The sequence below is a fragment of the Homo sapiens genome, chromosome 10 (genome assembly GCF_000001405.40).
Source record: "Homo sapiens chromosome 10, GRCh38.p14 Primary Assembly".
Classification (NCBI taxonomy): domain Eukaryota; kingdom Metazoa; phylum Chordata; class Mammalia; order Primates; family Hominidae; genus Homo; species Homo sapiens.
In genome coordinates this window covers 124,438,644-124,914,913 of record NC_000010.11, presented here as the reverse complement: position 1 = coordinate 124,914,913, position 476,270 = coordinate 124,438,644, and the positions used below count along the sequence as shown (strand labels likewise).

At 49.7% G+C, this 476,270-nt stretch overlaps 5 protein-coding genes, 1 long non-coding RNA gene and 3 pseudogenes across 22 annotated transcripts, besides 97 other annotated features; 5 read left to right on the top strand and 4 right to left on the bottom strand.

The window, feature by feature from the left end:
- Positions 1 to 46,382: 46,382 nt before the first annotated feature.
- On the bottom strand, positions 46,383 to 47,497 carry NPM1P31 (nucleophosmin 1 pseudogene 31; annotated as a pseudogene).
- Positions 49,957 to 50,456: an enhancer, noted in NCBI's record as "H3K4me1 hESC enhancer chr10:126553027-126553526 (GRCh37/hg19 assembly coordinates)". NCBI's record gives its function as "activates a minimal SCP1, AML or CMV promoter by ChIP-STARR-seq in naive H9 embryonic stem cells {active_cell/tissue: H9 hESC(naive)}" and the evidence as "EXISTENCE:reporter gene assay evidence [ECO:0000049][PMID:30033119]".
- Positions 78,247 to 113,095, bottom strand: ABRAXAS2 (abraxas 2, BRISC complex subunit). 4 transcript variants are annotated; one of them, NM_032182.4, is made up of 9 exons: positions 113,013 to 113,095; positions 107,993 to 108,083; positions 98,302 to 98,338; positions 95,464 to 95,530; positions 88,129 to 88,319; positions 86,039 to 86,158; positions 85,437 to 85,521; positions 83,451 to 83,565; positions 78,247 to 80,412 (listed from the first exon to the last, which is right to left on the bottom strand). In NM_032182.4, the coding sequence occupies exons 1-9, from the start codon at positions 113,082 to 113,084 to the stop codon at positions 79,943 to 79,945; spliced, it is 1,248 nt and encodes a 415-aa protein (NP_115558.3). In that variant the 5' UTR covers positions 113,085 to 113,095; the 3' UTR covers positions 78,247 to 79,942. The 4 variants fall into 4 exon arrangements, with proteins under 4 accessions (NP_115558.3, XP_047280844.1, XP_047280847.1 ...); XM_047424888.1 differs by lacking the exons at positions 107,993 to 108,083; positions 113,013 to 113,095 and adding an exon at positions 101,350 to 101,714; XM_047424891.1 differs by lacking the exons at positions 95,464 to 95,530; positions 98,302 to 98,338; positions 113,013 to 113,095 and having other exon boundaries at positions 107,993 to 108,013.
- Positions 112,388 to 112,941: an enhancer, noted in NCBI's record as "H3K27ac hESC enhancer chr10:126490542-126491095 (GRCh37/hg19 assembly coordinates)". NCBI's record gives its function as "activates a minimal SCP1, AML or CMV promoter by ChIP-STARR-seq in primed H9 embryonic stem cells {active_cell/tissue: H9 hESC(primed)}" and the evidence as "EXISTENCE:reporter gene assay evidence [ECO:0000049][PMID:30033119]".
- Positions 112,820 to 112,899: a silencer, noted in NCBI's record as "silent region_2920". NCBI's record gives its function as "represses an Ori minimal core promoter by ATAC-STARR-seq in GM12878 lymphoblastoid cells {active_cell/tissue: GM12878}" and the evidence as "EXISTENCE:reporter gene assay evidence [ECO:0000049][PMID:35858748]".
- Positions 112,942 to 113,496: an enhancer, noted in NCBI's record as "H3K27ac-H3K4me1 hESC enhancer chr10:126489987-126490541 (GRCh37/hg19 assembly coordinates)". NCBI's record gives its function as "activates a minimal SCP1, AML or CMV promoter by ChIP-STARR-seq in naive and primed H9 embryonic stem cells {active_cell/tissue: H9 hESC(naive and primed)}" and the evidence as "EXISTENCE:reporter gene assay evidence [ECO:0000049][PMID:30033119]".
- Positions 113,000 to 113,269: an enhancer, noted in NCBI's record as "active region_4187". NCBI's record gives its function as "activates an Ori minimal core promoter by ATAC-STARR-seq in GM12878 lymphoblastoid cells {active_cell/tissue: GM12878}" and the evidence as "EXISTENCE:reporter gene assay evidence [ECO:0000049][PMID:35858748]".
- Positions 121,628 to 122,350: an enhancer, noted in NCBI's record as "H3K27ac-H3K4me1 hESC enhancer chr10:126481133-126481855 (GRCh37/hg19 assembly coordinates)". NCBI's record gives its function as "activates a minimal SCP1, AML or CMV promoter by ChIP-STARR-seq in primed H9 embryonic stem cells {active_cell/tissue: H9 hESC(primed)}" and the evidence as "EXISTENCE:reporter gene assay evidence [ECO:0000049][PMID:30033119]".
- Positions 122,351 to 123,075: an enhancer, noted in NCBI's record as "H3K27ac-H3K4me1 hESC enhancer chr10:126480408-126481132 (GRCh37/hg19 assembly coordinates)". NCBI's record gives its function as "activates a minimal SCP1, AML or CMV promoter by ChIP-STARR-seq in primed H9 embryonic stem cells {active_cell/tissue: H9 hESC(primed)}" and the evidence as "EXISTENCE:reporter gene assay evidence [ECO:0000049][PMID:30033119]".
- Positions 122,414 to 122,723: an enhancer, noted in NCBI's record as "active region_4186". NCBI's record gives its function as "activates an Ori minimal core promoter by ATAC-STARR-seq in GM12878 lymphoblastoid cells {active_cell/tissue: GM12878}" and the evidence as "EXISTENCE:reporter gene assay evidence [ECO:0000049][PMID:35858748]".
- Positions 122,854 to 122,913: a silencer, noted in NCBI's record as "silent region_2919". NCBI's record gives its function as "represses an Ori minimal core promoter by ATAC-STARR-seq in GM12878 lymphoblastoid cells {active_cell/tissue: GM12878}" and the evidence as "EXISTENCE:reporter gene assay evidence [ECO:0000049][PMID:35858748]".
- Positions 123,027 to 158,661, top strand: EEF1AKMT2 (EEF1A lysine methyltransferase 2). Of its 4 annotated transcripts, none has more exons than NM_212554.4 (7): positions 123,027 to 123,190; positions 124,576 to 124,641; positions 125,757 to 125,871; positions 140,132 to 140,239; positions 149,306 to 149,522; positions 152,356 to 152,614; positions 154,411 to 157,080. In NM_212554.4, coding segments are annotated over exons 1-7 (876 nt in total). In that variant the 5' UTR covers positions 123,027 to 123,080; the 3' UTR covers positions 154,412 to 157,080. The 4 variants fall into 4 exon arrangements, with proteins under 4 accessions (NP_997719.2, NP_001291396.1, NP_001403172.1 ...); NM_001304467.2 differs by having other exon boundaries at positions 125,757 to 125,875; NM_001416243.1 differs by lacking the exon at positions 152,356 to 152,614 and having other exon boundaries at positions 154,411 to 158,661.
- Positions 165,660 to 165,859: an enhancer, noted in NCBI's record as "active region_4185". NCBI's record gives its function as "activates an Ori minimal core promoter by ATAC-STARR-seq in GM12878 lymphoblastoid cells {active_cell/tissue: GM12878}" and the evidence as "EXISTENCE:reporter gene assay evidence [ECO:0000049][PMID:35858748]".
- Positions 170,298 to 170,437: a silencer, noted in NCBI's record as "silent region_2918". NCBI's record gives its function as "represses an Ori minimal core promoter by ATAC-STARR-seq in GM12878 lymphoblastoid cells {active_cell/tissue: GM12878}" and the evidence as "EXISTENCE:reporter gene assay evidence [ECO:0000049][PMID:35858748]".
- Positions 170,536 to 295,622, top strand: FAM53B (family with sequence similarity 53 member B). The gene is made up of 5 exons (NM_014661.4): positions 170,536 to 170,901; positions 208,027 to 208,278; positions 218,702 to 218,756; positions 232,535 to 233,307; positions 291,310 to 295,622. The coding sequence occupies exons 2-5, from the start codon at positions 208,201 to 208,203 to the stop codon at positions 291,670 to 291,672; spliced, it is 1,269 nt and encodes a 422-aa protein (NP_055476.3). The 5' UTR covers positions 170,536 to 170,901; positions 208,027 to 208,200; the 3' UTR covers positions 291,673 to 295,622.
- Positions 170,568 to 170,617: a silencer, noted in NCBI's record as "silent region_2917". NCBI's record gives its function as "represses an Ori minimal core promoter by ATAC-STARR-seq in GM12878 lymphoblastoid cells {active_cell/tissue: GM12878}" and the evidence as "EXISTENCE:reporter gene assay evidence [ECO:0000049][PMID:35858748]".
- Positions 170,638 to 170,747: a silencer, noted in NCBI's record as "silent region_2916". NCBI's record gives its function as "represses an Ori minimal core promoter by ATAC-STARR-seq in GM12878 lymphoblastoid cells {active_cell/tissue: GM12878}" and the evidence as "EXISTENCE:reporter gene assay evidence [ECO:0000049][PMID:35858748]".
- Positions 170,798 to 170,957: a silencer, noted in NCBI's record as "silent region_2915". NCBI's record gives its function as "represses an Ori minimal core promoter by ATAC-STARR-seq in GM12878 lymphoblastoid cells {active_cell/tissue: GM12878}" and the evidence as "EXISTENCE:reporter gene assay evidence [ECO:0000049][PMID:35858748]".
- Positions 171,278 to 171,487: a silencer, noted in NCBI's record as "silent region_2914". NCBI's record gives its function as "represses an Ori minimal core promoter by ATAC-STARR-seq in GM12878 lymphoblastoid cells {active_cell/tissue: GM12878}" and the evidence as "EXISTENCE:reporter gene assay evidence [ECO:0000049][PMID:35858748]".
- Positions 171,578 to 171,657: a silencer, noted in NCBI's record as "silent region_2913". NCBI's record gives its function as "represses an Ori minimal core promoter by ATAC-STARR-seq in GM12878 lymphoblastoid cells {active_cell/tissue: GM12878}" and the evidence as "EXISTENCE:reporter gene assay evidence [ECO:0000049][PMID:35858748]".
- Positions 173,535 to 173,654: an enhancer, noted in NCBI's record as "active region_4184". NCBI's record gives its function as "activates an Ori minimal core promoter by ATAC-STARR-seq in GM12878 lymphoblastoid cells {active_cell/tissue: GM12878}" and the evidence as "EXISTENCE:reporter gene assay evidence [ECO:0000049][PMID:35858748]".
- Positions 181,362 to 181,441: an enhancer, noted in NCBI's record as "active region_4183". NCBI's record gives its function as "activates an Ori minimal core promoter by ATAC-STARR-seq in GM12878 lymphoblastoid cells {active_cell/tissue: GM12878}" and the evidence as "EXISTENCE:reporter gene assay evidence [ECO:0000049][PMID:35858748]".
- Positions 181,507 to 182,049: an enhancer, noted in NCBI's record as "H3K27ac-H3K4me1 hESC enhancer chr10:126421434-126421976 (GRCh37/hg19 assembly coordinates)". NCBI's record gives its function as "activates a minimal SCP1, AML or CMV promoter by ChIP-STARR-seq in naive H9 embryonic stem cells {active_cell/tissue: H9 hESC(naive)}" and the evidence as "EXISTENCE:reporter gene assay evidence [ECO:0000049][PMID:30033119]".
- Positions 186,271 to 186,410: an enhancer, noted in NCBI's record as "active region_4182". NCBI's record gives its function as "activates an Ori minimal core promoter by ATAC-STARR-seq in GM12878 lymphoblastoid cells {active_cell/tissue: GM12878}" and the evidence as "EXISTENCE:reporter gene assay evidence [ECO:0000049][PMID:35858748]".
- Positions 189,790 to 190,756: an enhancer, noted in NCBI's record as "H3K4me1 hESC enhancer chr10:126412727-126413693 (GRCh37/hg19 assembly coordinates)". NCBI's record gives its function as "activates a minimal SCP1, AML or CMV promoter by ChIP-STARR-seq in naive H9 embryonic stem cells {active_cell/tissue: H9 hESC(naive)}" and the evidence as "EXISTENCE:reporter gene assay evidence [ECO:0000049][PMID:30033119]".
- Positions 191,026 to 191,115: an enhancer, noted in NCBI's record as "active region_4181". NCBI's record gives its function as "activates an Ori minimal core promoter by ATAC-STARR-seq in GM12878 lymphoblastoid cells {active_cell/tissue: GM12878}" and the evidence as "EXISTENCE:reporter gene assay evidence [ECO:0000049][PMID:35858748]".
- Positions 191,166 to 191,255: an enhancer, noted in NCBI's record as "active region_4180". NCBI's record gives its function as "activates an Ori minimal core promoter by ATAC-STARR-seq in GM12878 lymphoblastoid cells {active_cell/tissue: GM12878}" and the evidence as "EXISTENCE:reporter gene assay evidence [ECO:0000049][PMID:35858748]".
- FAM53B-AS1 (FAM53B antisense RNA 1) lies at positions 200,140 to 210,886 on the bottom strand. 2 transcript variants are annotated; one of them, NR_120630.1, is made up of 3 exons: positions 210,583 to 210,886; positions 206,924 to 207,063; positions 200,140 to 201,480 (listed from the first exon to the last, which is right to left on the bottom strand). It is a non-coding gene; the product is annotated as an FAM53B antisense RNA 1 (long non-coding RNA). The 2 variants fall into 2 exon arrangements; NR_120631.1 differs by lacking the exon at positions 206,924 to 207,063.
- Positions 201,920 to 202,214: an enhancer, noted in NCBI's record as "tiled region #10105; HepG2 Activating DNase matched - State 5:Enh". NCBI's record gives its function as "activates a minimal TATA promoter and a strong SV40 promoter by Sharpr-MPRA in HepG2 cells {active_cell/tissue: HepG2}" and the evidence as "EXISTENCE:reporter gene assay evidence [ECO:0000049][PMID:27701403]".
- Positions 205,278 to 205,996: an enhancer, noted in NCBI's record as "H3K27ac-H3K4me1 hESC enhancer chr10:126397487-126398205 (GRCh37/hg19 assembly coordinates)". NCBI's record gives its function as "activates a minimal SCP1, AML or CMV promoter by ChIP-STARR-seq in naive H9 embryonic stem cells {active_cell/tissue: H9 hESC(naive)}" and the evidence as "EXISTENCE:reporter gene assay evidence [ECO:0000049][PMID:30033119]".
- Positions 209,093 to 209,684: an enhancer, noted in NCBI's record as "H3K27ac-H3K4me1 hESC enhancer chr10:126393799-126394390 (GRCh37/hg19 assembly coordinates)". NCBI's record gives its function as "activates a minimal SCP1, AML or CMV promoter by ChIP-STARR-seq in primed H9 embryonic stem cells {active_cell/tissue: H9 hESC(primed)}" and the evidence as "EXISTENCE:reporter gene assay evidence [ECO:0000049][PMID:30033119]".
- Positions 214,177 to 214,326: an enhancer, noted in NCBI's record as "active region_4179". NCBI's record gives its function as "activates an Ori minimal core promoter by ATAC-STARR-seq in GM12878 lymphoblastoid cells {active_cell/tissue: GM12878}" and the evidence as "EXISTENCE:reporter gene assay evidence [ECO:0000049][PMID:35858748]".
- Positions 214,512 to 215,182: an enhancer, noted in NCBI's record as "H3K4me1 hESC enhancer chr10:126388301-126388971 (GRCh37/hg19 assembly coordinates)". NCBI's record gives its function as "activates a minimal SCP1, AML or CMV promoter by ChIP-STARR-seq in primed H9 embryonic stem cells {active_cell/tissue: H9 hESC(primed)}" and the evidence as "EXISTENCE:reporter gene assay evidence [ECO:0000049][PMID:30033119]".
- Positions 215,257 to 215,456: an enhancer, noted in NCBI's record as "active region_4178". NCBI's record gives its function as "activates an Ori minimal core promoter by ATAC-STARR-seq in GM12878 lymphoblastoid cells {active_cell/tissue: GM12878}" and the evidence as "EXISTENCE:reporter gene assay evidence [ECO:0000049][PMID:35858748]".
- Positions 217,960 to 218,209: an enhancer, noted in NCBI's record as "active region_4177". NCBI's record gives its function as "activates an Ori minimal core promoter by ATAC-STARR-seq in GM12878 lymphoblastoid cells {active_cell/tissue: GM12878}" and the evidence as "EXISTENCE:reporter gene assay evidence [ECO:0000049][PMID:35858748]".
- Positions 218,220 to 218,399: an enhancer, noted in NCBI's record as "active region_4176". NCBI's record gives its function as "activates an Ori minimal core promoter by ATAC-STARR-seq in GM12878 lymphoblastoid cells {active_cell/tissue: GM12878}" and the evidence as "EXISTENCE:reporter gene assay evidence [ECO:0000049][PMID:35858748]".
- Positions 221,788 to 221,979: a silencer, noted in NCBI's record as "fragment chr10:126381504-126381695 (GRCh37/hg19 assembly coordinates)". NCBI's record gives its function as "represses an EF-1alpha promoter that drives an FKBP-Casp9 reporter gene in an ReSE screen in HepG2 liver carcinoma cells {active_cell/tissue: HepG2}" and the evidence as "EXISTENCE:reporter gene assay evidence [ECO:0000049][PMID:32094911]".
- Positions 225,932 to 226,011: an enhancer, noted in NCBI's record as "active region_4175". NCBI's record gives its function as "activates an Ori minimal core promoter by ATAC-STARR-seq in GM12878 lymphoblastoid cells {active_cell/tissue: GM12878}" and the evidence as "EXISTENCE:reporter gene assay evidence [ECO:0000049][PMID:35858748]".
- Positions 226,639 to 227,140: an enhancer, noted in NCBI's record as "H3K4me1 hESC enhancer chr10:126376343-126376844 (GRCh37/hg19 assembly coordinates)". NCBI's record gives its function as "activates a minimal SCP1, AML or CMV promoter by ChIP-STARR-seq in naive H9 embryonic stem cells {active_cell/tissue: H9 hESC(naive)}" and the evidence as "EXISTENCE:reporter gene assay evidence [ECO:0000049][PMID:30033119]".
- Positions 227,714 to 227,793: an enhancer, noted in NCBI's record as "active region_4174". NCBI's record gives its function as "activates an Ori minimal core promoter by ATAC-STARR-seq in GM12878 lymphoblastoid cells {active_cell/tissue: GM12878}" and the evidence as "EXISTENCE:reporter gene assay evidence [ECO:0000049][PMID:35858748]".
- Positions 228,638 to 229,609: an enhancer, noted in NCBI's record as "H3K27ac hESC enhancer chr10:126373874-126374845 (GRCh37/hg19 assembly coordinates)". NCBI's record gives its function as "activates a minimal SCP1, AML or CMV promoter by ChIP-STARR-seq in primed H9 embryonic stem cells {active_cell/tissue: H9 hESC(primed)}" and the evidence as "EXISTENCE:reporter gene assay evidence [ECO:0000049][PMID:30033119]".
- Positions 231,348 to 231,457: a silencer, noted in NCBI's record as "silent region_2912". NCBI's record gives its function as "represses an Ori minimal core promoter by ATAC-STARR-seq in GM12878 lymphoblastoid cells {active_cell/tissue: GM12878}" and the evidence as "EXISTENCE:reporter gene assay evidence [ECO:0000049][PMID:35858748]".
- Positions 240,837 to 241,460: an enhancer, noted in NCBI's record as "H3K4me1 hESC enhancer chr10:126362023-126362646 (GRCh37/hg19 assembly coordinates)". NCBI's record gives its function as "activates a minimal SCP1, AML or CMV promoter by ChIP-STARR-seq in naive H9 embryonic stem cells {active_cell/tissue: H9 hESC(naive)}" and the evidence as "EXISTENCE:reporter gene assay evidence [ECO:0000049][PMID:30033119]".
- Positions 243,100 to 243,394: an enhancer, noted in NCBI's record as "tiled region #1593; K562 Activating DNase unmatched - State 8:EnhW". NCBI's record gives its function as "activates a minimal TATA promoter and a strong SV40 promoter by Sharpr-MPRA in K562 cells {active_cell/tissue: K562}" and the evidence as "EXISTENCE:reporter gene assay evidence [ECO:0000049][PMID:27701403]".
- Positions 243,733 to 244,266: an enhancer, noted in NCBI's record as "H3K4me1 hESC enhancer chr10:126359217-126359750 (GRCh37/hg19 assembly coordinates)". NCBI's record gives its function as "activates a minimal SCP1, AML or CMV promoter by ChIP-STARR-seq in naive H9 embryonic stem cells {active_cell/tissue: H9 hESC(naive)}" and the evidence as "EXISTENCE:reporter gene assay evidence [ECO:0000049][PMID:30033119]".
- Positions 250,546 to 251,203: an enhancer, noted in NCBI's record as "H3K27ac-H3K4me1 hESC enhancer chr10:126352280-126352937 (GRCh37/hg19 assembly coordinates)". NCBI's record gives its function as "activates a minimal SCP1, AML or CMV promoter by ChIP-STARR-seq in primed H9 embryonic stem cells {active_cell/tissue: H9 hESC(primed)}" and the evidence as "EXISTENCE:reporter gene assay evidence [ECO:0000049][PMID:30033119]".
- Positions 255,457 to 256,343: an enhancer, noted in NCBI's record as "H3K27ac-H3K4me1 hESC enhancer chr10:126347140-126348026 (GRCh37/hg19 assembly coordinates)". NCBI's record gives its function as "activates a minimal SCP1, AML or CMV promoter by ChIP-STARR-seq in primed H9 embryonic stem cells {active_cell/tissue: H9 hESC(primed)}" and the evidence as "EXISTENCE:reporter gene assay evidence [ECO:0000049][PMID:30033119]".
- Positions 263,611 to 263,720: an enhancer, noted in NCBI's record as "active region_4173". NCBI's record gives its function as "activates an Ori minimal core promoter by ATAC-STARR-seq in GM12878 lymphoblastoid cells {active_cell/tissue: GM12878}" and the evidence as "EXISTENCE:reporter gene assay evidence [ECO:0000049][PMID:35858748]".
- Positions 265,800 to 266,094: a silencer, noted in NCBI's record as "tiled region #12473; K562 Repressive DNase matched - State 5:Enh". NCBI's record gives its function as "represses a minimal TATA promoter and a strong SV40 promoter by Sharpr-MPRA in K562 cells {active_cell/tissue: K562}" and the evidence as "EXISTENCE:reporter gene assay evidence [ECO:0000049][PMID:27701403]".
- Positions 265,800 to 266,647: a biological region, named in NCBI's record as "Sharpr-MPRA regulatory region 12473".
- Positions 265,805 to 266,647: an enhancer, noted in NCBI's record as "H3K27ac-H3K4me1 hESC enhancer chr10:126336836-126337678 (GRCh37/hg19 assembly coordinates)". NCBI's record gives its function as "activates a minimal SCP1, AML or CMV promoter by ChIP-STARR-seq in naive H9 embryonic stem cells {active_cell/tissue: H9 hESC(naive)}" and the evidence as "EXISTENCE:reporter gene assay evidence [ECO:0000049][PMID:30033119]".
- Positions 265,866 to 266,066: a silencer, noted in NCBI's record as "fragment chr10:126337417-126337617 (GRCh37/hg19 assembly coordinates)". NCBI's record gives its function as "represses an EF-1alpha promoter that drives an FKBP-Casp9 reporter gene in an ReSE screen in phorbol 12-myristate 13-acetate-treated (for megakaryocytic differentiation) K562 erythroleukemia cells {active_cell/tissue: K562(+PMA)}" and the evidence as "EXISTENCE:reporter gene assay evidence [ECO:0000049][PMID:32094911]".
- Positions 265,896 to 265,985: an enhancer, noted in NCBI's record as "active region_4172". NCBI's record gives its function as "activates an Ori minimal core promoter by ATAC-STARR-seq in GM12878 lymphoblastoid cells {active_cell/tissue: GM12878}" and the evidence as "EXISTENCE:reporter gene assay evidence [ECO:0000049][PMID:35858748]".
- Positions 266,800 to 267,094: an enhancer, noted in NCBI's record as "tiled region #14470; HepG2 Activating non-DNase unmatched - State 8:EnhW, and K562 Activating DNase unmatched - State 5:Enh". NCBI's record gives its function as "activates a minimal TATA promoter and a strong SV40 promoter by Sharpr-MPRA in HepG2 and K562 cells {active_cell/tissue: HepG2 | K562}" and the evidence as "EXISTENCE:reporter gene assay evidence [ECO:0000049][PMID:27701403]".
- Positions 266,800 to 267,134: a biological region, named in NCBI's record as "Sharpr-MPRA regulatory regions 4217 and 14470".
- Positions 266,840 to 267,134: an enhancer, noted in NCBI's record as "tiled region #4217; HepG2 Activating non-DNase unmatched - State 8:EnhW, and K562 Activating DNase matched - State 5:Enh". NCBI's record gives its function as "activates a minimal TATA promoter and a strong SV40 promoter by Sharpr-MPRA in HepG2 and K562 cells {active_cell/tissue: HepG2 | K562}" and the evidence as "EXISTENCE:reporter gene assay evidence [ECO:0000049][PMID:27701403]".
- Positions 269,775 to 269,824: an enhancer, noted in NCBI's record as "active region_4171". NCBI's record gives its function as "activates an Ori minimal core promoter by ATAC-STARR-seq in GM12878 lymphoblastoid cells {active_cell/tissue: GM12878}" and the evidence as "EXISTENCE:reporter gene assay evidence [ECO:0000049][PMID:35858748]".
- Positions 272,087 to 272,824: an enhancer, noted in NCBI's record as "H3K27ac-H3K4me1 hESC enhancer chr10:126330659-126331396 (GRCh37/hg19 assembly coordinates)". NCBI's record gives its function as "activates a minimal SCP1, AML or CMV promoter by ChIP-STARR-seq in naive H9 embryonic stem cells {active_cell/tissue: H9 hESC(naive)}" and the evidence as "EXISTENCE:reporter gene assay evidence [ECO:0000049][PMID:30033119]".
- Positions 273,622 to 273,671: an enhancer, noted in NCBI's record as "active region_4170". NCBI's record gives its function as "activates an Ori minimal core promoter by ATAC-STARR-seq in GM12878 lymphoblastoid cells {active_cell/tissue: GM12878}" and the evidence as "EXISTENCE:reporter gene assay evidence [ECO:0000049][PMID:35858748]".
- Positions 274,303 to 275,042: an enhancer, noted in NCBI's record as "H3K4me1 hESC enhancer chr10:126328441-126329180 (GRCh37/hg19 assembly coordinates)". NCBI's record gives its function as "activates a minimal SCP1, AML or CMV promoter by ChIP-STARR-seq in primed H9 embryonic stem cells {active_cell/tissue: H9 hESC(primed)}" and the evidence as "EXISTENCE:reporter gene assay evidence [ECO:0000049][PMID:30033119]".
- Positions 276,201 to 276,701: an enhancer, noted in NCBI's record as "H3K4me1 hESC enhancer chr10:126326782-126327282 (GRCh37/hg19 assembly coordinates)". NCBI's record gives its function as "activates a minimal SCP1, AML or CMV promoter by ChIP-STARR-seq in naive H9 embryonic stem cells {active_cell/tissue: H9 hESC(naive)}" and the evidence as "EXISTENCE:reporter gene assay evidence [ECO:0000049][PMID:30033119]".
- Positions 284,211 to 285,063: an enhancer, noted in NCBI's record as "H3K4me1 hESC enhancer chr10:126318420-126319272 (GRCh37/hg19 assembly coordinates)". NCBI's record gives its function as "activates a minimal SCP1, AML or CMV promoter by ChIP-STARR-seq in naive H9 embryonic stem cells {active_cell/tissue: H9 hESC(naive)}" and the evidence as "EXISTENCE:reporter gene assay evidence [ECO:0000049][PMID:30033119]".
- Positions 286,979 to 287,934: an enhancer, noted in NCBI's record as "H3K4me1 hESC enhancer chr10:126315549-126316504 (GRCh37/hg19 assembly coordinates)". NCBI's record gives its function as "activates a minimal SCP1, AML or CMV promoter by ChIP-STARR-seq in naive H9 embryonic stem cells {active_cell/tissue: H9 hESC(naive)}" and the evidence as "EXISTENCE:reporter gene assay evidence [ECO:0000049][PMID:30033119]".
- Positions 287,935 to 288,890: an enhancer, noted in NCBI's record as "H3K4me1 hESC enhancer chr10:126314593-126315548 (GRCh37/hg19 assembly coordinates)". NCBI's record gives its function as "activates a minimal SCP1, AML or CMV promoter by ChIP-STARR-seq in primed H9 embryonic stem cells {active_cell/tissue: H9 hESC(primed)}" and the evidence as "EXISTENCE:reporter gene assay evidence [ECO:0000049][PMID:30033119]".
- Positions 288,891 to 289,846: an enhancer, noted in NCBI's record as "H3K4me1 hESC enhancer chr10:126313637-126314592 (GRCh37/hg19 assembly coordinates)". NCBI's record gives its function as "activates a minimal SCP1, AML or CMV promoter by ChIP-STARR-seq in naive and primed H9 embryonic stem cells {active_cell/tissue: H9 hESC(naive and primed)}" and the evidence as "EXISTENCE:reporter gene assay evidence [ECO:0000049][PMID:30033119]".
- Positions 292,723 to 293,223: an enhancer, noted in NCBI's record as "H3K4me1 hESC enhancer chr10:126310260-126310760 (GRCh37/hg19 assembly coordinates)". NCBI's record gives its function as "activates a minimal SCP1, AML or CMV promoter by ChIP-STARR-seq in naive H9 embryonic stem cells {active_cell/tissue: H9 hESC(naive)}" and the evidence as "EXISTENCE:reporter gene assay evidence [ECO:0000049][PMID:30033119]".
- Positions 294,576 to 294,705: an enhancer, noted in NCBI's record as "active region_4169". NCBI's record gives its function as "activates an Ori minimal core promoter by ATAC-STARR-seq in GM12878 lymphoblastoid cells {active_cell/tissue: GM12878}" and the evidence as "EXISTENCE:reporter gene assay evidence [ECO:0000049][PMID:35858748]".
- A 5,150-nt stretch (positions 295,623 to 300,772) lies between the features above and the next one.
- On the bottom strand, positions 300,773 to 453,091 carry LHPP (phospholysine phosphohistidine inorganic pyrophosphate phosphatase). 10 transcript variants are annotated; one of them, XM_017016509.2, is made up of 9 exons: positions 452,927 to 453,091; positions 430,588 to 430,775; positions 426,339 to 426,492; positions 417,890 to 417,953; positions 416,786 to 416,878; positions 397,643 to 397,734; positions 388,650 to 388,764; positions 360,778 to 360,983; positions 358,078 to 358,651 (listed from the first exon to the last, which is right to left on the bottom strand). In XM_017016509.2, the coding sequence occupies exons 1-9, from the start codon at positions 453,049 to 453,051 to the stop codon at positions 358,543 to 358,545; spliced, it is 1,146 nt and encodes a 381-aa protein (XP_016871998.1). In that variant the 5' UTR covers positions 453,052 to 453,091; the 3' UTR covers positions 358,078 to 358,542. The 10 variants fall into 10 exon arrangements, 9 of the variants coding, with proteins under 9 accessions (XP_005270083.1, NP_071409.3, NP_001161352.1 ...); XM_005270026.4 differs by lacking the exons at positions 358,078 to 358,651; positions 360,778 to 360,983 and adding an exon at positions 300,773 to 301,650; NM_022126.4 differs by lacking the exons at positions 358,078 to 358,651; positions 360,778 to 360,983; positions 388,650 to 388,764 and adding an exon at positions 300,773 to 301,650.
- Positions 301,472 to 301,982: an enhancer, noted in NCBI's record as "H3K4me1 hESC enhancer chr10:126301501-126302011 (GRCh37/hg19 assembly coordinates)". NCBI's record gives its function as "activates a minimal SCP1, AML or CMV promoter by ChIP-STARR-seq in naive H9 embryonic stem cells {active_cell/tissue: H9 hESC(naive)}" and the evidence as "EXISTENCE:reporter gene assay evidence [ECO:0000049][PMID:30033119]".
- Positions 302,942 to 302,991: an enhancer, noted in NCBI's record as "active region_4168". NCBI's record gives its function as "activates an Ori minimal core promoter by ATAC-STARR-seq in GM12878 lymphoblastoid cells {active_cell/tissue: GM12878}" and the evidence as "EXISTENCE:reporter gene assay evidence [ECO:0000049][PMID:35858748]".
- Positions 308,073 to 309,017: an enhancer, noted in NCBI's record as "H3K4me1 hESC enhancer chr10:126294466-126295410 (GRCh37/hg19 assembly coordinates)". NCBI's record gives its function as "activates a minimal SCP1, AML or CMV promoter by ChIP-STARR-seq in naive H9 embryonic stem cells {active_cell/tissue: H9 hESC(naive)}" and the evidence as "EXISTENCE:reporter gene assay evidence [ECO:0000049][PMID:30033119]".
- Positions 347,272 to 347,441: an enhancer, noted in NCBI's record as "experimental_10873 CRE fragment used in MPRA reporter constructs". NCBI's record gives its function as "activates a minimal promoter by MPRAs in K562 erythroleukemia cells, with activity observed for both the introgressed and non-introgressed 10:126256127 variant alleles {active_cell/tissue: K562}" and the evidence as "EXISTENCE:reporter gene assay evidence [ECO:0000049][PMID:34662402]".
- Positions 347,965 to 348,542: an enhancer, noted in NCBI's record as "H3K27ac-H3K4me1 hESC enhancer chr10:126254941-126255518 (GRCh37/hg19 assembly coordinates)". NCBI's record gives its function as "activates a minimal SCP1, AML or CMV promoter by ChIP-STARR-seq in primed H9 embryonic stem cells {active_cell/tissue: H9 hESC(primed)}" and the evidence as "EXISTENCE:reporter gene assay evidence [ECO:0000049][PMID:30033119]".
- Positions 354,688 to 355,668: an enhancer, noted in NCBI's record as "H3K4me1 hESC enhancer chr10:126247815-126248795 (GRCh37/hg19 assembly coordinates)". NCBI's record gives its function as "activates a minimal SCP1, AML or CMV promoter by ChIP-STARR-seq in naive H9 embryonic stem cells {active_cell/tissue: H9 hESC(naive)}" and the evidence as "EXISTENCE:reporter gene assay evidence [ECO:0000049][PMID:30033119]".
- Positions 363,598 to 363,767: an enhancer, noted in NCBI's record as "experimental_10871 CRE fragment used in MPRA reporter constructs". NCBI's record gives its function as "activates a minimal promoter by MPRAs in K562 erythroleukemia cells, with activity observed for both the introgressed and non-introgressed 10:126239801 variant alleles {active_cell/tissue: K562}" and the evidence as "EXISTENCE:reporter gene assay evidence [ECO:0000049][PMID:34662402]".
- Positions 363,598 to 363,778: a biological region, named in NCBI's record as "Neanderthal introgressed variant-containing enhancers experimental_10870 and experimental_10871".
- Positions 363,609 to 363,778: an enhancer, noted in NCBI's record as "experimental_10870 CRE fragment used in MPRA reporter constructs". NCBI's record gives its function as "activates a minimal promoter by MPRAs in K562 erythroleukemia cells, with activity observed for both the introgressed and non-introgressed 10:126239790 variant alleles {active_cell/tissue: K562}" and the evidence as "EXISTENCE:reporter gene assay evidence [ECO:0000049][PMID:34662402]".
- Positions 366,829 to 366,998: an enhancer, noted in NCBI's record as "experimental_10867 CRE fragment used in MPRA reporter constructs". NCBI's record gives its function as "activates a minimal promoter by MPRAs in K562 erythroleukemia cells, with activity observed for both the introgressed and non-introgressed 10:126236570 variant alleles {active_cell/tissue: K562}" and the evidence as "EXISTENCE:reporter gene assay evidence [ECO:0000049][PMID:34662402]".
- Positions 370,132 to 370,291: an enhancer, noted in NCBI's record as "active region_4167". NCBI's record gives its function as "activates an Ori minimal core promoter by ATAC-STARR-seq in GM12878 lymphoblastoid cells {active_cell/tissue: GM12878}" and the evidence as "EXISTENCE:reporter gene assay evidence [ECO:0000049][PMID:35858748]".
- Positions 374,577 to 375,077: an enhancer, noted in NCBI's record as "H3K27ac-H3K4me1 hESC enhancer chr10:126228406-126228906 (GRCh37/hg19 assembly coordinates)". NCBI's record gives its function as "activates a minimal SCP1, AML or CMV promoter by ChIP-STARR-seq in naive H9 embryonic stem cells {active_cell/tissue: H9 hESC(naive)}" and the evidence as "EXISTENCE:reporter gene assay evidence [ECO:0000049][PMID:30033119]".
- Positions 380,755 to 381,287: an enhancer, noted in NCBI's record as "H3K4me1 hESC enhancer chr10:126222196-126222728 (GRCh37/hg19 assembly coordinates)". NCBI's record gives its function as "activates a minimal SCP1, AML or CMV promoter by ChIP-STARR-seq in naive H9 embryonic stem cells {active_cell/tissue: H9 hESC(naive)}" and the evidence as "EXISTENCE:reporter gene assay evidence [ECO:0000049][PMID:30033119]".
- Positions 381,288 to 381,821: an enhancer, noted in NCBI's record as "H3K4me1 hESC enhancer chr10:126221662-126222195 (GRCh37/hg19 assembly coordinates)". NCBI's record gives its function as "activates a minimal SCP1, AML or CMV promoter by ChIP-STARR-seq in naive H9 embryonic stem cells {active_cell/tissue: H9 hESC(naive)}" and the evidence as "EXISTENCE:reporter gene assay evidence [ECO:0000049][PMID:30033119]".
- Positions 384,698 to 384,817: a silencer, noted in NCBI's record as "silent region_2911". NCBI's record gives its function as "represses an Ori minimal core promoter by ATAC-STARR-seq in GM12878 lymphoblastoid cells {active_cell/tissue: GM12878}" and the evidence as "EXISTENCE:reporter gene assay evidence [ECO:0000049][PMID:35858748]".
- Positions 386,559 to 386,728: an enhancer, noted in NCBI's record as "experimental_10852 CRE fragment used in MPRA reporter constructs". NCBI's record gives its function as "activates a minimal promoter by MPRAs in K562 erythroleukemia cells, with activity observed for both the introgressed and non-introgressed 10:126216840 or rs11598172 variant alleles {active_cell/tissue: K562}" and the evidence as "EXISTENCE:reporter gene assay evidence [ECO:0000049][PMID:34662402]".
- Position 386,643: a transcriptional cis regulatory region, noted in NCBI's record as "Neanderthal adaptively introgressed variant 10:126216840 (GRCh37/hg19 assembly coordinates) or rs11598172 in the experimental_10852 CRE". NCBI's record gives its function as "modulates activity of the experimental_10852 enhancer by MPRAs in K562 erythroleukemia cells {active_cell/tissue: K562}" and the evidence as "EXISTENCE:reporter gene assay evidence [ECO:0000049][PMID:34662402]".
- Positions 391,209 to 391,378: an enhancer, noted in NCBI's record as "active region_4166". NCBI's record gives its function as "activates an Ori minimal core promoter by ATAC-STARR-seq in GM12878 lymphoblastoid cells {active_cell/tissue: GM12878}" and the evidence as "EXISTENCE:reporter gene assay evidence [ECO:0000049][PMID:35858748]".
- Positions 392,259 to 392,800: an enhancer, noted in NCBI's record as "H3K4me1 hESC enhancer chr10:126210683-126211224 (GRCh37/hg19 assembly coordinates)". NCBI's record gives its function as "activates a minimal SCP1, AML or CMV promoter by ChIP-STARR-seq in naive H9 embryonic stem cells {active_cell/tissue: H9 hESC(naive)}" and the evidence as "EXISTENCE:reporter gene assay evidence [ECO:0000049][PMID:30033119]".
- Positions 417,981 to 418,558: an enhancer, noted in NCBI's record as "H3K27ac-H3K4me1 hESC enhancer chr10:126184925-126185502 (GRCh37/hg19 assembly coordinates)". NCBI's record gives its function as "activates a minimal SCP1, AML or CMV promoter by ChIP-STARR-seq in naive H9 embryonic stem cells {active_cell/tissue: H9 hESC(naive)}" and the evidence as "EXISTENCE:reporter gene assay evidence [ECO:0000049][PMID:30033119]".
- Positions 418,559 to 419,136: an enhancer, noted in NCBI's record as "H3K27ac-H3K4me1 hESC enhancer chr10:126184347-126184924 (GRCh37/hg19 assembly coordinates)". NCBI's record gives its function as "activates a minimal SCP1, AML or CMV promoter by ChIP-STARR-seq in naive H9 embryonic stem cells {active_cell/tissue: H9 hESC(naive)}" and the evidence as "EXISTENCE:reporter gene assay evidence [ECO:0000049][PMID:30033119]".
- Positions 419,137 to 419,714: an enhancer, noted in NCBI's record as "H3K27ac-H3K4me1 hESC enhancer chr10:126183769-126184346 (GRCh37/hg19 assembly coordinates)". NCBI's record gives its function as "activates a minimal SCP1, AML or CMV promoter by ChIP-STARR-seq in naive H9 embryonic stem cells {active_cell/tissue: H9 hESC(naive)}" and the evidence as "EXISTENCE:reporter gene assay evidence [ECO:0000049][PMID:30033119]".
- RPS10P18 (ribosomal protein S10 pseudogene 18) lies at positions 424,299 to 424,722 on the top strand (annotated as a pseudogene).
- Positions 430,164 to 430,699: an enhancer, noted in NCBI's record as "H3K27ac-H3K4me1 hESC enhancer chr10:126172784-126173319 (GRCh37/hg19 assembly coordinates)". NCBI's record gives its function as "activates a minimal SCP1, AML or CMV promoter by ChIP-STARR-seq in primed H9 embryonic stem cells {active_cell/tissue: H9 hESC(primed)}" and the evidence as "EXISTENCE:reporter gene assay evidence [ECO:0000049][PMID:30033119]".
- Positions 430,700 to 431,236: an enhancer, noted in NCBI's record as "H3K27ac-H3K4me1 hESC enhancer chr10:126172247-126172783 (GRCh37/hg19 assembly coordinates)". NCBI's record gives its function as "activates a minimal SCP1, AML or CMV promoter by ChIP-STARR-seq in primed H9 embryonic stem cells {active_cell/tissue: H9 hESC(primed)}" and the evidence as "EXISTENCE:reporter gene assay evidence [ECO:0000049][PMID:30033119]".
- Positions 432,847 to 433,383: an enhancer, noted in NCBI's record as "H3K27ac-H3K4me1 hESC enhancer chr10:126170100-126170636 (GRCh37/hg19 assembly coordinates)". NCBI's record gives its function as "activates a minimal SCP1, AML or CMV promoter by ChIP-STARR-seq in naive H9 embryonic stem cells {active_cell/tissue: H9 hESC(naive)}" and the evidence as "EXISTENCE:reporter gene assay evidence [ECO:0000049][PMID:30033119]".
- Positions 432,920 to 433,214: a silencer, noted in NCBI's record as "tiled region #8895; HepG2 Repressive non-DNase unmatched - State 23:Low, and K562 Repressive non-DNase unmatched - State 7:EnhWF". NCBI's record gives its function as "represses a minimal TATA promoter and a strong SV40 promoter by Sharpr-MPRA in HepG2 and K562 cells {active_cell/tissue: HepG2 | K562}" and the evidence as "EXISTENCE:reporter gene assay evidence [ECO:0000049][PMID:27701403]".
- Positions 433,623 to 433,774: a silencer, noted in NCBI's record as "fragment chr10:126169709-126169860 (GRCh37/hg19 assembly coordinates)". NCBI's record gives its function as "represses an EF-1alpha promoter that drives an FKBP-Casp9 reporter gene in an ReSE screen in both phorbol 12-myristate 13-acetate-treated (for megakaryocytic differentiation) and untreated K562 erythroleukemia cells {active_cell/tissue: K562 | K562(+PMA)}" and the evidence as "EXISTENCE:reporter gene assay evidence [ECO:0000049][PMID:32094911]".
- Positions 439,614 to 440,114: an enhancer, noted in NCBI's record as "H3K4me1 hESC enhancer chr10:126163369-126163869 (GRCh37/hg19 assembly coordinates)". NCBI's record gives its function as "activates a minimal SCP1, AML or CMV promoter by ChIP-STARR-seq in primed H9 embryonic stem cells {active_cell/tissue: H9 hESC(primed)}" and the evidence as "EXISTENCE:reporter gene assay evidence [ECO:0000049][PMID:30033119]".
- Positions 445,567 to 446,524: an enhancer, noted in NCBI's record as "H3K27ac-H3K4me1 hESC enhancer chr10:126156959-126157916 (GRCh37/hg19 assembly coordinates)". NCBI's record gives its function as "activates a minimal SCP1, AML or CMV promoter by ChIP-STARR-seq in primed H9 embryonic stem cells {active_cell/tissue: H9 hESC(primed)}" and the evidence as "EXISTENCE:reporter gene assay evidence [ECO:0000049][PMID:30033119]".
- Positions 450,234 to 450,734: an enhancer, noted in NCBI's record as "H3K4me1 hESC enhancer chr10:126152749-126153249 (GRCh37/hg19 assembly coordinates)". NCBI's record gives its function as "activates a minimal SCP1, AML or CMV promoter by ChIP-STARR-seq in primed H9 embryonic stem cells {active_cell/tissue: H9 hESC(primed)}" and the evidence as "EXISTENCE:reporter gene assay evidence [ECO:0000049][PMID:30033119]".
- Positions 450,735 to 451,235: an enhancer, noted in NCBI's record as "H3K4me1 hESC enhancer chr10:126152248-126152748 (GRCh37/hg19 assembly coordinates)". NCBI's record gives its function as "activates a minimal SCP1, AML or CMV promoter by ChIP-STARR-seq in primed H9 embryonic stem cells {active_cell/tissue: H9 hESC(primed)}" and the evidence as "EXISTENCE:reporter gene assay evidence [ECO:0000049][PMID:30033119]".
- Positions 452,752 to 453,211: a silencer, noted in NCBI's record as "silent region_2910". NCBI's record gives its function as "represses an Ori minimal core promoter by ATAC-STARR-seq in GM12878 lymphoblastoid cells {active_cell/tissue: GM12878}" and the evidence as "EXISTENCE:reporter gene assay evidence [ECO:0000049][PMID:35858748]".
- Positions 462,898 to 463,454: an enhancer, noted in NCBI's record as "NANOG-H3K27ac hESC enhancer chr10:126140029-126140585 (GRCh37/hg19 assembly coordinates)". NCBI's record gives its function as "activates a minimal SCP1, AML or CMV promoter by ChIP-STARR-seq in primed H9 embryonic stem cells {active_cell/tissue: H9 hESC(primed)}" and the evidence as "EXISTENCE:reporter gene assay evidence [ECO:0000049][PMID:30033119]".
- Positions 463,455 to 464,010: an enhancer, noted in NCBI's record as "NANOG-H3K27ac hESC enhancer chr10:126139473-126140028 (GRCh37/hg19 assembly coordinates)". NCBI's record gives its function as "activates a minimal SCP1, AML or CMV promoter by ChIP-STARR-seq in primed H9 embryonic stem cells {active_cell/tissue: H9 hESC(primed)}" and the evidence as "EXISTENCE:reporter gene assay evidence [ECO:0000049][PMID:30033119]".
- NKX1-2 (NK1 homeobox 2) lies at positions 464,879 to 469,671 on the top strand. Its single transcript, NM_001146340.3, has 2 exons — positions 464,879 to 465,184; positions 466,767 to 469,671. The coding sequence occupies exons 1-2, from the start codon at positions 464,971 to 464,973 to the stop codon at positions 467,483 to 467,485; spliced, it is 933 nt and encodes a 310-aa protein (NP_001139812.1). The 5' UTR covers positions 464,879 to 464,970; the 3' UTR covers positions 467,486 to 469,671.
- Positions 467,327 to 468,194: an enhancer, noted in NCBI's record as "H3K27ac-H3K4me1 hESC enhancer chr10:126135289-126136156 (GRCh37/hg19 assembly coordinates)". NCBI's record gives its function as "activates a minimal SCP1, AML or CMV promoter by ChIP-STARR-seq in primed H9 embryonic stem cells {active_cell/tissue: H9 hESC(primed)}" and the evidence as "EXISTENCE:reporter gene assay evidence [ECO:0000049][PMID:30033119]".
- OATP1 (ornithine aminotransferase pseudogene 1) lies at positions 470,671 to 471,130 on the top strand (annotated as a pseudogene).

The window sequence follows — 476,270 nt, the reverse complement described above, 5'->3', positions numbered from 1 at the left end:
GTTTGAGACCAGCCTGACCAACATGGTGAAACCCCATCTCTACTAAATACAAAAAATTAGCCGGTCGTCGTGGTGCATGCCTGTAGTCCCAACTAGTTGGGAGACTGAGGCAGGAGAACCTCTTGAACTCCGGAGGCGGAGGTTGCAGTGAGCTGAGATTGTGTCATTGCACTCCAGCCTGAGCAACAAGAGCAAAACTCCGTCTCAAAAAAAAAAAAAAAAGAAAGAAAGAAAGACCTGTAATTATAGGTCGGGCACGGTGGCTCACGCCTATTATCCCAACAGTTTGGGAGGCCGAGGCAGGCAGATCACCTGAGGTCGTCGGGAGTTTGAGACCAGCCTGGCCGACATGGTGAAACCTTGTCTCTACTAAAAATACAAAAATTAGCCGGACATGGTGGCACGTGCCTTTAACCCCAGCTACGTGGGAGGCTGAGGCACGAGAATCATTTGAACCCAGGAGGCAGAGGTTGCAGTGAGCCGAGACCGTGTCATTGCACTCCAGCCTAGGCAACAGAGTGAGACTCTGTCTAAAAAAACAAACAAACAAACAAATAAAAAAATAGAAAGAGAGAGAGAGAGACAGATGTCCTATCGAAACAATCCCTAAGAGGGGGGCCTGGGCATGGATATGTTTTGTTTGATTTATTTTTTATTTTTATTTATTTATTTTTTTTTTTTTTTTTGAGACAGAGTCTCACTCCGTCACCCAGGCTGGAGTGCAGTAGCACGAACCTGGCTCACTGCAAGCTCTACCTCCCGGGTTCACGCCATTCTCCTGCCTCAGCCTCCTGAGTAGCTGGGACTACAGGCGCCCGCCACCATGCCCGGCTAATTTTTTTTTGTATTTTTTAGTAGAGACGGGGTTTCACCATATTAGCCAGGATGGTCTTGATCTCCTGACCTCATGATCCACCTGCCTTGGCCTCCCAAAGTGCTGGGATTACAGGCATGAGCCACCGCGCCCGGCCTGTGGATGTGTTTTAAACCCACTCCCCAGGTACCTGAAACGTGCAGCCAGTATTGAGAACTACCGACAAAACAGTCCTCAAACCCCAAAAGATTGCAGATATGGAAATTAATGCCTAAAGATGTTAAGTGACTTAACAAGAGCTAGACCAATTAACTCTGCAATTCGAACAGGAACACATAACTCTTTATTTCTTTTATTTTTTTATTTTTGTGAAAACAAGATCTCACTCTGTTACCCAGGCTGGAGTGCAGTGGTGCAATCATAGCACACTGCAGCCTCAAACTCCTGGGCTCAAGTGATCCTCCCACCTTGGCTTTCCCAGTAGCTAGGACTACAGGCATGCACCACCATACCTGGCTAATTTTTAAATTTTTAGTAGAGACAAAGTCTTTGTTGCCCAGGCTTATCTTGAACTGCTGGATTCAAACGATCCTCCTGCCTCTGCCTCCCAAAATGCTAGGATTACAGGCACATACCACCATGCCCAGCAGAACACAGAACTCTTGATTCCATGGTCAAATGTTCCACTATATTTGAATTAAAAAGATATCATCAATAAATACAGCAGAGGGCATTGTCACAGTTACAGAACGGTGGCTGTTTGGCACACCTACCGAATTGACATTCTACTTATGTTTATCTGGACTCTGAGAAATATTTCATTTGGAAAAAGTATCCACTGTCTTTTTGGGGTTTTTAATTTCCTTTTCTTAGAAACCTTATATTAGGCTGGGTGCAGTGGCTCATGCCTCTAATCCTAGTACTTTGGGAGGCCAAGGCAGGAGAATTGCTTGAGCCTGCGAGGTCCAGGCTGCAGTGAGCCATGATGGCACTACTGCACTACACCCTGGACAACAGAGCAGGACCCTATCTCAAAAAAAAAAAAAACCTTTGTAGTAAAGGGTAGAGACAGTATAGTTTTGTTGATAGTTTGTTCTGGCTTTCATTTCAGTTTTTCCCAAACTAACTGTAGAGTTCATAAATCCATATTGCATTTTTGTGAAAGTTTTGCATGCAAAATTGTGGATCTGTAGTTCCATTAACAGTAGAAAGCCATAAAGAGGTTTTGAGCAGGAAGGTGCCAGTATTGGAGCTGCCCACCTTTACCTGGAATGTCTGTGAGACAAATGAGGGCAGAAGTAGAAACAGGGGCAGAGAAGAGACAAGGACCTAAAACCAAAGTAGCTGTGGGAATGGAAAGGAGGGCCAAGAGTGAAATGGGAGACAGTGCAATGTTCAGAATTTGCCAGTGACTAACTCTGAGGCAGAAGAAAGAATCAAAAGTCAGAGAGTGGGCCAGGAGCAGTGGCTCATGCCTGTAATTCTAGCACTTGGGAAGGCCAAGGTGGAAGATCGCTTGAGGCCAGGAATTCAAGACCAAACTGGGCAACATAATGAGACCCCATTGCTACAAAAAATAATTTTTAACCTGCCAGGCTCAGTGGCTCACACCTGTTGTCCTGGCTACTCAGGAGACTGAGGAGGGAGAATTGCTTGAGCCCAGGAGTTCAAGGCTGCAGTGAGCTATAATCATGCCACTGCACTCCAGCTTGGGCAAGAGAGCAAGATCCTGTCACCAAAAAAAAAAAAAAAAAAAAAGTCCGTGAACTCTGAGTGACGGCAGTATGTGCAACAGTGGGACACGCAAGAGAGGAACTGGGTCAGAGGAGATGTGGACCCTTGAATCAGGAGATCCTGGACTCAGGAGGAAGGGAATGGCTGGTGGGGGAAATGCTGGTCTGAAATGTGTAGGGCAATCCTGGAGATCAACATCAGGGAGCTCTCTATGTAGAATTTAGTATGGAAGCCACAGGAGTGGGGAAGAAAGAACTACCGAAGGAAAAAAAAAGAGGAGTGGTCAGAAAGGTAGGAGATGAAGCTGGTAGTACGGTGTTCTGGAAGCCGAGGGTACAGTGAGCCTGAAGCACATGGTAATAAAAATTGTCAGATGCTACAGATTTCGAGCATTAGAACGGAGGAAAGGCCACTGGATCTGACAAACAAGAGACTCAGTGACCTTCTAGAGAACAGTTCTCAGTAGGATGGTAGGGAGAGAAGCCAAGTTTCAAAAGCTGAAGCCATGTGATTATAAACCACAAGTCCAAGACGTCTGGCAGTGAAAGGAAAGCAGGAGATATAAGACTAGATTAGGGCAGTAACAAAAATAAGGGAAAGGTTTTGTTTTCTTTTAGGTATTTATTTTAAAGAATGGGCATCTCTGAGCACTTTTATAAATGGAGGAGAGATGTAGAGGGGGTAAAAGGACTGAAATCCAGAAGGGAGGTAAAATTCAGAGCACAGTGATTTGTGTTGGCAAGCAAGAAAGCCCTATCTTCCTCAGAAACGAGGAGAGGAAGCTGTGAAAAACAGCTCTAGGGAGGTTTTGGTGGGTGAGACAGAGGTGATGGAGTGGAGTTCAAACCCTTTCTCCTCCTTGGTGAATCAAGCACAGAGTCTCCTGCTGAGGGTTGCTCTGGAAACTGGAGGAGATTCGGGACAATAGTTAGAGGGAAGCAAATCAAGAAGAATGAAAAAAGAAGAGCGACAAGAAACTGCTTTCTCCAAAAAGTCTTGGCAGTCCATAATCAGGCCTAGGACGGAAAGATCAGGCTGAGGCTGTGGAGCCCCCCGCAGAGGTGGACATATGCAGCTAAGGGAAATCGAAGGCGCTCTGCTAAAGGAAATGGTAACGGATCCAGCTTACTCAGGGTCTTTGAGGGATCTGTGCTTTTAAGTAGAAAGTGTTATAAAATGGGTGTTCCCCTCAAAAGAAATGTTAGAAATGTTCAGTTGTTACAAGAACATGTTCTCAGACGCGTTGCAGAAAATGTCATTTGTATAAACTGCAACGTATCTTCCATTCTCTGTGTATGATCAACATGATTCCCAAGTGGAAAAAACATCTTAACAGTAGAAAATGCAATGTAACAGGCTAGGTGCGGTGGCTCACTCCTGTAATCCCAGCATTTTGGGAGGCCCGGGTAGGTGGATCACCTGAGGTTAGGAGTTCGAGACCAGCCTGGTCTACATGGCAAAACCCCATGTCTACTAAAAATACAAAAAATTAGCCAGTCGTGGTGGTGGGTGCCTGTAATCCCAGCTACTCGGGTGACCGAGGCAAGAGAATTGCTTGAACCCGGGAGGCAGACGTTGCAGTGAGCCAAGATCACGCCATTGCACTCCAGCCTGGGCGACAGAGCAAGACTCTGTCTCAAAAAAAAAAAAAAAGGAAGAAAGAAAGGGAGGGAGGGAGGGAGGAAGGAAGGAAGGAAAGAAAGGAAATAAACGTATTTAATAATGTTGCCTAATCTGTATGCATGCAGTACAGGACACAGTTTTGTGGAACATAGTACCATCCTGTGACCTTCCTCTATGTCCACCACAAATCTGCCTGAAAAAAAAAATCTCTCCTGAGAGGACCAGATATGCTTGTGAAGCATCAGAGAAAATACAGCTTGTTTGACATTTCAAAATCCTGGTCTGTGCTAGGACTGGTCTCATCTTGATGGGTATAAATTTGTGCTTATAGGAACACAGTCACTCTATATCCAGACTAAGAAATTTTTGTAGATTTTTCAACTAAGTATCCCTGTAAGCTAGACTTACGGAATTAGGAAAAAAAAATGTTGAAGTTGTATTGAGTCTCTTTTTTTTTTTTTTTTTTTTTTTTTGAGACAGGGTCTCACTCTGTCGTCAAGGCTGTAGTGCAGTGTTGTGATCATAGCTCACCGCAGCCTCAACCTCCCAGGCTCAGCCTCCTGGGTAGCTGGGACTATAGACACGCACCACCACACCTGGCCAATTTTTTTATTTTTTATAGAGTCAGGGTTTCGCCATGTTATCCAGGCTGGTCTCAAACTCCTGGGCTCAAGTGATCCTCCAGTCTCCCAAAGTGTTGGGATTATAGGCGTGAGCCACTAAACCCAGCCAGTACTATGTCTTTTTTTTTTTTTTTTTTTTTTTGAGACGGAGTTTCGCTCTTGTTGCCCAGGCTGGAGTGCAATGGCACAATCTCGGCTCACTGCAACCTCCGCCTCCCGGGTTCAAGCGATTCTCCTCCCTCAGCCTCCCGAGTAGCTGGGATCACAGGCTGGTATTACAGGTGTGAGCCACCGCGCCTGGCTGTTGTATCTTTTTAAGAAGTTTGGAAACATCAAGTATCTGAAACAACTTCGCTTGTGATCTTATCTGGGGAAGTTTTGTAAGAGGCAAAGCTGTGAGCAGAGAGAGCATGAACTTTGGAGTCAAACAGCCCTGAGTTGAAATCCTGCTGTCCTCTCTGAGTGCCAGTGTCCTCAGTGTCCTCATCTGAAAAATTCTGGGTGATATTTCCCTGGCAGTTACTGAGGGTCCAAAGAGACAAGAGCTGAAAGGCCTGGCAATACTCTTAAGTGTTTGATAAATGTTGGTTTCCTCGCTCTGCATTTCATTTAATCCAGGTAACATTTACTGAGGAATGACCCCATATCAGGTACTGTGCTGAGAACAGCAATTCAGAGACAGGTAAGGCTGTATCTACAACAGGGGCCAACAGTCCAGTGGAGGACAATCCCTAACTTAGGGTCTCCATGCCCTGGAGGGGCCCATGAACTTGGATGGAAAGAAAATACATCTTTATTTCTTCTAACTTTTAACTGAAATGCAGTATTTATAACAATTGTCAGTGTAGTCAACATACTATGGTAGTATTAATACATCTATGGCCCTGACACCAGTAGAAATCATAGATTTTTTTAGATCATATTACATTATTGAGTAGGTTACTAAAGAAGTACTTCAGGCCAGGCATGGTGGTTCACGCCTGTAATCCCAGTACTTTGGGAGGCTGAGACAGGAGGATCACTTGAGGTCAGGAGTTCAAGACCAGCCTGGCCAGCATGGTGAAACCCCATCTCTACTGAAAATACAAAAATTAGCCGGGTGTGCTGGCGCATGCCTGTGATCTCAGCTACTCAGAAGGCTGAGGCAAGAGAATCGTTTGAATCCAGGAGGTGGAGGTTGCAGTGAGTCAAGATCACGCCACTGCACTCTGGCCTGGGCAACAGAGCGAGACTCCGTCTCAGAAAAAAAAAGTACTTCAATTGGACTGAGCGTGGTCACTCACGCCTGTACTCCTAGCACTTTGGAAGGCAGAGGCAGGTGGATCACATGAGGTCAGGAATTCGAGACCAGCCTGGCCAACATGGTGAAACCCAGTCTCTACTAAAAAGTCAAAAAAAATTAGCTGGATGTAGTGGTGTGCACCTGTAGTCCTAGCTACATGGGAGGCTGAGGCAGGAGAATCACTTGAACCTGGGAGGTGGAGGCTGCAGTGAGCTGAGATCACGCCACTGCACTCCAGCCTGGGCGACAGAGTGAGACTTTGTCTCAAAAAAAAAAAATGTCTGGGTACAGTGGCTCATGCCTGTAATCCCAGCACTTTGGGAGGCCTAGGCGGGCAGATCACCTGAGGTCGGGAGCTCAAGACCAGCCTGGCCAACATGGTGAAACCCCGTCTCTACTAAAAATACAAAAATTAGCCGGGTGTGGTGGTGCATGCCTGTGATCTCAGCTACTTGGGAGGCTGAGGCAGGAGAATTGTTTGAACCCGGAAGGTGGAGGTTGCAGTGAGTCGAGATCACACCACTGTACTCCAGCCTGGGCAACAGAGCAAGATTCCGTCTCAAAAAAAAGAAAAAAAAAAGTGAGTAAGAAGTACTTCAATTAATATTACAGATTTTTAAAAACATTTTAATAACTATATTTCAATTTAATTGGCTTCCTTGTAATCTCATTTCTGTCATGCATTTAAAAATTATTCTGAACTGGCTGTGACAGAGAAAAGGTGAAGAAACCCTAGTCAAGTTAGTGGAAAATTGAATTTTATGAATGTTTCAGGACAGAGAGGCAAATTCCATATCAAATAATCAAATGAGTAATGTCCCAGCATAGGACACAGAGGAGACAAGCCATGCAGTTCCCTTGGAAAACAGAGATGGGCAGTGACTGTGTTTTGCAGGTGAATATGATTTGCCGAGCAAGGAGGAAGGAGAAAGGCAGACTGGAGACAGTGGGAAAAATGAGTGACTCACTGAGGGGCAAGACATGTCTCAATGAGAACACCTGGAAAGCTGAGAAGCAGGGTTGACATCTGGTCAACCTCAAATATGCTCTAAGTCTAACCCATGTGAACCACCTCAGAGTGGATATTGACCCAGTTTATAGTTTGTATAAGCAAATATCTTCCCATTTCAATGCTGACAGCCGTGTGCAGTGGCTCACACCTGTAATCCCAGCACTTTGGGAGGCCGAGGCAGAATGTTTACTTGAGGCCAGGAGTTCGAGACCAGCTTGGCCAACATGGTGAAACCCCTTCTCTACTAAAAATACAAAAAGTAGCTGGGCATGGTGGCAGGCGCCTGTAATCCCAGCTGCTCTGGAGGCTGAGTCATGAGAATCACTTGAACCTGGGAGGCAGAGGTTGCAGGGAACTGGGATCATGTCACTGCACTCCAGCCTGGGCGACAGAGCAAGACTCTGTCTCAAAAATAAATATATACACACACACACACACACACACACACATATATATATGTATGCTTACAAGGTTACACGTCCACCATCCCAAACACACACACACATACACACCACACACACATATATACACACACACACCACACATACCCACACACACATATATATACACATACATATACATTACACACCCACACTTATACACACACATACCATACACACAGCCTTTTTTTTTTTTTTTTTTTTTTGAGACGGAGTCTCACTCTGTTACCCAGGCTGGAGTGCAATGGTGCAATCTTGGCTCACTGCAACCTCCGCCTCCCAGGTTCAAGCGATTCTCCTGCCTCAGCCTCCTGAGTAGCTGGGATTACAGGCACACGCCACCACGCCTGGCTAATTTTTGTATTTTTAGCAGAGACAGGGTTTCACCATATTGGCCAGGCTGGCCTCAAACTATTGACCTTGGGATCCGGCCACCTCTGCCTCCCAAAGTGCTGGGATTACAGGCGTAAGCCACCGTGCCCGGCTGGCACAGTCTTATACAAGACAAAATGTACTAATCTAGAACCTAAATCTTCATTACATGTTTAATTATACAATACTCGTGGAATTAAAAATATGCTGCCTTTTTGCCAAACACTAAAGTGATGTTAACGAAAAGTAATTCCAAAGTAGTGAAGTTAGGAATGCCACAATATTTTTCATTCCTTTCTTTCCAGTCATTTCGGAGACCACAAAGTTTAAAAATATTTCAAAATATTCGAAAGTATCCATGACGTCATTTGAGTAGTTCTTAAATTCACCAAAGTGATTCATGCAAATGACTTATTTGCTTCAAAAACTATCTACAAATTCAAATAGTGGACCAAGGAGAAAAATCTGCACAACAGTTTCAGTGTAACCAAGATCACAATATTCAATATTACCTTCAATATGGCAGATTTATAGTAGACGTAAGTTTAAAATACACAAGCTAAAATTTTTAAAGGGGCTAATCAGAAAGAAATGTAGTTTTTATGACATACAAAATTATTCAGTGATTCCACATAAGAGGTAATGCATGAATTCTACAATTCCTTAACTCATTGGCTGCTGGTATTCATTCATTACTTGGAACTTTAACAGCTTCCTAGTAAACAGAAAGTACCTTTCCTATATGTGAGATATTTTGACTGATATATCCTGAGTACCCAGAATGGTGCGTGGCACACACAGTTACTGAAGAAGTATTTGTTGAATGAATTGATTAACTTTACTTTCTTGATTTTATACGTCAGGATATTTTCACCCTGACTACTTTTGTCCAATGACCTAACACATTTAAACTTTGCTCAAGAATTTAGAACAGGCTGGGCACAGTGGCTCACACCTGGAACCTCAGCACTTTGAGAGGCCAAGGTGGGAGGATCGCTTGAGCCCAGGAGTTCGCGACCAGCTGTCTCAAACATAGGGAGACCCTGTCTCTACCAAAAGTAATTCAAAAAATTAGCCAGGTGTGGTGGCACACACCTGTGGTCCCATCTACGTGGGAGGCTGAGGTGGGAGGTCACCCTGGGAGGTCGAGGTTACAGTGAACCACTCCACCCTGGGCTACAGAGCAAGACCCTGTCTCAAAAAAAAAAAAGAAAAAAAAAAAGGGCCAAGCAGGGCGGCTCACGTCTGTAATTCCAACATTTTGGGAGGCCAAGGTGGAGAGGTCAAGGCTGCAGTGAGCTGTGATCCTGCCACTGCACTCCAGCCTAGGTGACAATGAGACCCTGTCTCAAAAAAAAAAAGAACTTAGGACAGTTTGATATTTCTCTTTGATTCTTTTTTTCTTTCAGTTTGTAATTTGCATATCTTGCACAGAATTTTAAACGTTAAATCTTATAAATGAATGAAGATGAAAACTGTATCTAACATTTACATTAATTTTTGCATTTAACAATCTTTTTTTTTTTTTTTTGAGATGGAGTCTCGCTATGTCACCCAGGCTGGAGTGCGGTGGCACGATCTCGGCTGACTGCAAGCTCCGCCTCCCGGGTTCAGGCCATTCTCTTGCCTCAGCCTCCCGAGTAGCTGGGACTACAGGCGCCCACCACCACGCCCGGCTAATTTTTCGTATTGTTAGTAGAGGCGGGGTTTCACCATGTTAGCTAGGATGGTCTCGATCTCCTGACCTCGTGATCCACCCGCCTCGGCCTCCCAAAGTGCTGGGATTACAGGCGTGAGCCACTGCACCCGGCCAACAATCTTTTAAGAAAAAACAAGGTATATTTTCTGAAATTTGTCCAGCGTGTGGCAATCTTCAGAAAACATTTGTATTTTTAGGATATTTAAATATGCAGATCACTTCACTTCACCATCATTATCTCATTTTTATCCTTATCAGTGTTGTCAGGCAGCTGTTATTTCCAAATGATGGAAGGGACAGAGAAGTTACAGCACTTGTGTTTTAAGAACTGGACCACAAGCACTTCAAGTCCTAACCCAGTGACCCTCCCCCAAGCCTTTCCATCTGCATCACTGGGGCCCAAAAGACTCAAAGCTAATAGATGTTTTTATAAAAGATCTGTGGACTGAAACTAAATATTAGTGCCCACTCTAATTTTAAGATTGGCTTTTTCAAGAAGCGATCCTTGCAAATAGAATTTACCAGAACAGTTTTTAGGCCTCACCACACTTTTGAAATAAGAATCCATCCCTAGGGTGGGGAAAGTTAGAAATACCATATACACTCAACTTCAAACCAATTTTTTTTTTCATGACAGAGTCTCACTGCATCGCCCAGGCTGGAGTACAGTGGTGCGATCTCGGCTCATTGCAACCTCTGCCTCCTGGGCTCATGCAATTCTCCTGCCTCAGCCTCCCAAGTAGCTGAGACTATAGACACACGCCATGCCTGGCTAATTTCTGTGTTTTTAGTAGAGACGGGGTTTCACCATGTTGGCCAGGCTGGTCTCGAACTCCTGACCTCCAGTGATCCATCCGCCTCGGCCTCCCCAAGTGCTGGGATTACAGGCATGAGCCACTGTGCCCAGCCAACTTCAACCCAAATTTAATCAGATAAACTTCAAAAAATAATCTGATCATATGAGCTACTTTCTCAGCCAAACTTTTAGGACAGGGGATTAGCATTGGCCTTACAGCACTTTGTTTTAGGAGACTGGCATGATTTCTCTTGAAATGTTAGGGTCAGCAGATAGGATGCAGGGCTGTAATGGGATAAGGAAGCAAGCAGGTAAGGAGTTGACTGGAGCTGATGCTCCTGGCAGGGTCGGGGTCAGGGAAAGAAGATGCTGACAAGATTGGGGCCCAGTCAGTACTCCATTCATCTGCCCCTGGGTTACCGTGATGCTAGGAGGACCACCACATAACACACATCTGGATGCTCTAGCAAGATGTCAGAACCCTGCCTTGAGAACCAGCTGAATTGCAGAACCATATCCTCCTCTTTTATGTTCTTGTGGAAATGTAAACAATTTGGCCAGGCGCGGTGGTTCATGCCTGTAATCCCAGCACTTTGGGAGGCCAAGGCAAGAGGATCACTTAAGGCTAGGAGTTCGAGACCAGCCTGGCCAACATGGTGAAACCCCATCTCTACTAAAAATACAAAAATTAGCCGGGCATGGTGGCTCATGCTTGTAGTCCCAGCTACTCAGGAGGCTGAGGCAGGAGAATCACTTGAACTAGGGAAGCAGAGGTTACAGCGAGCAGAGATCATGCCACGGCACGCCAGCCTGGGCAACAGAGAGAGACTCTGTCTCAAAAAAAAAGAAAAAGAAAAAAGAAAATGTAAACAATTTACAACTCTGGCAGTAAAACACGAACAGCAGATGAAGTTTACAGGCATTGCCTTTAATCCTATTCATGATGAACATATTTTCTAAAAACAAGTCATAGGCAAAATAACCACTGTCCCCCATTTTTTGAGGTAGTTGTTACACTTGCATGTCAGTCAGGGTTCCAGGCAGAAATAAATAGCATACTCCAGTGGGAAAATTAAGATTATTTTACAAGGTATTGGGCAAGGTTGAAGAAAACCAGCAAGGATGGTGAAATAGCCCTGACTGGCAATGACAGGGTGCCATTACCAAATCCTGCAGAGAGAGACGTTGGTGCTGGGGAGGGCCACCTGGCAGGAGCAGTGGCCTTCCTAGAGAAGCACAGCAGGGAGCAAGCCAGGGTCAATATTCTGACGCCTTTCTCCTCTCTCCAGTCTCTGCCAGGGCCTCTCATTGGCCAAACTAAACTGATGACCTTAGGGCTCAGAAGCCTTTGATGCAGTCCTGGCTGGTCTATCTGTCTCAAGGGGCACATGGCAGGGGGAGAATGGATCTGGAAGGACAAATGGAGGCTCTCCAGCCAATAAAAACTATAGCAGAGCAAATTTAAAGGAATAGATGTTTCCAGAGCTTTACTTGGAGGACACAGCTACTGACATTTTGAATCCCTTCTCCTAAGCAAAGAATATTCTATCCAAAGACAATGTATTTTAAGAACATCATGATTTTTTCTTCTACTACAGCATGGTCTTATGCCATAAAAGGAATTATGCTAATCCAGTCTATCAGTGAAACTCAGAAAAGATGGCTATCAGAGGTGGCACAGAAACATTTCAGGGAAATAATGGAGAGGCACCAAGAAATGGCTTTCTAAAGCAGCAGGAAAAAAGTTGAAGTCCATAAGCAGATAGGTTACCAATCCAGCAGCATCTCTTAGGAATGAAATGATTGATCACAAAGGTAAGATTTGTTGGAGCCCACATTGAATTTAATGCCAGTCATCCTTGTATACTAAACTCTATTTCCATAGCTGGGAGATATGACAGACTTTCTTTTTGTGACACTTTGTTCTTATGATATAGTTTTGAGTCTGTCTGTGGGATTTCAATCACCGAAATCAGGATTAGAGACAAGAAATCTTCCTTATATTATTAAGTAGGAAAGCAATGTGTTAAGGAGCCAGCCCTAACTTGGAGATAAATCTATTTTAATAAAGCACAGACATTCGTGAATAAGATGTGTCTTTGTGTTTATCATAATATCCCTGAAAACTTCTCTGATCATAAGGGAAAACCTCCCACCAATAGAATATTAGCAGTTCAATCACTAGGCCACCATGCACAAAGGTTAACTCACATTGTAGTGCCCCACAGTCGATGGAACTGAAGTGTGATGTTTTTCTTGTATTACTGTGCTGTCAGACAATGCCTGTCACATTAGAAAAAAAAAAATCTTCAAGAGAAAGACATAAAAGAGCTAAGAAAATAGACCTCTTTTTTTTTTTAAACATTAGCTTTCCATCAGAAAGCCACTTATACTGTATAACAACTGCCTGAACAGATACTGTATTGCAGCATGGGTCAACAAGAGAGAGGAGCTCTCTTTGTTGATTATTTTCAACAGAAAAATATGTAAGATGTCCATTTAGAAGTGCTTTCTCTAGAGTGCAGAGCTGAAACGAATACTATTGCAATCAACCTGCTATTATTCCTGTCTCAAATGTATGTTTTTAAAAATTCTTTTGTCCTATAAAGCACAAAGCTTTGTACAACTACGGTGAAATCCTTGAGTCATTTGACTGCTTCCCTATGCAATTCAAGAGCAGGTGAAAGGTAGACTATGGAAGTAACATACACAAAAATAATGAAGGCGACAAAACCTAAATTAGTTCCTCACTGGAGTTTTTTTGTCTGATTTTTAGAAAGAATGAGAATATTTTAAAATGGAACTTCTCAAGGACCTAGGAATTAGGTATCGATTTATTTTCCTGAATTTACAGCCTCCATAAACTTAAAAAGGAAATGAGTGACCATGGCAAAAACTGTTATAAACTCTTCCCAACATCCATTCCCCTTTCCCTCTTTAGTAACAGAACATCAGTTTCTAACAAAGTTGTTGCCCAGCTAAATGCTTTTACTGTATTTCCAATTCTCTACTACAGCAAGGTGTGGCCATGGCTGTGCCTTAGTTTTGCTCCATAATGTGTTTATGATATATACAAGTGAAAGTGTGGTTGTGAGGGATTTTGTGAAAGTTTTCCGACGGGCACGGTGGCTCACGCCTGTAATCCCAGCACTTTGGGAGGCTGAGATGGGTGGATCACCTGAGGTCGGGAGTTCGAGACCAGCCTGACTAACGTGGTGAAACCCTGTCTCTACTCAAAATACAAAAAAATAGCTGGGTGTGATGGCAGGCACCTGTAGTCCCAGCTACTCGGGAGGCTGAGGCAGGAGAATTGCTTGAACCCAGGAGGTGGAGGTTGCAGTGAGCCGACATCATGCCATTGTACTCCAGCCCGGGCGACAAGAGTGAAACTGTAATCCCAGCACTTTGAGAGTCCAAGGCGGGTGGATCACGAGGTCAAGAGATCGAGACCATCCTGGCTAACACGGTGTAACCTGTCTCTACTAAAAATACAAAAAATTAGCCGGGCGTGGTGGCAGGTGCCTGTAGTCCCAGCTACTCAGGAGGCTGAGGCAGGAGAATGGCGTGAACCCGGTAGGCGGAGCTAGCAGTGAGCCGAGATCGCACCACTGCTGACAGAGCGAGACTCAGTCTCAAAAAAAAGAAAGAAAGAAAGTTTTCCTTAAAAGGCAGGAAATAGGCCATCCTACCCACCTCCACCTCCCTCCCTGGAGTATGGATGTGACAGCTGGAACTCCTATGGCTATCCTGAACCCTGAAGTGATTTTGAGGCTGGTGGAGCAGAAGCCTGAAAGCCTGGAGCCCTGATGATTCCCTGGAGCCATTGGAGGCCATCCTTGGACTGCCTGTCCCCTGACATTTGTACATGAGAAAGATACATCCATCCTATTATTTGAGGATTTCTTTCTTTCCTTTTTTTTTTTTTTTTTTTTTTGGAGACACAGTCTCGCTCTGTCACCCAGCCTGGTCTCTGCAGCCTGGACCTCCTGGGCTCAAGCAACCCTCCAGCCCCAGCCTCCTGAGTAGCTGGGACTAGGCACATACCACCATGCCCAGCTAATTTTGTATTTTTTGTAGACCAGCCATGTTACCCAGGCTGGTCTTGAACTCCTGGGCTCAAGTGATCCTCCCAAAGTGAGCTCAAGGTGGGCTCCTGGGCTCAAGCTAGCCTTCCAAAGTGCTAGGATTACAGGTGTGAGCCACCACACCTGGCCAGGATTTTCTTTTTCAATTAGCCTGATAAAATCACACTACACTCCTGATGTGGAGGAATTGCTCTTTTTCTTCATCCTGCAGCTTTATGGTTTTATTTATTTTATTTATTTTTATTTTTTGAGACCAAGTCTTGCTCTGTGGTCCAGGCTGGAGTGCAGTAGTGCAATCTCGGCTCACTGCAATCTCTGCCTCCTGGGTTCAAGCGATTCTCCTGTGTCAGCCTCCCGAGTAGCTGGGACTACAGGCATGCACCACCACACACAGCTAATTTTTGTATTTTTAGTAGAGATGGGGTTTCGCCATGTTGGCCAGGCTGGTCTTGAACTCCTGACCTCAGATGATCCGCCCACCTTGGCCTCCCAAAGTGCTAGGATTACAGGCGTGAGCCACCACGCCTGGCCAGTTTTATTATGTATTTATTTATTTTTCTTTTGTATGTTCATTTTTTCTTTGATATAGGGTCTCTCTCTGTTGCCCAGGCTGGAGTGCAGTGGCGTGATCTTGGCTCACTGCAGCCTTGACCTCCCAGGCTCAAGGGATCCTCCCACCTCAACATCCAGGTAGCTGAGACTACAGACATGCCGCCACCAGACCACCAGGCTAATTTTTGTGTTTTTTGTAGAGACGGGGTCTCGCCATGTTGGCCAGGCTGGTCTCGAACTCCAGGGCTCAAGTGATCTGCCCCTCTTAACCTCCCAAAATGCTGGGATTACAGATGTGAGCCACTGCACCCGGCCAAGAAGGACTGTTAAAACAAACCTGACTACACCCTCTGACTTGACTGTACCTAGACTGTGACCACTGCAGTGGTGAAGACATCTGGGTTCTTAAGTTTCTTAGCCCAAGGTCAGTTTCCCAGTGCAGAGGCCCAGTGGCCACGGGGCTGCCTGGCCGCAGGGCGGCTTCACGGGCTGCACACTTAGGAGCCTGCACACTTCGGGTTTGATGCTCTGCAGCTGCTGTCTTGAATGTATTAATAATGTTATCTTGGAATTTGTGTTCTGTGAGCGAAGTCCAGTGGGGTGATGGCGCGTGCGGTGGGAACCGGCACCTAGGTTCACCCATGGTCTTGCTCCCATGGCCTTCCCACCTCCCCAGGATATGTTCCCATCCCTCTGTTACCGCCCAGTCACCACTGCTGTCCCCCTCCATGGATGGAGTCCTGAGCACAGGCATGAGGAGGCTCCAGGTGGGTCATGTACTCTGTGTACCGAGTCACCAAGCAAGAACCCAGGCGAGTAGGAGGTTTTGTGTTCACCCACGAATATCTTCATTCCCAAGAGAACATGACATTAAATAGCAAATTAAAAACACCATAATTGGTGGAGAAAGAGACCGCAGGTGAAGGAAGGAAAAAGCTTTTTTCCAGCTTTTGAATGAGGAGCCCCATATTTTCATGTTGCCCTGACCCCTGCAAATTACACAGCTGGCCTTGCCTTGCACAGAAATGGAAAGGACCAAGGAACAGAGGCCAGGACCTGTGCCCAGTTCCACCTAGCTTTGCTGTAGGAGCAGGGCGGGCCTCCTGGGTGTGCTAGAGGCGCCGCCCTCCCCAGCCTCGCCGATGCTCCAGCAGCTGATGCTGGAAATACAGGAAACTCAGCCAAGAAGCCTTTTCTAGTCCCAGTCAGGGAGTCAGTGGCACCTCCCACACCTGTGCCTCAGGGTCGCCTTGATGCTTTTTTGAGCCAGGCTGCGTCCAGCTGTAAATGCTTGGAGGCGGTGCGTGCTGGTAAATGTTTAACAACTAGCTCTCTGGGGACAGGAGCCCTCATTTGTAGCATTTGCTGGTTGCCATGGTGTAAATATTCCCACCAGGGCCAATTTTTGAGCTACCAATATTTGATAATCTTGAAAATTTAGCAAAAGTCTGGCCGGGCGCAGTGGCTCACGCCTGTAATCCCAGCACTTTGGGAGGCTGAGGCAGGCAGATTGCCTGAGGTCAGGAGTTTGATTCGAGACCAATCTGGCCAACATGGTGAAACCCCATCTCTACTAAAAATACAAAAAAAAAATTTAGCCGGGTTTGGTGGCGTGCGCCTGTAATCTCAGCTACTCGGGAGGCTGAGGCAGGGAAATAGCTTGAACCAGGGAGGTGGAGGTTGCAGTGAGCCGAGATCACACCACTGCACTTCAGCCTGGGTGACAGAGCAAGATTCCATCTCAAAAAAAAAAAAAAAAGTCTTGAAAACTTAACAATTGGCTTGGCTTTCACAAGCTAATGCAAGTAGGGTATTGCACACTACTGCTTGGAGGAACAAGGAAAGAGAACTCATTGTGATTTCATCTAAAATCTAGGAGAACATGAACAGGGAATTTACAGAAGAAAACCTGAAGAACCAGCAAATATGCATCGGTGCTCAAACTCACCGGTGATTAGGATAATGCAGATGAAACACTAAGAAGATACACCACTTTTTAAAAATCAGGTGGATAGCAAGGTTAAATCTCAAGTTCCGGTGAGATGCATGACTTGGGAATGTAAATCTGTGCAGACACTTTGGAGAGCAATTTGATAGTATCCAATACAATGTAGGATGTATGTAAGCCCCAAAGTTCCTCCTGGAGTTTAGGGACATTCCTGCACGTGCTCAAGGATGTTCTCTGAACTATTCTTTTTTTGTTTTGTTTTGCTGTTTTGTTTTGTTTTTGAGACAGAGTTTTGCTCTGTCGCCCAGGCTGGAGTGCAGTGGTGCGATCTCAGCTCACTGCAACCTCCGCCTCCTGGGTTCAAGCGATTCTTCTGCCTCAGGCTCCCGAGTAGCTGGAATTACAGGTGCACACCACCACACCTGGGTAATTTTTGTTTTTTTTTAATTTTTTGTATTTTTCGTAGCGATGGGGTGTCTCCATGTTGGCCAGGCTGGTCTCGAACTCCTGACCTCAAGTGATCCACCCACCTCAGCCTCCCAAAGTGCTGAGATTACAGGCATGAGCCACTGCGCCCAGCCCCAAAGTATTCTAATCATAGCGAACTCCTGGTGCCATCTCTTAGTCTCAACAATGATCAACTTGTGGCCAGCCCGGCTTCAGTTTTCTCTCCATCTGCTTCTCCACCTTCCCAAATTATTTTGAGGTAAATCTCAGACATCCTATCATTTTGTCTGTAAATATATTTCTATCTCTGAAAGTAAAAAACAAACAAAAAGCCTGTGGTAGGCTTTTCGTTCAATATGAGAGAGAGAAACCCCAGCAGGGTTATCAGGGAAGGGCAGATAAAGAGGGGAATTTTTACAAAGGTACTTTTACAGGAGCTATGAAGTTTGGTTAGTCTAACAATAACATTTCCAGTGCATTCCCTGAGGAAACTGTCCCTGTCCCCTCCCAGACACAGCAGGCTACAGGGGCAGCCTTCTGTTGCTTGGCGGATTTTGAGGTCAAACAGAATCTGTGCTAGGTAATCAGCTTAGTGGATAAAAAACCAAGAACTTACATCTGCAGAGTACTTACAAACTCTCAGTGTAGGGGGTTGATTCGTGTCTGTATAATGTTCCCTTGAATATTGTACTTCGTTGTCACTATTTGAGAATATGTGCCTGATTAGTAATACCCAGTACATAAAAATACCAAATATATAACTAACCACATGAGCAGGCTTTAAAATGATGGTGACTTTAATTGCTAAATTCACTCCCAGTTCTAAAATGTGGTTTGCATGTAATATTTCATCCAGAAAAAAAGGTTGCTAATAGCAATGTCATTACAGATTGTTTGTCAACCTTAATCAAAATAATTTCCCTTTCCAAATTGCTGCTTTAGTCTGTGCTTTGTGAAAGGAGTTTTAGAATTTTGTTTTAATCTGAAAATCAATCAGCTAGAGAGGTGAAAAAGTGGAAAAGGAAAAACATGAGACATGTCTGTATTTTAAGAGATTCTGTAGCAAAAGCTTCGTACACCATACTCTATGGTTTCCAATTGAGTGCTAGAAAACTTCCAGAATACAACAGAGAAATTATCCCTACATGGAATATGGTTTCATAATTCCAACACACGATACATAATTCCCCCACATTGTTTCCTTAGTTTCATTCAGTAAAAATCATTACTGTATCTTTAGATAATAAGCAGTGAGTAGCCAGCTGAGTAGGAGAAGATACTGGTGTGAAAGAACTGTGATGTCTTGGGAAAAAATTCCTGGGCTGGGCACATTGGCTCACGCCTGTAATCCCAGCACTTTAAGAGATTCTCCCCCAAGCTGGGCAGATCACCTGAGGTCAGGAGTTCAAGACCAGCCTGACCAACATGGTGAAAACCCATTTCTACAAAAAATACAAAAATTAGCCAGACGTGGTGGCACATGCCTGTAATCCCAGCTACTTAGGAGGCTGAGGCAGGAGAATCGCTCAAACCCAGTGAGCCAAGATTGTGCCACTGCACTCCAGCCTGGGCGATAAAGCGAGACTCTATCTGAAAAAAGAAAAAAAAAAGCCGGGCATGGTGGCTCAAGCCTGTAATCCCAGCACTTTGGGAGGCCAAGGCAGGTGGATCACGAGGTCAGGAGATCAAGACCATCCTGGCTAACATGGTGAAACCCCGTCTCTACTAAAAATACAAAAAATTAGCCAGGCGTGGTGGTGGGCGCCTGTAGTCCCAGCTACTTGGGAGGCTGAGGCAGGAGAATGGCGCGAACTCGGGAGGCAGAGCTTGTAGTGAGCCGAGATCACGCCACTGCACTCCAGCCTGGGAAACAGAGCAAGACTCTGTCTCAAAAAAAAAAAAAAATTCTGGAGCACAAAGGATCTGGTTCATTTTTCGGTCATGGGAAGTCAGCCTCTTGCCCTACCGCTGGTGCTACTATCAGAGTGAATCTTCATCTGGAGCAATGGCTAAATTTAAATATAGTTACTGGAATGGAACATTGCTAGATGATGGATGTCAGCTACTCTGAAAGCAGAAAAGACAGGGCTGTGGCCTCCACATCCACAGAGCAGGAGGCATTGTCCTCTGGACCCCCCTAATTATGCCTCTGTCCCTGAAGCAACATGACAACTTTCCTCTCCATACCCTGCAATTCCTGTCCCACTTTCATAAGCTCCAGAACATTCTCTTTATTGATTACTTTTATGTATTATAAAGACAGTTGGTTTATTTTGAAATTTTATGCTGGGGATGGGGAGTGGAGAGGCTCCTAATGGGGTGCCCCTGCCTCTCCACTGTTTCTGCCTCGGCAGCAGGACAGCGTGGTGGCTCCAGGGTCACCTGTATAACACCAGCTGTGGTATTGAGCCAGACATTGCCTCAGGTGGCCTCTGTTTACTCATCCGTAAAATGGGGATAATAATACACTCACCTCATAGGGTTGTTGTGAAGACTAAACGAGAACGTGTGTGCCCCAACCTCAGCAGCGTGATGGAGAAAGGGGACCACAGGGCCGAGCCTCAGAGAATCTCCTTCAGGGCCTCCTCAGCCCAAACTGCTTCCAGCTCCTTCTCTGCACATGGGCCGGCCAGCCACTTCTCTCTAGGCCTCTTTTGTTTTTTTTAAAGGTGGGAGGGGTAGATGAGATCATGAATAAATTCCCTTCCAGGCATAAAGTTCTATCAACTCCTTTTGAAATGACTGACTCAGTGCAAAATATGCACAATTCTATAGTATATGACGCCGTGACCAAATCACAGAGCTTCTCTTTCCATAGATTAAGCGTACATGTGGGGCCTGGCACGGTGGCTCATGCCTGTAATTCCAGCACTTTGGGAGGCCAAGGCAGATGGATCAATTGAGCCCAGAAATTCGAGACCAGCCTGGGCAACACGACAAAACTCCTACAAAAAATACAAAATTAACCTGGTGTGGTAGTGCATGTCTGTAGTTCCAGCTCCTCGGGAGGCTGAGGTGGGAGGATCACAGGAGCCTACGAGGTTGAGGCTGCAGTAGGCAGTGATGGCACCACTGCACTCCAACTGTGGTGACAGAATGAGACCCTGTCTCAAAATAAAAACGAAAACCCTCCATGTGAGAAACTTGTGTAGGGCTCTAAGGCAGATAAACCCAGAGGGAGCTGATGGATCCCCTGATGAACAACGAAGTTTGTGTTTATGAGCCCAGAGGAATTGCCCTTTTACCCCAGTGATAAAGGATTTTTTTTTTCGGGACGGAGTCTCACTCTGTCGCCCAGGCTGGAGTGCGGTGGCACGATCTCGGCTCACTGCAAGCTCCGCCTCCTGGGTTCACACCATTCTCCTGCCTCAGCCTCCCGAGTAGATGGGACTACAGGTGTCCACCACCTCGCCCGGCTAATTTTTTTGTATTTTTTTTAGTAGAGACGGGGTTTCACCGTGTTAGCCAGGGTGGTCTCAATCTCCTGACCTCGTGATCCACCCACCTCAGCCTCCCAAAGTGCTGGGATTACAGGCGTGAGCCACCGCACCCGGCCTTTTTTTCGTTTTTTTTTTTTTTTTTTTTTTTTGAGAGAGAACAGTCTCGCTCTGTCGCCCAGGCTGGAGTGCAGTGGCACGATCTCGGCTCACTTTAACCTGTGCCTGCTGGGTTCAAGCAATTCTCCTGCCTCAGCCTTCTGAGTAGCTGGGATTAAAAGCATGTGCCACTATGCCTGGCTAAATTTTTTTTTTTTTTTTTGTATTTTTAGTAGAGTCTGTTGGTCAGGCTGGTCTTGAACTCCTGACCTCAAATGATCTCTTTGTGTGTGTGTGTTTATGTGTATGTGTGTGGAATGGATGACCCTCCCTAAGGGCATAAAGTGGGTACACCCACATGTACATTGACCTTGATTTGTATCACATTTGACTGCTTGCAAAGCATTTTCACCACCATTATCTCCCAATTTAATGAACTAAGCCAGATTCTAGCAATTTCACAAGATCCGCTTCCTCCTGAGTAAAGCCTTTTCCAGAAATGTCAACAGTTCTGGAGAATGTGAGTATCTTTGGGTCATCAAAGTTGAGGCACCTTAACTGGGGATCCCACCAAAAGATTATAGTGGCCACTTTTGAGAACACATTTTTTCACTTACATTGTTGAATCATATGTGTGAGTGTGTTTGTGTAAGAGGCATATGTCATGGAGTTTAAGATGTACATTTTTTCACGTTTAATGTATTTGAATTTGGGATGCATCTCACAATACAGTCTTAGCTTTCTGCCTTAAACCTGCACACTGACTGGGTTGATAGTGTCACCTGGAACTTCAGAGTGTGACCTTATTTGGAGATAGAGTCTTTATAGGTGCAATCATAAGATGAGCTCATACTGTTTTAGGGTGAGCCCTAAATCCAGCATGACCAGATTCCTTATAAGGAGAGGAAAGGACACAAAGAAGACACAGGGAAGAAGGCCAGGTGACAACGGAGGTAGAGTTTGGAGTGATGTGTCTACAAGCCAAGGAACAGCAAGGATTACTGGCAAACACCAAAAGCTTGGAAGAGGCAAAGAGGGCTCCCTTCCTAGAGCCTCTGGAGGAGGCACAGCCCTGCTAACACCTTGCCTGCTGATTTTTAGCCACCAGAAATGTGAGAGTGGCCGGGTATGGTGGCTCATACCTGTAATCCCAGCACCTTGGGAGGCCGAGGCAGGAGGATAACTTGGGCTCAGGGGTTTGAGACCAGCCTGGGCAACATAGTGAGATCTGGTCTCTACTAAGAAAAAAAAATTAGTTGGGCATGATGGTATGCACCTCTAGTCTTAGCTATTCGGGAGGCTGAGATAGGAGGATCACTCGAGCCTGGGAGGTCGAGGCTGCAGGGAGCTGTGATTGCACCACTGCACTCCAGCCTGAGTGACAGAGCAAGAGCTTGCCTCAAAACAAAACAAAACAAAACAAACAAACAAACAAAAAAACCCAGAAATGTGAGAGTTCAGTTTCTTTCTATTGATTTCAGCCCTTCGTGTATGGGAGTTTGTTACAGCAGTCCTGGCAAATGAGTACACCCTGCAAAGAGTGTGCATGTACCTGTGCGTACACACACACACACACACACACTCTCACACAGGCACATATAGGTTTGTTTCTTTCTCCTTACTCACAAAAGAAGGAGGAAGGGAGCTGACGTCCCCTGAGCTGCCGATGCATGCCGAGCTGGCTACCCTCACAGAGGCCAGCTCACAGAATTCCTGCCGCTCCTGGCAGTCAGCACCCATTGACAGATAAGGAGTCTGACCACAGAGAGACTAAGCTGGGCCTGACTACAGGTCCCATGGGCTTCAGAGGTGGCATCGCCATTAGATTCTGGCAAGGAAAAAAATCATTTTTTTTTAAAGACGCATGTTAGGTAACCATGATATCAGTCTTCTGGGCATAAGAGAAATGGTGAGCATCGTACAAAGTTCTTACATTCAATTTGTTGAGTGCCCTGAATTTGTCTTTAAAGGATACATTTTTGCCACCCTTACCCCAGCAGTCTAAGAGTCAGAGAGCCTAGGCAGCCATGGCAAAGGGAATAAACCATCCTCGGAGCTGAGCTTCATCCTGGGACAAGCTCCAGAGTCCTGTGTCCCCACGTCTCTCCTCCCTACAAAATCCCAGGAGCTCTGGGTTCTCCTGAAGCCATTCCCTCCTCTCAGCCAGGGCACTCCCGTAGTCCTGCCCTGGGTGTGTTACGGTGCAGGGAATGCAATATGGTACTATTTGCATGTGTTTTTTTTCTTTCTTTCTTTCTTTTTTTTTTTTTTTTAGATGGAGTGTCGCTCTGTCACCCAGGCTAGAATGCAGTAGAGCTATCACAGCTCACTGCAACCTCCGCCTCCTGGGTTCAAGCAATTCTCCTGCCTCAGCTGAGTAGCTGGGACTACAGGCACACACCACCATGCCCGGCTAATTTTTTTGTATTTCTAGTAGAGACAGGGTTTCAACACATTGGTCAGGCTGGTCTCGAACTCCTGACCTCAGGCGATCCACCCGCTTCGGCCTCCCAAAGTGTTGGGATTACAGGTGTGAGCCACTGCGCCTGGTCAATGTGGTTCCTTTTCAAGGAAGGAAGGGAGGGAGGGAAGCATAAAGGGAGAGATGGGCCAGGGCAGTGGCTGACACCTGTACTCCCAGCACTTTGGGAGGCCGAGGTGGGCAGATCACCTGAGGTCAGGAGTTTGAGACCAGCCTGGCCAACATAGCAAAACCCCATCTCTACTGAAAATACAAAAAAAAAAAAAAAAAATTAGCCAGGCATGTTGGTGTGGCACGCCTGTAGTTCCAGCTACTTGGGGGACTGAGGCTCAAGAATTGCTTAAACCCAGGAGGCAGAGGTTGCAGTGAGCTGAGATCGTGCCACTGCACTCCAGCCTGAGCATTACAGCGACACTCCATCTCAAAAAAAAAAAAAAAAAAAAAGGTCGGGTGCGGTGGCTTGCACCTGTAATCCCAGCACTTTGGGAGGCCGAGGCAAGTGGATCACTTGAGGTCAGGAGTTTGAGACCAGCCTGGTCAACATGGTGAAACCCAGTCTCTACTAAAAAAACAAAAATTAGTCAGGCATAGTGATGCACTGCTGTAATTCCAGCTACTTGGGAGGCTGAGGCAGGAGAATCGCTTGAAGCCGGGAGGAGGAGGTTGCAGTGTGCCACTGCACTCCAACCTGGGTGACAGAGCAAGACTCTGTCTCAAAAAAAAAAAAAAAGCAGGTTGCGGGGGATGGGCAGGGAGAGGGAGAGGGAAGAAAAGGGAGTAAGCAAGGAAAGTGGGCTTAGCACAGGGCCTGGAACCTAGCAGATGCTGCTCAGTGTCTGCCACTCTACTCCCTGCAGGAAACAGGGCTGCATTTTTGCGCTTACAGAAAAGTCTTTCCCTTTACACCCAGGCATGAGAGGCCCTTTCCATGAGCCTTATACGTGACAAACATACACATGAAACACATGTATTGAGGAGCACCGGGGTGTTTTGGCCCCGTGGGATCCTGTACTCAGCATTGGCCCAGCACAAGTCAGCACTGTAAACACCACCAGCCAGGACTAGGATGTGTCAGGCCTGGAGAGATGCTTCTCCGCAAGGCCTGGCCCCTGACCTTGAACAGAAGGTGACCTTGTCTGGTCATCCTGGAGATTTGTGGGTTGTGGTGCTCCCAGCATTGGAGTCAGGCACTGCTTCAGAGAGCAGAGACGATTTAGCCAAGGGAAGACCTTAGGCCAGAGAAAGACAGGTTGTTCAATTTGTCAAATCGTCAAATAGCATAAATACAACCGATTCTTACTCATGGAAATATTATTTCCCAGTAGTCCTGGGTCCCTGCATTTCTTCTCCTCATGTTTGAATTTGGGCTTGGGAGGCATTCACAGATTAGTGTACATTTCACAACAGTTGCATATGGTCACCAAGGAACATTGTATAATATTACACAGTTCATATTCTTCTTCTTCTTTTTTTTTTTTTTTTTTTGAGACAGAGTCTTGCTCTGTCGCCCAGGCTGGAGTGCAGTGGCACAATCTCGGCTCACTGCAACCTCCGGGTTCAAGCAATTCTCCTGCTTCAGCCACCCGAGTAGCTGGGACTACAGGTGCACACCACCATGCCTGGTTAATTTTGGTATTTTTAGTAGAGATGTGGTTTCACCATGTTGGCCAGGCTGGTCTTGAATTTCTGCTCTCAGGTGATCCACCCGCCTTGGCTTCCCAAAGTGCTGGGATTACAGGCATGAGCCACTTCGCATATTATTCTTAAACGTGTCTATGTAGGGCCCAGATATAATATGTGTGAAGCATAATACCAGCTATTTATGTTACTCTGTGCCTCTAGCTATTGCTTTAAGAGATGAGAAAGATTGCCACTATAACTGATAGCAATTTACATGATAAAAATTAAATTTGTTACATATTTTCTGCCATGAAGATAATTTGTCACATGTGAAGGGGCCAAGGGAGAGCTTTCCCCTTGGTGCTCTAAAGGTTTGCTAAAAAAAAAAAAAAAAAATCAGCTCACAAAAGGCAGATGAATAGGAGAAAAAGGGCCAAGTGCAGTGACTCATCCCTGTAATCCCAGCACTTTGGGAGGCCAAGGTGGGAGAATTGCTTGAGCTCAGGAATTCAAGACCAGCCTGGGCAACATAGCAAGATCCCGTCTCTACCAAAAAAAAAAAAAAAAAAATGGCCGGGCGCGGTGGCTCACGCCTGTAATCCCAGCACTTTGGGAGGCCAAGGCGGGCGGATCACAAGATCAGGAGATCGAGACCATCCTGGCTAACATGGTGAAACCCTGTCTCTACTAAAAATACAAAAAATTAGCCAGGCGTGGTGGTGGGCGCCTGTAGTCCCAGCTACTCGGGAGGCTGAGGCAGGAGAATGGTGTGAACCTGGGACGCAGAGTTTGCAGTGAGCCGAGATCACACCACTGCACTCCAGCCTGGGTGACAGAGCGAGACTCCATCTCAAAAAATAAATAAATTAATTAACCAGGCAAGGCACATGCCTGTGGTCTCAGGTATTCGAGAAGCTGAGGTGGGACCAAGAGGCGAAGGCTGCAGTGAGTCATGGTTACACCACTGCACTCCAGCCTGGGTGACAGAGCAAGATCCTGTCTCAAAATAATAATAATAACAGTGATATTTTACTGACAATTCCAGTTGCTATTGCTTCAATAGAGCAAAATTTTGTTTTTCCAAATTGAAATTAATAATACTAAGAACTACAGTGACTCAAGAAAAGTTGCCTAACTTAGCATTACTATTAATTCAACACAAGTTATATGAAAATTTTGCTTACAACAACATAGTGACTTTGCTGAAATACAGGAAAGAAAAATGTTTTAATTTAAATTAGAATATATATATTCTAAATATATAATAAATATATATAATATATAAATATATAATGTATTAATAATTATTTTATTTATTATTTATTATTTATTATTATAAATATTATTAAATAATTATTGATTATTGATTATTAATTAATCATTAATCAATAATAATTTGAAACATTTAGACACATGCACCTGAGCCTCCATTTCCACTCCTGGGCCCTGGGCCCTGCAATGGTGGGGCAGGCCTGTTCTCTGGGCCTCCACTCTCTTTTACTTATTTATTTATTTAGAGACAGTGTCTCACTCTGTCACCTAGGCTGAAGTGCAGTGGCGTGATCACAGCTCACTGCAGTCTCAACCTCCTGGGCCCAAGCAATCCTCCCACCTCAGGACCCCACTCAACCCCCCAGGTAGTTGGGACCACAGCTACTCACCACCACAACCAGCTAAGTTTTGTATTTTTTGTAGAGATGGGGTTTTGCCATGTTGCCCAGGCTGGTCTCAAACTCCTGGGCTCAAAACAATCCACAGGCCTCAGCCTCCCAAAGTGCTGGGATTACAAGTGTGAGCCACCACGCCCAGCCTGGACCTCCACTTTCAATGGGCAGCTCCATTTAAATCACAAAAGTTCTGATGGCAGCTCCAGGTGAGGTACCCCTTTGGTGGTGATTGAGGAGAACCTTGGAGAAGGGTCCACTGAGCTGGCACTCTGGGTAGAATTCACTCCTCAGCGGGATGCGTTTCTTCTGCTAGTCCCTCCCTTCCTCTGCGTCTTCATACAAGGCATTCCAAGGCCCTAGTTACTGGCCCTGGGCCTTAAGAAAGAGTAAGGCCAGGCCGGATGCGGTGGCTCACGCCTGTAATCCCAGAACTTTGGGAGGCCGAGGCAGGTGGATCACAAGGTCAGTAGATCGAGACCATCCTGGCCAACAGGGTGAAACACCGTCTCTACTAAAATACAAAAGAAATTAGCCAGGCATGGTGGCATGCGCCTTGTAGTCCCAGCTACTTGGGAGGCTGAGCCAGGGGAATAGCTTGAACCCACGAGGTGGAGGTTGCAGTGAGCCAAGATCACGCCACTGCGCTCCAGCCTGGCGACAGAGCAAGACTCCATCTAAAAAAAAAAAATTAAACAAAAGAGTAAGGCCAGGAGTAGGCCAATGAGGAGCTGGCTACAGCTAAGGTGAGTATTGTGGACAGGGGTTTAGGTGGTTCTCTACTTGGGGGACCAAAGTGGAGAGAGTGACAGGGTGAGTCCCAGTGAGTATACACAAGGAGCTGCCCAAAGCAGATGCTAGGAGGACTCCAGGTAACATCCAAGCCCAAAGGCACCATCCAAGATTGGACCTACGTGCAGCTCCACGACAGCTGCTAACACCCAACACAGCACTGAAGCCACCTGACTCACGCACTGGGACACTGGCTGGAATTCTGGAGAGTCTGATGGAATCAGCATAGGTGAGGTGTCTCCTTATTCAATCATATTTGGCCAGGAGCTGAGATCACCTAATACAAACATGCCTACCTAGCTCCCCCTCCCTTTGCCAGGGCTTTAGGAGCATGCCTAGAAAAGGGGGCATGAGGGCATTGGAGTACCCCCAGTGTATCTATAACAAATGTGTCTACACCCAATGTATCCGACAAATGGTTGTCCAGCTGGCTTAGGGTGAAGGAGTGGGACATGAGGAACGATGGAGCTCCTTTCCTGAGGCTGCATAAATCTCCCCTGACCAGGGGTCAGCTCTCTCCTCCAGCCTGGGGGGTAGTGCCCTGAGCATGGTGATAATGGGCTCAGGAGGCTGCTGCCGGAGGGAGCAGAGGAATGGAAGGTGATGAGCTAAGCGGGGTGGAGGGGGGGCTGCATCTTTGGAGATTTATAGTCACCAGCCCCCAATCCAGACGGACTTCTTGGCTGAAAGCAACAAGCAGCCGCAGAGCTTGTAAATGCAATGAACCATCAAGGTTAGAAAAAACTGCATCCGGCAACTTTGAGCTCAGCATCCTTTTATTAAATGGGTTATTTGGCTATTTGAACAATCTATTGTAACTCAGTCCATTGACACGGTCAAGAAGGTGATCAGATTAGAATCTGAAGAGGATGAGAAGCACCAAATCACATCTCCGATGTCACGGAGGCTAAATCTACACATAACCCAAATCCACATATAACACGTCATCCTCTAAGAGGCACCCTTGCAATTGCAGGATTTCAGCATTTACAGGCCATTTCCAGCACCATAGCAACCCAAACTGCACAATACATAACAGCATCTGGAGATTCTCAGCCCTGAGCCAGGGGCCTAAGAAAAAGAAGTCACGGCAGCATTGAGATGACGAGTTCATTCACTGAAGGAACTAAAATTGAGAATTTAAGATACAAAAGTTCAATAAGTTATTGACTTGATGACAATTTTCTCTCTTATAATCTAGAAGAGAAAAAAAGGGGTATTACTGTGCCTCAGGTCTTCATTTTGACCAACAGGAGAGTGCCAAGTGGCAGGGACGAAATGGCATCATTTCGAAGGAGGGCCATTGCAGAATGGCCAGAGATACAAAAGCTGGACAACTGACTTAGTTATCCTGACTCTTTTTTTTTTGAGACAGGGTCTCTCTCTGTCATCCAGGCTGGAGTGCAGTGGCGCTATAAGGGCTCTCTGCAGCCTCCATCTCCCAGGCTCAATCCATCCTCCCACCTCAACTTCCTGAGTAGCTGGGACTACAGGTGCACACTACCACACCTAGGTAATGTTCTTTTTTTTTTTTTTTTTTTTTGTAGAGACTGGGTCTCTCTCTGTTGCCCAGGCTGGTCTTGAAATCCTGGGCTCAGGAGATCCTCCCACCACAGCCTCCCAAAGTGCTGGGATGACAGCCAGGAGCCACCATGCCCGGCCTGTCCTAACTCTCAAGAAAGCGGCTCTCAAAATGTGTAGAGAAAAGGTATATGTGTCCCAAGGGTCTGGAACATTCTGATTTTACACCTACAGACCCCAGTGAAGGGCAGTGGAGTGCAAAGCAACATAGCCACACAAGGTTGAGATCCCGCTAGCATAAGGAAGGGGCCTGGGAAGGTCAGAGGGGTTATGACGAGGCCCTGTGAGCCTTGGCCTCATCAGTCCTGGGCCACCAAAGGGCAGAGTGGCACTGCAGCAGCCTGCCCCAAGCTCCCTGCTGGAAAATGCTCCACTTCCCAGATCATTTATCCTCCTAGGTCCTGGTGGCTCATGGCCTTTTCCCAGCAGCCACTGCTGCCACCTTCACTTCTTTCTTTTTTTTTTTTAAGAGGGAGTCTCCTTTTGTCGCCCAGGCTAGAGTGCAATGGCATGATCTTGGCTCACTGCAACCTCCGCCTCCCAGGTTCAAGAAATTCTCCTGCCTTAGCCTCCACAGTGGCTGGGATTATAGGCGACCACCACCACGCCCAGCTAATTTTTTTGTTTTTAGTAGAGACAGGGTTTCACCATGATCGCCAGGCTGGTCTCAAACCCCTAACCTCAGGTGATCCACCCACCTCGGCCTCCCAAAATGCTGGGATTGCAGGTGTGAGCCACCACGCCTGGCCTCACCTTCACTTCTCTCCCTTCACTTGATGGCCTTAAACTCATGCTTCCTGTACCCCTCCAGGCTGTGGCTCTTTGAGGCTGTAGGTCCTGCTACTGTCAACTATTGCTGGTCCCAGAAGTTAGAGAAGAGTTTTGCCAAGACATTGTCCATCGCTCTTTAAAGGCAGCAGGCAGAGCAGTCAGCCATGCCGAGAGAATCACAATTGGATGTGCACACAGAAGGAGACTCAGGGCAGTACTACTCTACCATGATCATGTTGGCCAACGTTTCTATCATTGTAAATGTTGTCCTCATTGAGTTGGCACATTATGACTCTGTCCATACAGGAGGCTCAAGCACTCTTTAAAAAGCACTGCAGGGCCAGGCGCGGTGGCTCACACCTGTAATCCCAACACTTTGGGAGGCCGAGGTGGGCGGATCACCTGAGGTCAGGAGTTTGAGATCAGCCTGGCCAATATGGTGAAACCCTGTCTCTACCAAAAATACAAAATTAGCCGGGTGTGGTGGCAGGCACCTGTGATCCCAGGTACTCGGGAGGCTGAGGCAGGAGAATCACTTGAACCCAGGAGGTAGAGGTTGCAGTGAGCCAAGACTGTACCACTGCACTCCAGCCTGGGTGACAGACCAAGACTCTGTCTCCAAATAAATAAATAAATAAATAAATAAATAAATAAATAAATAAAGCCCTTCAGTTTCCCTCCTGTCTGCCCCAGGAGTGTGACACCCTCTTACCCCAACCTTTGCAGTTCATCTGATTCTTTGAGTGTGCCCCTGAGTTGTCCCTCTTGCTAGCCTATTCCAGCTGATGACGCATTAGACAGTTTATCTGGCTTTCTGCTGTGACATTTCCCCAGTGTCCTAACTTTCAAGTTGTACTCTAGGGCCAGATGAGCAGCCCATCTGACCTGGCTTCTCAGGGCCCACCACCTGCTCACCAAAGGCCCACTTCTCTAGGAGAATAAAAATCAGACAAAAATAATACTGATTCTTTCTCTCTTTCTCTCTCTCTCTCTCTCTTCCTTTCTCTTTCTTTCACTCTCCTCTGTCTCTTCCTCTTTTTCTTTTTTTTTCAGACAGAGTTTCTCTCTGTCACCTAGACTGGAGTGCAGTGAGCCATCTCAGCTCACTGCAACCTCCACCTCCTGGGTTCAAGCGATTCTCCTGCCTTAGCCTCCCAAAGTGCTGAGATTATAGGCGTAAGCCACTGTGCCTGGCCTTTCTCTTTCTCTCTCTCTCTTTCTTTCTCTCTGAGATGGGGGTCTCACTATGTTGCCCAGGCTGGACTATAATTTGTAGGCTCAAGCAATCCTTCCTCTCAGCCTTACAAATAGCTAGGACTAGAGATGTGTGCCACCATGCTCAGCCTAATACTCATCTCTTAACAGATGCAGTGGCTCACACCTATAATCCTAGCACTTTAGAAGGCCGAGACAGGAGGATCACTTGAACTCAGGAGTTTGAGACCAGCCTGGGCAACATAGCAAGACCCTGTCTCTACAAAAAATTAAAAAGTAGCTGGGTGTGGAGGCACAATCCCGTAGTCCCAGCTGCTTGGAAGGCTGAAGCAGGAGGATCACTTGAGCCCAGGAGTTTGAGGTTGAAATGAGCTACTGCACTCCAGCCTGAGCAAAAGAGTGAGACCCTCTCTCTAAATAAATAAATGAATAAGAAGATATGGAAAATATAGATAGAAATAAAGAATAAAATGAAAGTTATCCAGATATCCCAAACCAAGAGATATAACCACAGATAAAATTTTAAGAAATTTCCTGAAAGATATTATTTGAATATATCATCATTGGACTTGGTTTGTGTATGTTTCTATGTATATATTCTGCTTTTGAAAACTCACATTTGTCATTTCCCTATGTAATTCCATGTGTGTACACATTGTACATAGATACATACCCACACCTAAACCAAGTCCTTAACACTATTATAAACAACAGTTGCAGTGAACATATTTGTCCTAAAGTTTTTCTCTAGATCTCTATTTTAAACATACATACCTTATCAACATACAAACACTGTAGAAATGAATCTGTTTTGTAAATGCTCCCACTTCTTAACCCTTAACGTTCTGATGGACAGCCTGATGTCACAGAAAGCAACACAGAATCTGGAATCAGAATTCCTGAGATGGTTTGGCAGCATCACCACCTACTTCCTGTGACTTGGGCAAATCAATTAATCTCTCTGAGCTGTTTCCTCATCTGTAAATTTTAAATTAAGGTAATGATAACACCTGCCAAGTCTCTTACACCTCATGGGGTTAGAGTGAGAAGCAAACGACATCACAGATGTGAGAAACTTTGTGTGGGTAAGTGAGTAGGCGAGCTTGTTATACTTCAAAAAAGAGCATTGCACACATTTTTCTCTATTTTAGCTCAGACCTCTGGTCTCCTGGAAAGATGTGAAATGACTTGGCATACAGAAAAAGAGGTCCAAGAAGCTGAGATGAATTATTCCCTGTTATAAGTAAAATGTTTATTTAGAAACAGAATGCTTGGTCTTCGGTATTGTGAGGAAAAATCGGCATTTAGATAAAAAGTTTTCTTAGCAAGGCAATTTTACTTTCTGCAGGAAGGGTGCTCCTCACAGATGGAACAATGGTGAGAGCACACTTGAACAGAGGAGGGAAGCAATTTTTATCCCTTACGTAGTTTGTCCCTGTTACTGTGTCCCGTTTCCATTGGCTGGAGCCAGACCTCACAATCTAAACTGAACCTGATTGGCTAACAGCTCAAACATTTTTTTAAATAGGTAAAAACAATGGAGAACAGAGGAAAAGAAGAAGCTGCTTAGGAAAGGACTTAGAAAAGTAACAATATTCTTTTATATATACATTTTTATTATACTTTAAGTTTTAGGGTACATGTGCACAACATGCAGGTTACATATGTATACATATGCCATGTTGGTGTGCTGCACCCATTAACTTGTCATTTACATTAGGTATATCTCCTAATGCTATCCCTCCCCCCTCCCCCCACCCCACAACAGGCCCCGGTGTGTGATGTTCCCCTTCCTGTGTCCATGTGTTCTCATTGTTCAATTCCCACCTATGAGTGAGAACATGCAGTGTTTGGTTTTCTGTCCTTGTGATAGTTTGCTGAGAATCATGGTTTCCAGCTTCATCCATGTCCCAACAAAGGACATGAACTCATCCTTTTTTATGGCTGCATAGTATTCCATGGTGTATATGGGCCACATTTTCTTCTAGAAGCTCAGCTTCTTCTTGAACTTTTCTAGTGATGGGAAATTGTATACATCCCCAGGCAAACTTTTTCATCACTGGACGGTTGAAATAAAAGCTGCTCCTGGTTCTCATAGAATAAGTCTAATTCCTCTTTTGGCTACAGCTATTTTTTTTAATGCTGTGCACATTTTATAGTCCTTTACTGTTCAGACTTGGAAAGCTAGGATGAAATAAATATTTACTAAACACCCCTCCCCCTGCAAAAAAAGAAAAAGTAATAATATTCTTAAATAAGGAAGGGGCATAGGCTGAGAGCTGGGGCATGGCTGTGAGCACATCCAGTACACATATTTTGGTTAAAGTACAAGGACATAGAATGTACTACATGCCTGTGAGCATGTCTAGCACAAGTATTTTGGTTAAAGTGTAAGGACATCGATGTACTTACTCCTTTATATCTAACAGCTACATAGGATAGGGCTTAACAAAGAGTTATTAGCACAAAGCAAGGAGGCTTGAAGGAAGTTAGTCTTTAAAAGAAATTATTATTTCTAACACTTATGGTTTATTCTTTAATAAGAAGGGAAATTTGAAGAGGAACTTTTTACTTTCTACATTCCCCTTTAATTCATGGCACAGTTGGGACTACTTATTTTCATATGAGGACATTCAATAAACAGACTTTACTAATGAATTTGAAAAGGCCTGTGTTTCCTTTACAGTAGCTAACCTGCTTTTATGCTTTTAACCATTTTTGATTATTGTTTCCTTTTTTTATTTGCTTTTTTTTTTTTTAGACAAGTTCTCATTTTATTGCCCAGACTGAAGCGCAATGGTGCAATCATAGCTTACCTCGGTCTCGACCTCCCAGGATCAAGCAATCCTCCCACCTCAGCCTCCCAAGTAGCTGGGACTACAGGCACACACCACCACACCTGGCTAATTTTATATACATATATATATATACTTTGTAGAGACAGGATTTCGCCATGTTGCTCTGACTGGTCTCGAACTCCTGGGTTCAAGTGATCCTCTTTCCTTGGCTTCCCAAAGTGCTGGGATTACAGAGGTGAGCCACCATACCTGGCCTAGTAGAACTTATCTTTAGGTGGTCCTGTACCCGGGCCTGCCATGTTCATTTCTTTTCATTCATTAATTCAACAAACACTGAGCAGTCTCCATGTGACAGAATGTGCTCAGCGGGGGGGAAAGGCCTGGTGCTTGCCCTTGTGGCCCATAGTGTCCAGATAAACCCTGTACTGCAGAGGAAATGTGTGCTGTGACAGAGGTGGGCACGGGGGCCAGGTAGTCCTTGTCCAGGAAAGTTCCTCAGAGAAGGACCACCTGAACTGAATTTCGAAGGATAAGTAGGAGGAACTAGAGGGCTTTCTGGCACCTTCTTTATTATACAGTAAGGGCAACCCAGTTCTTTTGTCTTTTTTTTTTTTTTTTTTTTTGAGATGGAGTCTCACTCTGCTGCCCAGGCTGGGGTGCAGTGGCGCAGTCTCAGTTCACTGCAACCTCTACCTCCCAGGATCAAGCAATTCTCCCGCCTCAGCCTCCCCAGCAGCTGGTACTACAGGCGCCCGCCACCATGCCTGGCTAATTTTTGTGTTTTTTGTAGATACAGGGTTTCACCATGTTGGCCAGGCTGGTCTTGAACTCCTGATCCTCCTGCCTCGCCCTCCCAAAGTGTTGGGATTACAGGCATGAGCCACCGCACCTGGCCAGGTAACCCAGTTCTTAAAGAGGCTGGACTTGCTGCAGTCAGGAGTGAGCTGTACTTTCCTCCCACCGCTGCTTTGCAAACCTCCTTTGCTGACTCTTTCCCTCCGAGAGGACACTCCAGCAGATCCCATGCCTTCCCAGTGGCTTCTAGGTGTTGGCCAACCGTCCTCTTTTTATATAATAAGAGTGTGATCTGATTTAAATCAAAACCGCAATTTCATTGCCAATTCAAAGCTTCTCCCTTTCTCCCAAGGTGAGCCCAGAGGGGCCAGAGCCCATCTTTCCTGTCTTCTGCATCCCACCTCTTCAACTTGCTGACTGCTGCCAGCAGCTCCTCCAGGCTTGGGACATGGAGAAGGAAGGGAGGGCAAAGGATCACACGTGAATTTTTACTTAGCTTGTTATGTTCACTGTGTTATCAAATGCCTTTGTGATGGTAGGTGGCTAAATGCTGACTTTCTCTTGGGATCCACTGGGGTGGGTAGAGGTGGGGGTTAGGGTCCCACTCACACCTCCAGCACTCCCTGACATGAACACGTCTCTGATACAGGTGGGAACTGACCTCTCCCACACTCCCAGCTTCCATGCCACTGCCCCACTCCTTTATGGGTGGCCTTTGGCCCGCTCTGACCCACCCAAGGGCTTTTCCAAGTTCATCACTAGTAGCACCTCTGGGAGAATCTCTGCAGTCCTGCAGACATCAACCTGAGGGGTGAGCTGGCAGTCTCTCCTTCTGGCAAGCACCCTACTCCCTAGGGTGGTCCTGTCAGTGCCCCCCTTCCTTGCCTTGAGGAGGGAGGGTGTGGGGAGAGCCACAGTGCCCACTACCCCCGAGTCTGGCAGCCCTTCTCAGCCCCTCTTCACTCCCACATGTGCGGTAGGTGGAGGCGGGGCACGCCTGCAGATCCAGCCTGGCTCTCTCTCTGCCTTTCTGCTGTGATGTGTCCCTGTCCCTTCTCTAAAATAGGGCGACCCTTGTCACTCACCAACCTTTCTTCCTAGACAGAAAAAATTACATAAACAAATGGGACTACATTTCAATCAGTCACTGTGGGTCATTTGTCTGCACCCATCGCAGGAAGAGGCTTTGTTTTGTTGTCGTCATTGAAGTCGGTTTTTTTAATTTTTATTTATTTATTTTTTTGAGACGGAGTCTTGCTCTGTCATCCAGGCTGGAGTGTGGTGGCACAATCTTGGCTCACTGCGACCCCCACCCCCCGGGTTTAAGCAATTCTCCTGCCTCAGCCTCCCAAGTAGAGTAGCTGGGATTATAGGTGCCTGCCACCACGCCCAGCTAATTTTTATATTTTTAGTAGAGACGGGGTTTCACCATGTTGGCCAGGCTTGCCTCGAACTCTTGACCTCAGGTGATCTGCCCGCCTTGGCCTCCCAAAGTGCTGGGATTACAGGCTTGAGCCACCAAGCCTGGCCAAAAGTCATTTTATTAGCTAAATAGCGGAAAGCAATCTGACGTGGAGGTTCCCTGTAAGTGTCAGTGACTACATGGTCACCAGCTCCAGAATTCTGTTCTCAGCCATCAGGACAGTGGAAGAAGCCAAGTGGGAAGGGCTGAGTGGGAGGCCTGCCCCACAGGTCCAGCTGGACTGGGAACTGGGAGAACTGGCTGGAAGAGACCAGGAAGTTTGTGGTAGGACTCCTAGAGCCAGGAACCTCTGAGGATGGCCCAAGAAGAGGCTAGTGGAGGGGCCATCGGAGCTGAAGCCTCATTAGTCATGGTTCAGGCCTGGTACACAGTGGGTCCTCAGTATTTTTTTTTGAGTCCCACATTAATATAGCTATTCAGACAAGAGAATTGTCAGTACCATATCTTGCTTTCAGGAACTCTTATGCAATGACTATGAAGACAAAGCAAAGCTTTTCCCCTAACACTCTTTGTTTGTTTGTTTTTTGAGACAGAGTCTTGTTGTGTCACCCAGGCTGGAGTGCAGTGGCACAATCTTAGCTCACTGCAATCTCCACCTTCTGGGTTGAAGCAATTCTCCTGCCTCAGCTTCCTGAGTCGCTGGGACTACAGGCATGCGCCACCACGCCTGGCTAATGTTTTTTGTATTTTTAGTAGAGACAAGGTTTCGCCATGTTGGCCAGGCCTGTCTTGAACTCCTGACCTCAGGTGATCCACCTGCCTCAGCCTCCCAAAGTGCTGGGATTACAGGTGTGAGCCACCACACCCGGCTAATTTTTGTTTTTGTTGTTGTTTCTTTTGAGACAGTTTCACTCTGTCGCCCAGGCTGGAGTGCAGTGATCTTGGCTCACTGCCACCTCCACCTCCTAGATTTGAGCAATTCTTGTGCCTCAGCCTCCTGAGTAGCTGGGATTACAGACATGCATCGCCCACGCCTGGGTAATTTTTTTGTATTTTTAGTAGAGACAGAGTTTCACCATGTTGGCCAGGCTGGTCTCGAACCCCTGACCTCAAGTGATCTGCCTGCCTCAGCCTCCCAAAATGCTGGGATTACAGGCATGAGCCACTGCACCTGGCTTTTTCCAACACTCTTTAATGAATTAATTTATTTTTTTGAGACAAGGTCTCAGTCTGTCACCCAGGCTGGAGTGCAGTGATGCCATCATGATTCACTGTAGCTTCAATCTCCTGAGTTCAAGTGATCCTCCCACCTCAGGCTCCCGAGTAGTTGGGACCACAGGTGTATGCCATCACACCCAGTTAATTTTTGTATTTTTTGTAGAGTCAGTGTTTCACCATGTTGCCCAGACTGATTTCAAACTCCTGAGCTCAAGCAACCTGCCTGCCTTGGCCTCCTAAAGTGCTGGAATTACAGGCATGAGCAACCTCTCCTTTTTTTTTGAGATGGAGTTTCACTCTTGTTGCCCAGGCTAGAGTGCAATGGCGTGATCTCAGCTCACTGCAACCTCTGCCTCCCAGGTTCAAGCGATTCTCCTGCCTCAGCCTCCTGAGTAGCTGGATTACAGGCACCCGTCACCACACCTGGCTAATTTTTGTATTTTTAGTGGAGATGGGGTTTTGTCATGTTGGCCAGGCTGGTCTTGAACTCCTGACCTCAGATGATCCAACCACCTCGGCCTCCCAAAGTGCTGGGATTACAGGTGTGAGCCACCGTGCCCAGCCTAGCAACCTCTCCTTAAAATGAATTTTGAAGCAAGAGCATTTACATCTCAGGGGGACCGACATTAAATTTTAAGATCGTACTAGAAGGGCCAGGTGCAGTGGGAGGTAGAGGCTATGGTGAGCTATGATTGTGCCACTGCATTCCAACCTGGGTGACAGAGGGAGTCCCTGTCTCAAAAAAAATAAAGAAGATTGTACTAGATTTGCCATGTAAGAAGAATCAGGACATTATTTAATTTATTTATTTATTTTTATTTTTTTTTTATTTTTGAGATGGAGTCTCGCTCTGTTGCCCAGGCTGGAGTGCAGTGGTGCGATCTTGGCTCACGCCATTGCTCTCCAGCCTGGGCAATGAGAGTGAAACTCCATCTCAAAAAAGAAGATTGTACTAGATTTGCCATGTAAGAAGAATCAGGACATTATTTTTATTTATTTATTTATTTATTTATTTATTTATTTGTTTGTTGAGATGGAGTCTCGCTCTGTCGCCCACGCTGGAGTGCAGTGGCGCTAGAGGCTCACTGAACCTCTGCCTCCCGGGTTCACGCCATTCTCCTGCCTCAGCCTCCCGAGTAGCTGGGATTAGGGATTACAGGTGCCCGCCACCACGCCCAGCTAAATTTTTTTGTATTTTTAGTAGAGACGGGCTTTCACCGTATTAGCAAGGATGGTCTCGATCTCCCGACCTCGTGATCTGCCTGCCTCGGCCTCCCAAAGCGCTGGGATTACAGGTGTGAGCCACCGCGTCCAGCCTATTTATTTCTGTATTAAGCAAATTAAAGGTAATAGTAGAATTTCTGGGTTGAAATGATGGATTGAACATATGTATCTAACTTCACTTCCTCCTGAAATCCCACTAACCCTACAATAAACAGATTAATAAACAAACACAATTAGAAACCAACAAAGACAGAGAGAACAAGAGAGGAAAACAACAGCCACATTTTGAAAACTAGAAAGCCAGTGAGCTGAGGGGAACTGGTTTCGAAGACCCAAGAAAGGCAATTTCTACACCAGCAGAGAGGAGAGCTGAGAGCCAACTTGGTTTATGCTGCAGAACCTCAAAAAAGTACAGGAGCTGGCAATACCAGGGCCTCTGGCACTGGAGGAGAAAGGGAATGGACTAAGATCAGGGCTGCTGGAAGCTATTAGTCATCAACTGGATTCCTAGATGCCCTCCTAGTCCATGTGGCTGGGTGACAGCTCCACCCAAGGCCCACCCCTGTAAAACAGAACGTCTGAATTGGTGGATGCTGGGCATGGCTGAAGATGCAGCCTCCATACCAAGTGCACATGAATATTTTATTCAAATCCCACATAGCCTCCTACTGGGCTCTTAGAAGGCTAGCAGCCAGGCTGTTACTCTCCAAGAATAAACTGGAAGACTATTTCCTGGGTAATTTGGCTAGCCGTGAGGAAGTACCTGAAGTTATTGACAACAGGAGTTCCCTAATAAGTGGGTAACCTGATCATGCCAAGAAGGAGCACAAAGTCAGCAAGTCCCACTCGTATGCACAGAGCTTCCAATGTGTTTTTTTAGCTTCCATGTCTTAATTGCAAATAGATAAACAAGAATTGTTGAAAATTTGAGAAAACTGATCTGAGGAAACCAAAAGAAAGAGGAAAAAAGTAGTTTAGAGGAAACAGAGACTATGTAGAGAAAGAAAACTAAATTTAAAAAACAAAGATTGGACGGGTGTAGTGGCTCACGCCTGTAATCCCAGCACTTTGGGAGGCCGAGGTGGGCGGATCACCTGAGGTCGGGAGTTTGAGGCCAGCCTGACCAGCATGGAGAAACCCCATCTCTACTAAAAATACAAAAAATTAGCCAGGCGTGGTGGTGCATGCCTGTAATCCCAGCTACTAGAGAGTCTGAGGCAGGAAAATTGCTTGAACCTGGGAGGCGGAGGTTGCAGAGAGCCAATATTGTGCCACTATACTCCAGCCTGGGCGACAGAGTGAGACCCTGTCTCAAATAAAATGAAATGAAATGAAATCAAATCAAAAAAAATAAAATAGATAAAACAACAAAGATCAATGAGAGATATCAGATGATATCACATCCAGGAAACAAGAATAGGATGCTATAAAAAGTAACATTCAGGGCCGGGCACAGTGGCTCACGCCTGTAATCTCAGCACTTTGGGAGGCTGAGGTGGGTGGATCACGAGGTCAGGAGATCAAGACCATCCTGGCCAACATGGTGAAACCCTGTCTCTACTGAAAATACAAACAAATTAGCCAGGTGTGGCAGCCCTCGCCTGTAGTCAGCTACTCAGGAGGCTGAGGCAGGAGAATTGCTTGAATCCGGGAGGCAGAGGCTGCAGTGAACCAAGATGGTGCCACTGCACTCCTGCCTGGCGACAGAGCAAGATGCTGTCTCAAAAAAAAAAAAAAAAGAAAGAAAGAAAAAGAAAAGAAAAGAAAAAAGAAAAAGTAATATTCAGAGAGCAAAATCTCTTGAAAACATGAGTACAGAAAAACAAACCAACAAAAAACCAAACCTCAACACAATCCTAGAACTGCAATAAGGCAAGAAAAAGAAATAGAAAGCATAAAGATCAGAAAGGGTCCGGGCGCAGTGGCTCATGCCTGTAATCCCAGCACTTTGGGAGGAGGCCGAGGCAGGTGGATCACGAGGTCAGGAGTTCAAGACCACTCTGGCCAAGATGGTGAAATCCCGTCTCTACTAAAAATACAAAAATTAGCTAGGTCTGGTGGTGGATGCCTGTAATCCCAGCTACTTGGGAGGCTGAGGCAGAGAATTGCTTGAACCCAGGAGGCAGAGGTTGCCGTGAGCCGAGATCATGTCACTGTACTCCAGCCGGGGTGACAGAGCAAGACTCTGTCTAAAAGAACAAAAAACAAAAAAACCCAGAAAGGACTAAGTAAAACTGTATTTGTGTATGATATAATTATTCACATAGAAAATAATAAGAATCTGCAAAAACTGACTAGAATCAGTTAAACATGAATAGAGGGCCAGTGTACAAAAATAATTGTATTTCTATACAGTAGCAGCAAATATATTTTTTAAAAGTTAAATACCATAAAAAGGGCAAAAGATCTGAATAAACACCTCATCAGAGACTGTATATGGATAGAAAAGAAGCATATGAAAAGGTGCTCAACATCATACATTAGAGAATTACAAATTAGAATAACAATGAGGACCAGGACCGGTGGCTCACGCCTATAATCCCAGCACTTTGGGAGGCTAAGGTGGATGAATCACTTGAGCTCAGGAGTTCAAGACCAACCTGGACAACATGGTGGAACCCCTTCTCTGCCAAAAATACAAAAAATTATCCAGGCATGGTGGCCCGTACCTGTAGTCCCAGCTACTCAGGAGGCTGAGGCGGGAGCATCACCTGAGCCCAGGGAGGTCAAGGCTGCAGTGAGCAATGATCATGCCACTGCACTCCAGCCTGGGTGACAGAATGAGACCGTGTCTCAAAAAGCAAAATAAAACAAAAAACCAATGAGACAGCACCACACACTTATTAGAATGGCTAAAATCCAAAACACTGACAGTGCCAGATACTGGCAAGGATGTGAAACAAGAACTCTCGTTTGGCTGAGCATGGTGGCTCGTGCCTGTAATCCCAGCACTTTGGGAGGCCGAGGCGGGCAGATCATGAGGTAAGGAGATTGAGACCATCCTGGCTAACATGGTGAAACCCCATCTCTACTAAAAACACAAAAAATTAGCTGGGTGTGGTGGCGGGCGCCCGTAGTCCCAGCTACTCAGGAGGCTGAGGCAGGAGAATCACTTAAACCCAGGAGGCAGAGGTTACAGAGGTGCAGTGAGCCGAGATTGCACCACTGCACTCCAGCCTGGGCGACAGAGCAAGTCTCCGTCTTCAAAAAAAAAAAAGAACTCTCATTCATTGTTGGTGAGAATGTAAAATGGTACCACCTCATTGGAAGACAGTTTGGCAGTTTCTTACAAAACTAACCATACTTTTACTGTACAATCCAGCAATCACACATTTATCCAAGTAAGTTAAAGATTTATGTCTACACAAAAACCCGCAGATGGATGTTTATATCAGCTTCGTTCATAATTGCCACATTGAAAGCAAGCAAGATGACCTTCAATGACTGGATGGATAAGTAAACTATGGTACATCCAGACAATGGAATAGTATTCAGCCCTAAAAAGGAAATAAGTTGTTAAGCCATGAAAAGACCTGGAGGAACTTCAATACATATGGCTAAGTGAAAGAAGCCAACTGAAAGGCCATACAATGTATGATTCCATCTATACAACATTCTGGAAAAGGCAAAACCGTGGAGACAGTGAAAACTTCACTGGTTTCCAGGTGTTGGGGAGAAGGTTGATTCAGGCCAAGTCCCAGCTTTGTTGACAGGGACTGGGCCCCAGACCAGGACCTGTAGGGTCTTCTGGAATCCTGAGGACTCAGCCTCCCACCTGGGAGAGGGATCCAGGAGTGTATCTGGCAGCGCAGGAGGAGCCTCTTGAGTCAGTGTTAGAAGCCATGAGGCAGCTGGGTCCCTGATGGGCACACACTAGGGACTGGGCAGGTAGGATTCCAACCTGAGCCCCTCTGCTGTGCATCTTGGGCAAACTCTTAACCTCTCTAAGCCTCATCCATAGAGTGGAGGCTTTTTTTATTGAGGTAAAAATTACAAACAGTAAAATGCATATGCTTTGTAGGACAATTCAATTAGTTTTGACAAAGTATAACCAAGCCCAAATCAAGATCTAGAGCATTCCATCACTCCAGTGAATTCTCTCAGACAAGTCCCTGTCTCTCCATCCACAAGGCACTAATCATCTATCACCAGAGATTAATTTTGCCTTCTTGGACTTCCTACAAATGGAATCGTATGATATGTATTCTTCTGTGTGTTGCTTCCTTCCATGTAATGTTTCTGAGATTCATGCATATCACTGCATGTATCAGTACTTCATTCTTTTTTTTACACTTAAAAAAAATTTTTTTTTAGAAATGAGGTCTCGCTCTGTTGCCCAGACTGGAGTGCAGTGGCACAATCATAGCTCGCTGCAGCCTTGAACTCCTGGGCTCCAGTGATCCTCCCACCTCAGCCTCCTGAGTAGCTGGGACTGCAGGCCCATGCCACCATGCCCCACTAATTTTTTAATTTTTTGCAGAAATGGGGTCTCCCTGTGTTGCCCAGGATGGTCTTGAATTCCTGGGCTCAAATGATCTGCCCACCTTGGCTTCCCATGAAAGGGCAAGCCACCACGCCCGGCCCTTTCATTCCTTTTAGTTCATATCCATCATTGTATGTGCAGTGGCGCCATGTCAGCTCACTGCAACCTCCACCTCCCAGGTTCGAGCAATTCTCCTGTCTCAGCCTCCCGAGTAGCTGGGACTACAGGTGCACGCCACCACACCTGGCTAATTTTTTTGTATTTTTAGTAGAGACAGGGTTTCACCATGTTGGCCAGGCTGGTCTCGAACTCCTGACCTCCAGTGATCCACCTGCCTCCGCCTCCAAAAGTGCTGGGATTACAGGCATGAGCCACCGCGCCCAGCCCCATTTCTTTATCGCTTTACCTGCCTATGGGCAGGTGGGTGGTTTCCAGTTGGTGGTGATTATGATAAAGGTGCTAATAACATTTTTGTATAACTTTTTGTAGACGGGTATTTCCATTTCTGTTGGGTAAATACTTACACGATGGCCACAGAAGCACACCAGTCATATCTCCCTCAAGAGAACCTGCCACTGGGGGCCCAGGTGGCCAACAGCCAGCACTGCCCCTTGGGATGCACTTCTCTTAGCTCCTCCCCGCCCATGACTGGGGAGGGTGGGAGCTAGCTCTGGCCCATTCCAGTAGGACTCCCTACTGGGCTGTGGGCTCAGGGCCTCCCCATCAGCCTAGCTGAGACTTTCTCAGAGCTGCACTGAGACCTGAGGCTCGCTCTTTTCTCTTTCTTTCCTTTTTTCTTTTCTCTTTTCTTTTTCTTTCTCCTTTTTCTTTCCTTCCTTTCTTTATCCCCTCCTTCCTTCCTTCCTTTCTTTTTCTTTCTTTCTCTTTCTTTTCTTTCTTTCCTGCCCGCCCTCCTTCTCTTTCTTTCTCTCTCTCTCTCTCTCTCTTTCTTTTTTTGAGACACAGTCTTCTCTGTCACCCAGGCTGAAGTGCAGTGGCACGATCTCGGCTCACTGCAACCTCCGCCTCCCAGGTTCAAGAGATTCTCCTGTCTCAACCTCCCAAGTAGCTGGGACTGCAGGCGTCCCCCACCATACTTAGCTAATTTTTTGTATTTTTCGTAGAGATGGGGTTTCACCATCTTGGTCAGGCTGGTCTCAAACTCCTGACGTCAAGTGATCTGCCTGCCTTGGCCTCCCAAAGTGCTGGGATTACAGCCATGAGCCACCATGCCCAGTCTCTTTCTTTTTGTTAAAAACAGAGTCTCCCTCTGTTGTCCAGGTTGGAGTGCGGTGGCATGATCTTGACTCACTGCAACCTCTGCCCCCCAGGTTCAAGTGATCCTCGTGCCTCAGCCACCCAAGAGTAGCTGCGATTACAGGTGTCCACAACCACGCCCAGCTCATTTGTGTATTTCTAGTAAAGAAGGGGTTTCACTATGTTGGCCAGGCTGGTCTGCAACTCCTGGGACCTGAGGCTTTTTCTATCCAAACCTCCTTCCTTCCCCGCTCCTTGCACAGAGGTGAGACCTGTATTGACACCCGAGGGACCTCCCTGCTCCTCCCGCTTCCTCTCCTTATCCTTCACAGGCATTTCCTCCATAGCTCTCTTGCGTGTCTAATCCTGTCCTGGTGTCTTCTTGGAAGACTCACACTGACACCACCCAGGGGTGCAATGGTGGGCTCATGCATGGGCCACGTTTTGGGGAGGACAAGCCAGTGAGGCGGTGAGCGGGAAGCACCCTGCATGGGGCCAGCCCCCCACATGGCGCGGTCAGCTGGGAGTCTTGTCAGACAACGGAGGAGGTGGGTCTGCAATGCTACTTTGCAGGCTGGAGCTGGGGAGATCTTCTCTTGCCCACCCCAATGCTTCAGGCAGGAAGGTACAGGAAATCCCTGACACATGGCAGCCCTCAGGTTCTCCTGGCCCCAGAGCAGCAGTTTCAGAGCAGGAAAGGGCCTCAGAGGAGTCTTTGGAACATGGGGAAACTGAGCCCAGAGTGATGGTGCTGCGCTTGAGGTCGGCAGGCACTTGAGCCCATGGGTGCCTCAATGGCTTTGACTGATATAGGGACAGAAATAACACCTCAATGGCATTGCCTGCCTGAGTTTAAGGAGGCCCTGCAGGTGTGTGCACTCTGCTAGCTGCATTCAGCTCCATGCCACACCCAACCTGCCTACCCAATGCACCACCCACATTCACCAGTCTGTGGCTTTAAAGACTCAGGTGAGGCCTGGCATGGTGGCTCATGCCTGTAATCCCAGCACTTTGGGAGGCCAAGGTGGGTGAATCACCTGAGGTTAGAAGTTGGAGACCAGCCTGGCCAACATGGTGAAACCCCACCTCTACTAAAAATACAAAAACTAACCAGGCGTGGTGGTAGACTCCTGTAATTCCAGCTACCTGGGAGGCTGAGGCAGAAGAATCACTTGAACCTGGGAGGCAGAGGTCACAGTGAGCCAAGATCATGCCACTGCACTCCAGTCTGGGCAACAGAGTGAGACTCTGTCTCAAGAAAGGAAAGAAAGAATGAAAGAAAGAAATATATAGAGAGAAAAGACTCAGGTGAGCCGTTCCCTAACAGGCAGGTGATGGCGCAGGCCATCATGTGCTGTCTGCAAGGCTCTGAGATTCTCTGAGCTGCCGCGGGGGAAGAAAGGGAAAGTTGAAGGGGCTTCCGGAGGAAAGTTAGGGTCAGAGGCATTTGCTTTCAAGACTGAAGCAATTGCAAGAGTGTGGCAGGCAAAGGGGCAGAGTCTGAGGGGATTCAGTGGGAGAAAGTCCGAGAATCAAAAAAAAAAAACAGACGGAGGAAAAGAAGGAAGGGAAGAAGAAAGGAAGGAAGGAAAAGGGTGGAAGGAAGTTAAAAATAGACAAATCTCCTTGCTCTTTACAGGTCATAAACACTTTCCCACACACTAGCTTTTTCTTTTTTTTTTAGACAGAGTCTCGCTCTGTCGCCCAGGCTGGAGTGGGTGGCGCCATCTTGGCTCACTGCAACCTCTGCCTCCCAGGTTCAAGCAATTCTCCTGCCTCAGCCTCCCGTGTAGCTGGGACTACAGGTGCCTGCCACCACGCACGGCTAATTTTTGTATTTTTAGTAGAGACAGGGTTTCACCATGTTGGTCAGGCTGGTCTCCAACTCCTGACCTCAGGTGATCTGCCCACCTCAGCCTCCCAAAGTGCTAGTATTACAGGTGTGAGCCACCTCGCCTAGCTTCTTTTTTTTATTATTCAAATATTTATCGAGCAGCTAAGGAGATACAAAGGTGATTTAAAACATGGTCAGAGGTGAGGCAAATGCACAAGTAATAGAAAGCAAAGGGCAAGATTCACTGAATCACAGCAGTCAGAGAAAGTGCATTAGGGAACCAAGAGTGAGATTATTTCCAGCCTGAAGAGGCCTGGGTGGCAAATCAGAAAAGGGGATTGAGATGAAAATAGAAGACTATGGTCTGGATTGTTGATGACATTCAGTATGGGCTATATTTGTCTCTCCTTTTCCTTTCTCCCTATCTTTGGGCTTAATTTATCAGTAGTGCCCAGGACTGTTCAGTGCTTTTTCTATATTTGCTTGCTTTTTGCTTTGATATCTTCTACAGAACTAGGTCTTTGGTATTTTAGGAGTTTTTTCCTGTTTTTTTGAAGGATTCTTGTCTTTTTGATCTTGGTGTTGACGGTTTTGAGTCTTTTCCATTCTGATTTGACTTTTGTGCATTTTTGGCTGAAGTATCTCGTATAGATTTCTTCACTGGCACTTTTTCTTCAGTTTCCTCGTCATCTTCATCATCATCTTCTTCATCATCACCACCATCTTCATCTTCATCATCATCTTCTTCATCATCTTCATCTTCATCATCACCATCATCTTCATCATGATCATCATCATCTTCATCAGCAGCAAGTTTTACTTGTTTCTGTGGAACCTTGCTACCACCTCCAGGGACAGATTGCTTTCCAGATATACTTAAGAGTTTCGCACTCTCCTCCTCTTCATCTTCTGACTCTGCATCTTCCTCCACAGCTACTAAGTGCTGTCCACTAATATGCACTGGCCCTGAGCCACACTACAACTGTAAGACCACTGGTGGTGTGATTTCAAAGCCCCCAAGGGAAACCGTTGACTAAACAGACATTTTCAAAGTTGCCAGTGTTACTTCAATTGGACCGCCTTCTAATTCACTGCCTCTGCTTCAACAATGTGCAATCATCCTCTGCACCAGCCCATGAACTGACTGTTCTTAAAGATAACTGGTGCTCATTTTCATCATTATCCACCTTAAAGTGATCATCTTTGTTGGCCTTAAGTTCACAACTGAAAAGATAGTTCTGGGGCCTCAGAGGACTCATGTGCATGTCCATCGAATCTTCCATCGGGTGGCGGCATACACTTAGGTGGTAGAGAAGGCGGACGGAGATAAACGACCACTGCTCAAGAGAACAGCCCCGCAGGATGGAATCACACCAGCTTTCTTTTTCTTTTTTTTTTTTTTTTGAGACAGGGTCTGGTTCTGTCACCCATGCTGGAGTGCAGTGACATGATCTTGGCTTAATGCAAACTCTGCCTCCCAGGTTCAAGCAATTCTCATGCCTCAGCCTCCCAAATAACTGGAATTATAGGCGTGCACCACCACATCTGGCTAATTTTTGTATTTTTAGTAGAGACAGCATTTTACCAAGTTGGTCAGGCTGGTCTCAAACTCCTAGCCTAAAGTGATCCACCCACCTCATTAGGCAGGCAGATCAGGTCCTGCTGGCTGGCCTTTGAAGTCCTGCTTTTAACTTAGCCCCATGTCTGGGATGGGGCCAATTGAGGAGACCTCATGAGGCTAAACTAATCAATGCCCTGAAATGACATTTCTCTTATCAGTGGATCTTCCCCCTGGCTGCACTTCAGAATCCCTGGGGAGCTTTAGCAAATACCATGGCCAGGGCCCATCCCTAGGGCTTCTGGAGCAGGGCCGGGGCCAGTGGTAGGGTTCAAGAGCTCTGCAGGTGATTTTAATGAGCAGCCAGGGTTGAGACAGCCTCTGTGTGGCTGGCACATGGGAGGAGGTTGGCCAAGCCCACCGGAAGGATTCAGAGCAAGGAGGTAGCTGAGTGACAACTACCTGACCAAGAGGCAGAAGATGGCAGCCACATGTCCACGTCCACAGACACGCTGATGTGCCTGGAGTCTTGCCTCTGATGCTTCCCATCCACATAGTGGGCACCTTCCGGAGCAATCTTTTCCAGGGTCATAGGAAGAAGGAAGGCACGCAGGCGACAACCCCATTTTGGAAGGAATGAGATGTTCGGGGTACTTGTGACTGTTGGCCACGATGTCAAAGACTGAACCAGGTCCCTGCACACCTTTCAGAACGCAGTAAAACGTCCCTATCGGGGGGTACCTGGGCACGAGGACGGGAGAGTGTGCTGCTCCGGGGAAGCAGCTATTTTCCTGCTGGGTTCACCTTGCACCCCTAAGGGTGGCCCCATTACTTTGACTGAGTGATGGAGTGACTATGGCCACAGGCTTCTGGGCCAGGCCCTCCAAGTTCCAGTCCTGGCTCCATGCTTCAAGTCCCAACCTAAATGCATGCTAGATACTTTGACCCTCAGTTTCTTTAGCCATAAACAAAATCTAATAACAGTAGTTTTAGATTTAGATTTAGATTAACAGTAGGCTGTTCTGGGGAATAAACAAGATACCGGTGTGAGGAAGCCTGACCCTTCCTAAGGCTTGACAAACGTTAGCTATGGTTCTAAGCCTGAACGGACCATCCCAGGATAACCAGATCTCTCATCATTACAACATGCCAGGAATTGAAGTGGGCAAAAAACATCAGGTCAGACATGCTGGCGGGCCAAGGGCTTTGCAGCTTTCCACCAGACACTCAGACCGTCAGAGCTGGGGGCTTGGCAGCCTGCTGGCCAGGAGTTCCCGAACCTGGCTGTGCTTAAAAGAGAGACGAGGAGCTTAAAAGGCAGCAGACCAAAAAGCTCTCCGGGTCATCCTGATGGGTGGCCAGGTTTGTGGACAGCTGAGCTGCTCCAGCTCCCTTACCAAACGGCGGTGGTGGGGAGGTGGAGGCGCAGGGAGAAGTGATCTGTCCGAGTTCCTGAAGTCAGTCCGTGGCCATGCTGGGCCCAGCACTTGCCCTGTGACCCTCAAAGCCCCACCGTCTACCCTTCACTCAAGGGCTTCCTACAGCCGTGAGGATACAAGAGAACGCCTTGTGTCCTTGGAAGCATTTTTGTAATCTAAAATGTAGAAGAGTGCATTTCCTGCCTACATAGTTAAACACTTTCCTTTAGAAGAAAGGCTGGGGCCGGGCACAATGGCTGGCTGGGTGCAGTGGCTCATGCCTGTAATTCCAACATTTTAGGAGGCTGAGGCCGGCAGACTACTTGAGGTCAGGAGTTCGAGGCCAGCCTGGCTGACATGGGGAAACCCCATCTCTACTAAAAATGCAAAAATTAGCCAGGCATGGTGGTATGTGCCTGCAATCCCAGCTACTTGGGAGGCTGAGGCAGGAGAATCACTTGAACCCGGGAGGCAGAGGTTGCAGTGAGCCGAGATAGGGCCACTGCACTTCTGGATGACGGAGCAAGATTCTGTCTCAAAAATTAAATAAATAAAAGAAAAGAAAGTCAACTTCATGAAGTGCTATTTTAGCTGAATCTGAATAGAAGCCTTAACCTTATGGACAGAGAACTCCCTGGCTGGGAGGCTGGGTTGAGACCTTTACATTTGGAGGATTGTTTCCTGCAAATCAGGAAGAGGTGAGCTCAGCCGTCTGTTTTAGAATCCACTCTTTTCAGGAGGAGGGTAAATACCAGTCTGCTGTTTGGAAATGGAGCTTGGGTGTCAAATGACAGTCATTTCTCTTTAATGGCAGACATTTGTTAATGATTATATAAGTGTCCAGAGGTGAGGCTGCGACAGCCCGGACATCATTGATTTCCTAGAAATATATTTGTACTGAGGACCAGATGGCATTTGGACTGCAAGAGACACCGAGGCTCAGACAAGCAGGTCTTTGCTCCTGCCTCTCTCTCCTCCTGTTGGCCCAGCTGGCAGTGCCAGGAAGGGGCCCCTGTCCGCTGACTCCTGCACTGGTGGTCTCCTCCCCTGGGAGGGAGGGGTAGAGGAAGGGTTCATGGGACACACACAGGCCTCAGGGTCAGTCAGCTTCGGGATGATTCCTGGCTGGGTCACTTCCTCCCAAGTGGCTTTTGGCCAAGTGGGCCTCACTGTCATCACCAGAAAGCGTGGATAATGCCACCTATGTGGTGGAAGGAAGGTGTCCGCCCAGAGCCTGGCAGGCAGTGGGTGTGCCCTGAGTGACAGCAGCTATGGTCACCAGGCCTGGACTCCTCCCTGGCCTGACCTGTTTTGGGGCTGAGATGCTGGCTCACTGCCACGCTGTGCTCTAAAAAAGGAATGTGGTCTCAGGTCCTAGGCGGGGCAGGAAACAGAGACTGTCATTCCCAGCCCACGGGCTCCTCGCAGACCTCAGTCTCCCCGTGTAAGATGAGGGCCAGACGGAGGGTCTCTGGAGCTCTTCCAGCCTCAACAGGCTAAACATTTGAATGACTAGAGGCTTAGACTAGCCATCTCAACTCTGGCTGCTCGTTAAAATCACCTGCTGAGGCCGGGAGCAGTGGCTCACGCCTGTAATCCCAGCACTTTGGGAGGCCGAGGAGGGCGGATCACCTGAGGTCAGGAGTTTGAGACCAGCCTGGTCAAAATGGCGAAATCCCGTCTCTACTAATAATACAAAAATTATTCAGGCGTGGTGGTGGGCGCTGGTAATCCCAGGCACTTGGGAGGCTAAGGCAGGAGAATCGCCTGAACCCAGGAGGTGGAGGCTGTAGTGAGCTGAGATCGTGCCACTGTACTCCAGCCTGGGTGACAGTGAGACTTCGTCTCAAAAAATAAATAAAATTACCTGCTGAGCTCTTGAACCCTACCAGTGGCCCCAGGCCTGCTCCAGAAGCCCCGGGGATGGGCCCCAGCCCTACTCCAGAAGCCCTAGGGCTGGGCCCCGGCCGTGGTATTTGCTGAAGCTCCCCCGGGATTCTGAAGTGCAGCCAGGGGGAAGATCCACTGATAAGAGAAATATCATTTCAGGGCATTGATTAGTTTAGCCTCACGAGGTCTCCTCACTTGACCCTATCCCAGCTATGGGGCTAAGTTAAAAGCAAGACTTTAAAGGCCAGCCAGCAGGACCTGCTCTGCTGCCCTGGTTGGGAAGAAAACAGGTTGGAGGAGGCAGGAGACTTGCCTGGAGTCTGTTAGGGGAAGAGGTCAAGCATAACCTGGGCTGTGGGCCTGGTAGGGCTTCCTTGCACGTGGCCAGAGGGTCCTACTCCCAAGCATACCCACCCTGGGCTGGGAAGGGCAGCTCGCTCCAGGAGGGAATCCACAGTTCTTCCTACCTTTCCCCAGGCTTCTTTCCAACAGCAGGGCCAGCCAGGCGGCAGCCTCTGACCCCTTCCAGGTCTTTGGTGGTCTGCAAAATGCTAAGGATTGAGACCCCAGTGGTCTTTCCTTCTTTTTTTGGAGATGAAGTCTCGCTCTGTTGCTCAGGCTAGGCCTGAACTCCTAGGCTCAGGTGATCCTCTTGCCTCAGCCTCTCAATTAGGTGGGACTACAGGTGTGAGCCACCAGGCCCAGTGAGGCCCAATTACTTTAACAACATCATTACCATCCATTTCTTCAGGGCTGGCTCAGTAGCCAGCCAGTACTAACTACTTTACATACATTAGCCAAGGCCAGGGGTGGTAGCTCCCACCTGTAATCCCAGCACTTTGGGAGGCCAAGGCGGGAGAATCGCTTGAGCCCAGGTGTCCGAGACCTGCCTGGGCAACATGGTGAATACCCATCTCTATTTCATAAAGAAAGAAGCAGCTGGGTGCAGTGTCTCACACCTGTAATCCCAGCACTTTGGGAGGCTGAGGTGGAAGGATCACTTTAGCCCAGGAGTTTCCGACCAGCCTGGGCAACGTGATGCAACCCCATCTCTATAAAACATTTTAAAAGACAGCACAGTGGCTCACACCTGTAATCCCAGCATTTTGGGAAGTCGAGGCAGAAGGATTGCTTGAGCCCAGGTGTCTGAGACCAGCCTGGGCAACATAATGAGACTTCATCTCTACAAGTAATAAAAAAATTAGCCCAGTAGCTGTAGTTCCAGCTACTCAGGAGGCAGAGGTGGGAAAATCACTTCAGCCTGGGAGGTCAGGGCTGCAGTGAGCTAAGACTGCACCACTGCACTCCAGCCTAGGTGACAGAGTGAGACCCTGTCTCTTAAGTAAATAAATAAATAAGTAAAATAAATAAATAAAATCAGCTGGGCATAGTGGTGCACACCTGTTGTCCCAGCTACTCGGGAGTCTGAGGTGGGAAGATGGCTTGAGCACAGGACGTTGAGGTTGCAGTGAGCCATGTTCATACCACTGCACTCCAGCCCAGGTGACAGAACAAGGCCCTATCTCAAAAAAAAAAAAAAAAAAAAAAGGGTAAAAGAAAGAACTGAAAGAAAGAAAGAAAGAAACTTGATAACTAGCTCAAATCTCACTGAGAGTAAATTTGCCAAGCCAGAATTCACTCCTAGTGTCCTAGTGTGACGGGCCCAATTGTCCATGCCCCTTCTGCCAAACCACCCTGCTCCTGCTCCCAGTGTGGGTCTGAGTCTACCACTGCCTGAAAGTGCAACCTTGTTGGTGCACGTGAAGCTGGGGTTCAAGCTCTTCACAGCTAGTTCTTTCAGCTATGACCCACTTGCAGCAAAGCCCCACTCAAGAGCTCATCAAGGATTCTACTTCCAGTTGTGATGCAGTAGCTTTGAGCATGTCAATTGTCCCACTGAAAACAACTAGAAAAACCAGATAAACACACACACACGCATAATCTGCTTGAAAGTATTTGATAACTCCTGAGCAGCTAGAACTTAAAATAATAGTAAATACTTGATTTTTCCAAAGAAGGCAAAAAAAAAAAGAGAAAAAAGAAATAAAACAGGTAAGATAAAGAGAAAATAAATATTATTAAGGCGGGGTGCAGTGGCTCACGCCTATAATCCCAGCACTTTGGGAGGCTGAGGCGGGAGGATCACCTGAGGTCAGGAGTTTGAGACCAGCCTTGTCAAAATGGTGAAACCCCATCTCTACTAAAAATACAAAAATTAGCCAGGTGTGGTGGCACACACTTGTAATCCCAGCTACTCAGGAGGCTGAGGCAGGAGAATCGTTTGAACCTGGGAGGTGGAGGTTGCAGTGAGCCAAAATCGCGTGCCATTGCACTCCAGCCTGAGCGACAAGAGTGAAACTCCATCTCAAAAAAAAAAAAAAGTAAAAAGTAAGTAAATATTAAAACGCTCTATTTAAACACAAATATATCATCATATAAATGTAAATAGGCTAAACACTCCATTAAAATAACTTATGTTTTTAGTGGTTTGAAATAGAATGGTACATTCTTAGGACTGAAGCCCATAAAATTCTTCCATCTAAGACTGTATTGTTGATTTTTAAAAGGGATTGGAAAGTTGCTGACTATTCTGAACAATAGTGAAATAACAGGTTGAAAAAGAACATGTAGAGAATGACCTCAAAAAAGGTCAACACAAGGCTGAAAGCTGCCTCAAATCCACACCACAGGGGCACGCTAAAGGCAAGGAGGAGACCATAAAAGCAGCCAGAGAGAATGAATGGATCATGTTAAAAATGGCAGGCTGGCAGCAGCCTTACGAAGACATAGGGGAGTAGGCTAATGCCTTCCAGAGGGAGAAAATCACTCAGAATTGTAAATCCAGAAAAAGTATTTTTCTTTTCTTTTTTTTTTTTGAGACAGAGTTTCACTCTTGTTGCCCAGGCTGGAGTACAATGGCGTGATCTCAGCTCACCGCAACCTCCACCTCCCAGGTCCCGATTCAAGCAGTTCTCCTGCCTCAGCCTCCTGGGTAGCTGGGATTAAAGGCACGCGCCACCACACCCAGCTAATTTTTATATTTTTAGTAGAGATGGGGTTTCACCATGTTGGCCAGGCTGGTCTCGAACTCCTGACCTGGTGATCTGCCCACCTCGGCCTCCCAAAGTGCTGGGATTACAGGCGTCAGCCACCGCGCCCAGCCAGAAGAAGTATTTTTCAAAGGTGAAAATCAAAATAAAATTATTCAGAGAAACAAACCTGGGAGACATTACCACCAACAGAGATTCACTAGCGAAACTTCTGGGGCCGGGCACGGTGGCTCATGCCTGTAATCTCATCACTTGGGAGGCCAAGGTAGGCAGATCACTCGAGGCCAGCCTGGCCAACATGGCAAAAACCCACCTCTACAAAAAATACAGAAATTAGCCAGGCATTGTGGCACATGCCTGTAATCTCAGCTACTTGGGAGGCTACAGCACGAGAATCACTTGAACCCAAGAGGCAGAGGTTGCAGTGAGCCAAGGTTGTGCCATTGCACTCCAGCCTGGGTGACAGAGTGAGACCCTGTCTCCAAAAAAAGAAAACTTCTGGCTGGGCACAGTGGCTCTCGCCTATAATCCCAGCACTTTGGGAGGCAGAGGTAAGAAAATTGCTTGAGCCCAGGAGTTCAAGACTTGCCTGGGCAACATAGAGGGACCCCATCTCTACAAAAAATACAAAAATTAGCTGGGTATGGTGGTGTGCACCCATGGTCCTGGTAACTCCAGAGGCTGAGATGGGAGGATCACTTGAGCCCCAGAGGTTGAGGCTGCAGTGAGCCAAGGTTGTGCCATTGCACCACAGCCTGGGCAACAGAAAGAGACCCTGACTCAAAAAAAAAATGCTTCTAAAGGATGTACATTAGGAAGAGGAATGTGATCATGGCAGAAAGAGCTGAGATGCCGTAGGAGGAGGCAGTAAAGAACTGACAGACGTGACCCTCTGCAGCTCCAGGAACTGCCTCTCTAGTGATGGCAGCTTTAGTGCCAACTGTTCAGCCTTGCCTCACCCGTGAGCTTGACTTCCATGAGCAGGTTTTCATTATGAATCAACCGCTCTCTTAAGGACACTGCTTTCCAGAGCACTGATTCTTAAAGTGTGGTTCAGAGATTCCTTGGAGTCCCTGAGACATTTTCAGGGGGTTCATGATGTCCAAACTGCTTTAATAATAATATTAAATTGGCTGGGCACTGTGGCTCACACCTGTAATCCCAGGACTTTGGGAGGCTGAGGTGGTGGATCACCTGAGGTCAGGAGTTCAAGACCAGCCTGGCCAACATGGTGAAACCCTGTCTCTACTAAAAATACAAAAATTAGCTGGGCGTGGTGGCAGGCACCTATAATCCAAGCTACTCAGGAGGCTGACTCAGGAGAATTGCTTAAACCTGGGGAGTGGAGGTTGCAGCGACCCAAGATTGCGCCACTGCACTCCAGCCTGGGTGACAGAGCAAGATTCCGTCTCAAAAAAAGAAAATAATAATAATATTCTTAAATTGTTATTTACCTCTTTATACTCCTATTCTTTCCTGAGTGTATGGTGGAGTTTTTGAGGGGCCACAGATTGAATGTAGAAGCTAATATGAAAATCTGTCTTCTGTTAAGCCATACATTAAGGAGATTTATAAAAGTGTAAAATAATACTACTGTTCTCACTAAGTGTTTTTGTTTTAGAAAATGTAGTTACTTGGCTGGGCGCAGTGGCTCACACTTGTAATTCCAGCACTTCGGGAGGCCAAGGTGGGCAGATCCCTGGAGGTCAGGAGTTTGAGACCAGCCTGACCAACATGGCGAAACCCCGTTTCTACTAGAAATACAAAAATCAGCGGATGTGATAGTGGGCGCCTGTAATCCCTGCTACTCAGGAGGCTGAGGAACAAGAATCGCTTGAACCCGGGAGGTGGAGGTTGCAGTGAGCAGAGATCATGCCCAGCACTCCAGCCTGGGCAATGGAGTGAGACTCTGTCTGAAAAAAGGAAAGAAAATGTACTTTTCATTTAAAAAATGTTATTTGTGAGAGAAATTTAGAAGCTCAAAGAAAATTTAAAAATCTGAATACATATTCTTCAAAGCTACCCCCCAAAAACTAGGAAAAGAATATGAAAGACTGTTAGTTCGATGAATGACTAGGGAAGTTTTGTGTTCTACTGTGGGAAAACTTTTTCACAGTTGCTGGCAGATTATATTAATTTAAATTTTTATTTTTATTGTTCTCAAATAGCAGCTCTCAAATTTTTTGGTCCTAGGACCTCTTTAGACTCTTAAAATTTTTGAGGACTCAAAATTGAGGGCTTTTGTTATGTGGATTATATTTATCAATGACTCCTATTAAAAATGAAAATTAAGGACATTTTTATTTTATTTTATTTTATTTTCTAAAAAAGTAGAGATGGGATCTTGCCATATTGCCCAGGCTAGTCTCAAACTAATTGACTCAAGCACTCTTCCCACGCTGCCTCCCAAAGTGCTGGGTTTTACAGGCATGAGCCACTGCGCCTGGACAGAAAATTGAGGAAATTTTAAATTTTCATCAGTTCATTCTAAAATAACAATAAACCTGCTAATGTGAATACAAATAACATTTTTTTTTTTGAGACAGAGTCTCACTCTGTCGCCCAGGCTGGAGTGGCACCATCTCGGCTCACTGCAAGCTCCGCCTCCCGGATTCACACCATTCTCCTGCCTCAGCCTCCTGAGTAGCTGGGACTACAGGCACCCACCACCACGCCCAGGTAATTTTTTTTTTTGTATTTTTAGTAGAGACAGGGTTTCACCATGTTAGCCAGGATGGTCTTGATCTCCTGATCTCGTGCTCCGCCTGCCTCGGCCTCCCAAAGTGCTGGGTGGTGTGAGCCACCGCGCCTGGCCTCGATTTCTCTCTCTTTAAAAATGTTAGACACCATGCCCTAAAAAAGCTTAACAGCCCTCAACTGATCCATCCATAACCTGTCTACCATAAAACAGCTCAGCATTCTTTGAAGGAATACAACCAAATACAATACTCAAAAACACAAAATGTGCAATGTCCAGTACCTAGTTAGAAACTACCAGACATGCACAGAAGTAGAAATATGTGGCCCATAACTAGGAGAAAAATCAGTCATTAGAAATAGACCCAGTCAGGCACGGTGGCTCATGTCTGTAATCCCAGCAGTTTGGGAGGCCGACGTGGGCAGATCTCTTGAGCTCAGGAGTTCAAGACCAATCTGGGAAACATAGCGAAACCCTATCTCTACAAAAAATATATAAAAATTAGCTGGGGGTGGTGGTATATGCCTATAGTCCCAACTACTTGGGAGGCCGAGGCAGGAGGATTGCAGGGAGGTTCAAGGCTGCAGTGAGCCAAGATTGCACCACTGCACTCCAGCCTGGATGGCAGAGTGAGAAACTGCCCTGTCTCAAAAAAAAAAAAAAAAAAAAAAGAGAGAGGAAGAGAAAAAGACCTAAAAGGAAAGATTATTAAATTAGTATGTAAGGATAAACAGCTATTAGAAATGTGTTCAGCCGGGCACGTGGCTCACGCCTGTAATCCCAACACTTTGGGAGGCCAAGGCGGGTGGATCATGAGGTCAGAGATCAAGACCATCCTGGCTAACACGGTGAAACCCCGTCTCTACTAAAAATACAAAAAATTAGCCAGGTGTGGTGGCAGGTGCCTGTAGTCCCAGCTACTCAGGAGGCTGAGGCAGGAGAATGGCGTGAACCCGGGAGGTGGAAGTTCCAGTGAGCCGAGATCACGCCACTGTACTCCAGCCTGGGTGACAGAGCAAGGCTCCATCTCAAAAAAAAAAAAAAAAAAAAGAAAAAGAAAGAAAGAAAGAAATGTGTTCAATATGCTAAAGTATTTAAAGAAAAGAGGGGCCCAATGGAGACAGAAATTGAAGATCTGAAAGAAACCCTCATGGAAGTTCTAGAGATGAAAATTACAATGTTTCATCTAGAGATGAAATAAAATGTTACTGAATAGGTTTAAAAGCAAATAAAATATGACACAGGAAAAGATCAGTAAAGCTGAAGATGTAGCTACTACAAAAACTATCCAAATTGAAACACACAAAGAAAAAAAGACTGAAAGAAAGAGAACAGAACCTCGTGACTTGTGGGATAAAATTCTATAGCTTAACATTTGTTTAACTGGAGCCTCAGGAAGGGAGGGGAGAGGGCAAAAAAACTATTTGAAGAAATAATGATGGAACATTTTCCAGATTTGATGAAAAATTACTAACCCACAAATCCAGAAAATCTCTACAAGCTTCAAGCAAGACAGACACAGGGAAAACGACACCAAAGCACATTATAATCCACTTGATGAAAACCAGTGGTAAGAAAGGAGATCCTAGAAACAGCCAGAGTTGGCCAGGCACGGTGGCTCACGCCTGTAATCCTAGCACATTGGGAGGTTGAGGCGGGCAGATTGCCTGAGCTCAGGAGTTCGAGACCAGCCCGGGGAACATGGTGAAACCCCTTCTCTACTAAAAAAAGATCCAAAATAATTAGCCGGGTGTGGCAGCGTGTGCCTGTAATCCCAGCTACTCGGGAGGCTGAGGTAGGAGAATTGCTGGAACCCAGGAGGCGGGGGTGGTAGTGAGCTGAGATGGCGCCACTGCACTCCAGCCTGGGCGACAGAGCGAGACTCCATCTCCATAAAAAAACATAGTAATAATAAAAGGAAACAGCCAGAGCTTTTTTATTTAAAAAGCACATTAGGAACAGAGGAACAAAGATAAGAACGGTGGTAGACTTTCATCAGAAACTTTCTAGGCCAGGAGATAATGGAAAAATATCTCCAAAGTACTGAAACAAAAAAGTCATCAAACTACATTTCTATGTACAGTGGAAATGTCTTTTTTTTTTAAATATCTTTTTTTAGGCCGGGCATGGTGGCTCATGCCTGTAATCCCAGCACTTTGGGAGGCTGAGGCAGGCAGATCACCTGAGGTCAGGAGTTCGAGACCAGCCTGGCCAACATGGTGAAACACTGTCTTTACTAAAAATACAAAAATTAGCCAGGTGTGGTGGTGAACCTGTAGTTCCAGCTGAGGCAGGAGAATAGCTTGAACTCAGGAGGCGGAGGTTGCAGTGAGCTGAGATCGCGTCATTGCATTCCAGCCTGGGCAACAAGAGCGAAACTCCATCTCAAAAAAAGAAAGAAAGAACAAGAAAATATCTTTTTTTAAATGAAGGCAACATAAAGGCCCTTCTCAAAGGAAAGAAAAAAAAGCCAGGCAAGGTTGCATGTACCTGTAATCACAGCTACTCAGGAGGCTGAGGCAGGAGGATCGCTTGAACCCAGGAACATGAGTCAACCTGGGCAACATAGTGAGACCTCATCTCTAAAAGAAAAGAAAGAAAGCCAAGGGAATTGATCACTAGCAGACCTGATCTGCAAGAAATGTTAAAAGCAATTTTTCAGGCAGAAAGAAAATGATACATGATGGAAATGCAAATCTACACAAAAAATAGAAGTGCCAGAAAGAGTTAATATTTGAGCAAATACAAAATTTGCAGTGTTCAGATAAAGCTGTACTTAGAAAGACATTTATAGTATTAAAGACATATGTTAGAAAACAAGAAAGGCTTTATCCATTACAAGAAACTAGGAAAAGGTTAACAGTAAGTAAAATTCAAGTAAAATAGAAGAAAGCAAATAATAAAGATATAAGCAGAAATTAATGAAATAAGAAATGTGGTTGGGGGTGGCGGCTCATGCCTGTAATCCCAGCACCTTGGGGGACTGAGTGGGAAGGATCACTTGAGCTTAGGAGTTCCAGCCAGCCTGGGCAACATAGGGAGACGTCTGTACCAAATGAAAAAAGATTACCCAGGCCGGATGGCACGAGCCTGTAGTGCCAGCTATTGGGGAGGCTGAGGTGGGAGGCTCGCTTGAGCCCAGGAGGTTGAGGCTGCAGTGAGCCATGATCACCCCACTGCACTCCAGCCTGGGCAACAGCATGAAAACCTGTCTCAAAAAATGTGCAGTTGAGGGCTGGGCAAGGTTGTTCACACCTGTAATCCTAGCACTTTGGGAGGAGAATCACTTAGGCCCAAGAGTTGGAGATCAGCCTGGGCAACATAGCTAGACCCCATCTCTACCAAAAAAAAAAAAAGAAAGAAAGAAAGAAAAGAAAGGAAAACAACTTAGCCAGATGTGGTGGTGAGCCCCTATAGTCCTAGCTACTCATGAGGCTAAGGCAGGAGGATTGCTTGATCCTAGAAGTTTGAGGTTGCAGTGAGCCATGATCAGGTCTCTCTTACACACACACACACACACCAGTTACATATGGCTTTACCAGATAATTATTTCAAAGAGTTTAAGAAAAAATAACCCCAATGTTAAACAAACTCTTCCAGAGAATGGTAATAGATGGAACACTGGCCAGCTGATTTTACAAAGCCAATACAACCTTGATTTTAAAATCTGATAAGGATGTTATAAAAAAGGAAAATTACAGGTGAATCTTTCATGAACATGGATGTAAAGTCCCTTAGCAAAATATTAGCAAATGAAATCCAGTAAAATATGAAAAGGTGAATACCTCTAACAAGAAACTTAGTTTATTCTATAAATGAAAGATTATTTTAACATTTAAAAATCAATATAATTTACCACATTTAACTCAAAAAGGGGGAAACATTATATGTGTTTGATAACATTTCATATTCATTTGTAGTAATAAAAAGAAACTTACCAGAAAACAAGGAATAAGGCTGGGTGCAGTGGCTCACGCCTGTAATCCCAGAACTATGGGAGGCTGAAGTGCATAAATGGCTTAAGCCCAGGAGATAGAGACAAGCCTGGGCAACATGGCAACACCCATCTCTACACAAAATACAAAAATTTTTGTGTACAAATACAAAAAATTTTGTGACCGGGCATGGTGTCACGTGCCTGTGGTCCCAGCTACTCAGGAGACTGAGATGGGAAGATGGCTTGAGCCTGGGAGATGGAGGCTGCAGCGATCGCACCACTGCACTCCAGCCTGAGCGACAGAGTGAGACCCTACCTTAAAAAAAAATAGAAAAAGGTAGAGAGAAAGAAAAACAAAAGGAATAAAAGATTATAGAAAGTTAAGGAAACATCCTCAGTCTGATAGAATATCTGCCAAACAAGAAATCTAGAGAAAATATCTTTGTATGTATGTATGTATGTATGTATGTATGTATGTATGTATGTATTTACTTATTTGAGACAGAGTCTTGTTCTGTTGCCCAAGCTGGAGGGTAGTGGCAGGATCTTGGCTCACTGCAACATCCGCCTCCAAGGTTCAAGCGATTCTCATGCCTCAGCCTCCTGAGTAAACTGGGATTTCAGGCATGCGCCACCATGCCCGGCTAATTTGTGTGTGTGTGTATTTTGTAGAGATGGGGTTTCACCACATTGCCCAGGCTGGTCTCGAACTCCTGAGCTCAAGCAATCCACCTGCCTCAGCCTCCCAAAGTGCTGGGATTACAGGTGTGAGCCACCGCACCTGGTCAGGAATCACCTTACTGAATGTGAAATATTGAAAGCTTTCTCTCTGAGATCAAGTTTGAGACTAATACTTCTTTTTGTTTGTTTGTTTGTTTTTTGAGACGGAGTTTCACTCTTGTTGCCCAGGCTGGAGTGCAATGGCATCTCTACTAAAAATACAAAATTAACTGGGCGTGGTGGCAGGCGCCTGTAATTCCAGCTACTTTGGAGGCTGAGGCAGGAGAATCGCTTGAACCCGGGAGGCGGAGGTTGCAGTGAGCCGAGATCGCACCACTGCACTCCAGCCTGGGGAACAAGAGCGAGACTTCATCTCAAAACACACACAGGCACACACACACATGGACAGCTAGTTCATGGATTAGAAGACTCAATATCGTAAAGATGTCAATTCTTCCCAACTAGTCTATAGATCCAATGCAATATTTTAAAAATCTCAGCAAGATTATTTGGGGGCATGCAGAAGTTGACAAGCTAATTCTGACACATATATAGAAATGCAAACAGCCAAGAGTGACCAAGAGCAAAGCTCCAGGATTCATACTACCAGACATTAACAGTTATTGCTAGCCTACATTAAGATAAATAGGCCTCGGCTAGGTGCAGTGGCTCACACCTGTAATCCCAGCACTTTGGGAGGCTGAGGCAGGCAGATCACCTGAGGTCAGCAGTTTGAGACCAGCCTGCCAACATGGTGAAACCCCGTCTCTACTAAAATACAAACATTAGCTGGGCGTGGTGGCAGGCGCCTGTAATCCCAGCTACTCAAGAGGCTGAGGCATGAGAATAGCTTGAACCCAGGAGGTGGGGGTTGCAGTGAACCGAGATTGGGCCACTGCACTCCAGCCTGGGGGACAGAGGAAGACTCTGTCTCAAAAAAAAAAAAAAAAAAAAAAACAAAGCTCAGAAACAGATCTGTGTTTGATTTGATTTATGACAAATGTAATAATTCAGGGCAGTGGGAAGCGGTAATTTTTAGCAACTGGTGCTGAATCATCCAGACATTCTTTTGTTTTGAGAGAGGGTCTCACTCTGTCACCTAGGCTGGAGTGCAGTGGCTATTCATAGGCACAATCAGAGCACACTGCAGCCTCGTCCTCCTGGGCTCAAGCATTCCTCCCACCTCCACCTCCCAAGTAGCTGGGACTACAGGTGCATGCCACCGTGCCTGCCTAATTTTTTTTGTATTTGTAGGGATGGGGTTTCCCCATGTTGCCCAGACTGTCTGAATATTCATAGGGAAAAAGTAAACGTTGGCCTTTAGATTACAAAACATAAAAAAAATTTGACCATTCCTTCATACCATATACAAAAATAAAAATGTGAAAAGTTAAAACAATAAATCTTCTTGAAAAAAACAAACAAAACAAACTCAAAGTTTCATGGCCTTGGATAGGTAAAGATTTATTAAACAAGATACAAAAACAGCCATAAAGGAAAACAATTGGTAAATTATATTAGATTGTAATGGTGAATTTCTGTTAAGCAAAAATCATCTTTAAGAGAGTAAAATGGCCTGGAGAGGTGGCTCACACATGTAATTTCAACCTTCAGGAGGCTGAGGTAGAAAGATTGCTTGAGTCCAGGAATTCGAGAACAGCCTGGGCAACATAGCACAACCTTGCCTCTACTGAAAATTTAAAAAAATTAGCCGGGAGTGGTGGTGTGAGCCTGCAGTCCCAGCTGCACGAGAGAATCACTTGAGCCTGGGAGGTGGAGGCTGCAGTAAGCTATGATTGCACCACTGCACTCCAGCCTGGGTGACAGAGCAAGACCCTCTGTTTCAAAAAAAAAAGAGTAAAAAGACAAGCTACTAAATGGGAGAAAGAAGATAGTTGGTATGTATACATATGTATGTATACCAACACACACATATATATATACACATTCACATGCATATATATCTTAAACCTCGTATCTGGAATATATATGAAGTCTGCAAATCAATAAGAAAAAGGCAGACAACATGACAAAAAAACAGGTGCAGGACCAAATAAGCTCATCAGTCTCTGGGGCAATGCAACTGCAAATCACAGTGATCTGCAGGCTAAGCAGAATGGCTAAAATGTTTTAAACTGGCAATACCAAATGTGGTTGAAGATGGGGTTGCTGGAATGCCCATACTTTGCTGTGGGAGTGTGACTTGGTGGGACAACTTTGGGAAACTGTTGGCTTCTACTAAAGCTGAACATTTGCAGCCTTTCTGACCAGCAATTCACTCTTAGCTATCTATATACCCCAAATATATGCAGACATCTGACATACATTTACCAAAACACATGATGAGAATGTTCACACCTGCATTATTTGCACCCACCTTTCAAAAGTCTCAAATGTCCATCAACAGTTGACCATTGGGTACTCAACAACCTGAATGAATCATACAAGCATCATGTTGGGTGAAAGAAGTAGGAAAGTCTATAACCAAACAAAATCATTTTTTTTTTTTTTTGAGATAGAGTTTCGCTCTTGTTGCCCAGGCTGGAGTGCAATGGCACAATCTCAGCTAACCACAACCTCCGCCTCCTGGGTTCAAGCGATTCTTCTGCCTCAGCCTCATGAGTAGCTGGGATTACAGGCATGTGCCACAACGCCCAGCTAATTTTGCATTTTTAGTAGAGACATGGTTTCTCCATGTTGGTCAAGCTGGTCTCCAACTCCCGACCTCAGGTGATCTGCCTACCTTGGCCTCCCAAAGTGCTGGGATTACAGGCATGAGCCACCGTGCCCGGCCCAGACAAAATCAATTTATGTTGATAGAGGTTAACAGAGTGAGGGTAACAACCAAGAGGGGACATGAAGGGAAATTGTGAGGCACAGGCATGTTGTTTTATTTTGTTTTGGTTTGAGACAGAGCCTCATTCTGTTGCCCAGGCTGGAGTGCAGTGGTGCCATCTCGGCTCACTGCAACCTCTGCACCCCGGGTTCAAGCAATTCTCCTACCTCAACCTCCAGAGTAGCTAGGATTACAGGCGCTTTCCACCCCGCCCGGCTGCTCTGTCGCCAGGCTGGAGTGCAGTGGTGTGATCTGGCCTCACTCCAACCTCCGCCTCCCAGGTTCAAGCAATTCCCCTGCCTCAGCCTCCCAAGTAGCTGGGACTACAGGCATGCACCACCACGCCCGGCTAATATTTTTTTTTTTTTTGTATTTTAGTAGAGATGGGGTTTCACCATGTTGGTCAGGATGGTCTTGATCTCCTGACCTCAGGTGATCTGCCTGCCTCAGCCTCCCAAAGTGCTGTGATCTCGACTCACTGCAACCTCCATCTCCGGGTTCCAGCAATTCTCATGCCTCAGCCTCCCAAGCAGCTGGGATTACAGGCACGCACCACCACACCCAAATACAAAAATACTAATTTTTGTATTTTTAGTAGAGACGGGGTTTCGCCATGTTGGTCAGGCTGGTCTCCAACTCCTGACCTCAGGTGATCCACCTGCCTCAGCCTCCCAAAGTGTTGGGCCTACAGGAATGAGCCACCAAGCCCGGCCAATGTTTTGTTTCTTAATGTTCGTGCCAGTCACATAGGTATGTTCACTTTGTGAAAATCTGACAAGCTATACATTTATGATTTGTGTCCTTTTTTGTATATATGTTACACCTTGATAAAAATTTACTCGAACAAAAGAGAAGGGGAGTGAAGGGGTGGGGAGAGAGGGAGGGTTGGAGAACAGAGAGAAAGAGTGAAGGAGGGAGAGAAGATGCTAACAAAACGGGGCTGCACATGAGTCCCACCTGCTCTCCAGGTGCCTGGAGCACCCTCTCCCAGCGTCTGCTCAGGCACAGTGCACTCAGGCCGGGTCGGCAGCAGATGGCTAGAGCAAGGTGCCAGGGCTCTCTCTCGCCATCCTCTTTCTCCTGAGGGCTTGGATGTCACTCAGCCTCGCCCATAACTCTGTGCCCACTCTCCCTGGGTGGGTGGAGATTTGAATGCCAGCCTCCGGATGAAGAAGGGGATTAATTTGATCCTCCACCTGGGTACCTCTGAGCAGGCAGGCCGAGGACTGAGCAAGTGGAAGGTGTGGATGAGCTGCAGAAATGAGGTTGGCTTCTGCTTGATGCAGCCTTCCCTGTCACGTCCTGAGCAGGGGGAGGAGTGTGCTTGTCAGGACAAGGGTCACCGAGATTGCAGCTGCCCCAGGCGAGCTCCCCTTATGCTTCCCGCTCTGGCCTGTCTGCATCCAAGGTGCCAGGACACTGTGAAGAGCGTCCCAGGCTGGGCTGAGGACAGCCACGCTTCCTGAGCAGGATGCCAAGCCCCGTGGGGCCCAGAGCAAATGCTCCAGCCTGTCCTTTGTTTATTTCAATCTGGGACAAATGTTGCCGGAGAGGATCTCTACTATCCTTTCCTGTGCTGACATTCTCCAAGCCCGTCATGGTCTGGAGCAGACACAGCTGTAAGAGGAGGCAGGAGGCCTGGGCTCTGGGTCTTTCAGTGGCTTTGTGACCTTGGGCCCATCATCATGCTACTCTTGCCTCGGTTGTTCCCTCTTTGTGAAATGAGGGGTCAGCATCCTATGTCATCCAATTTGGTAACCATTAGCCATATGGCATGCAGCTTCTTAAATCTAGATTTAAATGAATTAAAATTGAATGAAATTTAAAACTTGGGCCAGGTGCAGTGACTCACACCTGTAATGCCAGAACTTTGAGAGGTGGCGGTGGATCGGAAGGGGGGGTGGATCGCTTGAGGCCAGGAGTTCAAGGGCAACCTGGGCAACAAATTGAGACCTCGTTTTTTTCTTTGTTTGTTTGTTTGTTTTCGAGACGGAGTCTTGCTCTGTCACCCAGGTTGGAGTGCAATGGCTCGATCTCGGCTCACCACAACCTCTGCCTCCCAGGTTCAAGCCATCCTCCTCCCGAGTAGTTGGGATTGCAGGCGCACGCCACCACACCCTGCTAATTTTTCTATTTTTAGTAGAGACGGGGTTTCACCATGTTGGTCAGGCTGGTCTCGAACTCCTGATCTCGTGATCCGCCCGCCTCGGCCTCCCAAAGTGCTGGGATAACAGGCGTGAGCCACTGCGCCTGGCCCCAAGACCCCCGTTTTTACAAAACAGGGTCTCTCCCCCAGGCTGAAGTGCAGTGGCACCATCTCAGCTCACTGCAACCTCCACCTCCTGGGTTCAAGCAACTCTCCCTGACTCAGCCTCCCGAGTAGCTGGGATTACAGGTGCCCACCAGCATGCCCGGCTAACTTTTGTAGTTTTAGTAGAGACAAGGTTTCACCATGTTGGCCAGGCTGGTCTCGAACTCCTGACTTCAGGTGATCCACCCACCTCGGCCTCCCAAAGTGCTGGGATTACAGGCGTGAGCCACCACACCCGGCCAAAATTTTTCTTTTTTAAATTAGCCAGTCATGGTGGCACATGTCTGTAGTTCCAGCTGCATAGGAGGCTAAGGTAGGAGGATCATTTGAACCCACGAGGTCGAGGCTGCAGGGAGCCATGATTGCACTACTATACTCCAACCTGAGTGACAGCAAGATGCTGCCTCAAAAAAACCTCAATTCTTTCGCCTTGCTAGCTGCGTTTCAAGTGCTCAGTAGCAACGTGTGACTGACTGCTGGCTCCTGTACTAAATAGTGCAGTTCCTTTTTTTTTTTTTTTTTTTTGAGACAGAATCTCCCTTTGTCACCCAGGCTGGAGTGCTGTGGTGTGATCTCTGCTTACTGCAACCTCCGCCTCCCAGATTCAAGTGATTCTCCTGCCTCAGCCTCCTGAGTAGGTGGGATTACAGGCACTTGCCACCACGCCCAGCTAATTTTTTATATTTTTGGTAGAGATGGGGTTTCACCATGTTGGCCAGGTTAGTCTCAAACTCCTGACCACAAGTGTTCTGCCCGCCTCGGCCTCCCAAAGTGCTGGGATTACAGGCATGAGCCACCACACCCGGCCATGTGGTTATATGACCTTTTAAAATTTTTCTGGGCTGGGCGTGGTGGCTCACGCCTGTAATCCTAGCACTTTGGGAGGCCGAGGCGGGTGGTTCACGAGGTCAGGTGTTCAAGACCATCCTGACCAACATGGTGAAACCCCGTCTCTACTAAAAACACAAAAATTAGCTGGGTGTGGTGGCAGGTGCCTGTAGTCCCAGCTACTTGGGAGGCTGAGGCAGGAGAATCACTTGAACCCGGGAGTCAGAGGTTGCAGTGAGCCGAGATCACGCCACTGCACTCCAGCCTGGGTGAAAGAGCGAAACTCCGTCGCAAAAAAATAAAATAAAATTTTTCTGAGCAAAGTTTGCCCAAAGCCCAATCTAATCAACAGATAAAATGAGGAAGAGGTGGCCTGATCCCCCCGTGTTTCCCACAATGATCCCCAGCCTCCTTCGTGGGGCCCCACCTGAAAAGAAGGTCTGAGCACAGCAGTCCTAAGCTTACAACACCAGTTGACCTCTGGTCTATAAAACAATGCCTCTTGGAAGAAGACTTAGTTCAAGACAACAGTAGCCACAACTTATCAGAGTTTATTGTCTTCCAGGCTTGTTTTAAGGCTTCTACACTCTAACTCACATAATCCTTCAATATCCTACGAAAAAAGTATTACCATCCATCCATATTTACTGTACCTATAGATGAGGCTCAGAAAGGTTGAGTAACTTGCCCAGGGCACACAGTTATGGAAATGGCAGGGCTGAAATTCAAGCCCCAGGTGAGTCTGACTCCAAAGCCCACTGTTGTAAGCTACTTCCCAGACCTGGGATGGAGGGCCAGGAATCTCCTGAGGTCACCACACCAGAATGCGGGTCTCCATCACCACTGGACAGCGAGTGAGTGTGTACAGAGAATCTTGGTGTTTCCCCGGGACAGAGGTGTGCTTGGGGAAAAGGGGCTCAGGAGAGAAGCCAGGGCTGAATGGACAGGGAATCAATCCTTCCAGCTGGACCAAAGCTGATGGCCTGGGGAAGTGGTGGGGAGCAGAGATAGTCCCTCCGCTCTGAAAGGAAAGAGGATGGGAAGTCTGCTCTTACAGAACACCCCGTGGCAGGAGGGATGGCCCCCATTACTTGGAGGACACACTGGCTTAAGGCATTTTGAGGAGGCCAGCTCTGGTTTCCTCGCCTCCTGCCACACCCTCCCAGTGGATTTCTCCCCTGTGGTTCTTCTTTAAGCCACAGTCGCTGTTCATCCAGGAGTGTTCAGTTCTTCTCGTCTGTAAAGCCTGTAAGTGATTACACTGAACATAGAGTTGTACTGGCCTGGATGGCCCAGGATGCTACAAGGCTTTGCCAATGTCTCCCGGGGGAAAAACAAGCTACTATAGCAGGGTGGACGGCGTCCTACAAAACCACCATTCCCTTAATACCATTTGATTTGGATCCTTGGATTCAGTTTACACAGAGGTCAGGTGACCAACCATCTAGAGGAGTTTCCAGGACCTGGAGATGTCAATGCTAAAACCAGGAGGATCCTGGCAAACCAAGACAGTTGGTCACCCTCACGAGTGGCTACTGTCCAAGAAACTCATCCTTACTTTCAAAATGCTGCTGGTCCCATGGACTTCATCACCGGAGGTCATTTTTAGAAATGTCAACTGGAGAATGAGGATGAGGATGGCGGCCATGCGTCCATGCTGCTGACGGCCAGGCAGGACCACAGAGTCGCCCAGGTCATCGATGCACACGAACATGTCCATGCACCCAGGAGCTTGGAACCCCTCAGTCAATACCATGCAGTTGTGAAACCGGAGGAAAACTGTGGCATGGGCTGAATGCGGTGGCTCACACCCGTAATCCCAGCACTTTGGGAGGCTGAGGTGGGCAGATCGCTTGAGCCCAGGAGCTAGAGACCAGCCTGGGCAACATAGTGAGACCTCATTTCTACAAAAAATTTAAAAAATTTTTTCTTTTGAGATGGAGTCTCGCTCTGTCACCCAGGCTGGAGTGCAGTGGTGAGATTTCGGCTCACAGCAAGCTCCGCCTCCCAGCTTCACTGCATTCTCCTGCCTCAGCCTCCCAAGTAGCTGGGACTACAGGCGCCCGCCACCATGCCTGGCTAAATTTTTGTATTTTTAGTAGAGATGGGGTTTCACCGTGTTAGCCAGGATGGTCTCGATCTCCTGACCTTGTGATCCACCTGCCTCAGCCTCCCAAAGTGCTGGGATTACAGGCGTGAGCCACCGCGCCCAGCCTAAATTTTTTTTTTTTTAATTAGCCAGGCTGGCCTGGGATAACAGGCATTAACCAACATACCTAGCCAAAATTTAAGATTTTTTTTTTTTGAGACAGAGTCTCGCTCTGTCACCCAGGCTGGAGTGCAGTGGCACGATCTCGGTTCACTGCAAGCTCTGCCTCCGGGTTCACGCCATTCTCCTACCTCAGCCTCCGGAGTAGCTGGTACTACAGGCGCCCGCCACCACGCTTGGCTAATTTACAGGCATGAACCACAAAATTTAAGATTTTAAAGATATATAATGCTTTCTGTTGTCCTATGAATAATACTTGAAATAACATACTGAGGCCGGGCACAGTGGCTCACGCCTGTAATCCCAGCACTTTGGGATGCTGAGGTGGGCGGATCACGAGGTCAGGAGCTCGAGACCATCCTGGCTAAAACGGTGAAACCCCATCTCTACAAAAAATACAAAAAATTAGCTGGGCGTGGTGGCGGGTGCCTGTAGTCCCAGCTACTCGGGAGGCTGAGGCAGGAGAATGGAGTGAGCCTGGGAGGCGGAGCTTGCAGTGAACCGAGATCGTGCCACTGCACTCCAGCCTGGGCGACAGAGCAAGACTCCGTCTCAAAAAAAAAAAAAGAAAAAAAAAGAAATAACATACTGAGCTTTATTGTTGACTATTCAAAAGAAATTATTCCATTGAGAAGAATTTACAAGTAAACATTATTGATTTCATGTAGATAGTGTCAGTGTAATGTTACAAAGAAAGTCTAAAGTTTTGGCTAGAGTTTAGAAAATTTTCTGGATGTTTTCTTTTCTTTTTTTTTTTCTTGAGACAAAGTCTCGCTCTTGTCCCCCAGGCTGGAGTGCAATGGGGTAATCTCGGCTCACTACAACCTCCCGGGTTCAAGTGATTCTCCTGCCTCAGTCTCCGGAGTAGCTGGGATTACAGGCACCTGCCACCACGCCTGGCTAATTTTTGTATTTTTAGTAGAGATAGGGTTTCACCATGTTGGCCAGGCTGGTCTCTAACTCATGACCTCAGGTGATCCGCCCGCCTCAGCCTCCCAAAGTGCTGGGATTATAGGCGTGAGCCACCGCACCCAGCCTTGGATGTTTTCATATGATACTAAATGGAATATATTCAATTATTTGTCAATACTGTAATAAAAGATATGTCAGTTAAATCACCTTATATCTTTTTATAAAAAATTATATTTACGACTCTATCAAATAGAGAAAATTAAATATTAAAAGAGCTGAGAACCTAAAAATTAAAAATTAGAATATTTAGACCTCAGTGGGCAATCTGAGGTGCTAGAGCTACAAAAGTAGCTTGGAAATTGAGTCTTCAATATTCCCTTTAATGGAATTTATAAAAGAGAAGTAGTTAAATGTCTGGCCAATGGAAACACTTAAAGAGAAGTGGCTTTGGTAAATGATAGTCTTTTATTTATTTATTTATTTTGAGATGGAGTCTTCCTCTGTTGCCCAGGCTGGAGTGCAGTGGTGTGATCTCAGCTCATTGCAACCTCTGCCTCCCAGGTTCAAGCAATTCTCCTGTCCCAGCCTCCCGAGTAGCTGGGAATACAGGCATCTGCCACCATGCCAGGCTAATTTTTGTTTGTTTTTTGTTTGTTTGTTGTTTTGAGACAGAGTTTCACTCTTGTTGCCCAGGCTGGAGTGCAATGGCGTGATCTTGGCTCACCGCAACCTCCGCCTCCCAGGTTCAAGCGATTCTCCTGCCTCAGCCTCCTGAGTAGCTGGGATTACAGGCATGCATCACCATGCCCAGGTAATTTTGTATTTTTAGTAGAGACGGGGTTTCTCCATGTTGGTCAGGGTAGTCTCGAACTCCCAACCTCAGGTGATCCACGTGCCTCAGCTTCGCAAAGTGCTAGGTAAAGATGGGGTTTCACCATGCTGGGCTCAAACTCTTGACCTCAAGTGATTCGCCTGCCTCAGCCTCCCAAAGTGCTGGGATTATAGGCATGAGCCATGGCACCCAGTAATAAATGATATTCTAACAGAGATGTCAGTAGTTTAAGTCTATGAGGAAGAAATTATTAAAGTTGACAAAATAATAGAAGTGATTGGATATATAAAACTGATAAAGCTTGAAAAGGCAGAAATCATTAGAAAAACAAAAAATATAAGAGCCTTTTGAAATAATAAAGTGCCAATTCCCACAAAAACTATTAAATTGTCTAACAAACTACATGAGAACATATTTGCTGTTTTATGATAAACATAAACAAATATAGTTAGCTTTGAGGTCTTTTAATTTACTTAATCCTGACATTTGGCCAGCTGACGTTTGCAAAGCTCTGTGGATTTTAAATAAACAAAAATTAATGAAACAGCCATTCTAACAAAGTGTTTTCAATACAGTTGATGATAGAGATACTGGCTATGTTAAAACCTAAGTATGATTAAGGCTAGAGAAATTCTAAATGTGGATGCTTTGGGGCTAGCAGAAGCTAAGAGGGAATCCAGCATTGTGAACAAGATTGTTGATGACAGAAATGATCCTCTACTTAAGCTTACCAAGAAAGCCACTGAAAGAGTTTGATGCAATTCGTATGTCAAATTGTGGCCCATTTAGCTAGTGACAGTTAACTAAACAACGTGCTAAGAATCTGTAAACATCAAAAACTGATTTGGAGATTATTACAATCATATGGTGAATAATTTATACTCTACTATATACCCTTTCATTCAAGATGTATATACATATTTGAAATGTCTTTATACATTTTATTTTTTGAGACTGAATCTCGCTCTGTCACCCAGGCTGGAGTGCAGTGGCGTGATCTCGGCTCACTCCAACCTCCACCTCCCGGGTTCAAGCAATTCTTATGCCTCAGCCTCCCGAGCAGCTGGGACTACAGGCATGTGCTACCACACCTGGCTAATTTTTGTACTAGCTGGGACTACAGGCATATGCCACCACGCCCGGCTAATTTTTGTACTTTTAGTAGAGATGGGGTTTTACCATGTTGGCCCGGCTGGTCTCGAACTCCTGGTCTCAAATGATCCACCCGCCTCGGCCTCCCAAAGTGTTGGGATTACAGGCGTGAGCCACCGTGCCCAGCCTCTTTATACATTTTAGTTTATTTCAAGAGTAAAAGAACATATATCAATTTTATTATTTCTAGCATAATTATATTCCATACCAGTCATTGAACATTTTTATTATCATTCTGCCTATGGAATGGTGGAGTAGAAATTATCAGCCCTTCTTCTGCTTTTTCCCAACTTTTATTATGTAAAATTCCAAACATACAAAAAGGTTGAAAAACTAGGACACAGACATTCACATCCCCATGAGCTACATTCAACAGTCTAACCTGTGCCATGATTGTCCTTCTCTGTACATGTGTGTTTTTTGAGCCATTTGAATATGAGCTTCAGACATCATGAGTTTTCACCCTTAAACATACAGCCTGTGTTTCTTTAAAAGCAGGAGATTCTCGGCCGGGCGCGGTGGCTCACGCCTGTAATCCCAGGACTTTGGGAGGCCGAGGCAGGTGGATCGCGAGGTCAGGAGGTTGAGACCATCCTGGCCAAAATAGTGAAACCCTGTCTCTACCAATAATACAAAAATTAGCAGGGTGTGGTGGTGCGTGCCTGTAATCCCAGCTACTCAGGAGGCTGAGGCAGGAGAACCACTTGAACCAGGGAGTCAGAGGTTGCAGTGAGCCAAGATGGTGCCATTGCGCTCCAGCCTGGCTGTCGCGAGACTCTGTCTAAAAAAAAAAAAAAATCAAGAGACTCTCTCACATATCCATACCACTATTATGCCTAAGAAAACTCACAATCATTTCCCCAAAGGTCCCATGTTTTTTCCAGATTTTTCGAAGTTGAGGCCAATTCAGGGCGCTGTTTCTTTCTTTTTATTAAAAAAAAAAAATTTTTTTTTGAGATGGAGTTTTGCTCTTGTTGCCCAGGCTGGAGTGCAGTGGTGCGATCTCAGCTCACTGCATCCTCTGCTGCCTGGGTTCAAGCGATTCTCCTGCCTCAGCCTCCACAGTAGCTGGGGTTACAGGCACCCACCACCACGCCCAGCTAATTTTTTTTTTTGTATTTTTAGTAGATATGGGGTTTCACCATGTTGGCCAGGCTGGTCTCGAACTCCTGACCTCAAGTGATCCACCCGTCTCGGCCTCCCAAAGTGCTGGGATTACAGGCACGAGCCACTGTGCCCCGCCCAAGCTTGGTTTAAAAGAAGATAGCAGGCCAGGTGCAGTGGCTCAAGCCTGTAATTCCAACACTTTGGGAGGCTGAGATGGGAGGATCACTTGAGGCTATGAGTTCAAGACCAGTGTGGGCAACATAATGAGACCCCATCTCTTAAAAAAAACTTAGCTGGGCATGGTGGCACATGCCTGTGGTCCTCAGGAGGCTGAAGCAGGAGGATTGCTTGAGCCCAGGAATTTGAGGCTGCAGTGAGCTATGATGGCACTACTGCACTGTAGCCTGGGTAATAGAGCAAAACCCTGTCTCAAAAACAAAATAAAACAAAACAAATAAACAAATTAAAAATTAAAAGAGGATAGCAATAACTTTTTAACAGAAAGGGGGTTGATTCAACAAGGGTGTCAAATAGTTGATAACCCTTGAAAGTGAGGAAGGAAAAAATTGTGGTTCTTTTACTATCTCACTTTAGTATGTCTTTTAAAACTTTCGTATACAAAATTTAAAAATGGCCATGTGGCCGGGCGCGGTGGCTCATGCCTGTAATCCCAGCACTTTGGGAGGCCAAGGCGGGTGGATCACCTGAGGTCAGGAGTTCGAGACTAGCCTGACCAACATGGTGAAACCCCGTCTCTACTAAAAATACAAAAATTAGCCGGGCGTGGTGGCGGGCGCCTGTAATCCCACCTACTCAGGAGGCTGAGGCAGGAGAATTGCTTGACCCTGGGCAGCAGAGGTTGCAGTGAGCGGAGATCACGCCACTGCACTCCAGCCTGAGCAACAGAGTGAGACTCCGTCTCAAAACAACAACAATAACAACACCACCACCACCAAAAAAACAGGTAGGATCATGACAGATTGAGAAGATGAAGAACTCTTTAAGGAGTCAAGTTGTATAAAATGCATCTCTTAACTTCTCATCTTACGTGTATGCCAGGGATTTACCCTGTGCTTAGTATTTCCAGAAAGCAGTTACTTACTGTTCCCCAATTCTACTCACACAGACATACCTTGAAACGATGGACAAAGTCTTTTTTGTTTGTTTTTGTTTTTAAGATGGAGTCTTGCTCTGTCACCCAGGCTGGAGTGCAGTGGCACAATCTCAGGTCATTGCAACCTCCACCTCCCGGACTCAAGCAATTCTCCTGCCTCACCCTCCTGAGTAGCTGGGATTACAGGCGCGCACCACCATGCCCGGCTAATTTTTTGTATTGTTAGTAGAGACGGGTTTCCCCATGTTGGCCAGGCTGGTCTTGAACTCCTGACCTCAGGTGATCCACCCACCTCAGCCTCCCAAAGTGCTGGGATTACAGGAGTGAGCCACCTCGCCCGGCCCTGGACAAGGTCTTTTGGATGATACACATTCTAGTACAGATAAATCATGCTTCAAATCAGTTGAGACCAAATGGCCCCACCCTCTACCAAGCAGAGCCCACAACTGATTGGTCACAACGAATGTCCCAAACAAGTATAGATTTACTTTGCAATAAAACACCTCCCAGACTTGTTTGTATGTGCACTGGACTAACAAGGGTCTACATCTCCTAATACTTAATACAACCTAAGGGAACACCCGGCAGGAAAGGCATTGTCCAGCATTACAGCAAGCATGACACAATCTTTCAAACAGACCGGGTGCGGTGGCTCATGCCTGTAATCCTGGCACTCTGGGAGGCCGAGGCGGGCAGATCATCTGAGGTCAGGAGTTCAAGACCAGCCTGGCCAACATATTGAAACACCGTCTCTACTAAAAATACAAAAATTAGCTGGGTGTGGTGGCACACACCTGTAGTCCCAGCTACTCAGGAGGCTGAGGCAGGGGAATCTCTTGAACCTGGGAGGTGGAGGTTGCAGTGAGCTGAGATCGCGGCACTGCCCTCCAGCCTGGGCGATGGAGCAAAACTCCATCTCAAAAAAAAAAAAAAAAACTTCTAAAGAGAGTATCTGCAGGATCAAGGAAAGCTGCCTTACATTTTAAGACTCAAAACATCCATGTTACAGTAGACACACTTTTGCCTTAAGAAAAATATAAATAATTGCTCCAGTTTTGAATTACCTTCAGTCTCTGAAGTTATTTTTTAAGTGTTTCCTGGAAATTTAGGAAATGGATTCTGAACTAAGTAAAGTCGAACAGGCTCCAGATTTATTAGAAAAAAAAAATCAGTGTCAAGGCAAAACAAAATGTGATTTTTATCTGGAAATGAGATAAAGGTTGACTGCAGGGAAGAGACGAGCATCAACAAGGTTTATCTTATACTGGCCACAGATCTGAAAAATTCAAGCGTGGTAAAGAAACCCAGAGAATCGAGAATGTTTCTAGAATCTCCTCTAAGGTGGTATGCATGAAATAACTCATGTAGTCAGTGACCACCATTTCTGAAGTCTTTTATTATACAAACATTTACTGCAGAAAAATTATAAAATGCAAACAAATGAAAGAGAGAAAAATTATCCATCTTGCCTGGGACAACACTGTTAACATTTACGTGAATATCCTTCCAGACTGTTTTCTATCAAGAACAATACTATTTTTTTTCCTCCACAAAAATCAGATCAAACATACTGTTTGGACACCTGGGTTTCTTCATTTGGTATCTTCCATGTCAAGAAATCTTTTTTTTTTTTTTTTGAGACAGTCTCGCTCCGTCGACCAGGCTGGAGTGCAGTGGTGCGATCTCAGCTCACTGCAACCTCTGCCTCCTGGGTTCAAGCAATTCTCGTGCCTCAGCCTCCCCGGTAGCTGGGATTACAGGCGTGCATTACCACACCTGGCTAATTTTTGTATTTTTAGTAGAGATGGGGTTTCACCATGTTGACCAAGCTGGTCTTGAACTCCCTACCTCAGATGATCCATCCGCCTTGGCCACCCAAAGTGCTGGGATTACAGGCGTGAGCCACCCCAAGTGACCTTGCTTTGTTTGAATAGAGACAGGGTTTCACCATGTTTTCCAGGCTGGTTTTGAACTCCTGAGCTCAAGCGATCCACCCGCCTCAGCCTCCCAAAGTGCTGGGATTAGAGGTCTGAGTCACTGCGCCCACCCATCTTTTTTATTTCTACCTTAATATTGTTAATGGCTGCAAACACTATTTCTTCTGGAGTGTATCAAAATTTAACCATTCCCCTACATTAGCATTAATGTCACTTCCAGGTTTTTGCTATTAGAAATATGCTGCAATGAGCTTTCTTTTGTTAAGCACTACATTCTGGACCACATGTCACATCTGGCATCCAGAGGGACATTTGCTTGCAGATGTTTCAAAGCCTCATTGCTAGAAGGTAGTCCTCCCCCAATCTCTAGGGATCAGAAGAACCCCAGAGTAACCCAGTTTGGAGGTACTCTATGTCCTGACTCGCCTTATTTAGGACATTACAAAAATCGCTGTATAAAAGTAAGACAGCTGATCTAAATCCCAGAACTTTTCCAAAATCTATTTGTCATAAAGTTGAAAAGTAAACATTTTCCATTATTTATTGGCACCACATTTACGAATCCATTTGCCTTCAGGCTTCCTGCCTGTCTGGTGGAATTCAGGTTTGCTATGGGAAAGGATGAAGCAGATCCTAATGAAAAAAGGAAGATCTTTCAGTAACTGAAATGAAACCTACAGCCAAGGCAAGTCAGACCCAGAACACAGTTAATAACCATTAGTTAGTTCCACTGTATTCTTATTTTACATCATCCCAGATTATTTTTATCTCCTTAAAACATAGGCTTATAAGACAATTTAAATATTTTTGTTAAAGCAGTTATGGTCAATGCCCCACTGTGTCTGCAATTAAAAAAATACGTATCCTGAATATTTGGGTATGAGATTTCTGCTTTGATTTTACTCCAGAAAAACCAATTACAACATGTAATCAGGCATTTCCAGGCTTTGAAGTAAGTAAAAAGAATCCAGTCTCCTTTTCTCCAAATTCTTAGAGATGTTGAGTAGGATCCTAAAAGGCTGTAATTCACACGTTAAAACCCTGCTGAAAACACTCTCCCCTTGCATTTTGGAAGAGAGACATCACTCAGCGGGAATGGCTCCCTCAGAATCCAGAATACACCTGTTAGCCAGCTGACCCTTGTTCTAAAGTGATCCCACAATTCCTAAGATGCTCTCAGGCAGCAAGTTCTACAGTATCTCTACTGTTAGGGAATCCAGGCTGAGGAGTCACTTTAAACAAGATCAGTTCCTCTGTGGAAGATGCCTTTTGGGGACCTCTCCAAGATTCAATTTTATACACAATTGATACTTAGTTCTGTAGGTAACATGAAATCAACAGAAATATTTTGGAAACAGAAACTCCTGAAAATCACAGAAACATTTTAGCAAGTTGTGTTCCTGGATGTCTCCTGAAACCAGCCTGACAAAAACTTTGTATGAAGATGAGTTTTAATGCCCTTTAAAAAGCTCTTTTCAGTCCATGATGAATTGCCAGAATGAGTACACTGAGGCAAGGCCTTGTCCGGTGCTGAGACAGACATTAAAACAATGGTACCATGATTAAATAAGTTTTTTATTGTCACATTTAACTGCTTTGTCAGATATACATTGTAGATTTCAGTATGGCATCAAAATAAAAATATTTTCCTGAATGTCAAAATCTGAACAGAGGAGACGGTAATGGCACTTAAAAAAAAATAAATTCACACTGGCGCTGAAGCTGCGTAGTAGGTAGCTGATAACAACTGGAACACATTTGCAGATAAAGTGGTCTGCAGCGTTTTAAATCAAATGGCAGTGGTGTAAGGCCAACATAACCAGGAGAGTAGTTAAAAGACAGACCCCCATAGAGTGGCGATCCAAAGAACGGCAGTTCTAGCATTTCATTTTCCGTCTATATGATACTGTCTAATTTAGTATTGGAACTGGAGCTCAGTGAGTAAATGTGTATCCTATAAACTGAAACTACTTTTTCAGAACCCAGATTTTAAGCCTTCAACAACTTCCTTATTCTTACAGATTTTAACTAGTTCAAAGGGAAGGCAGTTAAACTCCAAGTATTAACCTCATGGCTGTCCTTGTCATAAATGGTGGGTCTTGCTGTTTCCAAACCAGAAGCTCAACATGCTCCTGAATGTCTTAGTGGTTTCAGACGTTGTGGGCAAAACTAGAAAACAAGTAGTCATTAAATAAAAATATAAGTGCATCCCAAGAGAGTCTCTACACATACTGCAATTATTCCCCAAATGGCAACTTAAAATAAAATAAGTATGGTTATTCAGCTTGAAAATGAATCTTTATTCACCAAGATTCCCAAACAGTTTATTATTAAATGTCTTTCCTCCACAGATAAAACTAACACTAGGATTTGTCAGAAGATCTAAATGAGTTATATCTCCTCTGTATGAACTCAGCTAAACCTACCGTGTCTGGAATCTGTTCATTATAAAACTCACTCCTTCTGTTCTCCACTGCTGTGTGTCCTCCAAGATTCCAGAACAGAGACCATAAATGTGCCAGTGCAACACAGTAGTCACTGTAATCCATCAAAGAAAAAATAATTAATTTATTTTATGACGTATTTATTTGGATGATTACTTACTGGTAATTAGTATCTCTACTTTTTTTTTTTAAAGGCAACCATTTTAAGTGATAATACATATCAAGCTAGTAGAAAAAAGTTGGAAGCCCTCTCTTTTATCTCACAAAGTCATGCAGACAAGAGAAGGTATATCTGATTTGTTCTAATCAGGCTTCTTGGAATTATCAAAATTTCTTTTCTGGCAAAGATGAATTTGGCTCATCATAGAAAGAAGTTCTTTGAAGGCTGCTGCTAAACTTGTTTCCCTTTGAAAAAGTAAATTTCAAGGCATGATAGTGCAAGAGGTAAGTTTTTGATTTATAGAACATTTATAGACTAATTGTGCTTAGTCTCTAATTTCCAATTTATTTTAAAGAACAGAAACTACGCTGATAAGTTTCACTTTGCCTAAATTTACCAGTATATCCATGAATCGCACCAGAATTAGGACAATTTGATTATCTTAATGATTCTGTCATGAAACTTGCACACTGTATCCAAAGGTAAAGAGCAGCGGATGGAGGCTCCCACAAGTTCTGTGCACAAGGACTCTCTTCTCGGGAGTTAAGGTATCTGAGAAAGCAGTTCTCCCCCCAGATTAAGTTCTCAAAAACCCTCTCAGTAAGCAATGAAGAAAAACAGTGCTAGGTGGAGAGTTTCTTTTGTTTAGTTAAATCTGGGAGGTCTGAGTGTTCCTGGGGTCCTCGTCGGGATGTGCCATGGGTCGAGAATCCTTTGAATGTGAGTATTCACTATTAGAAGGCTCTGTAGGGTCAATCAAATTTTCATAATCACTGTCGTCTGAATCCTCACCACTGTCTCCAGCTGCTCTTTGGGGAGGAGGAAGGTCAGCCCCACTTCCAGGATACTTCAGTCCGGCACTGGTGGAAGCATAATTGGAAGAGCCCACAGCTTGAGGTCGAGGCATAAAGACACTCCTTTCCATGCGAGAGTGGCTCAAAGTACTTTCTTGATTGTTTGGGTGAAAATCAGAGTAAGGGGGAGGAGGATCCGAGGCCTCTGCATCTCCAAGTGTACTTCTGCCTTCAGCTGCAAACCCAGAGGACGGCATCCGAGGACTGAACGCTGGGTCCAAGCTTTCAGACGGCATCTGTCTGCTTAACACTGCCTGCTGCAATCCTGGATGAAAACAAAGAATATTCTAACACTTTCTAGATTCTCACAGCTTTTCATCTCAATGTATAACACGGCCAACCTGAATGTTCTGGAAAATAGCAGTGAGGCAATGAAGCTGACTGTCACTATTAATTATTTTACAATTGCATAGTACTTGATAATTTACAAGGTATTTCCCTACACATTAATTCATTTAAGGCCATGACAAATTTCTGAAGTGTTATAATTATCGTTATTATTACTGTTTCCATTATAGATGCAAAGAAACCAGAGTTCTGAAAGGTGAGGTGATGTGACTAAGGGGACAGCTGGAAGTGGGCCTGAGACTCAGAATGCAGGCTCTGTCGCTCCACAACCTGTGCTGGTTCCCTGGCGTGGGGCTTGCTGTGTCACACTGTGGGACCCAAAGGTTGAAATGGAAACATCCTGTACACGGAATGGAAATGTGAGATTCTTTCTTTGGCAGCCTCCTATCAAAAAACCGATTTCTTTATAGCTACCTGTCATAATATACCTCTTTCATAATACACTTATACACCTTAAATAATAATACACTTATACGCCTTTATAGCTACCTGTCATAATACACTTATATACCTTAAAACTTTAAAAACCCTGTCTTAAGTAGATACTGAACCACAGTTTTACTCTATTTTTATTAGTGTTGTGAAAGAACCCACATAATCCATATAGCCTTGAAAGTTTTTGTAGGTAACATTTCAATTTTTAAAAAATATTATAAAACTGATACACACTCATACAATATTTAGAATATTTAGAAAGGAAAAAAGAAAATAAAAGCTGCCCACAATTCCATCATCCCAATAACACTGTCAGGATGAAAAGGGCACAGGCTTTCAAGCAAAGAGAACTAAATTGTAAGTATCAGACCTCACTTCCTTGCTGTGTTACAGAAGTCACTAATCCTTGCTGAACTCCAGTTTTATTATCCAGCTTTGGGTGTTTGTCTGTACATGTATATAAAACACGGCTGACATTACCTGGTTTACACTGTTTTATATCCTAGTTTTCTGTTTGTTGAGACAGGGTCTCACTCTGTCACCCAGGCTGGAGTGCAGTGACACAATCACAGCTCACTGCAGCCTTGACCTGTCAGGCTCAGGTGATTCTCCCACCTCAGCCTCCCAAGAAGCTGGGACTAGAGGTGCATGCCACCATGCCTGGCTTTTTTTTTTTTGAAGTAGAGATGGGGTTTTGCCATGTTGCCCAGGCTGGTCTTGAACTCCTGGGCACCAGTGATCCACCTGCCTCGGCCTCCCAAAGTGCTGAGATTACAGGCGTGAGCCACCATGGTTGGCCTAGTTTTTCTTTCTTTCTTTCTTTCTTTTTTTTTTTTTTGAGACAGAGTCTTGCTCTGTTGCCCAGGCTGGAGTGCAGTGGTGTGATCTCAGCTCACTGCAACCTCTGCCTCCTGGGTTCAAACGATTCTCCCGCCTCAGCCTCCCGAGTAGCTGGGATTACAGGTGCCTGCCACCACGCCCAGCTAATTTTTGTATTTTTAGTAGAGACAGGATTTCACCATGTTGGTCAGGCTGGTCTCGAACTCCTGACCTCGTGATCCACCCGCTTTGGTCTCCCAAAGTGCTGGGATTACACGTGTGAGCCAGCATGCCCGGCCTCTTTATTTTATTTTATTTTTTTTGAGACAGTCTCACTCTGTTGCTCAGGCTGGAGTGCAGTGGTATGATCTTGGCTCACTGCAACCTCCACCTCCCAGGTTCAAGAATTCTCCTGCCTTGGCCTCCCTAGTAGCTGGGATTACAGGTGCACGCCACCATGACCAGCTAATTTTTGTATTTTTAGTACAGACGAGGTATCACCACTTTGGCCAGGCTAGTCTTGAACTCCTGACCTCAGGTGATCTGCCTGCCTCGGCCTCCCAAAGTGCTAGGATTACAGGCGTGAGCCACCGCGCCCAGCCCTATCTGTATTTCTGATTATTTCTAGAAAAATGTAACAGTAAATCAGACTGTTATATTTGCCTGGAAACATAAATTACATTTTAACTGGATTATATATATTCTTATTAAATTAGAAAAGTTTAGCCCTAACCTTATCTTTTACACTTGACATTATCTGCCATACATTTATAAATTTTACACACAGATATTAATTCTGGTGGTGTTACAGCAAACATGGCTGTTATGCTGGAATTATTAGGTTTATGGGCCTAATTCTCATTCAGTCAGTTTGTTCCTTAGCCTAATGGTGTCTATTCATCCATGGCTACCAAAACTAGACATTTAAAACCTTTACTAAGACCAGACATGAAGCTAAAAGAATATTTGGTAGCTCCTCTATGAGGCTATATTAAAACAGGACACAGACTAGGTGTGGTGACTCACACCTGTAATCCCAGCACTTTGGGAGGCTGAGGCGGGTGGATCACCTGAGGCCGAGACCAGCCTGGCCAACATGGTGAAACCCCATCTCTACTAAAAAAACAAGAAAAAAAATACAAAAATTAGCTGGGCATGGTGGCAGACACCTATAGTCCCAGCTACTCGGGAGACTGAGGCAGGAGAATCGTTTGAACCCAGGAGGTGGAGGTTGCAGTGAGCCAAGATCACGCCACTGACTCCAACCTGGGTGACAGAGGGAGATTCCGTCTAAAAAAAAAAAAAAAAAAAAAAAAAAAAAAGACAGGACACAGTGCCTACCTGCTGGACATGCCAGGGTGGTTAACTTAGTAACAACCACCACATTCACTGTAACTAGGTCCGATTGTCAATATATACACAAATCTGTATCAATAACTTCTTGGGATTTATTCTAATTTCCACTTCAGCTTTTCTACCTTTCGTCTTCTTTTTCTTCAAGTGTCAGAGAATTGAGGGGGCTACTATGAAAAACAGCACTTGCCCTCCAGAGAAGCTGAACAAGAGACTGCTCTGCCCCAGCCAGGCTAATCTGAGACTGGATGAGCGTAGAAAGAGGCACATAATTTATTGTATAGTATAATCTGATGTTTAAAACAACATTTCCCTGATACTGAATGGTAAAATTAATAAGAAACTTACTTCTTTCTTGTTCCTTTTCATTTTTCCTCTGAGTGATTTGTCTTCTTAATTTGTTCACTTCTGCCTGACAAGATTCAACAACTCGCTCACTCTTTTCAACATCTGCACACACTGCCTGAGGAAAAAAATGACAACGAGGTTAGCTTCAAGTTCAAGCACAAGGCATTCCATAAATTCAGCGCTGATTACAACTCCAGGAAAAGTCCAGATGGTTTATTGAGTTAAAAAGCAGCCACATAAGGTAGAACAAAATCATGAAAGCCCAAAAGACTAGAATTGTTATTATTCACTGATTTGCTTTAATTTTAAGATGATTATGCTATTTAGCTTATAAATTCTTGACCAGTAAGGGTAAGATAGGAAAGATCTACTCTTTCCTTTGATTAATCATTTTTATTGAAATGAAAAGGGAACTCTTGGTACCAGTTTAGCATACAAAGAAGAACAAAAGATAAGACAGGAATAAGATGCTTTCAACTTTTATTTATTACCAACATTCAAAAAATCAGATAAGACAATTTAACAGAAAATATTTTTAAAGAAAAGTTGAAAAAAGTTTCAAAGTCAAGGTTTAATAAAAGATAGCTATCTGAGACTACATCTGTGTAATTTAGCTATTTATAATCCTGAGAACACTCTATGTGATTTGGTATTTTCAAAGCAGGCCTTATTCAATCAACAATGAAATATAACAGCCACTTTTGGCCAGTGCTGATATTCTGAAAAGGGCATGGTCATGAATTCAGGACAAAAAGCTATTTTCCACTGCAAGTTCCTTCCATAGCAGAAATACCAGAAGCTTCCAGAAAGTAGGCTGGTGACCAGTGAGTCTGTATAAAGTTCCCTATTCTGGTAGGTGCACAGTGGCCCTGATTTGGAACACTAGACTGGAAATGGCTCTTGCATGCTTCTCCCTTTGCCCCAGGCTGAACTCAGCCTGTTTTCCTCTTTTTCAGTATCTGTCTTCATTCCTCTTTTTACTCACTGAGGCCTTCATCCTTTTTATTTTTATATTTTAGAGATGAGGTCTCACTCTGTCACCTGGGTTGGAGTGCAGTGGCACAATTGTAGCTCACTGCAGCTTTGACCTCCTGTACTCAAGCAATCCTCCTTCCTCAGCTTCCCAAGTAGCTGAGGACTACAGGTGCATGCTGCCACACCTGGCTAATTTTTAACTATTTTGTAGAAATAGGGTCTCATTATGTTGCCCAGGCTGATCTCGAACTCCTTGGCTCAAGCGACCCTCTTGCCTAGGCCTCCCAAAATGCTGGGATGACAGGTGTGAGCCACCATGCCGGGCCAAAGCCTTTTTCCTTAAAGTCAGGCTTTCTCCAGGTCTGGGAGAGCTTCATCAACTTTACCACTTTCTTTGCTGTACTCAAAGGCCAGTTCAAACGCTCTTTTGTTCTTAGGTTTTAGAGCAAACTACTCCTAAAAACACAGCGGGGATGACGAAAAGAATGTGGGAAAGTATTGTTAGCACCAAGCTCAGTATTTGGCTCACAGGAGATGTTTCCATTGATGTCTGTTGCATAAATGACTAGGAGTGAACAGGCTCTGCCGAGATCCTCCCACTCGATGGAGGCAGCTGGGGGCAAAGTGAGTGAACTAGGATGAAGAAGCAGAGATGCAACCAGTTATGGCTGCCTTTTGATATTGTCTCTACTTAGAATATAACTGATGGAGACAGCTATGTTCTTAGCAAGCCTTTCTACATTTTCCTAGCAAAACTACTATCACAAATGGGGCTGTAAGTATTTGAAACAGTAGTATTAACAATCTACTTCAGGCACAGAGTGAGTGAGCCAGGCTTCTGCGAGACGGCATGAATCATTATTCCACAGCTTGACTCTGTTCTGGGAAAGCAGATTCTGACTTTCGGATCCTAACTCTATTTGTCAGTTGGAAGACAATTCAAAATTAAAGTAGAATTAAAAGCTTTTGGGCAAGACAAATAAGATGAAAACTAATAAATAAATCAGTTACCTGAACTTTCTCCTGAAGTGCATTATAAACCTGATAAATCGCCCTGATGTCTTTCATCACTCCATCCTTGTCAAAAAAGTCAGTACTGGAAGACAAACAGAAAAAAGATGCCTCAAGGTTATCATAACTGCGGTGAAATGGAAAGGCATTTTTCCTGCCTCTTCCACTTTATTGTTTAAATGCTGTGACTCCGAGGTGACAGTGTTTAAGGAATAATGCCCATACCACAAGAATTACAGAAGAGAAATTTAAAAAACCCATGTTACCAAGATCATTTAAAAAATAATAAAAAGCTATGTATTTTTCAGTGACTATGTTTAGCTTTTAGAACCTCAGAAATAATACTCTATCCAAAACTTTTGTATCAATTACAAAAAATATTGTGGCAAATGATTTAAAAAATTCATAAAAGTAAACTATCTTTTCAACAAGAACAAAATTTTGATACATGCTGGTGGTATCTAGACAATTACCTTACTGTATTCTTCAATTTTAATCATATCAAACTTGGTTTTACATTTTTCCATACACCTTTTAAATGTTATTAACAAAAGAAATATTGCTGACAAAAGAAAAAACTAGCACTTTACCTTTCAACTTACCCATGTTCTTTAATCACTTTGGCATAACTCTGAGAAGTATTTGGCACTGAAGACACTTTGTACTCTTGCTGGCTAGTATTTCCTAGATTGGGAATAGCGAGTGATATCCTCTGATTATACCTATGGGAAAAATTCAGAGAGATCATGTTAAATGTACCATTCTATCATATTCAAGTGAGACTGACAGTCTAAAAAAAAAAAGGGCTGGGTGTGGTGGCTCACACCTCTAATCTCAGCACTTTGGGAGGCCGAGGCAGGCAGATCACCTGAGGTCAGGAGTTCGAGACCAACGCCAGCCTGGCCAACATGGTGAAACCCTGTCTCTACTAAAAATAAAAAAAAAATTAGCCGGGCATGGTGGTGCACACCTGTAGTCTCAGCTACTCGGGAGGCTGAGGCAGGAGAATCACTTGAACCCAGGAGGCGGAGGTTGCAATGAGCCAAGATTGTGCCACTGCACTCCAGCCTGGGCAACAGCAAGACTGTATCTCTAAATAAATAAATAAATAAATAATTTTTTAAAAAGGGCATGCGTGGTGGCATGTGCCTATAGTCCCAGCTACTTAAGAGGCTGAGGTGACAGGATCAGGAGTTCAAGGTGGCAGTGAAATATGATAGTGCCACTGTACTCCAGCCTGGTCACAGGGTAAGACCCTGTCTCCAAAATAATAGTAATAATAAAATTAAAATAAATAAAAGTAATTAACTAAAGCAAGAATGGGGCTTGGTGGTAGGAGTCTTAGTTGCTGACGTTGGTAAACCAACAGGAAGGTCTCACGGAGCACCTCCTTCTACAGACAACCCAAGGATACATGAATTAGTGATGTTTTCCCTTCTGTAAAGTAAAACCTTGCTTATCAACTCCTTGAGAGCACAGGTCATGCCTTACACATCTTTTGTATACTCACAGTGACTGACACAATGCTGAGCCTGTAAGTGCTCAAGAGATACCCACAGATTACATAATGAAATCTTATAAAAACCTTTTTAACAATTAACAATTATTTTCACTGATGTCAATTTAATTTATTCTACAACAAATAAACTTCCAGAGGGAAACCATTTTGCTGTTTACAAACAGACAACATGATCATATAATCATAGGGGTGGTTTTTTTTTTTTTTTGGTTTAACAAGTTCACGATGCAAAACCCTCGTTAACCAGCAGGTGGTTCAATTTCACAATTTTGTATTTGAAATTTATGTTTCAAAATTATAATCAGACTTCCACAGCAATAAAACTACATTTCCACATAGTGGATTATGGAGAAGCAAATGATGATTTCCAGCTATTTATTCCTTATAAGAATTTATGCATAATAAACATGTCTTGTTAATGCTTCTTGATCCAAAAACAATTTTATGTAAATAACTGACAAGAAAAATACCTTCCGTAACCACAAAAAGAGCTAAAGGGAATAATACAAGTTTTTATTTAAAGATGCATAAAGTTTTGGGAGGCCGAGGCAGGTGGATCACCTGAGGTCAGGAGTTCAAAACCAGCCTGGCCAAAATGGGCAAAACCCCGTCTCTACTAAAAATACAAAAAAATTAGCCAGCATGGTGGTGTGTGCCTGTAATCCCAGCTACTCGAGAGGCTGAGGCAAGAGAATCGCTTGAACCTGGGAAGCAGAGGTTGCAGTGAGCCGAGATTGCACCACTGCACTCCAACCTGAGTGACAGAGCTGGACTCTGTCTCAAAAAAAAAAAAAAATGCACTATAATGCACATTTTTGAAGTCACGAATCTCAGTGACTTGTACCAACATCCTTTTTTTTTTTTTTTGAGATGGATTCTTGCTCTGTTGCCAGGCAGGAGTGCAGTGGCACAATCTTGGCTCACTGCAACCTCTGCCTCCAGGTTCAAGCGATTCTTCTGCCTCAGCCTCCCGAGTAGCTGGGAATACAGCCACGTGCCACCACACCCAGCTAATTTTTGAATTTCACCATGTTGGCCAGGATGGTCTCAATCTCTTGACCTCATGATCCATCCGCCTCAGCCTTCCAAAGTGCTGGGATTACAGGCGTAAGCCACCACGCCTGGTCCCAACGTCCTTCTTATATGTGAGGCAGATGGAAAAGCAAGCTTTACCTTCTATTTGGTCTGAAGAGCACATATTCTAAAGCGTGAGTGGAATTGTTGGCAGTGGAGATGAAGCTGAAGAGAAGAAAGACGAGGTCGGGCACGCCGAGGATGCGGGTGAGCTGCTTGTGAAGAACCTGCTCTCTGTAGGACATCTGCTGCTGCGTATTGCGCCGGAATCTGTACCACCCAATGACTTTCTGAAAGAAAAGTGTGAAAAGTTGCATGAAATCTTACAAATTTAATTCTGAATGTATCCATACAAACACACATGCACAAATGTTCATAGTAGCTTTATGTGCAAAAGCCCCACCCTGGAACAACCCAAGCGTCCATGAGCAGGAGCATGGATAAACAGACTGTGCTTCAGGCATATGCTGGAATCCTACTTAGTGATAAAAAGGAACATGAATGAGTCCTAAAATAACTATCCTGAGTGAAAGAAGCTAGACACCTCCTCACTAAAAGAAGTATAGGTTATAGGATTCTATTTGTACAAAATTCTAGAAAATGAAAACTAATCTAGTGACATAAAGAAGATCAGTGGTTAACAGGAATGAGGGGAGAAGGCAGGACTGGAAAGGCACGAGGAAGCTTTTGTAGGTGAAGGAGATGCTCGTTATCTTAATATGGTGATGGTTTCACAAGTTTACACATACATCAAACTTCTAAGAGCATACATTTGAGATATGTGTTATATGTCAATTTTACCTCAACAAATCTATTTTAAAAGTTTAGCTTTTTCAGCTCTAACTATAGCATAACTAAACTGGCTAATGAAACTGTTATGCACTCTGGAAGAATACTTCTCATAATGTGATTTGTTGGTCATCAGGAAGACAGATGACTTCAGAGATATCTGAAAGACTGCTAAAGTGCAGATTCCTGGACCCCATCCCTAAAGTGCAGATTCCTGGACCCCACCCAAATCTGCAGAATCAGAACCTCTCAAGATAGAGCCAGGAATCTGAATTTAAGTAAGTTTCTGAATTTTTCTTTTGCATACTGAAATTTAAAAACATCTGTTTTCAAAACATTTAATTCTTTATTAGAAGATCAATCTTCATACAGCTTCCTTCTTTGAAACCAACTCTGAGTTAAAATCTTGTTTTAAGAAGCAAAGGTAGTTTAAATCTAATAGTGTCATATTAAAATTAAAATTAATAGTAAATTGAGATTGTTTTGACATTTTCATGTAGAAAGTAAGCCAACTTTTGCTGAGGCTAGCATTGTCACAAATATTTTCACTAATTACTACACCACTCTAAGTGAATAATGTTTTCTCCATTGAGTTCATATCATATGCAAAGAACTACAGAGAACAAAGAAATAAGCAATAGTTCCTGACTTAAGGAGTACTACTGAACATAAAACATATCTTCCCATAGATTAAAGCAATTAATTCTGATATCCCTTAAATAAAAAGAAAACCCAAGCCTTTCTCTCAGGGTATAATTTTTTTTTTTTTTTTTTTTTTGAGACAGAGTCTTGCTTTGTCACTCAGGCTAGAGTGCAGTGGCATGATCTCGGCTCACAGCAACCTCCACCTCCTGGGTTCAAGCGATTCCCCTGCTTCAGCCTCCCGAGCAGCTGGTATTACAGGCATGTGCCACCGCGCCTGGCTAATTTATTTTTAGTAGAGATGAGGTTTCACCATGTTGGCTAGGTGGGTCTTGAACTCCTGACCTCAAGTGATCCACCCGCCTCAGCCTCCTAAAGTGCTGGGATTACAGGCATTGAGCCACTGTGCCTGGCCTCAGTATATAATCTGATAGAAGAGATGTTTTGTCCGAAGTTACAGAGCTCATGAGTGACAGCCAAGATGTGGAATCAAGATGCCTGCCTGTTTCCACTGGGCAACACTAACTTTCACATTCTACACTAGACATGATGGTGGCCATAAAAAAGGTAAAAGTAGTTTTCCTTTCAAGAAAACTTGGATACAATTAGATAGAGCTATTGATGCAGGTGAACATAGCACATTTCATTCTAAGATTCAATACTCTGTACCCAACTCCTACTTGGAATGTTGGAATTACCTACTCAGCAGACCTCAGGCATGCCCTGCACTTCCCCTGCCTTCCTGCAAAGACCTGAACAGTGCTCAGCACACTGGCTGTTTTCATGAAATACTCATTGACTAGCAGAATCTTGCAAGGTGGCTATTGGATGACTAATAGTGCTTTTCAGTTATGCCAATTCGAACTATTTTATTTCATTTTTTTTCCTAGCTGCCTTTGTTTTGTTTTTTTTTTTTTTTGGTTTTTGAGATGGAGTCTTGCTCTGTGGCCCAGGCTGGAGAGCAGTGGCGCGATCTTGGCTCAAGCAACCTCCACCTCCTAGGTTCAAGCAATTCTCATGCCTCAGCCTCCTAAGTAGCTGGGATTACAGGAGTGTATTGCCACAACCAGCTGCATTTTTAGTAAAGATGGGATTTTACCATGTTGGCCAGGCTGGTCTCGAACTGCTGACCTCCAGTGATCTGCCAGCCTCGGCCTCCCAAAGTGCTGGCATTACAGGCGTGAGCCACAGTGCCTGGCATATAACAGCTTATTGATTTGATAGATGCCAACAGTTCTAAATAGATTCTCCTGGCTGGGTGTGGTGACTCACTACTGTAATCCAAGCACTTTGGGAGGCCAAGGCAGGAGGATCACTTGAGCCCAGGAGTTTGAGCCCGGCCTGAGCCAGATAGCAAGACCCCATCTCTACAAAAAATTTAAAAAGCACACGCCTGTGGTCCTAGCTACCCAGGAGGCTGAGGCAGGGGGATCACTTGAGCCCAGGAGGGCCAGGCTACAGTGAGCTGTGATCATGCCATTGTACCAGGGTGGCTAACAGAGCAAGACTCTGTCTCAAAAAACAAAACAAAACAAAACAAAACAGATTCTCCTGTCATTCTCATCAATGAAGGATGAGATGCCAAATTAATGTGTATTGGTGATATCTTTGATTCTACCTTTTAGAGCTAACGAACAAACTAGTTGCAAAGCTACTGAGAAACTAAGTCACTGATGTTGAAAAGCACATTTTGCATAGCTATATTTGGGACATGATGAAGAATTATGGATATCTTTCCCTAAAACCTTGTCTCTGCTTATGTTTCTCGGCCAATTTTTCACACAGACTATTCTATCCACAGACCACAGACTATTCTCTATGCTAGGCATTTGCTTACATTTTCATCCCAATATGGGCACGTTTATTGTCTTTAGCTTGTGTTCTTTTGGCCTTATGATGATACAAGGATGGCTGTTTCAGTTACTGTTATCAATTTCAGAGCTTCCGGAAAGCACGAATCCTCCTTACTTGCTTTGTTTGGCCTTAGCCTAAAACCTGAGGCTTGTGCAAACATTGTAAGCACGTATGGATTCTGCCAGAACAGTAATTCAGCCTGTGACCAAACTGTACCTACTGGCAGATTTTCTTATCAAAAACATTAGCCTCTATCTTAAGCCTAACATTTTACATGTACCTTGTGGGTCATATAACCACCCTTTTGAGGTAATGATAAAATTTTGTACTTATCCTAGGGGAAAAAATCCAAACAAGAATTATAAAGCTTTTTTTTGAAATCTAAGTGTTATATATCATCTCTGTCTTTGTGCTGGAAATTCAGATTTTTGAAAAAAATCCTTACAGAGTTCATACTTTATATAAGGTACCAAAGGAAATATATAGCTCCCACTCTCAACAAATATCAAGGAAATGAAACATATTTTCCAAGTAAAATGAAACAACAAACTCATATCACTAATTGCAAAGGAGAACACGAACATTTGTTTTAGCACAAAATTCTATAAAATCAAAACTATAGACCAACTTTTAACTGTTTTGAGACTCTTGGCCGCAGAAAAAGCAGTCAACTCTAGATAGCAACCAACGAGTGGCCTTCTGTGTCTCAAACAGCAAACCTCCTTAAAAATGCCAAAATTAATTTACAAATGTGTCCCTACCTACTAGTGAAAAGACTACATAATAGAGTCTTTTTTTTTTTTTTTTTGAGTTGGAGTCTTGCTCTGTCGCCCAGGCTGGAGCGCAATGATGCAATCTCAGCTCACTGCAACCTCCACCTCCCGGGTTCAAACCATTCTCCTGCCTCAGGCTTCCGAGTAGCTGGGATTACAGGCATCCGCCATCATGCCCAGCTAATTTTTGTATTTTTGTAGAGACAGGGTTTTGCCATGTCAGCCAGGCAGGTCTTGAACTCCTGACCTCAGGTGATCCATCTGCCTCGGCCTCCCAAAGTGCTGGGATTACAGGCATGAGCCACCGAGCCCGGCTGTAGAATCTTTGTTTTCAATTTATTTTCAATTATAAAATACATAGTCATTAAAAGAAAAAAAAACCTTATCAAATAAATTCTTCCTTCATCAATAGATACCTGCACCCTTTATTCACTCCCTTTCCCAAGTCTGACTAGCATCCTTTCAGATCGTTTCCTGTGTATTTGAACACCCACTCAGGCTTTTGTTGTTATATAAAATGGGCTCAAACTACAATCTGCTTTTTTTCATGTAACATAACTTAGAGATCTTTCTATGTCATTACATGAAAACCTCTCTCCTTCTTTGTAAGGACTGCTTCATCTCCCATAGTATGGAAGCGCCAACAGAACTGATTTCACTGTTCCCCACTGCTGGACATTTAGGTTGCTTTCAAAATCCCCCCTACAAAATAACCAAACAACAAACATCCTTGTGCACTGGATTGAGGCTGGACGGCTTGGTTTAAACCATGGCTCCATCATGAATTGCTGATGACCTTAAGCAAATGATTTAACCTTAGTTTTCTCAACTATAAAATGAGTAATTTGCCTCACGGGTCTGGTGCAAGGATTAAATGTATCAATACACGTGAAGCGTGCAGAACATGCCCCCACACAGAGTTCAAGTGTTCAGTTATTCCAGGTTGTTGTATTGTTGAACCCATGTAAAATTATTTTCTTGAGCCAGATTCCTAGAGGTGAAATGGAATATTCAAAATTCTTTCGGTGATTGCAAAACTGTCCTCCCAAATCTCTGTGTTAATTTAGACTCCACCAACTACTGCTTCCCCATTACCCACAGCCTTGCCAACACTGGGTATTACTAACCTTTTTACTCTTTTGCCAATCTTATGGGCAAAAAATAGTATCTCGTTTCAATTTGTGTTTCCTGATTGAGGTAGAGTATCTTTTCAGTTGTTTCTTGGCCATTTGTGGATTTCTTCTTTCTTTTTTTTTTCCAAGGCAGGGTCTCGCTCTGTCACCCAGGTGGGAGTGTGCAGTGGCGCAATCTCAGCTCACTGCAAACTCTGCCTCCCGGGTTCAAGCGATTCTCCTGCCTCAGCCTCCTGAGTACCTGGGACAAGAGGCACGTGCCACCACTCCTGGCTAATTTTTTGTATTTTTAGTAGAGACAGGGTTTCACCGTGTTAGCCAGGGTGGTCTCAATCTCCTGACCTCGTGACCCACCTGCCTCCGCCTCCCCAAGTGCTGGGATTACAGGCATGAGCCACCGCACCCAGCCGATTTCTTCTTTCTCTTGTGAATTTCCTGTTCATGGTCGTTACTCATTTTTCTCACTTAAAATTTTGAAATCTGCCAGGTGCAGTGGCTCACACCTGTAATCCCAGCACTTGGGGAGGCCGAGGTGGGCAGATCACTTGAGCCCAGGACTTTGAGACCAGCCTGAGCAACATGGCAAAACCCCGTTTGTACTAAAAACAAAAAATTAGCCAGGTGTGGTGGTGCATACCTGTAGTTGCAGCTACTTGGGGGGCTGAGGTGGGAGGATCACCTGAGCCTGGGAGGTCGAGGCTGCAGTGAGCCATGATCATGCCACTGCACTCCAGCCTGGGGGAAAACATGAGACCCCCATCTCAAAATAAATAAATACAAATAAAATAAAAATTTGAAATCTGTTTTTAAAAAATACTTCCTGGTACTTCTAATATGTAGTGAGTGCTCTAGAAAATTCTGCTCCAAAAAGAATCTTTATAGAACAAATTTTAGTTTTAGAAAGTATAATTAAGATTCATGGCCGTCTGCGGTGGCTCATGCTTGTAATCCCAACACTTTGGGAGGCCGAGGCAGGTGGATCACTTGAGTTCGAGACCAGCCTGGGCAACATGGTGAAACCCTGTCTCTACTAAAAATGTAAAAATTAGCCAGGTGTGGTGGTGCACCCCTGTAGTCCCAGCTACTCAGGAGGCTGAGGCAGAAGAACTGCTTGAACCTGGGAGGTGGAGTTTGTAGTGAGCCGAGATCGCGCCACTGCACCGCAGCCTAGGTGACAGAGCCAGACTCCATCTCAAAAAAATAAAAAACTTTAAAAAAAAGTATAATGAAGATTCATAATTTAAAATATGAAAAATGAGGAGGTAAGGTAGCATCTGAGAGATGAGGGACGGGCTGCTAAGAGATTCCAGAATGTCTGCTCCCAGGCAAATCACTAGTATGAGAGCACTGGACCACGTGATGCCTGTGGCTGCTTTAACACCCCTTCCTGGTTGGGCAGGCAGCTTGGTTAGACTACCAGGATGGAGCACCTCTTGAGTTTACTATCATGCATAAAGCTATTTGCCTTTCTTCTGACCTATGCTTCCACACTTCCTATTCTTCCTTTTATCCTTACCTGCTCCTGTACATTAGAATGGCTGTTGTTTTAATATAACTGCACTTACTCCTGACACTGTTAAACAACGGCATTTTGTTTTCTGTTTGACAAGTTGAAAACTTTTATTGGTACTTTCTTCCTCAAGAGATGGTTAGTAACGGATCTATTTTTATAGAATTAATATCCCAAGGTAAAAAAAGTAAAACCCATACATAGTATAACACGGTAAATTACCAATGGCATTATTAGACACTACTGCAACAATAAAACTTTGGTTTATTTTCAGTTGTATTCAGACTTGCTTACCTAGTCTACACATAACTAGAACATCATATGCAAATGTTGATAGAAATAATAAATACATGACCTTTTGGAAAAACACCTGTGTTCAACTTTTTTTTTTTTTCTTTTTTTTTTAAGTTGAGATGGAGCCTCGCTCTGTCTCCCAGGCTGGAGTGCAGTGGTGCAATCTTGGCTCACTGCAACCTCTGCCGCCAGGGTTCTAGCAAGTCTCATTCCTCAGCCTCCTTAGTAGCTGGTATTACAGGCATGTAATAATAATGGTATCATGCTATAAATATCTAAATTTTTTTCTATTAATACATCAAAAAATCTATGTAGGTTAACAAAACTTTTACATATTAACATGAAATCTTATTGTTCCATTTTACATTCCTGTCTGGTTTTATCTTTTCGGTGATAAGGAACGATTTCAGAATCATACTGGGCAACAAACAGAACATACCTTTCTCCGATCTTTAAGAATCCTGTCCAAACTCTCCTCATTCACTTTGCTTGCGTAGTCATAAAAACTGTTTAAGAGAAAAAAATCTTGTACTAACACCACATAGTATTGTGACATAGACGTGCTTGGCTGCATATGCCTGTGGTAACCCTAATGAAGACCTAACTTCTCACCTTACACAGGTTTACACAGGTGAATAAAGAGAAATCAGTCCAAATGTTTTTCTGAAATGAGGCCCCTTTTGCATTGACGAATACTCAAGAGATTGCTACATTCAAAAGATATTACTTCCACATGTGGGAGGTGCTGATAGCAAGTAATTATAAAATGTGGGGTTTCAAATGGCTGTGACATTTTTCTTTGTTTCTAGGTATCAATTACTTATGAAAAAAAGATAACGTAGCAGCTCATTTTCTGAGAAATGAAGAAGGGAAGTAAACATTTGTGGGATGTGGAAGAAGACATTGGGCTGCCTACTTTCTCAGGTTGTTTCATTCCATTCTTGCCTCAGTGCTGGGAGGTATTAGTTTGACCCAACAATTCCACAAGTTTTATTCCCAGTTTCATAGATAAACACACCAAGGCCAAGTGACTTCCTCCAAATCACAGGGCTGGTAGACAGAAGGGCTGGAATTTGAAGCCAGGTCTGGCTAGCTTCGAACCTAATACAATCACCTCCAAAAGAGACCAACATGACCAGGATCCCGTGGTGCGCATCCAGGTATAATGATGCGTGGGCCTCCTCTACTACTGGACATGGGCTTGGGAAAGCCACACCTCTACTTCTTTCCTACCACCATAAACCTGGGCCTTATAAGCCAGAAAGGAGTTCAAGATACGGTTAAAAACAAACAAAAAAAGCCACTGACTTGGAAGGCAAGAGACACAAGCTCCAGCTCCAGTTCTGTTTCTCACTATATGATCTGGGGCAAGTCACTCCACCTGGTTTCCATTCCATTTTTTGCAAAATAAGGAGTTTGGAATAGACAGATGTTATCTAAGGTTTCTTTTGGCTCTAATAACTGAGTCTAATCTTTTTTTTTTTTTTTTTTGTTGAGATGGAGTCTCGCTCTGTCACCCAGGCTGGAGTGCAGTGGCGCGATCTCGGCTCTCTCCAAGCTCCACCTCCCAGGTTCATGCCATTCTCCTGCCTCAGCCTCCCAAGTAGCTGGGACTACAGGCACCCACCACCGTACCTGGCTAATTTTTTGTATTTTTAGTAGAGACGGGGTTTTACTGTGTTAACCAGGATGGTCTCGATCTCCTGACCTCATGATCCACCTGCTTTGGCCTCCCAAAGTGCTGGGATTACAGGCGTGAGCCACCGCACCCGGCCAACTAAGTCTATTCTTTAAACTCAAATCCTTGTTCTGGTACTACTTTGCTGACAGTATTTTAATGAATTCCTGAGAAGGCTGAGGCAGGGTACACCTAGAGAAGCTTTGGACAGTCAAGACCAAATCAGACACCTTCGTAGACCAGACAGAAGCAATGTGTGAACCAGAGCCTAAACAATTTCACTTGCTCTGAGATTCCCCTCAAACGAACTGCTGGCTGCTCGTCTTGCTTCCCCATTCCTGTTTTGCTTATGTGTAAATCTAAAAGAGGCGAGGTTCTCAGCAACTGATGGCTTCATTTATAGGTAGCCATCTTGCATGGTGACAATTCTCTGAAGCAATCAATAGGTGCGGGTGGATGTTCGAGGGTGAATATGACACAAGTCCCCAGGGATTTTTGGGTGCAAGGGGGCCAGGTGTTTGGGCCAGCTGACAGTGGGAGAGTGGTCAGGGTGAAAACTGCAGGGAACAGCAGGAAGCGGCAAGCAGAAAGGGCTGGCTGGCGTTACGGAAGGAACTGCTGATCAAGAACGCTGATTGTATTCGTGTGGGCAGTGCTAGAAGGAAAGCATTGGCCTGGCTTTTGGAAAGGGTAAGAAGTTGGGTCTCGGGGAGTTTTATGAAACACAGAGTTGAAATCGTGATCCCAGCCATTAGGTGGAAGGGTTTGGGGCTGAGAAAGAAGGCATAGGCCTGGTGGTGGTTTGGGGGGAAGTCCAGTGAGTAAGAGACCCTGGACTTTCTTTTCCTCACTCTTTTCCCTCCAGGTGTCTCTCTGTTGTATGCTTTCTCCTTTCCGAACGTTTCTCCCTTTATTTCTTTTTCGTTCTGTCCTTTAGTTGGTCATAATATGGCATTGGTGTATACAGTAGTCCCCCTCTTGTCTGCGGTTTCACTTTCCAGTTTCAGTTACCCTTGGTCAATCTCTCAAATATGTTTGAGAGTGAGTGGACACATTCACATAACTTCAATCATCTCTTACTGTGCCTCATTCATAAGTGAAACTTCATGATAGGTATGTACATACAGGAAAAACCATAGTACATATAGATAGGGTTCAGTACTAGCCACGATTTCTGGAGTCTTGCCACATATTGCCCAAGGATAAGCAGGGACTACTGTATTCACTTCAACAAACACAAAAAGAACGTTTTATGCTCCTTTTTCTTACATTTTTAAAGTTGAACACAAAACATTTTTTATTCCTCGTTAAGAACATCCTTTGAATTATTTTATGTTGATTAACTTTTTCTCTATAATTGAAGAGCCCTTGATAGGCTGAGAGGAAATACTTCCATTCTAAATCACTAAGCCCACAATTGACACTCTTCCCTTCCCTTTTCCTAACCTAACACAGTGCCGTGTACAAAGCACTCAATAAATACATGGATTTGGGTACCCTCATGACTTTACAGCCACAATCAGCTACAGGCCAAAATTCACTAGTTTTTTTTATCAATCAATCCTTTTAGTAAGGACTAAAAGCTTACATATGGCTTACCTAAAAAGTTTTGAACAAGGCTGATGGTTATGGATTTCTGTAATTAGAAAGAGGAAATACATCTTAGTTAATCATGTAAGACATAGGCAACTATAAAATAGCTCAGGACTTTTTTTTTTAATCAAAATCTCTGACAACAAAGACAGCTTTTCCCTCTGCCAAACAGTTGCTACATGTACACCAGTCTGAATACTCACCCTCAGTGACACACTCTCAGAATAAAAGAGACTACAGAATGAAAGTTCTATTTCTATCTGTCCATGTATGATGAGCACATTTCTGAAAGATATTATTTAGGAATACGCAGCTATTGTGTACCTTATTCAATCTTATCTATTTAAAAAAGCATCATGGGAAAAAGCAACCACTGACTGGAAGCATTTAATCAAGTGGGATAAAAGCTGTGAGGATAGGCAGGTCGCAGTGGCTCACGCCTGTAATCCCAGCACTTTGGGAAGCTGAGGCGGACAGATCACTAGGTCAGGAGTTCAAGACCAGTCTGGCCAACATGGTGAAACCCCGTCTCTACTAAAAATACAAAAATTAGCTGGGCGTGGTGGCGGGCGCCTGTAATCTCAGCTACTTGGGAGGCTGAGGCAGGAGAATCACTTGAACCCGGGAGGCTGAGGCTGCAGTGAGCAGAGATCGCGCCACTGCACTCCAGCCTGGGCAACAGAGCGAAACTCTGTCTCATATTAAAAAAAAAAAAAAAAAAAAAAAGCTGCGAGGACAGCTTGGGGACAGAGGGCCTTAACCACCCTCACCCTACCATTAATAACCAGTAATAACTCATGACAACTTGGGCCAGGTGTTTTGAAGAGGAAGGAACTCTGGAAGTCTATTAACCCTTTCAAAGATGGTCAGTACCAAGGGAAACAATCATTACAGGGTAGATCGTAAAAGCTTCTGAAAAGTTGCTGTGATTAAGCAGAGCGAACAATTTCTTTGAGCTCATCCAGGGGCTTAGGGTCTGGGTTTCTTTATAAGACCATGAAACTAATTGACCATTCAGTTATATTAATCACATTCTCCTAGAGAGCAGCTCATCACCCGTTATTTAAAAAACCACAGCCTCAGAGTTCCAGGCTGTAATTTTAACTCAATTAAAAGGAAACCACAGGCCGGGCGCAGTGGCTCACGCCTGTAGTCCCAGCACTTTGGGAGGCCAAGGTGGGTGGATTGCGAGGTCAGGAGATCGAGACCATCCTGGCTAACACGGTGAAACCTCGTCTCCACCAAAAATACAAAAAATTAGCCAGGCGTGTTGGTGGGCGCCTGTAGTCCCAGCTACTTGGGAGGCTGAGGCAAAAGAATGGCGTGAACCCGGGAGGTGGAGCTTGCAGTGAACCCAGATCGCGCCACTGCACTCCAGCCTGGGTGACAGTGCGAGACTCCGTCTCAATTAAAAAAAAAAAAGGAACCATAGCCTTCAAGGACATGGGACTAGGCCCAGTAGCTTCTGTACTTGTGTTAATGTTGTCAAAATGAAGTATTTCCACAGGAAAGAAAAGTTCACTTGCCTAGCTATGCAGTAAGATAAACCTTACCTTGGTTGGTCTGCAGGTAGAGTTATCTCAATTGATTGTTTATGGTTACAGACTAAACCCTTGTTCTACTCTTTCCCCCTTCTCACTACTGCACTTGACTAGTCTTATAAAAATAAATTAAAGCCGGGCACAGTGGTGCACACCTGTAATCCCAGCACTTTGGGAGGCTGAGGTGGGCGGATCACGAGGTCAGGAGTTTGAGACCAGCCTGGCTAACATGGTGAAATCCCATGTCTACTAAAAATACAAAAATTAGCTGGGTGTGGTGGCGCGCGCCTGTAATCCCAGCTACTCGGGAGGCTGAGGCAGAACTGCTTGAACCCAGGAGGCAGAGGTTGCAGTGAGCCAAGATCATGTCGCTACACCCCAGCCTGAATGACAGAGCAAGACTCTGTCTCAAAAATATAAATAAATAAATAAATAAAGGCCAGGTGCAGTAGCTCACACCTGTAATCCCAGCACTTCGGGAGGCCAAGGCGGGTGGATCACCTGAGGTTAGGGGTTCAAGACCAGCCTGGCCAATATGGTGAAAACAAAAATACAAAAATGAGTCGGGCATGATGGTGGGTACCTGTAATCCCAGCTACTTGGGAGGCTGAGGTGTGGGAGAATCACTTGAACCCAGGAGGCGGAGGTTGCAGTGAGCCGAGATCACACCATTGCACTCTAGCCTGGGCAACAGAGTGAGACTCGGTCTCAAAAACAAAAGCAAAAAAAAGTACAAATAAAACCTCACCTAGTAATATTTCCTTCTTTTTATCACTAAAAATGATAGAGGCCGGGCGTGGTGGCTCATGCCTCTAATCCCAGCACTTTGGGAGGCCGAGGAGGTTGGATCACCTGAGGTCAGGAGTTTGAGACCAGCCTGACCAAAAGGTGAAACCCCATCTCTACTAAAAATACAAAATTAGCCGGGCATGGTGGCGCATGCCTGTAATCCCAGCTACTTGCGGGACTGAGGCAGGAGAACCGCTTGAAACTGGGAGGCAGAGGTTGCAGTGAGTCAAGATTGTGCCATTGCACTCCAGCCTGGGCAACAAAAGTGAAACTCGATCTCAAAATAAATAAATAAATAAAAATGATAAAGTATACCATCATAAGTTATTCCAGAGATACTGTTAGTAATTAGGATGCAGAATCTTTGTTGCAAAAATATTACCTAGAGTTCAGGGAAAAGAAAAACTCATCTTCTACTTTAAAGAACTGTCATTTAATGAAATTCCTGGAGTAAGTTCTGAACTCTGAATGTGCACTGTTACCAAAGCAGTTTCTTTCAAATTTACAAACTGGATTAGAAGCACGCTAAAGACATTCTATAGATACTGTGTGGTACTTTTTGAAGGAAGTTAAAGCTTTCTAAGATGTTTTGCAATACTAAGCACTCATGGAAAAACAGGGTGATGATCTCAAACATGAAAAAGCTGCAGATCGAAATGAACTTGGAGGACACCTTAACTGACAGGTAAACCTCTGGAAGCAGGCAGGGGCTGGGCAGCCTCACCTGGAATTTCCAGAGTTTCTTGTGCCTCAACAACACAGTAGACACCTGCTCATGTACACATCGCCTCTCGGCACACATTTCTTTACAAATCCCTGCTGTGTGGTACTGTTGTTCTTGCTTCTCTTTCTGTTGGGTGCGTTGAACATTTCTTCTCCTTCCTGCTTTCATTCTTTCCAATACTTGTTACTGCATCACCTCATTAACTAAGGACACTTCTGTTGCTGCCTTCTCCCTGCTACTCCTAGAACTAAGGGTAGACAGCTCTGCTTCAAGTGAGTTAGCACAGCTTTTTCAATTCATACATATTCAAAACAAGATGCAGACATTTCATGTTCAAAATGTGATATTCTTTTTTGTTGTTGTTGAGATGGAGTCTCGCTTTGTCGCCCAGGCTGGAGTGCAGTGGCACGATCTCGACTCACTGCAACCTCCGCCTCCCACATTCAAGCGATTCTCGTACTTCAGCCTCCCAAGTAGCTGGGATTACAGGCGTGCACCACCTCGCCTGGCTAATTTTGTACTTTTAGTAGAGATGGGGTTTCACCATGTTGGCCAGGCTGGTCTCGAACTCCTGACCTCAGGTGATCTGCCTGCCTTGGCCTCCCAAAGTGCTGGGATTACAGGCATGAGCCACCACGCCCAGCCCAAAATGTGATATTCTATATTGAGTCTTCCTTATTGCAAAGAGTAATGGAAAGGTGTCTGTGCATGGAGTCAGACATTCTCATCAAATAATAAATTTGGTCAATTTATGGTATTTAAAACATTGTTATTCTGGAGGGTAAGCTATGCCAGAAAATCTCTTTATACAACTGGTAGTGAATACTACTCAATGCACTTTTCCTAATGTTTGACTTTTCAACCCGGGTTTTCCAAAGTTCCCAGTTTATGCTTTCAAATGTGTATTTATTTATTTATTTTTGAGACAAGGTCTTGCTCTATCACCCAGGCTGGAGTGCAGTGGCATGATCACAGTTCACTGTAGCCTCAATCTCCTAGGCTCAAGTGATCCTCCCACCACAGCCTCCCAAGTAGCTGAGACTACAGGTGTGTGCCACCATGCCTAGCTAATTTTTTTATTTTGTAGAGACAGGGTCTCGCTATATTGTCCAAGCCGGTCTTGAACTCCTGGCCTCAAGCAATCCTCCTACCACGGCCTTTGAAAGCTTTACAGGTGTGAGCCACCTCACCCAGCTATATTTATTTTTAAAAGAAAAATGTTACAATGGGAACAACACATTTAAGATAATACTAGTAAACGTTTTGTCCATGAGGTCCATAATCGTTTCAATGAACTGAACATCGCTAATAAGTTAAAGATTGTACAGCAAAAGATAGTTGTCATGGCCCTGTACTAACAGGGACTCCCCACTGATTGTTACTTCTCCATATCTACAAAACCATGAAAACAGGTATTTACTGCAAGAGGCAGATGGTTTATGAATCAAAGAATCAGTACTTTATGTTATATAGAATTTTAATTATTTGGGCTGGGTGTGGTGGCTTACGCCTGTAATCCCAGCACTTTGGGAGGCCAAGGTGGGCGGATCACCCAAGGTCGGGAGTTCAAGACCAGCCTAACCAACATGGAGAAACCCCGTCTCTCCTAAAAATACAAAATTAGCGGGTCATGGTGGTGCATGCCTGTAACCCCAGCTACTTGGGAGGCTGAGGCAGGAGAATCACTTGAACCTGGGAAGCGGAGGTTGCGGTGAGCCAAGATTGTGCGCCATTGCATTCCAGCCTGGGCAACAAAAGCGAAACTCCGTCTCAAACAAAACAAAACAAAACAAAATTAATTATGTTTTATTATGTTTCTTTTTTTTTGAGACGGAGTCTAGCTCTGTCGCCCAGGCTGGAGTGCAGTGGCACAATCTCTGCTCACTGCAAGCTCCGCCTCCCAGGTTCATGCCATTCTCCTGCCTCAGCCTCCTGAGTAGCTGGGATTACAGACCCGTGTCACCATACCCAGCTAATTTTTTATATCTTTTAGTAGAGACGGAGTTTCACCGTGTTAGCTAGGATGGTCTCAATCTCCTGACCTCTCCTGACCTCGTGATCTGCCCACCTCGGCCTCCCAAAGTGCTGGGATTACAGGCTTAAGCCACCGTGCCCGGCCCTATTTCTTTAAAAATAAACAGCCAGAGTATTAATCAGAAGTGCTATTTTTGTGATCATGCCAGGTAAGAGAGGTCTTTCTTTCATGGTTTGCTGTCCGTTAACTGCAGGTGGCAATTTAACCTTCATCTTCCAGATTATGCTTGAAAACTCAGGTGCATACAATAAATAACTGCACAGATGTTCTATGAAACAAAATTCTGTTTTAGGATTTTATTTATTTATTTATTTTTTTGAGATGGAGTCTTGCTCTGTCGCCCAGGCTGGAGTGCAGTGGCGCAGATCTCAGTTCACTGAAACCTCCGCATCCCGGGTTCACGTCATTCTCCTGCCTCAGCCTCCCGCATAGCTGGGACTACAGGCGCCTGTCCGGCTAATTTTTTGTATTTTTAGTAGAGACGGGGTTTCACCATGTTAGCCAGGATGGTCTCGATCTCCTGACCTCGTGATCCACCCACCTCGGCCTCCCAAAGTGCTGGGATTACAGGCGTGAGCCACCACGCCCGGCTGTTTTAGGGTTTTAAAGAATTAAGCAAAACGAAAAGAAAAATAAAAACACCCTAGATGGGCCAGCGTGGTCGCTCACGCCTGTAATCCCAGCACTTTGGGAGGCCAAGGCGGATGGATCACAAGGTCAAGAGATCGAGACCATCCTGGCCAACATGGTGAAACCCCATCTCTACTAAAAATACAAAAATTAGCTGGGAGTGGTGGCGTGCACCTGTAGTTCCACCTACTCGGGAGGCTGAAGCAGGACAATCACTCGAACCCAGGAGGTGGAGGCTGCAGTGAGCTGAGATTGCACCACTGCACTCCAGCCTGGTGACAGAGGGAGACTCCATCTCAAAAAAAAAAAACCAAAAACATCCTCGACGAAAGACTAACTATACCGTCTTACACATCGCAAGTCTTTTTTCTTTTAAGATGAGATCTTGCTCTGTTGCTCAGCCTGGAGTGAACTGGTATGATCACGGTTCACTGTAGCCTCAAACTTTCGGGCTCAAGCAATCCTCCCACCTCGCTTTCTGAGTAGCTAGGACTACAGAAGCACAACACCACGCCTGGCTAATTATAAAAATTTCTTGTAGAGACAGGGTCTCGCCACCTTGCCCAGGCTGGTCTTGAACTCCCGGCCTCAAGCCATCCTCCTGCCTCGGCCTCCCGAAGTGTTGGGATTACAGGTATGAGCCACTGCACCCAGTTTCAAACCTTTACTTAGTAAATAAGTCTATAATGTGGTGAGTGGGTTTTATAGTTTTGATCCACCAGGGCAGGAGTATCCAATCTTTTGGCTTCCCTGGGCCACATTGGAAGAAGAATTGTCTTGGTCCACACATAAAATATACTAACACTAGCTGATGAGCTTAAAAAAAATTTCAAAAAAATATCATAATGGCTGGGCGTGGTGACTCATGCCTGCAATCGCAGCACTTTGGGAGGCCAAGGTGGGCGGATCACCTGAGGTCGAGAGTTCGAGACCAGCCTGACCAACATGGAGAAACCCCGTCTCTACTAAAAATACAAAAATTAGCCGGGCATGGTGGCGCATGCCTGTATTCACAGCTACTAGGGAGGCTGAGGCAGGAGAATCGCTTGAACCCGGGAGGTGGAGGTTGTGGTGAACCAAGATCGTGCCATTGCACTCCAGCCTGGGAAACAAGAGTGAAACTCGGTCTCAAAAAAAAAAAAAAAAAATCTCATAATGTTTGAAGAAAGTTTACCAATTTGTGTTGGGCCTCATTCAAAGCTGCCATGGGCTGCATGCACCCTACAGGCCGTGGGTTGGACAAGCCTGCATTAGGAGGTAGTTCAGCCTCTTGATTCCCCTTAATCCTGACCTAACTTCAATACACACCCTTGGGGCCAGGCGTGGTGGCTCACACCTGTAATCCCAGCACTTTGGGAGGCCAAAGCGGGTGGATCACCTGAGGCCACGAGTTCGAGACTAGCCCGACCAACATGGAGAAACCCCCGTCTCTACTAAAAATACAAAAATTAGCCGGGCATGGTGGCATGCACCTGTAATCCCAGCTACTCGGGAGGCTGAGGCAGGAGAATCGCTTGAACCCGGGATGCGGAGGTTGCAGTGAGCTGACGCCACTGCCCTCCAGCCTGGGCAACAGAGCCAGACTGCATCTCAAAAATAAATGAATAAATAAATAAATAAAACACCCTTGTCCCCTACCCCACATACTAGAAGCCTATCAGAACAGGCTTGAAATTAATTATTTGCTCCCAACATGACCAAAGTTGCCACTTGCCAACAGTATTTCTTCATTTTTCTTTTCTTTTTTTCTTTTTCTTTTTTCTTTTTTGAGACAGAGTTTCGCTCTTGTTGCCCAGGCTGGAGTGGAATGGCACAATCTCAGCTCACCACAACCTCCGCCTCCCAGGTTCAAGCGATTCTCCTGCCTCAGCCTCCCGAGTAGCTGGGATTACAGGCATGTGCCACCACACCCGGCTAATTTTTGTATTTTTAGTAGAGACGGGGTTTCTTCATGTTGGTCAGGCTGGTCTTGAACTCCCAACCTCGGGCGATCCGCCCAACTTGGCCTCCCAAAGTGCTGGGATTACAGGCATGAGCCACTGCACCCCGCTAGCCAACAGTATTTCAAACCACAAACCACTCATCTCCACATATTCTGTATTTTAGTCATATGAACAGGCCAGATTCGCTATGTGTTTTATGCAGACCTCGTTCTGTGCTCCCCTGAATGTACTGCCCATTAAGTTTACCTCCTGACACACATCTTTACTGATTTCTCCACTAGCAGTTTTCCTCTCAACTTTGGGCAGTTCGGGGATTTTCTCTGTTACTTTCTTATAGAATTCTTCTCGCACTGTCTGGTATTTCTTCCTGCCTGTCTAATCCTCCCCGCAGCTCTAGGAGGCAGGGATGATTCTGGGTATTTCCTTCACTGCCCAGCACACGCCTCACATATGAAAGTTCTTCAATAAATGTTTGCCGCATAGCCAGGCACGGTGGCTCACGCCTGTAATCCCAGCAGTTTGGGAGGCTGAGGTGGGCGGATCACGAGGTCAGGAGATCAAGACCGTCCTGGCTAACACGGTGAAAACCCGTCTCTACTAAAAATACAAAAAAATTAGCCGGGCGTGGTTGCAGGCACCTGTAGTCCCAGCTACTCGGGAGGCTGAGGCAGGAGAATGGCCTGAACCCGGGAGGCGGAGCTTGCAGTGAGCCGAGATCGTGCCACTGCACTCTAGCCTGGGCGACAGAGCAAGACTCCGTCTCAAAAAAAAAAAAAAAGTTTGCCGCATAAATAAATGAAAAGTTCCTTGCTTTGTTCAGAGTATTAGGATATGCAGTTTGGTGATCTGCCTGAAGTGTACCTGAAAGGACTATGACCTCTATTTATCAAAAGGAGGCTGATCCAAAGAGAGTGGGCGTGTCTATAGCTATAAAGACTCCTTCATCTTCCCCAGATATCTCCTCCGAAGTGGGTATTTGGCTTATCCCTCAGAAGGCTGTATAGGTTTAGTAAATATCCCATGTAAACAAATGTAAATATCCTTGCTGGATCCCTTTAGGAAGGACCAGCACAATATATGAATTCGTTATAGTATGAGGTGATATTGGCAATGGGGAGAGCCTGATTTGCAAACTTGAGGTTCATGGTGGTTTTAAAGAGACTATCAATCAAGTGGTCACACAGCAATTCAGTGAAAGTCACCCCCATTGGTGGGTAAGGAATACTTTATAGAAGACCCATACTTATAGCTAGACATTCTGTTTTCTCTGACTTTATACTGACATAAAAACATTTCATATCATTTATTAGTGCAAATAATTTTAGTTTTTTTCTTTCTTTTTGAGACAAGATCTTGGCTCACTGCAACCTCCGCCTCCCGGGTTCAGGCGATTCTCCTGCCTCAGCATCCTGAGTAGCTGGGATTACAGGCACCCGCCACCACGCCCGGCTAATTTTTGTATTTTTAGTAGAGACGGGGTTTCACCATGTGGGCCAGGCTGGTCTCGAACTTCTGACTTCAGGTGATCCACCTGCCTCAGCCTCCCAAAGTGCTGGGATTACAGGCATGAGCCACCATGGCCGGCCTTATTTTCGTTTTTTTCTACATACTCTTTGAATTCTTTTTTTTTTTTTTTTTTTTTTTGAGACAGAGTCTTGCTCTGTCCCCCAGGCTGGAGTGCAGTGGCGCGATCTCGGCTCACTGCAACCTCCGCCTCCCAGGTTCATGCCATTCTCCTGCCTCAGCCTCCTGAGTAGCTGGGACTACAGGCGTCCGCCACCATGCCCGGCTAATTTTTTTGTATTTTTAGTAGAGATGAGGTTTCACTGTGTTAGCCAGGATGGTCTCGATCTCCTGACCTCGTGATCCGCCCGCCTCGGCCTCCCAAAGTGCTGGGATTACAGGCGTGAGCCACCGCGCCTGGCATACTCTTTGAATTCTTTAGGATAAAATCAGTTAAGGGCAAAACAACAAAACAAACATTAAGTAAATATACAAAAAAGATATTTCTAAGGTCATTGAGAAATTTACTTACCAATTACTTGCAGAAATTCTGTGTTGCTGATTTGTGAGTCACTGATGCTAAACGTTTCCTCTTGTCTTACCTCTCCCAGTAAAAATCCTTCCTAAAAGTAATTAAAGAAAATAATTGCAGACTAAAAATAAAAATGACTTTTACTGAAATTAAGAGGAATTGAGGACATATAAATTTATAATTTTCACAATAATCCAAACAAGCTTCCCATGTAAACCACTATTCTATAAACCAACAAACAGTCTAAAGCAATCTGAGGTATATCTATTAATTGGATTGTTCCAAAAAAGGATAACAAGATAAAATATTATTTTAATCCCTTCAACTCCTCCCTGTTTTTGGAAGAGTGAATTTCATCACCTAAATCTTAAGTATCATAACCAATGTCAAAAAACTCAAGAAGTAGAAATATTTCAAAGTTGCTTTCTTGAAATCACATACAATTTATTTTGTTGTTGTAAAAACATCGCTGATGATGAAAAGATAAAGGTAACACAATGACAACTAAATGCTTTTATACAGGCTGGCATAGAAAATTAGGATTTTAGCAAAACAATTAAATTCCCTATCATCCACATGAACCTTTTTCTTGTCTTTTTTTTTTTCTTTTTTTTTTGAGACGGAATCTTGCTCTGTCACCCAGGCTGGAGTGCAGTGGCGCGATCTCTGCTAACTGCAAGCTCCACCTTCCGGGTTCATGCCATTCTCCTGTCTCAGCCTCCTGAGTAGCTGGGACTACAGGCACCCGCCACCATGCCTGGCTAATTTTTTTTTTTTTGTATTTTAGTAGAGACGGGGTTTCACCGTGTTAGCCAGGATGGTCTCGATCTCCTGACCTCGTGATCCGCCCACCTGGGCCTCCCAAAGTGCTGGGATTACAGGCGTGAGCCATCGTGCCCAGCCGAACCTTTTTCTTTAATAAATGCAGGGGTTAACTTATTTACACTTTTGGAGGGCATTTACCACCACAGTTGATTGGCTCATTACCTACTCTTTGTGTACTTGCGCCATGTTCTGCACAAGCACAGCTGGGAGAAGACATACTCTAAATCCTAAAGTAACTTTCCTATACAGAGGGTTGAACTGAGAAGCTGTCCTGGAATCTCTCTCCCCAGATATCACACGGCTTACTCCTTTCCTTCATTCAGGTCTTTACTCAAATGGCACCTTAGCGGAGAGGCCTTGCCTGACCAACTTAATGGAAATAGCATCTGCCAGGCACTCTGCCCCCTTTACCTTACATTCTTTTTCTTCTTGGTCTTCTCACTATCCATCATATTACATATTTATAAATAAATACATTTATTATCCCTTGCCAGAATGTAAACTCCACGAGAGCAGGGACTGTGTGCTTATTCACTGCTCTATCTCAGCACCCAGCACAATGCCTAACACTTAGTAGGTGCCTCACTAACAGTGGTTGAATAAATTTGTTGAAACAATGCCCTTGTACGATATATCCTTCTATTCTAAGTTGATCCTTCAAATCAATTAATGAAGTTTCCTGTTTAAAAACATTTCCAGTTTAAAGTGAGAATCTATGGGAGTGGGGAAAGACAGACACTTTTTTTTTTTTTTTTTGAGACGGAGTCTCGCTCTGTCGCCCAGGCCGGACTGCGGACTGCAGTGGCGCAATCTCGGCTCACTGCAAGCTCCGCCTCCCGGGGTTCACGCCATTCTCCTGCCTCAGCCTCCCGAGTAGCTGGGACTACAGGCGCCCGCCACCGCGCCCGGCTAATTTTTTGTATTTTTAGTAGAGACGGGGTTTCACCTTGTTAGCCAGGATGGTCTCGATCTCCTGACAAGACAGACACTTTACAGCCTAGTTTTTGTATTTGATTTGAGGAGGGGGAGTGTCCTAAAATACCAAATAATCACAAAGCATTTCTTAAACTTAGGAAATACATAGGCCGGGCACGGTGGCTCTTGCTTGTAATCCCAGCACTTTGGGAGGCCAAGGTGGGTGGACTGCCTGAGGTCAGGAGTTTGAGACCAGCCTGGCCAACATGGAGAAACCCCGTCTCTACTAAAAATATAAAAACTAGATGGGTGTGGTGGTGCGCACCTGTAATCCCAGCTACTAGAGTGGCTGAGGCAGAAGAATCGCTTGAACCCAGGAGACAGAGGTTGCAGTGAGCCAAGATTGTGCCACGGCACTCAAGCCTGGGTGACAGAGCAAGACTCTGTCTCAAAAAAAAAAAAAAGAAAGAAAAAAAGAAATATATATATTCCCTTAAAAAAAAAAAACTCTCTGAGATCCAAAGGAGTGTCCATGACTACTAATTTGAGAAACACTGCCTAAATCAGCTTGTTTTACCCTAAGAAAATCTTTCAGTTATGAATTCTCACCATAAAAGCAGTTTTGTCTTGTCACAAGCAAAAGACAAACAAAACAAATACCCACTTTCAAAAAATCAAAGTGAAAAAATAATTTCATATTCACACAGAACTTTAGACTTAAGAACATAGCTAGATTCCTAGTATTCTACAGCACTGGGTTGCTGGATTTAGCAAAAGATACAAGACACACAATAAAATTTTAATTTCAGATAACAAATAATTATTTTGTAAGTTTTGGGATATACTTATACTATAAATAAATTGCTATTTATCTAAAATTCAAATTAACTGAGTGTGCTGTATTTCATCTGGTAACCCTACAACAGTCTTCCATTTGTGGAATAATGATATAACTCAACAGTGACATCAAGAAATTCTAGGTCAGATGCGGTGGGTCACGCCTGTAATCTCAACACTTTAAGAGGCCAAAAACGGAAGATCGCTTAAGGCCAGGAGTTTGAGATCAGCCTGGGCCACATAGCAAGACCTTGTCTGTAATTTTTTTTTTAAAAGGACATTCTAAAGCCAAGTACAAGTGGAATGTTTATACATCTACTGGTCTGGATTATCTGAGCCAATGTTCCTTTATAGTAGGAGTTGGCAAACTATGGCATGGGGACTAATTCCAGCCTAATGCTTATTAATGTACGGCCTGTAAGCTAAAAATGGTTTCTATGTTATTTTATTATTATTATTTTTGTAGCCCAGGCTGGAGTGCAATGGCGCGATCTCGACTCACCACAACCTTTGCCTCCCGGGTTCAAGCGATTTTCCTGCCTCAGCCTCCCTAGTAGCTGGGATTACAGGCATGTGCCACCACGCCTGGCTAATTTTATATTTTCAGTAGAGACGGGGTTTCTCCTTGTTGGTCAGGCTGGTCTTGAACTCCTGACCTCAGGTGATCTGCCCGCCTCAGCCTCCCAAAGTGCTGGGATTACAGGCATGAGCTACCGTGTCCAGCTAATAAGAGTCACTTGAATCTTTTATTGTCTATAGATGCTTTCTCCCAATAATAGCAGAGTTGAATAGTTGCTATAGAGACCATATGGCTTACAAAGCCTACAAAGTTTACTATCTGGCCCTGTACAGAAAAGTATGGTAGCCCCAGGTCTACAAATGAGTGGTTTTAAATTAATTTCTTGACTGGACAAAATAAGTATGTACTACAAAAGTAAATTGTTGGTTCTTCAACCTTAAAATTGAAATTATTTTCAAGGATTCCACATCTATAATTGTGGCAAAGTTAATATAAACAGGCATGGTCATATAAAACACAGTTGCAAACTATTGGCATTGGTGAAAATTTCTATGAAGTCAAGCACCACGCCTTGCAGAGTAGATATTAAGGGATATCTCTTGAATTAATTTTTTTCAACAGGTAGCTGCTTGTTCTTACAGTAATCTTGCCATATACATAAACTGTGATATTAGTAGGCATTCAAGAAATAAAGGACCCATTTTTAATAGTCCATGGACACTAGGGGTATCACAAACCCTTACATATGGAACTATATTACATTATTAAATAGCTGGTTGTAGTACCCTAGGCCATAGTCTTCAAAGCTGCTTCTGGAAAAACCCATGATGTATATATTCCTATTCCTATCATTAAGTTCTACCATCAACACTGAAGAGATGAAAGGTACAATAATTTAATTGCATTCAATTTACTAATGGAATCACCTCCCTGTGAAATCAGTTTTTATTAATGGAAGCTAAGATTGCTGACATCAAACCAAATGCAGTTCCTCCTTCTGCAGTGTACCATTTTGCTTTGTAATGACAACCAAAAACCCCACACATAGGTTTAATGAGTTTGAATCATTCACTATTAACATCACTTAAAATAATCCCCCAATTTGGTGGCCAAATTATATACCTCCTTTAAGAGAGAAGTGATCTAGTTTCACAAAGCATTTCCAATCAGAGGCCAATGACGTTAAAAGACAATTTGTAAAATAAAGACACTGAAACAGACAGGATCTGCTCCTCCTGTGGGCTCACAGCCTATGCATTTCCCATCACTCAGTAGTGGGCCTGTCACTTCCCTATTTCACTGTGACTAGTGAAAGAACTAGTCACAAAGAACTAAACACGCAACTTCAAGGAAATACAAAATAGACCCTGCACCGAACGCTCCTGTATACATTCTCCATTTTGCATCAGGGCGAAGAAAACACACAACCGTGTCTAACAAGTATCAGTAGTGACAGCCACGGTTTCACTCGCAGCACCCCCACGACAACCTGCGAGACCGGCGGGCGGGGCTGAGTACCTCGCCTACTGGACTAAACGCCCGGCCTTTAGATTCCTTCCCGACCCCGTGCGCCCCTCTTAAGTCTAGAAGCCTGACTTTCAGGGAGGGGCAGGCGCTCGGTTTCCACCGAGCGACTCCTGACACTGCAGGAGGCCAGGTGGGACAGTTTTGCTGCACGGGAGACGGCTGTGCCGGGACGGCCGAGCGGCTGAGAGCGCGAAGCCAGGGGGCCTGTCCCAGGGGCGAAGGAGCCCCCAGAGGCAAGAGCTCACCGGGGGCGGGAGCCGCCCGGGTCACCAGCTCCTCCGGCCGGCCCTGGTGCCCAGGGGGCGAGCCGCATGAGGTCCCGGCTTGGCCGCGAGCGCCGGCCTGAGACAGAGGCTGAAAGCCCCCAGCGGGCGCGGCAGGGGGCCCGGCACCTACGTGGTCCGCGTTGCTGTTGGCGCTGTGGAAACACACAGCACTGAAGGTGTAGCCCGAAATGGACGCCGCCATGATGGAAATCTCCAGCTACCCCATCATGCCCCGCGGAGGGCACACGGCCTTCCGGACGGCCCGACCCCTTGGCATCATGGGAAGTGGAGTCTGCGGCGGGCAGCGGCCGAGGGCCCTGAGCGCTCACAGTCTTGAAGGCTGAGGAACGCCGGTTTTTGCGATCGGAAGGACCCCGGCACCGTATCCTCCGCAGGGGTGTCGCTCCCGACACGCCTCAGACAGCGGTTGATAGTTCCGCAAACAGTTCTTTCCCTTTGCAAGTGAAACCTTAGTATTAAAAGACAACATTCTAGCCGGGCGCAGTGGCTCACGCCTGTAATCCCAGCACTTTGGGAGGCCGAGGCGGGCGGATCACCTGAGGTCAGGAGTTCGAGACCAGCCTGACCAACATGGAGAAACCCTGTCTATATTGAAAATACAAAAACTAGCCGGGCGTGGTGGCACATGCCTGTAATCTCAGCTACTCGGGAGGCTGAGGGAGGGGAATGGCTTGAACCCGGGAGGCGGAGGTTGCGGTGAGTCGAGATCGTGCCATTGCACTCCAGCCTGGGCAGCAAGAGCGAAGCTTCGTCTCAAAAAAAAAAAAAAAAAAAAAAAAAAAAGGCCAACATTTAGGCTGAGCGTGGTGGCTCGCGCCTGTAATCCCAGCACTTTGGGAGGCCGAGGTGGGCGGATCACGAGGTCAGGAGTTTGAGACCATCCTGGCTTACACGGTGAAACCCCGTCTCTACTAAAAATACAAAAAATTAGCCGGACGTGGTGGCGGGCTCCTGTAGTCCCAGCTACTCAGGAGGCTGAGGCAGGAGAATGGCGTGAACCTGGAAGGCGGAGCTTGCAGTGAGCCGAGATCGCGCCACTGCACTCCAGCCTGGGTGACAGACCAAGACTCCGTCTCAAAAACAAAACAAAACAAAAAGCCAACATTTGAGGCCGGGCGCGGTGGCTCATGCCTGTAATCCCAGCACTTTGGGAGGGGGGGGCGTGTGTGGGGAGTGTTAACCTGAGGTCAGGAGTGTTATGCGCGTTTGTGTGAAGAGACCACCAAACAGGCTTTGTGTGAGCAACAAGGCTGTTTATTTCAACTGGGTGCAGGCGGGCTGAGTCCGAAAAGAGAGTCAGCAAGGGAGATAGGGGTGGGGCCGATTTATAGGATTTGGGTAGGTAGTGGAAAATTACAGTCAAAGGGGGTTGTTCTCTGGTGGGAAGGGGCGGGGGTTACAAGGTGCTCAGTCGGGGAGCTTCTAAGCCAGGAGAAGGAATTTCACAAGGTAATGTCATCAGTTAAGGCAGGAACCGGTCATTTTCACTTCTTTTGTGATTCTTCAGTTACTTCAGGCCATCTGGATGTATACGTGCAGGCCACAGGGGATATGATGGCTTAGCTTGGGCTCAGAGGCCTGACAAGGAGTTCAAGACCAGCCTGGCCAACATGGTGAGACCCTGCCCACTCCCCTCTGCCCATCTCTATTGAAAATACAAAAACTAGCCGGGCATTCTGGTGCATGCCTGTAATCTCAGCTACTCAGGAGGCTGAGGCATGAGAATCGCTTGAACCCGGGAGACAGAGATTGCAGTGAGCCGAGATTGTGCCACTGCGCTCTGGCTCTGTCTCAAAGAAAAAAAAAAGGAAAAGAAAAAAGGCAACATTTACAAGCTCAAGGATGAAAGGATGGAGGAAATTCAGGCAAATAAACAGTTTGGTATAGTAGTGACATAATTTGATAACAGATAACACAATCACTTTGGCTGCAGAGTTGAGACTGTAGCGTCTTGGGGTGGGAGGGAAGTGAAACGGTGGTTCAAGTCACCATCATCTCTCTCTCTCAGAATTTTGTATCCTCTTACTCAGGGAGTCCGAACTGGTGGCAGTTTTGCCTCCCAAAATGGCATGTGGCAATGTTTGGAAACATTATCAGATATCATAATTCGGTGTCAGGTGCCACTGGCATCTGGTGGGTGGGTAGAGGCCAGAGAAGTGGCTAAACGTCTTACAGTGCACAACAACAGGCCCACAATGAAGAATTATCATCAGTGGTGACAAGGCTGAGAAACCCAGTGTTCCTGCTTCAGCTTTTAATCCCCTCCTTGCCAAATCTATGCTCAACATAGCAAGATGGTCAACATTTAAATGTAAGAACTAAACCATGTTGCTTCTTGGCCAAACACCAAATCTTGCCAAGACCTGGCCCCTATTACTTGTCTGACTTTATTACCTGCTACTGCCCCCTTTATTTACCGAGCTTCAGCTACATTAGTCTTCTTTCTGCTTCCTGGACGTCCCTAGCTCATTCCACTTTAGGGCCTTTGTGCTTGCTGTTTTCTTTGCTTGGGATGCTCTTCTCCCAGGCAGCTGCATGGTTTACTGTTTCTGCCCTAGATGATTTGATGTGCCACCGAGACCTCCTGTCTGCCTTGCAGGATTGATTGATTGCTGCAGGTCAGCTCTCTCCTATAAGTATACCTAGTTGAAGAGAGCTTCATTGCCTAAGGCCAGTCCTCCCTTTGTGGGCATCCAGCATTCAATGCCTGGTCGGGGTAGATGAAAAAAGGGAGGGCCAGGAGGGATTTGCTGAAATTCTGTTGTAGTGGTACCTCAGTCCAACTACTTCATTCAGCCAATCCTGCTTCTTTTTCTTCTCCAACAGATGATGATTCTCAGAGTACTCCCTAATCAACTTCCTCCCTGTTCATCTCAGTGTCACACTTTGCTCCCTGGGAACCAAACCTATGACAACCTCTTTTAGGTTTTCACTCAGTGCTGCCACCCCCTCAGAGAGTCCTTCCCTGGTACCCTATCAAGGATTGCAACCTTCACCCCATGTTCTCAATAGTACTTCCCTGTTTACTTTTCCCTTTACCACTTATCATCTAGCAGCAACGCTGTGTTATTCATCTTTCCTGTCCATTGTCTTTCCCCCTCTTCGAGCATGTTCTGAACTTCACGAAGACAGGGATTCTTCTTTTTTTTAATTTTTGTTTTTAGATATAGGGTCTTGCTCTGTCACCCAATAGCTCACTGCACGTCAAACTCCTAGACTCCAGTGATTGTCCTGCCTCAGCCTCCTGAGTAGTTGGGATTACAAACAAGAGACTCCACACCTAGCAAAGACAGGGATTCCTGCTTATTTACTGTTGCATCTCCATCATCTGGAATAATGGCTGGCATGTAAATGTTGCCAGATACAAGACTGTTGAATGAACACTGCATGAAAAAGTGGGAGGGTTTTAGGGAAGATAGCTGTGTTTGATCAGCAGGGTGCTGGAGGGGGATGGAAACAGAAGCAGCTGATAAAAAGCGTAGGCTTGCTAATAAGGAGGTGCCTAGGTTTGCTCACTGAAGAAACCATTTGGGATGTAGGAGATGAGAGAGGAAAGAGGCAGATGAACTGGGAAAATTTAGGGGGTGAAGGAGAAAGAGGATGAGAAGAGGAGATGAGTGGCTACAGTGAGATTCTGGACTTTGGGGACAGAGAGATGAGAATAAAGAATTTTTAGGCTCTGACCCGGCTCGGTGGCTAACACCTGTAATCCCAGCAATTTGAGAGGTCAAGGCAGGTGGATCGCTTGAGCCCAGGAGTTCAAGACCAGCCTGGGCAACATAGTGAGACCCCCATCTCTACAGAAAAAATTAAAAAATTAGCTGGACATGGTGTTGGGCACCTGTAACTCCAGCTACTTGGGAGGCTGAGTTAGGAGGATCGCTTGAGCCCAGGAAGTCGAGGCTGCAGTGAGTTAAGTGATCATGCCACTGGGCTGGGTGCAGTGGCTCATGCCTGTAATCCCAGCACTTTGGGAGGCAGAGGCGGGCAGATCATTTGAGGTCAGGAGTTCAAGACGAGCCTGCCAACATGGTGAAATCCTGTCTCTACTAAAAAGACAAAAAAAATGAGCCAGATGTGGTGGCATGTGGCTGAAATCCCAACTAGTCAGGAGGCTGAAGTGGGAGAATTGCTTGAGCCCAGGAGGCAGAGGTTGCAGTGAGCTGAGATCATGCCACTGCACTCCAGCCTGGGTGACAGAGTGAGACCCTGTTTAAAAAAAAAAAAAAAAAAAAGATCATGCCACTGCGCTCCAGCCTGGGGGATAGAGTGAGACCTTGTCTCAAACAAACAAACAAACACACAAAAGAAAATCTTCAGCAAAACACCTATAGTGATAGAGCACACTCATGTAGTGGTTATGCTTGAAAACTTTATGATAGATTGCTTGGGTCCCAGTCTCAGCTCCAGAACTTACTTCTATGTGCCGTAGTTAGCTCATCTGCAAAATGAGGCTAATACTAGTATCTACCTCATGTGGCTATCTTTTTTTTTTTTTTTTGATGGAATCTTGCTCTGTCACCCAGGCTGGACTGCAGTGGCGCGATCTCGGCTCACTGCAACCTCTGCCTCCTGGGTTCAAGCAATTCTCTTGCCTCAGCCTCCCGAATAGCTGGGATTACAGGCACCCACCACCACGCCCGGCTAATTTTTTTGTATTTTTAGTAGAGACCGGGTTTCACTGTGTTGGCCAGGCTGGTCTCGAACTCCTGACCTCGTGATCTGCCCGCCTCAGCCTCCCAAAGTGCTGGGAATGTGGCTATCTTTAGGAGTAACTGAAATAATATATTGGATGCGCTGAAAACAGTTCTTGGCACACAGTGACAGCTGTACGATTGCTAGCCATCATTTCTATCATCATAAATTAGTTTAAAAGGTAAGAGATCTATAGGCATTGACAAAAAAGATCTCTAAGTACAATATATCACTGGAATATTGTTAAATGAAGATGTAAAATGCAAACATGCAAATAGTAATATTCCATTTATATATATATCAATACAAAGCAAAGCATTTCTGCATGAGAATGCCACACTTTGCTATGATGGGCCTGAAAGTGGGAACAAGAAAATCCAGCTTCATTTGGATTATGCCCATTTGAGGAAACTGCGACTTAAGATGTTTAAATTAAGTAACTCACTCAAGGTCATACTTTGTATGGAGTAAGTTGTGATTCAAGTTCAAGTCAGTTTGCCTGTACAGTCCATGATCAGGCAGGAGAATGCAAAGGAAAGGAGTGAGGGGTGTCAGGCACTGAAGGAGAGGAAAACTGGGCAAGTCTTGGAGGCCTTTCAAGAGGTAATGGGAAACAAGGCATAGCTGGGGCCTGAGAAGGAGCCAAGTGCCAAATGGCTCCTGGAAGGTTTACTCAGAAGCTGCTGCAATGGCCTGAGTGGCCAGAAGGAAGGCAGAGCAGTGGTGACAGGCTGGAGAAATGCCTGAGCCCAGAGACCAGTCCTGACCAAGAAGAGCAGTGCAGGGAGGAAAGGAGGAAGATGATGCTCCACTTTGGGTGACAGGGTAGATGGTCAGGGATCAACCAACCGCAAACACAGAGGAGAAAGGGTTTGGTGGGGAGGCATGGTGGGGGGGTGGTAATGCAAGTGAGTTCAGTGTTGAACACATTGAGTTTAATGTAGCAAGGGACATCCAGGCAGCTGCAATACAATAAAATAAGAGAAAATACAAATCTGGAGGGAGAGCGAGGTTGGAATCAGAAGTCACTAACACAGGCATATGAAAAGGTGCTCAACATCACTGATCATCAGAGAAATGCAAATCAAAACTACACTGAGATATCATCTCACTCCAGTTAAAATGGCTTCTATCCAAGAGGCAGGCAATCACAAATACTGGCGAGAACGTGGAAAAAAGGCAACCCTTGTACACTGTTGGTAGGAATGGAAATTAGTAAAATCATAATGGAGAACAGTTTGGAGTTTCCTCAAAAGAGTAAAAATTGAACTACCATATGATCCAGTAATCCCACTGCTGGGTATATACCCCAAAGAAAGGAAATCAGTACATTGAAGGGATAACTGCACACCCATGTTTGTTGCAGCAGTGTTTACAGTAGCTAAGGTTTGGAAGCAACCTGAGTGTCTAACAACAGATGAATGGATAAAGCAAAAGTAGCACATAGACACAAGGGAGTACACAAAAAAGAATGAGGGCCAATGTTGTCTGTCTGCCAAGACAACAGAAACATGATCATTTGCAACAACGTGGATGGAACTGCAGATCATTACGTTAAGTGACATAAGCCAGGCACAGAGACAAACATCACATGTCCTCACTTACTTGTGGGATCTAAAAATCAAATCAATTGAACTCATGGACATACAAAGTAGAAGGATGGTTACCAGAGGCTGGGTAAAAAAAAAAAAAAAAAAAAAAAAAAAAAAAAAAAAAAAAATGAATAAGACCTACTATTTGATAGCACAATAGGGTGCCTATAGACAATAATAACTTCATTGTATATTTTACAATAACTTAAAGAATGTAATTGTATTGTTTGTAACTCAAAGGATAAATGCTTGAGGGGATGGATACCCCTTTCTCCAACGTGCTTATTTCATATTGCATGCCCGTATCAAAACATCTCATATACCCCATAAATATATACACCTATGTACCCACAAACATTTTATTTTATTTATTTATTTATTTTTGAGACGGAGACTCACTCTGTCGCCCAGGCTGGAGTGCAGTAGCGCGATCTCGGCACACTGCAAGCTCCGCCTCCCGGGTTCAAGAGAATTCTCCTGCCTCAGCCTCCTGAGTAGCTGGGATTACGTCACCATGCCCAGCTAATTTTTGTATTTTTAGTAGAGACGAGGTTTCACCATGTTGGTCAGGCTGGTCTCGAACTCCTGAGCTCATGATCCTCCTGCCTCGGCCTCCCAAAGTGCTGGGATTACAGGCATAAGCCACTGCGCCCGGCCCCACAAAAACTTTAAAAAATAATTTTAAAAAATTAACAAAAGAAGTCACTAACAATAAGAATGATAATTAATATCTACTGAACAGACTGTATCAGGCTCTGTTCTACACTCTGTACATGCACGGTCTATGAACTTATCTAATCTTCCTAACAACACTCTGATGTAGGCCGATTTTATTTCATTAATTTTTTTTGCCAGAGAACAGATTTAATACCTAATGAAGTAGGCCCCTTTTATTTTATATTTTATTTTATGTATTTATTTTTGAGATAGAGTCTCATTCTGTCACTCAGGCTGGAGTGCAGTGGCACGATCTCAGCTCACTGCAACCTCCACCTCCAGGGTTCAAGCGATTCTCCTGCTTCAGCCTCCTGAGTAGCTGGGATTACCGTTTCTCGCTCTGTTGGCCAGACTGGAGTGCAGTGGCGGGATCCCGGCTCACTGCAAGCTCCGCCTTCCGGTTTCACGCCATTCTCCTGCCTCAGCCACCAAGTAGCTGGGAGTACAGGAGCCCGCCACCACGCCCAGCTAATTTTTTTTTTATTTTTAGTGGAGACGGGGTTTCACCGTGTTAGCCAGGATGGTCTTGTTCTCCTGACCTTGTGATCCGCCCGCCTCGGCCTCCCAAAGTGCTGGGATTACAGGCGTGAGCCACCGCACCCGGCTGACCTAAAACTTTTAAAGCCTCACTCAGCCCCACTCAAGCTTGCTTTCTCTAGCATCTAGAACCTAGAAAAGATCAAAACAACCGCTTGCCCAGGGCAGCACTAATTGGCCGGGTCATCCGGTGGTTTTATTGCTCTGTAATAAGGTTACCTAAGTTCTTTCTTGAATTTTATTTTATTTTATTTATTTATTTATTTTTGAGACAAAGTTTCACTCTGTCGCCCAGGCTGGAGTGCAGTGGTGCAGTCTTGGCTCACTGCAACCTTCGCCTCCCTGGTTCAAACAATTCTCGTGCCTCAGCCTTCTGAGTAACTGGGATTACAGGCGACTGCCACCATGCCTGGCTAATTTTTGTCTTTTTAGTAGAGATGGGGTTTCGCCATGTTGGCCAGACTGGTCTCGAACTCCTGACCTCAGGTGATCCGCCTGCCTCGGCCTCCCAAAGTGCTGGGATTACAGGCTTGAGCCACTGCGCCCGGCCTTTACTTTAATCATTACGCACAAGGATTTCCATCTGCCTTTTTTTTTTTTTATTATTGGAGACAGAGTCTCACTCTGTTGCCAGGCTGGAGTGCAGTGGCGCAATCTCGGCTCACTGCAATCTCCGCCTCCCAGGTTCAAATGATTCCCCTGCCTCAGCCTCCCAAGTAGCTGGGACTACAGGCGCGCGCCACCATGCCTGGCTAATTTTTTGTATTTTAGTAGAGACAGGATTTCACCATTTTGGCCAGGATGGTCTCTATCTCCTGACCTCGTGATCTGCCTGCCTTGGCCTCCCAAAGTGCTGGGATTACAGGCGTGAGCCACCGTGTCCGGCCTCCTGTCTGCCTTTTATCTTACCCTATCACTAGTGGCTGCCTGAAGATCTCAGAACAGCATCTATAGGAGATGCGCATCCGATCCTAGGAAGGATTTCTGATGCTATTTTATCTTTAGGGACTTGTTACTGGGCTTCTGTCTGCCAAGACAACAGAAACGTGGCCTAGCAAACAATTCCTTTTGGTTGGAAGGCAGTCTCGCTAGGGGCATTTGAGGGCCTTGCCTAGGACATAGGACCAGCAGTATTTCACAGCTACTACAGAAAATACCCCAGACTTTGGCCCATAAGATCTCTTGTATTATACTGCAGATCTACCAATGGCACTCAGACCCAGAGGCAGATGCAATCTCCGGTTCGCGGGTTGGGAGCAGTTTTGTGGAACAAAGACACCGTCTAGTTCTGACATGGTACAGGGAGGAAACACACAGAGGTTAAGACTTAGACAAGAGGCCAGGCGCGGTGGCTCACGCCTGTAATCCCTGCACTTTGGGAGGCTGAGGCGGGAGGATCACTTGAGGTCGGGACTTCGAGACCAGCCTGACCAACATGAAGGAACCCCGTCTCTACTAAAAATACAAAATTAGGCCGGGCGCGGTGGCTCACGCCTGTAATCCCAGCACTTTGGGAGGCCGAGGCGGGTGGATCACGAGGTCAGGAGATCGAGACCATCCTGGCTAACACGGTGAAACACCGTCTCCACTAAAAAAAATACAAAAAATTATCCGGGCGTGGTGGTGGGCGCCTGTAGTCCCAGCTACTCCGGAGGCTTAGGCAGGAGAATGGCGTGAGCCCGGGAGGCGGAGCTTGCAGCGAGCCGAGATCGAGCCACTGCACTCCAGCCTGGGCGACAGAGCGAGACTACGTCTAAAAAACAAAACAAAACAAAATTAGCCTGGCGTGGTGGCGCCCGCCTGTAATCCAGTTACTCGGGAAGTTGAGGCAGGAGAATCGCTTGAACCCGGGAGGCGGAGGTTGCGGTGAGCCGAGATCGCGCCATTGCATTGCACTCCAGCCTGGGCGACAAGAGCGAAACTTCGTCTCAAAAAACAAAACAAAACAAAACAAAACAAAACAAACTTAAGCAAGGCCAGGTGCCTGGGTCGAGGCAGAGCTGAGGCTTATCCGGGCATCCTCTCACTTAGCAGTCTTTCTTCCACAACACACTGATCCCCGTGTTTGGCGTATTGTGGAGAGTTGCAGGGCATTCCTTTCCCTGGACATAAATTTCCACGTCTACCGGTGACATCAAGTCACAAGAGGCCAGAACGCGGTTTTCAAGTCAGAATCTTAGCCAGAAACGAAGTTGGCCTCTTGCCAAGGAGCCAAATAACTGGATGGACGCTCGCACCCGCTTCGCAGACAGGCGCACGCAGTGGAGAGGTGAAGTGATTTCTGCGTTTGGGTAGAGCGGCGTCGGCTTTAGGTGTCCACGGTGCGGAAGCCAGCCGTTTTCCAAAATGCAATACCTCTAATGGTCCCTCACGAACAGCAGTCCCCAAATACAGCCGCTCTTGGACCTCGACGAAGGGGATGCCACTAACGCTGTGGGGAGAGCGCACGGTCCCCGCCGGCGCAGGGAGCCGGGGGTAGAGCAGAGGGCGTCGCGTCCCCATCCCAGCCCCAGCGCGGGGGCTGGAGCAGTCGAGAGGGCGGCCTCCCGCCGCCTAGAGGCGCCGGTCCGCTCGTCCGCTCTGCCTGTGCCCCGTCTCTATGGCGGCCCCAACGGCCGTCCAGGACGTGGAGCGAAATGAGCTCGGGCGCTGACGGCGGCGGTGGCGCTGCGGTGGCGGCGCGGTCGGACAAGGGCAGTCCCGGGGAGGACGGTTTCGTCCCGTCGGCGCTGGGGACCCGCGAGCAGTGAGTGTGACGCTGGGCAGGGGAGGATGAGCCGTGCCGCCCTGCCTGGGCCCCGAGAAGGGGACGGCGGGGTGGAGACCCGGGGCTCAGGGACAGGGAGACCCTCGGGGGCGTGACGGGAGCAGGGCCACCTGGCGGGGGGCTTACGGGGATTTCAAAGAGTGGAATCCCTAGGGGTCGCCCTACGCGGTTAACCGACGTTTCAAGGGATTGGAGCCCAAGGGGCTTGTGGGTGCGGGACAGGCTTTGGCTCCTGGGAGGCCTTTTGGGAGTCTCGAACCTGAGGGCCAGGCTTGGGGGAAAGGGGGAGAGGGCGAGGCTGGCGAATAGGGCTGGTCGGCGAGAGTGAGAGACCGAGGGAGAAGTGCTGGGCCTGGGAGCCGAAAAGGCTGAGTAGGAGGGGAGGGATGTGGGAGCTGGAAGTGGGGTGGGAATAGCGGATGACCCGAGGCGGGAGCGGGGAGATAGTGGGGGATCTTGGGGTGAAAGAAAGCGATCTGACCTCAAACAGACGCTCAGGAATTATTAAATGAATTAATGTGGGTGGATGAATGGCTGCAGGGAACAGTTGGGGAGAGGTAAATTGGCGGGATGAGAGGGAGCAGGGATTCTAGAGAATCATTGTAGGAAAAGAGACGGCAAATGAAAAGGATTCAGAGGGCCGGGTGCGTGGTGGCTTACGCCTGTAATCCCAGCACTTTGGGAGGCCGAGGCGGGCGGAGCACAAGGTCAGGAGATCGAGACCAGCCTGACCAACATGGTGAAACCCCGTCTCTACTAAAAATACAAAAATTAGCGGGGTGTGGTGGCGCACACCTGTAGTCCCAGCTACTCGGGAGGCTGAGGCAGGAGAATCGCTTGAACCCGGGAGGCGGAGGTTGCAGTGAGCCGAGATCGCGCCACTGCACTCCAGCCTGGTGACAGAGCGTGACTCCGTCTCAAAAAAAGAAGAAAAGCGTCCAGAGAAAATTTAAACGGAGGGCTAGAAGACTGGAATAGGCAGAGACAAATAGCACAGGAAAGAGACTGTGTGCCTGCACACTTGAGACCAGATGTGCTTGTTTCATCAAGTTTTGAACTTGGGTCAGGGACTTAGGGATACGTGGACAAATGTCTTTGTGTTTTTTTAGGCTAAAACTTATTGTTGTGCATCAGATATTGTCCTAAATGCTTTACATGTACAGTATAAACGTATTCTGCTTGCCCATGTATTTCCTTCTTTTAACTCAAGGACGTTAAAAGATTGAACTATGTGTATTTATTAATAACACTAGTGATGTTTAAACCTCTGTCATAAATAGCTCTGTAATGTATTAGAAACATACATTTAATTCATAATACAGTTTAATTCAAGAGTCTTGCTTTGCATTTCATTGTTTACATAGTTGGGATGCTGTCTATGAGAGAGAACTGCAAACTTTCCGAGAATATGGAGATACAGGTGAAATCTGGTGAGTTAGGAAAAGAATCAAGTTATAATCTAGAAGATTATATGTATATGTGTGTGTGTTTAAAAAAATACGTATATATTCGCCGGGCGCGGTGGCTTACGCCTGTAATCCCAGCACTTTGGGAGGCCGAGGCAGGCAGATCACGAGGTCAGGAGATAGAGACCATCCTGGCCGACATGGTGAAACCCTGTCTCTACGAAAATTAGACAAAAAATTAGCCAGGCATGGTGGCGCGCGCCTGTAGTCCCAGCTACTTGGGAGGCCGAGGCAGGGGAATCATTTGAACCTGGGAGGCGGAGATTGCAGTGAGCTGAGATCGCGCCACTGCACTCCATCCTGGGCGACAGAGTGAGACTCCATCTCAAAAAAAAAAATGCATATATTCAAGTGCTTATACCCAAAGAAAGCCTAAAAATCCTGGGAACCCTGGATTAAGTCTGGCTTTAGTGGGTAGATTTAAAGTATGTCTCTTCTTTTATTCTTTTTTAATTTTTTACTTTTTTTTTTTTTTTAGAGAGGTGGGGTGTCATTCTGTCATCCAGGCTGGAGTACAGTGGCATGATCATCATAACTCGTTACATCCTGGACCTCCTGGGCCCAGGTGATCCTCCCGCCACAGCCTCCTGGGTAGCTGGGACTATAGCTGCATGCCATCATGCCCAGCAAATTTTCTTTTTTGTAGAGACAGGGTCTCACTGTGTTACCCAGGGTGGTCTCGAACTCCTGGCCTCAAGCAGTCCTCCCACCGTGGCCTTCCAAAGTGTTGGGAGAATGGGTGTGAGCCCTCTTTTAATATCTCACATTTACGTTTGATGACAGCATTTCACCCTATAGTTGTCCTTTGTCAATAAACAATAAAATTCTGAGACACCAACACATACAACTGTTAATGCTGATATAGAGAAATGTTAGTAAATAACATACTGACCTTGTCTATTCTGTTGTATTCCTGGAGGTGGTTTCTCCTAAATTACAGTAGAGACAAAGCTGAAGCAGTCACAGATGTTTTCACTTTCAAATAAGAGTTTGAGCATATGGTATAAATAGCTTAAATGGAATATAGTGGTGACTTTTGCTCTGTATCCCTCAGTTATTTGACTGATTCTCTCTAACAGGTTTGGAGAAGAGAGTATGAATCGACTAATAAGGTGGATGCAGAAACACAAGATTCCACTGGATGCTTCAGTGCTTGATATTGGAACTGGAAATGGTGTTTTCCTGGTTGAACTTGTTGGTACTTTTAGTATTTGTTTGTTAAAGACAAATTTTAAAAGGAAAATTTTTAAAGGCCCTGCAATTGAGGATATTAACCATCTAAATATAAAATAGTAAAGCAGTCATACTTGGAGAAGTCAGATAGTACAAAAGGGAGGCTACATGGATTGTGAGAGAACCTAGGCAATCTGAGTCCTAGTCTTGACTCTTTTGGCTATAGTCTTAACCTTGAGTAAGCCACTTAATTTTTCTAGGCTTCTGTTCTTTCCTAAGGGTTGTGACTAGGTGATTGCTATTGGTTTCTTGTAGCTCAAAACTCTAGAAATGCATATATATATATATATATAAAGATGACCTTTTGCAATTCCAGTAGGACATACGTATCTTATCTTATAGGTAAGCATATGGTTTGAAAAGTGCATTTTGTCCATGGAACTGTGTTTCGGTAAACATTCCACTGCTAGCTAAACCATCACTGTTGTATGCCTGCAGTGTGCTCTTGCTATGCTGTGTGCTGTGGAGGAATTATAAGACTTAGGCTTCATCCTAGATAATTTTACAGTCTTAATTAGTACAGAAATAAACATAAGAGTGAAATTTGTTAAGTAACCACCACATGCCAAGCCTCATGTTTGGCATTGGCAACAGGAAAATTTAGACTTTGTGCTTGAATTGTTTACATTACAATAGAGTATGGACTGACATATGGACAGTTGTGCCATCACTTGATGCATGCAGTAATACACTGAATATAGAAAAGAGGGTGATTAATTTTGGAGTGGAGGGGTAGGGAAGCATCTTGGAGGAGTAAATATCCAAGTTGGGTGGAAATTTCAGGGACAGTTTGGTGACCTAGTGGCGTGTAAAGAGGGAGAAGATTTCAACTAATGGAAATATTATCTAAAGGCCTGAAGGCTGAAGCAGTATTTTATGTTCTGGGCCTGTAAATAATTTGATAAATTGAAATACAAAGTATACGTGGGGATGGACAGACATGAGGATTAAGTTAAAGATAGGAACCATATTATGCTTTGCCATGCTTAAGACCTTCGATTTTGCATTTAGGCTATGGGGAATTGTTAAAATGTTTTTAGTAGTGGAATATGATTAGAAGAACTTGAAATAACCCTTCTTGAAACATTGAGATATAGTGTGTGTACATTAAAGTGCACAAATCAGAAGTATACAGCTAAGTGAATTATCAGAAAGTGAATACATCCACATAACAATCACCTGGTCAAGATGTAAAATATTATAGAACTCTAGAAATTCCCCTTGAACTCTCTACCAATTATTACTCCTTTCTTCCTTTTTTTTTTTTTCAGGCTTTGTCACCCAGGTAGGAGTGCACTGGTGAGATCATGGCACATTGTAGCCTCAACCTCTCAGGCTCAAGCGATCCTGTCGCCTCATATTTTGATTTTTTTTGTAGAGACAAGGTTTCACTATGTTGCCCAGGCTGGCCCTCCTTCCTTTTTAAAAGTAACCACTATCTACCAATCATGAACAAAAGATGAGTTTTAACATCAGATTAATTTGCCTGTTTTTGAAGGTATAAATGAAACTCTTTAGGGTGTGCTATTCCTGGTGTCTTTCAGGCTTTTTTTTTTTTTTTTTTTTTTTTGAGACAGAGTCTTGGCTCTGACACCCAGGCTGGAGTGCAGTCTCACGATCTTGGCTCACTGCAACCTTCACCACCTGGGTTCAAGTGGTTCTCGTGCCTCAGCCTCATGAGTAGCTGGGATTACAGGCGCACGCCATTATGCCTCGCTATGTAGTTCATTTTTATTGCCATATAAGATTCCTTTGTGGCTGGGCGCTGTGGCTCATGCCTGTAATCCCAGCGCTTTGGGAGGCCAAGGCAGGTGGATCACAAGGTCAGGAGATCGAGACCATGCCTTGGCTAACACGGTGAAACCCCGTCTCTACTAAAAATACAAAAAGTTAGCCGGGAGTGGTGGTGGGCGCCATATAGTCCCAGGTACTCGGGAGGCTGAGGCAGGAGAATGGTGTGAACCCGGGAGGTGGAGTTTGCAGTGAGCGGAGATCAGCCTGGGCGACAGAGTGAGACTCCGTCTCAAAAAAAAAAAAAAATTCTTTTGTACAATTATATCAGTTTCATTTATTCTTTCTTTACCTGTATAGGTTCTTTTGGGTTTTAATAGTTTACTGGTAGAGGCTAATGATTTATACTTTGAGATTAATAGCTTGTAGATTATTTTCTTTTCTTTTTCTTTCTTTTTTTTTTGAGATGGAGTTTCACTCTGTAGCCCAGGCTAGAGTGCAGTGGTGCGATCTCAGCTCACTGCAGCCTCTGCTTCCTGGGTTCAAGCGATTTTCCTGCCTCAGCCTCCTGAGTAGCTAGGATTACAGGCGTACACCATGCCTGGTTAATTTTTGTATTTGTAGTAGAGATGGGGTTCTGCTATGTTGGCCAGCTGTTCTCAAACTCCTGACCTCAGGTAATCCATCTGCCTGCCTCAGCCTCCCGGAGTGCTGGTATTATAGGTGTGAGCCACTCTGCCTGGCCTGAACTTCTTTTTTTTTTTTTTGAGACGGAGTCTCACTCTGTCCCCCAGGCTGGAGTGCAGTGGGGCGATCTCGGCTCACTGCAAGCTCCGCCTCCCGGATTCACGCCATTTTCCTGCCTCAGCCTCCTGAGTAGCTGGGATTACAGGCACCCACCACCACGCCTGGCTAATTTTTTGTATTTTCAGTAGAGACGGGGTTTCACTGTGTTAGCTGGGATGGTCTCGATCTCCTGACCTCGTGATCTGCCCGTCTTGGCCTCCCAAAGTGCTGGGATTACAGGTGTGAGCCACCACGCCCGGCCCTGAAATTCTTAATTGAAGTGTAGTTTATGTAGAAAGGTGAGCATAAGTGGTACAAAATGAACCCCTTGTGTTATTCACCAACCTGACCAAAAAATAAGACATTTCTAGTACCATAGGAGCTTCCTTGTGGCCCCTCCCACTCCTTCCCTTCTAAAGGTGACCACTGCTGTCACTTCTATCATCATATAGTAGGCTGTTTTTGATATTAACTGTAGTAGCTTCTTACGGTTTTAATTTGCATTTCTCTAATGAGTAATGAATGATGTTGAGCACCTTTTCAGGTGCTTGTTTGCCACTTGTGTATCTTTTTTTTTTTTTTTTTTTTTTTGAGACAGAGTCTCGCTCTGTTGCCCAGGCTGGAGTGCAGTGGCATGACCTCGGCTCACTGCAACCTCCACCTGCAGGGTTCAAGTGATTCTCCTGCCTCAGCCTCCTGAGTAGATGGGATTACAGGTGCGCGCCAGCACGCCTGGCTAATTTTTTTGTATTTTTAGTAGACATAGCGTTTCACCATGTTGGCTAGGCTGGTCTCGAACTCCTGACCTCAGGTGATCTACCCACCTTGGCCTCCTGAAGTGCTTGGATTACAAGCGTGAGCCACCACGCCTGGCCTGTTTATCTTCTTTAGTAAAATGTCTCTTCAGATCTTTTGCCCATTTTTAAATTGGATTGTTTACTTATTAAGTTTTGACAATTTTTAACGTATTCTGGATATAAGTTCTTCACCAGGTACAAGATTTGCAGATGTTTTCTTCTATTCTTTGGCTTATCTTTTCATTCACTTAACAGTATCTTCTGAAGAGCAGTTCTTAATTTTGATGAAGTCCAATTAATTTTTTCCTTTTTTGGATCATGCTTTTGTTGTAGTATTAAAGGACTCTGCCTAACACAGGGTCACTTAGAACTTCTTCTGTGTTTTTGTTTAAAGTTTTAACACTTTACCTTTTACATTCTTTTTTTTTTTTTTTTTTTTTTTTGAGACGGAGTCTTGCTCTGTCACCCAGGCTAGAGTGCAGTGGCATGATCTTGGCTCACTGCAACCTCTGTCTCCTGGTTTCAAGTGATTCTTCTGCCTCAGCCTCCCGAGTAGCTGGGGCTACAGGAGCGCAACACCACGCCTGGCTAATTTTTGTATTTTTAGTAGAGATGGGCTTTCACCACATTGGCCAGGATGGTCTAAAATGCCTGATCTCGTGATTTTCCCCCCTTGGCTCCCCAAAGTGCTGGGGGTGCAGGGGTGAGCCACCGCGCCCAGCCTACCTTTTACATTTAGACCTTTTTTTTTTTTTTTTTAAGATGGAATCTTGCTCTGTCTTCCAGGCTGTAGTGCAGTGGTGTGATCTTGGTTCACTTCAACCTCTGCCTTTGGGGTTCAAAGAATTCTCCTGCCTCAGCCTCCTGAGTAGCTGAGATTATAGGTGTGTGTCACCATGCCCCGCTAATTTTTGTATTTTTAGTAGAGACAGCGTTTCACCATGTTGTCCAGGCTGGTCTTAAACTCCTGACCTCAGGTGATCCACCCATCTTGGCCTCCCAAAGTTCTGGGATTACAGGCGTGAGCCACCCTGCCCTGCCTATTTTTATGTTTTTAATTTCATTGAGTTCTGTTCTTTTTTTTTTTCTTCCTGATTTTACTTTGTTCCTTTTTTTACTTTCTTAAGGTGGAAGCTTAGGTTATTGATTTGAGACTTTTCTAATGAAATTATTTAATGCTATGAATGCTATGAATTTATCAGTAAGCACTGCTGCATCCCACAAATTTTGATATGTTATATTTTAAAAAATTGTTCTACACCTCACTTGAATTTTTTTTTAAATTGTTGATTTGTTGTATTTTTATTCAGTCCAAAATATTTTCTAATTTTTCTAATTTTTTTTAATCCACGAGTTATTTAGAAATTTGTTTAATTTCCATGTTTTTGGGATTTTTCTGTTATGTTTCTGGTACAGATTTATAGTCTAATTCAGTTATAGTCAGATAACATGCCTTATATGATTTGTATGATTTCAATCCTTTTAAATTTGTTAAGGTTTGTTTTAAGACCCAAGATACAGTGTGTCTTGGGGAATTTTTCATGTGAACTTGAAAAATGTATGTATTGCCAGGTGTGGTGGCTTACACCTGTAATCCCAGCATTTTGGGAGACTGAGGTGGGCAGATCACCTGAGGTCAGGAGTTTAAGACCAGCCTGACCAACATGGAGAAACCTTGTCTCTACTAAAAATATAAAATTGGTTGGGCGTGGTGGTGCATGCCTGTAATCCCAGCTACTCGGGAGGCTGAAGCAGGAGAATCACCTGAACCTGGGAGGCGGAGGTTGCGGTGAGCCGAGATTGCACCGTTGCACTCCAGCCTGGGCAACTAGAGTGAAACTCTGTCTCAAAATAAAATAAAATAAAATAATTTAGCCAGGTTTGGTTGGTGGCAAGTGCACCTGTAGTCCCAGCTACTTGGGAGGCTGAAGTGGGAGGATCACCTGAGCCTGAGGAGGTCGAGGCTGCAGTGAGCCATGATTATGCCACCGCACTCCAGCCTGGGTGACAGAGTGAGACCTTATCTCCAAAAACAAAGGAAAATTCATATGTAAGTTTTTGTGTGTACATATGTTTTCACTTCTCTTGGGTATTTACTTAGGAGTGAAATTGCTGGGTCATACGCCAGTTAAGCATACTCGGTAAGTTTAACCTTTTAAGGAGCTGCTGGACCATTTTCCACAGTGGCTGCACCATTTTAAATTTCCATCAGCAATACATGAGAGTTTAAATTTCTCCATATTCTTGGCTGGGCACAGTGGCTTATGCCGGCAATCCTAGCACTCTGGGAGGCCAAGGCCGGTGGATCACTTGAGGTCAGCAGTTTGAGACCACCCTGGCCATCATGGTGAAACCCTGTCGCTACCAAAAGATACAAAAATTAGCCAGACGTGGTGGTGTTTGCCTGAGTAGTCACAGCTACTCAGGAGGCTGAGGTGGGAGAATTGCTTGAACCTGGGAGGTGGAGGTTGCAGTGAGCCGAGATGGCCCCACTGCACTCCAGCCTGGGAGACAGAGTAAGACTCTGTCTCAAAAAAAAAAAAAAAAAAAAAGGTTTTTCCCTATATCCTCACCAATACTTTTTATTATCTATCTTTTAAATTATAGCCATCCTAGTGGACATGATGTTCAGCCCCTTTTTGTTTAGTTTTTACATGTTATATTGTTTTCCATCCTTTTAACTTACCTTATTATTATATTTGAAGTGAATTTCTTGTAGCCAGCATATAGTTGGTAGTTATTTTTATCTATTCTAACAATCTCTAACCTTTAACTGGTGTATTTAGAACATTTATGTTCAATGTGATTATTGATACGTTTGGATTTAGGTCTACATTTTATTGTTTTCCCTTTTTTACCTCTGTTTTTTTTTTTTTGAGACAGAGTTTCACTCATGTTGCCCAGGCTGGAGTGCAATGGAGGGATCTTGGCTCACTGCAACCTCCACCTCCTGGGTTCAAGTGATTCTCCTGCCTCAGCCTCCCTGAGTAGCTGGGATTACAGGTACCCGCCACCACACACGGCTACTTTTTGTATTTTTAGTACAGACGGGGTTTCGCCCTGTTGTCCAGGCTGGTCTTGAACTCTTTTTTTTTTTTTTTTTTTTTTGAGACGGAGTCTCGCTCTGTCGCCCAGGCTGGAGTGCAGTGGCGCGATCTCGGCTCACTGCAAGCTCCGCCTCCCAGGTTCACGCCATTCTCCTGCCTCAGCCTCCCGAGTAGCTGGGACTACAGGCGCCCGCTACCACGCCCGGCTAATTTTTTGTATTTTTAGTAGAGACGGGGTTTCACCGTGTTAGCCAGGATGGTCTCGATCTCCTGACCTCGTGATCCTCCCGCCTCGGCCTCCCAAAGTGCTGGGATTACAGGCGTGAGCCACCGCACCCGGCCGGTCTTGAACTCTTGACCTCAGGTGATCTGCCCGCCTCAGCCTCCCTTTGTGCTGGGATTACAGGCTTGAGCCACTGTGCCTGGCCTTACCTCTGTTTTTTATTCTTCTCTTTTTCCTTTCCTGCTGGTGTTGGTTTATTTGAACATTTGTTAGTATTTCATTTTAATTTATGTGTATCTTCTTGAATATATCTCTTTGCGTATGGCTGTTTTAGTGGTTGCTTTAAGCAGTTGACTGTGTCTTTTGGTGTGGCTTTTCTAGTGGTTCCTGTGTAGATTACAATATATATAGTTGTCAAAATCTCCTTGGAATCAGTATTTTACCACTATAAGTGGAATGTGAAAACCTTATCATGTTGGGTTCTTGATCTTTCACCTTTATGTTGTAGTTGTCTTTACTATTACCTTTATGTTGAAAATTCCATTAGATAATATTATGATTTTTTTCAAACATTTTAAGGAATGCACTAGGAGAAGAATATTTAATTATATTCACCTAGATATTTATTTCACCTTTGTATTCTGGATCTCCTGAGCTTTTTTTTTTTCTTTCTGTCTAAGAAATTCTTCTTGGAAATTATTTTAGAGAGGGTTTTCTTGCAACAAATTTTTTTTGTTTTCCTTTACCTGAGAATAGCTTTATTTCACCTTCATTCCTAAGGAGTGTTTTTTTTTTTTTTTTGGCTGAATATAGAATCTTTTTTTTTTTTGAGACACAGTCTCACTCTGTCACCCAGGCTGGAGTGCAGTGGCACAATCTCACAATCTCGGCTCACTGCAACCTTCGCCTCCTGGGTTCAAGCGATTGATTCTTCTGCCTCAGCCTCCCGAGTAGCTGGGATTATAGGTGTCCACCACCACACCCGGCTACTTTTTGTGTTTTTAGTAGAGATGGGGTTTCACCATGTTGGCCGGGCTGGTCTCGAATTTCTGACCTCGGATGATCTGCCTGCCTCAGCCTTCAAAAGTGCTGGGATAACAGGCGTGAGCCACCGCAGCCGGCCTGAATATAGAATTCTGAGCTAGCCGTTTCTTTCAGTACTTTAAAAATGTTATGGGCTGGGCACGGTGGCTCACGCCTGTAATCCCAGCATTTTGGGAGGCCGAGGCGGGCAGATCACGAGGTCGGGAGATCGAGACCATCCTGGCCAACATGGTGGACCCCCATCTCTACTAAAATACAAAAAATTAGCCGGGCGTGGTGGCATGCCCTTGTAGTCCCAGCTACTCAGGAGACTGAGGCAGGGGAATAGCTTGAACCCGGGAGGCGGGGGTTGCAGTGAGCCAAGATCGCGCCACTGCATTCCAGCTTGGCAGCAGAGCAAGACTCCGTCTCAAAAAAAAAAAGTTACGTCACTTGTTTTTGACTTCCATGTTTTCTCATGAGGAATCTGCAGTCATTTGAATTGTTGTTTTCCTATGAATGCATCATTTTTCTAGATGCTTTTAAGATTTTTTTTCTTTGTCTTTTGTTTTTTGCAGTTTGCTTATGATGTGTGCTGTGGCTTGGATTTCTTTGGCTTATCCTATTTGGTGTTCACTGAACTTTTTACATCTGTAAGCTTATGTCTTTTGCCAGATTTGCGATATTTCTAGCTTTTGTTTTTTCTATTTTTTTTTTCTGTATTACTGTCTTTCTCCTTTCATTTTGGGAGTCTATACACATGAAATGTCAATTTTTCTGTTGCTCCACAGGTCCCCGTGAACTCCACAGGTTCAATTTTTTAAAAGTCATTTTTGTCTTTGTCGGCCAAATGTTATATTTCAATTGATCTGTCTTCAGATTCACTGACTTTTTCTCTGTCACCTTCATTTTGCTGTTAAGTCCACACATTGCAATTGGCTGACATGTCTTAATTTTTTACTGCATGATTTCTTTATTTACCATTACGATTTATTTTTTGTAGGAGGTAGTTCATTTGTCTGAATGGTTTTTCACAATGTGAATTTTCTAATTACATCTCTATAGTATTTAACATGTTTTCTGTCCCTCGTGTTGTCTGTACGTTGGAAATTAGACCTAAATTAAGGGTCAGCAAACCACAGTCTACGGGTCAAATCTGGACCTCCTTTGTTTTTATAAATATTTGTTGGAATACAGCCACATTTATTCATTTGCATATTGTCTATGGCAGCTTAAGTGTTGCATTGGTAGAGTTGACTGGTTGTAACAGAGACTGTATGGCTGGCAAAGCCTAAAATATTTATTCTGTTTCTTTTTGTTTTTTGAGACAGAGTCTTGCTCTGTCGCCCAGGCTGGAGTGCTGGAGTGCAGTGGCGTGTGATCTTGGCTCACTGTAAGCTCTGCCTCCTGGGTTCACACCATTCTTTTGCCTCAGCCTCCCGAGTAGCTGGGACTACATGTGCCCGCCACCACGCCTGGCTAATTTTTTGTATTTTTTAGTAGAGACGGGGTTTCACTCTGTTAGCCAGGATGGTCTCGATCTCCTGACCTCAGGATCCACCCACCTTGGCCTCCAAGAGTGCTGGGATTACAGGCGTGAGCCACCACGCCTGACTATTCTGTTTCTTTTTTTTTTTTTTTTTTTTTTTGAGATGGAGTCTCGCTCTGTCGCCCAGGCTGGAGTGCAGTGGTGCAGTCTTGGCTCACTGCAAGCTCCACCTCCCAGGTTCACACCATTCTCCTGCCTCAGCCTCCTGAGTAGCTGGGACTACTGGCACCCGCCACCACGTCCGGCTAATTTTTTGTATTTTTTTAGTAGAGACGGGGTTTCACTGTGTTAGCCAGGATGGTCTCGATCTCCTGACCTCGTGATCCACCCGCCTCGGCCTCCCAAAGTGCTGGGATTACAGGCGTGAGCCACTGCGCCCAGCCACTATTCTGTTTCTTTATAGAAAATGGTTGCTGGCTGGGCATGGTGGCTCACACCTATAATCCCAGCACTTTGGGAGGCCAAGGTGGAAGGTTTGTTTGAGCTCAAGAGTTTGAGACCAGCCTGGGCAACATGGTGAAACCCCGTGTCTACTAAAGACACAGAAAAATAGCCAGGTGTCGTGGTGTGTCCTTGTAATTCCAGTTACTCAGGAGGCTGAGGTGGGAGAATCGCTTGAGCCTGGGGAGGTTGAGGCTGCAGTGAGCTGTGATCACGCTGTTGCATTCCAGTCTGGGTGACAGAAGGAAACCCTGTTTCCATAAAAAAAAGAAAAAGATTGCTGACCCTGGATTGAGAGATTTTTATTAGATTTTTTTTTTTGGCAAGTAAACTTATTAGGTGTTGGTGTATATTTGCATATGTGGCGTAGAATATTTGGTGTAGAACATTCATCTTTTTGTTATATTAACAGCCATTGAAGACCATTTCTTATACGTACTACTTTTTCATTGATCAGCTACATTTTTGATGGTTACTTTTCCTACATTTTTGATGGATGTTTTTGCTATATCATTTTAGGTTACTATTTTTCTTTTACTATCTTCTGGCTTCCATTCTTTATCACTTATTGTTAGCTATAAGCCTTATCATCATCCTTTTAAAGGTAATCTGTCGCCTTGTATCCCACATCCCTACTCCCTGGATGTTTTTGAGATTTTTCTGTTTTTCTTTTTTTTTTTTTTTGGTACGGAGTCTCACGCCGTCACCCAGGCTGGAGTGCCATGTGCCATCTCTGCTCACTGCAACCTCTGCTTCCGGGGTTCAAGTGATTCTCTTGCCTCAGTCTCCCGAGTAGCTGGGATTACAGGCATGTGCCACCACACCTGGCTAATTTTTGTATTTTTAGTAGAGACGGGGTTTCACCATATTGGCCAGGCTGGTCTCGAACTCCTGACCTTAGGTGATCCGCCTGCCTTGGCCTCCCAAAGTGCTGGTATTACAGGCATAAGCCACCATGCTGAGCTGATTTTTCTGTTTTTGTTTTTCATCAGATACACTATGATGTGTCTAGGTGGAGTTTGCTTTCATCTGCCTTGAATTTATACTGTTTCTTGAATCTGAGGCTTGGGTCCTTTGTCACTATTGGAGTATTCTTAGCCATATGCCATTTTTTCTTCTGCCCTATTCTCATTTCCTTTCCTCTCAGATTCCACATATGGATTGGGTATACATATATGTTTGTGTGTATGTATGTGTGTGTGTGTGTGTATGTATAGACTGTGTGTTAAAATTGTCTATACATACACACTATAACCTCCAACTCCGGAGCTCACTATAACCTCCAACTCCTGGGTTCAAGCGATTCTCCTGCCTCAGCCTCCCAAGTAGCTGGGATTACAGGCACCCGCCACCACGCCTGGCTAATTTTGTGTGTTTAGTAGAGATGGGGTTTCACCATGTTGGCCACGCTGGTCTCGAACCCCTGTGGATATAGAGGGTTGTGTGTGTGTGTATGTATATATAGTCATACACTACATAACAATGTTTCAGTTGAAATGTACCACATATACAATGGTGGTCCTATAAGATTATAATACTGTATTTTTACCCTTTCTATGTACAGATATCTTTAGGGCTGGGCACAGTGGCTCATGCCTGTAATCCCAGCACTTTGGGAGGCCAAGGCAGGTGGATAACTTGAGCTCAGGAGTTCAAGACCAGCTTGGGCAGCCTGGCGAAACCCTGTCTCTACAAAAAAAAACAAAAAACAAAAAAACAAAAATTAACCAGGCATGGTGGTGGCATGAGCCTATCCAGCTACTTGAGAGGCTGGGGTGGGAGGATTGATTGAGCCAGGAGGCAAGGCTGCAGTAAGCCATGATTGTGCTACTGCACTCCAGCCTGACTTACAAGAGTGAGACCCTGTCTCAAAAAAAAAAAAAAAATCTTTAGGTACACAGATACCATCGTGCTACAGTTGCCTCCAGTATTCGGTACAGTAAAATGCTGTACAGGTGTGTAGCCTAGGAGTAATAAGCCATACCATGTAGCCTAAGTGTGCAGTGGGCTCTACCATTTAGGTTTTTGTAAGTACACTCCATGGTGACACATGACTGTGTGTGTGTATGTGTTACATCTTATATTCTGTGCTATATTCTGTCTTTTTTTCTTTTTTTTTTTTTTTTTGAGTCAGAGTTTTGCTCTTGTAGCCCAGGCTGGAGTGCAATGGCGCGATCTTGGCTCACTATAACCTCCACCTCCTGGGTTCAAGCAATTCTCCTGCCTCATCTTCCTGAGTAGCTGGAATTTCAGGTGCCCACCACCATGCCTAGCTAATTTTTGTATTTTTAGTAAAGAGGGGTTTCACCGTGTTGGCCAGGCTGGTCTCAAACTCCTGACCTCAGGTGATCCACCTGCCTTGGCCTCCCAAAATGATAGGATTACAAGCTTGAGCCACCATGCCCGGCCCATATTATGTCTTTGATATTCTTTCCTGTTTTTAATTTTCCATTCTTTTGTCATTCTGTGTATAACAGGGATATTTTCTTCTGACTGTTCTTTGCTGATTTTTTTTTTATTTTTTGCTGTGTGTAGTCTGCTATCAAGCCCACCCTTGAACTTCCTAATTACTGTATTTTTCAATTATGTTATTTTTTATTTTATTTTTTTTGAGACAAGAGTCTTGTTCTGTTGCCCAGGCTGGAGTGCAGTGGCATGATCTCGGCTCACTGCAAACTCCACCTCCCGGGTTCAAGCAATTCTCCTGCCTCAGCCTCCCGAGTAGCTGGGATTACAGGCACTCACCACCACAAAATTAGCCTGGCTAATTTTTGTGTTTTTAGTAGAGATGGGGTTTCACCGTGTTGGCCAGGCTGGTCTTGAACTCCTGACCTCAGGTGGTCTGCCTGCCTCCGCCTCCCAGAGTGCTAGGATTATAGGCGTGAGCCACCGTGTCTGGCCCTGTTTGTTTCTCTGTTGTGGTTTTCAGTTCTCTGCTAGAATTCTCCCACTTGTCATTGTCATTTCTGTCAGTTGTTTTGAAATCTTTTTCTGAAAATTCATTTATTTGGGTCTCCTGTCGGGTCTGTTTCTAAAGTCAATTTCTCCCCTTGGGTTTGGTTGTTTCCTTGAATGTCTGCTCATTTTTGGGTGCCAGAAATTGAATGTGAAAGACATTGGAGATAGTTTGAGGCCCTGAGTGATATCTCTAGAAACCTAAAACATCTATTTGTGATTTTTATAAGTTGTACTAGAAGAATAAACAGGCATGGGAAAAGAAGGAACCGGTAGGCCGAGGTGGGCGGATCACGAGGTCAGGAGATCAAGACCATCCTGGCTAACACGGTGAAACCCCATCTCTACTAAAAATACAAAAACAAAATTAGCTGGGCGTGGTGGCGGGCGCCTGTAGTCCCAGCTACTTGGGAGGCTGAGGTGGGAGAATGGTGTGAACCCGGGAGGCAGAGCTTTCAGTGAGCCGAGATCGTGCCACTGCATTGCAGCCTGGGCGACAGAGCGAGACTCTGTCTCAAAAAAAAAAAAAGAAGGAACCGGTAAGAATCAGTTAATAGACTCATCCTGGGTTCTAGGTCTCCCAGAGAAGCAGTTAAGGGAAATGGGGAGAAAATCTCAAGGAATAAGGAGGGATACAGCTAAAAGGGTGGAAGGTTGGCATCAAAAAAGAGAATATTAGACCTTTAGATTAAAAACAAAAATAAAGGGAGCAATCTACCTGTAGAAAGTAATTGGTATACTTGTTCCTTGAGTTTAGATTAGGAATCAGTTACTTAGGGTTAAAAAGACTTGGTAGGTCTTCATGGATTTGATGTGGCAGTAGGTTAAGTTTTAAAGGAAGTAACCATTTAGTAAATGGTGAAGAGCAGGAAGGGAATTTCAGGCTATACTGTACTTTGTAACTTACTTTGTTTTTCATGTTTCCTTTGAAATTATTTTTAGTCTCATTGGTCTAAAAATGTTTAGTGTTGTTAGGGGGTGTGTAAAGACCAGAAGCTTCCATGCTTTTGCCATAGACACTACACAGCCTAGATGGGTTAATGGCTAGCAAACACCAAAACTCTCAAGTCCATTGAGTTAAAGAAACTTCTTGGGGATACTGATACCTGCCCACCCTACCTCACAGGTTTTCTGTAAAGATCTAATGGGATGTATGAAATATTTTTAAAGACGTAAAAGTAGTATACAAATGTAGAATGGTTAAAAATCACATGGCTGGTGGAGAATTGCATAATGTATAATTACACTGAAGGGAAAATTTAAAAATTGATAGCTTATTACATTTGCATTGATTTTGTTAATATAATTTAATTGGGTTAAGTAAAATATATGACAAATTTATGTGTGAATTGGAAATTATCAGCATCAAAAGTTAATGTTACCTTTTTTTGCCTGAGGGCTTATACATATATTTTCATTATTTTTGAGAACATGAATTTCCTTTTGAAAAAGAGATAAAATATTATGAAAACAAAGGTATTGTCATAGTATATACACTTTCAGTTTTTATTTAGAGTCTACAATAAAATTTAAGCATTATGAATTGGATTATATGTCATTTTCTCTACATCAAAAATAAGACATCACCAGTCCTAAAGGAATATTATAATTCATAAACAAAACATTATATTAAAATTTTATACTAAAGTATAAAATTATTTCTCTCTAGGCAAAATTTGGTTTCTCTAATATTACTGGAATTGATTACTCTCCTTCTGCAATTCAGCTTTCTGGAAGTATTATAGAAAAAGAAGGTTTATCTAACATTAAGTTAAAGGTAACTATTATTTATATTACTATAATATTTACAATAGAGGTTAAATGTTTCTAGAGCATATTAATTGACAGGTTTTAAACTCATAAATTAGGGATCAATCATAAATAATACAAATTGAAACATTTTTAAATAGCCATATTAAAAATTTAATCTAGTTGGTTTGGGGAAATTATTTTTTCTTCTGTATGTTTGTTCATACACTACTGCTCCTGATGTTTGCAAATACACATAATACTTAACTATGGATTAACCAGATCAAAAGGGTTTTTTTTTTTTTTTTTTTTTTTTTTTTTTTTTTTTGAGACTGAGTCTCGCTCAGTTGCCCAGGCTGGAGGGCTGGAGTGCGGTGGCGCCATCTCGGCTTACTGCAAGCTCCGCCTCCTGGGTTCATGCCATTCTCCTCTCTCAGCCTCTGAAGTAGCTGGGACTACAGGCGCCTGCAGCCACGCCCAGCTAATTTTTTGTATTTTTAGTAGAGATGGGGTTTCACCGTGTTAGCCAGGACGGTCTCGATCTCCTGATCTCGTGATCTGCCCGCTTCGGCCTCCCAGAGTGCTGGGATTACAGGCGTGAGCCACCGCGCCCTGCCCACATCAAAAGGTTTTAAATGCATCAAGTGGTATAATGTCACCAAAAATCATTTAGTTTATTTTTGTGTCCTATGATCTGTGAGATGATGATTCCTAAATTTACATTTCTAGCCCAGGCCTCTCTTCTCAGCTCTAGAGTTATAGACAGGCATGCCCTGTTTTTTTGGCTTCCCAAATGGTATGTTTTTTGACAAATCAAAGGTTTGTGGCAAGCCTGTTGAGCCCCATCTGTTGACACCATTTTTTCAACAGCATGTTCTCACTTTGTATCTGTGTGTCACATTTTGGTAATTGTTGTAATATTTCAGAGCTTTTCATTATTATTTTATCTGTTATGGTGATTCATGATCATTGATCTTTGATATTACTATTGTAATTGTTTTGGCGTGCCATGAACTGTGCCCACGTAAGATGGTGAGCTTAATTGATAAATGTATGTTCTGTCTGCTCTACCTACTGGCTGGTCTCCTATCTTCCTCCCTCCTCCTCAAGCCTCCTTCTTTCTTGGGACACAGCAATATTGAAATTAGGCCAATTAAAAACCTTACAGTGGGACAGGCGCAGTGGCTAATGCCTGTAATCCCAACACTTTAGGAGGCTGAGGTGGGCAGATCACTTTGAGGTCAGGAGTTTGGGACTAGCCTGGCCAGCATGGTGAAACCATATCTCCACCAAAAGTACAAAAAATAGCCAGGTGTGGTGGCGGGCACCTGTAGTCCCAACTACACTCCAGCCTGGACAACAGAGGGAGACTGTTTTAAAAAAAAACAGAGGCAGGAGGATTGCCTGAACCTGGAAGGTGGAGGTTGCAGTGAGCTAAGATTGTGCCACTGCACTCCAGCCTGGGTGACGGGGAGACTGCGTCTCAAAAAACAAAAATAAAAAAACAAGGATAAAAAATAAACAACCCCCACCTCAACACAGTGGCCTGTAAGTGTTCAGTTGAAAGGTAGAGTCACACATCTCTCACTCTAAATCAAAAGCTAGAAATGATTAAGCTTAGTGAGGAAGGCATGTTGAAAACCGCGATAGGCCAAAAGCTAGGCCTCTTGTGACAAAATTTAGTCAAGTTGTGAATGCAAAACAAAATTTCTTTAAGGAAATTAAAAGTGGTATTCCAGTGAACACATGAATGATGAGAAAGTCAAACAGCCTTATTGCTGTTACGGAGAAAGTTTTAGTGCTCCAGATAGAAGATCAAACCAGCCATAGCATTCTCTCAAGCCACAGCCTAATCCAGAGCAAGGCCTTGACTCTTTTCAATTCTGTGAAGGCTGAGAGAGGTGAAGAAGCTGCAGAAGAAAAGTTTGAAGCTAGCAGTAGTTAGTTCATGAGATTTAAGAACAGAAGCCATCTTGGCTGGACACAGTGGCTCACGCCTGTAATCCTAGCACTTTGGGAGGCCAAGGTGGGAGGATCACCTGAGGCCAGGAGTTTAAGACCAGCCTGGCCGACATGCTGAAACTGTCTCTACTAAAAATACAGAAAGTTAGCTGGGCATGGTGGTGGGTGTCTGTAATCCCAGCTACTTGGGAGGCTGAGGTAGGAGAACCGCTTGAACCTGGGAAGCAGAGGTTGCAGTGAGCCAAGATCGCGCAACTGCACTCCAGCCTGGGCAACAGAGCGAGACTCCATCTCAAAAAAAAAAAAAAAAAAAAAAAAAAGAAAAAGAAAAGAAGCCATCTCCATGACATAAAAGTGCAAGATAAAGCACTAAGTACTGATGTAGAAGGTAGAAGGTGTAGCAAGTTAGCTAGGAAATAACCAGTGAAGCTGGCTAAACAACACACAGATTTCCAATGGAGATGAAATAGCCTTATATTGGAAGAAGATGCCATGTAGGAGTTACATAGCTAGAGAGGAGAAGTCAGTGCCTGGCTTTAAATCTTCAGAGGAGAGGCTGACATTATTGTTAGAGGGGGCTAATGCAGCTGATGACTTTAAGTTGAAGCCAATGCCCATTTCCCATTCCGAAAATCTGAGGGCCCGTAAGAATTATGCTAGATCTTCTTTGCATGAGCTCTATAAATGGAACAACAAAGCCTGGATAACGGCACATCTGTTTACAGTATGGTTTACTGAGTATTTTAAGCCCATTTTTGAGACCTACTGCCCCAAAAGAAAAAGACTCAAAGTATTACTGTTCATTGACAATGCATGAATTCACCCAAGAGCTCTGATGGAGATATATAAGAAGATTAATCTTGTTTTTTTTTGAGACGGAGTCTTGTTCTATCACCCAGGCTGGAGTGTAGTGACTCGATCTCAGCTCACTGCAAGCTCTGCCTCCCAGGTTCATGCCATTCTCCTGCCTCAGCCTCCCAAGTAGCTGGGACTACAGGTGCCTGCCACCACACCTGGCTAATTTTTTGTATTTTTAGTAGAGATGGGGTTTCACCGTGTTAGCCAGGGTGGTCTGGATCTCCTGACCTGGTGATCCGCCTGCCTTGGCCTCCCAAAGTGCTGGGATTACAGGCGTGAGCCACCATGCCCAGCCGATTAATCTTGTTTTTATGCCTGTTAACACAGGATCTGTTCTGTAGCCCGTGATGGATCAAGGAGTAATTTCGACTTTACAGTCTTAAATGTGTTATTTAAGAAATGCATTTCATAAGGCTATGGATGTCATAGATAGTGATTCGTCTGATGCATCTGGGCAAAGTAGATTGAAAACCTTCTGGAAATGGGCTGGGCGCGGTGGCTCACGCCTGTAATCCTAGCATCTTGGGAGGCCAAGGTGGGCGGATCACAAGGTCAGGAGATCAAGACCATCCTGGCTAACATGGTGAAACCCCATCTCTACTAAAAATACAAAGAATTAGCCAGGTGTGGTGGCAGGTGCCTGTAGTCTCAGCTACTTGGGAGGCTGAGGCAGGAGAATGGCGTGAACCTGGGAGGCGGAGCTTGCAGTGAGCTGAGATCTAGCCGCTGCACTCCAGCCTGGGCGACAGAGCAAGACTCTGTCTCAAAAAAAAAAAAGAAAAAAGAAAACCTTCTGGAAATGATTCACCATTCTGCCTGTCGTGAAGAACATTTATAATTCATGGGAGGTCAGAATATCAACATTAACAGGAGTTTGGAAGAAGCTGATTCCAACCTTAATGGATGACTTGGAGAGAGGTTCAAGATTTCAATGGAGGAATTAACTGCAAATACAGTGGTAGTAGCAAACTAGAATTAGAAGTGGAGCCAGAAGGTGTAACTGAGTTGCTACAGTCTCTTGATAAAACTTGATCAGATAAGGAGTTGCTTCTTATGGTGGACGACCAGAGAAAGTGGTTTCTTGAGATGGAATCTACTGTGAACATTGTTGAAAAAGGATTTTGAATATTCCATAAACTTAGTTGATAAAGCAGTAGCAAGGTTTGAGAGCATTGCCTCCAATATCGAAGGATGTTCTGCTGTGTGTAAAATGCTATCAAACAATATCATGTACTCCAGAGAAATTTTTCATAAAAGGAAGAATCAGTCGATACGGCAAACTTTATTACTGTCTTATTTTAGGAAATTTTCACAGCTACCCCAGCCTTCAGCAACCAATACCTTGATCAGTCAGCAGGCATCCTTATTGAGGCAAGGCCCTCCAGCCAGAGAAAAGATTATGACTTACTCATGATTTCGATGATGGCTTGTTAGTGTTTTTTTAACAATAAAGTATTTTTTGTGGGGGATGGAGTCTTGCTCTGTCACCCAGGCTGAAGTGCAGTGGTGTGATCTTGGCTCACTTGCAACTTCCGCCTCCTGGGTTCAAGTGATTGTCCTGCCTCAGCCTCCCGAGTAGCTGGGACTACAGGCACCCGCCACCACACCCAGCTAATTTTTGTATTTTTAGTAGAGATGGGGTTTCACCATATTGGCCAGGCTGGTCTTGAACTCCTGACCTTGTGATCCACCCGCCTCGGCCCCTCAAAGTGCTGGGATAACAGGTGTGAGCTACCACGCCCGGCCATTTTTGTATTTTTTTAGTAGAGACGAGATTTCATCATGTTGACCAGGGTGGTATCAAACTCTTGATCTCAGATGATCCCTCCACCTTGGCCTCCCAAAGTGTTGGGATTACAGGCATGAGCCACCACTCCTGGCCTACAATAAAGTATTTTTTAAGGCACCCAATTTTTTTTTTTTTTTTTTTTTTTTTGAGATGGAGTTTCGCTCTTGTTGCCCTGGCTGGAATGCAATGGTGTGATCTCGGCTCACCACAACCTCTGCCTCCCGGTTTCAAGCGATTCTCCTGCCTCAGCCTCCGAGTAGCTGGGATTATAGGCATGTGCCACCATGCCCGGCTAATTTTTGTATTTTTAGTAGCGATGGGGTTTCACTATGTTGGTCAGGCTGGTCTTGAACTCCTGACCTCAGGTGATCCACCCACCTTGGCCTCCCAAAGTGCTGGGATTACAGGTGCGAGCCACCATGCCTGGCAAGGCACCCATTTTTTAAAAAGACATAATGCTATTGCACACTTAATAGACTGTAATACAGTGTAAACATAACTTCTATATGCACTGGGAAACCAAAAATTTTGTGTGACTTGCTTCATTGTGGTGTTTGCTTTGTTGTGTTGGTCTGGAACAGAACTTGCAATATCTCTGAGGGATGCTTGTAAAATCTGCCTGTTCAAAACTTCCATTTGGAAAGCTAATAGTCTCTCAACTTAATTAGTCCAAAATGAAACTCTTGGTTTCCTCCTCAGACCTGATTTCCCCAGTCTTTCCCGTTTCTACTAATAACACTCCCATTTACCCTGTTGCATTTACACAAAACCCAAGGAGTCATCCTTGATTCTTCTTTTTCCTTAAAGTCCTATATCCAATTCTGTTCGTTTTATTTATACACACATATATATATATATATTTTTTTTTTTTTTTTGGAGACAGTGTCTTGCCCTGTAGCCCAGGCTGGAGTGCGGTGGTGTTATTACAGCTCATTGCAGCCTCAATCTCCTGGGCTCAAGTGATTCTTCCACCAAAGCCTCCAGAGTAGCTGGGACTACAGGCCTGCTTCACCACACCTAATTTTTTTGTAGAGATGGGGTTTTGTCATGTTGCCCAGGCTAGTCTTGAATTCCTGGCCTCAAACAATCTGCCTGCCTCTGCTTTCCAAAGTGCTAGGATTACAGGTATGAGCCACTGCTTCTGGCCAGTTTTATCTTCAAAATATATCAAGAATGTGATCATTTCTTGTTATCTCAATTGCTCCCTGTGAAGTCCGAACCACCATTATTTCTTGTTTAAACTACTACAGTAGCCTTTGATTTTGCCCCTCCATTTCCACTCATGCTGCTCTGATGTTCTTTTACCACAGGGCAGCCAGAGTGATTTTTTCTTTGTTATTTTTTGAGACGGAGGCTTTTTCTGTTGCCCAGGCTGGAGTGCAGTGGCACCATCCTGGCTCACTGCAACCTCGGCCTCCTGAGTTCAAGCAATTCTCATTCCTCAGCCTCCCAAGTAGCTGGGACTACAGGCATGCACCACCACACCCAGCTAATTTTCTTCGTATTTTTTTAGTAGAGATGGGATTTCAGCACGTCGCTCAGGCTGGCCTTGAACTCACGACCTAAGGTGATCTGCCTGCCTCGGCCTCCCAAAGTGTTGAGATTACAGGTGTGAGTCACTGCGCCCGGCCTAATTTTTGTATTTTTAGTGGAGACCGGGTTTCAACATGTTGGTCAGGCTGGTCTCAAACTCCTGACCTCAAGAGATCCACCTACCTTGGCCTCCCAGAGTGCTGGGATTATGGGCATGAGCCACTGTGTTCAGCCCTGGCCAGATTTTTAAAAATGTCTGTTCATGTCGCTTCCTTGCTCACAATCCTGAACTGACTTCCCCATTGCATTGTAAATAGATTCTGAACCTCATCCAGCCTTACAAAGTCCCTCATTTCTTACCTTCTTCCTCGTTTATCATCAATACTCGGTCACATTGGCTTTTCTTCTGTTCCTGAAACATGTCAAGCTTGTTTTGAGTCTGTATACTTGCTGCCCTCTGCCTAGAGTATTCTTGCCCCAGATCTTAGCATGTTTGGTTCATTCTCATAATTCAGATCTTTGCTCAAATAACACCTTAGAGAAAACTTTATTTATTTATTTGTTTTTATTTTTTGAGATGGAGTTTCACTCTTGTTGCCCAGGCTGGAGTGCAATGGCGTGATCTCGGCTCACCGCAACCTCCGTTTCCTGGGTTCAAACGATTCTCCTGCCTCAGCCTCCCGATTAGCTGGGATTACTGGCATGCGCCACCACGCCCAGCTAATTTTTGTATTTTTAGTAGAGGCGGGGTTTGTCCATGTTGGTCAGGCTGGTCTCGAACTCCTGACCTCAGGTGATCTACCCGTCTCGGCCTCCCAAAGTGTTGGGATTATAGGTGTGAGCCACTATGCCTGGCCAAGAAAAGTTTCTACTCTTTTCCAAACTGTTTCTCTTCCAAGTCACTTAATGTCTTATTTCTCTGGCTTTATTTTCTTCATGGCACTTTATCTGAAGTTACTTATTTAGCTTATTTATCTTTTATCTTTCTCTTTGTAGAATATAAGGTATATTTTCTTTCTTTTCTTTTCTTTTCTTTTTTTTTTTTTTTTGAGGCAGTGTCTCGCCCTGTCGCCTAGACAGTAGTGCAGTGGTGCGATCTCTGCTCACTGCAACCTCTGCTTCCCAGTTCAAGCAATTCTCCTGCCTCAGCCTCCCAAGTAGCTGGGACTACAGGCACATGCCACCACGCCCGGCTAATTTTTTGTATTTTTAGTAGAGACAGGGTTTCACCGTGTTAGCCAGGATGGTCTTGATCTCCTGACCTCATGATCCGTCTGCCTTGGCCTCCCTAAGTGTTGGGATTACAGGCGTGAGCCACTGCGCCCGGCCAATATAAGGTATGTTTTCATACAGGGACCTTTTCTATTTTGTTTACTGTTTTTTTTTTTTTTTTTTTTTTTAAGATGGAGTCTAGCTTTGTTTCCCAGGCTGGAGTGCAATGGCGTGATCTCGGCTCACTGCAAGCTCTGCCTCCCGGGTTCACGCCATTCTCCTGCCTCAGCCTGCCGAGTAGCTGGGACTACAGGCGCCCACCACCACTCCTGGCTAATTTTTTGTATTTTTAGTAGAGACAGGATTTCACCGTGTTAGCCAGGATGGTCTTGATCTCCTGACCTCGTGATCCTCCTGCCTTGGCCTCTCAAAGTGCTGGGATTACAGGCGTGAGCCACTGCGCCTGGCTCTGTTTTGTTTACTGTTATATCCAGGGTCTGAAAAGTACCTGACAATAGATGTCCACAAAATATTTGCTGAATAGATGAGTATTTTTATATAGGCATTTAGGATGAGGAAGCCTCTTCAAAGTTAGCTCTTCAGAGTGATAGTCATTATTTTGCTTCAGGTATAATGAATACTTTGGACATGAAGGAAGGGAGAAGACCCACCTTCCAATATACATCAACATAATATATACATTTTTAAGTCAATAGAGTTTTAGATTAAACATGATTTACAATTGCTGTATTAAATGTGTGTGAATAATTGTGAGCTAATTGCCTAATTATTTTTTTCAAAATGAGTTTTCAGAATTTTCATTGGTAAATTGTGAATATTTTATAAAATTGAGGCGGATTGCTATTTCCGATGCTTAGTATGCATCAGGTTATTAACAGTGAATGAGATGGTGATGTATGACTTCACACCTCCAACTGAAGTAATTACAGTTTAACAGTTATTTAATTTCTTAAGCCTTATGCCATTCATTATATCCATTAGTAATTTCGTAAGCTGCTTAGTCAAGACCCAAGAAATTCTTTTTTTTTTTTAAAGGCTGGTCAAGTGAAGCAGTGATAATAGAGAAGGAAGGAATAAATTTGTAACTGGTTTTGATCGATTAGTTGTAAACACCACTGCACTCAGACCAGCCAAGGCCCAAGAACTTTTGATCTACCGTGTTTATTTTAGGTTACACACTAGGAATATAAGTTAAAAATCTTATTCCCATAGCTGAGTGCTGTGGCCACATCTACTTAGGAAGGCTGAGATGGGAGGATTGCTTAGCTCAGGTTTTCAAGTCTATCCCGGGCAACATAGCAAGACTCCTGTCTTCAAGAAATCTTATTTCCAGTGAACTTAGTTCCAAATAAATTGTCATTTTTAAGAATATGTCAAATTTTCTACTTTTTGACAGAAACAGGTTTTTCATAAACTAGGCTTGTGAGCTCCATAATGTGCTGGTATTATTAGGGAATATGGCTAGCTTTGATTTGTTTCCAAATTTGTAGAGATTTGGAATGTTCAGGAAATACCAGTCTCTCTTATTAATCTTGGCTTTAATGATCTTGGACTGAAGCTCATAAAAGTTAGCTATAAAGTTGAAAATATGTTTATTATATGTAAAATGCCATTATAATTAATGGGTCCTTTTATTAATAACCTTTTACAGGTTGTCACTTACATTCTGTAAGGATTTTGTTTTAATTGTTCTCACATAGACATTGACTTTTAATATAGGTAGAAGACTTTTTGAATCTCTCCACACAGCTGTCTGGATTTCATATTTGTATTGACAAAGGGACTTTTGATGCCATAAGCCTTAATCCTGACAATGCAATTGAGAAGAGGAAGCAATATGTGAAATCTCTCTCCAGGGTGTTGAAAGTAAAAGGCTTTTTTCTAATAACGTCATGTAATTGGACCAAGGAAGAGTTGCTAAATGAATTCAGTGAAGGTAAGTGACTATATGGTGTTTAAATGTGTGCTTACCTCAGGTTTCATGTACTTAAATAGGTTTTCTCCCCGTTTTGTGTTATAGTGTTTTACTTTTCTATTTGTGGGAATTGCCTGCTTTTTTCTCTGTTAATTACCTTGACAATAACTTTTGACTGTATATGCAAAGCACAGAGAAATAACATTGGTTGAGATCCAGAGATCTTTTAAAATTTTTTCTGAGAAATCTTGGCAGTTAAGTACTAACATTTATGAGCCTGTAAAAATTAAGTTCTCAGCCTGGGCAATGTGGCGAAACCCTGTGTCTGCTAAAAATACAAAAAATTAGCTGGGATTGGTGGCGCGTGCCTGTAGTCCCAGCTACTTAGGAGACTGAGGTGAGAGGATCGCATAAGCCCAGGAGGCAGAGGTTGCAGTGAGTCGAGATTGTGCCACTGCACTCCAGCCTGGGTGACAGAGTGAGACACATCTAAACAAAAAAAGAGAAAAACTTAAGTTCTCTATTTGAGTCGTACAATCTTTTATTTAAGGTATATAATCTATTATTTATAGAATCAAACAAAAAGCACATATATTGTGCTTCTGGCTTCAGTGCACTGATTTACTGGCAAATCCATAATAATGCAAATGGAAGAAGTACTTCCGTCTTACATGCTGAGAGTTTTGATATTATAGATACTTTAGCTGTCTTGCACTAGCGGTCATTTAGGTCTTCAGAGATGATAGAACAGTTCTTGGTTTCAGAGGATATAGAACAATTATTTTTAAGATTGCACGGAATTAAAATGTAGGGAATTGATAGAAGATTCTAGTGCTGAGGCAGGATCCTTTTTTGCCTAGTTAGCAAAGTGTAATTAGTGCAGTATCTACTTAGTGGAGATCTTGTGAGAACTGAGAATCTGTAATCTATACACAAAATATTTTGAGTTCTCTGGCAGACTGTTCCTTGCATTTTGTAAGAAATATTTTATCTGCCAGTTTTTTATGTAGTGCACAGGCATTTCTGGGAAAGTATCTTGAGAATCTACAGATATTTGCTTGTTTTTTCTTAGAATCCTTTTCAGATTAGTTTGTTTTTTTTTTTTTTTTGATCCTGCACTTTTTAAAGGATAGGATAAATTTTCAGGATGGAGTCTTGGGTAAATAATATGGTACTCAATATTTGGTTAAATTTTGAACCTCAGTTGTCACAAGCTAATGGAAAGTGAATTACCTCAAGAGAATAGTTTACTGTGTACCATTATTTATAACCGTACTGCATATACCTTATTTTAGAGTTTGTTTTCTTTTTAGTATTAAGGGAACAGGCTGGGAGAACACTTAATACATGTCCTTTTGTGTGTGTTCAATGGCTTTGACAGATTATATAATGTAAAACCTGAAGTGTTTGAGGCTTGAAATATGAGCTTATGGCTTCATTACTATTGCCTCTGGAAAACAAGAATTATATGTGATTTATTGTCTTTTCTTTCATGCCATTTATTTTATTATCTTCCATGTTAAATTTGTTTCCTTTAGAACTGTTGAGGCCCTGTATCAATAAGTCTTTCCTCTTCCTGAACTTTGACAGTTTTAATAAATGCTCAAAGTTACACTGTGTAGGGCAAGTTTCTTTCCTGGTTTTTAAATACAGGTGTTCTTTTTTACTCCTAGAACCAGCAGACAAAAACATATTTGTCTGTCTTTGATAATGAGGAACAGACTTTAGCCTGGTTAGAGTACTTAAAAATGTGTCTTTGTCTGAAAACTATTAAGTAAACTATGTTCAATTTTAGAACAAAATACAGAATTTAAGCAAAATATTATAATGGGAAATGTTATATAAATAATTATATACAATTGAAAACATTTTTTAGGCATGAGTCCCTTAGAAAATGGTATTTGGAGTTAGATATGGGACAGTAACAGAATACACTGCCTTGCGTCACTGCCAAAGGTCTTGTTCCTGACTACTCATACTGGCTGCCACATTCTCTTTGCATAAAATAAAGCTTGTTTCACCAATCTTTTAAGGTTCTTTCTTATTTGAACTATAAATGTTCATAAAATTGTTGAAACAGATCTTGCATTTTTTCCATGATACCCCTGATTGTACAAATACTTTGTGTTATAATTTTTTTAGTGAGGGTTACCTGGAACCAGTTGCCCATGTTCTAATTTGATGTCGAAGGGACTTGACTTTATGACAGTGAATGAATGAAAACAATAACCACCCATCTTACTTCAGAAGCAATTTAAGGGAGTCTTTCTGAATCTATTCAGGTTTGGGGAGCTATCCTTTAAAAGAAAAAGTAATTCAAATTTATTATCTAAATAATTGAAAAATATCAATAACGTCAACACATAAGCATACAGATTAAAATAATTAAGACAATTTGTTTACCATCAGTGGAGTACAACCACTATTAATATTTTGGTATATTCTATTTTGAAATATAATAACTCCAATTCTGTAGGGTTAGTTCAGGGAGTTGAAAAGTTAGTCCTGGAAAATTTATACAGACAGAAAATTTTTATTATTAAATATCCAGAGCATTTGTAAAATTTTTGAAAACAAATATGGGTGTATAACTATGCATGTATCCAGGACAATGCCTGCATTTTCCAGCATTAAGAAACATCATATTATTTTATTAAAAGGAATGTCATAATTTGGAAAAGTTTTCTTACGATAAGCTTTTAATAAGCATTATAATATTCGGTTATTATGATTTGGTGAAATTAGATAACATGAATTAGGATGTATAATGAAATAGTATGATAGACCAATTGATGCAATAATATAATTTTTATTTCTGTTTTTGAAACGGTCTGTCTCTCTCTCTGTTGCCCAGGTTGGAGTACAGTGGCAGGATTTTGGCTCACTGCAGCCTTGACTTCCTGGGCTCAAGCGATCTTTTCCACTTCAGCCTCCCGAGTAGGTGGAACTACAGGCACACATCATCATGCCTGGATAATTTTTGTATTTTTAGCAGAGACGAGGTTTTGCCATGTTGTCCAGGCTGGTCTGGAACTCCTGGGCTCAAGTGATTCTCCCACCTGGCCTCCCAAAGTGCTGGGATTATACCATGCCAGGCCCTCGTTGGCATTTTAGTAAGTGACCTTCCAGCTTTATTTATTTTTTAAAAGCAAAATAATATAACATTTTATTTCATAGTTTAGGAAAACACTACATTACCTTATTTGGATCTTTACAAAATCACAGTGAATTTGATGGCGTGGGGTGGCGCATTGGCGTTAGTAGCTTAAGGCTGGGATTAGAGGCCTGAGCCATTGCACCCGGCCAGTATACATCACTTAAAACATTTTTTTCTGTTTATAAGAGTTATTTGAGCTCAAAGCATGAAAATTTAGAAAAATACAGAACCCCACCCCTGCCTCAAGAAAAAAATATTCCAAAACTAATAGGTCCATCAATGAGGGAAAACCTTGATTGGCGTTTTATTTTACTTTAATTTTAAAATTTATTTTGAGACAGAGTCTGGCTCTGTTGCCCAGGCTGGAGTGCAGTGGGATAATCTCGGCTTACCACAGCCTCCATCATCCAGGCATCTCCCACTTCAGCCTCCCAAGTAGCTGGGACTACAGGCGCACAGGCACAGGCCACCACAACGGCTTATTTTTGTATTTTTTTAGAGATGGGGTTTCGCCATGTTGCCCCGGCTGGTCTTGAATACCTAGCCTTAAGTGATAGAAAGTGCATAGAAATCAGGATCATGGTAGAGGTAACTTGACAGCCTGTCTCATTTAGTAAGTGCTGAAGCTGAGACTTCACCTAGGATTTTAGATTCCAAGTTAATTTTTTGAACCTAGGATTTGAACCTAGGATTTTAGACGCCAAGTTAATTTTTTTTAAACCATACTGTGATGCTTTGAAAGTTACTAGTTCCTTGTCTTCCAGGCCCTTTATTAGTTCGTTTAGTTTGAGTCTTCATCTTTGTTATAAATTACTGTTTTTAATTCTGCTGAAATACACATAACATACCATTTTATAACCATTTTTAAGTGTATACTTATGTGGTATTAAGTACATTTACATTTTTTTGTGCAATTGTCATCACTACCCTTCTCCAGAACTTTTTCATCTTCTACAAATTCATTTATATTTCCAAGTTATTTTGCCTTTCTGTATTAAGTGCTTTAATATGTGTGGTGTGAATTAATTAGATTACTACATATGAAGCACTCAAAATAATGCCTGGCGCTTAGCAAGAACTCAACACAGGGCCAGGCGATGTTGCTCACGCCTGTAATCCTAGCACTTTGGGAGGCTGAGGTGGGTGGATCACTTGAGATCAGGCGTTCCAGACCAGCCTGGCCAACATGGCGAAACCCTGTCTCTACTAAAATATGAAAAATTAGCCGGGTGTGGTGGTGCATAACTGTAATTCTAGCTACTTGGGAGGCTGAAGTGAGAATCGCTTGAACTCTGGAGGCAGAGGTTGCAGTGAGCTGAGCTTGTGCCACTGCACTCCAGCCTCGGTGATGGAGTGAGACTCCGTCTCAAAAAGCAAACAAACAAACAAAAAAACTCGACACATGCTAGCTGCTTCCTACAAACCAGGTGATAGAGGCTAACAGAGATACAGCTTTGCAGAGATGACAAACAGGAAGTGGAGGAAATGGGAGGTGGATGGAAAGCCTGTTTTTTCCAAATTGTTTTTGGTCTTGTCTTTTCCTTGTTAAATTCAAAGTGATTTTGGAGGAGCATACATATGCTGTACATACATAGTAGAATTGAAAAATCATGAAGTGAAATTCAGCACAATTTAGAGTTTGGAATCATAGTTTTACAAAGGGTTCAATGGTACAGTGTTAATGCATGCATATAAATACATGTAAGTATGAGACTCAATTCTTAATAAAAGTATTTAAATTTTGTCTGACAGGATTTGAACTTCTCGAAGAGCTACCAACACCCAAGTTCAGCTTTGGAGGCAGATCTGGAAACAGTGTAGCAGCATTGGTTTTCCAAAAAATGTGAGACTTTTTCTTGGACGAATTCAGGTAGCTACACAGAATCTACACAGCAAAGTTAACCTGACACAGAAAATCCTTGTGCAAATAAATGCTTAGTAAGTACACAGGATGCACATGTTGAATAGAGTATACTGGATTGGTGAAAGAAAATAATAATAATGAGCATCTAAGTGGTTGGGTTTTAGAGATCAATCAAGAATAATTTTAATTTTCTTTTGTATTTGAAATGTAAATAGTTTTCTTTTCGATTAAAAAAATTTCCTATAACTGCTAAACAGTTAAAAACTTTAAAGTAGTAAATGAGTTTATAGAAAGCATGTATTCTTGATTTTTGTGCCTTGGTAAAGTTGATAACTATTTATGAATATTTGACCAAATTATTCCAGCATCAGAATAATAAGCAAAATAACTTTGTTAGTGTTTTGTTAGACTGTTTATGAAATATAACAAGAAATACTATTTTGTGTTGGATGGCGGTTATTTTTAAACTTAATTAATACCTGTGAAAAGGCCTCTTACCTTTATGTATATAATTAAACAAAATCAGAGAAATGTATCAGTTGCTCAAGTTATCAAGCCTGCATTTTGCAGCTATGGTCTTCTACACACTGTAAGGGTAGTAGAAGGAAAGAGAACTAAGGAATGTTATTATTTGCTAGCGCTATGTTAAGTTGTCTTATTAAGTAATTGAGTCCTTTCAATGTCTTCTTGAGGTATGTATTGCTTGTTCTTGTTTCTACGTATAAGGAAAATGAAGCTGAGAGAAGTGAAGTCACTTTTATGAGGTTCAACAGTACAGGATGGAGCCAGGATTTTTATCTGGGTCTGTCTGACTTTAAAACACATACTCTTCTCCTAGCATATTCTGCCTCACAGGTGCTTAGTCTTTGCCTTTGTAGCATTTACAGTACAGCTGGAGACCCATGATGATTACATATAAAGTTCAGTTAGAAAAGATGGGTAGTTACTTTATTAGTGTTCATCTGTGGAGTATCAGAATAGCAGTCAGCCAACTCTGTCTCATATCATCCTTCATTACTTTTCCCCATCTCCCTACTCAAAGACTTGCCTCTATTAAGAATTTTGTCATTCTTCTGTGAAAGGGTAGTGTAAGTTATATAAGCCCTCAGCGATACATGCACAAAGATGTTCTAGTTAGGGGCTAATTTGGCAAGAGAAACAGTTTATTAATGTTTTTGAAAAGATAAGTCATATTCATACTTAATACCATTTTGTATTTGTGGTAATATTTTAATATTGGAGCTAAATACAAATTTTTGCATAATTTTTTGATGATTTTCAGCTTTGTGGGCCTATTGGGTTACATAAGTGACTTTTTGTTTGGCAAATGTTACTCCTGTATTGAGTAAGTCTAACATTACGTCCCTTTTCTTTTTGGGGAGGGGTAGCCAGAGGAGTGAGTTTTTCATTTAGATCAACATTGATCAACCATTAAGACAAGATAGTTGAAGACATGTATGTGGACTGTCAACAAAAATAACATTTTTTGAAAAGCTTTTATTTTCAACATGTAAAAAGTGAGAAATTACTTCAAAATATATGCAATTTAAATTTTTTAGAAGATTGTGTTGATTTTACCAAGACAGGAGATCTTAAACTGTAGAAACTTTTATAGTTTTTGAGATCGGGTCTTTGTTTTTTTTCACATTAATATTCTTTGATTTCAAATATAACATAGATAAGTACTCTTAGAATTTTGAGTTAAGTATATGCTATTTTAATGTGCTAATCCTACAAACTAGGCTTTCTGTGTGACTAGACTGAGATGTTGAGTTTGATTCACAAAAAGCTTAGAATGGTTCTTTGTTGAAAAGCTTTTCGAGTCACTATTTGGGGCATGTTAGTGCCATTTGCAAAGGTGAAGGTTTTCTTTTTTTTTTTTTTTTTAACCATAGAGCTTTTGATAAGGTTAGGAAAAGGAAGTTGTCATCTCTTCTTATTACTCTAATCCTGCTGGAAGCTAGCTTCTTAGGGACTAAAACCAGAACAAATGGAAGGTCCAAAAATGCTAATAAGAAATTAGTATTTTCACATAATACCAAACTGTAAAAACCAGGCCAGCAAGTGTCACCAGGTTCCTGAAACAAACCATAAATACATTATTTAACTTAGTATTGTTAAATTGTATAAATATGTGGGTAACTGTGACAGAAATTATGCACTTATAAAAAGCAGTAAGTTACATAGTGAATGCTGTTTTCTGTGGATAAGAAGCTGGAATTGTGATTTCATTTAATCGAAAGACGCTTACTTTGAGGAAACTTGTTTGAAATGCAAACGCGATTTCTCTGTGGAGCCTTCACGGAATTGCTGCTTTTCACTATGATTATTGCTGCATAACAGGCCACTTCTGTGTGTAGGAAGTGCGTGTGCAAGTCCAAAGGGAATTGAGGCCTGAATGGGTGGGTTATCCCAATTAACAAATACAAAGTTTTCAGTACATTTTGTTTTAAGCCAGGTGCACAAGTTAGAGTTGCTTTTTGGGACTGGCATTTATGTATGTGAGAATCAAACCTGATATCACTCTTGGCAGCCTGACTAAAGCCATTTAAAAATAAGTACAAATTGTCCTTGAATGATTTTTTTCCCATTGTAGTAGCACTGAATTTTCCTTTTTTCTTCATCTGTGGTACGCATGCAATCTTCTGGGTTTTGTTTTTTTGTTTTTTTTTTGAAGAAATAAGGGAGCTAAGTATATACAAAAGACTTTTAGTCTTTTTATGAATCATGTGCTTCAGTGGACTTACTTATTTTAAAATTTCTATGATACTGTAATGTGGTACTGTATGTTGACCTCAATTCACATTTATCCAGAGTATAATAGAAACCTCAATTTTTAAGGAACTTATATTAGTAGTTAAGTTTCTTATGGCCTTGAAATAATTTTCTTCAAATTGGTATACAAAGAAATAGTGTATCCCTGCTATGTTAATGACTTTCGTCTATGTTCTTTTAAGTAATTTTATTTTACGAATTGTGTGTGTGTATGTGTGTGTGTCTCTGTCTGGTAGCCTACAATGAAAATCTGTACAAATGTGAACAGTTTGTCTCCAGGGGAGAGCCCTGGGGTTTGATTTCCTGTTTTTGGCTCTGTAAGCTAACGTGTATGTGCTCCTGGACAGCCCTCTGCTTTGAGAGTATGAGACCAAGTGTCTTGTGTTCCACAGTAGTAACCTCTTTAGCTAATGTCGTGTGTGTGTGTGTGTGTGTGTGTGTGTGTGTGTGGGAGGGAGTGTTGATGGGCTCTGAAAGAAGTCTTGTCTCGTACATTTCACTGAATGAAGGCTGCCCATGACCTAGAGCTTGATTGTGGGAGGTGAAGAGCATATATGGCTGAAAGACAATTGCATAGTGGGGAAAAAAATTAGGAAATCCTTACATTTCTCTTGGTTAGGCAGGAAACAGAGATGTCCATAGAAGAAGAGGGAGCTCATCAGCATGTTTTATTAACAGTTAATGGAAGAAAATTAATGCTAATTTATTCTTCATATACACCATGCAATTTGTTAGAAAAGTAAAAGAATAGTTTGAAATTCTTTGGTCAATTGATGGATTCCTATGTTCAGGGCATAGAAATGAAACTCAACATCAAGCAGACAAATACCCAAGCCCACAGGCTACATAAATGCTGAATAAAACCAGCTCTACAATGGAACTCTGAAAAGCGACGGGTAAGAAGCCTAATGAATGATTGAATATGACCTTAGCAAAATCCCTGGAGTGTTGTTGAACGATCATTCATTTCCAGCTTAGATGTCAAGATGGGCTCCAGTAACCAGGAAAAAAGAGAGCTTGAGTCAGTACTTACTGAGTTTTAAAAATCTTTTGCAACACAGTGTATTAGACTGATCATTAAAAGGACTTCTCTAGCTGAATTTTGAGCTGTCACTATAGTTTAGGCCCAGGGAAATAAACTTAAAAAGATAGGAATAATTCCTAAGACATGAATGTATCAATATCCTATCCTGCTTTTCTGGAGTAGGACTTCAAAAACTGAAATGTATAGGCTGGCAGAATGTACTTTTGTCATGCTGATACCACTGTAAAAGAGACTTAAACTAGGAGATCAGTTGAGCCCTAAAGTATTTGCAAATTACTTGCCTAGCTTGTTAGAAGAAGAAATAAAAAGCCAAAATCTACATTTTTGTTTTCAAAAGAAATGATTTCTTTGTTTCCTGAAGAGATGAGAAAAGATAAATTCTTCCATGTTATATTTTTACGTACGTATTTTTATTACTGTACTGTATCAACAAATGATAAGTATTTTAATGAGTGATCTTTATTGTTCATAGTAGCTGGAAGCATCTTAAGAAAAGCAAATCTAATACATCTGTTTTCCCAAATATGTAAAAATTTACACATGTTCCAGCAATTAGCATATCGTGTATATTTCTGAGTAGCTTAGGAAAAAATATGAAAACACTCTGGTTGAATAAGGGGACTGTGAACTGTATTTCTCATTTTTCATTAATATATTACAGATCAGGCAGCTTATCATTGATGATAGCAGAATCGAAATGGCATTGGGATGGCTGTAGTTCCCCAGCTTTGCCTGCCTTACTGCTGCAAAGAGGAGAGAACTGTTGGGAGGAAGAGGCTAAATGTAGAAGAGTGTGGGTGCTGTCAGTTCACATTTTCCTCCTAACCCTTCTGCTAATAGGAAAATGTCAGGCCTTTGTTCCCATCTAATTTTAGTACATCCTGGCTAAAAAAATGTTAGGATGAAAAAATGTTAGGATGATTTCCAACCATGGAACTTTGAGGGGTGGGGTAGGGGAAGGAAGAATGGAGGAAAGCGCAGTTTATACTCCATATCCGTCTGCCTTTCTGCAACAGCAGCTAGCCCCTACTCTGTTGATTTGGGTAATGAAATAAATTTAGATGCATTGAAGCAGTGATAATTAGGTTTTCCTTCTATCTTCTCAGTAAGAAGCCTAGTTGGTTTCTGAATGGGGAAAGTCATAATATGGTATTTAATGAAACATACCTGGCAAAATTAAAGAGCTGTACGCAAGCTTTGGAAGAAAGGCCTGAAATTGTGAGTGCAAACTACATGTGGTGCTATGTATAAATAGAACCTTTGAGATGCATTTGTATTTCAGGGAAGCTGCTTTTATACTGTTATTTTGAATGAGAGTAATATTTTGATTTTTAAGAATCAGTCATAAGCAAGGCACACAAGGCTGAGCTGTTTATCCCCTCTGTAAACCCAACAGGCCTAGAGGGAAAGCCCAGATTCAGTGAGAGAGCCAGTTGGATCAAACAATTGATAATATAGTTTGTTCAAGAGATAGGACAGAATTATTGGCTTTGTAGTTGAAACTACCAACTGTTGTGGTTGTTATTTAATTAAAAAGTAATTAACTGAATTAAACTAAAAGGGCAATTCTGAATACTGGAGCTCACTACGAAATAAGCTGTCTTCCCCCAGTATTCAGTTAGTGAGCTAAGGTATCCTGTTGGAATTTGTATGATGAAGACATTATGTAGCAGAAGTGAGATCATTTCATTATTTGCAATGAATTAAGCAGATTATTTTCTGAACTTGAAATTCAGTTGAATTTATTTTGGTTCCTTTCATTTTATAACAGCAGGTAATTTGTTAAAATCTATTAAGCAATAGAATAGATGTCAAACAAATGATTTTTAAAAATATTTAATTTTGGAGAAAAAATGATTAGACCTAGCCAAGTTACTTTTCTTTTCTGGTCTTCAGTTTTTCTCTCCATAAAACAGGGGCACTTAGTGATATTTAACATTCTGTATCCTTGTTAGCTCATGTTGCCATAATAAAATACCATGAACTTGGTGGCTTAAACAACAGAAATTTATTTCTAGAAAGTTAGTTCTGGAGGCTGGAATTCCAAGATCATCGTGCTGGCAAGGTATGTTTTATTTTAAGGCCTCTTCTCTAGGCTTGTAGGTGGCTGACATCTATGTGTGTCTGCATGACTTCTTTGTGTGCAATGGGGTTGGAGGAGAGAGAGCGCATAAGCTCTCTGGTGTCTCTTCTTATAAAGAGCACTAACCCCGGCCGGGCATGGTGGCTCAAGTCTGTAATCCCAGTACTTTGGGAGGCCAGGGAGGGCAGATTACCATAGGTCAGTAGTTCAAACCAGCCTGGCCAACATGGTGAAACCCCGTGTCTACTAAAAATACAAAAATTAGCCGGGCCTGGTGGCACACACCTGTAATCCCAGCTACTCGGGAGGCTGAGGCAGGAGAATTGCTTGAACCTTGGAGGTGGAGGTTGCAGTGAGCCAAGATACACCACGGCACTCCAGCCTGGGTGACAGAGCGAGACTCCATCTCAAAAAAAACAAACAAAAACAAAGTAAAGAGCACTAACCCCATCCTGAGGGCCTCACTCTCATGGCCTCATCTAACCCTAATTATTTCACAAAGGCCCTATCTCCAAATATCATCACATTGGGGGTAGGGGGTCAGGGCTTCAATATGTGGATTGTAGGGGAAACCAGCATTTAGTCCATAATACTCCTGAAATCAATTAAGGCTTAGAAAAAGCCCTACAAAATAGGCTTCTAGAATAGCTGTCCCTTGGTATGCACGAGGGATACTGGGACCACCTGCTTATAACCAAATCTATACATAGGTGAGTTTTGCATCCCAAGAATATTGGATTATCCATCTGAGTTTGGTTGAAAAAAGCCAAGTATAAGTGGACCCGCATAGTTCAAACCCATGTTGTTCAAGGGTCGACTGTATAGATGGGGAGATTAAATACCCCGTTTGCTAACTCTCAGTTGTTAGGTAACTTGATGGTTCTTTTAAACCAAGGTATCTGTACTCATATATACATATGTACATAAAATATTTGAAGCAGTCAGATGAGTATTCAATCTAAAAAAAACCTTTGTCCATGTTTTCTTAAACTTTGTATTTGAGTATTGTCACTGATATCTATTTGATAAGTTTGTATACATTTGAGCAAAGGGTTTTTTTTTTTTTCTTTGAGACAGAGTCTCACTCTGTCGCCCAGGTTGGAGTGCAATGGCACAATCTTGGCTCACTGCAAGCTCTGTCTCCCGGGTTCAAGCGATTCTCCTGCCTCAGCCTCCTGAGTAGCTGGGACTACAGGCGCCTGCCACCACCCCTGGCTAATTTTTTGTATTTTTGGTAGAGACGGGGTTTCACCATGTTAGCCAGGATGGTCTCGATCTCCTGACCTCGTGATCCACCCGCCTCGGCCTCCCAAAGTGCTGGGATTACAGGCGTGAGCCACCGCGCCTGGCCTATTTTTTTTTTTTTTAGATAGGTTCTCTCTCTGTCACCCAGTCACCCAGGCTGGAGTACAGTGGTGTGATCATGACTCACTGCAGCCTTGACCTCCCAGGCTTAAGTGATCCTCCTGTCTCAGCCTCCCTAGCAGCTGGGGCTACAGGTGCATGCCACCATGTCAGGCCAATTTTCCTATTTTTTGTAGAGATGGGGTCTCACTATGTTGCCTAGGCTGGTCTTGAACTCCTGAGCTCAAGTGATCCTCCTGCCTCAGCCTCTCAGAGTGTTGAGATTACCAACGTGAGCTACCGTGCCTGGCCTAGAGATATCCAGGAAATTTAGGAATTTACATCTTATTGTTTAGTCCACTTCCATTTTTATATATAGAGATCAAGACTGGGCCTTAGGAAAATTGTGATAATTTGAGGAATCTCCCCAATATGGTTCTTTTTTGACACAAGACACAAACTACACACAGATTACCTAATTTGCCACTCTAAGATGAGTATAGTATATGGGTATAGTATATGGGTCTGCCCTTCTTTTTTTTTTTTTTTTTTTTTGAGATGGAGTCTCGCTCTGTCGCCCAGGCTGGAGTGCAGTGGCGCGATCTCGGCTCACTGCAAGCTTCGTCTCCTGGGTTCACGCCATTCTCCTGCCTCAGCCTCCTGAGTAGCTGGGACTACAGGTGCCTGCCACCATGCCCGGCTACTTTTTTTGTATTTTTTTTTAGTAGAGACGGGGTTTCACCATGTTAGCCAGGATGGTCTTGATCTCCTGACCTCGTGAGCCACCCGCCTCGGCCTCCCAAAGTGCTGGGATTACAGGCGTGAGCCACCGTGCCCAGCCCTTGCCCTTCTTATATATAGTATGCTGTATATACTACAGTGTATATAGTATATGGGTCTGCCCTTCTTATACATAGTATGCTGTATATACTACAGTATATATAGTATATGGGTCTGCCCTTCTTATATATAGTATGCTGTATATACTACAGTATATATAGTATATGAGTCTGCCCTTCTTATGCCCTGTGTCTCTCCAGGCTACTGTCAGTTTGTCTCTGTAACTGCTTATTTCCCCAGTGAAACAGAAGTATGTTAAAGGTGATAGCAAAGTACCTTCTGTATAGTAGGTACTTAAGGTTGGTTTCCCTTCCCTACATTTCTTTGAAACAGCTTGGAGAGAGAAGCAGTGGTTTAGACCCTGCATATTAGGAATGTGAATATTAAGTGAGAAATGTAAAGCAGCTTAGCGGGATTGCTGGCACACACCAAGGCTAAATCAGTGTTCATTCCTCCAAGGACCCTTCTTCCCATGGAGCTAATATGTTTAATTGTTTGAGATTTTACCCCTCAGTGCCACAGTTTTAGTATATTCAGTTCCATTGTAGGCATTTGTGTTCTAGGAGTGATTAAATGAGTGAAGAGAGGCGGAGTGCTAGACAAGTGAGAGGGAAAGTTTAGGTAGGCCTTTCAGAACTTCTTAGAAATCATACTGTGTAGCTTCTTCCTTAATCTCTAGCTAGCGCTGGTGCTGAAGCACTTATTTATTTTTTTGACAGACCAAGTCTCACTGTATTGCTTGGCTGGAGTCAGACTCCTGGCCTCAAGCAGTCCTTCTGCCTCAACGTCTTAAGTAGCTGGGACTCCTGAGCGGTACACTGTGCTGGGCTTGAAGTACTTTTTTTTTTTTTTTTCAGTCATTTAAGAAATGAGGATCACATATTGGCCGGGCGCGGTGGCTCACGCCTGTAATCCCAGCACTTTAGGAGGCCGAGACGGGCGCATCACGAGGTCAGGAGATCGAGACCATCCTGGCTAACATGGTGAAACCCTGTCTCTACTAAAAATACAAAAAAATCAGCCAGGGGTGGTGGCAGGCGCCTGTAGTCCCAGCTACCGGGAGGCTGAGGCAGGAGAATGGCATGAACCCGGGAGGCGGAGCTTGCAGTGAGCTGAGATAGTGCCACTGCACTCCAGCCTGGGCGACTGAGCGAGACCCCATCTCAAAAAAAAAAAAAAGAAATGAGGACCAGATATTATAATGCCAGATTTTCATGAAATGTCCTTTATGATGTGTCAGCAGAGACTAAGAATACCCCTCGGATTTAGATCGTTACCTGTTTTAAGTGGTAATTTTTTTTTTTTTTTTTTTTGGAGACAGGGTCTCACTATGTCACCCAGGTTGGAGTAGGGTGGTGCAATCATGGCTCATTGCAACCTCAACCTCCTGGGCTCAAGTGATCCTCCAACCTCAGCCTCCATAGTAGGTGGGACCACAGGCACGTGCCACCACACCCAGCTATTTTTTGTAATTTTTGTAGAGACAAGGTTTCGCCATGTTACCCAGGCTGGACTCGAACTCCTGGCCTCAAGCAGTCCTCCCGCCTTGGCCTCCCAAAGTGCTGGGATTATAGGTGTGAGCCACCGCATCCGGCCCCAGTAATTATTCACTAAGAAATGTGGGTATGGTGGGGGAAAATGTAAATGTGGGTGCATTTGAATTGAAACCAAATGGACAAGGATATGGTATACCTTCCTTCATTAGGTCTGAGTGCCAAGGCATTATTCCAAGTGATATCAGACAAAGGAACCAAGAGCATATCCCTGTAGGATCATGCATCAGGAAGCTGGTAGAACTGGATTTAATGAAAGTGTTGAATTGGATTTGGGTCTTGGCCATTTAGGAAGCAGTGGCCTGAGATTTTATAATTGATTTTTACTTTGCATCATCCAGATTTGATATCCTTGATCAGTGATTCAGGTTTATTTCCTTTGCTGTAAGTTAACAGTGCCATTCACGGTGACATTTTCGTTTGATGTTGAGTAATACTTTAGTTTATCTGATTTGTCCTTAGTTTATACTAGAATTGACAGTGTAGTGTGTAAAAAGTATGGTGAATCAGTTATTTATGCTACTCTAGAAAACATTTGGTTTGGCCCGGCTCGGTGGCTCACACCTGTAATCGTAGCACTTTGGGAGGCTGAGGCGGGCAGATTACTTGAGCTCAGGAGTTCAAGATCAGCCTTGGCAACATGGTGAAACCCCATCTCTACTAAAATACAAAAAATTAGCCGGGAGTGGCGGCATGCACCTGTAGTCCCAGCTACTCAAGAGGCCAAGGCAGGAGGATTGCTTGAAGCCGGAAGGCGGAGGTTGCAGTGAGCTGAGATCACGCCACTGCACTCCAGCCTGGGTGACAGAGTGAGACTCTGTCTCCAAAAAAAACCAAACAAACAAACAAAAGAAAACATTTGGTTTTTCAGGTTTGTTTATTTCTTTAACCTTTTTATTGGTGGTTATATGACTATCTCAATGTCTAGAATGCTTAGTATGACTATAGACATGTTGGCCAGAGCCATATTGCTTTCTCTAGTTAATCCTAGAGGGCTTTAGTCTTTTAACCATTTTAAGAAAGTTCTACAGAGTTGAGGTCAATATGATATGATGTACCTCTTTAGGACAGAACAGAATCAAAGCTTCAGTTCTTTATGTTAGGTAGTTTAAGAGTACAGTGGTTGACTAACCTGGTTTTGATCAAGGTGTTTTTTTTTGCTTTTTGTCCCTTGTAAAAGTTAAGAGAAGCTGTAACTAGTAATTAAAATAGTAAGCCAGCTTCTCATTCATGTCAATTCTTTCATATTATAGGTACAGTTAAACCTATAGCTGCAGGTTACGCACATACAAAATCGGCAAGGCTAGTCTTCTCTTAGAACAGTCATGGGTATGAATTCAAACAAAAGATCTTTGCTTTTGGTTAATATAATAGATTGACAAACTGCTGAGGAGAGTTAAGAAATTCACAGGCTAGTATGTAGGCTAAATGTTCTTTTCGTACTGCTCCCAGGAATGTTCTGCCTTTTAGAACTAGAGGCTGATTTCTTTTCTTGACATTTTAAATCCAAAGGATTCAGCCTTTAGATTGGGTTTTTAAGCTCTGTGAAATCACCAACTGTATCTAGTTTTAGTTTCCTTTCTACCTAATGAAAATGAAATTTACTCAGTTTCATTTTTAGGGGGAAAGGCAGGAGAGCAGTAGCTTTGAGCATATCACTAGGGATGAATTCAAAATCGATTTTTCTTGAGGCAGTGACTTATGGCAGATAGTTGACAAGAGAAAAATTAAGTTTTGAGCTTATATCTCAAATACTGAATGTGAATTCCACTAAAGAATATTTAAGAAAAAAAGTTGAAATGGTTTCATTTAAAGATGGTAACATAAACATTTAGCCTGGTCTACAGTTGAAATATTTTCTAGATTAAATGCAATTTATAATATAGCAATATGAAAATACTGTAATTTGTTTTTAGATATGTTTTTGGTGGGGTAACTGAAGCAAACTAGGGAACTCACCATGTTATAATGATAATAATTAGCATCTACTTCATGTAAGATCATAAACAGATGCTTTTGAACCTTAGTATTAGGATAATAAAATAGGCTTAATAAGTTTTACTTATGCCATTTACTTTGATTGTAGATAGTGAAAAGCCTTTCTTACACTTTTTTAAAGCTTTTTATTTACCATACATAAACTTTTAAATGTTTGTTATTCATGCTTGTGTTTTCTTGTAGCACATAATACCAGTAGTTACTATTAACTTTGAAAAAAAAATATGAAGTTGAAATAAGTTTTAACTGTTGCTCTGTTCTTTTTAGCTTACTTTACCAGAACTCTTCCCTCCAGTGAGTTGCAAGCGTGACATTTGCTGTGTTTTCAGCACCTGCCAACTTGGAAAGCAGGGTTTGTGTTCAGGACTTAGGCTCACAACCCATACTTTGTGGTGCACAATGCTGGCCCAGCTGGCATGCTTTCGTACCTCAATGGTGCTAGACAGTCAGTTACAAAGCTGTGTGGCTTCACATGCGCTGATCTCAATAGTCACTCCTCTTCAAGCTGCTTTCAACTCTTATTTTGTATCAAAGGAGTGGGATTGGTATTATTAAACTCATTGCTGAGGTTATTTTTCAGTGAAAATAAATTGTTTTATTTAGTTCTTGGATCAAAGAGTAATTTTGTCCTCAGCAACCAAATACCTCTTTAAAAAGGTGTGTGTGTATATATATGTATCATTCATGTATGTATGTATGTATGTATATACACACATGCATGATTCCAGCCAGAGCTATAATTCATTTCTTATTTTCATCAGTGGATAAAAAGAACAGACAGGAAAGAACAGAGGGATTAATGTGTCATGTGATCCCTACATGCTAATGTAGGTAGGGTTACTAGTTGTAGCTGGACAAAGATGTGGGAAAATTTACAGAACTTTTTTTTCTGAGTAAGACGTGAAAATTGCCCCCATGATAGGTTCAGATTTTTTATTTCCATCTGTAACCAGAAACTTCTTATATTTTCCAAAGAAGTATATTTTGCTAACATATTTCCAGTCACCTATCTTTTTGAAAATACTTAAGGTGGACTTGGTGATGTCTGTCTTCTCATAATTTATTATAAGCAATTTTAAAAAGGTTCTGCTTTTAAAAAGATCTTTTCAAATGTAGAAAGAACAGTGTGAAATGTGAATGACTGGCTTTTAATACAAGGGTTGTGACAAAGAGGCAGTGGCTTTTGGAAGCCAAATAAAGGGGTGAATACACGTGCATCTGCATACTGCTGTTGGATCCAGTGTATAACGTTTGGCGTTTGTTTAGTTCACTTGTTAGTCTAAAAAGGATAGTATGTTATTCTCTCAAACCAGTTTATAATTTTTTAGTGGTAAGCTCTTTTTACAACCATACCTACAGATAGATTTGATGGGAAAAACTGAACATTTGCTGGTACTTGTTCAAGCCTCAAAGCTCAGCTCTTTGTTTGAACGTCACATTTATCTGGTTCTAAAGGCATAAAAATAAAACACCCACTAACTACCTAAGACACTCCTTAGTGCATATCAAAACCCAACCTTTACCCTCGTCTGCACAAATGTGCTTAGGTGAATACTTTTATTAGCTTGTTGATACAAGTTATAGTAGGTTACACCCTTAATAAAACACACCCTTATTGTCATCCTGTTGCTTAAGAGCTTTAAACTTGTAATAGGGGAGCTCTCTAATATAGAATGATACTCAATTTCTATCTCCCAGGCAGTTTTGAGTGGAAATGTGTTGCACACCTTACACACAAGTGTGCCTCTATTTGGTAGTCCTCCTTTGGGAGAACTAGGATTGCTGTGTTTTATCCCTGGCTTTCATATATTTTTTGTTTGTTTGTTTGTTTGTTTTTTGAGATGGAGTCTTTTTCTGTCACCCAGGCTGGAGTGCAGTGGTGCGATCTTGGCTCACTGCAACCTCTGCCTCTCAGGTTCAAGCGATTCTCCTGCCTCATACTCCTGAGTAGCTGGGATTACAGGTGTCTGCCACCATGCCTGGCTAATTTTTGTATTTTTAATAGAGATGAGGTTTCACCATGTTGGCCAGGCTAGTCTCAAACTCCTGACCTCAAGTGATCCGCCCGCCTTGACCTCCTAAAGTGCTGGGATTACAGGCGTGAGCCACTGTGCCGGGCCGTCATATATTGGTCTTGATGTAAAAGACTGCAAGTAATCCCTGCATTTTATATTTCCCAGGGTGTTCTCCGGCTTAATCAGGTTAGCGTTGGTTGGTGATAATGGAAAAGTTACAAGTAATAGTTTTTAGATTATTTATGGATTTATTCCTAAATTGGCCTATGAATTTGCATTTAGGTGTCTGGTTGTGTGCAAAATCTGGTTTTGACCATTTTGGATTGAACAAAGATAGACAGTTTAGCTCCATGTCCCCACCCCATTGCAGCTTTTACATAGCTTTAAATCTAGAGTTCTACATTTTTAGCTACTCTTCTGAATTGAGCAGAACTCTAATATAACAACAACCTTTTGGGTAGAATTTTTTCTTAGTAAAGAACTATGGAGCTGAGCACTAAGAAGTGAGGATGTTTTATAATATAGCTGTAGGATTATTATATCATGTGGGAAGAACCTATAGTATGGAAGGTTAAGTGTGACACAGGTCTTAATGTATGCATATCTTTTTAGCCTTTGGAGATACAAATCTAGAAAATGAGAAGTAACTATTTATTGGTTAATAGCATAACTTCTTAAGCAAGTATATTCTAGACAGCCTCAAGAAAGCCTCAGAACCAGAAAAACAGGCTGCTTTAGGTTGGAAAGGAGGTGTTACAGCAGAGGAACTGGCCATGACCACCATCCTTGGAATGTGAAACGCAAATCATCCTGAAAGCAACAAGAATAATGGTTGTAATAATTGTTTCCAGGCCTGGGACCCTGCATCTTGTTTTTTAAGTTGACCTGATGAACTAGTAATTGTAGGAATAAACTGAATGTTTGCCAGCAGGAGTCACTCTAGGCTTCCTAATAAAACGTTAGTAAATTAAACTCTGTCCTTAAAGCTCTGAAAGGCTGAGGTGATTGTGTGATATCAGATGGCTTTAGGGAAACACTGACTCTTTTCGTTAAGCATAGCAGCATTCTTAGATTATTCCTTGGGCCTTCTTTTGTTCACCATCGGTTCTTGGATCTTGTTCCTTTCAAGATTGGTCCTTAATGCATTTTTAAAAAGCAACGTATATGGGTAAGGATATCAATATCTTAGTATGCTGTATTCTGTATGTTAGCTCATTTTGGCTTTCTAGGATGAACTGACTCTATCCCACATCATGTAACTTGAAATGAATAGACTCATATCCTTTCCACTGATTGCTGTCCATTCTAATCATGCAGCAGAACTCAGTGGAGCGAGCTGTAGTGTGAAAGGAGATGTCAGTTCATGCTTTTCTGAAAAGAATGGGTCCGGTGTGATGATATTCTGAAATATTTCAGCAATAGCCATGAAATATAATAGTTTCCCAAGCACACAAAGCTCAAGAAGTTAATTGTTCATTTATGTTTGATACTGGGATTGAAACATTGGATTAAAACCAATTAAATGTTCCTAGAAGCAACAGAAAAAGTTTCCTTATTTATGAATAGAACCATTCAAATGGCGCAGACACAATCCATGTAAAGTAATGAGGTGTTTTGTTTTTTTGGCAAAGGAGAACACAAAACAGGCATAGGGAGTTTTAAAAAAACTTCTCTTTAAAAATCGCTTTTTGGATACAAGGTCAATAAAATAACATACACCAGTAGGAAGGAGTAATGGGAAATCTAGGGCTTCACAAGGAAAACAATCCCCCTCCCCCAGGTGAGCAGCACAATGAAAATACTCTGCTTATTCTATCAGGGTTACATTCCTGAACTTAAGTCAACATCCTAAGTTACAGAACTAAACATGCTCTGCCTCTGCTTAGCAACCACAAATCCTTCCTTCGCCAGTTGCATGTATTTTGGATGTGGCTTCTGAAGTACACAGTCACAGCGCCCCGAGTTAGGAAATTTGCGCTTTATTTTCCCAAAGTGTGACAACACTTTAAGGTCCCCCCTCCCCGACCCCACCCGCCCGCTGTCCTGCACGCCACTGAAGTGATCGTTTCTTTTGAACCTCGGCATCTAACAACCCGGAAGCTGGACGCCTGAAGCCTATGCGGCCCAGCGTTTTCATCCCGGCTCGTGCTGGGGGCGGGGAGAGAAGCCCGTAGGGCCTCTGGCGCGGGGCCCGGGCAGCCGCGGTGGCGCGGCCCAGGCCCGGGGCCACTTCCCGCGTCCCGGGGCCTCGCAGGCGCGAGCGCGGCGAGCGGCGCGCGGCTGAGCCCGCAGGACGCCCTCTAGCCCCGCCGGCGGCGCGCCGCGAGTCCCTCACTCCCCGCCCATCGGCGGCTGCGCGCACTGCACACTCGCCTGCCGCCGCCGCCGCACGCCGCCTGCCTCCTGCACGCCGCCGCCGCGCCTAGCGCCCGGGCCCGCGACACCGCCCGCTAAGCGCCGGGCCGAGTTCACGCAGCCGCGGTCTGGCGGCTCCGCGGCGGCGGCGGGTGCGGGCGGCCTGGCCGGTGCCGGTTAAAGGGACGAGTTGCAAACACTTCAGGAAGTGACAAGTCGATTTCCTCCTCCCCGGGAGTCGCTCGTACAAAGCGCTCGGCGCCGGCAGGCGAGCGTGCGCGCGGCGGACGCGCGGCGGGCACCCCGGACGACTTGGCGAGCGCTGGCGGTGACGGCGCGGGGTCCGCGCCCGGAGCGCCCCGCCGCGCACAGTAAGCGACCCGGGGCCGGGCGGCGGCGGCGGTGGCCGGGGGGCTGGCCCCGAGCGAGGTCCGGGCCGTGTGCGTCCCGGCCGCTGGCTGGAGGGAGCCCGGCTCGCGTGCGCAATGGGCTTGCCTTTTTTTTTTCTTTTTTCCTAATGTTGCTGGTTTCCTTTTTTTCTGCCTTGTTTCGCCTTTGGGTTGGGTCGGGCGGTTTCTCCGGGCGCTCGGTCTCGCCCCTGATGCAGGCGTGAGACTTGTCAGAGCACAGGCATGGGGAAGAACAAGCCTGGCTGCGGCGGAAAAGTCTGCGCTCCCCAGGCCAGGGCGGGCGGGCGCGGGGACTGCTGCGCCCGGGGGTGTCCTCTCCGCGTCTCAACTTGAGCCCTGACTAGCCGCTGCGGAGGAGGCGCGGAGTCTCGGGAGCCGGGCGGCCCCATTCGCCCCGAAGTTCCCGCATCGTTTGCAGACAACTCTTTTGTTCGCGGAAGTTTGCACCCGCCACCCCCGGGGTGCGGGAGCGAGGCGGCGGGCTCCGCTGCTGCTGGACTGTCCGGGGCGGTCAGGATGGGGGTGAGGGGGCATTCTGTCCCGGGCGGGGGAAGCCCGCGGGGAGGCCACCGCTGGGGCTTGCGGAGTGGGGGCGTCCGCGCCGGCGTGGCTTTTGCACATGGCGAGAAGGGCCGTCCGGCACAGGCACACTGGTCGAGTCACATTTTTGCTAGTCTTGGATTTTGCAAGCCCGTGGGAGTCAGGTTCCCCGCTCAGGGTTTCTCTTGGGGCAGAGACGAAAGAAACGAGGACACCCAGAATCCGGGGAGGGTTTGCGGTTTGTGTTGTCCCAAGTGTGTTCTCGCTCCCCCCGCCCCCCCACCTTGTCCCCCAGCCCCCAGCTCTCCACCCCCATTTTCGGACTTGGGGAACAATGCTTGTAGTACGGGCCGGGGCGCCGCAGCAGCGACGAACCGCGCGGACAGGTTTGCCCGGGTCCCTCGCGTTCGGACGCCCCCTGAAGCCGAGCTCCTTCCATCTGACCGCCCGGGCTCATTAACACGTACTGTACTTAGGACGATGGTGAACAAAGAAAAGCTCTTTGCAGCGTTTGATGAATGGGATTCTGCCTCCTATAGGCCACACTCCGAGTCTTCCATACGGTACAATCTCCGGACTCGGTGGTGTTAGGAAAGTGGCCCCCGGAATGGCTTGCATTCCGGGTCTGGGATCCTGGGGTGGGCATTTGTGCCGTCGCCTTCGCCGCCGCGCTCGCCTTGCAGGAGCGGGTGCAGATGGAGCCAGGCTGACGGTTGTTCAACAGGAACAAATGTTTGTTCAATTGTTGGATGGTGGAGAAAAGGGACTGTTTCCTATTGACTGCTGCAGGAGTTGGAATGGCATTGTTTATTGGCCTGGGAAGCCAGGCAAGCGTCTTGTGCTGCTTACAACATATTAGCAGACTTCCAAATGACATGCTAGCATATGTGTTCCCAGCAGTCCCCACCGGCTGGCAGGGAGATTCCTCCTTGCTCCAGATCCTGGACTCGTTTAAAAGATGCCACCTGGTTTGAGGACTTGGGAAGGAATGGAGTCAGCCGACCAGGTGAAACTCACTGTTCCTTATTAGGCCAGGTTTTTGTTTCATTTTAATTTATCTATTTAAGAGTAACTTGTGTCAGTTACAGTTTTGATATTGAATTGCAGGTCTACAGGGTCCCCTCCCCCGCCTCTAGCTGTGGACTACAGAAACAGCTACTTGTCCCAGTTGATAGTCCCATTCAGTGGGAGAAGGTTTGGCTCAGGATTGGTAGCCCTTGACTCTGTGTCTGCACTTGGCTGTCACCCATCATGCGACCTGGGAGTCTGCCGATCCAGCTTCCAGGCGCTTTTTCAGGTTAAAAAGCTAAGGAGAGGCGTGGGGAAGGCCTGTATTTTTTTCTTCCAAACGTTCCTTCAGAGAACGAGGCGATTTAAATTCAAATAATGTTGCCCAACGACTTCCTATTTTCTTCTGAGAAGGTGAGATTCATGTGCAGTCATTTTGATATCAAAGACAAGTTTTTAAATAGAAACTAGCAACCTCACTGCTGCAGAAGTGGACTTGAATGTTCCAGTCTTCTCAGGACAAAGTAGAGAGCATTCCACTGTCTTGGTTCATAATGTTTTAAATCAGTTTCCCTCTTCTCTTTTCAACGTGGGGTATGTTGCACATAGCATTTTGAAAGTACGCAAAGTTCTTTTGGAAAGAGCTTTATGATACCTTATTGTCACCGTGGTGGTTACGCTTAATTGACATTTTATGGGAAGTCCTGGTATTATTTCCTGGGCTCTTTCTGTTTCCATCTTTTAGTCTTTCTCTTTCCCCTTATATATTCTCTCACTGCCCCGCTAGCCTCTCCATCCTCTCTACAGAAGCCTAGTGGGCTTGGGTTCCTTTAAGCGGGTCCAGTGAGCAGGCGCCTGACCCTTGATTGAAGCTCAGGAAGGGCCAGCCTGCTCTCCTCCCCTTTTGGAGGCCAGAGAGGAGAGAGCTGTGTTTAAATATTAGGAGCTGGCAGCAGGGGACGCTGCGGAGCTCTTTTAAAAAGCACACTCTTCTCACCCACCGCTCGATGCCTTGGGCCCTGAAGACTGAGTTCTGGGCCCACCTTCAGATTGTTCAGTTGATGTTTTATTTGGGCAGCGTGACTTTCTGCAGTTAAATTGCGCATTGTATGGAAAACTCTTCTGTTCTTGTCCTTAAATAAAAAGACTGAAATAAGCAAATACTCAGATCGGCACAACCCCCATCATTACCACCACCACGCACACCTCTCTGATGTGTAATAAAAGAAACCTGCAGGCATAATTTGTTATGTAATATGCTGATAATACAAGTTTCGGTTTTCGATGGAAACCAGATGTGGAGGGACTCTCTTTAATTGATCCAGCAAGGGGAAGACTAATAGATGAACTAGTCCTTGCAAACCCCAGTGGTGTTTTGATTTAACTTTAGGGGAGAATCCCGAGCTCAGGGCTTTGGAGAGGTTTTTACCCTCAGCTTCTGCTTTGCTGCAGCTGTCCTTTTTGTCAGACTCTTCCTCTTTTGAAAGAACCGGTTCGTTGCCAACACAAAGCACATGGCCGGAGCTGGCGGGGCTCAGCGAAGCTTAGCTCTGCTGGACTCTCCTCCTCCTTGCCTCGTCCGGCTGCTACCCTCCCCTCCACGCCACAAAACAGGGTCTGGCCAGGGGACTTGGGTGCTGGGAGGAGTGTTGATTGTTCTCCCTCAACTCCTTTCTGAAATGTCAGTCTGATCATCCAGGGAGAGTTTCTGTTTAAACTTGTCCAACGGATACACTTTCCAAAAATCATTGACTCTCTTTCTCTGATTAATTTGTTTGTTTCCTGCCTAAGTTTGAGGGTTTTTTCTGGATGGCTGAGTCACCTTTATTATGGCTCAAGGTTGGGGACGGCACTGTAATAGCTGACCCCATTAACAGCAGTTTCATTGCCTGCCTGGATGTGAACTTTGGAAACAAACCCAGAGGCTTAGATATGCTGATGTACCCTGAGACTTGCTTAGAAAATTTTTGTTGTAGCGCAGTTTACATTAACATGATTAATGACTGCGCCACTGAAAAGTCCATATTCAAAAGCAATTTACCGTTCCCTAGGGTTCTTCTTACAGTGAAGTATTTTTCTTTGCCAAACAACTTTGTTTTAAGGTAACTTCTTTGATGCTTAATCCAAACCTCCTGTGCACAGCGTTTTGGGGCAAGATTTGGGCTTCGTGTATTGCGGGTTGTGGTTTTGGTGGTGCCTGTCTTAACCTCACCGAACTTAGGTCAGGGAGAACTCGGATTCTTATCTAAGAAAGTTCTCTGAGATCCTGAGCAACAGAGTGCTGTGCTGGCTAGGATGGGAGGAAATCTTCCAGAGGAAACTTGGCTTCTGGGTGTCTTGGAGTGATGCGAGGAGGCTGGAGCTGAAGATTTTATTTTCTTTCCCCTCACAGTGATTGGAGATACTTGAGCTTTTCTGAAAAATAGAGACGTCCTTGGGTTTTTCTTGTCGTTTTTTTTGTTTGTTTGTTTTTTTGTTAAATGTGGGTTGATTGAGAGGGGGAAATGCTGATGGGTGGATCTGAAAGCAGCCTTAGGAACCCGAGAAAATAAAAACACGTTTGAAGGACTCTGGAAGATTTTGCATTTCAAAGGGTCTACCTTGTAGAATTTCACATCACGTCAGGGGTTACAGAGGAGTGTGACAGGCACCCCCGCTTTAATGGTTCTCCGTCTCTCCTGCTGTGGGGGCTGCACGGGGAAGCTGGCTTTTGCATGGGGGATGGGGGACAGCTTGGCCAGACCACGCTGGACTATCATGGAGACCACATTGCCTCTTGGGCATCTGTAAGTCTCGGGAAGGACTTTTTTCACGGTGCCAGTCTCAGGAGGGTGAAAGCAAATCATGTTCGTAAACAGCCCATTTGACCTCAGAACGCAGTGGCAGGCTAACTCCTGACTTCTCCACTCACTCTTTTTGTTCTCTTGTTAAACAAAGAAACAGATTCTTCCCCTGCGCTAGTATAATATGATTCCCAAGGATTTAGCTGAAATGGGTGCAGATTGTTCAAAGAATAATGGCAGCACCCACTGGTTGTTGAAGGCCCACCCTGGGCCCTGGGCTTTGTATACACTCTCTAATTCTCAAAGCAAACCTGCAGTTACAGCTGAGGCTCAGAGAGGCCAAGTAACTGGCCCAAGGCCACATAGCCGGAAGGCAGAAAGCCAGGAAGGAGCTCTATTCCTTCAGAGCCTGGTTGCTTTCCATATGCCCTGCTGTGTGTTCATATGATAGAGGCACTGGGTTCTGTTTTATCTCAAAGCAGAAATTTTGTTTAGTCTTGTTAACACCACAGAGAAACCTAGAACTTTTAACTGCCTTTTCCCCTCCTCTCCCCTCTGCTATGGCTGTGTGTTTTTTTGTTTTTTGTTTTTTTTTTTTTGTTTTTTGGAGTGATTGGAATCTGTATGTACTGTAGGACCAAAGGCAGTGAGTGCCATAGTTTGGGAGGCTGAGATGTTTTGCTTCAATCTCAGAAAAGGCAGATTCACAAGAAAACATTTCCAGTGACCTTCTGGGGGAAACAGGAAGTAAACCTGGCAGCCCACTGGAAACACCACCATTTATTCAGATTCCATTTTCCATTCAGAGAGATTCTTAAAAGTGTTTCCAACTTTTTTTTCTTTTTGCATTTGTAATTCAGATGTCTCAAAGTAAATTATGATGTGGTGGTTGCCACTCCAGGTCTGTACAATATCATATTTTGTTTACGTGCCTAAAGTAATCAAGTAACTGAACACAATTGTATATCCTCCAGTGTGACTGAACTTGGTACGCCCCAGCCAGGGCTGGGCAGCGGCCCTGCATTCTGTCTCAGACAGATGGTTCTTTGCAGGTTGCTTCTCGGGGGGGTGTGAGTGTGCGTGTGTTTTGAAGGAAGAATAAGGAGACCCATCTCTAGCAAGGCCTGCCTGGCCAGGCATGCTGTCCTTTCTGCCCCTGAAGAGTTTGTAGGAGCGTGCTGGGGCCCCTGTGCTCTGAACTTCTAGAAGCTAGAGTAAAGTAATGGTTCTGAATATTGGCTGCACATTAGAGTCACCTGGGAAGGTTGGAAAAAAAAAAAAATCCAGATGCCCAGGCTGCATTCAGGCCCAATTACATCACAATCTTGGAGAGGGGGGCAGCAACCCAGCATTGGTATCTTTAAAGTTCCTGAGTCGATTCTCTTGTGCATCCAAGACTGAGGAGTGAGGGCTGTAATAGACCCCATGCATACCTACGGGTCGGTTCCTTAGTTTCCCTATTCCTTAGCAGGAGATTGGGGGCTTTCGTATTCGGGAGCGGAGCAAACCTATTGGCATTTGCTGCTGCTGCTGCTGCTGCTCTGTCTTGGTGAAGTGGCATCTGAAGGGCACCCATCCCTAGGGGAAGTGTCTGCTGTGGGCATCATCGAGGTCATTTCTGTTTCTGCTGGGCCAAGATTCAGCACAGTCCCTTTGAACCACCTTCTTTCCAGATTGAAGGGGGCAGATTTTACTCAGGCTGTGGTTTCAGGGCAGTTCTCATGCAGGCCCTGCCTCCCCACAGTCCTAGTGGTCTTGTTCTTTCTGGGGATTTGGCATACCGTGTGCCCCTGGGGCTCAGGGGAGGAAAGATGCAGTTAGGTTCCAGGGCATATCCTGGCAACTCCCAGTGAGTGGTGAGTCTTTTTCACCCAGGTTTGCAGTGAATGTCACTCTGTCAGCTCAGAGCCTGTCTTCCTGTGAACATACTCAGGATTACATTTCATAGAATTGTGTTTAGAATGGCCAGGGGGCTTGGAGAGTGAGAGCTTCTTGGGCCTGCTGATGTAACCTTCTGGAAGAGAAGTCCGATCCTTAAGAGGTGAGGTGACTCTCCCAGGGTCCCGTAGCCAGTTGTCAAAGGTGCAGACTCTGTCTCCTGAGTCCCTGCCCTACTGCTGTGTTCTCATGACGTGGAACCTTAATTCCTGCTTGCAAGACAGCCTGCTTTAGCGTAGACCAGCAGGTGAACTTGATCATTGCTCACAGAGTTCATTAGCCAAGTGAAACATGCTACCCATCCCCCGTCCCCACCCCCCAGTCCCAATGGAAGGTGCTGAAACCTTGTAAAGGTGAGCTTGCTGAAAAAGGTTTTGGCCTCTTTGCCAAAAGTGTGTCAGTCTGCCCGGCTGTGTTGTGGTGGTGGTGAGTAGTGAATAAGGGCTCTTCCCCCTGTGGGGAGTTGGGTTTGGGCCGAGTGAAGGGAGAAGAGGAGAATTGCTATTTTTCTCAGGGCTGCAATTTCCACATTCATTTAGCAGACATTGATTGGACATCTGCTGGGTGTCCAGTGTGGAGCCGGGCACTTTGCTTCATTAGTTCATTTAATCCTCAGCACAACCTGTGGCTCAGGGACTAGCCCGATTTCATTGCTGAAGACATGCTGCCTGCAGAAATCACTCACCCCAGGTTGGGATTTGAACTTGGCCCAGCTGACCTCAGCCCTGTATTCTTTCTACCACACCCTGCTGCTTTTCCATCCAGTGCTCACCAGGGGAGGAGAGTTCCTGCTGTAAGACACGTGCATTGCCCAGTGGGCGTTCCCTGGCAACTCCTGCCTGGGTGCCATGCTGCAGCTTCTAGGAGGGGGCGTGGGTGGGCCCTCGAGCTCCTGGATAGCTGGGTTTGTACAGGTCCTGTCTGGGGCCGCTGTGTGTCCTGGCAGCTGGACTGTGCCTTGTGCAGGAGAGGCGGCTTATGCAGGTTCCAGTTGCTGCTGCCTGCCCCCACCCCGTGGAGGCCACCCTCCCTCCCAGGCTGCCCTCTGGCTGAAGCCTGAAGCACCCTGACAGACAAAGCCCAGCTGGGAGAGGCCTCGGCCCTGCCTGGAATTCCCCTTGCTCTGGCATTGGCCTTGGCCATGGGCCTGGGAGCAGAGGGAGGTTCTGTCCGCTGGCTGGGAGCAGCTTCTCTGCATGTTTGGAAGTGGAAAGACTAAGTTCTCTGCAGCTGGGTGTCTCCATGATCTGGGTGAGGAGAAGGAGCCTGGCTCCTGAGCCCGGGGGAAAAGAGGTCTGTGGTTTTGAGTCTCCAGAAGGAGTGCAGGATGCGGGGAAGCCCCTCTGTGGCATGATCCTGGGGACCGGGCCGTAGGAACCGCTCTCCCCTGTAATCCCTTTGGCAGTCAAACGATTCAGTTTCCTGGCTGGAAGGTAGTGGGCACAGACTGCCTACTTGCTGGACCTAATTTGCCCTGTAACCCTCACTGGGCCTCTGATTTCTCACCTTGCTGGTCCTGCCACCCAGCGTTTTTAGGAAGATCAGTTTAGAGCTTGTTTGAGAAGCCCCTTGCAATGGGCGTAGTGCCTTGCAGAGCAGTGCCAGGTAGGAGATGAGTGTGACTGGGCAGGCAGGGGTTCTGCTGCAAAGCCCATGGTCGGCTGCATGCCACCTAGGTGCTTCTTGTGGCTGCAGGAAGAATGGGACTGTTTGGCGTCACAGAGGAACTTTGGGCAGAGTCTAGGTGAAACCCAATTCTGTATCATCGAGGGCAAAAGTAGCATTCAGCTTTGGAATCAGAAGCCTGGGTTCAAATCCTAGGTCTGCCCTTTGCCCGCCATGCCATGTGCCTTTGAGCAGGCGACTGTCTCTCTGGCCCCCATTCCTTCTTCTGGAGTATGGCAGTGCTGACAGCACCCCCAGCCAGCCCATAGGTTCGGGGCCCTGAGTGAGACCACACCTGAGGACACTTAGAGCCCACCAGACATTAGTGAGTATCTCACGCAGCCTGTGGCAAGCGCGTGCTGTTGCGAGGACTGAAGGGAGGCTGGAAGGACATGAGTCAGGCAGGTTGCCCTGAGGAGGTCAGTCAGTGATGACAAGATACAGGACAGAGCAGAGGGGACTTCAACTGGAGTTGGGCTTGGCTGGACGGGTCAGGCTGGGGCGGATAGAGCCTTTTCTCCTCCAGCATCTTCCTCTCTCAGATAGCGTAGGGTTTTTTTCGGGAGGAAAAGTTGAAAGTATGCATTACAGTTTAGTTTGCAGTGTGTCTGTTACCAAGAGTTGAGACTGGTGAAATCTAAGTTTTCTCTCTAGGAAACGAAATCTTTTTTTACCAAAAGTGATTTACTTTTGCTCCTAAGCATAGAACGTTAAATGCATGTATGGGTCATGATGTGGCCTCACCGTCTTGGCTCTGCTGCCACCGACACTTCTGTGAATGAATTCTTTGGAAACCAAGGAATTAATGGCTGCATACCTACCTAGACTGAGAGTGAGGGGCCCACTTACCACCTTCTGGATTCTCTTTAGGTGCTTTGCAGTGGGCATCTTTGTTTTTTGTTCTTCCTCTCACGTTGGGGGAGCTGCCTTGGACACCTGGAGTCAGCGTCTTCCGGGTGCGGGTTATGTGGTTGCAGCTGGAGCGCCTGCCCCCAGCTCGGCCTGCGGTGTGATTCCGGCTGCTTCTAGATCCCTTTGCCACCTGAACCTGACCTCAGTCTGCAGGAGCAAGAGCTCATCTAAGCTTGCTGAAGCTTTGAAAGGAGCCCTTGGCTTGGAGGACAGAGGGAAGGGTCCAGGCTGTGCCGCTTGGCTTCTGTTGGTGCAGGCCTCTGACTCCTGACACGCCTATTCCCTGGGTCTGGTGAGCATCGCGCCTCATGAGTCTGGGGCTGGCTGGCATCCTGTGGGGTGAACAGGATGGACAGTCTTGACTCATGAGATTTCCTGCTGCACTTTGGGTAGCTTTGAGGGACACCCCTTTGTATGGAGTGTGAAGACTCATGCTGTTCACTAGGTTCTGGGAGGGGGCCCTGACTCCAGACTGTGACAGCCCCTCCCCTCTGGTGCTGGCCCTAGAGCGTCCTTTCCAGAGGACCCACCAAGGTGGCTGGGCATGGGTGGCCTTGAAGCAGACCTGCTAGGACAATGAGATCCTGAAGCTTTGTGAGCGAGGGCTGCATAAGGGAGGTCTCTGAGGTGTCTCGGCTGCCTCTGGTCTCATGGATGTGACAGAACTCATCTGCCAGGTGGAGCGTGTCATCCTCACCCACTGTGTCCTCCTTGGGTGTGTCACTGTTCCTGTGATGAGCACAAAACATACCTGCCATGGTGGTGGCCCCCAGGCTCAGTGCAGTTCAATCAATGTGGAGTAACAGCTACTATGTGTGTCAGACAAGTCGTCAGGCCCTGAGGAATTCAGAGATGGATCTACCGAATGTCTGATTTTAGGGAGCTCATAGCTCGTATTATGGACAGTCAGACTGCAGGTTTTTATTGAGGTTCTACTATGTGCTAGACACAGTGTAATAAATGAATGAAAGTGTGTTTACACAAGGTACTGGTGAGTTACACCGTCCTCTGGAAGTCATAGAAAGTCTCTCTAACTGAGCTGAAGAGAGGAGGGCAGGGAAGGCTTCCTGGAGGGGGTGACAGCTGACCTGAGTCTTGAAGAATGAGCAGGAGTTTAGACAGATGAAGAACGGGGAGGAGGAGACATTCGAGACCAGGAGAGCAGGTGTCCCCAGTCACAGCACCATGGGACTGTGTCAGGGAATCTGGGAGACCTGGAGCCTGAGTGAGACGAGTGTAGATTTCAGAGGGGAGCGGAGCTGATCTAGGTCAGGATGGCAGTAAAGGGAAGGGCGAAGGGCTGGGAGAAAGCCCACCTTCGGGGTGACACTGCCCAGGGGCCCAGCCTTTTGACCTTGGAGTGACCTTCCTGGAGAAGCATGAGACTAGCCTCTGAGAATTTTCATCAAGTGCCGCCTTGGCCAGAGTGATGTGGTCTTTGTTTATTTTTAGACAAAACTCTCGCATTTAGCAGGCGCCCTTGGGATTCCCAAGAGCTTCCAGAACTTCTTGTCTGTGCTGCGCTGGAACTAAAGAAGTCAAAGTTCTGGCGTTGTGTGAGTTGAAACAGTCTGATTCAGTGTAAAACTACCTTTTTTTTTTCTTTAAAGGGAAAAACAGGCACCTAACCGTGTTGGTGCGATGGAAGAGGGAGCTTCGGTGCCCCCTGGGCTCTGTCATAGCCTGTTCTCACTAGTGTTCTCAAAGGCAGGGGGAAGCTGCTGACACAGACACTCGAGAATGGCGGGCCTGAGTCACCTGACTCTTGGCGGCCAGTGCGCCTGAGGCCTCCACCGCCCTCAGATGCCAGCCCAGATTCCAGGCCCCGTTGACTGTGTGGCATGTGACCTGGGCCCAGAAGAGGAGAATTAAGAAAAATACTGAACCTGTGCAGAGGTGGAGGCGGAACTGCAGTTAGCAGCCCATCTTAGCTTTGGGGGGTGTGTTTTCCAAGGCTGGTAGGGTTTTGCTCATCTGCATTTACTCCTAAGGGAAGAAGAAAGTGAGTAAGTTAGCCACAGATGGTTTTGATTTTAACAGTAAACCTCTCTGTTCATCTCATTCCCGGGGAGGTTAGCACATGCCTTCACCTGTTAGAAAAGAAAGTAAAAGAGGATCTGGCCTGGCTGCGTCCGCATAGGCCAAAAGTTGAGCAGCAAACTGGAGTGAAAGAGCGTTATGACCAGAAGTAGGAGCAGAGAGGAGATCAGACACCTTGGGCTCAGGAGAGTACGTGATAGTCCACAGGTAAATGAGTTCTAACTTGCTTTGGGGAAAAAAAGATTTTTTTTTTTTTTTGTGATGGAGTCTCACTCTGTCACCCAGGCTGGAGTGCAGCAGTGGCGTGATCTCTGCTCAGTGCAACCTCAGCCTCCCAAGTAGCTGGGACTATGGGCGTGTGCCACTATGCCCAGCTAATTTTTGTATTTTTAGTAGAGACGGGGTTTCACCATGTTGGCCAGACTGGTCTTGAACTCCGGACCTCAGGTGATGCCCCCGCCTGGGCCTCCCAAAGTGCTGGGATTACAGGTGTGAGCCACTGCCCCTGGCCAAAAAACAATTTTTAAAAGCATGTGTGAGGTTCAGGTGAGTCCTTATATGTTACACATGATTTCAGGAAGTCATTGTTCTGAGACATGGCGTGGTGGCGTGCTCCTCTGCCATGGAGGAGCGTGGCCAGGGTGGTGTCCGTCTGCTCACCTGAGGAGCTCCCTGGGTCTGCCAGCTTCCTGCCTGGCCAAGCCCTTCCCCTGCACTTGTAAGACGACGACTGAGCGTGGCTGATCCTGCCCGGTTTCTGGGTGGATAGTGGAACCTGGGGGAACCAGGGTAGAATCCCTTATGGGAGGCAGCCATTGGCCTGGCCAGGCTTTGGGCGCTGTTGGAGACAGGGCTGAATTTTTAGCCCTGAGTGTAGGCACAGGCGAGAGCTGGAGCCCAGGCACTTGTTCCCTGTGTGGCTGGCTGCTCATCTCTGATTTAGCTTTGGCTCAATTTTTGTCCTACCCCCTGATTGCTACTGGAGCCAGCATGGTGGTCACAGCCACTGGTGTCTTAGGGCCCTGGAAGAGAAGACAGCAATCCCAGGTTGCCCTCTCCTCTGCTCAGGGCTGATCCTGGCAGACATGGAGGAGGAGATAGGCAGGAGGAGATAGGGAGAAGACTTGGGAGGGAGCTGGGTCTTCATGCCAAATGCAGGAAGAAACAAGCCATCGTTCAGTTCATGTTTGAGCTGCGTCAGCCCATGTGAAGGCCCCCACACCTCTGGGAAGAACTGCAGGGAGCATCTCTCTGGTCCCCGTCTCCAAGGTCGGGGAAGCATTTTACAGTTTTGGAGGTGATGCGGGGAAGGGCCACAGCCAAAACTTCATGTGGCAGTCTAGCATGCCACACCTCACTGGAATCCCGCACGCTAGAAGGGAGCCGCCTTGTGAGAGGTGTTCCAGTGAAGTGGAACCCCACCAGTAGGTGGTGGGATGGGCTCCAGAACAGTGTCTGGAACAGGAACTAGTAGAGCTCAACGTCTTAGATTCCTTAAAAAAAAAAAAAAGGTTGATTTTGTGTGTCTTAATAATTTCCTTTATAAATGGAGCCTCTTATAGTACAAGGCAGTACAGATGAGCCCAGACAGTTGGGCAGAATGTTGGGTAGGGCTGATGTCAGTTAGAAAAGCCTGAGAGAAGAAAGAGTAGGGCACAGAACCAGTGAAAAGGATCCCTGGGTTCTAGTGCTGCCACTTGATGGCTTTTGACTTCGGTTCAGCCACTTCACTTCTCTGAGCTGTGATTTTCTCATCTGTGGACTGGGAATAATAGTGCCTACTTAACAGAGCAGGAGGAATAAACAGGATAGTGCGAGTCCAAGCACCCAGTTCTTTCCCGTTTTCATTCACCCAACAAGTACTTTTTGAATGCCACTGTGCGTTAGGCTTCGCCGTTAATTCATATAACCACCCTGAGAAGTGAGTGCTGTTATTATTCCCTTTTTATAGATGAAGAATATAGGGTTCTGTGAGGTAAAGTGCCCAAGGTCATTTAGCTCATGGGCAGTAGTTCTGGCGTTTGAACTCCCAACTTTAGGATTGGCAAACTATAGCCTGGTGACTAAATCTGGCCCACTGCCTACATTTGTAAATAAAGTTTTATTGGGACACAGCCACATCCGTTTGTGTAGGTAATGTCTGTGGCTACCTTCACACCACAGCAGCAGAATTTATAGACCACAGGGTCTACAAAGCCTAAAATATTTATTGCCTGGCCCTTTACAGAAAAAAAAATGTGCTGACCTCTTCTCCACATGAATACTCTGCACTCCGGACCTGGGCTGTTCAGTATGTTAGCTGTAGCCTCATGTGGCAATTTAAATTAAATCTAAATGAAACGAAGACTTCAGTTCTTTGGTTGCACTAGCCACGTGTCACATGCTTAATAGCTGCATGCGGTGGTCACCTCTCACGTTGGACAGCACAGACCCAGAACGTTGCTGTCATTGCAGAGTGTTCCATCAGGTAGGAGCACACGAGACTGTGTCCCAGTGTGGGGAGAATCCAAATCTGGGAGAACCAAAAGTGCAGAGGAGGTATTCTGCTGAAAGAAAAGACACTGGACCTTCCTGCTCCCAAAACACAGAATTGAAAATTAGTTTGTTGACTCTGAAGTGATGGAGAAATGTCTGCTGTGGCAGAGGGAACCTGGGCCTGGAGTGAAGAGGCTGTCCCTAAATCCTATGACCATTGGCAGGCCCCCACCATGCCCCTCTGCAGCCTGTAACCTCAGCTCCTGGTTCACTGGGGCCGTTGGCCTCATCAACTCTGCCATGTCCAGTGCCCCATGTGTGTTTGCATGCTGGGTCCTGCAGAAATCCCATTTTTATGTATTCATACCTGTTCTGTTCTGGGCCATTTGGGCCTGATGGGTTATACCATTGTTCCTACCATGCTGGAATGGGAAATACATGGTCTGATGAAATGACCATGTTTTCCATGGGCATCAGATAAAGAACTACTTCATTCATTCAAAATGATGGCTACTGTGTGGCATGAGGAAGGAAGGTGAGTTCCAGGTACCTCAGCTAGCTAGTATCACGTGACTTACTCCTTAAAATGCTGTCCACTGCCAACACTGATGCCGTGTGTTGAGTAGCTTGGAATTGGGCTGAACTGTAGCTCTTGTCTTGCTTGGTCCATAAATGCTCTGAATAGGAATCTCTTTGGAAGCTAACTAGGGGCAGAGTCATTCTGAGGGGTGAAGGCAAATATGGAGGGCGTAGATCTCCAGTTCATCAGACCCAGGCATAAATGCATCAGTGCTGGACCCATCTCCCCCACATTTGTGCATGCTGATAGACTCTGAGTGTGGAGAAGAGCTGTGTGGCTGGTTGTAGTCCACGCTGTCTACATTGGAGTCTCTGAAATGCATTGTACAGTCAGGAGTCCAGTCCATTGCTCCTGTTAGGAATGGCTGGCTTTTCCATGTTTGGTTTACATGGTTACAGTCTGCACAAATCTTCACACCTTAAACAATGCCCACTCCCTCTGTAATCAGGATGGAAACCTTTATAAAATGCAAGAATGACATACCAGGAGGACTTTTCAGGACCTTGGGCAAGAGTGAAAAAAGAAGAAAACCAGATAAGTAAGCCTGATGAACTTAGCTCTAGAATAGTTGCATGAAGGAAGTGCCTGGTAAGGAGGAAGTTGTGTTTAAGAGGTCGTACGTGGAAAATTTTTTCCCCACATGCTTTAAAAGGGAAAAGAATAGCCTTGAAAGGCCAGCCTTGATTACGTGTCCCCCTCCCATCCCACTGCCACCTTTGACACTGTGCTTGCCTCTAGCCAGCCACTCCTGGAATGGTGTCCTGTGTCTTCCTTCTTCAGCCAGTGGAGGGGTGAGATCATTCGAGATTAGGCTCTGCCCTAAGTTTCTCACTGCTGTCCCAGCCCTCAGGGAGACTAATTGCATGTGCCCAAAAGAACCCGGGCACAAATACCTTTATAATGGAAATTATCTGTTTTTAGAGTGCTGGCGTTTTCTGAGCACCTACTGTGTGCCAAGCACTCTGCATATGTTCTCTCATCGTCTGCTCATTGCACAGCCAGCTGGGGGTGACTAGCCCCGCTGGGCAGGAGCTGAGCTTCAGCCATGTCCCTGAGAGAGTGTGGCTTGTGATGGGCTAGAGCCTGGCTTGAAAATCCAGGTCCCTCTGCTCCAAAGCCAGTTTCTCCTCACCACCTAGTTTTGTCCCCAATTGTGCACATGTTGCTGTTTCAAAGAGAAATCTCTTGCTCCTCTGCATGGGTTCCCTGATGACATTTTTATCACTGCCTGTGGGCAGAGAAGTAGGTTGCTCACTGTGGGGTGACATTTAAGAAAACCAACTCCATCAAGCTTTCCCTTTGAATGTGTTGTTATGGTACAAGAAGTCTTCGTTTGTCCTGGGCTATTTTGAAATAAAAGGCAGGAAACTCCCCTCTTGTTTCTATATCTTGCATAGAAGTCATCAAAACAGAATCCTCTGTTCTGTGCGGTAGTCGTGATTGAGGAAGCAGCTGTTCTCTTCATGATGACCCAACCAAAGCCAGCAGTCTGGAGGCGTCAGGGATCCAGAATTGTCTCTTCCATCTGCTGGGTTTACTTGCGTGTGTTAGAAGTATTTGGCATGGAAACTCTTTCCCTACCCCACCTCGTGGGCGAGGCCAGAAGGGAGCTCTCCTGGTGGGGGCAGGGCAGACCCCAGGCTCTGCTGTACTTCAGATAATGCCACGGTTTCCTCCATAGAATGGGTGCCACAGCCTCCCATGGGGCCAGGCTGAGTGAACGAACCAGATCAACTGTCTCTCCAAGTCCATGGGTGGGAAGGCAGGCCTCTCCTGTCTGTGATTGGGAGTTGTATGGGTCTGCTTTGTTGTGCATGGAATTTCACACAGTCTGAGCTGTCTAGGCATTTTCAGGCCTCCAGCTAACTCACCGAGTGAGCCAGGGAGTGGTGCCGATGAGAATGTGTGACTGGATCGCGAAGCCAAGCGAGTCCATGGAGATCTTCAAACCAAGATGAAACTTAGTCGTTTGAGTGTTTTCAGGGGTCTGAATCGTCAGCATCATTTAGACTGGAGTTTGCACTCTGGTGGTCTGGGTCTGGGGGCCAGATGTGGTCCTCAGACATGATTTGTTTGTCTCATATGATGCTTTACAAGTTTTTAAATTTCTTGGGAACATAAAAAGGAGATTGTGCAAAGAAGTCCTGACTTTCAGTTTCTCTTAACAAGTCAGGAGGTAAATTTTAATAGTAGCCTGGATCTTCTTTCCCAAACAGCCCACCACAGTTAGCTGTAGCCAGAGCCGTCCACGGTGGGCCAGGCATGTTCTCTGCACATCATCTCGGTTCCTATGCAGCATGCTTCTCTCATTTGTGTTTCCTGCTTGGCCCTGGAAGGCATTTGAGTTTGAGATCCCTGGAGTGGATAAGACATTGGGAAGGCAGATTCAGATTTTCTGGCTCTCCAGGTTATTGGCACAGGGAGAACGATGGTGAATGGCAGTGACTAGTAGAAATGCCCAGGATGTTTGCAGTGCTCAAGGTCATTGCCATCATAATCCTGCTACCTCGTGTTCCACCTGCTAGTAAACTTGCAAAGATAAGCCAGTACTCCGGGCACTAATAAAAACTCTGAAAGTACAAATATGTCCCTTAAATCTTGGAAGCTAGTCTCAGGCCAGGGGCCCTTCTACCCTGTGAATGGCCCTGTGATACTGGGTGACCTGGGGATTCATTTTGTACCCCCGCACCCCCCCCCCCCCCACAATCACTCAGGTGCTTCACCTAGTGTAATCTTCTTATCTACAAGTGCCTTCCTGAGGCTGAGGCAGGCAGATCGCTTGAGCCCAGGAGTTTGAGACCAGCCTAGTCAACGTAGAGAAAACCCATCTCTACTAAAAATACAAAAATTAGCCGGGTGTTATGGCATGCACCTGTGGTCCCAGCAACTGGGAGGCTGAGACGGGAGGATCGCTTGAGCCTGGGAGGCGGACGTTGCAGTGAGCCAAGATCGTGCCACTGCACTCCAGCCTGGGTGACAGAGTGAGACCCTGTCTCCAAATATAAATAAGTAACTAAATAAATAAAAAGTGCCTTCTGGATTTTAATAGATATTGCAAGGGAATTTTTACAAATAAAGATGTAATTTTTAAATTCTCATGACAGGCAGCCTAGCTGCTGTGTACCAAGTAGATAACTTCTGGTGTTAGACGGAAATTTCTTAGGGTAGATGAAACATGTATCTCAGCTCTTTCTTTTGACAGAGACTCAATACAGCAAGTAGAAGTAAAGCAAAGATTTGCCAGATGGTAATTAGTATTTTTCAAAGAATTGAGGTGTTCTCTTCGTATTTCTTCAAATATCTAATAGCAATCCCTCCTATCATTTATCTTTTTCACTCAACCCTGTTTTTATCTCTTCGTATGGCAGCTGTTCTGTGACTTTTTGTTTCCTTCTGATTCTCACACGTATTTCACCGCATAGTCAACCTTTGGGATTCTTAGTGTCATTCCAAATGGTTTGCTGAATTTGAGAAATGTAGCTTGTCAATCCATTGCCTGAAAGCCCTTCCCATGCCTTTCCTTTGCAGCAGAAACATGGCATCCTCATCTGCCTCTTTCTCACCTACTGGTCAGGGCATTGTGCACCTGGGTGGTTGGTTCAGCCTCTGATTCTGCTAGGCCAAGGCTCTGACGATGCCACTGTTCTCCTTCAGTGCATTCTAGGGACTGTTGGAGCTCCTGAAGGCCAAGGATCATCTTGACCTAGATTTAGATTTCCAGGGCCTGGCCAGAGGACATGCTGGGGGTGGGTAGTAGGCCACCCATCCAATTCTGACCTCATGGCTTTTGCAAGAAACTCAACTTTTATGGATCCTGATTTTCTCATGTGCAAAATTGTCCTCCCAGTTACTAGGGTTCTAGGTACCAAATCCACTAAAAATGTGTTTTTCAAACTTTAGGAACCACCGGACTCAACCTGGAGGGCTTACTAGACACAGCTGCTGGGTCCCACCCTCATGCAGTTTGTCTGGGGTCGGGGACTGAAACTTTGCCTTCCTAATGAGTTCTCAGGCAATTCTCTACTGATCCGGGTCCACGCTTGGAGAACCAGTGCACATTGCTGAAGCAGGTGCCAGGTACCCCAGTGTTCCCCCCAGCAAGGATGTGGGTTGGCCTGTGTGGGTCTTGGCTGCCTGGCATATGAGGCTCGTCTTTCCTTTCATTTTCCCACTGCATCTTATTTTCTGGGAAACTTGAGACTAGATTCCCGGAGATGTTTTGTTTTCCGTTCAGCCATCTTCATGGAAGCTGTCCTCACACTCTCACCGTGATAGTTGGAGACACATTTATTTCCTACCTTTAGGTAATTCTATCACTAACACACACCATCCACTGTCCATCTCGGTTTCCACCCTCCACCTGGAACCCAGATACTAACGGAGGCAGCCTTGGCGATTTTGAGTTTTGAGCTTTTGGTTTCCCAGATAGGTTGATTTTACCCGTTCTCACCAAAGACAGGCCGCATTTGGGTCGAGCTGACAGAGCTGTCATGGACACAGCAGGTTACCCTGTACTCGGGAATGCTTCATGAAGCTTCCCACTCACTGCCGTCAGTCCAAGGCTGGGCGCCCTTTGTTTCAGGTGCCCTGAAATCAGTGTCTCCGTGCAGTGGTGGGAAATAGAGTGCTTAACCATGTCCAGAATCAACTGCTGTACCCTTTCTTTCCCTTCCCTGATGACACCTGAGCCCAGCCGGGGCTGCTGGAGGTGAGAGACCCTGGGACCCATCTGGGGAAGCAGGTGCAGAGCCAGGAAATGGTGCGTTGAAGTCCATACAGTCAGCCATGCTCACATCTAAGTGCTTAGTGGTGGTTTCCTCTCATTTGGGGGTTTTAGTTGTCCAGAGTGAACCTGAAATCACTGCTGGGTCTTGTGTCTTTAGCTCCAGATGTAGTCACTGGGAGGTGACGGGCAGGCTTTGGCTTTGCCTGGCCTTGAAGTTTTCCTCACAGTTTTGTTTTGTCAAGGAGTGTTCCCCCTTCTACTCTCGCTCCTCAGAAACAAGGGGACACTAACTCAGTCATGGCTTTGAATGGAGCGTTTCTGTGTGGTTTTCTCCTTGTCCCAGTACTCTGCCTTCTGCAGCTCCCAGCCCCCAGCAGCTGGGCACATTGGCCCTTGTGCTTTCATATCCACGAAAACACGTGGGAAGCGCGTGCCCAGCACATGCCTTGATCACATATTTGTAACTCGGGAGTCTGAGATGATCGTGACATTCTCGTATGGGGCTGTGTGTGGCCACTCCCATTCCCCAAGGGAGAACACAATTACTGTATTGTCTGTGGGCATTCTGGGCGAGCTGCTTGGGTCACGGCTGGGGCTGTTGGTATATTGGGGGATGGAAATAACCGTTTTGCAGCTTCCTACCTTTATGCTGCCATTTACAAAAGAGGGAGGTTTGGGACGACCTCTTAGAATCCCCTGGGTCACCTGGCTTTGTTCAGCTGAGTAAACCACCAGCCTGTGCCCCCCTACCCCGCCCCCATAGCTCAGCTTGTTTGCCTGCTATTCAGGCAGGACAGCTCTGGGAGGGCAGACCTCTGAGAGGTGGAGAGAAGCAGAGTGATGGGAGGCAGAGAGCAGGGTGGCGGCTTGTGGCTGTCCGGTGCGCAGAGCTCCCCCTGCCTGGGCCTTGTGAGGGCGCTGGCGCTGGCACTGGCCGATGTTGTGGCAGCTGACCTGTCTGGGCATCCTGAGGCTCCTTCCACCAAAAGCTGGGAAGGGGCCCTCCACTCCCAGCCCCGTCCCCCTAGCTTGCTGGAGTGTCAGACATGTCATTTAGCAGCATCCTAATAGAATACCCTCACCCCATCTCTGGCATTGAACTCCTGCCCAACACTCATGCCGCTTCCTCTAGGAAATCTCCCCAGATCTTTACCTCCCTACTTGGAATTCCAGGCTCACTTCTCTGCCCTTGTGGATTTATTATCGTATGACACACTATGCCTTGTGGGAAACCTAATTGAACACTTGCTGTTTGCGTGAACTTAGTTATGTATCACCTGCCTTCTTCCCTCAGTCCCTAGCACAGCCAGCCTAGTGCGTGTTGGACTTGGGACGAGACTGATACCGGGAGGAAATAATGCCCAGAGAGAAGCACAACACAGGGAGTACATGAGATTTGCCGGTTCAACTACAGTCACCTAGAAATACTTTTTGTTTCTGAGTAAAAGTCTGTTCTAAGGAGCGCAGCGTCACATGTGTATATAATCTTCCCATTGACCCATTTTGCTCTCTGTGGAGGCTCCCAGGACCTTGGCCCTCCCTGTCCCACTGGGGTTCCTGCAGAGGCCTGGGCTGTCCAGGCTCTGCCTGGCCCAGGGCCGGCCCTGCAAGTGCTGCCCGCCTCACATCAGGCCCTGACTGCAGCAAGACTCTTCCTCCTAAAAGCAGAACACAGAAAACAAAGCTGTTAGGGCAGGGCCCTGGGCTCTCAGTTTTCCCATGATTGGGTGTGAGAGGGCTGCTGGCCACCCTCCCGCCCACAGAAACTCTGATGAGTGTTTTCAGGTTCCTGAGGAGGTGTGAGTATGATCAGATACAGGGGTTTTTGTGCTGGTCACTGTGTTTTTCTGTTATGCTCTGCTACTGTGGAACCCAGAAAACTTTTGAGCCCAGCCCCTCCGTGAATCAGGAGGTGCTGTGCTTTGAATTAGTGTTAACAACATTTTGATAGCTATCGGAAACCCCCTGCAAGCAAGACAGATTTCAGTATCTCTGGCACCAAGAATGTTGAGACTTGACTTAACGTGGTGATTGTGTTCTTTGTTTCAGCAGACATTTCCTGAGCAGCTCTTTGTGCCAGGTTCTGGGGACTCAGGGGACTGAGGCTGGGCTCATGCCCTCCAGAAGCACACAGTCTGTAGGGGTGGCAGCTTGCTGGTTCATTTCATGGCCCTGTGATTCAAGCTCTGCATTCTGCACAGAGGCAGAGGGCGTGACCTGACTCAGTGTGGAGTGTGGAGGTCTTCCTGGAGGTGGTGACACCTGAGCTGAGTCTAAAAGATGAGGTTAGAGAGTCTGGAGGCTGAGAGGGCAGCAGGGAGCAGGGGAAGTGGGTGGCAAGTTCTAGCCTGAGAGACCAGCATGAGCAGAGGTCTGGAGGCAGGAAACTGCATGTGGTATTTGGAGAACTCCAGAATGTTTTAAGAATAGGCAGTACATGCATGTGTACAAACTCAGCAGTGAAAAGCAGTTTCCTCATCCCTGTCCCCAGCTACACGTCTCCCTCCTTCCTGGGGGGAGCTCCTGTTGTCATTTTCTTGTTTGTCCTCCCAGAGATATTCCATATGCATGTGCAAGAATATGCAGATATATACACACACAAATGTGTGTATAAAAATACAGTATTTTTTATATTTTTGATTTTAGAAAGTATTACCTATTTCTTGTGAAAGTCAATATCTCGTTTGGTTCAAAATTGAAAACATACAAAAAGCCATTTCTTGAAGAGTCTTCTCTCATCTCTGTTCCCGGCTACCCATTTCCGCTCCCTGAAGACAGGTTTTATGTTAAGTTTCCTTTGTATCCTTCCAGGACTTCTGTATTATTGGCACAATTATTTATTTAGTTTCACCCAAATGGGAGCTTAATATACCCACTGTTCTGATCTTTGCTTTTCTACTTAGCACTATACCTGAAGATGGTTTCCTCTTTGGATGTGTTGGGCTCCCAAAGCCTTCTTTTTTTTAATTTTTAAAATTAAAATTTAAATTGACACATAATTGTACTTATTTATGGGGTACATAGTGATGTTGCAACACATATAATGTATGATGATCGGCTCAGGGTGATTAGCATTTCCAACATCTCAAACGTTTATCATTTCTTTGTGTCAGGAGTGTTCAATATCTTTCTTCTAACTATTTGAAACTACATAATATTGTTAACTCTAGTCATCCTACAGTGCTATAGAACACTAGAACGTACTCCTTCTATCTGGCTGTAATTTTGTATCCTTTAACAAATCTCTTCCTGTTCCCCGCCTTCCCCCTACCCTTCCCAGCCTCTAGTCTCCTCTGTTCTGCTTTTTACTTCTATGAGATCAAAATTTTTTAAGCTTCCACATATTCTCGTAGCCTCTTAGAAAGCTGCGTTTCGTCCTTTGCATGGTGTTGCAGTGTGTATTTATCCTGTCCTTCCTGTTAGGCGGTTAGGCCACTTCCCATCTTGGCTGTGCCTAACGATACGATATGTACTATTTTGCTCATGAGTAGGACAGTCTGCAGGGCAGGCTGATTTGGCACTCACACACGTGTTCACAGGGAGAGTGAGTAAGGAGGATAGAACCGCACGAGGACACAGGCAGGTTATGTTTTACGCTCATCTCTCTAGAGGTTGACTTGTTCCCCCTTGTGAAAGGCAAGTGACTTTAAGTTGGATTCTGCTGAGTCTTGAGGAAGCTGTCTTACTCCTTTACTGTCTCCCATAAGTAAGCTCTGCAAAAGGAGACCTGGCCCAGTGTGGTCTCTGGAAGCAAGGTTCGCCCAGGGGTGTGGTTGGCGTCGCTTGGGGAGACTCCCTTACAGACTGTGACCTTCAGGCCATACCCTGCAGGACAAGGTCAGCTAGAACTGAAGCCTGCAGTGCGGCTCTGCCAGCCTTGTTTGCTGGGGCCTTGTGGATGTGGATGCCACCTCCGGCACTTGCTAGACTTGGGCCTCGTGAACATCACAGTTCTAGTCAGTAGTTTGTTGATTTATTAATAATTGAAGCGAGTAAGAGTCTGTCCAGGCAGGGGACCTGCCAGGATGTGGGAGGGAGAGACTGCAGGGTGACTTTGCACCCATCCCATGAAGGTTGTGATGCAGATTTCTGAACTTTATTTTTTGAGATGGATTCTTACTCTGTCCCCCAGGCTGGACTGCAGCGGCATGATCCAGACTCACTGCAACCTCCGCTTCTCGGACTCAAGCGATCTTCCCACCCCAACCTCCCGAGTAGCTGGGTCCACAGGCATGCACCACCATGCCCAGCTAATTTTTTTGTATTTTTGGTAGAGATGGGATTTTGCCATGTTTCCCAGGCTGGTTTTGAACTCCTGAGCTCAAGCCATCCGCCCGTCTTGGCCTCCCAAAGTGCTGGGATGACAGGTGTGAGCCACCGCACCCGGCCCAGATTTCTGAACTTTAGCGGTCCCAGTTATTTTATCATGCTATTTTTATCAAGATATTTTAATAATACCCTCTGCCTTTTAGTGCATTTTAATTTAGTTTTTATTTCACTCATCCATCAGTTGTTAATAGTTTTCACTTCCATGGGAGGGGACTGTGGCTTATGTATGTTCATGTCTTCAGCCCCTACCATCATCCCAGCAGTCACAAAGTAGTCACTCAGTAAGGGTTTGTTGAATGAATGAGTACAGTTGCCTGCCACGCAGGCTTTTGTCAGGACTGGTGGCATGCTGTTAACTGTTCATCCAGCACACTGGAAACTGGGTTTTGGTGCTTCAATGTCAACCTCTGACCAGTACTTGTTAAATTTCATCAATTCTGATCCCATCCAGTTATTCAGTCGGATAGGGTTTCTTTTTTTGTTTTTACATTTTATGACTTAAAAAAAAATTATTTTCGAAGCTAGGACCTCACTTTATTGCCCAGGCTGGAGGCAGTGGTGTGATCATGGCTGACTGCAGCCTTGGCTTGCCTAAGTGATTCTCTTGCTTCCGCCTCCTGAGTATCTGGGGCTGCAGGCACATGCCACCATGCCTGGCTAATTTATTTTTTGTCAAGACGAGGTCTCACTATATTGCCTAGGCTGGTATTATTATTATTTTTAAGTCTGAGAACATATCTATGCCACCTCCCTTGGGTCTGCTCCTGATCGAGGTGGCCAGTGTTGGTGGTTTGTTTGTTTTTTTTTTTTTTTTTAGATGAAGTCTCTCTTTTGTCACCCAGGCTGGAGTGCAATGGCGCGATCTCGGCTCACTGCAACCTCCACCTCCCAGGTTCAAGCAATTCTCCTGCCTCAGCCTCCCAAGTAGCTGGGATTACAGGCGCCCGCCACCACACCCTGCTAATTTTTGTATTTTTAGTAGAGACAGGGTTTCACCATATTGGCCAGGCTGGTCTCGAACTCCTTACCTCAGGTGATCTGCCTGCCTTGGCCTCCCAAAGTGCTGGGATTACAGGCGTGAGCCACTGTGCCCGGCCGTGTTGGTTTTTTGATGTGTAACTTTTCCTTCTCCTGCACATTTTTGAACTCCATCCAGATGACACTGGGGAAGAACCCCTTTCCACAGCGAGGTGAAGGCCAGTCCACATTTGGTTTGGGAGGTGCATGGAGGAGTGCTCAGAGGCCTGGCTTTAGAGTTTTGCTGCTGACTTAGTGAATGAGCTTCCTGAGAGCAAGGGAAGTACAACCAAGCCTGGTTCAGATGGCTCCACTAGGGGGACAGTGACAGCTATAGCCGCAGCTGGTGTACTTGGCAGTCTTTCAAGCATTTTGGGGTGTGCTGCGGACAAACAATAGAATGAATCTTTGTTTCTGGAGCCTGGGCCATTTCTAACGAGGAAGATGATTACTCATTTTTGGAAGTTGGGTTAACTCTTCCAGAGTCTTTTGACTCTCGCTTAGATCTGTAACGAAAAGCCGAGAAGAGTTCACCTTGGCATCCCAAGGTGTTTGCTTTAAAGCCGGGTGACTCTGGTTGGCTGTGTCATTTCCTCTTTAACACCCCTCCACCCAGGTCTTTGCCCTAAGTCAGGAGGCCTGATTGTCATATCCAGAGTGCTTAGAAGGAAGTGGGGCAAGTGTTTGCAAATGAGGTGCCCCTTTCTTCTCCTGTTCCCCCACCCCCATGGCATGCCAAAAAATAAAGAAGGAGCTCAAGACCCGTTGAGCAGCTGTTCCTCCAAACTTCTTAGATTAATTCCGTGGCCAGTTCTAAGTAATTTAAAGCCAAATGCCTGGACTTAGCTTTGAATTAGGACTTCATGAAGCCTTTCTTCGTCTTCTTCCTTCTTTCTTCTTCTTCTTTTTTTTTATTTTTTTTGTGAGACAGGATCTTTCTCTGTCACTTAAGCTGTAGTGAAGTGTTGCTATCATAGCTCACTGCAGCCTTGACCTTCCTGGCTCCCTACTCAGCCTCCTGTGTAGCTGGGACCACAGGTGTATGCCACCATACCTGGCTATTTTTTAAATTTTTTATAGAGATGGGGATTTCTCCATGTTGCCCAGCTGGTCTTGAACTCTTGGGCTCAAGCATTTCACCTGCGTCAGCCTGCCCAAGTGCAGGGATTATAGGCGTGAGCCACTGCGCCTGGCGGTGAAGCCCTTCTTTGCAGAAATCTCTTTCTCTGCCTTAAGAGGCAAGAATCTGGTGCTATTTTGATCTGTGAATAGACAGATGGCTGTTGTTACACATGCAGCGGCTCCCCCGCCATTGTGCTGTGGCTGGTGGTGGGAGTAGTCTTACTAGAATTTATCCTGCCCTCCAGAACCCTCCCCTGCAGTAGGAGTCAGGTAGATAGCTTTGGCTGTTTGACCTGAGAGGTGCCACAGAGCTCGGGTATACTTGTCATGTGACAGACCCGCCTGGCAGCTTAGAGTCCCTCCAGTTTTGTTTTGGCAGATGATGGCATTCTCGAATGTGTGGTGGAGCTTGCAGCGCGATGTGGGGGTAGAAGGGAGAAGGCGGAAGGCTTACCATGTGATTGATGAGCCTGTCTGATTAATTTCTACAACAGACCCTGTAGGTTGGTAGATATGACTCAGTCAGATCAGGAAGGGGGAAGTCCTGAAGTGTGAGCTGAGGTTAGGATGTGACCTCTGATGAGTGGGTGGCACATGGGCAACCTGGTGCCTCTCGTGCCTATAGCAGTTCTTACAGAGCTTGTTGGGACCTTCTTGCATCACCTGTCATGTCCCAGTGTGATATAGTCTTAGACCGGTGTGTTGGGGCTACCAGCCTGCAGGCCTCCTAGATAAAGAGATCACTGCCCTCGCAGCTGTGTTCCAAGGCCCAGCTGCTGAGAGATTACCTTCCCTCTGTGCAGTGTCTTTGGGGGTTCTGTGAGAGCTGTAGACACCAACAGGAATGCTTCTCCCTGCCTGCTGAGTGACTGGAGCTGCACCGGTAGGAAAGCTGTGTCTGTAGCCTGGGCTGGGGGTGGATTGTCCTGCAGGAGAGGGAGAGTCCGAGAGCTCATAAACATTTTGTAAAGGAAAAGGAGATTCTTGTCCTGAGAGTTGTCCTAGAAGATGAAGATGTCAAAACTGGTCACTGGCTAACTTCCTGGCTCTCCAAGAAACTCCTCTAAATCAGGTTGTTGTTAGCGTCACTGAAAGACACCAAGATGCCCCTGTATGCATAAGGATTGAGCTTGGAAAATGCAATCACGCATACATCCCCATCCTCACCCCATGGATATGTAAGAGAGGGGCAGGTTCTGCAACACCACCTCCCCGCTACCTCGGTCCCACCCATTGGAAGAGTCCCTGTGGCCTGCTCCGACTCTGCTTTATGGGAGGTCATAGCCAGGGCACTTTGATGGCAGCAAGTAAGGATTTGGCCTTTGCCTTTGTCCAGTTTCCTGGGACCTTGAACTGCAGGTCAGGTCTGAGTAGGACTGGAAAGGCCAGCATAGCAGTTGTTCCAGGACAGGCATCATCAGCTTACTGTCCTTTCTTATAGTTCATTCAGTACCTTCAAATCTATTGATTTTCATGCTCTCTCCAGAGTTGCCATTTGCCTGTGACACGTGAGGAAACTGAGGCCCAGAGAGTCATAAAGACCTGGCTGAAGCCACACAGCTGATACGTGACTACAGTTAGAGTCTCACTAGTCAGAAACGGAGCTTATCTGGCCCAGCATCCTATTTGACTCATGAGGGAACTGAGGCTCCGAGGAGGGAAATAACTTGGCAAACTGGGCAGAGCCAGTAAGTGGCACTGTCAAGCCCAGAGCCCCCATCCCCTAAGTCCTGCTTGATCCACCTAGGCCACACAGCCTTTTGTTTGGGTCTTTCCATTTTTGTTTTTAAATCTTTTTTTTCCACCCCTCTTCTGTTGGTTTTTAGTCATGGTTTGAGTAAATTCAGTATACTTATAAATAGGTCCGACTGAAGAACAGGTCATGGTTGTCTTAGGCTAAGTGGCTTAACATGATAGTAGATTATCTTTGGGGCCCGCTGCGGTCCCCTCATTGTCCTCTGGTTCTCTTCCCATTCTTTCCCTTCCCCCGGTTTGGAGCAGAAGGCGGCATCTAGCTCTGTGGCCACTCGGTAAGTGTGAGTTCTCCTCTCTCCGTGCCTCTTGTCCCTCGTCTCCTTCCTTTTGAGTGTGTCAAGCAGCTTCCAGTCTATAGCAAGCTCTTCTTTCATAGTGTTTGTGGGTTAAAAGGACATGAGCGGTCGTGAGAATTATGGGAGTGCCTATAGGAAGCTCGTCCATCAGTTATTTTTCATTGATAAATGGACTCTTGACAAGTCATGCATGCAGTTGGCTTCAGTTTCAAGAAACAACATGGGCTGTCTCATTCCCATGTTGAGATTTGTTTTGGCTTTTTGGATCCCAGCACTTTTATGTCCCTGAATAATGTCATTCCTCCCCCTCCTCTTGAAATGTTATTTGCTTTAAAAAGCAGAAAATCCCTACAACATTGAAAAGTCCAGGAGAACAGAGTTCCGATTTGGTTCAGCAGCTCAGTTTACTGTTTTGTCTTGTTTTGTTTTTCCCCCTTCCATTAAGGAGACACATAGGCGAGCCTGGGCCACTTTGTTCAGCCAGGGGCCCAGGTCAAGTCTCTTTCAAGCTGTGTAGTGTGACTCCCAGTCCTTCCCCAAGTGTGGCCTTCGGTGGCCTTTGATTACCTGAAGGACTAGATCAGGGAATATGTTTTAGCCCCAGTTACTGAAGAAAGCACCTCTGAGGACACACCTTCCTGTGGAGGGAGGGATGAGGAAGGGGTGAGTATGCCCTCTCTGTCTAAGGACAGCAGGTGCTTCATGCGTACAGCCAGCCACTCTCACTTGCCCTGCTGAATGTCCACCAGCCCAGTTGCAGGAGCAAGGTGCTTGGAGGACTCAAAAACATATTCTTGGCCCCTAGAAGCTAATGCTGTAGCTGTGAAGACGAGATGCTTTTATCCAATTTATGAGCATTTAATAAGGGCCTATGCCCTGCTAGGAATTGTGCCTACCTAGGGATTTCAGTGTTTCTAGGGATATTTTTGTAGTGCCCCCACCTACAGGGCGTTACCTCCTTAACTTATAGCTGAGGCGGGCAGCACAAGGGTAACGTCTTACATGTTACAAAGGCAGAAAGCTGAGCAAAGTTGCAGAGCTTAGCCAGGGCCCTGCAGCTCCTCTGGGACTGAGCTGGGCTGAGCGTGGACTCAAGTTCAGTGCTCTTGCTGTGATACTGACTTAGCAGATAGACATCAGTCAGGTTGCTGCCGTGGGCAGGCTCTGTGCTGAGGCCACAGGATGACTGAGGGAGGGCAACACCTAGGCTGCACACGTGGAGGGGGGGCTCCCCACAAACAACCTGGAAATGAACTTTGAGAGAAGGACAGGGTGGCAGTGGGGGAGGCATAGGCAGGAGGCACAGGACCTGAGGAGATAGGGACAGATGGATACAGGTTCCAGCTGGGGTTGCAAGAAGCCATTGTGACTCCCTGCAGGCCCAGGAGCACCCTGAGCTTCCTGGAAGACACTTCACCCTCTGCAGGTTACCCACCATGTCTGCACATCCATGCAGTTAAGGAGGGAAAGTGATGGCTTCCTGTCCCGCTTCTACCCTCTCCAAGATACTCGTCATCTGCCCATTTTTCTTGCTTACAGTGGAACCCCTAATACCATGTTTCAACATCAGTTCCAGAAGGTTGATGTTTGGCTGGGACACCTCAGGATGGGCTGTATTAGAGAGTGTGTGTATTGCAAAATTAGTGTCTGCTTTGGCATTTGATCATTTAGCTGACAAATCAAGTACTTAAAGGATAATTAACAATGAAACTTACAGGTCTTGGAGTAGTGGGGTCCAGGGGTTAAGACAGACTTTGGAGTTCTGTAGATGTGGGTTGAGTCTTTGTGCCTTGTTCACAACTAGGTGACCTTAGACCTGGGCCTCACTTTCCCCCTCTGTAAAATGGGATAACAGTAGTACCCTCTGATAGGGATACTCTGAGGTTGCAGTAAGCACAGGGCCTGGCACTGTTGCTTTGGCTAATATTTTCCTCATGCTGCTTTAAAAGGTAGGCTCTGTGTCACCTGTTACTTCTGCACTAGCAAAGTACTGATGAAAGAGGTTTTCTTTTTTTTTTTTTTTTTTTTTGAGGTGGAGTCTCGCTCTGTCACCCAGGCTGGAGTGCAGTGGCACGATCTTGGCTCACTGCAAGCTCTGCCTCCCGGGTTCCCGCCATTCTCCTGCCTCAGCCTCCCGAGTAGCTGGGACTACAGGCGTGCGCCACCACACCCGGCTAATTCTTTGTATTTTTAGTAGAGAGGGGTTTCACCGTGTTAGCCAGGATGGTCTCGATCTCCTGACCTTGTGATCCGCCTGCCTCAGCCTCCCAAAGTGCTGGGATTACAGGCGTGAGCCACCACGCCCGGCAAGAGGTTTTCTTTGCCTCTTTTTTTCTGTGTGTTGAGGGTGGTGCTGGCAGGATTGTTAGTTGTTTCTCAGCAGGACCTGAAGACATGGGAACCCTGGCTGTGGGAGTCGTTGAAATGTTCACTATAGTATAGAAGCTGCACATTCGTGGGTCCTGAACTCTGGTTGAAACACCAGACTCTCTTTCCAGTATCAACTTGGTCTGGGAAAGTAGAGGCCCTGGATAAAGTTCTTAGGCAGCTTTCAACTTTTATCCTTTAGACTCAGATGACTTAGTTAGTATATAAAATCAGCAAGCAGAAGCGTCCCCAAGCAGATTAAATCCCTTTGTCTTGGCGGATATGAAGCTTGACTGCAGCATTCGGCTCCCCTCGGAACCCTTCTCGCACTTTAGGGTTGTCACAGAATTTGGCAGGAGACAACGTGACCCACTAAGCAACACCCTTCCCCAAATGTTCATATACTTGCTTCTGGATTCTGCCCACAGATTGCTTTTGTCACACCAACAACTGAAGCTACGAAAGTTTCAAAGTGCACAAAGACCTTGTGGAATTGCTGTCTTCCCCTCCTATTTCCTTTGCTTAATGGGAGGGGGAAATGGAAGCTCTGAGAGCAATGACTTCCGGGAGCCACCAGGAAAATCACTGTCAGTGGCTGAGTTCTCATGTTTAGGTTTTGATCTGAGTCCTGTTTTTAAGGCGGTAAAATTAACTGTGAAACTAATGTGTGCAAGTAGTACGTACAGGCTAAATAAAGACACTAAAAGAAGGAAAAGCTTGTCTTGCTGATTTCCAGTTTCTTTTAAGGGATAGCCCTTCAAAATGCATTACAGAGCATTTGGTAAACTTCTAATCTTCTTAAGATTTATATAGGATTGTAGAGTTTGCAACACTTTCTTGTATGTATTAATTCATTAGCATGCAATCCTCTTTTGAAGTGGATGAGCCAGGTGGGGCTCCCACTTGCTGGAAGCTGAGAGTCCCAGGCCACAGTGATATCAGATAGCTGTGTTCAGCGGTTGCAAACAAATGAAGACACATTGAAGACTGTAGAACAAAAGCAAGAAAATTTCATGTTAGCAAGGCCTTGTGTGAGAGCAAAGCTGTCCCCCCTGTTTCTGTGGTGTCAGAGACAGAGTGGCCTGGGGAGGAAGGCCTGGGTTTGAATCCTGGTCTTGCCCCTGCTAGATGTATGATATTGGGCAAATGACTTGATTTCTTTTCTTGGAGCCTCAGTCTTCCCATCTGGAAAATGTGCATACTACCAACCATAATGCCTGTTCATAGGAACGTGAGAGGATTAGCTGAGAAGGACCCAGCCTCTGGTGGATGCCCAGGGAGATGGGAATGGAGGTGAGGGTGGAGGGCTGTGGCTGGAAGTGTGGCTGTGTGGGGCACATGGGGGTGGAGATGGGCTCTGGGCATGGGGCGTCTTGCTGACCACGGCAGCAGCCACCTGTGTGTGTGCCCTCCCACCCATAGGCCTTGCTTTGGGCACAATGCTGGCAAGTTTGGGGCCGTTCTTGGGCAGATGCACTCTTGGGGTGAGGACTTGGGAGGTGGGCAGGGGCCCCCTGCCACCGTGTCTGCACCCAGGGAGCATAAACATGGATCAATGGGAAGTCTGACCTTGCCTTTTGCTCTTTTCAGTGGAAATCCTGGTGAAGATGAGTCATTGAGTAGGGGCTCCTGGGGTTGAGTCAGAGAGCACTGTGTCTCCATGATCAGGTTGGGGTGCCAGCCAAGGGGAGACCCTCACCTAGCCCTCCTTTGGCAGATATTGGGTAGCCCTAGCTGTGTATGGAAGCAGGCTGGAGGCCCACTATCATGAGCACTGCCCAGGGAGTCACGGGAGAGAGGTGGGAGGTGAATGTGGGGACTGGGAAGTGACAATACAAGACTTAAATACAGGGCAAGGAAAACTGCAGCCGAGATGCAAGGATGGTGCCCGATGAGAGTGCGGCCCACGATTGCTACTTGTGCAAAGGGGAATGGACACCAATGCCTGGCCTTCTCTGTGCCGAGCTTTTTTATATGTGTTTTCTTATTTAAATCTTACAGCAGCCCCAGGGCAAAGGTATTATCCTCATTGTGTTTAATTACTTAATAATAATAATTATTTTTTGAGACAGGGTATTGCTCTGTGGCCCAGGCTGGAGTACAGTGGTGTAATCTCGGCTCACTGCAGCCTCTGTCTCCCAGGTTCAAGTGTTTCCTGCGCCTCAGCCTCCTGAGTAGCTGGGATCACAGGCATGCACCACCATGCCAAGCTAATTTTTGCATTTTTTAGTAGAGTTGGGGTTTCACCGTGTTGGCCAGGCTGGTCTTGAACTCCTGACTTCAAGTGATCCACTGACGTCAGTCTCCCGTAGTGCTGGGATTACAGGCATGACCCACTGCACCCAGCTTAATTATTTCTTTTGATATAAGGTCTCCCTCTATCACCAGGCTGGAGTGCAGTAGCATGATCATAGCTCATTTCAACTTCAAACTCCTGGGCTCAAGCCATCTTGCCTCAGACTTCTGAGTACCTGCGACTACAGGCATACACTCCCACGCCTGGCTATTTTTTTTTTTTAGTTTTTATTTTTTGTAGAGATGGAGTCTTGCTGTGTTGCCTAGGCTGGTCTTGAACTCCTGGTCTCAAGCAGTCCTTTTGCCTCAACCTCTCAAATGCTGGGATCACTGGTGCGAGCCACTGTGACCAGCCTCAGCCCCATTTTAAAGATGAGGAAACTGAAGTCGAGTGATTTCATGGCGAAGGCCAGGGCCGCTAAATTCCACACACACGTTCCTCCCCTTCCCGCGCACACGGTCTCCCTGGTATAATCAGTGGGCTTTAAAAAAAGTTTTAAAAACTTATATATAGCATAATACACTCTTTTGGTGGTTAGTGCTATGAATTTTGATAAATGCATAGATTGGGATTTATTTAAAATTTTTTTTTTGAGATCATTTACACTCATGCAGTTACAGGAAATAATACAGAGAAATCTCGCATATCCCTTACTCGCTGTCCCCTAATGGTAAATCCTACCAAACTAATGCAGCATCACAAGCAGAAAATTGTCACGGATACAGTCAAGACACAGAACATGTCTGTCTCCAAGGATCCCTCCCGCTGTCTTTTCATAGCCACGCCCATTTCCCTCCTGCTCCCACGCCCCATCCCCAACCCCTGACAGCCATTCATCTCTTCACTAATTCTATAATTTTGCCATTTTAAGAAAGGGATATAAATGGACTCCTAGAATAGTGAGCCTTTGGGGACTGGCTCTTTCACTCTGCATGAGTCTCTGGAGGCTCATCCAGGTTGTGGCGTGTGTCTCTGGTTGGTTCCTTCTTATTGCCGAGTAGTATTCCACAGTGTGGCTGTGCCCTGCCACATTTTGTCTAATTGTTCACCCAGCAAAGCGTCTGTGGAGTATTTCCTGGTTTTGGCTGTTATGAATAAAGGGCTGTTACAAACATTTGTGTGTGAACATAAATCTTAATCTCTCTGGAATAAATGCTAAGGAGAACTCTTGCTGGTAGTTGTTTGAATGGGCATTTGAAGGGGTTTTTTAGGGGATGGAGAGGTGAGGCATGGTGGGAAGTGCAGTCCTGAATGCTGGCCCACCAGGGTTCAAATCCCAGCTTTGAACCCGGACCCTGGGTGAGTTGCTGTATATGGCTGTAAAATGGGGATAATTCAATCTGGCTTGTGGCTAATGTGTGTAAAGCGCCTGGTACCTAGTAGGTGCTCAGTAGATAGAAGTGATTCTTGATATAGGTTAAGAGAAAACCCACTAGACCATGGCAGGGTGTGTGCCCCAGAGGTGGCCTGTGGGAGGGCTTTGCGAGGCTTCCACCTCGCGCCCTGTGGGATCACCCAGTTATTGTCTTTTTCTTGGCCATGCCCCCGGCTTCTCTTTGAGAAGACCCTGACCCTGTTTGCAGACTGGGCTCGAAGTCTCCGGCCTGGTCCTGGCATTCCCCAGTGAAGTTGGCCGGGCCAGGGCCCACGGGTCATAGGAATCCCAGGAAATTCCAGATCGTGCTGGGCTCTGCTGGTCTGGATTCGCCTCACAAATTCTGAGAACGTGCCCAGATCATTTCACATGTTGCTGTAATTTAGCTGGATTCTGGAAATGTGTATTGAGCTGCTAGGGTATGTGAGGGATCGTGGTAGGTGTTGCAAAGGGTTCAGAAAAAATTGCTCTCCCAACAGATCAAAGCAGCCAGCTCCAGCTTCTAACCTCCTTTGGGAGCCCCCACAGCTGCAGTGATAAGGTCTCCATTGAGTATGGCATTCAGAGCCCTGGGTCTGGTTTGAGTCTCTCTCTAGCTCCCATCCTGCTGCTGTGCCCTCTGCGTGCCCTGTGTGCCAGCCACCAGCACGCTCACCGTTCCCATACTCCAAGTCCGACCCGGCGGCCACGCCTTGCTTACACCCTTCCCTCTGCCTGGGTGCCCTGCCCTTCCTGATGAAATCTTGCCTGTTTTTTAAGAACTAAAAGTACCATGGGCAGGCGTGGGATGGAATATTCAAACCTCACATAGGGTTGGACGTGGTTCCTCTCCGGAACTGTCATTCCCTTCTCCAGGCAACCACTGTGTGGGACCATGCTGGACTCCTTCTATTTTTTTTTTTTTTTCTTTTTTTGAGGCAGAGACTCACTCTGTCACTCAGGCTAGTGGACTCGCTCTTCTTGCCTTTGTCACTTTATAGGATTTCTTGGAGATTGTTTCATATCTGTACAGTTTGAACTGGCTCATTAAAATATTTTTGAAGGCCACATGGTATTCCCTTATGTAACAACACCGTAATGTATTTAACCAGTTTGCCCTGCTTGTAGGCAGCTAGGTTGTCCCCACTCTTGGGCTCTTACGGTGCAAAGGAGTCACTTTAAGGCCTACCTCCGATGAATGTCCCCCTTTCTGCCTGCCTCTGAAATGTGTTGGCTGGGTCACTGCACTCTCTGTGAGACCCCCCAGGGCAGGGATTGTGCTACACCTGCCTTCTCCTTTCCATGCCTGCCACGTGTGCTGACCACCCAGTTACCCAGGCGCTTTTGGTGCTTCTGCTGCCTCTCTGAGCCCTGGCCCCTTGTCGGGACTCTGCTGGGGATGGAGCTAGAGAGAGCTGGGGTGCCCCGTCTTTGCCTCGTTCTGGCTTCCTGCTTCATGCAGAGCTGTGTCTGGATGGGCTAATGTGTTCCCATGGCGACAGACTTCCACAGTTTCATTCTACTGGCCGCCTCCTACTTCACCAGAGGGATGGGCCATCATATAGCCAGGCCCTTGTTAATGGAATTTAGCTTGTTTCCCTTTAAACACATTTGAGAGGATGGCCGCTTGGGCGTCCATTGCCGAGAGGAGGATCTGGACTCCCAGCCTCCCCCATGAAACTGCTAGCAGTAGCTGCTGCTGATTGAGCACTCTCCTGGATGAGCGAGACACTGGGCAAAGGACTTGGGCTCTGTTTTCATCAGATACAGTAACCTTGTGAGGCAAGCACTGTTTTCCCTGTTGTACAGAGAGGGAAACTGAGGCTCTGAGAGTAACTTGGCAAAGGCCACTCAAACAATGTATTTCAAGAGCTGGGATTCCAACTCAGTTGTGCTTGACTCAGGACCTGAGCCTCTGTAGCTACTGAGCCCACCTGGCTTCCTAGAGAGAGGCTGGAAATGGGGGAGGAGGGAACAGGCAGCTCACCTCTCAGGCCTTGTGCCGACGGCTGGCTGCCGTAGAGCTGAATTGGGGCTCACACACAGAAACATGACGGCTGCCATTAGGCTTCCACCACTGAGGAGGCACAAAAGGCCCCTTTGAAAGGCGAGTCCAGGAGCACCTCTCTGGCCTGCTCCTGAGCTAAGCCTGCAGTGGGGGCTGACAGGCATTTCTGGCTCAGCTGCCTGGCCAGAACTTGCAGGAGTGGTCTGAAATTCTTTCCTTGAACAGATCACACTTGGTCAGAACATGTCACTTCTAGATCGATGTGGTATTGAACCTGTGCATCAGGTCTCTCAATGCGACCTGGGAATCTTCAGGCTCCCCGGGGCTCCCTTCCTGAACATGTATTGATTTCCCTCCTCCCCTTCCCTGCTTTTGCACTTTGGATGAACCTTGTTTTCGAAGAACAGTAGAAGGTAATTTTCCTGTGCTTGCCAGCTGGCCTGTAATTGAGCAATTTCAGTAACACCCACTGTAAAGTCTAATTGAAGTAAACAGGAAAACATGATTTACAATCTGGACAGCAAGTAAATACCAGGGTGCAATTAATTTTTACACAGAGCAGCAGATTCTAAAACATTTTCCTGTGTTGAGCAGTTTGTTTCTGATTACAGATTGGAAGCTGCTTTTCTATTTAATACTGTTATCATGATTATTTTTTACTTTTTGATGGTGATCTTCAGGTTCCTTGTATCTGTGTGACTTTCTTTGAAGGTTTAGCCACATGGGGAAATAGAATCAGAGACATGAGTTTATAAGGAGGGATTTTTCAAACCTGAACTGAAGGCCGCACTCTTTCTTCATTTGTTTGGTGGGAAATGATGGTGGGTTATCGGAGAGGGGCTGCGGATAGGCTGTGCAGAATGGCGATGCTGAGTGGGTCCCATCACTGCTGGAAGCTCAGTTTAGTTCATTCTGGGGAAGATGACAAAACTGTGAAGGCCTCCAGTGTTGCAAAGATGTTGATGTTGAAATGTGGCACTTCCAAGGACCAGAAATGTATGCCTTTTTTTGGGGGCGGGGTGGGGACGGAGTTTCACTCTTGTTGCCCCAACCTGGAGTGCCGTGGTGCAATCTTGGCTCACTGCAACCTCTGCCTCCCAGGTTCAAGCGATTCTCCTGCCTCAGCCTTACATGTAGCTGCAATTATAGGTGCACGCCACCAAGCCCAGCTAATTTTTTGTATTTTTAGTAGAGATGGGGTTTCACCATGTTGACCGGGCTGGTCTCGAACTCCTGACCTCAGGTGATCCACCTGCCTAAGCTTCCTGAAGTGCTGGGATTACAGGCATGAGCCACCGTGCCTGGCCAAATGTATGCCTTTTTAAATGGACCCTACTGATTGTTCCATTAGCTTCTGTTCATAACTGGTTGGAGAAGGGAGCCAGCATGCTGACTGCTGGTCCCTTGCTGCCAGTTGGCTGCCTGAGGGCCGACCCCTTTGGTGTTGGATGCGGGGCTGAGGCATGTTCTGACCCTTGGCCTACTTTAATGTATCCTGGTGTGTGCTGAAGCTGCCTGTAGAGCCAGCTTAGTGGTAAGATGTCACATGACTTGAGTATGCTGCAGGGACAGCAGATTGTTAGCCACCCAGACCCTGAGATAGATCTTAAAGGTATCATGCGGCTGGACCCCAATTTGTTGTTCTATCCACCAGGCCATTTTACAAGTGAGGCAGCCCAAGGCTGGCATGGCAGGGGTGGGCGGGGGGACTCTGAGAAGGTAACTCTGGGCCTTGGTGACTCTCCCAGAGTGCATCTCCTTTAGCAGAGAGGTGGTTCCAGTCCCCTGGGATTTCCAGTACTGTGGGAGGGGTGACTCTCAGGGCCCTCGTCTTTCTTAGTCCTGAATCTTTTTGCTTTTCTTTTGTCTTTCCAGGGAGTTGACCACATTTGGCCATTTCCCAGAAGGGCCCCACCCCAAGGGTGAGTGGCCAATGGGGAGCTGTTTCTGCTGACATCAATTCCCCAGGAGGTACTCACCCCAAGTCTGCCCAAGTGAAGATGGCTGATACCCACCCTGGGATGGAGCCCAGCGCCTGAGGCCCTTATCATGGTGATGGTCCTAAGTGAAAGCCTCAGCACCCGGGGAGCTGACTCCATTGCATGTGGGACCTTCAGCCGTGAACTGGTGAGGACCTGGCAGGCTTCCTGCTTTCCATGACCATTTCTGAGGCCTGATGTACAGACAGGGCTGTGGACTGAGCACCTAAGCTTAGCAAATCGAGTCCAGAGTCCCCAAGAGCAAAGCTCTGTGAGGCGTCCCGGGCTGGGGCAACAGGGCACAGGAGCAGAGCTTGACTGAGAACTTGCTGGAAGGAAGGAACTCAGCTCAGATTTGAGGTCATCTGGTGAATGAGGAGGGGAGGCCATCCCCTGGTAAATAACAGCAAGTGTGATTCTGCCGCCTGCCAAGCCAGGATTGACATTCCTTCTGTCTCCACCCATTAAGGGGGGGTGGTTTCCAGAGGGGGTTGGTGCCCTGAATGGAGGCCCAGATAAGCCTGTCCCTCTGAAGGGTGGTGCTGCCTCAGGAACGTCGAGAGTGGGAGATGATGGGGAAAGAAGGTGTGGTGAGCTATGGCAACAGCCACCCTCTGCCAAAGGTGGTTCACCCTGGACCACCCTGGACCACTTGGTGGACTAGCGCAGAGAGGTAGCTAACTCGGCCTTCTTAGACTACGAGCAAAACAACCTCCAGTAGCTGAACCCTGTCAGCAGACCTGTCCTTCCAAGCCCAGTTCCTCAGATGTGAGTGCAGGCTGCTCCCCTGTGGAGGGAGCGAGAAGCCACACTCAGTCATAAGCAGTCTTGTGGAGATGGGCAAGTCCTCAGAACTCTCTGCAGCTTCCGTGATCAGGAAGGGGCCAACTGCCCAGGGTCACCTTGCCCAGGACCCCTCCTGGCGCCCTTCACGGCTCCTCGTGAGGACCCACGCCAAGCCTCCTTGGTGGGCCCCTTCCCCTAGCTCATGCCAGTGAAACCAGACCTTGAGCAGATAGACCTAGGTCTCTGGCTGTGGCAGGAGCTTGGGAAAGCCACCGAGATCTGTATTCTTTCCGCAGGCCTCACAGAGCGCCTTCCGTGTGTTGGGCACCAGGCTGGAGGAGTTCAGGGAACAGGATGAGCTGGAGCCAGGCCCTGTACTCCTCACCCTTGAGAAGCTCGTGGTCTAGAGGGAGGGTGTCTGGAGAGCTGTGAATACAGTGACACTTGAGGATCCCATGACTAAGAACTCGCAGCTGAAGCCCATGGGAAGCCCAGGGCTTGTAGAGGAGCAGGGCCAGCCTGGCTGTAGCACGCCAGGGAAAGCCTTGCGGAGCAGGGATACTTGATTTGGCCTTGAAGGGTGAGAAGAAGTGGCTTAGAAACCGTTGGGTCCAGCCTCCTTGTTTTACAAATGAGGCAGCTGCAACCTGGAGCAGGCAGTAACTGCCTCACTGGCTCCGCCTCCGCCTTCCCTCCTGCCCCTCTAGCCCCACTTCCTGGGCCTGCATTCAGGCCTCTGCCTGTTGCCTGGTGTCTGGACGCCAGTCTTGGTGGCCCTCCCTCAGTCAGGTCTCTTCAGCCCTTACCAGATGTGACACTGGTGCCACTCTGCTCATGGGCCTCAGCCTGTGAGGTCTCCATGGGGTGTCACCCCCAGCTGCAAGGATAGGGACTCAGCTTTGCTCCTCCCCATGTCCCCAGCACTACTGAGGCAGGGCAGACAGCAGGCACCTGAGGTGTGTTTGCTCGATGGCAGCCTTGGTCACTGCAGCGAGGAGTAGAGCTGCTGTGACCATTCAGCTCTTCTGCTACCACCCCATCCTTTCCAGTTCACATTTGCTGTGTGATGTGATTACTTCTCACCAGCCCCGCTGCCACCACCCTGGTTCCACCTGCTGTTCTCTCGCAAGGATTCTTGTGGTAACTGGTCCCCTGCCTCTGGCTCTTTTTAACCTGTTCTCCACCCAGCAGCCAGAGAGAATCCCAGTCAGAGCTGTCCTTCTCTGTGTAGCAGCTTCCACTGGCTTTACACTGAATGCTTAGCAAACACCCAGCCCTTACTAGGATGTACATGGCCCCATATATTCTTGTCCATGTGACTGCTTTGACCTCATCTCTGCCACTCTGCCCCCTCTGCTCGGTCCCCACTGGCCTCCCTATTCCAATATGCCAAGCGTGAGCCTGCCTCAGGCCTTTGCACTTTTTCCTTGGCCTGGAGCCCTCTCCCCACAGTAGGACATACTCCCTCCCTCCTTCCTTCTCTGGCTACTCAACCTACAGTTCAGTCCCAGCGCCAGCGCCCACCCCTTACCCCCACCACACTTTCTCTCCTCTTTTCCTTTTTCCCTCTTGGGCACTTAGCACTTTTAAACATGTCCCTGTGGATCTTGACCGAGTCCTTATACTAGAATGGGAGCTTTGAGAAAGCAGAGGATGTCTCTCTTACTTGTTGTTGAATGCACGGGGCCCAGCCCGTGGCAGGTGCTCAGTGGATGTTTGTGGATGGATGAGCTTGCAGGTTCCTGTCACCTGGCCTCTTCTCATTCACCATTGTCTTACTCTCTCTCTGGCTGCTGCTCCAGTTCACGACTGAGTGGGTGCGACTAGAGTAGCTCTGACCAAAAAGAAGGGACCTCAAGGGTGAGGAGCCATCTGGAGGTCCCGAGGGAGGAGCCCTACCCGGGTCCAGCTGTGCAGTTGGCTGCAGTGGCCGCCTCTGTGCTTGGTCCCTTCTCAGGGTGGGACTGCCTGGTGTTGGCTTCAGAGTTGGTTCCAGGACATGTGGGCCCAAGGTCAGCTGAGCTGCTCTTCCAAGAGGTGTGGCCTGAGCCCCTGCCAGGAGGAGCACGGCCTCCCAGCCCTGGCCAGGGAAGGAAAACTCATCTCAGAAAGGGAAAGCAGTCAGGGGAGAGCAGGCGGCTTTGCTGGAAGGGATTCTACCATGTGTTCTCTTGTGGCCACACAGATTAGAATCTGTGCTTTCTTCCTGAACTCTCCTTGCTTTGTTGGAAAGTATCCTTCTTTCTGCTGCTTTTTGTTACTGGCCTGTCCGGGCCCAGAACCACCCAGTGTGCAGTGCTTTGGGTCCATCTGTGGTCTTCCTCCTCCTCTTCTCTCCCCTTGGCTCCAGATGAGAGGTCTGTTGTGGGGAGCAGCCCTGTTGGAGATGGGCTTTCTCATTGCTCAGTTTGCTTATGCGCCCAGAACACATTGACTGGGCGTCAGTGCCTGGCCCGGCCTGGCTCAGCGCTGCCTGCGCTATAGCGTGGGCCAGCAGGAAGGTGTTGGAGGTGCAGCTACACTGAGGGTCTTGGGAAGTGTGTTAGTTCATATCATGTTGCTATGAGGAATACCTGAGGCTGGGTAATTTATAAAGAAAAGAGATTTACTTGGCTTATGGTTCTGCAGGCTGTATAAGAAGTATGGCACCGGCCAGGCATGGTGGCTCACGCCGGTAATCCCAGCACTTTGGGAGGCTGAAGAGGGCGGATCACGAGGTCAGGAGATCAAGACCATCCTGGCTAATATGGTGAAGCCCCGTCTCTGCTAAAAATACAAAAAATTAGCTGAGTGTGGTGGCAGGCGGGCGCCTGTAGTCCCAGCTACTTGGGAGGCTGAGGCAGGAGAATGGCTCGAACCTGGGAGGCGGAGCTTGCAGTGAGCCGATATCACAGCACTACCGCACTCCAGCCTGGGCGACAGAGTGAGACTGTGTCTCCAAAAAAAAAAGTATGGCACCTGCATCTGTTTCTAGTAAGGCCTCACGAAGCTTCCAGTCATGGCAGAAGGTGAGGGGAGAATAAGTGTGTCACGAGGTGAGAGAGGGAGCAAGAGGGAAGGGAGGAGGTGCCAGACCTGTTAAACTACCAGCCCTCACATGAACTAGAAGAGCGAGGACTCCCTGATCACCATGGGGAGGCCACCAAGCCATTCATGAGGGATCCGCTCCCATGACCCAAACACCCCCCACCAGGCCCCGCCTCCAGCATTGGGGGTTACATTTCAACATGAGATTTGGAGGGGACGAACATCCAAACTGTATGCCCAGAGGTCCAGGTACCTCCTCCCTGTCCTTGAGCCTCATGCCACCTGCTGAGGGGCAGGGGTGCACCCATTTCTACCCCATTATACAGGAAGGAAACTGTGGCTCAGAGAGCCCAGGGAGGGGCTGCCCTGGTCACAGATTTCAAGTCCAGGCCCTTGTCTGCTTCCCCCAGCACCTTCTCGCATGGGCCCTGTTCCAGAGGCTGTGATCGCCTTGGAGCCCCTCCAGGCCTTGGGGAGAGACACACGATGTAAATAACTGAAGAAATACTGAAAATAATCTTAGTCTAGTGATGACATCCACGGGACAGAATGTGAGATAAGCTGATGCTAGCATTTGCTTTGAACAGCCAGCAAAGGTTCAGAGGAAGTTGACGGGGTTTTGCTTTAGCTTCCTAAACTGGTAACATCATCCCCGTGTAAATACCATCAAGATAACAACAGGAACGATGGAAAATAATTTTTCTTTTGTTTTCTAATCAGACTAAGAAGATAACAAGTGGAGGTTTAAGATTTTAAAGGAAAGCATGACTGTGGGGGAGGCCGGGACTGGTATCAGCATAGGCCACTTTGGAATTATGGGAGCAGGCCCCAGAGGCGCAGCTCACCCTGGGTCCCCAGAGTCAGGCCTTAGTCACAGAGCGGGAAAGTCTCAATGTGCAAGGGAAAGTCACCAGGGTCCTCGCAACCCTGGGTGTCATGTGGCACTGGAGGAGGAGCTCGTGGCCAATTCTGAGGCCTGTTGAGGGGTGTGAGGACTCGGTCTCCCTCCCAGCCTTCTTAGGGGTTCATGCCATGGTTCTGGTTCCCCTGTTTTAAAAAACTAAATGCTGGTGAAACAACTGTCTTTCCCTCAAAGAAAGATGTGGGAAAAAGGGAAAAAAAGGACTGACCAGTGCTCAGCATTTTGCCTTTCCCAGCACAGGGCCCACCTGCCTGGGGGGAGATGGCCCTGAGGCTCAGCTGTGCCCATGGCCCTGGCTTCGCTTGCACTGCCGGCAGCCATGGCTGGGTCCAGTTCCCCTTTCCCCCACTCTGGCCAGTGCCTTCCTCTGCTGAGTGGGCTCTTCCTTCCAGTGTTCTAACATTAGCTGCTCCCCTGGAAGGCAGCCCAGACGTTTGACCTTGGAGCACTGTGCTCCCTCAGCTCCTTCCCGCACGCCCACACTCAGGCCAAGGGCCTGTTCTTTTGTTTCCAGAGTGACCACCTCCCTTGGCCAGGCCCGCTCTTCTTTCTGCAGCCCATCCTCCCTTAAGGCTGAAGACCAAAGGGAGCTGGTGGCTGGCTGCTCCTGGGCAGAGGGCAGCATGGAGCTCCAGGCTGCCTGACTTTCCACGTAACAACCAATACTTGTCCTTTGGAGGGGCTGATCTGGTAGCTAGAACAAGCACTTCCTTCTGTACTTGTCAGATTAGGATGCCAAGGCTAAATGACTTTTCTTACCTGAGGAGTTAGTGGCCATGTCAGGCCTTGCACCCAGTTGCCTGGGCACTGGGGTTCTTCATACTTCGGGCCATGCTAAGTTGGCACTTTGAGCTCAACAGCCCCAGCCAGGATCTCTGGCAGGCCCCAGGCTGGCCTGAAGTTAGAATGTGGGAGTGCACAGGGTCCAGGGCAGCCTGATGCCTTTCACCCTGGGCAGGCAGAGATACCAAGGGGCCTGCCCATGCTTTGGCTAATCCCAGAGCCTCAGGAGTCAGGGCCAGCGTATCTCTATCCGCATCTTTGAGAGTCTTCACACAAAGGTGCTGTTCCCTCCTCAGCTTCTCTTTCTTGTCTCAGGCCTGGATCTCCTTTTTGCTTTCGACTGCCACGGTCTCGCGGGGTTGCATTTCGGAAGTGTGGGTGCTCCACTCGTTCCCCCGCAGGGCATGAGCGCGAGCCTCCCCCTGTTGCTCTGTGGCTCCCTGTAACACCGTGTCAGGAGATGGAAAAGGTGATTTGATTTCTTTAGTGGATAATGTGCAGAGCAAAGTTACCAAGAACCGTGGTTGTGGCCTGGCATTTTCTGCAGGGCCAGTTCCTCATTTGGAGCCTTAATTGTGTCTTTATTTAAGCCAGGGCTGCTTTCTTTAGTCAGACAGATGGCCCTGAAGCCTCCATTTGATTTCCAGCTTTTGCCTTTCCTACGAGGATCTAATTCCAAAAACCTTCTCTCGTGATCTGAGGAGTCTCACAGAGACGAGGCCCTGCCCCGGCGTGGGCTCGGGAACAGAGGCTTCACGGTGGGAGAAGCACAAAGGGGAAATGTGCTCTGGTCTTATTTCACTGCAGACCTCAGCTAGGGCTCGGGTGCTCGCAGAGTGCAGACACTGAGTGTCTTGTGAAACCTCAGAGGGCCGAGGGGTTCCCTCGGCCTGGTGGGGCCTCCACACCGTGATTGGCTCATTCTTCCCACTGTGGGTGCAGGAGGTTCAAAGTGTTGGAAAGGCCGTGTGTATAGGAATGGTAAATACCAGTGGGAATGTTAGCATATACTGGGAAGCCTGGGGAAAAAAAGGCCCTGGCCAACCTAGAGCCAAGCAGGAACTCTGCTGGTTTGCCCATGTGGAGTTGGACCAGGGAAACCTGCCAGCGGTCAGGGTACACTGGGGCCTGGCACCCTGGAAAGCTGTCAGTACATGACATTCTGGCCTGGCCGCCACTGGCTTAGCCTCACGGATGGGGCTCAGAAAGCAAGATGGGCCGTGATCTGGTCTTGAGGTCAAGCACGAAATCAGTCAGGGTTCCTCCTTTGTCAGCACCAGAGGCCATCTCCAGCTAACTCACCCCGAAAGAGAACTCCCTGAAGCACAGGGCGAGCTCGCAGGGCTGGAGAGGAGGGGGCCAGTCGGGCCTCAGAAAGGGCAGGGTGGGAGCAGCTGGGAGGACTTTAGAAGCAGGTGCTCACGGGCAGGCTGAGGGCCTCCTTCCTGGGCGGATCAGCCCCAGCTCTGTGGTTCAGGAGTCAGCCATGGAACCAGTGTCTGGTCAGCCAGGCTTGAGTTCTGGGCCTAGCCTGGGGCCAGGGGAGGTGGAGGCACCTTGGTTGACAGTCCCACTAAGACATGATCCAGTGACGATGAAGGTATCCCAATTCAGAATTGGGGTGCTGCTGACAGAAGAAGGGGGCCGCACCACTGGGCTGCGCGGTTTCATCTGTTCAGTGAGGAGCAAGCAGTGGCTTGCCCGGGGTGGGGAAATGGAGAAGTCGTTCTTTCGAGTTAGAAAATCATAGTGTGCACCATTGCTGGTTCATGGGAACCCTTAGGTAGAGTGTTGGAGACCGGCATGAGGAGGCCAGGCTAGCCTGCAGGGCGGCTCTGACACTCAGGCTGGCCTCTCAGCCCTTCCCCACTGAGGTTTGACTTTGCGTGAGGCCAGCGATTTTGGGAGACAGTGACTTCTGCCCAGTGAAAATCCACTTCCGTTGCCTGACATCCACTGGGTGTGTGGCTGCAGGAGTGGGACAGGCTGGCGCTGACAGGTGGCTGTAGCCATGGTGCCTGCTGTCAGCTGGGATGTTGGAACCAAGACAGCCCTCCTTTCTCAAGAAGCTTCCGTTCCCATGGAGCAGAGAATCAGTACAGGAACAGATGTTCTGATACCTGCCATGTTCATTAAATGAGGCGATGGGAGAGAGAAAAGCAGGTGGGAGGCACCGCTTTAGCCAGGATGGTCCGGCAAGGCCACTGAGGAGGCCACAGGGCAGGAACAGTGCAAAGCCTGCTGCGTGAAGATCCCGGCACAAAGCCCCTGAGATGGTAGTGACTGGCCTGGCCCCACTGGGTGGTGTGAGTGAGGAGGGGAGGGCCAGAGCAAGGTTGGGGGTACTCAGGTTGGCTCATATGGGGCCCTGTAGGCTGTGGAGGAGAGGTAGTGGCCGGGATTTGATTCTGGTTGTGGTGGGAAGTTGTTGGAACAGAATGACGTGGTCTGATCTCTGCTTTAAGAAGATGGCTCTGGGTTCTGGATGGAGGGTGGGGAATGGGGGCCGAGGGTACAGGCTGTAAGAGCGGTTAGGAGGGGCGTTCACTGGGGCTGGCAGTGGCTGGGATCAGGGCCAATGGTGGGGTGGTGAGGAGTCAGTTTTCCAGGTTAGAAATGGCAGGCCACTCTGGGGACCTGCTGCAGATGCTGATAAGTCCTCATTGAATGAATGAATGAGCAAGTTGAGTGAATGTATGAACGAGTGCCTGGGGTGCTCTGTGTGCTGGCCCAGTGCTGCCTCTGTGGGCAGACAGACCCCAGCATCTCTGGCAGTGTTCCTTGCGAAGGCCTGGGTCAGGAGGGCCCTGAGGTCCCCCTTGGTCTAGAACATGCCAGCTTGGTGAGAGGCGGCCAGCAAGCACTGTTCTGCTGGCCAGGCAGGGGCGGCTCACTACGTGGCTTCCTGCTTTGGTGTGGAAAGCCCCAAGCCCTCCTGCATGCATGCCAGTGAAGCACGCGGGGTGCTTCAGTGTTCCTGTTCAATTCTGCTCTCCCCAGCCCCCATCCTGGTGTGGCCTCTCTGGCCTCCCACCCTGGGTTACCTTCTCCCACCTGGCAGGCACGGGCTGGGGGCCGGGGTTCCCCAGGGGGTAATTTCCTTGTGCCCAGGTGTTCCCTTAGTGCTGGGAGCTGCCTTCCTTGGCAAGCAAGACCCTGGCCTGACTTCCCTCTCTGAGCCTGCAAACTGGGCGCCTGCCTGGCGTCCACAGGCTGAGCTCTCAGCTGTGCAGGCAGTGCAGCCCCAGCAGCAGTGCTCTCATGCGCTTGTCATCCACTTGCCATTGGATGACTTCGGTGTGTTCTCAGCTGCACCTCTCAGCTGGGATTGTGTTGGGGGATGGGAGGAAGCAGGTGCAGCCATTTTGAATTCTTCCCAGATATTTCCACAGATGGCGGTAGAGGGGATGGTTACATCACTGTGGAATCCAGGAGGGTGACTGAGCCTGATGATACTGTTAGGATCATTTTAAACTGAGGAGGGCAACCTGTAGGAGGACTGCCCCGTTCCCCTTCCGCCCTAGAAGCTCCTGTGGTCCTCATCAAGTGTCTAAGCATCCCCCCCAGGAGGCTGCCCCGACCTCCACCCTCATCCCAGCACACTTGCCCTGGACATCCCCTCCAGCCCTGATCTCCCTGTGGTTTGTCTGTGACCGTCTTCCATGAAGAGTGAGCCCTCCTTCACCTCTGTGTCCCCAGGTTGGTCAGCATGGACCCTTAGTAACCCCGTGGGATGAACACGGCGTTGACCTTGTGCAGAGGTCCCTGGATTGGGTGGATGGGGATGAAGTGAGGGAGCTGGTGCCAGGTGCTTGCCGCCTTCTTACCTGGAGGGGCCAGGCGTTCCTAGTCAGCCCCATCCTCCTGCCAGGCCTTAAAGAGCCAGAACCTGGGCCCTTGTCCACTTACCAGCCTGGAAGTCTTGTCTGTTTGTGTCATTTTGATATGGGGAGTGTTCAGGGTTCCTTTTAGAAGTCAGAGCCTTCTGTGACAGGCTCATTTCTCTGGGGCTAAGAGCTCCTTTCATCATTGCATGATCAACCCCCAGCACAGCCCGCCTAGGAAGAATCACCAGCCCGTGCCCACTGAGCGAGTGGGCGAGTGAGTGAGGAAGCCTTGGAGCACTTGAGGCAGAGCTCCTTCCTGGGGCTCTGGCTGGGTAGTCTCTGCTCATGAGAGGACCGAGCGAGCCTCTTGACCTGGGTATCACCTAGCATGAGGAACCCCCAGAATATTCCACACCCAGCTTACTGTGTAGCCATGGAGCAAGTGCCCTGGATTTGGGGTTCTTCTAGGCCTCGTTGGCCTATTCTGCCTGGTGGCCATAGCATTCAGTTGAGGGTAGGCGGGGGGCATCAGGGAAGCTGTAGAATGTTTGCAGTGGAAAGGGAAACCATTGTGGAAATACAGGGCCAAGGAGTTCAAAAGCCATAGCTGTTATGTTGAGACCAAATATAACCCTTGAGTTTCTGTTTCAGTTCAGAGAAAATGCCTCAAGGGGACTCGATGTAGCCACAAAACAGTCTGCAGAGCAGACGCCAGCCCTTCCGAGCTCTCCCCATGCTTCTCACCAGAGCGGGAGAGCTGTTCTCCCTGGATCTGGAAGGGAGGGGTCTCGGAGTCGGACCTGGGGCCCTCTGCTCCCTACTTGAGGTTCTTCGTGTCCCCAGGGAGGTCCCCTCCTCTCTTGGTCTCTTCTCAGCCCAGCTCAGGGAAGCTTGTTCCACTGTTTACCATCCATCCTGCCCCCGGGCCGCCTCCACATCACTTATGTGGAAAAATCCCCTCGTGTCAGAAGTCGTGGGGCTTTCTGTGTGTTTTCAAAGCCCATTAACTCGATGGACTCCATAACTCACTAGAGACTTGGGACAAAAAATCTGGGCCTAATTTTGTGCAGATGTTTTCTCTTTGAATACCTTTTCCTCCTTTCCCTGATCTGACATTGGCAAAGGACAGTCACCCTTTTATTGTGACTTTAGAAGGGATCAGTAGAGTCAGTGCAAACATGCTTCCTATGATTTGAAGAGTGAATAGCTTTTCTGGTTGTTTTCAGCACACGCCAAAGAAGATGAGTCAAGGACCTACACTTTTCTCTTGTGGAATTATGGGTAAGTACTCAAGGCCATCCTGGAAGCTGTCCTCCTAGTCCTTCCAGCCAGGGTCTGAGTCCTCCAGGTGAGACACTCAAAGCACTTTCTGGACACAAGTTCAAAAAGAGCAGCCCCGGGACTCTTCTGTGTGTTTTAACTATTTTGGTCCCCTACGGTGCCTGAGTGAAGGGACAGGCACTGGTGTGTGGTTTACAACTCCAACATTGAGAATTTCTGTCTGATGATTAAAGTAATTCATGTTGATTTTTTTCATTCAGAAAATGCACAATAGTGTAAAGTATGCAATAAAAATCTCTCGTAGCCCCAATGCCCAGGGAGAGTTACTGTTGATATTTTTGTGTATGTTTATGTTCTTAGCATTTTTTATATAGCCCATTCCACGATGAACATATAATTATGTAAAACTATATTTGTTTGCTTTTTTCACTTGGAGTAGTTACCATCATCTTCCCACAGCATTAAAATTGTTCATTCCATGCATTTTAATGGTCTACAGTACCGCATTGGGTGGTAAATGTATCAGAATGTCTTTAGTGATGTAACTACATCTAGGCTGTTGGGTCAAGAGGCTGTTTTATTTGCTGTTGTGATGAACAGTGGCTAGGTAAGTGCCTAATTCTTTGTCTGCCTTTGTGATGATTTGCTAGGATAGTTTCCAGGAGTGGAATAGACAGGCTGGAGGGCAGGGACATTTTTAAGGCTCTTGATTCATTTTGCTGACATGCCTTCCAGAGAAGATTGCCTTGATCTTCTGTTTCTGTGCAAGTGTGAATTACTGTTTTTTATAGGCGGTAAAAAAGATGACCATTGATTACTTGATGCTTCAGATGATTGGGCATTGTTTGACCTCTCAGTGTCTCTCTGTGGCTCTCCTTGCCCACCTTTGGGGACGTCTTGCCGGATGAGTTTCTGTAACGTCTGCGTGGACTCAGAAACCACTCTCAGATGATAGATGATGATGACTGTGGGCTTTCAGATTCAAAGGTTACTTTGGTCAGACCTCAGAGTCTCCCTTGCCTTTCCTTCTCGGTCCTCCCTCCATGTGCGGTGTTTTGTTTTTCTTCTTCAGATACAGTTGCCATAGATGAGGTGATGTGTCAGATTGAGCACTGTGCCAGGCTCCTTACATGCTGGGCCCCGCTGGCTCTGCCAGTGGCATCATTCACATACGGGAGAACTGAGGTCTAGTGAGGTGGCCCTCTGCAAGGTCCCTCAGTAAGCGGAGTTGGACTCAGGTGGGTGACGAAGGGAGACTGTTTTCTTCTCAACCACCTGCCATGGCTCTGGGACACCTGGCGGTGCTCTTGATGCTGCCACTGAAGAAGATGGAGACAGGGAGATCAGCTGGCCCTGGTTTTCCATGTGACATACTTGGGAGGCCCGTCCCCACAGGATTGAATACCTCCCCGGTGGTTTACAGCTTTCAGCAAACCCTCAGGGCCCCAGACACATAGCTCAGAAGCCTGCCTCCTCGCCTGCTTCCTGGGACAACCTCACCTTTGCGCTTCCTTCCTGCGTCATGCTGGGAAAGAGAGAGGCCCCGGCATGCCCAGCCCCTCAACCCTGCCTAGGCTTTAGCTGTCAACCGGGCCAGACCAGTAAACTGGGTTGTGGAGATGTTGGTCTTTATTTCAAGGATTTCTAGTCTTTGCACTGTGTAAGTTATAATAAGGTGGAAGTCTGGTGGGTTTGTGATGACAGAGAGAGTCGCCCTTGTAGGGCCAGGTCTTGAGGCCCAGAGACCAAGGCAGAGGCCCCGGAGAAGGGAGGTGTGTGGGAAAAAGTCCAGATGGCCCAGGAGAGTCTATCGGAGGCTGCAGAGCCCAGCAACCTGCTTTCTACCGGGGAGGCCATGGTTTCCAGGAGGGACTACGCTGTGTCTGCAGACTCCTGTTTACAGAGTGGCTCTTTAGGAAGTGCTGGCTGGGTCCCAATGCCTCCGTCCCAGGCTCTTCTCCTCTTCAGCAGGGTCCTGTCTTCCTTCTGCTCTGTGGGACAGTGCCAGGGCACTGCCAGGCAGCAGAGGGAGAAGCGGGGAGCCGTTGTACTGGTGGGAGGTCTGTGGAGTCCCCTTGTTCTCCTCTGCTGCTCTCTCTCCATGGGTCTCATCTTTCTGTTGGTCGGCCCCTCCCTAATTCAGGAAAACCCTGACCTGCATGGCTGTGCATCACTGACGTGTTTCACTGACTGCAGTTTGTTTTCATTTTCAGTGGCTTGCTGTCATAGATATGACTTGAGCACCTGCTGTGTGTCAGGCACCTGGTGAGGGATAGAGTGAATCAGACCCTGCCCCTTCTCTCAGGGAGCTTTCTGTCTGGTGGAGGAGAAAGATCAACGAACAGTGAATTCTGCACTGCTTAGGCCAACTCCCGTGAGATGTGGAGGCCCTTGAGCTATGGGGATACCACCCCATCTTCCCGGCTAGGTTTCCTCAGTTTGCAAGTTGTGAGGATTTAAGGAGACGGCCACACACTAGCACACATCCTCCCTCCCACCTCTATCCCTTTCCTGCGCTTGCTGGAGCGGAGCGGGTGTCAGCAGTCAGGAGCCTTACCCCGTGCACTCTGTCTAGTGGAAGCTCAGGTTACCTCTCCAGTCCTCCGTGTGCTCCATGAACTGGGAGTGCACTCCACCCAGGCAGCGAGATTTCATCTGAGGTGTGCCTGCTTTTCTTTTTTTTTTTTTTTTGAGACAGAGTCTCACTGTCGCCAGGCTGGAGGGCAGTGGTGTGATCTTGGCCCACGGCAACGTCCGCCTCCCAGGTTCAAGCAGTTCTCCTGCCTCAGCCTCCTAAGTAGCTGGGATTACAAGCGTGTGCCACCACGCCCAGCTAATTTTTGTATTTTTAGTAGAGACGGGGTTTCACCATGTTGGCCAGGATGGTCTTGATTTCCTGACCTCGTGATCCGCCTGCCTCAGCCTCACAAAGTGCTGGGATTACAGGCGTGAGCCACCGCGCCCGGCGTGCCTGCTTTTCAACAGTGGGGAAGAGAATACTCTGAGGGGCCGGCTAGACTTTTCAAGAGGGTTTTGGGCCCTTCCAGCGCTGGACAATGCTGTGCGAAGATAAAACACCAAATTATCATAATCACCAACCCCCAGCCTGTCTCCTGAAGATAAAGGACTCATGTTCTGGTGCTGATCAGTGGAATTCTCCCATGAGAGCTGGGGACAGTTGGCCCTGTGACTCAGGATTTTTTCCTCCTGAGCCCCCATGCCAGGGTCCTCGCTGGGAGCCAGTATGAGTTCAAGTTTCACAAATGTTCTGCAGAAAATCTGGGCAAGTGCAGTAGAGCAAGGAGCACAGCACCCTGGTCACTTTTTAAAATGCCACCCTTTCAAGTAGCTCAGCCTCCTCTGCACCCACTTAGATAAAACACATAACTAATATAAATTGAGTGTTCACAACAATGCCTTTTTTTTTTTTTTTTTTTTTTTTTGAGATGGAGTATCGCTCTGTCTCCTAGGCTGGAGTGCAGTGGCGCATTCTTGTCTCAGGGCAACCTCCGCCTCCTGGGTTCAAGCGATTCTTCTGCCTCAGCCTCCCGAGTAGCTGGAATTATAGGTGTCTGCCACCATGCCCGGCTAATTTTTGTATTTTTAGTAGAGATGGGGTTTCACCATGTTGGTCAGGCTGGTCTCGAACTCTTGACCTCAGGTGATCCACCCGCCTCAGCCTCCCAAAGTGCTGGGATTACAGGCATGAGCCACCGCGCCTGGCCTATGCTTTTTATTTATTTATTTATTTATTTTAATTAAAAGCACTTCACGCCCTGTGATTGCAAGCTGGATACCGGGCCCCTCCCCACTCTTGTCCCCTACCCCAGTTTAGGAACTTGATACAGATAAGTGGTTTTGTTCTTCTCAGTGTGGAAGAGAGAACAAAGCCAGCGTGAAGCGTGGGTGGGAGAAGCAGATAGGGTAGAGCTGAGTGCTGCCCAGCCAGCCCTGCACCAGGGCTCAGTGCCCCTTATTAGGGTGCCAGCTCAGCCGCCACCACAGGGCTCCTGCCAGCGGAGGCTGTTTTGACTCTTGGCTTCCTTTCTCATCTTCCAGAGCATCCCCAGTCCACCTTCTTTGCTGAAATGGAATTTCCTCTACAAAGCTTCTCTGGGAAAGAGCCATTTATATGACTGGTTCTTGTGCTCTCGACACAGGAAACATGGGTCAGGTGGCAGCTCCGTGGTGCGGCCCACCCCCTGGTCAGCCGGCTGGGTGAGGGAGCCAGCCCTTGCTCCTGGCTCTCATTTCTAGTGGGTACAAAGAGGGGCCTGGGCTGTGGCTGAGAGTCATCCTGTGTGGGGAGAAGCGGGGCCACGCGTGGACTCTCAGTCAAGGCTCCCTCCACATCTTCTCCCACTTGCAGTGGGGGACCCAGGGTCACACGTGTACTAGTTTGATCTTTTTTGGTGAAACAGGGCAAGTGGAGTGAGCGCAGTCTCCATTCACCACCCTTGGCTAATTGCAGCCATTCAGTGCATTTGTATTGCAGGGACAATGGACACCACACATTCCATTTTCCTCAGCACTCAGGCGAGGAGGAGACCTGGAAATCACATCATATGTAAGAAAGCGAAGGCAATACCAATTATTTTAAAAAGGCTACTAGGAAAAGTCTTGTAAATACAAGTCAATGGACAGAACAAAACAATTCATATGCTAAAAAAAATTGGATGGAAACCCATAATTACTTTAGGAGTTATGGTAATAAATTATTTATTAATGTAAATTATTTCACAGGCAAAGAACATACAGGAAACTTGAGCAGAAGGATCATACATTATGTATAAAAAGGAATTGTAAAAATATTATAGCAGCCCTCCTTGTGCCGCCCCAGTTCAGGTTTGTCCGCATTTTAATTATAAGCCCTTACTTTCAGGGTTTAATTACTTGGCTGTTAAAGTCTACTCTGTACATAAAAGGGTTGTTCCCTGGGGCACTCTCTGTATTAATTTCTACAGGGTAAACCAGTTGGCTGTGTTGAGCTGGGGAGGACTAAGAGATTTTGCTTTGAGATTTGGTAGCTTTTGGTCTTTAAACTCAGCCACTGTTTGTCATGGAAAGTGGAAAATGATTGCGCATTGCAGGAAAAGCGTGGCCCTCAGAGCTTGAGTGCTTTTGATTCTTAGAACAAATAAACGAAGAATCAAAATGAGTGACAGCAATAACAAAATCAGAGCTTCTCAGGCCCAATTTTTGGTCTCTGCCACTTTTTCTCTTTTGCAGAGACAGCCATTTTGAATGTGATCTTTGGGCCAGGTCCTCCAGTAAGAGACTGCTCATTAACCAGTGTAGGCTAGAATGAGATTTGTTTTCATTGAAAAAAAATTACATCCATATGTAAGTATGTATATATATATGACTTTTTAGGGTTTGCTTTATTATTTTTATTTTTATTATGGTCATATGTGTGATTTTTAAAAATCTCTAAAATAGTTTGTCCATAAAGGGTATGTAAATTCTTCCTTGTACCATTCATTGGTTTCAGGCAGTTTTTCAGGAATAATAAAGCACAGAATGGAAGTAGATGTAAAATGTGGTTGGCACATGGTAACTGTTGCCAGTGACGAGTGAAGACAGAGCTTCCCAGGGCTGCCTTCTTACCCAGGTTGGGCTCACCTGATGGGGAGGGGACCACAATAGTGCCAGAGGACAGGGAATGGCCACTGCCAGCCTGTCTGGGTGCCATGCCTTCCACATGAAGAAATGGTCAAGTTAGGCAGCCTGGCCCAACTGCAAGAGCATGACCTTGGGTCTACAGACTAGGTTGACGTCTGGGCTCTGTCATTTGCTGGATGTGTGTCCATGGGGGAGATGTGACATCGTTCTGAAGCCCAGTTTCCCCCATCAGTCAGATGGAGATTGCTGTGACAACCCATGAGATGAGTCACGTGCTTGGGATGCACATTCATGCTCTTTCTCAGCTTCAGCAAGGACCCTATTGGAGTGTTAGCTGATTAACAGTAAATATGCATTTATTGACAGTTTCGTGAAAAGCTCTGCCTGTCGCCAGTTCCCTCGTCGGTTTAATGGCGCCCCGCTTTGCTGTGTACATCAGTTAAGAGATGCATCACCAGCAGCTGCCCGTTTCACTTGCTCTGTGCACACCCACAATCAGGATGGAAATCCAGAGGAGATGGACCAAACTGACCTTGTTGTCCCTTCAGAGTTCTTGTTGCCAGTGCAAATACTAGCTGTTCCCTGTACATTTATGAACGCCTGTGGGAGCTGAGGGGTAGAATAGGAAGTCCTGGTCAGACCCAAAAGGGCTGTCACAAGACCCTAGTCTACCCAGCCTTGTGCAGATGGTGAGATTGAGGCCCCTCTTCCCAGTGCCCCATCTGGTGTGGTTTTTAACTGTGAGGATCTCACTGGGCATCTTTTTGTAAGAGCAAAGACTTCCCAGAAGCAGTGGCAGCTGCCATGGGCCACCCCAACTCTGCTGGTAAGGGCAGGGCCCTGGTAATGGCTCTGAACCCCGATCTTTGTCCTTAGTAGCTTCTTTGTCACCTCCCAGAGTCCTGCAGACCCGCCTGCCTTCTTCCTTGGATGTGGGGCCTGATGGTGCATTACCTCTAGCCATCGGAATCCCTTGTTCCTTGTGCCTTGTGTGAGGAACTTGGTGTCCTGTGTTGCTGTCCCCGAATCCAAGACACAGCTGCCATTTTACAGTCCATCCCAGGTGCGTGGGCAGGACCTGAAGCTGAGGCCTGGCAGGCAAAGCCCGAGGACTTTTTGTTCCTGACACTGCTCTGAACTGAGTCTCCTTCTGGTCATACAGGCAAAGAGACTCTCCAGGGAGCCAGAGGCTCTAAAGTCCATTTAAAAACAGATGAGACGATTGTGGGGGAGCTCATGTCATTGCCCTGCTTGTGTCCCCCCCACCCCCATGTTCTTTTCGTAAGATCAGTTTAGCAAAACCGCCTTCAGAAAGACACCTCGGCTCTCTTGATTTTCCCATTGATGGGTTGGTGAGCTTCTCCCCAAACCAAGCATAGAATCTTTGTGGCCCTGAGGCCAAGTTAGCACAACCCAACCTACAGGGCAGGGGAGAGATACTCATTGTCAGCACAAGTAGATAGGTGTGAAATGTAAGAATGAGTCAGCTGGTTGTGATCTGACAGCAGGCTTGCTAATCGGGGCATTTCGTATCTTGGTCTGTACTTGAGGTGCTTAACCTTTTCTGGAAACCACATTCTGTACTTATGTGACCATAAGGCACCATCGAAAACATAGCACAGAGCTCTCTAGGGCTATAAAGCTCCTCTATCTTTTGAAAATATGAAGGTTTATAGTCCCCCAAGAATCTGGAGCCCTGGGAATTTTCCTTCAAATTTAAGGGTAGGAATGGAAATAAGAACATTTGAGGTCAAATGCCATTCGTATTCCTCTGAGTGTTTTTCTTGCTTCAAGCTCTAGGATCTGTGCACACAGCAGTCTTCTGCCCTTCTTAGTCAAACGGTGGCAGGACCAGAGCCTTGTGAGTGCGAATTTGGGAATTTGAGTCCTTGTCTCTGCATATGTAGGCAACTCATTCTCCTGTTCTTTGTGGCATAGTCAAAAGTCAGAAACTGCAAGCTCAGTCATCAAACCTCAGCTTTGGAAGAGACCTTGCTTACCTAGTCTGTCCAAGACTGTGAGAGAACTGGGCCCAGGGATGCTTGTGTGTTCACCCTCCCATCTGCAGGCAAAGGCTCTTGTGTGTTTACGCTACACACAAATGCACACGCTCTCGTGTGTATCATTTCAGACTTGTGAAGATAATGCTCAGTGGGGACGTGGAGAAGCTTTACATGCCCTAAAGGCTAAAGCAACAGGCGCAGCATAGAACTGAATGGGCTGGTGCCATGCTCTCAGGCTGTGGGCCATCGCGCTCTGCTCAGGTCTGCCAGGGGCTTGGTGTCAGGCTGCAGATGGATGGGGGGCCCTTCTGCGTATCTTTAGGACACAGCTGATGGGCCCTTGCGTGTTCTCAGGGAGAAAGTGGGAGGCTTCACACTCATCTTGTTCATAGGAGTGAGTTAGCTTCTAAGGCCTTTGCTAGTGGCTGTCCATCAAGAGCATGTTGTGTAGCTTGAGAAGGAAGCCCTGAGGGTCCCCATCCTGTCCTGTGAAACCTCTGATGGGTGAAGTGATCCTTCTCCATACTTCTTCCTGGAATTAGCCCAAACCAAAACATAAACACCAACTTTCAGTGTTGTTATGAATTCAAATTTGTAGAGACCAGAATTGTCAACCCTCCTGAAGCTTCTGGGCAGTGGTGCTGGATGGTCTGGATGGGCCGCCATTCGGACAGATGTTTGAGAACTCAGTTCTCCATGTCATCTGCTTTCCAGAACAGCATTTCTCAACATTTTTGCATTGAAATAACCTGGGGAGCTTATTAAGATGCAAATGCCTACCCAGAGAGACTCTGATTTACCAAGTCAGAGACGGGGTCTAGAAACCTGCATTTTAACAAACACCCCCAAAGGATGCTCCTGTAGGTGGCCCAGAAGTCACACTTTGAGAAATCCTAGTCAGAGAAGCCAGGTTTCCATTCCAGCCGGATTCCACAGAGGCTGGCACCCTGTTGCAGCTCTGGCTGAGTCAAGCCTCAGCTAGGAGAGCGTTTTCCAGTACCGTTAATTATCCTTATGATGACTGCTGTTTTTGAGAGCCTACTCTATGCCCTGTATGAGATGCCTATTTAATTCTCATAATAGCTACGAGGAACTGAGTAACTTACAGAGCTGAGGTTTGAACCCAGGTCCTTGCCCTTTCCACTACACCAAGTGACTGTTGCTCAGTAGACTCCTACATCCATGACAATTGTGACTTGAAAGAGTTATAGTTGTTTGTGCAGAAGTGATATTGAATGGAGGGGGCGGGGGCACCCTGTATCCTCTTCTCGGAGGCCTACCGAGGCCCTTTGTATGGTGTGACGTCAGGGCCTAGCGCTTGGGGCAGTTTGCCATGAAAAATTAGCTTCTATTCCTGTTTCTTTTGTCTGGTGATCTGACCCAACAAATCGCTTTCTGTTCCCTGAGCGAATGGGGAAAACACAGGGCTAAACATAGCCTTGATTGTTTTTACTTTTCTCGTATTGTACTTCTCAAAGCGATAAAGATAGAAACAATTACAATATTATCTGCCTGCAGACTGAGCAAGTGGTCACCTGGCTGGTGTTGATACACAATAGCAGTGCTTTGCTTTTCCAAAGTATTTTAGACGTGACTCTGTCAACCCCATCTCCTTGCTGAGTCACACATGGCCACATGGCCCAGGTAGGGCAGACGGTTCAGGGCACAGTCCTGGTTGGACTTACCTGGCCAAGGAAGACTCACCTTTGCCAAGGACAAAAGACAGGTGAGTCCCAGAGAACACCGCATCCTCTTGTAGCTTTTATCTGCAGTTTGCAATCCACTACCTCATTCATGCACCACCAACTAAGGTCTGCTGTGTGCCCTGCTCTGTGCTAGGCACTGGGGAGCCACACTGGGGCTATGCTTGAGAGTCTGTGGCTTAGGAGGAGAAGTAGATGTGTACGCAGATCAGTAATTAAAGTTCAGGTACATACGTGCTGTACGATCACAGAGCTAGGAGAAAGGTGTATCTTCAGAGGAGCTTTGAGTTGGCTTTTTAAATGAGGAGACTCTTGGTGAAAGGAAGATAAAGGCAGGAAAAGAACGGTCCAGGCCTTTGCAAAGGTGTGGAATGTTCTTTGCAAAGGAGTGAAAGAGCTGATGTTTGGGGGAAGCTGCAACTTCTCTTCACAGTTAAAAACTGACTCTTCGAATCTTCCCTACGACAAAGAAATCTTATAGGCCTTAGAGGCTTACTCTGTAACACAGAAGGAGTAGGTCCTGTAGGAATTCATCACCCAGCTCTGATGCCCCTGGGTTTTGGTAGTTACCTCAAGGCCCAGCAAGCTGGACTTCCAGCCTTTCTGCATATAGATCTTATCTGTGCTTGTTCCTGCAGTCTAGTTATTAAACTTTAGTTTTATAAAGAATCGCTGGTGCATAAGAATTACCCTTTTGGGTTGTCTACACAAAGCTGGGGGGAGGAGTTGTACTTTGTGGGCTGGTTCAGGAATTCTTCAAGGATGGTTTTGACTCTATATGATTCTTTTCTGACCTCCACTGTCGTAGGAGGTTTGATACCTGGAGTGTAGGGTTTGTTGTGGGGAATGATGTGGAGATGGGCCCGGGTGCCAGTCTGAAATGCTTGTCTTCTTTCCCGGAAACAGTGGCTGACAGCTGAAGCGAATGGGCCACAATAGGTGGGGGCTTCAGAAAGTTCTCTAGAGGCAGTGAGGAGGTAGGCCTGGAGTAGGGAGGCCCTGAGGGGTCCCTTCAAGAAGCACCAAGATCGCAGGCTGGCCATGGGAAAGGAAGGCAGATGGGAGGGATGGTGTGTTCCTATTTAGCTGGCTCCCGATTCCCCTTTTGGAAGTGATTTCCCTAGAGATGGGGAAGATTCCAGGCCAGTGGTGCAAAAATGGAACAGAAAATGGTATCCTCTGAGAGTGGGATCAACTCCTTTTCATGTCACGGGTTTCCCCGAGGCCTGGCGGAGACGCAGTCTGTAGTATGTCTCAGGCTCCGTGAGCACCGGCCACCCTCGCTGCTCTGTGCCAAGCCCATTGGTTTCTTCCTCAGCCGGCCACATTCCTGGCCCATCTGGTGCCTCAGTGCCTTGTCTCAAAAGAGAAGTTAGTGGCCAGCATTTTGTATGGCAACTTCCTGAAAACCCAGAGGAGCCAACCCAGCAGAGGGCGGGCTGTGGGCCCCCGCTCCGACCCTGGCTCACTTCCTGAGTTAAGCAAGGGCACAGCACCTGTGGGCTTGGCAGTCACATCCCCCACATATTCGATAATACATTTTTTCTCATAGGACATTTGGAGACTATAGAAGAACAAAAGAGAAAAAATAAATTAACCAACCAGCTGTCTGCCAATCCACTATTAACATTTCGGTTTATTTCTTTCTTACCTTTACATACAACAGACATATTTTGCTAAATAGGAATCACACCCTCTATACAGTTTTATATCCTGTTTCTTCATGCTCAGCTTTATATTGTTAGCATTTCCCCACATCATTTAATATTCTTTGAAACTCTGCTTCTTCATGCTCCATGTTATTCCTTGATAATTTATTTAACCGGCCCCTACTGTAAGACGTTTTAACTATGTTTACCATTTTGCTGTCACTCATCATTTTGATGAACATCATCATACATAAATCTTCACTTTTTTCTTAGGATAACTTTCTGTTTTCTTTTAAATCAGATAACTGGGATAGTTGTGACTGTGTCAACAAGAGTTTCTATTTCCTTTAATTTTACTTTATAGCTGGTCACGGTGGCTCATGCCTGTAATCCCAGCACTTTGGGAGGCCAAGGTGGGTGGATCACTTGAGGCCAGGAGTTTGAGACCAGCCTGGCCAACATGGTGAAACCCCATGTCTACAAAAAATACAAAAATTAGCTGGGCGTGTGGTACATGCCTGTAATCCCAGCTACTTAGGAGGCTGAGGCACCAGAATAGCTTGAATCTGGGAGGTGGAGGTTGCAGTGAGCTGAGATTATGCCACTGTACTCCAGCCTGGGCCACAGAGGCAGGTCCTGTCTCAAAAAAAAATTTTTTTTTACTGTATATTAGTTTATTGGACTTTCAACTGCTGACCAGTGTCAAGTTGAAACTGATTTAATAGAATGGTGAATACCCAAAGGGAATGGTTTCCTTGGTGGTGAAGCATGTTTGAACAACCTAAAGCAACTTGCAGGAAGAGGTACTTTGGATGATTTTTGGACGTAATTGATCCAATCCAGTTGGAGGAGCAGATATTGAGACCTGCTGTGTTCAGGCCCTGGGAAATTTCAGAGATGAGATGAACGATGTATGATGAAGAAATTGGATGTTTAGCGACAGTCTTGCTTTGTTGCAGCTGGCTTGCCTGGGCTTTTGGAAGGTTTCTCTCCTGCATCTTCAGCTTCTGAGGCCCTCTATGAATACAGCCTCTGGACAGTTCTACCAGTGTCCCCTGTCAGGGTCCCCAGCCCCTCAGTTTGTATCTCATGACCTTGGCAGGATGCCCAAGAGGAAGGAGTACCACCGTTAGCTCTGCTGACCTTGGCAGGATGCCCAAGAGGAAGGAGAACCACCATTAGCTCTGCCTCGGCTTTTTCTCTGGGCTCCTGGCCCTCCCTTTGGTCTGCACAGGTCATTCCCGTTGAGTCAATCAAGTAGCTGCTGCTTGTGACGCTCAGCTGGGGTATGTCTCTTGGTGCCCTTTGAGGAGTGGCCACTGGTAGTGGAGATAGGTTTGTAGTCCTTGCTGCCTCGAGCACTCATGGGTTAAATCTCAGTTTTCTGCACCTGAGCCCATCTTGCCTGACCCATAAACTCCTTAGGGCCAGGGCCAGAGTCAGGCTCACCCACAGTCCACCTCAGCGCTGCAGTGTAGTGAAAAGGGCCTGCGCTCTGGGGCCTGACTAAGCTGGGTTTACATCCTGTCTGGTGTTAGCTGTGTGGCCTTGGGCTAGTTGCTTAGTGTCCCCCAAGCCTTGGTCTCCTGATCTGGTCCAGGATGGTACATGCACTCAGGGGGCTGTGTGGATTACACAGCCCAGCTGAATGCTCAGTGAGTGATCTGCATTGCTGAGAGACCCGGCGTGCATTTAAATACCTACCAAATATCATTTCAGGTTTCACTTCTATTCTTCTCTTGACTGACTCAAGCCATTCACATGTGCATGATTTATAAATATATATAGGCTCGAGAAAATAGTACTAACAGGTTGTTCCCTGATATCATGGCATATTTTGTAACTTTGCTTTTATACTGTAAACTTGAATACAAGAACTATGTCAAATTTATCTTTGCATCTCCTAAAATTCCCAGCACGGTGCCTGATTCCATAGTAGAAAAACAATAAATAGTTCTTGAATATTTCACAAAATAAAGGTTCGTGTGCAAATGTAGCATTTCATAGCAGGGTTGGTTATTTATTTGTGTATTCAAGTAAAGACCTGAATACATAAGTTTAAGTGGTTCCCTTAAGTCTGTGAAGCCCAAGACTTGTTCTTAGAGATTTTAATTGCTTTAAGTGAAAAATCGAGTGAACACAGAGAAAGTGCTGTGATTGGCAGCCATTGGTGACGCTGATGTTGAGCATTTTGACGGAGGTGACCTAAATCAGTACAAGTTCCAGCTTCTATTATCAGCAAAGGCTTTCAAGGTGGAATTGGGGTGAACTAACCTGGCAGTGCCCCAGCCATCTTTTGGCCTTGGCCATCCGAGCTGTTGAGACATCTTTGGTTGTGGTCTTCTGCCAGGGCATCGAGTCCCAGTCCTGAGAGCTGCAGAGAACCTGGTGGCACTTAACAGATGTCTTGTCCCGACTCTCTCATCAGCCAGGGGCAGGGTTCAGGGCAAGTCGATTTCCCACCCATAAGATGAGAAACATTTTGGATGAAAAATATTGCTTTGGATTCTCCTGGGAGGCAGTGTGGTACACTGGAAAGAAAACCATATCAGGAGTCCCAGGGGTATATCTGGATTCTAGGCCCTGCTCTGCTTCCAACTTCCAACTCAAAGCCTTGGGATTCACTTCTCCTCTCTCAGCCTCAATTTCTCATCTGTAAAATGAGGTTGGACTGGATGGTTTCTAAGGGCCTTTTGGCTCTAAGATACTGTGTTTGAAACGGGCTGTTGGTGTGGAGATAATAAAGGGCTGGAGTGAAGGTCTTCTCAAATCCTGTTTTCTCCTTGTCATTTATGAACCAGAAAATGACAGATGGCGAGACCTGGACAGGAAATGCCCTCTTCAGATTGACCAACCGAGCACCAGCATCTGGGAATGCCTGCCTGAAAAGGACAGCTCACTATGGCACCGGGAGGCAGTGACCGCCTGCGCTGTGACCAGTCTGATCAAAGACCTCAGCATCAGCGACCACAACGGGAACCCCTCAGCACCCCCTAGCAAGCGCCAGTGCCGCTCACTGTCCTTCTCCGATGAGATGTCCAGTTGCCGGACATCATGGAGGCCCTTGGGCTCCAAAGTCTGGACTCCCGTGGAAAAGAGACGCTGCTACAGCGGGGGCAGCGTCCAGCGCTATTCCAACGGCTTCAGCACCATGCAGAGGAGTTCCAGCTTCAGCCTCCCTTCCCGGGCCAACGTGCTCTCCTCACCCTGCGACCAGGCAGGACTCCACCACCGATTTGGAGGGCAGCCCTGCCAAGGGGTGCCAGGCTCAGCCCCGTGTGGACAGGCAGGTGACACCTGGAGCCCTGACCTGCACCCCGTGGGAGGAGGCCGGCTGGACCTGCAGCGGTCCCTCTCTTGCTCACATGAGCAGTTTTCCTTTGTGGAATACTGTCCTCCCTCAGCCAACAGCACACCTGCCTCAACACCAGAGCTGGCGAGACGCTCCAGCGGCCTTTCCCGCAGCCGCTCCCAGCCGTGTGTCCTTAACGACAAGAAGGTCGGTGTTAAAAGGCGGCGCCCTGAAGAAGTGCAAGAGCAGAGGCCTTCTCTAGACCTTGCCAAGATGGCACAGGTAAGAGCCCCAGCAGCCTGGAGTCACCTTGGTGCTCACTGGAGCCTCTGCTGGTTCTGGGCCGTCCTAGACAAGCATAGATTGCCAGTTTCAGAAATACCCAGGAGTGGGTTAATTTCCTTGTTTTTTTAAATCCTATTCAAAGAAAGATTATTTCCAGTTGGTTTTTAAAAAGCGTTTATTTCTATTTACAAGCAAATATTCCCTTTCACTGTGAGCTCAGTGCTAGGGGTACAAGGGCAGGTGGATGGTGAGAGGCGGGGTGTTGGTGGGCAGACTCACTGGACCAAACACTGGTAATCCCCTCCGGCCCTTCACTGGAGCCGTCTCTCCCAGGAAGCCACCCCTGCAGCTGCTGCAAGAGATATACACACACACTGGGGTTCAGTGTCCCTTGGATTATGCTGATCCTGAGATCAGGGTTGTGGGTAATGGTTTCCAAGAGCTAGCGATTGGGGGGACTTATTCCTTTGATTATACTGTTGAAACATGAGGCCATCAGGATGTTGTGATCAATATCCTCTGAGCTGCCTCTGCAATCATCCTTGCCCTTCACTGTAGAAGAAGTATCTGGCCACACGCCCCTGTCACTTGGACTTTATCCTCTTTGTCTTGGAGCTCTGCCTTGTGCTAACACTGATCTTGGATATTGATTTGAATGAGATGAACTTGGAGTTAATACTCTGTCATCAGGAGCGTCTCTGAGCCCGAGAGTTGGCTGCATCTGGTTCTGGCTGGGGATGAGGAAGTGGTGCTGGCCCTTGTGACCTCTGACTCAAGGATGGGCGGATGTGATGGGACACAACACTGTTGGTTCTGTGTTCATCCAGGAGGCCATCGGTTGCTTAATGCCACGGTCTGACCATCATCTTTTCTGGACTTATTTATATAAACATTGGTCTCGCTGGGTTTCAAGGGGTAAAGATCTTCTTGTTGACGAAGATGGTTTCAGAGGGGTTGGTTGGAGGGGATGGCCTTGGTCACTCAGCATTATGGCCAGATCCACGGCAGGCAGGCTTATCACGCTCGCTGCGTTTCAGGTGGGCATAGCTGACTTCCTTCCAAGCCCAGTGTTGTTCTCTCAGTTGGGTCTTCTTTCCTTTTACAAAGAACATGCAGTTTCTCTTCATGGGGTTTTGCTCTTCTCTCCTTTAGTTCCTACTCCCAACATAGAGGTCTACCCAGAAAAGAAGAGGTGCAGGTGTCTTAAGTCTAAAGCATACCTGGCCCCAGAGTCCAAACTTTCTGGCCACCTTTGTTCAAGAGCCTGGGCACTGGCTGGGGCATTATGGGAGGGCAAGATGGTGGTATGCTTGTGCCTCCCCTGTGTCAGTGGGATCCGCTTGGGGGAGAGCCTGAAGGGGTGTGGGGCAGAGCTCTTGCCTCTTCTCAGCTAGTTTCCATTTCTTCCATTGTGGCTCTAGGCGTGTGCCAATCTTTTTGCTGTGTAGTGGAACGTTTTTGACTTTACTAGCTGGACAGGGATTGAACACATTTATTGGACACCAAGAGGAATTTCCCTTCTCCAGAAAAATTTAAATAGGTTAAAAGTCTGGAAAGGTGACAGATTTGGGTGACTTCTGAGGAAAACCAAGAGCCCCGAGTTCTGGGTATGATAATGGCTTCAGCTAAATTTTTAATACTGAGCATATTTTATTACCTAATCAGCTAGATAGGTAACAAAAACAACATGCATGTTATTATATTTTACTAGCCACAGTTGGAATAACACCACTGGCATCATTGGAGACATTTCTTGACCTCGTTTGGTTAGAAACTATTTAAAAATACATTGCTCAGTGGGGCTGCGCCCAGTTGTATAGATGGCTTCATCAGCCCCAGGCAGGCCTCCCAGATCTGGGAAGGTGTGCGGAGCCTGAGGAGGCTGCTCTGGTTCAGCCTGTCTGTCCTTGGCCGCCTGCTTGGCAGTGGGTCTCGGGCACAGGGAAAGTAGAGAGGGGCCTCTGGAAAGTGTGTGTGCCCAAGGCCTATGGCCAGAGCCCTGAGGCTGGGCCCGTGGACGCTGAGCCATGCCCCCACCAAGAGTCTAGACCCTGGTCAGCCCTCTCTCCATGGGGCTCTGCCTGCTTTGGCTCTGCCATCAGATGATTTCTAGCCTGGGGAGGTGGACCTTGCTTTTCTGTGGGGCCCTGAGAACGAGGCCTAGGGTATCCCTGTGTATTTATCAAGAGCCCTGGCGAGTGCACGGCCTTGTGCGTGGGAACCTGATGAGCTGGGCATGTTGCTGGTGTACAAGGACTAACGTGTTGCCAGATGGCCAGTGAGGTGAGACCACTGGCCACAGACCCCAGCCTCTGCGTGCTGTGGCTTCACTCAACATTTGGGACCACTGAGAAGGGGTTGGGGTCTGCTCTGCATGCCCATGGAAGCAAGGCTTGGAGTTGGGCTTTCTGTATCTTTGGAAGGGTAGGCTGGTACCCAGGTGTGGCCCACGCTTCCTTCCGCTGGGCTCTGGCTTCTCTTTCGTGGGCCTTTTGATCTTGGTTTACACATTCGCCTTTGGGGGTGAGAGCTCCACTTGTGCATTCTTGTAAAGGCGCCCTTCGTGTGTGGGTTCTGAGGCCAGGTGTGTGAGAGCCTCGGGTTAAAGCTGCAGAGGGCCTTTTCAGTTAGACCTTTGGAGCAGCTGGCCATTCTGAAAAGCTGCAGCTCCCCTAGAGGTCCCGACTGGGGCCTAGAGCAGATCTTGAGGGTGTGTGTGAGCACACGGGGGCTTCCCTCTGGCCATCATTCGGTGTGGCCAGATAGACTGTGGTTAGCTGGAGCCCCTCCAATCCGCCAGCAGGAAAGGGTCCAGGGAGAGAACCCGAGAGAGTAAGAGGGCAGGAAGCTCTGAGGTCCAAGGCCCTGCCCTCATCTGTATCCACAGTTGAGTTCAGCAGGAGCAAGTGCCCTGGGGTGTAGACTCTGCTAGAAGCAGAGGATATCAGGAGATGTGACCTCAGAGCTTGTCCATTCCAGTCTCTCTTGAGGAAACTGAAGATCTCTTGGTCCCTGTGCCCATCAGAGTTTTTCTGGGCATGGTGTTCACTTTTGGATCTGCATTTAGAAGGTGACATTGACAAACCAGAAGGCCTCCAGAGGTGGGGCCAGAGACTGGAAGCCCTAGGCAAATTGCCTGACATGTCTGTGCAGCAGATGCCACCACCGCCACAGGACTGTGGGAGGAGCAAGGGAAACAACATGTGTGGATAATGCACTATCCATATGGGTGTGTGTTTATATATGTGTATGTGTCCACATCTGTTGATATGCGTGTGTGTGTATCTGTATCTGTATGTACACACACTCCCCCCAGTGCATTGGCTGGCACAGGCCGGGTGCTGACAGATACTTATGATCATCGTCACAGTCGCAGGACTTGGAGGGAGGGTGTGGGCTGTTTCTGGGTGTCTCCAGAGGCAGAAGTAGGAGCAGAGGGTGGACATTCCTGGGAGGTGCCCTCAGTCTGCTGTAAGAATGCCTGTTTTTCTTTGTTTGTCCAGTGTTTTCCCTGTGTTTCCATCCTCCCTTTTCTGTTCACGCCACTTTCTTTGTCTTGTTTGTTCATCTTCTTGCCTCTTTGCTTTTCTTTTGTAAATGGGAAGGAGGCCTGCCCTGCAGCTCAGCTCAGCCTGTAGTCAACTCGGTGTTCAGAGCCCAGGGTTATGAAATGGTGACAATTGGATTCACCCCCCCTTGTCAGAGGGAGTTCGCCGTGTGTGAGCATTCTCCTGTCTGTTGCCCTTGAAACTAGGGTGGAAATATCCTGGGGGCCTGCTGGCCACCCTGCCCCTTCCTAGCCACGTCCCTGGGGCACAGCTGTCCAGTTAATGGCAGTGGGGGCTCTTGTCTGTCGGGGATGAGACACACAGGGTGGGGTGTAGATATTGCTTTCAGATTGTCTTTGCTCATGTCTTCTGAAAACCCCAGTGCCAAGAGAGCAGGCAGAGATGCTGAATGAGGCTGCAGGTGAGCCGGCCATCTGGATCCTGAGTCGGGGAGGCTGACTGTAGCGAGGAAAGCCCTAATGGGGGAAATGACGCAAGGACCTAGTCCAGCAGTGGCCGCCCTCCCTGTACTTGTAATTACAACCACTTGGTTCCACAGAGCAGGTTGTCCAAAGGCAGCTCAGAGGACTGGCTATGCTGCGATCCCTGCGCAAGCCCGGCCCCGTGGGCCTCCTGCACAGCTTTCCTCCTTACGTGGTGTTTTTGGCCCTCCTGGCTGGTGTTCTCTGTGAGGCTGCAGCCTTCCTTTTGCACAATGACAATGTCTGCCATTGAAGGCAGGGCCCAGCCTGAGGGTGTGAGTTGTTTATTAGCAGGACTTTTGCTGACATTTTCCTTACTGCTTTTTTGAGACCTGGTTTGACCACCCAGCATTGGTTGGCTCCCAGCAAGACTTGAGCCATACGCGGCCATTTAGACATGGATCACGTGTGTGTGAGCAAAGATTTCAGAAAAAAGCAACAATTAAAAAGTTCACCCATTGAATGCAGTCCCCCTAGGTGTCATAGTCCCTGCTGTATTTTTAACTCCAAGCTGGTCAGCTTGAAAGAGCAACAAATTGTACTTCTCAACAGTGCTTCAAACAGAAGCAAGATGTTTGTGGGGAGGGGTCGGGATGTCGAAACAGAGGTTTGATTGATTGCGGCTGCCCACACACTGAGTCCCCGAACCTCCCTGAGCAGGCCTCAGAACAGGCAGCAACTGTTGTGTTAGCAGATGTTTGAGGGACCGTGAAAGCTGGCCAGGGGCAGTTTGGGGTAGAAAAGAAGCATGAGAGAAACCAGCATGCCAGCACGTCTTTGGGAAGCCTCTGAGAGCCGTATTCCTGGGGGTGAGTCCAGGAGAGCTGGGTGGGCGGGGCCGCAGGGACTGGGCAGGATGAGGGGTTGCTGCAGGAAGTTGGGAGAGCTTGTGCGTATGCTCATCAGTGACTCGCAGCTCTTTGCTGGACAGGTCCTCCCCAGGTGAAGCCCCCCCAGCCAGCTTCCACTTTCCATCTTTTGTGCTGGTGGGGCCGCCTTTGAGGGACAGTGGCCCTTGTTGGTCGCCATGGGGTTGGCTACATGACTTCTTGCGCTGGCACCCCCAGCAGCTGCAGGCCAGCTGTGCCTTTCCTTGGCCAAGTTCCTGTGCGGCAGGCCCAGCTTGCCTGCACCTTTGTGACTTTTCCTGTCCATCCTGCCAGTGGCTGTTCACCTTCAGCTGCTTAGGGTTCCCACCGCCCTGCACCCTCAGCACCCTTCCTCTCAGGGTGGGAAGCTGTGCTGACGGCAAGTAGAGGAATTCAGAGGTGGAGCACCCCTTATAACACAGACTGCAGACAGTGTGAAGATCTAGTGAGAGAGGTAGGCATGGAAAGCCCTAGAAAGCCCATTGCAATGAAAGAAATGCTAAATACAAGTAAAGGCAAAAACTTTTGTGGGCAGGCACACGAGAGTAGTTGCTTCTGACTTAGAGATAGTTAGGATAGGCTTGAACAAAGGAAGAGAGCCTGTAAGACCTGGGCTGTCAGAGTTTAGGGATGTCAAGGGGGCAGCTTTGGATGCTGAACTAGCACTCCTCCTTCCGTGCTCTTGACAGACATTGCTAATCAATCACGGCAGCCTTTTCAGGTGAACTTAGTGGAGGTCTTAGAATCCTCCTCTTGGCAGTCTTGGCAGCCATTGCTAATTGATGGGTAATTGAACGTCATCCACCATCTCTGTTCTAATCCCCTCACTTGAGGATGAAGCCTCTAGAGTACAGGAAGAGTTGGGGCCTTGCCCAAAGTCACATGGTGAGGCACCTCGGAAGGTGGGAACCCTGACCTCTTGACCCCAGGCTCAGTGCTCCCACTGCTGTGCTTGGTCCTGGGTGAGGACCAATCAGCTGGCCCTTCCAGAGGACTGATGCACATGGGGCATAGAGAGTGTGGCAGTGAGAAGTGGGAGCTTCGGAGTCAGATAACTGGGGGTGTGTCCCCATTCTGCCACTTTTGAGCTGTGTGCCCCAGGCCTCATGTCTGTGTCTGTAAAATGGGAATGGCAGTGCCTGTTGCTCATGAGTGTGGGAGGAATCATGTCGCATGGATCTGGCACACGGTTGGCACTCAGCAAATGCCAGCTTTGATGAACAAAGAAAGCCCGGGCCTGCTGCAGCCTTTCTTCTGTTGCTCCCATGGTAGCTCGCCCCACACCCTCTGCTGCTCTGGGCAGTGTCCTGGGCTCTCCACTCTTGGTGGGCCGGGATCCTGCCAGCTGTGGCGCATGCTGGCATCAGGCTTCCAGGAGACTAGTTTCAGCTCTAGTCCTCATCTTCCCTGCTTCCCTTCCTTCCTTTCCCTCCCTTTCTTTCCTTTCTTTTGACGGAGTGTTGCTCTGTCACCCAGGCTGGAGTGCAGTGGTGAGATCTCGACTCACTGCAGCCTCCGCCTGGATCCCTCCTTTCTGTCTCTAGTCACAGCCCTCAGGTTGCACAAGCAATCTGCTTAAGGTCACTGGGATCGGGGCCGAGTGTTGCCACAATAGCTTTGATCTCCTGGGGAAGAGGAGTTCATCTGGGGACTGCTAAGGAGGCAGCTTTTAGTGCCACTTGGTGATTTCCACGCTTCAATTGAGAGCCATCCTGAGCAGAGAATGTTTGAGAAGCTATGAGACTCTGGGAGGCCCCGGCTCTCTGAAGTAGGGGCCCTTTCCTAAGCCAGCCGCTCAGATGAGAGCCCCGGCCATGCTGGGAGTGCTCTTGGCTTGCCAGGCCCTGCTCTGGTGCTGGCAAAGAGGCTTGGGAGGCCCTAGCAGGCGCTGCCCTTGGGAGGCCACAGCCTATGGGCCAGAGGGAGAACAAGGCCTTACCAGCTGAGGCCTCACCACATCTGAGGACATCGCCAGTCTTGCTTCATGGAAGCCAGAGTAAGAAAGGCTTGTGGGTCAGCTGGCTCTTGCCCCTTTGACTGGTTCAACTCCAAGGGCCCACAGAGGAGGGTTTAGAGAAACCCTAATGTCGTTCCCAGGCTTCTGAAGGAGAAGCAGGGAGCGTGGGCTGAGACGAGGAGACAGAGGGCTGGTGGGAGAGCAGGGCCTCAGCCTGGAGCCCTGCCCATGGAGTGAGCCCCATCCTCATCCTGGACAACTGATGGAACCTCTTCATGGTTCATTTTCCCCATCCTCGAGGAAGGGTGGCGACACCCTCTCTCACTGTGTTAAATGTCTCATTAAATGAATTCATTTGTATGAAGCGCTTGGAGCTTAGTTCTGTGTGCCCAGGACACGTGCTCAGTAAAAGTTGGCTGCCATATTGGGAGTCACACTTTAGGAGTAAGGGGAGAAATTTGGCAAAAGGAGGGGCCTGCTGCTCATCCAGTGTGAACTGTCCTCCCCTCAGGAATTCTTTGTCTCTGCAGCGCTGAGGTGCTCTGCCGCATCCCTGCTCCCCAGAAGAAGGCCTCACCTGAGGGCGCAGCTGAGTTGTTGAGCGGTGCTGCTGGGGTATGAGTCCCGGGCTCTGTAACTCTGAGGGCAGGGTTTTGCCTTATTGCCACGTGGTAGAGGCCTCTCATATCCTAAGGGAAAGAGAGGTGCACTGTCGTTGGAACACAGCTGCTGTTGGAGTCAGAAGAGCTGGGTTTGAGAGGCACTCTGCCACCTGGCTGTGTGGTGACTGTGAGCCCGTTGCCCTGCTTCTCTGAGCCTTGGGTTTCTGACCATGCATGCATCTGCCCAGGTGTAGCCATGGGCGTCAGGTTATCTGGGAAGCCAACACACTGCAGGTTCCTAGACGTTGTCCAAGAGAGTCTGAATTAGCAGGTCTGGGGCAGAGCCCCAGTACCTCGGGGTCCCAGAAGCTCCCTAGGTGAGTCTGGGGCTTGTGGGGGCAGCAGAGATGGGCACATTCCTAGCCCAGTGACTCCACAGATGCCCAGGGACTAGTTTTGTGTCATATGGAGATGGCATTGAGAGTTCAGGTCCCTCAGTCAGGAGGTACCAGCTCAGCCTGGATTAGGAAGGGCCTGACCTGGAGGAGGGATCCAGGTCCTAGGGCGAGTGCCCACTGAGCTGCTGTACCCAGCAGAGCAATGGTGTCCCCGCCTGCCAATGAAACTTCCCATGCAGGAGGGCTCGGGGTTAACTTATGCTGAGTCGAGTACAAGGCGCTGCTTCAGAAATGTCTGGAAAGCCTGTTCTAGTATATAGGGTTGAACGTTTCCGAGGCAAGTTCTCATGGGTGGGTTGTTAAGGGCAAGTTCCACACCCTGTTTGATATCCTGCCTTGTGTGCAACGGCAGAGTGAATGAATGACAGGAACCCTGAGTGCAGAGTAGAAGCATTAGAGGGTTTTAAGCAGGGGAGCAATAGCACCCCTTAAAAAGCTCCTTTGGGACAACAGTGAGCAGCATGGACTGTAGGTTCTGGGGGAGGTGGGGAGGCCAGGCAGGAGGCTATTGGCAAACATGAAGGTGGGCTAGACAAGGGTGGGGGCAGTGGAAGTGGTGATAGGCATAAGGGGCTCAAGAAATGTTCTCGAGGTGAAAGCAGCAGGGCTGGCTTCCAACTCACCCTAGTCATAGGCCTCACTGGGCAGAGAATCAATTATCCTAATCCCCAAAGGTGGCAACTTTCTTTAAGCTACCCTGTTTAGTGTGTGCTCATTGTAAGTCCCTCTTGTTATTTAACCTGCAGCCCTCACTTTGACTGTATTTCTTCTTGATCTGTTCTCAGTAGAACTGAAATCCAGTGGATCACCATGACCTATTTTGTCTCTGTATGAAGGTATCTATGGGACTGTCTTACCCCCCAGTCCTTGCACATCTGTGATTTGCTAGCCCAGCTGCTCCTTGCCACTGGGGAGGCCCCATTCCTTACCCTTTCCTGTCAGCCCTCAGTTTGCAAACCTCTGACTCCTTTGCCCAAGCTTCTCTGTTCTTGTCCATTTGAAAGTGGCTGCGCATTCTGAACTCTGGGCTGGAGAAGGGCTGGGGGCAGCTTAGGGCCACAGGAGGATTCTTTCATGGTTTCTAGCGCTTGTCACGCTGGATCTTGTCTCAGCTGTGCCACATCTGGTCAGTTTACAACAGCTGGGACAGCAGCTCCGGGAAACAAGGGGCCTGTGATGGCCTCCTCGATTCTCCTAATGAAGCCTAGTAATCCCCAGCTGGGCCTCAGAGGATGCAGCGAAAGGGAGGCCTGGCCAACCCCAGGAGGATTTCGGCATTCCCTGCCTTATTCCTGCTTCCTGATCCGGGACATCAGGAGAACGCCTCGTGGGAAGCCCCTCCCAGCCCGAGGTTAGCATGGTGCCTGCGGGCTGTTGAGAGCCCAGTGAGGGCCAGAGCAGGAAGCACAAATAGGTGCATCACGGAGATGGGTGTGGGATGGAGACGGAGCTGTGCCCAGAGCCCAGCACGGCTGGTGCCTGACCGGGCCTTTTCCCGACACCATGCAGGCTGCTGCCCTTTGTGGGTCCATCAGTGTGAAGCCTTTACTTTAGCCCACTTCGCCTTTGGCAGCATGAGCCTCTGTCGCCCCAGGCACTGCATCAGTAGAGAATTTCTCCTGCTGACAGGAGCCCATTTATGTACCATTTTTGTGGTATCAGCCATCCGGAATTACCACTCTTTCTTGCAACTTCAAGCCACAGTCAAGAAATCAGAAAGCAAATGCCACACGAAGAACAAACCCTTTGCTGCAGTCCCCATGCTGGCGGGAACTTGGTTTGACTAGACTCAGAGTGGGTGTTAATTGCCTATTTATGGCCAAAAGATTAACAATGCCTCCTTTGAAAGTTAGACATAGTAGAGCTCTTGGATAATTCCTTTTTGGGAGGGGGAGGAGTGGCTTAAAAAAAAAAACTCTTGGAAAACAAAAGCAACAGTTGGTTGCAAAATATAATGCAACCACCAGAGGCTTAGTTTGTGAGCAGTAACGCGAGCTCACATCAGTAATGTGTCACCAGAGGTCATCAGGCACCCCACCCTCTCCCTGAAGGGCCACAGACTGCATTTACTCCTCATGGAGTAGTGGTGGCGGTATGGAGGCCCCCGCTGTTTCCCTGCTGGAGCTCTGTGGGTGGAGTGGGTGAGGCAGGCCTCCTGGATCAGCCAGGGCCTGTTGGGGACAGAAACCAGCCCGTTAGATCCAGGTGAATTCACTGTGAGCAATGGTTAGCTAGGTTTCTGAAAATCTGAAAAGCCAAGAAGAGAAAACGAAGTATTAATATCATGCAGAAGCAGCTACAGGAAGCTGCTCCCCACCTTGGGCTAGGGGACCCCAGGGCAGAGACTGCACTTCTGAAAGCTTGGCAGCGTGGAGTCCATTGGCCGCACAGGGCTGGGGCAAGACCTGAGAGGCAGGGGCGCCGGCTAGCTGGTCCCGCAGAAAGGGAAGGTGATGAAATTGGTTCTGTGAATGTTGGAAATGCAGCAAATGGGAAGCAACTGCTGTGAATGGAGCAGATTGCTCCTGCAGGTCACGCGGCATGGCTGGGTGACGGTGACAGCACAGGAAGCAGACGGGGAGATGTACGGCTGCCTCTGTCCCCCAGCCTGGCTCTGCTCAGCATCCTTCAGTTAAGCGCTGTCTAACGTTCTCCAGCGGGGCGGGAGATCTCTTCTAGCGCGCATCGCAGCTCCGTCCTAGTTCTTCACTCAGCAGATCCTTGCCTGGAGTGTGCTGGCCACCTGGCATTCAGCTAGGCCCTGGGGATGTTTCTGCAATGCAGAAAGGGGGATGGATGTCATTCAGGCCTACAACAGGCAGGCAGGGCCCTTTCTGATGGCAATATTTGTGCTAATGAGAATCCAGCAGGCCAGCGTGGTTTGGATCACCAGGCAGGATGAGAGGAGGTGGAATGGGAAGTGGCCAGCTTTAGATTGGAGGGACAGGGAGGCCTTGTTGAGGAGGTGACATTGGCACAAAGTCACAGATGATGAGATGTGTTCAGCTTTGCAAAGATAATCAGGGAGAATGTCCTGAGTAGAGGGAAGGCAAGCCCCAGAGGTGGGAGTGGGTGTGGTGAGTGCAGGGCATGGCGAGGCTGCGGTGACTGGGGTCGGAGTGGGCGTGGTGAGCGCAGGGCACAGTGAAGCTGGGGGGACAGGTTCCTGAGTCGGGGGTGCAAGGGATGCTTGAGATGTCGGCAGGGCCATCACGGTTGGCCTTGCAGGCTGGGGTGAGGAGCGGGCTTTTTGCCTGGAGCGCAGGGTTGGAATGCCATCAGGGCTCTGGGGCCAGGATCTGATGGGATACTCAGTCACCTGCCTTACCTGACTGCTATGCTTATCTTCCACCTTGGGGGTTCGACCGCAGACGGCCCCAGGGAAACCGGTTCAAGGAGGTCACGGCAAGAAGGCACATGAGGGTGAAAGCATACCAGAGAGATGCTTAGGCAGGGCCCCAGTGTCGGGGACAGGCTCAGAGGAAGTTAGTCAGGCACCTCTGCAAGTGCCTCTCATGGTGATGAGTGTCACCGCCCGCCCTCTGTTGCTGGACAGTGGCAGCGAGTGGCCTGAGGCTCACAGGGGTGTCTGAGTTCTCCCCTCCCATATCTGCACACACATCAGCCTCACCCTGGCTCTGGGAAGTGGGTCACTAACTCCTAATCCACGGGCCGGTGTTTGCAGGGCGTCCTCCCTCGGGTGTGTGGTCCTCACCCACCCTGTAATCCTCACCCACCCTGTAATCCTCACCCACCCTGTAATCCTCACCCACCCTATGGTCCTTACCCACCCTGTAATCCTCACCCACCCTGTGGTCCTCACCCACCCTGTGAGGGGCTCCTCCTGTTCTACTTTCCAGGGAAGAAAAGGGAGTGCCGAGGCCATGTACTTGCTGGCTGCGTGGCAGAGCGGTGAGTGGGATCCACTCACTCTTTGGCCCCGACAGCCCGTGGGCCCCCATGTCTCCATAGGGCTCCCTTCCTGGGGTGAGCTCCCCACCACTTGTGAAGCACAGGGCCCCGGGAAGTCTGGGATTTGCCCTAGGCTTTGGGTTCCCTGACGGTCAGGTAGGGATGGTGACATCCTCACGTGGGGCTGCTCCCAGCCTTTGGCCCAGGACCTGGTGCTCAGGTGGTGCTCAGAATGTGTGGCTGTTACTTACCACATCCTCCGGGCCCATCACCTGATGGATCAGTGAATCCCCGGTGGCCCTGACTTCTCCTCCCAGCCCTTGAGCAGACTCTGCATTTCTTGAGCTATGAGCAGGCTGGTAAAGCCGGGCACGGGGCTCAGAGAGAGGCTCTGTGGCCAGCACCATGGCCTCTCTGGAAGAGCGCTTTAGTTCTGCCTGGCACTGCGGTTCAGCTGTCCTGTTGTATAAGTCCGGGACACGAGGGAGAAGGGCCCAGTGATCTGGTGCTCTGCCACACTGAGCGGAGGTGTGTGGACAGTGCGCGTTACATCCCTCAAGTGGACACATCCAGAATGTGAAATAATCCTCTTACTGCCCAAAGCAGAACGTTTGTGAACCATTTTTTTGGTGACTTTGCTGAAGACCTCTGAGCCCTTGGCCACTGCCTTCTACCCCCTACACCCCCCAAAATGGCTTGTCTTGAATGGCGGGGAGGAGGTCCAAGCCAGCCCTGCACTTTCCCCAGGCCAGGGGCCTGGCTGGCCTCCGCTCTCGGGCCTCTTGGCAGCTGCTCCGGAGGCAGCACCGGATGCCCTCCACTCACTTCCCTCCGTGAGAGGCGCCTTTGGCACATCAGGCCTTGGGAAGGAGTGGCAGGAAAACCTGGCATTCTGTGTCCCAGAAGGAAAAGGCCTATCAGTGCCCATACTTGAAACTTGGCACACAAGGGGAAGGTGGTTTGAGGGCACACTGTAACGGTGGCTGTGCCGTACCGTGCTCCGCCAGGCCTGTTCTGTGCACACTTGCTGGGCCCACTCAGCCTCCATGAGGTCCCCTCTTGCCTCATGACCCCTGGCCCCACTTATCAGCTGCCTCTTTGCTCTTGTGCCTCCCTAGGAAGATGAGACAAGGAGAGCACCCTTGTGGGTTGCCTGGGTCTTGTCGTGCCTTTCTGGCTCTGTACCTTGTGTCCCCTTGTGGAAGGACAGGTCCTGCCTGGCATGGGCACAGTGCTGTGCTCTTGTCTGCCAGGCAGTTCTAACTGAAAGTGCATTGCCCGTATCCCCCTTGCTAGTTGGTAGCCAGCTTTAAACAAGCCTGATTCACCTAGAGAGTTTCCATCTCACTGTAATCTAGAACAGTCTTGGGCAACAGAATTTTCTGAGAATTGATGGCAAATAAACATGGGAATAAATACCCTGCGGCAGGGGAGCCGGTGGCTAGAAACACCCTGCTGTGGGGGCTGTGGTCCTGCTCAGAAACAGCTTAGGCCAAGGGGCGAGATGGCCGTGTGTTTGGGGAGAGCATTTCCGCAGATGTTGGCTGATTATGCAGCATTAACTGTTTGGCAAGAAAAAATATCTCATCTGAAATGGTGTGAGGTTAATTGTCACTCAGCAGAGACACCAGATCTTCAGCTTGATTCACGCAGGGAAAACTACGAACAAATATGCATGCCGGCATCTGCTCCAAACCTAGGACAGCAGGAAATGGAAGGCAGTGTCTGGCCTGGGCTCCCCTGCTAGGAGGAATCTGGGCTCCAGAGATAGGTGGGCCTGGTGTGGGGCTTGGTGTGCCCCTCACCAGCCGAGTAGCCCTGAGCAAGTCGCTGCCCCTCCCTGGGCCTCAGTGTCCTCCTCCCCATGTCGTGGGAGTGAAGCAGCCTGATGAGGGAGAGCTCCTACAGCAGGCAGCTGTGCAGTACCCCCTGGAGAGGCTCAGCACCAGCATGGTGTTCTTGATCTTATTTTGTTGCTGCTTGTGATCTTCCAGAAGGGTCTCTGCTTCTTATGAAATCTTCCATTTGAGGCATTTCTGGAGGCATTATTCTCATTAGCTTGAGGGCAGTCCAGTGAGGGAGAGAGCAGCCCTCTGCCCTGTGACCCCGGGCGGGGCTGGGAGGCTGTAGTGCGAGAATGGGGAGAGTCAGGTGCCTCGCACCCCAGGCACCAGGAACAGGAGCCTCTCCCAGCCCTGCCCGGTCCTCCTCAGCCCTGTGGATGTGGAGGCTCAGAGGGCAGCCTCTGACCACACAGGTGGAGTGCCAGGCCACAGCTGTGGGCTGCTGACTGTTGGCAGGTGAGGTGGGGGATGATTTGCAGAAGAAACTCACCTGTTGTATTTTCTCCTCCAGATAGCCCCATGAGGAAGGCACATCGTTATCCATTTTACAGGCGGTGGCTGAGTCTTAGAGGAAGCAGTCCAGTGAAACCAGAACTCAAGCCACATATATAATTTAAAATTCCTAGTAGCCAGTTATTAAGAGAAGAAAGTGAAATGACTTTGAATAGTATATTTAACCCAGTATTTCCAAAATACTATCATTTCCACATGTCATCGATGTAAGTAAATCATGAATGCACTATTTTATGTTCTTTTTTCTTACTGGTTTCAGAGATCCACTGGTGTGTCAGGTGACAGCAGGTCTCAGTTTGGCCTGGCCACTGCTCCATCATTCAGTGACTGCATGTAGCTTTGCTGAGTGGGGCTTTGGGGTACGGGTATAAGAGTGTGGGGGGGTTGGGGGTCAGCCTTGGTTCCCACTTGGTGCTGCCATAGACCCTTTTCCTCTGGAAGGGCCCAATGCCAGCTGGTAAAGGAGGGGCTGGGCAAGAGGCCCCTGCCTGAGGTGCTAGGTGCTCTGGGCTGTGCCCTCTGCCTCGGGTATAGCAGGCCCCAGGAGACCTGAGGACCAGAGCGTCTGGTGCCCACAGGCTGTCCATGGTGGAACTAGAGGTTCCTGGGCTCACCTGCTCCACCCTCCTCGTGGGGCTGGTCCGGGAGGCCCGGGGAGTTCACTGTTTCTCTGAGCATCCTGCCCTGCTCTCTGAGGCCTCTTTTCTACTGTACCCGTGCAGCCCTGCTTAGCCTGCTGTTCCTGGCGTGTGGCCGGGGCAGGGCTGGGGAGATGGGAGGTGGTGGGAGACGGGGTGATACAGGAAGACAGGGGCTTCTCATCAGGGGGTGCTGAGAAGACAGCTTTGCAGCATGACAGGCCCTGGGCCATTTTTCCACGGTTGTGGTCCTGCATTTCATGACTGGGCTGTGCCTTTGTCCCCACATGTCCCCTGCTCGAGCCACTCGCGTCAGGTTCTACACAGCTGGCCAGCTGCAAGCCCCATCCACAGGGAGCTCTTCGGGGTGAGCCCCCATCTACCAGCACTCTGGAAGTGAGTGTGAGCCTGGAAGGTTGCAGTGGCAGGTGGAGGGAAGGCCCCAGAATAGAAGGAATGTGGCAGAGGTGGCCTTGGACCAAGCCGAAGGTTCCAGAGCTATCCTGTCTCTGGGGCTTGGCAGCCTCTTAACCATAGTTTTCCTGGAAAATTGCATTTGTGGCTCTGGTTTGCCCCACCCTTCTGGGAGGGATTCACAGGAATGTCAGGGCATCTAGCTTATCAGCCTGGGAGCTTCAGGAACGTGGCCCTGCCCACCAGGGGAACTTTCTGGGCCCTCAGAGTCTAGGCAGCCAATAACCTGGGAAGCTGGTTCAAATCAGCATGCATTGATTGAACACCAGCTGTATACAACTGCCTGTGCCAGGGCTCAGGGAAGACTAGCGTGTACAAGACCCCATCCTTACCTGCAAGGTAGGTGCAGGCTACAGGGCTGGGGTGGAGACAGCTGTGTCTACGTAGCCGACTATAAGCCGAGTCACAGTAAGATGAGCTAGTCTTGTCCTCTGAGGATCGAGATTCAATTCTAGATTAATCTCTTTGTTCAGCCACTATTTATTTACCTAGCATTTGCTGTGAGTCAGGCCCTTGTAGGCACCAGGGATGCAGCAATGGAGAGGACAGTTAGCCCTGGCCTCCTGGAGGTCACAGCACCAACAAGTCATCACTTAGAAACGTGGAAAGGGCCATATCACCGGCCCACGTGACCAATGCCCAGGGCTGTATCCTCTGAGCCTTGGTTTTCTCACCCATCTAGCAGGATCCATAATAGCAGTTGCCAGGACGAAATAAGATGATGGACACAGGACCTCCATGTATGCATATGGGATTGTTCTAGGAAGCCAGGAGTAGGAAGCGAGGGGCACGTTTTGAGTTCTGCCTGTCATGTGCAGGGCCTAGCACTGGCTCCTTTGCAGGGGAGCTAAGAAGCTCTCTAGTCAGGGGAACAGGCTTGGGCAGCCCATCAGTTGGAGTGGAGAGGAGACACAGGCACATAGATGTTCCTAAGACCAGGAGCAGACAGTTGGGCTGGAACTGGGGTTGGGAGAGCCACCTGGAGAGTTGAGGCTTTATTCTGTGGGCAGCGAAGGATGGCCCTGGGCAGGTGGCCAGGGACTTGAACCTCACTCAGGTGATAGACAAGTTTGGGGCAGTAAGAGAAGGCTATGCCCACGCCTTTGGTACCCTTCAGTGGAGAAAGGGGGCTGTGGAACTGTGCAGAGCACTGGAGGCTGTGAACTGCTGGGGCCTGAAGCCCTTGGGAATTTCTTGCCTGGTTCTCAATGAGGGTCCAAGAGCCTGGTGCACACAAGCGAGGGCCACTGGCTGGGGCTGGCCTCTGTAGGGCCAGTCAGGTGGGTTCTCCCTCTACCTTACCAGGAGGGGAAAGTTCATCAGGGAAAAAGGAGCTTTGTCAGGTTTGTCCTTGGGGAGCCAACCTGAGTCAGAAATCAGGAGCCGAGAAAGCCAGAGGCAACAGTCCTGGATCGAGCAGCAGCAGAAAGAAGCTTTGGGACTTCCCTCTGGCCCCACGCAGTGAGAGGATGGGGACTTCTGCCCTGGGCAGCTACTTAACCTCTCTGTGCCTCAGTTTCTTGGTCTGAAAATTGGGTAAAAGCAGTGCCTACATACAGCAAGTGCCTAATAAATCATTGTTTTGGAATACGGGACTATCCCATTTCTGTGGATGGCTGGGGTAACCACTGAGCATGAGTACTGAGGGCCTGGCCTTGGGCACAGCCAGGTCCTGTCTTTTGCCGTCCTTAGGTGACTTGCTGAGGGCCGGAGAGTTGGCTAGCTTTGTGCCATCTGCGCAGAGTTCTACCCTCAGAGCTGTAGCCCTGCGGGTTTTGAAGACTTGGGGGCCTTGTAGCCCCTGGTAGAAAGGCAGATTGTGATGGCGGATCTGGGCTTGGAGCCCAGGTCTCTGCCTTCCCGGCCCAGTGTTGAAGCTCCCCAAGCTGACCTGTTTCCTAAAGGCGAGCAGCATGCCAGGGTGCACCAGCCACCATTGGCTTTTGGCCCCGGAGGCCTGCTTTGGCTGGGGTTTTGCCCACTTCCCATGCCTGGGGTAAGCGGGCCCCAGCTCTGAACCTCCCTTCAGGGACTCCATGGAGGTGCTGGAGGCTGCTCTCTGGCAAGTCTTGTGCTTGATCTGCTGGTGTCAGGCAGCCCTGGGGGCCAGCCCTAGGGGAGGTGCCAGTGTGTGCAAGCTCCATCCCTTCTCAAGTGGAGACCGGCACCTGCTCACCACAGGTGTGTCTTGGCCAGGTGAGGCCTGAGCCTCAAGCTCCTCAGTGCCTGGTGCTGTGTGAACCTGGTACCCAAGCTCCCTGGAAAGCATGGAGGCATCCAGGCAGCACTGACCGCAGGGCCTGGCACGGTGTTAGCTCACTTAAACCTTGCAGTGTTCATGGGGTACACTGACGAACAGGGAGGCTGGGCATACAGGTGTCCCGTGCCAGGCTCGGGAGACCTGGGAGATTTGGCCCAGAGCCTCCTGGGTTGGTGGGAGGAGGTGAGGAGCAGTAGCATCGGTCTCTGGAGATGCCCGAGGGTAGAAGCACAGGGAATATAGGCTGCTGGTAGGCGCCCTGGAACAAAATGAGCCCTGGGGTAAATGAAGGCCCATGACGAACCCTTGTTAAAGGCCCAAAATCACCATGGAAAGCTTCCAGCTCCCAGAGTGCAGTTCACCTTCCGGCACGAAGACATCACCTGGCAGCACGATGGGACTTCAGAACCTCGGTGCCCACCCCAGACCTGCCGGATCAGAGTCTGTGTTTTAACAAGACCACCAAGTACATCGCGAGCTCCTTCAATATGGAAAGTGCTGAATATGGGAGATGGGCCCTCTGTGGGAGGCCACCTCTGGTTTGTCTTTGGTTTGGGCAGCCCTCCTCTGGCTCCTCTTGCAGCTGGGGACGGATTGGGCCTGTTCTGCAGAGGTGGGGCCGGAGCCTTACTTGGCAGCCGCTCCAGTGCTGGCCTTTCTCTAGCCTCTGATGTTGGTCTCCTGCTCGCATTGTCTCTTTTCCTAGGAACGAGGGCAGTGTGGTTCATGTCAGGAACCTTAGCCAGAGCTCTGTACCTCCTTTGGCCTAGGCCCCACTCCTTGGAACTTTGGTCAACACACAAATGACAGCACTGATGGCTTTGGTCATGCACAGGCTTGCACTTTATGTGTGTGTCCTGTCTACCACTGCAGCTCTGAGAGGCAGGGATGAGGCTCTGGGAGGAGAAGCAGCCTGCCTTGTGGTCTTCTGGGGTCCACACTCACATGACATTGAAAGACAAGGACAAGAAGGCACAGGCTTAGATTTGAGACTTGCCCCTCAGTGTGCAAAGGACTCAGTGACCGTTTCTCGTTCCTGCTCTGTGTGAGACCCTGTTTCACCTGGTCTAGGCTTGTAGACAGGTGGGCATTCCAGGCTTGAGGTGCGGTGACCAAGCAGTGGTGACAGCTGGCCCTTGAGGCCAGGGCCTGTACCTGTCTGGTTCTTTAACTAGACCTCTAGCACCTACCAAGGTGTGAGTGGTTTCCCAAAAATCGATTGATTGACAGGATCTTGCTCTGTCACCCAGGCTGGAGTACTGTGGTGTGATCGTAGCTAACTATAACCTTGAACTCCTGGGCTCAAGTGATCCTCCCACCTCAGCCTCCCAAGTAGCTGGGACTACAGATGCATGCCAGTATGCCAGGCTAATTTTTAAGTCTTTTAATTTTTTGTAGAGACAGGGTCTTGCTATGTTGCTTAGGCTAGTCTTGAACTCCTGGCCTCAAGCCATCCTCCTGCCTGAGCCTCCGAAAGCACTGGGATTACAGATGTGAGCTACTGTGCCCACCCTCTAAAAATTTATTGAATACATGGATGGATGGATGGATGGATGGATGGATGGATGGATGGATGGATGGATGGGTGGGTGGGTGTGTGGGTGGGTGGATGGATGGATGGATGGACGGACGAACGAACTCACAAACTGAGGCAGGAGGCCTGGATTCTTCCCCATTGGGCACATCAGCTCCTCCATTGATGATACTTAGTAAGCAAGGATGACAGCATTGTTTACTGGGGACAGTGTGGCAGGCACTGTGCTAAGCGTTTGTGTAGCTGTGGATTATCTTTATTACAGCCCTGGAAAGTGGGTATTGTTGTGCTTGTTTTACGGAAGAGGCTGAGGTTCAGAGTAGCGGCCACGGTCACAGGACCAGCTGTGGCCATGAGGCCCATGCTTGTTCCACTCCCCAGGAGGGGGTCTGGGCAGGGCTCTGGGTGCCAGGCCCCTCCCATCTCAGGTGTTGTCCACAAAGGGGTCTGGTCCAGTGAGGGCTAGAGTCATGGAGGTGAGGGGTTGGCTAGGCCTTCCTGCCTTGCCGTGGTGGACACATGAGGATCCCTGGTGTGAGGCAGCCAAGCAGCCGGGCTCACCGATCGGAGCCCAGACCTGGGATGGCAGCAGGGATCTCACATGACGTCATCTAGGGAGCTTGCTCTGGCCCCTGCTAGGCCAGCCGTCAGAGCCATGTAAGACAGTCTAAGATGACAGTTGTCACTGTTGTGGATGAAGCAGGCTAAGATTGGATCATTACTGAAATCTGAAACTTGAATTTAAGTGGGGACAACGAGCAGTGTCCAAACGGGGGCAGTAATGGTGGCCTTGGTAGAGCCCAGGAACCTGTTGAAGGAACCCCCTCGTGCTTTTGACAGGGCACCAGAGGTGTTGGGGTGGTGGTGGCAGAGGACAGTAAAAGGTCCCTTCCCTCCTCCCCACTGCCCTGGCCTTGAGGCCTAGAGAGACCTCGCAGTGCGGGACAGTGGCTGTAAGATTGTCTCAGAGCCCACCAGCTGGGAGAAGGAAAAGCACAGGACAGGCGCAGCTTTTATTCCAGGTGTCAGATCCTGTTTGGGCCCTTTCAGGAGGCCTGGCTTACAAGGAGAGCTAGACTCTGCCTTTTTCCTCTGCAGTTGAGGTGGGTTAGAGGGCAGCCATGGGCCCTTCTGCTCCTGGGCCTCTCTCAACCTTCTGGGGACCATTCTCATCACAGCATGACCTGGGGAACACTCACAGAGGACAGAGGTCCCAGTGTCTGTTGAGTTCTGTGTGGGATGCGACACACCTCCGTTTAATATGCTAACTATAGATCTGCTGAGTGGACAGACCCCTGGAACCTCCTGATTCAGGGGACATTCACTGTACTCATGACTCCAGTTATGGCCATGTCTTCCAGGAGTGGTGACAGCTGTCACCTCAGAGAAGGGGTCAGCACACCATAGCCCACAGGCCAGATCCTTCCATTGCCTGTTTTTTTTTTTTTTTTTTTTTAATTTCAGTAGCTTTTGGGGTACAGGTGGCCTTTGGTTTCATGGCTGAATTGTATAGTGGTGAAGTCTGAGATTTTAGTGCACCTGTCACTCAAGTAGTGTACATTGTACCCAATATGTAGTGATTGCCTGTTTTTATAAATAAAGTTTTATTGGTACACAGCTCTGCCTGGATACATACATGTTGTCTCCAGCTGCTTTCATGCTACAACGGCAGGGTTGTGTAGTGGCAGGGCTGGGTCATTATGACAGAGCCCGATAGCTTACAGAACATAAATATTTACTCTCTGGCTCTCTAAGAAAAGTTTGCTGGCACCTGATCTAGATGACCTTACGTCTCGATTTCCCCATTTGGAAAGTCACTGGATTTGCTTGGCAATTTCTCACCAAAAGCTAAAGCTGGCCCTCGATAGGGCCCAGGAATGTGGCAGGGCTACAAGGCAGCTGGCTCGGCTGTCTCAGGCTCTGCCGTGCTCACCGTTGGCCTCGAGTGGGCCCTTCCCATGCCCCCCCAGGTGATAAGCAGGCATGCTGGCGAGGGGGCTGTGGGAAAGGGGCACTTAGTGCTCGTGAAGCTTGGCTAACTGGAGCCTTGGTATCAGGGTGAGTTGTATTCAACGGATCTCAGTGCACAAAAGTGTAATTTTTACAATGAAAATGGCATTACTCTGGGGCATTCCTCTGGACGTACCAGCTGGGTTGCTTGTCTGGTCCCAGTGAGATGTCTTTTCCAAGCTGTCTTGTGTTGCCCTCATGCTTGAGACAGTGTGGGCCAGAGCGAGGATGGATCGTTTGCTCTGCGTTCGTTTGCTGCCTCAATTTCCTCTGTCTCCTGAAGCATTTTGGTGGGGCTCTTCCGCTCCATATGGTGGAACGAAACCCAAACGTGAACAGCGAGGGCAGCACTGGGCTTCTCGCCACTGAAGACAAACCCCTAGAAAGTTCGCTCTGGGCCAGGCACAGCGGCTCATGCCTGTAATCCCAGAACGTTGGAAGGCCAAGGCGGGTGGGTCACTTGAGGTCAGGAGTTTGAGACCAGCCTGGCCAACATGGCAAAACCCCGTCTATACTACAAATACAAAAATTAGCTGGGCATGGTGGTGCACACCTGTAATCCCAGCTACTCGGGAGGCTGAGGCGGGAGAATTGCTTGAACTCGGGAGGCAGAGGTTGCAGTGAGCTGAGATTGTGCCATGGCACTCCAGCCTGGGTGACAAGAGCGAGACTCCGTCTCAAAAAACAAAACAAAAGCAAAGTTGACTCTGGCCTGGGACCCAGAAAACTCTGTCAGCCAGATATCTTCTGGCCCCTTAGGTGGACAGCCAGCTCAGAAGTTGCTAGAGGAGATGAGCTTGTGGTAATGGAGCTTGGCCCGGCAAGGTGGTTTTGCAGCCACTCTGTGAAAATAAGGGTGGGGATGGTTGGCTCAGATTTAAAAGCCTCAGCTGGCTGTGGTTTTATCCTGTGCCCCACCTCAAAGTTAGGCAGTGGAGGCTGTCCCAGGGCAGATGCTGCCATTGTCTGAGAAACCTGCAGCAGCCAGCCTGGAGCCAGGAGGCTGTTGCGTGGGCTGGAGCATCTTTGGGGACCCAGAAATGTGTTAGAAAGTTCTTACTGTAACCAAGACCACTTCCACCACTGCTATTAGCTCTGGCCCTAGCACTGGCCTGTTTTGAAACTGACAATGAAAAGATGAGGGGCAAGGAGGAAAAGCTGCTGATCAGTTGTATCTCTCCCTTTAAATAAAGCTGCTCCTTGTGGCTCCTCTTAGTCCTTCCTTGGTGAGCAGCTCTGCTCAGACTTTAGGCCTATCATGGCTGAAAGCAGGAAGGCTAGAGGTGGAGGGAGTCACGATTCTCCAAAGGGTAGTTTAGCTTCAAAGGCTGTATGTGTCCTGCAAGTCCTGTCAGTGTACACTGAGCTCCCATGATGTGCAAGATGCTGGCAGAAGGGGTGGGTGCACGTCAGCCACCAAACCTGCCCATCCCCACCATCGCCATCCCAGTATCTGGGACACAGCTACTGTTATTGTCATGCCAGGTTACCACCACAGACACAGAAGCACAGACCTAATTAAATAACTCACCTAGGGCCATGGTGCCGGTTCTAGGCAGGTAAGGGATTTGAACTTGGGTGGTGTGGCTAGCAGTCTGTGTGCTGAGCCCGTGCAGCGCAGCCTCAGTGGGGGCACAGGGAGCAGGGTTTGAGGACCAGCAGGCTGGAGAAGCTTTGACAGGCGGACACGGGGAGCATGGGTGGAGGCAGGGAACGTGGCCTTGGTGTTCCATCCCCAGGCTGTGGCCCTTTAGCTCACTGCACTGCAGTTGTGGCCTGGGTTGCCGGGGTGAAGTGCAGGGATGTTGCTGGAGGCACCTGGCCTGCTCCTAGGATCTCAGCTTCCTCCACATGCCGTGTGCACCTTCCTCCCTCTCTCCCACGGTAGTTTGCTGTTCTCCAGGACTTGTATGGATGGTTCTCAAAGGTCCAGCACCATTAAATAGATCTCACTAAGGTGACACTTCTCCAGGTCTGAATATGCTTGTGTCTCCTAGAAGGGGTGAAGAATACTCCTCTTAGCCCATTTTGCATGTATGAGTGGGGGCCACCCACTTGGCAAAGCAGCCTTTGAGAAACACCAGTAACATGTAACCAGGGTAGGGATGTGGCAATGGGCAGGAGGGTCCCCCTTGACATCTATTCAGAGGTCCATAGCCTGGGACTCCTGCTGAGGTGACCTGGGGCGCTTCTGGACCTGAAACCTCCTTGGGTGGCATTGTGTATGGCAGCACCGAATATGGCCAGAGGCCTCCGCATTTGCCAAGCGGGATCCCTATCCCCAAGCACACCAGTGTTTTCCTTAGTTTCTTGCGTAGCAAAGCCCCTCCCCTGGGTTCTTGCTCGCTGCCCCTGTCTCTGCCCCAGACTGTCTGCTGGGTGAGCCTGGGAACTGACCTGGTTCTTTGACTGTGGGAGAAAAGTCACCAGTCACAACCAAGATGCTGCCAAAGTGCCCACCCAGTTCCGTGGTCTTGGTAATATTTGTGGTTAGTATGACCTACATATCGTCACAGCTGCTTTCAGTGGCCGCGTAGAAAAGCAAGCAAGCAGAAAGGAACCTTCCTGGCTGCGGAGAAGCTGTGGAGTAGGCTGGCTGCAAGCAAGGCCTTTGGAGCAGATGGAGCTGGTTGCGGCTCTAGCTGTGGGACTTTGAGCAAGTCATTGGATTTCTCTGATCCTGTTTCCTCATTCGTAAAATGGGCATGAAAAGAGGGAGTTAGGTGAAATGTCTGTCTCATGCTCAGGGCTAACAGCACACAACAAATGCTCAATTCATGGTAAATGGTAATATTCTTGTTAGTAGAGGGCACAAACACTTGTATATCAGCTCAGGAGTATGTCAGTTTCACATTCATTGACATTTACTGTTTCTACTGGTTAAAAAAATTAATGCATACTTGTAAAAAAGTTTAAAGTTCAGAAGAGAAAAAATATAGTTTGGAAATGTAAAAGAACAGAAATTTAAATTCCTCTGAAATCCACCTACAGAGATAATGATCTTTAAATATTTGGTGTAGTTCCTTGCAGTCCTTTTTCTGAGCAGTTATAACGCTGAGAAGTGACTCTTGACACCCTTTCTAGCCCCAGGAGTCCATGGATTCCACAGGTGCAAATACAGATTTTAAATCATCATTTACCAATGTGTGGAACAATGACAAGAAATACGAATTTGTTGCTTTAAAAAGGGGAAAGAAACATGAGTTAAAACAAAATATATTAGCTTAGCACTGGTTTCTTACTCTATCCAATATGAAAAGCAGACACAGTTTTTTTTCCTTTCTTTTAATCTGTATACTGCCATTTCTTATATATATATATATATGTACATATATATATACACACATATATACACATATATATGTATATACACACATATATATACACACACACATATATATACACATATATATACACACACATATATATACATATATATATACATATATACATATATATATATATTTATACTTTAAGTTCTAGGGTACATGTGCACAACGTGCAGGTTTGTTACGTATGTATACATGTGCCATGTTGGTGTGCTGTACCCATTAACTCGTCATTTACATTAGGTATATCTCCTAATGCTATCCCTCCCCTCTCCCCCCACCCCACAACAGGCCCCGGTGTGTGATGTTCCCCTTCCTGTGTCCAAGTGTTGTCACAGTTTTTAAAAAAACTCCTGGCTTGTGCAACATAGAATTGAATTATTTTAGGCTGTTCAGTTTCAAAGACTGTGAATGTTGATGCTCTTGTATCCTTAGTTTGTAATAATGCTATTTCCTCTTTAACACCACAGAACACACTCCATCAGTGGGAGGGCAGCACATCACCTATGATCTCATCAACCCTGTTGTCCCTTCGGGAGGGTCGTGTTGTCTGGCCTTAGGGGCTGGGCTGGCCTGGCCGCACCAAGCACAATTTGACCAACTGTTTCCAGCCTGTCCGTGAACAACAGTCGTTTCCAATATTGGTCTGTGCCATGGACACTGGAGCAACGGTGCTGATGGAGCAGTGCCCTACTATTAGTTTGGTTTTGTTCTTAACAAATAGTCTATATGTGAGTTCAGGGGGTCTGTGTTCACTGTGGCATTGTACCCAAACCAGCCCTCCATTAGGGCCATGGCGTCGGGGAACACCTGCGCTCCCACTACAGCAGGGCTCCCTGGAGCCTTTGGCTCTCTTGATCATTCAGAGCATGCTTATCGTGGGGCCTGGGGTGCCTCCAGACTGCGCCTCCACAGTGGGAGTGCCTGCTGTAAGTGAGCAAACCTAGACGCCTCTTGGTTGTATGTCCGCCTCCCAGATCTTGGGCCTTGCCCTGTTCCAGTGGGCAGAATCCAGGCCTCCTCCTCATTTCCTTTGTACTCATAAAGGACCCATGTTCAGGTTTCTCTTTGCCACCTGTTCAATGTGTCTTTCTGGGACCTACTGTGTGCTGGGTACCGTGCTGGTACTGTAGAGCAGGAAAAACAGAAGCAATGCCCCATTGCCTGCTGCTGGATGGATCCCGTTCTGGGGCTAGTTCTGTTTGGTACGTACCTGCTGTGTGCACATACTGCTCTTGGCACTGAGGACTGTGTGGAGCAGGATGGCCATGGGCCCTTCTCTCTGGCAGCTTCCATCTAGTGTAGACAGATAGACAATATTAAGAGCAAAGCAGATTGTGTTGGACAAAGTAAGTGCTGCAAAGACAAGGAGCATGGGTAGTGGGACAGAGGCGACGAGCAGAGAAGTAGAAGGATCTTCTGCGTGGAATGAGAGACCTCCAAGGCTGGCGTGTGTGGGAGGAGCTGGCTGTGGCTGGGGCAGAGGGACCCCAGCAGAGAACAGGCTGCTGGATATTCATCTGTGCCTGCTGAACCCCTGCTGCAGTCAGGAGCCCCAGCTCTGCCATTAAGCAGTCCCTGGATGACAGTGGGCGTTACCTGGAGTGGCCACGCTCACCCCAAGGAGAGGCTGTCTCCAGAGCCCCAGTGCTGGGCAGCTCTTCCTCATTCCTCGGCATCCCGTGTTTCCTGCTGGTATCGTCCTGAGAAGCTTCGTGGGATGAGATGTCTTGGTGGGGAAAGCCAAGGAGGTAGCAAGTTCAAGGAGCCCCTAGTCTTCCTGTTGACACCCAGGAGGGTGTGGCTTTCAGGCCCCTCCCCAGGCCAGCAGGTCCTGACACCTGAATTCATGTGGAAATGCTGAGCCTCTGAATGGCCTCCTGCTGTGTGAGACTGGGTGGTGTCCAGGAGGTAGTCCCAGGGTGTGGGTGGGGAGATGGGAGATGAGAATGTCCTGAAGCTAGCCTTGTCACCTGAATGTGACAGGACACTGTGGTCAGTCCACCCTCTCCAGCCAAGAGTGTCCAATGTGGAGTGAAGTTATGAATGGGCCCCTAAGCTGGGCCTGAGGAGGCAGCCCCGGGCCCTGGAGCTCAAATCTGTGTTGCCATCATCTAAAACGGGATTGTCCAGAAGCCCATCACCTGTGTGCCCCTGGGGCTCCTGTAACCTGGGCACGCTTTGGGACCTGTGGCTCACTGCAGTCTTGGCTGTTGGCAAAGCAATCATTGTGCATTTCCTGCCTGTCTTGCTTTCAAAAGGAGCCCGAGGGGCCTGGTGTGACTTCCCCCATGGAGCTCCTTAGACCAGACACAGACAGGGCGAGCAGAGGCACGCCGGGGCCTCCTTACCTCCTTCTGGAAGGGGCCTGCTCACAAACCCAGGGACTCAGAGCTGGGGGAGCAGAAGGTCCCAGGCCTCAGGAAGGCCAAACACCTACAGCCCTACCCACAACACCACTCATGTCCGCAGAGATGTCCCTTCCTCTGTAGTGGAAGGGAGTGGGTTCTGCCACCACCCGAGCTGGGGGTGGGGACCCTGGCACATGCCTGGAGTCGGGCTTTCTACCCTCGCCCTGGGCAGGGAGGGCCACGGGGAGATGAATCAGAGGCGGATTCTGCCTTCCAGTAACTCCTTCTTTGTTCTGCTGTAAGTGGAAAGTCAGCCCTCACCATCTCTGCTGCCATCCGCATGACTGCAGACCTTTGGGAAGCCAAACACCACCTCCCTGGGAGCGCTCTTCCTTCCCATCCTTGCCAGCATGGCCACAGACCGGAAGTGGCCCTTCCCAGAGCTGATGTTCCAGTGTGGTCCAGTTTCTGTCCTGGTGTGGAGAGAGGAAGTCCGCTCAGACCCAGGGGTTGGGAGGGCCAGGCCCTAGGCTCCAGGTCCTTTGTTTGAAGATTTTTTTCTGAGCACCATAGCGTTGCATGACGATGACAATCGCACTTCGCATGGCTGGGCGCAGCGTTTCATTCACAACATGCATTTTTCTCACAATGCTTCCTAATTATTTCCTTTGGCAAGGATAGGAGCCTCTTTCTTTAGGATAGCACCTGAGTTCCCAGAGCCACAGTTTTTCCAAATAAGGAGGCATGTGGCTGGTGTCCAGCAGATCCCTTAATGGCTCTGAATGCCCCTCCTCCCTGCGTCCTCAGCAACCTGGCAGACTTCAGCCCAGGAAGGGTGCTGATTGGAGCTGCCTGGTCGGCTTCCAGAAGGTTACCAGGTGGGACCGGGCTCCTGGGGCTTTCTAGCTGAGTTTCTGCACAGCACTGGTCAGTATAAAGAAGCTGGAGAATCCAGCTGGCATCAACCCTGAACTGGGCAGCAGGTGTTCCAGACCTGGCCACACATGGACTCCCCCATCTGTCCAGCACCTTGGAGGTCCCAAAGTGCGTTCTTGCATCCTGTTCATTTCTTCCTCACAGGATCCCTCTGAGATAGGCTCTGCGTGGGCCATGTGGACAAGGAAAGCGAGGCTGAGACTGGGAGGGTCCTGGCCAAGGTTACCCTGAGAAGATAGTGGTTAAGAGAGGGCTTTGACCCAAGTCTGGCTCATGAGTCTGACCCCACTGTGCCAGCGAGACCCAGCTGGGCCTCTTTGCCCTACAGATGAGTGCCGTCAGCTGGGCCAGTGTCCTGGCAGGGGCCCGCAGCCCATCTTGTTCTTGCAAGACCTCTTGAAAGTGTAACACGGAGAGTGAGGCCTGGCCATCCGGGACCCTGGCAGTGCCTGGGTATTTTCAGCTCTGTGAGATGCCCCTGTTGAGTCCATCAGGGTCCCCACGCCAGAGCCCTTCTGGCAAGCCCCTGCTTTACTCCAACCCTCCTGGCATAAAGGAAGCTGGTTGTCCCAGCCTCAGGCACAGCTCTTCTGGAAATCTGGAGGACATTACCTCCTGGCTGGCCTTGAGCTTGGGGCTGCATCTGAGAAACATATCCAAGCCTATGGGCTTCTCCCCATTCACTGAGCAGGGATAAAAATCCTATCAAAATAGTTTTTGAAGAGCAAGGCCCTACCAGTGTCATTGGGGCACATGAGGTGAGGCAGGCAGCCCTCAAGGCTCTGTTTAACTTAGTTATCTGCAGAGCCCTCCGGGACCTGGTTGAAAAATGCTGTCCTGGCCTCAAGGGCACGTGGGTCCTACCTCTTAGGGCCTGGCAGCACAGTCTCCTCCTGGCCAAGGCATCTGGGTGCACAAGGGAAGGTAGGGCCATTTTGTCTACAGCTCCTTTGATTGGTCGAGCACACACCAACACAGGGCGTCGTCTGCCTGTGTGGGCTGGAGAGGCAAGAGGCTCCTCTGCCCTGGGGACTAGCCTGAGGGTTCCAGCTAGTAGATTTTTGCCTTTCTGTGGTTTGCTCGGCCGTTCCCTGGGTACTCTTGCTACCTTCCATATTGAAGGAAGTGGACCCCGAACTGGAGCCATATAGGACAGATGGGGAATGCTGCTGCTTCAGGCCCTCCACCACAAGGCTTCCTTGTGTCATTAAAATACATACTGTCCTTTCCCACTACCTGTGGGACTGGTGTTTGTGATAGCCCTGGAATGTGAGCACCAGGAAACACTGAATGTCACTCACCTCCTTGGACCCCTTGCCTCTGCAGGTGAAGCCACTGAGGCCAGAGGAGGGAAGTGGCTGGCCATGGTCACCCAGGGTTATCACCGTGGGTGACAGGCTGGGACCAGATGTGAGTGCAGCTGTGGGCCGGGCCCCTTCTTCTCTCTAAGGCTGTGGCCACAGCCTCCTCTGACACCTGACAACAGCATGAACTCAGCCCATCCCGGTGTTGCCCAGGGCCTCAGTTTCCTGATCTGTGAATTGGGCATGAGTTCCTTGCTCAGTTCACCCCTGGGCACGGCTGGATGTGAACGTATTGTGCACATGGTAAGACCCTGGCTAGTCCTAAGCCCTGGTATTATGGTTGACACCTACTGAGTAGAAACAGTTGGGAATTGATAGCTTTTCCCTCTGCGGGTTTTCATAACCATTGCTGGACACCGGCAGGGACAAACTTGGGAAAGTCTTGGGACCCAAGTGGAAGAGAGGACTATAAATGAAAAACTAGAGGGGATAATTCCAGCCTCAAAAGCATGCTCGTGCTTATCACACTTTGATGTTGGCTTTGAAATTCTCCAGGTATGCCCTTTGGAAAGGGACTCCTGGAGGGCAGGGGCCTCGCTTCCTGGCCCCTGAGTTCACATTGCTCAGGAGAGCACCTGGTGGACCACAGATGCTTCACAGATGGGGGACAAATAAAGGAACCAGCAAGCAAAGGCTGTCTGGGTTGAGAACCGCCCTCAGTCGCAGTTGTCCTGACGCTGGGGCTGGCGTGAACGTTCCAGGCCCAGTCATAGTAGACAGCAGGGGTGGCGTGTCCCCGCCATGTGCCAGTGCCCAGTCACTGCCGACCTGAGGCAGGGGCTAGACATCTGTGGGGCTCTGCTGACCTTGACCCTCCAGAGCAGGCAGGCCCCAGGGTCGGAAGTCAGCTGACAGTCTCCACAGTGCTCCCCTGAGGAGGAAATGAGGAGGCCGCTGGGCCTCACTGTCTCGGAGGTGGGGGTGGCAGGGGAGAGCAGCAGGAGGAGTGGGGTGCATAGTCCAGGTCCCTGGTGCCGTGTGTGGGATTGTGATTCCGTCCAGCGGCTGGGCTCCCTGCTACAGTGCCTGCAGTTCAGCAGTGAGGGGCCACAGCATGCCTTTATACTGCCTCCCCTGGCAGCCCTCTTAGCTTCATCCCTGCCTGTCCTGTGTAGCTGGGAGGACAGAGCAGAGCAGGCTCAGGAGGATGCCAGGCAGCACCCTCTGCTCAGCCGCACCCCTCCAGCCTCCTTCTGCACCTTTGGGAAGGTGCAGAGGGAAATGGAACACGAGGGAACTGAGTTAGGGCCCTGGGGCCTCAGCTCCTGGAAAAGGCTAGCAGCAAGGCCACAACAGAGCGTCTGAGGGCAAGGTGGTGGCCACCTGGCTCTGTCTCCCTGTGGCACAAAGGGAGAAACCGAGGCCGGCAAGGACAGAAGGCTTGGCTTTGCCCCTGTGCTGAGTGCAGCTGGCCCTGCCTTGCTGCCACCTTTGCTGCAGTGGCTTTGGCTTTGGGGTGGTTTGGGCAGGAAGTGGCCTCTGAAGGGAGATTGGGGGGCTCCCAGTGTCTGGCGTGGCTAATTCACATGCGTGGAGCCTCTCGGTGTGACTCAGCGCCCGTGAGTCCTCGCATTTCTTTTTTCTTTGTTGTCTTAGGTTTGTTTTCATTCTCGTTGAAGGCAAGAGGGGGGTTTCAGAGTTTAGGGCACAGAAAATCCACTTTAGGATGAACCCTTTCTTTTCAAACACATCTCTCTCTCGAAACAAATGGCTGATGGCAAAGGAATATTGGCCTCCTAGCAGGGCTGGGGACATTGTACTGGGGAAATAGTCTGGAAATTGGTCATCTGCAGAAGTAGTTTTCCTTCTGGAGGAGGAATGCCTCACTCTGGGAGGCATTAGGTGGAAGAAAACAGCGCCTCTGGAGTCCTGGGGTTAGGGTTCAGCTCTCGGCTTCGCTGTGCTCTGGCCAGGTAAACTCTGAGCTGCAGCGTCCTCATTTGTAAAGTGGAGATGAGAAGAATAACTTGCCTCACAGGGTTGGTGTGAAGATCACATAGGCCAAAGGGTGTAGAGCGCCTAGCACATCTGGCCACACTGTGCGTGCTTGGCAGATGGCAGCTGCTGTCATCACCATCATCACCATAACCACCGTTACTTTCAGCGTCACAAGCACCACTGCCAAAACCACCATCATTGTCATCATCCAGCGTGGAGGGTCCAACTGGAACGCTTAGAAGACCTAGGCTCATGCCTGGTTCTCAGATTCAGGGTAGACGACACCTGTCCCGCGATGACCTGGGCCTCTTTTACCTTTGGCCTCCTCCAACCGATAGAGAGTCCTTCCTTGGAGGGAGAGGTCTGCCTCCTTAGTGCTTACTCTGGGAGCAGGGCACAGCCTACAGTATTGTAAAATTATCCTATACTTAATTATATTACTAAGAATATCCCAGCTCCATTAGGGAGATAAGTCATCTGATCGATAATTATGTCATCTGTACCTGTCGCCAGCTTGTCTTGTTATGACGTTAGTTTTACTGCTAGAAATATCTAGTAGATGGCTGGAAATCTGCAGGCAAAGTGCAGAGGGAGTGAGCCTGCGAGGAGAGGGCCTGGGCAAGTGACTGCCCTGGGCCGCAGAGTTCTTATCTAAAAAATGGGAACAGTAGTGTCTTCCTAAAGGCACCATGGACTTAAAATGAATGGCGCGTTTCCTGGGACTTATGTATATTTGGTTGCTTATGGGGACTTACGTATATTTGGTTGCTTTTGGGGACTTATGTATATTTGGTTGCTTTTGGGGTCTGAAGGAGTACAAAGAATCAAGTGCACACTTCCCAGTGTGTGAGGGAGACCAGGGACACCGCCAGCCTGAGTTCTGGGTAGGGCAGCTCTCTGGCAGTAAGCCCTCCATCTTACAGGGGGACACTCTGCATGGAAGGCGGCCTTTATCCAGCTGTGAGAAAGCAGACTGAGGCTTGGTCTGGAAGCTCGTTTAGAACAGGCATTGTCCACATCCTTGCAGTGGCTGGGATTTTGGCAATACCTTGTGTTATGCGACGGAGGGCAGACATGTTGGGAGAAACAGCTGCTGACTTGCCTGGAGGTGGGGCCGGCCAGGCCTGCTGTTTCTCTTTCCCACCATGGCTTTGTTGCCTGGGCCAGCCTGCCCTGTAGCACCCTCTCTACCCCATCCTCCATTCTGCTTGGTCAGATGGGTGGTCAGAGGGTGCCAAGCTGGTCCAACAATAGCAGGAAGGCCTCTGCCAGGGTTAGTTTGCTGCCATCTACTGAGACAACAATATTTTTTCTTGGAAGACATGGAAACTTCGAAATAATCCAGGCTGGTTTCCTTACTCCCAGGTTAGAGGTTGAAGAGGTAGGTGCAGAAGGTTCTAGCTGGAGCCTATACGTTTCAGAACTGGAAGGGACCTGTCATTATGTACCTGGTGAAACAGGCCTAGAGAGTTGCAGTCCTTTGCCCTGGGTCACTTAGAAAGTTAGCTGATGATGGGGCAGTGACCAGACCTGGCCTTCCACTGCTGCTGTTGCCTGCCTTTGGCAGTCTGCCCAGCAGGCCTGCAGCTGCTTCTGCAAGTCAGTAGGATACAGCTCTCATCCCCCACCAGTTTCATCCTGTCTCCCGCAAGTGGCTCGCTTGTTGTGGCAAGCACTTTCCACCACCAGTCTCTCCAGTGACGCTGCACATTCGTTAAGGGCTGGGACGGTGCTTTCTCTTCTCAGGGCGGCTTCCCACAATTGCTAATCCCGGCCAGACCCCTTAGCAGCAAAAGGAGCCCCGAACAGGCGGGACAGGTGGACTAGCTCTGAGTTCTGTTTCATCTGTAGGACCTTGGGCAAGTTACTTAACCTTTCTGAGCCTGTTTGCTCATCTGCAAAGCAAAAAAGAGCACCTTTAGGGGCTTGTTGGTGCACGCACCATGCCTGGCCCATTGTGAGGGCATGGTGGAGGGCTCTGCTGTTGCATTTCTAGTGGGTTCTCCCTCGTGAAGCCCCATGGCAATTATTCTTGAGGTCTCATGGCATTCCTATGAGGCAGGCAGGACGAGGTCATTATTGCCATTTTACAGATGGGGGAGGCTCCCAAGGAGCGGGGAGATGTGTGATGATGTTATGGCAGGTGGTGGAGAGCCAGGCCAGGACACAGCAGGCCGCAGCCCATCCTACCCCAGCTTCCCAGACCTTCCCCTCCATGGAGACTGCAGGCTCGTGGGCACCAGGCACACTGGGCTGGAGGCACCCACTGCCCATCTGTCCCTCTCCATCCTGGAGGTTTCCTGCCCAAGGCTTGGCCCTCTGCCGTGCCCAGGCCTGTGGTCTTGAGCGTGGGGTTTTCCAACAGACGCTCCCAGAGCCTTGGATCCTCGATGTGTCTTGGTTTCCTCCCAGAAGCTTGGCTGCTGCAGTGTTCTCAGAGAGAGGGTTTTCTGGAGGAGGCAGGGTGTGCCATTGTGCCCTGCAGGGCCAAGCAGATTTTCAGCATCCTAGGAAGAACCAAGAATGCAGAAGTCTGGGGGTGGTGAGGCCTCAGCCAGCCCCATGGCGTCCCCAGTGCATTTCCTGTTGACTCTCCCCGTGCCCACACCCACTTCCTTTCCCATCCCTGGCTCCACCCTGAGCCCTCTGCTGGCTGATAGCTCCATGTGGCTACTGACCTGCTTCATGCACACGGGGCTGTTCTGGGCTTTGTAGGAAACAGTGACCACAGGCCAGGGTCATCCCTTGAGCTATGAAGCTCCTCCTGTGTCTGGTGAAGCCGAAGACATTTTCCTCGGCTCATCTCAAGCAGCCATCTTGGGTCTGCCCTCAACACTTCAGTGAGGTGCCCTGGGGGAGGGGGTGACCCCGAGGGAGACATAGCCACCCCACCCCATGGGGTGACATGGAAAGGGTACAGGCCTTCCCTGCCCTCTGCTGCTTCCTAGCTGTGACACTGGACACATACCTGCCTCCCTGAGCCTCAGCTGCCACACGAGTGCATTGGTGACATGCATCTCTGCTCACACTTGTTCTGAGGACAGTCCTGCTAATGGAAAGCTCCCGCATGTGGTGGGGTCTTGGCGACAGCTTTCCTTTTCTTCTCTTGCCTGCCTGTCTACAGGGAGCTTCCAGTTCCTTTGGAACTTCAAAATGTACAGATCAACACTCTGCTTGAGACCCTGAAAAATCTGATTGTCGCAGCTTGGGGAGTGGGGTTTATGAGCAAGAGAAACACCCGAGGCCTGGAGCCTTGGGGCCGCTCCTCAGAGACAGGGAGATTTGCCGTGGCTTTCTGCGCCATTCATCCAAGTCACTTAGACTCAGAGTCCCCATTTATGAAATGGGTCTAGTAATAAACTTGAGAGCTTCAGGGCAGTGATACACATTAAATGAGATGATATTTTCCCCACGTGCTTGGCAGAGTGCCCAGCACAGCCTGACCATCAGCACATGCGGCCCCGATGCCTCGCTGTGCATCCCTTCCCAGTGTGTGCCGCTCACCAGTCCTGCCTCTTCATTGAGTTTGGGCTTCTCTGAGGTGGAGGCTGTTCTCCTTCTGCTCCCAGTTCCCATCGCCTGCTGCAGGGTCTGCCAAGGGAGGGCTTGCTACCCAGGAATGGCCCGGCCAGGAGGCTGGCTGTGTGAGATTCCAGGGATGGGGCCTCACTTAGAACCTGGAGAGGTCGACACCCATACACCCACATTTGCCTGTTTGCTTGCCTTGGGTGCTTCTGCAGTGGGCAAGAGATGCCAGTAGTTTTCCCAGACTCCCTGGCATCCATCATGGCTGCTTCCAGCCTCCCCTTAAAGTAATGGGATGAATCACCCCAGTATTGCAGGCTCATGAGTTAGATAAGAAGGGAAGTCAGAGTTCACATAAGGGGGTTGGCTGGAGGCCAGGTCTCCCAGCAGCAGGAGGAGACTGGGCAAAAGAGCGTCACAGGGTGGCCATCTGAGCTGGAGGGCAGGGATACTGAGGGAGCCGTAAAGCCCTGCACCTATCGGGAACCTCGTCTCATGTATTCCAGAGGCTCCGGGCTGGGAGCAAAAAGACCAGGGAGGAAACAGAAGGCGCCGGCACAGCAATGGGAGGGCCTTGGCCTGTGGTAGATGGTAACAAAACGGTTCCGTTTGTTCTGGGATTCCTTACACGCTTGGCTGTAGAATGGCACGTTTCTCCTCCTCTCTCCTGTCAGGCATTAGAGGCCTGGGGAAGATGTTTGAGCCCATTGCGGGGCCAGAGCAGATACAGCCCATCTGTATTGAAGCCACGATGGAAACATTCTTGAAGGCACATAGCAAATGCCTAAAGAAAGCGAGCTGCACTCACACAGGCAATCAGAGGGAGAGACGCTGTGATGTGGAGTGACATGGGGCTTGTGGGTCTGTGGAGAGCTGTCCTTCATGGGAGGATCCCTGACTCCATCCGCTAGATGCTCATTGTTCCCCCTCCCGCAGTCATGACAAGTGGTCCTCAGCTGGGGGCAACATTGCTGTGGTCGAGAACCACTGACTGGAGTAAAAGGCCTTGACCTCCCTGGTGTCTGCAGTCCCTGAGGCCCTGTTACCTGTTTGGCCTCAGACAGGAAAGCTGATCCTTCTGAATTGGGCAGTGGCAAAGGAGACGCACCTTCTCGGTGCCCACTCAGCTCAAATGCCATGCAGTGTGGGGTGGAGCTGGGCGGCAGGGCATCCTGTTACCTGTAGACACAGAGGCCTGCTGCCCCCGGGACAGGCTGTTTACCCTTATTGGCCCCAGGTTTTCCATCCTGGCTATCCCTGAGTCCAAGTCCCTAGGAGCTGGGAAGGATGGTCACATGATGGTTTCCTGGCGCACTTCTGCCAGCTCCCGGGTGATGCTGGGGTCTCCTGAGCCCCTCGAATGAGGCCAGGCAAGCAGGCGTTATGCCAGACAGCCGCCAACAGTGTGCGTCGCTGCTTTCCATAAGAAAAGGCGCCTGAGACCCACTGCCAAAGCACAGAGCCATCTTGCCCATTAATCAGGATTTCAGGATTCTTGGAGTGATCTTAGCAACTGCCTGGCAAAATCCCTACTCAATTTACCCTCACCTGTCTGCCTTCAGCAGAGGCTGGGAAGGCTGTGGGTGGAATGGGGGTGGGGTGGGGAATGCTGCCGGCGTGGGCCCATCTTGGGCCCCTAGAGCCTGTCTCAGGGGCTGAGATTTTGCATCTCTCAGCAGGGCCTGAGGGGGCACTCTGAATTAGTGTTATTGTTATTATTGCTCTCAATGATTACTGTTCTCCATTTTCAATTTTAAAAAATTAAAGAGAAGAAGGGATTTTCCCAGTTACTGTGTTGAGGAAGAGGCTGAGAGAGCAGATAGGCGGTCTTACCACAGAATGGCGGTGATGGCAGGGCCCACTCTGCACCTGAGGCCTCCAGGGAGGGCCCGAGTTGCCCCGGCTACCCCATCCTATGCCGAGGGCTCCAGCCAGCTCCTTGTGGCCACAGGTACCCTGGGCCCTTGCTTGAGGCTAAACCTGGTCATGACTTTGCTGCGGTCCCCAAGGTGACCTCTGCTTGGCGCCCTTGCCTTGTGGCCTGGCTTCAGCCCTGCAGGTGACAGTCATGTGGCTCCTCCCCCTGGCATTCAGGGGGAGAGCAAGAGGCAGGCCCCTCAGAACTCTGGATGTGGAGGGGCCACCATCACCTACTTAGGGACAGATGTTCTTGCAGCACCGAGTCCTGCAGCAGAGGGACTGATGCGCCGTCCCCTTCCATCTCCCAGCCTACCTGTCAGAGCAGGCTCTGGCTGGAAAAGCCAGCCCAAATGGCCCTCTTCTGCCTCCCTCCCCCATGCCCATCCCTGCTGCCACCCCCAGGACCCATCTGCACTCTCGGGTTCCCTACCCACAGCCATGTGGGAAACTGACATCCCAAGCTTCTCTGAGCACCCCAGGAAGGTCACCTCTCAGGCCTCCCTCAGTGGCAAAACCCTTTGAGTGGTACATTTCTGAGCTGTTCCTGCCAGGAGGAAACCCTGGTAATTTGGAGAAGGGTTGCTGAGTGCCAGGCAGGTCAGCCAGAAGTGATGTGCATTTCACTGAAAGAACAGAGTTGCCACCCACATCTTCATTTCTAGGCTAGGAGCTGTCCTGGAATTCTAAAGGGAAGGAAGGAAGGAGGGCGGGCAGTGAGCAGCCCCAGCCCTGTCTCTGGGGGTTCTAATTGGCCTTTGCAGAGCCAAAGCTCCTAGGTTTGCTGGCAGAGGACGTGAAGGGGCTGTAGCCACTGGTAGTGCTATGAGTTGCGGTCTTAGCTGTCACTGGGTAAGGGCTGTGTGCCATGACTGTGCTAGCCCAGCTAACTCGGTGAGCTAGCTCTCCTTACCAGCATTTTCCAATTGAGGCAGGCTCGGTGGGGCCAAGTGACCAGGCGGTAGACAAATAGCTGCAAAGTGGCCAGGCCTGGGTACCCTCTTCCCCCAACTATAAGCAGCTCAAGGCCTGGTGGCTTGTGGCCCACCAGGTGCCCTGGGAGCAGGCACCGGGTGGTGAATTTACCCTGAGTCACATCTTCGTTGGAGCAAGGCCAGTTTTGCCCTTTCTTCCCGAGCAGGTGTGGAGGCCCCTGGCATGAGCAGGAAACACTAGAATGTTCCAGAGACCCAAGGGACCAGCCTTTTCTGGGGGCAGATGCCATGTACAGATGGGCATCTCCAACCTCTGGATGCCCTGTGTCTCTCTGAGGATGGGGCGGTGGTCAGAAAGGGCCCTGTCTTCCTAGCCTGCTGGCCGCTCCAGGAGCCGCCCAGCGTGCACCGCTGTGCCTCATCTTCTGAGCCTTCCATCCTCACTGCTCCTGGGGGCAGCCCTGTGGGGGAAATCACGTTTTTAATTAGCCTGGTTCGGGATGGCGGCTCTAAAGCTCCGGGCCGTGAATGCAGCCTCTTCGCCTTTGGAATCCGCTGCCAGTGGACACAATGTAGCTGTAGGAATGAAAACAAGAGAGAGAAAGGCCCACAGGCTCAGATTTTTAATTGGCACTGTCCTCCCAGCCCTGCACCCCCCCGCTGGCCCTCCCGGGGCTCTGTTTGGGCGGCCGGGCCCGGGCGACGAGTGATGGAGGCTTTCACAGCTTCAGACTGATTTAAGTGGACCTGTATAGATTCCTGCAGCCACGCTGAAAGAGCCAGGCGCAATCACCGCGCCGAGAAACCCTGGGAAATTTATCAGCCACCTGCGCGTCGTGAATAGGGAGAACTGCTGAGGGCCCTGCCGAGCCGCCTGGGCTTCAATGGCCCCACAGCCCAGCCTCACAGAAGAGATTTTTCTAAAGCTGCAATTAATTTTTTTCCCCTCAATCAATTGGAAGTTGCTTTCTTGCTTTCAGCTGGGTGAGTGTGATCCTTGATTCTGTGATTCTCCCTTAACCTGAGCGTTCCAACAATTGACGTTTCTCTCCAGAGACAGACAGCTTTATTTCCTGTCGGCCATCTAGGAAGAGACATTTTTGTTTGTGTTTTGTGTGTCCTTTTCGTGCTCTTTCTTTTCTTTCTTTAAGATCATCTCAAGCTAACAGTGAGAAAAAAGGCATATGTGAGCGATTCTGCCTCGACAGGTCCCACGATACCGTCAGGAATGTCCGTTTTTCTTGCTTTCATGAAAACACTGTGGGGTCTTACTTAGAGGAGACAGTGGTAGAGATGAAAGAAGGAAGGAGAGGAGTGCATGTAATGCGGAAAGGAGAAAGGCAGTCTTGCCGGACTGCCAGAGAGCCGTGTGCTGCAGCTTCAAGAGGTTTCTCCTAGACCGACCTCCACCCTGCAGGAACAGTTATGGGGACAATTCTTGGCTCCTATTTAATTTTACAATGAGAACCAATTCCACTGCATAAGAAGAGAAGGCCACCCTTTCTGCCTGGAGTCACTGTCTGAAAGCTTCTGTGATCGGCAGTTGCACGTGCCCCTGTGTCTCGGGGATCCTGACTCACGGGGATTTCAGGTTCCGTGTTCACTCAGGGACATTGCTGCCGAAGGATGGCAACCATTCTGGCTGCTGTGGCAGAGCGGGACACCTGCAAGCCAGCCTGAGCACCCATCTGCCTGTTGGGCCACCGGGCAGCTTCTGCAGATGGGAGTCATCAGGCTTGAGAAGGTGACATCTGGGCTATGCCGGGCTGCCCTTCTGTTTTGGTAGAGTCACTGCCTTCACTGCCCCACCCTTGAAACTGGCTTGCTTTTGTCACAACCACCGGAGAGGCGTTGGTGTGAGAGTGAGACCCGTCACTGTGGACGTGTTCACACGCATGGCGCTCTGGCTGTCCTCTCCTTCCCTGGAGCCCGTGCCTTTGTTAAGATCTCTAGGACCTGCTGGCATGGCAGCTTGCCCGTAAAGCCTCTCAGCAGGGAGGGCTACTGTTCTTGAGGGTGAGAGACAGAAGTGGCCGCCCTGTGGTCTGAGCCTGCCCGGCACAGCCACTGACTGCACTTGTGGTGACTGTCAGTTAGGGCTCCGATGGCTTATTCTTCCTCGAGGAACACTCACGTTCTCAGGGTGGGCATGTATGCACACGTGTATGCACGCACGCCATTTGTTCAGTTGTGTACCTGCTTTAGGCTTCCGGCTCTCCAGCTGGGTGACCTTAGCAGGTTCCTCAGCCTCTCTAGGCCTCTGTTTCCTCAACTATAAAATAGTATCACTGGCACAGGCCTCCTGGGGGTTCTGGAGGAACCAGCGAGTCGCGGTGTGCCAAGTTCCTTTCGCAGTGCCCAGCACATAGTTAGGATCTAGTTCATGGGACCTGTAAGTCTTATCAGTGCTTGCCGTCTTAATAAGACCCACCTGTTGACACCTGGGACCGAGGGTCAAGAAGGGGCTCCTCTCCTCTCTGGCTCCCAAGGAAGGGGCCTCTTGCAGGCACAGTGGATCCAGTGTGTTGGGGGTGGGTGGTGCTTTTCCCCTAAGGCCATGGTGGTTGCTCCCTCGAGGATTTTAGAATCTTATCTCTGAGTTCCCCGTGACTCTCGGCTCCTGTTTTCTAGTGAACATGGGCCTCAGTGATGACACATGGTTGTCTGGCAGTTCCTTTTTGTGGTAGCCACTTGCTGATAGAAGGAGAGGCACCTCCCCAGTGGGTTCTGTGCTTTCTCTGAAGCACCAGATGTTGGTGCCAGGACAGAGTTGGCTCATCTCCTAACTTGGGCTGAGCCAGTGATGGTCTCAGCCAGAGGCTGGGGCCCTGTCCTGAAGCTGGTCTTGGGGTAGTGTTCTCACTATTCCACCACAGCTCACACTTCCCATCTGCACTGGAAGGGTTACTGGGGGCTCAGAGTTAAACTGGCCCCAGCATTATTGGTCACTGTAGAAACTGCAACATGTTGAAGTGAATCCAACATATCGAGGAAGAGGTATGTGTGTGACGTGTGAGCATTTACCTTTAAGGGAAGGAACTGGATGAGAGCCAGTCGGGGTCCGTTGGAGGCTGCCCGGGACTCTGGACAGCCCCTGAGGGTGTCTGCTCTGGGCACTGTGCTGGTTTCTTCCTGTTTTGTCTTACTGGTTTTGTCTTCTGGGTGCTTTCAGCCTCTCCCACACACATCATTTGTCACCTAGGCGGGGTATGCTCCAGAGGAAAGTAAAATACCCACAGCCTTTGTCCCTTCCTCCCATCTGGCTGAGGGCTCTTCCTAGTGTGGGGTCAGCGGGGCGTGCCCTCTGCGGCCTTTGCCGGGCTGTTGCCTCACTCTGCTCTGCCGCAGCGGGGGCTGTCTTTTTCCTCCTCCTCTCTTCCTGCGCTCGGGGCTGTATTGCATGGTGGTCAGCGCCTGATCCCGGATTCAGACTGCTGGCACCTAGATCCTCCCCACTCACTCCCTGTGTGGCCTCACCAAACCTCTGATGACAGTAGCGCCCCCTCCCAAGGTTGAGGTGAGGGTTTAGTGGGGCGATCCCATGGAGCTCAGGGTAAATTCTTAGTAAACATTAGCTCTGCCATCATTCGAGGCTCTGCAGCTGCTAGGACACCAGAACGAACCTCCAGAAATGCCCTGCCTTTGTTCCCAGGACAAGACAAGATTCTAGGGGATGACGGACTGGTGGGATTCATGGCATCTCCACCTTTGGGTTGGTTTTCTGCACAGGAAGAAACACATGGATTTAAGAATGATTTAGGGTGGCTCCAAGCCCTGCACATTCTTCAGGGGCCATCTTGGTGTGCCCCCTACTCCCCTTGTTATCCCAGCCACTGCCTGCCCTTTTCTGGGCCAAGGCTTGGCTGCTCAGGAACACGATCCCTCCCCAACCTGCCGCGCAGAGCTGTGCAGGCTGAGGGTGCTGGCCGGAGAGGTGTGGAGGGCCTGAGGCTGTGCTGCTCCTCACACTCGCAGACAAGCCCACGGGGTGCACCTGAGAATGCACCTGTAGCAAGGTGCAGCCGTCAGGGCTCCCTGAATTGCCTTCTTTGCTGCTCCAGTTGGTGTGGTGGCTCTGCCCAAGGGCTTTCAGCCTTGTAGTTGGGAATTTTTACCAAGCAGCAGGCAAGGCTTGCTGGGGGTTCCTAGGGGTAGAAAGTGATTTTCTGCCATCCTGAATTCTGGTATTTTATGGTAGCAGTGAGGTGCAGCGTGGTGGTTAAGGGTGGGTGCAGGCTTTGAACAGACAGATCTGGATTTGAACCTGGCCCTGCCACTGCCTCTCGGTGGGAGTTTGCCCAAACCAACCTCTGTCTCTCCAGGTGTAAAAGGAGGCTGGCAGAGCCTGTCCCTTGTGCCTGGATGATGAGCTGATGGAGGTGAGAGGTCCCCCCATGCCCGCCCCAGGCATCTGTCTCCAGCACTTTCACTCAGACGCAGCTAGGCACTCTGGGATGCGGGCGCTGTGTTTGTATATTCTGCCAAGCATTTAAACAGTAATGAACAAAAGGGGAAAATATAGAAAGGGGGGGAAAAGCCTATCAGAAAATTCATAGTTATGTTGAGGTGTGTCCCTGGGAAAGTCAAAAGAACAGAGACCCACCCCGGCCAACCCTTCTGGAGCCTGAGTTGGGCCTCTGAGTGGGAGCCCCACCTGCCAAGCACCCTGGGCCTTGAGCTGGGTCTTCCCAGGACCCCTTCTGATCCAGCCTGCACAGCTGCCTCGAGAGGTCTGCCTCGTGATGCCCACCATGACCCGCCCAAGGCCACTCAGCTAGACAGAGCAGATTTTCTATTTCTGTGTCTGTTTGGTGGCAAACAGCATGCCCCGGGCTGCATGCCCACTGCTGAGGATGGGCCCTGTCCTCAGCCCTCTTGGGGATCTCCTGGCACCTCCAGTACTCTTTAAGGAAACATTTCCTGAGTGCCTGAACCTGGCACAGAATCCTGACCTCCTGCTGGGGTGGGTCTGGCCCGGTCCTGGTAGAAAATACAGAACCCAACCCCCCATGGCCCACCTCTGAATCCCTGTGGTCCAGAAGCCCTGAACTAGGGGCTCCCTGTCAGGTGTCACATTGGGTTAGAGAGACGGGACTTATATGGGCAAGAGGCTGAGCCACCCCAGGAAGGGTCCCTGGTGGGTAAGTCTGGGGTGAGTCTCCCCACATCTCCACCCAATAGCTAAGCCAGTATTTGGTTTGCCTCCAGGTGAGAAAAGCCTTAGCAAATGCAGTCTCCAGCAGGTCCTGTGGGGCTCAGGGAACACCAGGGCCCTACATATACTTTGTCCCCACCACTCACTTCTGGCGCTGCAGGTGGGGCCAGCTGAGCCCAGAGGAGCAGAATGTGCCCAGGAATGTCCTTCCACACCCACCACCAGCGGGCATGTCCATGGCCAGCTGCCCTGCTGGACGTGCTGGGATGTGCTGGCCAAGCCTTGCTGGTCTGCCACCTTGTCCTCGCCCCTGAAGGGCTCCAGTAGCCAGCGAGGGCCAGCATGGCCTCCCCCGCCCCAGCATGCCTGGGGTCTCTGCTTTCATGGACTGTTTGTGGGTGGGGTGAGGTGGTCAGTGGTCCTCCTTGTGCTGTGTCTGCCTGGGGCTGCTCGTGGGCAACGTGGGTCACTCCCTCTGTCGTGGTGCAGCTGGCACCATCAGGTGCTGTTCAAACCCCTCTGAGCCCCGAGCTGCTTGTGATCTCATTTCAACTCCATGCAGCCCCTCTAGGGCAGTTTTATTTCCCCATTTTACAGATGGGAAAAGAGAAACTCAGATTGCGTAACATGCCCAAGGAAGCACCGGTCCCAGTGTTTTGTTTTGTTTTGTTTTGTTTTTGAGGTGGAGTCTCTGTCACCCAGGCTGGAGTGCTGGAGTGCAGTGGTGCAATCTTGGCTCACTGCAAGCTCCGCCTCCCAGGTTCATGCCATTTTCCTGCCTCAGCCTCCCGAGTAGCTGGGACTACAGGCGCCCGCCACCACACCCTGCTAATTTTTTTGTGTTTTTTGTAGAGACGGGGTTTCACTGTGTTAGCCAGGATGGTCTCAATCTCCTGACCTCGTGATCCGCCTGCCTCAGCTTCCCAAAGTCCTGGGATTACAGGTGTGAGCCATGGCGCCAGGCCCGGTCCTAGTGTTGACAGGCAGGATCCCACCCCAAATGGATCATCATTTCAGTCCTTCATTCAGCCACCTGACCCTGTTTTTCCAGGCATCAGGGTTGCAGCCCACAGAGGCACTCAGACAGGGAGGGCCCACCAGCTCCTGGGTGCGGGGGGCTCCAGAATGGAGAGCGAAATTCCCTCTGCCTGCACAGAGAGGCTCCATGGAGGCTTTGATAGGGCTGGGGTGGCTGTTTCATTTCAGCTGGGCTATGCAATGGCAGGAAGAGTCTTTCGGGAGAGAGAGGTTTAGGAAGCGGGCGATCCTGGCCTATGGAGGGCACTCCATGGGAGGGGCTCCATGTGTCCAGGGGAGCCTGAGTAGGCAGGGAGGGTATGAGTGAGATTGGCCTGGAGATACCGGGCCTTTAGCCCTGGAGTGAGGTGTTTGCTTTTTATTCTGAGAGCTTGGGGAGGAAGGTGCTGGATCAGGTTTGAGACACATTGAGCTGAGAGGAGCGTGGGACATCAGCAGGGACATGCCCATTGGGTCTGGAGCTCAAGATGGGATCTGGCCTATGGTGGCCATTAGGGTGGTCAGCAGTACAGGTCTGAGTTGGATTTGGTGCCCGGTCGCAAGTTGCATCGAAGCTAGTCTCGGTGCAGTGGCTTTGCAGGGTAGGGCAGGGACACCCGGGGCTCAAGCCGAAGACCCTCATTGTGCAGATGGGCCCAGAGCAAGCAAGACTTCCCCAGGGCATGCCCAGCACAAGGCGGCTGGAGCCAAAGCCAGGCACCCACGTCCTGCCAGGTACGTCCTGGACCTGCGCTGCCTCATGGCATGTCTGGTTGTCTCCTGCCACCTGCGGACCCTGTGAGGCCCAGCACCAGCAAGGGTGACCCAGCCCCTGCTCAGAATGGAGGAGAGATGGAGGTCCCCAGAGGTGCATCTAGACCCCATTTCCAAGGGGGCCCTCTCGAGTGGGAGCAGGGAGCATTTTGTCAGAAAGGGCAGCCTCTGGAGGGTTGTGGTGACTGCTTGCTCCTGGAGTTTTCTGTGCTGAGGCCTCTTTGGGCAGATAAATCAGTTGTGTTTCTGCAGCGCTTGCCTGCCTTCTCCTTATGACTTCTGTTTTGATGTTGGGAGGAAAGAAGTCTCGCTCCCCCCAGATCGAGAGGAAGTCTAGCTGCACCTGACTCTGGGAACTCCGCCTCTGCATCTCTTCTGCTTGGTGGGTGTGAAAACACGGCCAGTGGGAGCGGGGCTCTGGCGTCACAGACATCAGAACTGCAGACACCTGGCCCAGGTGTCCGTGTTCTGTGTGTCCTGCGGCCACCGAGGCTGCTCACAGACATGAGAGGCCATTCCCCACCCAGAACCATTGGTGACAAACAGGCAGCCTCCTCTAACCTCCGCAGGATGGGGCCCGGCCTGGCAGCTGCCCCCAGTGGCCAACGTGGGCCTCTGTGGACAAGACAGGTGCAGCTAAGGCTGCAGGTGCAAAGCAATCCCAGGGTGGGCGGGCAGGGGGCCACCTGAACCTCTGTACAGCAAAACAGTGTTTTCCTGGGATCTCCCTCTTCCTGTTGTTCTGTGAAAGCACCTACCAGCCATGTGAAAAGCCACCCGGCTAACCACCCACATGCAGGCGTCTGGCACAGGGTGGCTCACTGGCCGTTCAGGGGTCGGCCCCTCCTGATGTTTGCATGTCCCCCTTGTGTGAAACTCAGATTTAATTTGGTGATTATTAAAGTGCAGGAACCTGGGGCTGGTAGAGGTTTTTTGTCCACAGATTTTGCAAAGTGCCGTTAAAAAAAAAAATTCATACGCTTTGTTGCTACCAATAAAGAGAAAAGGAAAGAAAAGAACTTTGGTAGAGAAACATCGAGAGATTTTAATATGGAGATGGGGTGGGAATTCGACCTTGGAAAACACAAGCGATCATGTGAATAGGATTTTGGCCTTTTCTAACTTAGTGTGTGCTCTGCTCTTAAGATAAATACACACACACAGAGATAGACATGGCATTTCATTTTCGGACAGTACATTCACGTGTTCGAAAATTAAAACAACATACAGAGTAAACTCTTGCCCCATCTCTCCCATCTCCCATGCCCTCAGATGGACCGCTAGTTTCTTGTGCTCCTTTTTACAATATAAGCAAATAGGAATTTCAATTCTTATTATAACAGAGGAGATAATAGCATGCAATACATACCTTGCTGTATCTTGTTCTCTTGAATAGTAAACCCTGGAGGTGTTCTCATGCCCTTTTTTTTGGCTGCACGGTGTTCCACTGCACAGATGTACCCACTTTGTGGGGTCCCCTGCCGACTCCTCCGGGCTGCTTCAGCTGTGAATTTCACGTGCATGAGTCCCTTTGGGCATGGGAGATCCGTCTTCTGCAGGGTCCGTTCCCATTGGGATTGCTTGGTCACACGTCGTGTGCCTTTGGCCTCTTGGAGGATGTCGCCAGGTTAACGCTGTAGGAGCCCTTCCTCCCTGCATCTCAGAGGGCCACGTTCAGGGTGGTTTGTTTCCCACCCCACCTCTCAGTAGAGGCTGGTCCAGCAGTTGACATTTTCACAACCAGATAGGTAAACGGTTTCTCTGTCATTTTAGTTTGCGTTTTTCTAATCAGTTGAACATCTTTTGTATATTTAAAGGCTATTTTTATGTCCTTTTCTGTGTTCTTTTCATTTGCCCTTTTAAAATAATTGTGTCGGCCGAGCGTGGTGGCTCACACCTGTAATCCCAGCACTTTGGGAGGCCGAGGCAGATCACAAGGTCAGGAGTTCGAGACCAGCCTGGCCAATGTAGTAAAACCCTGTCTCTGCTAAAAATACAAAAAGTTAGCCAGGTGTGGTGGCGGGCCCTGTTTTCCCACCTACTCAGGAGGCTGAGGCAGGAGAATTGCTTGAACCCAGGAGGCAGAGGTTGCAGTGAGCCGAGATCATGCCACTGCACTCCAGCCTGGGTGACAGAGCAAGACTCTGTCTCCAAAAACAAAAATAAAAATAAAAAATAAAATAATTGTGTCATTGGTCGTTTTCTTCTCAATTGTATATTAGGGAGATTAATTTTTGCCTGTGATATGAGTTACAAATATTTATTACTAATTTGTTCTTTGTTTTCTGACTTTGCTTTTGACATTCTTGAGCTTTATTGAGATATAATTCATATACCACACAGTTCACCCATTTAAGGTGTACAACTTAGTGGTCTTGAATATATTCACAGAGTTCTACAGCCATCACCACAATCAATTTTAGAACATTTTTATCACCTCAAAAGAAAGTCCATACCCCTTAGCAGTCACTCCCCGTCCCCTTCAGCCACCACCACTCCCAGCCACTGGCAACCACAAAACTGTGTTCTGTCTCCATGGGTGTATTAGTGCGTCCTCACGTTGCCATAAGGAAATACTTGAGACTGGGTAATTTTAAAGGAAAGAGTCTTAATTGACTCACAGTTCCACATGGCCGGGGAGGCCTCTGGAAACTTACAGTCATGGCGGAAGGGGAAGCAAACACATCCTTCTTCACATGGCGGCAGGTGAGAGAAGTGCTGAACAAAGCCCCTTATAAAACCATCAGCTCTCGTGAGAACTAACTATCACAAGAGTAGCATGAAGGTAACTGCCCCCATGATTCAGTTACCTTCCACTGCGTCCCTCCCACGAAACGTGGGGATTATGGGAACTACAATTCAAGATGAGATTTGGGTGGGGACACAGCCAAACCGTATCAGTGGGTTTCCCTATTCTGGACATTTCATATCAATGGATCCATGAAATATGTGGCCTTTTGCGTCTGGCTTCCTTCACTTAGCGTCATGCTTTCAAGGGTCATCCACACCGTAGCATGTATCAGTATCTCCTTTCTTTTTATGGCCAAATAATATTCTGTTGTACAGCTAGACCACATTTTATGTGTCCATTCACCAGTTGATAGACATTTGGGCTGTTTCTACTTTTTGGATATTTTGAATAACACTGTTGTAAATGTTTGTGTACAAGTTTCTACATAGACATATGTTTTCATTTCTTAGACATGGAATTGCTGGGTCTGATGGTAACTCTGTGTTGAACATTTTGAGAAGCTGCCAAACTGTTCTCCGCAACGACTGTACCATCTTACATTCCTACCAGTGCTTTTGGCATTTTTTGACATGTAAATGTTTTTATCAAATTTATTACTTATTTCTTTTATGGCTCTGGATTTTGAGTTTTAGAAAGGCCTTTTTTTCTCACGAGATGATAAAGGAAGTCTCCTGTTTTCTTCTAGTACTTTGATGGGTTATATTACACTCTTTGGTCTGTGTTGAGTTTATCTTGTATGTGGTGTGAGTATGGAGCCAGCATTTTCTTTAATGTAGCTGCCTGTCTGTTTCAGTACCATCTGTTGAGAATGCCATCTTTTCTCCTCTGCTTTGAGATTCTACCCTTATCATATACCAAACTGGGTCTATTTCAGAACATTCTGTTTCATTGGTCTCTGTAGGTATGCATGTACGTTCATACTAATATGCTGTTTTAGTTATGGAGGCTTAGTAATGTGTTTTGGCATATTATATGGTACGGGCTAGTCTAGGAGGGTTAGCTTCCCCACTGTTCTTTACAGAGTTTTCCTGACTAATCTCACTTGTTTATTTTTTCATTAAAAACTTGAAAATTAGTCTGTCTTAAGACCATGGGGATTGGGAGTACTGTTGATATTTTAGATTGGGATCATATTAGACTTCTGAATTAATTTAGGGAGAATTTACACCTTTTTGAGGTTGAGTCTTCCTATCCCTCACACAGGATTTATTTCTATTTGTTCAGTCTTGCTTTTCTGTTCTTTAAAGTTTTTTTTTTTTTTTTCTATCAATTTTCCCAGTTCTTATAAGTTCATTCCTGGGTATTTTATCTTTTGTGTTGCTGGCGTGTCTTCTTGCTCTTGAAAGCAGATTGTTGTTAGCAAGAGTGGTTGGATATAAGCAGAGCTCCCAGACCCCTTTGCTGTGGCCTTGCTGTGTCCACAGAGAGACAGAGGCACAGTTGTGGGGTGGAGTGTGGGAAGGGGGGATCGCACCCTTGGTGGTCTCTATTTATCCCTCCAAACACTTCTGAGGCTTTGAGGCTCTTATTAGCCTTGTACACATGAGAAACTGAGGCACAGAAGTTTAATGATTTGCCAAGTTCCCTCAGGGCACACCCGAGCTGGGATTCCAGCCCAGGCCTGTCCAGCCCATACTACCCCACCGTCCTGCCGGAGGACTGCATGCTTTCCTGAGCACAGCCCAGAGTGATGGGGTGCGATTGCACATCACGCAGCTGTGCAGTCTGGGGCATGTCCCTTCTCCTCACTCGGCCTCTGTCTGCTCATCTGCAAGAGTGGCTAAACCAGTTGGTGATTTGCTCACTTCTCCAAGAGTGTGCCCTCCATGGAAGACAATATCTGGAACAGAGTTGTGAGCTGCTGGGGTGGAGCCCAGAGGCCGTGCTCAGCAGTCCTGTCTTCAGCACCCCGATGTGGCCCCAGGCAGCTGAATGCGAACGAGTGCCCACCAGCCCCTCTGAGAGCCTTGGACATACCTTCTGCATCGCTAGTCCTGCTCAGAAGCCACCCCCAAAACTGTGAGCCCTGCTGGTCGACTCTATTCAAGGTCTGTGGGCGCAGGCAGTACATTAGCCTCGGCCCCCCGCCAGAACCCTGTGTGCTTTGGAAAGGTCCCTTGACTTTTGTTAGGCAAAGAATTCTCTTCACGCCAAGCTGCGAGCGAGGTGGTTTCACGAGTCCTGTCCTGAGTGTGTGCTGGCTGGAATGTACACCACAGAAACAAAATGTTTGTTTTCCAATTGTGAGAGCACCGGGAGGCCCTTTGGCGTCAGCTCCCACACCTTCTGTGTTCGGGCAGGCCATCTGCCATCTGGGGCCTGGTGCAGAAACGTCGCCACCGTGTGGCCTGTGGGGTGCCCTCGGAGAGGGGCCCCTGGGTTGGCCACCATTCAGAGGACACGCGTGGCTCTGGGCCTCCAAGGTCTGTTCTTACCCACGGCATCCTGGGGTGTAGGCCTCAGGACCCCAGGGCTGTGCAAACAGAGGCCCAGTTGGGAGGGCCGACCGGGTGGGCCCTTCCTTCCTACCTACCCTCTGCCCCCAGGCTGCACGATGCACCCACTGTGAACCAGGCCGTGGCATGTGGGGTCAGGGTTCCCTGCACGCTTGGCAGGAAATGGGGTACACACAGGAGCTTGGGCCTGCTTCCGGAGTGGCTGCTGCAGAGGCGGGTTTTGGTGGGAGAGAAGGAATCTGCCAGTGAAGAGGGAGACAGGGCGGGGCCGTCAGGATGGTGCTGACCCAGGGCTGGTGCAGAGGGGGTTTATGTGGCTGAAAGAGGTTTGCTATAGAAGGAGTCAGAGCCTGAGTGGGAGCAGCAAGGGCGGAGGGCCCAGGAAGCAGAGCCTGAGGAAGAGGGGCCTTGGGAAAGGCCAGCCCGAGAGTGGTGGCCGGGCTCTGGCCTGCGTGGCGGGTTTGGCCCGATGAGCACCACTCTGGTGAACTTGACAACTCCCCAGGCCAACGGAGTGACTTTCTAGGGCTCCGTTATGAGTAACCCTCTGTTGCTGATAGCCCACGGGATGAGTGGAGTCCACAGGGCACCTGCTGGAGCCCACGCTTGCCTTCCTTGGGTCTGGCAGGGGAGATAGTAGGCTGGGCCTGCTGGCCCTAGGTCCGTCTTCAGAGGCCTGGGATTTTAGGTGTCTGGGCTGGGGATGGGCTGTCCCCAAGATCAACTCCTCCTTCCCCCACTCCTTCAGCCTCCGGAGGCCATAGGTAATTTTCCTTAGAGTCCTTGTCCCCAGCTGGGTCCTAGGCCTCGAGTTACCGTAGGCAAGGCTACACTGTGTAAAGAATCCAGCGGGAGGGGTGCCCCCAGGATGCACAGCATGAGGGCCCCAAGAGAGCCACCAGAGCGGGGACAGCAAGGCCAAGGGATGGCTGGGGGTGTGGAGACCATGGAGAGAGCCCCAAGCTGGTGCCACCCTTCCCGAAGTGACTCAGCGTGGCCTGGACTGGCCGCCACACAGCATACCTGGCTCTGGCACCACCTGGGCCTCCCAGATCTGGAGGGGATGTCAGATTTGGGGCAAGATACCTTGTCCACAGAAAAGGAAAAATGGCGCCTGCCCTGTGAGTCTGACCAGTCTGAGACAGTGCCGCCAAAGTCTGTCCCCTGCTGTACTGGCTTCTGGAACGGGGTGACCACAGTCTGGCTGGCATGTGGCAGGCGCTCAGTACACATTTGTTGGCCTCTGCAGAAATGAGCTAAGGAAACTGTCACAGGAAGGTGGGAACTTTCCTAGTAACTGACCAGGGCCAGCCTTCCACCCTGAAGATATTTACCACCCCCACTGGGCCATTTGCTTCTAGAACCTGTGGTCTGGGAAGAGTCTTGAGTATCCATTGCCAAATCAGTGGAGCTTCCAGGGCCCTGGAGTACCTTCCCGCTCCTGGCAACCTGATTTCCCTATTTTCAGGCCCTGGCAACCTGGCTTCCCCATCTGGGTTTTGCTGCCAGTGTTGCCCTGATTCCTGAGGGTAAGGAGGCAGTCCAGACTCAGAAGGGCTGCCTCTTTGGGGTCCAAAGGTGGTAAGCATTTCACAAAAATGGGCTGGGCATGATGCTGTCCCCCGCTTTTCTTTTTTTGGAGAGACAGGTCTTGCCCTGTTGCCCAGGCTGGAGTACAGTGGTGCAATCTCGGCTCACTGCGACCTCTGCCACCTGGGCTTCAGTGATCCTCCCACCTCAGCCTCCCGAGTAGCGGGGACCACAGGCATGCGCCACTATGTCAGGCTAATTTTTAGTTTTTTTGGTAGAAATGGGGTTTTGCCATGTTGCCCAGGCTGATCTCAAACTCCTGGGCTCAAGCAATCCACCTGCCTTGGCCTCCCAAAGTTGTGGGATGACAGGTGTGAGCCACCCCGCTTGGCTGATGCTATCCCTTTTTAAGACTGGGCACCAACACGGCCCTGGGCGAGCAGCTGACCTGGCCTACACAGGAGGTGGCTGGGCAGCAGCAGAAGACCAGATGCCCAGGGGAAGGGCCCTGCAGAGCCTGGGCAGTCAGCCCCTAGGGAAAGGTTGGCCATGCCCACAGCCTTCGAGGCATCTCTAGCACCTGCAGCCTCAGAGGAAAAGAAGCCACCACCACCTGACCCCTCTGGCCCCAGGGGCAGGGGCAGCAGCTTCCTGTGAGAAAGAGTACGGCCTTCACGCAAAATCCAGATTTACCAGAGATGGGTTAAAGATGGGCCAAAAATATGCTTGTGCCTTTTTTTCTTTTCTGAAATAGTTTTTTAAAAAGCCTAGGAAACCACATGCCTTGCCGTCTTGGTTGTTTCTGTGCCAGCTTCCAGCACAAATGGGACTTAGAAAATTTCCAGGCTGTTGGCCATCCATTCTCATAGCCTGGTGTTTTCTTGATACTTGGAGAATTCTGTTCTCATGCAAGCGTCTGTTTGGGGAGGAAATGCGTCCACTCAGCCAGAGCCTGGGGCCCCTGCAGCTTTCAGCAGGGCAGCTGCCAGGCCAGGCTGGGGACCAGCTCTGCTCGTGACTTGTGAGTTGGGCTTGTTGATGGCCCTTTCTCAGAGGGACTCGAGGTAGCTCCATGAAGACCTCTAACACAGAGCGCCATAAAACTGGACTAAAAAGAGGGAGAGAGCAAGGGAAGGAGGAAACGCAGCTGGTCCCGCCATGAGGAGCAGTGGCACAGGAGGGAAGTGGTCTTCGCTTGCCCAAAAGGGAGGCACTTGAGCACCTCTGGGAGACGGACTTGGCGCAGGCAGGGGCCCAGAGGAAGCCTCATGTGGGCACTACACTTAAGACACCGACTAACCGAGGAGAGGCGTCCCCAACAACCACCCCTCCCCAGCACATGCCAGGCAGGCTGGGGCCAGGAACTGGACTCCCCACAGGGCCCCGTGGCCAGTCTCTGACCATGGCTTGACATTCCCGTTCTAGAAAGAATAGTAGTACTAAGAAGCAGGTGCATAACCTATAACTACATTAACACCCAGGGTGCTTTTACCTGTGGCTTTAGATTGGGTCTCTAGAAGCGGGGCCTGAGCCGGGGATTCTCGTGCCAGTGACACAGAGAGGGATGCTCCCAGCAAGAACCTTCAGGGAGGCGAGGGAAGCCCATGAACTGCAGAGGCCCAGGAAAGAGGTGGGCTCAGCTGAAGTCGCTTCTCAGCCTGGTGCTTTGGGAGCTGCGAAGTGTGACTAGCACGTGGGACTTGATCCCGCCCAAGAGGAGGGACAGCTCCTGTCCCTGCACCTGTTGGTCATTGGCTGGGGGTGACCCCAAAGGGAAAGGGTAACCTCCTTCCTATCCTAGATCTCCCAGCCCAGAGTAGTTCCGGAAGGGGCAGCCATGAACTGTCAGAGCCAACACTCACAGCAGTGGAGAGTGGGCACTGCTGTGGGTTTGGGACTCCAGGTGGGACACCAGCAGCCTGGCTTTCCTCTTAGGATCCTTGCAGTGGCCCTGTGAAGCAGCCTGGCCAGAGACAGCAGTTCTGCTTCCCAGGGGAGGAAACGGGAAGTGAGGCCACTTGGCCAGTGGAGGATCTCAGTGCCTCCAGCTGCAGAGTCTAGTTTCCCACTCTCCTCTCCGGAACCCTCCAGGTTCAGTGGAGAGCCAGGGCCCAGGGGGTGAGAATACCGCAGCCTCCTTCGGAGGAGGCAACCGGGACAAAGGGGAGTGGTCACTATCTGCTCCCAGACATATCACCTGACCAGCCAGCTTTGTCTTTGTCACCGGATGCCCACTCCTGCATGTGGGGCCGTAGCTCATGAGTTCTAGGGACAGCAGTCCCTAGACAAATGCTGGGGCTGTTTCCCCCTCCACTCCCCAGGCCTTGCCCTTCGGAGCCCAGAGTGGGTTCTGGGTCACTACTGATAAAACATGTGGTTTAGTTCAGCTCAGGAGATGTTTCTAGCGTCTCTATTACGTGTTCACCCTGCTGGCCCAGGAACAGCAGCACCTGGGAGAGGGAATGAGCTTGTTGGGCTGAGGCTGGACGGAGTGAGTAGCAGTCTGCCTGGCAGCAGTACAGAGCTGATATGTTGAGTTGATGAGTTTCCTGAGGCAGGTCTGTATTTCAGCTTGTACCTAGAAGGCAAGGACCAGGCCACCTTTGTCTGTATCCCCGTGGACTCAGGAGAAAGTATGGGAATAAATATCTGCACAGAACAGCCCTGCAGAAGAGGGGTCATTGCTCCAAGCTGGGAAGCCCTAGGGAGGCCGGCTGGGGCAGGCTGAGCAGGAAACCCCAGCTGGGGCCAGCGGGAATGGCCAGGGCCTCTTTGGTGGCTAGAGCTGAGGTCTAGGGGGTCTGATGGAAAAGGCAGGGCCTCCATCCCAAAGTTGCCTCTCTAGCAGGCTGCTGTGGTCTGCCTTTTGCAGACTCTAGGAGTAGGTCTTGATCCATGTCCCTGGCCACTAGCCTGAGGCCATAGGGACAGTTCCCACTGAGCTTTTTACCTGGGCAGGCCTGTTCCAGAGTAGGTGGCCCAGCCCAGGGCTGGGGCTGGATGTCAAGAGAGCAGAAGTCGACGGGCTGGGGGACAGTTGGTCCTGGAGCAGCACTTTCACCTTGGAATAATGTGTTCATGCAGCACTTTGAACTTAGCCATTTTGCGGCTTTTTGCAGACATTTTTGAGGGCACACAGGCCTCCAGGCTTCCAACTTGCCTGTGCAGTGTTCTTCCATGGGGTAGCTAGAGCTGCTAGGAGACTCTGGGGCGGGACCTTGCCCCGGGGCATGGAGGGCACAGGGCAGCTGCAGGGCCTGGGTGTGGCACACCCTGGGTGTCTGCATGGGGGTTGCTCACGAGGGATGGGGCTCTGGGCAGAACACACACCGCCCCATTGTGGCAGTCACATTCCTTCCTGACAGGTGGGGCTCGCCACCAGCTGGGGCAAACAGTGGGTGGTTCTTGGCTTTCTTTTACTGTGGCTGAAATGGCTGTTTTGAGTCAACGGAATTCTCAAGGTTTCGCTGGCTTTGTGGCCAGGAAGCAGGTATATTTGAAGAATACTGGAGACTCAGTGGCATTCTGGGGTTTGCTTGTGACGAGATTCACCAGCCCTTCCTTGTAGACTCCCCCTGCTTCACAGCAGAAAGGGCCCAATTAGTCCAGATAGCCCTGAACACCCTGACTCGGCAGGCAGGCTGGCTGCAGCCCAGAGGTGGAAGAGTTGCCTGGCGCCGTGATGCCCATGTGGATGGAGTCTGCCTCTGTATTGCCTGTCTGACCTCAGCCCCTTCCAGGGCGCAGTGAGGCAAAAGCCACACGTCTGTGAAAGGTCTAGCTAATGGGTCTCCAGTGCCCGTGCCTGGCTATGGCTAATGCATAAAGTGTCTTACTTTGTTTGGGCTGCTGTGACAAAGATGCCTTAGACTGGGGAACGTATAAACCGCAGAAATGTATTTCTTAGTTAGAAGCTGGGAAGTCCAAGATCCAGGTGCCAACAGGATCGGGGTCTTGTGAGGGCCTGCTCTTCATAGTTGGCACTTTCTCACATCCTTGTCTGGCTGGAGAGGCACCTGCGCTCCCTCCAGTCTCTGTTATGGGCCCTCATCCCATCTGTGAAGGCCCCTACATGACCTCATCACCTCCCAGAGGCCCCACCTTTTGCACTGAGGAATGGTGGGGGGGGGGGGGGCACAAATTTCGACCGTAGCACCACGGTTAGTGCCGAGACCCACACAATCATGGTGGCCATAAGTTAGGCACCCCCGCTACCTGCGCCTTATGCCAGAGGAGGTCAGTGGGAAGCTCCGAGCAGGACCGAGAGGGTGAGCACAGACAAGCGCTGTGCGGCGTCTGTCCGATTGCGCAGGCTGCGCTCCTGCTGCGTTCACGTGCGAGGCCACAGAAAACACTCGCAGCAGGCCACGCCCCAGGCCCCTCACATGACAGCTCGCAGAAAACGCTGGCACGCGTTCGGGCGTCAGGCACACGCATCTCAACAGATGTGGCTGACACCCAAGGCAGTCGGCCTCAGTGCCCTGTCACCCACCTAGAACCTGTTCACAGCATGTCATCCGGGCTGCTCTGGCCTTGACTGGACATGATTATTTATCCTTACACACCGTGGCTGCTCTACAGGCCAAGAAACAGGCTGCTCAGCCAGGGTCAGGAGAAGGTGGGTCAGGCTCCCCGGGGACCTCAGGCCCTGACGCATCCTGGCCTCACCCTAGGCCTCCTCTGTCGGGGCAGCCTGGCTCAGCAGAGCCCGGGACACACGGCTGAGGCCACCCAGGCTGGGCCATCTTGCCCCTGTTTTGTGCCCCCTACTCAGTTCTCCTTCTGTCCTGGCTCAGGTCTAGGCCAGTCAAGAGGGTGGCTGAGAAGCAGGAGGAGCCTCAGAGACCCTCCCCTCGAAAGCACTGGGGCTTCCACCTCACAAGCGGCAGGTTCGCTTTGGGAGCTGCTGGTCCATCGCCCAGGCCTGGCCAGGGGCAGGCGAGGATCCTGGTTGCCGATCCATCGTCCAGGCCTGGCCAGGAGCCGGTGAGGAACCTGGGGCTGTTGTGCAGGGGTCGCCGTCTCCAGCTCTCTGCCGTGGTGAGGGGATTGTGCTGTGTGCACACCACCGGGCTGCATCGAATCCCACCATGGCCCAGAGGGTGGACCTGTGGCTCCTTGGGGGGCCAGCATCTCCAGTCTAATGGGTGCCCCTGCCACTCTCCTGAGTTCCCGTGCAGAGCTCCCCCCAACACCTCAGCCTTCACCTTTCTCAGTTAATCAAAAGATTCCAAAAAAAGCAAACCCATCAGAACGGCTTCCTCCACCGAGTGTTCAGGAACAATGAGCGTGCCCATGGCAGGCACATATACCTTCCTCCAGAGAGAGCGCCTTTTATTTCCCATCCGCTGAGGCTGGTTCAACAGCTTGTTGGCTGTGACAGCCAGTGATCACCTGTATTTCAAAGAGACACACAAACACTGCAGCCTTTGAAAGAATCAGGCCCTCGGGACAGGTCTGTGGTCTTGGCGTCAGCAGGCGTGCGGCGAGGGAGGCGGCGGGTGCTCCAAGGCCCTGCTTTGCTTCCCCAGTCCCCACCCATCTGCTGGGAAGAAACTAAAGGCTGGAATTCCCCCCTGCCCTCTGTGCGCAGCTCTTCCCTCGCTCCCCTCTGCTATTCGACCTCGTTGCTGCAGTCCGGTTGGGGATATCCAGGACTGCGCCGGGAGTGCCCCTCACTGTCTCAGCCTCTGTCCTGTCTGTGGCATGTGCATCATTCTGAGGAGAAGGCTGGATTTTGTGCTCTGCCCTGGGAGCAGGTGTTGAACTGCACCCACTTGTGCACAGTGTCAGCCCTACCCCCATCGCTGGCAGCTGACGCCAAGCAGAACTGGCCTGCGTACCCTTGAAATCCTGTTCAAGCTCTGCCTGCCGCTCGGGCAGGCCCCAGGCTGCCTCCTGCCCCAGGCCAGCCTGGGAGCACACTTGGTGCCTGGGAGCACACAGAGGGAGCACACTTGGTGAGCGGAGAAGCTTCTGCGCAGCCTACTCTCTCTCTGGGGCCTCAAAGGGCCCAGCAAGGCAGGCAGGGAGCATCATGCACCTCTTCCAGATGAGGCCCCCAGCTGGCGAGCACCAGAACCTGGAGCCTGGCCCCTCCTCAGCAGATCAGACCTCCCAGTCCCCAGCACCTGTGGAGGGCACAGGACCACTCCCTTCTAGAGACTCTGTGTCTCCAGGTGAGGCCGAGAACTCATGTTTCCCCAGCTCCCTGCATGGCTCTGTTACACACCAGGCTCAGGACTTCAGCTCGGCCCCTTCTAGCCTGCGGCTCCCGCTCTGGTTGTGGAGAGTGGGTAGAGCGGGCGTCGTGTCGCCCTGTGTGGGGCAGTTACAGCCTGGGCTTCCTCCAAGTCAGATCCCTTCTCAAGGGAAGTATCGCGGCGCGTCAGTTATGTTTGCATAGAGGTCCCTGCTTGAAAAACATTGATTTCACCACCATTGTAGGGTGTTTGGGTTACTCTCTTCTTTTCCATTTAACGGTATGTTGCCAAATTTTTACACACATCTTAGAATGTTTTCTTAAGATAAAAATCCAAGTAGTGAAATTACCTGATCAAGGAATTGGATATATTTTCCCCAGGTTGCGCTTCAGAAAGGCTGTGGACGAAGTGTTAGGAGCATTCCTGTTTCACCGCAGCCCCCCAGAACTGGGTCTGCATCAAATTTGTGTGCTTTGCCGAGTTAGTAGGTGAATAGTGGAATTGCGCGTGTCTTTATGAGCACAGAGCGCTCATTGGCCGGAGGTGCATCTTCATGAGTACGTTGCTCATGGGCCCGTCCTTGCCTGGATAGGAGGAACCCGGGACTTGATTGGTCTTGCCACAGCCTGGTGGTCTAGTTGCTTTGTGGGGTGTGCAGTCCTGGGGCTGCGGGAGGGGAGTAACCCTTAGTAACCTGTGTGTCTGCCCCTCCACAGAACTGTCAGACCTTCAGCAGCCTCAGCTGCCTGAGCGCAGGGACAGAGGACTGCGGTCCCCAGAGCCCCTTCGCCCGCCACGTCAGCAACACCAGGGCCTGGACCGCCCTGCTCTCAGCCTCCGGCCCAGGGGGCAGGACCCCCGCTGGGACCCCGGTCCCTGAGCCTCTTCCCCCTTCCTTCGACGACCACCTCGCCTGCCAGGAGGACCTGTCCTGTGAGGAGTCAGACAGCTGCGCCCTGGACGAGGATTGTGGCAGGAGAGCGGAGCCGGCTGCAGCCTGGCGGGACCGCGGGGCCCCTGGGAACAGCCTCTGCTCCCTGGACGGCGAGTTGGACATTGAGCAGATAGAGAAGAACTGAGGGGGTGTGGGCCCAGGCAGGGCTGGGGTGTGCTGGCATCGACAGCCCCCACTCTGGGCACTAGGTGGGCCCTTGAAGGGGAGCCCAACTCGTGGGCCTGATGAAAGCTTCCTGAGTGGTGTCGGGTCCCAGAGAGGGAGCCCACCTGCTGCCTGGGGGAGAGCCTGGCCTGGCCGCGTCATACAGCGGGTGTGTCAGCCTCTCACCGGCTCCCCGAGCGTGGCAGCCACCAGGTCCACAGAACTACTGCAGCCCAGAGGACAGCTTTGAAGTTTGCGTCTTTTCTGCCTCTTTCCCTGTGGGATGTTGGGCAGTCTCTGTTGTCCCCGGCAGAGCTGGGCACCGCTCTGTATCCCCCTGGTGGTGGGGGCTGTCAGGGAGGGCCTGGGGTGGGGGCCAGGGGCCATCTGCTATGTCAGGGCCCTTCTTGGCCTCACTCAGGTTCACTTCTGGGGAGTCGGCCCCGCAGCTTCTTTCACTCAGTTTTACTCCGTGCCTTCTCTCCCAGGTCTCCCTGCTTCAGGCTTGGGAAGGTTCGGGAGATGCTTCCTTCTGTAACACCAGAACCATTTGGCCTTAATTCCAATGTGAGAGACAGAATCCCTGGGGTGCTGGACTGGCCCTCCAGAGGGTAAGCCATGTCCGGAGTCTCGGGCCCAAGGAACGATTTGGAGGGTGCTTGTTAGGGCCTCCCGTGTTGGGTAGAAATTTGGTGGATCTGTTGGCTGAAAAGACGGACTTGCTTGCCTCTCCTACAGCATGGAGAGGCTGACCCCATGGCTCTGCCACCGTTGGGGCAGGGTTAGCAGATGGCAGCCCTTCTCTGTGGCTGACAGGTCACTGAGTGATAAGCATGGTTGGTTCCGGTGAGTGTAGGGATGGCACGATACCAGGGCAGCCTCTTGAAAACGGCCTCGGGAGACGGGAGCTGCGAGCAGGTGGGCAGATGAGGGCCCTATGCGCACTCAGGGGTGAAGGGCGTCCGCTGGCCACTCTGCAGGGGCCCCTGCAGGATTCCAGGCACCTCCCGTTTGTCCTTGAGGACTGCTGGCTGTAACCAGGGCACATCACCCACCTCAAGACAAGCCCACGCCCTTGTCAGCTTAGGGGGAGCCCAGTCCTGAGGGCTGCATCTCTGTTGTAGGCCCAGCCACCGGCACAAAGCTGGATTCATGCTCCCTGCCCCTACCCCACCCTGGCTCCTCACCCTGGGGCATCCGAGGAGCCTAGCCCCCTGAGGGTTTGCTCTCCTCTCAAGGTTTGTAGCTCCTCTCCGGCTGCCTTGCAGACACCACCACATGGGCTCTGCTCTATGGGAATCTGGCTTTTAGCGAATGTGGCGTCTTCTGCAAACAATAGCAATTGGGCTGGCTTAGGAGCAAGTGGCTCATTTTCCCATAAGGCTAAAAATAACTGGTGCGCTCCCTTGTGTTGGCTGACACGCGCGTTCAAAGCACTTTTGTAGTCACTTTGCTTTTGCTCGTCTTCATGGACGAGTGAACGCCTCGCTTCTGCAGGTTGAGTCCAGATGCTTCTCACCTTCTTTCTCCTCAAGAAAGATGCTTTTTGGGAAACGTTGTTTAAATCTTATTTTTTTACTACATCAAAAGGATGGTGGTTCAAGTTCCCAATATGTGGGTGGCACTTCTTAAAAATCAGCTTTAAGGAGCTGGCAGAAAGCCCCCAGCCCCACAGCCCTGAGAGATGGTGTTGCTAGCTCAGGTGGCTGACACATGGGGTATGCCGGGCACTGGGCAGGTCCCAGAGCCGGGGAACCAGCTCACCTCTGGTTGCTGTAGCTCCTGCCGGAGGCATGTCTACTTGTGATCCCGGACAGCCGAACCCAAGAGCTGGTGGCTCTGAGCAGACAGAGACATCTTGGCCTGTCCCTGCCTGGGGGTCATGGAGACCATGTCTTCTTAGAGCAAATGTGGAGGCGGCCAGGGCAGTTGTTGGGTGAATGTGGAGAGCACATGGCCATGTCTTGCCCCCGGAGTACCACTGGGCGTGGGGGGTCCTGGCACCACATGCCCGGTGTGGCCGAGGGCACACAGCCTCTATAGCAGGCCTTCCTGTGGAAGGCAGAGGCAGTGAGGGAGGTGGACGGTGCCAGCTGAGGCTGAGGCATGCAGCAGCCCCCAGCTACCTTTGCTTAGGGCTGGGGTGGGAGGCACATGGTGACAGGTATATGTCGTGGGACTGGGGTGTGGGTGACCTGCCCTCAAACCTTGCCTGCCACCTCCCCATTCAGGCCTGGTGGCAGGAAGGGACAAGCTGTGGAGCTGGCTGAGTCACAGCCACCTCCCCACCTCCCCGCAAGCTGGTCCCATCGACCAGCAAGCCCAGCCCCAGGGCGCTTAGGGAGAAATGACCCAGCCTCCTCAGACCCCGCCTGCCTGTCCTGTGCCCACCACGCAGCAGTCAGGGGAGAAAATGGTGGCTATCCCTTCTGCTTAGAGAAAGAAATGGCCTTTAGCTGGTTTCATGTTTGTGTTTTGACTGGAGGGAGTAGACCCTATCTATAAGGTGCCACCCCATCATCCAAGCTGCCACACTGCCCGGAGCAGCCTGTTCCTGCACTCCACCCTGCTGGCCCCAGGACTTCTGATCTCAGTCCTCTGGGAGGGAGGTTCGCCTAGGAGGTGCCCCCCACATTGGTGTCCCCATGGGCAGCAGGCAGACAGCTCACCCCCACCAGCATGATGGCCCCAGCTGGGGGCAGTGGCAGGAGCCTTACTTTTGTCACAGCCTTGCCCACAAACCCTGCCTCTGAGGGGAGACTGAGGAAGGGCAGAGCCAGAAGCAAGCCGTGCCAGGCCATCTGCCTGCTCATGGGGTCCTAAAGCGCGGGCTAAGCCTGCAGGAAAGCCGGGGCGGTGGGGGGGGCTTAGTGCCACATGCACCCCACTCATTCCAAAGCCACCAAACTGCCAGGGGCTGCCGTCCACCCGTGGGGCCCAGGGGCTGGGGCCACAGCCTTGCCATTTTCGTTGCCATACCCTCTTGCCTTACTCGCGGTGGAGGCCGGATTTGCACGGGCAGACGTGCACCTGGGCCCGTGGGGAGCTTGTTCTGACCAGACGTACAGATTTTCATTCTCAGAAAGCCTTACTTTTCAACCAAATTTTTGTAGCCAGTTTTGTGAATTTGTACACTGAAAGAAAATTTAAATAAAGGGGAAGTCCACATTAAAAAGAAAACAAAACAAACCCTAACTAACTTCCAAATGGGTCTCCTGGTGCGGGGGCGTGAGTGGCCGTGCCCTGGGTGTGCTGCCTGTCTGAGCAAGCTTCCCTAGCTGTGGAACCCCGGGCCCCCTGCTGCGGGCTCTGCCTTGGTGTCATGCCTGCTGCACCCCCGTTTCCACTGACGTGCCGTCTGTGGCTATGGGGGTGGTCACTGGAATGACGGTCACTCCAGACGTCAGCCGGCAGGGATGCAGCAGGCTGGCCGCGCACCGGGGCTCGGGCACCCTCTGGCCCCACACTGGCAATGATGCCACACCTTGCCATGTCCACGCTGTTGGTCAAACCCCTCTGTCATGCCTCTTTAAAGAGAAAAGAAGAGAAAGATTTTTTTTTTTTTTAATGGCAGACCGAAGTGGAGATCTTGTAGCCTAGATAGGATAGTCTGACCTTCTAGCATAGTCTTTTTGGCAAATGATTTGTGTTTTCAGTGTGTGGGGAAGCTGTCCTGGGGGCTGGGGCGACAGATAGCACATAGGCTGTTTCTGGGGCTGCAGGGGCTTCCCTGAGCTGGATGTTGTGGGTGTTGCCGTGCTTCAGGAAGTGTGGCGACCAGAAAGCGTAGACCCGGGGCCCAGGGTCTGCCCGCCCCTGCAGCCTGGCCTCCCCGCACAGGCTGTGGCTTGCACTCCAGCCGCTCTAGTCTCTCAGGAATTTGCTTGTTACTTGTACTGTGTAAATAAAGCTTCCTGGTTCAATACCCAAGTGCCTGGTGCCAGCTGTGTGGTTTCTGTTGGGTGTGGTGAACTGGCAGGTCCCCCCTGCTCACAGGAGCATTAGCTCTGGGCGCAGAGAGACCTAGACTGGACCCTTCTGTCCCCTCCAAGCCTCGGGGTCTGAATCGATAAAATGGGGCTAGCAGACATCACAGAGCTGTGGAGACGCCGGGGGACGGGGGAAGGCTGCCCATGGCCACAGCTGCATCATGGGGAGCCCTTCTAGGGCCAGGAGCCCCAGGACAGCAGTGGGGAGACACTCCTTGTGTCACTTGAGTTAGAAGCCATGGAGGAGTCTGCCCTTCCGAGCACAGCAGCTCAGCCTTCGACAGCGCTGGGAGGTGAGGCCACACAGCAGCGTGCGGAGATGGGCCCAGCCTGGCCTGCAGCCCTGAGGGGCCTGGGATGGCCCCCACCACCCACCCACCAGGGTAGCTGAGGTGGCACAGACAGGCTCACTGGCTCCGGGTTTCTGCCCCCGCTGCAGGCAGCACAGTGCAGACTTCTGCTGCGTGAGTGAGTTGCGGGGGCCCCAGAAGCACGAAGCCCAGCCCGGCGTGGCCCACTGTCTCCCGTGCATGGCCCTCTGCTTACCCGGACTCAGGAGAAGGGCGTGTTTGCGGCCTGGAGGACAGGCGTGGAGAGGTTTGCTTGATTTCCATAACTCAACACTTGCCCACACAATCTGCCCATGGAAGTCTGGCCTAGAATGCTTGTTAGGGCCAGAGCAGCCCCTCTGGGAATGAGGCTCTGTAGCCCCCGCTTTTCTTTTGGTTTTTGCTTTTAGCAAGATTTTTTTTTTTTAAGTCTATGAGCACTGAACTCAAGAAACAAACATGTGAAGTGGGGCTGCTGGGGGGAGGTGAGCCCCTTGTCCTCACTGCCATCCCTGCAGCCCTGCCTTACCCAAGGCCTAGGGACTCACTGATTCGAGGCTGGATGCATTGACTTCCCCAGCACACCCTCCCCTCACCCCTGCCTCCGTATCTGACAGATGACTGGTGGGCCAGGGGCTGGCGGGGGGCTTCTACCCAGCGCAGTGCCCCCACCCTTGTGCCCCACCTGAGGGTAGGGCACAGAGTGGCCCTGGAATTACCTCTGGCCCTTACCAGCCCCTTGCTGCCCCCAATCCCTAGATGAGGTCCCTGGCTGGATGGATAGCTCCGTTCTGCCCCCACGTGGGGCCTGGCCCCAGGCCTCACCCCCAGTGCAGTGCCCAGGCCAGGCACAGGTGCTTCTGACATGGGGCACACGTGTAGTCTCCTTACCTGCACAGCGATCATAACCCTGTGGGCTTACGAGAGAGACTCAGCCACTCTGTCCAGTGTGCAGGGAAAGGGCTGGAAGGAAGAAGGCCGAAAGGAAAGGCCCCAGAGAGCACAGTGCTCAGACTCCCGGGTGACTTCTGGTTTCTTTTTATATACTTCTGTTAAATTTCCTGTAATAACACATGCTGCTTTTATAATGTTAAAAAAACCACGTAGAATGTAGGCTGCCCCGTGTGTTCACCTCCTAAACCAGGACAGTTCTGAGGGGCAGCTGGAACTGTTGACACGCACTCTGGCACGGGAGGCGGACCCAAGAGCACCCACCCCAGAGGGGCACCACACTCGCCCGTCCCGCCCTGTGTCCCCACCTCTGCCCTGAGGTGAACACAGGAGGCTTTCCACCTGCCAGCTGCCAGCCAACCTCCCCGAGAGGGGCAGGAACCGACCAGCAGGACAGACCCACCCAGGACAGCGGCACCAGGTCAGGCCTCAGCCTTTCCGATCCTCTGGAGGGCTCAAGCCGAACGGAAGGAGGGAAGAACTGCAGTCACCTGGGCCGGTGGCGCTCACATCTGACGTGGAGGCCTCTGCTTCACTTGGCCCAGTTCCCAGCCTTGTCGGCAGTGAGGACATGGACCCTCGCTGGCATCCGTCCTCCGTCTGGCACAACGTGCCGTGTTCTCTCTGGTTAGGGTTTGGGTGGGACGGAGACTGCGCCCCTGTTCCTGGTCCGCCTAAGTCTCTGCCAGTCTGAGTCTCGTGGGCCTTTTCTGCAGGCCCTGGGGTTGCGGAGCAGGCAGGGGGACGTCGGTGGCTGGGGGACATCCCGCCACCTGCCAAGTAGCTGCAATGGGAAGAGATGCGGTTCCCGTGACAGCCAGGCCTGGATGTTCAAGTCATGTGAGACCACCAAATACCTTGTTGCACTAAGCCAATTTGAATTGAGTTTTCATAAGTGGTACATTGAGCCCAGGGCTTGGTACTGTGTGGGCCCTAGAGCTGGAAGGTGCAAGGGTGGGTGAGGCCCGAGAGGCCTGCTCTCCCTGTCCTCCCCTCCACCCCCCACCCTGCTACCCTTCACGGTTGCCTGGCCTGGCAGCTCCCGAGCCTGGGAGGTGTGGCTGGGCCTAGGCTGCTGCTCACTCCCAGCCTCGGTGGGAAAGACCCCTGGGAGCACCCCGGACCTGTGGTCCTGAGTCTTTTTTTCACGACAGTTCCGCGACATGTGTTGAACACAGGGCCTTAGCCCATTGGCAGCCCCGAACTCCAGCCCCGCATGCGGCCGGCGGTTCCACACCGTCTCTGCCAGGGCCCGGGCCCCCTCCACATGCTGGAAGTGGCCAGGCTGCCGGAAGGAGCCAGGGGTGAAGGAGGTCATTCCTCACTTCTAGGCAACACCGACCCCCAGGCAAGCATCACACCACGGCTCATCAGCTCCAGCCAGAGACAGGGCACCCCGCAGGGCCAGGAAGTGCCTGTAAAAGAAGTGAATCCCTCTGTTTTATAGACGGGGTAACAGGCTCGGGCTACACCACCCCACCACAGGTGTGGCTGGACCTCACCCCTCAGAAGAGCTCATCTCTAGAGTGAGGACACTGGTGCCCTGGCTCAGCCGGAAAGTCAGCCACAGGGGCCACCACATGCGTCCCCCACAGGAGGATTCCAGGCAAGGGTGGGAAGCAGCACGGCAACAGAAGGGGCTAGAAAGGGCCTGGGAGGCGGGGCTGGACCTTCCTGCAAGTCGCAGCTCCACCCCTCACTAACTGTTGGCCCTCAGCAAGCCGCGAGCTCACCGCACCCCAGACTCTAGACCCGTGCAGTGGGAAGGATGACAACACCCACTTCACTGAGCCCACCGCGGCTCAGAGGGTGGCATGCTCCCGCCCCAACAAAGCAGGGGGCTGCACCTCCAGGGGCTGTCCCTCTGGGCACCCCACTCCTGGGTAGCAACTTGAAAGAGGAGGTCTCGGCTGGGCGCAGTGGCTCACGCCTGTAATCTCAGCACTTTGGGAGGCCGAGGCAGGCGGATCACAAGGTCAGGAGATCGAGACCATCTTGGCTAGCACGGTGAAACCCTGTCTCTACTAAAAAATACAAAAAATTAGCTGGGCGTGGTGGCAGGTACCTGTAGTCCCAGCCACTCGGGAGGCTGAGGCAGGGAAATGGTGTGAACCCGGGAGGCGGAGTTTGCAGTGAGCCGAGATTGGCCACTGCACCCCAGCCTGGGCGACAGAGCGAGACTCCGTCTCAAAAAAAAAAAAAAAGAGGTCTCAGCTTGAACTCCTTCCCCCAGAGGGGTTGCTGTCTTGGCGGGAAGCTTCCCCATTAAACACAAAAGAAAGAAAAAACTAAAGACCTACAAACAAACCGGCATCACGCACAGCCTGGCATCACGCACAGCCCGGCATCACGCACAGCCCGGCATCACCCCCAGCCCGGCATCACGCACAGCCCGGCATCACACACAAACCCGGCATCACACACAGCCCCGGCATCACCCGCAGCCCGGCATCACCCGCAGCCCGGCATCACGCACAGCCCGGCATCACCCGCAGCCCGGCATCACCCACAAACCCGGCATCACGCACAGCCCGGCATCACCCACAAACCCGGCATCACGCACAGCCCGGCATCACCCGCAGCCCGGCATCACCCACAAACTCGGCATCACCCACAAACCCGGCATCACGCACAGCATGGCATCACCCACAGCCCGGCATCACGCACAGCCCGGCATCACGCACAGCCCCTCCAGGCTGCCACTGAACTGCAGCCGCCGCCTGAACGTCCTGTATTGTCTCCTAAGGAGCTGCCATCAGGGGACTCCATCAAGGAGCCAGCCATCTGCATATTTTCCAACTAAGGGGCCAAATGGCCCTCCCTCAAATCCAGTGACACTGGCCCGGCTGGTGGCCTCTCATCTTGCTGAAAAGACTGTCACCGTTTCCCCCAATCCTGATTTAATGGGCGGCCTTGCGGGGGCTGTACTTGCCCCTCCCCGGCGTGGGTCCCACACTTTCTTATCGTCCACCTTCATGTGGTGGAAATCCTGCTCCGGAGACCCATGGCTTCTCTCATAAGAAGCGCTCTCCAGGCCGGGCGCAGTGGCTCATGCCTGTAATACCAGCACTTTGGAAGGCCGAGGTGGGCGGATCACCTGAGGTTGGGAGTTCGAGACCAGCCTGACCAACATGGTGAAACCCTGTCTCTACTAAAAATACAAAAAATTAGCCAGGCGTGGTGGCGGGCACCTATAATCCCAGCTACTCGGGAGGCTGAGGCGGGAGAATAGCTTGAACCCAGGAGGCGGAGGTTGCAGTGAGCTGAGATCACGCCAGTGCCCTCCAGCCTGGGCAACGAAAGCAAAACTCCATTTCAAAAATAATAATAATAAAATAAAATAAAGAAGCAGTCTCTCAAGGGTTATCAGTAGCTTCTGAACTGATTTGGGGAGAAATGGAGCAATCAAGTTATCTGTTCAGCTGACTGATTCTGAAACCTGAAACTTCAGTTATGAGTGATTTGTTCCCAGGGCCCCTGTGGGAAGGCCGCCGCGCCCTTGGTCGGGAAAGCAAAGCTCACCACCCCCAGGCCACAGGCTGTTCCGTTAGGGAAGGCAGTGCCAAAGTTTGCCCTGGACTGCCTCGTTCCAGATAGGGCCAACAGCAGCTCACTGGCCCCTCTGGGCCTCAGTTTCCCCATCTGCTAAGTGAAGGGGCTGGAGCAGGTGAGGTGTTTCAGGGCCCTTGTCCCTCGCACCTCTGATATTCAGTGGCTCAAGCATAAGGCAGGACTAGAGACAGTGGCCCAGACCCTGCTGGTGGCCTCCCCCATACGGTTCTTCCTAGCAGTCAAAGCCTGAGTCAAAGGCTGCTGGTCAAGGCAGAGTTTACTGAACTGTTAGTTTCCTCCTGCACACACCGGGCATGACACCTTCAAGTCTGTCCAGCAGTGGGTCCAGAAAGTACCCTGTGTGCCTTGGACGCAGAGGCTACAGTTCTCACTGTGTGGCATGGGAGCCTTCACAGTGCCCTCGGGAGCTGCCCCTGGTCTTTGTCTGCAAAGGTGACTGGGAGGATAGAAAAAGCAGCGGGCTGGCATTGTTTCGGGGGTGGGGTGGTGGGCAGTGTGCCTGGGCAGTCGCAGGGAGGCTGACTTGGTTCTGGGCTGCAAGATCTGTGCATAGGAGGCCCCTGGGTTTCTTCCAGGCTCTTCACTGAAATGCAAAGAGTCTGAAGAGGAGGCAGTGGGCATAGTGCCCCTGAATCTGGTTAGGTGGAGTTTACTGCATTTAAAGGCCCATGGTGAGTGGTGAGTTCTGGGATTTGGGAGATTCCCAGAGGCCTGACAGGCCTGTCCCACCCTCCTGGACTTCACTACAGGGAGCTGAAGTCAGGGCCCAGGCAGGGGAGCAGGCCACCCAGGTAGGGAACAAATGCCTGCCCATGCAGGGCAGAGGGCAGAAGGCAGGGCTGTCAGGGCCTTGGTTGGTCTGGGCACTGGGGCAGGTGGAGGGGAGGCAGGGGTGGAGGAGAGGCAGGGGTGGAGGAGGTGGGGCTCTCCTGGGCGGGTGGAGGAGAGGCAGGGGTGGAGGGGAGGCAGGGGTGGAGGAGAGGCAGGGGTGGAGGAGGCGGGGCTCTCCCAGGAGGCCATCACTTGTCGGCGTGCTGCAGCAGCAGGTCCACTGCCTCTGCGAGGTTGTCCACGTACCCATCAGCCTTCACTTCCGGATGGTGCTCGTCACTGGGCCTGGAGAGGATGGCCGGAGGTTAGTCAGTGCCCCCACGCTGACCCCTCTGCAGCCACACCCACCCTCCCAGCATCTAACATGGGCCTGGCCTTAGCTTGAGGAAACCTCCAGGTCCTGCCAGGCAGCCTGGCCCGTGGCCACTGGCCATCCCCCTCCTCCCCCTGCCCTACTCAGGCACACATGGCCCCTCCTGACTGTGCCCTCAACCTGGACACCTCCCCAAACCTGTCTCCCACTGGGGAGCCTGCTCAGCCTTGTGGTGGAGTGACAGCCGGCCCAGCTCCCTCTGGGCCTCCAGCACAGACATCTCACCTTGGATGGTGGGGACATGAGTGTACCCTGCTCTGGGCTCCCCAGGGGCTCACCCCACACCCCTGGCCTGGCCTAGTGCCCCGTGGGAGGAGCCTAGTCCATGTGCACTGTGGGGACAGCTGGGGTAGAGACTCGGAGCTCCTGCCTGCCCTAACGCTGGGGGCCCGCATGTCAGTGACAGCATGTGTCTTCTGGTTGGTGCCCTCTGAGGCCACGCCCACCCAACAGAGGAGGCACCGGGCTCCTGGATAAACTGCCCTCTGGCTGGGATTCTGGGGGCAGCAACCTCTCCAAAGCCTTCAGCCATTCCCCAGGCATCTCCTGAGGTCTCACTGGATGCTGAGGACACAGGAATGAAGCCATGAGACAGTGCAGAGGCCTCCGGGCCCTGCCAGGGGACTTTGTGGAAGGGGCTGTGGGCTGAGTCCTGAAGGCAGGCAGGAGCTACGGGTAGACACGTGGGTGGGAGAGGAGAGCCCCAGGAGCAGGAAGGGGTCAGGTGGGTTCGTGGAGACATCCAGAGCCTTTTTTATTTTTTATTTTTTTGAGACCAAGTGTCACTCTGTTGCCCAGGCTGGAGTGCAATGGTGCGATCTTGGCTCACTGCAACCTCTGCCTCCCAGTTTCAAGCGATTCTCCTGCCTCGGCTCTTGAGTAGCTGGGACTACAGGCACCCGCCACCACGCCCGGCTTTTTTTGTATTTTTTAGTGTAGAGATAGGGTTTCGCCATGTTGGCCAGGCCGGTCTCCGACTCCTGACCTCAAGTGATTTGCCCGCCTTAGCCTCCCAAAGTGCTGGGATTACAGGAGTGAGCCACCGTGCCCGGCCCCCATCCCAGTCTTGACAGTCATTTGAGGAAGTGGCACCTCATCCTAGGGGCTGTGGGCAGCCTGGAGGGCTGTGAGCCAGAAGGCCCCTCCCCACAGCCTTGCACCCACAGAGGTGCCGCTGGAGCTTGGCAGGAAGTGGGGAGCGGCCCGTCTGCAAACCTACCACTACCGAGGGACATGTTGCTTGGATCTCCCCACGGCCTGGCCCAAGCTCCCTGAGAAGCAGGGAAACCACAGTCTCCCGGCAGCAGCGCCCCCACTTTGGAAGCTGCCACCCTGGTCTGAGAGGAAGTGCTTGAAGTTGGTTCTCACGTCATCTAAAAGCCGTGTTGGCCCTTTCAAAGGGTTTGGTTTCTGCAAAGGGCTTTCTTGACCCTAAAATGACTGTCATGGGCAGGGGGGCTTTTTCTTTTAAGGGTTCTCAGCCCAGTGGCCTGGAGGCTACCTCCTGGCCCTCAGGGACTGCTGAGGCTGTGGACCTGGACGGGGGCCACAGGGGCAGTCCCTGGGAGGGGAGGGCAGTGTGGGCTCCCCTGTGACTGTGAGGGTATACCTTTTGGCTCTTGTCCAGGTCCCAAGGACAGAACCCCTTGTCCCCTAAGCCCCTCCAGCGCCCCCACTTCCTTGCCCACCTGCTTGTATGGGGCTACGGCCGCTTCCCCTCCTGCACAGTCTCCGAGCACAGCACTCACGAGCCTCACATCCCTCTCCCTTCCATCCTCCAAGGAAGAAGTGGTCACCCCCATCTTGAACAGGTGAGGAAACAGCTCAGAAAGGTTCAGAGACTTGCTATAGGTCACACAGCAGGGAGAGCAGAGCTGGGATCTGACTGAGTTCTACTCCCAGCCCTGTGTTCTTTCGAGAGCTTCCACCACTGCTGGACATTGCTGCCCCTTCCAGCAAAGGGCAGTTGCCAGCACCCGCTCCAAGCAGGGGCACCTACAGATGCCAGTACCAGTGGGGATCGCTTGGCTGGCCGTCCCAAGCACGGCCACTCTGCTGCTCCTGAATGAGCACACACCAAAGTAGGAGCCTGGGGGACCAGGCAAGGGGATGAGTATGCGGCCCCCTCACCCGCACCCGCTCCATCAGCACCCTCACCCGCACCCGCTTCATTAACACCCTCACCCGCTCCACCAGCACCCTCACCCGCACCCTCACCCGCTCCATCAGCACCCTCACCCTCACCCTCGCCCGCTCCATCAGCACCCTCACCCTCACCCTCACCCGCTCCATCAGCACCCTCACCCTCACCCTCACCCGCTCCGTCAACACCCTCACCCTCACCCTCACCCTCACCCGCTCCATCAGCACCCTCACCCGCACCCTCACCCGCTCCATCAGCACCCTCACCCGCACCCTCACCCGCTCCATCAGCACCCTCACCCTCACCCTCGCCCGCTCCATCAGCACCCTCACCTGCACCCGCACCCGCACCCGCTCCACCAGCACCCTCACCCGCACCCTCACCCGCTCCATCAGCACCCTCACCCTCACCCTCGCCCGCTCCATCAGCACCCTCACCTGCACCCGCACCCGCACCCGCTCCACCAGCACCCTCACCCGCACCCTCACCCGCTCCATCAGCACCCTCACCCGCACCCTCACCCGCTCCGTCAACACCCTCACCCTCACCCGCTCCATCAGCACCCTCACCCTCACCCTCACCCTCACCCGCTGCATCAGCACCCTCACCCTCACCCTCACCCGCTCCACCAGCACCCTCACCCGCACCCTCACCCGCTCCACCAGCACCCTCACCCGCACCCTCACCCGCTCCATCAGCACCCTCACCCGCACCCACACCCGCACCCGCTCCATTAGCAACCCCAGCAAGAACAACCCGTGTCAGTGTCAGGGCTTTAGAGGCCTCTTGTCTTGTGTGTGTCATTCTGTGATGCCACACAGGGTGTCTACGATCTAGGAGAGGGGCATTGAAGACATGCGTGATCCTGCGTCAGTGCTGAAATAGGGACTTGGCACCACGCAATCCTGCGTCAGTGCTGGAATATGGACTCGGCATCACCACGAGGCCTTCTATGGTACGGGCCACATTGGAAAACTGCGTGTTGATATCCACTTGCAACCCTGCAGTCCCACTCCTAAGTATGTACACAGCAGAAATGCATCCTCACGTTCACCAAAGGCACGTTCACCAAAGGCACACTGCTCCACACAGCTTTAGTTGCAATAGCAAAAGTCAAACACTGGACAAATGCCCGCCAGGGGGAGGATGGGAAAACAGACCACGGCAGAATTGCACACTGGAATACTCCACAACGGCTCAATCTGGGGTGAGTTCCTGCCGCGGCAATGGGGGTGAGCCCCAGACCTGAAGAGCAACTGAGGCCAGACTCGAGGAATACACACAGCAGGACTGACTTACAGAGAGCTCCAGAGCTGGCAAAGGCAGACTAGTGACAGAGGGTGGGACGGCAGCTTCCTAACGGAAAGGTGAATAGGGGTGCCAGGAATGTTCTAGATCTTGACCTGGGTGGGGCTAACATCCTATTCTTCACTTTTAGAGCACTTTACTAATGTTATACCTCAAAAATTTAATTAAAAAGCCACATATGGGCCGGGCGTGGTAGCTCACGCCTGTCATCCTAGCACTTTGGGAGGCTAAGGCAGGAGGATTGCTTGAGCCCAGGAGGTCAAGACCAGCCTGGGCAACATGGTGAAACCCTATCTCTACAAAAAAGTACAAAAATCAGCCAGGTGTAGTGGCAGGCGCCTGTAGTCCCAGCTACTTGGGAGGCTGAGGTGGGAGGATCACCTGAGCCTGGGAGGTTGAGGCTGTGGTGAGCCGTGATCACACCACTGCATTCCAACCTGGGTGACAGATGAGAGTCTCAAAAAGAAAGAGAAGCCACATATAATGCTCACAGTTGCTATTGTGTAGGCCAGAGGGCCAAATCCTACCTGCGGCCTGTCTTTATATTTTTAAAGGGGTGTAAAAAGAAGAGAGTAATATGCAAGAGAGACCAAATGGAAGCTGGCAGAGCCTGAAGTGGTAACGATTCGGCCCCTACAGGAAAGGCCTGGACCCCTGGGCTGGCCTGTCCACCGTCCCCCAGGGCTCTGGACAGGCCCCTTCTCAAGCTCTTACTCTTGGGAAGCCAGTGCTTCCACTCAAGTGCACCGCTGCTGCAGAGATGCGGCTGCTCTGGGCTGGGCAGGGTTGGCCCTGTCTTCCTGGGGCTGCCAGCCACACCTGGCTCCAGGCTGTGCAGACACACCCTGCCCTGGTACAGAATGAAAGGTGGGCAGGGGTCCAAGGTCCCCTTGAGGCTGCTGATGCTCTCCGGCTTACTCAGATCCCTCTTGGAGGACAGATGACAGGCTTCTCTCAGCAGCTCTACCTCTGAGACTGCTGGCCCTGGCCGAGGACACGGCAAGCTGGGTAGGCAGGTGGGTGGGGTGGGGGTCCCTCTGAGCGAGACAGAGACAAAACCAGAACGGCTGGCTAGCTCAGTAAATCAGCCCCCTGGCAAAACACCTCTCTGCCTCAGTTTCCTCATCTGTGCCATGAGGATAAAGCTGGCTCCGCCCCCTACCAGCCACGTGACCTCAGGCAACTTCCCTAAGCCCCTGTGCCTTGGTGTCCCTGCCTCTAGACCGAGGTCATAATAGCATGCACCATGGGCTCCCATGAGGAGGGCAGGAGCCAATATTCGTGGCAAGGACAGGTTGGTTGGCGCGGGTGTGGGCGCTGTTGTGGCTAAAATGGAAAACTCAGCAATCCTGTCCAGGGAATGCACCGTGGGCTGGGGCTGGGCTGGCCAGGGAGGTAGAGCATGACCGGCCTTGAGCCTTCCCCTGGGCACACAGGCTGGTGGGGGGCAGACAGGCAGACGGACGGACACACTGATGTGTGGGCTACATGGGGCACAGGGAGGACAGGGTGAGTGGGGAGGAAGCCCGGCACAGGCACTGGATCAGGAGGGTCAGAAAGGCTCCAAGCAGGACCCTAGGGGGCATACCAACAGCCTGGAGTCCCAGCAGACCTGGCACTAGGGAGGGTGCCTGCGGGAAGGACCAGTAGGCTCACTCCTACGCCGAGGCTCTGCCCCCTCCTGCCCTCTGCCCCTGCAACGCTTCTATTCCCTGGTCTCACCTCTGCCTGGCCTGTGTGCATGGGCCTGCATCAGCCCTGCCAGGCTGCCCTCAGCTCCCACTAGGGTCTGGGGAGATGAGCTCCAAAGCACTGCTCGCAGCCGCCACGTGTGCACCCAGCCCACGCTTACAAGGAGTCGGGGGCTGAGGCCGCGGCCCGGGTCTGACGTCCTCTCTGGTACCGCAGCCAGTTCCCATCTGATTTCCAACTTTTCTCCCCACAACAGTGAGAGGTTTGGGTTCCTTGTTGCCCGAAGCGGAACAAAAATTCTTCCAGCAAACACCGCCCATGATTCATCATCCGAGCCCCCGGGGGACTGGCCCCCAGGACCCCCTCCTTGGACACCTTCCCCAGGTGCCCTGGGGCCAGGCTTATTGTCCAGGCAAAAGCAACCAGCCCCGAGAGGGAACAAGAGGTCTCCCCATAGAAGATGACGCTTTGTAATGAGAATCCGGCCAGCCCCACTCCGCACGTGTACCTAGCCGAATGGCGTCCGTGGCTAATTATGTTTAATTACATATCATTTAAATTCAAGAATCCACTAAAAGAAAGGATTGCATTAGCACCCGGCCGGTGTTTGCCCACACGCAGCGGAAATCGTGGACTTTTATGTCTTAATTACGTGACGCTGCTGTGGGCTGTGTCTCCCAGGGAGCTGGGGTAGGCAGGAGGGGACCTGTTCCTGGCCTGGTGGCCCCAAAGCCCCTGAAGCAGCTCTGCTTTGTCCAATGGCCTGGGCAGGAGGAGTCCCTGCCCCACACTGGCCAGTGCCCTGTGACCTGTGGACCTCAGAGATGTCACGGTACAAAAGCTGAACCAAGAAACCCAGCAAAGGTGTGTCCTCGGCAGTGGGTACAGAGCGGAGAGGGTGAAGCAGGAGGGGCCGCAGACCATCCTGCCCGGAGTGGCCCTACTGGGACAGAGCTGGAGGAGGAGGAAGAGACAGACAGAGAGACACGGCCACACACGGAGGGAGGGAGGGCAGGGACAGGAAGAACCATGAGACAGGCAGAAACGGAAAAAGAGGATGAAGCAGAGAAAAGAGGGCAGAGAGAGGGCAGGCGAGTAGAGACAGACACATGGAGGGAGGGGACAGGCATGGGACACAGGAACAGGGGCAGGGGCCTGTAACAGGCAGGGAAGGGCTGGGGCTGCCCCCACGGTTCTGTGTCCTGGCCATGTGGGCCTGCGTTAAGCCCCTCCGCCCTTCCCTGGCTACGGGCCTGGCTGACGGCTCCCCGTGGGGGTCACAGCGCTGCTCCTCCCCCTGCCCCAGGCCCAGCCCAGGCCCCCAGACAGCTGAGCACCCTGCTCTGTCCCCAAAAAAGTGCATGGCCCAGGGCCGGTCTCTTCACCTGCCCGAGCCTCAGTTTCCTCATCTGTAAGGTAGCATAGGGCTTGGCTCTGGGGGCCACTCTGAAACGAAACAAAAGAGGCAAGACTGCACACGAAGTTGGCGTTTCCCCTGCACCTGGGGACCCTGCAGCTCACCCTGGCGCTGGCCCTGCCCCCTCCCACCTCCACCATCTGCCCTCCAGGGTTCACAGTCCAGTTCCACACTCACAGTTGTCAGCACTGCTGGGAAAGAAAGAAAAGGGCCTGGAGTCTGAGGGCACTGATGGGAGAGGGAGTGGGGCAGGACTGAGCGGGGCAGGGACGCTTCCGGAAACAGGGACGTTAAGGCTGAGCACTGCTCCCGTCCATCGTCCTTGCTGCTGTCCCCCCGAGAATGGTGTGGAGACACCAGGCCTTTGCTGGGTGGCTTCTTCACTAAGCCAGAGTGCCTGGCCCTCGGGGCCTGGCTGGGAGGTGGGAGCAGTGAGTGATTTCCCCAGGCGCCTGCGGGGCGGCTGCGGGTTCTCCTCTCCTCTCCTGGGGGCAGCCTCCCTCGGGCTGCATTTGGGCGTCTCTGGCTGAGGACCTGCTTCTGATGTGGGGTGGGCCCTCCAGGTACCTCCCCCATCCTTGCGCAGGAGCCTGCAGGGTGGGTCCTGCTGCCCGGGTTTCGGAGGTAGAAGCGGAGGCACACAGCTGGGAGGCATGTGGCTGCAGGACCAGGAGGCTGGCCTTAACCACCGGAACCCACAGGGTGACCCGGGCCCCTTGAAGGCAGGAGGTCTTCTGCTGAAGCCTGTTCCCTTCCCCTTCCCCCTCCCCCTCCACTGGCTCTCCCTCCTGCCTGGCCCCCTCTCCTCTTTTGCAGCCAGAGTGGCTTCCCTAAATGCTCAGCTGCTCCCGCCTCCCCTGTGTAAACTGCTGTGGCTCCCTATTGCCCACATCATAGCCTGGCTCCTCAGCATGGCAGATGAGTCCATCCTGACTGGGCCCCACCTGCGGACCTCCCTCGCCTCGCCAGCCACTCAGTGTCTGGGCTGCTGCTCTTCAGACATCCCAGCTCTCCCTGCCATTGCCCATGCTGTGCCCTGGAATGCTCTTGAAACCTGCTCCACCTGCAAACTCCTGTTCACGTTTCAAGACCCCACTCACCTGTCCCCATCTCCCACTGTATGCTCCTTCCACAGGGCGAGTTGCTCTCTCTTCTGAGCATGCAGAATGTGCCCTCCAACCACCCCATGCCATCAAAGCTGGGGGCTGCTCTGCCACTTCATCTGCAGGTGCCAGTGTTGACTTCGCTTCCTGGAGGGACAGGCCAGGTTTCCTGCCCTCGGTGGTCCCCCCCACAGGCCTGACCCAGAGCAGGCACCCAGGAAGTGCCCACCAAATGAATAAACAAAGGCCCCCAGCTGGGCAGGCCAGTGCCTGTCATCAGTGATTCCTCCCCCTCATGCTCTGTCAGCCGAATGCAGGGAACGGGTGAGTGAGAGGCAGAAAACAAGGCGGTTCTGTGCCTGGGGCCTGGCCAGCTTCACAGGGACAGTCTTTGTACCAATCGAAGGAAAATGGTGGCCAGGCCCCAGCAAAAGAGCCCCATGAGGCCAGTCTCCCTGCCGCCTCCTCCAGGGCACACGCAGGCCAGCACCGCCTCCTGGGGAACACTGACCAAGGGAGACGGGTGCGGCCTCTCCCCGAGGGGCTCTTGAGGGACCTGAGCTGCCCGGGACTCCCAGTCGGTGGCCCACCCGCCTCCTCTCTACCCTGCAGGGGCAGGGGAAGGGGCAGGGTGGGGCAGAGACTCTCACAACTGGAGGCCGCAACAGCTGCCTACCCAGGGAGGGGCAGGTATCCCTGTCCCCATTTGCTTTGGAAAGGCAGTGGCTGGGAGCCAGGTGCAGGGGGCGGCTGCCCAGTGAATTCAGGGATCTGGGCACTGGCATCAGAGGGTGACGCCAGCTCGGCTGTGCCGACAGACTTGCAGGACAAGGACAGAGGGTGATTCATGAGGTGGAGGTAGTGAGGCCGGGCAAGGGGCATCCTTCCATCAGAACCCCAGGAGCCCAAGACCCCCGGGGGCCTGGGGGGTTATTTCTAGAAGGGTGTTCACCAGAGCCTGACCCTGGCAAGTGCCTGGAGGATGCAGCTGGGAGGTCTGCCTCCACCTGCACACCCGCAGCTTCTCTGAAGGCTGCTTATCAGATGGTCTGCACCGGTACATCACACACACTAGGCCTGTGCCCATGGGGTTCCCTGCTGTCCACGTGCTGGCCCAGCACGGCCACCCTCAGGACAGCAGCTTGCTGGGGCCCAGTGAGGTGGGCAGAAGGCCCAGAACATCCCACATCCAGCCCGTGACCTGGCCTGAGCTGGGTCCCTGGCAGGTGCCCGAGGGTCGGTGGCCTCCTTACGGGGTAGCTGGGTGGCGGAGTGGAGATGGCCACAGATCTCAGGCAGGCTGCTCCGACCTCCGTCCCCTGGGTTCTGGAAGCAGGTCGGGGAATGACATGCCCAGACCCATGTACCTCTGGGAAGGTGCCATGTCGTGCTGCTTACAAAGAAACCCGAGCAGGAGCTCCTTCCCATGGAGCCTGTGCATCCAGCCAAGGCCTCCCAAGCCCCTCTTCTCCCAGGACCTGGGGGTCAAGAGGCACACAAAGGACTCTGACCTGGTCCCTGCCTGCAAAGAGCTCACATGGCACCTGAGCCCAGCACTCCAGCCCCAGGCCCGGGCCTTAGCAGCTGCCTGGGGGACACAGGCTCCAGCCTCAGCTACCTGTTCTCACTCAGGGATTGCTCAGCCCTCAGGCCCGTGTCCTCCCAGGCCAGCTCTGCCCACAGGCCTGGGGACTGCTGAGTCAACCTGGAGCCCCGGAGCCCAGCGTGGGGACCCTCCAGCCCAGGGCACCTCCTGCCATTGAAGCCAGCTGGGTCCTGGCACGAAGGGTGGCCTGGAGGGACCGGAGGGTCCAGGGCCACATCAGTGCCGAGGCGAGGGCCGCGAGGAGGCTCCCAGCTTGGAGACCCGCCCTCCCCTTGCCCAACCTGCTCACACATACAGGACCTTCTCGGGCGGCTTTGAAGTCACTTGGCAGAAAAAAAAAATCCAAACAAAAACCCAGGACTGAAGGAGTCCTCATCCTGGGCCTCTCTGGGTCCCTCACCTCTCTGGCCTGGGGACCAGAGCAGGGATGGGGACACACTTCCCCTGGCTGGGACCTCCCTTGGAGGTGCCAAGCTCCCTTTCCCACTGGCCCAGCTGAGAGCAGGAGCAGTGGCCCTGTCAGGTGCTTGTCCCCCATCCGTTTGGCCATCTGCTCCTCTGTAACAAGGAGGGGTGGGGAGGGAGGAGGTGACCCCTCCCCCTGAGCCCCTACACATGGAATGTGTGTGTGGATGAGAAAGCTGTGCACCCGGGCTGGGCCTGCCCAGCCCAAACCACCCGTGCCCGCCTTCCTCCCACGTGGGGTGAGCCAGACACCCACAGAGGCTGGGCATGAGCGCACTGCAGGTGTCCAGCTAGGCTGCCGCCCGCAGGCAGCACTACATACAAAGAGCCAGGGCAATGGTGAGGGGCCTGGATTCCCCAACTCTGTCCTGCCCTGGCCTGGCCCAGCCCCAGTACCCCTCCCAGGGACTGCAGCTGGCCACACCCCACCCTGCCCTGTCCCTCCCACCTGTCCAGGAGGCCTGACAAGGGTGTCTCAGAGCTAAGAGTGAGGTGGGGTCCTGTGCCCCCCAACCAAAAGAGACATCTTCCCTGTGTGCACATGTGTGGGCGGTTGCAACCCAGAAATAGGAGAGGGGCGCACTGCGTCTCCTGCCCCTCGGCCTTGGATCCTTACAGTCTCCTGGTGGTCTGGCCCCCATCTGGATCTGGATGTGTGAAGAGCTGGGGTGGGGCAGGGCTGGGCTAACTGAACCCCAATTTTCTTCCATTGGGGGGCAGGGCTGGGCTAACTGAACCCCCTTTCCTTCCAGTGGGTGGTGCCCAGGGCCCAGAGCCTGCCCCGGCTGACCTGTCCTCTGGCTAGTAAGGACAAAAGTCTCTCCTCGCAGAAGGAGGCACTCACTGAGCCAGTCCCCCAGGGCTCTGAGCCCTAGTGGGTAAACCGAGGCACAGGAAGGGATCTGCCCAAGGTCTCACACACCCCCAGGAGCCACAGACTCACTGGAAATAGGCCTGCCTGCTGCCCACAACCCAGAGCTCTCCACCAGCCAGTGGGCAGGCCCCGGGATGCAGGTGAGGCTCCTCTAGCTAGCAGACTTGTGGCCTCCAGGACATCAGCGATACCACAATGGGCCCACACCTCTGCAGTAAGCCAGCTGTGGGTGGCGTCTCTATGTGCTCTGCACAGCGCGCCATGGGGTGCGCACCATGATCTGCTTCTCTGAGATGAGGAGAGAGACCCCCAGAGATGAACAGCCATGCTCAAAGTCACAGCCAGAAGTGGCAGAGCTGGGGTTTAAACCTGGTTCGTCTCCCTCGCACAAGAATCGAAATCTGGGCTCACGTCAGCAGATCCTCCCTGGGCACGTGGGGCATAGCCTGCATCTGGGTGTCTCTGGTGGGCTGGTTGACTCTGGCTAGACCCGGAGGCCTGTAGGCAGGGGTCTCCACTCCCACCCACCCCCGGATGGAGCTGGGGCACTACGAAGAGGCAGTGCAGCGGAGGACGGGGCACAGCACACATGGAGGTCAACGGGACCTGGAGAAGGAGTGGTGCATGCTGCGAGTGCACGCAGGGCCTGGTAGCCCACGGCCTCCCCATGGCTGGTGCTCCACGTGGGGCCACCCAGATGCCTGCATTCCTTGGGATCTGCAGCCTGGTGGTCAACAGGACCCGGGGAGCCAGGCCTGAGGCAAGGGCGTGTGCCAGCCAGGCAGAGAGCAGTGGGGCCTGGCGGGGAAGGGTTTTTGCCGTGAACCTTGGCACCCACCAGTCTCTGTCCACAGGGAGGAAACGGGGCTTATTTACGGCTGGGTTTAGCCAGGTGGCACTCTGTCAACCAGAACCGACACCATGGCGCCAGCTATTTCCTGCGCGGTTCTCACTGCCCCACTGACTGCGGGCACCGCAGGGGCTGAGAACAGAGGTGGGACGCACTGAGAGGGACTGGTGGTGACGCTTGGCCGCCCACCAGCGGGTTGGTGGTCTCCAGAGACTCCCTCACGTGGCAAATGCGGTACCTTGAACCCCCAATCCTGGCTGGAGTGTGGGGCAAGTGCTCACCCGCCTGTCTCAGGCCCTCACCCAATTCACGTACGTAAGGCCCCCCGGTCAAGCGCACATAGAACTTTTCAAACCTAGGAGCTGGAAACCTGGCTTCTTGAGAAAATCTGAAAGATCCCACAATATGGGCCGACAAACCATGGGCAGCACTGCGCTGCAGCGTGTGACGCGGCAGCTGCTTCCTTGAAAGGGGCAAGGCGGGCCCAGCCTGCCACACTCCCACTATTCTCTAATGTCTCCCTGTTCCCACGCCAGGCACACGTCACTCTAGTGCACTTCCCCCTACCCCTGGGGGTGTCTCTGAATCTGCTGCCCTGCCCTAAAGCTTTAGCTCCCTGGGCCTCATTCCCTAAGAACAAGTCACCTCCTCCAGGAAGTCTTCCCTGAAACCTTCCTCCCTCCAACCCTTGCCTCCTCAGTTAGGTGCCCACTCTGCACTCCACGGTAACTGTGTGGACCCCATCAAAGCACCCATCAATCTGCCACAATTGTTTGGTTACCTGTGTGCTGCCACCTCCACACTGAGATCCCTGAGATCAGGGACATTCCGTTAGTGGCCTCATGGCCTTGGCTCCTAATGAGCACACAAGCAGGCAGCCTCCTTCCTACTGACCACTGGGGACTGTGGGTTATCGCCTGGCATTGGCTTCCTGTGAGCCTCGGCCCTCCTAGAAATCTGGGCTGGGGGGCAGTCCCTCCCCATGAGTGGAGGAATGATGGGCAGACAGGCAGGCCCCTGGGGCTCAGGGCCTTGGCGCCCTGGCCTGAGCTCACCCTCCTGGTCCTCCCTAGAGTCCAGCTCCATCCAGCACGAGGGGCCACATGCACTTCACCTCCTCCGGGGAGGCCCCACTGCGTGAGACCCCGGGCACCTAGGTTGCAGCACCCAGATACAGAGAATTTCCTTCTGGAGACCAACTGCCCTGGATGGAACAACCTCTCCCCACATCCAGACTGAGAGGTGTGGGCATGCTGGCCACCCCACCCAGGCCAACACCCAGATCGAGCCAGCCCTGTTTCTGGCCAGTGAAGCTGAGCCCTAAGAGGCGAGCCCCCCACCCTGCCCCAGTCGCCTGCAGCCCTCTGTGCCTTTGGCGAAGCAGGCACCAGTGCCCCAGGGCAGGGGCCTAGGAAGAGCTGCAGGTGCCAGTAACAGAAACAAAAGCTCACAGAAGCCGGGGCTGCGCCAAACCAGCAACCCAGGATCCTGGAGGTCTGACAGGGGACCCATCACTGCGAGGGGCCGCGCTACCAACAAGGCCAGACCCTGTCTCCCTAATGTGGCCCACAGGGGGGCCTTGGAGCTGGCCTCTGCTTACCCACCAGCTGCCCCCTCTCCCCGCTCCCGAGCACTCATGTCCCCAACTGCCCCTGCCTCACTTGGTGCCTTTCTCTGCCACCTCCTCTGCCTGGAACACCCTCTCACTCCCTCACTCCGCAAAAGCCCCAACTCAGAGATCCCTGCCCTGTGGTCTTCAGGACCTATCCTACCCCCAAAATAAATGCATGATCAGTGAATGAAGACCTGGAAGGTCTCTGGGACACAGGCCTGGGGGACCCAGTTGGGACCTTCCAGAATGGGGGCTGACAGTGCCATGGGACGAGCACCCCCAGAGTGGATGGCTCTGTCCACAGAGCACGACACTCGGTTCAAGCCACAGTGCAGACGCAGCTCCTGGGCACTCCAAGTCAGGCCCCAAGCAGTGGGCCAGCACATTCCCCAGGACACCCACAGCATGTCCAGACAGCAAAAGTGGCTTCTCTTTTTCTCCTTGTTTTGTACAGAAAGCTTTGAGAGCCAGGCCTCCCGAATTCCAGTGACACGTGGGACTTGGGCCTCCCATAGCCAGGCTGAGGAACTGAGAGGGGAGCGGGGAGGGCTGGCAGCTGCCTGGCAGGGAGTACGGAACCCCTGGCTGCTCCACCTGCAAGCCTGGAGGCGGGACTGGCAGAGGGGGCCTGGGCTTTGGCCATGGGAAGCGCTGGCCCTGAGCTCTGTGTGACCTTGGGCAAATGGCCACTCAGAGCCTCCCTTCTCTCATCCTGAAAGTGCAGCTGAAAAGAGCCCCTCCTGGGGCTACGATGGAGATTCACCGAGATGGTGCAGGTCGTGGGCATGGCAGGTGCTCGCCTGGGTGGATGGGTGGATAGATGGATGGGAATGGACAAACAGACAGTTGGAAGGATGATGCATGCACAGGGATGGACAGGAGGATGGATGGCTGGGGACGGATGGGTGGATGGATGGGTGGGTGGGATGAGTGGATGGGTGAGTGGACAGATGGGCAATGAATGGATGGATGGACATGGATGGATGGATGGGAATGGACAGAGAAGGGTGGACGGCAGGCACTGCATCAGGGTGGATGAGTGGATGGATGGACAGGGATGGATGGATGGGGATGGACAGGTGGATGGATGGATGGATGGATGGATGGGCAGAGATGGATAGATGGAGATGGAAGGACAGAGATGGATAGATGGAGATGGATGGACGGGGATGGACAGAAAAGGGTGGATGGCAGGTGCTGCATCAGGGTGGATGGGTGGACGAATGGACAGGGATGGATAGGGGGATGGACAGGTGGACAGATGGATGGACAGAGATGGATGGATGGGGATGGACAGAGAAGGGTGGGTAGCAGGCGCTGCATCAGGGTGGATGAATGGGCAGGGATGGACAGGGGGATGGATGGATGGGGATGAACAGGTGTACGGGTAGACAGATGGACACGTGGATGGCAGGAACTGCATCAGGGTGGACAGGTGGATAGGGATGGATGGATGGATGGATGGATGGACGGACGGATGGGTGGATGGACCGCTCCCAGCAATTCCTCGTGCTGGCCCTGGCCTCATGGGAACTCATGCTGACCTGACTGTCTGGAGAGCAGGCCCCACCTCAGGAGATGGTGGGCAGGTCCGATGCCCAAGCACCTCAGGGGGGCTTTCCCCATGGGGTTATCAATAGAACCTCAAGGCCACGCCCAGCCAGGCCACCAGGCTCACAGTGCCACACTCCTGCCCTGCGGTGGCCAAGCAGGCCCTGGACAGCTGACTCCCAGACCCTGCAGAGGCACCTGTGTAGCGGCTGTGCCTGGGGACCAGTGGCAAGGGGCCACCCTGGACCCCCTGAGACAGAGAAGCGGAAGCCCCTGTGGGTGCTGACCCAGCCTGTGTCCCCTCCAGGCTGATGGGACGCTCCTCTCATAACATTACTCCTGGCAGTGCCAATCATTGAGAGTCCTCCCACTGGGGACCTGGTGAGGGGCTGCCATGCTTCCGCTCACTTGGTTTTCACAGCAGCCGGGGAGGTAGGTGCCACTGCCCCATCTTACCACTGACCCAACGGAGGCTCAGAGTTGGGGCTGGGAGGCCTGGACGTCTCACTGCCATGCACTTGGATATGCTTGCAGCCTGGTCCAGGGCCCACCAGGAGCCGGGGCCTGGGCTAGCAGGTGGCCGGCAGGGCTCACCTAAAAGGCTCGCTTTGGCAGAGGGACGGGCCTGGGCGTAGGGCCTTGGAGCAGAGCAGCCTCTTGCAGCTGTGCTTGATATTTTGATAAAAACACGTTAAGCACCTGGTGTGTGTTTAGATTAAAAAGAGCTGACTCCGTCCCTCCCAGTGCGCACTCCAACGGCCAGATCCCCCCGAGGTCTGTATGCACCCCCCACCCAGGGGCACAGGCAGGGCACACGCTGGGCTCAGGGCAGGGCACTCACTCTGGGCTGCCCCAGAAGTGCCACCCCACCTCCTCTCTTTTTCAGGCCAAACCACATGGGGGCAGGGAGGCCCCATGTCTAGCCCAGTGGCCCAGGAGAAAGCAGGGGGGCAGGGAGGCGGCACCAGTCCTCCCACAGTGCTCTGGGTGCCCTTGCTGGTCCTAGGGGCGCTGGAGTCACGCAGCCCCACTACTTAGAGCCTAGTGTCATCTCCACTGCCACTCACAGACCCGAGTGCTGGGCTGGGGGATCTCTTCGACAGGTGGCAGTGACACTGATGGGGACTTGCTATCCTGGGTGGTGACACCAATATTCAGCCCAGTAGGCAAAGAAACTGAAGCTGAAGGCCAGGTGAGGGGCCTGCCTGGAGCTCTATGCCACTGTGTTAGGCAGGGCTCCCCAGAGGGAAAAGACTCATAGGATCCATGTCTATACATGAAAGGGAGTTTATTAGGGAGAACTGGCTCACACGATCACTAGGCGGGTCCCACGACAGACCGTACGCAAGCTGGGGAAGAGAGAAGCTGGTAATGGCCAAGTCCGAGTCCAAAATCCTCAAAAGTAGGGAAGCCGACACCTCCCGAGAGCTCCAGCTAAACCAGAGTCCAAAGGTCAAAGAACCTGGAGTCTGATGTCCCAGAGCAGGAAGCATCCAGCACGGGAGACGGATGAAAGCCAGAAGACCCAGCAAACAAAGTCTTCCCACCTTCCTCCATCTGCTTTGTTCCAGCCACAAGGACAGCCGATGAGATGGTGCCCACCCACACGGAGGGTGGGTCTCCGTCACCCGGTCCACCGACTCAAAAGTCAGTCTCCTCTGGCAACACCCTCACAGACACACTTAACCAGCCAGAAACAAAACTTTACCAGCCATCTAGGCATCCTTCAATCCAATCAGGTTGACACCTCATATTCACCATCATGGTGGCAGGGCAGGGCTTATACCTGCAGCCTCTGTCCTGGCCTGTTTGCTTAGGAAGCAGGTCCCTTAAAGTCGGGCCTCCCCACCCGTCCACCCAGCTTCATGGTGTCCCCCTGCTCATAGGCCAGGCTGCTCCTCCCTGGGTGTTGTTTAGGGTCCCACGTTTAGGGCTCTTGTTCCAAGAAAAGAGTGGCCCCAACCTAGAGATGCAGCTGTGCTACCTCCACAGCTCTCCAAGGATTCACACGGGACTGCTTATGAGCGCCGGCCCACTCTGTGTGTGTTCCACCTAAAAGGGATTCATGCAGGCCCCTCAGGAAGGAAATGACACCGCTCCACGTCCACCTGAATGGCCAGCGTGGAGAGGTCCGGCCACATCGTGTGCTGCAGAAGACATGGTGCTATGGGAACTCAGCGAGGCTGGCGGGAGCGCAACATGGTACATCAGACACTCTGGAGAAATGTTTGGCAAGAGTCTCCTACACTAAACACATGAATGCCGCGGGACCCAGCAACCTCACTCCTGAGTCACACACATGAAATGAGGCTATGTCCACCAAGAGCCATGGACAGATATGTTCTGATCAGCTCTGTTCATAAGGACCCCAAGCCAGAAACAGCCCATGTGACAGCAACAGTGACATGATAAACACATCGTGGTCCAGCCTCGTGATGAAACATCACCCACGGATGCCGTAGGATGGAGTCTGGCTGCACAGAACAACACGGATGAAATGAACGGTGGGTGTTCATGGGTAGGAGCCCATTCACCTCAAGTTTACCGTCAGGCAGAAGACGGGGGTGAAGGCACGGGCTAGCTCCCTCTGGAGAAGAGTGTTGACTGGGTGGAGGGAGGCTTGGGTATTGGAGGTGCTCCTCGTCTTCATCTGGGTGGCTGTGCAGGGAGAGCGGTGTGTACAGATTCATCAGCCACACACTTCAGATTCATGCACTTTGCTATATGCAAGTTAAGCCTCAGACAGATGTCTTTATTTATTTATTTTTAAGTGTCCCAGATAGCCTAGAAGGGCACACAGTGATATTTGTACTGGGACAGATGCAGAGGAAGTTTGCAGGGTGGCTCAGAAACCACAGTAAGGAAGAAGGGAGATATCTACACCAGATGGCTCAGAAACCACAGTAAGGAAGAAAGGAGATATCTACACCAGAAGCCTGGGAATGTGAGCGAAAAAACTTAGCTTTGAGTTCCCTGGCAGCCAAAGCAAAGAGGGAATCCCTGTAGGTTAACACAGAAGCAGATAACTGTTTAGGAGTGACAGCCTTCCCAGCAGCACAGGCCAGGGTGTGAGGGACGTGAATGGCCTTCTATGGCAGCCAAGGCTCCAGCACAGGCTACCTTGGCGCTCAGAAGCCATTCTTCCCACACGAGCAGACTCCTGGCCATCTCCAATGGATGCAAACTCTGAGGTGCCTGCTGTGTGGCTCCATGGGGGACAACCGGGCTCTGGGCCCAGACTGCAGTCCCTCCTCCTCCCCCTGGCAGCCTGCTGGGTGCCCTCCTCGCGTCCCCAACCAGGTTGCAGCGGGTGGGGAAGAACAGAGCTGGGACTGATCCCTCTCCAGTGTTCACCCCCCAACCCTGCCCAGAACCCCCATGCAGGAGAAGTCACTCCAAAGGCAGAGGGGACCAGAGGCTGTCACCTGGGGAGAGTTCATTCCATCAGAAAGAGGCAGGCCCAGCCTCATTAAATGACATGGTGTATTAGTCTGTTTTCATGCTGCTAATGAAGACATACCTGAGACTGGGTAATGTTTAAAGGAAAGAAGTTTAATGGACTCACAACTCCACATGGCTGGGGAGGCCTCACAATCATGGCAGAAGACAAAGGAAGAGCAAAGGGGCTGGGTGCGGTGGCTCATGCCTGTAATCCCAGCACTTTGGGAAGCTGAGGCAGGTGGATCACTCGAGATCAGGCATTCAAGACCAGCCTGGCCAACATGGTGAAACCCCTCTCTACTAAAAAATACAAAAATTAGCCGGGTGTGGTGGTGCATGCCTGTTTTCCAAGCTACTCAGGAGGCTGAGGCAGGAGAATTGCTTGGACCCAGGAGGCAGAGGTTGCAGTGAGCTGAGATCACACCACTGCATTCCAGCCTGGGTGACAGAGTGAGACTCCATCTCAAATTAAAAAAAAAAAAAAAGTTTACTGAATTGAAGGAAAAAAGCTATAGGAATTGCAGAGATATTTACGATAGAAAAGGAGACGTTCGACCCTGGGAGTAGTTAAGGCCGGCAGAGTTTATCTGCTCTGTAAAATATTATGCAGCTATGAACAATGAGCAGGGTGAGAAAGAGAAGACTTATATGTGCACGTGCCCACAGCTACAGAAGGGGGCTGGCAGGAAACTGGAGGAAATGAACAACTGTCTAAACATGCACTTTTTTCTTTTAAGTTCCCTTGGCTACAGTGATGCTGTCTTTTTTTTTTTTTTTTTTTTTTGAGATGGAGTCTCACTCTGCCGCCCAGGCTGGAGTGCAATGGCATGATCTTGGCTCACTACAACCTCTGCCTCCTAGGTTCAAGTGATTCTCTTGCCTCCGCCTCCTGAGTAGCTGGGATTATAGGCATGCACCATCATGCCCAGCTAGTTTTTTTGTATTTTTAGTAGAGACAGGGTTTCCCCATGTTGGCCAGGCTGGTGTTGAACTCCTGACCTCAAGTGATCCGCCTGCCTCAGCCTCCCAAAGTGCTGGTGGGAGCCCCCCACGTCCGGCCGATGCTGTCTTAAAATGTGCGTAATAATAACAGTCTCTAGTTTGGTCATGGCAGCACTCCACAGAGGTACTGAGGATGCTGAAAGGTCAAGGGTATTCTGCAGCCCAGCCAGACGCAGCAAGGACCTGGTGTTCAATAGCTGTGGGAGGGACAGCCCTGGCCCTGGGGCCAAATACCCAAGCAGGGCAGGCATGGCAAATGCCACCTGCTCCGCAGACCATATCAGTACCTTATGGAGTAAGGGACACCCTCGGTCAGCCGAGGGAGCCCCTGGCGCCGGCAAAACCTCCTGCGTCAAACGCGCATGACCTGGAGACTGCCCAGAGCTGGTCCTCGCCCCAACCCCTCTCCTCAGCCACCGCCACTGGGGACGTCGCGTTTGGGTCCACCACCCTCTGGATAGAGTGCCCTGGGGGATCTGCCCATCAGGTCCATGGTGGTGCCTCACTCGGGGCCACTTGGGGAAGACCTCATGTCACACCCCCAAGAGGAGGACATGGGAGTAAAGTTCGGGTCATGCAGCCAACACACGGGGGCTAGAACAAGGACCCCAGTGTGACTCTAATGCTGGAAACAACTGCAGGGAAACAAGAGTGATCCCCCAACCTGAGAGATGGAGGGCCTTTAGGATGCAACCTCTCCCATCTCAGGTGTGGAAACTGAGGCCCGGGAGGGGCAGATGCTCATCCGAGGCGGCCAGGGAGGCTGTACCTAAGAGGATAAGAGTCTGTTTCCCTCCCGAGAGCGCAGCCTGGTTCTGGGCAGATGGGGTTACCGCCCTGCCACCCACGGGCTGCAGGACCCAAAGAGAAAGAGGTGCTCTCAGCTGGCTTCCCAGGACGCTCTCTTCTGTCTGGACTTGCAATCCAGGGACCAGGGCAGGGGGCATGTGCTGTCTTCATCAGTTCCTCCACACAGATGGGGAGACTGAGGCATAGCACAGGGACCCAGAGCGGGCCAGTGGGGAGGGCAGCACCCTCCCCCTGTATTTCCCTAGCAACTTGTACCCGGTTCCCCGAAACGCCGACTGAGGCCACCTCATCAATCATAGCTGCAACGTCATCACCTCATAAACTGTCAAAGCGGCCCAGTGAGGGTCCATTCATTCTGGCCCCCGGGACGCCAGCCTGCCTGGGGCGGTGCGCCCCACACTGGGCCGATTGTGCCCACAGGGACCCCATCCAAGCTGCCCGGGCTCCTGGCGGGCTGCCGCGCCCTGGACGATTCCTAGACGGAATCTTGTTTTCTTCAGTTTTCATCTCCAGGCCAGGGAGACAAGCTGCCCTCCAGGACACTCTGTCAACACTGCTTTGCTTTTCCTCAGACCCTGGTCCTGTCCCACCGTTTACTGGGAAGCCACAAACCAAGTAAGACAGCCATGGGGCCTCCGGGAAGGCCTGGAGGCAGCTCCACAGCTCCCACCTCCTGGGCACCAGCCATGGGCATGGTGGTGGTTGGGGCTCAGTGGTCCTCAGGAGGGTGCCGGAGAGAAGGGGAAACTGAGGACTGGAAGGGAAATCGGGAACTTGGCAGCAATTTAGGCTCAGGATTCTGGGGTCAGGGCTTTTCCCAAGTTCGGGGAATGCCCCAGTGACTCATTTTCCCCGCCAGTGACCTCAGGGTCTCATCATGAAAGCTCAAACCTGAGCCCTAGGTCCAGTGTGCTTTAAGAGCTCGGGTATGCTGCAGTTCGAGAGCTGACAGGGCCAGCCCGGGGCTGGGTGAGTGAGGGTGATGGGACTTCCCTCTTTGGGGTGCTGAGAGGGTTGAGGAGCCATCAGGCCCGGGTGCCATCTGCCAGGTTTTGCCTTCCTGGTGAGAGATGTGATACACAGAACCTGGCATATGCAGGCAGGCCACCCCGCACTGTCCCTCACCTAGTCACAGGCCAGACCACACTGTGCCAGCAAATGGGGCTTTATACTGCAGTTTACCATCCCATAGGGCTTGCCTTCTCTTATTGTTCCCCAACCCCAATATTTGATTTCCTAACTAATTTTACTTGCTTATTTGTCCATATAAACTTGAGTGCTGACTTGTCTAGGGTGTGTTACAAGGTGGGGAGAAGGAGGCAGGAGAGCAGATGAACCTGTTGGCATCTTAAATTGTTCCTAAACAAAGTTCTTCACCACCAGACAGTCTAATTTGCTCCTCAGAGCCCTTAAAACCAGGAAGTGTTGCTAGCTCCATTGTCAGAGACCCAAGATCAGAGAGATGAGAATGTTTCTCAAATGTGGCCGCTCTCTGTAGTCAGCTGCGGAGCTTAGAACAATTACTCCTACCTGGTATCAGAAGTTGGGATGCAGCTGAAGCAGGATTCAGAGGGAAATTCATAGTACCAAATGCTTGTTAGAAGAGAGGAAAGATCTGAAATTGATCACTGAAGCTCCCATCTTAAGGAAGTAGAAAAGGAGCACAAAATAAACCCAAAGCAAGCAGAGGAAGGAATAACAGAGACACGGACACAGTGCTGGCCACCTGCTGTGTGGCCTTGGGCAAGTCCCTTTTCTGGGCCTCAGTGTCCACAATGACTTTGTCCTAAACCTGTTGTTCTCTACCTGCATGGCCTGGAACCCCAGGCTTCCAGAGAAACCAGGAGTCGGGGGGACAGCCCAGGGGTAGGGGTCAGGCTGCCTCATCCTCAGGAGCCTGCCCCACACTGTCCATGGCAGGGGAGGTGGTGGGGGTTGGAGGTGGTATGGACTGTGTCCTCCAGCACCAGGCCTGCACCTGTGGAAGAGCCCCTGACTGCCCCAGCTCTGCCCCACCTTCAGGGGCACCCCAGCTTTTGTCTTTTCTCCCTGAGGCCTCTCCCTCACCGGCAGCTCAGGCCATGCCGGCTGGAGCCACACACATGCCACTGATCAGGTACAGAGAGTCTTCCCCGCTTGCCTCACCCCTGCTTTCATTAACAGGACTGGACCCCGAAGCAGCAGTTAACACCCACCCGCGGTGCCCCCTTCCCCCCGGCTTATTTCCTGCACACGCTACCCCCTCAGAGGGCTGCTCTGCACTCCCCACACAGACTTGAGGAAACAGGAATTCCTCACATTTGAGTCTCACAAAGGAATGATGCTCTCAGGCCCCAGGATGGGCGAGACTGCTTCTGTCTGAGACAGGGATCCTGTTTCCTGGAAAGGAGGCCTGTTGCAGTGTTTACCAATGACACAGTCCCATCCCTTGAGTTACAGGGCACAGCCAGATGGATACGAAGCCATCCTGTCCCTCCAAGTGTGCACTCTAATTATCTAGTCTTTGTTTTGTGGACAGAGAAGCAGGCTCAGGAAGGCGACATGGCTTCCCTCGGTGGCAGAGGAGGCAGGCAGGTGGCAGCGCTGGGGCTGGTGCCCACCGTGTCTCCTCTGGCAAGGGCTCAGCTGAGCCTTGTTGGTGCCACTGTGGGACAGGTACACTGTGCGGGTGGGGAGAGTCCTGGGCAGACAGGACCAACACAGTCCCCTTCACCTGGAGCTCCTGGGCTAGAAGTAACAAGTCCAGTCATGACACAAGGGACAGGTGCTGGGTGGGGGCTTGGCAGGAGAGCCAAGTCCCCTAATGGGGTCACACAGCGGCTTTCTCGGGGTAGCCTGGAGTTGCTCACCATCGCCCACGCCTGCGTCGGAACTCAACTCAGAATTCTGGGTCAGAAGTCTTCTTGGCTCAGAGGATGAGAGGCGCCTTCAGAGCCCAAGAAAGGTTGCCCTCGTGCGGAGGGTTCCAGCACTTCCCCGCAGTCGAGGGTGGGAGCCACTCCTGAGCAGCCTGGCAGTGGGGGTGCTTTCCTTTGCAGACCTCAACCAAAGCCAGTGCCTGCTCCGCACCCCACCCCCAATAATGCTCACACACCATGTTCTCCCACTTCAATTTCATGTGGCTGTGGAAGGAGAGAGAGAGACAGGGATTGGGAGAGGGAGGACGTCACATGAACGAATCGAATGAGCTGTTCACACTATTCTTTGGAAAGAACGATGGATAAAAAACCTGCAAAGCCAGTCAATCACGCATTTATTTTTCTAAGGGCGGGGGGCGGTGGAGTGGTGGGATGGAGAGAACTTTCCTGAAAGGATTTGGCCTTGAAACATGAAGTCAAACAACTGGATTTGGCAGGCTGACAGCTCCCGAGCCCCGCCAGCCCGAAGAACTGCCAGCCTGGCGGCCAGGGCGCGCTGAGACATAATGAACTCATTCAGAGCCGAGCGGGGCTGGAGGACGGGGCTGCACGCAGGGGGCCTTCCAACCAGAGGGGCTGCGGCACCAGGGACCCTGCAGGCCTGAACGAGAGCCGACCTCACCCCCAGAGATGCGGGAAAGGCGGGTCCGTCCGGGGATAGACAAGAAAGGGTCTTGCTCGAGTCTCTAACACACAAGGAAGTCCCAGAGAACAGGAGTGAAGGAGGCCGATCTCAGATGGGTGATGAAAGCTGGGGCCGGGTGAGCTCTGCACACTGGGACCTGTGCACTGAGCCTGACCCCTGCTCTCGTGTCAACAGTCCTGCTCCTCCCGGCTCATTCTGCTGAGCCCCATGGCCACCTCCAGGACCTTCTCCTGGGTGGAATCCTGCCGTGGGTCTGCGAGATTGTGAACTACATCTAAGCAACTCCATGGCTGAGCCCATGCCAGCTTTTTAAAGCCAAGTTTTCATTTTCACAGAGAGGCCTTTGCCTTCCAGGTGGCTCAGAAGCCTGAATGATAACAGGGCTCCATCCAGCAGTGGAAGCTTTTGTGGTTGGAACAGATAAGGAATTAGGACCTGCGGTGCACACTGCAAGTGAGACAGAGGTCCCATGTATCAGGCTGCGAGCACGGCCACCGCCAAGGAGGTGCTATAAGCTCTGAGATGCCTTATGCAGGAAAAGGCTCCTGACATTTCTGCACGGACTGTCCCCAAGGCTGCCTGTAAACCTTGCAGCAGCAGGAACAGGTTCTGCTTGAGTCCCGGCAGAAGCATTGGTCCTTGAAGGTGACAGGCCTCCTTTCTCTGGGATGGTTCAAGGGAGGGGCACCATGAGATCATCTCGGAGCCCTCACAGCCGCGCTGCTGGGGAAAGCCTTGATTTATGGGCGCTCCACCAGGGCTATAAATAACCGCGCTGCACCGGCTGTGGCTGGTCAAGAAACTGACGTCTGGTTTTCCCTAACCTTTGCCCTTCCTTCCTCATTCCCAGGGCACTGTGCAACATGTGTGGAGGGTGGGCCAGTGCCCTCTCCAGGACCCCCTGGACCTGACTGTCAGAGGAGGGAGGGGACAAGGGAGGCCTTGGGGTAGGGCATGTCTCCCTTGGAAGGCAGTGTTGGGGGAGCAGTGTCCTCTGCAAGCTGCTGTCACCTCAGATTCTGAGGAGCCAGGATCCATCAATATGGATATTTTTTGCAGACATTTGTAAAAACCTCAGATTCTGAGGAGCCAGGATCCATCAATATGGATATTTTTTGCAGACATCTGTAAAAACTTGTATTGATTTCAAAATGAAAAAGCTGGGCCGGGCACTGTGGCTCACGCCTGTAATCCCAGCACTTTGGGCGGGCGGATCACTTGGGGTCAGGAGTTCAAGACTAGTCTGGTCAACATGGCGAAATTCCATCTCTACTAAAAATACAAAAATTAGCCGGGCATGGTGGCAGATGCCTGTAATCTCAGCTACTCAGGAGGCTGAGGCAGGAGAATCACTTGAACTGGAGAATGCAGTGAGCCAAGATTGTGCCACTGCACTCCAGCCTGGGCAACAGAGCAAGACTCAGTCTTAAAAAAAAAAAGAAGAGAAAAAAGTAAAAGCATAAGTGGCTGCTCCAGAAAGCAGTGCTTCTGGCCAGCTGGACCCAGGGCACCTTGGAGGGCAGCAGAGGTGGCAAGGCTGAGGGACGCGTGTTGTGCCTGTGGCCACCTCTGGGCCTGACACATGAAGCCCCCGGGCCTCAGCAAGTGTCTGTTCAGTGGGTCACGTTTTCTCAAACTTCTGCTCTCTGTACAGAACACCTGTGAATGTGGCCTGCCTGGAGAGGGGCAGTGGCAGTGGGGCTGTCCGTCAAAGCTGGTGGCCAGTGGAGGTGGGCAATGCCAGGGTGAGGCTGTGTTTATCACGGCCTTCAGCCCCAGCTCCACCGGGTGGGTCTGGGGTCCCCATCCTTACAGAGGCCGGCAGCCCTGTCCCCCAACCTGCATTCAGCACTCGGCCAGGGCCTCCACGTCCTCATCTGTGGGAGGCACGGGAGCTCCACTGCCACCCCTGAGACAGCCCAGCAAGCATTTCTTAGCCTTTTTCTTTTAAACTCAGGGTGGGTTTTTTTGGTTTTTTTTTTTTTTTTTTTTTTTTTTTAGATGGAGTCTGGCTGTGTCTCCCAGGCTGGAGTGCAGTGGCATGATCTTGGCTCACTGCAATCTCCACCTCCTAGGTTCCAGCGATTCTCCTGCCTCAGCCTCCCGAGTGGCTGGGATTACAGGAGTGTGCCACCATGCCTGGCTAATTTTTGTGTTTTTAGTAGAGACGGGGTTTCCCCGTGTTAGTCAGGCTGGCTCAAACTCTCGACCTCAGGTGATCCGCCCGTCTCGGCCTCCCAAAGTGCTGGGATTACAGACGTGAGCCACTGCGCCTGCCTCAGGGTGGATTTGGGCCACATTTGAAAATAAACAAGCAAAGACCATGAAGGTAGAAGTGGAGGGGACATGGCTTCCCCAGAGGAAATCAGCCATGGTAGGAATATTTACACCACAGAAAGTGGAGGCCGGGCGCGGTGGCTTATGCTTGCAATCCCAGCACTTTGGGAGGCTGAGGCGGGCGGATCACTTGAGGCCAGGAGTTCGAGACCAGCCTGGCCAACATGGCCAAACCCCATCTCTACTGAAAATACAAAAATAATTAGCCGGGTGTGGTGGCAGGTGCCTGTAATCCCAGCTACTCGGGAGGCTGAGGCAGGAGAATCGCTGGAACCCGGGAGACGGAGGTTTTACAATGAGTGAAGATTGTGCCGTTGCACTCTAGCCTGGGTGACGAGAGCAAAACACTGTCTCAAAAAAAAAAAAAAAAAAAAAAGTAGCAAGCACTACAAATTAGGGCTTCCCCCACACCAGCCAGAAGGGGTTGTTTGTTACCTTTAAAATCCCCCAAGTTCATCTCAGTTAAAAAAAAATCCATGAGATGATTTCTATGCACACATATATAAATAATTCTGTGTTCACAGGTCCATGGCAAGGCAATTTTCAAGACAATGACAATAAAACCTAATTACTCTTAATCCAGGGAAGGTCTGTTTAAATGAGCAAAGCTTTAACTGCATAATTTTTTTGCGTAATTAAAACTGATCGTACAAAGAGGAGGTCCACAGGAGAGTTGTGGTCCTTCTCGCCTCGGGGCCTCTGTGCAGGCCACTTCCTGCCCTGGAAAGTCGTCTCCTCTCGGTCCACCTTTCTTTCAAGCCTCAGCTCAAATCTCACTTCCCCTGTGGAGCCTCCCTGGACCTGCACAGACACTGCTGGCTGTCCCTTCATGAAACAAATTCCAAGCTCGGCACAGCACTGTGTCCCCAGGCCCCTTTCCATTCTGTGCTGAGTTTGTGTCTTCCCCACAAATCTGGGAGGTCCTTCAGGGCAGGGGCCTGGCTCACTCATATTTGTAACTGACCATAGTCCATGCTGGATCACATGTTGGGGCAGGGCTATTTCCCCCTCCCAACTCCAGAAGGAAGAGGACTAGGGAACAGTTCCCATCTTTCTCTGCACCGGCCCCACCCCTTGAGGTGACTAACCTCATTGGTCTTCACCCCTCCTTCTCCCCACCTCTCATTTAGACAGAAAGGTGACAATGTAGGGACGCAGGGATCCATCTACAATGTGGAACAGCTGCTAGGGTGGGTGTGGGAGGGGCACGGTCCTTCAGGGTTCACCTGCTTCACTACCTGGGACCTTCAGCATGTTAGCCTTGAACCAGCCTAAGAAAAATTTCCTACACAATGTTGTTTTAGAAACATATCTAGGCCGGGTGTAGTGTGGCTCACGCCTGTAATCCCAGCACTTTGGGAGGTCAAGGCAGGCAGACCACTTGAGTTCAGGAGTTTGAGACCAGCCTGGCCAACATGGAAAACCCCGCCTCTACTAAAAATATAAAAATTAGCTGGGTGTGGTGGCACACAGCTATAGTCCCAGCTACTCCGGAGGCTGAGGCAGGAGAATCACTTAAACCCAGGCGGCAGAGGTTGCAGTGAGCCAAGATTGTGCCACTGCACTCCAGCCTGGACAGAGCAAGACTCTATCTCCAAAAAAAGAAAACACACACATCTAGCCAGGCACAGTGACATACTCCTATGGTCCCTGCTGCTCGGTCCCTGCTTGCTGCTCGGGAGGCTGAGGCAGAAGGATTACTTGAGCCCAGGAGTTTGAGGTCAGCCTGAGCAACACAGCAAGGCTCCTTATCTTTTCTTTTTTTTCTTTTTCTTTTTTTTTTTTAGAGATAGAGTCTCGTTCTGTCGCCCAGACTGGAGTGTGATGGCGCGATCTCAGCTCACTGCAACCTCCATCTCCTGGGTTCAAGCAATTCTCCTGCCTCAGCCTCCTGAGTAGCTGGGACTACAGGCGCCAGCCACCATGCCTGGCTAATTTTTTGTATTTTAGTAGAGTCGGGGTTTCACTGTGTTGCCCAGGCTGGTCTCAAACTCCTGAACTCAGGCAATCTGCCCGCCTCGGCCTCCCAAACTGCTGGGATTATAGGCACGAGCCACCGCTCCTGGCCTAAGTCTCCATTTCTTAAAAAAGAAAGAAAGAAAAAATCTAACAGGAATGCAGTCCCATTTATGGTAGCTCAAAAAGAATAAAATACTCAGTAGTAAATTTGACAACGGAAGTGCAAATTTTATATTTTAGCTTATATTGTTTGTATTATATTATAGTTTATATTGTGAACACTACAAAATACAAGTAAAGAATCCCTTATCCAAAATGCATGGGACCAAAAGTGTTTCAAATTTCTCTCTATATATATTTTTTGATTCTGGAATATTTGCATATACATGAGATATCTTGGGGATGGGACCCAAATCTAAACATAAAATTTGTGTTTCATATATGCTTAGACACATAGCCTGAGGGTAATTATACAAAATTTTAAATAATTTTGTGCATGAAACAAGGTTTTGATTGGGTTTTGACTGCGACCCATCGCGTGAGGACAGGGGTGGAATTTTCCACTGTTGCTGTCATGTTAGTGCTCAGAAAGTTTCAGGTTTTGGAGCATACCAGATTTCAGATTTTTGGATTAATGATACTTGTTAAAAGAAATTAAAGAAGATCTAAATAAACAGAAAAGCATCCCATGTTCATGGAGCAAAATACTTAATATTGTTAAGATGGCAACGCTCCCTGCTACGGTCTGAATGTCCCCCCAGAATTCATGTATTGAAACTAAACCAGCAACGTGATAGTATTTCGAGGTGGGGCCTTTAGGAGGTGATTCAGTCATGAGGGCTCTGCTCTCATGAACAGGATTAGCAATTTATAAATAAAAGAGCTGCTATGAACACTGTTCGTCCCTGTTTCTCCTTTCCCTCCTTCGCCACGTGAGGACAAACCAAGAGGCACCATCTTGAAAGCACAGAGTAGCACTCACCAGACACCAACCTACCAGTGCCTTGATATTGGAATTCCCAGCTCCAGAACCGTGAGGAAATAAATTGCTGTTCTTTTTCTTTTTTTTTTTTTTTTTGAGACAGAGTCTCGCTCTGTTGCCCAGGCTGGAATGCAATAGTGGATCATGGTTCACTGCTGCCTTGACCTCCTGGGCTCAAGTGATTCTCCCACCTCAGCCTCCTGAGTAGCTGAGACTACAGGTGCACGCCACCATGCCTAATTTTTTTTTTTTTCAGAGATGGGGTCTCCCTATGTTGCCCAAGCTAAATTTCTCTTATTTATAGATTACCCACTTTCAGGTATTTTGTTATAGCAGCACAAATGGACTAAGACACTCCCCAAATTGGGCTACGGATGTGACACAACCCCCTTCAGAATCCCAGCTGACTTATTTGTTGAAATTGACAAGCTGAATCTAAAATTCATATGGAATTATAAAGGACCCAGAATAGCCAAAATGATCTAGAAAAAGAAGTACAAAGTAGGAAGATTCATACTTCCTAATTTCAAAACTTACTACAAAGGAACAGTAATCATGTCAGTGATCAATGCAATAGAACTGTAAATCTGGAAATAAAACTTTGTGTGTATGGTTGCTTTAGTTTGAATATTTGTCCCCACCCAAATCTCACGTTGAATTGTAATCCTCCATGCTAGAGGTGGGGCATGGTGGGAGGTGTTTGGGTCATGGGGCAGATCTCTCAGGGCTTGGTGCCATATTTGCGATAGTGAGTAAGTTCTCATGAGATCTGGTCATTTAGAAGTATACGGCACCCCTACCACTCTTGCTCCCATTCTCGCCATGTGAGATGCCTACTCCTGCTTTGCCTTCCACTGTGATTGGAAGCTTCCTGAGGCTTCCCAGAAGCAGATGCTGCTTTACTTTCTGTGCAACCTACAGAACTGTAAGCCATTTAAGTTTCTTTTCTTATAAATTACCCAGGCTCAGGTATTTCTTTATAGCAGTGCAAGAACAGCCTACTACAATGGTCAACTGATTTTTGACAAGTGTGCCATGACCATTCAAAGGGGAAAGAATAGCCTTCAACAAATGCTGCTGGGACAACTGGATAGCACCATGCAAAAGAACAGAAGTTGTACCCTTACCTCACACCATATGCAAAAGTGAATTAACAATGTATCAAAAACCTATCTGTTACAGCTAAGAATATATAATTCTTAGGAGAAAACACAGGGGTAAATCTACATGGCTTCAGATTTATCAAAGGATTCTTAGATATGCCACCAAAACTATAAGCAACAAGAGAAAATAAAAGATCAAATGGACTTCATCAAAACTTTAAAAACTTTTATGCTTTAAAAAACAACATCAAGAAAATGAAAAGACAACCCACAAAATATGAGAAAATACAGTTGACCCTTAACAACTGGGTTTGAACTGCATGGGCCCACTTATATGCAGTTTTTCTTCTACCTCTGCCACCTTGAGACAGCAAGACCAACCCTCCTCTTCTTCCACCTCCTCAGCCTACTCACATCCTACTCAATGTGAAGACAATGAAGATAAAGACCTTCATGATGATTCACTTCTGCTTCATGAACAGTAAATATATTTTCTTCTTCTTTTTTTTTTTTGAATAGAGACAAGGTTTCACCATGTTGCCCAGGCTGGTCTTGAACTCCTGAGCTCAAGCAATCCACCTGCCTCGGCCTCCTAAAGTGCTGGGATTACAGGTGTGAGCCACCACACCCAGCCCCTTATGCTTTTCTTAAATTTTCTTTTCTCTGGCTTCCTTTATTGTAAGAATATAGGGTGTAATACATACACAAAATATGTGTTAACCAATTGTTTATGTTTTCAGTAAGTCTTCCAGTCAACAGCAGGGTATCTGTAGTTAAATTTTGGGGAAGTCAAAGGTATATACAGATTTTCTACTGCATAGGCAGCAAGCACCCTTAACTCCCATGTTATTCAAGGGTCAACTGTACCTGTAAATCATATATTTGATAAAGGCCTTATATCCAGAATATATAAACAACTCTTACAACTCAATGATAAAAAGGCAACTAATCCACTTTTAAAATGTGCAAAGGAGGCTAGATGTGGTGGCTCACACCTATAATCCCAACACTTTGAGGGGCCTAGCCAGGAGGATTGCTTGAGGCTAAGAGTTTGAGACCAGCTTGAGCAACATAGCAAGATCCCATCTCTATAAAAATAAAAATAAAAATTCACCAAGAATGGTGGTGCATACCTGTAGTCCTAGCTACTTGAGAGACTGAGGCAGAAGGATGGTTTGAGCCCAGGAGTTCAAGGTTGCAGTGAGCTGTGATTGTGCCACTGCACTCCAGCCTAGGTGACAGAGATCCTGACTTTAAAAAATATATATATAAATAGGCCAGGTGCGGTGGCTCACACCTGTAATCCCAGCACTTTGGGAGGCCAAGGTGGGTGGATCACGAGGTCAGGAGATCGAGACCATCCTGGCTAACATGGTGAAACCCCATCTCTACTAAAAAATACAAAAAATTAGCTGGGTGTGGTGGTGGGCACCTGTAGTCCCAGCTACTTGGGAGGCTGAGGCAGGAGAATGGCATGAACCCAGGAGGCGGAGCTTGCAGTAAGCCAAGATTGTGCCACTGCACTCCAGCCTGGCCGACAAAGCAGAATCTGTTTAAAAAGAAAAAATGTGTGTGTGTGTGTGTGTGTATATACATATATGTATGTATTAAAATTGTGCAAAAAATTTGAATAGACATTTCTCCAAGGAAGACATACAGGTGGCCAATAAGTACAAGAAAAGATGCCTGACATCACTAGTCATCATTGTAGGGAATTGCAAACCAAAATCTGAATGAGATAGTACTTCACCAGCCACTAGAATGGCTAGAATTAAACAGTCAGATAAGAAGCGTTGGTAAGGACATAGATAAATCAGCCCTCATACACTACTGGTGGGAATGTAAAATGGCATAAAATGGTGCAGCTGCTTTTGAATAGTCTGGCAATTCCTCAAGTGATTAAAAATAGATACCACGTGACCCAGCAATTCCACTCCTTAGGCATATATTCAAGAGAAATGAAGACCTATGTCCACACAAAAACTTGCCCATGAATCCTTATAGCAGCATTACTCACAATAGCCAAAGGCAGAAACAACCCAAATATACACTAACACAGGAATGAATAAATAACTGTGTTCTATCCATACAGTGGAGCATTATTCAGCCATAAAAAGAAATGAAGTCCTGATACATGCTACAACATGGATGAACCTTGAAAACACGCAGAGTAAAAGAAGACAGAAAAGGCCACATACTATATGACTCCATTCATAAAAAATATTTAGAACAGGGAAACCCACAAAGGCAGAAAGCAGATGAGTATTTGCTTAGGGTTACAGAGATGAGGAGGTAACTAAAGGGTACAAGGTTTATTTGGGGGTAATGAAAATAGCCGGGCATGGTGGCTTACGTCTGTAATCCCAGCACTTTGGGAGGCCAAGGCGGGTGGATCCCAAGACCCAAGATCAGGAGTTCAAAACCAGCCTGGCCAACATGGCGAAACCCCGTCTCTACTAAAAATACAAAAATTAGCTGGGTGTGGTGGCGGGTGCCTGTAATCCCAGCTACTCAGGAGGCTGAGGCAGGAGAAGTGCTTAAACCCAGGAGGCAGAGGTTGCAGTGAGCCAAGATTGTGCCATTGCACTCTAGCCTGGGTGACAACAGCAAGACTCCATCTCAAAAAAAAAAAAAAGAAAAAAAAAAAGAAAATGTTCTAAAATTGACTGATAGCGATGGTGTATGAATATAATAAAAACATTAATTATTCACTTTAGATGGGTAAATTGTATCATGTGAATTATGTCTCAATAAAGCTTTAAAGATACATTTAACAGGAACTGATAAATATGAAAAGCTGACATGACAGAGGTGGCATTATAAGTCAGTGAGAGAAAAGGTGGACTACTCAAAAGTGATAATGGAACAACTGTTATCCACATAGAAAATAAAATCAAATCCCTACCTCACACCATATACACAAGTCAAATTCAAGTAGATTTGGAACCTGAATGTGCAAAGCAAATCTTTAGAACTCCTGAAGGAGAATGTAGAATATCCTTCTTTCTAAGTATAACAAGGAGAGGGATGAATTTCTTAGACAAGATAGAAAATGCACAAACTACAACATCATGATTAATACATCTGATTATATTTTAATTTAAAACTGTGTCCCAATAAGAGGCCATAAACAAAGTGGAAAGACAAACCACAGACTGGGAGCAGATGTGTGCACCACATATAACTGACAAACGAGTGGGAGTGAAATGTATAAAGAATGGCTACAAATCAGTAACAAGCATTCCACAGTGAAGCTACAAAGGATATGAATAGGTAATTCACAAAAAGGAAGTTTCAATGGTCAAGGTCATCAAACATTTGAAGAAGTGCTCAAGCACAGTAATAATATAGAAAATGTGGATTATATTACAACAAAATACCATCATAGTCTTAAGAGAAGAAGTTTAAAAAAATCTCACAATACCAAGAACTGGCCAGGATGTGGGATAATGGGATTCTTTCCTACTGCTGGAGGGGACAGAAATGGCACGTCCACTTTGGAGTCATCAACAGCGTATATCTAATTAGTAAAACAGAACATACATGTTTGCTCCAGCGAGCTCTTCTGCATCAGAGCTTGCAAAACTTCCTGGACCACAGGAATCACTTAAGTATCTGTTAAAAGAAAGAAAAGATTCCTGGCTCCAAATATCAGACCCACCAGAGCAGACCTGGAAATATGTATATTTAACAAACTCCCCAAGGTGACCATATTACCCGGCAAGTTTGGAGAAAAATGCTCTGAAGAACACCTAGCACCATATTTGCACAAGGAGACACATCCAGAGCTGTTCACAGAAGTGTGATCTGTGATCATGAAAAAAACTGGAAACCGCCTACATGTCCATCATCAGGGGACTGGAATATAAATTGTGGGACAGCCATACATTGAAATGCTACAGCACAGTTCTGGCCTCCTTCCTGGCCAACACTGAAATGCTGATTTCCAGAGGCCGGCCAGGCCTCAGAATGAATAGGTGCTATGTAAGTTTTCCCCTGTTGGCGCCGTGTCCGCGAATATAGTTGAGGGGAAACTGGACGGCACTCAGTGCTGTGATTCTTCTGCCTTCCCCAGAGTTGACTGCCTCCCAGGCAGGACTGACTCAGACTGGCCAGCGCCCCGGTGGTGGGCTGCCTGCTCAGAGGGCGCTCAGAACGCTCGGCCCGGGAGATGTTCCTTAAAGAGGGGCTGTCCGTAAGCTCCTCTGGGGAATATGAGATACACACCCACTCTCAGCCCGTTACAACATGTATCTGCTTGCTGGTAACCGGGAAGACCTGCCTTAGAGCCACTTCGACGGGGAGACCCAGTGACTGTGCCTGGAACAGCCTCAGGGGAGTGTGCCAGCTTCAAGCAGCCAGAATTTCCCAGGCTTACACAGCGGACCCCCCCGTCCGTGCTATCCTGCCCCTGGGAATCCCTTCTGGCCCTCCAGGGAGGCCTGAGGCCTCTGAGCAGCCTAAGATGGGTGGAGCCAAAGCTAAAGCAGCACTCAGGGCTGTGAAGAGCTTTTTTCCACAGTCAGGACAAAATGTGCCAGGCACTGGCCCCATGCCCCCTAGGTGCTGGGCTGCACTGGATGGTGGGGGTGCAAGCGGGGAGGGCAGAGATGCTGCTCAGCCCCTGCTAGCTTCTGACGCGTGGCGCGGTGTAAGCCCTGCATCCAGCAACTGTGCCTATGTCCCCTCAGCTCTGTGCCACCACAGCACCTGCCACACACACAGTTACATCCTCCCTGAACCCTCTCCCTCCCACACTGGCCAAGGCAGGGTGAGATGTCACCCTCTGAGCTCCCCAACACCCTGTGCCTCCTGATCAGAGCCCGTCACACCAGTGGTAACCGTTTGCGTCCCGCCAGTCCTTCACAGCAGACGCTCCACCTCAGAGACACTCAAGAACCCCTGCTGAATAAATGAATGGATGAATGAGTGAGCAGATCGGAGAAGGACACGTGAGGGCCAGTGACACATCGGGCTCCGCAGAGGACCCCAAGCCATGCCTGTGGCCCTGTGGCTCACCTGTCAAGTGGGGACTCGCAGAGCCGCCCCTGAGGTGGTCACGGGGCGTGTGCTGAGCACAGAGCCAGCAGCCCCTGCACGGACTTGGTCTTCGTTCTACTCCCTTGCAAATGCCCTGGGAAGCAGGTCAAGGCTATCAGCAGGGAGCAACCTGTGAAGGCTTCCTGGAGGTGACAGCATGTGGTGGGGCCTAGGAAGGCAGTGGGAACTCCAAATGTGTCTATGGGAGGAAGAGCGACTCAGGTGTGTGCCTGACCACTGTCCTGGGGCTTGGTCCCAGTCAGGTTCTCGGCTGGGGCCACTCTAGCACACCTGGCATAGAGGAAGAGGTCCTTCCAGCCCTTGGAAAGCACAGTTAGAGGAAACCTGGGTGGCACTCCCAGGATGGGGCTGTGTGTGCTGCACCGAGGTGGGGACCAGTGTGGCCCCACCTCACCTCAGGTAGCTCAGAGCCTGGGGGCTGAGAGGTCACACAAGGAGCTGGAGTAGCTGAGTACAGTTGTGACGGGGCCACAAGATTCAAGTCCCAATGCTGCCAGAGTGGAGGAGGGGCAGCCCCAAGGAAGGCCTTCCCCTGGGGAGGGATAGGAAGGTGAAGGTATGTGCATATGTGTGCACACATATGCATGTGCATGCATGTGTATTTACACATGTGTGCATGTATGTGTGCACACATGTGTAGGATGGGGCAGAACTGGTCACTGCTTCACATCAGGGAAGGAGAGATGACCACAGGGTGACATTTCAAAATGAGGAAGGCAGGGCCAGGCCTCTAAGGTTACCTGGTGCTGGGTAAAGAGGGACCTGGCTGTCCACCTGCCTCAGAGCCTCAGATTCCCTGGGGAACCTGAAAGCCGGAGGTGTGTCCTCTGGAGAGTCTCAACTGACAGTTTATGCAGCTAATTAAGTTTTTTCTTTGGATCCATAAAATCTCAGGGTGGACTCATTCCAAGGGATGCCTTCCTTTAAAGAAAAGGTTAGATGGGAAAAGGCTGTATGGGTGGGCCAGGGGTGGGAGGTGACCCCTGTGCCCAGGAGGCTGGGGTGGACGCTGGGGATGGTCTAGTCTTGGGTTGGCTGGGCTTGGCTGAGCCACCCTGGCCTCGGCCATCAGACACACAGCCTGGCGGTCGGGAGCACAAGCTCAGGACCCATCAGCCTACCTGGCCCTTCTCCTGGTCCAGCACGGACCCACCTGAGCAGGCTATGGAACCTGTCTGGCCTCTGCTCTCCTAGCTCTGAAATGAGGATGACAATGGTACCTACTTTCTAGGGTCTGGAAAGACTGAGTATGCGCTCAGTAGACTCTATTATTCGGTTTCCTTATCCTCAAAATGCAAATTACAGTGCCTACTTTATTTCTGGGTCGTGGCTGTTGAGAGGGCGGAGCAATGTACCTGTGCACTCAGGATCATGGCGGGCCAAGTCCCCTTGACAGTGGCACATGGAGGCCTGGCTGTGGTCGGGTGCTCAGCAGCCCACCCACGGGCCCGGGCTGGATGAGGTATCGTGGGCTACGGAAGGACAGGTGCACGAGGGCAGGGCTTTGCACAAACACTAATGTGGTCTCCCCGTCTACAGGGCAGGTAACTCCTGCCCTAAAGAACCCCCCTCAGCCCCCCAGTACCCCCGCCCTCAGCTCTGCCTATCCCTCGCTCAGGGAAGGAGTTTTGTGTGTGCAGTGAGGAGACCTCTGTATCCCATATTACCAGCAGGCCTGGGGGCAGACCATGGAGGAGGGTCTGGGGGCGAGATATGGGGGAGTCTGGGGTAAGATATAGGGGTGGCAGCAAAGGGGGATCTGGGGGCAGGCCATGGAGGGGGGTCTGGGAACAGCATATGGTAGGGAGTGGGAGCAAGATATAGGGGTTCTGGAGGCAGGATGGATATGAGGGGGTCTGGGAGCAGCTCATGGAAAGGAGTCTGGGGGTGGGATATACGGGTACCGCAAGGGGGGTCCTGGGGGCAACCCCTGAAGTGGGGTCTGGCCCTGCTGCCACCCCAGCGCCCCCACATGCTGCCTCATACCCCACACTAGTACTTTATGTTCTGCCGGGTTGGTAATGGGTTTTTCTTTGAACACGTTTCTGGGAAAGCTGTATTCTCACTCCTGCCTGCCAGGTAGTTTTAACATGTGTGAGCACTCTATTAGGCAGTACAATTATAATCTCATGTGAAGTCACCCTCAGCAGCTGATCAAGCCCGGGGTGTTCAGTGAACACAGTGGTTAAGAAACCAGGTCTGAGAGCTCCGGACAATGCAGAAACGACCAATCCAGTGGGAACCCCCATTTCTTTCGGCTCATACCTTTCTCATGAAGCACTGATTAGTATGTATCACAGCAGGCCCCAAGGGATGTGAACGTTTTCAGGGGGCCACCAGGCTGCCCAGACCCCCGACCTGGCACCCAGGTCCTCACCCAGCCCTGGCTCTCTGCCGTCCAGGCACCTCATGCCCCTGCGACCTCGCACACCCAACACGCCAGCCTTTCCTTCACTCACTCATCCACATGCACAATGCCTTTGGGGGTCAGGGTGTGGGGGACCGGGATGCAAGTTGGAGGTGGTGAGAGTGCAGGGGACACAGATCCGACCACGTGACGCAGTGGCAGTGGGTCCAGGGAAGCTGGTGCAGGAGTGGACAAAGGGGGCCAGGACGAGGGGAAAGACAGACACAAGGGCCAGCCAGTCCTGCAGACGCCTACAGAGGTCTCTGCTCAGAGCTTGGACCAAAGTGCTGAGGTAGGAGTCAAGAAACCCTGTAGCTCCTGCCCCCAGGAGAGGCTGCAGGACATGGGCACAGGGGACTGTCATGGAAAATCAGGGGCTGACGCATCCTAGGAAGAACAAAGCAGGGGTCCTGCAGAGAGAGAACCGGGTGCTTCTGCCTCAGGCAGCTGGAGAGGGCTTCTCCAAGTAAATGGCGTATTAGGGAGTGAACTGTACCTCCGCCCCCACTGAAGCCCTAAGCCCCAGTGTGCCTGTCCTTGGAGATGCGGACAGCTTGGTTTTGTCGGATGCTCCCCATGGTTAGGCTGAGTGGTGCGTTGGGGCAAGGGCACCTGCAGGAGGTAAGCTGCCCTTCTCAGCACACCAGGGGTGCACGCCGCTTCATGACTGGTGACATGAACCTTGATCACCTGGCCAAGGCTGTGTCCACCAGGATTCTCCACCGTAAACTTCCTATTTTGCCCTTTGTAATTGCTCAATATTTGGGGGTGGGGGGAATTACTTTAAGACTATGCAAAAATATTCTGTTTCTGCTTAAACTCCCCAAGGGCTCTGTTTCGAGGCTGCCAAGTTTGAGATACTTCATGATGGCAAGGGGGAGGTTGCATGGCTACTGATGGCAGCTTCTGAGCTCAGGGGAGGGCCCGGCAGGAGGCAGAGGCTGGAGAAGCATCATCTGGCTGGGTTTAAGGCCACAACCCAGGTGGGTTCCCTGGGGAGAGAGTGGAGAAGGACAGCAGTGGGCCCAAGCCTGGAGCCCATGACCTGGAAGATCAGGAAGGGATGGAGGCCTCAGGAAGACGAGGAGGGGTGTGCTTCAGGATGGCGGCCCCTCTCCCACCTCTGGACCTCCGACCATGCCCTCCCCCAGCCTCAGCTCCACTCCCTCCTGCTCTGTCCCTACAAATCCCCCCTCTGGCCCTACGGGGCCCAAATCAGATGCTGCCTCCTCCAGCACCATTCCAGGCACCCGGTGGGATGCGACCACTCCCCTCCCTCGGCGCCACCAAACTCAGGACTTTGGTTGACCCTTGGGTCAGCACAGGTGCCGGGTTCAGATCGGCCCTGGGAGCAGGCTCCAGGTCTGAAGCTCTGCAGCCCCCGGTGCCCACAGCTTCTGCACACAACACCTCCCGCAGATCAAAGCCAGACTGAGCTCCCGCCCATCCTCGAGCCAGGCTCTCTGCCTGTGAAGTTCTGGGGACTCGAGGGGACTATGCCGAGGGCCCCTCTTGGGGCCCTGCTCTTGGTGGCGAGCGAATCCGTGCGCGCCCTCGCAGGGGGGCGAGCCTGCTGCTGGCGATGCTCCCGGCTCACGCCCCCCAGCAAACCTGTGCCCCTCAGCGCCACGCTGCCTGTTTGCTGTGGCTGCGCGCTGAGATCCATATGTCAAAAACGACTTACTGTTCTGCGCGGCAGCAAATATTTTGGCAGGCGGGTCTCATCTGCTTGTCTTTCGGGTTTCACACATGTGCACGCAGATGACACATGTGGTCTATGGGAGGCAGAACTCACAGGGGCGTTGGGAGGAGCCAGCACCAGGGCTTCGTGTCCCCTGGACCACGCCAGGTGCTCCTGCAGCCTCCATGGGTGACACCTGTGGGGCAGCACGGTGGCTCCAGGGGAGCCAGGTCCCTGGAGGCTGTGGGGGTGGCTTTTTGATTCCCAGGTCTCAGACATAAACTCGGACCTGAGTCTCATGTAAACAAAATCAGCGTTTGGGTGTCAAGTGTGGCAAGCTGCATCCCCCCACAGCCCCCGACAGCTAAGCCTCACTTTCCTTGGCTGCAAAGAGACTGGGCTGGCCTAGGGGGCCCAAGTCCATGATCTCACCTGGGCACACTGTTCAGTGATGGGGGACAGTGGGGCCCTGTCCCCTATGGGATGATGATGTGGCAGCAAGGATCAGGCACGGCAATCCCACTTCAGGGACTGTACCTTAAACAAATAGTCACACAAGTATACAGAAGCATATGTTTGTAGTAAAATCCAAATAAAGACTGGATATAGTGGTTCATGCCTGTAATCCCAGCACTTTGGGAGGCCAAGGCAGGAGGATCCTTTGAGGTCAGGAGTTCAAGACCAGCCTGGGCAACACAGTGAGACCCTGTCTCTACAAAAAATAAAAAATTAGCTGGGTGTGGGGGCGTGCACCTGTACTCCCACCTACTTGGGAGGCTGAGGCGGGAGGATCACTTGAGGTGGAGACTATAGTGAGCTATGATCTGTGCCACTGCACTCCAGCCTGAATGACAGAGTAAGACCCCATCTCAAAAAGAAAAAAATCCAAATAAAGTCTGGTGTCTCATGAATAGTGTGGGTACCAATGTCAGTTTCTTGGTTGTAACAAATGTACCACAGATGTGTGAGGTGTTCACAGAGGAAACTGGATGAAGAGTGGATGAAAACATCCTAACTCCATAACTTTTCTGTACATATGAAATTATTCCAAAATAAGCTTATTTTTAAAACACAAACACGTTTATAAAAGAATGTTCACTGTGACACTGCTTAAGTAGCAAAAAACTAGAAGCAACATTATTTACCAGTCTGGGAATTGTGAGACACACAATGGCACAACTGCGTTACCCACACCACGCAGTTGAACGCGAGGCAACTCCATGCACACTGATACATGCCCTGAGTGCGTGGGTGTCGCCATTGAGGAACCAGGATTGGTGGAGCTGATATTCTGCTATGATCCCAGCAACGTACAGAGTATGTGTTTCTACACACGACAGGGACCACAGGACTGAGCTGGATGGGAGCAGCAGCGATGACCTCTGCCAAGTGCAGTGATGAAATGACGCCCATGGTCAAACCTCTGGATTTCTTTATTATGTGAACAGAGCCCTCCCCACCTCCCCTCTTCCTCCCTCCCTCCCTTCCTCCTTTCTCCCTCCCTCCCTTCCTTCCTCCCTCCCTTCCTTCTTTTTTTTCTTTTCTTTCCTTTCCTTTCTTACTTTCTTTCTTTTTTTGAGATGGAGTCTCGCTCTGTCGCCCAGGCTGGAGTGCAATGGCGTGATCTCGGTTTACTGCAACCTCCACCTCCTGGGTTCAAGCGATTCTCCTGCCTCAGCCTCCCGAGCAGCTGGGATTACAGGCACCCACCACCACGCCCAGCTAATGTTTGTATCTTTAGTATTGACAGGGTTTCAGCATATTGGCCAGGCTGGTCTCGAATTCCTGACCTCAAGTGGTCCACCCACCTCGGCCTCCCAAAGTGCTGGGATTACAGGCGTGAGCCACCGCACCTGGTCTCCTGAACAGAGTATTTTCTTTGCAGCATGTACACTTCTCGGTGCCAGTGACCGCCACCACTCCGTCGGTTACTGCAAAAGCCTCCTGAGCAGTCCCCCTGCTCTGCCCTCATCCCACTGTGACCTTCTCTCAAACAGCGGCCAGAGGGACCTTTTGAAACCTGAAGGCAGGTCATTGCTCTCTTCTGTGCAAGGCCCGTGATGGCCAGCCTGGCAGAAGAGAAGCAAAGCCTTCGGCAGGCCTGCCAGCCCTGGCCTCTCCCTGCCAATGCTTCCCCTACCCCTCCAGCCACCTGAGTGTCTTCCTCCAACACCCAAGGGGCTCTGCAGTGGCTGTTTCCTCACCTGGAATGTTCCTTCCCCAGAACTCGCATTAATCTCCCTTCCCCAACCCCTCACTCACCCCCCTAGGTCTTGGTTCAAATCTCATGGTTCAATGAGACCCACCTGAACCCACCTGTTTAATGACAGCCCTTCTCATCCTCTTACAGACAACCCAACTTCCTCATCCATCGCCATGTTGTCTATCTTCCTCTGCTAGCATGTGAGGCCACAGCAAAGGCCTGTGTCTCTGACTGATGATGCTTCCTGAGGACCAGCGTGGTGCTGGCAGGGTGGCCAGCCAGGGAACACGGTTAGGGAGCAAAAGACTCAGCAAAAAAACACAAAAAGTCTGTAGTATAAGAGGTCCATGATCTCATAAATGAACTGGACTGCATTACCAGAGTCACATTACTTAACCTTTCCATCTGAAACACGGGGGGCTCTGCCCTTTGCTGGTCCTCCTCCCAGGCACAGGGTCCACAGCTTTTAGGCAGTGCATCCTGGACACCTTGTGCAGGGCCATTCAGCCAAGCCCCTAAAGGTTCCCATTCAGCATGTTGTTTGGTAGGTAAATTTCCTGAACGGAAGTGAATAAATTTACTTTCTTCCTTACATATTCCTATCCAGTCTTTAAAAATGGCCGCTCGTTACTCAAAAAGTTAAACATGAATTACCACATGAGCCAGGAATTCCACAACTAGGTATATATCCAAGACAACTGGAAACGTGTCCACACAAAAACCTATACATTAGTGTTCACAGCACCACTATTCCCAATAGCCAAAAAGTGGAAGTGTATCAGTCCGTTTTCACACTGCTGATAAAGACATACCAGAGAGACTGGGCAGTTTACAAAAGAAAGAGGTTTAATGCACTTACAGTTCCACGTGACTGGGGAGGCCTCACCGTCACGGCAGAAGGTGAAAGGCATGTCTCACATGGCGGCAGACAAGAGAAGAGAGCGTGTGCAGGGCAACTCCGCTTTTTAAAACCATCTGATCTTGTGAGACTAATTCACTATCACCAGAACAGAACAACATGGGAAAGACCTGCCCCCGTGATTCAATTACCTCCCACAACACATGGGAATTCGAGACGAGATTTGGGTTGGGATGCAGCCAAACCATATCAGGAAGCAATCCAAATGTCCATCAGCTGATAACAGATCAACAAAATGTGGCCTATCCACATAGTGGAATATTACTCAGCCACAAAAAGAAGTGAAACTCTGATACACACCGTAACACAGATGAACGGTCAAGACATTAAGCAAAGTGAATGGAGTCAGACACAAAAGACCATGTATCGTCTGATTCCATTTACATGAAATGCCCAGAGCGGGCGAATCCACAGAGATTGAAAGAGGCTGGAGGCTGCTAGGGGCTGGGGGTGTGGGGAGTGGGAAGTCACTGCTAATGGGTACAGGGTTTCTCTTTGGAGTGACAGAATATTCTGGAATTAGAGGTGATAGTTGCACAGCATTGTGAATATATTAAAAACCTAAAGACCACTGAATTGTGTATTTTAAGAGGAATTGTATGGCATGTGAATATCTCAATTACAAAATTAAAAACCTGGCTGCTCATAGGGTCACACCTCTGATTTGGGGACAACCTCAGCTCACCGACTGTCCCCTTCATTCCAAAGGCCCCTGGGCCAGCCCAGTGCCCGACTCACATAGGCACTGGGTGAATTCTGGCTGCACTGAGCTAAACCAGAGGGACCCAAATTAAGAAGCTGTGCACAGGGCAGAGGGAGACAGTGAGTCCACTGGTGGCAGTGAGGGCCCAGAGGAGGGCTGTGACGGTCACTGTGGGTGCCATGGGGACAGAGAGGGGCTTTTCCTCCAGTCCCTCCTAAGAGTAATCCTGGAAGCTACCAAGGAGATTGAAGCCAGGGAGGGACTGGCCAGATCTGCCTGTTACCAATACATTTTAAACCTAAATTAATAGTCACAGTTTTTCCCAGTAGAAGGCCCTCCTCACCTGCTGTGGGCAAAAGAGGAAGTGGCCGGGTGAGCTCTACACTGCAAGTCAGGGCAGGGGTGACCTGGGGTCGGGGGGTCTGACTGGGAAGGGGCACGGGGAAACTTCTGGGTGCTGGAATGTTCTACATCTTGATCTGTGTGGGGGTTACACGGGTGTACGTGTGTGCAAAAATTCAAACTGTACACTTGATGTCCTTTCCTGGGTGTTATACCTCGATCAACATGTAGAAGAGAGAACAGAGACACCTTGCTTGTGACTGGTGACACTCATCAACCCCATCTCGGCTCCGCTGCCTTACAGGTCTGTTTCCCTTCACAGCCTTCATGGCATCTGTGATGGTGGAGGTGGCAGGTGACCATCTCTGTGGACACACATGTCCCTGAGATCCCCCAGCCCTGGTTCAGGGCCACAGAGTGCAGTAAGCCACTCGGCAAATCCTGGCCGAGTGAATGAGCTGCATGGGACAAAGGGTGTTTCCAGGCTGCCCTGCCCACCCTGCCCGCCACGTTCCCGTTTGCCTTTTCCATTTGCTTTGGAAACGCTGCCCTCCCAGCTCTGCCCTCAGACTTTCCGCGACAGAACTCAGCGCCTGGCCCAGGACAGCAGAGACAGCAGGCCCTGCAGCAATGCCTGGAAGAGACAGCAGCTCTGTAGGCTGTCCCGAGGGGCCACTGTGCGACACAGCCCGACAGACAACTGACGGGGTGAAAGGCCTCATTCCTACGTTTGCACAACCTCAAAAACCTGATCCAAAACTAGGGAGAGAAAAAAATCCCCACTTTTGCTAGAGCCTGGGCCTCCCAGTGGCCTGTCTCACAGTCTCAGGGCCACCTCAAGCCACAAGCAGCTCCCTCTGGGCAGAAGAAAGACAGCCATTCCTGATCCCGGGCCTTACCCGCAGGAATGAGCCCCACCCAGGCAGTGTGCATGTGGAGGGGGACAAGACCCCAGGGCACAGACCTGCCTTGGAAACAAAGCTTACCCCTCACCCCCATTACCAGCAGGTCCTGCAATGGCCACTCCAAGCCCGTGTCTTAATTGCCTAAAGCTGTGGGAGGGCGCTGGGAGCACGCTGGGAGCCGTGGGGGGGACAGAACATGCCAGTCGCCAGCACAAGCTCATTACAGACAAACCTAGGGGGGCCTCCAAGTGTCCCCAGGCACCTGCTCTCACTTCTATAGCACACAGAAAAGGCCACCGGCAGCAGGACTGTTGTTTAAAAATTAAATGAAGTGACGTGTGTAACGGCGAGGTGAGGGTGACCACTCCAAAGCTGGCCTCCTCCTCACTGCCCTGGGGACAACAGTCTCCTCTCACAGGTCTAGGATGAAGAGCATTAGACACAGAATCCCAGTGCCAGCACACGCCCATTGCACCACAGGACCTGTATGAGAACATTCCAGACCCCATTCCATGGTCCAGCACGGTAAGCCTCCATCGGTATTCGGAGAAATGGCAGAACACGACTTGCCACGAAGCGGGAAGTGGCCACACCTCTCCACGCCACCGCGGAGGGATCTCACAAGCGCAGGGCTAAGCAAAAGCAGCCAGACTCGAAAGGGGCCTCATCGCGCGGTTTCACCTCCATAAAGCAAAGGAGCGAACAAAACTGTCCCGGGGGCAGAGGCCGGGGAATGGTCACCCCGGGGATGGGGGTTGCAGGCAAAGGGCAAGAAGAGGGTGGGAAATGTCCTGCTTCTCGATCCGGAGCTGGTTTCAGGGATGTATTTCACTCCATGAAAGTATATCAAATTGTACCCTTATGATATGCACACGGCTCCGTAGGTATGTTATTCTTCAATAAAATTAAAGAAATAAGAACCAGCCGGGCATGGTGGCTCACACCTGTTATCCCAGCACTTTGGGAGGCTGAGGCGGGCGGATCACGAGGTCGAGAGATGGAGACCATCCTAGCCAACACGGTGAAACCCCGTCTCTACTGAAAAATACAAAAAATTAGCCGGGCGTGGTGGCACGCGCCTGTAGTCCCCCCCTACTAAGGAGGCTGAGGCAGGAGAATCGCTTGAACCCGGGAGGCGGAGGTTGCAGTGAGCCGAGATCGCGCCACTGCACTCCAGCCTGGCGACAGAGCGAGACTCCATCTTAAAAAGGAAAGAAAGAAAAAAGAACCGTGGAATATTATATAGCTATTAAGACCATGCATTAGAGCAGATCACAGTGAGCCCTCGTGTCTGTGCACTCGTGTGTGCACGTGGGTACAGTGTGTGCATGCATGCGCATGTGTGTCCATGTGTTTGTGCGTTGCATGCGCGTGCACATGTGTAAGTACATGAGTGTGCATGTGTGTGCATATGCGTGTCTAACCGAGGAGAGTAACAGCTCAGTCGACCATAGATCACAAGCCACAGCTGGGAACACAAGTGGCCGCTGCGGCTGGCTGGGCTGCTGACCAGCAGTGCCGCCCCTTGTCAAGCCAGAGCGTTGCCCTGTGGTTACTCGGGGATATTAAGAACTCCAATAGCCCACAAAGGACGTCTTCAGTCATAACACCAGTTACTATCTATTAAACATTGCTATGAGCCGGGCGGCCAGACAAGAACCTCACTTACGTTTTCTACTCTCTTATTTATTCCCACTCATGAGTGGAGGGGGCCGAGGCTGAGAGAGGCAGCCAGGGGCGCGTGGAGGGCAGGCAGCGGCTGAGCGGGATATGATGCCCGCAGCCCTGGTCGGCCCGGGCGTGCACTCGCTCCCTGGTTGTGTCTTCTCTCTGATTTAGTAGACACTCATCAGTTTGCTCTGCCCAGGCCTGTGGACACAGGTGACCACGGCAAGGCCTGCCCACCTGGAGCTTCCAGTCCACTGCAGGGACAGGTCCTGACACAATCACAGCAGAGGTCTGGATGAAGGGCTGGGGCATCCCAAGGATGGGGCTGCAAGGGCAAGAGCCCGTCTCTGAGCTCGTGGAGTTCTGGGAGCCCCCTCAGCTGGCCTGCACCCCTCTCCTCAGGCCACCTGGACCCCCGCCCTCCCTCTCCACCGGGAGCTCTGCAGGCTGAGCAGGGCCTGCCTCTGTGGGGTCCCAGTGCCTGGAGATGTCATCTGGAGGAGAGCTGGATGGGAGCGGGTGTGGGGCTCCTGAGGGACCATTTCTCTTCTGCACCCCTGCTCACAGGGATGTGCGACCAGCACGGCTAGAAATGGGGCCTGACCTTGGGAGGGAGGCTTCTGCCCCTGGACAAAGTGCAGGGAAATCCAACAGAATCCCAAATGGCCCTCCAGCCCTGGCTGCCCCCTCAGACTCTCAGCCTCCTCCCTCTGTCTCAGGTGCCCCCGACCTCCCACCACACAGCCTCACAGTGGCCAGGCCAAGTGTCTGCTGCGACTCCATCCATCAGTCCTGCACAAAAGACCCCAAAAGGCAGACGTGTGCTGGTAACTGGCTCTCCGGGATGGGGTAGGGGTGCTGGGTCCGTGCATTTGCCAACTTCCATGGTGTAAATACTTCCACCGTGGCCAATTTCAAGCTACAGAAGAGAGCTGGCAAAAGACATCACAACTGACTCCTGCCAGTGGGTCCAAGCAGGCTCCAACACCCCAAGGCCTAAATCACAGGCACCCACAAGTTGCTTGAGGCCATGGCTTGGTGACAGTGCAGAGGACACCAGAGGAGGCTGGGCAGAAGCTGCAGGAGTGGCTGGCACCTGCAGTCTCCCTGCCCAGCGCTCCCAGGGGACAAGTAAGCAGAGTGTGTCCCCCAGGGGGGAAAGGACAACCCCTCCTGAAAGTGAGTCTCCCAGGGGTCCCATGATGCCAACCAGACTCCTGCAATCAGGAAGGCGCCAAGAATCTGGAGAGCCCATAACCACACGCCCGGTCTCCAGGACCTGGCCCACTTCAAGTAACTGGAGAAGGTGATGCTGGGAGGCCAGGCTGGGCTGGAACCACCGGGCTCTGCCACACCTGTCCCTGCTCTTGCTGCCGCCGGAGTGGCATGGCAACTGCCCACAACAAACATTGCCAGGCAGCCAAGCCTGGCCTTGCGGGCCACCCAGGGGTACGGCGACGGCTCCAGGCCCACCTCGGCAAAGGCCCTCTGCGGACTGCAGGGGGCACTCTCCGCTCTGCTTTCTTGGTCTTCTCCAGTTTCTGAGGGTGTCAACCCTGGATTTCTCCTTAGCTCCTGCAGTGACACCCCTTCCCCCTCCTGTCCCCACTGCTGTAACCCGACGCCGGGCTGGAGCAGGGCGGATCCACAGGGCCCTCGCCAGCCTTCCCCCTGCCTTCCTGTGACCTTGAGAAAGGCCAAAGCGGTCTCCAGGTCCCCAGCTGCATGTTGGGACGATGGGAACATGGCTTCTTCCGCCTGTGCCAAGAAGTGATACCAGAAAAGACCTGGAAATTCTTGGACGACAGTGGCCGCCTGGGGCGCACGGCGTGGGGTAGCATTCCTTTCTTGTCAGGCTCCGTCCTGAACAATGTCCTCCCCAGTGCGTCCCTTAAGGGCACAGGGTCAGAGTGATATGCTAGGCTGCACAGCTATTGATTTAAAAATAGTGTCCTTTCTAAAATTAGACATCAAATCTGGAACCCCAGCTCCATGGATCCTCCTCTCCCCAAACTAAACCTAATCCTCAACATAAACTGCCACAGAGGCTCACAAGTGAATTCTTGGGGACTATGGCCTGCACGGAGAGCCTGAAGACACCTGTCTGTATTTCTCGACCCTCAGTAAGGGATGGCAAAGGAGACCAGCTCTTCCTTCTGCAAGAACAAGCTAGCGAGCAGCAAGCAACAAACAACAAACAAAACCCCCTACTGCAACCAAAAAATTATTTCCAAGCAGGGGAGGTGCCCTTCTCATGCGTGCTTCTCAGCTTTTGCAGAAGCTCAGGTTGCTGTGGGGAGGGGAGCTTCGGCGAGTGAAGCCCCTTGAGTACCTCAGGGGGGCCTCACTTATTGCCGGGCGTCGTGTTTGCAAACATCAGAGCAGAATGCATAAAGATGCATGGAGCCTCACACAGAGCGCTTGCTGGACAAGGACACCTCGTTCCCTCCCACTCTTCCTCCAAGTCCCCAAAGTCCACTGTATCATTCTCATGCCTTTGCGTCTTCATAGCTTAGCTCCCACATATCAGTGAGAACATAAGATGTTTGGTTTTCCATTCCTGAGTTACTTCACTTAGAATAATAGTCTCCAATCTCATCCAGATCATTGCAAATGCTGTTAATTCATTTAAATATATGGTATAACTTTTCCATCCTAAAAATGTAATATAACCATGCCACACATTGGACTTAGAGATAGGAGGAAAAACTCTCCATAATTCCACGGCACAGTGCACTGTCCCCAGCCCAGACTCAACATCCTACCCTGAGACTGCCTCCTTACACATCCGTCTCTCACTGGGGAACCAGGAGCTTATGCTCCGAATACTCATGCCTAGCAGGGGCTCTGTTCATATCTGTAGGAAGGACGTCAGGAGACTGATGTTCAGACAGACCGCTAAATGACAATCCGAGGCTGGGCACGGTGGGGCACACCTGTAATCCCAGCACTTTGAGAGGCTGAAGTGGGAGGATCACTTGAGCCCAGGAGTTCAAGACCAGCCTGGGCACCACAGTGAGACTCGTCTCTATAAAAAAAAAAATTGGCCGGGCGCGGTGGCTCACGCCTGCAATCCCAGCACTTTGGGAGGCCAAGGTGGGCAGATCACGAGATCAGGAGATTGAGACCATCTTGGGTAACATGGTGAAACCCTGTCTCTACTAAAAATACAAAAAATTAGCTGGGTGTGGTGCTGCGTGCCTGTAGTCCCAGCTACTCGGGAGGCTGAAGCAGGAGAATCACTTGAACCTGGGAGGTGGAGGTTGCAATGAGCCAAGATCGCGCCACTGCACTCCAGCCTGGGTGACAGAGCGAGACTCCGTCTCAAAAAAAAAAAAAAAATTTTTTTTTAAATCAGCTGGGTGCTTCAATGTGCACCTGTAGGTCCAGCCACTCAGGAGGCTGAGGTGGGAGGATCGCTTGAGCCCAGGAGTTCGAAGTTGCAGTGAGCCACGATCATACCACTGCACTCCAGCCTGGGTGACAGAGCATTCCATCTCTTAAAAAAAAAAGTGTTAAATATAAAAAGTAAATGATGAACCATTCCAACTCCCCACTGCCATCCCACTGCAAAAGCATCTGTCTGGCTGTGCAGCTCCTGGTCTCTTTCTCCCAGCGGCATGCTTGTCCCAGAGTTGTCATTGTTCTGAACCAAGAACGCCTGTCATCAGCTCCTGCCACTTATCATAGGCATTCTGGGTTGCTAGGTACAAAGGCTTTTCTTTTTCTTGTTCAATTGTTGCTTTAGTAAACTTTTAATTTGGGGCTAATTGGAGATTCACATGCAGTTGTAAGAACGCCACTGACTCAGTTTCTCTTAACAGTAATATATTGCAAAACTATAGAACAATATCAAAGTCAACAATTGACATTGATACAGTGAAATAAAGAAGCTTTCCATCACCACCAGGACCCCTCAGGCTGCTCTTTATAGCCACGCCCACTGCCCTCCTGCCCCGCCCCACCCCATCCAACAGTATCTGTTTTGCATGATAGAATTTTGTCATTTTGAGGATGTTCTATACATGGAATCAGAAAGTACATAACCTTTTGGGATAGGCTTTTTTCACTGGGAGTCCATCCAAGTCATTGTGAGTATCAAATTTGTTTCTTTTTTCTGCAGGATCTGGATTTTATGCAAAAAAAAAAAAAAAGAAAAAGAGAGAGAGAGATTGTTTCTTTTTATTGCTGAGTACTATTGCATGACATGGATGTAGTTCCTCTCGTCACCCACTGAAGGACACCTGGATTGCTTCTAGTTTGGGGCTATTATCAATAAAACTGCAACGAACATTTGTGTATAGGTTTTTGTGTAAATTATAATTTTTCATTTCTCTGATAACTGCCCAGGAGTACCATGGCTGAGTCATGTGACAGTTTTACATTTAGAGTTTTAAGACACTGCCAAGCTATTTTCCAGAGCATTTGTATCATTTTACCTTCTCACCAGCAATGTCTGAGTGATTCAGATTCTCACTGTTCTCATCGGCATTTTTTATTTTAGTCATTCTTTTTTTTTTTCTTTTTTTTTTTAGATGGTATCTTTCTTGTTTTGTCGCCCAGGCTGAGGTGCAGTGGCATGATCTCGGCTCACTACAACCTCTGCCTCCCCAGTTCAAGTGATCTTCCCACCTCAACCTCCCAAGTAGCTGGAATTACAGGCGAGCACCATCATGCCTAGGTAATTTTTATATTTTTAATAGAGACAGGGTTTTGCCATGTTGGCCAGGCTGTTCTCGAGCTCCTGGCCTCAAGTGATCCACCCACCTTAGCCTTCCAAAATGCTGGGATTACAGCTGTGAGCCACCACGCCTGGCCTATTTTAGCCATTCTGATAGGTGTGTAGTGATGTCTCATTGTGGCTTTAAATTGCGTTACCCTAGTGACTCATGACATCTTTTTATGTGCTTATTTGCTATTTGGATATCATCTTTGGTGAAATGTCTGTTCATTCTTTTCAGTCTATTTTTTCTCTGTTCTGATTGGGTCATCTCTATTTTCCTGCCTTCAAGTTCACAGACTCTTTCCTCTGTCCCCTTGATTCTGCTGTCAAACCCATCCATGGAGTTTTCTATTTTGGCTACTGTATTTTTCAGTTCTAAAATTTTCATTTGGCTCTTCATTGTATCTTCTATTTATTTGTTTGTTTGTTTGTTTGTTTGAGACAGGGTCTCACCCTGTTGCCCAGACTGGAGTGCAGTGGCGTGATCTCAGCTCACTACAACCTTGACCTTTCAGGCTCAGGTGATCCTCCCACCTCAGCCTCCTAAGTAGCTGAGACTACAGGTGTGTGCCACCATGCTCAGCTAATTTTTTAATTTTTGTAGAGACAAGGTCTCCCTGTGTTGCCCAGGTCTGGTCTCAAACTCCTGGGCTCAAGTGATCCACCGACCTCAGCCTCCCAAAGTGCTGGGATCACAGGCATGAGCCACCGTACCTGGCCCTGTATCTTCTATTTCTTTGCTGAGACTTTCTACTTTGTCATTTGTTTTGAGCATATTTGCAATTGCTGGTTGAAGCATTTTTCCAGTAGCTGTTTTAGTCTTTGCCCTGACATCTGTGTCATCTCAGTGCTGGTGTCTGTTGGTCTTCTCTTCTTATTCATGTTGGGGTTTCCTTGGTTCTTAGCATGACAGGTGGTTTTGTACCACAAGCTGGACATTTTGGGTGTGTGGTGTGAGACTCTGAGTCTTATTTAAACCTTCCCTTTCAGTGGCCTTCTCTGGACACAACTCAGGCAGGGGAAGAGGGTAGTGCTGCCTTATTCTGCTTGGGTGGGGTGGACGTCCAGGTTCCCCACTTGGCCTCTGCTGACACTGAGGTGGGGGAGGTGCTCTCATTACTGCTCTTCAAGGAGGAAGTTTTCCCCTGGTTGGGAGGTGCAGGAATCCCTCATTACTGTGTCCCATGCGGGCTCCATTGTCACTGTTGTGGGGGGGGCGGATAGCCTTGTAACCTCTGAGTGGCGATGAAGTCCTGACTCTTCAGTATGATGCTGCCCGTCCAGTGGGAGGGGAAGGGATGTCTTGTCACCACTGACTAGGGGAAGCACAGGCTTACCATGTGGTCTCCACTGATGCTCCAGCTGGGGGACCTCATTCCCACCCTGCTCCTGGCTCCCTCCTTGGCCTTCTCTGACACCCCCAGTGGTAGGGGCTCATTTCAGCCTGGTCAGTGTTTTGGTCCAGGATCCCTGCTGAGCCCTTGCTGGCACGAGTAGCTGAGGGGGCCACAGGGTTTTCTGTGGTGTTTGGCTGGAGTACCACAGTTATTGCCTAAATGTTTTCTGTCTCGCCAGGTGCCCCTGGCTTGGTCCTTCAGCCAGGGAGAGCAGGCTTCTGCAGAGGCTCTTGCTGGCTTCTTCAGCTCCACGTCTGAGATGTGCAAGGCACAAAGGAAACCCAGGGAATTCACCCCTCCACTGATCCCCAGGTCCTGAGGTCCCTGGTCAGTCTGCCTTCTCCTCTCTTCCTTTCAGCCTCTTCTGTTTGTTTCATAACTGACGTCCAGGGTTTTTCATTGCACTTGGCAGGAGGAATAGGGAAAGGCACTTCTGCTCCATCTTGCTGGAAGTGGAAGTCTCTAAAATGCTCTTCACGGTTTTGATTTTCTCCTCTTGCAGCCAGGGTGGGGCTTTGGGTGAAGAAGCATCATGTGTCTCTGACAGATGCTCCCCTCAAAGTGTTCGCTCTGCAGAAGACCCCGGAGAGCCCTAGAGGGGCTCCTCCGGCAGGAGCCAAACCCCAGGCCCCTCTGTAGTTGGGCCGGCCAGGCTCCAGCCCCTCGTCCCCGGCTAGTGCCCCCGCTCACCTGTGAGCCTGACGTCGGGAGCACGGCATGTTCTCTAGAGGCAGAATCACCACGGAGACCCACTCTGAGTCATGGCTAATTCTGCTGTACTGACAGGGAGGAGAACAAGAGGCCACGGCGCTCCCTGAGCAGGCCAACGAGGAGGGTATTTTTAGATTTCCTTCTCCCACAGCTTTAGCTAAGACTCAGCAATCTGGTCTTTTCCCTGCAGGCCAAATTGCAAACGCAGATGGGTCTGTTTCAAAGCTAACAAGTACATGCTATAAAATTGTACATAAAACACAATCTCAATTATGTTTAAGAAGTCCAAAAAAAATGGGAGTGGAGGAGACGGGAAGGAAATATGCCACATGTTAACTGATGTTGCCGGTGGATTATGAAAGGACTTTTTTTAGCTGCTTCTTTTTGATTGTTTATAATTTCCAAATTTTCCATGTGAATATATTACATTTATAAAATTAAAAACAAAATTTAAAACCAAGAAAGAGTCCTCTCTCCATATACAACAACGTAGTGACCATATGAAGCCATCACAGGCTGAGTGTCTCACCTGGACCTGAGGTTATTCCTCTAGACCATGAGCTGTGCCAAGGCAGGACTCCAGTGCCCTGGTACAGGCTACAAACCAGATCGCAGGGCCTGGAAAGTGGAAATGATGCCTCCTCCCAGCTCCTGAAAGCTGCTGTCTTGCCCAGCCCCAGGGTTTTCTGCTTTGGGTGGCACCTCAGGTGGCAACACCATTGCAGGGAGCACTTGGCAGCGCTGGCTGAAAATGTGCCTGATTCCACGGAACTTACTGCCCATGGGCTACTGAGCCAATGGCACACACCCCAGACAGGTGCCAAAGGCCTGCAAGGGAAGGCCTGTGCCACCAAAGGACCAAAGATGCAGGAAAACCCAGCACTTCCAAGAACTGATCTCCCCAGCCATGGCTTACTCCAGACTGGCCGAGGAAGTCCTCCAGGACTGAGAAAAGAGTCCACTCATTATCCTACGTGACATACGCAGCAAGACGGCTTCCAGCCTCGGGCAGCCGGATTTCCAAGTGTTGCAGCATCCCCAACAGGTACACTCTGGGCCTCACCAGCCTCACCTCTGTGGCCAGGGTGGTGACCTCCATTTCCACACAACTTGTGATGTGACTTCGCTGGAAGGGTGTGGACCTGGGGAAGCCAGCCAGGCCCCTGGTGGGGAACCTGGGACCCAAATCTATACCAGTGCAGGTCCGTAGGTGTAGCTGAGATCCAGCTGGTATACACCACAGGGGCAGGTGCTCTGGGAGCCCACCCATGTTCCACCAGCAGATGGTCAACGCCAAGAGAGCCAAAGGGCTCAAAAGAAAGGGCACTTCCAATATCCAGGCCAACTCAGCAAACATTCCTAACTTCAAACTCATCTTCAGATAGCACTGTTTTGCCAGAAGCCACCCCCATAGAGTGTCCTCTGCTGGTCCTCTCCCTCCTCGAGTCTCCTGTGTCCTTAACTAGCCTGGGGGTAGAAACCTTGCCCGCTGCACCTGCTACCTGGACATCATTGCCAACTTCTTTGCACATAGGTGGGGGCCGCGGCCTGGCCCTTGTGCATGGTAACCTCTGCAGAAACCACCGAGGGCCAGATGGGAGAATAGGGCCAGGCCTGGCCACTGGGGCTGTCCCGGGTGCAGGAAGCCAGCTGTGTCTTATAACTCCTTTTACTTCCAGTGTTAAGGCCCCACGATTCCAACAGAAAAGGTCGAGAGAAAAATGAATGCCTTGACATTTTTTCCAAATATCCTCCCAAAGAGTGCTTGGCAAGAGGGCCTGGTTTCGCTACGCATGGGAATGCATATGGCCGCAGGGGCCTGCTCGGATGGCTCCTAGTTTTGTTTGCTGAGACATCTGTGTCCTACTAAGCTTGACACTGGGACTGTAAAGAAAAACAAAACATGGAAATGGGGACTCCAAGCTCTACCAAAATAAAAGTGAGTCCTGAGCCCGTGCGTTCCACATTGGGGGTGCCATGGGGGGTTGGGTAGCATGGTGAGTGCCCCTGCCCACTGGCCCCCAACCCCCACAGGGCTGACCAGGATGCCCACTCAGGGCTTCTGCCTAGGTCTGCCCCTGGAAGCCTTCTGGCTTCTGAACCAGCGACACAAGGGCACACACTCTTGGGAGAGGCTGAGACGCTCCAACGCCAAGCGGGGACAGAGCAGCTCAGAGGGCCACGTCCAGACTCAGAGCCCCTTGCCGGTGGGACCTTGGGCAAGTGAGTGATGCTTCCTCCTCCTGTCGCCCTCATCTGGAAAGTGGGATTCTCGTAAGGGCTGTGCATAGCAACACGCGGCTCGTGGGGCCCACTGGGAGTGCCAACTAGGTGGTGGCTGGCTGGGGACAGGGAGGCTGAACAACTGCTAGAGGACGTCCACTCAGGGAGGCCACAGGCAGCCTTTCCAGCTGCTCCCAAGCCAGGGCTCAGCTTCCAGACTCATCACTATGACTCCCTCCCACCAGAAAGGCCACTAGGAAGTGGCCTTTCCCCTAGATCTGCTGGCCCAGCTGCAGCACAAGAAAACGGAGCCACGTGGCTGCTTCTCCCTCACAGCCTGGTACACCCTCCAAAGCACCAGGCAGATGGACAGGAAAGCCAGAGATGAAGCAGATACAAGAGGACAGGCTCCATGTGACCATGCGCAGTGTCACGGTGTCAGGACGCGCTGACATGAAGGAGCCGAGGCCGCCCCAGGCTGCAGGCAACGCACCCCACCCCTGCCATGCCCTAAGCTCACTAGATGTCCACGGGCTCATGTGTTCAGGCAACACGCTCCACCACTCAGCCCAAGACCCCCAGGTGGGATCCCTACCCTGGATCCCCCACGGTCCACGCCTGTGCAGCCATCCCTCCCCCAGTGTGCTCTGTACCCTGCTTGGCCAGCCTTGCCTGGCATCATGTGACTCCACCAATGGCCCTGCAGGGAGTGAGCCCACCAGCAGGGTAACCACAAAGTCATGGGAGGCTTCATCCCCAGCCTCACCCCAAGACCTGCACCCTCACCCTCCTCTAGGATGGAGATTTTCCAAGTGGACTGTGATTTACTCTGAGACAAAAATCATTTTGTTATGTATCCTTGTCCTTGAATTCCTGAGGATATGGGGATTTGGGTAAAAAGTAATCAAATAAAGCTATACGGTGACTCCCACTCCAAACACAAACAAAGGGGGCTAGTGCGCCCGAGTTCCCTTTGGAACTCGTCCAGCGGCTCTGGTTTGTAGCTCACCCAGGTTACCTGGGCACCATCCCTTGTGCAACAGGCATTTGGTGAGCACTACTGAGTGCCAGGCCCTGGCGAGGCCCAGCTCTGCCCGTTCGCGTGGGCCTTCTCTATCAGCTCAAAACCAGGTCTGCCTACTGAGCACTCAGAACTATCCACACCACAGCCGTCCAAACTTCCTTTAAACTGCACACCAACACCTCATGGTACAGCCCAGAAAGTGAAGTCTCTGATGGCTGAGGGACATCCCAAAGTCATGCTGCTAGGAAGTGGCCGAGTGGGGATTTGAACCCTGGTCCGCGTGGACTCCAGGCGGCCTCAACACTTCGAGGAGTTGGGACTAAAATGTGATTTCCTCAGCCAGGATCCTCATGAGCACCGACCGCCTGTCTCGTGCGCCTGAAATTAATTTGCTAGCATCTTCAGGCTGGTCTCTGATTGGTTAGAGAACAAAAAAGAAGCATCTTCTCCAGAGAATAAATGAACCACAGACTCTGCGCTCCATCTTTGATGAAATGCAGATTTCCCATTAAAGAAGAGCCTTCGTTTAAAAAACATACAAAAAAGACTGAGAAAGGATATGAATATGCAATTTATAGAAGAAACAAATATCAGCGACTGAGGAAGACAGAAAAAGCCTTTAGTCTCATTATCAATCAAAGAAGATCCCATTCTTTTCCCATTGATGGAGGCGCGTTTTAAAAATGACACTGCTAGTCCTCGGTGTTATTTGTTGGTGAGGGTGTCGAGAGTTGCAGAATTATCCACAGTGCAGATGGGAGAGCAACTTGATGTCTGGAGGGAGAATTCTGCAGAAGTACCAAACACCTTAGAATTTTGCATACCCTTTGACCCAGCAATTCCATGTGTGAGAAGTTATCTTAAAGCAAAAATCCAAAATAAGTGCAAAGCTATGCTACAAGGATGAGCAATGCAGTTGGGTTTACAATAATGAAGAATTGGAAACACATGGAGCATCTAACCATAATACTAAGGGACTGTTTAGGATGCGTCCACACGCGGGAGCAGGGTGCAGCCATTAAAACGATGGCCCCGGAGAATGCACGGTGGTTTGGAAGGGTGTTCTGGAACTGGGCACTGGGAAGAGATGTCCCAAAACAGCCTGTGCTCCTGACCTCACCTGTGGACTAGAACACAGAGGACACATTTGTGCACACAGTTTGGAAGGTGGACACCCAGCGGCATCAGAGGTCACCGTCACCTCTGGATGGTGGGCTGGTCGGTGGTTTACCCTCTGCCTTTCACTTCTTCAGTTTACTGAAGTTTTCAAGAGGGAACACAGACACAAGTTTAGGGGCCTGAATTTGAATACCACCTCTGCCATCTCATAACTGTGGCCTTTGCAAGGCTGTAGAGACAAAATGAGCCAGTGCATGTAAGCACCAAATAAATAGTGGGCACTGGGGTCAACCAGCTAGGGCCCAGCCTGGTTGCACTACGTCCCAGCTGTGTGACCTCGGGCCAGTGACTTCATTCATCTGTAAGGGGGAATATGGCCTGAGGACTTGGGTGCAGGTTCAGCAAGGTAACATGTACAAACAGCTCGGGGCAGAACTGAGCCCAGAACAAGAGCTCAATAATGTCAGTGGTTTTATTATCAATAAGAAAAAATGCAAACTATTATATTGAATTTTTTTTTGAAAAATAAAGAGCCTAACAGTCAAGATAGACAAAGTACCTTAAAGCAACTAGAAAATCAGATAAAATATATGAAACAATGACATTCAGGCCCCGCACACCAGGCAGCGCAGGACTGTGGGCCTAGAAAGGAGGGACTCCAATAAGGCCAGCCCTACAGGTGCCCTCTGCAGAGCAAGGTCCCCCATGCTGACCTCACAGCTGGGGGACCCTTCCCAGGCTGTGGGAGGGTCCAGGGAGATCAGACGGGGACACAGGTTGGGTGGGTAGCACAGGGTGTACTGCAAAGCGCTGACACACCAGGACCCAGCCGGGCTTTGGACAAGTGGGGAGGGCCAGGCCCTGTAAGGCAGGGACCCTCCCTTCCTCCCTTCCTCCAGGGAGGAGCTGTGCCTTGTAGAGCCCCCATCTCACTCTAGGGTCTCCCAGACTACAGTGCTCACTCGCCCTGGCAAGGGTGCCTCCTGCAGGCCTGTGGCTGTGGTCCAGCCAGGAGTTCGCCCACCCTGCCTGTTCTCCACTACTGGGCTGAGGGAAACATTGACACACTCACCCCTCACCCATCCCCACTGGCCCACCCAGGAAGAGAGCAAAGGGGTCAGGGCCTCCACTCGGGAGGCAGAGAGCACAGTGGTGTTGAGAATGGCTGGCTTCAAATCCTGGCCCAGCTGCCCTCTCGCTGGACGTACTCAAACCAGTGATTCAGCCTCTCTGAGCCTCAGTTTCCTCACCCTAAAGTGAGACTAAAATGCCAGCCGCATAAAGCTGCTGTTGGCAATCAGTGAATTATGTCTGTGCAGTGTTTAGCCCAGAGGCTAAGAGCACACAGCAGGTGCTCAATAAATGACAGCCGCAATTATGAACAATCTCCTGTCCACATTTGCCTCATTCCTTCGTTAAAGAACCTAATTCTGTCTAGAAATATCTGCCAGAGTTGCAAAGTCTTTGGAAAGGCCCTAAGGCCCAGAGATGGAAAAAGTGTACAGAAATGATGATGGGGCAAAAGTGAGCCCTGGGACCCGCCAAGCTAACAGCCCACCCAGGAGTAAGCGAGGTGCAGACAGCCCACCTGGCCCCGCCCACCTGGCCCCTCCCACCTGGGCCCACCCCTTCAGCTCGTCTAGGGCTGTCAATGATAGAGATGACAAGGACAGCAGCAGCAGCATTAATGAAGCAGTGGCTCTGCACCGGGCACTAGGCTAAGCACTGCATGCACATTATTAAACTGCCATATCCCATTATAGAAACTGAGTCCAGGCCGGGTGTAGTGGCTCATGCCTGTAATCCCAGTATTTTGGAAGGCCAAGGCAGGAGGATCACTTGAGCCCAGTTCAAGACCAGCCTGGGCCACACAGGGAGACCCTGTCTCTGCAAGAATTTTAAAAACTAGCCGGTGTGGTGGTGCATGCCAGTAGTCCCACCTCAGGCATGCATCCTACCCAGGAGGCGGAGGTGGGAGGATCACTTGAGTCCAGAAGGTCAAGGCTGCAGTGAGCCATGATTGCACCACTGCACTCCAGCCTAGGTGACAGAGCAAGACCCTGTCAATAAATAAATAAAATGAATAAATGAATAAATACATAATAAACTGAGTCTTAGGTTGAAAAACCTCTACCTGGCCCAGGTCGTCCCAGCTGTAAATGTCAGAGCAGGAGCTGAATCCAGGCAGCCCAGGCTGACCACCGCCCCGCAACTACAGGCTCGAGGCCTTCTTCTATCTGCAGTGGAGTCTCTCGAAGAAGACTCACATGGAGCTGTCCACAGGAGCGCCCAGTTCCCAGAGCATGGTGCCGCAAGGACAACAGGGGGGCTCTGTCCCTCCTGGAGCAGGAAAAGAACAGATGCCAACAGCTTAGCCTGTGGTAAGACAGATGTGGTGGGCCCCTTACCTCCTTCTGCAGACAGAGGAGGGGCCTGGCCCGGGGGAGGTCTCTGTGCAGCTCCCAAGGTGACAATATCACCGGGAGTCATACAACATTCAAGAATGGCTGTAGGCCGGGCGTGGTGGCTCACGCCTGTAATCCCGGCACTTTGGGAGGCCGAGGCGGGCGGATCACAAGGTCAGGAGATCGAGACCATCCTGGCTAACACGGTGAAACCCTGTCTCTACTAAAAAATACAAAAAATTAGCCAGGCGTGGTGGCGGGCACCTGTAGTCCCAGCTACTCGGGAGGCTGAGGCAGGAGAATGGCGTGAACCCGGGAGGCGGAGCTTGCAGTGAGCTGAGATTGTGCCACGGCACTCCAGCCTGGGCGACAGAGCGAGACTCCGTCTCAAAAAAAAAAAAAAAAAAAAAAAAAAAGAATGGCTGTAATCCTGGCCCTATGGTGCCGCTGTTGGGATTTTCCTGGGGTTTCAGGGCAGTCCGAGCTCAGGTGCATCCTGGCTGCAGGTGCAGGGGGTGGGCAGGAGGAAAGCCCCATATGCTCCCCACATGAGAACCCCACTTGGGTTCTGTCCCAGCTCAGCATATGGATTTCTTGTTCTCTTTCTCCAAGTTCCCCTTTGTCAGGCTGAGTCTATTGAGCCAGAAAATCAGCCGTGTTCTGGGGATGGCCAAGTCACAGGGACCTGGCTTCCCATGGTGCTGCCACTCATCAGCTGGGTCCCTGATCAGAGTCCCTGGGTGCTAAAAGCAGGCACTGACTGCCCTCCCAACATCGAGGTCCCCAGAAGGCCCCCTTGTGCAGAATAAAGACACGCTAGGAGGCCGCGGAGCGCTGAGCGGCGCTCATTATCAGCTCGGAAGGCCAGCTTAAAGGATATTCCAGTAATTGCAAGGTTTTTGGTAAATGTTAATTACGGTTGCCTTAATTAGCTCCAAACCCATTGATCTATGGATTATATTAGGTTTATAAGTGTAATTACCTTAACAGCATATGGATTACAATTACGCTCCAATTAAACCCCAAACGTATAGCATATAAATTAGTAAAGGGATCGTCCTGATTGTCCAGGATAGGCTATTGAAATGTTGCCACTTTCAGGGCCTCATGCTGGGGCTGGTCCTTTGCAGGCGGGGACCTTGGGGAATTTGGAGGTAGGGGGTTCAAATGGTCTCTGGCAGCCACGCGTCCAGTCCATCTAGACCCGATTTAGAAATGACTACAGGGGCGGGGGCTGGCAGGCCCCAGCCTGGGGGGCAGTGGCTGGAGGATTAAGAGCTGTGCCTGCTCAGCTCGTCTTCTCTCAAAGAAATCAGGACACCCAACAGCCCATTAATGATGCCCCTCACTGCTCTCCCTCCAGGTAGAGATGGCTTTCTTGCCTTGTCTGGGGGAGGGGCAGGTGCTTCTTTAGACAGCTCCATGTGGATCTGCTGTGGGGGATTCCAGTATAGACAGGAGGCCTAGAGCCTGTATGTGAGAGAGGGGTGGGTGGTGGCAGGGTGGTGATCAGCCTGGGTTGCCTGGATTCAGGGCCTGCTCTGCCACTTACAGCTGGGATGACCTTGGTCAAGTAGTTTTTCAACCTAAGACTCCGTTTCCGTAATGGGGATCCGGTAATTTAAGAATGTACATAAAGTGCTTAGCAGAGTGCCTGGTGCACCATGGCTGCTGCTGCCATTAACATCATGAACTCACTTCCAGGGTGGGGAAAGGCTGGAGGGCAAGAGCGCAGGAGGGCAGGGGCAGCCTGGAGTGCCAGGCCCTGCCATTCTCCCAGCCCCTCTTCTGACAAGCAGGAATGGGGCACTGGGAAGTCCCACGAAGCCTGGAAGACAGACAGGTGACAGGTGGAGAAGGGGAGGGGATGGACGTGCCTGTGCTCAGTGGGGAGGCTGTGATGGGCCTGAGGGTCTCAGGGCCCTGGGCCTCAGCACGGTCCCTGGTGGAAAAGCACTGTAGGAAGCTGCCACCCGGGGGCCTGCGGACATCCTGCGTGCGCCTCCGTGGTGAGGTCAGGCTGGAGCGAGGTCAGAGGTGGCAGCCCTGCTCCCCAGGGAGCCTTGCCTGGTGCTCCCCAAGGCCGGCAGGTGGAGGGGAGGGTGCCCTGCATGAACTGCCCTCCCAGCTGTGGGTCTTCTTCCCGGGGGGCCGGCCAAGCCCGCGGGTCTCAGGGGCTGCAGCTCTTCTGCTCACCCTGGCTGAGGCCTCTCCCCATCCCAGGGACCCTGGCCCCTCCGCATGGTGGGGTCCTAAAGCTCTGGGTCTCCCACTCTGGGACCCCTGCTGAGGATGGCCTCCCACCACCTGACCCTTACCTCCCCACGCACCAGCCTCCACCCCGAGGGTCCTGTGATCTGGTGAGGGAAGTGTGGGAGGGGCTGGCAGGCTCTGCCCCCCCGCCCCCACCCTGCAGAGCAGGCAGCGTGAGCAAGGAGTCCACCAGAGCCTGGGGAAGGGGTGCTGGGGTCAGTGTGAGGGCCGGGGGTGCCAAACTTGCTGATGGTGTCACCACCAAGGATGCAGAGGGAGGGGTGGAGGTGAGTCCAGAGCCCTGGGGGTGCCCAGACAGGCTTGGACCTGGGGCGTGCCCCAGCGGGATGGGATCGGGCCTCTCTGGGGCCCCAGGCGAGTTGCTCATCAGCCCAGCTGCCCTCCTTCTGCGCAGTCTCTGAGGCAGGGAGGAGGCGAGGCTGGGGGGAGCCATCTCCCCAGGAACCCCAACTTCATGGAGACACTGGTGCTAATGCTGGTGGAGGTGCCAGTGATGGCGACAGGCCTGGGGGAGGTGGTGGCTCCCATGGCCCCATTTTACAGATGGGTTGTGTAGAAACAGGCACGCAGAGACCGAACAGCTGGCCCAGGACGGCAAGGTTAGGAAGGGCTGGGCCGGGCCTCTGCACCTAGGCTGGCACAAGCGGAGCTCTAGTCCACCACCTGGACCAGCCTCCTCTGTGGGACCCAGGGCTGGTCCCTGCTGCAGAGCTTGGACGTTACCTTGGGGACACACAGGGATGGCAGGGCCGTGGGCAGGAGGGCTCAGCTGTCCCAGACCTCTGTGGGCCTGCTAGGTCCCTCCTGGCTGCCCTGGCTTCCCTGCCCCCAGCTGGCATTCCAGAGCCTCCTTTCCGGAATCGCCGCCTGGAGAGGGGAAGTGAGTCTATCTTCCCCACGATCAGCCAAGGTAGGGAAAAGGCACGGGGGACACGCCTGTGTGCACACATTTGTACACTGGTGTTCACATGAGGGACAGGAAGGGAACGGCCCTGTGCACATAAACACACTGCGCCTCTGCCCCTCTGGGGCCGCCTCCCACGCCACTGCAGCCACACCACCCGGTGCACGAACCCTCCACACCCTCCCCCACCCACACGTTTTCAGAAGTCCTAGGAAGAAACAAAAGCAGGCGCACTCACTTTGAATGCAGTGCCACAAGGCGCAGGGGCAGCGTGGGCGCAAAGGAGGACAGGCCCTCTCTCCTGACAGCCACAAGAAAGGCTGTGCCTTGTGTCGGGGGAGAAGGGGGGACAGTCACCCTCCAGCTAGTGGAAGGGCTCAACAACCAAGACGGGGGTCACCCCAGCCCCCTGCCCCGCAGCTGCCTGGGGGCAGAGGCCATAAGACACAGGTCAGGAGAGAGGGTATGAGGATGACTGTGCCGGCAGCTTACCAGGCTCCCTCGGCAAGGAGTGAGCTCCCCATCACAGGAGGTGTTCACGCCCAGTTCACAGCACGCAAAGGAGAGAAGTCCATTTGCAACGAGGAGCCTGGCTCGGAGGCCCTTAGTTCTCTAACCCCTGGGCCTCTGAGATCCAGCACTGGCTGGAAGCCTGGCCCATCCACCCTGCATGCCAAGGTCAGGACACCTGTGCCACCCAGTCCCTGCGAGGCCAGCGTCATCCTCACGGCCACCGATTACCATGCCAGGTGCTTCACAGACACGACTTCATTTTATTTAACATTCAACTAAGTAGGCATTGCCACCCCCATTTACAGATGAGAAAAGCAAGGCTCAGAAAGGTGGTCATTTGTCCCAAAGTGCCCCACTAGGCACTCAGCCAGGATTCAACCCAGGCCTCTGATTCTGGAGGCCATGCCTTTCCCGGCCATGCCCACCCCGGCCATGCCCACAGGGCCAGAGGCAGGCCCAGCCTGGCAGCCCCTTCCCCAGATGTAAGGTCCCGTCCTGCAAATCACCACCAATGGACCACCATGGCAACCCCAGATGTTGTGCTCAGATTAAGGGGAAAAAAGTAAAAAATGATTTCTTCTATGAACTGTTAAGGTTTTGCTAACAAGACTAAAGTGAAGAAAGAAAAAAGAAAGCTTTTTCAGAACCAGGGCTCAGAAATTAGGAGTTCCTTCCTTTCTCTTAAATATCCCAGTTTAGCTGATAAAATTCATTGGCCAAATCTTTTTTTTTTTTTTGAGACAGGGTCTTGCTGTGTTGTCCAGGCTGGAGTGCATGGCTACTCACAGGTGTAATCATGGTGCAACCTCGAACTCCTGAGCTCAAGTGATCCTCCTGCCTCAGCCTCCCGAGTAGCTGGGGCTACAGGTGTACACCGTCATGCCCTGCTAATTTATTTTTTTATAGAGACAGAGTCTCACTATGTTGCCCAGGCTGGTCTCAAATCCTGTGCTCAAGCAATCCTCCTGCCTTGGCCTCCCAAAGTGTTGGGAATACAGATGTGAGCCACTGTGCCTGGCTATACATTCATCAAACCTTTATGTCCACAATGCGTTGCGGAAAATTGTTTTGTGGGAAAAATCTAATTAGATTTTCACTTTAGACTTACAAGTTCCCATTCAGGTCTAACCACAAGAATCACTCTTGCCACTTAGAAGTTAATAGATGTCAAGTGTTTTGCCATGCATGTATTTATTCTACAGTGGAATGTCCCGCTGGCTGTCCCCCTTCTCCACTGTCTTGCCAGGTTAGGGAGACTTCAAGGCTACCAAGGCTGCGATCCCACCTTGGTCTGTGAGAAGGCCACAGCAGAAAGAGCTAGCCTCGGTGTCCGGGGACCCGGGCTCCTGCTGAGGCTCTGCCAGACAAGCTGTATGGCCTTGGGGAAGCCTCAGGGTTCACTGAGATCAGCCAACCTGTCCCTCGGAGCTCCATTCTCGAAGATCCACCTGCCCGCCCAGCAAGGGTCTCTACCTGGGCATCTAACAGGACTCTTGATCCCGAGGTGGTCAAAGCAGGCCCTGCTCAGTGAGCAGCATCACCTCCCATGCCCTCCTCCCACCCAGCCGTGCAGGCCAAAGCCAGGAACCCCAGAAAACATGCCTCAGCTGCAGGTGCACAGTGGGGGCCCCGAGGTAGGAGGGGGAGCAGCCTGCCGTTCTGAGACCCACCCACCTCGACAGAAGGCCTCTCTGGGGTCCAGGCTGATTGATTATGCACCGCAGACAAAAATCAGTAGAGCAAAATTGGGAACTTGGAAGGAGGTAAACAGAGCCCTCCCTCTACTGGCTATGGTGGAGCTCCCTGGAGCTCTGGGCAGGGGGTTCCGGGTAGAAAGAGAGAAGAGAGGAGTTAACACCAACCACCCAGCTCATGCGGGAGCCTGAAGGTGAAGAACCAGAGGATGGCGTTCACAGGAGGCAGAGGCAGCATGGGGCCCCCACTCATTTTACCATCACGGAAATGGCTCTGGAGTGGCCGGGCCCCAAGGGAAGCAGTCTCCCCAGCTCCAAGGCTGGCTGGATTTTTCTGAACTTTAGTGCTTACGTAGGTTTTCTGGGTGATCTTGTGGCTTGAAAAGGCTCCCCTTTACCTCCCAGGAACTCCCCTAGAGACAAAGGGAGCTTGCTGACCGGAGAACTCGGAACACACCCATCCACAGCAAACACACCCCGGCCCAGGCTCACCAGGCACAGGGGCATCAGGCGGTGGGCGGGAGCCCAGAGGCTGCCCTGCCTGGACAGGGCCATGTGGATTATTCTAAAGGGACAGTGTGGCCACCCACCTCCACTCACTGTTACAAGCCAGCATCTGAGATTATGCAATATATGTGGACAGCTGATAACCGACACTGACCACTCAGCAGTTTAGAAGCAAGGAAGTGCTGTATCACTGGAACGACATCCTGCCAGGGCCCAGGACGCCCGATGGCCCCGCTGGTCAGGGCTGGGTCCAGCCTGAGCAGCCCTCCCTCAGACTGCTTCTCCTGGCGGTGCAGGGCCAGCCCCGACCTCCACCAGGCAGCCAGAATTCCTCCGCTTTCAGGCAAGCTACAGCATCCAGGCCAGGGGCCTCGGGCTTCCAGGGAGGGGCCTTTCACTCCCCCAGCATGGCCCCAGGGAGGCCCCAGGTGGAAAAGACACCCAAGAGACGGGAGACAGAAGCTCACCCTATTTGCATGCTCACACCTCTGTGGGTGGACACTGGGGGCAGGGGGTGGGAGAACGAGCTGCAGACTCTTCTAGAACTTTCCTTTCCTCTGCAAAGCCTGACACTAATAGACTCACTCACAGAATCTAAAGTTGAAATATTTATGAGAAATTAGAAAGTTTAAAAACATGAAAATAAGTTTAAGAAAGCAATTTTTTTTGTTTGTAATGAAAAGGGGAAAAAAGGGAAACAGTCTAAACATCTGTTAACAGGGGACTGCAGGAATGAACTGGAACTCCACACCGAGGACAGGTGTGCCGCCACGACAGCTCACAGCCATCAGGAAGCACAAGGTCCTGCTTCTGCCGGTGACTTAGAAAGTGGTATCTGGGACGCACCATGAAGTGAAATGAGCAAGGTGCAAAGAGGAACAGGACAATTCCATTTCTAAAAACCAAACAGGACAACCTCCTGTGTGTGTGCGCGCGTGTGCGTGTGTGTGTGCAGAAAAAGAAGCCTGAAGGGTTAACAGAGCTAAATCTGGGTGGGAGGCGGGTTAAGAGCGGGAGAGGTGCAGAAAACATGAAAACCATAGTGAAAGAGCAGCGTGTGTGTGATGTGATATTCCCTGAAAATGTAGAATACCGAATTCTACCTGTACTATTTTTGTATCTAAAAACTGATATAAAACAAAGTAAGTACGCCTGTGGACAAACAGCAACCGAAGCATGCATGGTGAGGTGGGGAGCACGGATGATGAGGCTGGCAGGTGGGTCATAGAAAGACCTGCCTTACCCACCAAGATACAACCGCATGAGGCGGGCGCGGTGGCTCACGCCTGTAATTCCAGCACTTTGGGAGGCTGAGGCGGGCGGATCATGAGGTCAGGAGATCAAGACCATCCTGGCTAACATGGTGAAACCCCATCTCTACTAAAAATACAAAAATACAAAAAATTAGCCGGGCGTGGTGGCAGGCACCTGTAGTCCCAGCTACTCGGGAGGGTGAGGCAGGAGAATGGTGTGAACCCAGGAGGCAGAGCTTGCAGTGAGCCGAGATCGCGCCACTGCACTCCAGCCTGGGCGACAGAGTGAGACTCCGTCTCAAAAAAACAAACAAACAAACAAAAAAACATACAACCACATGAGATCATTCAGTGTCTTCTTTAGTTAATAATGGGAGCTCATAAGGAAGGGAACAACCCAGGGCCCGCCAGAGGCCTAGCACAGGCCCTTGAGAATACGTGGTGGCTGCCACCCAGCAAAGAGCACAATGTGTACAGACCTGGCACGGCCCCGGCCACAGCAGGTGCCAACAACCCTCCTACCCTGCTCACCAGCAGCCAGGGATGGTCTTGGAGAGGCGGGCGATTCTTGGGTCTGGGGCGCACCCCTTCCACCCCACCTGCAGGCGACTCTGCCTCAAAGAGCTTGTGCCCCTGCTGTGTGAAGGGGTCTTGTGCGCTTTGGCAAGGGCCTTCCCACCAGCTTGGCAGAGGGAGGGAGGGAGGGAGGACAGCATCCCAGCGAGCCCTGGGTTCTCACATCACACACCGGAAACACACACGCCTGGTCAATACCACCCCTCCCACCTCTGCTCTGAGCTCCACCAGCGCCGTGACTGTCGCCAGCCACCATTGGACTTAATGACAGCAAAAGCGCTGCATTTTCCCCCCAACTGAACTTCCCTCCCTCTTGCAGCAGAATGACAGCGTCGGCCTTTACAGACCCAAATTATGCCTGTGGTTTGTTTGTATTGATTTTGGGAAAGATTAAAAAAATCAAAAACCACAGGAGACACATTTTAAAAACTCATCTTTATCCTGCAAGCGTGCACACACACTCACATTCGCACTAACACTTCCACCCCACCCCGCCCCCTGACACACCCGCTGGGCCTTTCATGCCCACGTGGAGCTCGGCCCTTCTTCCTGCTACCTGGGAGCAGCTGCCAGCCGCTGACAGCTCAATAAGGCGCCTGCATAGTCCTGCCGCTCAGGAGGCTGCCAGGCTCGCCCACACTGCCCCTGCACAAAGACCCTCCTGCACAAAGCAGCTTCCTGCCTGGGTGCATGGGCTGCCGTGGGCACCGCTGCAGGGGCCGCCAGCACCCCCAGCTGAAAGAAAAATTTGTTTAGATGTGGCAATGACCATTCGGGGAGCTCTGAGCAGGGACCAGGCGGAAGTCTATGTTATGGGCATGATCTCAGTTCATCCTGGGATGGCCTGGGAGGTTCGCACAATACTACACCCCCACTTTCCAGACGAGGAAAGGAATGCTTAGAGAAGCGAGGGACTCAGCCGAGGCCCCGGCATCCAAACCTGGTTTTTGTCCATCTGGAGGGAGCCGCACACAGGAGCCCCCCTTCACTGCAAAGGGGCTTCGGGGCCAGCAGAGGCTGTGGCCCTGTAAGGACAGCTCTGCTCTGGGGGCGGGGGCACCAGGGAGGTGGCAGGCAGAGCTCTCTCCTAGAGAAGTTCCTCCTTCACTCAGCTCAAAGCACCCACATCCTCAGAGTGGGGCAGAGACAGGGAGACACCCACTGGGAGCCACCGTCCTCCCAGACAAGCCGAGAAAGGAAGCCCAACCCAGGCCGCCCATGCACAGCCCTGCGCACATATGCACTCGCGCCACAGTGGCCAGAACACTCGATGTGATCGCCTTCCACGTGATGGTGTCTGCACCAGGAGGGACAGCCACGCCCTGAGCAGGCCTGCTGGGCCCCCACCTCATCGCATCTGCAATCTCATCTAACACTGTGAGGTCCCGTGACGGGGGCAGCCTTCTCCCCACTTCAGAGACGAGAACACCGAGGCCCGGCCACTCAGCCGGCCACAGAGCCGAGGCTTGTGCCCAGAGCTCTGCACACGCTCTCAGCAGCCCACACAACCTCATGGTGATAAAATACAAACACAGGTGCCAGGCCTCCTGCAGGGTGAGACTGTTGGCCCAGAGGTGGATTCGGGTCTGGTGGTGAATAAAGACAGCTTGGGCTGTGTCAGCTTGAGCACGCCTGCTCCCCTGTGATCCACCCAGGATCTCAATGCCCCATACTTGTTGGGAGTGGACACTGGAGCCTGCCTGGACACCTGGCTCCCCAGGTGTCCCAGTCGTTGCCATGGCCCCTGCCAGTCTGCTCCTGACCCCTGGGGACTCTGGGCTGGCAGGCTCACCCACAGCCAAGGAATATTCATTCTGGGGAGCACAGTCCCTCCCACCCCTGGTTCCAGAGAGGGGAGGTCTTCCGCTCCATTCCCCAGAAGACACGAGATGGGGGGACCCAGCATGACTGCATGGGGGCGGACGGAGGCCTCCCCGGTGGGTGATGCCGGGTGAGGCACATACCCGTCTGTCAGATCAGTCCTGGGGAGGCTGCCCCTACCCCCTCCAGCTCTGCTGGGCTCTCAGCATCAGCCATCCGAGGGGCCTCGCAGGGTCACCCCACTGCTGTCACCAGGCTTGGCTGCGAGGCCAGGGTGCGGCAGCTCTGGGAAGGCACAATCACTGTCCCAGGAGAGGAACTGGTGAGATGCCGGCAACTCTGGGTATGAGCTTAACTCTACAACCACAGTTTATAAATCGTTGCTTTTAGTATGCATTTTTTGTTTGTTTGTTTTTTAAAAAACAGGCTGAACAAAATGCTAACTGTGGTTCCTTTTGGAAGGTGGGATTGTGGATTATTTTCTTTGTGATTTTCTGTATTTTCCAAAGAAGGCATGCATTTCTTATATTATCAGAAAAAAAAATATATTAATTTTTAAAAGAAAAAAATTGAAGGTGCCATAAAAAATGTACAAACTAGAAGGATTAATAGAATCCCAAATATATAAAGTGGCTTTTCTGTGCGCTGCTGTGCTGGGCCCAGACAGGCCCCACGGACCCCTCCACACAGCTGAGAAGTGCAAGATACAGCCCAGCCGCCGCCACCATGGGCAGCTGAACTCCTCACGGCTAGTGGCCCTGGCAACCTAGAAGTCCCATCTCCAGAAAGGCCCTGAGCCCAGAGAAGACTCCCTGTTTTGAGGCCCCAAGGCTCAGCCCTTGTGGGGCTCCCAGACCTCCGCCTTCCCAGGGCACCTCTGCCGTTCCCAGTCAGCACATCACCGCAGCCACGGTACAGCCACCTGCGCCTGCACTGTCCTCGCTGGAAAGATGGCTGTGGGATGCGGGCAGACCCCGCACCTGGGCCGACCGGGGGTGTCTAGGGGTCTGGAGGACAGGCAGTGTCTACCCTCAGGTTGGCCACAAACTCCTGTCCCTCTGGGGAGTGCGCCCTGCCAACCCCTGTGGGGGCCATACAGGAAGGAGCAGCCAGGGAGGTGGAGTCTGGGAGGATGAAGGCTTGTACTGCCCGAGCTGGAACGGGGGCATTTTCTCTCCCAGTCAACCCTCGGACAAGGCCCTGTCCAGGTATCCAGCCCCCTGACAGGTACAGCCTGAGGACCCGCTGGGCCCACACCCTGAGATGGGCATGGGTGGCAGTGAGGTGTGGCACAGCAGCCCCCACTCACAGGGCACACGCAGTGCAGGGGCAACGACAGACACTCAACCCAGAGCTGCTGCATCCCCACTGTGGCAAGAGCCATGGGCAGGCAGGGACCGGGGAGAACGACCGTGACGGGGCCTAGATGTGCAGGACCCTCAGCCTCGGTCAGGGAGACGGCTGGACACCACTGATGAAAGGCAGGCAGGCGCGTCCACAAAACCCCATGAACGTGAGGGGAGGCGAGAGGGCAGAGGGGAGAGTAGGGGCAAGGAGGCGATCAAGAAGAGGCAGCAGGGCGGGGTGAGCCCCTGGAAGGAGGCAGAGAGGTGGGCTTCTGGGAAAAATGGGCCTCCAGCCTGGCTGGGCCCCAGGGTGCACAGGGCTGGGATGGGGACCAAGGTCTTCTGGTAACTGCCCCCTCCCCCAGGCTGGTACCAGCCTGCCCCTCTCTCTGGTCCCCACCTGGGGATGCAGGAGAGCTGCAGGCTGAACTGGAGCAGGAGAAGCTCTGATGCAGGAGGCGGCTCCATTCCCCCAGCGCCCTCTCCAGTCCCAGGGAGACCCTGGACCTGAGCACACAGGCTGGAAACAGACTGCCAGGGCCCAAGTCCCACCTGCTGGCTGCATCCCCTCAGGTGGGTCCTAACCTCTCTGTGCCCTCACCTGTAGGTGGAGATGTATTCGTACCTCTCTGGCTGTTGTGCAGGTATCTGTAAACACATAAGTGCTGGATAACTTCAAGGTCAGTAAATAAGTGAAGGCGCTTGGTGGCTGAGTCCCACAGCCTGGGGTCACAGTCCGATCTGTGCAAGCCCCGTGCCCACCAGAGCCACTGAAGGCATCTGTGTTCCATGCTGGCCCGAACGCCAGCCCCAGACCCCAGACTGCCCCAGGTGCTGGTCAGCTCTAACTGCGGTCCCAGGCACAGTGGGAAGGTCATGGGGGCAAATGCAGATGGAGCCTTTGGTGAGGCAGCCACCGAGTCTGCAGGGGCTTCCAACTCCAGGAGCCTCAGCTGGAGAGGTGTCTCAGGAGAGACCCCTCAAAGCCCCCTCCTGCTGTCCGTTTCATGTCTGGACAGGGACAGCATGTGGGCACAGGGCACTCTGCGAATGACCAGATGTCAGCATCTCCCCAGGTAGGAGCTGGGGAGGCAGCACCCTTGCAGTGGGGAAGTAGGGGTGAAGGAAAGGTCACCCCATCTGGGCCGGGGCCTGGCCCGCCCAGCCCACTCCACTCTGGTCTCCAACATTGCAAATTTGTGCAAATACCATTAGAGCCCTCCCCAGTGTCCAGCGTGTTCTAAGAAGCCCTCGTAGCTTGTACTGAGGGATGACGTCATGGGAACTCCCACCCACAGAAGCCCTCCAGGGCCTCAGTGCCCCCTCGAGTGCCCAAGGCATTTGCCTAGACACACACTGTCCCCACGGGTGGTCCCAGGCTCACGCGGGGGTCCTGCAGACAGGCATGAGACTTTCGAGCCTCAGCCTGCCATTCGAGATATGCTAGGGACACCAAACGCCCAGGTGGAATTCCTCAGGGTGGCCATGAGCCGCAACTCCGTTAGGTCTGGGGCTAGCAGAGGCTGGCTCTTCTGCCACCTCAGGAACTGCATCCCATGTGGCCATTTTGAGCCACAGGCAATGTTCTTGCAAGGCAGAGAGCTCCTTCCTGGGCTCTTTCCACAATGAACGCCCGCCACAAAGCAGCCCTCGATAAAGTCAGCCTCCCTCTGATCAAGTTTGGCTCCAGCCCAAATTGTCTATCCTGGTACTGCAGGCTGGTCGTGTCGGCTGTGTCCCCCAAGCACAGTGTGCAGGGGCAGCGGCCCACCTCCAAGCTGCCTCTTGGTGACTCACCATTCTGGGTGGCTCAGAATACATCGCACTCCAGGACTCAGGCACACTGCGTGGGTATGGCAGGCTCTCCTCCGGCCATCCCAGGGCCCAGGGCCACTTTGTGATTTGGGGGGCCCCTTCCTCCATTAAAAAAGCTGTTAAATAATTTAATGGATTTTTGAATTATTATTTCTAAAGTGAGAAAAAACATTAAAACATTTTCTTTGGCCCTAAATGTTCCAGAGATATTTTCCTTCTAATTTTAAAATAAATTAAACATTTTCTTGAGCCCCTAAAGGCATCGTGTGTCCAGAACCTGCTAAAGAAGTGAGCCCAGGTTCCTCTGGATCCAACTCCCGGGAGATCTGGAGCCTAGATCTAGGGCCAGAACTTAGGAGGACTCTGCCCCCTGGTTTTGGTGGCCACCTCAGTGCAGCCTTTGGGGTCCCGGGGCCTCTGTAGGGCCGGCTGGAGAAGATGCTCTTTCTCTCTGCTGCTGCTGGAACCCTGCCTGTGAGTCAAACCATGGAGCACCGTGAACCCCAAGCCACGTTCCAGGCAGCCAAAGTGCAGGGGTGTGCGAGGCCACCCCGAGCAGCCCCGGATCCCCAGCAAAAATGTCACTCAAACTGCAAAGGCAAAACTCAGCTTAAGGGAGCAGGCCAGTGGGGCCAGGAGCACGAGGCTGTGCTGTGCCTCAGGGTGAAGGGCGCTCGGGGAAAGGGAAACTGAGAGCCGTCAGTGGGGTTGGTGGGCGAGCGGCTCCAGGCAGTGGTGAAAAGGCCCCATCCTGCGCAGCCCCCCTGGCCCTAGCCTGGCCACGAAGCAAAGCGGGAGAAACCAGGCTGGGTCCCCGGCCGCAAGTCCCTGCCGCCCCCTGGTGGGAACCCACAGCCGTGTGGACCTGGAGGGCCAGGGCAGGGCTATGTGCCTGGGCTGCAGGACCCTGCTTAGGTGGGAGCCCTCCTTGTCTCGGGAGGCCACAGCACAAGGCACACCTGCCCACCCACCCACAGCATCTCCACCGAAGCGCACAGACACAGAAACAGCACGGCGCTGCATGAACGGCTGGGCCAGGGCACCTGCAGGTAAACCCTCCCCTCCCCACGGTTATCTGGGGACCCAAGTTTCCCTAAATAATCATACTGATGAGAACACCAAGAAAATGAGCAGAAGCGGGTAACTGCTGAACCCTTGCTGTGTGCCAGGAAGTGCGGTGAGTGCTTTTGGCAGGATATCTCATTCTGGTCTCCCCAGCCGTAGGTGGTAGGTACTCTTATTATGTCTATTTTATTTTTTTGAGACAGGGTCTCGCTCTGTCGCCCAGGCTGGAGTGCAGTGGTGCAATCTCAGCTCAATGCAGCCTCAACCTTCTGGGCTCAAACAATCCTCCCACCTCAGCCTCCTGAGTAGCTGGGACTACAGGTGTGTGCCACCATGCCTGACTAATTTTTTTTTTTTTTTTTGAGACAGGGTTTTGCTCTGTCGCCCAGGCTAGAGTGCAGTGGCACGATCTCAGCTCACTGCAACCTCTACTTCCCAGGTTCAAGTGATTCTCCTGCCTCAGCCACCCGAGTAGCTGAGATTACAGGCGTGAGCCACCACGCCTGGCTAATTTTTGTATTTTTAGTAGAGGCGGTCTCGAGCTTCTGGCCTCAAGTGATCCGCTCTCCTTGGCCTCCCAAAGTGCTGGGATTACAAGCATGAGCCACCATGCCCGGCCAAATTTTTGTACTTGTAGTAGAGATGGGGTTTCGCCATGTTGCCCAGGCTGGCTTCAAACTCCTGGGCTCAAGCAATCTGCCAGCCTTGGCCTCCCAAAGTGCTGGGATTACAGGCAGGGCCACCTCACCCGGCCAACTCTGTCCATTTTAAAGATAAGGAAACTGAGGCCCGAAGTGCCCTGAGCAGGACGTGGCCTTGGGTGCTCGAGTGGCTCCGGAGCTGTGCTCATCTTAAAGATATGCCATTGCCTCCCCTTAAGCATTCCAGGTCCACACCCTGGAGAGCTCAGGACGAGGGGAGTCATTTTGGTTTCCTGATGGCAGACGAGCCACAGGAAAAACTTGGGGGTCCTCTGGTATGCCTCAGGACACCCCAGATTTCCTCAAATCACCCGATTCTCTCAATAAGAGGCCCCGAATAACCACTCTCTGCTAGAAGAAGCCCATCTGCCAACGTTGCTGCAAGCTTATTCTCTGATCCCTTGAGGCTCAACTAAAAATAATTCAACTCCTCCAATATTTAGAGAAATGAAGGGCCTTGAAATGTCAGGGAGGCAGCATAAATCCCAGGAAGTGCTTCCCTCCTCTGCCACGCCACGGCTGCAGGAGCTGAGTGGCTGTGAGAGCCTGCACTGGTCAGCAAACGTGGGCTCTGAGGACCATGACTGTCCAAGCAGTTATGACCTCTGGGCAAGTCAGAAACCACCTTGGGTCTCACTTTTCTGTAAAATGGGATGGGAGAGAAGGAGCTAGTTAATTCCCAGGATTCTCCCAGGCATGCGAGTCTCAGAACAACAAATGGACTATCTGGCAACACAATTTCATCCTCCGTCTCTTCCAGGGTCTCAGCAGCACACTCTTCATAGCAGCTGCACGGCCCAGGGCAGTGGTGTGTGGCCCCCAGGTATGGGGCCACAGCGGGCAGGGGGTCCACCCCACCACTTGGGGGGAGGGAGGCCTGTCCACTATCTCCCCTCTGGCAGGCACAAGGTGGAACAGCTCAGAACAAACAGCCTGCTGCTCCTGTGAAGCCACTGGAGTGGGCACTACAGATGCTCCACAGCATCAAAGCCTCCCTTCCTCACAAAAAACATCCCAAAGGGCTGAGAGAAGGCACCCAGGAGACCTCACTGCCAGGAAGTGGAAAGGCAGCAGCAAGGCTGGGAGCTGCTCAGGCCCAGGGAGGCTTACAGACCCCAGGGAGAGTGACCGTGGGTGGGGAGGGTGCTCAGCAAGCTCCTGAAGCCCCACATGGTGAGCCCCGCATGGTGACCCCACATGGTGACCCCGCATGGTGACCCTGCATGGTGAGACTCGCGTGGTGACCCTGCATGGTGAGACTCGTGTGGTGACCCTGCATGGTGAGACTCGCATGGTGACCCCGCATGGCGGGCCCCGCAGGTGGGAGGACCCAGCAGGTGGGTGGGCCTGGGGTGGGAGGCTCAGGGAAGGGGGCCTGGAATGGCAGTGCCTTGGGGCAGTGCTCAGTCAGAGTGGGGTCAAGGACACCACCGAACCCCCAAGAAGGTCTCCTGTCCACCATGGCCCCTTGGCCGTGTCCTTCCCTTTCAGCACACTCGTGGGCCCTGTGGCAGCACATGAAAGGGGCACAGACCCACACACATTCATAACGGGGCGACTCAAGCCAGCAGCTTGTGTCCATGCAGCCTAAATTACTCGCACCCGTGAGAGCTCCGAAGTCTCGGGTAATATCAGCCCGGCCCATGGGCACTGCAGTGGGGCCCACAGGAGCAGGAAATGGGGAAGCCAGCTCCTGGGCCACCTGGCTTTCTGGCCTCAGTTTCCTTGTCTGAGAAGCGGGGGCAGCTGAAAATGGGTGCCCTGTGGGGACTGCCTGGCTGCCATCTCTCACGAGCACGGTCCGCAGACACCATCTTGTGGGACTGGGGAAGGGCTTTGGGAAGTTTGGGGCTCATGGTGTCTGCTGCAGGCCTAGTGCTGAGCAGTGGACAGGAGTCTCCACCAGTCCCACCAGCCTTCGATGGGGCCAGCCTCCCCGCATCGCCAATGGCACAGCTTGCTCCGGGCTGGGCCCGCCTGCTGCCCGCTATCTCTGATCCCTGATTCATGAGGCCACCCACAGCTGCCAGTCCAGGTCCTCATGTCTGGCAACAAGGAGGATCTCACGGGCAGAACCCTGACACCCCCAACAGCTCACGGGCCCCCATGCACCCCACAATCACCATGCTCCCAGGATCTCTCGAGGTAGCTGGACGGTGGCTGGGGAAGCAGGGAGACTGGGCGAGTGAGGTGGGGCCGCCAGCAGCGGTGCTGGGGTCAGCCAGGCTCCGGGTGCACCAGGTTGCTGTGAATGTCTCTGATTCTCAAATTCTTTACTTAAAATCTGGAGATGATGAAATTTACCTTAAGGCTTACTGTAAATAAGGAGAAAAGTGCTTGTATGTTCCCTAGCACATTCTAAGTGCTAGATTATTCTGAAAAGATGGCTGTTACTTTTATTATTTATATATTACATATGCTGTGTTTATGATTTTTGTTGCTGGAGAGGTCGGGGAGCCTGGGCAGCCTGGCATCCCACAGCAGAGCCAGGGCTCCATTCCTTCATCTCTCAGCAGCAGAGGGACCTCAGAGAGCTTCCAACACGACCCACCAGGATGCACTGTTCTAGCCAATCCTCCCCGATCTGTCTGGTTCCCTAGGCTTGGAGCTGCCGCAGGGAATTTAAGTATCTCAGGATTCCAGAGGTCTTCTGCCAATGGCGGGGGGTCTGTCCTGCTTCCTGCCTTCAGGGGTCCCTTCCAAAATGGCACCAGGTACCCCTCCCCTCACTCTAACCTTGCAGCCCTGCCCTGCCTGTCTCTTGACATCCCCCAGCCCTCTGGCTCACAGAGCCCTCAGGGAGGTTCTTCTCTGGCTCTGGGATACACAGCAGGGTCTCTGGGCCCCAGCAGCTTGGCCTCCCTGGAGCCCAAAGCCTTGGCCTGTCCATGTCCTGCCCTGACCCACCGGGCTGGGGGCTTTCTCAGGGTGGAGGGAGAGGGGCCGGAACAATGGCCCAGCCGGGGAGCTTCCATCCAGCCTGGCTGGGGTGGCCTCGGAGCAGGAGCAGGAGTCTATTTGGGACTGCATGCGGGAACACTACCGCTTCCTCTTTCCTGGTTCCAGACAGGTTAACCCCTTCTTCTCCCTCCTGCTGACTACTGCCAGGACAAAACAAGGACTGACTTCCAGCCCCAGACAGCATCCCTGAAAGCCACAAGGCCTCTGGGCAAAATACTCGGGAGCAAGCCAAAAGGCAGGCCCAAGCCCATGGACCGCAGGGCCAGTCTGCACGCACACGCGGCAGGGGTGGAAAAGCCCGGGGACCCAGTGCCGGCCCCAGCCCCCACCTTACAGGCCTGCTCCACCCCGGCTTCCGCGTCTGTAACAGGGCAGAAGATCACTGGTTCTCAAGCCTTTCCAGTGGTTTTAAAGCAGCAGAACCTCCCACCCCAGCCCAGGGGAATCCTGCCTGGGACCCCGGAAGAGATGAGAGCTTCTCTGGCTGAATTAGGGGAGGTCCAGGGGCCCCACCTTGATCTCCCCAGTTCCCCTGAGGGAGCAGAGCAGAACTGGTGCTCAGGGGCCCACGGCCTGAGGAGCCTGAAGCAGCTGCTCTTGCAGCCCTGTGGCACTGAGCTGATTCAACAGGCCTGAGTGTCTCCTCCTGATACCTGGCCTCTGGCCCACAGGTCTTCACAGCATGCACCCCTAAAGGCCAGCAAGGTTTAAACACCCACCAGACTAGGCCAGGCATGGCGGCTCACGCCAAGCTAATTCCAGCACTTTGGGATCCCGATGTGGGAGAATCACTTGAGGCCAGGAGTTTAAGACCAGCTTGGGCAACATAGCAACAGCTTTGTCTCTACAAAAAAAAAAAAAATGTTTTTTTAATTAGCCAGGCATTGTGGCATGTGCCTATAGTCCCGGCTACTTGGGAGGCTGAGATGCGAGAATCTCATCAGAAGTCGAGGCTGCAGTGAGCTATGATTGCACCACTGCACTCCAGCCTGGGTGACAGAGCAAGACCATGTCTTAAAAATAAAATAAAAGCAAACCACAGGACTAACTTAAAGCTGTGTGGAAACAAATGGAACTGACAGTAACCACCACATGTGGCAGAGTGGTTCAGAGCATAGATGACGGAGTTCGACTCCCAGGGTTCAAAGGCTGTGTGACCTTAGGCAAGTTACTTAACCTCTCTGCAAAGTGAGGACGATGTCAGTTCTCTCTCATACAGGCGTCTGGTGGGTAAACAAGCTCATGGAACAATTTCTGGTGGAGTGGGTCCTGCATCTGTCACTGTTGCGATCAGTGTTTTCCCAACAACCTTAGGAAGAAGACATGTTGCTATCGCCACACACAGTGGCAACGCTGAGGCACAGAGAAGTTAAGTAACCACCTATGGCCACACAATCGAGAGAGGTTTCACCCCTAGGCCACAGCCCGGGTGCCTGCGTGCTGTAACAATAGGCGCCGAGGACCCAGGAAGGAATGTTTCCCATGGCGAAATCTTTCAGATGGAGTCCAGGACACCTGAGAAAATACCAGATTCCATTGCTCTTTCTTTCCCTTTCCTTTCCAGGCCTAGAACTACTTGTAAGGCCTCACTGCTACTTTATACGGTCAGGTCAACAAGATCCTCTCCACCTCGTGTCAGCCAAAGCCACACCACCGACAGCGCCAGCCTGGGGAGCACCCCCCTCGCCGCAGCAGGGCCCCAGCCCGAAGCCCCGAGAGCGCATAGGAACCTGCCAGGCACCGGGCGGGAAGGACGGGCGCTCACAGCGGTCTCGCCTGTCTCCCGGGGGCCTCACTGGGCCTCAGAGCTTCCTGCAAGGCCCCTCACGTGATCCGCTTTTACAGACAGGGAAGGAAGCATGCAGGGGTGAAGTGGCCCAGGCAGGTCAATGGTTAGGTCGTGGGTCTGAGATCTCATCCCCTGCCCTTGACCCCAAAGCCCAGGCCTTTCCCCGGCCCTAGGCCAGGGCTGGTCAGGCTGAGAGCCTCCGGACCTCCCGTCTAAGCCGTCCTCGGCCTCCGACGTGCCGGTGCTGCCCTCTTCCTGCCGTTGGCTCTCTGCAGAGTCACAGATACAGGAGACTAACAAAACAAACTAAAAGACAAGCTACCTGCCCTGCTGCGGTAGAGAAAGACAATCCAGCATCTGCCTCCAGCTGCTGAGCTCCCCAGCACCGGAGGAAAGACGGCCATGCCAAATTCCCGGCATGGGCCGCCAAGCCTATGACATGCAGGGCGTCTTCTCTGCAATTGTGGGTGGCCCATGCAGAGAGACTCTCCTGCGTCACACTCACTTATCACGCCTAGGGCCTCTGAGGGGTTTCCAACACAGCAAAGGGCTCTGCTTTGCCTGGCCCACTGCCCCCAAGCTCCCCACCCCAGGCCCCCTGCATCCCCCGCCCCAATCCCCAAACTCTGCCGTTAGAGCCTGCATGGGCAGGGCATCGACCAGGGCAGATGTGGTCCCTGCCAACCCAATGAGCCTCGACTCATGGGAAAGCCCTGAGCCCCTGTGTCACTCCCTATGCCTCAGCCCCTGCATTCCATATCCCACTGAGTCCTCCTCGCGCACCCCTGAGTCACTCCAGGCACACACTTGGGGTCTGGCCCTGGGCTGGGGCCCTCTGCAGCGTGGGACCCTTCAGGCCACATGGTCTTGTTCATCTCATCACCCTGCACACTGCGGAGCACACGGCAAGTGCCTGCAAAGCTGGGCTGTGTCTTGGATATAGTGCGGGTGGCAGAAGCGGGCCACCTGGGTGAGGACGGGGGGTTTGTCCACTCACACGGGGGTAAGGGAGGACAGAGGCAGGGAAGAGCCATCTCCTCCTCGCCATGCAGTAGGCCTTGACCTTTACTTATTTAAATGAAAAGTCAACGTTTCCAATCAAGCGCCTATCCTTCTGGGAGGGGCTGGTCCCCAAGGCGTGCCACACTCTGTCCGGGTGACACTGACTGCCACAAGGTCATCGGAAGTAAGGGAAGCCTCCAGGCTGTGCTTGGGCAGACGCTCTCCCCTCCCCATCCGAGGACACAAACTTTTGGGTGACATGGTCCATCCAACCCCCCACGCCCCTGCCGCCCCCAACTCTGCACAAAGTGAAGGCAGGAAGCCGCTCTGGGGGGTGCATTTTGCAAATCAGAGCACATGGTCCCTGGGCGAGTTTTCCAAGCCAAGCAGTCTCCCTCAATGGTCTCAGTTTATGGCCCTGTGGTTCTATCCAGAAGTGTTGGCCTGGCTGAATCTGCCCTCAGGAATATCTCAGATGCCTGCAGAGGCCAGGCTGACAACCCCAGGCCGTGATGCACCCAGCATTCCACTCCCATTGCTTCCCTGAACTACCTCCTGCAGCCATGTATTAATGGAGCTCCTGTAATAAAGGTGCTGAGGATACCTGGGAAGTAAGTCCAAAATAAGTCCATTTTACAGATGAGAAAACTGAGGCTCAGTGGTCTTCCTGCCAGCAAGCAGTGGGGCAAAGATTTGAGCCTGGGCTTCTTCTCATTTCCAAAGTACAAGTCCCAGCCCAGTCGAGCACCTGAACATCCCAGAATGCCCCTTCCTCGGGACACTTTGCCACCACATAGCTAATCTTCCATAGGGGCCATAGGGACAGTTGGGACAGACATGCTGGCACTGTCCTGCTACACCCTTACCAGCTGGGTGATGCTGGGTGAGTCTGCAGCTTCCCTGGAAAACAGAGAAGACTTTCTATGCCTACCCAAGAGGCTTGGAAGAGAACCACAAATGCAGAAATGGCCTGGGAAGCTGAAAAGGTTTCTCCCAATAGGGAGGATTGTTGTTATTCAGTTTAACAAACGCAGAGTGTCCACCACAGGCAAGGTCAGGGACTTGGCTCTACATGGGATAGAGCGATAAGCAGATGGAGAGAGAATGAGGAAGCCAGGCTTCTCCCTGCTGTGGAAGGAAGGCATGAACGTGTAAAGGCATGAGGTGAGAAGGAACCCTGTGCTGCTGGACTGGAATCGGAGGCACTGCTGTGAGCTCGGGCTTTTGGGCAGGTCCAGGTGGGTAGGGTAAGCATGGACGCATGTGTGTGTCACACCTGCATACCATGCGCATCTTTCCTACCTCTGTCCACCGCCAGGGCCTGAGCAGCAATGCCCAGAGACAACACAAGCACACCTGGGGCCCTGGGCTGAGATTCTAAACAGTGCCCTCCACTGGAAGGAACTGGGGCTCCTTGGAGAAATGGCCGATTCCAGGGCTGAAGCAAAGACTGAACAAATGAACCTGAAACATCTTTTTGGGCCAAAATGCAAGGAAGGGCTCAAAGAACGGTGAGGATGTGCCGAAAGGTCACAGGGCCAGCCTGAAGGGGCTGCCAGTGCCTGCGTCGGGGACCATCTGAATATCCCAGTGATGACGGTTAACAGACGATAACCCACTGAATTACATAGGAAGCCACGAGCCCACACTGGCATACATCAATCAGTGGAAAGAAGAGAACATCTTTCCTTAAAGTAAAACACCAGGAGTAAATACAAGGAAGAATGATGGAGTTATTTGGCGACCATCATAGAAATCATTCATTCAAACAAGAAATACTAAGGGACACTAAAACTGGCAGATGAAAGTGGGACATCGCATCACCTCAAAGCATCTCCCCACAAATACGTATCAATCACAAAGGGGAAAAACACATTATGTGGTTGCCATTAAACAAGAGGTCAAGGTTAACATCAGCAATATTTGGGCAAACCAACATTACATGCCTATGAGAACAAGCACAGCACCACTTCTAAGCAATGCTAGCCCCAAACGCGTAACTTGGGTTGTATCATGAGAAAACACCACACAAAATGACTGTCTCGTAATCTTCAAAACTGGCAATCTGTGAGAACTGAGGCGAGGACAGGGAAGTGCTCCAGGACGGAGTCCAGAGAGACCAGAGAGAGCTGCCTGGCCCCGGACTGGGTCTTCCCCTCTCTAGAGGAGTTCATGGAATGATTGGCAAAGCTTGAATGGGGTCTGTCTCTGGGAGAAGGGTGTATGGAATTTCTTTCTATTCTGGAAATCTGAAAAATTATTTGAAAATGAGAAGGCTGCGGGAACTCCAGGGAGTGCCAGGTAATTCTTCTGGAGGTGAGACTGTGTTTTGGGTACAACAGAAACGAGCTTGACATGGCAGCCAGCCCACACCCCAGCTTGCACGGGATTAGCACATGACCTTGAGACGGGGTGTGGGGTTGGAGGGCAGCGGATCCCTCAGGCCCTTGCAATTGGGAGGACTCTGGAATTCCATCACCAGGGAAGGCCTTGAGGATATGGCAGGATCCAGGCAGGCCAAAGAAGAGGTGGTGGGACAGGTGAAGGGCGCAGACAGCATGCATAAAGGCTCCAGGTGGGACTGGCAGGAGGGGAGCTTGGCGGGTGGGCGTGTCCTCATCCCAGGGACCTGGCCTCTCCAAACTCGCAGGGAACACTGGGAGGCCCCCAATGCCCAGAGCGTGTTCTTAGGCCTCTCTCTGACAAGGTGCCAGGGAGACAAGAAGGACGGGCTGGTGAGGCTGATGAGGCTACCTTGGCCGCTCTGCCTGCTTCAGGCCCAGGGAATCCAGGGCTGCAGGAGACTCTGATGGTGGCCCTCGGCCCTGTGCGCTGTGGTGTTCTCCATGCTCATCGTCTGCACCCGTGAAGGGTGGCAGAGGAGAGGGTCAGTGTCCTGAGGAATGGGCAGGCTTGTGGAAGCCTGGCTAAAGCAAGCCCGTGGTTCTTGGAGCTGGGGCCCCAGGGCCCCGAGAGGCAGAGGGCACACAGGGCATGGGGGTGGTGCGGCATCTGGGAGGGAATGAGTGGGGTGTGAGCAGGCCCACATGTGTGGCCTGGGGCGTGGGGGGGTCTGGGCGTGAGTGTATGTATATGTGTGTGTGTGTGTGTGTGTGCATGCACTATGAGGCCAGCATGAGAGTGGGCACCTGTGGATGTGTGGCCTGGGCCTGAGAACCTGTGGGGCCTGGCGTGCGCACATGTGGATGCGGGATCGTGTGGGTATGGGGGCCCCTCGTGAGCACACGTGGGCCCGGGTGAGTGTATGTAGCTGTGCGTGCATCGGCCCTGGCTCCAGCAGGCCCGGCCTGTCCCATCCCTGGCAGCAAGGCGCCCTCTTGTGGCCCGAGCAGGTGGCGTGGGGAGGAGGAAATGAGAGTGAACCCTGAGAGGTCCACCAGGCTGGGACGCAGGAGGGGTGGGGCGGGAGGCAGGAGGCGGCAGGCAGGATGCCAGGTGGGCATGCAAGAAGGCCGGATGCACACTGCCCTGGGGGCCTGGGGATCCTTGCTGGCCCCTGCCCACCGCTCCTGGCTTCACCAGGTTCCTCCCTCCCCGCATTGGGGTGTCCTCTCTGATGCAGGGCAGACGGGCTTGGACGGCCTCATGGGATGCATGCGGGTGGCCTGGGCCCTGTGGCAAGGCACCTCTCCAGCCGCCCCCACTTGGGACCACACTGCCAAAGACCAGCATGCCATGTCTGCCCCTCACACCGCATCTGCAGGGCTGATTCCCCACACCCCTTCCCCGCTGGGGCAGCTGGGATCCTGCCCTCCCACAGGCAAAGAGAGTGCGTGGGTGCATGTGCGCATGTGTGTGTGTGTGTGTGTGCGTGTGTGTGTGTGTGTATGTGCATGAGCTGGTGTCTAGGACCCGCATGTGAGTGTGGGATGAAATGAGGCCATCTCTGCATGGCTCCAGGGAGAGGGGATGCTGGGACAGAGTGCAGGGCGTGGCCCCTCGTCCTCCCCCTCACGGATGGCTGTGGCCCAGGATGTTGAGTCTACAGTCATGGAGCCCCTGGCCCTCAGCTCCTGGATTAAACCCTTGGAAAGTGTAGAGCACTCCTCTGCACAAATTTTTGCTCAGTAATGAGGACAGACATGGGGGATGCCACAGTCGGAGAGCAGCCTCAGTGCCACTGACAGGGCTGGCTGGGAGGTTCCTCACCAGGAGGCCTATTTTCAGCAACTTTCACTCACCCATGAGAAGGGGGAGCCCTGGTCAGGTGGGAGCTGTGTGGGCTGCTCGTGAGTGGTGGGTGCATGGGTTGGTTTCTGTTTTTAATAACCCCGCACTTTCAGGTGGTTTTCCTTAAGAATCCCCCAACACCTGTAATCCCAGCACTTTGGGAGGCCGAGGTGGGCAGATCACGAGGTCAGGAGATTGAGACCATCCTGGCTAACACAGTGAAACCCCGTCTCTACTAAAAATACAAAAAAATTAGCTGGGCATGGTAGTGGTGGGTGCCTGTAGTCCCAGCTATTCAGGAGGCTGAGGCAGGAGAATGGCATGAACCCGGGAGGCGGAGCTTACAGTGAGCCGAGATCACACCACTGCACTCCAGCCTGGGCGACAGAGCAAGACTCTGTCTCAAAAAAAAAAAAAAAAAAAAAAAGAATCCCCCAAATTCACAAACCCAGGGCAGGGGCGATTGTGCCATAAAAAATAACTCTTATTCTTACAAAAGTGTTATGTGGTGGCCCCAGGGCCACTCCAGGGGACCAACAGAGCAGAGATCCCTGACGCTGGGAGGCCAGCTGGGCATCAGGAGAGGGGCTTGAACCTCCCTCCCTAGAAGGAAGAACAGCCCTAGAGGGCAGGGGACACCTGCCACATTCACTCGATCCCCCACATCCTCAACAGCGCCTGGCCATAGTAGGTGCTTGGTAAATATCTACGGGGACCAGGGGACTAACAGAGGACAGGGTTGGGCCTCCTCCCGTGGGCAGTGGGGACCATAGAGATTTTAAAGGCAGTGGGGAAGGCCAGGCACTGTGGCTCACGCCTCTAATCCCAGCACTTTAGGAGGCTGAGGTGGGCAGATCACCTGAGGTCAGGAGTTCAAGACCAGCCTGGCCAACATGGCGAAACCCCGTCTCTAGTGGAAATACAAAAATTAGCCGGGTGTGGTGGCAGACATCTGTATTCCCAGCTACTTGGAAGGCTGAGGCAGGAGAATCCCTTGAACCCGGGAGGCGGAGGTTGCAATGAGCCAAGATCGCACCATTGCACTCCAGCCTGGGCAACAGAGCAAGACTCCGTTTCAAAAAAAAATAAAATAATAAATAAATAAATAAAGGCAGTGGGGAAGGTCAAGTCTACCCTAGAAAGCCACCATGACCATGTGGTGGACCACACCCACGGGGTGGACAGAACCCCAGAGTCAGTGTACGTCCCACCAGCCTGGTCTAGCAGGACAGACCAAATGGGAACCGTTAGGGAAATATGCCATACGGGAGCCACCACCATGGCGGGCCCTCACTCTAGGGGCCGAGCTTAACCCTCCCCTGTTCAGCCCACACAGCTGGGGCTCAGCCCCACTTGACACATGAGGAAACCCAGAGCCAAGCAAGGCAAAAAGATCATGCTCAAGCCGGGTAATCCCAGCACTTTGGGAGGCCAAGGCGGGGAGATCACTTGAGCCCAGGAGGCTGGGCAACACAGGGAGACTCCATCTTTATAAAAAATTTAAAAATTAGTTGGGCGTGGTGGCATAAACCTGTTTCCCAGCTATTTGGGAGGCTGAGGCGGGAGAATCACTTGTGCCCAGGAGTTCCAGGCTGCAGTGGGCCATGATGGTGCCACTGCACTCCCACCTAGGAAACAGAACAAGACCGCATCTCAAAAAGAAAAAAACAAAAAAAAAAAAGCACAAAGAGATCACGTCCAAGGTTACATGGTTAGCACGCGGCAGGGGACTGGGTCTCATACCCAGATTCTGGCAGTGCTCTTGGGGTCTCCGGGCAGCTGGACTCCCCCTCTGGAGGGTGGGGCTGGGCTTTTCTGTCTCCCTGCTGCTCTGGTTTCAGCCCCCGGGCTCATGAAAAGTCAGGGAGAGCACCCGGGGCTACCAGGCTGGGCCTGGGCAAAGGGCACCCCAGCCTGGAACTACGTTTGGAGCTGGAGTAGGGGGCCTTGTCCCTGGCTGTCCCCAACCTGAGGACAGTGGAGCTAGAGGAGCACACCGGGTTCACATCCTGGGACCCACCCATGACACAGAGGAACCTGTGCACAAATAAAACCACTGCTGCAAGATGGTTGAAAATAAGAACTGCGTCCAGCTGTGCCTGCAAGGACAGGAGTCAGGGGCCTCTGAGCCCCCTTTCCTTCCTTCTTCACTTTTCCAGGCTGGAAAAGATGTAGCAATCAAAGGGTCAAAAATGCAGATTCCCTGATGCATCAGAACACAGCAGCAATGGTGAATGCTGTGGGGGATGTGCCCTCCCCTGCCCCTGGGCTGTAAGCGCCACCAGCCCTGGCCGTGTCCCCGAGCCGCAGAGCAGCAGCGGAAAGGCAGAGGCCAGCCCTGTGGGCAGCGAGAGGGCTCAGGTGAGACTCCAGGTCTCAGAGGGGCTCTGTGGCGGGCAGGCTCTGGCAGCCCTGGGGGCATCCAGCAGAGCCCAAGTGGCCCAGGTTCATGTTAAGGTTAGAGAACATTTTGGGCAGGTGGCCGGCCTGGCTAGGACGGTGGCCACAGCTCCTGCTGCAAGTTCACTGCGGGCCCCTTCTTCCCCTGCTTGCTGCGGCCTGGCCACGGCTTCCCAGATCTGCCTGGGTCCCCTCCCCACCTCCCCACCACACACTGGAGGGGAAGAGAGCGCTTGGGTTCAGCGGACTTTAACCACAAAGGCAGCAACGATGGGACTTCTGGGGCTGTCACCTGTCACATCTCCGCCAGGCTCTCAGGTGGGTGGGTGGGGTCTAATGACCAACTTCAGGGCCTGCCCTAGGTCAGAAGCCCCCAGAGCCAGGTCCTGCTTATGTCCAGCTCAGCAGCAGGTCGTGTGTGTGTGGAGGGGGCCAAAGCGGGGGAGGGCGGGAGCTGACCAGTCCTGTGAGCCCCCACACTGGCTACTATTGTTTTGTGAGGCCCGGCCCCTGCTCAGAGCTCCAGCAACACTTGGCTAATTGGGGGGTGGCTTGAGAATGTTCAGGGGCACAGGCCTTGGAGTCAGGCAGAGGTGGGTTCGAATCCCGATTCTGACACTGGTAGGCTGTGTGGCCTTGGGCAAGTTACTTCACCTCTCTGAGCTTCCATTTGCAAATCTAAATGGTAGGGGTAAGAAGGCGGGTGGCTTCTCTGGGCTGTTGCAGGGTGTAGACGAGCTGAGGCTGAGTGTGTGTAAGCATGAGCACTGGCCCCGCCATGAGGCATACCTGCGTTATCCCCCTTCCAGCTCCTGGGGAACGCGCTTCAGGGAGTGTCTTGGGAGAAGAGCACGTGTGAGCACCAGGTCCAGAGCACGTGCCTTGCAACACGTGTTGAGCGGCTCTAGGGAGAAGAGAGGGCCCTGCTGACGCTCCCTCAATCCCTGTCCCACCACTCCAGCGCCTTCCAGGACCCTCGAGGGACCTGCACGTTCCCAAGAGGCAAATTCCTGGGGTTGGGAGGCTGCCTACAGGGGTCCTACCTTCTGGGCCAACCCCCAGGCCTTGTGGCCTCACTCTGCAGCCACCTCCCGGCCTCCACCTGGGACCCCCTTCCTCAGCTCAGAGCCCCCCAGCCCTCAGCCCACCGGTTTTCCCACAGGCGGCACCAAGCCCAGCAGGGGGGTTCAGGTTTTAACATCTTTCCCCTCTTGCCCTGGACATGAAGCAGCCTTGCTCAGGAACCAAGAATGCTAATGAGGGTCAGTACCAGAGAGGGTGACTGTTCCCAATCCTGTCTCCCCTGCCCCAGCAGCCAACAGAAGGCAGGAAACCCAGCAGAGGAGGAAGCTGATGCTGCCCCAACCAAAGCCATGGGGGCCACGATGGGGTGTCTGCCCCTGGAAACCCCATGTTCACCTGCTGAGCCATGTGGACCCCACCAGCCTCCTTTCACACACTCGCCTCCGCCTCGGGTCTCCTCCCCACTCTCTCAGGAGGCCCAGCGTCCGGGACTGCCACATGCTGACAATGTCCAGAAACCTCCCAGGACCGTAAACTGGGAAGAACATGGGCCTCCCTCCCAGAACAGCTCGTGATGGTCGGGGCGGGGAGCAACAGGGTCCCCCCGTGGTGGGGGCATAAACCCGTCTGGCCTCATCTGGTCAAGTTGAACATATGCTCCTCCATGACCCAGCACTGCCATCTATCAGCAGATCCGCCCCAGAAGGACTCACGCCCATGTGTCCAGGAGACAAAAACCAGAACATTCCTGGCAGCCAGTGCAGAAGGGCCAAACTGGGACCCACCCAGATGTTCCCTCTGAGGGACGGGCAGAGAGGGGTGTTGGAGCCACAGAGGACACGATGAACAAGCCACAGCTCAACGGTACAGTGTGCGATTCCACTTGGATAAAGGTCAGAGAAGGAAGAGCCAGCGCCATGTTGGAGGGAAGCCAGCCATGTGGGAGAAGAAAGCAGGCCCAGTCACCGCGGCCACTGTGCCCACGGCAAGGCGGGGCCGCCTCTGCAGGACTGGGCATGTCAATCAGGGACTAGGTCTTCTGGGGAGCTGATAGCCTCCTAATTCTTGACCTTAGAGTGTTTGCTTTGTTATTCATTATGCTGTGTATTCAAATTTTATTCACTTCACATCACAATTGTTTAATGGCATATTTTATGTTATATATATTTTACCACAATTTAAAAAAATTTCTTTTTGAGACAAGGTCTTGCTCTGTCACCCAGGCTGAAGTGCAGTGGTATGATCACAGCTCACTGCAGCCTCGTGGACCTCCTGGGTTTAAGAGATCCTCCTGCCTCAGCCTCCCGAGTAGCTGGGACCACAGGTGGGTGTCACCACACCTGGCTAATTTTGATTTTTAATAGAAATGAGGTCTCGCTATGTTGCCCAGGCTGGTCTCAAACTCCTGGGCCAATTTAATTTTTCTAAATTTTTCAAATGAAAGTATGACATAAGGCCAGACACGGTGGCTCATGCCTGTAATCCCAGCACTTTGGGAGGTCAAGGCGGGGGGATCATTTGAGGTCAGGAGTTTGAGACCAGTTTGGCCAACGTGGTGAAACCCCATCTCTACTAAAAATACATAAATTAGTTGGGCATGGTGGTGCGTGGCTATAATCCCAGCTACTTGGGAGGCTGAGGCAGGAGAATCGCTTGAACCTGGGAGGCGGAGGTTGTAGTGAGCCAAGATCATGCTACTGCACTCCAGCCTGGCTGTCAGAGTGAGACTCTGTCTCAAAAAAAAAAAAAAAAAAATGAAAACAAAAGAAAGAAAGTATGACATAAAGTAGATTAGTGATTGTCTGGGGCTGGGTGGAATGTGGGGGGTCTTTGCTAATAATAGCTAAACGATTTGAGGCTTCTTTTTGGGGTGATGAAATGTTATAAAATTGTGGTGACGACTGCACAGCTCTGTGAATGTATGAAAACCACTGAGTTATACAGCGTGGGAGTGATTTCTCAATAAAGCTGTTACCAAAAGAGACAAAAGAAAAAAGTGTACAGGCTTAAATTGGGGTGGGTCCCACTCCGTGTGACCTCAGGTGAGCTAAATGACCCCTCTGAGCCCAGAAGTGCCCACCTACACCAGAAGCCACAGCCTCTATCCCGGGCAGGACCAGAGGGCTGCTGAGAGGATGTCTGGGATTCACGGACTCATTGCACAGTGGATTTTTCCACAGGCCTGTTCCCGGTGCCCTTCCCTGCACTGCCAGGATGAGTACCCGAGGAACTTGGGGTGAGCTCCCAAGCCCAGCACTGGCCCTTTCTCTCCACCGGGGCTGGCTCGGATTGCCCTGGCTGGTCTGTTTACACAGGAGGGCAGCAGGAGGGTCCTGACTCCTGGAAGGCTGACCAGGGCCACCACAGCCTGGACCCCCCTGCTTGCTAGCCACTCACTTTGACATGTGACTGCTGAAAAATTAACACCAGTTTCACTTCCTTCCCTCACACTCCACGTAGCACAGAAGAAAAATCTGTCATGTTCCAAAGCGAATCCACAGCCTTCTCGTAACAGGAAACACTCTGAAATCCGTCACTGCGAAGTCTGGGAAGACCCAGGACAAGCTGCTGCTTTGACGGCAGCCGCTTCCAAGGTCAAAGGCCAGGCGTGGGGGCACTCTCCCTCCCGACGCAGCCAGCTCCACAGCCATGCACCCTGCAGCCCCTCGTCTTCCAGCTTTGTGCAAGGCGGCTGGAATCCTAGATCGGCTGGCCACCCCACTGGGGGGAAACCCCTTCAGCACCCAGGCCACAGCTAGAAGGGACCTTGCAGGATGTCGGGAATCACGGTCCAGGAAACTTTCCCTCTCCGAAGGGCAAACTGTTTGTCAAGAACGTTCGGGGCTTATAAAACATCTGCCAGCCTTGGGTAAACAATAAGAGAAGACCAGAGGCGAGCTCCGCATCGCGGCTTTATTTACACAGCAGCACCAGGACTAGCGCAGGGGCTTCCCAGGCAGTGGCGCCTTTGACTGGGTGGTGGCTGCAGGGTGTGGCGTGGAACAGCGAACAGAGTGATGGGGTGGTGAGAGGCCACACGGCCTGGTTTCTGGCATGTCCACAGGAACACAGGTTGGTGGGGATATAAGAGGCAGGAAGGGTCTGTGGCTCAGATGTGCCAGCGGCTCTTCCTTCTCCACTGAGGACAGAGAGGGCACCTTGGAACTGGGCAAAACGTCCCTTCCCTCTACTCATTTGTCAGAATGGGAGGGCGCAGGCTCCCAGCCCAGCCCCATCCTCCAAGGAAGATGAGGGCTGCCTTGACAGGCAGGCAAGCAGGGAGGAGCAGACAGTGCTTGGGGGGGGGCGTGGGCAGCAGTGCACTTACCCACTGGGCCTCGCATCCAAACATGGAGCCCTGGAGTGAGGCCAGGCCCTGTGACTGCTGCAAAATGTGGCCCCAAGGGCAGGACATTCTACCAGGGAAAAGTGCAGGAAAAGCACCCGCCCAGGGGACTGGGGGCGGCCAGGTTCCAGTCCAGCTTCTGTAAAACCTTGCCAGGTGGCCTTGGCCAAGGTCCTAGCTGTCCCATCTGAAAAAGCCTCTCACGGCAGGGCAGCAGCACCCTCTGGGGCTGCAGGACTCATGGCATCATGAGGATTTGCCACCCATGGCACAGGACCCCCCACGGAGGAGACACTGTTGTCCAGGGCCTGGGCAGCAGGAACGCTGTGGCTGGATGGGACCTCGAGGAGTCTGGGGGAGCAGCCATGTCCAATGCGCCAGGAGTCCTGGGAACAGGGCAGGCAGGGAACACCCAGAAGGCCTTTACCTGCCAGCCAGGTGAGGGCCGCCCCCTGGCTGGGCAGGATTTCCACAGGGAGCAGGTATGAAAAGAAAGCTTTGTGCTTCCCTGTCCAGGGCTCTTGGGCAGCCCTGTTGGGCCAAGCTCCAGACACCCCTGCCCGGGGATGATGCTTTCCTGGGGAGCAGGCCCTGCAAAACTTTCCCTCCAGAGCTAAGCCACCTGCAATCTCTCCCAACCCCGAGGCTTCACTCTCTTTGGGCCATTTTATAATGAAAACAAGAGAAATGGATACATCTAAGGTGACAAGGAGATCTCACTGCCAGTCAGCGGCCGAATCCCACTCCTCAGCCACCTCTCGGCCTCTCAGACTCCTGACAGCTGCCTCAGAAACAATTGTGTGTGTGTGTGTGTGTACGTGTAAGTGCGTGCACGTGTGCGTGCTCCGTACTAGAAGACCTTGGCTGAGGGCACGTCCCACAGCAGGACCAGTGGGAGGCCTCAGTCATCCCTCTGGCTTCTCCCCCTTCCTGGTGCCAGTGACTGGCAGGACTGACCGCTGCCCCCACCCGCCAGCTGCCCCAGCCTGGACGGCCTCCCCATGCTGCCCTGGCCTCAAACCAAGTGTGAGCGCAGTTACTCACTGCAGGGCTCTCTGCCACCTGGGCCCAGGACAAGGCCACCCCTCCTCCCCCTTCATTCTCCCATTTCCGCCAAGGCCACCAACAGAGGACAGAGCCTGGAAGGCCTTCTGATGCCCAGCTGACCCATCCAGTGGTCATTGGCCCCTGTTGAGGCCTCTTTGGGCCACTTGCAGGAGAGGAGAGGCTCAGCACAGGGTTGCGACGACATGCCTCAGCTGCAGAGGAGACACAGCTGCTGCCCCTGGGGGGCTCACCGCTGTGCAGAATGGGGCCGTGCTGAGGTGCCAGAGGGCTGGGGGTGGCCCTGGAAGGGCGAGGTGCTGCTCCATAGAGCCTGGCTGGGGGTATTTCCTGGAAGGAAGGGATGCCGGCCCAGCGGCAGGTGCCCGGCTGACTCCAGAGGCTGTGTGCTGGCCCCAGGCTGGCCACACATCCATAGGGAGCACCACGCAGGCAATTCCAGTCCCAAAACAGCCCTCCAGAGAGCGAGGCCCCATCAGCCACTCATCCAGGACCCCACGCCCCTCCAGCATTTCAGTGTATCTGTGTACCAAGAGTACCATCTGGAGGGAGAAGGGGACAGTGCAGGAGGAGGGCAGCTGCCACCTGGGGCCACCAACACTCCTGCAGAAGCCAGCGAACCTTTTCTAGTAGCCACGTTAACAAAAATTTAAATAAATGGGTGAAATTAACACGAAATATCAGCATTTCAACATGCAGCCGATATAAAAAAATACTCATGAGCTCTTTCACAATCCTTTCTCCCCACCCAGTCTCTGAAATCCAGTGTGTATTTTACACTTCCTGCACGTCTCACTGTGGGCGAGCTACAAGTCACCCCCTGCGGCTCGCCGCTACTGTGTCTGACAGTGCAGCTCCAGAGAGTCACCAATGGCTGGGAGACCTCCCATCCCTTTAACTGGGGCACACCTACACACGCAGAGCCCCACCTCCTTTGATGCCCATGTGGCCTCCCCCAGCGACTGGGTCCCTACCTTAGCCAAGCTAACACTCTTCTCCCTTTGTCCTGCATGTTAACAAAGGCAGATTTGCATCCTTACAAACAAATCAAAAGGTCTGACATTTTAAATCTCGTTAGGAACAAATGGGCTAAGTCCCATCCTCTTCAATGGAGGCAGGTGACTCCATGTCTGGAGCTTGGTGGATATGGATGGATATGCATGGATACGGATGGATATGGACAGTAGTGGCCGCACGTGCTCCCCACCCTGGCCATTTGCTGAGGGCTTGCTGTGTGCCCGGCACTACACTGATTCCTTTCCTACAGCATCTGAACACATGGATACACAGGATAACACACACACTGGGGCCTGTTGGAGGGTGAAGAGGGGAGGAGGGAGAGGATCAGGAAAAATAACTAATGGGTACTAGGTTTAATATCTGAGTGATGAAATAATCTGTACAATAAACCCCCATGATACATGTTCACCTATGTAATGAACCTGCACATGTACCCCTGAACTTAAAAGTTAAAAAAAAAAGAAAGAGGCCGGGCGCGGTGGCTCACACCTGTAATCCTAGCACTTTGGGAGGCCGAGGTGGGCAGATCACGGGGTCAGGAGATCGAGACCATCCTGGCTAACATGGTGAAACGCCGTCTCTACTAAAAATACCAAAAAATTAGCCGGGCGTGGTGGTGGGCGCCTGTAGTCCCAGCTACTTGGGAGGCTGAGGCAGGAGAATGGCGTGAACCCGGGAGGCGGAGCTTGCAGTGAGCCGAGACTGCGCCACTGCACTCCAGCCTGGGTGACAGAGCAAGACTCTATCTCAAAGAAAAAAAAAGAAAGAAACAAAGAAAAAAAATGTGGTACATATACACCATGGAATACTACTTAGCCATAAAAAGGAACGAAATAATGGCATTAACAGCAAACCTAGATGGAGTTGGAGACCTCAAGGAATGGAGGTAACTCAGGACTGGAAAACCAAACACTGTATGTTCTCACTTATAAGTGGGAGCTAAGTTATGAGGACGCAAAGGCATAAAAATAATACAATGGACTTTGGGGGCTTGCCGGGAAGGGTGGGAGGTAGGTGAGAAATAAAAGACTACACACTGGGTACAGTGTATACTGCTCGGGTGATGGGTGCACCAAAATCTCAGAAATCACCACTAAAGAACTTATGCATGTAACCAAACACCACCTGTTCTCCAAAAACTACTGAAATTTTAAAAATTACCAAAAAAATCATTATGAAGACACTTGTAGAAAGAGGCCATAAAACAGTGTTCAAGGAAAAAGGAGGCTGCAAAACAATATCATCCCATTTTTATAAAAAGAAAAAACCAAAATATTACCAGTCTGTTTATCTATGCAGAGAAGGCAGTGTGGAAGGATTCGGCAAACTGTTGATGGAGTTTCTCTCTCTGGGGCCGGGCGCGGTGGCTCACGCGTATAATCCCAGCACTTCCGGAGGAAGAGGCGGGTGGTTCGCCTGAGGTCAGGAGTTCGAGACCAGCCTGGCCAACATGGTGAAACCCCGTCTCCACTAAAAATACAAAAACTAGCCAGGCGTGGTGGTGCACACCTGTAGTCCCAGCTACTCGGGAGGCTGAGGCAGGAGAATCACTTGAGCCTGGGAGGCGGAGGTTGCAGTGAGCTGAGATCGATCGCACCTCTGTACTCCAGCCTGGGCGACAGAGGGAGACTCTGTCTCAAAAAAACAAAAACAAAAACAAAAAAACAGAGTTTCTCTCTCTCCGGGAGACAGTGTCATGGGGGATGCCCACCTCGTACTCTTCTTTAAATAGCATGCAGGTAACCGGAATCTGAAAAGCACCAACCCTTGCTGGCGTAGGGTGGGCACAGCCTCCCTCGTGCCCACCTGCATTCGTGGGCTGTGGGGGGCCTTCTTCAGAGGCCCATTCTCAGTTTATAGGGGCACCTGGCCTGGGCTGGCCAGAAAGACCCCAACTGAGGTGGCATTCAGGACAGACATGTTTCTCCTCCAAGGAACTGGAAGAAGCCCAGTACACAACACAGTACGGTTCTCCCTTTCCACCTCCTGCCGAGCCACACCGCTGTGCTCCCAAGCAGGGAGGTGTCACTTGTGCTCACGGGTCACAGGTGTGCCCTGAGACGCATGGGGCGCCGGGCTGGGCTCCTGACGGCTGACGCCAGGCAGCACCCGGCATCAACTATAGGGCCCCGAGGTCCGCTGTCAGCGGAGAGCCCCTCGCCTGGGAGCAGCAGCAAGACCAGGCTCTGCGACCTTTGCAGGAAAGGCAGGATTGGGGACTGGGGGACCCCTGGCTGGTCTCTTGGAAAAAAACGTTCCTGTGGCTTGTGAGTGGGGTCTCCCTCACTCCCTTAGGCCAGGCCTAACCAAGGGGAGCCACAAAACCCAACTTCAAGAAAGAAAGAAGGCCCATATGTCATACACGTCGGGGGAAGCCTGGGAGGGTCTGGGAGGTAGCTGGAAGGGACCAACTTCCTGACCCTGGACCCAGGTGCGCTGAGCCTTCCTCACTCACCTCGCACTCAGCCACAGCTCCCAACCCGCAGGAGAGACTTCAGAGCGACGGTCGGGCCCTCTGATCTGTCTTCTCTGGTCCTGCCTAAGCAGATCTCTCAGGACAAATGTAACTGCCCCCACCCCAAATCCAAGTACCTCCAGGTAACCATGTTTCAACCAAGTCTCCCCAGCATCTGCAAAGATGTACTTTCTCTGAATGGCCACAATCGAAACCATCTAGCATAAGGCAAGGCAACACTCTGATGTCCAAGATCCTCTCGATGACCAGGCGAGCTGGAGCTTGGGTACCACAGGGCCCTCCACATGCCTGGGAGCTCCCAACCCCTGACAGCTGCTCCAGACCAGGCAGACTTTTGCCAGCAAATAAAACACAACCTTCTTCTTGAGATGGAGGTTCTGCTCCAGGGCATGCCTGAGCAACCCTCTGTCGTCTCCAGGCTCTCTGTGTCTTACAGAGTGGAGAAAGTGAACAAAAGGAGAGGGAGGCTGTCCAAGGGGCTGAGTGCCCACAGCTGTAACTGCCGTAGTGCAGGGTCTGATCAAATTGCCAAAGGGACAGCAGCACAAATTCGGCCCAACTCCCTGGTGGGCCGCCGCCAGGATGGATAGTGCCTTTGCTTATTTCTCTCTGCACTGCACGCCATTCCAAAACCCAGACCCTGTATCAAAAGCCACTCTACTTTATCACTGTCTGCTATAAAAGACCACTCAGCCCTGTTCTTAGAGGTCCATTACATACAAGATAGTGAATGCCCACATACTGCTCTTTGATTTGGAAAGAATATCCCCTTTATTTTGAAGAACAAAACAGAATGAGAATGTGGTCATCCCCTGGAAGGAAGGTGAATAAATGACTCCAGCTGGCACTGACCTGAACTTCCCGGTGCGCACCTGCAGCGCTCTCATTCCACACCGCTGGGCACCGCCGACGTCGCCCACGATATCGTCCCCAATCATGACGGCCTGTCACGGCAGTGAAATACGCTCAGAAGTGATGTCAGGAGAGTTTTATTCCCGGGCTCCTTCATCTTTTTTTGACATAATAAATGGCTTGATTTGATGTTTACAACCACCATCATACAAATTAAACAAGATAATATTGTCATCGTATTGATTAAAAGTCAACCCACCTTGAATATATCTCACACTGCCCCCGTAGGCCACAGCTTTGAACAGTATATATCTGTGCAATTTGAAATCAATCAGCAGACGTCAAAGTGATTTGGCGCCCCAAGGACGTGCGGGGATGCTGAACGCTGTCTGGCCTCTGCTGGAACACAGGCTAAATTTCACCTGACCCTAAAGACTCTGTAACCTGGTTATTTGCCCTTGATTCCATGAAAGTGAAGCAAATCTCTGGCAAATCTTTGTAAGTTTTGCTTTATATAGGTTTTGCTTTCAATGGTGAAGGTATTGCCTTAAAAACAAAATAATATATACAAACCAAAATTCACACACACACAGAGGAAATGCTCACAGCCTGGGTATCATTTCAAAAACTAGCCTCTGGGATAAACTCTCTCACCTGAAAAAACCAGAAAACCAAATTATGAACCAACAGCTTTCAGGACACCGGACATCAAGCAACGAAGGACAATGACTTCTGAGACGCAGGAAACAAATGAGGTGGCTCCTGTGACTGCCCCCAGCCTACTGCCTTCGATGCTTCCAGACTGTGGACACAGGAGGGGTGCTGTGAACTCAAGTGTGTCCCCCACAAATTCACTAGCCCGCAGCGTGACTGTATTTGGAGACAGGGCCTGTAAGGAGGTAATTCTTTAAGGGCGAATGAGGTCAGAGGGGGCCCTGATCTGATGGGACTGCTGTCCTTACCAGAGGAAGAGGCACTGGAGTGCCCTCTCCATGCAAGCACAGAGGAGAGGCCATGGGAGGACACTGCAAGAAGGCGGCCATCTACAAGCTGGGAAGAGAGCCCTCACCAGAAACCGGACTTGCTGGCACCCTGATCTCAGGCTTCAAGCCTCCAGAACAGTGAGAAAAAAAGTTTCTGCTGTTGAATCCACACAGTCTGTGGTGTTTTGTATGACAGACTGGGCTGACTAATACCAAGGGAAACCCAGGTAGAGCCCAGTAGGATCCCTGAACTGGGGAGACAAAGCTAGGATTCTGGGGAGACCCAGGAGCAGAGTCCACAGGACAGGGAATCAGAGAGGAGAAGGCTGCATGGAGAAAGAGCTGTGGAGATCGTGGAGGGTCCCCTCAAGTACTCAGCAGACCACTGCCAGCACACGTGAGGGAGGAAACTCCCTGAGCCTGGGAAAGAATCACACCAAATAACTAGGGAAAACGGTGCCTGTGTCTCACGCAGGACTGCGTTATGTCCCCACCAGCCAGGCTGGGAAAGCTCACTCACGATGCACAGGGCATTGAGTGCGATCTCAGAAGCCGCTGGCTTCACTATGAGGAATGATTCACCCAGGGCAACCCTGCTCTGGTGCTGCCCCCAAATCTTAACAGCAAGATCTGGAAGGATCAAACTGTTTTCAAGTAATTTAACTGCATCCCACAACAAAGTTCGAAATTCTTTATGGGCACACAAAAATATCCAGCACCCAAAAAGAAGGTAAAATTGATCACGTCTGGCACCCAATAAAAAATGATCAGACGTGCAAAGAAGGAAAGTATCATGCAGAAGGAGGAGAAAGATGAGTTTATCCAAACTGAGCCAGAACTGACAGAGAGGTGAGAATGAGCAGACGAGAGCATTCAGTCAGCCCTTGTAATGGTATTTCATGTGTTCCAAAAGTAGAGAAATGGAAGATAAAAGAAAAAATCCAAACCAAGCTTCTAGAGATGAAAACTACAATGTCAGGGATCAAAATACACTGGGTGGGATTAATGCCAGAAGAGATACCGCAGAGGAAAAGATGAATGAACCTGGAGACATGGCAATAGAAACTGCCCAAAATGAAACAGAGGCAGAAAAATTATTTTCAAAAATGAACAGAGCATCAGTGAGCTATGGCACAACTTCAAGCGGCCTGATGTACACGCAATTAGAGTTCCTCAAAGTGAGATGAGCTGGGGCACAGTGGCTCACACCTATCATCCTAGCACTGTGGAAGGCTGAGGTGGGAGGATCACTTGAGCCCAGGAGTCCAAGGCCAGCCTAGGCAACACCGCAAGACCCTGTCTCTATAAAAATTTAAAAAATTAGCCAGATGTGGTGGCGCACGCCTGTAGTCCCAGCTACTTGGGAGACTGAGGTGGGAGGATCACTTGAGCCCGGGAGTTTGAGACTGCAGTGAGCTGTGTTTGTGCCACTGCACTCCAGCCTGAGCGACAGAGCAAGACCCTGTCTCTAAATTAGATTAAAAAAAAAAAAAGTGAGATGAGAGAAGACATAAATATATTTGAAGAAATAGTGACTGAAACTTTTCCAAACTTGATAAAAATAATAAATCCACAGATCCAAGATCCCAATGAACACCAAACACAAGAAACACAAAGAAAACTGTATTAAGGCACATCATAATCAAATTGCTCAAAGCCAGTGACAAGGAGAAAATCTTATAAAACAGTCAGACAAAAGAGACATGTTATGTACAGAGAAACGAAGATTAAGACGTTAGATTTCTTGTTGGAAACAATGCAAGTGAGAAGACTGTGGAGTGCCGTCTTTTAAGCAGTAAAAGAAAAAACTGCCCATCTAGAATTCTGTACCCAGCAAAAATATCTTTCCAAAATGAAGATGAAATAAAGATATTTCAGACATCCGAAGCGGAAATAATTCATCACCAAGAGATCTACCCTACAAGAAATGTAGAAGAAGTCCTTTGGGCGAAGGGAAAATGACAATAGCTGGAAATACACATCAACACCAGAAAATTACCTTGTGGGCACGTGCTGACCTTCTGCCTGCTCACCTCCCTCCTCTGCTGGCTAATTCCCCCCAGGCCTTCAGGACTCAGCTCTGGTGACCACCACCTTTCCTCTGCCCCCAGGCTGGGTTGTGTGGCTCTCCCAAAGCACTCTGGGATCACACCCTGGTGCCACCCGTGTCATAGTGCAGCATAATGGACTCTGCTCATCCCACCCTTCCAGAAGTAGGAGCTCCTTCAGGACAAGGAATCTGGGTTGACAACTGGCACTTGGTTGACGCTCAGCAAATGTGTCTTGAGCAGCTGAGTGCTCTGCATTACGGCACGGCTGGCTGTGTCTGGACACACTTATGAGGCGCAAACAAGACTTCCCATTGGTCACCTACATAGAGTGGAGGGAGTCATACAGTCCTCGCCAGTGTGGCTGAAACGTCAGTCATTTGTGGGTCTCCTTTTGCCACATTAACATGTGTTATTGCTTAAATGGACTCATGCTCTTTTTTTTTTTTTAATATAAATAAATATATGTAATTTAAAGAAAAAACAGCTGGGAGTGGTAGCACACACCTATAATCCCAGCACTTTGGGAGGCTGAGGCGGGTGGATCACTTGAGGTCAGGAGTTCGAGACCAGCCTGGCCAACATAGTGAAACCAGTCTTCACTAAAAATATACAAATTAGCCCGGCATGCACCTGTAATCCCAGATACTCGGGAGGCTGAGGCACACGAATTGCTTGAACCTGGGAGGTGGAGGTTGCAGTGAGCTGAGATTGTGCCACTGAACTCCAGCATGGGCGATGGAGTGAGACTCGGTCTCAAAAAAAAAAAAAAAAAAAAGTAATAATAATTTTAAAGAAAAAAAAAGTAATAATAATTTTAAAGAAAAAAAAACCACCACCAACCAGCTCCTCTCACTCCCCTACTCCAAAATCTGATTAAAAGCTGGGCGCAGTGACTCATGCCTGTAATTCCAGCACTGTGGGAGGCCGAGGGAGGCAGATCACTTGAGCCCAGGAGTTCCAGACCAGCCTGGGCAACATGGTGAAACCCGTCTCTATTAAAATACAAAAAATTAGCCAGGCATGGTGGCGGATGCCTGTAATCCCAGCTACTTGGGAGGCTGAGGCAGGAGAATGAGCCAAGATTGCAACCATTGCACTCCAGCCTGGGCGAGAAGAGCAAAACTCTGTCTTAAAACAAACAAACAAACAAACAAACAAACAAACTACATGTCTTCTCACTGGAATTCAGATGCTAAGAGGGGCTAACCGATAAATACACAAACCAAAATCAAGACAAAATGAAACGATGACTATGAAGCATGCCCAAGCCAGGGGAGTCTTACTGAGTGTGTGTCCCATAGATTTGGACTCTGCCTGCAAGGACGGGTCCAGGTGGAATTTGCTCTCCATCTGGGGGAAGGGGACCACAGAAAGAGGGGGCGGGCCCGATGTGGCCAGCAGATGCACAGACTCACTCCTGTCTCACGCTGAGCTAGAGCAGTGGGGTGGAGATCCCAGCTCTCCTGTTTGCTGGCTGTGTGACCTTGGGCCAGCCTCCACCTCCATCTGTAAAATGGGTATAACAGGTGTGGCGTTTAAAGGAAATCATCTTAGTGAAGCACCCAGCACAGGGCCAGGACATAATACATTACCTAAACTTTTTTTTTTTTTTTTTTTTTTTGAGACGGAGTCCCGCTCTGTCACCCAGGCTGGAGTGCAGTGGCGCGATCTCGGCTCACTGCAAGCTCCGCCTCCCAGGTTCACGCCATTCTCCTGCCTCAGCCTCCTGAGTAGCTGGGATTACAGGCGGCTGCCACCATGCCCCGCTGTTTGTTTTGTATTTTTAGTAGAGACGGGGTTTCACCGTGTTAACCAAGATGGTCTTGATCTCCTGACCAAGTCATCCACCTGCCTCAGCCTCCCAAAGTGCTGGAATTACAGGTGTGAGCCACCGCGCCCGGCCTAAACATGTTACAAAGGAAACAGAAACATGAGGAAATGTTTCGTTGAGGAAATTCCCTATCTCACCACATCAGAGAGGCCCCCGACCTGCAACAGGCACCCTTGCCCTGGTTACTTGATACCTTTGCCCTAGGCCTTCGCAGGCCAGTGCCAGGCCAGGCAGTGGGCACACAGTGTGAATCAGACACATGCAGTCCCAGCACTTACGGAGCTCACGACAAGTGCTAAAGACAGACATTAATCAGGTAATTCCACAGTCTCATCATCAGGGCCTGGGATAACACACAGGAGGCTGTGAGGCCTGACCTCCTGACCTACTGGGCTTGTGGGTGGTCAGGAAAGGCCTCCCAGAGGAGGTGAGGTTCTGAGCTTTGCTCTGACAAGCAAAAGGGGCCAACCAGGTTGTAGGACATGGAGGACAGGTGGGACACGCCCAGCAGGGGCTACCACACGTGTTCACTACCCATCTCCCCACCACTCACCAGGGCACGCCATGCTGTGAATTCCAGAAAGCACACACATATAAGCCTGAAGCAACTGTCCTGGGAACCGTCTCCCAAACAGGCCTTCAGATAACCAAGGAATCATCAGGAGCCATTGAGAAAGTACAAAGACAGAGCCAATGAGGCCCCCTGAGGCCAGGGAGGTAGTTTCAGCTGAAAACGGAGCTTTTCTGCCACTCGGCATGGACTCGACATGTATCATAGTCAAGCAGAGGCCAGAGGGGCCTCCCTCAGAGAAGCCACGGCGGATGGTGGTGCTGAGAGAGAGCTCGGAGGAGGTGGCTGAGGGCCACAATGTTGAGAATTCTGCCAGTTACTGGTAGCCGCAAGCCACCGCGAGACATGAGGTACTGAAATAAAACCACGTCTTCCTGGTGTGGTGCTCTCTACTTCATACTTTCCACGGATTTTCTCTGATCTTTCCTCCACCCACCCCTGTGCTTCCCAGAGTGTGTCATGCACACGGGTGACATACTATTTGACTCCAGGCAGAGCAAGGACATACATTTTAATGTAATCATGTGGTCTTTATTTTTAGATTAATCTATTATGGTAAGTGAGAGATTCTGGTTTTCCATTTATAGTAGTCATCAAAAGTTCCTTTTAAAATACATTTATTTAAGTAATAAAATGAATCAATTTTAAGAAACGTGAAGTAAATAGAGCTAGTGGCAAGTACCCAGATATGGTAAAAATACCCAGATATGGTAAAAATTCAAAGTGTTTTTTCCAGAATGACTGATGTTAGGGAAAATCCTGCCAAATCCAAATGAGGTTTTCGAGTCTATCAAACCAACACCTGGCCAGGCAAGACACAGCCAGTGGCACCGCGTGCTCCCGGGAATGGGACCAGCACCAGTGTCTGCTGCATGCACAAGGGGCACTCTGAGGGTTGGGAAAAGCCAGGGCTGGCCGGGCAAGCCCCCACGGCTGCTGGCATCTGGCAGCAGGGCCGGCCAGAGCCCCCGTATTCGGGTCCCCTCTGCCCTTCTCAAGGAATTGTCTTCAAACCGTGAGGTCAGCAGTGAACATTCACAGCACTCCAATTCAGGACCATGTCCACTGCTGCCAGAGACTCCAGGGCCATCCTGCTAGAAGGTTCCTTGGAAATGCAATGGGTCTTCCAAATATTACATGTCATCCTACACCTCCATGCTTCCGGGGAAAATGAAACTGTGTGCATGCTCCTCCCACATACAAAACCAGACAGCACACAGGTTTCCCTCCCAGAATACAGACTTGGTTCTTCCTGGGCTGGAACATTTGTGGATGTGGCCCACGGAGACAGGACCAGAGGAACGTGGTCTCTTGGAGGAAGAGTTCTCATGCAGGAACAGCGTGGAGGTTCTGCGGGATAAAGCGAGGCTGCCTCCAGGCAGAGCCCCGGGAAGCTGTCGGCGAGGGAGGCGGAGGCTGGGGGCCGGGACGCCAGGGCCGGCTGGGTGCACAGCTGCCTGGAGCAGTGATGCCTGTCCAGGCCAGCTTGTGGGCTCCGCATACCAAAGTGCGCTCAGGACCCCAGGGGATTCCCAGATTTACTATCGGTGAAGGGCAATAATCACGCAAGGAGGAGCAATTATTGCCAAATCATTTAGGATTTAAAAAATCACTGGCAAGAAGATAGAGGTCAGGAGGTGCGCTGTCAGGGGAAATAAAAATACTCCACCTGCCAGGGCTGGGCTTCGCTTCCTTTCAGACACGACATGGTGGGGTGTGAGGCGGAGAAAAAAATGAAAGGTCGGACCCCCCAGAACCCAGGATCCAGAGAGCCGGATGGAGGCGCCACAGTCCCAGAGGCAGGTGTCCTGGGTCGGGTGCTACAGCAGTCAATCCTCCCTCTTACGCATCTGCCTGCCTGCCCTGGTCTCCTCTTCAGTGTCCTAGGTGCTGGAGGGAAACATCATCTAACAGGCGGCGATGCTTTGGAGTGCAAAATTCCAGCACCAAAGAGCTTCCGTGGTTCACAAATATTTTCCTTATCCAGGGGCTCTGCCAGGAGGATTAGGGCGGGAAGCAGCAGGGCTGGGTGGTGAAGGTGGAGTGAGCTCAGTGTCTGTAACTGCAGCTCTGGGGTGCACATATCCCCCAGGGAGATGCCCTGAGATGACAGCTCACTCTAGGATGAGCCCTGAATCCAGGCCCCAAAGGAACCCAGGCTCCCACAGAGACCTGGAGACAGTGCAATGCTGAGTAATTGCCACTGTGGTCGGACACCTTCATAAGGAACAAGACTAACAGCAAAACTCAAAGACCACTTTAAAAAAAAAAAGTCAGAAATCATGGTGTTGGTAAGGATGTGGGGAAACAAGCATCTGTATACGCAGCAGGTCAGGAAGGTGAACGGACACACCTTTCTGAAACAGAAATAAGCAACATGCATCACAGCCTCCCAGCCACACCACTAGGATTTGGAGCAAATAATTAGAAATGTACAAGAGGATGTACATACAAGATGTGTTCATCAGGGTTACGCACAAGAGCGAAACTGGAAGCAGCCTCATCTCCATCAATAGGAAATGGTCAAGAATATGACGGGAGTCTGAACAGTGGAATAGTATGCAGCTGTGAAAACTGCTTCGTTAAAGTGCTTCAATAAGCACAAAGACAGCTGTCCCCTAAAAAAGAACAAGGTCATGTCGTTTGCAGCTACAGGGATGGAACTGGAGGCCATTATCCTAAGCAAACTAATGCAGGAACAGAAAACCAAATACTGTGTGTTTGCACTTATAAGTGGGGGCTAAATACTGAATACACATGGACACAGGGCAACAACAGATACCAGGGCCTACCTGAGGGTGGAGGGTGGGAGGAGGGTGAGGATTGAAAAACTACCCCAACAGGTACTAGGCTTATGACCTGGAGGACAAAATAATCTGCACACCAAACCCCCAAGACACACAATGTACCTGTATCACAAACCTGCACACGTATCCCTGAACCTAAAATATAAGTTAACAAAAATTGTCCCCAATAGGATATTAAGGGGGAAAACTCAGATTTCAAACAGCAGATACAAGATTATCCCAATTTTGTGTTAAAAATGTATATATAGACACAAAAAATTGGCAAGATCAAGCATGATTTGTGTTATTCTGGGCTGGTGAAATGAGTGGTTTCTTTTCTTCTTGTACTTTCCTGAATTTTTCTTAGCTCCTTTAATGAGCATGAGTTGCTTCATAATCAGATATTTTAAATACTTGTGTTTTGAGAAGAAAATAAAATCTACTTAAAAAAAAAAAAAAGCCTCCAAGGGAGAAAAAACTCTGAAGGAAAACTAAGCCATGAGGTCTCAGAGCACCTTATGACTAGGACACATCACAAAGACAAAGCCAGGGCCGGAAGCTCCTGCAACTCCCGTCAGTTTCAGACCCACAGCTGCAGGGCTAGGTGCCAGGTGCCAGGCATCGGTGGACAGAGTTTCCAATTCAAACCAGGGCTGCAGGAGGGCTGACCCCCGTCCTGGGCCCATTCTTTCAGTGCTGGAAGTGGGCACGGCCCAGCAGGCCAGCCTGCTCCCAGTCAGGAGTTGAGCAGGGTCATCCCCACACTGACAATCCAAAGAAAATGCCCACGGCTGGGAGGTGGGGCTCAGCCAACAGAGTTCGTGGGGAGGCCTCAGTGGAAACACCCATGGGGGAGGGAGGCCACAGCAGAAAGAACTGGGCCGGAGTGGCCCCCATGTGGACAGACATGTACTCCCCACTCACCAGCCTCCCCCTAGGGGTACAGACTGTCCCCAGACCCCTATAGTCAGGACTGATGCCCTGAGAATCAGGGAACGAAATGGTAGGGCACCTTTGAGTTTATATGGCCAGGCCTCTGGATAAGCCTGCAAACCTCACCCCCATTTTTCACAGGCAGTTCTGAGGGTGCGAGCCATGAAGATCACTGCAGCCCTCATGCCTACCCTCCCCACCTGAAATCCTGTCTACCCCCCCGACCTGAAATCCTGCCTACCCCCCCACCTGAAATCCTCCCTACCCCCCCACCTGAAATCCTGTCTACCCTCCACACCTGAAATCCTCCCTACCCCCCCCACCTGAAATACTCCCTATCCCCCCACCTGAAATCCTGTCTACCCTCCACACCTGAAATCCTCCCTACCCCCCCACCTGAAATCCTGTCTACCCTCCACACCTGAAATCCTGTCTACCCTCCCCACCTGAAATACTCCCTATCCCCCCACCTGAAATCCTGTCTACCCTCCACACCTGAAATCCTGTCTACCCTCCACACCTGAAATACTCCCTATCCCCCCACCTGAAATCCTGTCTACCCTCCACACCTGAAATCCTCCCTACCCTCCCCACCTGAAATACTCCCTATCCCCCCACCTGAAATCCTGTCTACCCTCCACACCTGAAATCCTCCCTATCCCCCCACCTGAAATCCTGTCTACCCTCCACACCTGAAATCCTCCCTACCCTCCCCACCTGAAATACTCCCTATCCCCCCACCTGAAATCCTGTCTACCCTCCACACCTGAAATCCTCCCTACCCCCCCACCTGAAATCCTGTCTACCCTCCACACCTGAAATCCTCCCTACCCCCCCACCTGAAATCCTGTCTACCCCCCCGACCTGAAATCCTGCCTACCCTCCACACCTGAAATCTTCCCTATCCCCCCACCTGAAATCCTGTCTATCCCCCTGACCTGAAATCCTGCCTACCCTCCCACCTGAAATCCTCTCTAACCCCCCGACCTGAAATCCTGTCTACCCCTGCACCTGAAATCCTCCCTACCCCCCCACCTGAAATCCTGTCTACCCCTACACCTGAAATCCTCCCTACCCCCCTCACCTGAAATCCTGTCTACCCCCCGACCTGAAATCCTCCCTACCCCCCTCACCTGAAATCCTGTCTACCCGCCCACCTGAAATCCTCCCTACCCCCCCACCTGAAATCCTGTCTACCCCCCAACCTGAAATCCTCCCTACCCCCCAACCTGAAATCCTGTCTACCTCTCCACCTGAAATCCTCCCTACCCCCTACCTGAAATCCTCCCTACCCCCCCACCTGAAATCCTCCCTACCCCCCCCAACCTGAAATCCTCCTTACCCACCCCACTTGAAATCTTCCCTACCCCCCAACCTGAAATCCTCCTTACCCACCCCACTTGAAATCTTCCCTACCCGCCAACCTGAAATCTTCCCTACCCCCCAACCTGAAATCCTCCCTACCCTCCCCACCTCCCTAAGAAATTCTGCTGCACCGCTGGTCCTCCCTGAGAGTTGGGCTATGGCAAAGAGCACTGGACGGGGCTGGAAGACGATGGTTTGGTGCCTGGCTTCACTCCTCATTGGCAAAGTAATCTTGGGTTCAGTACTAGAGTTCTCCGTAACCGTTCTCTTAATACCGCTTAATGCTGCGGTTCTCCCCAGGGCACATCTGGCAATGTCTACAGACAATTTTGGTTTCACAGCTTGGGAAGGGGGTGGTCCCATGTAGTGGGCGGACAGTGGGATGCTGTTTAGCACCCTACAATGCATAGGACATCCCCTCACCACAAAATGACCCAGTCCAAAAACACCAAGTGTCGAGGTTGAGAAACCGCGGGGTGGGGGGGGGGTTTGTTGTTTTTTTTGAGACAAGGTCTTACTCTCTTGTCCAGCCTAGAGTACAGTGGTACCATCTTGGCTCACTGCAACCCCTGCCTCCCAGATTCAAGCGAATCTCGTGCGTCAGCTTCCTGAGCAGCTGGGACCACAGGCATGTGCCAGCCACCATGCCCAGTTAATTTTTGTATTTTTTTGTAGAGACAGGGTTTCACCATGTTACCCAGGCTGGTCTCGAACTCCTGGGCTCGTGATCCACCCACCTCGGCCTCCCAAAGTGCTGGGATTACAGGTGTGAGCAACTGCGCCCAGCCTGAGAAATCCTGTCTTAACCTCATGGTGGGAATGCAAAGCGCCTATGACAAGGTGTTTCATCTCTAAGCTTCAGGCTCCTCACCTGTGAAACGGGCCCCTCCAGGCGAGGGTTCTTGGCTGTCACATATAACTAAGTGCTCTGGTTTGAACAGTCTCAATCTCCACTAAACCTGCAGGATTTGCATCCCACAGAACTTCTTATGATGATGGAGAACTGCCAAAACCTTCACATCACTTGGGTGCTCATATGAAGCTATAAAACCATCCACTGATTCAGAAGCTTAAACCGTGAGAATTAGATATTTCTAGAAGTAACCTTTAAGGTATGTTATTCTTTGCCTTATTACTGAATCCTAGAAAGGGCCAGGTTGCCTCTAAGAGGTTTGAATTTCCAATCTATTAGCATAATACCAGCAATCTGTGATTTCTAGGCCACTGAGGAAAGGTTAAAATGAAAATTGGATTTGGGGAGTTATATCTATTCTGAGTGCAGACTGAAAACTCAGCAGCAAGAAGCAGGTCAGGGTCTCGGGAAGCAGCAGTGATCAAGGGAAATGACTGGTGATAACTTTATTGATTAAAGCAGCTGGAAAAATTTAAGGTTTGCCACAGCCTGGCATTCAGCAGCAAGAGAGGTCCTTGCAGGCATTTTTCATTAAAAATAAAAAAGCCAGGAACAGAGAATTATTACCCTGTGCATAAGACACAGTTCATTTGAAATGGCCTTATCTTGAAATACAGCTTTAAAATGTCTACACATCCTGAGAGTCAAATAACGTTAGTGAGCATTTTAGGAAAATGGCAGGGTGGGGACGTTCGGAACATGCAGCTGCTACTCCACTGTCAAGGGGACAGGCAGAAATGTCATATGAGGGTAGGAGAGGATGATGATGTGGGAGGTAAATAAGACACAGCTTTGCCACATATGCTCGGAGCCACCAGAGGAAACAAGTCTTTCGCTCTCCAGGGCCACAGATGCTCAGGGTGGATGGCAGCGGCAGGGACCAAAGCCTCAAGCAGCCACGGTGACCCACCAGGAATCCACAGCCCCGCTCCCTCCCAGACGCACTGCCCCAGCATCCGAAAACGACAAACCCAGATTCACCAGACCCCCATGAGGGGTCTTCTTTCGGCGGTGAGGTGGGCTGTATCTCATTCGAAATGTGAAGGAAGCTGACTGTGAAAATAACTGAAAATGCCACAAGAAAAAGGCAGGGAGACCACCCAAGGTCAGACCATCCAAATATCACCAGCAATGCCATCTGGACAGCCAGTCTCGTCTCCTCCCCTCTCTTCCCTTCCCCTTCCCTCCTTCCTTCCTTCTTTCCTTCCTTCCTTCTTGCTTTCCTATTTTTTTTTTTTTGAGACAGGGTCTCGCTCAGTTGCCCAGGCTGGAGTGCAGTGGTGCAATCTCAGCTTGCTGCAACCTCAACCTCCTGGGCCCAAGCAATCTGCCCACCTCAGCCCCCCAAGTAGCTGGAACCATAGGCACATGCAACCACATCTGCCTTTTTTTTTTTTTTGCATTTTTTCTGTAGAGACGGGGTTTTTCCGTGTTGCCCAGGCTGGTCTCAAACTTTTGGGCTCTAATGACCTGCCCACCTCGGCCTCCCAAAGTGCTGGGATTTCAGGCGTGAGCCATGGCACCTGGCCAGGTCTTATTTTCCAGGCAGTGGCAGGGTTTTGTTTTTGTTTGGGTTTTGGGTCGGGGGAAGGGGGCTGTTTGAGATGGTTGTGATCATACCACTTATATTATTTTATTTTATTTTTTGAGACAGAGTCTCACTCTGTCACCCAGGCTGGAGTGCAGTGGCAGGATCTCGGCTCACTGTAACCTCCGCCTCCTGGGTTCAAGTGATTCTCCCACCTCAGCCTCCTGAGTAGCTGGGATTACAGGCACCTGCTGCCAGGCCCGGCTAATTTTTGTATTTGTAGTAGAGATGGGGTTTTGCCATGTTGGCCAGGCTGGTCTGGAACTTCTGACCTCAGGTGATCCGCCCTCCTTGGACTCCTAAAGTGCTGAGATTACAGGTGTGAGCCACCATGCCCAGCCTACTTATAAACTTTTAAATACTGATTTTTAAACTTAAAGCATTAGCCTTTCTCTCTATATATAAAACACATTATTTTGAGAATTTGTCTCTTAAATTCATCCTATGAGGGGAATACAAATATATACATAGTTGCTTATTTTTTAAATAAAAAAAGCTATAATATTTATAAAATATTTATAGCTTTAATATTTATAAACATGGCTACCTACCAGAGACAGGTAAAAACAAAATAGAAGGAAAAGAAGTTGGACTTCTTTGAATATGTCTTGCTTTGTGGATTTGATTTTAGAACCATATAAATGTTTTACATAACTACAAAACAAATGTAAATGTTAAGCCAATTCCCTAAACATCAAAATGAAAATGAATTCAAAGAGCGTCCACTTGGGGGAATACCACCCACAAAAAAGAATTATTCCCAGCAGCTTTAAATACAGTATTTTGGTCATAAACCTCTAGAGCAGGGGTGTCCGATCTTTTGGCTTCCCTGCACCATACTGGAAGAAGAAATGTCTTGGGCCACACATAAAATACACCAATGAAGGCCGGATGTGGTGGCTCATGCCTGTAATCCCAGCACTTTGGGAGGCCGAGGCGGGCGGATCACCTGAGATTGAGAGTTTGAGACCAGCCTGACCAACATGGAGAAACCCCGTCTCTACTAAAAACACAAAATTAGATGGGCGTGGTGGCACATGCCTGTAATCCCAGCTACTCAAGAGGCTGAGGCAGGAGAATTGCTTGAACCCAGGAGGAGGGGGTTGTGGTGAGCCCAGGCACCACTGCACTCCAGCCTGGGCAACAGGAGTGAAACTCTGTCTCAAAAAATAAAAAAATAAAAGAATTATCAAGAGATGCCAAAATTAGAACTAATGATCAGAAAGAGAATATTTACATAGTGTCAAAGAACTTTCCCACAAGATACTTATTAGGGTTGGATGCAGTGGCTCACGCTTGTAATCCCAGCACTTTGGGAGGCCAAGGCAGGCAGATCACCTGAGGTCAGGAGTTCAAGACAAGCCTGGCCAACATGGAGAAACCCTGTCTCTACTAAAAATACAAAAATTAGCCGGGCTTGGTGGCAGGTGCCTGTAATCCCAGCTACTCAGGAGGCTGAGGCAGGAGAATCACTTGAACCCAGGAGGTGGAGGAGGTTGCAGTGAGCTGAGATCATGCTATTGTACTCCAGCCTGGGTGACAGGATGAGATTCCTGCTCAAAAAAAAAAAAAAAAAAAAAAAAGGCTGGGCGTGGTGGCTCACGTCTGTAATCCCGGCACTTTGGGAGCCGAAGCGGGCAGATCACGAGGTCAGGAGATCGAGACCATCCTGGCTAACATGGTGAAGCCCCATCTCTACTAAAAATACAAAAACAAAAATTACTCAGGCATGGTGGCGGGCGCCTGCAGTCCCAGCTACTTGGGAGGCTGAGGCAGGAGAATGGCGTGAACCCAGGAGGCGGAGCTTGCAGTGAGCTGAGACAGCGCCACTGCACTCCAGCCTGGGTGACACAGCGAGACTCCGTCTCAAAAAAAAAAAGATAATTACTGAAAGGGACAAATAGCAATGACAGTAGAGAACTCTGGAAGACACCTCCTCAACAGGTGATCAGAGTTCACAGATAAAGGACACTAGGGTCATGACTGCTACATGCAACGTGTCCCCAGAAAGCCATGAGTGGGATGACTGGTGGTGTCTGAATAAGCTCTCTAGGTTAGCTAACCGCCTTGTGCCAGTGTTGATTTCCCGGTTTTATCACTGCTCGATGATGATGGGGAAGCTGCTGAACGGTACACGTGAACATTTTGTACTATGTTTGCAACTTTTTGTGAGTGTCAAGTTACTTCAAAATGAAAAGTTGAAAACAATTTTAAAGTGGTTATTAGTTGATAATTATTAAAGCACAGTGATGGGTACCTAGGAGTTCCCTGAGCTGCCCTCTCTACTGACATAGATATTTCAAATGTTCTATGATGGAGGGCTAAAAAGAGAGGCTCAGAAAACATAAAAACGACACACAAGTCACGGAGCTTCTTCAGATTGGATTCCAACAGATCAACGGTAAAAGAGCATTTCTGAGACAGTCAAGGAAATTTAAATATGGGTTGCTATTAAATAATACTAACAAAAATCACTGTTAATTTTTTAGGTGGTTTTAAAATGTTTATTGTGGTAAAATACACATTACATAAAATTTATGACCGTGACCAGAGTATTCAATTCACTGGCATCGAGCACATTCAGAACGTCGTGCCACCATCATCACTGTCCAGTTCCAGAATATTTTTCTTTTTTTTTTTTTTTTTTTTAAGACAGAGTCTGGCTCTGTCGCCCAGGCTGGAGCACAGTTGCACGATCTCGGCTCACTGCAATCTCCACCTCCTGGGTTCAAGCAATTCTCCCACCTCAGCCTCCCGAGTGGCTAGGATTATAGGTGCACACCACCACGTCTGGCTAATGTTTGTATTTTTAGTGGAGACGGGGTTTCACCATGTTGGCCAGGCTGATCTCGAACTCCTGACCTCAAGTGATTCACCCTCCTCAGCCTCCCAAAGTGCTGTGGTTACAGGTGTGAGCTGCTGTGCCCGGCCCAGTTCCAGAATATTTGTATCATCCCAAAAGGAGACCTCGTACCCTGAAGCTGCACTCCCCATTCCCCTGCACCCGACCCCTGCCAACCACTAATCTCCTTTCCATCTCTATGGATTTGCCCATTCTAGACATTTGCTATACATGGAAGAATACAATATGTGTCCTTTTGTGTTTGGCTTCCTTCACTTAGCATAATGCTACCAAGGTTCATCTACACTGTAGCATGTGTCAGAACTTCATTCCTCTTTATGGCTGAATAATATTCCACTGTATGGACATACCACATTTGGTTATCCTTTCATCAGTTGATGGGCAGGTATCTTGGCTTTTTTTACCTTTTGGCTATTGTGTATGGAGCTGCTATGAATATCTGTGTACAAGTTTTTGTTTGAACACGTGTTTCAGTTCTTCTGGGTATAGACCTGGAAATGGGTTGCTGAGTCATACGGCAAATTCTATGTTTAACTTTGAGGAACCACCAAGTGGCTTTCCGTGGCAGCATTGTCATTTCACCTTCCCAGCAGCAATAGAGAAGGGTTCCAATTTCTCTACATCCTTGCCAACACTTGTTATTTTCTATTTTTTTTTTTAACTATACAGTCATCTTAGTGTGAAGTGGTATCTCACTGGAGTTTTGATCTGCATTTCCTGATGAATGATGATATTGAGTATCTTTTTGTATGCCTGTTGGCCATGTTAGGAGTTTTAATGTATTGTATTTACATCCAAAAATCGTGATTTTTAAATGTCATGCTACAACATGAAAGGATACAATTGAGATTTGCTTTAAAATATGAAGCAAAAAAATAAGTAAATTTATTATTATCATTACTATTACTATTACTTGGAAATAGAGTCTCACTCTGTCGCCCAGGCTGGAATGCAGTGGCACAATTTCGGCTCACTGCAACCTCCACCTCCTGGGCTCAAGCAATTCTCCTGCCTCAGCCTCCTGAGTAGCTGGGATTACAGGTGCATACCACCACACCCGGCTAATTTTTATATTTTAGTAGAGACGGGGTTTCACCATGTTGGCCAGGCTGGTCTTGAACTCCTGACCTCAGGTGATCCACCTGCCTCAGCCTCCCAAAGTGCTGGGATTACAGGCGTGGGCCACCACACCCAGCCAGTAAATTTTTTAAAAGGAAAAAAAAGAGGATAGAAGAAAGGAATGTGGCAAAATCTTAACCACTGAAGCTGGATGATGGATATAATGGGGTGTCTGTATCATTCTCTCTACTTTTCTGTATGTTTGAAATCTCTAATAAAAAAAGAAATTCTGCCCTATGAAGCAAGGTAGTAAAAAGCCAGGTTATTTATTGCTGCAGTTCTCACTCATTCAAAACACAAACCTTTCCTTCTCAACAGACTAATGTGACATTTCCCAGGTGTTTTCTGGGGACTCCAGACAGCCTGCATCTTCTGACATCTCTATGGATCTCAGGGCAGGTGCAGGTGCAGTGTCTAGATTTTGGCAGCTTTGGGCCATCTTTCTCAAAGCACCATGAGGCACCAGTGTTCTGGACCGAAATGCACACAGGGGAAACATGCACCAGGCTTGACACCTGAGGGACCCCCAACCCATGCTTCTGCTGCCCACTTCTGAGGAGGCAGCAGGACAGCCTGGGGCAGCTGTGGACTCTGTTTCTTTTTTCTTTTTTTTAAAGAAGGAGTCTCACTCTATCACCCAGGTGGAGTGCAGTGGCATGATCTCGGCTCGCTGCAACTTCTGCCTCCCAGGTTCAAGCAATTCTCATCCCTCAGCTTCCCAAGTAGCTGGGATTACCAGGCATGCACCACCTCGCCCAGCTAATTTTTTTTGTTTTTCTGTATTTTTAGTAGAGATGGGGTTTCATCACATTGGCCAGGCTGGTCTCAAACTCCTGACCTCAAGTGATCCACCTGCCTCAGCCTCCCAAAGTGTTGGGACTACAGGCGTCAGCCTCCATGCCGGCTGCCCACTATTCCTTACAATCTTTCAGAAAACCTGCTGGAGGGGGCTGTGTGTTGGTGGCTCATGCCTGTAATCCCAGCACTTTGGGAGGCCGAGGCAGGAGGACGGCTTGAGCTAGGAGTTTAAAACCAGCCTGGGCAACATGGCAAAACCCCATCTCTATGGAAAATACAAAAGTTAGCCGGGGCTGGGCATGGTGGCTCACACCTGTAATCCCAGCACTTTGAGAGGCCAAGGCGGGCAGATAACCTGAGGTCAGGAATTTGAGACCAGCCTGGCCAACATGGTGAAACCCTGTCTCTACTAAAAATAAAAAATTAGCTGGTGTGGTGGTGCACACCTGTAGTCCCAGCTCATCAGGAGGCTGAGGCAGAAGAATTGCTTGAACCCAGGAGGTGGAGGTTGCAGTGAGCCGAGACAGCGCCACTGCACTCCAGCCTGGGTGACAGAGTGAGACTCTGTCTCAAAAAAAAAAAAAAAAAGTTTGCCAGGCGTGGTGGCATATACCTGTAGTCCCAGCTACTCAGTTGGGGTTGGCGGGGGGGGGGCCTGGTTAGTAAGGGGGTTAAGGGGGCACTGAGATGGCAGGATCGCTTGAGCCTGGGAGGTCCAGGCTGCAGTGAGCCATGACTGTGCCACTACACTGCACTCTAGCCAGGGTGACAAATGGAGACATTGGCTCAAAAAAAAAAAAAAAAAAAAAAGAAAAAGAAAAGAAAACCCACTGGAGGACGAAGCCAGACTCACTTAGGGTTGGGGTAGGTGTAGACAATAAAATCATAACCGATTCTTTTTCCTTTCTAAAATTTGGAAGTTTGAAAGGCAATCTATCCCAAAATAGTCAAAATATAAAGGTCGCAAAATGAGTGACTTTATTATTTCCTCCATATTGTTGTAATCTTGCTGTTACACTGTCTTGCCAGTGAGATATATTAACACACTGATAGGACTTGTCAATTCTTATCCTTTCAGAGAAGCAGCAAAAACTCAGGAAAAGCCGCAGGCATTTCTGCTTCTTGCTTTCATACTGAAAGTAACTTCACGGTTGAAACTATTCAGTGGATTTCGTTTGCTGTCTTCCCCCTCCTTCCCAGCCAGGTCAGCTTTCACAGGGAGCCCACGCTTGGCTGCCTGGCCAACCCCACAGGCTGCCTGAGTCCTGTAATCCATTCCAAGCTCCAGGGCCTCCCTGACGGGGCTGCCTCCCCTGACCCACTTCACAAGGCGCCAACCTACCTGGTGGGCTTCCACTCCTATCGCTTGCAGGGCAGACTTGAAAAACTCAGGAGAAGGCTTCCCCACCACCTCGGCTTTGATGCCACAGGCATACTGGGAAAAGAGAGAGGGACATGGCATAAGTTTGGGATCAAGGAACAGGTGTATGCCCAGCCACGGAAACACTGTCCCAAATGTGCCCCCAAGAGTCAAGGGCCTTGAAGAAGCAGGATGCTGTGGGCCTGAGAACTCATCTCACAGGCAGGAGCCTCACAACTCCAGAAAGGGCTGCCCGGGTCACTCAGGTCCCCTAGCACCAGGCACCCTGCCATCCACTCAAAGGCCTACCCACAGCAGAAGGCATCCAAGAGCTGGCAAAACTACAGGGCTCCCAAGGGCCAGCAGAGCAGTGCTCTGCTCACTCGCCTGCAATTCCGTCCTCTCATCCCTTCTCCCCCTCTTCTCCCCTGCCCACTCGCAGCTCATCACAGGGCTCCATCTGCTCGTCTGCCTCTCCCTCCCACCTGACGGCAGGCAGGCAGGAGGGGCTGCAGCTGTGAGGATGGGACGGGATGTGAGGCTGACCTGGGGCAGCTAATGGGACCTGGGCCAGAGTGGACCCAGGGGAGCCCCACCCGGAGGCCTGGCCACAGATGGCCTTGGAAACTGAAGGGGAAGTCAGGAAGGAGGCCAGTGAGGACCCGTCAAGCTTGAGGTGCTGCAGATGCCCAGGGTCAGGAATGAGAGCGGTGGTCAGCACTGATACAGAAGCCACAAGCCCGAGAGGAGTGTGGCAGAGAGCAGCTGGGAGAGCGGCAGGGTCCACGGCGGGCAGGGGGGGCTGCGCCCACTGGAGGATGGGGAGGATGGGGAGGATGGGGAGGATGGGGAGGATGGGGAGGATGGGAAGGATGGGAAGGGAGAGATGGGGAGGGAGGAGGACAGCTGAGGGCCTGAGGGCCCGAGGGCCCGGCCAGGGGAGCCCAGAATAGGAAGGCAGCCTTTGTGGAAGCCCAAAAGGCCATTTGTACGTTAATTAAGCACAGCCTCTTCTCAACAAAGACCCAAAAAGTCCCAGGTGCCCTGAGGTCTGAAGAGAGTTTGGGACAGAACCAGGGCTGGTACCTCAAGCGCCTTCATGTAGGGACCAACGTCCAGCATCAGGCCAGAGGTCTCCTTGTAGTAACGCCTAGGAGAGAGCAGAACGGAGCACGGGATGCTGAGCACGGGGAGCTGACCGCAGGATGCTAAGTATCGGGAGCTGAGCACCGGGCCTGTCCCGCTGGCTGCAGAGCCAAGCCGCGGCTGAGGGGCAGTCCAGGCGCTACGCTGAGAATGACCGCAGGGGACCAGCACCACAGAGCCGGGCGGCAGGCCGCCACACCCAGTGGGGCGAGCGCAGCAGCCAGCAGCTCCAGGGATGCCACAGGTCGCACAGAACGCAACCCTGCTGTCAGACTCGTGGGGACCCTGCTGCAATGATTAACAGGGGACCCAGAAGGCAGACGGTTTCAGTTGCTAACACAGAGAATGACAAGTGACCTGTGTCCTGGGAAGGAACAGCAGGTCCACGGGGTATGTGGCGAACCCCTAATTGCTAATAATTAACCCCTAATTGCTGGCTGAAGAAGAGAACTCCATTAGTTCCACAGCACCCTGCCGCATCCCGTTAGCCGGAGGTCAAGCGAGGTGCCAGGTTTCATGGGCGCCAGATGCTTTTATGAGAAGACAACTGTTCCTTCCCGTCTCATGGAGGTGGAGACAGGCTCTGCACGAGGGAGCATTCCTCTCTCAAAATGGCCTCACTGCTCTTTGAGCCCAGGGCTGGCTTGGTGGCTGGCTGCAGCCCGGCCAGGCTCACCCTACGATCGCGTCACACTGAGCCTCAAGGCACTCACAGTCCAGACACATGGTGGGCCAGACCTGGCTCTGGCTGAACTAAGCCAATTGACTACAATGAGGCGAGAAAGTGGTTTAACCTGCGCTGCTCTGAAGACGCAGTTCATTGAAAGCCAAGAATACACAAGGGGGCTTGATTCTTGGAACCACTAAAATGTTTTGCCATCCACCATCACATCAGTTTCCCTCTCCTCCTGCCATGCCCTTACGATATGGGAGACGTGGAGAAAGCACGTATGCAGAAAACGAGAGGGAAGAAGAGCGCATGCTGACTTGAGCATTCAGATCTCACTGCCTTCTAACGGTGTGACTTTGGGTTGCTTACGCCTGTGGGCCTCAGTTTCCTAATCTGTAAAATGGGCAAAACGAACAACAAACAATACCTACCTCACGGATTGCTGTGAAGCTTGAACAAAATAACGCATGCAAAGTTATTAACTCGGTACCTTCCATGCAGAAGCTGCCCAGATGAGACAGGAGAATATTATTATAAATAACCTTTCACCCAGGCTGACACAAGCAATAAGATGAGCTGGGGGAAGGAAAAAATGAACACAGCCCTGTTCAATTTGGGGGCTGAAATGTGTTCTGTGACCACCTGGGGTGTGAGAACTGAGCTCCTCGGGAGCTGCCCTGGGGCTGTGCCCTTCCTCCAGCTCCGCCACTCCTGGGCACCCTGCCTGTCCCTTTCTGCCCCACCTGATGCCTTGAAGCTGTAGCAGGCACCCAGCCACACCTGTGAGATGAACCGCTCACCCCTGTGCGTCCTCCACTGCCTGCCTCAGATGCTTCCCGGCTAAACTTACAAGCTGGGCTGCAGGTACGGGCTTCAGCCAAACCTGGGCCTTGCCAGGGCTGGTCCCCCTGCCACTCCTGTTAGGCAGCTTTGGAGCTTGGAGTCTGTTTGTTGAAGGTGTGGGCATCTCCTGTCATGACGTGGGCTTGGGACTCTCCACGTGAACCCCAGGCCTGTTCCACAGCCTCTGAGGCTCTGTGCTCTGGGGTCACGGCACAGGGATACAGGCTGGCTGGGATGCTGTGAATGCTCACAGAGGGGGGACCTGAAAATGCCCTCCCTTTTAGAGTGACCCCCAAAAACAGGCTTAGAAATCTCTAAGTTCATGTCTTAAACGCAGACTTCAAATGTATATTTTGCATTTACATGGCCTAAAAAAGTACTGCTTTTTCTTTTTCCCAGTTGGACAATCAGCTACTTTGGTCTGATGGTTTCCTTAGTGGGGTCCAGAGTTCTCAGGAAACAGTGAGGGGACACCGGGTCCTGGGGCCTGCACTGGCTGGTGCTGCAAATGGCCCAGGTTACCTTGGTCCCCCTTGGCATTAACGATCCCAGATGCTCCACAGCCCTTTGCAGGACTCAGGGATACTCCCAGCCCCAGCCTGCTCCACAGGGACTCACAGTCTGGTGGGGAAGCAAAGAAGCCCACAGACAAACTTTAAAGGGCAGGACCCAGGGGAGGGGCAGTCTGCTTGAACAGGGCGGGGGACAGGCTGGGTTCAGGGAGGCAGCAGAGGCATGGAAAGCTGAGACCTGAGCTAAAAGGAAGTGAAGGGGAGGTCCGGGTCCAGGGAGCACCTTGGAATCCACTGAGCACCCTGCTGAGGACCAGGGTGGCCACGCCACCACAGGCAAGGCCCTCTGCAGGCCCTCAAAGGCCATGACCCTCGTCCCCTCCTGCCCACCTGTGCCAGGAGAAGGAGGGCATCGAGGTGGGTAGGGAGGGCCTCCCTAATGAAGTGATGTGTGGAAGTAAGCCAGGACGGAGGAAAGAATATACCCCACACAGGAAATGCTTACCCAGCAACAAAAGAAAACCTGAAATCAACAAAACTACTCCATTGCGACAGGTACAGCTCTGTTTGGAGCTGAGGATTCTGGGGGCTTCTGGGCCCAGACCCCTGTCCCTCAGCTACCCTGGGGCCGGCTGGAGGAGCTAGAGGTTGGGTGGACGGGAGCAAGCACCTCCCATCATCTGGCAAAACCTCCTAAGGGGACCCACGCGGCGCCACTTCCTCTGGCCTCAAGTTCCCTGCAGCCTCTTCGAAAGCGAAAGAAACCTGGATTTTCTTATGTTTAAATTTAGTCCTGGATGGGATTTTAAAAAAACTGAACGTGCAACTGAAAATACACAATCAAAACCTTGTCTTTGCATGCTAATCTTTAGAGTCCAAGGAGAACACGAACTTCCAGAAATCAAAATGAGAAACTTTAACGTTTATTTTTTAAAAAACTGAATCTGGGCTTGATTTTATAGTGCCCAGAATTTTTCTTTATTCCTTATTCATTCAGAAAAACAAAAAGGCATCTTGAGGCCAACTGTTACCTGGAAACATTTTTTAGAGACAGAGCAAATATAAGCACTTAAAATTTTTTTTTAATATAAAGGCCCGGTAATCTCCACACACTAGAGATGCGACGTATTTCTCCTGTTACTGGTTACTGGTTTAACCCAGCCAACGGCAGCCCCACTTAGGACGTGAATGTTCTAGCCACAAAGAGGAACCCGTGGATGCTGGAAAGAAAGGGGGAAGCCCGGGAGGAGGAGTCAGATGCGATTTTATGCTTTATTCTTCTGCCGTTTCAGATTATTCAGCACAGCCTCCCTGCAAATGACCACTTGACCTTTCCCAGAAGAGCCGTTAACCTTCCATAGTCTGTCGGGTAAACAGCTTAATTTTCTGAGAGCGGCATGACAGAAGAAATTACAAAGCCAATTCCCACTCTGGGGTCCAAACAGATGCCAAATGTAAATCACTCCATTTCCAGGAGAGGGACAGTCTGCCCCGGCGCCTCCACCCGCTGCTCCTGCCTCCTTGGTGGGCACCGCTCAGCCTGTGCCCCTGTGTCCCGCAGTGCAGGATGGACCTCACCAGCAGTGACCCACAGCCGAGGACGGCATGGTGATGGCAGCTCTCGGGGGGTCCTCAGGCTGTCCTGAGAAGCTGGGACCTAGTCCCTAAAACCGCCGGTTCCTTTCTCTGGTTTTTAAACACCCAGAACCCCCATCAGCAGAGACGCCACTAATCTCCTACTTTAAAAAAACCCTTGTCTACTATGACATTTGCTGCGGTATTACAAAGCTGAAAGCGACTGCTTCCGGTTTTTTTTTTTCTTTTTCAACAATATACCTGTTCTGACTATTATTATCCATGATCTGGAATAGTGGTTTTTAATAATTATGAGACAACTTTTTTTCTTTTCTTTTTTGTAGAGACGGAATCTTACTATGCTGCCCAGGCTGGTCTCGAACCTCTGAGCTCAAGCCATCCTCTCATCTCAGCCTCCCAAAGTGCTGGGATTATAGGCGTGTGCCACGAAGCTCAGCATGAGACATCTTTAAAGAAAAAAGTGTTAACATTAACGAATTACAGCAGAGCTTCTTCATTATGCTTGTTCTCTAGTGAGGTGTTGGTGACTCAAAGGCCTAATGGGTCAGCCCGGGTAAATGAGTTAAGAGGCCAGGTTCTGTGGCTTGCTCCATAGCAGCGACCTAAATTGCAATGGGTGTAAGTTTAAAAAGGGACTACAAGGGTTAATTTAATATGTCAACTTGGCTGGGCCACGGTGCCCAGATATGTGGTCAAACATTATTCTGGATGTTTCTGTGAAGGTGTTTTTGGATGAGATTAACATTTAAATCGGTGAACTAGGAGGAGAGTACATTCCCTTCCGCAATGTGGGTGGACCACATCCAACCAGTTGCAGGCTTTACAAGAACAAAGACTGACCTTCCCCGAGCAAGAATCCCACCAGCACACAGCCTTACGACTCTGCTGCGCGCATTCCTGAGTCCCTAGCCTGCCAGCCCTGCCCTGCAGATTTTGGACTCGCCAAGCCTCCACAATCTCTCTACATATCTATATCCTGTAGCTTCGGGCTTCTCTGAGGAACCCTGACTACATACAGGACACATTTTATTTATATGAGAAACATACTAGAAATTTTTTGTCACTAAAAAAATCTTTTCATTTCTTGAAACATCTTTCACTTGTCCATTTTTGATAGAGACACAGCGTGAAGAAGTACTTCTCTACTTTGAAAAAAACAACAAATGGCACACGATCAATGACAACTAACTCTGTGGTCTGGAGACAGGGACGACAGGGAGGAGTGGGGTCTGCAGTAAATTCAAACTAATGGAGGCAGTGGCTCCAGCTATGGCTGCTGTGTGTGCAGGAATGTGAGGCTCCGTATTGTCAGATCTTCTGATTCTTCAAAAGAATCCAGAAATCTGGATATTTTGTGTAAAATATCCCCATTTTTAAACACAGCCTCAAAAATACATTTAAGGTTTTGTTGTTTTTTTCGAGATGGAGTCTTGCTCTGTCGCCCAGGCTAGAGTGCAATGGCGCAGTCTTGACTTACTGCAACCTCTGCCTCCCAGGTTCAAGCAATTCTCATGCGTCAGCCTCCCGAGTAGCTGGGACTATAGGCACGCACCACCACACCTGGCTAATTTTTGTATTTTTAGTAGAGACAGGGTTTCACCATGTTGGCCAGCCTGGTCTTGAACCCCTGGCCTCAGGTGATCTGCCCACCTTGTCCTCCCAAAGTGCTGGGATTACCGGCGTGAGCCACTGTCCCCAGCCCACATTTAAGGCTTGTGTGGGCAAAAAGTCTGCTCTAGAATGTAGCTTAGAGGTAACACGCACAGGGTCTGGGGTCAGCCACACCAACTGGCACTCCTGATCCTATCAGCACTCAATGGCTGGGGGACAGCAGCTTATTTCATCTCCTGTGGCTTCAACAACCCCACTTGCAAAACAGCAATGACCTGCCTAGATCCCACAAGGTTGTAGTCAGAATTACACAAAACGGGGTACACAAAGTGTGTGGCAGTGGCCAATGGCCAGATAAAAAGTCCCTCCCTGTCGGTTCCATCAGCTGGTCCCGTACAGCAAGCAGAGGCAGTGAGCGCTGTCACCAGAAGCAACGAAAGCACCGAAGATGGAAAACACTTCCTCCGCCACCGCCTCGGAATTCCCACACTTCATGAGATGCTGAGGTAGACACTCCAAAGTGTCCTTGCAACCCTGGGAGCCTGTGATTCTAGAATTCTAGCTGTGTAGAACCCTGTGATTCTAGAATTCTAGCTGTGCAGAACCCTGTGATTCTAGAATTCTAGCTGTGCAGAACCCTGTGATTCCAAAACTCTAGGCTGTGCAGAACCCTGTGATTCCAGAACTCTAGGCTGTGCAGAACCCTGTGATTCTAGAATTCTAGCTGTGCAGAACCCTGTGATTCCAGAACTCTAGGCTGTGCAGAACCCTGTGATTCCAGAACTCTAGGTTGTGCAGAACCCTGTGATTCTAGAATTCTAGCTGTGCAGAACCCTGTGATTCTAGAATTCTAGCTGTGCAGAACCCTGTGATTCCAGAACTCTAGGTTGTGCAGAACCCTGTGATTCTAGAATTCTAGGCTGTGCAGAATAAGTCTGTGCAGCTTTCTGGAAACAACTTGGCAACATGCCTCAAGAACCTCAAAAATACTCGTTCTGTAACTGTATCTGGAGACGTCATCCGAAATGCACCAAGATGCTCATCACAGCCCTGGTATGGTGAAAAACCAGGAACAATCTAGATGCCATCAGCAGAGATCAGTTAGAAAAAAATCATGCTTTCCAGCCCCGGACCTGGACCCTACAGCTGCAGAGATGTTGATGCCTAAGAAGAACCAGATTGCTATTTATGAACTCCTTTTTAAGGAGGGAGTCACGGTAGCCAAGAAGAATGTCCACCTGCCTAAGACCCGGAGCTGGCAGATGAGAATGTGCCCAACCTTCACGTCATGAAGGCCAGGCAGTCTCTCAGGTCCTGAGGTTGCAGGAAGGAGTTTGCCTGGAGACATTTCTACTGGTACCTCACCCACATGGGGATCCAGAATCTCTGCGATTACCACCATCTGCCCCTGGAGAGCGTGTCTGCTACCCCATGCCACAGCGGTCTGGAGACTGGCAGGCTGCGGCCTAAAGGTCTGGAGCGTGACCGACCTGCAAGACCCACAAGTGGGGAAGCCAACAGAGACACCCACAGACAGGGAGAGATACCCACAGACGAGGAGAGACACCCACAGACAGAGACACTCACAGGGACACTCACAGAGAGACACCCACAGACAGAGACAACCACAGACAGAGACACTCACAAAGAGAGACACCCAAAGACAGAGATGGACACCCACAGATGGGAGAGATACCCACAGACAGAGAGAGATACCCACAGATGGCGAAAGACACCCACAGACAGAGAGAGACACCCACAGACAGACAGCCATAGAGAGAAAGAGACACCCACAGATGGAGTGCTGTCCCCCTGGTGCCAGTGAGAAAGCTGAGGCTGGGAATGGGTCAGCAACCGAATTTCAGTTTACAGGCGTATTTGGTCGTGGACATGGTCAGCCACCTCAGTAAAACTGGTGAGGGTTATTTTGCATTGAATAAACTTATAAGCAGAAAAAAAAAAAAAGAAAAAAATTACAAGAGGTTGGGGGCGGTGGCTCATGCCTGTAATCCCAGCACTTTGGGAGGCCAAGGCGGGCGGATCACAAGGTCAGGAGATTGAGACCATCCTGGCCAACATGGTGAAACCCCGCCTCTACCAAAAATATAAAAATTAGCTGGGATGGTGGCGGGCGCCTGTAGTCCCAGCTACTCAGGAGGCTGAGGCAGGAGAATCGCTTGAACCCGGGAGGGAGAGGTTGCAGCGAGCCGAGATCACGCCGCTGCACTCCAGCCTGGGTGACAGAGCGAGACTCAGTCTTAAAAAATATATATATATACAAGATAGCCACACCATAGATAACCATGCCCCAAGACATATCCATTTGCTGCATGCTAAGTCAGTCACAAATATTGTTTGGTGAACAATAAAAAACAGATGACAAAACAAGGTCAAGTGTGACATCGATGCTGTGAACATCTCCATCCATAATAGTCTATTCGCACAGGAAGCCACTTGCAAGGACATACACCAAAATAGGGACAGGTGTTTTCCTCGTGCAGTGGGACTAAAAATACTTTCTGGTTTCTTCTTTTGCTCATCTGTATTGTCTAATTTTTCTTCAATGAACATGTGCTATCTCAGTGTAAGAAAAATGTTAAAAATAACCAACACTGTTTTGTTTAAGAAAGAGATGGCAAGGCATGTGCTAAAGGCTCAGACAAAACACTGATCACAAAATCACAACTTCACAGAGACAGTGATCTGTGGCCAGAGACTGTCGGTGCCCAGACTGGGTAGGCCCTCAAGCCTATGTTTTACTAATTAGACAACCCTTGAGAGCATTCTCCAACACCCTGCTACATCCTATGCAAATGCACCTTCTCCTTCTTTGCTCTAAACTTGGGACAATCAACACTTGGCCTCTGAGATCTCCAGAGGGTCTCCCTCTGCAATGACGCCCTCTTCTAGTCTAGACTCCACATGGAAGCTTGATCAACCAGCTCCTGAAGACAGTGTTCCTATTTCCTAAAGAAATGATTAAAGGAGAGGAATAAAGAAATGAAGAGAGAAAGCATGAAAAAGGGAGGGAAAAGAAGATCACCGGTGCTCCTCCCACCTCCCCTTCTGCATCCTTCTCTGCCTGATTCCGCAAGTTGGAGACTGGCACAGCATCATCTAAAGCACCGAGAAATGACTCTCCCTGGAGCCAACTTACCCTTTTCCCAGTGATATGAGCACAGGTTTTTCCAGCTCCATGAGCACCTGGAAGGCGTTATTCATGTTTTGATAAGAAAAGCTTTCTCCTGCGTCTGCAATTACCACACAGTTTGGGTTGGATGTGTCGATCTGATCAAATTCTGAGCGGACTCCTGGAAAGAGAGAGAGAGACAGAGTGCCACGGAGCCCTGGGAGGACATGGCCTACCTCCCCATCTCCTACCAGGGACACCTTTCACATGTCCTCCCCCTTTCTCAGATGCATTTCTTTCTGATCATCACAGCTGCCATGGGAGGTAGACACAGAAGGGTTATTCCTATTTGACAGAGGAGGGAATTCGGCTCCTCAGAGAGGGCTTATGAGGAGAAAGGTGGACACACCCAGGACCCTCCATCCCAATACCACATCAGCCCCAGGAGCTCCCTGAGGTCACTATCGCAGGCAGGAAACCCACAGCTTTGCTACTGAGAAGGGAAATCTGCTCAGAAGACACTGAGAGCCTGCAGCAGGAGGAAATGGGGCTGCACAAGCCTTGGAGGGTTGGCACTACTGGTCCCAAACTGTAAGAACCGTTGACACATTTCAGGCAACCCCACACATATGTCCTGAAGAAAAAGCAGAATTCCATCCCCACAGGTCCAGTTCACCAGCTCCCTTAGGAAACTCTCTTCCTCCTTCTCCTTCTTTGTCTTCCCCCATTTTAAATTAAAATAGGAAAATTTGCAAGGATACATCAAATCATTGGATCTGTGTTTTCAGATCCTAGAAGAAACATGCTGTCATCTCTCTTAGGACTAGATGTTGACCTTTCTAAATTGAAAAGAAACTGAGGCCAGGTGCGGTGGCTCATGCCTGTAATCCCAGCACTTTGGGAGGTCAAGGTGGGCGGATCGCCTGAGTTCAGGAGTTCGAGACCAGCCTGGCCAACATGGTCAAAATCCCATCTCTACTAAAAATACAACAATCAGCCCGGCACGGTGGCGGCCGCCTGTAATCTCAGCTACTCAGGAGTCTGAGGCAGTAGAATCACTTGAACCCGAGAGGCAGAGGTTGCAGTGGGCTGAGATTGCACCACTGTATTCCAGCCTGGGCAACAGAGCGAGACTCTGTCTCAAAAAAAAAAAAAAAAAAGAAAGAAAGAAACTGAAATACACAATGAGATACGATTTCATACCCACCAGAATGGTGAGAATTAAAAAGACTGATAACACCAAGGTCTGGTGAGGATACTGAACAGCTGCAGCAGATGGAGGACGTGTAAAATATTGCAATCCCTCTGAAAAAAAGGTCTGGCAGAATTTTACAAAGGTGAACATACATGTACCCTATGACCCAGTAATTTCGCTGCTAGGTATTTACCCAAAAGAACTGTGTAAGAATGTTCATAGCAGATTTGCTCATAATAGACTGAAACTGGTCACAATCCAGGTATCAACAACATGTGAATGGATAAACTGTGGTCTGTTCACTCAATGGAATACTATTCTGCAATAAAAATGAACAACACTGCTGATACATGCAATAATATGGATGAGTCTCAAAAACATTACGTTGGGTAAAAGAAGCCTTACACAAAAGACTACTGTGACGGAAAGGGTTAACTCAGCAGGACTAGGTTGCTCAAACCCTGTACATTCCAAAAAAGGCCTGTCTTCAGGACTGGCTCCTGGGAGATAACCTCTGAGCCACTGCAATGTTCTACCTGATAAGGGGTTTTGTATGCTCAAGGCCTCGGGCCCTGCTCTCTCAGTCTGACCAGATCATTTACGCTAACAGCTTGGCTTACAGTGAACACCTGTTTCTGTATCCCTGCGGCCCTGGCCCAGCTGTATCAGTTTGGACTCTGTGGGGCTGGAGACTGAGTCGCTAAAGTCAGTCACACAGGTGCTAATGTCTACACAAAAACCCTGGACACTGAGGCTCCAGTGAGCTTCCCTGGTGGCCAATGCTTCCCATGTGTTGTCACACATCATCGCTGGGAGAATCAAGTGTGCCCAGTAGGACTCCATTTCGAAGGGACAACTGGAAGTTCATGCCTGTCTTCTCCTAGACTTTGCCCCATGTGTCTCCTCTCTTCGCTGAATTTAATCTTTATTCTTTCACAGTAATAAGTCTAACTGGGAGTGTAATACCTTTTCTAAGTTCTGTGAGTCCTGCTAATGAATCATTCAGCCTGGGGGTAGCACTGGAGGCCCCAGCACAATTATATACTGTATGATTCTATTTACATAAAATTCTAGAATAGGAAAACTTATTTATAACGGAAAAAATCCAAACAGTGGTTGCCTCTAAGGGGACAAGGGGTGAAGACCACCTGGGCAAGGTGCGAGGTAGCTGTCAGAGCTGTCAGTGATGGTGATGGTCTAGCTCTTCACGGGGTTGGGTTCCATGGGTGCATGCATATGTCAAAACTCAGCAAAAGTACACTTGACGTGTGTACATTTCATTGTATGTAAATTTTACATCAAACAGGAAAAACCGTAAACAAATACCAAACTCCAATGATATGCTGAAGTGTATAGGGGAGTATACCCGTGTCTGCATTTTACTCGGAAATGCATCTAAATAATAACATGGATAGACAGACGGAGGGATGGATGGATATAAAGTGAAGAAAATATCAAAAAATGTCATTGACAATCTAGGTGAAGGGTATAAAACTATGCCAAGTAAGACCGGAGGCGGTGGCTCACGCCTGTAATCCCAGCACTTTGGGAGGCCAAGGTGGGTGGATCACCTGAGGTCAGGAGTTTAAGACGAGCCTGGCCAACATGGTGAAACCCCATCTCTACTAAAAATACAAAAATTAGGCGGGCGTGGTGGCACACACCTGTAACCCCAGCTACTTGGGGGGCTGAGGCAGAAGAATCGCTTGAACCAGGGAAGCGGAAGTCACAGGAAGCCAAGATCACACCACTGTTGTACTCCAGCCTGGGTGACAGAGCAAGACTCTGTCTCCAAAAAAAAAACCAAAACTATTCCAAGTAAAAATTATTTGAACTTTGTTGGATGCTTGAAAATTTTCATAAAATGTTAGACAGAAAATCCACCAATGACTGAAAAAAAAAATTCCAAGTCTGAAAACAAGGGTCTAGTTATTGAAAACACGGATGCAGGATTACAGCTGAGGAAGGGCATTCATCCTCCCTTCAGCCTCCCAGCTTTGCCGTCTGCTTGTCTGATTCACTGGCCAAGGCCACCCTCCAAGCGGATGCCCACTTCCCTCTCCTGCTGGCTTCTTCCAGCTCCACTCCCGGGTCCAGCAACCCTTTTCTGGAGGGTGGGGCAAGATATTTTTCTTAAATCTTCTTTCTTTGAAGACCATGTTCTAAAGGCACTAGCAGGGATCCTAGATTACAGAGAAGGAATTTTGAGAAACATGATTTCTAAAGGCCAGGCCTGTCACCCTTAACTGGCACCAGGGCTATGAAGTCGACATCTAGGCTTTCCAGGGAGCACCCGCCACTTCTTGAGAGCCCCCACCTTGCCCTGGAAAGGAAAAAACCATGTTTGCCTCTGCCTAGCAGTTTGTAAAACTAAAAATATCAAGTGCAGAGGAAGGAAGAAGGTGCAGTGGACCAATGGAGAAGTGTCTGGAATTGCTAATGTCTCTTCTTTTTAAATATTCAGGAGGCACCAGTAATATTGTTCCTTCTGCTTCATTCCAAGAAAACCTCCCCACTGAGGGTCAAAGGGGCTGTCTGTTCTTGCATTCAGACTAAAATCAGGATGCAAACCTTGTTCCTACGCCATTTGCAAACTGTTCCAAAGAGCAGGGCTGGTTTTCACATAGTTGAAGGCTATGGTGCCAGACGTTAGAAGCTATGGACCTCAATGTAGCTTCTCATTTATATTCATTCATTCTCATTCTCATTTTCTCTCTCTCTCTCTCTCTCTCTCTCTGTCTCTTTCTCAACAGGAGCTAGAACTCCGCCACCTTGACAATTCCCTGGCCGCTTGGTCCATCCTAGATCAGGAAAGAGAGCCTAGGATTTTCCTCCCAGGAGCCATCCAGAACCTGCTCTAAGGACCCTCTGGTGTGAGGCCAAGGAATGGACAGAGCTGGGTCCTAACCTGCCCCCAGCCCCCAGCAGGAAGTCCCATGAGGTTTTTACCCCCAACCCATGAGTGTTGGTGGCCTAGCTCAGTCAGTGGTTTGGCCCAGTGAAAGAGGCTCTCTGCACAGCCCCCACCCTGGGAAAGGGGAGCTTTCACCCCCGTGAGGTCCTGGTGTCCGACAGGCCTACCGTCATGGATGAGCAGGTATGGTCGCAGGCCTTGCTCCTTCAGGATCTGGCAGGCAGCTGGTGCCGGGGCGGTCACCTCCTGCTCAGAGATGTCAAATCCCAGCCTCTGAAGCTGCCCCACCAGCTCTGCCCGGGACTTCTGCGACTCGTTGGTGCAGAACCTCACCTTCAGCCGGGAACGCTTCAGTCTGCGGCAGGGGAGACACAGGCCCGGGAAGTCAGCACGTGGAGTGTTGGGCCTCTGAAGGAGGTTGCGCGGTGATTCTCGAAGGGCATCCAGCAAAGCCCAGAGCAGACTAGGCCACTGCGAGCCCCTGAGGGGGTCCTGGCTGATCCAGGATGTGTTCAGGCTGGGATTTCTGAGCTGAAGCAGATCCCTTCTCAGAGGACCCCCATACCACGCCCCGACAACTCTTTTCCATCCTCACTGGACTTCATACACCTGAGGCTCCCCGAGGTTCCCCACCTGACCCCCCTTTTCATTGCCTCTCCCCTTGCCTGGAATGCAACTCTGTCCCCCCGCCTCTCTACCTGTGCCACTTCTTTATTTTTTTTATTTCTTTATTTTTGAGATGGAGTCTCGCTCTTGTCGCCCAGGCTGGAGTGCAGTGGCATGATCTCAGCTCACTGCAACCTCCGCCTCCCAGATTCAAGCGATTCTCCTGCCTCAGCCTCCAGAGCAGCTGGGATTACAGGCGCCTGCCATCATACCTGGCTAATTTTTTGTATTTTTAGTACAGATGGGGTTTCACTATGTTAGCAAGGCTGGTCTCGAACTCCTGACCTCAGGTGTCCCAAAGTGCTGGGATTACAGGTGTGAGCCACCGTGCCTGGCCCACCTGCCTGGCCACTTCTACCCAGCCCCTGAGATCCATGCAATACCTCCTCTCCACAATCCTGCTCAGCCTGGCTAGGGGCCACCTCTGAATGTCCACAGCTATTTCTCTGTCCCTTTCCACCACATTTGGCATTTCCACTTGCAAGTGAGCTGCACACGTCCACGCCTTACTAACTCTGGATCCATACTTCCCAAAAAGTACAAAGGCAGATGGCCCGAGACAGGTTTGTCTTCTCATCACTGTCAATGGAGAAAGGTTTGCCAAAGTCATCAGGGACACCAACATTCCGGGATGGACAGACAGGACGTGGACCCTGCCCAAACCCAGCCTGGAGGTCTCATGAACTTCAGGATGCTGCCACTGGCCGGCGGCACCGAGCTTCTTCCCTCCTGACTTCATAGGAGACCCGCGAATCCAGGCTGCACCTGGGCAAGTTCTCAGAACGCACCAAATGAAGTAACATCCACCCTTCTGCAAACTGTCACTGAGCGCCTACTACGTGCCTGGCACTGGCCTGGTGCACAGAGCTGTAGTCGTGAGCATGGAAAAGTTCCCTGATCTCCAGGCCACCATCCAGGTTGGAATAGGAGGAGGTTGGAATAGGAACAAGAGACCCTGCAAAGGAAGGGCAATTTGTGACTGAGAAGAGAGAGACGCTATGCAGAATATAAACAGGGTGAGCAGACAGAGGGTGACAAGGTGGGGTAGGAAGGTCAGGGGAGGCCTCCCTGGGGAAGCAAGAGAGAGGGCCAGGGTGTGGTGCTTCTGTGCAGGGAGAGGAGGCTGGAGGACCTGGCGCCCACCAGGAAGGGACCCGAGCGTGCTAGAGGAACCTACAGAGGCAGGCGGGGTGGGTCACTCAGACCTGGGGGGAGGGTGACAGGCAGGACCTGGCTCCCTCGCCAAGATCACAAGATCCCTTCCTGGACAAACCGGCCCCAACAAGGCAGCGGTCATATTTGACATCTGCATGGAGCTGCAGTGTGGACTCGTGGAAAAGACATCAAGCTGCAAGCCCAAGGGCCGGGAGGCACTTTTAAGAAACCCTAGTAAAATTAATCAGCCATGCTAATTGCATCTGGCACTGTTCTCAGACAGGTCCCGAAACACACACATTCCACTGATCTCCAAAGATGCAGACATCTTGGCTCTTCACCTATTCTTTCAAGTTGTGTATTTTTTATAACCTAAGCAATAGTGTTAAATGAATAATTTAAAATTTATAGAAAACACACATAGAGAGGAGGCATGTGCTCAAGTTCTGTTTACAGATGTGGCCCAATGAAATGAATACACGCAGATTCAACCCAGTTACTAGAACTACGGCTTGAAATCAACTTCCATCTGAGCAAGTGAGACCCAACTAAAAACTCAACTCAAACTGAACCCAGTGTGAATGTAATTTATCCATGTTATGGGTGAGGGACTGAATCCCAGAAATGTCAAGGGCTTTCTGTTCCGCTCTTGAGCCTGAGACTTTGGAGATGGAGCTGATATCTACACACAGTGGAGTCAGGAACAGGAAATCAGCACTCCTGGAGCTCTCCCACATAGTGGGGAAAGGACACAGCCCAGTGTGGGGTCTTAAAAGACTGGGGATTCAGGCCCAACTGGAGACCTGAGGGACGGACAAGGAGATGGCAGGAAAGGGCAGGCCAGGTGGTGGGAAGGGCCACCCACCTTGCGCACAGGCAGGTGTGCACTGGCCCCACCCTCTCGGATAGAAAGAACTCGAGCAGCGTGGGGTATGTGGAAGGTGGAGCCAGGAAATGAGGCTGGAGTGGAGGACCACTGAGAGGGCAGATAAGGCAGAGCATGGTGGCTCAGTCCTGTAACCCCAGCACTTTGGGAGGTCGAGGTGGGTGGATCACTTGAGGGCAGGAGTTTGAGATCAGCCTGGTCAACATGGAGAAATCCTGTCTGTACTAAAAATACCAAAAAAAATTAGCCAGGTGTGGTGGCGGGCACCTGTAGTCCTAGCTACTCGGGAGGCTGAGGTAGAAGAATCTCTTGAACCCAGGAGGTGGAGGTCACAGTGAGCCAAGATCAAGCCACTGCCCTCCAGCCTGGGTCACACAGTGAGACTCTGTCGCAAAAAAAAAAAAAAAAAAAAAGGGGGCAGATAAGCCAGGCACGATTCCCCACCAGTGAGAGAGGGCCCCAAATACAGCCATGAGTGGTAGTGACAGCTACTACAAAAAGGTGGCAGGACTCAGGCCAATGTCCCTTCCTCCCACCATCCAGTGTGCCATTGCCTCCGCCCTGTCTCTGTCAGTTTTTGTTTGTAACACTAACCAGTGTCTCCAATCATCTGATTTACGCAATTGTCTTTCTCACTGGCCTACGAGCTCCAGGAGTTCAGGGATGAATCTATTCGGGTCTCCACGGCATCCCCAGGGCTTCCCACAGGGCTTGGCACTCCACAATCCCCCATTAACATTTGCTGAATGACTGACTGACTGAGAAGTCTAAATGACCTCACCCACTACTTCCCTGAGGGTGTCCTGAGCCTGCAGCCTCCTTATAACCCCCAACAGAAACAGACAGGCTTCAGTGGTGAAAACACATGTTTCTGCACTGAAATGAGCCTCCAGACCCCCAGCCCTGGAGCTGACAGGTGCAATTTAGGAAGAAATCTGTAGATCTGCTGACCACATAGTGAATGCAGACCAGAGGCTGGCAACGTCTTCTTCAATAGGATGGGTGATTCATTCCTTTCTTATTATTTGTCTTTCCTAATCAGAGGTTTATGAATTATCAATTACACTTAGTGGTTAATTGCCCTTCATAAAGATAGTTTTATTTTTAAATTAGGCAGTTAATATATTGTAACTAATAGCGTCACCTTGTACATTATGGATAGATCTCCATTGATTGGCACCTGGAACGTGTGATTTGCACCCAAGTTAATGGAGCAGTTGAGTGAAGAAGTGCAGGGGGTCCCCTGGGACTAATTATTGCTAATGAATGATGATGTGACCTTCTCAGAACAGTGAGCAATCGATGTGACAGTGAGATGACAGTGCCTCACATCTGTTATTCCAAACACAACTTCAGATGTGGATGAAACATGAGTAAGTCACAGAACTCACTTTGGGACTCTTAAGCCACTGGCCTCCTCTGAAATAGCAATATAAGTTCATTCAGCCTATATGCTCTTATAATATCAAGTGCTAGTTTTAGAGACGAAATCTATCCCTGAAAAATCGGATGTGAAATGCTGGGGTAAGTCCGCTCCCATTGGGTTCTGTCCTTCTGCGCCCCGGACCACACCCCCCTTTGAGCCGTCACCAGAGACCCATTCTGACCACCAGGGACCAGCCCCAGGTTGCCTCTTCCTTATTTTAAATTACTGAAAATAAAGAAAGTAGGCACTATTGTTTAAAGAGTAAAATATTAATACAACATTATACTGAGCCTTGCATCTGGGTAAGGACGGTGGTGTCACTCAGGATCCATGATCTGATTTTGTCCTCGTGCCCAAGGTATTTGCTGTCCCTAATGGACATCCCCAAGGCCCAGGTGCCTGGCTGTCAGGTGGCCCTCAGTAAGTCGTACCCACTGGGTAAACGAGCCTATGAGGCAAGAACCATTATCTCCACTCTAGAAAGGAGAAGATGGAGGCCCCAGGAGACAGAGACCTGACCAAGGTCACACAGCTTGTAAGCAGCAAGGCCTGTGAGCCCAGATGGGGAGTCCTAACCCCCAATGTGACTGCATCTGGAGACAGGGCCTTTGTGGAGTAATTCAGGTGAAATGAAGGCATAAGGGTGGGACTCCCACATGACAGGATCAGTGTCCTAGGAGGAAGAGACACCAGAGAGCACCCTCATGAATGCACAAAGAGGCCATGTGAGCACACAGCAAGCCGGCACCTGCTTACAAGCCCAGAAAAGGGGCCTCACCAGAAACTGGCCATGCCGACCCCCTGATATCAGCCTTCCAGCCTCCAGAACTGTGAAAAAATAAACGTCTGCTGTTGAAGTCCCCAGTCAATGGCACTTGTTATGGCAGCCCAGGCCGACTAGGACAGCTAAGGAAGCAAACCCTTGTCATCCCTCCGTGGGGCCTGCCACCAGATGTCACAGACTAAGCCTTGGGAGGCATGAAGTACAAGAATTCCAAAATATCAGGAAAGCCCTAGTCAGGTGCGGCTCCAGGACCCCAGCAAGGCTTGCAGAGAGCTGTACAAAGAGCCCCTGCAAAGAAGGACAAGCCCAGCTCTGGGATGGGCTGTTCCCACCCCACCACCCAAGAACCTTGGGGAAAGGGGCCTTCTGCAGGGTCCTGGCTGCCAGATAGCCCCTCTGAGACCATGGCCCCCACCTCAGCACGCTGCCTCCTCCCCAGGAGTCCCATGGGAGTGGGGATTTGCTCCCACTTCCTGTAGCCAAACTGGATCTTTTTTTTTTTTTTTTTGAGACAGAGTCTCACTCTGTCAGCCAGGCTGGAGTGCAATGGCACAATCTCAGCTCACTGCAACCTCCGCCTCCTGGGTTCAAGCAATTCTCCTGCCTCAGTCTCCCGAGTAGCTGGGATTACAGGTGCCCACCACCATGCCCGGCTAATTTTTATATTTTTAGTAGAGACGGGGTCTCACCATGTTGCCCAGGCTGGTCTTGAACTCCCAATCTCCAGTGATCCACCTGCCTCGGCCTCCCAAAGTGCTGGAATTACAGGCGTGAGCCATGGCACCCGGCCTGAGCCACCGCGCCTGGCCCAAACTGGATCTTTGAACTGACCTTTACCTCATCTCAGCAGGCCAGGACGAGCCTCTGAGTGACAACATCGCCCGGGGCAATTACCGTGCATCAGATGAACCGGCCCTTACAAATCACCTCGGACTCTCCACATCTGCTGGCTGTTGGCATCTGCCAGGAGCGCTCACCCGCAAATAATGAAAACCCTCTCATTACTGTTCCACAGCAGGTAAACTGTTAGGACAATTATTGGACATCCTGAGTGACCTTGGGACAGCTCAATAGCTAGCCCTCTGGGGACCGCCGAGGGTCCTGAGGCTGGAGGGAGAATGGGATCCCTCGGAGGGGAGACTGGGCAGGCAGCAGGGGGCCTCAGGAAAAGGGCAGCATGAGCCCCTCCCAGCTGGGCCCCCTGCCCTCTAGCCCCGGTACTGGTCACCTTCGTGTGACCCAGAGGCCCTCATAGCACCCTGAGTCTTTGCTTTCATGCTCCCCTGGGGCCTGACCCTGATCATCCTACAAAGCAGGGTTCATACACCTCTTCCTCCTGGAGGCCCCACAGCCATGCACCCAGCCAGATCCCATCCTCCGAGCTGCGCCCACACAGCCCTTGGTGCTGCTCTGGTCCTGACATCACCACCTCCCTCCTCCTGCCTCCTCTGCAAGCCCGGGGCTTGGGAGGGCAGGGTTTTGTCTGCTCAGCACCTCTGCCATGCCTGGTGCCCAACCACAGTGGAGCCAAGATCAGCACCTGGGGGCACCCTGGCGCAGGACCAGCCCCATCCTCAGCAACCAGAGCCTTGGTTTACCAACAGAGGAGTCACCCCAGCATCTCCTGTGTAGGGATGAGGGGCAGTGAGCACCCAGGCCAGGGTCTCGGAGGCCACAGAGGGGCCACCAGGTGCTCAGGAGGACATAGGGCTGCAGGGAATCCTCGGGGGCAGTGTCATCAAAAGGCTCAGTTTGGCAGCTCATAGGTCAGAAGGGCTGCCTGGCCCACAAAGTGAGGCTGGAATTTGAGAAATGTCAACTCGTGCATTCACAGGGGCCGAGACTGGCAGGCAGTGACTGGCCCTTTCCTGCAGCAACTTTGCCAGATGCTCTCTAGAATCCTGCCCAAAATCTACCGGGCACAGTACCCAGTACCCAGCACAGTAGGTGCTTTACTGGGAGAAGCACCTAACTGACCCAAGTTCCAGATCTGACGGGCCCACTTGGTAATGGAGAAATTCACAGCCAGAGGAAAGGGGTGTGGAGGCAGCAGGGCAAAGGGGTGGAGGGTTGGTTCCCAGGGAGTGGGGTTGGGGGGCAGCGCTCCCCCACATCAGGCTTCAGCCTCCTAACTCCCAGCCTGCTCCTGCCTCTGGGGCCACATTGCAGACATCACCTGGTGTGCTGGAGGGTCCCTATTACTACTGAAATGGGAACCAGTGCAGAGAAATACAAGCTCAATGCCTCAGTTTCCTCAGAGAGGGGAAAGGACATTGACCACCCCCTTCCCCGGGGGTTGTAGTGAAAAGAGATGCAGGTGCAGCACCAGCCCCAGGCCCTCAGCAATGCCACTGGCATGAAATGTTTTTGTTTTGAGACAGAGTCTCACTCCGTTGCCCAGGCTGGAGTGCAGTGGCACAATCTCAACTTACCACAACCTCTGCCTCCCAGGTTCAAGCGATTCTCCTGCCTCAACCTCCCGAGTAGTTGGGACTACAGGCGCGTGCCACCATGCACAGCTAATTTTTGTATTTTTAGTAGACGGGTTTCGCTATGTTGGCTAGGCTGGTCTTGAACTCCTGACCTCGTGATCCGCCAGTCTCAGCCTCCCAAAGTGCTGGGATTACAGGCGTAAGCCACCGGCACCCGGCCTTGAAATGTTTTTAATAACGGGGCCTCTGGGCAGTGCTAGCCACTGTCTAATTTTCAGATCTTCAGTCGCTCCCCTTTTGGAAAGCAATGGAGATTGAACACGCATGTTTGGAGAATTGAAACCCACAAGGTGCTGATTTCCTCCAAAAATCCAATTTTCCAAAACAGAAGGTCAAGCAGGAGCCCCGTAAGCAGAGCAGAGTTGTTTTTTCAATAGAAAAATACAGTTATTCACATATGCCCCGGGGACGCCCACACTGATGTGCGCATGAGCCCACCCCGTGCCCTGCACCATGAAGCACACCAGCTTGGGCTGGGGGACCACCTGCAGGTAGGAGCAGCAACAGATCGGCATCTGTCCCCTGGGCGTGGGGTCTGGCTTCCCACCCTGGCGCGCGCACCAGGCTGGTGGAGTCTTGGAACCCGAGCCATAAACAGTGATGGGTGATGGTGGTGCCCAGCCTTCCAGCTCTCCAGGGCTGCCATGAAGGAGACGAGGTAAAGGCTGGGCACAGCAGAGATGCCACGGGCCCCTGGCACAGGGCACGGCCTCACACTGGCTCCAGCTGAGCCTCCTGCACTTGCTCCTCCTTCCAGCTGACCGGCCAGGGCAACAGGTCCACTAGACGCTGTTGAGCACCTGCACAGAGCCTTGAGTCATCAGAGTCCAAAGTTTGAATGGAGAGAAGAGACACAGTGACGCAGGAGCTGGGACCTAGCTGGGCCTCCTGGTCTGGGTCAGCTGGGCAGTCACCTTAGCGGGACGGCAATGAGGTCAAGCTGGGGCCGGCCCCCAGCTAGGGCACTTATAAAACACGCAGCACACCCTCCCGTACCTGCGCCTCCTCACCTGCCGGCAGAACTCCCATCTAGAGTGTTCTCTGAAGTGCCTGTGCCACGGAGCCCAGATCACAGGGACATGTTGATCCCACAAGCATCGATGTCCCAGGAATCAATAAACGCAATTTAGAATGAAGTACATGGGAATCGGCAGCCAGAGACTTTGGAGACCACACAGCCCGAGTGTCTCATTTCACAGAGGGGGATACTAAGGCCCAGAGGGACAGGAAATGCCTCGTGGCATGTGGGGGTGAGGGGTGGGGATCCTGGCTCCTTTCTTCCACTCCTCAGCCTAGGAGCCTCAGCAGCAGCCCGACGTCCCTGAGGGCCATGGTGGCTGCAGGGGACAAAGGCCAGGCCCCTGTAAGTAAGGTGGGAGCTCAGCTCGGGAAGCAGACACACCTCCTCCCTGTATGACTGTGGCTTGTCACCTAACCCTCTGCAACCTCAGTTTCCTCACCTGTAAAATGAGGCACCAACAGTAGCTACTGGACAGGGCTGTCATGAAGATCATATTATTTATTTTTTATTTTATTTTATTTTTGAGACGGAGTCTCACTCAGTCACCCAGGCTGGAGTGCAGTGGCATGATCTTGGCTCACTGCAACCTCTGCCTCCCAGGTTCAAGTGATCCTCCTGCCTCAGCCTCCCAAGTAGCTGGGATTACAGGCACCCGCCACTATGCCCAGCTTATTTTTTGTATTTTTAGTAGAGATGGGGTTTCACCATGTTGGCCAGGCTGGTCTCGAACTCCTGACCACCGGCTCATGCCTGTAATCCCCAGCACTTTGGGAGGCCAAGGCGGGTGGGTCACTTGAGGTCAGGAGTTTGAGACCAGCCTGGCCAACATGGCGAACAACACAGTGAAACCCCATCTCTATTTAAAATACAAAAGTTAGCTGGGTGTGGTGGTGCACACCTGTAATCCCAGCTATTCAGGAGGCTGAGGCAGGAGAATCACTAGAACCTGGGTGGCAGAGGTTGCAGTGCGCTGAGATGGCACCACTGCACTCCAGCCTGGGCGACAGAGCGAGACTCCATTTCAAAAAAAAAAGACATGAGAAGCACCTGGCACATTTCAAATACTAAATAAATGGCAGTAATTGCTGTGGTGGTGACAATGACAACCACGTCTCTGACAAACCCACTGTTGGGGCAGGTACATTCTGAGAGGAAGCCAGGTGCCCTGGGAAGGAGGCCAGCAGGAGGAGCCCAGAGTGTATCGCCCAGGGGCACCTTTAGAAAGAGGGGAAAGTTTACACCAGCAGGGAGCCCAGGGTGAACTGAGCCCCAGCAGTGGCTACAGCAGCGCCCGGTGACTGGCTCCTCCTCCACCGAGCCCCAACGGCATGTTCACATCGAATCCTCTTGACAGTCTGAGAGGTGGGTTCATGTTTCCATTTACAGATGGGACCTGTGGTTTGGAGATGGGACCTGTGGTTTAGAGATGGGACCTGCTGTTTGGAGATGGGACCTGTGGTTTGGAGGGGTTCAGTGACTTGTCTAGGGACAGAACTGGGATGAGAATCCTTTTATGTTGGCTTCATGAAAATACAAACAGATGTGGAAAATACAGCTCCTTGAGCAGAACTGTGTGCTTTGGTTTAGCATGTACACCGAGTTCAACAACTACAAGACTTCATATGGCCGGGCACGGTGGTTCATACTTGTAATCCCAACACTTTGGGAGACTGAGGTGGGCAGATCCGTTGAGCTCTGGAGTTCAAGACCAGCCTGGGCAACGTGGCAAAACCTTGTCTGTACTAAAAATACAAAAATTGGCCAGGTGCAGTGGTGTGCACTTGTAGTCTCAGCTACTTTGGGGGCTGAGGTGAAAGGATCGCTTGAGCCCAGGAGGTCGAGGCTGCAGTGAGCCAAGATTGTGCCACTGCACTCCAGCCTAGGTGACAAAGTGAGACCCTGTCTCAAAAAAAAAAAAAAAAAAAAAAAAAGGGCAAAGCAACCCACTCTTCAAAATTATTTGACCCTTCAACAACAAAATGCTCCTTTAGCTCCTAGATATGGAATAAGTAAAACGTTGGCTTTTATCTCCTGATAGTTTAAGGTAAAAAGGAAAAGAAAACAAAAACTTAAAAAAAAAGGAAAACGTTGGCTTTTGTTTGTTTTTGCTTTTTTGAGACCGAGTCTCGCTGGTATTGCCCAGGCTGGAGTGCAGTGGTGCAATCTCAGCTCACTGCAACCTCCGCCTCCCAGGTTCAAGTGATTCTTCAGTCTCCTGAGTAGTTGGTATTAGAGGTGCAAACCACTGCACCCAGCTAATTTTTTTATATTTTTAGTGAGACGGGGTTTCACCATGTTGGCCAGGCTGGTCTTGAACTCCTGACCTCAGGTGATCCACTTGCCTCGGCCTCCCAAAGTGCTGGGATTACAGGCATGAGTCGCCTCGCCCCACCCAAACATTGGTTTAAGAGAAAATATTTCACTTAATTCTTGCAGCCTGGGTACAGGAATTACACATAGGAAACTGGGGCCCTTGAGCTGCAGCCATAATGGGGTGACGGAACGCTAAGGGACTTCCTTGAGGCCACATGGCAACTATGGGGCAGAGCTGGGATTGGAAACCCACGCTCTCACACTAGAGCTGACACCTGGCACTTTCTGTGACAGGATTAAGCTTTGCAACAGGTAAGAGGTGGTGCCTGCCCTGGCAGAAGCAGCAGCCCTCAGTCCCCCTCAAAAGGTGTCTGAATAAGTCCTATCACTTCTGTGAACCTTAAGTTCCTCCTCTACAAGCTGGACAGCAACGTGCCTGTTGCCGGGGGCCTGGGAAATCACCCTGCACACCACAGTGGGCAGGTGTGGCACTGCTTTGCCAATATGGCTTCTTGCACGTTGTGGGGCACTGGGGGTAGGGGCAGGACTCCATTCATGAGCTTTGTAACTTGTGCCACACTCCCCTTGTAATTGGCCAAGGGCTTCCAACCAGAGGCAGCACCTGCAGGGTAAACCAATAATCCTGTGCCAGACCCACCCTGGCTGCCCTTGATTTTCACAGGGTGACCCCCGCCCACCAAGGCTGAGATCAGAAACTGAGAAGCAGACCTTACTCCTGCCAGCAGAGCCACGGGAAAGCTTTCAAGCAGCCATCAGATTTTCCTCAGTCTCTTTCCATACAGTTCAAGTTTGTGATTCTATTATGACTCTACCCCAGATATACGGGGGTGGTTGTGTTTCCTTTGTTTTCTCTTAACAAAAATGGAAGTTTAGGCTGGGCGCAGTGGCTCACGCCTGTAATCCCAGCACTTTGGGAAGCTGAGGCGGGCGGATCACCTGAGGTCAGGAGTTCAAAACCAGCCTGGTCAACATAGTGAAACTCCGTCTCTACTAAAAATACAAAAGTTAGCCAGACGTGGTGGCAGGCGCCTGTAGTCCCAGCTACTCAGGAGGCTGAGGAGGAGAATCGCTTGAACCCGGGAGGCCAAGGTTGCAGTGAGCTGAGATCGCACCACTGCACTCCAGCCTGGGTGACAGAGCGAGACTGCGTCTCAAAAAAAAAAAAAAAAGTAAGTTTATACACATTATTCTACAGCTTTTTCACTTGGTATATACAGCACTCATATCATATAAACTAATGTCAGCACCAAACAGAGCGAAGTCATTCTTTCATAGCTGTCTAACAGTCTGAAGTCTGGATAAACCAGAAAACATTCACTCATCCCTCCTAATAAGCTCGCTTCCAGCACTCACATAAACTTCTAAGCATATAAACTGTGTTGTGTGGTTCACTGCTGCAGACCTCAACATTTTTTTTGAGACAGAGTCTTGCTGTGTCTCCCAGGCTGGGGTGCAGTAGCACAATCTTGGCTCACCCCAGCCTCTGCCTCTCGGGTTCAAGCAATTCTCACGCCTCAGCCTCCCAAGTAGCTAGGATTACAGGCGCACAACACCACACCCAGCTGATTTTTGTATATTTAGTAAAGACGGGGGTTTCACTATGTGGGCCAGGCTGGTCTCAAACTCCTGACCTTATGTGATCTGCCCGCTTTGGCCTCCCAAAGTGCAGGGATTACAGGCGTGAGCCACTGCACCCAGCCCAACATTGTTATTCATAAAAACACTTCCATCATTCTCATCAGTTGACCTCAGAACAAACATTATAAATTTGAACACAGAAAACATATTCCATTCTGAGCTAGACACGGTGGCACACACCTATAATCCCAGCTACTGGGTAGGCTGAGGCAGGAGGACTCCTTGAGGCCAGGAGTTTGAGACCAGCCTGGGCAATATATTAAGATCCCATCCCTATTAAAAATAATATACTATTCAAACACTGTTCTCATAAATATTTATATATAAATATATATATATACAAATATATATACAAATATATATATACATAAATATATATACAAATATATATAAATATACATAAATATATATACAAATATATATAAATATACATATATATAAATACATATATAAATATATATAAAATATAAAAATATATGTAATATATATAAATATATAAAAAATATATAAATATAAAAAAATTTATATATATATAAATATATATAAAATATATATAAATATATATAAATATATAAATATATATAATATATAAATATATATAAATATATAAATATATATAATATATAAATATATATAAATATATAAATATATATAATATATAAATATATATATAATATATAAATATATATATTATATATATATAATTTTGGAGTTCTACTCAAAATTTCATTTGGTTGGATAAGTGCTCTGAGGCTACAAAGAATTCAAAACTCCTGGCCCGGGGACCTGCAAGGGGTCTCCAGCCTCCAGTGACCTGTGACTAACCAAACACATGCCTTGGGCAATGGTGGGGCGGTGGCATTCAAGAGTGATGGGGCAGGTGCCCGCAGAACTGGACAAGAGTCAGGGAAGGCTGCATCTCAAAATCCTCTGTGCTTTTGAGGAATACGAAGGAAAAGGATGTATTGTGTCACCCTGGGGAAGTCACTGGGACTTGGTCGAGGATGGAGGACTTGGACTTTTCACTCTGTATATTCACAGGCTGGTGAGAATGTTTACATAAGGAGGCCACCTATTTCTTATGAAACTTAAAATGTTGAAATGACAGCTGAAATCACAGAACCCAGGGTGAAAGAGCACCGGCTCCCATCTCTGAAGACAAAGTGCTTCACCTCCTGACAGCAAATGGGACCACAGGTGACGACAGCACGTTCTCGACAAACACCCCTTGTCCAAGGTCCAGGTTGCATCAGGAAAACTCCTGTTGGCTTAAACAAATGCAAACAAATGGCCCTCTCCCTACAATGTCCTGCCAGACCCCTCCGGCAGGTGCCACACCGCGTGTGGGGGTTGGATGAGGCAATAGAGATGAAGTTCCAGCCCAGGCCCACAGCCTACATTATTATTATTGTTGTTGTTGTTGTTGTTGTTGTTGTTGTTGTTACTATTGCTGCTACTCCCAGGGACCTGTGTCCCTAGGGCTGGATGGTACCAGGGAAGCCGGGCATGAAGGAGGGGATACTGGGGTGCCAGGACCAGCTGGACTTCAAAGATCCCCTGGCCCTGGCCTTCGCTGTTCCAGACCTACTAGGAGGCACCTACGTTTTATCAGGATCCCGAAGGCACCCAGACACACAGGGGATTGAGAGGTGCTACTGGACGGAAGGGCTGTGGGCCTGGCTCCACAGCACCAGGCCGATCGATCGGGGCGGTCCTGGGTGGGAATTGCTTTATGAGGCTGCCCTGGGCCAAGTCTTCTTCCTTCCGCCGGCTCCAAAAACGCCGAGCCGGGCCTGGGCTGGGCCCAGCAGATGTGCTTTAGTGGCCCAAGACAGGATGCAGTAAATGCCCACCCCCTTTCACATGCAGATGCCTCCCAGCCATAGGCCCAGGGCCCCGAGGCCGGCCTCTGCACCCCTCGCTGTGCTGGGCCCTGCCTCTGAATGGCTCCCCTCGGGGAACCCAATCCGCCCATGAAAGGGCTTCAATAAAGGGCCTGTTGGGGGGACACGGCCGGTTACAGATGTCCTCCGGCCTGTGACCACGCCCACCCACAAGTCCTAGAGCAGCAAGTGGGCCCTGCCTGGCCAGCAGCACCAGTGTGGCCTCAGAGGTTTGGGCCTCCTGCTCCTTCATCTGGGATGCTCTTAGCCCAGATGCCTGCCTGGCTGGCTCGCTCAGCATCCTCCAATCCCAGCTCCCTCGCCATGGGATCTGCGAGGCCAGGTACCCAGCCCAGGGCTCCCCACCTCACTGCGTGTCTCAGATGCTCTAGCCTTCCCGAGTGCACGCTGTCGCCTGCTGGTCCCCCATGACTGCAGCATCGGCTCCACCTGTTCACTGCTGCACATCCCCAGGGCCTAGGATGGTGTCTTTAGTACAGCAGAGGCACTCAATGTTTGCTTGTTGAGTGTATGAGTAAAGGAATGAATGAATGAAAAAAAAATAAAAAAGGAATAAATGAACGAATGTGTGTGTGTGCATGCATCTTTAATGAGGGCTCGGCAACATTTTCTACTTCTGCCAGTTCCTGAATCTCTCCGATTTTTGGTCCTCACTTTGAAAAGAGGAAGCCCCCCCCACCTCAGGGGCTGGTGTGAAGGGAAGGTGGGTGGTTAAGCACCTGCCTGGCGCACGACAGGCCTCCCTCGATGCGGGGTGACTGCTGTTGCTGTGGATATTATTTTAAAAAGTTGAGCTTCTACTTCCCCCGTGCTCCGTGGCCCTCAATAAAATCGGAGGACCCATCATCACAGAAAATCCAAGAAGAAGAATGGTGACAGTGTGTCGCCCCTCGCAGGCTCAGAGAACGGACGATGCTGCCAGGGAGCCCATGGTGCCGGGAGCTGCCACGGAGGCATGTGTTCCCCCTGCCAACCCTAAGACCCCCCACCCCACTCCAATCACACTTTTCCCTCTGCGGCGGCTGGTCTCACCCCAGGAACTTCCTTTGAGCTCCTGCAGGACTTCAAAGCAGGCTGTACATATCAAGGAGGCCACAGCATGAAAGGCGCAGGGCCACTCGCCCCCGTGGCTGCAGGCCACACAGACTTCACCTGGGCAAGTAGGGCCTGCTCCATGAAGGCTTCCCGGCTCAATCACCAGGCGAGGAAAACAGGTGTCCTGCATCTCTGGAAAATCCCCAGGGAAAATTCCAAAAGCAGGCACACTTTCCTGGAGGGGGCGTTTCCTGCACCACCTTCGCAGCCACTCTGGGCATCTGCCACGAGCCCCACAGGCATGCGAGGGAGGGTGTACGGAGCTTCCCGGGCCCTGAGGGTGATGATCTGGCCCCAGAGGCACTGGGCCAGAGTGGAGGGGCCTTGCCCTTAAAAGCCAACAGAAAGGCTGAAGGGGGCCCTGCCAAGGTCTGCCGAGAGCCGAAGGGCACGCTGGTGTGGGCGGAAACAGGTTTGTGGGTGCTGGACAGCTCAGCGGCCCCTTCAGTGAAAACCCCACCAAGAAGTCTGTGTAACTGGGGGCCAGTGGAAGAGGCCACAAAGGTCAGTTGAGAAGGTCCTCGTGGACAAGGCAGGACATGGGGACTTGGTCCTATGGCATGGGAAGCCCATGGGGTTGAGAGACCAGGCCATCGGTTCTGCAGGCCCACAGACAGCACAATAACAAAACCTCCCATATCACGGGTGTGATGTCCCCTCACCAAAAATAATCCCATATGCTTTTGGGAAGGGAGATTTTAGCCTCTCCCAGCTACATAACAGGCTGTGGTGTATTTCGGGATTGTTATTACATTGCTGTTAGATGTATACAGTATAGCTGCTACCAGAGACACCCCCAGCTAGATAAATCTGCAGGAGCCAAAGCAAATCCAAACAAAACCCTCCTGGCAATCAATCAGTCAGAAGACACCAACCCAGAACCCAGAGAAGTTAACAGAACCCTTTCCAATGTCACAACCTGGAATCTGCACGTTTGTTGGACAGTTCTATATCACGTGGGGGTCATCTGCTCAAAATAAGCTGTTAGAGAAGCCTGTGACATTTCCCAACACCCCCTTCTCCCTGAAGGATTCCAAGTAGGGGTCTGGGTTGGGCAGACCAGGGCTCAAACTGTCCCTTGGGGGCTGGGCATGGTGGCTCATGCCTGTAATCCCAGCACTTTGGGAGGCCCAGGCGAGTGGATCACTTGAGGTCAGGAGTTTGAGACCAGCCTGGTCAACATGGTGAAACCCCGTCTCTACTAAAAATACAAATGATTAACCAGGCATGGTGGCAGGCACCTGTAATCCCAGCTACTCTGAGGCAGGAGAATCCCTTGAACCCAGGAGGCGGAGGCTGCAGTGAGCCGAGATCATACCACTGCACTCCAGCCTGGGAGACAGAGTGAGACTGTCTCAAAACAACAACAACAACAACAACAAAAAACACACACACACACAAAAGAAAAACCTGCATGTGGAGGTATACCTGTAGTCCCAGCTATCTGGGAAACTTGGGTAGAAAGATTTTTTTGAGCCTAGGAGGAGGTCAAGGCTGCAGTGAGCCGTGATTGTGTCACTGCACTCCAGCCTGGGAGACAGATCAAGATCCTGTCTCAAAAAAAAAAAAAAAAGAAAAAGAAAAGAAAGTGGTCTTTAATGTTACACTGTTGTGGGTCTACTGTGTGCCAAACACCAGGCCAGGAACTTGACATACATCATGAGCCATCATGGTTCCCGCCCCATGACCCCCTCCCTGCCCCCTCTCCACCCTGCCAGCTGTTCCAGTCAGACACCGGAAACCACCCTTTATTTCAAGTTCTCCCTGACCCCCACAATACCCCGTATGTCCGCAGGTCCCATAGGTCCTGCTTCCAAAACACCTCTTTAATTCATGCCTTCCTCCCCATCTCCATTGCCTTCTACCCAGTCCAAGCCCCCCCACCTCCTGCCCTACTGCCAGCCTGTTCTCCACACTGCAGCCAGAGAGATCTCCTTGAAATATTTTATTTAAAAAACAATGGTTTTTTTTTTTAGAGTCTCACTCTGTCACCCAGGCTGGAGTGCAGTAGCACATTCATAGCTCACGGCAGCCTCAAACTCCTGGGCTCAGGCAGTTCTCCTGCCTCAGCCTCCCAAGTAGTTGGGACTACAGGCGTGCACCACCATGCCCGGCTAATTTTTGTATTTTTTGTAGAGATGGGGGTCTCGCTGTGTTGCCCAGGCTGGTCTCAATCCTTCTACCTCCAGCCTCCCAAAGTGCTGGGATTACAGGTATGAGCCACTGTGCCCAGACGTTAATATTTTGAATTTTAATATTCAATTTAATATTTGAATTGTAATATTTTGAATAGAAAACACATTCACATAGTTTAAAAATCTTAAAAATGATATGCAGGCTGGGCGCGGTGGCTCACACCTGTAATCCCAGCACTTTGGGAGTCCAAGGTGGGCAGATCACATGAGGTCAGGAGTTCGAAACCAGCCTGGCCAATGTGGCAAAACCCCATCTCTACTAAAAATACAAAAATTAGCCAGGCATGGTGGCAGGTGCCTGTAATCTCAGCTACTCGGGAGGCTGAGGCAGGATAATCACTTGAACCCAGGAGGCAGAGGTTACAGTAAGCCAAAATTGCACCACTGCCCTCCAATCTGGGTGACAGAGCAACACTCTGTTTCAAAAACAAAAACAAAAACGTTGGTATACAAAGTTATACAGTGAAGAGTCTTTCTCCTACCCTGTCTCCAACCACACAGTGGCCCCCACTTTCCTTATCCTCCAGCTCTTCCCAGACTCTGAAGCAGCCTGCGTCCTTCCAGTGTCTTTATGCAAACACAGCAGGAGAAATACATTCTTGCATTTCTGCATTTTCTATACCAGAAACAGCGCACCGTGCATCCTGCTGTGTGCTTGCTGTCTCCACTAGTAATATGTCTATAGACAAGGTACTCATTCCTTCTTACACTGCATGTTATTCTGCTGTATAAACAGACAGACCCTAAAACTCCCCTACTGATGGATATCTGAGCTGCTTCCAGTCTTTTGCTATTTAAAAGGCATTGCCAGGAATGACCTTGTACTTGTGTCCTTTCTCACACGAGATAGGACAAATTCTCAGAAGCGCAACCACTGGTAGATAATGTCAAATGTATCTTCTGCAAGCAATGTGTGGCAGGGTCTGTTTCCACAAACTCTCACAGAGAAAGTGTTCTCAAACTTTTGGATTTTGGCCAATTTTGTCAAATTGATGAAACAGGGCAGCTTGATATAGTTTTAATTTGCATTTCTCAGGCTGGGCGCAGTGGCTCACGCCTGTGATCCCAGCACCTTGGGAGGCCAAGGTGGGTGAATCACTTGAAGCCAGGAGTTCGGGACCAGCCTGGCCATCATGGTAAAATCCTGCCTCTACTAAAAATACCAAAAATTAGCTGGGCACGGTGGCATATGCCTGTAGTCCCAGCTGCTCAGGAGGCTGAGGCACAAGAGTGGCTTGAACCCAGGAGGCAGAGGCTGCAGTGAGCCGAGATCACACACCTCTTATTTGAGTAAGGCGGAGCCTCTCTCACTTCCTCTTCCATGACCTGTTTGCATCTTTTGCTCATATTGCTATTGGGCTGCTTGTTCGTTGTTTTTGCTTTCTAGATTTCAAGGCCTGGATGTAAAGGCCTTCTCTCCAAGGTTTCAAAGGAAATCTCCCTTGCTTTCATTTGACTTGTATGTCTCACTTTTTACATTTGTATTTCTTTAAAACATATAAATCAGACCACATGATATGCCTATCTAGAGTCTTCACTGACTTCCTGCCACTCAGGATAAAGTCCGGACACCTCTCCGTGCCCCTCAAGTTCCTGCCTGGTGTACCCACTCCCCCACCCCACGCCCTCGAACTCGCCAAGTGCTCTCTTCCTGAGGTCTTTGCAGCTACCATTCCTTCTGCCTGGAATGCGCTTCCTCCGCCTCTTCCTGCAGACAGTTCCCTCTTATCCCTCCGGGTCTGTCCAGTGCCTTCTCCTCAGAGCTGTCCCGACCCCCTCTCTAGCACAGGCCACCCTCGTCCATCACACTCTCAGTACCCTCCCGTCTTCACACCCCTTAGGCCTACCTGTGATGATGCGCTTTACCCGTGTGCCCACCTGTGAGGATGATTTACCTGTGTGCCTGCAGCTTTACTGTCCCTCTCCCCTCCACACATCAGACCCTAATACTCCCCTACTGATGGGTATCTGAGCTGTTTCCAGTCTTTTGCTATTTAAAAGGTACTGCCAGGAATGACCTTGTACTCATGTCATTTCTCACGCATGAGACAAGGACAAATTCTCAGAAGTGGAACCACTGGTAGATAATGTCAAATGTATCTTCCGCAAGCAATGAGTGGCAGGGTCTCCCATGAGGCCTTGCCTGCCCCAGTCACAGCATTGAGCTCTGGCTTCCTGCTCCCCAGATGAGGCCCACTTCACCCCAAAACACTGCCCAGAGCCCTCTGCTGGATTCCCACCAGTGCCACTCACAGAATGCTCTCATCTGTGACTGAGCTAGTCTAAAGCTTTGGAGTAATGGAGAATAAGGTCAGGAATGCACTTAACCCTGAACTTCAGCCAACACTGAGAGCAGACCCAGGACCCAGCGGAGTGTCCTAGGTCTGGGCTGCCCTTTGTGCTTGCTCCTGGAAGCCAAGTCTCCCTGTTCCCAGTTCCCAGCCTCCCAAACACCTCCGGCTTCACTATGCGGGACCGTTTGGGTCCCTATTATCTCAGCAGCTCCCAGACATCAGACATGCAGATTGGTAGAATGGGGTCTCTAAGAAGGACCAAGAGACTCAGTTAATTGCCACCTACAGATAGGTATATTGAGTCCCAGTGACATCAGGCTACCAAGCCAGGGTGCCTCAGCTAGTGACTCCGGGAGGCCAAGTCCTGGCAGTTAGCCCTTCCCGGCTGCCTATCAACACATGGCAGTGCTGACCTGGGATGCCAACAGGAGGCCTTACAAAGCCCAGGTCCAGTGGTGCCAACCATGCTACTGAAAGTGTCCTTCTGGCTGGCCACAGTGGCTCACACCTCTAATCCCAGAACTCTGGGAGCTGAGGCAGGCAGATCACTTCAGCCCAGGAGTTCAAGACCGGCCTGGGCAACATGGCAAAACCCCATCTCTACAAAAAACACAAAAAAATTAGCTGGGCATGGTGGCACGTGCCTGTAGTTCCAGCTACTTGGGAGGCTGAGGTGGGAGGATCTCTTGAGCCCTTGAGGTAGAGGTTGCAGTGAGATTGAACCACTGCACTCCAGCCTGGGTGGCAAAGTAAGACCTTGTCTCAAAAAAAAAAAAAAAAAAAGAAAAAAAAATTAGGCCAGGTGTGGTGGCTCATGCCTGTAATCCTAGCACTTTGGGAGACCAAGGCAGGAGGACTGCCTGAGCCAAGGAGTTCAAGACCACCCTGGCAACATAATGAGACCTTGTCTCAAAAAAAAAAATTATACAAAGAAAAGTGTCAGCCAGGTGCGGTGGCTCACGCCTGTAATCCCAGCACTTTAGAAGGCCCAGGCAGGTGGATCAGTTGAGGTCAGGAGTTCGAGACCAGCCTAGCCAGTATGGTGAAACCCCATGTCTACCAAAAATACAAAAATTAGCTGGGCGTGGTGGCGGGTGCCTGTAATCCCAGATACTTGGGAGGCTGAGGCAGGAGAATCACTTGAACCTGGGAGGCAGAGGTTGCAGTGAGCCCAGATGGCGCCACTGCACTCCGGCCTGGGCAACAAGAGCAAAACTGTCTCAAAAAAAAAAAAGTGTCCTCATGGTCAAGTCTTGGCTGGCACGATGTTCTCTTCCTCCTCCTCTCACCTAAACCAATGCAGTCCAACAGAATTATAATGAGAGCCACAAAGGTAATTTAAAGTTTTCTAATAAGCACATTAACAAAAGTTAAAAAAAAAAGGTATACTTAATTTCAAATATTTTAACCTAAAACAGTATATTAAAAATATTATCAACTGGGCATGTGGCTCACGCCTATAATCCCAGCACTTTGGGAGGCCGAGGCAGGTGGATCACCTGAGGTCAGGAGTTAGAGACCAGCCTGCCCAACATGGTGAAACCCCGTCTCTACTAAAAATACAAAAAATTAGCCGGGTGTGGTGGCACATGCCTGTAATTCCAGCTATTCAGGAGGCTGAGGCAGGAGAATCGCTTGAACCTGGGAGGCGGCGGTTGCAGTCAGCAGAGATTGCACCACTGCATTCCAGCCTGGGCAACAAGAGCAAAACTCCGTCTCAAACAAAACAAATAAAAAAAGTAACTGGGCATGATGGCGGGTGCCTGTAATCCCAGCTACTCGGGAGCCTGAAGGGGGAGAATCACTTGCACCCGGGAGGCGGAGGTTGCAGTGAGCCGAGATCGTGCCATTGCACTCCAGCCTGGGCGACAGAGCAAGACTCCATCTGAAAAGAACAAAACAAAACAAACAAAAAGTATATCATTTCAACAGGCAAACAACATAACCCATTTTCATGTTTTTATTTTACATTTTACTCACGAAGTCTGGTGTTTTTGGGGGTTTTGTTTATGAGACCGTCTCGCTCTGCAGTCCAGGCTAGAGTACAGTGGGGTGATCACAGCTCACTGTAGCCTTGACCTCCTGGGCTCAAGCGATCCTCCTGCCTCAGCCTCCCAAGTGGCTGGGCCTACAGGCGTGCACCACCACACCCGGCTAATTTTTAAATTTTTGGCAGAGACGGGGTCTCCCTATGTTGCCCAGGGTGGTCTCCAACCCCCTAGCCTCAAGCGATCCTCCCTCCTCTGCCTCTGCAAGTGCTAGAATCACAGATGCGAGCCACCGCGCCCGGCTAAGTCTTGTTAATCGGTATGCATTTTACGCTTACAGCACATCTCAATTCAGACTGGCCGCAGGTCAAGCGCTCAGCAGCGCACGTACCAGGTGGCCGCCCTGTCTGACCGCGCAGCCCTAACCAGCAGAGTCCTGGTGCTCGCCGGGGGCAACAGTGGGGTCGTCCGTGGTCAGCACTGTGCGCGCACCGGGGTGGGAAGGGGGAGACCGAGGCGGGGCCTGCGCCGCGGCCCCGCCCCCTGCCGCCCCGCCCCCTGCCGGCAGCCAGGGAGCGGGCTGAGCTTAGAGCTCGGCGGCCCCAGCGGCGTCCCGGGGCCCACTCACCTGGCCACCGCCTCCACCGAGCCGGCGATGGCCGTGCCGCCGCCCGCGCCGCTGTCGTACAGCACGCCCGAGATGTCAAGCAGCACCCCGCGCACGCCAGCCAGCCGCTTGCCCCACGGTGCCATGGCGCCCGGCCCTGCTCCTCAGCTCCGCGTCCCAACCGACGCCGGCGCCGGCGCCGCGGCCGCGCAGGGGCGCCTGGGAACTGTAGTCCCGCGGGCGGGGCAGGGCAAGAAGACCGGGTGCAAACCCGGAACTGGGGCGCGGCCTGGGCACCCCGGCGTCACTCGCCCCTGAAACGGTGTCCTTTTCGGAAGCTTTCTTCCCAGGAGATCAGCGGACAAAGAGCAGGAAAAGCAGAAAACAAGTCCCTAAGAAAGGTCAAAGGCAAATTGAGACAAGAAGGCACCTGTAGCCAGGGGCGGTGGTTCACGCCTGCAATCCCAGCACTTTGGGAGGCAGAAGCGGGCGGACAGCTTGTGCCCAGGAGTTCTAGACCAACCTAGTCAACATAGTGAGACCCTGTCTCTATTAAAGAAAGAAAGAAAAAGTACAATACAAAATTGAGGCCGGGCGTAGTGGCTTATGCCTGTAATCCCAGCACTTTGGGAGGCTGAGGCGGGTGGATCGCTTGAGATCAGGAGTTCGAGACCAGCCTGGTCAACATGGTGAAACCCCTGTCTCTACTAAAAATACAAAAATCACCTAGGTGTGGTGGCGCATGCCTGTAGTCCCAGCTACTCGGTAGGCTGAGGCGGAAGAACCGCTTGAACCTGGGAGGCGGAGGTTGCAGTGAGCCGAGATTGCACCACTGCACTCCAGCCGGGGCGACAGAGCAAGACTTTGTCTTAAAAAAAAAAAAAATTATATGCAGATAACAGCCCTGCATAGATGAGGATGCATAGGACCTGGGCTGAGAAGAAAACGGGACTATCACAATGCGTTAAACCCAGGAGGTTTTTGGATAAGCTATAAAATACCACTCGATGCTACATTATTTTTGCAATAAATACACATTGATATTAAAAGGGAGGAGTTTCCTCAATGGCCCCTCGGAACCTTTCAAGTTATTAAATAGAAACGAGAACACTTTACTTCTGGTCCAACATAGCTTTGAGCTTTCAAAGAAGAGAGGATCATATTATTTCACCATTTCTTTTCAGGCTCTTGATTCACAGAAAGGATGAGGAATTCGTTGAAATGTTATGGGGTTCAATGAATTGTGTATATTTTGTTGACATGCTTACTAGGGGAGCTGTTTACAAGTGAAATAAAATACAGTTCCTACCCTTTGGGATTTCCACTAATGGGGTTGGGGAGTAGTATACCTTATATAAGGGTTCTTAGTCGCAGACAATAGACACCACTCCAGCTAGAGGGGTTTTGTTTACATGAGGTGAAGGAGCTTACAGATGACGGGTCTAAGTCCTACACAGCCAGGAGCCATGCAGCCACGAGAAACACTTAATTTTACTACTCCATTGGGACCACTGCCCCATCACTTAGTGCAGCCCCCAGCATAGCTGCCCCCAAAAGAACAAAACATATCCACCACTGTGCCCTCCACCTGTGGCCACCCACTCACTTTCACTGTGTCTGGCTTGGTGGAACCTAGCCCACGCTGCAAAGGAGTCTGGGAAATGCAGTTTTTAGTGTTCCAGGGGCTGAGTGAGTCAGTTTGGAGAATCTGCTAGGAACATCATGAACCGTACACGTATTGAGACCCTACTCTGTGCAGTGGGCACAAAAAAGTTCTAGGGTGTGATCCTTGCCTTCCAGGATCAAGACTGGGCAGAGAACAATGGAAGACCTTCACGACTGCTGACCAAATGTGTGCCAAGTGGCAATGAGTGACACAGACACAGTCAAGAGGATGACCTCTGCAGGCCTAGGAGGGCAGCTGTGGCTTCTGGGCAGGGGCAGCCTGAAATGGACCTTGGAGAATGGCTGGGCTTTAGCTTCATGCCAAGGAGGAGGAAAAGGGGTGCTTCTGCCAGTGGTGTGAGCCTACCCATAGTTGTTTCTTTTCAGTCAGCTCTGTGGGTACTCTTGGGCAAGTCCCTTTTCATTTCTACGACTACAGTAGACAGAATAGTGCCCCCTTGAGATGTCCACCTCCCAATCCCCACAACCTCTAAATATATTACCTGACATGGCAAAAGGGACTTAGATCTTGCAGAGCCTATGCTCCTGTAGGGAGATTATCCTGGATGGTCCAGGTGGGCCCAGTATAATGACATGAGTCCTCATAAGGGAAAGAGGGAAGCAGGAGAGAGTCAGAGTCAGAGAAGGAGGTGTGACAGCAGAAGCAGAGGTCAGAGAGAGAGGTGTGAAGATACCGTGCTACTGGCCTTGAATACAAAGGGGCCATGAGCCAAGAAATGCAGGTGGCCTCTGGAAGCTAAAAAAGGCAAAGAATTGGATTCTCCCCTAGAGCCTCCAGAAGGAATGCAGCCCTGCTGGTACTTCAAGTTTAGGACTTCTTACCTCCAGAACTATAATAATAAATCTGTTGTTTTAAGCCACTAAGTATATGGTAATTTCTTGCAGTAGTGACAAGAAACAAATACAGGGATCCAGGTCCCTCACCTGAAAAATGTGGCAAGTCTCTAAGTGTGGGCCACTGATAGGCTAAAACTTGATCTGAAAATTCCAGGCTTTTCTTGGGATGCAATGAGTGTAGGGCATTGTCTATGTTAGGGTTGCATTTGGCTACATGTAACAGAAACCCAGCCATAGTTGCCCAACCAAATCAGATTTTACTTTTCCTCATATATCAAGAAGCCAAGAGGGAGGAAATCCTGGATGGGACAACAGCTCCCAGGACCATCAGGCTGCCTCCTGCTTTCTGCTCCACCACTCTCTCAGCATGTGGCCTGCTCCTCACGCTAGCAAGATTCCTGCTCCACCCGAGGCATCATGACTGCATTTCAGGCAGGAAGGAGGGGAAAGAAAAGAAAAAAGGGCATGTGACAGCTGAGTCTGACCCTTTATACCCAGAAAGCAAAAGCTTTCCCAGAACCCTGATCCAATGGACTCTCATTTGCATCTTTTGGGCCAGAGCTAGCCAGGTGGCACATGAACACCATAGTGTGCCAGGAAGCATACACCACTGACTGAGCTTTCAGCCTGTTATAGCAAATCTACAACTCATGTCTGAATTTCAGCTCAACTATGAATCTATCAACCATCTATTGCTATACTAGACATATGCCTCATCCTTTCAGATTTGCTTGTCATAGTCAGGACTCTTCGGCTGCCAGTGACAGAAGCCAAATTTCAAATGGCTTCAATTTAAAGGAATTTATTGGCTCGCACAACCAGATAGTCTAGCAATGGACAGCGTCAGGCATGGCTGGTTATCAGCTCTGGGCTCACAGAGTCTCCGGTACACCACCTGGTGAGGATCCTTTTCCTCAACTTGGTCTGGCTGTTCCAGAAAGAACTCTGATTGGCTCTCTTGGGTCAGTGTCCCCCATTGTCTGTGTTCCAATGGAAGTGATACTGTGATGTTCCAGCCTGACTGGTGCCCTTACCAGGGCTGGAGGTGGGACACTTGCCTATAGTCCCACCATGACCAGAAGGAAAGGGAGAGGACAAGCCCTCCAGCAAAAAGCAGGGCGCATTAGCCGGACGTGGCAGCACATACGTGAAGTCCCAGCTACTCCAAAGGCTGGGGCAAGAAGATCACTTGAAGCTGGGCGTGGTGGCTCACGCCTGTAATCCCAGCACTTTGGGAGGCTGAGGCGGGTGGATCACGAGGTCAGAAGATCAAGACCAGCCTGACCAACATGGTGAAACCCCCATCTCCACTAAAAATACAAAAATTAGTCAGGCGTGGTGGCACACGCCTGTAATCCCAGCTGCTCAGGAGTCTGAGGCAGGAGAATCGCTTGAACCCGGGAGGCGGAGGTTGCACTGAGCCAAGATCACGCCACTGCACTCCAGCCTGGGCGACAGAGCGAGACTCCATCTCAAAAAAAAAAAAGAAGATCACTTGAACCTAGGAGTTGGAGGCTATAGTGTACATGACTGCAACTGCAACTGTGAATGGCCACTGTATCCTAGCCTAGGCAATATAGCAAGACTTCTCTAAAAAAAAAAAAAGAGAGAGAAAAGAAAGCAAAAAAGCAGGGCACTGTGAAAGAGGAATAAGGAAGCAACATGGTATAGGCAAAAGTAGCAGGTGCCCACCAGTCACCAAGACCTTTCTTATTATCAAATCCCATCTCCCTGGAAAGTGAGACCAGACCAAGTGAGGGCCATATGAGCCAAAGAATCTTCTGTTTTATTGAGATGGGCTATAGTGGAAAAAAAAATCAGAGCACCATTAATAACAGAAATGCTTCTCAGGCCGGGCACAGTGGCTCACACCTTGGGAGGCCAAGGCGGGCGGATTACCTGAGGTCAGGAGTTCGAGACCAGTCTGGCCAACACAGGGAAACATCGTCTCTACTAAAAATGTAAAAATTAGCTGGGCGTGGCGGCACAGGCCTATTGTCCCAGCTACTCGGGAGGTTGAGGCAGGAGAATCACTTCAACCTGGGAGGCAGAGGTTGCAGTGAGCCAAGATTGCGCCACTGTGCTCCAGCCTGGGCAACAGAGCGAGACTCTGTCTCAAAGAAAGAAAGAAAGAGAGAGAGAGAGAGAGGAAGGGAGGGAGGGAGGGAGAGAGAGAGAGAGAGAGAGAGAGAGAGAGAGGGAGAGAGAGAAAGAAAGAAAAAGAAAGAAAGAAAGAAAGAAAGAAAGAAAGAAAGAAAGAAAGAAAAAGAAAGAAAGAAAGAAAGAAATGCTTCTCAAACTTTAATGTGCATTAGAATCACCTGGAAGGCTTTTTAAAACAGGTTTAGATTCAGGAGGTCTGGGTGGCCCTAGGAACCTGGAAGATGGCTGTCAGTTGATGTGGGCTATTTTCTGGAGTCCTACACATGGCCTCTGCATGTGGCTTGTGTATCTCACAGCATGACAGCAAGAGTCAAAGAGGAAATGTCTCCAGGGCAAGTGTTCCCAGGGAACAAAGTGGAGGCTGCAGGGCTTCCTGTGATTTAGCTTTGGAAGTCACAGAGTCACTTCAGCCATGTTGTACTGGTCACCCAGGGCCAGGCCAGGCTCAGTGTGGGAGTGGATGACACAGGGGCATGAGCACTAAGCAGCATGGTTGATTAGGCGTGGCCATTTTTTGAGGCTAGATACCGCAACAAGTATACCAGTGTCAGAAACACCACACGGGGTTAAATTCATGGTGGTTCTACGCCTGCATTTTTATTTTCTGTTCCCTTCCCTTCCTCCCTTCCTTCCTTCCTTCCTTTCTTCCTTCCTTCCTTCCTTCCTTTCTGAGACAGGGTCTTGTACTATGACCCAGACTGGAGTGCAGTGGCATGACTCATAGCTCACTGCAGCCTCAAACTCCTGGGCTCAAGTATCCTCTCGCCTCAGCCTCCCAAAGTGCAGAGATTATAGGTGTGAACCACTGTGCCTGGCCCCTGCATTTTTCTTTATGAAAAGCATGGTACCCAGCATGGATGACCTGAATAAAAACATAAGCTTGTTCCACAGATGCTCAGCATGGGAGTCAGACCCTTTATGAACCTCTATCCGTACCTAAATATTTCTTGATCCGATTTTTGTCTTCAGCCTATATGGTCTCTCATGGGTTTCCAATCCATCTTAGTCAAACTGTGGAGCTTTGGGTTTGTGTTACTGGGCCACCATTTATTGCTTTCGACTCTTCAACCTACCAAACACCAAGGTACTGGTGGGCACAGGGATGCACGCTCTGCCCTCCCTGACTTTAAGACAATCCAAGGACCAGAATCTGTATGCCAGGCAGTGTGATAAAGGCTGTGCCTGTCAGGGTTCCTTGACTCTGGCTAATTGAATTCCAAAATGCAGAGGGGAAGAGAAGGTTGGGAAGAGTGTAGGCAATTTACAAAATCAAAGGAAATGCTGAACAACCAGACCTGGGCAAGTACTGGAACCATCAGCGTCAAGAGTGGGAAATAACAGATTATTTAGTTTTGGGCACCACTGCCACAATGAAGCGGTGTCACTCTGCTTCAGATACTCCCGGGAGAGAGGCCAGTAGGACTCTACTGCAGGGGCTCACTCTTACCTCCCGGCCAGAAGAAGGTTGGGGGGCCTGATTGGCAGTCCCATCACTACCACATACAAGGGTGGGGGCCCAGGGGGATCTCATCAAAATCAGCTACAGACACCAGAAAAGGGGGAGTGGATCCTCAGATCAGGCAAAACCAAGAGATGTCCATCAAGGGCTATGATGGCAGCGTGCCCCAGAAACAATGTGGGAAGGAGTGCTCCAGTCCGCGTGGGGTAAGTCAGGGAAGCCCTCAAGAAGAAATAGTATTGTAGGGATGCAGTGAGGCTCCCAGGGAACCCGGAATGGAACAACCAGCATCAGGAAGAAGTCAGCAACAGTGGCAGCAGCTGGAACCCACCTGTCTGCCTGTCTCTCGTGGCTTCTCCGCTCTGCTCTGCACTTGTTTTTGTTGTTTGTTTGTTTGTTTTTGAGACGGAGTTTCATTCTTGTTGCCCAGGCTGGAGTGCAATGGTGTGATCTCGGCTCACTGCAACCTCCGCCTCCCAGGTTCAAGTGATTCTCCTGCCTCAGCCTTCCCAGTAGCTGGGATTACAGGCGCCTGCCACCACACCTGGGTAATTTTTGTATTTTCAGTAGAGACAGGGTTTCGCCATGTTGACCAGGGTGGTCTTGAACTGCTGACTTCAGGTGTTCTGCCCGCCTCGGCCTCCCAAAGTGCTGGGATTACAGATGTAAGCCACCACGTCCAGCCTGCACACTTGTTTTTGACTCTCCATGTCCCTGCTGAGTCTCTGCATCTCCATAACTTCTGTGAGCATGTGGTCCTCAGCGGCCACCCGTCTCCATTTTCCTTGCCCATTAAGCTCAAGCACCCACCAGTGGCAGGGAGCATGCCCTAAGATGAGGGAGTTGATTTTTTTTAACTTTGGTTTGGGGTCAGGTGGGAAGGCTATATTTTCAACTCAGCTTTCACAAGTTAGTCTATGAGGTGTTTTTTTTTTTTTTTTTTTTTTGCCGGGGGGAATACTTGCTGTGCTTGGCAGCCAGAGTTCAAAGCTCTGGTGGGAAATGGTAAATGCTAGCCTTTAATTGTAAATGACCTCTCCAGCACCAAGGGAGATAGAGTCCAGTAAACAAACAATGGATTCTGCTATCTGTGGCTTCCTTCTAAAACCTAGTGCTTACCCTCTCCCATATTACAGACCAATTTGAGTAGAAGAAGCACATCTTGGGGAAGGTGGCTGAGGTACTGGGAAAAGGGGTTACCCACAGGCTGTCTGGCAGTTGAGGTGTCCCTCTTTGTCATCAAGCTGTGTCTTATGAAGCTGTCTCTTTGGCACATATATCCTACCCTGGGGGCTGGCTCAAAACGCAGGGTTTTACCTGGAGAATTTCAGTTGCATTTTACTTTAGGAACATAAGATTTTATCTAAAATGCTTTAACACGGCTCATAATATTGCCCCCTCCCCCCCACTCCCTCTGCATAAACTGCAAATTCTTTCCATTGTTAACACTATTCATGGCACTCAGCGGCTCTTCAAGGCTGTGCTGGAATTATAGGCACCTTTGTTTGTGGAATACCTTAGGAAGCTTGGCACCATTGATTTGCATCAGTGCCTCCGGAATAGCCTTTGCCTTCTCCTTAAAGATACTATCTAAACTGTGAAATTCATTAAATAGCCCCAGAAATGGATCAGGTTATTTAACACAACATCCCTAATGGTGCAATATCTCAGCTGTCTGCACGGATAGTGAACATTGTCTTGGATAGTGTTATCAGCCCAGGACACCCGCTATGAATATTGATCCCGAGCTTGTTACAGGCATCACTTGCTATCAGGACAGGTCAGGGTTGGAACCCACCTAGCATCAAAGCAATTTAAAGATAGCACTCAGGCGGAATTTTAATGCCCAGGCTGAAAAAAAAAAAATCAACTCTATGCACAGAGGGAAGGTGGCTTGCTGGATCTGGATATGTTATATAGGAATAGCGTGGGTATAAATACACATGTGAGGATGTTAGTGAGCCAAACACATGGCCAAGTTGTACTGAAAAGGATGCTCACTGCCTCCTGGTCTTTTACAAAACAGGTGGCCAGAAAAAAAAATTACCTAGGACCTCCTCCTCCACTATCCCCCACGTTGAAGAAAGTATCCTGTTCTTTGGTTAGCAGGTTTCTCTTTAAGTTGGATGAGTAAGAGAGGGCATTTCTATCCCTTCAGTGTTGATGGGAGACCCAGCGAAGTTTCTTGTGTGCCATCTATTGCCTGCAGCCAAGTACTAAGCATGAGCATTCACATTACCTTGTGCTACAATGAACACACAGACCAGAAATATCTGGCCGGGCACAATGGCTCATGCCTGTAATCCCAGCACTTTGGGAGGCCAAGGCGGGCAGATCACTTGAGGCTAGGAGTTCGACACTAGCTTGGTCAACATGGTGAAATCCTGTCTCTGTTAAAAACACAAAAAATTAGGCCAGGCACGGTAGCTCACGCCTGTAATCCCAGCACTTTGGGAGGCCGAGGCAAGTGGATCACAAGGTCAGTAGTTCGAGACCAGCCTGGCTAACATGGTGAAACCCTGTCTCTACTAAAAATATAAAAATTAGCTGGGCGCAGGAGTGTATGCCTGTAGTCTCAACTACTCGGGAGGCTGAGGCAGGAGAATCGCTTGAACCCAGGAGGCAGAGGTTGCAGTGAGCTGAGATCACACCACTGCACTCCAGCCTGGGTGACAGAGTGACACTCTGTATCAAAAAAAAAAAAAAAAAAATTTAAGCCGTGCGTGGTGGCTCACACCTGTAATCCCAGCACTTTGGGAGGCCAAGGCTGGTGGATCACATGAGGTCAGGAGTTCAAGACCAGCCTGGCCAACATGGTGAAACTCTGTCTCTACTAAAAATACAAAAATTAGCCAGGTGTGGTTGTGCGTACCTGTAATCTCAGCTACTGGGGAGGCTGAGGCAGGAGAATCGCTTAACCCCAGAAGGCGGAGGTTGCAGTGAGCCGAGATCATGCCATTGTACTCCAACCTGAGAGACAGAGCAGGACTCTGTCTGAAACAAAACAAAACAAAAGAAAACATTAGCATGGCATGGTGGCACGTGCCTGTAATCCCAGCTACTCGCCAGCTACTCAGGAGGCTGAGGCATGAGAATTGCTTAAATCTGGGAGTTGAAGGCTGCAGTGAGCTGAGATCGCGCCACTGCACTCCATCCTGGACAACAGAGCGAGACCCTATCTCAAAAAAAAAAAAAAATCTGAAAAATAAGGGGCAAGCAAAACAGAAAACCACTAAGAGAAGGAGTTTGTAAGGATTCACAGGTTTAAGGAATGTGGCCTCTGCCATTCTTGGCTTTCTCTCCAATTTGTTGCTTCTTCCTTTTTCGGCTCCTTCCCTATATTTAACATCTGTGAACCTCAAGGGAAAGATGATTCATATCATTTAAACAAAATTTTTTGAGGTAATCTATGGAGTACAGTGGAAATGATCCGGGATTGGGTTACTCTTGGCTGTCTGGGCCTCCCTTGTCCCTCTGGTTTGGGGTATAGGGTGGCCCCTGGAATGCCCACCATCCTGTGAAAATAAAGAGTCTCAAGGTTTCTCATAGGAGAATGAATAAGAGGGACAGTGGGAGGCCACATACTTCCATCTGGGGCTAACTTAAGGAAACCTATTCCTAGCTATCCTGAGAACCTCAGCATTTAAAAATATAAACATGGGCCAGGCACGATGGCTCATGCCTGTAATCTCAGCACTTTGAGAACCCAAGGTGGGCGGATCACTTGAGATCATGAGTTTGAGACCAGCCTGGCCAACATGGTGAAAACCTGTATCTACTAATAATACAAAAATTAGCCGGGCACAGTGGCGCGCACCTATAATCCCAGCTACTTGGGAGGCTGAGGCAGGAGAATTGCTTGAACCCAGGAGGCAGAGGTTGCACAGTGAGCCAAGATCGCGCCACTGCACTCCAGCCTGGGTGACAGAGAGACTCTGTCTCAAAAAAAAAAAAAGTAAACATGGTGGGAAAATGTAGAAGGGGCGGCTAGGATCAAAAGGGTGAAGGGGGAGAAACAAAAAGGAAGATTAGAAAAAAAAATCGAGAACTGGGTGAGAAAGCATTATCAAAACAGAAAACAAAGTACCCCATCTGTATTTCAGGAAGGCTCTGTGATTTGCAGTCCAGGTTGTCGGGCGCCACTTTTTAGTTTCAGGGCCATCTTTTCTTTGGGATTTTCACATTCCCTTCGATGGGAGGTGGTCCAGTGGACTTGGGAAGGGCACTTCCTTTCCTGAGCTTTAAAAGCACAATCCGTCTTCACTTTAGGACTGGAGCTGGCTTGATTTCCGCAGGCTTTAAAGTCCGCAGGGAATACAGTGACCACCTCTGGGAGGGGCAGCAAGGTTTGAATGAGAAAAGCTACAAGGAGCTGGCTTCTAAGGATGCCTCTTCAATAACAGATGGGATTAGCAGCCCCCAGCACTTTAATGAGAAGGTTTCTCCTCCTCTTCCTACTCCTTACCTGCTCAGACAATATTAATTGCCAAGTCATTGTTTGGAAACCCTATGGGGCGGAGAAGAAAGGAACGGCAGAGTCAGAGGTGGTTCTGGGCCAAACACTAGGAGAAGCCTCAGAATTTGCCTGAAACAAATGCTTAGTGCTCACAGACTGCTGTGTGCTTTCCAAGAGACAAAAGAAGAAATTCAGGATTGGTGTGGCCAGTGGAAGCTTCTCCGACCACTGGTGATCACTTTCCCAGGGGACTTGGTGGGGCAGATGAGGGCCATTTCAACTGTCTCTCTTCTCGGACCTTAAATTCAAACCAGACAGGCATTTCTGAATCTTCTGCTTCTGGGGCTGAGAGGGAATGGGGGTCAGAGATGCAACCTAATTCTCAGATCCAATTTCTGTTGCAAATGATCGAATTTGTGACTCTGGAGAAGGCCTGACGTTTGTCCATTGAGGGCTGTGCTCCGGGTCACAGCAAACCAGGGCAGACACCCTCAGCCATCTCACTTGGCTCTGTGCCTGAAGCCACCAAGGTTTCCAAAGCGGCTGGAATCCCGGTGGGGGCTCACCACCTCTCCAAACCTCTTGCTGGCCTCTGGCTTGGCTTTGGAGTGGAAGCAAAAGACTGAGAGTCCGGGATTTTCTCCCTCCGTTTCTGAGACAGCAGGATGTACTAAAAAAGCACTGACTGGTCCAGTAGAAGACCGAGGTCCAAACCCAGACTCTGTCACCAACTCACAGTGACCCTGGGGAAATCTTTTCTTACCTTTGAACCTCGATTTCCTCATCTTTAAAACGGGGACAGTGGTCTGTGCCACGTGACGCCCATCTCACAGGGATGCTCAAATAATCAAAAGAGATCGTGCAAGCCTCAGGGCTTTGTGAACGCTAAACTGTGAGAACGTGAGGGATTTTACCTCCGAGGTAACCGGGTCTGAAGCTATTACAGTAATTCACTGGCGGGGAAGGAGATGCGCTGAGCATTGCCTGGGAGTAAGCAGTCCTGGCCTCAGTTGCATCCCCAAGTCTAAGGCGGGTGCACCGGAGAAAGGGAACAAACTCAAGTCACAGAGGTGTGTGTGTCGGGGTGAGGGATCCCCGGGATGGAAGCCTCCCTCGCGCCCTCGGAGAGTCCCAGAGGGTTGGGCGGAGGCGCGCGGAGACGACAACACTGTCCCCGCGGTCGCGCGCACCGGGCGCGCGGAGGCTTCCCCGAGCCCAGGCAAGCGGCCGCGGCACAGCGCCTGATAGTCCCGAGGCTGGCCCGGGCTGCGCCGGTGCCAATCGGCGCGCAGCCCCCCGCGGCGCTCTCCCCGCCCCGCCTCCCCGCCCCCCTCCCCAGCTTCACTTGGCAGCGCGGACCCGGCTCCTGGCTGGAAAGCTACCGCCAAGCCACAGCCGAAGGCAAGCCCGAGCGGCGCCATCCCCAACCCCGCGCCGCCGACCGCCGGCCCGTGGGCGACGGGCATGCTGGCATGGCAGGACGGCGGGGCCAAGGCGGCTCCCTCCCACCACAAGATTTCTTTCTCTGTCCTGGACATCCTGGACCCACAGAAATTCACCCGCGCAGCGCTCCCTGCCGTGCGCCCGGCTCCCCGGGAAGCCAGGAAAAGTTTGGCGGAGGTCGAAGCGGGGAAAGATGCCAGCTCCAGGGACCCTGTCCGACAGCTGGAGACCCCTGGTAAGATGCAAGGCGGCCCCGGCCCCAGGAGGCCTCAGCCCCAACAATGCGGAGTGTATGGGGGAACAGCCGGGCCCGGTGAGTGGCCCTTAACAGCGTCTTCCTCAGAGAGAAGGCGCACGGGACCGGGTGCGAAGTGTAGCCCCCGCCTCGGACTTGGATAGAGGCAGAGAGGAGGCTCCCCGCATTACAGGGCAGGGATTTGCCGCATCCCTGCTCACCCGCCAAGCTCACCCGCACCACAGTTCTGATGCTCGCGGTGGAAACTTACCTGGCGCCTGTCTTGCCAGGCTTACTCATTTATCGGGCATTTAATGCGCTTGCCACGTGCTAGGACCTGGGCTAAGGGCTGGGATAAAGGTGATGAAAACTTCGGAACCTGAGAGATGGACAGCATCATTAACATCACCTCCATTTTATGGATGGGGGAGCTGACGCTAAGGCTTGCGCCGGGGGTCTTCGTGAGTAGCGAGGTCAGGTGCCACCCGGAGACGCCTGCGGGGCTGGGCTGCCCCAGGCGCTCAAGCTCCCCAGACTCAACTGTTAACTGGGACTGGGCTGGGGGCGGGGCTCGGATGGAGTGTTGGGAAGCTTTCGGTACTTTCTTCTCGAAACCCTTTCTGAATTACTCCCAACGCTGGCGGACACCTGATGAAGGGGTTAGGAAAGTTTGTGGCTGGAAGGAAGGACGGAAGACAGCAGGAGTCCTGCTGGGATCAGACAGGGAAAGGCGGCTCCCTGGAGGGTCAGAGGCTCAGGTCATCGGGGGAGGCTGGATGCCGCGCAGCCCCCTGCTCCCCTCCCCAAGTTTGGCGGTGATTGCCTGGGGCCCGGGGCGCCTCTGGCGGCCGCACTTGGGCCCAGGCAGGCGGCCTGGTAATTGTTCGGATCTTCTCTCCGAGGGGCCGCCCTCCCTTCCCCCACCCTCGTGATCGATATTCTATTACTGGCGCCTGCATATCTCCTGCCCGCAGCTTGCAGGTACCGACTTCAAACCCCCTTTCCCTGTCTGATCCTAATATTGTTCGATTAAAACTTACCTTTAATAGATGACATCTATCGATCCGGCCCCGCACAAATCTGAAACTCTATTAACACGGCGGGAGAGAGAAGATGGGAAAGGGAATTTCACTTTAAAGCGGGGGCGGGGGTGGGGTGGGGCAGAGAGCTTAATAACTTCTTTTTTAATTGCTGGGAGTCCTAGATCAAAATAGGCTTCTAGGGTCTGGGGAAGGCACAGCCCTAAAAGCGTTTGACATCTAGATGTCTTAATACAATGATCCTACCCCCCAGTATGGTTACCCAATAATGTCACTATTTTTTCTTAATGCGGGGTGTCATTCATTCATTTGGCGTACATTTCTTGGACGCCTACTTGATGGCAGATTTGTAAAGGGCAAGAGGACACCATTCCCCTAAACCCGCTGGCGAGGATGTGTAGTCCGGCCTAAGGGGAGCGCGATGTGGGGACAGGAGCAGCACCCAGAGTTGGGTTGGGGGGACAGCTGCTTGCTCTAGGGAGGACGAGGACGAGGTTTGGGGACCTGGAGAGGCTTCTGTTCACCGACCCCTTCTCCCCTAGATGCTGCGGGCCCAGGCGCCGGCCAGGCGTCCCCCCTGGAGGGTTCCGAGGCGGAAGAGGAGGAGGATGCGGAGGATCCGAGGAGGCCGCGGCTGCGGGAGCGGGCTGCGCGCTTGCTGCCGGGCCTAGCGCGCTCACCTGACGCCCCGGCCGGGGCATTGGCGTCTGGGGAGCCCTGCGAGGACGGCGGGGGCGGCCCTGTGAGGTCCCCCCCGGGATCCCCCGGCTCCCCGCGTCCCAGGCGCCGGCGCCTGGAGCCCAACTGCGCCAAGCCGCGGCGCGCGCGCACCGCCTTCACCTACGAGCAGCTGGTGGCCTTGGAGAACAAGTTCCGGGCCACGCGCTACCTGTCAGTGTGCGAGCGCCTGAACCTCGCGCTGTCTCTCAGCCTCACCGAGACGCAGGTCAAAATCTGGTTCCAGAATCGCAGGACCAAGTGGAAGAAGCAGAACCCGGGTGCCGACGGCGCGGCGCAGGTGGGGGGTGGCGCGCCCCAGCCAGGGGCGGCGGGGGGCGGCGGCGGCGGCGGCTCGGGGGGCAGTCCTGGCCCTCCCGGCACCGGCGCTCTGCACTTCCAGACTTTCCCCTCCTACTCCGCGGCCAATGTCCTCTTCCCGTCCGCCGCCTCCTTCCCGCTGACGGCTGCCGCCCCCGGGAGCCCTTTCGCGCCGTTCCTTGGGCCTTCCTACCTGACCCCCTTCTACGCCCCGCGTCTATGAATCCGGAGCCCCCTGGCCCCTCTTTCGCGGGATTCACGAGGGATTGGCATCGTCGTGTGCCCTCGGCTCCTCCACCGGGGGTGCAGGTGCGCGGGTGTCAGCGCACCCCTGCCCGCCGCGCGCACCCGCGATCCTCGCGGGCCACCAAGGGGTCAGGGATCTGCCGTCCTTCAAAGTGTCCGGGGACGGAGGCTGACCTCAAGCCTTGCCGTTTCTGGACCTTGCTGTTCACTTTGGGTCAGGTTTAATTCAGTTCAGGGGCTAGTTTTTGAGGGTCTGGGTGTTCGGCGCGGGGCTAACCAAGATGCCAGGAGGGAAATACAGGGAGCAGAGACGCCCTGGCTGCCAGCTGCTGGCGGCTAGGATGGAACCTTTAAAGGTGCTGGCTCATCAGAGGGTGAGAAACAGTCTCTGTTCACAACTGACAGCTTCCCCTCCTCGTGCTCGATGGTTCAGCCCAAACCCAGAGAGTTCTTCCAAATCCTGAACGAGGCTGGGGAGAGCTTGGTCCTGGAGCACAGACGGCCGCTCTGAAACGGACTATTTTTAAAATGCATAAAACTCCACATTTCTAGATCTTTACTTAAGATTCGGACTGGAACACAATACTTGTTCCAAATAACCTCCCCAGGCTATTCCTGAGAGAGGGGGTACCTTGGTTTTTGGAGTAGGCCAGAAGTTTGTGGTAGGAAAGGTGACTGATTTGCAGCTAGACTCACCTGCTAAAGTAGACACGGGTCTGTTGCACTGCAGGTTTTGAGAACAGCCTGGACCAAACCACACAGTGACCCCAAAGGCATAAAAATGATAATGAAGGCAGCGATGGCTCAACTAATATCATGAAGTCTATGCATGAGGCTGCCTACTTTGATTTGCAGTAGTTGATACTTTAAAACTTCAGTCCTGGCTTATCTGCCTGTCCCAGGGATTCCTGGGCTCCCAATAGTGAGCCAGGATGGGGAAGAGCTAGCTCCATCAGCACACACTACATGTGGACAGTTGGACTGGACTGTTTTTTAAAAGCACAAACTCAACATTTTTAGATCTTCGTCTAGGATTCTGACTTGAAAACAATTCTTGTTACAAACAGACTCTTTATGGTGGTGAACAAGCAGAGATTGTAAGGGCCCATGAAAGCAATACTTGGGTGTGAAGAGCCGTCATATTCCTAATGGATTCACCTCCAGGAATCTGATACATGGACATGCATTTTAACTGCTGCTTTTATTACCTCCCTTAAAAAATTAGTTCTGTGAAATTCCCTTGCCACTTTTGCTTGGAATACATTTCCTTTAGTTTTCTACCTAATATAATCTTGTAGCCCACGTCTCAGAAACCCAGAGGTCCCCAGTTGTGTCATGTATGTTTCATTCTCACTTTTGATTACTTGAGGCCAGCCGAGATCTGTGTGGATACCATATTCCTTGCTATTTTTTGGTAGCCTGTGCTACTAACAATCAAATTTAATGGTCAATGGCTTCAAAGTAAAGCACCCTGTTTGGTATTATGGATTACATTCCATGACTATGATCTTGAAATATCTAGTTCTGTTATCAGGAATGATAGAAAATATTCCCCATTTCTCCTAAATTAAGTGAAGACTTCATGGTTCATGTGACTCTCATAATATTTGATAGTATGTATTATTTAATTACTTAATATCCACTAATTAGACTCTTTTCCTTCTAAAGAAGAATGTCCCCCAAACAACACATTGTAACTTTCTAAAAGACAGTTGGTGCCAGATGAGATTAAAAATGCAGTTACTCTACTAGATAATATTCACCTTACACTTCGGTAAACACTCCTTTAATAACTATTTGTTGGTTTCTCAAAAGCAATATCCCATATTAAACAGACAATTCAAATGTGACAATTCCTCTGTAACAAAGAAGCTGAATTCTGTAATAAATGGGAAACATTTCATTCCAGTCTTCTCAGGTACCAGAATCATGGACTTCAGTAGAAGAGAGGGAATAGGGAGAGAGGTGGGAGGCTGATCTGTTCGTGGCCCAGCACGGTGCTGTAATTCCTGACCCTTCTGGTTTCCACAGATCATTGCAGAGTAATGCTTGAAGCGTGTGACTTTGGACTTCTGCTGCTTTAAAAGGCCCAGTGGCTTTCCAACCAAATCCTTAGACTCAATCTATTGGTGTGTTTGTCTAATAAATTCTTTTTGTAGTAAATTTATTTTTATTTCTTGTCTCATTATTCCTTGTTCTCTATTAGCAATGCTTTCAAATAATAAGTTTATAATTATCAGAAGGTAATTATAAAGTATGTATGTATCTCTCCTTCTCCCAATAATCCCTAAATAGGGAATATTTCTACACTAACACTCCTTTCTTCAGCCATTTCAGACCCAAGCTAGATATACCCAGAGTGGCTACATTTGCACGCAGGATATACAGACACACATTTCAGGCCATTTTCTTGCAGAAGCAAAACATCTTCACAGAATCTGAATTAGTGGCTGCTAATTATATCAACACCAACCTATTAGATTTCTAGGACATTAACTCTTAGCCTTAACCTTACAAGTTCTTAATACCCCAAAACAGCCTGGTAGGTAACTTTTCAGACTTTGGCCATCTGCTGGTCATAGATTTCTGATGTTAAATATTACCATTTTAGATCCCTGTTTGAAACCACATAGCCGAGGAGCTGTATTTATAGGAGTGACTAGAGAGCGTTTCTTATATTGAGAGAACCACAATCCAATTTATGGGCAGAAATTAATTTAGTATGCTTATCTTTATAGTAATAACTTTTTTTCTTTGAGACAGGGTCTTGCTCTGTCACTCAGGCTGGAGTACAGTGGCGCAATCAAGGCTCACTGAAGCCTCAACCTCCCAGGCTCAAATGAGCCTCCCACCTCAGCCTTCTGAGTAGCTGGGACCACAGGCACATGCTGCTATGTTTGGCTAATTTTTTTTTTTTTTGTAGAGACAGGGTCTGGTTGCCTAGTCTGGGCTTAACCTCAAGCAATTCTGCCATTTTAGCCTCCAAAGTAGCTGGCACTACAAGGTCCTGCCACCACACCTGGCTAATTTTTAAATTTTTTAATTTCTTTTTTTTTTGTAGATATGAGATCTCGCTATGTTGCCCAGGCTGGTTTCAAACCCCTGAGCTCAAGCAATCCAGTAGCCTCAGCCTCCCAAGTAATGGGATTACAGGCATAAGCCAAGATTCTCACTCTTAAAGCATTCTCCTTTCTTTGGACAGATCTGTGGTTTTTGTTATTGAAGGACACAGTCTCACTCTGTCACCCAGGCTGGAGTGCAGTGGCATGATCTCAGTTCACTGCAACCTCCACCTCCTAGGTTCAAACAATTCTTCTGCCTCAGCCTCCTGAGTAGCTGGGACTACAGGCGTGCGCCACCATGCCTGGCTAATTTTTGTATTTTTAGTAGAGACGGGGGTTCACCATGTTGGTCAGGCTGGTCCTGAACTCCCGACCTCAAGTGATCCACCAGGGCTTCCAAAGTGTTGGGATTACAGGCGTGAGCCACCGTGCCACGCCGGGCCTGATTACACTTTTGAAAGGGAATCTAAGTGTGGTGCAAACAATTACCATCCTTTACCTGTAGCCCCTGGAGAGAGGAAAAGGTACGTTTTAAATTAATCTGTCTCCCCCCTTTTCTGCTTGAAACCTTTTGTGAAAATTAGTTGCTTTTATATTTTCTCAATATACATTTTTCTGCATACATGTAATATGTGTTTTGCAGATGCAGTTGACATATTTACTGAGTGGCTAGTGTTGCTGTGTCAGGTGCTATGAGGGCCGCAAGATGAACCACTGAGTCATGTGGATCTCACCAACAGGGAATGCAAGAAAAATCAGGAAAGTACTGTCATAGGTATGTTATTTTTTTTCTTTTAACTTTTATTTTGGCATAATTTTAGACTTAAGAAAAGTTGTCACGCCTGTAATCCCAGCACTTTGGGAGGCCGAGGTGGGTGGATCACGAGGTCAACAGTTCGAGACCAGACTGACCAACATGGTAAAACCCCGTCTCTACTAAAAATGAGAGAACTAGCTGGGCATGGAGGCGCGCGTCTGTAATCCTAGCTACTCGGGAGGCTGGGGCAGGAGAATCGCTTGAACCTGGGAGGCAGAGGTTGCAGTGAGCCGAGATTGTGCCACTGCACTCCAGCCTGGGCGACAGGGCAAGACTCTGCCTCAAAAAAGAAAAGAAAAGAAAAGAAAAGTTGTAACAATAGTACTAAAAATTTCCTTTTATTGGCCAGGCGTGGTGGCTCACGCCTGTAATCCTAGGTCTCTGGGAGGCCGAGATGGGTGGATCACTAGGTCAGGTGTTTGAGACCAGCCTGGCCAACATGGTGAAACCCCATCTCTACTAAAAAATACAAAAATTTGCCGGGCATGGTGGTGCGCACCTGTAGTCCTAGCTACTTGGGAGACTGAGGCAGGAGAATCGCTGGAACCCAGGAGGCAGAGGTTACAGTGAGCCGAGATCGCGCCACTGGACTCCAGCCTGGGCAACAGAGTGAGACTCCATCTCAAAAATAAATAAATAAATAAATAAAATAAATTTCCTTTTACTTTTTACCCAGATTTTCCAAGTGCTAGCATTTTACTGCTTTGGTCTTAGTATGTTCACTCCCTTCTCCCCTCCCATGCCTGCATATTGTACATTGTTTTCTGAACTGTTTGAGAGGAAGTTGCAGACATGATGTCTCTTTACCCATAAATATTTAGTGTGTTTTTCCTAAAGCACAATGACTTTCTCTTTTATAACCACAGAGTAATTATAAAAATCAAGAACCCCACACTGGTATGGCACCATTACTTAATCTAGAGACCTAATCCAGATTTCATTTGTTCTCCTTTACAACAAAAGGAAAACCTCTGATGTGTTGCATTGCAGTCCTATTTAGGCTTCCTTAGCCCAGGACAGTTCCTCAGCCTCTGTTGGTCGTCTTGGTCTTCTTTCCCTTTGTATTAAGTACCTTGTGGGGACAGAGTGTAAAACTCTGTAAATATCCAATTACTCATCAATTATTTCTTTTACTTTTAGAGACAGGGTCTCGCTCTGTCACCCAGGCTGGAGTGCAGTGGCACAATCATGGCTCACTGCAGCCTTGACATCCTGAGCTCAAGCGATCCTCCCACCTCAGCCTCCCAAGTAGCTGGGACTACAGGTGTGCGCCACTACAACGGGCTCATTTTTTTTTTTTGTCGAGACGGAGTTTCGTTCTTATTGCCCAGGCTGGATTGCAATGGTGCAATCTCTGCTCGCTGCAACATTCACCTCCTGGGTTCAAGCGATTCTCCTGCCTCAGCCTCCCGAGTAGCTGGGATTACAGATGCCCACCACCACGCCCAGCTAATTTTTTGTATTTTTAGTAGAGACAGGGTTTTATCATGTTGGCCAGGCTGGTCTCAAACTCCTGACCTCGGGTGATCCACCAGCCTCGGCCTCCCAAAGTGCTGGGATTACAGCCGTGAGCCACTGTGCCTGGCTAATTGTCTTTTTTTAAGATGGGGTCTCACTATGTTGCCCAGTCTGTTCTCAAACTCCCAGGCTCAAGCAATCCTCCCACCTCGGCTTCCCAATGTGCTGAGATTATAGACATGAGCAACCATGTCTGCCTCAGAAATAACTCCTAAGAACTGATTTAACTAGATTTTAGAATTATGAGTAGGGTAACACAAAAATTTTTTCAATAAATGCTGTTTGGAATACTCTTTTTGGTTAAGATACTACAATTCTATATACCTGTTAGCCATTTGGGTGATCTATTTTGATGAAGTGCCTCTGCCACTAGCTAATTCCCACATTTATTGGTAAAGTAAATGAAGTCTTTGATACATCTGGAAGCGTAATTCCATCATGTGGTCAGTTGAAACACCTGACTCTTAGGGGAATTGGGCAGACACAGATTCAGTGAAAGAAAAATGGAGAAAGGCCAGATGCTGTGGCTTATGCCTGTCATGTCATCACTTTGGGATGAGGCGGGCAGGTCACTTGAACTCAGGAGTTTGAGACCAGCCTGGCAACATGGCAAAACCCCATCTCTACTAAAAATATAAAAATTAGTCAGGTGTGGTGGTGCACACATGCCTATAGTCCCAGCTACTTGGGGAGCTGAGGTAGGAGGATTGCTTGAGCCCAGGAGGTCCAGGCTGTAGGGAGCCATGATCCTACCACTGCACTATAGCCTGGGCAACAGAGGGAGACCCTGTCTCAAAAACAAAAACGAAAAACAAGAAACAGAACTTGGCCAGCACCCCGGTGTCCCTTCTGATAATTACCCTCCCCAGGAGCAACCATGACTCTGACTTCAAACAGCTGAGAGAAGTTGTGTCTCCTTTTTTCCTGTAATTATAAAAACAGAATCATATGGTGTGATCTCTCGTGTCTGGATTATTTTGCTCAACACTATGAGTTTCATCCATATTGTTTTGCATAGTTGTAGATTTTTCATTCCTATTACTGTTGGTATTTTACGGTACTATGAATGCCACAACTTGTTTGTCTTTTGATAGGTAACTGAGTTCTTTCCATTTTGGGGCTACTATGACTAAACATTCTTGAGCATGTCTTTTAGTAAATAAACCTTTGGTAAAATATCTAGGCCGGGCTTGGTGGCTCACGCCTGTAATCCCAGCACCTTGGGAGGCTGAGGTGGGCGGATCATATGAGGTTAAGAGTTCAAGCCTGGCCAACATGGTGAAACCCAGTCTCTACTAAGAATATAAAAATTAGCTGGGCGTGGTGGCAGGCACCTGTAATCCCAGCTACTCAGGAGGCTGAGGCAGGAGAATTGCTTGAACCCTGGAGGCAGACATTGCAGTGAGCTGAGATCATTCCATTGCATTCCAGCCTGGGGACAAGAGCGAGACTCCGTCTCAAAAAAAAAAAAAAAAAAAGAAAAAAGAAAAATCTGAAAGTGGGACTACTGGTTATGCAGATGTGTAGCCATAGTACATATTGCCAAACAGTTTTTTTTTGTTTTTTTTTTTTTTTTGAGATGAAGTCTTGCTCTGTCACCCAGGCTGGAGTGTAGTGGCACAATCTCAGCTCACTGCAACCTCTGCCTCCTGGGTTCAAGTGATTCTCCTGCCTCAGCCTCCCAAGTAGTTGGGAATACAGGCATGCAACTCCGCACCCAGCTAATTCTTTTTTTTTTTTTTTTGTATTATTAGTAGAGACGGGGTTTTACCATGTTGGCCAGGATGGTCTCAATCTCCTGACATCGTGATCCACCCGCCTCAGCCTCCCAAAGTGCTGGGATTACAGGCATGGACCACCACACCTGGCCTGCACTGTGGTTTTAATTTTCATTTCCTCATGAGTCATGGTGTTGACTGTGTCTGCCTGTTGGCCATTTGGGTATGTATTTTGGTGAAGTGCCTGGTCAAATCTTTTGTCCATTGGCTAAGCCCCACATTTGTTGGTTAAGTAAAGTGATCCTTAAAGAGGAAGTTACTTTCCCCAGGTCACCTGCATTACTCCCAAAGGCACTGAGACTTAGTGAGATGCAGTGACTTGTCTAAGGTCACACACATGGTAAGAAAAAGAGAAGAGATGGCCAGGTGCGGTGACTCAAGCCTGTAATCCTAGCATTTTAGGAGGCCGAGATGGGTGGATCACTTGAGCCCAGAAGTTTGAGACCGTCCTGGGCAACATGACAACACCCTGTGTCTGTGAAGAACTACAAAAAATTAGCTGGCCGTGGTGGCCTGTGCCAGGCTGAGGTGGGAGGATCACCTGAGCCTGGGGAGGTGGAGGCTGTAGTTAGCCATGATTGCACCACTGCACTCTAGCCTGGGCAACAGAGTGAGACCCTATCTCAAAAGAAAAATAAATAAATAAATAAAAGAGAAGAGCCTGAAATCTGGGCCCGATGACTCCAGGGTAATTTTTTTTTTTTTTTTTTTTTTTTGAGATGGAGTCTCATGTTGCCAGGCTGGAGTGCAGTGGCATGATCTCGGCTCACTGCAACCTCTGCCTCCTGGGTTCAAGTAATTCCCCTGCCTCAGCCTCCGATGAGCTGGGACTACAGGCGCATGCCACTATGCCTGGCTAATTTTTTGTATTTTAGTAGAGACGGGGTTTCACCATGTTGGCAAGATGGTCTCAATCTCCTGACTTCAGATGATCCACCGCCTCAGCCTCCCAAAGTGCTGGGATTACAGGTGTGAGCCACCGTGCCCGGCCAACTCCAGAGTAACTTAAGTTATATGAATGGGGCCACCAATCATAAAACAATCATCAACTATTTACTTAAGAATATTTTTGTTTTTACTTTAAATTATTTATCTATTTATTTATTTTTGAGACTGTGTCTCCCAGGGTGAGTGTAGAGGCCCCATCATGGCTCACTGCAGCCTCAGCCTCCTGGGCTCAAGTGTTTCTTCCACCTCAGCCTACCAAGTAGCTGGGTCTACAGGCATGTGCTTCCACTCCTGCCTTTTTAATTAATTAATTAATTTATTTATTTTTTGAGATGGAGTCTCGCTCTGTGGCCAGGCTGGAGTGCAGTGGCGTGATCCCAGCTCACTGCAACCTCTGCCTCCTTGTTTCAAGCCATTCTCCCGCCTCAGCCTCCTGAGTAGCTGAAATTACAGGCACGCGCCACCATGCCCTGCTAATTTTTTTGTATTTTTAGTAGAGACGGGGTTTCACCATGTTGGCCAGGATGGTCTTGATCTCCTGAGCTTGTGATCTGCCTGCCTCGGCCTCCCAAAGTGCTGGGATTACAGGTGTGAGCCACTGTGCATGGCCCTGCCTTCGATTTCTATAGATTGTTTATT

Excerpts from the sequence above, each read along its gene's own strand:
- ABRAXAS2 (NM_032182.4), bottom strand. The coding sequence starts at position 113,084 with ATGGCGGCGTCCATTTCGGGCTACACCTTCAGTGCTGTGTGTTTCCAC. Across the intron at positions 98,339-107,992 it reads AGAATTTCTGCAAGTAATTG|AAATCCATAACCATCAGCCT; the intron begins GTAAGTAAATTT and ends TTCTAATTACAG. Across the intron at positions 85,522-86,038 it reads AAAGTGATTAAAGAACATGG|TACTGACTTTTTTGACAAGG; the intron begins GTAAGTTGAAAG and ends TTTGTCTTCCAG.
- EEF1AKMT2 (NM_212554.4), top strand. The coding sequence starts at position 123,081 with ATGAGCTCGGGCGCTGACGGCGGCGGTGGCGCTGCGGTGGCGGCGCGG. Across the intron at positions 123,191-124,575 it reads GCGCTGGGGACCCGCGAGCA|TTGGGATGCTGTCTATGAGA; the intron begins GTGAGTGTGACG and ends TTGTTTACATAG. Across the intron at positions 125,872-140,131 it reads GTGTTTTCCTGGTTGAACTT|GCAAAATTTGGTTTCTCTAA; the intron begins GTTGGTACTTTT and ends ATTTCTCTCTAG.
- FAM53B (NM_014661.4), top strand. The coding sequence starts at position 208,201 with ATGGTGATGGTCCTAAGTGAAAGCCTCAGCACCCGGGGAGCTGACTCC. Across the intron at positions 208,279-218,701 it reads GGACCTTCAGCCGTGAACTG|CACACGCCAAAGAAGATGAG; the intron begins GTGAGGACCTGG and ends GGTTGTTTTCAG. Across the intron at positions 218,757-232,534 it reads TTTCTCTTGTGGAATTATGG|AAAATGACAGATGGCGAGAC; the intron begins GTAAGTACTCAA and ends TTTATGAACCAG.
- LHPP (XM_017016509.2), bottom strand. The coding sequence starts at position 453,051 with ATGGCACCGTGGGGCAAGCGGCTGGCTGGCGTGCGCGGGGTGCTGCTT. Across the intron at positions 388,765-397,642 it reads GTGCGCACCGGGAAGTTCAG|AGCCGCTCAACACGTGTTGC; the intron begins GTCAGTGCCAGC and ends TCTTCTCCCTAG. Across the intron at positions 358,652-360,777 it reads GCTGGGACGACCTGGGCCAG|TCCACAGGTGAGGTCAGGAG; the intron begins GTAGAGGTTTTT and ends TCTGTGTTCTAG.
- NKX1-2 (NM_001146340.3), top strand. The coding sequence starts at position 464,971 with ATGCTGGCATGGCAGGACGGCGGGGCCAAGGCGGCTCCCTCCCACCAC. Across the intron at positions 465,185-466,766 it reads CCGACAGCTGGAGACCCCTG|ATGCTGCGGGCCCAGGCGCC; the intron begins GTAAGATGCAAG and ends CTTCTCCCCTAG.